General features: G+C 44.4%; 8 protein-coding genes and 1 long non-coding RNA gene across 19 annotated transcripts; 4 read left to right on the forward strand and 5 right to left on the reverse strand.

Annotated features, from left to right (window-relative positions):
* Nucleotides 1–11,970: 11,970 nt before the first annotated feature.
* WDR33 (WD repeat domain 33) lies at nt 11,971–103,004 on the reverse strand. 2 transcript variants are annotated; one of them, XM_083178239.1, is made up of 22 exons: nt 102,786–103,004; nt 83,929–84,160; nt 83,598–83,666; nt 83,304–83,408; nt 83,125–83,220; nt 81,616–81,767; nt 50,185–50,282; nt 40,397–40,523; nt 37,234–37,388; nt 37,030–37,108; nt 36,844–36,954; nt 36,658–36,752; nt 35,980–36,066; nt 35,342–35,481; nt 34,107–34,259; nt 29,428–31,617; nt 22,234–22,339; nt 20,358–20,751; nt 18,632–18,786; nt 18,356–18,436; nt 14,475–14,681; nt 11,971–12,463 (listed from the first exon to the last, which is right to left on the reverse strand). In XM_083178239.1, the coding sequence occupies exons 2-22, from the start codon at nt 84,130–84,132 to the stop codon at nt 12,261–12,263; spliced, it is 5,007 nt and encodes a 1,668-aa protein (XP_083034365.1). In that variant the 5' UTR covers nt 84,133–84,160; nt 102,786–103,004; the 3' UTR covers nt 11,971–12,260. The 2 variants fall into 2 exon arrangements, with proteins under 2 accessions (XP_083034365.1, XP_083034364.1); XM_083178238.1 differs by having other exon boundaries at nt 18,632–18,795.
* A 15,918-nt stretch (nt 103,005–118,922) lies between these two features.
* On the reverse strand, nt 118,923–152,235 carry SAG (S-antigen visual arrestin). Its single transcript, XM_083174774.1, has 15 exons — nt 152,154–152,235; nt 150,297–150,357; nt 143,633–143,677; nt 141,048–141,241; nt 140,254–140,313; nt 139,382–139,449; nt 138,888–139,023; nt 136,949–137,033; nt 135,104–135,176; nt 134,661–134,798; nt 132,898–132,975; nt 130,457–130,480; nt 128,327–128,373; nt 124,416–124,437; nt 118,923–119,427 (listed from the first exon to the last, which is right to left on the reverse strand). Exons 1-15 carry the CDS (start codon nt 152,208–152,210, stop codon nt 119,328–119,330), a joined length of 1,188 nt encoding a protein of 395 aa, XP_083030900.1. The 5' UTR covers nt 152,211–152,235; the 3' UTR covers nt 118,923–119,327.
* Nucleotides 152,236–172,668: 20,433 nt separating this feature from the next.
* FAM168B (family with sequence similarity 168 member B) lies at nt 172,669–276,862 on the forward strand. 10 transcript variants are annotated; one of them, XM_083178242.1, is made up of 9 exons: nt 172,669–172,688; nt 258,776–258,838; nt 260,556–260,635; nt 263,610–263,693; nt 265,070–265,162; nt 268,422–268,564; nt 271,457–271,649; nt 272,590–272,715; nt 273,963–276,862. In XM_083178242.1, the coding sequence occupies exons 3-8, from the start codon at nt 260,566–260,568 to the stop codon at nt 272,700–272,702; spliced, it is 696 nt and encodes a 231-aa protein (XP_083034368.1). In that variant the 5' UTR covers nt 172,669–172,688; nt 258,776–258,838; nt 260,556–260,565; the 3' UTR covers nt 272,703–272,715; nt 273,963–276,862. The 10 variants fall into 10 exon arrangements, with proteins under 10 accessions (XP_083034368.1, XP_083034367.1, XP_083034372.1 ...); XM_083178241.1 differs by lacking the exon at nt 172,669–172,688 and adding an exon at nt 251,864–252,021; XM_083178246.1 differs by lacking the exon at nt 172,669–172,688 and adding an exon at nt 251,864–252,021 and having other exon boundaries at nt 271,457–271,634.
* On the reverse strand, nt 186,191–222,970 carry PLEKHB2 (pleckstrin homology domain containing B2). The gene is made up of 8 exons (XM_083178240.1): nt 222,815–222,970; nt 205,050–205,097; nt 201,506–201,658; nt 197,174–197,276; nt 196,088–196,127; nt 194,752–194,826; nt 192,223–192,316; nt 186,191–187,153 (listed from the first exon to the last, which is right to left on the reverse strand). The coding sequence occupies exons 2-8, from the start codon at nt 205,084–205,086 to the stop codon at nt 187,026–187,028; spliced, it is 630 nt and encodes a 209-aa protein (XP_083034366.1). The 5' UTR covers nt 205,087–205,097; nt 222,815–222,970; the 3' UTR covers nt 186,191–187,025.
* A 10,772-nt stretch (nt 276,863–287,634) lies between the features above and the next one.
* On the reverse strand, nt 287,635–462,372 carry ARHGEF4 (Rho guanine nucleotide exchange factor 4). The gene is made up of 14 exons (XM_083178276.1): nt 462,149–462,372; nt 374,142–377,501; nt 370,292–370,597; nt 365,261–365,396; nt 332,696–332,826; nt 310,631–310,810; nt 303,310–303,498; nt 302,251–302,430; nt 298,587–298,819; nt 296,710–296,839; nt 293,772–293,903; nt 293,043–293,286; nt 291,933–292,010; nt 287,635–287,938 (listed from the first exon to the last, which is right to left on the reverse strand). Exons 1-14 carry the CDS (start codon nt 462,185–462,187, stop codon nt 287,781–287,783), a joined length of 5,496 nt encoding a protein of 1,831 aa, XP_083034402.1. The 5' UTR covers nt 462,188–462,372; the 3' UTR covers nt 287,635–287,780.
* LOC146064589 (uncharacterized) lies at nt 306,998–332,901 on the forward strand. The gene is made up of 2 exons (XR_014471829.1): nt 306,998–307,416; nt 332,711–332,901. It is a non-coding gene; the product is annotated as an uncharacterized LOC146064589 (long non-coding RNA).
* A 34,151-nt stretch (nt 462,373–496,523) lies between the features above and the next one.
* On the reverse strand, nt 496,524–497,612 carry LOC146063010 (putative G-protein coupled receptor 148). The gene has a single exon (XM_083175017.1). The coding sequence runs from the start codon at nt 497,610–497,612 to the stop codon at nt 496,557–496,559; it is 1,056 nt and encodes a 351-aa protein (XP_083031143.1). The 3' UTR covers nt 496,524–496,556.
* An 11,071-nt stretch (nt 497,613–508,683) lies between these two features.
* Nucleotides 508,684–518,678, forward strand: AMER3 (APC membrane recruitment protein 3). Its single transcript, XM_083178253.1, has 3 exons — nt 508,684–508,952; nt 512,184–514,733; nt 516,024–518,678. Exon 2 carries the CDS (start codon nt 512,199–512,201, stop codon nt 514,704–514,706), a length of 2,508 nt encoding a protein of 835 aa, XP_083034379.1. The 5' UTR covers nt 508,684–508,952; nt 512,184–512,198; the 3' UTR covers nt 514,707–514,733; nt 516,024–518,678.
* A 7,056-nt stretch (nt 518,679–525,734) lies between these two features.
* On the forward strand, nt 525,735–533,299 carry GPR148 (G protein-coupled receptor 148). The gene has a single exon (XM_083178254.1). It carries the CDS (start codon nt 529,492–529,494, stop codon nt 530,524–530,526), a length of 1,035 nt encoding a protein of 344 aa, XP_083034380.1. The 5' UTR covers nt 525,735–529,491; the 3' UTR covers nt 530,527–533,299.
* Nucleotides 533,300–560,774: the final 27,475 nt, after the last annotated feature.

Here is a 560,774-nt window from a genome sequence, read left to right on the forward strand (position 1 = left end):
TATAAGGTTACAGATTGCCTCCTGTCAATACAAAATATATTTAATTGCTAAAATATACACGGTTCTCCTAGCATTTGTGTTTATTGGTTTTAATCATCTCACATGTGAATCAGTGAATCAATTAGCAATGCAGGTATATATACCCAGGACAAACTGTCCTACAACCACACTTGCTCCTGAGGAAGCCTGAGGTTCCGGGGAAACGCGTTGAGCATTCCATCATTGCTGACTACATCCACTAAACAAAAGTGACCTGGTTCATCATCATCCCGAGACGTCCCCTTGAAAAATACTTGGTTATTCCACTTTTGGGTTACAACAACATCCCTAATTATCCAAGGAGAGGAGGACTGCCTATCAGGGACCCTTGAGCCTTTCAAATCATAAGGCAACTAGAACCACAATCCTCACAGCACTCCTGGCTACCAAACAACCAGAGCCATTGGATGGTAATATATTCGTCCGCTACAATTTATCATCCCAATTACGGGACTGTTGCTACATATACCTCAAAGCGAGAGATATAGCTATATTGATTCACAAAATACGAAATAAATATTTTATTATTTTTTATCTTTCATATATGTGTAATTGTATGTATTTTATATTATTTTTTTATTAAAAAATTAGTTTAGAGAACCGTTTAGTGAATTATTGAGACAGCAGGCGCTGGCACACATCCATTTTCTTTTTTGCTATTAATATTCTTGGGTTCTTGACAAAACCCGGTTCCAGCTGCCATTAATTGCGCAACACACACCATTTGCTCTTTATTCCAGGGAGGGGCTTGTTGGCATGAAGCCCCGCCCCCAGACCTGTAAATGCAGTGATTCACGGCTCTTCGGGGAGGGGATAGTACTAAATGATGCGATTGACATAATTTTAGCTCTTCCCTGTCCCGAAAGAGCTATTTTACCGGCAGAGGGGTCGATGCGGGGGGCTTGCCCACCCTTCCGGGGGACCCGATTTTCGGGATCTTCCTGGCCATTTTGGGAGGGTAGGTATGTTTTAATTTCAGTATGTATTTCTAAATTGTAATCTAGTCATTGCTCGTGGACTGATCACTATATCAAAAGTATGAACTCTATCAGCACGGGTGTCATGAGTCCCAGGGCATCCGAATAAATGCAGTAAAAGTGATAAAAGCACAGACAGTAAATATCAGCAGCAACAGCACCTAGATAATGAGTGCACACAACACCCTGCAGGTTACTATAGAACAATAGGCAGCAATGATATTGACTTCTAAATAACCCTTCAATTAGATGTGTGGTGACAGGTGGGTGTAGGGAAGGCTGAACTGCCATGTCGTGATGTCCGGCAGCAGCAGGAGACAATGTTCAGGTCTCTGGATGTTGCTGGGGATCCTCACCCGTTTGTTAGGCCTGGTACACACCAGAACGATCCTGATTGTTAGTAGATTGTTAGCAGATTGTGTGATGCTCGCACGATCTGTTGGGTGCACACAATCTGCTAACGATCTGCATCCAATCTGATCCCAATCCGATCTGAGTCTGTATCCAGTTGAATGGATCTTTTACAGATCCTCACTGCAGCAGGTAGGATCTGTAAAACGTCCAAACGACAGCGGGGACGCGCATCGGATTGGAATCGGATTGGAATTGGACCTAAACATGCCCAATCTACACACAATCTGCATCCAATCGGTCGGAATTGGATCCAGATTGATGGAATTGAGCCCTAATCGTTCTGGTGTGTACCCCCCCTTACACTGCAGACAAGACTTGGTGGGCATGTTTACTTTCTTGGCTCTGGCAGCAGCTAAACCAAGGGTGGACAAACCTGTCCTCAAGATCTACAAACAGTTCGTGTTTGTCAGCATTCCCCGTATTTACGCTACTGCAAGGACTCTCACCTTTCTTAGACCTCGCCTCATTTACATGATTTGATTCACCATGCTGTATTGGGCAGTACCTTAATAACACAGTTTGCATCATCGGTTACCACATATCAATGCATGAATGAATATTGTCCTCCTTCAGCAGAAAAAAATTCAGGAGTGTCCAAACCATTCCAGAATAGGTGTTTGCTACCAGGCTGTGCGCTAGCTCAGGATGGCCGCTGAATAATGCAGGTGTGGCCTCACTAAATCTGGAGGTGGTTTCTGTGGCCTGATTTTTGCTTTGGAGGTGCTCCTGGGTAGGTGTAGGATAGCAGGAACATATTGTGTATAGCATAAGGAACAGCTGTGCTGAGCTAGAGCGGAGACCACACAGCAAGGGAGGCTTCTGGGTAATGCATTGTCTGTGCGACTGCTCTCATTGTCCAGTAACAACAAATGTCAGTTCTTTGTCATCAACAGTAGCTGCATATATTTCAGCGGCCTATGCTACTCAATAAGGGATGTGGTTATACAAGCTGCTACAGTAGCTCAAATGACATTTGGGTCTATTGCTTGAGGACTATCAACAATGTACGAAAATAAAGGAGAGATAAATTAAATGGCTGTGTAGAGGTTAGATGCACACCTGGACTTGTATTCTTGTATGTATTGTTATATTTTCTGTTTCATTTGAATTTGTTTAATATTTAACTTTTAATCATTAAAAGTCCAGTATCATTAAAAGTTGAATATTAAACAAACTCAAATGAAACAGAAAATAGAACAATAAATACAAGAATACAAGTCCAAGTGCGCATCTAACCTCTACAGCCATTTCACTTCTCTCTCCTTTTTTTTCATGTAAAATTATGAATGGCTGTTTTGTTTAGCACCCACGCAAATTCAACTATATAATATTGCGGGTACTCAGCCTGGAATTAAGATTGCTAGTGTGCAGACCCCCTCCACCCCACCCCCCCCCCCCCCCTCCTCTTAGCTATCGACAATGTATAAAGCTAGCAAACAGCAAATAGATAGACACTAAAACCAAACATGCTGGACATCACTTCCCTAATGATCAGGTGGAGCAATATTGGATGTTGCTTCATACTTGCCTACCGTCCTGGAGGTTACAGGAGGCTCCCATTTTCAGGGTAATCTCCCAGACACCTGCAGGAGTAGATGGATATCCAAAAGAGAAATTCACATAATTAAGCCCCACCTCCTTTCTCACATGAACCCAGAAATTACAGCATTTTGTTATATAGAGGGAGCAACCTAATGCCCTGGAGAGCCCATTCCTATCCTAAATTTGTTAGATACACCTCCCCTCCAGGTCACTCCCAGAGAGGAGAACAATTCAGCAAGTATGTCCTGCTTACATATTGGCAAATATTTTGGCAGATATATTGACAAAGCCACTCCCATAGCCAAAGTTTGAGGATGTTAGACCCAAGGACTGGTTGCACAACCCGTGCGAGTTCTAGACATGCGTCATTTGGTTATAGTGGCTGATGTTCTCTGTGATAGAATCTTCTCCCCTTTTCTGAATACTGGGAGCAGCATGTGTTTGCTGCTTGTTGTTGTATAGAAATAAATAATACCTGTTTTATCATACTGCACTTCTTGCTCTTCCTACCCAGTGTATCTGCAAACAGGGATACTTTCGGTAATGTGGGCTGTGGCTCTGACACGGAGCACTGAATCCTGGATTGGCTGATAGGTGATTTCTAGCATGGACAAGCTTCAGATCAATTCCAGTGGTTACTATGTGCCACTCCCACATCACTCACCAATGGGGACTAGATTACCATGGTACAATGTTCCCTCCCACATCACTCACCAATGGAAACTGGATTGCCATTGTACAATGTACCCTCACCAATGGAAACTGGATGACCATGGTACTATATGCCACTCCTACATCACTCACCGATGGTATCAGTTAATATCCAAACTTCCCTCAATTGGTGGGATTGTTTTTCGACACTTGCTACTTTTAAGAAATTACCATACAGAGTTTTTCAAGACTCTTGCATGATTGAGGCCTAGTAATATGAGGTTACACAAACATAATTGAGGCCTAGTAATCTGAGTATACGCAAGCAGAGCTGGATTTGGATTAAGGCGATCCATGAAGCAACATACGGAGCCCATACATCCATACTCACCTATGTTGATAGAAGATCGGTCCCCTTCTCCAGTAGAATCCAAAGTGGGGAACCTGTGAAAGCAAAATATACTCACAACGCTGATCTTCGGGGCTTCTCCGGACCCTCCGCAATGCTCTCTGGTGTCTGGGGGCGGGTTTGTTTACATCCGGAGCTCCGCCCCCAGACCGGGACTTCAGGCTTTCCCCGGACCATGATTGGCTGGCGGGGCTAAGTCCCGGTCTGGAGGCGGAGCTCCGGATGTAAACAAACCCGCCCCCAGACACCGGAGAGCATTGCGTAGGGTCCGGAGAAGCCCCGAAGATCAGCGTTGTGAGTATATTTTGCTTTCACAGGTTCCCCACTTTGGATTCTACTGGAGAAGGGGACCGATCTTCTATCAACATACAGTAGGTGAGTATGGATGTATGGGCTCCGTATGTAATAAAGTTTTACTGTCAGTGTGTATGTGTTTTTATTTAACTATTTGTACTGCTGGGGCACTACTAGTCCCAGCGGGCCCTTTATTGCCCCGCATGCTGGGACTTGTGGTTCTCCAAGTCCCTGCAGATGGTGCAGGCTTGCTGGGACTCATAGTTCCACAGCAGTATACAATAGTTCGTCTTTCTTTTTACACCAATAATCAGCTCGATGCCCACCGCCCAGGGGCATCGAGGACAGCCCCGGGCTTCAGCATGGGCAGGTAAGTTCTGGAGGGGGGGACCCCTTCTTTGGGGAGGTCCCCACTTCCCCAGGACCCCTGCCCATGCTGACCGGTCAGGGGGACAATGCTTTGGCCGGGGGGACTTGTATAAAAAGTCTCCCCCCGGCTGTGGCATTACCCTGCTGGCTGGTTGGGCCCGGTGCTGGTTTTTGAAATACGGGGGGACCCCTAGTCAATTTGTCCCCTGTATTTTGGGAACCAGGACCGGCCCTTGAGCCTGGTGCTGGTTTGATAAAATCCAGGGAACCCCAACTTGTTTGTTCCTGTGATTTTATGAAACCAGGACCGGCGCTTTGAGCCCGGGGCTGGTTATGCTCAGGAGGGGGGACCCCTCGTGGTTTTTTTGTTTCACTTTTTTGTTGTAACTCTTTTTTTTTTACACCAGAAACATGCACAGATCTCAATGATCTGTGCATGTTTCTGACAAATTCGCCAGTCAGAACCTGGTCTACTTGTTTTGCGATTTTTAGTAACCTTTACTAAAAAATCGCATCCCATTAAATAGACGATATGTATACTTTTAATGGGAAAACATCTGGATGCGATTTTTAGTTTTACAAAAAATCGCACCTTGAAAATGTGCAAATTCGCGGCAAAAAAATGCGTTGTTTTTTTCTCGAAAATCGCACCCTATAAAATATGCGATTTTCGGAAAACGGACGTTTTTGCGGGAAAAAAAAAACGCACCCTATTAAATTTCGCCCATAGTGTACACTATTAATTGTCTGCCATATTTGTTTCACACGTGTCAGTAGAATATAAATGGACTATATTATATACTTTTAATAAATTGTATTAATCTTACACAATAATATTACTGTCTCTTTGGGACATCCAGAATTAATATTTTTATTACAGCACCTGGAGCTAGATGCACCAAGCTTCAAAAAGTGATAAAGTGGAGATTAATAAAGTACCAAGCAATTAGCTCCTAACTGCCATGTTACAGGCTGCGGTTGAAAAATTAGCATTAGGAGCTGATTGGTCTGTTATTTATCACTAATTTACATGCTTGGCATAATAATTCCAGGATGAAGTGAAACTATCCCCGCAGCGGGCCATTTCTTCCATATGTTCTTGGTGTGAAGTGTGATAATGTCACGGTAGATGAAACACGTATTTTATTGAAAGAAGCAACATCTGTGATCCCTATTCAGAATCATTAGAGGGCTGGGAATGCGTCAATTTCAAGTGGGAACTAAAAAAATTAATTATGAAAAGTTTAATGCGTACAGTATTCAATTTTAGTCATAAATGTTGTCATTTTTTTATGTTTACATCGATCAATACGAAAAAATGTGTAATTGCAGTAACAAGCTCACGTGTCCCTTGTAAATGATTTACTAAGGAGTATTAATTAGCCTACATTAAATGTATATAAAGTACACGCTCCCAGTTTTAGTTTAAGATTAGTTTTTAGGATCTTGCTAACAGGAGGCTCACAAAGGAGGTGCTTCCCACTGGTTAGGATATAGGCCCTTATTCTGGTTGGTGCGGTAATATCCGCGTGCGTTCGTGACGCCGATGTTTTGTGTCTGCGCATGTGCAGAGGCGTCTCTGCGCATGTGCGAATGGAACGCACATCCAAATTCCGCATGAAATGTGTACACTACGAACAGGGGGTGGAGAGGGGTGTGAAGGGCTGTTTAGGCTCATTACCATATGTTTACACCCCGCGTTTCATGGGCGTTCCCATGCAAACGCTAGGCATACGTATGGTAATGCGGCCGTGACGCACGTGTAGGGGGCGGACATATGACATTGCCGGATGTCAGCTGCCCGCCCAGATCCCTGCTTTTGCACGGAGAAATGCCCGTGTGGTCTGAGGTTGCGGGAGCTGGCGGACCACTCGGCCCTGCATTCGATGTTCTGCGACCATCGAATGATGGGGAGGTTCCCTGAGATGGAGGAGGTGTATTCATGAGAAATACACGTGCGGTCCGTTCGGACAGCTTCTTACCGCGTACGGACGGAGTTGGCGATCCGTATGGAAGGCGGGGTTTAGGACGCACGGTGCTGGCCGCATATTCTGATCCGGCCGCACCGATCAGAATAAGGGCCATAGTCATAGTATAAGTGTATTTTATATACAAATAAATGTAACATTTATTATTATCACTAGGGATGGACATTGCAATGTGATGGTATGTAACCATCGATGTTTCTAAAGTAATTTGAAAGACAGGGTAGGGATTGTCAGAGGTGTGGTGCACCAAAAGATAGAAAAAATAATTTTTACACATAAAAAATACCTTTTATTGGTTTCTTTTAAAACTGCGAAATATACAGACTAACATATAACATGAAACAGTGAATACAGTGATTTTAAAAACTGCACGTGCAGTGTCAACATGCAATGCCCTCTACTGTGAGGATACACTCTTTTATTATTATCGCTTTTTACACTGATGTCCCTTGCGGTATCTGGTGACTATTTTAGTCTAATTACAGATATCCACGGGCAGGTGTGTTTATATATAGAGAAATAGAGTGATCCGTATGTATGTCACTGGTGTCTCTTATTAAATGAATAAATATCCCTGAATCCGTAAATAGGTGCCGCTGGATTGAGCCAATCCCCAAATCTCTTGGTGTGTATGTTAGCCCCAATATGGGAGTGATTTATTGTGCACTCAAATTAACGATCTGGTGTCGGTTTTTAAGCAGGTATTATAGACCAATGTTATTAATGGGAAACAAGTCCCTGTTGAGTCACCTTTATTACCACAAATATGAACGTTTGTGCACTGTCTCAATCAGCCGATATTAGTGCTATAAACCATTCACGTGGATATTATATAATTAGGTATGGGTTTTGAGCCAGGACTCAAAATCTCCTGATGTGCACAATATTCCCAATTTTCGGTGTTCGGTGCATACTTAGATTGGGTGTCCAATATTACTCACTATTGGATACGGTGGATTAATTGATATAAGGGGGAGAAATGTCCCTATTGGGTCCCCTTTATCTTGTTACCACACTTCAAAAATTTAAAATTTAGATGTGCTCATACACAGATGGGGATTCTATGCATAAATTTAACGGATATAGTTTTAACAGGGAATATTATGTCTGCTGGTGACCTGATTAGATTAATCCCCTAATTATAGGTCTTGAGCTGTGTCAATTAGTTGGTGCTTTCTACGGGTTTTTACAACAAAGGTTAGGGACAATAACAGTGTTTAATCAGTAATTGATATTAGTCCTGTTGTATATAGCCCTCGTAGATAGCGTATAGTCATATGGGTCAAGGCAAAGTGTGAATGTCTCCTGCGGGGTTTGACAGCAGAAATAAGGACAGAGACACTGTGTGTCTTATAATGGTTAACTGTCCTGTTGTCAGTTACCCGTTTTGGAGACACTGCCTACGGTGATCACAGCATATAATATGAGCCGCTATAACAGATTGGATCACAGGTATGATCGTAGGATAAGTGATCTGTTATGTGAGCGGAAAGGCAGTCTGGTGGGAACGGAGCGGTCAGGTCTCCTAGGTACGGCTGGAGACCAGATCCTGTTACCCGCACGGGTGCTCAACGGAGTCCCAGACACTGCGAGGTACACCTAATGCAGACATATAGTAAATTATGACAGTTTAAACATTAGAGTCCTAAAAAGGACTAATATAAGAGACAAAGCGAAGGTATATCAATGGAAGTCCTTACAAGGACTATATCATGACACAGATAGAGGCATGTAAGTGAAGCGACCGCACGGCTAAGGTGGCCGGCGTACGCTTCGCAGATCTTCCTCAGGGCAACCTAAAGTGTTGGTAATGCCGCTATTAAATGGTAACATTCAGTCGTGTTCCAATGATTATTATTTTTACTGCCATGGTTAGTTACCAATGCATCAAATAAGCCAATGGCGGAAGTCCAGCCATTATTTGATGGTGGGCCATCCCTAATTAGCACCAGTGGCAGTGAAAAGGGTATTTTTGAACATGTTAACCCTTTGAGTGCCAAGTGAATTTGTCAAAATAGGTGTGAAAATTGACAAGTAAACCAATGAGTACCAACATCTGGGAGAAGCGCAAAAATATCTGCTAAAAATACCAGCGTTGCTCACATTTGCTATATAAATTCAAATAAAAAATGTGTAAAAAAAGATATTTCCCATATAAAAAGGTAACATTACAGGTCATTATGGTGAATACAAAAAAGTTTGCTTGGCAATTTTCACACCGATTTTGATAAATTCACTTGGCAACCAAAGGGTTAATGTTTCTGTGAGATCCTCAAAATATCTTTTAAAAATGCCAGCGTCGCTGGGTGCAATACTTAACTCCAATGAATTGACTTGGCTGTTTTTGTCACAGCAACGTGAAACTCACAGGGTTAATAGTGTTAACATTTCAATGTAAAACACTATTGTCCAATGGCCCGTACATGTAAACCGATGCATAGACACTGACTGCATGATCAGCACTACATGTAACACTTCTCAACTCCCTCAATGAGATAAACCTGCAATTTAGCAAAAAATAAGAGGTAACATCTGCCCCTAGACCAGTGATGGCTAACCTTGACACTCCAGCTGTCGTTGAACTACACATCCCAGAATGATCTGCTTCAGTCTTGCTATTTGGCCATGCTAAATCTGATGCAGAGCATGCTGGGATGTGTAGTTCAGCTGGAGTGTCATGGTTAGACATCAAGGCCATAGAATAAAGGGCAAATTTAACTAACGCTTCCAAAATATAAGATGTTGCAACCAATCAAATACAGTCTAAAAATGTCTAGGACGCAATAGAGCAATGGATAGATTGTGATTGGTTGCTATGGGAAACATCAGCTTTTCATTTTTAGGCGTTTTAGTAAATATATCCCTTAGAACACTACTTGTTGGTACTGATCCCTGGGTTTGAGGACCTTTAATATTGGTAAAACATTGTAGCTATTTGGACCAGATTTACATTGTATGTGTCACATGTTTATTGATCTCCTGGAAATGGTTACTAAGTGCAATATGGCAGTGTACCCATCTATCGTGGATATCCTAGTACCATGGCTGTCTGAAATGACAGATTATACAATAGAAAGAGTCGGAATAGCCTTATAATGCAAAAGAGACAAAGGGAAACAGAACAGGCACAAACATAAATGACAAAGTACAAGGGAGAAATGTTTTATGAAGTGAAAAGAGAATTAGACCAATAGGAACACAGGAGAAGTAATAACGTTAAAGCAGTGAAAGATCCCTCTAACGTTGGGAAGTCTAGTAGCTGGTCTTAGCAAAAGTTTGTCCCTGGTAATTTGTACAGTATGTAACTCATTGTCTACAATCAACTCTAAAAGAAAGGACATCAATGCTCTGTCCATGATAATTCCAGAGATGGGAAAAGGACAACGTATCCTGGCTTTCTTTAACCTAATAGGAAAAAAATGGAAAACCACAAATCCTACATGTATGATGCAGATATATATACCATATATAATAATAGATTTGCACCAAGAATATTGCATTATTGAAAACTGATTAGCAATTAGTTTAGAGCCTCCAAGAGAGACACACAGAGGCTATAACCGGATCACAAAATCAGACCATATTAAACAAAGCAGATTCAATTAGCCGTGAGGTGTTGGCTACTGTATGTGCAGCTGTTCATATTTCCAGGTATTGCAGTAGGTAAGATCTCACATATTTATTACTTACTCCATTATGGCTGTGAGACAAGAGATGCAAGGCTTCTAATCTATACCCTGATCTTGTGGCATTTCATAGGTGTAACCTGGTGGATAACTTTGCCCCATGCTACATAGATGGAAAGCCACCAAAAAAGACTGATTTTCAATAAGGTCAAGAAATAACCTATGTTCATTTGCAAATTTTTAAACTGTCACCTAATCAACTCATATATGGAACTCTGGTAAACAAGTCACCTATCAACTCATATATGGAGCTCTGGTAAACAAGTCACCTATCAACTCATATATGGAACTCTGGTAAACAAGTCACCTATCAACTCATATATGGAGCTCTGGTTAACAATTCACCTATAAAACTATACTGTATATGGAACTATGGTAAACAAGTTACCTATAAACTTCTATATGGAGCTCTGGTAAACAAGTCACCTATAAACTATACTGTATATGGAACTATGGTAAACAAGTCACCTATAAACTATACTGTATATGGAACTATGGTAAACAAGTCACCTATAAACTATACTGTATATGGAACTATGGTAAACAAGTTACCTATATACTCATATGGAGCTCTGGTAAACAAGTCACCTATAAACTCACATATGGAACTCTGGTAAACAAGTCACCTATAAACTCATACAGTATGGAACTATGGTAAACAAGTCACCTAAAAACTCATATATGGAGGAGTCTCACTCTGACTACAGGTGGGATAAGTAATTTACCTTAGGTCGTAATTAATCACCTGTTAAGTAAATAATTAAACTATAAAAACAGTTGTCAACACCAATGCTTAAGTGCTTCCATTATCATGCCTCACCCAACAGTGCATGTTTTCTGGATTTCCTCACATGATCACCATCTGTAAAACTTGTTTCCTCTAGCATCCCAGTTACAGAGCAGGGTTACACAGCGGATGGTAACAATTAGCTGGCAAATTTTCTAAGCAGCTCTATTCAAACCCACCTCATCTTTAGCAGTTTCAACCACTATGGTTTTAAAGAGGCATTCACATTAAATACAAAACACAGCGCCTTTGAACAGCGCTGTTTAGAACATGTCCCACAGGGCCTCTAAAACTGGTCAGAGCAACAATAAAGAGTCTGGTTGAAAATTAAACTGGTTGAAAAATAAACTCTAAAAGCCATTCAGCCCTCTAATAGACTAACATAATACAAGCTGCAGAAAAATAAATATAAAAGGTATCTAAGACCTTTATTACAATAATCAGCACTGGGGGGGGGGGGGGGGGGGGGGAGACATCTGCCAGCCAGAGACAAACCCCATGTCTTTGGCTAATGCTGGGGGACTAATCACTAATGTGAATATTCTCTTACACTGTATTAGTTCTGTTGTCACCAATCAATAGTCATTGGTATCAGGCAGCAGATTAGTTAATGAGTGTAACTGACTTACCAGACCTCATCCATACTCTAAGTACAATGATAATACTGTATATGAACACTTACATGCACAAACATCCCAGCTTTCATCCAAAGAATGTAAAATGTATTTGAACAGATTTTTTTTGTCCCTATTATTTGTGGAACATATTACATTCAGCATTTCCTACAAAAAATGCAACAACGCAATAACTGACAAACTGTACACAAACATTTGTTTATAACTGCCGCCTCCGGAGGGAAGGACGGGCAGTGATCGTTGCATGGACTTCAACACCAGTGAAAAAGAACTTAACAGAAAGAAAGGGAAAACAAATATGGTTGATTTGTTTGTCCTCGGAAGTAGTTACGGTTGATGCTTCCAGTGTCCCAGTTCTTAGAAAATGTTAAGAACCACAAAACAGGGCCCTCTTCAGTATTGATGCATCCACTAAAAGTTCCATTAGGTTTGGTCCAATATGGACTTGGAAAGATGTTTTCAGGTGATCTTATCGATTTCTTCCACCTCCACTGCTACTTCCACTACCCCGAGGACCCCCTCTCCACTGGTTAGAGTTCATATTGCTGTTTGTTCCGGATCCACCGCGGCCCCAGTTGCCTCGTGAACTCCTTGAGGGACCATCCTCCTGTTCTAAGGAGCTGGAACGGCTCAGTCTTTGTGACCTGGATGAAGGTGCTGAAATTTCACGCCCTGTATCATGGCGGAGAGGATAACAGAGGACTTATAACAGACGTAAAATACATTTACAATATACATACAATTGACACGCAAAGCTCCCACTTCAAAAATAATTAAAAAATTCATATAAATCTAAAACTGAAGTGTAGAGTTTGATACTTAGGGTCCAATTCTGGATCACTGGTAGTGATCCGAATTTGGACTCTTCCCCAAAGTTTGGATTTGTGCCTACGCATGGCTGCGGTGAGTTACTCACTCACCGGGCCGTTTGCGGCGGGAAGGGATGGGGGCGGAACTGGGCCATGGGAATGTCCAGTGTTTTATGGGCGTCCCCATGAAAACTCTGCGTGTTCCCATCCTGGTCACAAAGTAGTGTGTGTGTGTGATAGTGAGCGGTCAGAGTAGTGTGTGTGTGTGACAGTGAGTGGTTACAGAGTAGTGAGTGTGATAGTGAGTGGTTACAGAGTAGTGTGTGTGATAGTGAGTGGTCACAGAGTAGCATGTGTGTGTGACAGGTGAGTGGTCACAGAGTAGCATATGTGTGTGTTGTGTGTGTGTGTGTTGTGTGTTGTGTGTGTGTGTGTGTGTGTGTGTGTGTGTGTGTGCTAGGGAGTGGTCACAGTAGTGTGTGATAGTGGGACTACTACTAAGAATGCTTTCAAACATTAATCTCTGAAGATGCATACTAGATTATAACCTAGCTACACATTTTAATGATGACATCCTGGATAAAACTGGAGACCTAATTATTAATTTTCCTGTACATCTGTATGTGACAGGCTTGTACTGCAAAGATTTTAATGGCAGATATATGCTAAAAGGTGAATGCCACCAGCAATGTTAAAAATGGATGACGTATGGTAATAGTCAATCAATACATAATACAATAAAAATGTTCACAATTCCTCACCAACCTTTGATAAAGCTACCAAGTGTAGTGAAACGCGTAAGGAGGACCCTTTGCTACATCCTCCCAACCATTTGGTCCTGGAATACAAATCTGGAGATCTCCATTTGGACGCTCTACTTCAATTTTCCTATTCTGGATACAAATCCCTTTTCACTGCTGCACCAAGAGGTTGAGGACAACACCGCATCCCAACAAACGCTGTGGAAGGAGTTGGTTATTTGTGCCATCTTGGGCCACTTCTGCCCCACAGCGACACCACGGTGGTTCTCCCCCTGGACCAGAACCTGGGAAACAAGCTTTTCCCCTTGGACACATACATCCGGGACTGTCCATCACTTCAGAGCTTCCATGGTTGGTGAGGAATTGTGAACATTTTTATTGCATTATGTATTGACTATTACCATACATCATCCATTTTTAACATTGCTGGTGGCATTCACCTTTTAGCATATATCGGCCATTAAAATCTTTGTTATAGATTAACCAATTGCCCATTTTTATTACAGCGCTGCTCACTTGCTTTGTATTGTTCTTTTTGGTTTTACACGGACTGACTATCCTGTTTCAGAGCAGCAGCTTGGTAGGAACAACTCCTGTCAGGCGCCCCAGGCCCAATCTCACCACGTGAGTCTGGGCCAAACCCCTTCTTTTCCTGTTTGTACTGCAAAGAGTATACAGATGTGTCTAAAACTTGGCATAAAATCCATAGAAATACTGTACCAGGGTATAAATAAGAATTAACCAAAACTGACCTTTATGTGAATACTCAAATATAACTCTCCCAAACATTCCAAAATTACTTGTCATACCCAAAGTAGGTGAGGCAGCCCCAAATTTACTTATATCAAAGTACCAGAACAGTGAGCGGTTACGTCCCACTATATCAGTGCTTTAAAGTGGTGTTTTAGGGAAGATGTGCAACCCAGTGCTTCAAATGTGATGGACACATCCTAAACTCAATGGTATGCAAAAACATGACCACGCCCTTTAAAGCATGACCAAGCCCGTGGTAATGGCTATGCTATTACAAAACCCAAAATCTCAAAGTGGGAAAGGTATACTCCACCCAAGCTATTGTGAACACAGTTAAGAATAAGAACAATTTATTTTCACCTTTCCCAGGTTCATCAGGTGGGCCACTTGCTGGATCCATATCTCTGTGGTCAGGGGTTCCAGGCCCATCGTGCCAGGGTCTCTTGCGTGGTGGCAAAGAAGCCATGTCCATGCCTTGCAGAGAAGAGGATCGTTCTCTGCTGGCTGGTGAATGACTGTCTGGAGTTGGGATGTCCCTACCAGGGCTGCCTGGGAAGTGATCAGGACCTGATGCAATACAGCAAGGGATGGAAGAAGAACATATACTCAAAACTGATAATGAACAATGAGCACTGTTTTCATTAGGAAAAAAACATGGTGGCCCTGTTGAGATACAAGGTGTAGGGGAGAACACTGATCGGATGGTCTCACCAGGGCCGGCGCCACCACTAGGCAGTGTTAGGCATTTGCCTAGGGCGCTGGCCGCTGGGGGGCAGTAGTTGGGAGCAGGGCAGGAGGGAGGGCTGGAGGTCTGGATTAGCGGGCAGGAGGGAGGGCTCGCTGCGCTGTGTGCAGTTCAGTCCCGGTGCATGTTAACTGACATCTTCCTCCACCCGCACCATGTACAGCCGCTCAGCTGGGCAGCGTCTGAGGGTGAGCCAAGTGCTCAGCGCTGCCCGGCTGAGCGGCTGTAGACGGTGCGGGTGGAGGAAGATCTCAGTCACACTGCGCCGGGACTGAACTGCGAGGCCTCCCTCCTGCCCGCTAAGCCAAACCTCCAGCTCTCCCTCCTCCCGCCCGATGAGCTAGACCCGGGTGAGTAATTATATATGCACTGGAGTGAACAGCATGGTGGCCGTATCCCCCCCCCCCCCCAGATCAGTGCGCTGGCCGTATCCCCCCCCCCCCCGCGCCTGGGGCGCTCCGGCGCCTTGCACCGGGTCTCACTAGACATGAAATCCAGCCAGCCTGGATGATTAATGTCGAGAATGGAGGTGGATACATTTCCAACCAGGTTAGAAAGCCTACATGGAACAGCTTTATACATTCACTACAAATAGCAGATGCTCCAAAAACCACCAGCATACTTTAAATAAAAAAACTAGGTTTCAAAACATAAAAAAAAAGGTTTGTGTACGATCTCAGGTACTGAATTTGAAATCTAAGAAATCATTTTCTTGCACATATTTAGTGCCAGTTACATATCATGTCCCCAGTAATGCCAGTTACATATCATGCCCCAAGTAGTGCCAGTTACATAAAGAACGTACACACATGTTTACCTGAGTGGACATGTTTCTGTGACAAAACATTGCCCTTTTATCATTGAACAGTATTCTAACCGTGAAATTTTTTATTTTTTTGGTCAAAGAAAAAAAGTTAGGTCAAAAACAAAAATGCCTGGTATGGTTCCAGTTTATTCTTATGTTGAAACAAAAAGTCCTCTTAAAATAATAATTTTTATGCTTATTTATGTATATATTCATCAGGATACAAAATGTCCTCATTATTTATACCACAATTTAATTTACGTCTGAGTCTGCTTCATGTCGAGAAAGTCAACCTTATTCACAAACTAAAATTGATTAATTTTAACGTTTGGTGCGGAAGTCAGATACAAACTTTTAAGACACAGCATGCAGATGTACATACAGTCTTATACAGGGCTATTTTTCAGCAGGCTCCAGCAGGAACTGAGGCCCTTATTCTAGTTCACTCTTTCTGACAAAATATTTCTTAGATGGACAAAACCATGTGCACTGCAGGTGAGGCAGGTGTTACTTGTGCAGAGATAATTAGATTTGGGTGGGGTTTTACACCTGCCTCACCTGCAGTGCCCATGGTTTTGTCCATCTAAGAAATATTTTGTCAGAAAGAGTGAACTAGAATAAGGGCCTCAGTTCCTGCTGGAGCCTGCTGAAAAATAGCCCTGGTCTTATATTTACAAGCTGCACTGTGGCATATTTTGCATCCATAAGCTTTGGGCAGCGTTTCAAGGTGGTGTCTCACTTAGACTTTCTCTCAACGTTGCCCCATAGAGCCAGCACTTATCAATGCTCGAGCAACGGATGCTTTCAAATACTCAGGGCCTGATTTAGATATGTAAGAAATTGCCATACGAAAAAAATACAAATACAGCAGGCATCTGTATGAGATTGTTGCCTTCTGCAATCATTAACCATATTATGCCCTAAACTTTCCTTGGTACTCTTTACCTAGAACGGCGCCCGCGATCAGAATCGCGGGCGTCGGGGGTAAAAAATCGCGGTCATCGCGGGCACATCAAAATCGGGTACCCGCGATGACCGCGATTTTCCCATAGGGAACAATGTTAAAAAGCCTGATTGACCGCGATTTTACTTAAAAATGCCTCAATGCCCGCGATTTTACCATAGGAATCAATGTAAAATGGGCTACAGAGCCCAAATAGCCCCAATTAACCCTTAAATGTCCCCCCAATTTTTGTACGCCACCCCACGATCCACGCCAACCCGAAGCGTGGCGAGCGCAGCGAGCCCGCGAGGGGCGGCGGTACGCGTCCTCCGACCTTTTCATGCCCTACTATCCACGTCGGCGTGGAGTTGAGAATAGAATAGTGTGGCGAGCGCAGCGAGCCACCGAGCCCGAAGCGTGGCGAGCCCCGCGAGGGGACGCGGATACCTTCACAGGTAAACGCGTCCCTTCGCGGGCTTCACAGGTGTCCGCGTCGCCACGGACACCTGTGAAGTCCGCGAGGGGACGCGTATAACTGTGAAGGTATCCGCTGCGCTCGCCACGCTTCGGGCTCTATTCTCAACTCCACGCCGACGTGGATAGTAGGGCATGAAAAGGTCGGAGGACGCGTACCGCCGCCCCTCGCGGGCTCGCTGCGCTCGCCACGCTTCGGGTTGGCGTGGATCGTGGGGTGGCGTACAAAAATTGGGGGGACATTTAAGGGTTAATTGGGGCTATTTGGGCTCTGTAGCCCATTTAACATTGATTCCTATGGGAAAATCGCGGGCATTGAGGCATTGAATGCAAAATCGCGGTCAATTAGGCTTTTTAACATTGTTCCCTATGGGAAAATCGCGGTGATCGCGGGCATCGCGTCGCGGCCGTTTATGTGCTGCCCGCGATGTCGCGATCACCGCGATGGGCGCCGTTCTAGGTAAAGAGTACCCTTTCCTTTCCTTGAATTTATTTTTTTTGTGCCTTCTTTGCTATCTTTGGATAAAACATATTTTACTAAATTACATGAAATGCTCTGTGCTGGGGACATTTTTCTCAGTCATGTAATTTTGACCTTATTGTTTTTGTAGCAATCAAAACCTGACATTAGCTGATAAACACTGTAAGCTTGCGAGCAGGGCCCTCCTGTCTCCATTTCGGTTTGCATCTACCCAGTTAAATCAGTTGTTTCCAATTGTAAAGTGCAAAGGAATATGCTGCGCAATATGAGAAACTGTAAATAAATACTTCGAACTGCTGTCCACTCTAGTGGCCGCTATGCATCAAAGGTTAAGATCTAAAGTCACATATAAAAGTGTAGAGCTTTGAGTTATTATACTTAAAAGGAAACCAAAAGTACTTAAATCATCTCATATGCTGAGTCACCTCAGTCTGAATGCTGCTCCACCCCGCCCCCTGCTTTTGTCCACCCCAGTCCCACTATGGCCACTACTCTCCCACATCCCACTCTGAATATCTCTGCCACATATACCTCAGCTTTGCCAAGTTAGGCCTCCAGCCCTGCCCAACACAGCGTCCGCATACTTTCTCATTTCCGAGGGCGCATGTATGCAGGAGATATATATAGATATTCAAAAAAGGTTTGTTAGAGGGTATAAAAATAAAACCGGTTTACCAACCAAACAGTTAAAAGTAACAGACGTATTAATTAATTCAGGTTGAGCAAATATACGCTGCAAAAGTCTGAACACCCCACAATAATGAAATGGTCATGAGTAAAAACAAAAATGTACCTGGGTCCCGGGACTGGTGGTTAGGCCCGCGATCTGAACTAGAAAACTGGTCCGGAGTGGGAAGAAGTCCTTTCCTTGGTTCTGCAGGACAATTCACAATCAATAGCTGCCCTTACGGAATAACTAGTATCATGCTGCTTACAAAAATGATAGCTTATTTTTATCTGGTTTTAAAGGTAAGGTGCAAATACATCATAGCATGCGAAAGAGGAGACTGCAATTAAAGCGCAAATAATTGGGGTGGGTAACTTATTTATGCATTTTACTAGGTTTCACCTCTCTGGGGACCGCGGCCACGCCCCCGGCCAGCATCTCTCCCTCTTACGGATTCATCCTTCATTTCAAAGCTCTCATCAGAACCAAATTCATCTGAATTGGGGAATCCTTCCCTTCCTCGAAGGCCACGACCTTCGTGCCTTGGGGGACCAGTCCTACGGAAACTGAATTGAAGCATGAAAGCAAACAATGTAGCGACATAAAAAGATTAAAAAAAATATATATATATACATGTGACTAAAAATTGGGCTCTCAGGGCCCAATAAAACCAATAGGAAGGGGTATCTGTGGTGATATCAGCCAAATATATCCCTCATTCCTGGCTTCAAGATCCTGGGGAACATTCTTAAGTACTGGGTTGCCTGGCTAAGCTGCGGTTTGTGTGTGTGTAAAGAACAAAGTAATTCTGGTGCACAAGAAATAGGTGCTGCAACCAGTCAGCTCTTTAATTCTATAAACATTGCAGGAGGATTGGTATAGAGCAGTAGTTCCCAAATATGTTTGAATCATGGCACCCTAGAACATCAGAAATTTATTTACGGCACCCCTAGCCCAAAGGCTATTATTGAGAAGTTTAGAAAAAAATGCTAAATGAAGTAAAATGTGTTTATATGTCACCACTAGGCCCAGTTATGTGGTGAGGGACAGGATTCCCCTTGGTTTGTCCACAAGCACTATTTTTTCCTATTGCATTGACCATTAATACTTTAAATTGGTCCTGGACCGCCAACGCAGGGCAATTCTGCAAGTGTCCCAATGCACCCCACGGCGCACAGTTTGGGAACCACTGGTATAGTGACCACCACATTTTTCCTCCACAAATTTAAAAAAAGTGGTGAACTATAAACCTATAACATGATAAAGAGTTTTAACAAAAGTATACCAAGAATCCTTTATCCAATGCTGAAATATCCACAGTTATTGCCAGATCTACATCAAGTCACAGCTAGGTGTGAGAAGATCCTAAAAATAGGTCGAGTGATTCAGGAATCCAACCCGGTTAGCGGAGAGGGCTGGACACAGGAAGGACTCTGGGAATGAGGAAGTGTAAATGGGTAACCGAGATCACCCAATCAGAGTCCCATTTACTGCATAAAGATTTCAAAGAGCCAGCAGAACAGTTAGCACCCCATCTGTGTGTAATGTAAGCAGGTCGACCTAGGAATAACCCAGGTAACAGTCATTGGGCGCACAACGTCTGCCCCAGGTTGGAACCGTGTCTTGGATTTTGTTGTAAAAGGGGTGATTGGGTAACTAAAAATCTTCTCCTGTTTGTTCTCAGAAGTATTGCTGCTTCCAGCCACAAAAGGGTAAATATAATAAAAAGAACAGCGCAATCAGCTGTTAACTGAGTTTAGAAATATCTATAAATTAATTTATATACATATATAAAACATTTATTTTGTTAAATGTCCAGATGGCAGGATTTGCATTTAATAAAGTAATTAACTCCAGTATAACAAAAAAGATATATAAAAAGGGGTTTCAAATCAAAATAATCAAATATTGTTCATCTGGTTAATAATCAAAATGATGGCCAGCAAATCCTAAACCTTAATCCAGAATGTACAGAAGAGAATGGCGCAGGTATTCGTAGAGCGGCCTCTCTGGCGTTTGGTAAGCTGCGATCTCACGGTTGACCAAATTCATTAATTTTACCAGGCTTTTGCATGGTTTCCTTTCTTCTATTAAATAAATTTGCTGCTCACAAAATAATTCAACTTACTTTTCATCTCTCGGCCCCCGGAATCTCAGATCCTCAGGATCCCTGGCATACTGCTCATCAGAATGTCTCCTGCCTTCCCAGCGACCTGAATCTCTACCATCCCGATCAGGAAAATCTCTGTGATTTGGTGCAATCTGGGGGCCAGAACCACCACGCCTCCACTTGTCATCTTGTAATGCAGCACCTCCGCCTCTTCCATCAAACTCACGCCCTCGGGGTCCAAATCGATCGTCTGGAAGGTAATCTTCCGGGCGCTCATGTACCTCAGAGTGTGGGCCTCTTCTGTCAGATGGTCCTCTATTCTCTCTTGAGTCAATCCACTCCTGGCCACCTCGGAATGGACTTGGCTCACGTCTCCGCTCGGACTGATGGTTTGAAGGCCCACGGATGTCTCCTGCAATAAATCATGGAGCAAATTTACACGTGTCTCTGTGGCAAGATATATTACACACATTTTGCTGATGTGTATGCTGCACATAACAAAACTCCCATAACTCCCATAACAAAACAGCGCTGATTTTTTACATACTTATAATTCTGGCTTAATACAAAGTCATGTACAACATGCTATAGTCTGTTCCTATGTATGTACGTACAGACACAACACTTGTCTACGGTTATGGAATGTCCAGATCATTTTTTGGCAGCTTTCCCGGACTCATGGGAACTAGTGTTCCCCTCTAAGCTTGTTTTGCAGGGTGCCGCACCCTAACCGTTTTTTAAAACCTCAAAATGCACCTTGTCCTTTTTGTGTGTGGCAGTGTGCGCCCTTACACTGCCCCCCACCGCACTCACATGCCGCTGAGAACTTTCCGTATGTGCCATCATGTGTAATGGGTATTGCGGTGTATGCCATCATGTGTATTGGGCATTAGGGTGTGTGGTATAATGTATAAGAGGCATTACAGTGTGTGTAATGCCATGTTTAAGGGGCGTAATCCTAGTGCAGTGTGCAATTTTTATATATTTTTTGTGTTTCTAATGTAAATTTTTTATATAAAATGTGACCTCCCGATTGAAAAAAGTGCCCTCTCCGGTGGTCAGCACCCTGCCCTAATAAAATCCTACAGTGTACACTAGGAGCAGCCCTCCAGTGGTGCGAGTGGTCTGGGAGACTGATGCCGCAATTCACAGTGAATCATTGCACCGATCCTTGCTGGCCAATGGCATGATCACATGAATGAGCAACTTTGAAGATGCGTTTCACTGATGCTATCCGCACCTCTCATACAGACATTCAACCTCCTCTTATCTCCGTAACAAAAAATGTCAGTAGGGATGAAGTATTCATTGTGAAGTATAAAAGGATGGCAATACAGATGTACCTAATTTAGAACTGAGCAATACAATTGACATTATTGTGCCCACTCATGTTACCATGGCAGCCTGCAAAAGAGCGTTCTAAGCAGTCATTGCAGAGTGTGCGACCTAGGCAGTTACTGCACTATCATCTAGTTACATGTAGGTAATATAAAAATAGGAGCTGGACATTGCTGCACATGAGCCTGTTATTGGCAACCTATAGTAATGAGTAACAGTTTCCGGTCTTGAGAACACAAATTCAGTTAAAGCACAGTAGGCCGCAAAAAAAAAAAACTTTCCTTGGTCTCCATAGCCAACTGGTTTTATTTATGAGATTTCATGAACAGAAGTTTAATAATGCAGACCAGCTCTATCAGCAATACCAGTCTGGCCGGGAATATTTATAAGTATGGTCTGGCTCTTTAAACCTTAAATCATGTGGAGGCTACTTTCAAAATATGTCATTTGTATCCAAAACCCATTTACAGCAAACAATGCGCCACCTTTATTTTATTTTTTTATTTTTTTTTACAACGGATTGAAACTGCAGCAACTAAGAGAATATATACGATACCTTTGCTGGGACTGGGTCCCTGGCCCAGTGGTGGGGCACGCCCTGCCAAGCTCTGCGGTCCCCCTAGACCTGGTAATAGAGGAGGTGGGACCTGGCCTTTACCACCCTGAAGAATAAATGAAACAATTAAGAGCTTGCGAAGAAGACTTTTCTGACATTTGCCTAGGTTACGTATAAATAAGGGTTAAATGAGGGTAGGCATTAGAATTATTGACTTCCTCAAACAGATAAAGGGGGTATTCAATCTGTGCCAATATTTCCCGACAGGGGAAATATCGTCACTAGCCTATTCAATGCTGACGTTACCGACAGCATTAAAGGGTGTCAGATCCAACTTTTTTTAAATTGTATCTGTTTAGTCGGAGACGGCCATGGATTGTCTATTTCACTGCAGTTTTCCGACAAAGTCAGGACTTTCCGACCCTCGACTGTAGGTACATTGAATACCAACAATCAGATTAGTGTCGGAAGATGGAGAAGATGGCCTGGATTCTGACTATCTGGTCATTCCGACAGTCAGAATTGCGGATTGAATACCACCCCAAAGTGTGTAAGAATTAATTTTGGTATACAGCTGTAATGTGCAAACATGTTATATCACAATATATCAATTATAATCAACCATGATAAATTAGTGTTTGTCAAGAGGGCAAGTTTTTCTGATGTCGGCCATTGACACATTGATCTTTTGCTTGTGTCAATATTTTGCCTGTTGACCAATAGTGATCGAGCTATTGACTGTTGATCCGATACCTCCACTTCACACGGCCTCCTCTCATATTAGGGCTGTAGCAGAGTTTACTGCATGACAGTATAATCATACAGTAATCTATAGCCAGAAATTGTGAATATCAAAGTAAATGGTTACAGGCAAATGTAGTTGCCTCTGGTTCCCCAACAGGCCAGGTGCTACAAGGAACACTTAATGTATGTTAGGCGTTGCATTAATGCAATTTACTACAATTGAGATTAAGGACTTTTGGGTTATGCAGTAGAAGTAAAAGTCCCATTATGTCCTGCCAGGTTTGCTGTTGCAGCATAACCTTTTAGTAAATTATCGGGTTATGACAACCCTGGGATAATGTTCCTCTCCCTCGTATCAGTTTGTTTAGTTAAGTCCACATTTATAAAAAAAAAAAACAAACAACAACTCAGGAGGTGCTTTACGTTATTTGACAGAAATGTGATGCTCATGGAGGAGCATTTTTACCTCTACACGAGTATATGGTTCTTACACTTAAGCTGGGTATACACGGATAGATTTGAAGCCCGATGTGGGCGTTCCCGATCGATGGGAACGACCAATCGTTCAAATCGTTCCGTGCATCGTTAACGATGCGCGTACCCGTGAATCGTTAACGATGGTCTATGATCTTTCCTGCATGCAGGAAGATCATAGACAAATCTTTTGTCAAGTGTATCCAATCGTTCCGTGTGTAAGCACGATGAACGATTTGATACACTCGTTAACGATGTCGGAACGCTTCCGACATCGTTCCGTGTGTACCCACCTTTAGAGCTGGTATCTCAGAGTCTTAAATAGGTAACCGAAGCTTGCACGCATGCATTGCAAATGTACATAACCACTCAAACCTCTCAGTAGGTGCCTGATTCTGTGGCAGCATTGCATCTGCAACTTTTTTGCAAAATGCCGCTAGAAGCCATTGTCTGGATTACAAGCAGGTGGCTTTCTGTGTAAGGACTAAAATGCTCACATTAAAGGCCTGATTTGTGGTTCACTTGCAAAAGAAAATTCTCTCTAATGGACCAAACCATGTGCATTGCAGGTGCGGCAGACGTAACGTGTGGAGAGAGTTAGATGTGGGTGAGTTATATTGTTTTGGTGTAGAGTAAATAATGGCAGCTTTATTTTTAAACTGCAATACAGATATCTGTTTAAAGTACAAACTCCACCCAAACCTTAACTCTCTCTGCACATGTTACATCTGCCCCACCTACAGTGCACATGGTTTGGTCCATTAGAGAGTGAATTTGTCTTTGCGAGTAAACCAGAATAACCCCTAATATCTAAAAGCCAGAATCAGGCCCTAAGTGTTCACAACTACGTAAATACTGCTTGGTGCGTCTTTACACAAAACCATGATTCAACAACATCGAACCTTGTCTCAGCCCTGTCATTGGTGCAGACTGTCTGCCATTGTATGGCCTCTAATATGAGGGACTAAGCATCTGAGCTAGCAACCACTTTAGAGAGACACAGACTATCTGTGTATCTGTGTTCATCTGCTTAGCCACGTCCCTAACCTTCTAAGAAACGTTGAAGGCATTTCTGAGACCAAGCATCTCAACTGTGACTGAGAATGGATGCATAGGCAGTGTCTCTGAGGGTGGGTACACACCAGGACTAGAATTCCCTTCAACCCACACCATGCAGGATTGCCTGTACACAATGGATGACTGAATGAATACGGTTCCATTCTTCATTTATATGCACAGATTTGCATTCTATAAATTACAGTTGGCTGCCCAGCAGGGCTGACCAGAAGATGTCACATGTGACTCACGAGTCGCATGTGACACAATTGTAGGTATGTATTGTTTTTTTGTCAATTGTAGGTATACAGTGCACAATATAGAGGATGTACTGTGCCGATAAGGCAAATCATGCAGACATCGCGCTAGTGTGTACTCACCCTTAGATGCATTTGTAGTAGAAAAATTGTTAAACATTCGAACATGGAAATTATTTAAATAAATATATCACCACTGATTTTCTCATCTTGCTTTCAGAAGCCCTTTAAATGTCATTAAACTGAATATTTATGTGGGCATTGTTGATTTTGCAATACAATCTATTTTAGCAGCTTTTCAAGAACAAAGCTCTTCCATAAATGAAACTTTCAAACTGTTTTCTCTAATGGTATATTATCCAATATGTACATACAAGTTTATAAAAATGTGCCTGATAGATTACCAACAGAATCCCTGTCCAATCAGGGGGGCGTGGCCAAATAGTTCACTTCGGGCCAGATGTATCAAGCTTCAAAAAGTGATAAAGCGTAGAGTGAAAAAGAACTAGCTAATCAACTCCGAACTGTCATTTTTCAAAACCAGCCTGTAACATTGCACAGAGGAGCTGATAGGCTGGATGTTTATCACTCTCCATTGCATCACTTCTTGAAGCTTGATATTAATTTCACATGATTAGAACCTGTTATTGGGGACAGATAAGGACGAGCCGATAATGGTCACCCTCCAAAATGCCAAATACTGATTCAATCAATTTTGTGCACAGAGCACCAAGTTTATTTTGGCACAAAACCTATAGTGATATTCCAACAAATGCCTTAGATTTGTAGTCATCTACATACATTTTACATCAACACTTGTATGCTGAAGCACATGGGAAATGAGAGTTTAATCATGGCTAAATGTCTGCAAGCTACACAAACAGAAGGCAGGAGAGCCAGTGTGGAGACAGGGTGATACAAATAACAGATGAGGAGCCAGTTGCTAATATAAGATAAGCGTAAAGAAACTGACCGAAAATTTCCAAAAAATAATTTCCTGTGTATCATTTTAGGCCATTTACAATTCTGTTCCAAAGCAAACTGCGGGATGAGTTATAGTAAATAGCCTACCCTTCAACAGGTGGTGGGGGACGTTCTAAAGGCAGAACCAAATGTAGAATGTTGCCTCATTTTAATGGTGTCCAGTAATTTTCTGCTTAATGAAGCAACTAATTAGGTCTAATTAGGTGAGTTTTCCATAATTGTATATCGTATGTCTCCATGATACCTGAAAAATTTGTGTACTTAATATATTTGTATTATTTTATTCCTTTTATACAGAAAATGTTTAGGTTACGGGTGTTGTTTTTGGAACATATTTAGAATCGAAACCCCCAAATAATTAAATAATTATGAAACATGTCATCATAAAAACCTTATATGTAGGGTGGGTTTTAATAAGGTTGGGCCACAAAAGACTGGATCCAACCGTAACAGGAAATTTCTGCACAATGCTAGATCACCACCATTGTAAAATAGGTGGCTTGGATTTATATAACAATTTCGATGGTTATTGAAAGTTTTCAAACAAATCGGTAACATTAAACATTGTATGAACCATATTGATAACTATCTAAAAGGTGGCCCTACACTTGTACAATTTGGCACCTTTCTACACAATTTTGTGGCTGATAAATTGTGTGAAAAATGTCAAATAGTATGTAATTTACTTATGATTCCAAAACGCGGTCCCTTGCGCACCGGATCGGATCCAGTCACTGATGCAATAAGAATTTATTGGACACAGAGTCGCGACCGATATTGCAAGTAATACATCCTATGCAAAATGTATTGCTTGTGATACAGCCGCTGGGAAGCTGTTGGGTGAGTAATCACGATACCGGATATGCGATACCTTGCACTTATGTATGGGGGCCTTAACTCTTGACCAATGTAAGGCAAGGCTTTGTTTATAAATAGCAAACATTATGACCAATGGAGAAGGAGGTTTAGAAACCTCATATCTAGCAGTGACATACTGTAGATCTAAAATGCAACATGGAGATGGTGTGGATAGGACACTTCCTGACGCCTGGAGTAGAACGACTGTACTAACCATGTTCCACACACTGGATGCTGTTTGCAAAACACAGAAGCATCAGTGTGTTTATGTATTGTGAAAGGAAATCCCAGTGACGCCACTATCCCGTTTACTTCCTATAGTCTTACTAGGGCATTGTGTTTCATGCTGACATAATTCAATAGTAGTTTTATTGTAGTTACTAATACATGTATTTTGATCTGGGCCTATTCAGAAGAAAAGAAACAAGACAGACCTAGGAGGCTTTTGTAACTATGAAATCTGAAAGGGCTTACCGGGTTCAGCAACCTGGCATTATGAACCGGTAAAGAAGGGGTCTTACCGGTATGTTGACGGGTTTCTGTTAAATGTAAACGCGGTTAACTGGTTGAGAGACCTGGTTGCCCTTCACACTGATGAAGGATGCCGTGCTAGAAGCAGTGCCAGCTCCAAGCGCTCCTCCTCCCCTGCCCCCAATTATGTGCCACCACTCCGCCTCGCATGACGTCCGAGAAACGGCAATATTGCTTGGTCTCTGAAGGGGACAGAGTGAACAAAATGCAGGGGCGCACCGGGACTGAACCAAGTCCCAATGCGACCCAGCATTTTGCGATCTGAAAGCAGTATACAGTAAGTCCTCCGTAACCATGTTTCGGTCTCTGTTACTCCATAAAACAGGAGTTCCCAATGACTTGTATGTTTCAGGGTAATTATGACGGGTGAGGGACCGCTGCTTCGCGAGCGATGTAGAATAACCCACAGTATTTCTTGTTGAAGAATGGCGTATCTTCAATCCAACAGATGCCCTGACACTTGTGGAAGCTATAAGCTGCTCTAGTGTTTCTACACATCCTTAAATGCCAAATATTGGAGGAGCTCTACTCATGTGTATAGGGTTCCATGTGTAATAATAAGGTAGTAAACACATTTTCAGAGACACACTGGTAAGTTTTCTGGATCTCAGCTTAGCTCAACAAAAAAGAATGAGTTCTCAATACCCATCGCCACGTCATTTGGAGGATTTCTTTAATCATGCACAGGTGAGTTCCTGTATTTTGCTCAGTCAATTTCCCTCCTGTTTCCACAGACAAAAATCCACAAAACATAACCTATGATATCCCTTTTACACTGCCATAGACTGGATTACTAACCATGGTTTCAATCAGTCACAGTGGCTGGAAACCCCGCTTACACAGCAGACTGGACCCAGATAGATAATTGCCTGGGCTTCCTTCCGCTGGTCTTGGAAATTTACATCTCTAAGCTCCGGTGAGCTGGCTTGTACCGGTACCAAGCACACCCTTTTACACTGCCATTACCCAGGTCATGCTCGCTGCTCAAGTTGCATTCCCAGGTCACCCAGATTATTTTTTTTGAGGAACTTTTTACACTGAGCTTCAACTTCAGATCCCGCAGTAACCGGTGTTATTTTGGCGGTGTAAAAGGGATATCAGCTATAATTGTGGACAGCAGTTGAGAACCCCTACACCAAATAATTAGATCTATAAAAGAAGCTTATAGTACTAGCAGGGGGGTCCTTCTGACAATGCGTAAGAACTTTGCACTGCTAGCAGAAGTCTTTGGGACATCACTGGATTGCTTCTTAGGCAAGAGAAAAATCACAAAAGAGAGCCAGAGTGCTAGGTACTGAACATGAAGGACATTGATTTTCTGAACTGCCAGAGAATTGTGACTAGCAGATTAGTGTTCACGGAAAAGGCAAAATATGTGTTGTGTACTTGGCACACTGTTGAACACATCTATTATTATAATGGATTAATCTAGTGGCCACTTTACTATTTTACCAGATGCATTTTGTAGAAACCAGATTGGATTGGTACAATTGTACACCAATGAGTATACCATAAACACACTAATCATTGCTTGCTGTTTGTAGTAATTCTTCCCCATTCTTAAAGGCAAATGATAGTGGAAAGGCATTCAAAATAATACAGGGAGGTAATAGAAAATATTCTTCCCAACATTTGTTTAGGCTCTTATCGTATTACCAACCAGACCAATACGGAGATCAAGGTTTATACGCAGTAAAGTGACCTTAAATTTCACCTTAAATGAAAGTCTTTCTAGTTTCAATGATGCAAAAAATTAAAAATTTATTACCATTGAAAAATTGTCAAAATACTCAATATAAAAATATATCGTATAAATCTTTGACTCGACATTGACCATTTACATTGTGAGATTTGACACATTCTCTCCCGCCCCCCCCCCCTGGTAGAATTCATAGAATACAGCAATGGTTGAAAACAGTTTGAAGTTTCATCGAGAATTGTCTTCATATTTTTCTCACAGAATATAATACACTTATTATTTAATTAGCATATTGTTGCATTGCTCTTGAAAAGGAGACTCACATCACATTTATAAAGCTCTTAGGAAAATATTGTGCCATTTATACTACTCTTATGTTTCAGTCACAGATTACAGGGAGGTGCGCAAATACAAAAAGGGGTCACATAAAACCTTTAGACATTAGTCTAAACATAATTTAGTACTAAAGGGTCTTGTAGTGCAATATATCTGGCAATGGGAGGGATAAGATTTTCTTGGTAGCACTTCCCGATCAAACTAGAACTGGTGTCTCTTATTAAAGTATTTCCTGTCAGCATTAAAGGCAGTTACCTGGTTAAAAGGCCTAGGACCATCTCCCAGTAAAGGGGCTTTCTGTGGTGCCCTTGATGGATTCTGTTGACTGTGAGGGCCTTGCGAATTTCCTAGTGGCCCTTGGGCTACGGACTGTCCACGGGTATCTTGAGCAAGTCCCAAATTTGACCCTCTGCTTTGTGAACCCCTCATTTCATGAGGGCCACCCATATCCAGAGGTCCTCTAACATCCTGAGGACCCCTCATATCTTTTGGGCTTCGTAGATCTGGCATGTCAGATGGTCCTCTTGTGTCCGAATTACTCCTCGCATGCTGAGGGCCTCGTAAGTCATGTGTTCCTCTATCAGATCTTCTCATATCTTGTGGACCACGCATGTCGGGTGCCCCCCTCATATCATGTGGGCCACGCATGTCAGAACCACGTCTATCTTGACTACCCCTCATGTCCTGGGGGCCTCGCATATCTGAACCACCCCTCATGTCCTGTGGGCCTCGCATATCTGAACCGCCCCTCATGTCCTGTGGGCCTCGCATATCTGAACCGCCCCTCATGTCCTGTGGGCCTCGCATGTCTGGACCGCCCCTCATGTCCTGGGGGCCACGCATATCTGGACCGCCCCTCAGGTCCTGGGGGCCACGCATATCAGGACCGCCCCTCAGGTCCTGGGGGCCACGCATATCAGGACCGCCCCTCAGGTCCTGGGGGCCACGCATGTCTGGACCGCCCCTCAGGTCCTGGGGGCCACGCATGTCTGGACCGCCCCTCAGGTCCTGAGGGCCACGCATGTCTGGACCACCCCTCAGGTCCTGGGGGCCACGCATGTCTGGACCACCCCTCAGGTCCTGGGGGCCACGCATGTCTGGACCACCCCTCAGGTCCTGGGGGCCACGCATGTCTGGACCACCCCTCAGGTCCTGGGGGCCACGTGTATCTGATGGCCCTCGCATATCATGAGGCCCACGCATGTCAGAAGGACCCCGCATTTCAGGAAAGCCATGCATGTCAGGGGGAGCTCTCATATCTGGAGGGCCGCGCATGTCAGGGTGACCTCGTATATCAGGTGGGCCACGCATGTCAGGGGGACCCCGCATATCAGGAGGGCCACGCATGTCATGGGGGCCTCGCATGTCTGGAGGGCCGCGCATGTCATGGGGGCCACGCATGTCTGGGAGACCTCGCATATCTGGAGGGCCACGCATGTCTGGGGGACCTCGCATATCTGGAGGCCCACGCATGTCCGATGGACCCCTTATATCTGGAGGGCCACGCATGTCTGGGGGACCCCGCATGTCTATAGGGCCACGCATGTCTGGGGGACCCCGCATTTCCTGAGGATTATGAATGTCTGGGGGGCCTCGCATATCATGAGGACCACGCATATCAGAGGGGGCACGAACATCATGAGGCCCACGTAAATCAAGAGTTCCCCTCATGTCCTGAGCACCACGCATTTCTGGTGGAGCCCTGATATCTTGAGGGCCATGTAAGTCTGGAGGACCCCTCATGTCTGGGTGGCCTCTCATATCTTGAGGTCCATGAATTTCAGGATGTCCTCTCATATCCTGATGTCCATGCATATCTGACGGGACTCTCATTTCCACTTGTCCTCTTACATCAGACACATGTCCAAGCATTGCTTCTGAAGGGTCTCTTAATTCCTGTGCAGGATGCCCCATCATCATTCCTTGATTAGGTCCTGGATTATCCCTCAGTCCATGAGAAGTCTGGACACCTCTGGGAGTAACACCCATTAGTGGCCCCTGAGCACCAGGTGCTCCCTGCATGCTATGGTGAGGGGCTTGAATTCCTCTGGGACCTTGAGGCATTTGAGGGCCTAAGTGACCCTGCGGCCCTGGATTAGTTGGAGGGCCTTGTGGGCCCATTGGTCCATGTGGAACTGGAAGCCTAGGCATTCCTGGATGCATATCCTGAGGTCTTATACTCTGTGGACCTGGGCCCATGAAACCTTGAGGGCCTGTAGGTACTTGAGGCCCTTGTGGTCTAAATTGTCCTTGAGAGCCATGTGGCATGTTCATTGCCATCTGTTGCTGTTGAGGATGGGATTGCTGAAAGTTTAGAGGTGGCTGAGTTTGTGGTGGTGGAAAAGATGAAGGTACTTGTGGAGGTGCTCCCAAAGGTGAACCGAGGCCAGGGGATTGCCCTGGCCCCTCTGCTTGCTTCTGTGCAATTCGGTCAATCTTTAATTGCTACAGAACAAAGAGGAAACAAAAAGTGGTTTGAGAACATATTATTGCACATAGGTCATACATTAAAAGTAAAATCAGAAGGACAATCAATGTAGACACTGAGACAGTGGAAGACAAAAGCCAAAATTTGGATAGACAGGACAATATTTATGGAAAGAAAAAAGGTATGTGTGTACTAAGCGCTGGATAATTAATTGCAGCTGGTCTCTTGTAGTGGGTTTACGCCTAAAACCCAAATACAATGAACAAACAAGAAAAAGAGAACAAGTGACCAGCGCTATACAGATATTCAATGAAGTGTATCTTTCCTGGAGTGAATTTCTGTTTTCTGCAGAGATAAATCTTCCTGATGTCACTTGGAAATGAACTTACAATAGCGTTCAGCTCACGCGTGCCCGTAAAAGTTTCTTTGTAACACCTTCATACAAACAGGAAAGTCGACATGCACTGATAAAACGACATGGAGTTGACTTACATGAGGATTCAGTCTCGCGTACACCTCAAGGTATCTTTGCCTTAATTAGATCACCGCGGACACCCAGGAACAGGTAACAACGTAGGTTTATTCACAGATTCACAGGTTGAGGGATCCACAGCATACACAGACACAGAACAGAAAAAGAGATCCCAACGGAGGCGATACAGATGGATGGAACGTCGGCGGCGGCTTCCTCCGTGCAGTACGGTTAGCTGCAGACAAACCGGGTCGGAGGTCCAGAGGTAGTGGGTAACGCCGTGCTGATGAATTCCACTGTTGCTGCCGGATGGGATGAACGAAGTGGACGGCTTGATCAGAGATCCACTTCGTTCATCCCATCCGGCAGCAACAGTGGAATTCATCAGCACGGCGTTACCCACTACCTCTGGACCTCCGACCCGGTTTGTCTGCAGCTAACCGTACTGCACGGAGGAAGCCGCCGCCGACGTTCCATCCATCTGTATCGCCTCCGTTGGGATCTCTTTTTCTGTTCTGTGTCTGTGTATGCTGTGGATCCCTCAACCTGTGAATCTGTGAATAAACCTACGTTGTTACCTGTTCCTGGGTGTCCGCGGTGATCTAATTAAGGCAAAGATACCTTGAGGTGTACGCGAGACTGAATCCTCATGTAAGTCAACTCCATGTCGTTTTATCAGTGCATGTCGACTTTCCTGTTTGTATGAAGGTGTTACAAAGAAACTTTTACGGGCACGCGTGAGCTGAACGCTATTGTAAGTTCATTTCCAAGTGACATCAGGAAGATTTATCTCTGCAGAAAACAGAAATTCACTCCAGGAAAGATACACTTCATTGAATATCTGTATAGCGCTGGTCACTTGTTCTCTTTTTCTTGTTAGGACAATATTTATGAGTAGCTAAAAGTAGAAAGTAATGAATGAACTATGAAATATATTGAAAAGGATAAAATGTACAAAAATCATAAAATTTACAAAAACGTGTTGAACTAAACCATTTTCATGTCAATCTATTTAGAAGTCTGGTTTAGAGAGGCAGGAGTTGTGCGAGGACATATTATCTAATGGGGTAGGTGGCCCCCACATAAAAATAATCCCATCATCATGACAATATTATTACCAACATGTCAGCCATAAAACATTCATATTGTATAGGGCAGAGCTGGCCAACCTGTGGTTCTATGACTGCATACTGTCACAGTTTTGCATTCCTTAATAGCAAAACTGTGGCAGGGCATGTTGGGATATATAGTTTCACAACAGCCTTAAAGTCACAGGTTGGTCAGACCTGGCATAGAGGGTGTACATACACACACACACATAAATGCACACAAATGCATGGGCTACACCTCCTCCATTTCCCACAATAGGTCCTTGATCATTCTAATCCCCTAGGTCATGTTCTTAATCAAGTTCTGGATTTTTTTTTTTTTTTACAGAATTTCACAAGAAAATGCCCCATCACAAGCCAGGTAACTACATTTGGATCTGTTCACTCTTACTTATAGACATATGCACAGTTGCTTGAATAGGGGCTGTGGTTTCCAAAGTTTGTACTGGGCACCCAGTCATTCATAAAACATGTGTACAATCAGCGGCACAACTGTGCACCACCACATAAGGATGACAGGCAGGCCAAATTTACTTCATTTCAAACTTTTTTTTTTAAATTTCCAATAAAAATATTTTCTCCCAGGGGTGTCGTGAAAATAATGCGATTCTCTAGGGCGTCATGATTCAAGAAAGTTCGGGAATAAGAAATTAATAGGACAATATATTGTTCCAAAGTAGCTTGGAACAAATTGCTCAGTATGCACTCGTCATTGCACTTACCGGCAGGTCATTCCCTGAGCAGTCACATCAGGCGTGCGACATGCCCAGTTGGATGACCCAGGGAATCACGGCATGCATTTTGAATGCAGCATGCAACCAAACATAGCACTGTCGCTCACTGACCCGTGGAGTGTTTAGTATGTACCCATTATAACTCCTACTGCAAAGATCACATTGCAGTTATCCCTGAATTCAGCACACACCTCTAGCAGCTGAGGGTTAGTATACTGTAGAGCTGCCATTTCCTGCTCTATCTCCGCCTGGTTCTTCTTCTTTTCATCAGGTTTGACTTCTTCCTTTCGTTCAGGAACAGGCTCAGAAGGTGGCATAAGGGGAACTTTATTCTGCAGCCATGCCTGGAATTAGAACGATATATTGGTCACTGCAAGTTTTACGAATGTTCATCAAACATTTGTTCCCAATTGTAAAATTCCACAGAATATGCTGGCACTATATAAACGTTAGTAAAACTAATTTTTCAGGAAATAAACATTTTTTTACAGGTTAAAGTAAACAAGTATTTTTGCACAAAAGAACATTTGCTTCTTTAGAGAACAAAGACCAATGACAAAGGTATAATAAAATTAAAAAAAAACTAGAAGAAAAAACGAACACATTCTCATAGTCAGTAAACTTGGGTGCTGCAATCACACAAATCCAATATATAATGTATTTCCAACATCCAACATTAGACTGACAGAGACCAGCACACTCCCATGTCCATATAAGGTTCTTTATACCTCACATTTTAGCAGCAGGGCAGGAGGGTCTGTCGCTCCAGAACATGGCGTTTCTTGTGGAAATAAGTACCATGCTAATTCAGCTATACTATTTATTGTCAATCCTTAAAGGGGGATAATGTACCAACCAGCTCATGTCAGTTTTCATTCAAACACATGTAAAATGACAGAATCCAATTGGCTAATGTTTTCGCTCTACAAGGTTTGATCAATAGAAAAGTAGTAACTGAAACCTTAACCCTTTGAGTGACAAGTGAATTGATCAAAATAGGTGTGAAAATTGCCAAGCAAACCTTTTTAATCATAATGACCTGTAATGTTATATAGGAAATATATAATTTTTTTACACAAAATTTCTTATTTAAATTTATATAACAAATGTGAGAGATGCTGGCATTTTTAGCAGATATTTTGCTCATCTCTCACAGATGTGTTGGCACTGAAACGGGTTAAGCACTAGCGCAAGTTAAATCATGCAGGGAAAGACTCAGTTTTCCACTCTGCAAATACAGAACACTGGCTCATTACTAGAAAACAGCCACCGAAATCCATGTGCTGAATCTATAACTAAGTGCAACTGAAGTCATAATTCCATTTTTATAGTTGTTTTGATAGGAATACATTTTTCATGTGAATAAAACCCAAACTAGTAGCATTGGCTGAGGGTGGACTGTTAAAGTTTGAAATTTGTAACTAACTTGCTGAAATTGAGCTGGGATGGGTTTGGCATAGGGAACTTTCTTCTGAGGCACTTTTTTCTGGTCTTTCTGCATCACTTCATCCATCCCCCAGTCCAAACCAGGGATTGTCATCTCCACTGCACTTGCCTCTTCTTTACCTGAGATCACAAATAGGAAAGTACCAAACATTAGAAAAAAAAAAAAAATTACAGAACTTTTTTTCAGACTGCATCCAACTCTGCCCTCTCCCACAAAATAAATTCGTAATAGAATTCAAAAGTTCCATGAAAACTCACTTCTACAGACAAGCTTATCAAATTTCAGAACCAACCGCACAACATCCATAAGCTATGTTGTCCTCTTATACAGTCCACACTCAACCTGAACCCAGGCAAACATTGCTAGGAGACTGGATCATAAGCCTCACATAGAACAATCTGATAGGAGCAATTTGTAATATGTTTCACCGTATCAGTATCAAAATGCCAACTTGCCGCTAGATTGTAAACTTGTGATCAGCGCTCATGCCTTTTGGTCTGTTTTACCCCAGTCTGCTTTTATTCCTGCTGCGTTCCCAATTTTAAAGTGCAATAGAATATGATGGAGCTATGAGATAACATTTTAACAAATAATACCTAACCAAAACATTATCTTACCCATTTGTTCTTGTTCCATTGCCATTTTCAGTTGCTCTGGAATACCCATCCCAGGAATAATGGCTAGATTGTTTGGCTCAATATCATCTGAAGAGGAACAAGTTCAATATCATATTATACATAAGAGAACAAAACTGTAAAGAAAGTAATAATTTAAATTGGTCCCATACAACACTATAAATAACAACTGTAATACAAATAGTAATCTAACTCTAAGGGGTAAAATCAATGCCGATCAGGTGATCTATGACAGGGAGCAGTGCCTTTTGTTCGCTGTCATAGCCCACCCTCAGTATTCAACTGACCCCCTGCACTCGCCGTTTCCACCTCACCATGTGTAAAAAAGAAAGGCGAGTTCAGCCATCAAAACAGCGAGGCTATTGTCTATACTGTATGTAGCAGGCTCACTGCATTAGCTGCAAACCTCCCTTTTTGGGGGAATCCTGGCTGTCCTCACACTGTGAGAATTTCCCTGGAACACAGAATAGGGTGAATGGCCGGCGAGAGGGTTAAACGAACATAAAAAAAACCTTGCCGGGCCACATCGAATACACCCCTAAATATCACCTATAATTCTGTAATCTATGAGGTTACATCTTTAATCACATGTTACATTTTTTTTATATACAAGTACAGCTTTAAGAGACTGAACCACAATCTGTGCAGTAAAAGAGTTACCATATTCAACACCATCCTCTGACATTCCAGGAAGAAGGTTCAGGTTATAACGGTCTCGCATTTTGTCACCGGGACGGTTTCTGGTCCAGAATTTGCTGGATGGGAATTGCAAATGTTAAGATTAATATACAATTACCGAGAATTCTAGCGGTCATTGAAAAAAAAAAAATTCTCTATTTATAATACCTGGTGTGATCGTTGGATCCAGAGCACAGAATATGCCCAAGTGGGTGCCAGGCAAGACTCCAGATCATTCCTTCATGAGCTATGTCCATACCACCAACCTCCTTTTCCACCCTGGGGAAAACAGACATTCTAGTACTGCACATTGTGGAACTCTACTACTATAAAACATACAACATAAATACATACCCAACGTTCCAGAACAAGAGAGAGCCATCAGACCCTCCACTGGCAAAAAGGCCTTCATGAACTGGATGCCAACCAACAGCTGAAATAAGAGAGCAAAACTAAGGTGACCTTTCTACAAATATCCCGGAAAGAACATTAGTTTCTTAACCAAGACACATGTTCTGTCTCTCAGACACACACATTAAACAAAATCAATCTTCTGACCTGTGGCCTCTTTTTTGTGGCCTCTAAACACTTGCAACTCTTCTCGAAGGTTGCGGATGTCGAAAAGCTTGCAGAGATGATCACGGGAAGCAGTAAGTAGCCAGTTTCCATTTAAGTTCCACTTCACCTCCATCACAGTATTTTTATGAGCATGTCTAATTTGGGTATTAGGGGACAAAAAAAATTAAAAATAAACACACACATCCTCGCGTTTAATATATTAAAGAAAAAAAAAAAGGTTAATACGGGGTATATACTAATATTATATACTCAGGCGGTGGTTTATATAAATGGTGAATATCTTTTTGACAAGTAGTTGTATCAATCTGGGTACACAGACTATGTGTACCCAGTGGCATCTTGCCCAATGGAGGACACACTTGCCGCTGCTGGCTGCAATGAGCTGGGGAGAGGGGCATTAAACAGCATGGCCTAATGCTGGCCACACATCAGGCCAACTTTCCTCCAACCATCCAACTAGTTGGCTGGTTGGACTGAAGATCTGGTACTGTATGGGGGCAAATGCCAATAAGCAATTTGCTCACAAACTCAGGAGAATGGACAAAAACTTTCAGTGAAATGGTTTAAATAAAATAGGTCCAACTACAGGACATTGTCTGAGTGATAGTTGTTTTTCCATTTTCCTATTTGGGAAACAAATGACTTAATTACAAATTACATTTTCTCCCATCCAGTACCAGGTTTTTATTCCATCCAACCAACTAGTTGGATGGTTGGAAGAAAGTTGGTCTGATGTGTGGCCAGCATTAGTTAGCAACGTCCTGTGGAGTCCCGCATACAGGCCCGACAGAGGAGTGTTGTTGATGATGCGCGGGAGTGCACATAGTCAGTGACATCAAGTGTACACATTAGACACTAATCAGATTATGCTGTACCAGCATATCACAAATCTGCAAAATCCTTACGAATATCTGTGTACCCAGCGTAAGAGCAATACACAAGTCACTTTGCCATTAGCTGGTTGATGAAGCTTCTGTATATTTTGTATAAAACTTATTTTGGAAGAAAAGAGGACTCTTTGCTAGGGGCGCAGAATTATATTATACAGAATTATACAGAAGTATCAATTTATGGTAGAGATGAAAAAAAAACTTATTTTCTTACTATATTCTTTGGGAAATAAAAGGAGGGTGGGGGAGTAAGAAACAAGTTTATATTAAAAAGAAAAAAACTGTACTGGTCTATATCAGTTCCACTGTGCATTTAGCTTTTAACTGCATGTTGATCTGGACCATAATCATATACATCTGCTAGATTGGCTATTTACCGATCTTAATAGAGGCAAGCATACCATTCTATTTATTGTATGTGTGTGTTTTCTATTTGCAATGGTAAACTTTGGAATATACTGTAATAAGTTTTTTCCTAGGTTTTCACCCTAGGGGTAATTTAGGCCATTTGATCAGAGTTGCTATAGACCATTTTCCAAGTTGCTATACATACATAGGAGGTCCTATACACTTTCATATATAATTTTATAATACAATATAACAAGTCATTCTTAAATCTAGACAATTTTTTTTTTTTTTTAATTAGGATATTCAAATTTGACATATCTTCTTAACTCTTTAGAATAATTGTATACGGTACTTGTTTCCTAGCACGGCGCCGTCGATCGCATGCCAACCAAATCGCATGCGACGACACGATTTTTACATTGGAATCAATGTAAAATGTTCCCTGAGACCTGATTTTACATTGATTTCAATGTAAAAAGCCCCAAAACTCCCCCATTTTAGTAGCAACCCCCCCCCCCCCCCCCATTTGGGTGAAATGGCCCTCCATTGTTAACGCCACCCCACTATTGACGCCAACCCAAAGCGTGGCGAGCGTAGCGAGGGGTGGCGGTACGCGTCCTCTGTACTTTTCATACCCCCACTATCCACGTCGGCGTGGAGTTGATGTTATATAGTGTGGCGAGCGCAGCGAGCCACCGAGCCCGAAGCGTGGCGAGCGCAGCGAGCCCCATGAGGGGACGCCCATAACTTCACAGGTATACGCGTGCGCTCGCCACGCTTCGGGCTCGGTGGCGAGCTGCGCTCGCCACACTATATGAAGTCAACTCCACGCCGACGTGGATAGAGGGGATATGAAAAGGTCGGAGGAAGCGTACCGCCGCCCCGCTCGCCACACTTCGGGTTGGCGTCAAAAGTGGGGTGGCGTTAACAATGGGGGGGCATTAACCATACTTTATAACCATATACAATGAGAATTTGGCCATAAATGGCCCATTTCCCATTGTTCTCTGTGTAAAATCGGGTTGATCAACCCGATTATAACTTTAAGAATAATTTAACATTATTCTCTATGGGAAAATCGTGTTGATCGCGTTGAATGGGCCGTGATGGACCCGATCAATGCGATTTTGTCTTTCACTGGCAAATACACTGGTGATTGACATAAAATTGGGTCCATCCTTAAACTTAAGGCATGCGATCAACCAGACGGGCGCCGTGCTAGGAAACCAGTACCTTGTATACAATCAGGAGTAATTAAAAAGTTGGTTAATATACAAATTAATAGCTTATCCCTATAGTTGCAACAACCAACTATGGGTAAACTGGAGCCATAAGGTTGTATCTTGTGTAGAATCTGTCCCATTTCCTATTTTGGGGTATACCAATTACCACAGGTTATTGCCTCGCCAGGGGCTATACAATTAGCCCCAACAAGCTGGAGGGCTTACCTGGGATTTTGCTTATCCTACCTCAGGCAGGCGATACAAAATCCCTGAAAGTAGCCCCCTTGTTGTGGCAGCGAAACACACACAGGTTTCAGTTAACCTGCACGTTTTCGTAAGAAATTTTATTTTTGTTATGGGCGTTCTAGATAGCTTGAAAAGAAAAATAATCTGTACCATATCAAGAAAAATTGCAAAAAAGAAATGTTTTGCATCCAATGTGTTATCGTGCCAAATTGGATATCCCACTTTCTTTAATGTGTAACCATTTCCCTTGTGATTAACTGGACGTATAGGAGTCTTAAAAAAAAACATTATCAAATGGATTTACAAAGATTGCATTTATTTTAACCCGGATGGCAATTAGCAGTCTTTATTATAACTACAATTCATTTTAACTAGATGGATACAATATATTTAATGTAGATTTATTCACTGGCTCTGGGCATAATGTTGACTTACAGTGTTGCAAGACTCTGCCCATTCTTGGGATCCCAAAATTTGATTGGTTGTTGGCTGTCCTTACTTCCAGAGACTAGAAGGCCTTTGGTTGGATGCCAGTCAACACACTTCACATCAGCACCGTGTCCTGAAGGTGAAACAGTTTTTTATTGTAACAGCTGAATACTGACAAGTTTCCAGTAATTAAAGTAATACGGTGTGGTCAAGCTAAAATGATTAGTTCACCAAACACTGTAACAAATGACCATCATTTATTACAAAACAGATGGACTAGTCTCATACTGCAAAAATCACTGGGAAGAAGTCACACCATTGGTTGTATCTGATCAAATTCCACATTTTCCAAAAAAAATAATAAAATAAAATAAAAAGTAGTTGCTAAAAGGGTTTATTAGAGCAGAAGGTTTCAGATTTTTATCATGTTCAATAATAACACGTACAATCAATTTAGCATTTAGAACATTAATATTTGTGATGTAGCATTAATTCCATCTGGTTAGCACTCCAAGCACTTATCTGAAGACCGATTGTGGGGCAAAATGTATGAGCAGATGATGCCGGCAGAGTATCAATAAGTCCCAAGTCCCGCTTGTGCACTGCCAGCAGCTTCCTCATGCTCTCTGCTCGCGTCATCCGTTCATACATTTTGACCCACAATCGGATTCCAGATAAGTGCTTGGAGTGCTAACCCGCCGGGAGTCTTTCATACATGGAGGATCAAATTAAAATGGAAAGACGCACGGATACCCGAGAGACTTACAAATAACTCATTTTAATCTGTCAATACAGTGGATGGTAACTATAGGCCCCAATTCCGAGATATTAACAATACTAATCTACAAATAAATTGGAGACTGCTAATTTTGGCTATAATAGGATCCACTATTCATAATACCAACTGCATGCAATGGTTTCATACTAACAAATCGAATTAATTTATATATTTTTGTTACATGTATGAAGGTTTCTTTTTCTATGTAATCTATCACAATATTCATTTTAAATTTTATTAAAGTATTATTAATTTGAAATGTATTGAAAAATAAAGAGGTGGTATACAATTTATGCGCAGACTCTTGTTTAATGTTGTTCTTTATGCGGGCAGAGTATTCCCTCAATTGACTGCTGCTTGTTTTGTTAACCAGTAAATACTAAGGCTAAGAACGGTCTGTTATCTGAAGTGCACTACCATGTTTTCCTTTAAATCTTTTTTTTTTTTTTCTGTTTCCATGATGGGCACTGGAGACTGAATATAGTATATCTCACACAAGGAGCCTGTGCACGTTAATATACAACTCAATGCAGACTTCTCCCCTTCAATACATGGCTTTGCGTCACAGAAGGCAGTTTTTTCACTAAGAAAGCCCATAGGACGGATACAGAGGTAGGTGAAGGCAGAACCTACTCCACAACCAAAACAGTAGACCCTAACTAGAGAATGCTGCTATAATGGAGCATAAAAGATGGCGTATACAGTCATCCATGGAATTAGAGATAATGATTTATTGGTAAGTGAATAAATATGGTTTACTCTAATGGGGAAGATCGACACTAAGCCAGGCATGGCATGGCATGGCCCTCCAGCTGTTTTGAATTTACAAGTCCTGAATGCAGAGATGTTAACTGTGCATTATTGTCCTTGTGCTGAATCCACTCTGCATAATTTGTAATGTACAATATTCTTAATAAAAATATTCAGTTAAAAAAAATTAACTACAAGTCCCATCATGCCTTGCCACAATTTTGGGTACTTGTGTATTATCACGGCTCCCACGATTTCCATCTTATGGGATCTTATACAATTTAAAATTGTATACCATTATATATGGCATACAATGGCATACGATGAGATGAGATTTTAAATTGTATAAGCACACTAATGGGTGCTTTCAAGGTCAATTGGCCCCCCTATAAGATTTTTAATTGTTAAATGCACCCCCATGCCACCCCCACTATCAACGCCAACCCGAAGCGTGGCGAGCGGCGGCGGTACGCGTCCTCCGACCTTTTCATACCCCCACTATCCATGTCGGCGTGGAGTTGATTTTATATAGTGTGGCGAGCGCAGCGAGCCACCGAGTCCGAAGCGTGGCGAGCGCAGCGAGCCCCGTGAGGGGACGCGTAATACTTTACATGTATTACGCGTCCGCTCGCCACACTATATAAAATCAACTCCACGCCGACATGGATAGTGGGGGTATGAAAAGGTCGGAGGACGCGTACCGCTGCGCTCGCCACGCTTCGGGTTGGCGTTGATAGTGGGGGTGGCGTGGGGGAGCATTTAACATTGTAAGCACCCATTAGGGTGCTTATACAATTAAAAATCTTATAGGGGGGCCAATTGACCGTGAAAGCACCCATTAGTGTGCTTATACAATTTAAAATCTCATCTCATGTCATTGTATGCCATATACAATGGTATACAATTTTAAATTGTATAAGATCGGGTCCCATCGCAGCACATCTCATCTCATTGCATACCATCTTAAGCCTTATGGTATGCAATGAGATGGGATGAGATGGGAGCCGTGATAATACACAAGTACCCAATTTTGTTATTAGGGAATGCTAAAACTATGGCAAGGCCTGCTGGGATGTGTAGTTTCACAACAGCTGGGAGGGCCCCAGTTTGGCCATGCCTGCTCTAAACTGTTCTTAAGGGAGTGAACACTCCAGTGCCTGGTATAACATCCATCACTAAAAATTGCAATACCACTGCATGCAATGCTGTCAAACTGATAGAATTTGGCAGTAGTGTGCATTGAAGACCAAGCGGATCTGACCACATCTAAAGACTGTGGAGAGTCTTTCATCCAGGTGGACATTATGCAGCCAAGCTGGAACACCCATTTTCAACTTTGTATGTAAAAATGGAACTTTGAGGACAGTAATGTTGTGAGAAATAAGAAAGGAAAGCCTCAAGTAATAGCTCACAGCACAAACACGGGCTACAGATTCAGCAACTGCTAGAGTTGAAAGGAAAGGCAGATTGTGAAAGAATTAAGGATACATTTAAATCCCAAAAGCACCATTGTGTGATTGAAGGAAGGCTTTATTTGGCAGGCATCAGGCATGGCCAAACATGCCTTACATCAGGTGTGGCCAAACTATGGCCCTCCAGATGTTTTGAAACTACAAATCCCATCATGCCTTGCCACAGTTTGCTATTAGGGATGCTAAAATGATTGCAAGGCATGCTGGGATGTGTAGTTTCACAACAGCTGGAGGGCCGCAGTTTGGACATGCCTGCCTTACATGACTGTATGTATAGCCAGAGAGACTACCTGCTTTCTCTGGCAGGGGTGCTGGGGGGTGTACAACACAGAAGAACCTCAATCATGTTAATCAGGTCAGTAAACCAAGACCACAATGTTTAATTTGGTAGGACAAGAAAAGGTGGAATATCCTACTTTTTAAAATTCCTGGAAGCATGGCTATTTGTGTACAAACCAAAAAAGGTCTATGGGACTCTGATTCTGAGGTACTTCTCACCTTGTGTTTAAGCCTGTATGTATCCTGTCAATTATTAACAAGCCTCATCTACTCCTTTTCAAGACAGAGGAAATAGACTCCAGTTCAAGATAGGTCTCCATAGTGGTTCAAAGGGCTGTACAATGACAATAATTGTGGGAACTCTATTTTGAGTATACGTTTGCCTAAATAAGGAATTAACTCTAGTAGTTTGAAGGAAACACCCTTGATGTTATGGAGAGACCATTGAATAAAGTCTTGAGAATGGATAGCTAATCTAAGGGGTCTTTGGTGCCTCTCAGAATGAGCAGGTAGTGAAGTCCAGCATAATTCTTCCAGCTCCATAGTGTTCACAATTGACATCTGGAAGCTCTGTAGATGGGCATTGAGGGATTAGAGCAGAGGTTTCCAACTACAGTCCTCAAGTCACACTTGCAGTCCAGGATTTTAGGATAGCCATATTTAAGAAGAGACAGTCTAATGGTTTTGAATTAACTATTTTACTCAAGCACAAATACCACTTACAACTTGGACTGTAAGTATGACTTGAGGACAGGCTGCGGGACACAGGAAACTCTGGATTAAAGTTTGGGGATAGGGCAAAAGGACCCGCCCATTTTGGGTTATATTAGGTTTTTAGGCTTGACTAAAAACACAATCCTCTGCTCTAATGGGACAAAGAAAACCCCTTCAGAAAAGCAGAATCTGAATTCTGCAGGAAAATCTATGGTAAACAGATGCTCTGGAGGAGTGTCTTGAGAGTGGGTTGATAAGTTCACATGGAACGGTCAATTGCTTAGGACAGTGATGGCTAAGCTTGACACTCCAGCTGTTGTTGAACTACACATCCCAGCATGCACTGCTACAGTTTTACAAATTGGCCATGCTAACTGATGCTGGGCATGGTTGGATGTGTAGTTCGACAACAGCTGTAGTGTCAATGTTAGCCATCACTGGCTTAGGACCTTCATAACATCTTCCCTATTTCTGCATACGCAATGTGCTGATAAATGGTTATATGCGCTAGCATGATCATTTGGCTAGCCCAATGAATGAATGATGACAAAAGTTAGAAAATAACGTTTGGCTGCTGTTGCAATATCCTTTTGTAACTCTGGGCTAAACAGAACTTCCCCATCCAAAGTGTACCAAATCCTTTAAAGGATTCATCATCTGCTATGTGTCAATGGTTGCCTTTCCAAAATAAACAGCTGCTTCTCTAATGTGCTATACTGGGTAGAACAACTCAGTGTGGCTTACTAGATATGAGGTCCATGCTAATGATCCAACTATCCATCCACAGCTTTATTCATCCAGGCTGACATTAGAATAAGTTATAGTGAAGCTCTTGCTTCTGAGCGGTTTATTTTAGGTTTTCATTTGTCAAGAGCCTGAGGTTCAACACTACCTTAATTATTAAAACATAATTTAAATGACATAAATTAATGCTTCTGTGTCAATGGTATAAATAGGATCTTTGTCTCCCACGGAAGATGTCATGGCCAGCGATTGGTGTATTTCTGTATACAACTTTGTAGAAGACTTCAAATGCAGATCCTTAGTCTGTAAAGGCACTGAAAGTTGTGGCTTCAGTGTATGCACTATAAAAGGAGTACGACATCCACTGAAGACACTTTCAGCAGTCCCTGTGGGTATCCAGATTGAAGATAGACAATCCAGTCAATGGGTCAACACCAAATGATCGACAGACATGGTTTTCCTGATTCTTCAGGTTATATACTTAGACACTTGTGAGCATTAAGGTCCATACACACTGCGATAATGAATAAGGTGGAAAATCTCTGGGCTGAAAAATGCTCGGTGGATACACACTGAGCGTTTTTCACCCTTTCCTGTGATTTTCCCTGGGGTGGATGGCTTTTCCTAGCAGGATGCTATGGAAAGCCCTCCACTCCCTCACTCATCTTCTGGTGATACCAGCAGATGAGCGGTGGCCAGCAGCGATGATACAGGAGTGCGCAGCAGCGCTCACCGCTGCCCTGTACACACTAGGCGGCTCTCAAGTGGAAAGATGATCAGACAAGTAAACAGAGCAGCTTTCACCTGAAAATTGCCCAGTGTGTAAAGAGCTTTAGGCTGTCAGAAGGTGATGGTAGTGTTAGGCACTTAGTGGAGGCTTAGGATTCAGAAGGCGAAAGCTGTGGTTAGGCGCTTCCATACGTTTCCCCGGGTCCCCGCCGGCTTGCCGGCGGTAACCCGGGGTCCCCGCCGACTGCCCGCACCCCCCCTAACCCTGTCCGTCTCCCTGAGGCGGAGACGGACAGGGTTTCCGTCGCACTAGCGTTGGAGACTGAGACGCGCGTGCGCGTGAGACGCACGCGCGTCTCAGTCTCCTCGCTGGCGTGGCTGCTGGCGGGTCGCCAGCGCAGACGCCATGGCGACCCGCCAGCAAGGATGGGACAAGACCCATCTGTAGGTAGATCAATTGTATTAATCTATCTATTTTGACCTTTGTGCCAACCATTTACATGTTGACTTCCTGATCCTGTCGACCTCCTGGTATCAACCTATTGATAGATATGGTCAATGTTTTAATCCACACCTATCCATAAGTGAGACAACCCACAAATCCAGGGAGGCTCATCAGAAACTGGAAGTGGAGATCCTTACACCAGTAAAAAAGGGACTAGACCACAGTAAGTGGATGGTCACGCAGAAGGATGCGAGTCAGGTTTGGCTCTCTCCTTGCCGTTGACAAGACAGTTTAAACATAGCTTGGGTAAGGTGGATTTTTGTTTATTTTTATATGCCACAATAACGGGATGGGAGCACACCCAACAAAAGGAGAAGTGTTAATAGGGAAACAACTGAACAGGTCTAAGACAACCAAGGTATGCAGCCATCAATAATGTTTCCCCTATGGCTTAATAAGGGCTGCAAATATACGGATCGCTACACCTCACAAAACAGGGATTAGAAGGTTTTAGAAGTTAATGGGGTAAATGATTCAGATGAGATGTTGCTATGGGCAACCAATCAGAACAGACTTCTTATTTATTATTAAGCACCTTCTAAAAGATAATAGAATATGATTGATTGCCCATAGCAACATCCCATCTGAATTCCCATCTTAGTGAATTTTCCCCAATGTAACTTAGTTTTGTAGCTTCCTGACAAGAGGGGAACATCATATAGGACATCCACATGCTCTGGGTGCAAGTTTATCTTGCCTGATGGCCGAAGGAAACAAAACTAGAGCAGCATCAGAAGAACCACCCAGCTCCTATGGGAATAGAAAAAAGAAAAAACAGATAGCCAGTATATAGAGAGCTCAATCTCGCCATGAAACCTTGTATACCCAATATCCAGTGTACCCCAGAGGAAGAAATCTACAAAAGGTGTCCCGCAAAATCAGCAGATAATGGGTGATTAACATGCATAGCATCTACAGTATTTCACTAAAAATGTGTGTTTTACACAACTACAATCCCGACACCCGGGATTGAAAAAAATTCCACGGGATTGGCAACTCTAAAACACAAACAATCTACTTGGGGGGGGGGGGGGGGGTATGCAATCCAAGATCATGGCTGTCTATCCCCGCCGACAGCCGTGATCCTGGCCCATTTGCGGTCTGATCGACTACAGAGCGACGGGCTGGATTCAATGTCCCACCTGCCGTTTGGCGCAAAAGGTCTGTAGCCGTGAAAAAGGCTGTGGATTGGAGATCGGCGGCTGGGATCTCGGCCGATTTCGGCAGAACGGGCCCGTTCTGCCGTGATCCCGCTTCAATGCTGTCGCTAAAGATAGCATTGAATAGGGAGCTGCCCCTATTTCCCACGTTGGAAATAGCAGTGACAGATTGCATACCCCCCTTAATTACACTGATAATTTTTTATGTGTGTTCATACCTGATTGCTGCTGTGTGAATTTGCAAGCCTATTGATTATCTGATGTACGTGTCGTAGCACGCAGGAGGCCAAACAAAAACTTTAAAAAGTCTGCAACAAATCTATTCACAATACCCCTGCAGTTTGACTAATAGGAAGTCGATGTTTGGGGGTATTAACCGGCTGTCTTCTGGGAGTGCCAGTAAAAATGCAGGTGTGCCCAGGTGTTTCAGGGAGGGTGTGTGGCATCAATCAGCCTGTTTGTTGAAGAGTTGTGGAAGGGTGAGAGTGATGCACACTTGCATAGAATGAGAAAGTCATTTAGACTTGCATGGTTGGGAATTTACTCTGTCTGGGCGGCGGCTATCTGTTCACAGTCCTCTGCAAATTCACATAGCTGTTTTTCCACATTTCAGACTAATAATTTTAATATGGTTAAAGTTGCAAACCAGCATCTCCAGTACACTCAGTGGGGTATCACTGTCTCTGCCTTGCAAATGAGACCCAACATTTTAAGAAAAATGTAGTACATTAAACCTCCCGATGGGGCCTAGGTGGGCCGGTAGTCTCGGACCATATGGCATATAGACGCTGCTTGTATGAGGACTTATCTGTAAATCATAAATTATGTCTAAATGAAATATGTCTAAATAAAAAATATAGTAGATATTGGTTTACCCAATCACCTGGCATGATCGCTATGCATTATGTTACAAAAAATATATATTTTAATTCTCAAAGCACTATCTATGTACTATACATAATGGTATTTAAACAAGGTACAGGTGGGAGACATTCTTCACATGAAGAGGAGCAGCAGAACACGAGGACATGCACTGAAACTAGAGGGAGGTAGATTCAGGGGAAATTTGTGGAAGAATTACTTCACAGAAAGAGTAGTAGATAAGTGGAATAGCCTCCCATCAGAGGTGGTAGAGGCAAATACAGTAGAACAATTTAAACATGCTTGGGGATAGGCATATTGATATCCTTACAAAAAAATAAGGATCAAATATGGTTTGAGGTAACATGTTTAAAAAAGGGGCAGACTAGATGGGCCAAGTGGTTCTTATCTGCCGTCAAATTCTATGTTTAAATAGTACAGGAGGAAAAATAAGGGGAAGAGAATCTGCATGGACTGTTCACTTGTGTACAGCTGGACAAATGAAAGAAATTTCTTCTGTCGCCCAATAGTTTCTACCACTTTTCCGAACAAACCTTTAAATCTAGAATTGTTTAACAGAAATATAAAATTCAAGGAAAGAAGTAAAAATGTATTACTTTGAAACTTTATTTAAAAAAGGTAACAATAGTTCCACAGTGTGCAAAAAATGGATAAACATTTTAAAATCAGTCACATTTCCTTCAAAACAGATAAATTACAGTGAGTAACATTTTTGCCAATGCAGTCAAAATTTTATTTTTTTCATACCAAATAATTTGTTTTCCTTTGGAATGTTTTTTTTCAGGAAACAATTGTGTGTAGTAGATTGTAAACGGTGTTTTGGTAGCCATCCTGCCAAGATCAAAACTACATTCTTTATTTAGTGTTGTCTACTTATGTGCCACATGAAGGGATAAATATTTTTTAAACCCTACATTTATTTTTGCAATGTCTGTGTCCTACTCAACCATAGCGTGGTGGAGTTCTTGTTAGAGAAACACATATGCACCTACCTACACAATCAGTAGCCTAGCTCACAGCATGAAAAAAAAAATGGAGGTGACCCAGAACACACTAGGTGAGTCAGGGTTCAGGTGTGCCTAGCTCGGGTGGTTATTCCCCAGCTGCTGCTCAGTGACAGGATAGTTAGTCCTGTACTAGGTAAACAAGAAGAAAAAACAGGGGGTTTGAGCAGCGCTTGGAAAAAGATTGTAATATAATGGTTATGAATATTTCTATGTAAAAAAATAAATAAAGGATTGGTTGTTCTAGTACAAATGATTTATTATTCTAAAAAGGAATGCATATAGCCAGAATTCATAAATGCTTTTAAAAACAATTGTTAAAAAGTTCGTATCTCACCATACCAAACTGAGGGGTGTATAAGACCCGGAGAGTCCCATAGGTCCTGTGTGGAACAAACTGAGGGGTGTATAAGACCCGGAGAGTCCCATAGGTCCAACATTTGTGGAGCAATGTAAATTATAATAGATGCATGCTTTAAATGAGCAGAAGAGGAGGCCCAAGTATTATATATAATTAATATAATTAATATATTATTGGTCTTATTGGTCTTACAGCCCCACTTGATGTTAATACATCTCTGTTTAGCCAAGAAGCATTACTGTTACCGAATGGAATGTGTGACTCAGAAGGTAGGAGACGTCATGTTGTAAGTAGTTCTATTGAATTGCAAAAAAGTTTTTTTAAAGTAAAAAAATAAAAAAAGGTCCAAAGATTTTTTTTTTGTAGAGGTTATCTTTTAAAAATAATCCCTCCACTTATGTAAAATAGAATCATACCTCGTAGTATCCTCTCCTCATGGCAACGAAGGAAGTCCCATATTCTAACCGTTCCATCATCTGAACAGGTGGCAAATTTATTATCCGTAGGGGAGAAACTGTTACATGGAAACAAGCATCATGGGAAAAATGTCAGATATACAAACAGTATTCAATACTCTCTCCTAAAAAATATATATATATATATTATCACCACATTAAGATATCTTAATGGATTGTGGAAATCTGTATAATATTTCCTTAAGAGGCTAGCACCTTAAACCTGTGTTATATTTATAGCCCAATATGAAACTATCCATTTCCTGAGACTCTAGGTTTCCGTATTCAAAGCAGCATAGTGTTACTGAATTAATGTAGCCTGGCAAAAGTAGGTCCTGAGAGAACACTGTTCCTGGTGCATGGAATGGGTCTGAACTAGCTTTGCAGCTCCATATGAAAATGGAATTACGCCTACTACTTTATCAAATACACCCTTCATTCCATACCATTTCTGTTCTCTGCTACTACACTGCTCAGAGTAGTTTAATTGTTTTATTATTATTAATAGACCTACAAGTGACAATAGGACTCTTATTAAGAGTCATCAGTGTAGTCTATTACACTAGTTAAAAAAGGCAGATTGCCTATATCCAGTAAAGCCCTCATTATGTGCACGAGTAAGTGTGCAGTTTTCCCGGCTCGGCTCCTAAATATTTCTATCCATTTCAAGTGCCCCTCCATGCTGTGCAATAGAAGTGAAGACTAGGAAGTTTATGCCCCATCTATTATATTCTCCTGTGATACACTGTCCTGCCAGATGAATGCAGTTTAAAGTAGACCACTTTGTACAATAATTACTGTGCTTTGGTGCATGCTGGACGGATCCTTAAATGTAATTTATTCTACTTTTAGTACATCCAATATTTTGTGAAAATAAAATAATCAAATTATGATAAGTTTTCATTTAATCAAGTTTTATTGTAAGCAAGCATGTCAGGAAAGATGCTCACGTGATATGCAAGTAGTGGATCAGTAGCAATGGGATACCGGTCTGAAGCAATATTTAACCCCTTTAGTGGGGGGCTTTTCTGGGGCATGGCAAACTTCCCAGGGTGTTTGTTTGGCCCAGTAATACGCACTGCCCTGCTGTCTCCATCCCTGAGGGAAGGAGAGCGGAGATCACGCTTCTCCAGCCCCTCCCGACTCCGGCAGCCATTTCAAATATGGTGGCAGCTCGTGAGCCAATATGACTTTAGGGTGAGGGGAGATGCTGCTAAATGGTGCATGCACTGAAATCTTCCCAGGTGGCCAGTGTAGACAGGACAGTGCTGCTGGCCCCGGGAGACTTCCGGGCATAACACAAGTAAAAAAAAATTCTGAAAAAATTTCTACTACACGACGAATAGATGTAAGAAATCTCAAAAATAGACTCTCTTAAACAAAACAAAAAAAATCACATGTAGAGTTTTCACTAGGGGCCTTATTCAGATCTGAGCTCAGTACAAATTTGTTTGGAAAATGGGCAAAACCATGTGCACTGCAGGTGGGGCAGATAAGTGTTAGTCCGCCCCTACATTTCAGTACTCAATCCAACCCCAGTTACCTCAATATTGCCCAACTATAAAAAAAAAATGTAATTCTTGGAGTAAGTGTATTTAAAATAAAGAAATACTGGAAAATACTGCATTTTAGAAGTGATGCTTGTGAGGTCATTCATTTAATACAACACCATGCAAATAAAATACCTCAATTTTTATTGCACTTTTATAAATGATTTTTAAGGGGGTATTCAATGTTTAGGTCACCCTGTCCCGTTCTCGGTCAGTTCGACCGAGAACATGCATGCGGGATTCAATGTCCCACCTGCAGGGGAGCGAGAAGGGGGCGTGGCCATGAGTTGCGGCCGGGAAGAGGAGAGCTGCAGCCCGTCACTTCCCGGCCGTTCTCGGCAGAACGAGCCCGACAGCTAGTGAAGTCGGGCTCGTTCTGCCGAGAAACCCTGCTCAATGCTGTCGGGGAAGACAGCATTGAATAGGGCCCGGCGGCCATCTCCCCCGTGGGGAGATGGTTGCCGGCGATTGAATACCCCCCTAAAGCTGTATGAATCTGGTTCTCCAGGTCTTCAATGGTACACTGAGCCAAAAACTAGGTGATTTTACAACTTGAGCAAGGCTAACCAACGTGGTAAGACAATGACGTGTAAGTTGAGCTAATACTGCTTTTAAGGACTTTCCAACAGTCCATAAAACAAAAGCTATAAAAAAGGAAAAGTACACCAAATAGTGGTAAACCAAATGAAAAGCGCTAATATGGAAATAAACGAATAAAACTTTCTTTACTTTATGATCTTCATGCAGTGTTACAGCAGCCGCTACTAACAGCATGTCCCCTCTAGTGACGTGATCATTAGTACTTAGTGAATAAAGGTCAAACAACCTCACAAGCATTATTCTTAAAATTATTTATAGGACGCCACAAGAGGTCGACTGCACTGAACAAAAAGGCAAAACAATACTGTACAGGGTAAGACATTACAGTACAAAGAACAGTGGAATATAGTGGAAAAGAAACAAAACAGTACACAATATTTGACACAGCCACTGATGAAAGGGTTGCAATGGTAATATCCATAGTAATCTGAGACCTGTACATCAGGGGTGGCCAAACTTGTCTTCAAGATCTACCAATGGTCCACTTTTACCAAACTTCCAAGCTGGTACACAGCTGTAGTCATTACTGTCATATGTTCAAACCTGCTGTATTCATTCCTACTATAGATCCACAGGTTGCCTGAAAAACATGAACTGCTGGTAGATCTTGATGACAGGTTTGGCCACCCCTGCTGTACATGAACTGCTCTATAGTCAACTATTGGAACGTACACAATAAAACAATATCGGTCACCAGGTCCCGCTCAACATGCGGATCGTAGACAAAGCGACCTAGTGTTCTGCAGACATCAATCACTGGTAACAACACGCAGGAGTGCGGATTGTTTACGATATTGAGTGTACACAATATACTATATTGTGTTTAGGATACTTAGTGTACACACTAGACTATATTGTGAAAGATTTAGGACGCCCCTTTCAGAGTTATAGCACTGCTAAATCTAAAGGCCATTTCTCACTGCTTATTCTTCTAGATCTCTCAGCTGCGTTTGACACCGTCGACCACTCTCTTCTCATACAAACACTACAATCCCTAGGTCTTCAGAACACAGCCCTTTCTTGGTTCTCTTCCTACCTATCTAATTGCTCTTTCAGTGTTCGCTTCTCTGATTCTACCCCCTCCTTACTACCACAGTCTGTTGGAGTACCACAAGGCTCAGTCTTAGGTCCTCTTCTTTTCTCAATCTATACCTTCTCTCTTGGCAAACTCATCAGCTCTTTTGGATTCCAGTATCATCTGTAAACTGAGGATACTCACACTATCTATCCTCCCTGGAATTGTCACCTTCAGTATTGCTCCCTGTCTATGAATATCTTTCTGCCGTTTCATCTTGGATATCATCTCGCCACCTCAAACTCAACATTTCCAAAACAGAATTAAATATTTGTCCATACCTTACACAAGACACTGCAAAAACTTTAATCCATTCACTCAATATATCACGCATTGACTATTGCAATAGCCTCCTTACCGGTCTTCCTAAGAAAATAATCTCACAGCTACAATCCATTTTGATTGCAGCTGCGAGGCTGATCTTCCTGGCTAGACGTTCATTGTCTGCTGATCCGCTCTGTCGGTCCCTCTGTTGGTTGCCGCATTCAATATAAAATACTTCTACTTACATACAAAGCCATCACTGACTACACAGACTTGTAGCTCTTCACTTAGTGTTCACGCTAGGCTGTTTTAGCGGGACGCTGTGCCCTGCCCATTTTTAAAGGGCAATACGCGCCCTGCTAAAAGAATCTAGCCTGTCCCTGCTGCGGGCTTCTGCAAGCCCCACAGAGACTTTGGCGGGAAGGCCCGCCCACATTTGTGATGTTGCCGGGTGGGCTTACCCACATTTGTGCCATCGGCGGGCAGACATGCCCCCATTCGGGACGTCGTCGGGGCTGCTCCCCGCGTTCAAAGTGCACCTTTGCCTCCAGCACCCTGCCCTCCTGGGATGCTGGAGGGAACACTATCACTTATCTCAAAATATATCCCAACCCAACCTCTCCGCTCTGAGTCGCTCATCCACACTCTTCCCACATGCAGGATTTTTGTCGGGAAGTACCCACTTTATGGAATGCCCTTTCATGCACACTAAGGGGGAAATTTACTAAAGGAAATTTGTAAAAAATAGGTGTATTTGTATCCAGAAATACACTTATTTTTGACATTTACTATCCTGAAAATACGGGTATTCGTATTGATAGCACATCAATACGAATTGCCGTATTTTCGGGATAGTAAATGTCAAAAACAAGTATTTCTGGATACAAATACACCCATTTTTTTTTACAAATTTTCTTTAGTAAATTTCCCCCTAAGACTCTGCTCTAGCCTCCAAACGTTCCCTGAAAACTCACCTCTTCAGGCAAGCTTATATTCAGGACCCCCACACAACCTCCAGTAGCATTCTTATCTAATTGTATCCCATCAGGACTGTCTTGTAATCTGATGGGACTGCCATGCGATGGAATTCTATCCTTATGAATCCCTCCTATTATCCCTATAGATTGTAAGCTTGCGAGCAGGGCCCTCCTACCTCCATGTCTGTCTGTATCTACCCAGTTTGTTTAATCACTGTTTCCAATTGTAAAGCGCAACGTTATATGCTGCGCTATATAACAAACTGTAAATAAATAGTTTTCACAATATCTTCTGGTGCCTATGGTGCTTAAGGCTGGGTACAAACTACACATTACCTTACTACGGAGCTCCCAACTAACCAATGAGGAGAAAGGTAGGAGTCACTGGCAAACTGTAGAAGGCAGGAGGCAGTGTGTATGAAGGAGGTTGGAGATGCAGGAAGCAGTGGAATTGGAGCGGGCATTTTTAAGTTATAGTGAGGAGTTTGAAGAGGATTCAGAAGGGTAACGGGTGCAAATGAAATACTTATCAGGGGGGGGTGCAGATATGGAGTGGCATTAGAGAGGAAGTCCAGTCTAGCTGCAGCATTGGGTATAGATTGGAGAGGAGCAATTTGGAAAGGGGATTTTTGTGGAGAAGGTTGTAGAAGTCTATACAAGATCACAATGAGTGGACAATGGTTGTGGTAGTCATGAGAAAGGAAGAGTATGATGTGACAGATGTAGCTCAGCTGTAACAAACAGAATAGGGCAAGAGGCCAAATGTGGGGCAAAGGAAGGGGAAGATTTCAGAATAAATTCCAAAAAAGGGAGTTGTGGAATAGGGAAGATAGCAGTGTTGGATACCAAGCTAAAAAGGCAGAGAAGATATGAGACTCTAGATCATGGGTCCTCAAACTGCGGCCCTCCAGATGTGGTGAAACTACAAATCCCAGCATGCCTTGCCACAGTTTTCCTATAAGGGAGTGTTAAAACTGTGGCAAGGCATGCTGGGAATTGTAGTTTCACAACATCTGGAGGGCCGCAGTTTGAGGACCTATGCTCTAGATCAGGGATCCTCAAACTTGCTCTGGGACGCCATCAGACAATAAAAATAATGACAGGACCCCAGCAAGTTACTGCAGAAGGTCATCACATCACATGTGTAGTCAGCAGACAGCACAAACATGGCAGCATTGTGGAGCCACAAAATGATGTGAGGAGCCGAAAATAACAGACAATTCAGATTTTTCAAACTCCTTGAATCACTGAGATTAGAAAAGTCATCAGCCTGATGGTCATCAAAATGGAGCCGCAACCCCATACTGCATAGGGCAGGACCCACAGTTTGAGAACTGCGGCTCTAGATGGAGGGAGGGGGGGGGATTAGCTCAGTTTTGGCCATGTTGAGTTTAAAGAAAAGGGGATTTTTGTAAGAACTTACCGTTCAAACCCCTTTCTCTGAGTCCAGTCCGGTGACACAGCTAACCACCTTGGGATGTAGGAGGGTCCGCAGGATCCAAGGCACCTATAGCTGAAGCTTTTCCTATGGCTGCAGGCTCCTCCCCTTCTGCATCCCCAGCATGCTCCAGTTCAATCTTAAAAAGCACACTAGGATACACAACTCAGTACAATGCCCAACATCTTATATGCACAATCATCTTACCATAACATGACACACATGCACGGCATGACTTACAGAGCGTAGTGGAGGGATCGCTGTGTCACCGGACTGGACTCAAGAGAAAGGGGTTTGAACGGTAAGTTCTTACAAAAATCCCCTTTTCTCTTTCGTCCAGTCCGTTGACAAAGCTAACCTTTGGACGTTCACGAGCCGGAACGCTCAGACTGCCAGTTCTCATCACTGCCCGTCCAAATGAAGCATCCTCCGACGCGAACTCATGGAACCTGTAAAATTTGGTAAGAACAGAGGACCAAGTGGCAGCCCTGCACAACTGCTCCGCTGTAGCCCCATGACGCACAGCCCAAGAGGAAGCTACTGACCTGGTGGTATGTGCGTTAATCCGAGAAGGAACAGGTCTACCCACATTGGTATAAGCAAAGGCAATTACTGACCTAAGCCACCTGGCGATGGTCTGCTTAGACGCAGGCCAACCTCTCTTCTGCACATCATAAAGAACCAACAAAAGATCTGTTTTGTGGAACTCCTTTACCATGTCCATGTAAATTCGCAAGGTGCGAACTACGTCCAACTTTCTCAATTTTTCCCTATGTTTAGCCCCTTCCAGAGGGGAAAATAATAGGAGCACAATCTCCTGGTTCAAATGAAATGAGCAAACCACTTATGGTAAAAAAAAAAACTTAGGTACTGTTCGAAGCACAGCCCTATACTCATGAAAAACTAAATGTGGAGATTTACAGGACAACGCTCCTAACTCCGAAACACGCCTTGCCGAAGCAGTGGCTAACAACACCAATTTCCAAGACACATACTTAAGGTCGGCTGACCTTAAAGGTTCAAAAGGAGGACTCTGAAGTACAGACAGAACTAAAGATAAGTCCCATGGTGCCACCGGTTGTCTATACGGTGGTTTTAGCCTGGTAACACCCTGTAAAAAGGTTTGAACCTCAGGTAGAAAAGCTATCCTTTTCTGGAAAAAAATAGATAAGGCGGAAAGCTGTACTTTTAAAGACTGTAAAACTCAGTCCCGATGAAAAGCCATCCTGTAGGAACTCCAATAACCTGGATACCTTGAATCTGGAGGTGTGAACTTTCTGGCGCTCACACCACCTGATGTAAATCTTCCAAACTCAGTGATAATTAGCAGCTGAGACTGGCTTACGAGGCCACGGCAGTCTGAATCACTGCATCAGAGAGATTTTCTTTTTAATAAGGCAGTCTCAAAAGCCAAGCAGTCAAACTGAGCCGAGCAAGGTCCTGGTGAAGAAATGGTCCCTGTCTTAACAGGTCTTGATGAAGAGGCAGAGGCCAAGACTCCACTGAACCTCAGAATGCCCGAGAACCACGACCTCTTGGGCCAGTTCGGTGCTATCAGAATGGTTTGCACCTTCTGAGACCTCACGCGTTTCAACACCCTCAGTATCATTGGGAACGGAGGAAAGCTATATACCAGGTGAAAGTGCCACTGAACCGTCACGGCATCCACCACCCAGGCATTCGGATCCCTGGTCCTGGAACAGAACTTTGGAACCTGACAGTTGTTCCTGAACACCATTAGGTCCACCTCTGGGAGACCCTAAAGATTCACAAGTTCCTGGAATACCTCCGGATGCAAGGACGATTTCTCTTCCAGCAGATCCTCCCTGCTGAGGAAATCCGCCACTACATTCCGCGCTCCCGGAATAAAGACAGCAGACAGAACCAGAACGTTGTTTTCTGCCCAGGCAAGTATCCGTTAGACTTCCTGCATTGCCAACCTGCTGCGAGTCCCCCCCCTGATGATTCAGGTACAGCTGTGGCATTGTCCGACTGCACCCTGATAGGAAAGCCTTTCAAACTCTCCTCGGCCTGTTGAAGAGTCATCCAAACTGCACGAAGCTCCAAGATATTTATTGGAACCCTGGATTCCTGCTTGGACCAAAGACCCTGTAACCGATGGTGAAGGGCAACTGCCCCCCAACCCCTGAGACTGGCGTCTGTCGCTATCACCACCCAGTCCTAAGAGTGAAGGGACCACCACCCTAGCTCCAACGTCTGTATGTCCGTCCACCAATGTAAAGACTCCTTTGAGCAGCAAACTTTCCTGTTTCATGGTCTTTGCGTTTCCCGACCAGCAAGACAGAATGTTTCACTGCAAACTTCTGGAATGAAACCTGGCAAATTGGAGCCACCATCTTGCCCAGAAGCCTCACCCCTTGCCAAACTGTAGGTCTCTGAGCCTGCAGTAACAATAGGACTAGCTGACATGTCCTTTGCTTTGGATTCTGGAAGGAAAACCCTGAGTAAATGGGTGTCCAGTATCACCCCCAGAAAAAGTAATTTCTGAGATGGGATTAAATGGGATTTGGACATGTTCAAAATCCATCACATGTCCTGCAAAAACGGTGTTGCTATGGACAGGGTTTCCAACAACTTGGTCTCTGACTCTGCTTTAAATAGCAGGTCGTCTAAAGTAAGGGATGATCACTATCCCCCTGAGTCTCAGTGACGCAGCCGTAAATACCCTTGGCGCTGTGGCCAGACCAAAGGGTAGGGCCTGGAACTGCAAATGGGTCTCCCCTATTGCGAAGCGAAGAAGAGACTGGTGTTCCTTGCATATGTAGATATGCATCCTGGATGTCCACGGATGCTAAAAATTCCCCTGGCTGAGTTATTGACTGGGTATCGATCTTAGTCCCTTTTGGGGCAGTGCTTTTACTCAAAATCTGAATGGTAAAAAAAAAAAAAAAAATTACCCTGGCTCTATGCTGCCAGTGCCAGTGCTAAGCACTGAGCGGAGAGACTCCATACGGAAATGATCCACACATAGGTGTTGATTTAGTGACTTCAGATTTAAAATGGGTCTGACTGACCAGTCTGGTTTGGGTACCAAAAAGAGTATTGAATAAAAATCCTTCCTGTGTTCCTCCTGAGGGACGAGGCCGCTTCCAGCAGAATCGTGCGTGCCCTGGCCTCCCGAGGCAAAGGGGTTGGCAGAAACCTCTTCGGGGGATTTCCCCTGAAATTTATCCGATAACCTGTAGATACTATGGACAGAACCCACTGGTCGGTTGATGGAACGTTCCATTTGTCCCGATACTGCAGGAGGCGACCCCCACTCTGATCCCAGAACAGGGAGCCTGTACCCAGTCATGCGGAGGACTTATCCTCTCCTTTTAACACTTGCTTCTTACTGAAGGCCCCAAACCTGGATTTGGGAGGCTACCTCTACCAGCTGGGAATCTACCTCTTCCCACCTGTCCTCTACTGGAAGCTCTGCCACGAAAGGAAGAACGAAAAGTAGGTTTAAACGCCCCAAACTTAGAACCTGAGGCCTTAGTAGAGGTAGGCAAGAAGGTACTTTTACCCCCCGTGGCCTGTTTAAATAATGGCTTCCAATTCCGAGCTAAAAAGCAACTCCCCTTTAAACTCCAAAGTTTCCAGGAGGAAATTACTGGACTGGTAATGCTGTGGCCTTGGACAGTCTAGCAACCGGTGCATCCACCAACGGGACTTTCTCCCACAATTTAATATGTTCCTTGGGCATGGGATACATTCGCATACCTCTTGGACATGGAAACTTTCTTGTCAGGGACTTTCCAAGCCTCCCCTAACAATGAGACCATACCAGGGTCTGAAGGGAAAGTAACGGCTTCTCTGCGCATTCTTTTAAAAATGCATTGAGTCTGAATTTTGTCTTCCTCTGACAAATCCAAAGCCTGTCTAACAGCCAGGATAAGATCCTCAATACCCGGGATAGAAGCCTCAGCCTCTTCCCCAAGGTCACCAAACAAATCGTCTGCACATACACCATCAGAATCAACCAATGGTACAGGCGGTGTAACTGAAGGCTGTCTAGAGGATTTTGGACTATCAGGGTGCTTCATTTTAAGCACCCCTTGCACAGTGTCCTGCATGACCTGCAACAACATGGGGTCCCCTTACGCGGGAGCAATGGACCCTTGAGAGGAAAAACTGGGTCCAGGAGACCCGATTAGACTGTCCCTCTGTCTATTAAGTGCCTCAACCAGGGCATTCATAGACCTCCCCAAGGCTGCAGCCCACACCGGTTCTCTCTCAGCCCCTTAGGCCTGTGAGGTGCCTGGCACAGACTTACAAGCAGGGTAAGGTACCCCTTGGTCCATCTGTTCACATTGTAATTTCTACCCCGCAAAATCTGCAGTTGAAAACCATGTCCTGCGCCCCCCCACCCCACAGCCTCTCATCACCTGTGTCAGTCATGCTAAACCCACGGTGCAAAATGTCAGGCAATGTACAAAACAGTGTATGCTGTTGTACTTCGCTGTCTGTGCGGTCAGCGATTCTTCAGCGCTCAGTAGGGGGGGGGGGGTAGCGCTTCCAGGAGACTCCAACCTCGTGCGTAGCAACAGGATAAGCGAGCTTCAAATCACATTGCAGAGAGAGAAAATGGCGCCTGCACACAAGTGGGAAGGGACCAAGTCCCTGCTTCAGCGGGGTGGGAAGGCTGAATTGGCACCCAAACCCCCTTTAGCCGCTCCCACAATCGAGTCTCCTCACCTCCTAGTGCCTCCTCCTCTGCTGGGATCACTTGGAGTCGTCCGGCACCGCCGGACACCTGTGACAGCCTTCACTGACCCGGAGGGATTTCAGGCTGTAAGCCTTCCAAGATGGCGGCCGCCTGCGCAGGAGGTCCTTCCCCCATGATCCCCTTCCGCAAGGAGCCGGAGCGCTCCCAGGGCCCATGCAAACCCCAGCAATGCTGGGGTTAAGCGCTGTGCAGCCAGACACCCCTGAAAGGACGCGCTTCTGTCAGCCTCTGCTGCGCTCGGTGTGTTTTTTGCTTTTAATAGAAGCAACTGGTAAAAACACCTGCACTACACTAAAGTTAATAAAATCCTAACTAAAAAAAAAAGAATAAAAAAGCCGGCTGCAGCAGCAGCCCATCAGCCAAGCACCCACTCATGTGGGCACCTAAAACGAACTGGAGCATGCTGGGGATGCAGAAGGGGAGGAGTCTGCAGCCAGAGGAAAAGCTTCAGCTATAGGTGCCTTGGCTCCTGCGGACCCTCCTACATCCCAAGGTTAGCTGTGTCACCGGACTGGACGAAAGAGAAAGTGCTTTGAGAAGTAAACCCTAGGTTTTACAGAGAGAAGATGACTGATATAGACAGGGCACGTTCAATGGAGTGAAAGCCAGATTGGAGAGTTTGTTATTTTAGAATGAGGATGATGATGGGGAAGATGCCAATAAAAAGGAAGAGAATTTTTTTTTGGGGGGGGGGGGGGGGGGGATTAAGATGGCAAGTAGAGGGACAGGATAAAATAAGAATAATGACTGAATCATGTGTTAGGGCTAAAAACCAAACCACAAGAGTGTGTAGGGTGTTAAGGGCAGCAAAACAATGATGGAAGGAAAATTCAGGTTTGTCAGTGGCCATGAAGGAAGTCAAGATGGGAGGTGGTAAATGTGAAAGAAAAGAGGTGGCAAGGGCAAAGAAGAAAGACTTAAAAAAAATAAAAATCAAGAAGTGTATAGGATTTGGATGAAAGAGTTAATGTTAAAGGTTTTAAATAAATTTGTCTAATTAAAAATAAAGTGCATTATAAACGATTTGAGAGGTTCTGATCAAGCAAAAATAATTTGCTTGATCTTTTTACACTTCGAGAACTATATTGCCCACTTTCACACGCAAACATAAAATCAAATTTTTGCAGGTATACCACGCACATAAAAATAGTTCCAATACATTAGGGTAGCACATCCACAGAGATTACTTAGATAATAGAAATGGTGGTTGGCCCATTAGGCAATGTCAGACTGTTGAAATGGTTGAAGAGTGAAACCAAATCTGCAAAACATGGCAGTAGTACTGATGTACAGTCCTGGATCTGTCAAAGTATGAAGATTTTCTGGCCTCTGTGTACCAAATGCAGCAACTGGATTGTGTAACCCCCATGGGTTATGCAGCTGCGTAAGGGTCTCAAAGAAGATCTGATATTGTGCATTACGCAACTGTAGCCGCAATAGCAACTCCAAACACATCTGAAAGATGCCATTATCCAGTAACTTACAGTATGCTAATATATTTCTTGAAAGTTTTCCAGTAATGCCCTATGTAACTTTCCATGGTCCGCACAGTTGGAGAATGAAATAAGTTTACATAAAGCTAATTTAATTGGTTAATGTCCTTTTCAAAGTGGTTTCTTTTGCTTAGGCCAGTGGTTCCCAACCCTGGTCCTCAAGTACCCCCAAAAGTGCACGTTTTCCAGGTCTCCACACAGAATCACAAGTGACATAATTAGCTCCACCTGTGGATCTTTTAACATGTATCTGAATAATTAGTGCACCTGCTGGGTGACCTGGAAAATGTGCACTGTTGGGAGTACTTGAGGACCAGGGTTGGGAACCACTGGCTAAGGCTACGTCATGGGTTATGGCACAAAAAACATGGACATTTTCTTAATTTTGAAGAACAAATGTTTCTGTAAATTTTTAGTCTACATTACTCTCGATTCCATTATGTTAATCATGCCCCTTTCAGACCGCACTTTTAAAACGGTAAATTGCCGTTTTTTTACCGTTTTAAAACGGTAATGTGTGCGGTCTGAAAGGTCCAGTCCCACTTAACCGGTTAGAAAATGCCGTTTTTTCTAACCGGTTAAAATGCAGGGTCCTACCCGTTTCTGAACCGGTATTTTAGCGCAAAAATCGGCTCAGAAACGGTATTTAGGACCCAGCCAATGAGCTGGGTCCTTAATTCAGCACAGTGAATACTTAATGAGCGCTCATTAAGTATTCACAGCACTGGAGCCCCCCCCCGCGCGTGTCGACGCCCCCCCGCGCGTGTCGACGGCCCCCCCGCGTGTCGACCCCCCCGCGCGTGTCGGCGCCCCCCCCCGTGTCGACTTACCCCGTGCCGGTATCTCCGTTGTGGTTCCCGGCACTGCAGCTCAGTATGCTCGGAAAGCACTTATGAAAAAAGTGTCTTTCAGAAAATGGCTGCCCCCCATACGGAAGACAGTTTTTTTAAACAGGGTTTCCTATGGGGCAGCCATTTTCTGGAAGACACTTTTTTCATAAGTGCTTTCCGAGCATACTGAGCTGCAGTCCACAACGGAGGTACCGGCACGGGGTAAGTCGACAGGGGGGGGGCGCCGACACGCGGGGTGGGGTGGGGGGGGCGTCGACACGCGCGGGGGCGTCGACACGCGCGGGGGCGTCGACATGCGCGGGGGGCGTCGACATGCTCTCGGTCGACACGCAAGGGGGGGGGGGAGCTGCACGGAGGGGAGGGCTGAAGGCTGCACTGGCTTTGACCCTGTATTTGGAAAGTTTCCAAAAACGGGTCTGCCAGTGTCAAAAAATCGGCACTTAAACGGTAATATACCGTTTAAGTGCTGCGGTGTGAAAGGGGTTTTATCTGGCAGACCCGTTTTTGGAAACGTTTCCAAATACAGGGTCAAAGCCAGTTATGCGGTCTGAAAGCAGCATCAGTTTCTAGTGAACGTCAGCGAACAGGAATTTTTACCAACAATGACTATTTCTAGAAAGTCTGCAAACTTAAAGTGCCCATATACAGGTCCGATTTCAACCAATTGAAATCGGAGGTGTTTGAGAGGTGATCAGATCCTATGCACATCGGATCAGATCCTATTGCTTTTATGTGCAGCACATAAAATAAACTGGACCATTCGCAGCACATTGCTTTTTAGCAACTGCGGTGTATCGCATCAGATTTCCCTTGAACTCCCCAAACAGCTCCCTGGGAGTTCTTTTACATTTGATACATCGCATGTAAAAAAAAAAACAGCCCATCATGTGTCAAGTTGGAAGGAGCACTCCCAGCGAGCTGCCGTTAGCAAGCTTGATCTCTATGTTTTAAACTGCTTTGACTGAAACATTTCTATATCAATTTTTTTTTATTTATTTCAGTATCAAAAGGGTGACCAGTCTAATGTGAAGAAAAACGCAATTTTCGTTAAAATCAAAACCGCTCATTCTAAAAATATATAAACCTTTTTATCCCATTTTACTTGAGGGACAATTACTTTACATTAAATTAGTAATGTCAAAAGGAGTTCTTCACAACAATTAAAAAAATCACCAAATTAACTAAATACAACCTAACTGGGGTACAAAAAGTTACTTTGGAAAACTGGTAATTTTACTAAAACAAGAATAGAAACTAGAAAAACATCAATTACATTTTCCTTATTTGACAATGTTACGCGTGTGGAAATCAGTAGAAATGTAACTCCATAAATAAGGACCATCCTGTATTAAAGCATTACCTAAAACGACATTTTGCTGTTTTGAGTGGAATTTTTTCGGGTTTTGTTTTCTTTTTTTTTCTCAAATATAATCTTTAAGCCAACTCCTACAGGTATTTAGTGCTGGACCCGTGCTACGTATGAGCAGTAAATGATGGTCACTTTGAAAATACAGCTAACATCTGACCTCATTTGGTGTAGCATGGTCAAAAATGTAATAGGTGAAAGGAAAGAGATATAGATAGATATATATTAATTTAAAAAAAAAAAGTTTGGATATTAGCCCCATCAGTGGCAATCCCGAGAATTTTCCGGGCTGTGCCTCAGTGCCCAGTCTAGCAAGCTCAGAAAATTCTTGGGATTGCCACTGTTTAGAGCCGGTGCCTCCTCCCCCTCCGGATTTTGTATTGGCCTGTCCGGCACCGGCTTAGGACAAGCCGGTTGCTGGGAGCAGGGACGGGGCGGCGGGGTGCAGGGCCGGGCAGCAGATGATTCACAGTTCAGCGCTGCCCAGACCCAGGGAGAGTGTGGTGGAGTTTTTTTTTAGGGAGCGCTCCCTCCTAGTGGGGAGAGCTCCTTAAAAAATAAATAAAAAAAAACACCACTGAAGGGGTTAAGGATTTAAACATTTTAATATTTCACTAGTATCGCTACCCAAAAAAAAAAAAAAAAAGTGAAAAAGTGAATACCTATTGCTTCGTTTTCCAGATGAAGAAAGCCAATGTATTCTGCAATGTAATAGATCATGTAAAAAAAAAAAATAACCTATGCCAAGGGCACCCCCCTTTTTTTTAATACTTAAAAATGTAATCCTTTCAAAAGTTGCCATCAACATAATCATAAACAGGGTACAATATTCATGAATATTTTTACTATCATTAATTCTGGCCACTGTATTGCATTTTATCCATTTTACAATACTTGTAAAAGGTTTATAAAAATGAAAAACCTTTATTTTCAGCAGGTGTGGTATAGGGTTCCGACAGTCATTAGCCTGATGTCGGGAACCCGACTGGCCGGACCTTGTGGGCTTGCTGCACTCGCCATCTGTCAGTGTTTTAACAGTCGGGATCCCGACTTAGGGTAAATGACTGTCGGGACCCTGTCCGGCACCCATTTTCAGCAACCCCATACAAATCTTTCCTTTCCTGGACACATCTATATCTGCTGTACTAGGTTAGTATTAACTGTGTTGTGCGTGTAGTTTTACTGTTTTTTTTATGCAAAAAAGTCTAGTAACATGTCTTGTTCAAGCAGAACCTACAGAATACTGCATGCTTGCATTTATGGCAACACCCAGCCAAAAAATTAATTGGACTAGGAATATTTCCTCAGATTTAACGCAATTGTCTTCGAGTACTATGGAGTTTAGAATAACTCAAGTTAACCACTCACTGAGCATTATACGAGGAAGTGAATTACAGGGTATCTATGGTGTTTAAAATAAACTTTATCCAGAGTGCATTTTGGTGCCATTCTTTCTGAAGCAGTTTAACACGGAATATGTTAAATAATAGCATATACTATCTAAGGATCAGACTGATAGCATAAAGTAAAATCCTCCAAATAATGGACAACATTTTGATTCCACAAATTAAAAGTCCACTTTTAGAGTGCTGACTGGTATAGTTTTTAAATTCTAATGTCAAGGGAATACCAATTTGTTCTCATTGCAAAATAAATATTGAGAAAACATCTTCAGGTGTGTACACATGAAATGTAAAAAAATACAGTAATGTATACAACTCATGAAAAATACATTTAAATATTAGCACAACTAAAACGGTCCCAGTTTTTTTTCTTTAATGAATGGCAATATTGTAAATGTAACAGGATAAAACTAAATAAATCCTGATATTCATCCACTATCTTTCAGTACTTTACAATGGGTAGACAAACCTGTAAGACTGAACGGAGCATATGGAACTCTGTAGACCTTTGCACCCAAGTGTAGTCATATAGTTAGCTAGGAAGTAATGTGCTTGGTCTATAATGTCCAGGGTAAGTGGATAGGCTTTTACATAATGATTCCTGCAGCCTAATATTGCTTAAACCAAGAAAAGATAACCAACATTTATTTAAAAAAAAATTGACAATTTTGAAAAAAAAAATTATGTCTTGAAAAAAATATTAAAAAAGTCCAAAAAAAGAGGGGGGAAATTAAAGTAAAAAAAAAAATAATAATTGGAAATCTTAAGGAATGCAATTCAATTCCCTAGAGTTTGTGCAACACAGGAACATTTCCTAGAATATAAAGCAGATATTGAGGTAGATTAATTTTGGGAGGGGGGTATCCAATCCCGGCCGCTATTTCCACAGGCGGAGATAGAGGCTGTCGCCTATTCAATGCTGCCATTTCTCGACACCATTAAAAGCAGTTCCCAACAAAACCAACTTTAAAACAAGTCACATCTGTTTGGTCGGAAACGGCCGCGGATTGTTGAATTCACGACAGTTTTTGCCAATCCTCGGACTTTCAGACACTCCAGTCAGAACATTGAACCTCAGATTGTAGAGTTCCTGTCAAACTAAATGAAAAAAACTAAATTCCGAATCCCAAATTTAATACCCCCCCTCCCCCTTCCCAAGTGTGATAAATACAGACAAATAAGGGTGGGCAGATTCATACAGGAAGCACCATTTTAGGAGTTAGATGAAGAAGGCTGGCGAGATTCTTAGCAGCCTGAGCAAAATCAAACTGTAACCATTATAGAGAAATAGCCATTATCCAATAATAGCCAAATCAGGATGAATTATATTGGTGACAATCAATTAATGGCAGATCTATGCAGGAGAGGATCAGCACGAAGAATAATCTCTGTTGTGGCTTTGTGTGATAACAGTAGCAAGCTTTGCAGTTTAGATACTAAATTAATGTTCAGAACAAAAGTATATTAAAGAGCAGGGCCCTCCTACCTCCATGTCGGTTTGTATCTACCCAGTGTGTGTAATCACGGTTGTTTCCAATTGTAAAGCGCAATGGAATATGCTGTGCTATATAAGAAACTGTAAATAAATAAACTTCCTGCTGTTATGGAGAGGTCTGTCAAGTTTTATACTGTCCCACAAACCAGCAGCAATATCATATTATTAAAATTGAAAGGTCCCGACACAAGGTGGTTAAAGAGTCTCCTCTTTTAAATTGGTCACAGAGTGGTTAAAAATACAATATAAAAGGCAGAGTTTTTGAATGTTAACAGCTGATTATGTTTATATCCACCAGCTAAATCCAGAATGTCCATGACCGAATGTTTAATGTGGGAGGGGCTAGGCTAATATGCAGGCAATTTTGTATATCCTACAAATGGACAGCAGCAAACAGTGGAGGTAATGGTTAAGTAATGCTGGTGGCTGGAAGTGCTTGGCACCTATACCAAAAAGCTTCTAAAACAAATGTAAAAAAGTTAAATACTGTGCTGAAAATTGCAGTCATCCTGATCACATCCATCAGACATGATGAATTCCTGCTGAATAAAATACTAGTACACTTCAGAGTACACTTAATAGGACACACATTTGATAGAGCATAGTAAACTGACCAGGCATTAAAAGCTTAGCAAAAAGTCCCTTCACAGAAATAAAAGGAACTTTACAACCCCCAAAAAACATAATGGTCACTTTAAACTACAAAACACTCTAAATGCTTTGTTTACAAGTCCCATAATCATCTATCCAAAATATTTTATATAGTAAAACATCACATATTTATACACCACTTATACAGTAAATTTCATAGAAATAAAAAAAATGTTTTGGTTCCTTACTCGCTTTCTTAGCACTGTGCTAACCTACACAGTCCAGAGATAAAGGGGGTCTTTCAATCCTGGATTTGAACTTTTAACGTACTGTCGGAAAGCACTTGTTGGAAATAGCCGTGGAATGAATATGCGAGTGCCAATATTTCTAGTCGGGAAATAATCGGCGGGGGGGGGGGGGGGGGGGACCTGTGTATATACTCTATATTGTGTATATATAAAAATCACTATCAGATGTATCATTTTAGTAAAATTTGAAGGCAAATTACAGATAAAATATCTGGACAAAATCAGTGCAAGGATGCAAGTAATCCACGAAAAGGGGAAAAAAAAAAATTATATATTAGCGGTAAAGTACCAAAGTGTCGATTTCAGATATAAGTGGCGCTCCCAAAGTTCATAAGTTCAGTCATAGTGGGTACTCAATTAACGAACGTTACATTTTTTCAACTAGTTAAAAAATCTGGAATGGTCAAAAAGTGGATTGGTGAACTGCTCGCCAATCCACGTGTTATGGTCAATATTATGGCCTAATTTTTACTTTAGTCCTGATTTACCAATATAGTTTTGGCTTTGAAAAAAAAACAATAAAAAAAACCTGCAATTCGGCAAAGCATGACTAAAACCCGTCCGAAAGCTGCCACAATTAAATTGTACAATCCATTTAATCCGGTTAGTCCAAAAAAAACAAAATTACTTGATTGAATACCTTAATGGAATTTATCATCTCATTAGGCAGGCTCCAAGATCGAGGGCTTGAAATGCCACTTTAAAAAGATTGCCGAAGAGCAAGTAAAATCCGCAGTAATGCAAATCTAACCATAGCATAAGAACCATAATGTTTAACTGCTGGCATAATGGATTCTGGATACAAGTCATAACTTTTTTCCAGGGTCAGTGGTGGGGAAGGGAGGGTGGGTGTTTCAAGCAACTATCCCTGTAGGACAGCACTTTTCTCAAATGTAAGTAGACATCAGTTTTCGTTCTTTTTTACTTAACTGGAACCACCAGGTGTACTAGAAATTCTCTGCCTTAAATGTTGATTATTTACATAGGTCATTTGAACAGTAGGGGTCTGGGGTAGTATTATATATACATATATGCCCAAACTGAAATGTCAATCTGAATTGGAAACTACAACTAGAGAACACAACAGTTACTGATCCACTACATTTGCCATTTCTAGATCTGGAATGAATGGAGTATACATAGTAGCATAGTTATTAAGGTTGAAAGAAGTCCATAGAGTTCAACCTATTTGACTTTTAACTACTAACGATTTGACTTGTAACTACTGACTTAATTAAGTCATATCTATAGAATTCACATTGGGCCAAAAATGTATCCAGTTTTGATTTAAATTCATTAACAGTAGTTGATGTAACCCCCCCCCCCCCCCCCTACCGGCAATGGGTTTTTTTAATGGTCTAATGGTGAAGAATCCTCTTCTTAAAATCAGTACAGAATTTCTTTTCCTCGGGCCTTAGTACATACCCGCATGTCCTAGATCGGTTAGAGAACAAGTCATCTTCGTTCCTTATGATTCCCAATCCTGTATTTGAATATATTCATCATATCACCTCTCAACCTCAGTTTCTCCAGTAAAAACATATTCAGCCTGGTTAACCTATCTTTGGATTCTAGTAATTCGAGACCTTTTACTAGCTTAGTTGCCCTTCTCTGTATCTGTTCCAATTAATTTATGTCCTTATTAAGGTGAGGTGCCCTGCCGCTGCTGCACTTGAGCAGTGTGCACTATTACCCAATTTTTCATCTATGATGACCCCCCCAAGTCCTTCTCTACAGCAGAATTCCCTATAACTAGCTTGTTCATTTATGTTCCCATAAAGAATAACTTCACATTTATCAAGAATATGCAGAAAAATAGGATATATAACAAGTGCTATAGTTGTTAAATAGTTTTAAATTGTTAGTTCACATTTATCAAAGCTAAACTGCATTTTCCACCTTTCCGGTTTGTCACTTTGTATGTGACCACATTGTTTAAATAAAAATCAGATGCTCTGCACTCACGTTAAACCATGGCGATGTGGTTCCTCAACATTTAAGCTTGCAGCAAACCCTCAAAAACCCCATTTCTGTAAAAAGTCATACTCTATCACTTTATAATTATAACAATGGCAATTGCTATTAAATTTAACTTAAAACATGTTTACTGGGTTTTAAATAGTAGACAACAAACATATCTGCTGTAACAAATATGAAAGCATCAGACCCAAGTTTATTTACATGAACAAACAAATCATGTAACCAGAGAAGATGCAGGCAAGAAAAGACAGGACGAAATGGCTGCTATAAGCATTTTTTTGCAACAGCCAAATAAATGCCCTACATAAATTAGTCAAACAAAAAAAATCTAAATAATAAAATACCTCCCACATGCAAAACACACCTGCCCGGCATTAACCCATTTTCTTGCATTTTGTACATTTTCACCTTAAAAATTTCGTAATTATTGGTCAAATTTAAGATTCAAATTTCTAACTGGCTAATGAATAATTCGGGATGATGGTTGTGAATCAAAGACTTGATTTTATTTTTTTTAAAGAAGGTTCTCCCCAACTTTGTACCTGCTCCGGAGCTTGCAAAATTTTTTACACATTAAATCCTATGGAGAATTATCACCTGTTATCTTCCCCCACATTTGAATTGACTAAACAACTTGTAAACCAGAAAATGTTGCACCTAAGAAAAAAAGATCAGACATACTATACAACATTCTTTTGGGTATGCGGTCACTGGGTAGACCAGCATTTTTCAACCACTGTGCCATGGCACACTAGTGTTCCTTGAGCTAAAGATGTCCACATTAATTCACAGCCAGCTCCACCAGTTCAAACTGTTATTCACTGGTCTTTTTTTTCATGTGAGGGCAAATGTATTTTATTTTTGTTACCTGTGGGGACCAGTGTGATTGTTTTTTTCATATGGGGCCAATGGGTGTTTTTTTCCAGGGGGGGGGGGGTGTTTTTCCTTGTGTGGTTCTAGGTTAACACCTTAAAATGGTCATCATATCCAAGGTGGACATTGACAAAAGGTCAACACAAGCATGTGGTCAACAAATATGGTCGAACCGAGTTTCACAGGTTTTTTTTTATTTTAAAGGTGGTTTTTCATACTTTACTATATAAGTAAGCTAAGAGTTAAGGAATCCGATTCAAATAGAGATCATGCATTTTTCAGCTAGTTACAGCAAGCAGATTCTGCTTGCAACTCAATAGGCTGTGAACAGTATCAACTTTCTAAACACACAAAATGATGAAATTAGCAACTTTTGCAACTAATTAAATAATACGGCCTTAAAAGACTGTCCACTAATAGGTTTATTTGATCATGTTAGGTCTCATTAAGATCGAAGGCTGGCATGCACAACAAAATTAAAAAGGCATCAAAAGGATCTGCATCCCTGCAAATGTGATATGATGAGCAAGATTAAATTCTTCATATGTAGGGGGGGGGGGGGGGGGGGGGGGGGACTTGACGAAACAGATCATGAAAAACCCCACAAGTCATGATTTTTCACATTATTTACTTGTAAACAATTTGAAGACCAATGGATGCTTTGTTCATGTTTAGCAAGTGGGTGCCTCCAACACTGGCAACAAAGGCCTGTGGCTGTTATGAGTGATATATGTCTGCAGGAACAGCGAATACTGGCCTTCAAGTCGTCATATTACAGGAACTCCCAGAAGCACTTGCAAAATTTAAATGACTATAGTGGTCAGGTAGAAAGAAATGGAGTGTGTTCTAGTCATTTACCACATCAGAGAAATCATGTGATGTAAGCCATAGCTTGGTAAACATGTTAACCCAGTTATGAACATATGCGTTTACTTCCACCCATCCAAAAGGACCACATCTTTTGGGTGCAAACATTTTGTAGGATGCTCATAAACGGATCTGAATTTCTATTTTATTGGTGGTTTTTGTCCATGCTTTAAAATGAAAAAAAAAAAAGTAACTGATCTATAACCCTTTGAGTGCCAACAATGCTGACACACTAAAAATGCCAAAATCGGAGTTGAGGAATATTAATTAACTTTAGTTATTGCCGGCAAATGATCTTAAGGTCAATTTAAAAGTTTTCTTAAATATTGCACCAAAATAGAAGTCTCAGCGACGCTGGCATTTTTTAGCAGATTTTGCACATCTCTCGCAGCAACGTTGGCACTCAAAGTGTTAAAGCAGAACACAAATAAATTCCACTGGCGGTAGACTAATGTAATGCATTAGTCTACCTCCAGGCCATATATGTTGGTTCAATATTCATTTCCCTTTCAGGGAGTTATTATTCCAGAGTGGCCATTTTTTGTTTATAGGGATATACAATGGAGGTGGTTTCTGTCAAGCAAACATGATGCTAACATGTCAGGGTCCTAGGTAGTTGATTAGTTACAGCCTACTCAAAGCTCTCTAAGAAATTTGAATTCATGATCGCACAATGAAGATTGCAAAAAAGAAAGTAAGACCTAAATGGAGTTAACAGTTTAAAAGGAAAAAGGATGGCTACAAAAAGATCATACAGAATAAGAAGAGTGACTTTCTAGAATTTGTCAAGATATTACTTACGAATTTTCTATTTGAAAGCCTAGCAATGTAAAACATGTTAAAAGCAGAGTAATTAGTGGAAGTTGCCAAATTAAAGAGCACAGGGTTTGTGACAATAACCTTCATCTTACAAGGCTCTACCAGGAGTTTAGTTGCCGCAACAACTTTGCATGAAGTGAATCTTCTTTACTTGGTGTCAATTTACATACAGCAGCGGACATTAAATGAGGTCACAGACAAAATTGGTATAAATGTAATGTAGGTCTAACAATAGAATGCTTAGAGCAGTGTCTCTCAACACCAGTTCTTGAGTACCACCACTTGGTCATGTTTTGTGTATGATCGCACCTGCTTAAAAAAAACAAAAAAAAACCCCTCTAAAACATGACTTGTAGCGATAAAGGATGGTTGAGAGCACATATTTCTGGGGAAGGAATTGGGTTGGTGGTGTTATTGTATGGCTTCCTATAAACGTCAGCAAAACTGCCATACAACTTAAAAAGGAGGACTTTGGATAGACATTCTTGTAATAAAACAAAAAATAAAAAGGTACTTATGTAGTATCTGGGCTTCCGATTTAGAAATCGGATCGGATCGCATCGCATCGTATCGCATCGCATGCAACCAAATCGTATGCGATGCGATGGTCAAGATTTTTCCATAGGATTCAATGTTAAAATGGTCTGAGTCCATTTTAACATAGAATTCAATGGGAAAAAGGGGTCCTTTTCCTTTCCCCACTATCCAAGTGGGCATGGAGTTGGATATAAACCTGTGGCGAGCGTAGCGAGCCACCGAGCCCGAAGCGTGGCGAGCGTAGCGAGCCCCGCGAGGGGACACAGAATACTTTTTAAGAAATATGCGTCCCCTCGCGGGGCAGGCTTCACTCGCAACGCTTCGGGCTCGGTGGCTCGCTGCGCTCGCCACGCTATATAAAATCAACTCTATGCCCACTTGGATAGTGGGGAAATGAACAGGACCTTCTTAACATTGAATCCTATGCAAAATCGCATCGAATCGCATCGAATCGCATCGCATCTGATTGTATGCCTTAAGGTAAGGCATACAATCACAAAATCGGCAGCCCAGATACTACATAAGTACCAATAAAAAATATATGGGTGCATGGTTTTAGTCATACACGATCACACATGTTAACATAGAATTAAAGTATAACGTTAAGACATGATAAATCCTAGGATCAATTTAATGAGAGCATTACAGACAAGTTAACCCTTTGAGTGTCTACAAATGTGAACAACGCTGGTATTTTTTAGCAGATATTTTGAACACCTCTCAGATGTTGGAACTCAAAGGGTTAAAGTAATAAAGTTGTCAATTATCTACTATCATTCACCATGAGGCAAAGTAAGCCTGGATAGGAATTGTGTTGTGTGTCAGATGAGATAAATTGCTTGATCAGGGTGTCCCATACCCTGCTAACACAAATCCATGAACTTTAACGGATATTGGGGCAGATGTATTAAGCCTTAACAAGAGATAAATGCAAGGGTGATAGAGAGATAAACGTCCAGCCAATCAGCTCCTTACTGACTTTTTTCAAACACAGCCTGTAACATGGCAGCTAGGATGTGATTGGCTGGACGCTTATCTCTCTTTATCGCCCTTGCCTTTATCTCTTGTTAAGGCTTAATACATCTGCCGCTCTGAGTTAATGCCCATTAACAAGTGTCCCAGGTGAAAAATAATGGAATTAAATAGCCCTGATGAATGCTGCGTACACATGCTGCGTGTAGTCTATTTTTACTAGATCATAAGGAGGGCCATGCTGTTTAATGCCAGAAATTGATATCGGCGGCCACCAACCGGACCGTGTACACGCCTTTAAGTTGTGCATACGCGGTGCGATTTTGGCTATGGCAGATTTGGACTATGCAATTTCCCTTGAACTTCCCAGAACCATACAATCTTGACTTGCGATTTTGACTATGTGCTATATGGCCTATGGCCAAATACATTACAAACTACAGTCAAAATTGCCTCGCCTGCACAGTCTATTATCCATACAAGGGCCGCTCATCGGCATCGCACGCTTTGGATAACTTTCTGTACTATTTTGACTATATAGTCAAGATTGTAAACCAAAATCATACAGTGTGTTCACACCAACACCTGTGGTAATTTACAATAGGTAATGAAACCCCCCTTATGTAGTGTAAATATACATATACAAGCGCATGGGGATTGGTACAAAATCCCAGCGGCCGGAATCACGACAAAGGGGGGGGGGGGGGGGGTACGTGGATCGCCCTCCCTTCCGGGTTTGCTGTGCTCGACACTCAGTGGGCTCGGTGCCTCGCTACGCTCGGCACACTAATTTATTCTCCCTCTATGGGTGTCGTGGGCACCCATAGAGGGACAAAGTACTGGGATTTTGGCAGTCGGGCTTCCGGCCGCCGGGATTTCAACTGCATCCCAGCGCATGTTTATATATTCAACACTCTTAATTATCATGTTGTAATAGCCATGATTTTATTTCATTGACACTTCACTGTAAGCTCTAGATACAGATGGAGAGCGAGTCCCATCTTGCCATCCGCCACCTTGCACAAGGTTCGCAAATACGCGCTATTCTGTGTATCTTACCCGCAAATGCTGGCCAGGGACTCACTTTAAAAAAAAAAGGGTTCCCTGGGATGCGGTCTGCGCTGATTGGTCGGTGGACAGGTGTGAAGTGCAGCAGCGGTGGGGACAGACGGTCGGATGAGGGCGAGTACACAGCAGCTGAGGATGTACTGGGGTGGAGGAGGAGCTGCAGAGGATGGCAGCCCTGTCACATGGGTCCCCCGGAGGAGACTTCATCCCCAGCCGCAGGACCGCCGAGCTGGCCAGCGTTACTATAGAGATGGAAGCAGCTGCAGCAGAGGCAAATTTCCCTGCGGCAGAAGCAGCAGCTCAGCCCGAGGAGAAGCATCATGGGGCAGGGAGACAGCAGCAGTAATCCAGTAGCAGCAACAAATCACCAGATCTACCAGCGGTAAGGTGACTGTCACATATGGCCTCCATGTACCCTATTGCTGCCGTGAGGTGAAGGAGGGGTTTTCGCAGAGATATTTATTTATGTAGGCAGTGGTTGTATGTATGTAAAAGAGAAGTATGTATGTCAGGCAGTGCATGTATCAATAGGTGTGTGAAGGAGGAAGTGTGTGTATAAAAAATAATATAATTTCAGCTGTGGTGAAAGTATTCATGTTAGTGAGAGACTGTATGTATGCATGCGGCGGTGTATGCATTTATGATCATGGGTATGTATGTATGTATGTATGTATGTATGTATGTATGTATGTGAATCAAATAAAAAGGAGGAGATGTATGTGGCAGAAATAAAATGAGACCAAATAGGTGTAAAAGACAGCATGAGAGACAGAAATTGAGAGAGACGTGAAGGAATGAAAGGGAGACAGAATGTAGGAAACATACACACACACTTCCACATTTTAGGATGCAGGGTAATTAAAATATGCAAGAATATATAACAAGGATATTATCAATATTAGAATATACAAGTCCTTGCACTCCAAGGGGGTTGTTTTTTTAAGGTGCACATTACTTTTCTATTCAATGGTCGCACCCAAAAGCATCATGTTTACCTGCAGAGATTAGCTGGACATCTGGGAAGCTACTGACTGACTATGCTGCCCCGCCCCCCTGGCAAGTTTAGACAAACATTGCGGTGAGTTGCATAATATTTTACTGGCCAATATGGTATGTGGAATGTTGTGTAATGGTCATAATGCGTAATGGGTAAGTGTCCAAGTAGCTCCAGCTGGTGCAGTGTTTAGAAGTGGTACTAATGTGTGGTGTAATGTGAATTGGTATGAATATCTGTCCCTTCTCCACAAAGTTATGCCCTAAACTTTTGGTGCACACTAACTATCCCTGTTATACAGATTATGTATTTTCTGGTATATGTCTATCTTGCTTTATGTGAGAGGGGGGCCAATTGATTCCCCAAACCCACATTTAGGGGTGCCCAAATCTTAAAAAAAGAAAACAAAGATCAGGCCAGCCCTCGGCTCAGGGTATATGTCATGTGAGGGAGACGAGGAGGCTTCTGTATGTGCCATGCTAGCGAGGAAGCGAAGAGGAGGCTTTATTCTGTTGGGACACAGAAAAGGTCAGGTAGGACCCTGGATTTTTGTAAGTGATGGGTCCCAGGGACCCACTATTTTTTGGGGTTTTTGTGATTACTGCTTGCGCTATCCGCCAGAAAGGGGCACACACACGCCCCCATTCCGGTAATGGACACTCACGCATCCATGTCCTATCCCCATCTGCCAGAAACCCGTGGATGGCGGTCTGGCAGAAACAAGAGCGGCCCCATTTGTATATGAAAACACTACTGGTGCCTGCAGTTGCAGACACCAAGTTACAAACCCTCATGCACAGAAAACACTGGGAACAACTAGGATATGTCTAAAGCTGGTTGTACACAGCTATACAAACCATGTTCCGGTCACTCAATATCTATTGTATAGATTTGTATTCAGAACAGTTAGCCGTAAACTGCTTCACACACCCATGCAATGGCCAGAATTATTATTTATCTGACTGACTTCCCAATCCAATACAGACTGAGCTATGTCGAAGTACAGTGTTCACAGGCTTATCTGGGGCCATAGCTGGAGACAGTACTCCGCTGATTGGGAGCACTTACCTTTAACAGCTAAAGCCTGATATACACAGGGTAACTTAATCCCCGTGCTGAACAATCTAGTTTAGCACAGATCACTGTGGCACACATGCTATGCACCAGCGATGTGTGCTGACCATTGTTCTCACCACTACATCTTTTACATTTAGTCAAGATCTAGCCAGGTGATGCACGGTCTCTCAGGGGCATACACGGAGCGATCCATTCCTAATTTCTAAGCGATCTAGTAGCTTTAATATTGGCTACATGGAAATCAATTTCAGGTGTGTCAATTGATTTGATCAGCTAATGGCAATGCTAGAGAGGTCATACTGTACTTTTAGTATATTCTCAATTGCAGCATGTAATCTGAGGGGGATGGCTATGTATTTAACAGAACATCTCTATTGCACTAAACTGCAAATATTGCTCCACATGAATACTGTATGTATAATTACACTTTGACAATGTATATAGACACTGATACAGCTCCCACTTTGCTTGGATACACTTACAATATGGAAAAAAAAACCCTGTAGGGGGGTAAGTCCCCCCTAGGGGGACCCAAAAAGGGGTCCAGCCACTACACCTTAGTGCAGGGGTGGCCAAACCTGTCCTCAAGATCTACCAACGGTGCATGTTTTCCAGGCAACCTGTGGATCTATAGTAGGAATGAATGCAGCAGGTTTGAAAATGTGACCGTTAGTAATGACTACAGCTGTGCAGCAGCTAGGGGATCTGGAAAACGTGGACTGTTGGTAGATCTCGAGGACCGGTTTGGCCACCCCTGCCTTATGGGTCAGGGAATCAAGATATGGCAAAGTTGCTTAACAGAGGGGGTAGACGACATTGATTGGGCCCATATTAGGTTCGAGGGGGTAGAGGACCTTGATTGGGTCCATATTAGGTTCACAGCCACTAACGGCACACAATCCTGACACAGCCGGGTGAAATATATATATATTTCACCCAGCTGTGTCAGGATTGTGTGCCGTTAGTGGCTGTGAACCTAATATGGACCCAATCAATGTCCTCTACCCCCTCTGTTAAGCAACTTTCCCTTATCTTGATTCCCTGACCCACTAAGTGTAGTGGCTGGACCCCTTTTTGGGTGCCCCAAGGGGGTGCTAGGGGGGCTTACCCCCTACGCTAGTGGGGGGAAAAAGCGCAAAAACTCAGGATTAGACAGCACAAACCATTACAAAAACAAAAAATAAGTTGGTCCTTATCGTCTTAGGAGTCCAACTCTAATCACCCTTTTCAATCAGCATTTTGCCTAATAAAGTACTTTTCACACAGACCTCATCCAATATAATGACAGCTTTTACTCAGTCAATACCTCTTACGCTGGGTACACACTGGACAATACATTGTCCTTTCTACCGAACAGACGATATATCGTTTGCGGGCCGGTGGGTGTATACACGTCTGAATATCTGAATGCCATTTTTCACATACAAATACACCATCGGCCCTGCAGCAAAGTGGATGCCAGACAAATTGGTAGGTGTATTATAAACAGCATTGGCTGTTGGTCGGCAGATATCTGGAAAACATGGACCGGTTTGGCAACCCCTGATCTAACACTTCTAGAAAATACCTAGAATCTGATTTACAATGAGCCACATACCCAACATATCTAATAACCCACAAATATACCTTTGTGTCAGCTATTTTATGTACAACCTCTCTGTCATCTGCAGTGTGGCCTGTAACCCATTCACTCATACTGAAACATCCAATGATCAAACCGCTCATCCACCTACATGCAATGTCTCATACAGCTAAACTAAAATATATCTTTCACATACTGTACATCAATAACCATACTAACTTGGTGTAGACTGGTCTATTGTTTAGTGATATTATTGCAGGTTTTCTAGTTCTCTCAATACAAAGAGCACGCTGGGAGATTGACTCTAGTGTCTATGTGTTTCCATGTGGTAAGTAATATAGATTGTAAGCTGCACTGAGGTAGGGACTGATGTGAATGACTGTATAGTTTATGTAAAGCATTAAGTAATATGTTCCTGTTAATAAAGGGGGCAGAAAACTTAAAGTAGTGTACCCAGGTTCCACAAGCTGCTGTGATTCAGTGCAAAGTGGAGCAACGAAATGGGTGCTTCAGTTAGTAGTCTGATATATAGAAATCTGAAAGGAGTGGCTACACCTTAAAGCAGAAGAACTTTTTAGGTTATATATACACACACACACACACACACACACCTACACGTCAGCTACCCTAGTATTCATTTCACTGCTTGTTGATTTTCAGTGCATCTTCACACTGAGTTATCACAAGAACCCTAACAGATGTGTGGGGTAGATGTACTATAGTAACATGGATCGTAAAGAGGCGAAGCAGAAATCTCTAGGGCCAAGATGTATGAACTCTGTTGGAGCGGGGGAGAGCGATGCCTCTCCCTTCTGCCAGCTCACTGAGCATTCACAAGACCTTGCTACTATTGCAGCATCCCTCGTCATACCGGAGCTGGAAACCACTGCAGCCAGGGACAGAGCTGGTGGTGGGGCAGCAACTCCTGCAGCTGCCAAAATTGATCGTTACAGTAGTGCAACTGACTGGCCATACATTGGCACACTGTTAAAAAGGGTAGTGCCAATAATGACAGAAAGGCATATCACCCACTCATGTACCACACATCAATGCTTAAATACCTGTGAGAAATTACATCAGACTTGAAATATCTACCCCAGAAAATGAACACGTGGTTAATATAGTATCCAGAAGAACTACAGACTATATAAAATGTTCTATTTGAGCTAATCCACAAGAACAATTATGGAGGAACGGGATTGTTTAAAGCAGACCCCTCTCCTCCTTTAAGTGAATATAGAAGCTCACCCTACAGCCCCTTTAAACCAGGACACTAATGTGGCTGCTAGCTTCAATTCTGCATTTCATCTGGTTTTACGCAGCCATAGAACCTGTACAATTCAGTATTTTTAGGATATAAAAGAATGTTACACGATAATGCGTGTATGATCAGTGGTTACGATGAACCGGAATCACAGGAGCAATCTGTATCCTGGTGCTGTGCAGGTTCCATCAAAATGGATCTACACCTATGTTTAGCGTGGTTTCTTCCATCTTCAGAAGCTAAATAATGTCAATTATTTACATACACAATCATACCCAGCCACATGTGCGGCTTATTCTGTTACATACACATAATGTATTCAATTTTGCAATACGTGTCGGTGACAACTGTACCGCCTCTCATCTGTTGCCTTTATATAGCTATTCTGTATTTGTAATGTTGTATGCCTGGTGTTAGCACTCTGGCTGCTAGAAATTTCATATTTTACCATGTGTCGTTCTATCTCATTCACAAAAAGCATCTACATTTCCCACAGCAAGTATACATCTCTGTCTCTGCTACAAGGGCTGTCCCACACTAATTTCCACCAAAATCCACTCCCCGAAAAAGCAACCTCAGGCAAGGTAGGGGGAGAAAGAGACCCTGAACTATCATTACCCTTGTATTAGATATTACTTCCAGCTCACTGACAAGAATCGGACTGCAGAGGTCACCATACTTGGAGACACATGAGAGATTGAGATCGCTGGTTTAACGTGTGACAATGGTTTTTGTGGCAGTAATAACGCCTGTTCATCATTTTGCAAATTTCCATTAAACTATATCAATGATAAAAGTTACATAAGTTTTCATAATGACCTCTCGCATATGGATATCCCACACAAGCCTCCCCTGAAGTTTCCTATAGGATTTATCATGATGGGGGCCCGTTGTTTTATTTGATGTTGTTGTAAGTGTAATGGTCACTTTTATTATATCGATGTTTGCTTTATTCAGCATCTGTGAACTATTGAAAGCACAGAATTCTTTATTTTTAACGAAAGAGTACTGGCATACACAATTTGTGCGAAAAGCTTTACACAATGTTGTGGGGGAACAGAATAACAAACAAGAGTAGACGTGCAGAAGGTGCTGTTTAAACCTGGCTAAGCTTATCCCCCCAAAAAGCCCATGAAACCCGAAAGACTTCAAAGAAATACAACATGGAAGAAAGTTATTAACAACAACTATGGAAAATGGTAGAGTGGTTATAAACCTGGCCTCTCTAATCGCCTCCTTATGTGCCTGGAACATCTTGACGTTGTTCATGTTGGACTGCCAATACTTCACATATCCACTATGGTCAGCAGTCAGCATCCACATGTCATTGTGAGACCAGGTCATAGCGCGGACTGGGCTATCATGAGCCTAAAGCAAAAGGAATAATTCAAGACATTACTCACCCAAAACTACCTACAACGCAGAAGTAATTTTGCAACATCTCGTATTGCAGATCTACACCTATTGAAAATGTACAATTTTGTTTTTAACCATTTACTTGGCATGGTCGAACTAGAAGAACCACTGCCAGATGAGCTTTCACCTAGACCAGTGATGGTTAACCTTGACACTCCAGCTGTCTACACATCCCAGCATGCCCTGATACAGTTTTAATATTTGGCAATGCTAAAATGGATGCAGGGCATGCTGGGATGTGTCGTTTAACAGCTGGTGTGTCAAGGTTAGCCATTACCCCCCCCCCTCTCTCCTCCATCCCTGTCAATTTAAGTTAAGCACATGTTCAAAACGTATTTCCTGAAGCTGTACGACCCATAAGGCTTTGATGTCTGACATCACTGACAATCTTGCACCTATATATTTGCTTCAATAAAATATTCAAATAGCTTTTTAAAAAGATGTTCTTTTATAAATCAAAAAAGATATTCTTTTATAAATCAAAAAAACTTTATACAACCATAAAAAAAAAAAAAAACAGACAAGTATTTAAAGTGATATATATGTATATATTAAAATTTCCACTTCCCTTACATAAACAATGGGTGTATGTCAATGAATTACATAGCAAGTCCCAGTGCTGCATAACTCATGAATTCCACCATCCTTAGCTTGTCAATGTGACTACACTACAATGTATGCTGGATAACGGCTTAGCAGGCCTGACGCTATGCCACACTGTGGGCGAACTGCAATGCACTCCTTTCTGGATGCTGGATTGTTTTAATAAGCTACGTTCACCTTTAAGTAAAAGGTGTGGATCATAGGATAGACAGGAATTAGGCAAATAGGGTCTAGGTTGACCCCCCCAAAAAAAAAATCAAAATAGGGAAAGTTAGACATGAAAATGGTCAACCTAAAAAAGGACCCTAGATTAGTGTATTGCTAAGCTTGCCATGCTTCGGGGCCACGTAACCATTCCGAATCACAGTCCAAGTGAATGGTAAAGTAATAAAAAATATATATTTTTTTTTAACTAAACTCGTGTCAACCTTTACATTTATAAACCATTACCATGTTGACCTTTTTGCTTGTGTGAACCACATTCATGACCTATTGATTGCCAACCTAATGCATATTGACTGAAAGTCTGGGTCCCTTTAAGTATATTGAAAGGAGAAATACAATTCAGTAGTACTCTGGTTACAAGCTAAAGCAAACAATCTTTAAATGGACACTTATTTATCATTATTTATTTACAGTCTCTTATATAGGACACTTTATTCTACTTGAGTGGCGATCATAGGGAAAAAAAAAATAGAATACTGACCTGTAAAATAGTCTCAAAATTAAACGTAAGCCCATTCCATAATGTGAATTCTCCACTTGAAGCTCCAGTTACTAAGCGGCGTCCCTCAGGAGTCCACTGAAAATCAGAAGAGAACAACTTTAAAGCTGAAAATCCACATGTATGACACATGCGTGAGGCTTTCTAATGATTGTACTTACCCTAACTACAAACACAGGGCACTTTACTTTGTTCGTCGAGGTACGAACAAACTTAGTGGTCACAGCATTCAGAGGATTGTTAAGCATTCCGATAGGAGGAACCATCTAGAACAAACAAATCATTTCAGGTTTTTTTTTGTAAACACACACCTACTCAATTCTATTCCAAAGTATCAATGCTACCCTTGCAATAGGCATAAAAATGCATTCAAAAGATCTAGATGCATGAAATGAACTATTATATATTTCGTAATGGAGCAAGTGTGAGACACAGAACTAGTTTTGATCACTTACATCGTTATAGTAACCAGCATCCGGCTGAATGGCTCTCATGTCTCTCTGATCTCTCTGCCATACGCGATTCTGAGAAAAGAAAACAGCTTTATGTAGGGAGCTCCGAGGCCTAGATCTGGTTTATATTTCGAACACTAGCAAATAAAATTTAAGTTATACACAACAAATAAGCTTATATTAAGACACAAGGCTAGATAAGAGAAGACAATGCAAAAGTCACTTCTCAACGACAATTGAGAGAGAATCAAGGAGAACGGTCTTTGCCTGTCAATAGCTATGGCACTCCTTGATAACAAAGAACTGACTGATCCTTCAGAAAGATGGACCTTACCTCCAGGTACTTGATAACAGAAGGATTGTAGTCTATTGTCTTGCGATTCACAGCCTTCCGCATGCGTTTGCCATCGAAGGTCAGCTGTTGCATAGCTGCTTGTTGTGCATAATCTGGACGTTTGTAGAACAGCTGGCGGGGAGCTTGGTGCTGGAAGCGCGGCATGTGGAAGAAGCGGGGTGGGGAACCAATCTCGGTCGCCATTGTGATGTCCAGGGTGGGCAGGGAGAACCTTAAATCAAAAAGAAAAAAAAAATTCTAAATCAGATTTTTTTTTTTTTTATTCAAAACTCTAGGAACACATGATGCTGTAAAGAAAAGCTATTGCAATATTCATGTGTTAGAGGAAAGATTCCATGACGGTACACTATCATTGGGTAAGCAATTCCCATACTCATCAGGTTTGAAAGGAAAAGACAAAGCAAATTCTACTTATCGTTTAGCACCTTCTAAAACACAACAGCCAAAATCTCATTGGCTGCTACTGGCAACATACTTCTATAACCCTGCACTTCAGTAAATATACTTCTAAGAGTCATTAGTCTTCCTAATTTAAATAGGTGCCATCTTACAGAATTATTACATTTTTTATAAACCGCATATGACCTGGTTAATGCGTCAGTTTAAGACATTTTGAACTTTAGTGATTCGGTTCTTTTTGGGCACCTTTTAGCAATACTTGGCCGACAGAGCAAAATAATTGTAGCCCCAATCAGGTGACAGCGCTGCGGGTAACCGCAATTCTGTTTGTTGCCTCCTGAAGTGAGGAAACGAATAAGAAGTTTGAGTTCCCTAACCAGGACTTTAAACGCAAGTTGGGGCAAAGAGTTAACACCTACATATTAAACAAGCGAAACACAGAGAAACACCTCATGGTTTAATCTTTGTTTTCTTCATCTCAAAACCTTGTGACATCCAGTGATGATGCGTAACTCCCTTTTTTTTGTGTCTATAGAAAAGTTGGGAGAGAAGCTTGATTTCCCACCTCTTTTCTGATTCACCTCCCTATGCAATGTGCCACCGCTATTTCCGACATGGGAAATAGTGGCAACTCCCTATTCAATGCTGTCTTTAGCGACAGCACTGATGTGGGATCACGGCAAAATGGGCCAGACATTAGAAGGGCTCAGTTCTGCCAATAACGGCCGTGAATTGTCGATCAAACCGAAAACGGGCAGGGATCACGGCTGTCGGCGGGGATCGACAGCCGTGATCCCAGATTGCATAACCCCCTATATATTTGTTGTGTGTGAGATTTACTGCATTGGTTCAGCTTACTTAGTTGAAGACCACTAGCAAAAAGAATGTGATTCCCTGTGATACTTTTTTTTTTTTTTAAAGACAGACAGACAGGAGCAGTGGCACTCCTCTGTATCTATGTTGCTTCCGTGAGTGCAGCACCCGGGCAGTTGTGATAAGTTTCTTGGAGTGCCGGTATACGCTGTACTATACACATCAATACATACATAATTTGGATTAAACCAGCCAACTCTGTGGTTTAACAGCTATACATAACTAAGCCCAGTGCTTTTGGGGAAAACAATAAATGGGTGCCCAATAATTATCACTCATATGGCCATTGCACCATTTGATACTGAACAGTCTTTCCTGCATCAATCCGGTTACAAGCTGATTTTTCGGGCGTAACGAAAATGCTGTTCTCAAAGCCAACATGACACCATCAGCGCTGGAGGTAATGTAAACACATAAATAATGTAAGAATATTCTGAGGCTCACACATCTGGGCACTGCAATCATGTGTTTAACCAAAATGTTCTTAAAGCCTGCCACGGAAATGCTAGTGTTAATGGAGTAAGCAAATGCCTCTTACAAATTCACCATTTCATCTACATTCATTTCACTATTCAGCATGCTACATTATAGAGGATGAAGAACGAGGTTTTCCAATTGCTTTTTAAACACCCAAATCATAAAGAGCATTACAGTAGCCGTACATGGGAATTAAATACTGCAGCACCGATACAATGTGCTGTTCCAGAAAAGCACATAATGTAAGCCGGCGTACAATGTTCTCTCACACTCCACAAAAGTGCCAGAGAAAACTTGCAGAGTCATCACTAGCATAACACACAAATACACACGCTCAGGCAGGCATGACACAATGTAGTCCCCACAACAAAGAATAGTTTCCCACTACACCTGGATTCGTTTAGCTTTTTCAAATCAGACCAGTTGCACCTCGCCATGTAGTCGCCATTTGCTGACATTCGTGACACAAAATGGGGTGGTCTGAGGAGCTCAGTGACTTCACTGTAATAAGATGCCACCTTTGCAATAAGATGGTTTGTGAAGTTTCACCCTAGATATTAGTGATATTATTAGAAAGTGGAAGCATTTACAGGAGCAACTCAGCATAGAAGCGAAAAAAACCCACCTAAAATTAGACTTGAGTCAACGGAAAGTGCATGATGCGTAAGCCACCATCGATCTACTGATTCCATAGCTGAAGAGTTCAGAAATTACATTTGCACTAATGATGCTGGAGAAAACCGTGTGGTTGTGAGCTTAATGGAATGGGTATCCAAGGCTGAGCAGCTGCATTCAAGCCTCACGTCAGTCCAATGCCAAGCGTCGGATAAGGGGCCTACACATGGGAGATGTGCGAAGGTGGCTCAGCAAGATCGCTCTGCACACAGCGATATGTCAGCATTGCATGCCGAGCGATAAGTTAGGAGCTTTGCTCGCCACTGAGAACACTAGCCTTAGATCAATTAATATACAACATGCTGGATATTAACTGGGAACGTGCATCACTATTGATATGGCCCGTACACATCTAGTGAGATTGCTTAGAAAATGCCCCCATTACGGGTGTAGGCCCCATTAGAGTGGTGTGAAGCACATACACTAGACTGTGGAAACGTGTTCTATAGTGTTCATTCTAGCACCCACTATCTTTGAAAAACCATGCAGTTCCTCTTCCCTGCCTGGGGTGTCACTGTCTGCTGTAGTGCTTCTAGCACAGTTTGGTCTGTATATCAGCACTGATATGCAAACCAGACCTGTACTGGGAGAATGTTGTTTACCTAACTGCATTATGCCAACTGTGAAGTTTGGTGGAGGAGGGATAATGGTATGGGCTAGGCCCCTGATCACCAGTGAAAAGAAATGTTAATGCTTTGGCATGCAAAGACATTTTGAACACTGCTATGCTTTCAACGTTGTGGCAATAATTTGGGGAAAGGTACATTTCTATTCCAACATGACTGTGCCCCAGTGCTATGAAGACATTGTTTCAGGTGTTTAGTGTGGAACTTGACTGGCCCACAGAGTGCCCTGACCTCAACCCAATCAAGCTCCTTTGGGACAAACTGGAATGGAGATTGCAGGCCAGGCCTTCTTGTCCAACATCAGTACCGGACTGCATAAATCAGGGGTGGCCAACCGGTCAGAGGTGAAGAGCCGAAAAATATCTGTAGTCAAGCTAAAGAGCCAACAACATGCGGGCGCCGAAAAAAGGGGCCTGGTCTATTTGGACCCCTTGGGTAGTTAGGGTAGAGGAGGATAAAGGCAAGCAACAGTTGGTGTGTAGGCAGGGAGAAGTTTGTATAATTGAGGGTAAATATGAGTAAGGGCAGGGAGTGATGTGGGTAGGGAGGGGGGTGCTATTTTGCTTGGAGGTAGAGGTAGACACACTGGGGTAAAGGACAGAACAGGCCAGGCAGACAGGGTGAGCTGCACAAGGTTCAAGTGACAGCCAGTACATGAAGCAGTTACAGGTTTATGGCATCAAAAATCCCAGAATCATATGTAAAGAGTGGCAGTGCCACTGATGAGGCATCCCGTCACTCCCCTACCAGGGTCAGTTACTCTCAGTGCCGCAGGTCTCTTAGTGGGGCTTTCTGTATGTCGGAAGCAGCATGATGGACACAGCATGTGGCATACAGAAAGCAGCACCATATGATGCAATAGCAGAGCTGTGAGGGATAAGGGCGTGGAGGTTTCAATGTGCCTGTTCCACACCAGTGACACCCCTGTGCCTGGCGCCGTGGCTCCTCACTCGTGATGACATCACGTCCCCCTGCATCCGCGCACTGCATCCCTGGGGGCACTGAAGACTCAGAGGCTTCAGCAGCTATTTACATGGCACATTAGGACACTTGACCGTGATCTACCTGCCAGAGCAAGAGCCTCACTTTAACGGGGGAGAGCCGCATGCAGCTTGAGAGCCATGGGTTGGCCACCCCTGGCATAAATGATCTAGAAGAATTAATGAGAACAAATTCCCACAGAAACACTCCAACATCCTGTGGAAGGCCTAGGAAGGTCTCCGCACTTTTTCATGAGATTTTCCCAGTTTCTGCTTGAACAGAATTCACACGCAGACATGAAAGCAAACTGCAAATTTCTAGGCAAAAAGTTGAGTTTAATGCCTTTTGAACACCTACTTGAATTCCCCCTATAGGCTCCATGTAATAGTGCAGATTAATTGGAGGAGCTGGTACATAGAGGATACTATAAAAAAACATGTCGTAGATTAAGTGCAAAGTCCAGTGCAGGGCTGTCTTATATGGCAATTAAATCCCCATTGCTAAAGTGATCTCACTAGCGATTAAGCCTCCAACAGGCAAACCCCTGTGACCCCCTGCGTGTCGGCCGCTCCATGCTCCCCCTCCCCCCAGTGCCACAGGGATCCCACCATTCTGCTGTCCCCTCCACTGCCCACGCTGCACTAACACCCAACCGGGAGCTAATGCCCATCCTGCCACTTGCTGCATAACCAATCCACACTGCATCCCAAGGCACACCCCTGTTCTTAAAAAAAAAAAAAGGCCCTGGCCAGTATTTGCGGGTAAGATACATGCTATAGTGCGGATTTGTGAAACCTGAGTTTCAGGCTATCAAAGGCTAATAAGTTTGAGGGAGAGGGAATCTCCCACACTTTACTGACTTTCTGACGAAGATCACGTCCTCTTCTGTCCATGTAGCATCCCCGGGACTTGGCAAAATAACAAATCGGCTTAACGCGAAACCCACGGACTGTGAGCAGTAGCCACACGGTGTTTTTTTACATCGTGCGGCTCTGCCCCCGAATGCCGCTATTGGCCGCCTTGCGGCCTAGCGGCTCCTGATTGGCCGCAAGGCGGCCAATAGCGGCATTCGGGGGCAGAGCCGCACGATGTAAACAAACACCGTGCGGCTCCTGCTCACAGTCCGTGGGTTTCGCGTCAAGCCAGTTTGTTATTTTGCCAAGTCCCGGGGATGCTACATGGACAGAAGAGGACGTGATCTTCGCCGGAGGACACTTGTAAGTATAGTTTCCTTCCACAGCTGCACCTATGGATTGCGTCGGAACCGGACACCGACACCGGAGGAGGATGCCGACACCGACTGAAGGCTACCTAAGGGCTCAAGATAGGTAAGTATCAGTGTGTTTGTATGTATGTATTAAACTTTTATTTTTCACGTGTGTCAGTGTGTTTATTTAACTCTTTCTTTTACTGTGGAACTACAAGTGCCAGCGGGCCCTTTAATGCCCCGCAGGCTGGGACTTGTGGTTCTCCAAGTCCCAGCCTGCGGGGGAGGCTTGCTGGGACCCATAGTTCCACAGCAAAAGACAATAGTTTTTATTCTATTTTTTTACACCATTCCATCAGCCCGATGCCCACCGCCCAGGGGCATCGGGGACAGTACCAGGCTTCAGCCTGGTCAGGTAAGTCCTGGAGGGGGGGGACCCCTTCATTGGGGGGGTCCCCACTTCCCCAGGACCCCTGGCCAGGCTGACTGGTCGGTAGGGTTAATGCTTTGGCCGCAGGAACTTATATAATAAGTGTCCCCCGGCTGTGGCATTACCCTGCTGGCTGGTTGTGCCTGGGGCTGGTTCTTAAAATACGGGGGGCCCCTAGTCATTTTGTCCCCCGTATTTCGGGAACCAGCCCCGGACCTGGAGCTGGTTGTAAAAAAATCAGGGAACCCCTATTTGTCGGGTTTCCTGATTTTTTTAATACCAGCCCCGGCTCCTTCAGCCTGGTGCTGGTTACGGCAGTGGGGGGGGGGGACCCCATGCCGTTTTTTTTTTTTAACGGGTAAAGGGCTACCCCTTTCCCACTGCCGAAAAAACGGCTCTTACACGGTAAAAACACTGCTTTTTACCCGGTTAACAAATACCGGTATTTGTTACCTGTGTAAAGCAACCTGGAGCTTTCCCACTGCAGCTCTAGCCGTTTAAAAAGGCTAAAAAAAACGCATTTTACCGTGTAAAGCCTGCAGTGGGAAAGGGGCATTAGATAAAATCCGATTTGGGTTAGGGAGAGATTTTAGCTCAAAAGCTCCCAGATTATTTTGTATGTTTGATAAATGATACCATACCACTTTGTGTGTTAGTATGAGCATGTGGGGCCATAATGTGTTATATAACTTGTGGGCACGAACATGTGGCCAAGCATCAAGTGCTATGTGTAATGATCTAAATACATTTTCCTTAATTTTGGATGGGGACGACAGCTTGGCTCCTAGGGGTATATTTACTGAAGCGTAGGTTTATAGAATTAGAGACACTGGGGCAGATGTATTAAGCCTTAACAGGAGATAAATGCAAGGGTGATCAAGAGATAAATGTCCAGCCAATCAGCTCCTTACTGACTTTTTTCAAACACAGCCTGTAACATGGCAGTCAGGAGGTGATTGGCTGGACGTTTCTCTCTCTTGAGCAGTCTTGCATTTATATCTTGTTAAGGCTTAATACATATGCCCCTATATCTTCTATAAGGCGCTAGATAAATAAGTAAAAACTGATTGGTTGTTATGAGCTATAACTACACTTCCATAAACCTACACTTCAGTAAATTTTCCCCTGGAGTTTTAAAAATGGTTTAAAATCTCAGAATGAAGTTTTACAGTAATGTCACCAGTTTCCTTGTCAACCCAAAAGCACTTGCAATATAATTGAATTCAATAAAAGAAGCAGGGCCATTTTGCATAAAGACAGGGGAAATATTAAATAAAACGTATTCTAATTTATATTTGTGTTCCAATTTACAAAAGCTACTTATGCAGAAAGCCACGAGTGACAAGCAGCCAAACTTAATTTTTAGCATATATTTGCGTAAGAAACACTATTATTCTGACAAATTTAGGGGGAATTCAATTGCTTTGTCAGCCACCTGTGGATAACAGAGCAAGCACGCATACAGAAGGCGAGCAGAAATGTGCTTAATACTTTAGTTGAGTTTAGCCCCTTTGTACAGCTGAACTTTTGCGCTCCAGACACACACACACAACACAATAATTGCCCAACGATGGGACAAGCAACTGCATATCTCCTCATCCAAAGTGGCACTCAATGCAACTATGAGCTCTCCCAAAACAATTCAATCCACCCTTACGAATCACAAAGTCATTGGAATGGTAAAGCTTATCTTACAATGGTTAAAAGGTATATTTACCAATGCGCAAAAATAAATTCTGCTATTCACAAGGATACAAATTGCAATAGCCTGGGCATTAATAAACACTGCACTAGCCTACATCTCTGGCAACGCATTTTCCCATAACCAGCATTACAGTAAATAGCTCATGACATGTATCCTGTCTGGGTAGTATTGTAGACATATAAAGGTAATGAGGCCATGTGCCCAGCAAGAACAGTGTTATGCCTATTATTGCAGTTCTTTAATAAATAATAAGAGCAAGGAGAAAAGCCAATCAGCAGTTAAAGGTTTCTGAGGCTGCATACTGTATCTTCTATCAAACATTTCTCTAGAATGCAGTGTACTATACAGATATATACAGAGCAGATGATCGGCTTTGAATAGCGCTGTACTATGCAAAGCTGTCCTCCCCTCCGCTGACGGCACCGGGCATGGGGAATGTGTGTATTCACTGAGTGGCTTTCCCCCCAACATGGCATAATCGCCTAGTGTGTATGTACCTTTAGGCTTTTCCTTTGCACTAAGCTTATTTCAAAGACTGAGGGAATCAGGAGAGTGGATAAGGAATCCACACACAGTTATATTAGGGTCCCTCTTAATTCAGGGATTCTAAAGGTCCGCCTTTGTTGAAATTGATGTGGCGGGGGGTGCAATCAGTATACTATACTAACACTAAGCTTATTTACCTGCTTTGTGCGTTTTTTCATTTGTCTATTCAGGTGTAGGCGGAGTTTATGGTTAATGTTTAACTCGCGCACGTTCTTTCACAATTAATAAGGTGTTCAGTATCCATGGTTTGAGCTCCATGTTTAAATGGGCATGTCTGTCTGAGGGAATCATTTATTGCTGTGTTTATGTCGGGTGCCGGACGGGATCCCGACTGTTAAAACACCGACAGACGGGTTCCCGACGGCCACCGGCTAGTCTCCCTCATGGGGGTCCACGACCACCATAGAGGGAGAATAGAATAGGTGGTGAGCCACCGTGCTTGCAGCATGGCGAGCGCAGCGAACCCGCAAGGGGCTTTATTGCACTCCCCATGCTGTCTGAGTCCGGCCAGTCGGGATCCCGACGTCGGGCTAATGTCAGGATCCCGACTGTCTGAACCCTATACCACACCAATTTATGTCAGTCCAGCTGTGGCAATAGAGTTGTCAACCGGTTCTTGAGCAGGAATTGCGTTAAAGTCTAAAATTGGTGAGGGTTTCAAGGAGTTTGGGGCTTTTTAGGCCAGGTTGTGTATTCAGATAGACACAAACCATGGTTATCAACTTTCCATATTGGTATCAGTATAAAGCTCACTATAGCAAATATCGGTCAATGCTTTCCTCCGTAGGTGCATAGGATTCCAGTCAAGGTCATGGGCATGATTCCAGAGAGTTCTAGAATGCCAATACAGCCTGGAAACAGGCGACAAACTATTTTAGTTTGGAATGTAGCATGAAAGAATCACCTCTAGAAAAATGGTCTCCACCAAAATAATACATATTAAAGCTCGCTGTGCATTTGGAATGGAGAACCACTGTTTATACCTGACTAGGAATACTAGCTTCTGTTACTCTGGCCTCCTCTATGTTTTATTTCTTAGGTTATCATCTAGAACTAAAGTTTGTTTTGCAATGGACAGCTTTGAAACTGTTAATCCATTTTTAGTGTTCCTTCTAGAAATGTGGGCAGGCAGGGCGCCGCTGCAAGGTGGAAGCGCAAGGGGGGCGGACCGGGCCCGGCCGCCGCCATTATTATTATTATTAAAGGGGGTGGGCCCGGCCCCGCCGAAGTTGCAGTGCTGCCGGGGAAGCGCCGGGAATCGTTGTCTAAGGCGGCGCTGCGCTTCCCCATGCAAACTTTCGGGGCAGGCACCAGGCTGTTTTAGCAGGGCGATGCTAGCGGGAACATTACATTTTTATCAAGTGCCAAGCTGCCTCTGACATTTCTGCTGAAGCTTTTGAGAACTGTCCTGCCATTGGTTACATAGCTGGGAGTCTGTAATTATTTTGCCACAGGAACCATCCGTCCCCATTTATCTAGGATCGGATCCTGCCATAAACCAAAAATATACTGGTAGGATAATTGGCTACAAGCAAACTAACTCTAGCAAACAGATTAAGCTCCATTGTGGTAGGGACAGATTAAAAATGAGCAAATATTCTCTGTAAAAAGCATGGTGGAACATGTGAGCTATATAAATAACTTGTAATAAATGGATTTAGAAAACAATGTGCCCAATTTGGCTAAGGGCAATTTAACTGTAGTCCCTAGATTTGAAACAAACAGAGCTGTCACACAAACATTCATGAGTCTTGCAAAAGATAACATTGATACATTTTCTACAATAGTCTAGAATAGGGACACATCCATTCAAATGAAGCAGGGTTTTCATTAAATAAGGACAGAACGATTAGCAATAGTGCATGTGTGCCTGGAAGGGAATGGTAGGGTTTCCATGCATTTTTAAATGACTCAAAAAAAAAAAACTGCAAAACCTGGTGCTCACTTAGGGGTTTATTCTAGTTCACTCTTTCTGACAAAATCCTTCTTAGATGGACAAAACCATGGGGTTTATTCTAGTTCATTCTTTCTGACAAAATCCTTCCTAGATGGACAAAACCATGTGCACTGCAGGGGGGCAGATGTAACATGTGCAGAGAGAATTAGATTTGGGTGAGTTATTTTGTTTCTGTGCAGGGAAAATACTGACTGCATGATTTTACACTGCAATATAGATCTCACTTTGAAGAAAAACCCCACCCAAATCTAATTATCTCTGCACAAGTTACATCTGCCCCACCCGCAGTGCACATGGTTTTGTCCATCTAAGAAGGATTTTGTCAGAAAGAATGGACTAGAATAACCCCCCATGTGCACTGCAGGGGGCAGATGTAACTTGTGCAGAGAGAATTAGATTTGGGTGGGGTTTTAATTCAAAGTGAGATCTATATTGCAGTGTAAAAATAAAGCAGCCAGTATTTACCCTGCACAGAAACAAAATAATTCACCCAAATCTAATGCTGCTTTCCCACTGCAGACCAGTTTAAAGTACTGGTAATCTTAAATGGTATTTAAAATGGTATTAGCATTCCCACTGCAGCAGATTACCATTCAAGTACCATTCCCATTGCAGTGAACCGTGTAAAATGTAGAGTGCCTAACCCCGCCCCCCCCCAGTGTAAAGAGTGCCTAATCCCTCCCCACCCCAAGTGTAAAGAGTGCCTAACCCCCCGTACCTGCCCTGTGCCCCCACCTCCCCTCCCCTTGAACTTACCTGCACGGGGATGCAGGGCAGTGGGGAGGCAGCGGGGATCCATGTAGGGTCCATGCGGGGTACAGGCAGTCCCAGTGCCTGATGAGAACTAATAGTTCTCACTTTGCGCATATGTAATTAATGCACGTGCATACTAATGAGCCACTCATTACATATGTGCATATGTAATGAGCGTCTCTTTATTATGCATGCACTCATTAAACATGCACAAAGTGAGAACTACTATGTCTCATCAGGCACTGGGACTGCCTGGAGGCATTCCCACTGCCTCTTAAATGTTATTTTAACGTGTAGGACTCTGCTTTAAAAACGGGTTGAAATACCATTTAGCTTTAAATGGTATTTCAACTCTGGCACTTTCCCACTGCAGCCTTAAACGGTAAATTGCACTGAAAATCGGCAAATTACCGTTTTTTTAGCTGCAGTGGAAAAGGGGCATAATTCTCTCTGCACATGTTATATCTGCCCACCTGCAGTGCACATGGTTTTGTCCATCTAAGAAGGATTTTGTCAGAAAGAGTGAACTAGAATAAGGCCCTTAGCAACAGGCTTTCCTACTTAAAACATGATCAAAACTACCCTCTATCACACCCCACAAAATAATGTAACAATACACAATATTTTAAATGCAACATCTATTCATAGATATTTTGTTTAATGTATACAACTTTTGATTTTAGTTGTCAGAAAATGTATATAAATGGTTCCATGAGAAGCAGCAAATGTAACTGGATGAGATCTCCGTATGTATGTATGTATGTATGTATGTATGTATGTATGTATGTATGTATGTATGGTATGTATGTATGGTATGTAGCTACATCTAACTAACTACAAGGGGGGAGGGTGAACAGAAGAGATGAAGGGTGAGATTTAATAGGATCAGAGATTCAGAAAGTGAGAGATTTGGGAAGAAATCTCCAGGGTTTTTTAAAGCGGCAATCATTTACACGGCAAAAGCAGTTTGATTTTGCCGTGTAAATGATTGCCACTTTAAAAAAAAAAAACCTGGAGATTTCTTCCCAAATCTCTCACTTTCTGACTCTCATCCTATTAAATCTCACCCGAAATCTTTACTAAATAAATGATCGGTAGTATGGATTTTACTGGCTATATATTAGAATCAGGTGCAGGAAATAAAGGTTACATAGTATTGTTAGGAAACCAAAAAAAAGTATAGATAGAACAATAAATATATAGAGCAAATAATAAAAATAAAAAGTATGACATCACATCTAAAATTTTGCCCTAATTTGTCCTCACTGATCTCCACCTCACTTATGAACTACATCTCGGGGGGGGGTGAAAAAAAAATATAAAAAGGGGGCTATCTAGTGTCACATTCGTAACGCGTACGCCGTAGTTTCCACATATAACATATACATCACAGGGCTTGGTCATGCTCAGGATTTTGTACACTGGTCCAACCCAGGGGTGACCAATTTCAGAATGGCGATACAACTCTGCCTATTGCCGAATCAAAGTCACAGCAGACACATACCAAGCTCGGAGACTTCATAAGCTGCGGATAGGTTCCAGATCTGGAACCTGGATTACCTGTTCACACTGTACTTCGACTCACGTTAAACTCGTGTTCAAGTCTACTAGCTAAACTAGTGCAAGTGGATGCTTTCAGACTGCACAAAACGCTTGTCTCAAATGGCTTTAATCATTCTCTGTCCTATGGAAAGAGCTTCTGGGGAGCCACAAAATGACCCATTTAGGGCACTCTGCCTTCACTAGCTCAAGCAGTACACACATGATATAAAGGCAAATATACACAGTAACACTAATTTTGGTTATACCCTAGGACAGGCATGGCCAAACTATGGGCCTCCAGCTGTTGGGAAACTACAATTCCCATCATGCCTTGCCACAGTTTTGCTATTAGGGAATGCTAAAACTATGGCAAGGCATGCTGGGATGTGTAGCTTTCTAACAGCTGCAGGGCCATAGTTTGGCCATGCCTGCCCTATGAGATCCCAGAAAATGCTGATATTGTTCACTATATCGGAGGTGCCATGATATATTGCATACAAACGGACCGATCTAGTTCAGTAATGCCCTCTAACGAGACGGAAATACTCCATATCGGTAATTAATATATAATCGAGTGTGTACCCAGCATAAGACAGAAACCAGAAGTAACCTTTTACTGCTGCTATTAGCAGTGAAAGTAAAGCTTTAAGGGTGTGCCTAAGCACCATGGGGTTCCCGGAGTTGGTGGTCTAACTCCAAATTATTTATGGTTATATATGCAAAACCAGTGCTTGTGGCTTCCAATCATAATTTACGTGGACAAACAGAAGCAAATACTGTCCCTCACCACAAAATTTAACCTAAAAACCTAAAAAACACAAATTATTTCACACAATACACTTGCAAAATGGCAGGAATACTAGTGCTGGGAGTGTGTGCAGTACATGGTTAATACAGATACTTGCATCAGGGGACATGACACTGAAGCAATCAGGGTGGCAGAGGTTTATATATTCTAAGAAAGGCACACGAGGAGAGAGGGACCTGCTCGTGAGAGCTTACATTCTAAAAAGGAGAGGGTTATGGACAGCGATGATCGCTATCATCACTGGGGGGAAAGCCGCTCAGTGCACACACACTGAGCGGCTTTCCCCCTGCCTGGCGCCAACAGAGTGGGCGGAAGGCTTTGCATAGTACAGAGCTATGCAAAGCCGCTCATCTGCTGCATGTTTGTAATGTTAATTTACAGATGTAGTCTAAAAAGTACGTGCAGCACGAACTTTTTTAGACATACAATATCGGGCTCCCGGGAACGCGCATCGCATCGCACAAGCCCATAAACACCATCCAATAATTGTACATAAGATGCAATTTGTACTTAAAAAGTACAAAACGCATTTGATAATTGATGCGTCTGTGGGCACCTTAAGTCGAATAGCAAAGGAATCTCACCGGGGTGCTAGATGCGGTCCCGTCAGTCGGGATCCCGACAGTCAGAACACCAACAGACGGGTTCCCGACGGCCACTGGCTATTCTTCCTTGTGGGGGTCCACGACCCCCATAGAGGGAGAATAGAATATGTGGCGAGCGTAGCGCGCCACCGTGCCCACAAGGGGCTTTGTTGCGTTCGCCATGCTGTCTGAGTCCGGCCAGTCGGGATCCCGATGTCGGGCTGATGACTGTCAGGATCCCGACTGTCGGAGCCCTATACCACACCCTCTCACCATGTGTACACACAATAACATTATGGTGGAGGTTTTAACAAATTACAATTTTGGGCCTTTAGCACAGCATAGGACGAAATTTGACAGCAATTTTGGGAATTAAAAAAAACCCCAGGGTTTTCCCCGGCAACGCTTAGTCGGTCAACTAGTATAAAATATACAAAGCTCAGATTTCCTTCCGGCAGTCAAACAATTGTTTATAACCAAAAATTGTTTGCAATATTTCCAGGTCTGTGACTATGTAATCGAATAGCGTACATTTTTTAAACTACATAACTGTGTAAGATTTGGCACCTTTTCCTTGAGAGCTGTGGAAGATATTTACATACAACCATTCTTTTTTTCTAGATATAGATGATAGATAGATAGATGTGGTATCAGCAACACACCCCCCTCCCCTCCTAAACATGCTGGCCGATATGTTGTTAACGTTACAATGTTGTAACGAAATATAGTGTAAATAAAGCACTCAGTATGTATCCACTATAATTAACGATGCGCGCTCCTGCGAATAGCTAACAACCATCCCTGTCTATGCATGCAGCTCAATCTGAGACTGCGGGATAAATATAATAAGATGGGAGTCCTATTGAAGAGATGTTGTACATAGCAACCAATCAGATTCTACTTATTTAGCACATTCTAGGAAATAGAATTTGATTGGTTTCTATGGGCAACATCCCATCTTCAAATGAACGCCCATCTTAGTATATTTATCCCTGCACAGAGCGGGAAGGCAGGTGACATCACTGACTGATATCATGCATGACATTCAAGTCACTGTGTATGAACTAGATCATTCTCCCGATATAGTTAACAGTACCGGTGGAGCCGGGGATAGCCAAGTGTGTACCGAGCTTAACACCCTCCCGGCAGAATAACGAAGGCCTACAACTGTCCCACTTCCACCCTCAGCCATTGGTGGTGTATTCATGCATGCATGCATACACAGTGTGTACTGTCAGGCAATAGATGGTGCACGACAGAGCAATTTAAGTGTTTCCCTGTTGGGGCCCACTCAGCTGCTGGTGCTGACATTACTGGTATAATATGTAATTTTGATTTACTGGAAACTAGTTTTTTTTTTTTTTTTTACATGATGTCACACCCAGTCAGAATGCATTGTGACAGATCTAAATTGCTCCATCATGCGCAGAAGGGCCTTAATATCCCCCCACATAGGTGAGGAGCAGCATTACATAAAAGTCTAATGCCCACTGTGGCAAGCTTGAACAGAAATACACCTAAGAGGAGAATTAAAGCCTCCAAACATGAAACAGTGCAACTTACTAGCAATGTAAAAAAAAAAAAAAAAAAAAAAAAAAAAAACAGATCTTTATCTGAATCTTATACCCCTTTCACACAGAAAATGAAATACCCGGGTTAAGCAGTTCCACCCGGGAATTTCATTAAATACACTGGTCCTTTTTCTGTGTGAAAGGGCACACCCATGTTGGAAATCCCGTGTCTCCGACTCTGGAATTGACCATGGTCAAGGACACTGGATTTATGACCTGTGTTGACCCTTTCACAGAAGAAATACCCGTGGTATTCAGCAAATTACCGGGTAGAAATTTTCAACCCGTTAATTTGTTCTTCTGTGTGAAGGGGGGTCAGGCTGCACCCGGCAAAATGACACGGCATTTGAAATGCCGTGTATTTGCCAGGATTTTCAGACTTTTCTGTCTGAAGGGGGTATTAATAAAGTTTCCGATGTGTATTTCTTATTAAAAAGAAATATATATGAATAGCTTTCAGTGCCATAGTGTGTAAAAGGATTTAGCACACATAACATTCTATGCACAAACATTTGCTAGACATAATACAATAAAAAGAAACAGTAAGTCGCTCAGTTTATCAAACATTGGGGTCCATCCTATTACACCCAAAGGGCTGTGAGTTGTCGTTCAGGTGCCATTTTAAAATGGAAAACCTAACTTGCACCCTTTGCAGGGCCAAACTCATGAATCATCCGCACCCCTCAGGTGTAATAGGATCGACCCCCTCATCTGAAACGGGTGCCGGACAGGATCCCGACAGGCATTTACCCGACGTCGGGATCCCGACTGTCAAAACACCGTCTGCTATTTTCCCTCGTGGGGGTCCACGACCCCCATAGAGGGAGAATAGGTGGCTCGCGTAGCCGTCCTTTTTACATATGATGTATAATATGCGATGCCGGCCAGGCTTTCCCAATCCAACATATCTATAATGCGGCCCTCAGGCTCCAATCCGCACAGGACTATGCACCAGACGGCATATCAAAAACATGCGATTTTTGTTACTTTTTTAATCAGATTTCTCGGGTCGATCCGTTGGAATTGGATTTAAAGGGCCCAAAAAGCACTAGCGTTTAGTCACCTTTATACTTTGCTTCTTGCACCAGTGAGTTACCAGTTGCCTGAAATGAGCCCATGTATGATCATGCCTCTCACTCTCAGCTCTCCCATACTCACTCAGTGAACATCTTGCCCACATACTAATCTCCATCACTGGCCACAAGCCTCTAGTACAGGGATGTCCAAACTGTGGCCCTCCAGCTGTTGTGAAACTACACATTCCAGCATGCCTTGCCATAGTTTTAACATTCCCTAATCGCAAAACTGGCAAGGCATGCTGGGATGTGTAGTAGTTTCACAACAGCTGGAGGGCCACAGTTTGGACAGGCTTGCTCTAGTAGTACGTTGATTAAGTCCTCACTACTTATATTTAAGCTGTAATGTGGCGCTCTTTACCTGTACTCTATTTTTGCTATTTATTCAATGTAATGTTAAGTTTGGTCTCCCTGTACTCTTTTTTTGTATGGCACTGCAAAACACTTGTGGCGCCTTATAAATAAAATAATACCTATGTAGTATTTAACCCACAACCAAGCCCAACACTATATCAACTATTAGTATTTAAAAACAGAACAGCACAAAAAAATATTTAGCCAATTGGAATACACATGGGGTTTGTGAAAAGGGGTAAGAGGTGGAATTAAACAGACCAGTACTTATGCTGGGTACACACCAGGACGACATGGGTCCAATCCCATCAATCTAGATCCAATTCCAACCGATCCTTTTTCTGTCCTGGTGTGGACCGATTCCAATCCAATGCGCGGCCCCGCGGGTCGGTCGTTCTTCAGATCCAACCTGCTGCAGGTAGGATCTGAAGAACGACAATACTCCTGGGTGCGGGTCGCCATCGGATCAGACCCGCTCACGGTGCACATGATGTGCATCGTGAGCGGGTCGTCCTGGTGTGTACCCCACATTACACCTGCAGATGGAGAACCCTTATTAGAGAAGGTTTGTCACAATGAGCACATAGAGTTCGGAGTTATGTTTGCGCAACAGGTATTTTCAGCCAATTTGCATTTACTATAGATTATCCCTATAGATTGTCAAGGCCCCCATACATTATGCGATTTGGGCCCGATTTCACCCGATTCGGATGAATCGGGCTGTGAAATCGTCCCAAATCGCATGTTTTGACACCCTTTCCGACCCGATGCGCGGTCCCGTGCGCATCGGATCGGAGTTGGGCAGTCGCACCGGCTGCACATAAGATTTCCTAAATCTTATGTGCAGTCTCCGGGCAGGGTCAGCGGGCGGGGGACGCCGGGGAAGGTCAGCTGACAAATAGTCAGCAGGCGGGGGACGCCGGGCATGGGGAGAGGCTGGCAGGGGCAGCTGACACTATAGACAGCGGGCGGGGGGACGCCGGTGAACCGGCGAGGGGAACAGCTCACTGCTGGGCAGGAGGACCAGGCAGATGCAGCTTCAATACAAACGAATGGGGAGGCAGTGATTGGCTGAGAGAGCTCTCTCAGCCAATCAGCAATTGGCTGAGAGAGCTCTCTCAGCCAATCAGCAATTGGCTGAGAGAGCTCTCAGCCAATCAGCAATTGGCTGAGAGAGCTCTCAGCCAATCAGCAATTGGCTGAGAGAGCTCTCAGCCAATCAGCAATTGGCTGAGAGAGCTCTCAGCCAATCAGCAATTGGCTGAGAGAGCTCTCAGCCAATCACTGGCTCCCCATTCGTTTGTATTGGGTTTTTTCTTCCTTGAAGCTGCGTCTGCCTGGTCCTGCCCAGCACGTGAGCTGTTCCTCTCGCCGGTTCACCAGCGTCCCCCCACTGCCTATGTGTAAGCTGCCCCTGGCAGCCTCTCCCCATGCCTGGATCAACAGTGTCCCCGGCCAGCTGACTATTTGTCAGCTCACCCTGCCCAGCTGTTCCCTGCTGCTCCCCAGCGTCCCCCACCCGGCTCTCCCTCTGCAGCTCCCCGGGGACTGCATATGATAAATCCATGAGCTTTATCATATGCAAAATTTGGCACATCAAGTGCCTAATCGTGTGTCCCCCTCCCGGGGAGCTGCAGGGGAAATCAAGTCCGACTTGTCCCTAGGACAAGTCGGACTAATGTATGGGAGCCTTAAGATTGCAGCAGGGCCCTCCTACCTCCAAGTGTGTCTGTTTTTACCCAGTTTGTTTATCACTGTCTACTATTGAAAAGCGCAACGGAATCTGCTGCGCTGTATAAGAAACTGACAATAAATAAATACTAGGGAAACAGCAGATAAACCCTTCAATTACTATTTTCAGCAAATGTGCATTTGCTGAAGCAGGTGGAGAATATTGTGTATGCGCAAAATATTATTTTCAAGCCACTATTGCAGACTTGTATACCAGTTTACATGACTCCCAGCAATTACAGGATGAACAGTCCAAAAACCGGGGCAGTGATAATACGGTCTTGCGCCAGGCTGCTCCCGGTGATTATATTTAATGTGTCCTGAATTTACCCGCTTCCCCCTACATAGATGTCTATTGGGGCCCTGAAATATAGCCGCCATTGGGAAGCCTCTCCTCTCTTATACACATCCTGCTCAAACTCCGGTGTGTAAGGTAATGAGCCAGTGTAATCTAATCTACCGGCAGCACGGGGAGCTACTAAGCATGTAAACAGCAGAGCAGGGGGAAATGGGCCCGGTCATTCCTTGTGCACGTACGTACCCTATACATACAGCCCGCGGTCACCTCCTCAACCGAACACGCCCACTTCAGTTAACGATTCCGCTGACTACGGCGCTCTCCTATGCTATTTCCCCGCTTCCGGTTCCTGTCTCGGTCTTTCTCTCCTCTCAGCCGTGCTGAGCCGCGCTCCGCCATTAATCACGTGACACGTTGGAGCCCGCCCCTTCCCCCAGCCGCCGAGCTACAGCAGCATGGAGAGAGTGACGTCACCGTGCTCCTTTCTCCGCTAAACTTTATTAACAACAACCAAAAAAAACTACACACTACAGTCATAGTTGCCAAGTCAGCTTGAAACAAGCGGATTTGGGCTTGTTTTTTTCCTGAGTTGCTTATTTTTTTTTTGATGGTTGCTTGTTGCTTGTTTTTGGGCTTATAATATTTTTAGTAGCTTGTTTTGGGCTTGTTTTATTTTGGGCTTGGTGTTGTTTTTCTCTGTACTTCAGTTATTCAGCACATAGATAAGGGACAAACACAGGTGAGAACTAGGCTAATAGAAGTGGTAATTCCTCCCATTATCTATGTTGCTGCTTGTGTGGATGCAGTAGGGCTGATCTGATTTTAACAATGATGCTTGTAGTAAGATTGTTCTATCTTTTCTTAAGATGTCCACACATGGTACAATTTAACGGGTGCGATGTGCGCTCCCGCGCACATTGCACAGCACAAAAAAGTATGTGCTCACTAGATTGCATTGCATCTCATTGCATTGCATTCAAGACACATGTGATCTACTACAAAACGTATAGCGCCTGTCGCACCATGTATAGTAAATATTTCTCAGTGCGTACAAAGGACAATGTTTCTTTTGAGAAAAAAATAAAGTAAAATATTTCATATTGGGGCATACTTGCCGACGTCTTAGCTGGTCTTTGCGGGAGAGTGGGGGCGTGGGAGCACTCAATTGTAATTTGCATAGCTCCGCCCATGGCCCCACCCCATTTACGGCATGTAAATGGGGCGGGGCCATGGGCGGAGCTATCCAAAGTACATTTCAGATGGTACTTTAAAAAGTTAGCGCTATTTTTAACTTGGAATCCTTCGTTTCCTCCCTCCCTCCCTCCACGCTGCTGCTGCTGCTTTATAAAAATAATTGTTCCTCTCCTCCTGCACCCTCATTACTGCTTCATAAAAATGTTATAAGGCAGTGGGGAGGGGAACAATTTTTATGAAGAAGCGGCAGCGTTGGTGTCTGTATTGAGGGGGGCGGGGTTTGGGATACAGCCTAATTCTGTAAACAGCGCAGCGGGGAGCAGTGGGAGAGAAGCAGGAGGGAAGTGCCGAAGCAGCCAGCCGCTATCTTACTGTCATCTGCGGCGCTGCCGGCCTGCCCTCTGCTGCTCCTGAGTCCTGTAGCCTCCTCTCCTCTGCTGCTCGCTTGTGCGCAGGTGATGATCCCGCGGCTGCCCCATGCTGTGCTGCTGCTGCCGGCTTGCCGCTATAATGGTGACCACATCCGGCCCCCGGCTGTCATTTAATAGGACAGCCGCGGCGCACAGAGGTTACCGGCGGAGCTGCGCTTTGTGACTTGCGCATGGCAGTCACTGATTTTTTTGCCTAAAAACCGGGAGGATCCAGTAGATTCCCGGGAGACCGGGAGAAAGAATCAAAAAGCGGGATACTCCCGCGAAATGCGGGAGGGTCGGCAACTATGTATTGGGGCAGTTGTATGAAGGCACGCTATGGGGAAGAATGGGGTAATAGTGCAATGTGCACTGATACCGCTTCTCCCCATGTAAGAAGGAGCTGGTGTGCACAGGCCGATATGCAAGGTAAATGTATGAACGGTCCGCAGCGCTGACTGTTCCGCCCCCTGTTGCTATCCGCTTCAACAGCTGCAGGGTGACAAAGCCCTATACCCAAAACAGCGACATCACTGTCCCTGCTGCTGGCTTCGGGCTGCGCTGGGATCTCACGTGAGTAGCGAGATCTCGTGCATGCCCAGTACAGCCAGCCATGGGGAAGGAGTCAGCGCCAGGCAGACAAGATGTTAATACATCTTGTCGATGTCCCTTCCTGCTCCTCATCATTAATGAGGCCAAGCAGGAAGTGTTATAGTATTCTTTTAAAGCCAGTTTTGTGCTGATAAAATATCATTGTAAAGACATTACATGTAGATTGTATAACTAATACGTAAAATATCTATAATCAAATGTAAGTTGGGCTTGTTTTTGTGCTTTTTGGGATTAGGTTGGGCTTGTTTTTTGGTCAACAGTTGCTTGTTTTACGTTTCAGGGTTGGCAACACTGACTACAGTAGTACTACTCAAATCATAAACATACCTGCCAACATGACCCATGCCAGGAGGGACAAACGACTCTGCTGCTTGACTTTCCTCTTAATTTATGATTGCCATCACCTGTATTGAACAGGTTAACAAATAAGAAAGGTGATTCATTACAGGTGATTACAATCATAAATTAAGAGAGAAGTCCGGGAGCAGAGCAATGTGTCCCTCCTGGAGAGGGTCATGTTGGGAGGTATGCACAGAGCATATTTATAAATACAAACAATCTATAGACACACATAGTCTACATACACACATACAGAAAATACACCCACACTCTTACAAACACCAGCATTAAAGGAGCCCATACACGCTGCGATGCGGCGGCTCCGTTTTGTACTTTGAAATGCGCATCTCATCGTACAGTACAAAAAGTATGTGCTGCACATACTTTTTGTACTAGCTTTTCATTGCATCGCATGCACAAGGCATGCGATGCGATGTGTACTATTAAAACGTACACCCACAACGGAGCGTGTATGGGCATGGGCTCCTTGAGGCAAATAAGCCCCACAAGCAGACCCCCCCTCAGGTTAATTGAGAAGAAAGGTGTGTCAACAGAGGTGATGGTAATTATAAATTAAGAGCAAAGTCCAGAAACAGAGCATTGTGTCCCTCCTGGAGAGGGTCATGTTGGGAGGTATGTGTGTGTATGTTTGACTGTATGCTATTTGTGTGTATCCAAAAATATACTTGTAGGCTAATTGGCTCCCAAAAAAATTAACCCTAGCATGTCTGTGTGCGTGTACATGTGGTAGGGAATATAGATTGTAAGCTCCACTGGGGCAGGGACTGATGTGAGTGTTCAAATTATTCTCTGTAAAGCGCTGCGGAATATGTGTGCGCTATATAAGAAACTGTTAATAAATAAATAAATGTGTGCATGTATGCCCTGTGTCCATGTATGGTATGTGTATGCCATTTGTGTGTATATATGTGCGTGCGGGTATGCTCTTTGTGTATGTATGGTATGTGTGCTTGTTTGCCCTGGGTTTATGTATGGTATGCCTGTATGTATTCCCTGTGTGTATATATGGTATGCCTGTGTATATGCCCTGTGTAAGTATGGTATTCCTGTGTGTATGTATGTGTGTGCATGTATGCCCTGTGTTTATGTATGGTATGGCTGTATGTATGCCCTGTGTGTATATATGGTATGTATGGTGTGCCTGTGTGTATGCCCTGTGTGCATGTATGGTATGCCCTATGTGTATGTATGTGTAATACCCTGGTACTGCAAGAGTTAATACCATTTAGTTTTATCATGCATAGCTAGGGCTATTTCCTGTGCACTGATTGGGAGAAGTTTGGAGATCAGGCAGTGATCACATGCAAGCCTCCTGCAGAGGGGAAAGACAGGAAGTGTAAGTTAAGGTGCATACACACGGGGGCGATAGGGGCTGGAAATATGGTCGCTGGTGACCATATTGCCAGTGATTGGAGTGTGCCCCGGCGATAAATCACCGGGTGCGCGCTCCCGTTTTCAGCCCCATTCTAATCGCTCGTCGCAGGAGCTTGCTCCTGCGACCAGCTCATTACCTCTGCAGCTCCCCGGGCAGAGGTTCCTTTTCATCAGCGACCATCTCTGGTCGCTCGATGAAAAGGAGACACTGAGCAATATCTTGCTCAGCAATATATTGCTAGCCGTATATTGCTGAGCAATATATCTCCCCGTGTGTACGGGGCTTTAGAAGGGAGCAGATTCAGCACAAGTTTGGAGTGAACAGTGAAGGGGAGAAGGTGCATGGATGGTTGCTGGGGCCATGGAATGGCTAACTGTCATTTCCATGGTCCCCAGCTTTGGAAACAGCAGTCATGAGTTGCACCCCTTCTATGGAGAGAGCAGCAGCACCTGTGGGTGCTTTTCTGCAGAGTAACATGAGGAGAATGCAGCCCCATACCTCCCAACAGCCCCGATTTCAGCGGGACAGTCCCGATTATCAGGGCCTGTCCCGCTGTCCCTCCCGCGGCCGGCAGTGTCCCGCGGTGAGGGGGGGCTGTTGGGAGTCCCCCCTGTCGGCTGCTAAGCAGCGGGAATAAACGCTGTGCGCATGCACACAGCGTCTATTCCCACAGACAGGGGGCTGGGGGCATGGCTAGAGGCTCACAGAGCATCTGGGTCATGCCCAGTGTTCCCTCTAAGCTGTGCGCACGTGCGCGCGCACACACCTTGACGAGTGTGCGCACGCACACACCTTGACGAGCGTGCGCACAGACATTACAACTGAGCGCACAAAGCAGCAGTGGTCCCTTTTTGCAGTTGTGGACTCAATTAATGTGTGTTTCACCCATTAACTACATTATGTACTCTATTTTGAATGTTTAAATGTTTAATATAATTTTGAAGTAAAGTTAAAACAAATGCTGAACGTCATTTTCCAGTTATATATAAGTGATGCACAAAAATTTAAATTTCATTCCAAAGTTGCACAGCCAAAATCTTTAGCCGCACACAGCCTTCGTAAAATTAGAGGGAACATTGGTCCTGCCCCCATAGCGTCAAAATGGGGGCGTGGCCTCGTGGGAGAGCCGCGAGTATAGGCCACGCCCCGGAATTTTCAAAGCAGCATCGTCCCGCCTCCATCACTTCGAAAGTTGGGAGGTATGCAGCCCCTCACAGCACATTTGGGGAGTGCTGCCAGTCCCAGCAAGGCACCTAACAGAGAGAGAGAGAGAGATCGCAGTGTGAGAGCAGCAGCATTACACAGAGTCCAGTGAGAGGGTGATGCCCACCTGTAGAGGTGCCCTAGAAGAGTGCCAGGTGTGAGTCTCAGGAGAGGATGGATCTGGGTGAGTGGTCGAAGCCACGCGGTATGCTGAGTATGCTGAGTAGCCCCCCATTGACAAGAGTCCTTGTTACGTATGAGAGAGACAGTAACCTGTGATGTGTAGCACTACTGGTCCCAGGATGCCCTGGTATGAACTGCTGTTCGCCATATTTATGCCACTGCAATTAAGTGATGTGCTGGAGGAGGTGCCTTGATGTAACTGATGTAACCAATACGAATAATGTGCTGGAGGAGTTGGCGTGATAAGTGACCTGATGTAACCATTATGCTTTGTGCTGGAGGAGAGTGTTCAGAAGTTATCCACGCTATATCCCTGCTATATGTTCAATAAACTGTTTATGCTAATTTATGAGATGGCCTGGCGCCCAATTCTTTCTGCGCTGCACTGACACCTGTAGTCCACTCCCACAATGCAACCGTAATTAAACTCCTGATTATTCAGGGGACCCCCTGGTACCTGTGCCTTACCCATTAAGCTGGAGGAAAGTAAGTGTGATGCACTATATACAGTGACTGCAGGTATTCATACCTAGTGCAGGTGGGGTTTTACATATGGTATGCCCTGTGTATGTATGTATATGTGCGTGTGTGTGTGTACGTGCATATACACATATTTTATTAACATTAGATCCTGTTCAACTTAGAAATGTTGCTAATATGCTGTTTGATCAATTCAATTTAATATAATACTTTAATACTGCAGTGCTGTGCGTGGGCTGGATTCATTCTGGATCCTCAGCAGAGGGATGGATTGGGATGCCAGCAGTCAGAATACTGATGCAGTCATACAAATCATAAGTATCATACTCTCCAAGATCTGAAGGGCAGAAATCGGTACACATTCGGGAAGGGGGTGTGGCCATGGGTTAAGGTGGGTGTGTTTAAAAAGTGGGCGTGGTCATACCCCCTTTCCGAATGTGTACTGTGCCTTTTTTTAAGAGGACCCCCCACCCTGCAAAGAGCCCTTAGGCTCAGGAATGATATACATCCAATGTTGGCAGCTCTGCACATGTTGGGAGGGACAGGAGCTCTGACAGATTACACCGCCTCCCCATCTGCAGGCTCACACAGCTACCATACTACATGCGCAGATGTGTGCTTGCATGTATGTATGTGATCTGCCTTCCTGCAGGCAGCATGGATGCTGGTGGCTCCCAGGCGGCTGTCATATGCACCATTGCAGCAGCAGCAGCAGGCGTAGGTGTATGCAGGGAGGAGGATTCCGTTGTGGGGACACTCCTTGTGTGGCTGGGGACATGCACGATGGGCTGACATTGCCACTGATCAGGCAATGCGGGTACACCTGGGCTCAGCCTGTGGAAGCAATACTAGGACAGATCTGTGAACATTAGAATTAAGCAGGTCTCATACATCAGATACAGGGGAAGCCCACAATGATTGGCAGACACTATCCTGTTACCTAACAGCTGCTGCTCCATCCTGTGTGTGAGGCTGCGAGCAGACTGGGGAAGCTGTCAGTCCCTCCCCTGCTTCCTGACACTTATGGCAGCGGCCTCTACTTCAGCCTGGATGACTTGGCTAGGGCCTCCCTTCTGGTGTCCCTGCTATACGGCCAGCAGCAGCAAGCACGAAAAGATACGTGTGTGTGAGCAGGGGGAGGCAGGTCCACTGCGTCCCCGTGCAGGGCACCTTGGGAAATTCTCAGTGATCGCTGCACATGTACAGCATGAAAAGACATTGGGGCAGATGTATCATAGCAGCGCTTATCGCGCCGCTATGATACTTCCTACTTCGCCGCAATAGCGAGGCGAAGCAGGAAGGGACATCGACAAGATGTATTAACATCTTGTCTGCCGAAGCGGGGGAGCGTTAACTCCCCCCTTCGGCAATGTCCCTTTCTGAAGATAGCGCATCAGTTAATACTGATGCGCTATCTCCTGTCCCCCGGCCGGCAGCACTGGGCATGCGCGGGATCTCGCTGTTCACGCGAGATCCCCAGCGCAGCCCAGACCTAACAGCAGGGACAGCGCTGTCCCTGCTGTTTAGATAGGGCTTCGCCAGCCTGATGCTGGCGAAGCCAAACCCGGCTTCGTGCGGAACGGTCAGCGATGCTGACCGTTCATACATTCGGCCTGCTATCATTTTGATAGCAGCGCCGATATGGACAGGGGCGCATAGCGCCCCTGTCCATTACCGCATCCCGGCCGCTTCATACATGGGGGAGAAGCGGTATCAGTGCACATAACGTGCGCTAATACCCCTTCTCCCCCATAACGACCGTTCATACATCTGCCCCATTGGGCGAAGAGAGATTTAAGTCTGCACTCTAATGATATTTGACCTGTCAATATAGGTCTTGATCACCAATCTGTTTTTGGGTTGGTGGGGGTGCTGTCCTCACAACTGTATAAACTTGTAATAAAAAAGATACTCCAAAAAATATAAATTCTTATACAATAAGGTGTGCGTCCAAATACACAACCCTTTTTTCTTTCTCTTTGTCCATGAAAAGACATTGGGCAAGATGCAGCAAATAAAAAATGCATCCAAATCTCATAAAATGCAGTTTTCAGAGGTTTTGACGCATCCACCATATGCAGCAAGCCCGGAATGCAGTACCATTTAAAAATTTTAATTTTAAAATCAGTGTTGCCCATGAAAGCCTATGGGCTTCTTTCACACTTCCCCTGCTGTGAGGGATCCAATAGGATCCCTCCCAACATCCCAGGAGGTATGCGCATCACTTGCCAATATCTGGTTTGTACTAGGGACCTATAGATCTTCAGTCTAATAATTGTACAACTGAGCTATTTCAGCAAGCTCTGTAAATTGCATGGTGCTTTTTTGGAGGATCAGAAATGCATAAGACAATGGAAAGCAGACACCTCCATGCGCTAAGCCAGAAGAGGCAACCAGACTTCCACCATTGCTTGATGCCACCTAGACCCGTTATAAGCATGTGCCACAGTCCTCCCTCTTATGGGAACACCCTAACAAGCAAGAGGTTGTGATTATGGCCCTTATTCTGATCGGTGCGGCCGGATCCGATTAAGCGGCCAGGAACGTGCGTGCGAAACCCCGCCTTCCATACGGATCGCCAACTCCGTCCGTACGCGGTAAGAAGCTGGCCGAACGGACCGCACGTGTATTTTTCACGGAATACGCCTCCTCCATCTAAGGGAACCTCCCCCATCATTCGATGGTCGCAGACCATCGAATGCAGGACCGAGTGCTCCACCAGCTCCCGCAACCTCAGACCACACGGACATTTTTCCGAGGAAAAGCAGGGATCTGGGCGGGCAGCTGACATCCGGCGATGTCATATGTCCGCCCCCTACACGTGCGTCACGGCCGCATTACCATACGTACGCCCAGCGTTTTCATGGGAACGCCCATGAAACGCGGGGCATATGCATATGGTAATGAGCCCAAATAGCCCTTCACGCCCCTTTCCACCCCCTGTTCGGAGTGTTCACATATCATGCGGGATTTGGCCGTACGCCCCGCTCGCACATGCGCAGAGACGTCTCTGCACATTGTTACCATATAGGCAATATCTATGACAAGTACTCTGCATATTGTATTGTAAGGTCTATTAGAATATAATTGCAGATGTCAAATATATATGTTATTATATCAATCCAAGATATAATAAATATATTTTATATAATATTTCAATCTCAATAACCATTATTGGGATAAGAGAGATATATGACCCCTAAAATAAAACTCTACAATGGCGACCACGAAGGGACCTGTACATTTTGGTATCTGATTGTATAATTATAATATTTATAAGGAGTAGCAGATGCTTGAAGCTGGCTACCTAACCTACAGAATCACAGTGAGGATGTATCTAGGAAAACGTAATACTATTGTGTATTTTTATCTTGCATTGTTTGTAGACCTAGAATAACGTATTGGTGAAACAGAACTGATATTCCATTGTTACCGTTATCTGGGAGTGCACGCTTAGATATTGATAATATGGCATTATTCAGAAACATTTTTAACTAATACTACATTTACTAGGCTCAGCACAAGGGCTGGTTAGCCTGCTGACACATTGCAAGATCACAGTGGGGTATGTTACTAAATAGGCACATGATAATTGTAAGGCCTAGAATAAATAGAATGGAAATGAGCATTTCCAAATAAATGATAATTAGTACCAGATATTAGAGTTAACTTTGAGAATCCGGACACTCTCATTGGGAGGATATCTTGTGTACAAAATATAAATATAGCATTGCAAAACGTGTGCAATGCTGAATTTACATAAAGTTGTAGTGGCTTTCAGGAAAATGCCCAAAACTGTTACTTTAGGATCTAAAGAGAAATCAGGTACACGCCTTAAGAGCGCATGCCTGAAAATGAATGCAAAGGTGCATTCCTTCTTAAAATCCCTAAAGGTTAAGAAGTGTACTCAGAAGAATTCTGAGACAAAAGTAAATTTTCTGGCAGATTGTGAACAAACTGCCCAGATCTCTCATGAAGGGATCACAGAAGCACCCAGCATAAGTGTTAGGAGCAGGGATGAGACCACAGAGGGGCTCATTCACAAACAGACTACAAAGTCTGAAATGGTCACAGATGCTAATCAGGGCTCTGTAATAGAGAGAGAACGTAATACTGTGCACGATGTACCTATCATCAAAGCGCACATTACTGCAAATAAAGCAGGAGCAATGAAAGATATCCCCTGCACTGTTTTGATTAAGGGGGGAGATCAGTACATTGAGAAGGAGAGTGATTCTGCAGAATCCACTCTCACAGCCCCCATTGTGACAAAGAAACTTGTGTTGCCCTCATGGAAAGGGGAACAGACAATAACCTTGTATACACACACTCCAATTGTAGGTAAAGTTGTCACAGAATTAAATGAGCAAATGTATTCAGCCACAAATTTGTCTGAGCTGAGCAATGGCATGAATTTGAGCATGCATGATCACACAAAAGGTTCCACCATCTCCGTAACCCCCACACAGCAGTTAGAGACATATAGTGGTGGAGCAAATGTCCACAGTCTCTTAGAGAGACCACATGCAGAGTGTCAATCTGTGAACACCACACAGAAGTACAGGAATGCTAAAAAGCATCACCAGGATGAGAATGTTTATATGTCCTGGAGTCCTAACCATTTTATTTTAGGTTTGGTCAAACATGAAGACCCGAGTCATACCAAGCATATTTGGCACAGCCTAACGAGTTTTTCGCCCCACAAGTATATTTTTCAGAAGCTCCAAGTTTCCAGACTGAAGAAACTCGCAGGACCACCAAAAGCAAATTGAGAAAAGATGCATCCTGGCAATGACAACAGGGAGTATTGTTCATTTACTTTATAGATTAAATCTAGTTATTGGGTGGTGTAAGGAACTGCCACATGTTTAAATGGATACAAGATCCAGATTAAATGTAACCTGCATCATACCTGCGGCAAAGTTTATATTGTCAGTAACACCTCCTATTACATAGAGGAGAGAAATGGCACAGACCAGAAAACATGGCCAGCAATGTTGGACCAGTAGATAGCACAAAAGATATAGCAGCATTGTCACACCAGTTTGTAAATAGCAATAATAGTAATTGTATTTCTTTTTGTTTCAATTTTAGGTTACAAGTTCTACACAGCAGCTTCAATACTAATGGACACAAAGTTTTAAAGAAAGCCCCAAGTCGCAACAACAACCTCTACTAAACCTTTTATTGCTGCAATTATGCAAAGAGCCAGTACCTCGCACAGCTTGTGTTTGTCATCCAAGGAGAATCCACAGTAGCTCTAAAAAAACTGTCACATGGACAAAAATCAAAGGACTTGTTTTTATTAGTTTCTTTTTCGTTCTTCAGTCCTTCAGAGAAGGAAAAGGTTTAACTACAGCAATCATTGTTTGTTTGTTTGTCAGGACACTGTGACACATGGACATTCCATTTACAGTGTGCTTTATTCTAACCACCAAGCATGCAGAATACTTTTGTACATACATTTTTAATTGCCGATCAATTCACACATATGATCTTCATTCTTATGTAATTGTATATACCTTGTAAATATTTGTTTTCTTTTTCTTCTTATTTTTCTTATGAGTATATGCTGATTATATATATACGCTTCCTTCTTAAAAAGCTTCAAACTAATTTAAATATCAGACAAAGAATGGTATGCCTTACATCAAATTGTAAAAGAGAAACGTTTTGTTAGTTGTTGAGATGGACCAATCTCTTAATACAGACATAACCAAGTCTAAGAGAATGAATAATAGCATAGATGGGATATTGTAGTTATTTTATATGCACATGGCTGCATAGCACACACACTGGATGGAATCAGATATAGTCAAACCCATTCTTAACAGATATCTAATATTTGTTTGAAGCAAAATCATAGTCATTTGTTGTATTGATAGGATGTTGTCATAGATATGTCAAATCAAAATATGTATTGATAGGATGTTGTCATAGATATGTCAAATCAAAATATCATTGTTAGTTATAGGATTTAGCTGGTGTATGGTTATTTTAGTTTAAGATAACATAGCATATAGGAAGGTAGGTAAGAGATCAGAGACTGAATGGTAAATTGTTATTCAGTGAGGAAATTTAGTATAAACGGAGTGGATCCTTTAGAATCTACCCCAGACATTTACCTGCCAATGCCTGAAGACAAATGTTCTTATCAACAAGTAAAGCAAAAATACTTGGTTAAAGTTTCAACTGCTGTATTCAACATCACAAACTGTTTTGTTCAACACAACGAGGTTGGGGTTAAAGAGAGACATGGACACTTATCATGATTGCAGCGCGATAATCTTAAAGGACGCACAAGGACACTTGTCACGATCACAGCGATAATCGTAAAGGACATACAAGCAAACTCGCTAAGGACTGCATTAATGAGGCTTATCAAAGGCCCCGTCTTTTTGCAAAACTGTGGTGAAGAAATTTATCAAGACCACAGCACTCCAAGGGCCACACACATTCCCTCTATACATGTAAAGCAACATGTCAAGCAAGTCAACAGCCTCGAAGAAGAATTCTACTTCTACGTCCACCATACTGCAAATGTAAAGTGTCTCCAAGAACTGCAACCCACACAAGTGACAGCACTCAGCCAGGAAATCACTGTGAGCAACAGTACAAGGAAAGTGTCCTCACTCATCGACCAAACAACATCTACAAGGCAAGCCATGGCATGGCATATAACTGTCTGTAGCAATGAAAATATTTTCCTCATGAATACTGAATATAAAAACCTTCTGTCCTGGTCAAATTTAGTTATTATTGGGTAAATCAGGTTAATTAAATGAAGGATATTTCATACCAATGGTTAATTTATGTTTAGGATAGTTTGAAAAAGAAAGTTTGGAAATATATATGAAGCAAGTATGGTATTTTTCTGTGTGACCAATCAAAATAATTTCTCATGGTCACAAGCGGGGGACTGTTACCATATAGGCATATAGATATTGTTTTATACCATCATTAATGTAATGTGATTTTAACCATAGTATATATTATGTATGTGTATATAAAAATAGGAATAGCTTAATAATTAGGACATCAGAGTTTAATGTTTAGACATCGTAGTATAGCTTTTGGGTTTACTAAATAATATGAATGACCACTTTGTAACATATCAAATGCAACTGAATTCATTTAGGAGACAAAATGTCTAAGGCATACTATTAAGCAGACAGTAGAGTGTTGTTACCCTCCCCAGATATATCTATATTTATTAATTAAGCAATATTATATAGACACTATGGGCCAGACTCCAGCCATCTGGTTTACTTTCTGGACAATGTAGACTGCTAGTAGATCATCCAAGTTACATTGCAGGACAGACAGGACACTATTGTGTATTTTGACAACAGGAGTGTAAAATAGATTGATGCACAGGGAGAGACCAGAAACAGGAGATCTCGCAATGAAGATTACCACTAGCGTCCAGACAAGCAGGAGACCCTGTCACCATTAGCATCCATAAATTCAATAACGTCATGAGAACAGGGAACTTCAATTCATGTATTTGTGATATAAGGAGAGAGATAGAATAGACATTCACTCACAGACACACAGACACACACAGACACACGGACAGTCAGCAAGAAACCCATTCAGAGAGTCAGGAGGAGAGATGTGAGAGAGAAGCAAGAGAAAGAATGGAATAAATAAGCAATGGGCAGGAGGTGAGGTGAATCATAGGTAGCTATACCCATGTAACTTGTAAGTATGTCATTTTATGTTAGTTTTGTAGCAATCTAAGTTTGTCAATTGTTTAATGTAATAAGCAAGGAGGCGTATATATAAATATATATATATAATAGCATATACAACAATCACTGTGTTAATGTATTCTGTAATGGTTTGTTTTGCCTATAAATAAAATCCTCCAATTGGAGCTAAAATTACAAGTCTCGAACTCTCATATTTGGGGAATCAAATTATGACAAGTACTCTGCATATTGTATTGTAAGGTCTATTAGAATATAATTGCAGATGTCAAATATATATGTTATTATATCAATCCAAGATATAATAAATATATTTTATATAATATTTCAATCTCAATAACCATTATTGGGATAAGAGAGATATATGACCCCTAAAATAAAACTCTACAACATGCGCAGACACAAAACATCGGTGGGCCGAACGCACGCAGATATATCCGCACCGATCAGAATAAGGGCCTATGTGTCTGGTTGCTCTGGGGTTTTAGCACTGAATTTGAGTTGCATTTAAGAGTGCTGCTGGTATTTGGGTGTTGACAGTGATAGCAAACAGAGATGGGGCATCAACAATTTAATGAAATCTAAAGATATACATGTTCTTAAAATAAAAAATTGGCTCCTTTATTATTAAAATACTTTCAGTCTGAAATTTATGTTAATATATTTTTGGATGACTGGAATCTCCACTGATAAAATCAAGGGTGAACAAATACTTATCAATATTTCCTCCTTTATGATCATAGATGTTTCCCTGGTGAGAGTCTGATCTTTATACTCACATATCTTTATATTTATTGAGAAAAGATGGAAAAAGAGAAACACGTGGAGTTGGCTTTGTTAGCATTGCTTCCCAGAAGAAGATTTAGGGATACAATTTTTTTCCACACCCCAAAAACATACTGGTAGGTTAACTGCCTACTCTTGTTGATAGGTGGTCGGGATCAGTAGGTATCAGATGTTTTCTAGTTGGTGAGAAAGTGGTCCTTCCTATTTCTGGTTCTCCTTTAGTGTATGCCATCAATGATGTCCATCTTACCACCTCCGGTATAAAAAGTATTTGCCATGTCAGGTGTCATTCATACATCCACTGCTAGCCTGGGCACCTGATGAGGATTTGGACACCAATAAAGAACAGATTACATAGCTACGCCCAGACATTGGGGTAACCTACTATATTCAATTTGCACAATTATTTGATCACCACCTAATACAGCAAACATCTTTTATACCGGAGGTGGCAAAATGGACATCATTCATGGGATACCCTAAGGGAGAACCATATACAGATGCTCCATTGGGAGGATCACTTTATCACCACATAGAAAACAATTGATATCCACTGGTCCCGACCACCTATCAACAAGGCTAAAGGCATCACCTCGTTTTATTGAACAAGAGCACTCATCCAACAGACTCAGGGAACTGCATAGACATGACCACTATATCCCTACCCCCCAAGATGGCACCAATTTATAGGTGCTGCTAAGGGTAGTTTCCATCATCCAAGAGCGCTGTTAATTCTAATATCTGTTAACTGCCTACTCTGTGAAATAGAAACATTGTTAGATTGCAAGGTCAAATAGGCAGGGATGGGTGTGATTTGCATATACTGTCTATTGACCAAGGCATAATTTGTTGCATTATACAACTAGACAAGAACATCTAGAACATGAGGGTAAAGCACAGACCATCATTTTGTCAACATTGTGTGTCTTTATATTCATTTAATGCATTTAATATTTCTAAATGTTAAATAAATTATAGGCCTAATTCAGACCTGTTCATTAGGCTGCGTATACTTGCAGCCAGGGCAGCCGAGAGGAATGCCGGGCCCCGGCAAAATTTTGGGGGCGTGGCCTAAGTGTGTATTGTGGGAACCTCCCACACTTAGGTCACACCCCCAAAATGTTTAGAGGAGGGTGAAAGAAAACTCTAAAAACTGTAATCTCAGAAGCAGCACACAACTACAGCATGTGCTGTGCTGACTGTAGGCTCAGCATGACCTCTCACGCTGTCAGTGAGACACTCATGCTGAGCCTGCTGTCAGCACAGCACATGCTGTAGAAATGTGTGCTACTGTTGCTACCCGGGAGGGATGGAGGGGGAAGGGAGCGGTCAGACCAGGGCCCCTGCGGGGCCCCTTCAGCAAGTGTGGGCCCGGGTAATTAGTACCCGCTCCCCCCCTCTCTCGGCTCCCCTGCTTGCAGCCTAGCCCGCCGCCTTACCAAACTAGTATGCGAGGAGCGGGGGTCTACGGGGCAGCAGTGGGACCGCGGCAGTCTCGAAAAGAACAGGGTACAGGAGCGTCTCATGTGTGCGCCCCCTTCTGTCAGATGGCACACAGCGGCGATTGGGGATACTATCGCCAGAAGTAGCTGCATTGAGAGCTGCTCCATCTGTATTTCCACCGCTGATCACCGAATATGGGGCGGGCGCTGATGTCATGTGACAGGCAAAACCATGCCAGTGTTTTCATGGGGCGCCCATAAAACGCTTGCCTTTCCCTGATGCCACCCCCTGCCCGCATGAACACCTCGGCGAATGAGATACCACTGAAGGCGTTCGCACAGGGGGGCTGCATATGCGCATATATGCACATGCGCAGACCCTCCACCATCGAAAAAGGGGCCGAATTCGGGCCCATACGTTCAGTTCTGAATTGACCCCTACAGTATGTTCTGTCCACATTTTTAAATATCTTTTTTAAAGTTCCATTAAAGATTTGACACAAGAACCACACACAATCAGACCTGATAGTAGCTATTTATTGTTTTATTGCAATGTACAGTATCACACAGCTCTTCACATCCCATAAATTCTAGAATCAATATATCTATTTATATGCGGGTTTCATTCGTGTGTATATAAATTTAATAGAATTTAAGGGCAATATTGTGCTCCTCAGACTAATTCTGCCATTGCACCCTATAGAGGTCACCATATTATTTGGGTAAATAAAAACAGACATAGGACTCCATCCAATATTTAATGTTCAGGTTCCTCTCAGGCTATGGATCAGGAGTACTGCAATCAGTGTGGCAAACAGCAAAACGCTTTCGTTGTTACACTACCGATGAAATAACATGTGACAGTCGATAGCCAATAAGCTCTCATTTTGAGATCTGGGTAAATCTGTGTAAATCCGGACTTGCTCTAATTTAAGTGTATCTAGTTCAATTGGGGTTTCCATTAATATTATAACACTCAAAGCGGAGTTGCTATTTGCAAAGTGTTATCTCAGGACATGTTTTCTTATTTATTTCTCATCTTCTTCCTCTTCCTCCTTCTCTTCCTGTTGTAATTCATCCTTAAGTGGATCACGGGCAAATTCTTCAAACACCATATCTTCATCCTCACTGTGCAACAAAGAAGATAAGCAAAGATGCTATGTTATCAACTGCTTTATGAGCTATTTATATAACTACGCATCTTGGTACATATTTAATAAGTAAATACAGGTCGAGTATCCCGTATCCGAATATCCGTTATCCGAATTATTCCGAAATACGGACATTCCGGAAAGTGAAAAAAAATTTTTTTTTTGCTAAAAACTCACTGGGGACATTTGTAACAGCATCACTGGGGACATGATATGTAACTGGCACTATATATGTGCAAGACAATGATTGCTTGGCATTCAAATTCAATATCTGAGATAGTACACACATTTTGTTTCACGTTTTGAAACCTTGTTTTTTGAACAATTAAAATATATTTGTGTGTATTTTATGTGGTAATAAAATATATTTGTGTGTATATTATGTGTTTATACAGCATAAATGCAAGATACTTCAAAATACATCATTGAAATATTAAAATATTCCGAAATACGGAATAATCCGTTATCCAAAATTCTCCTGGTCCCGAGCATTTTGGATAAGGGATACTCAACCTGTAAATATAAAAGGTCACTATAATAAATATATTGACCTTCATTTTATAATCATGTCATCTGTAACATGGAATTTCTCTACATTCAATACAGTGTTTTAATATTTTTTTATTTATTGTAAAAATGAATGTACACGTGATTCAGGAAAAATGTAAATAAAAAAAGTTCCTCCCCAACCAAGTCATGCAAACAACAGCTATAAGTTGTGGAATTTCAGTCTCATACTCTTTGGCAGAGTGCACTTTGCCCAATCATAGAAATGAATACACTGTATATAAGAAACATGTCTAAGTCAAGGTAGGTGCAGGGGGTGCAGGTGCTATGGGGCCCAGAGCTGAAGAGGACCCATCTTTACTGTCTAAGTAATATGTTTTACATACATTTATCACCATCAGTTGCTAAATAGGGGGCCCTTACAAACTTTTGCTATGGGGCCTACTAATATCAAGTTACGCTAAGTCCTATGTGGCTAAAGTAGTCACAATTTATCACGAAATTACCAGGTCCAACAGTGCACTTTTTTATTCTCCCCATTCAATAGCTGTTATTTTTTTCTGTTATTGAGGAAGAGTTTACGCAACTGTCTCCTCTTTCTCCACAACCTATCTAGATAAACCCATTCCCCTCAAATCCTTTGTTCCCTTCCCATTACTTGCACAAAAAGAAATCACCTCCCGGCAAATTCCTTGATATCTTCAAAAACGTGTTTTACTTTATCCACAAGAGTAACTGTTTGACCATTATCTTATAAAATAATTACTGTCTTGTTTCTTTACTGTCATTCATTTGAAAACTACTTGAAAGGCTTCTTGACAAGGTAATACATACGAATGACATGCGGTGAGTATATCGATGCTTTTACCTTAATGCAGACAGAACTGACGAGGGTCTGGTAAGTATACTGTAATTACCTCTCACCTGCCCTCCCTTAACCCTCCCTACCCACTGACAAACCCTAACCCTCCACCCTAGCCTAACCCTAACCATCCTTGTAAGTTCCTAACCTTAACCCTCATACCCTGCTACCTAAACCTAATCCTCCTGCTCCGAAGCCTAAATCTGATCCCCCTTCTATGTGTCTAACCCCCTGTCACGGCAGCCTAACCTCCATCCTCCACCGCAGCCTAACCCTAAATCCCTCAATAGTGCTTAACCCCTTGAGCGGTATGACTGGAAATTTTCCGGGCTGTCCTGGAAAATTTCAATAAGAAACTTTTGGACAAGGGGTGCCTTGAAAAAAATCGGTACTTGTTTCCTAGCACGGCGCCTGTAGGGTTGATCGCATGCCTTAAGTTTAAGGTACTTAAGGCATGCGATCAACGCAATGGACCCGGTTTTCTGTCAATCACCAGTGTATTTGCCGGTAAAAGAGAAAATCGCGTTGATCGGGTCCATCGCAGCCCATTATAATGGCCCGCAATGCGACCGACGCGATCAACGCGATTTTCCCATAGAGAATAATGTTAAATGATTTTTAAAGTTTAAATCGCGATTATCGCGTCGCGATCAACGCAATTTTACATAGGGAACAATGGGAAATGGGCCAATATGGCCAATTTCTCATTGTATATGGTTATTGTTAACCCATTGTTAACGCCACCACACTATTGACGACAACCCGAAGCGTGACGAGCGCAGCGAGCCCGCGAGGGGCGGTGGTACGAGTCCTCCGACCTTTTCATACCCCCACTATCCACGTCGGCGCGGAGTTGATTTTATATAGTGTAGCGAGCCACCGAGCCCTAAGTGTGGCGAACGCAGCGAGCCCCGCGAGGGGAAGCGTATACCTGTGAAGTTATGCGCATCCGCTCGCCACGCTTCGGGCGCGGTGGCTCGCTGCGCTCGCCACCCTATATAAGATCAACTCCACGCCGACGTGGATAGTGGGGGTATGAAAAGGTCGGAGGACGCGTACCGCAGGCTCGCTGCGCTCGCCACGCTTCGGGTTGGCATCAATAGTGGGGTGGCGTTAACAATGGAGGGCCATTTCACCCATCGGGCGGGGGGGGGGGGGGTTGCTATTAAAATGCTATCATTTTGTTTTTTGTGTTCTGTAGTGCTTTCACTTGCTATTTCATTAACAATTAATTGTTGTTACCTTAACTATGTACCTGCCTTACTAGCTTTCGAAGCATTTGCTTCAAACAGGCTTACTAGTACAGTATAAGCATGTTTATAATATATCAGGGATGGGGAACCTGTGGCCCTCCAGGTGTTTTTAAACTACACAACTGCCCTGCTACATTTCTGCTATTTGGCTGCGGCTCTGAAACGGATAGGACTCTGCTTTTTAACCGTTTAACAAATACCGGTATTTGTTAAATGGTTAAAGCACCCCGGAGCTTTCACACTGCAGCTCTACATGTTTTAAGGCTAAAAAAATGGCAATTTACAGTTTAAGAGTTGCAGTGTGAAAGGGTTATAAGTTGCAGCCGGAATACTTAGTCACAAATGCGACGGTACTTGTTTCCTAGCACGGCCACAACGATCATAATCGCGGTCATCGGGGGTAAAATCGGGAAAATCGGGTGCGATGGGCCAGACGCGATGCCCGCGATTTCCCCATAGAGAACAATGTTAAATGCCTCAATTTACCCGCGATGACCACGATTTCCCATAGGAAACAATGTGAAATGGCTCAATTTACCCAAATTATCATAGGAACAATGGTAAATGGGCCAAAAACACCACTGAACATTGAAATGTCCCCCCAAAAGTAGTTTACGCCACCACGTGATCAACGTGAACCCGAAGCGTGGCGAGCGGCGGTACGCGTCCTCCGACCTTTTCATACCCCTACTATCCACTAGGGCGTGAAGTGAGAATAGAATAGTGTGGCGAGCGCAGCGAGCCACCGAGCCCGAGGCGTGGCGAGCGCAGCGGATACCTGTGAAGCCCGCGAAGGGACGCGTTTACCTGTGAAGGTATCCGCGTCCCCTCGCGGGGCTCGCTGCGCTCGCCACGCTTCGGGCCCGGTGGCTCGCTGCGCTCGCCACACTATTCTATTCTCACTCCACGCCCTAGTGGATAGTGGGGGTATGAAAAGGTCGGAGGACGCGTACCGCCGCCCCTCGCAGACTCGCTGCGCTCGCCACGCTTCGGGTTCACGTTCATCGCGGGGTGGCGTGAACTACTTTTGGGGGGACATTTCACTGGTCAGGGGGGTTTTTGGGGCTTTCTGGCCCATTTACCATTCTTCCCTATGATGATTTGGGTAAATTGACCCATTTAACATTGTTTCCTATGGGAAATCGGGGTCATCGCGGGTAAATTGAGGCATTTAACATTGTTCCCTATGGGGAAATCGCGGCCATCGCGGGTGGACCATTTAAGCATTTTTAGGCGCACACGACGCGACCGACCCGATTTTTCACTGTTTTCAATGGAAAAATCGGGGGCATCGCGTCGGTCGCGTCGCAGGCCACTAAAATTACCCCCGATGGCCAAGATTTGATGGCCGTGCTAGGAAACAAGTACCAATGCGACAAATCACACAGGGGTGTAACTCCCAGAGACAAATGGAGTCGCCTGTCTCTGGGCTCCAAGCCCTAAAGGGGCACCCATCCACCGTTGTAACACCTTTTTTTTTAAGAGGATAGGGGGCACTCAAATATTAACTTCTCTCCAGACGACTGGGATGAACATACGCCTGGAAGGCGTGGGCCTGCCACAAGTTGGATGTCGCTGCTACATCTGTTCATCAGTAATCATCATTTATTGTTTCACAGATTCTATGATTTTTTCCCCTTTTTTATTGTTTTCCTATTCCATCTAATTTTGCCCATAAATCACAAATTTCTATCAGTGATCTGCATATTTTTACTATCCAAAGTGTGTATCTGTACATCATAAAATCTCGACCAATAAAGGAGTCCCGGGGCTATCTCCGGCATCCCTGAGCGATTTGGCATCTTGTAAAAAAGTTATATTGCCCTTTCAGTGTGCTACAGATCCTGGCAAGTCTGCCTACATGCCACACAGAATTAGGAGCCCGCTGGTACCTACAGACCTTCTGTAAATTAAATAATAAAATAAAGCGATACCACCAAATGTATTTATATTATATATTACACTGCATCTTCACCTGGGCTCCACCCTTAGCTGCCTTTAAGCAGTTTTGTGTGGCTGCTGGACCCTTAAGACTTCCGGCATCTTTGTTTTTGTCTTTGATCTTCACCTAGGGGCTCAGTGGCCTTTAAGCTCTTTTTCATATCCACCACACAGACAGGTCTTGCACCATATTTTTCCTCTTCACCTGGGGACAGCAGCATTTAAGCTCTTTTGCAAGGCCTTCTCCCTGACTCACCAGGACTTCCATGGCATCTCCAGGAGCTTTTCTCACCAGGATCTATTCTTGCCGACTCTGCTTCTAAACTCTTATGTCAAACTTTGTTTTCTCCCTCCCCAATGGCAGACAGTGGTGGAATTCGGTCGTGCTGCCACAGGAGTCACTAAGTAGGCTCCCTAGCAGTCTCTCAGCAAAACATTAGCTGATCGGTACCATATACAACCAATATTCAGCACTGACTGGTCGCTAGGAAAAATGTGATTTAGCGATTGCGATCAATTTTGATCAAAAACGCTAATCAGGAGATTCCATACATTTTATTGGGACAATCATACGCAAAACTGAGAATTGTCCCAATACGATGCAGATGTATGAAGGCCTTAATTCATATATGCTCTAGAAGGCTATTCAATTGCTACAGTCGTGTTATAACTGTTTCACGATTTCTATAAGAGGGCGACCAAACCTACTACATGGGAGTTTTGTCACCTAGCCTACACAATTGTTATAGAGTGTTTGAAGACCTGTGGCCCCATCATTGGTGACAGTTAGATGAAAAGTGTGGGACCATCTAGGTATTCAAATTACTCTTACCATGGTCAGGGCGAAAGTTGTCAGGTAGCTGACAACTCTGGACAGTTTATGTCAGTAGATTAGCCTTACATGGCTATCCACTGCAATCCAGAACTGCTGCAGATCAATTATACAATTGAATTAGCCTTGCATCAGTAGTGCACTCATTCACATTGTTGCTCCAACCCTGCATCTACCGGTAGTAGTAATAATTCCATTTTCTCTGGGTATCTCATATATGCTTTCTCCCTTGTATAACTGATGTAAGAATTAATGAATCCAAATATTAAATTACAGTATCAGTATTTCTCTACTTAAGCTGCTCACAGGTAGTAAGGACATTTTAATTCACCATTGTAAAAACTGAAAATATTTCTACCTCTCCAACAATAGACTTGTCAAAATAATTTCTGTACTACGTTGTCTGCTTAAAGTGCAGTGAAATCTTACCTTTCTTTAGCTGCCATGACACGCAATAGAATAAGATGAAAAGAAAACAATTACATGCACGGAAGTCAGTGACTTAGCGGGGGAGATTTAATAGGATGAGAGATTCAGAAAGTGAGAGATTTGGTAAGAAATCTCCAGTTTATTTAAAGCGGCAATCATTTACACGGCAAAACCAATTGTAAAACTAGGTGTAAATGATTGCCGCTTTAAAAAAAACTGGAGATTTCTTACCAAATCTCTCACTTTCTGAATCTCTCATCCTATTATCTGCAAACGTGAGCGAACATCCTATATCTTCAGCATGACTAGTGTTTTCAGATGTTTTTCCCCAAAGGGCATATTTATCAAGCCCTGTTCATCAAATGGAAAGAACAGTTACTTTATTGCAGGGTTATAACTAAATGAAGTAAAAGTTCTATAATATTTGTAAAGCAGGAGATATCTCAGATAATATTGTTAGTCACGATTGGCTACTGAACAGCAGTACAATGAGGACTAATCCCCAAACATTGCTATCGCCTGATATAATCGTAATTCAACTTTTTTATATGCTCTGGGCACAAACTGAAAATAAATTTGGGGTGATATTCTATTTATTGGTGATATGGTATTTATTAGCAAGATTACCTAACTACAATAACATAAACTACTGTGCATTTGCCAGCATGGAGTGTGCGAGGGGCAACCAGAGCACTGAATGGACAATGCATCTACCGGCAACGACCGCAGTCTACTGCATGTATATCTAGCCGACAGTGTGCTGATATCCCCTCCACAGTATATACCATCTGCCACACCGTAATGGTTTATTGACTTAGACCTTACATGATGTTTTAAAAAAACGGACTTTAAGCATTGCTTATGATGGTGTACAAGACCCAACGAATACAGTATGTCTCTAGATAGAAGTCAGTTGTAGCCGAGAGTAATACTATTGAATTTTTTGGTATCAATAAAGCAAACTTGGAGCCAGGGAGCTGGTTGTCTTCTCAGATCATATATTCTTCAAGCCAAGTTTTAAAGTGTCTACTGACATATATAGGAAGACAATAAAAGAATATTTAAATATTCAATTATACTATCAGCCTTACTATGAATTTATCACCCCAATCCTGAGGAACGCATACATAGAAGTTGCATAGCTACAAAATGAAATCCTGACTGTCACTTCCACGTCTCTCCACTGTGCTGTCTGCTAATACAGATATTCTTTACATACTGTATGTTGCGAATTCGAAGAAGGTGAAGAGGAACCATGCTTGCACAGTTTCAATTTATTCAGAAAACATTGCATTTGGAAAGCCTATTTTTAGAACTTATATGTATTTTTTTTTACATATATTATGCACATTTTCTACCCAAAATCTCCTTATTAAGTTACAGCGCACTTCACAGATTCACCTTCCATATTATGTTTTACATATACCGGTTGCGACCCTTATGCTGGCCACACACCAGACCAACTGTTAGGTGCCCCCTGCGTCCACGGGCTCCGAGGGGCATTGTTGGAGCCGCAAGACGCGGTGGGCGGGGCCATGTTTCCCCGGCGGCTCAGGGCGGAAGCGTCGGGCGTTGCTAGGCAATGGCCCGAAACTTCCGCCCAAGCGTCCTGCGGCTGACGTAATCAGCCAGGGCGCGTTATTCAAATAAATAGCTATCTGCTGGGAACAGATGCCGGTTATAGCGTTCTTGGTGCCTTGGCATCCTGGTCCTTGCTGTGCCTACTCTCCAGCGTTTGTTCCTGAGTCCTGGATATTCTCCTGCTGGTGTCATCTATCAGTCCTGAATCTCCGGTGCTTTTGCAGTCCGCCCGCATCTGTGGTTTACCATCTATCCCAGAGAAGTCAGGGTTCTCCCTGCAATCTTGCTCCTTTTTCAGCATTGTCATATTATCTTTATTTGTGCTATTGAGCCTGCACTGCCTGGTGGTACTGCCCTGGTGGTAGTTCACCTCAGTGTAAGGTCATTAGGGGCTTATTGGTCTTTATTCCATCGCTGTGCATTGTTGCGCCCACACTGCGTGTAATCCCACCATTGTCACCGGTGTGTCCCATTCGTTAGTGTGACATCTCCTGAGTATTGTAACTCCCCTGGGCTTCTGGGATTTCCCCGTCCCTTGCGGGGCTTTTGTCAGCTTGTCCCCTTGCTATCTCCTGGCCTTGATGGGCGTGTCACACATAAGACCTGGTGGCATTGGGGTCAGAGCTGGATTAACCGGCTTTGCTATTATAGGTGAAACCTAGCTCTGCACATGTCTGTCAACCCCAGTCAGAGGCAACAGAGTTATGCTGGGTACACACCAGGACGACTAGGGCCCGATCCCCTCAATCTAGATCCAATTCCGACCAATTGGATGTAGATTGTGTGGTGATTGGGCCCTTTTCTGTCCTGGTGTGGACCGATACCGATCCGATACGCGGTCCCGCGGGTCGGTCGTTATTGAGATCCTACCTGCTGCAGGTAGAATCTCAATGACGACCATACAGCCGGGTGCGGGTCGCCATCGGATCGGTGCACATCGTGAGCGGGTCGTGTCCCCCCGCGTCACCGTGAGCGGGTCGGACGAGACACTGACGACCCGCTCACGATGTGCATCGTGAGCGGGTCGTCCTGGTGTGTACCCTACATTAGGGTGTGTCGGGGAAAATCTCAGAGCCCTAACACCAACTTTCCTCCAACCATCCAACTAGTTGGTTGGTTGGACTGAAAATCTGGTACTGTATGGGGGCAAATGCCAATAAGTAATTTGCTCACAAACTCAGGAGAAAGGCCAAAATCATTCAGTAAAATTGTTTAAATCAAATGGTTCCAACTACAGTACATTGTCTGATTTGGGAAATGATTTAATTACAAATTACATTTGCTCCTATCCAGTACCAGGTTTTTATTCCATACAACCAACTAGTTGGATGGTTGGAGGAAGGTTGGTCTGATGTGTGGCCAGCATTATACTCCATATATGGCATCCTACTAAAATGAACTTCAAGAAACTGTCAAGAAAAACAACAACACATGACTGTAATTAATTTACATTTTTGAAACATAAACTCACCTGGTTTAGGATGCATAAGGATGAATGGAAGCTCTGTGGAGACCTCGCTGTGTGAGAACAGATAGCACAGAATAGCATAGAATAAGAACCAATGGAAATATGGCATCACATCTAAACATTTTCTAAAATGACTAAATTAAAGTTTGAGACTTTGAAAGCTCTTCTCATGAAACTATTTCATCTATCAACCTGAGTTTTAAGCATTGCAAATAACAAGAAATAGCCATGCGTGGCTTGTCATCTCTCGTAAACCTTGGGCTTATTCTGATTGCATCATTCCCCCGCGTGTTTGCACGGGGGAGCGATGTTTAGCGTCTGCGCTGGGCGTTCCCATGTAAATGTGCCTGTGACACGAGTGTGGGGGGTGGGCAGTTGATGTCAGCAGATGTCAGCAGATGTCAGCTGCACGCCCACTTCCCATACAGGGAGCAGGCAAATGTAAGACACCGGAGAGGTGTGTGATCCACATGCAATGCTGCGAATTTCGCAGAGTTGCGTGTGGACCAGAATAAGGTCCCTTATCCCATCACATATTAAACGAGAAATCAGTTCTGCACATGTGCATCAGTTCCTGCAAATAGCATTCTGGAGCACATGTAAGTTCAGTTCAAAGACAAAGAACTTAACTAAGTTTACCACTATTTTCAAGGGTGTAACTACCATAGGTGCAAGGGGTGCAGCTGCTATGGTGCCCAGAGCTGAAGGGGGCCCATCTTTATTGTCTAAGTAATATGTTTTACATACATTTATCACCATCAGTTGCTAAATAGGGGGCCCATACAAACTTCTGCTATGGGGCCTACAAATATCTAGTTACGCCTCTGACTATTTTGATAATCTCTGTACTATAAGAGCAGACACTAGCCACGGCACTGAGACAACACTGAGATCCACTCTGCTGGATTCTACATGAGGATGTGTGGGGATGTTGTAAATGCCACAGGATGGGGGGATGGGTGGGGGGGGGGGTTGTGGTGCTATGTAACAATTATGGGGATCTGTTGCACTGGAGTTTTGGCAGTGGGGGAGGTGAGCTTTATGGCAAATAGGGAGCTACAACCACTAGAGAGGGATTCTACATGGGTAGTGGGGATATGTAATGGTGTGGGGGGGGGGGGTTCATAGTGCTGCACTGGAGGGAAGGAGGAGAATGCTGCCATGGTGTGCAGATTGCACTATGCTCAATCTGTCTTCATGGCATGGTTTCAAGGGGATACCGCAGCGGGGGGCAGCAATTCGGCAAGGCAAGCACTCTGGGACTGAGGGCGGTATTCAGTGAGGCTGATTCACCAGGTTTTGTGCTGTAAGGCGAATTTTTTACTAAAACGGTGAATCACCCTATTCAATGACCAGATGGCGAATACATTTCAAGGTTTTTTTTGCCATGATTTACCGAGTAGCAATCGCTATCTTTTTATGGTGAAGTGAAATGTGAACTTTAAAAATTTTTAAAAGTTGTGTTTTTTACATTTGGTGTAAAAAAATCAGGAATTTTATTCTGAGGAGGGGCATGCTATTTTTATTCATGTGCTGTAAGCACATGAATATATATTTAATAAAAAAAAAAATATATATATATATTTTTTTTTTTTTTACACAGACCAGCCAGCAGGGGGCCGGAGCCGAGCCGCTCATTAGATATTCATATATTCACTTCACCCGATCATTACATATGCATGATCGGGTGTAGTGAATATACCCGGTCCCCTGCTGGCACCCCCGGGGGGGGGGCAGCCTGTGCTGCCTGGCACACGGGGAGCCCACCTCCCCCCCACAAACATTCTGGGGCAGGCAGGGAGACTTCCATCTCCCTGCCTGCCGACGTCCTCGGGCTCGCCGCAGGAGTTAAAATTCGCCAGTCAGGGGCAGTGAGCCCCTGACTCGTTGAATACTGGAGCCGGCGAGGCTCCGGAACGCAGCGAGCAGTGGCGAATGTGCAGCGAATCCTAAACAGGATTCGCTGCACGTCGTCAGTATTCTCATTGAATACTGACCTGAGTCTACCAGAATCAGGGTCTACATGCAGAAACTAGCCATGTGTGGGAACCAGCCCCTATGTTTTAGTGTCTTGCTTCTCAATACACTACTTTGACTGTACATTGTGTAAATGATTACATATCTATGTTTTACCTAGAAGTCATGTCTCCCAACAAGCTGTAAAGAGAAGAAAATGAATGAATAGTATATGATAAATAACAACAAATAAGTGTCACTTATTGCCGGTACGTGAAAGTTATACCCATCCGTTAGGAAGTCTACTGCATACAGATAGGAAAACCTTCTCCCACAAGCACCCTGTTATAATGTCTCCTACGCATTGCTTTATAAGGCAACGTTTATTTTATTCCACTGCCAATGTCACATTAAAAAAAAAAAAACGGTATTGTACCTTGTTGAGTGGTTAACATTTTTTTTATAATTCAAAGAGTCTGGTTTAAATTAATTGTATTTTTTTTTTAAATAAAAAAAATGGTCTACATTTAATGTTAAACGAGGTTAATGTTCTTATTTTTAAAGTGTCTCACCATTGGATCTGCTACTAGCGCTAGGGCTGTTGAGGATACAATTTATTTGGACCTTGGAGCTTTATTGCGGGACACTCCCCAAACTACACCTTGCCTGATACCACTTTGACTGTGTTCTTACTTGCACCCCACAATTGGAAGGAAACTTTGGGACACCATCACCAGCCAAATACTTAGGAAGCCGATCATCAACCTGTGTATCTGTTAATCCATCGAACAGACAGCAAGTTCTGAGGCACAGCGGCAGAAATATCCCAGCATGGTATATGGACACCCGTACATCTTGATCTCCAACAATTAAAGGGGAACATATTGATCCGGACTATTGGCAAGCGGGAGAACGCTATAAGTATTGGTCCTATTTTTATTTCTTATCCCTTCTTTTATGGTTATGTATAACCACATGTTTTTAATCCATATTCATGAGCTCTATTAGATCAGTGCTATTTGTATATATGCATAATACATGTTTATAATTTGTGATACCCAATTGACCATATCTATTTTAATCTAATCAAAATATTTTTACCTAGCGCTCCACTTTTTTTCTCTTTTTTACCAGCTAGGGCTGTTGAGCCTGGCACTCCCTCCCGTCCTCTTCGCTCCATCGCTGACCGCCGACTGACCTCTCACCTAATCACCTCATCCCACTCCCGTGTCCAAGACTTCTCTCGCGCTGCCCCCCTGCACTGGAACAACCTCCCGCCACCCATCAGGCTTTCTGATTCCCTTACCTCCTTCAAGCGCTCCCTCAAAACCCACTTTTTTCGACTAGCCTATCCCTCCTCCTAACCTCTTTTGATCCTCCTATCCTGCCTCCGTTCCCCTCCGTTACTACTTATCCTATTGTATTTCATTCGTCCACCCACCTATTTTTAGTATGTTAACTCTTATGAGTAGGGCCCTCCTTCCTCATGTACTCACCCTACCTCTTTACCTCACCTGTGCTCCTGTCCTTTTCTTCCCTTCCTCTACTTCATCTTTAGTCTCCTCGACAATTTTGACACCTACTTCTGAACTGATGCTGATTTTAGTTCTACCAGCTATACCCCTATTCATACTGTATTTTTCAACACACCCTGTACGTTACCTTGTAATTTGTTTTTTGTTTGCTATGTACGGCGCTGCGGACACTTTGAGGCGCCTTATAAATAAACGTACTACTACTGACTAGACGATGGGCCTGAAAGGTTTAATGTTATTTCCTAATTCTAATAAATCAGACCAAGAGCAATTGCCAAATGCACACAAATCCTTCAATTTGGCTATGAAAATAGTACACTTAAGCCACTCCGTATAGCCAACAATAGTTGAGTAAGCCAATGCGATAATAGTCAACGATAGCCATTAAAGCGGTTCAATTATAAAGTAGTAACATTTATGGCACTTTTGTTTGCAGCATGTTAATTTGTTAAATCAGTTAATAATCTGTACTAAATCCATCACACAAAAGCAGCATCATTCTGAATTGATAACTCCTCTGCTAAACACATGTTTTGGTGTATTCCTCACATATTACACATCTTTACCTCCATATGGGAGCTCTATTTCGGTTTTCTCGCATAGTTTTTATATTAGCTTTAGATTAATGAAATAATGTAACTTGCAAAAAAAATATAACTTATGTGATTATGTAAAAGGTGCTACAATAACAAAATTGGGGGAAGAAACAGAACAGATATTTTTTGTTCTTGATCCATATATATTTAAATATATATATAAATATATCTTAATTGAAAAATTTAATTAGCAAATTCAATGGATCACGCTGGTCACAAGTTGCTGACATCAGACCATTTCCATGGCTACCAGCATTACAGATTGCCCATTGCAGTCTACAGAGGCTCGCAGGAAAACCTACAAATTTCTACTACTGTAATTCCATGGCAATATGAGCAATGGCACATTTTAACGAGAACTGAAGCAAAAATTTTTATATATATATATATATATATATATATATATATATATATATTTTGTTACTTCATTTACAGTATCTTTAGAAGTTATTTGATGGGGCATACAGATCCAACATCTATCATTTACCCAGAGACAGTGAGTTTCACTTTAATCTTGTAGTCGACCAGGATTCCCATGACAGTGCGGTCAATGCCTTCCTTCAGCCTGTAAAATAATTAATAATGATCATAATGCATACTACAAGTACTATATTTGCTAAATCAATGCAGTGAAGGCAACTGAATCAGGCAGCAGGTTTTGAGAGTAGCAAAATAGAGGAAAAAAATGCTGATTTTATTGTTGCAAAAGTCTAAATAAAGATAATAATTATTATGGTGGAAATATTTAAACTTGAAAATTGCAGCGACCATCTTCTAGCACATGGAACTACCCTTGTTACATGTGCTATCCTGTGTACTATTTGCAGCTCCTACCTACCTGGGTTAGGGGTGGCTACTGCTGCCTTTGAATGCCCAAAGAGCAGAGCCGAGTTCCGGTTAGCCGGGTCCAGGCATCAGCGCAATGGATCTGGCAGGTGCCTGAATGCGCAGAAGAGGCGGTCCAATGGTGAATGTCCAAAACCGTGGCTTCTATGCACTACATTGGCTGTAGCTCATAGAAGTTGTATTGGGTTACATAATAGGCAAGGAGTGGCTTTCCAGAGGAAGCCATCTCTCTACTAATTGCAACCCATAGTGACAGTCGCAGAGGGAGGAAAGGCATCCCAATTATTATGTCAGTGGTTAAAAGGTAGGACTTCCAATAGGCCTTCATCTGGCTCACTGACACTACTATATCCTTCTTGATGCAAATGCGGATGTTCTGTTGTTGGGGATGCAGAATATTTGATGGAGAGCAACATAGTATTATCCTACATTGTATTAATTTAAGGAAAAACAATGGAATATCTATCTCTTTAGTTATCTGATCACTAATATAAGATATTTAGCATTGGGTTGAGGTGCAATAGGTTATGCTAATAAGTTATTCTGCTGAGTTCCACCCATTTTATTGTGGTGCCCCACACCTTTTCCAGCACATATGGATCACTCTTGGCCACACCTTGTGTCATTGTGTCACAGGGGTACGTGACATCTCTGATCTGAGGCATCAGGTTCCCCCAAAGATTTCAGTATCAAAAAAACTTTTCTAAAACTGCTGGATTGTTTCCAAAATTGTTGTCAATTCCCCTCCTCATTGAATTCCACTCTCATGCCAAAGAAGGAGAGAGGAGTCTTAAATAAAAAAAATATTTGGTTTGGGGGTAGATGGCAGGAAGGAGTTTTGACCTAAAAAAAACTATAATTTATAATCATGATTACGGCAAAATGTGTACATTTGGTGGAATTATTATCATATCAATTTATTGATCGGGACACTTTATAGATAATAGTGTGACTACATAAGGTACATCTAGGCCTTGTGATCTTGCATGCACATCCCCTCTACCACAGTCTGATTGACAGGTAATGGGGCTGTCCATCTGAAAGGAACCGAAGGTGATGATTTTGGATCCCACCTTGCAACATGGACCGCAATTCTCTGAATCAGGCCCTATGAACGCTGTTCATGCTTGTTCTTTCTAAAACAAATAAGGAATGGAAGGAATTTCCATCTGAACTACTGCTGTAATCCTCCCTATTCCTTTACACTGTAAATAATCACAATAGGACTGATTTTCCGAGCACACTAAAAGGTTAAAGTGGTTCCAGAAAGGTTCCCCAACCTAATCATATTGGCAAACAACTGGAACTCTTAGCTCAATGTTAGGCGATGGTCGTAGCTCAACCTCCAATATGTTATTAACACAAAGAGGACAGAGACATGCTTTCCATGCAGTTCAGACTCACAGGGTGCTAGAAGCCAAATTGGTGTCCTCGTGCTTTAGTTTTCCATCTAGGGCAATTTCCCGTTTTTCTCTATTATATGCCAGGATAGGCAGCAGTGTGAAGGTGTGATTGTAAGTGCCCTTTGCTGGAACTTTATCCCTGTTAAAAGCAAGGTCATCACATTACTTTAAGGGCTATTACGTACAGTCATATTAAAGTGCACTGATTTCATCATACTTGTACTACAACCGTAACATCAGTATTGACAGTAGTTCTATCACTGGTCCATATGCAAGTGTAGATAGGAATTCTACAGACAAATCATTGTATTGATGAGGTGCACTGAAATTAGAGTAATTGAATGCTAAAGGGGTTATGGCTCATTGTTACATAAAGAGTTATTATGTAGGACTGATCATAGCCAGGATCTGGTCCAAGGATCCATAAGAGATGGTCACACTTACTGAGAATCATCCAGAGCCACCGTCTTGGTGTAATAATCACTGGAATACAGCACCACATTGGAAACTTGCTCCACTGTATGAAAACACAAACATAATAAATACTGATGATTACTGGGGATGCTCATAATTGCCAATCAAGATATCTCAAGCAGCAGGGATAAAAATACACGATGCTGATAATCTTATCTCTTATATATTTGGCTACATCTGTCATTCAATGTGTGAGTGTGTCTACAACGCTGGGTGGAGTCATAGGCTAATAGCCTATCAGAGCCTCTGACTCCGCCCACACACACTCACATAGTGACAGTGAACCAGCCCACTGTGCCAGACACCCTCTGCCTCCCCATGCTGCCAGGCAAAGACACTGCTGCCTCCACAGCATTGCTTACCCCTGGAGATAGATAGTGGCAGCTGGCGCCTGGCAACCTCACCTCTCCCCCTCCAGCGTATGTCTCTTCATGGAGCAGGTGAGCGGTAGCTCCTGCAACCTCCCCCCCAACTGCTTAGCAGCGGCTGCCGCCCCCACCTCTCCCCCCGGAGCAGAAGAGCAGAAGCCGGCGGCTGCTAAGCGCACCTCTCTCCCCCCAGTGGGTTAGTGGTGCCCGGCGCAAACACCTCCCCTCACGGCTCTGAGCTAGCCAAGCCCTTTTGTGTAACGCAAGAGTCCTACCCCCCCTCCTGCAATTCGCGCCCCCCTCCCGCGATTCATGGTGCCCCCGCACCTCCCCTCCCGCGATTCATGGCTCCCCCCTCCCGCGATTCATGGGGCCCCCGCGACCCCGCCTCCCACGATTCACGTCCCCCCCATTCACGGCACCCCCCACTCCCTCGATTTGCGGACCCCGTGACCCCCCCTCCCTCGATTCATGGACCCCCCACAACCCCCCCTCCCGCAATTTGCGGACCCCCGCGATCCCCCCCCCCCTCCAGCGATTCACGGACCCCCACAACCCCCCCTCCCGCAATTCGCAGACCCCCCCTTCCCACAATTTCTCACAGTACAAAAGTTCACAAATTAAGGGGGCGCAGCCCCTTACGCCAGTGTGAAGAGCGCCCGTAGGGCGCAATGAATCACCTAGTGTTACATATAAAATTCTTCCTAACTGTGCAAATTGGGAAAATGGTGTGGCAGCACACACATACAGGCACACACACACACGATGGTGCATGGTCATGCATGAATGTACAGTGGCCAGTCATCCCCTTAGGCGTACACAGTGCTTACAACAAACTAGATCTCATTTATTTTATCCCTTCAATAAATACGCCTCTCACGCATGCACCAGAGACAGGTGTATATATAACTGTACCAACCATCAACTTGCCCTATTTCCTTTCATGTTTTTGATCTGCACTTTTGATCAATTTTTGCCATCCAAAATTTAAAAAATGTCACCAAATATACCCAACCCCCCACTTTTACTTCTAACTAAACAAATCTAAGGTGGACCTATAAGTAAAGTCTGCATTGAATGTGGAATGAACTGCTGATAGGAGAACTGGACTTCTATTGGATAAAAGTCAAGCCAATAGAAAAGAAACCCTATTAAAATAAGTGTCTGCAGTGTTTCCTTTGACATTAACTTTTTTCAGTTTCTGAAAAAATGTCCCTTATCTTGAGTTTTCCAGGAAGTCAGGAAATACCCTTAATGTTGAACATATTGAGATCCTTCTCAGTCATTAAAAAATGTGGAAGAAGGCCAGTTTTATAGCTTCTCTAATGAGCAAACCTATTTTTAGCTGTGCTAACATAATTGCACAAGTGTTTTCGAGGGAAATTTCTAACTGACCCCAAACTATTGAATGGTAGTGTATATTATTATTATTTTTATTATGCCTTACCTGATGTAGATATTTTCTTTACTGTTTTATCTGAATTATTGGTCACACAAACAGCCACAGAAATTGGTTCTCCATGATAAAACACCTGTTAATGATTGTTCAGTGAATCATAATCATTCAGCATTTGCATATGTAAACTTAAACTACAGGTTACATTCGAATATGTGTATGTACATGATAAGGGGGTTTCTAACTATAATATCTAGAGTACTGCAATGCATTTAGTTTTATGTACAGTATTTGGGGGACATTTAATAAGATGGGAGTTCTAGTTCACATGGGATGTTGCTATGGGCAACCAATCAGATAAATAAAGATAATAGATAGTATCTGAATAGTTGCCCATAGCAACATCCCATCTGACATAGAACTCCCATCTTTGTAAATGTATCTCCTTGAGCTTTGAGCACACACTTAGGTGTATCTTCCTTTTGTAAGAAATGTTTACATGGAGGTGGAGGTCCGTTTACCGGTTGGCAGTCCCAGATGTTACTATCACAATTGTACATCTGCCCTAATTATAGGCTTTCCTTTTTCTATATTAGATATTGCTCACTCAAGCTTCATTTGTGTCTTCAATAAGTCTTGAGAATAGCAGACTATGATAATATCTTTATCGCCTTTTTAACACTGCTATTTAGTTGCTGTAAATGTTCTTTTCTATCTAGCGTGCATTTGAATGCATAGTTAAACTATAAATGAAGTAAACTTGGTTCTGGCTTAGGACACAGGGAGCACTGAGAGGTCCATATTGTGCTAACCAATTTTTCACTAAGAAGTGGGCAGGATGTGGGAGGGCCAGCCTATTCTACTGGGAGTCCATTCCTCCAAAATCCAGAAGTCCCTTATACCCCGTTTTCACTGCAGGAAATTCCCGGGTCTAGCATGTCGACCCGTTAATTTGCCTTTTAACACAGGGTTTTTTGCAGTGTGAACAGGTCGCATACCCGGATCTCATACACGAGTAAAACCCTTCTTTTTACCCATGTTTGAGATGCGGGTAGGCAGACGTGGGTTAACCCGTTCTCACTGCATAAATATCTGTGTTAAAATGCAAATTACCGGTTACAACTTCTTCACCCGGGAATTTGCCTAGCAGTGAAAACGGGGGTCCAGCGCTGCAGTCCCCGGCATTTTAATGCCGGGTAAAAGCCATGTAGTTCTCACTCGCAGTGAGAACACGGTATGAGATGTCTCAGGAAAGTAGGCAAGTTGGTTTGGATGGTAGAAAAAGTAACCCAGAAAAGGGTTGTGGGTTGTGGAACAGACCAGTTGACTGGTCTGTTATCTCCTGAAGATGGGGCTTTGTGTCTCGAAATGTTGAGGAAAATAAATGCGTTCTTAAAATCCTGCAGTGCCAATTTGTAACATGCACTACTTCAGTGGGGAACACTGCGCCTACACTCTGCTTATCATTAATAGGGCACAGAGGTACTTTTACCTTTTTCTATATTGAGGGCTGGTCTGTGGATTGTGTATATACATCATTGATTGAGATTATCATCGAAACCAATAAAAATACTTCTAAATCAACCTTTAGTAGATAAACCCCTATCACTCTCATATTTGTCTTATTTTACCCTTTAGACTAGTGTTTCCCAACTCCAGTCCTCCGGAAACCATAACATGTTTTACAGATCTCCTTAGTATCCCAACTGAAATATTTAGCACCACTTGTGGAACTATTAAAATCTGTCAGCCAGTAATGACTACAGCTGTGCACTAAACATACACTGTTAGGGGTCCTTGAGGACTGGGGTTATGAAATACTGCTTTAGAATATCCCCTTTTACTTTTTTTGTACTTTTTATATTGAAGTTGTGCTTTCATTGTAATTGCTTCTCTTTAGGACAATTCGGACTTGTTGACACCATATAAATAAGGCTTATTCTTGATATTAATCATTATAATATTAAATTATAGTAGTTTCTTATCTTACCTCCTTGGTCAAAGAAGCTGTCAGGTGCAGGGGTTTATCCGACATAAAGAACTGCCAAGAGGTCTCTGCTCTGGGCTTAGGTCCTGGCTGGTCAGGCGCATATTGGATTTTGCGGATCAACAGACGCACAGAGTTTCTGAAGACAACAAAGTGGGTTAATGGATTTGCATGAGCGATTTATTCGTTAAACAACCTCAATAGAATACATAACTGAAACATGTCCTGGTGTAGTCATGTGAAAGGAAAAGTTGAATGAGTTCTAGATTCTTTGATGAGTTACAGAACTTTATCATGTTTCATCATACTGTATTTCCATGCAACTAATATTTGTCCTTGGCTATATGTTTATGCATAAGGGAACAGTAAACTATTTACCACAATGGTAAAACTCTCCAAGAACAAAATTCACACAATTTAAAAGGAGACCAAAAAAAAAAAAAAAATCATAATCCATTGAGTTTCACATTTGTATACATGACATACAGTCAACTCACTTCTTGTGAATACTGTCATCTAGGTTGGTTGCAGAAAATGCTTTAATCTCAAAATCCACACCGCATGCCTTAAATAAAACGAACAAAATATAGTACAAAAATGTGTGTCAGCTCTCAAGTTGTTATTTCACAAATATGCATATAGGCCATAAACAGGAGTTACAAACATTTTACCATAATTTCCAGGAACATTTTGGTACTGAGGGATAGATGTGTGAAGCAGTGATAAGGGAGGAGAAGTCATAAAGGGCCTGGTACTCACCGGCCAATCAGTTGCTGACTGTTAAGTTACAGGCTGGGTTTAAAAAGGGACAGTTGAGAACTGATTGGCTGGTGATAAAGAACCAGGCTCTGTATCACTTCTCCTCCCTTATCACCACTTCATACATCTACCCCTATGTTACTGAAGGAAAACCACACTTGTCTACTTCTACAGTCTACTCTCCAGGAGAAGCCCAGAGAGGAAACACTACAAGACACTTCAATGGGCGGGCCATTAAGCCCTTCTTGGAGTGTCAAGGAAAATGCAGACGTACCCAAATGTTTGGAGGGAGGGTGTGTGACCTAATCTCTTGCCACGATCAGCCTGATTGTATCGCTACCACCGGGTAAATCCAGGGCTACGCACAGTCTGCACACATGGAAAAATCATTCAATGGTGATTGGCTTGCGAATGGATTTGCAGGCGAATCTCCGATCCAGCTACTTTTCGCCATTTGCAAGCTTGCAAAATTAGCAGCCCAGCGATCAGGTCTGAATTAGGCCCAATGTATGTGACTGTCTCTTGCCCTTTCACTGACTATTAGCTTTTCTCTTATTATTTTGCAAAGTCTGGTATTTTTTTCCTGATTCTCAAGCACTTATATTCTCACCTTCCCCACATCTGTTGGAGCTGGCTGAAGACACACTGAGCAGGGCAAGTAATCCGGGAACTGTAATAGAGGCAACAAAAGAGAAGACATGTTCTTGTGTATCCATCACCCATATGAAGCAATTTCCTGAGCTAAATTAATATTCTGACTATCTATTAACTTCCATTGACTTTACAGTGACATCAAAGAGCAAATGTGCCTCAGTGATGTAAGTGGATGATTCTAGTTAATGAAAACACAGTAAAAGTTCTTCTTCCTTTAGGTGCCCTTAAGGCGCCTCTCCACCAGAATACATTATTTACTCTTATGGTTTTGGTGGCCAGATGTGTGAGGCCTATGCTTGGCACTTACTATGGATGAAATCACCGCCAAAGTATGGAATATCCATTCTGTAGAATATATCACAAGCATATTAAATGGTTCTTCTAAAAACATTGTGAAGGTATAGGAACCTTCTATTTCTAGGCTCCCCTTGTATTGATTCCCATGCTTTACAGCCCAGCCACTTAATTCTGGACTTGACCAACCGAGTGGCCCGTCTACTACCTCTTACCCCTCTTTCTGATTTCTATTTTCTTGCTTCTTCTTTCCTTTCTTTTTCTTTTCTTTTTTTCTATGCCATATTTCTTGGGGTCAATCTATTGACTGTCTATCTAGACACTATCTATCTAATAATCCACACTCTGTGACCCTCATCTTACTAATAAAATAGATTTAAAACACAAACAAAACATAGTTGATGTTTGTGGTGGATTTTCTTTCTATAAAAAGTTAATTTGTAAATCTGGTATTACCGTCATCAAGAAAGGATATGCATTGTTCCCCAGCTTCTTCATCAGCCGCTCCTGGGTTTTGGTAAGGCTTTTCACATCTTCCACAGGAGGATAAACCTGAGTTCGTGAAAAATAGAGGTCCTTGCGAAAGGTCAGCCCAATTACATCAATATCATCATTACCATAGCGGAACGCACAGGTCAGAGTGACATACACTGCAAACAGCATAAGAAACAGACAGTGAAAAAAAGAGTAGAGATCAGATAGGATCTACAGGGGAAAAAAATATTCTGCAGTTTAAAGCATACCTCCCAACTGTCCCGATTATAGAGAGACAGTCCCAATTTTTGTAACTGTTCTGCCTATGACCACAGTGTCTCGCAGACGGAAAGGCAAGTTGAGCTATGATAACAGCTGATTACGGAATAGATGCTGTGAGCTAGGGGACCCCCCCAAAATGACAATAATGGGGGTTGTAACATGAGGCCCCACCCCTCTACTTAGGGTACTGCCCCCTTCACTAAAGGCCCCAACCCCTTTACAGCAACGGTCAAGCCTCCAGTGGGACTGGTCCTGGTTCATTGCCCATGAAAGTTGGGAGGTATGATAAAGTATCTGTATTTTACAAATTATTATTTTTATCCTTTTTATATGACGCTACAAGGGATCTGCAGCAATTACAGAGCACATAAACAAATAGGCAAAACAAGAACACAGTGAGTTAAGTTCAAGACAATATAGGACAAGTACAGGGTATATAAACCTAGCTACAGCCGCAAATGACCCTGAAATAAATATCAGGGTGGCAGAAAACCGAGGAATCGAGGGATTATATGCCATCAAATGGCATATAACATTTTGAGTGCCAACGTTGCTGTGAGAGATGTGCAAAGTATGCCGGGGCCATAGTTGAGGAATATGAAGCATTTTTGTTATTGCCGGCAAATGATCTGAAGTCAATTGAAGTGTAGTTAAATATTACGGGCAAACTGTTTAAGCACTCAAAGGGTTAAGAAAGAGTTGGAAAAGCACATAACGAAAGAGGGCCCTGCTCTTAAGAGCTTACATTCTAAATGGGGAATGGCAGAGTGACTGGAGTGACACAGATGGGCTAGACTTTATAAAATGCAAGTTAAAAGTCATATACATAGCATAGAAGATGTATATATACACAGGGCCATCTTAATGCATTAGTTTAATGCATGAGCATGCTAATTGGTGGATCACTGGAGCTATCCACCAATCAATATGCTGACAGCCATGCACTCTTTACTCTTTAACCCCTTCCCGACATTTGACGTATATATACGTCATAGCCGGGATGTACTTCCCGACACATGACGTATATATACGTCATGACTTTAAACGGTCACCGCGTCCAGAGACGCGGTGACAGAGGGATGATGTCTGCTGTCCCTGACAGCAGACATCCTCCCTCATTGCCCAGGGGGGGCAGCTATGCCCCCCGTTATGGGCGATCGCTGTAATTGGCTGTTCAAACATGAACAGCCAAAATCAGCGTTGAAATGTGCGATTGGTAAAAATTAGACGCTGCTGCCCCCTAGTGTCCAAAAAAAATAAATGAGGTTAAAATAATGATTTTTTAATAAAGTATAGATATGGTCTTTGTTAGTTATTAACTATTTTGAGTGGTATGATTATTTGTCTCACAAGCAGAAAATGTAACATTTTGCAAATAGCAAAATGTTCCATTTTTTTACGACATTTTGGTATTTTTCCCAAAAAAAAAAAAATTGTATCGACCCAAATTTACCACTAATTTAAAGTACAATGTGTCATGGGAAAACAATCTCAAAATCACTGGGATAAGTAAAAGCAAAAAAAAGTTATCCCCACTTAAGTGATACATGTCAGATTTGAAAAAAAGGCCTCTGTCAGGAAGGCAAAAACAGGCTGCGTCGGGAAGGGGTTAAGTATGTGGAGAGATGATGTAAGACCGTAGGAGGCATAACTTATGCATACCTCCCAACAGTCCCGATTACCGCGGTTTTCGTGGACATTCCTGCATCGGCAGTGTCCCGCGGCGAGGGGAGGCTGTTGGGAGACCCCCTGTCGGCTGCCGAGCAGCGGGGAATAAACGCTGTGTCTATTCCCGCAGCCAGGAGACTGGGGGCGTCAAAATGGGGATATAGGCCACGCCCCTTTAGTTAGGCCACGGCGCGCATCCATCTGTCCCTCCTCTGTCTCTTTGAAAGTTGGGAGGTATGCTTATGACCTTTTTTTAAAACCTTTGCCTGTTAATGGGCCTGTAGGGGCCCCAGTCCATTGCTGTGCCCGGGGCCTACAATGCTGTTAAGACAGCCCTGTATAAACAAGAAAATGAATTGCAACAAATAATGTAACCCATTACTGCAACATGAACATCCAAAAAGTGTAATAAACTGTGGGGAATCTGTTTTGCTTCTCTTTCTAATAATGGGAGATGGAATTGATTCTAAAAGTTAAATGAAAAAGATATGAGAGGCAGTAAAGAACAAGCAGCTCTGGAACAAAATGGTGCAGAATGTTAACATTTGAGTAATCTGATAGCCGGCCAATCATGTTGTTGGTTGATAGGTTTTCAATTTAATCCCGTGACTACTCACCTTTTTTTCCTTTAAGGAGATGAGGATCCACAAACACAACTCCATCTGAGTAAAAATAGTAATTAATGGTCCGATTAGCAAACATGCTATAAATACTAATAAACTGTATAAGTGAAATAATAGAGAGCACAATGTTTAAATACAGAACATAGTAAAATAAAAAATAAAATGGACTAATTTGCGTATTCGCTTCTTTGCTACAGTGATTTAAATGTGAGCAGCTTTATTTCAGTGTTGTTCAATGCTGTCTGTCTGGGTTTGTTACTTGATTGAAAAGAAAATATGGTGTAGCGTCGACACATGAAATAGATTGACATACCTAAGGTTGACAGGGGCAGAAGGTCTGCACAAGCATTGGGCCAACAATGGGAAGGTCCACAGTCAAAAGATCGACATGAGTTTTTCAATTTAAAAAACAAAAAAACAGGCGGTATTTCATACCCTACCATCCTTTAGGGCGTGGAGGGCAAATATAATAGTGTGCTGAGCGCAGCGAGCAATGCGAGGGGATGCGGGACACTGCTACAATGTCAATGACAACATAGGGGCAGATTTATTAAGCTTGGAGAAGAGATAAACTGGAGATAAAGCGGAGAAAAGGTAAAAGGAGATAAAGCACCAGCCAATCAGCTGTGTTTGAAAAAGACAGTTGGCAGCTGATTGGCTGGTGCTTTATCTCCTTTTACCTTTTCTCCGCTTTATCTCCAGTTTATCTCTTCTCCAAGCTTAATAAATATGCCCAATAGACATAAAAAAGTGAATAAATCACATTGACCTTCTGGCTGTCCACCTTTCTATTGCCGACCTAATGTTTATGTCGACCTTCCGACCCTGTCGACCTTATTTCATGTTTCGACCTAAGCCATGTCGACCTTTTTTTTTTTTAAATCATGTATTTTTATTAAATTTTTCAATGCACAATAATAAAAACATAACAAACCTAACATAATACAACAAAACAAAAAAGGAAAGTAAAACAAAAGAAAAGCAAAGCAAATCAATTTCAAGTGTGCGTTAGATCAGTTCAGTCATGTCAGTACATCATGCAATACAAAATGTTCAGTATTTGCGCTAACAAGCAAAAGTATTATGATCCGTGAGGCATTAGTACAACAGGTGTCAATAAAGCGACCGGTGACGTAGGTCCTTGTTGTGCTATGCAGGTCTAATTTAAAGATTATAGCGGGCTATGTATCAGAATCCTGGATATATAACGGTGAAGACGTCCAGGGGTGCCAGACCTTTTCGAATTTATCTGGGCATTTACGCTTATTATACATACATTTTTCATGCGAGATAGTAGTGTTAACAAGAGCTATCCACATATGAGTAGAGGGTGCGCTAGGGCTCATCCAGGCCCTCGCAATACACACCCGGGCAAGCATGAGGAGATTATTCAAATAAATCCTCTGAAATTTGGGGAAAGCCTCCTCCATTCCTAACTCAAAAATACACAAACGTGAATCAAGGGCAGGTACCTGCACTTCAGTACTTCTGATCTTATCAAGCACCTGTTCCCAGTAAGTTTGTAATTGTGGACAACTCCAAAGTAGGTGCCAGAAATTTGCCCCCTCCTCCCCGCATTTGGGACACCCACCACCCGTAGTACCCCCAATTTGCAACAGCCTATGTGGAGTCCAGTAGACCCGGTGCAGAATGTACAATTGGATCTGCTGGAATCTGGCATATGCCGTGGCTCGCTTAGGTGACCCACACATATGGGACCAGTCCTCATCATCTAAAGGTCCCAGGTCTGCCTCCCATCTGCCCCGCAGTGCATCTAGTCGACCGACCCCGGCAAAGGTGAGGAGAATGGAGTATAGAGCAGAGACCCTCCTCCGGTCAGGGAGTTCACGGACCATCGTGTGGACCGAGCTGTCCGCTAGCTCAGGGGTGACACCCCTCCACTGTGTATTCAGCGCATGCCTTAACTGGAGATATTTATAGAAAAAATGCCTCGGGATACCGTACGTATTTTGTAACTGATCAAAGGAATGTAGCACACCTTCCTGAAAGAGGTGACCAATCTCAGCGACCCCATAGGATACCCACTCCCTACCCGCCCCCAATTTACAGAGTTCAGGAAAATCCCTATTCCGCCAAATAGGCGATCTGGAGTCTATGACTCGGTCATCCCTCACCACCCTCGCCGCTAACCAGACTCTACGAGCCTGCTGCAGAAGAGGGGAGAGGGTCACCAGGGGTGCCTGGGCCAGTAAGAACTGCAAGGGTGTGAAAGCCAATCCCGCTTTAGCCAAGAGTGCACTAGGTAAATAGCCATAATCAACCGGCTCTATCCATTCTACCAGCTGGGCAAGTTGGGCGGCTAGATAGTATAGCCTCAGATCAGGGAGCGCCAACCCCCCATCCCACCGGGACCTGCATAAGGTTTTAGCTGCAATACGAGCGCGTTTCCCACCCCAAACGAAGGTGGTAATACAACGTGAGATGAGCTGGAATTTAGTGGCTGGGATATATACTGGGGAATTCTGCAGAATGTAAAGAAATTTGGGTTGAATTATCATTTTGATTAGATTCACCCTGCCAGTAACCGACAGGGGGAGCGACTGCCAGATCCGAGCTCTTTGTCTCAGTGCGTCTATTTGAGGTGTCAAGTTTAGGGTCATAAAATCTGTGGGAGAGTGGGAGATCTGTATGCCCAAATACTTAAATTGGGTGCACCAACGAAGCGGGTAGTTATATGAGGGGGGCTTTGAAACATTGGGAAGTAATGGGAACACCACCGATTTATCCCAGTTAATGCCCACCCCTGAAAAACGGGCGAATTCTGACATTAAAGTGAGAAGGAAGGGGAGTGAGGACGCCATATTGGAAAAGTAGAGTATCATGTCATCTGCATATAACCCAATTTTTTCCTCCCTGCCCTCAATTAGAAGGCCACCCACCCGAGGAGAAGATCTGATACAGCATGCCAATGGTTCCACAGCAAGGGCGAAAAGTAAGGGGGACAGGGGGCATCCCTGCCTAGTGCCCCTACCCAAGGCAAATGAGTCCGTAGTATAACCATTAACCCTAAGTCGGGCTGCCGGGCTGGAGTATAGCAACTTAACCCAGGCCAGAAAGTTTGGCCCTATCCCAAACTTTGTCAACACCGCCCATAAGTAACCCCATTCCACCGAGTCAAAGGCACGAGCTGCATCCAGAGAGACAATAACCGCATCTTCCAGTCCCCCACCGGCCCACTGTAAATAAGTAAACAAGCGGCGCAAATTAAGAGCTGTCGATCTTCCAGGCATAAAGCCGGTTTGATCAGCATGCACCAGCTCCAGCACAACCGCGTTTAGGCGTGTGGCTAGGAGCTTGGCCAGCACCTTGATATCCGTGGACAACAGAGAGATAGGCCGGTAGGAGTCTGGAGACAGCGGGTCCTTCCCAGGTTTAGGAATTAGAACTATCAGAGCCTCCGACATGGATGGTGGGAGAGAACCCTGTGCCAATAGATAATTGAAAAGTAGGAGTAGTTTCGGGGCGAAGTAATCTATATGGGTTTTATACAGCTCGATCGGGAGTCCATCTACCCCAGGGGCTTTGGAATTAGGGAATGATTTGATTGCTATCTCCACCTCCTCCAGGGAAATGGGGGCCTCCAATAAGTTCCTCGAGTCATCACCCAATCTAGGGACAGTTATCTGGTCAAGGTAGTCACCCAACTCCACCATCGTGTAGTCAGTTCTAGTCCGATATACGGAGCGATAATGGTCATGAAAGACCAAGGCAATTGGGAGAGTACCCTCACACAAAGTACCGTCACTCTGTTTTATACTATGTATAACAGTGGGGGGAAGGTCCTCTCTAGCTAAGTAAGCCAAAAATTTGCCCGTACGGTCCCCCTGGACATAGAAGTCATGCGAACGAAACAATAGCCGTCTCTTAGTTTTTTCAAGCAAGGTTTCATTCCATTTTTTGTGAACGATCTGCCACTCCACCCGGTCTGTCTCCCTTCCCGAGTTCAGGTATCTCTGCTCCATCTCAACACATCGCCTCTCGAGCTCTGTTTCTGTTTTGCGTGTAAAGATTTTTAACTGCGCCACTCGGGAGATCAAGGAGCCCCGTAACACTGCCTTGAACGCATCCCAGACAAGGGGGCTGTTATCCTCTATAGGATTATTTACAAAAAATTCCTCCCAGAGCGCTAACAGTTCGCAGGCGGCCCCCATCTGTGACAACCAAAATGGATTAAATCTCCAAAATCTAGCCCCTCGGGGGCAATCAAGCTCCACCTCCAAATACACCGGCGAGTGATCAGAGATCCCTCGCGGCAGGTAGTCAACAGCCGTCACAGATGGTATTAGACGCCTGGAAGTGAAAGCCATATCTATCCGTGAAAAGACTCCATAAGAGCCCGAAAAACAGGAAAAGGACTGAGCAGATGGAAATTTAAGCCTCCAAACATCCACCAGGCCTAGCTCGGACATCAAGCGGGCAAACGTAGTGGGTCCACTCCTCCTAACGTCCCCAGTCGGGCGCCATCTATCCAAGGACTCATCCATCACTGCATTGAAATCGCCCACACAAATGATTGGGGATAGGGGAAAATCCTGGACAAAAGTACAGGCCTTGTGTAATATAGAGGGCTGGTAAGGGGGGGGGGTATATAAATAGCCAGTAGAACGAAGGGTTGCTCGTGCAGGGTACCTGCCAAAAAAATATAACATCCCATTGGGTCTACCTGTACCTTTTGACATTTAAAGCCTGCGTTTTTATGAATAAGGACTGAAACCCCTCTAGAGTTCGGATGGAAACATGAGTGGAATACCCACCCCACCCAGGGTTTTTTAAGAGCAAGCACCCGGCTGCCAGTCAGATGGGTCTCAAACAAGCATGCAATACCTGGTGAATACGATTTAACCTGATTCAGCACCAATGTACGCTTTATCCTGTCATTGAGCCCTCTTACATTCCAACCTATAACCTTCACCATGTAACATTAGTAAGGACACTGACAGGGAATATTCTGGTCTCCACATTGGGCATCATATAACACCCGCCCCCATGCTGCCCCCGAATCAGGAATGTTAGCGATACACACACTTGAAAGACATTAAAATAAATGAAAACAATTAAGAGCACAAAACCATAAAGCAAATAAGAAAAATAACCCCCCCCCCACCCGGCATACCCACCCCAACATAGGTACACTTATACCCTAACCGTAAACCAACTATATCTCCTCTAAGGAGTCAATGCTCTGAACCTATATGCCCTTAAGGGGCAGCCCTTACTATGGCCTAAAGAGCATGTAGCTCCTAACCCCTACATTAATATCAGAGAGAGAGGTCAAAGATAAGTAACATGTTATGCTTAATTTCAATGCCACTTAAAACAAAATATCTCTAGCAACCTGCAAAAGAAAGGATTAGGTTATTAGTTTCCTGTGCAGCATCAGGGAGGAAGGTCTCTCGGAGCCGGCTGTAGATCCGCCCAAGTCGAGGCAGCTTGCAGAGTATCAAAGAAGTGGGTTCGGTTGCCATCAACCACTCGGAGCCGTGCCGGATACATCATGGAGTATTTTATCTGAAGAGATCTCAGCCGTTGCTTCACGCAAGCCATGTCGACCTTTAGTGGTTGGCCCAATGTATGTCTACCTTCATACTGTTGACCCTATGACCCATACCCGGTGTAGCATATGGGATTATATATTATATATTAATAAAAACATCCAGGGATACAAATAAGAATAACACTCCATATAGCAAGGGTTAAGCGATTAAACCAAGGTTGAACTCGATGGACGTAAGTCTTTCTTCAGCCTTAACTACTCTATATATATTGTGAGAACACAGAAAATGAGGGATGGAATGGCAGCCATTCTATTTTTCAATGCACATCACCTAGATAAAAAAACACGAGGATTTGTCATTTTATAGCAGTTGCTAAGACAAGTATTAATGGGGACAAGCTCTAGTGGAGTTCTGGTACAAATAGATTAATATGTGCCTATGGGTTTGGCATTGTCAATCTTGGGTTTGGCATTGTCACGGTTGGGTTTGTCATTGTCACGGTTGGGTTTGTCATTGTCACTGTTGGATTTGGCATTGTCACTCTTGGATTTGGCATTGAAACTATTGGGTTTGGCATTGTCACTGTTTTGTTTGGTATTGTCACTGTTGAGTTTGGTATTGTCATTCTTGGGTTTGGCATTGTCACTCTTGGGTTTGACATTGTCACTCTTGGGTTTGGTAATGTCCCTGTTGGGTTTGGCAATGTCCCTGTTGGGTTTGGCAATGTCCCTGTTGGGTTTGGCAATGTCCCTGTTGGGTTTGGCATTGTCACTGTTGGGTTTGGGATTGTCAATCTTGGGTTTGGCATTGTCGGTAGGTCAGTCTTTGTGTAAACTGTACAGGGCCTGCTAACGTATAAATGTATAGGAAATACACAGCTTTAGTATTACATTACACACCATATGCCTGCATATACATTGTGCATGATTTTGGGGTTGATGTATCAAGTAGTGAAAAGAGTAATGGGGACCAGTGAAGAGGTTTCCTATAGCAACCAATCAGCTTCAACCTATCTTTATTCATAATGTACATGATAATCTTGGGCAACTTCACCGGTTTACTTCTACACTCTTTTCACGGTTTGATACCTAAACTGACTTTCCCACATACCTAATGTTATTACAATGACTGAAAAAACTCACCTACTGGATCCACAGATTCCACATGATCAACATAATCTCTTTTTCCCAGATATACACTCACCTGTACATACAAAGATACCAAGGATTAATTCAGAAGGGACAAGAGAGGAACTATGTATAATTAGCATAGCAATGATACAAAATATTTGCCTTAAGCCCTGTCTTTCTATCTAAGCGATACACCGAAGCACGATCGCTCAACACACATCGCGGGAGTCCACGATGCAGCCGTGATGCTTTGTGCTCAGGGATCATGCTCAGCGGGGCTTTGCCTATTTTTAATAAGCAAAGCCCGGCGATCTAGGGAAAGCCATTGCAAGCACTGGCTTTCCCTGCTGGAGATAGCGACGCGCGCCATCCCTGCAGGGCATACACACAGAGCGATCCGTGTGTCTTTTCTGAGCAAACTAGTCAGATCACTTAGTAAAGGGTCTGAAATCGCCCCATGTGTATGCCCCTTTAAACACAAGACAATCTCAGTAGTTACAGATAGAGAATCCATCATTATTTTATAAAACAAATCTGGTTAACAATTTATAACACTGTACGTGACTCTTTGTGACTTTTACCAGATCAGCACAGATATATATATTGTTTGCTATCAATATTGTTTATAGTAATTACAGATGATATGTATGTATGTATGTATGTATGTATGTATGTATGTGATATACTTTATTATCTTAAGATTTACCATATTTAGAATTACCATATATAAAATATAAATTATGTTTAAAAATGTCAACAATATTCCTATTCTACATAACACGTTTACAGATATAAGGGGCCTAGTACCTATATCAGACCTGAACCAGAACAAATTTGTTTTTAAAATAAGCAAAACCATTTGCACTGCAGGTGGGGTAGATGTAACATGTGCAGACAGATTTAGATTTGGGAGTGTTATTTTGTTTCTACGCAGGATAAATACTGGCAGCTTTATTCGTACATTGGGATTTAGATTTCAGTTTGAACACACCCCACCCAAATCTAAATCTCTCTGCACATGTTACATCTGCCCCAACTGCATGGTTTTATCCATTTGAGAAAGACTTTACATTTGCGATCAACTCAAGGTCCCATACTTGTATATAGTGTATTAGTGTACCATGCCACTAGACATTTATGAAATTCCCTACCAAGCCCGATCCTTACTCCCAAAGCCTCTTTAGAACTGTATTGAAATCTGAAAACACAACTCTTTATTATTTAAGTGTTTTATATCGAAATGATAGAACAATGCACAGCCGACTGGATCAATACAGAGCCGGGCAGGCTTGGTTGGGATCACTTGCAAAAGGACCGCATGTGATATATCACATGTGTTCCTGCCACCCAGGATGGTCCCGGGTGGGTCAAGGGGTGATTGCCAGTGACTTTACCAAGGGTAAAAGTCACCGCAATGTATGGGCACCTTTAAGGACAGCTCAGAACCGTATATGTGTCATAAAGCTCCTCTCTCAGTGGTGTACAGTGGTGTACAGTGGGCTCAAGCTGAAAAGCTCCTTTACATGGGCTTCCATATACAGTATGTGCGATGCCACTTGCTGCAATGTCTCTCCTCATATAATTATCAGTTTTGGATGAATATCTTAGACAACATTTTACATGCACAACATTACATTGCCTAAACATGGTAAACTGGTCAAGATGGATGAATGTAATCGAGGTTAAAAGTAAGGTACATTTTACACTTATGTGCAGTTTATTTTATACCTTAATCTATTATTATTATTATTATTATTATTGTTATTAGTGTTGTTGTTTTGTTGTATACCAAATTAATCATAAGAAACCCCCATATAGGAATCCTGCATTAATTCTACACAAAACATTGCAGTTAAAACATTTGCTTACCGCCTTGTCACGGGAGGTTTTCTTGTAGATGACATGTCGAGATTTCTTGTCACTCATGACGCTGGTTGCCCGTTACAGAGACCTTGAGGGCGACAGATATATACAGGTATTTTTAAATGTCACATGAAACAATTCTTCGAAATTTACATATATTTTCCATTATATAAAAAACAAACCCTGGGCATATGGGGCCATATGCACTTAGCTTCAAAAAGTGATAAAATGGAGAGTGATAAACAGCCAGCCAATGAACTCCTACCTGCCATGTCAACAACTGTTTTTGAAAAATGTAAGGTAAGAGCTGATTGGTTGGTTGTTTATCACTCTTCACTTTATCACTATTGAAGCTTAGTGCATCTGGCCCATGGTGTTATGCTGAATGTACTGTATGAATAAAAAGGAAAACAATTTCTAACATATTATTAAGGGCATTAATAAATAATTTAACAGGACCAGAATAATCACTAGAAGAGATATAACCGTAGTAGTAACAGGGCTGAATGATATTGCAATATAATACTGTTCTATTACAATCTAAAAGCAAAAGCCAAATAAATGTAATTTCTATATGATTATATCCACTACTGTAAATGATAAGGATATTAAAAATCACAAAGATCATAGCTATGTTGAGACAACATCTTGGGACAAGCAATTATGACTTCCGATATACTCCAATGACTCCGCCGATGACGCCAAACAGAGATTACTGATTCTTTATAATGCACACAATGGATACTGAACTGATTACATCACTGCTCAGGGATACTTATATGACTTGTAAATTGTTTAGTCTACAGGTGGCACTCCTATTCTCTACCAAGTGGGCATGGAGTTGGATATAAACCTGTGGCGAGCGCAGCGAGCCACCGAGCCCGAAGCGTGGCGAGCGTAGCGAGCCCCGCGAGGGGACACAGAATACTTTTTTAAAAATCTGTGTCCCCTTGCGGGGCTCGCTTCGCTCGCCACGCTTCGGGCTCGGTGGCTCGCTACGCTCGCCACAGGTTTATATCCAACTCCATGCCAACTTGGATAGTGGGGCAAGGAACAGGACCCCTTTTTCCCATTGAATTCTATGTTAAAATGGACTCAGACCATTTTAATATTGAATCCTATGGAAAAATCGGGTCCATCGCATCGCATCGCATGGTCGCATGCGATGCGATGCAATGCGATTATCGCGTCGCATCGCGTTGATTGTATGCCTTAAGTTAAGGCATACAATCAAAAAATCGGGCGCCCAGATAGTACATAAGTACCAAAAAATCCTATCCAGGTTCTGAGATTCCTCCTTTAAGTCATTAGGAATTATCATTTAAGTTAGACCTATTGTTTAAAATATGAATAATAATTCTTCTACTTCCATTTCCATTTTTTTCTCTTCTCTGATGAAAGTTTATTAACTAAACTGAAATGTTCTACTTTAAGTAGAGTAATTATTTGCATGTAAGGCACTAAATTGAAAATTTTAATTGTACCCATAGGAAATGTAGACAATTATACCCACAATAAAAAAAATATTTTTCAATGCTTTAGCTCAGCAATTACATATATTCAAGTGAAAAAGGCATTTAACTTGAATACCTGACTATCATAAAAAAACTGAGCATTGTTTTATGTTGAGTGCTAAAAAACAATTGTCAATCGCAGGTTAATTTTCCACTTTAAAATGATAAAGTAGGTCATTTTGAGTTCATTGTTATTTAATTTAAGAAACATTGTTAGCACATATGCATGAATATTAGTCAAATGCACTGAATAAAGATAATCTTATTCATTTATAGAAAACATAGCCAGGAGAGTTGTGTTTCTAGCAGGCACTAAACAGATTAAAGATACAATGATTAAAGATTTAGATTGAACAACTGTGTCAACGGAGATACAGTAATGAAATAGAAAGAGGTTATACTCCTGGCAAACCTCGTATGTACTCTTTTGCCAATTGCCAATTTTTTTATAAAACTTTTAATAAATGCAGAATTTAAAATAATATTAAAACATTGATGTCATTAAACATTAACAAAGAAGTTATCAAGTAGTATTTCATATGACCTCTGAGAATATATACAGACATATTACCCAATGATCTAGAACACCAGCGCATATGTCCCAGCACATAAGACGATATTAACATCAGTACAAAGTACACATTCAATACAATAAGTAGTTAGGGGCTTACTAAATGTTATTTCAAAGTAATTAATATTGCAAAGTTGACATTTGACAATTACAAAAACAAATAAATAATACTATGTAAATATTATATATCATCTATATATATGTCTAGTGTCCGTGTGGCTCCAAAATACTGCCATCTGTTGGCAGCGAGTGAAACTACATCCTTATCACACATGCAAAAACACAGCATACTAGCTTTCAAAGCTTTTGCTTCGAGCGGGCTTACTAGTATATATATATATATATATATATATATATATATATATATATATATATATATATATATATATATATATACATAAAGAGTGAGGAGACAAAGCATGACTTAACATCCAAGCACATTTAAATCATTTTTATCATTTGAACAAATATTTTTGCCCAAAGCCAATTGGCTGGATTATGAAACATTTATGTAGAAACATTAATGTGTGGAATTCCATGTAAGAGATGTGCTCTACCCACCAACCTAAGCATTGAGCCCCTGGTCACCTATAGCTCCTCTGAAGATTGTTCTGGTAACCCCCCCTGTGCTGGAGTTTGCATTTGTCTTTAAATATGCATCCAGCCATATAAATATCTATTTATCCATCCATCCATATACTGTATATACACATCATGTTTTTAAAACTATTAAAAAACAAGTTTAAATAATAGTCAGTATAACAACAATACTAAGAAACTACTACTACTATTACAATGCTGCTGCTGCTACTACTGCTACTAATAATAATATTAGTAATAATAATAATAATAATAATAAAAATGTAAAGGCAATTATATTGTCTAGAAGAAACACACAAATCTATGAGACTGCAGAGATGCCCATTACTAGAATGTAAGTCAGGTACTGGTAGTCTCTTACTATGCAGACAGATGAGAAAGGTCCTGGCTCTCAGCAATAGCAAATATACACTCAGACTTACAAGTGTTTGCTGCACAATTTGTAGCATCAGCAGGACAGTAGGGAGGTGGAAACATCCCATTAAGCCTCCTATTGTAGGTGTGAAGGAAGCAGGATTAGGAGATGAGCCAGAAGTATCTGATTCAGCAGCAAGGAGCATTAACAAAAGGTTGTAGGACATATGAACAAGAGGGGAGACATACCCTGGAAATGACTGGCCATTAGATGTACTGTACCTGCCACATCTATAAAGGGGGAGCAAAGAGGTCAGGCTGAAAGCTTGATGTGGAAATGTCTAGCATGACTGACCTAATGAGAACACAGCACCAGCAACAAACAACAAAACACTAATACTCAGGTTATGTAGTAGTTGCTCTAGTAGTAATCCGCTGTTAAAAAACATATCATATCTCTCCCAAGAGAGAGAGAGTTATATTTGTACAAACAGGCAAATTTAAAATCAGTACTGACAATATACTTGATATAAAACTCTAACTAATGTCACACAGGTGATTGAAACACGTGATTTATTTCTGGTTTAGAATTTGAAAACTGCAAATACTTAAGGTGCCCATACAAGTTGCAATTATTGTATACAATATCACATCTCATCACATATCGGTTTTGTGATGAGATCAGATGAGATGAGATCTAGTACAAAAAGTATGTGCAGCACATACTTTTTGTACTAGATCTCATCTCATCTGATCTCATCGCAAAACCGATATGTGATGAGATGTGATATTGTATACAATATTGTATACAATAATTGTAACGTGTATGGGCATGTTAGATAGACGGCAGTGGGGCAGATGTATTAAGCCTGGTGAAGAGATAAAGCGGAAGGTGATAACGCACCAGTCAATCAACCCCCAACTGTCATTTTGCAAACATAATTATTGGCTGGTGTGTTATCACCTTCCACGTTATCTCCACCTTATTGCCACTTTATCTCTTCATCAGACTTAATACATCTGCCCCATTGATTGTAACCCATAGTAGATGTCTTGCTAAGGGGAAAAACATGGCATAAAGGACTCCAGGATCGCATGTGAGTTATCGCATGTAATAGGACTCCCAGGGAACTGCCGGGGAGTTCAAGGGAAGTCAGATGCGAAACATGGCTGCACATAAAATGTATCTCATGTGAAGCATGTCCAAACTCTGACTCCCACCTGATGCACAGGGGACTGTGCATCAGGTTGGAGCGAATGTCAAACACATGCGATTTGGTCTGAATTCTCGGGCAGATCCATTGAATTGGGTGAAATCGGGCCAAATCAAACTAGTGTATGGGGCCTTTAGATTCTCATTTAGGGTGCCATTACTAAGATGGGAGTTCTATTGAAGATGGGATATTGCAACTATAGGCTTGTGAAGAGATAAATTAAAGAGAGATAGAGTACAAACCAATAATAATGTACTAATGCTCCCCTTATGCAGAGATAATGTCGCTCCTGCTTCGCTCGCTACAGCTGCAGAAAAGAAGGCGGCTCCCACAGTTAATACTGAAAAAATATCCCTGCCAAGTTAGCACTCAGTTCCGTCCCTCCTTGTCAGACAGCAGAGCAGAGACTGCATAGATATCACCAGACTCTGGGTTTCATCCCTGGTGATGCTCTGCCAGGCCTCTACTGCAAATGTCTTCAGTTCCTGCTTGCTCTTATGGCATTCCCCTTCAGTTTTGTCTTCATCAAGTAAAATGCATGCTCAATGGGATTCAGATCAGGTGACTGACTTGGCCATTGTATAACATTCCACTTATTTGCCTTAAAAAACTCTTTGGTTGCTTTTGCGGTATGCTTCGTGCCATTGTCCATCTGCACTGTGAAGCGCCGTCCAATGAGTTCTGAAGCATTTGACTGAATATGAACAGATAATATTGCCCCGAAACACTTCAGAATTCATCCTGCTGCTTTTGTCAGCAGTCACCTTATCCATAAATACAAGGGAACCAGTTCCATTGGCAGCCATACATGCCCACGCCATGACACTACCACCACCATGCTTCACTGATGAGGTGGTATGTTTTGGATCATGAGCAGTTCCTTTCCTTCTCCATTCTCTTCTCTTCCCATCACTCTGGTACAAGTTGATCTTTGTCTTATCTGTCCATAGGATGTTGTTCCAGAACTGTAAAGGCTTTTTTAGATGTTGTTTGGCAAACTTTATTCTGCTCTTCCTGTTTTTGAGGCTCACCAATGGTGAACCCTCTATATTCACTCTTGTGAAGTCTTCTCTTGATTGTTGACTTTGACACATATACATCTACCTCCTGGAGAGTGTTCTTGATCTGGCCAACTGTTGTGAAGGGGTTTTTCTTCACCAGGGAAGTAATTCTTCTGTCATTGACCACAGTTGTTTTCCATGGTCTTCCGGGTGTTGCTGAACTCTCCGGTGCGTTCTTTCATTTTAAGAATGCAACAAACAGTTGATTTGGCCACACCTATGTTTTTGCTATCTCTCTGATGGGTTTGTTTTGATTTTTCAGCCTAATAATGGCTTGCATTACTGGATCTCCTATTGAGAGTCGACAGCAACAGATTCCCAAAGCAAATGTTACACCTAGAACCAACTACAGACATTTTACCTGCTTAATTGTTGATGATAGCCCACACCTATCCATGCCATAGCTTTTCAGTTGATTGTCCCATTACTTTTGGTCCCTTAAAAAGCCAGAGGCACATATAGAACCCGTTGTAATTCCTGCACCGTTCATCTGCTTTGGATTTATATACCCTCAATTGGTTCATTTCAAACTCATTGTCGTGGTGTATAGAGCTCAAAATATGAGAATAGTATCGATGTCCCAATATTTATGGACCTGACTGTATCTATCTATCTATTTATTATTATTTATTATTTATTTATTAACAGTTTCTTATATAGCGCATACATATTCCGCAGCGCTTTGCAGAGTATAGTTGCTCATTCACATCAGTCCCTGCCCCAGTGGAGCTTACAATCTATATTCCCTACCACATGTGTACACACACACACACACACACAGAGACATTCTAGGGTTAATTTTGTTGGAAGCCAATTGACCTACCAGTATATTGGATTGTGGGAGGAAACCGAAGTACCCGGAGTAAACCCATGCAAACACGGGGAGAATATACAAAAGTTAGAGCCATTGTGGGAATGAACCCATGACCTCAGCGCTGTGAGGCAGTAATGCTAACCATTACACCATCCGTGCTGCCCATTTCCAAAACTATCTGTTTCGCTTTAAGCTTTATCAACTTAAGAATGAGTTGTAAATCCTCTGTGTGCTCAGTATATCTGACCTCATTGCCAGCTTTACTGAGGCACCTGCTAATAATCTTACTATAATCCTTCTGATTAGGTAAGTAAGGATACAGTCACACATGTGAGCATTCGCTGAGGCCTTGTGTAACTTGCCAGCAGCAAGATCCTATAACAGCAGTTTAGCAGTTGATGTTTTACTTAAACAGTAATAATTATTTTGGTATTAAATACTGAATGGCAGTTAGCAATTCTGCATCAGAACAGAACAGTAACATATTGTTACTATCCCGGCACCATCTCCCCTGTGGAGCGATGCAGCGGCGGTCGCATCACACTCCCTCCCTGGTGGAGCGGGTGTGCGCCGGTCCACCTGGATGGCACCTCTTTTTTTTGCCATTTAACACTATTTAATGCCATTTAATAGGTGCACCTATTTAACATCCATGTTTGTTTCCTTTTGTTATCCTGATGACAATGGGCCTTATTTTGGTTCATTCTTTCTGACAAAATCCTTCTTAGATGGGCAAAACCATGTGCACTGCAGGTGGGGCAGATGTAACATGTGCAGAGAGAATTAGATTTGGGTGGGGTTTTACTTCAAAGTGAGATCTATATTGCAGTGTAAAAATAAAGCAGTCAGTATTTTCCCTGCACAGAAACAAAATTACTCACCCAAATCTAATTCTCTCTGCACATGTTACATCTGCCCCCCCCCTGCAGTGCACATGGTTTTGTCCATCTAAGAAGGATTTTGTCAGAAAGAATGAACCAAAATAAGGCCCAATGTTTTCATAAAAATTGAAACGTACTTTTGGCGTTTGAGAGTACATTATTGAGCCATGAGTGGCGCACCATTGCCACTTGGATATTTATGGAAAAATTTGTGAAGGCACCTGTCAAAGTTGCTACAGTAATTGGAAGTGCCTACCCTTGGGAACTATATATATATATATATATATATATATATATATATATATATATATATATATATATATATATATATATATATATATATATATATATATATATATATATATATATATGCTTGGAAAGAAATAACGGCACTCCAGGGAAGTTTTTTCAAAGCATATAATGAAGAAAAACCACACCAACGTTTCGGAGCTTGCAGCTCCTTTTTCACCTTGAAAAAGGAGCTGCAAGCTCCGAAACGTTGGTGTGGTTTTTCTTCATTATATGCTTTGAAAAAACTTCCCTGGAGTGGCGTGATTTCTTTCCAAGCCTACAAATTTGTTCTTCAAGGGCACCGGGGTACCAAGAATAAAAAACATTATTGGGAGAGTGCCAGGCCGCCATCCTCCATATATATATATATATATATATATATATATATATATATATATATATATATATATATATATATATATATACACACAGGGCTATTTTTCAGCAGGCTCCAGCAGCCAGTATTTACCCTGCACAGAAACAAAATTACTCACCCAAATCTGATTCTCTCTGCACATTTTAAATCTGCCCCCCCTGCAGTGCACATGATTTTGTCCATCTAAGAAAGATTTTGCAAAAATCGCACTTTTTGACGCGAATTCGCACATTCTGAAGTGGCGATTTCTCAATTCGCATCCAGATGTTTTCCCATTGAAAAACGTACAATTCGCAAATTTAATGGAGTGCGAATTTGGAAATCGCCCCAAAAAACCTGCAAAAAATCGGCAAAAAAATAGACCAGGTTCTGACTGGCAAATTTGTCAGAAACATGCACAGATCATTGCAATCTGTGCATGGTTCTGGTGTTAAAAAAAGAGCCGGGGCTGGTATTAAAAAATCAGGAAACCCGACAAATAGGGCTTCGCTGATTTTTTAAAACCAGCCCCAGGCTCCAGGTCCGGGGCTGGTTCCTAAAATAAGGGGGAACAAAATGACTAGGGGTCCTCCGTATTTTAAGAACCAGCCCCAGGCCAAACCAGCCAGCAGGGTAATGCCACAGCCGGGGGGAGACTTTTTATACAAGTCCCCCCGGCCAAAGCATTCAGCCCTCTGACCGGTCAGCCTGGCCAGGGGTCCTGGGGGAGTGGGGACCCCCCCAATAAAGGGCCCCCCCCCCCTCCAGGACATTCCTGACCAGGCTAAAGCCTGGTGCTGTCCCCGGTGACCCTGATGGGTAATGAGTATGTTAAATGCCCCCCCCCCCATTGTTAACGCCAGCCCGAAGCGTGACGAGCGCAGCGAGCCCACAAGGGGCGGTGGTACGCGTCCTCCGACTTTTTCATACCCCCACTATCCACGTGGGCGTGGAGTTGATTTTATATAGTGTGGCGAGCGGAATATATGTGGCGAGCGGAATATATGTGAAGTCATCCGCGTCCCCGCACGGGGCTCGCTGCGCTCGCCACGCTTCGGGCTCGGAGGCTCGCTGCGCTCGCCACACTATATTAGATCAACTCCACACCAACGTGGATAGTGGGGGTATGAAAAGGTCAGAGGACGCGTATCGCCGCCCCTCGCGGGCTCTCTGCGCTCGCCACGCTTCGCTCGCCACGCTTCGCTCGCCACGCTTCGGGTTGGCGTTGATAGTGGGGTGGTGTTAACAATGGGGGGGCATTTAACATAGTAATTACCCATCAGGGTGGGTGTACAATTAAAAATCGGGTCTGGGCGGGCATTTAACATAGGAATCAGGCATCTGGGTGCCTGTACAATTAAAAATTGGGTCCAATCGCATTGCATCGCATCGCATGCGATTCGACGCGATTGGACCCGATTTTTAATTGTACAGGCACCAAGATCAGGGTCACCGGGGACAGCACCAGGCTTTAGCCTGGTCAGGTAAGTCCTGATTTACGATTTTTGGTCGTACAATGCCCTACAATGGAAAACGTGGGCGCCGTGATAATACACAAGTACCCTATTTTTATTACTGTGGAACTACAAGTGCCAGCAGGCCCTTTAATGTCCCACATGCTGGGACTTGTGGTTCTCCAAGTCCCAGCATGCGGGGGAAGCTTGCTGGGACTCATAGTTCCACAGCAATACACAATAGTTTTTCTATTTTTTACACAAGTATCAGCTCGATGCCCACCGCCCAGGGGCATCGAGGAAAGCCCCAGGCTTCAGCATGGGCAGGTAAGGTCTGGAGGGGGGGACTTCACTTTTTTTTTTAACACCAAATCGCACAGTTCTGAAAATGTGCCGATTTTCATGACTGAAAATCACACATTTTCATGCCTAAAACTCGCACTATATCGCACTTTACCGCACTTTTTTGCCATAAATTTGCATCTCATTAAAAATGCGAATTCACAGCAAAAGTGCGATTTTTTAAAAGTGCGATATAGGGCAATTTATGACAAATTCGCACATGGCAAAAACAGTAAAATCACTAAATCTCGCCCGTTGTCTTCAATTTAATCTTCAATTCAGAAATTGTGAGTGAAAAAGCGTAGGTTTTAATATAAACATTTTAATAAGAAAAACAGATCTGTTATTAGCTCTGGGCAAAACTAATTGCAAAAGTATCATAAAACAGTATTCATTAATACAGTAATTCTATGGTAATGTGTCTCCAGGCTTCATTGCACACACTACTTTATATTGTGCCACCTTGTGGGAAGTTTTGATTGGTGCAAATAGTTTTATACTTTATTAGAAGATTTTTTACCAATGATTTCAGCACATTTTGCTAGAAGGTCTAATGACATTTTAACCTGATCACTGGGCTGCAAATGTTCTTAGCCCAGCGATCAGGTAGCCGCTTTCCCGCCTGAGTGAAATCCCACTGCAGTTCACAGCTTCAAATGCGATTAAATGAATCCCCCCCAGGGCCGGTTAAAGGAGAGGCAAAGGGGGTCAGTACCCCTGGCCCCCCTCTAGCTAAGGCCCCCCTGTGGTTGGTATGTATTTAAAAAAATAATATATATATATATATATATATATATATATATATTAGCTAAAGGTTTTGTGCATGGGAGTGGGGTAGTGCTGCAGCTTTACCTATAGTATCTGTAGTATCTGACAATCTGACAATGATTAATGGTGCTGAGCATCGGGTGCCAAGGCACACTGACAAGTGTGCAGTGCATTACTGGGAGTTGACTACGTCCCATGACACTTTGCACAAGAGGGCAGAGGCTGAGAGGTTTGTGCTGAGCTCTTATTGGTGGAGCTCATTACATTACATGCTTCTCAGGCCCATGGAGGACAGCAGCAGCAGCCTAGTCATGGGAGGGTTTTTAATCAGAGGCAGCACTGAGCCTGTGAGGTCTCCCACAGTCCTACAGAGTAAGGTGCAGAGGGACAAACATGGGCTTTTCATGTGGTATGTATGTATGTGTGTATATATATATATATATATATATATATATATCTCTATCCCTCCCTGCAGTTACCCATTGACCAAGTTTATACTGCATTTACTCTTGTGTTTTCACAGTGTAATATTCTCCCATGCAGTTTGCAACCAGTAATGACAAATGCAGGGGGCCCCCCTGTTTAAAGTGCGCTGGGCCCCCCAAAGGCTTAATCTGGCACTGATCCCCCCCATGCAGCAGACTCTGTGCTCGAGACTGCTGATGACATCAGCACCCCTACCTCCCAATGGCCCAGAGCTGCTGCGTTTTCTGGGGCATTGTCAGAAAACGCTGGTTTGCCTCCCACAAACAGGGCCCCCTGCTGTCAATCAGCCAGCGTATGGCCTGCAGGCTGCAAATTCGCAGCTCTGCGATTTAGTCTGAATCGGGGCAGCTCATTTGTCTTGTTTAATAGATGTTGTGAAAATAATAATATATATAATTGACATTTAATAATTCGGTAAAGAATATTTTGTTGATTAACACAGTGGTTCTTAACCTCGGTCCTCAGGGACCCCCAACGGTGCACGTTTCCCATGTCACCTCACAAATACACAGGTGCACTAATTACTCACTAGCACATTTTAAAAGATCACAGGTGGAGCTAATTATATCACCTTTGATTCTGTGAGGAGACCTGCAAAACATGCACTGTTGGGGGTCCCTGAGGACCGAGGTTGAGAACCACTGGATTAGCACATGCAACTTTAAACGTCACTGGTCATGCAATATGCAGATGGGCAGGAAATTTAGGGACAGATGTACTAAGCCTTGAAAAGTGGAGAGAGAGAAAAAGTACCAGCCAAGCAGTTTCTAACTGCCATGTTACAGGCTATGATTGCAAAATGACACTTAGGAGCTGATGTATAAAGTCATCAGGAATGATAGAATGCACCAGCCAATCAGCTCCTAACTGCTGTTTTGAAAAATGATTTAAAAACGTTTATTGCATAATATAAAATGTATAAACAGGGAAAATTGTGTATGTAACCCCTGGGAGTGCTGCAGTTGGACTTGAGCACCCAGAGGCTACTAATAACTTCTACACAAATAAGGAGAGAGATGGACAATGTCTTTTAACATTCCAGGAAGAGAAACTACACCTCCCAGGAGGCCACTGTAAAAAGGGGGAGGAGCTAAAAACGGATCTGTGTGTGGGAGGACTGGAATCCCCCAGTGCATGAGGGAGAGGAGATCAAGGAGTATCCAGAGAGAGAGACTGTGCTGTGTGAGAAGTCCAGGAGAGGGGACCCTGTACAAGAAGTCACAATATTCTTGATATAGACAGAACTCACAGTTTGAAGAAGGATTCCAGAGCCAGGGGGAGTGCTGTGAAGTGACAGTGAGGAGCACCAGGGAGAGGCTTGTGTAATCCCCTACTAAGTAGGAATTTCTTTTCCAATAGCCGTAGGTTGGACTTCTCACTAAGGTAAGTATTACTCTTCTCGTCTTCTCAGAAAAGCTCACGTAGAGAATTTTAAATGATTTATTTCATCCTAGTTCTGCATACAATATATATAAACAATATTTCAAAACAGTACATACACTGCAACTCTTGTCAATATGAACATCAGACAGTACACACTTTTTGATTTTATTATACTGGAGCATGCAATGTTTCACCTTGTGTCTCCTCTGGTCCAGACTGCCTCAGCTTGAAGAATATATTACCTCACCGTATACACTATCAACAAGGCCTTAAAGTATAACACTGTTAATGGTAACAAACACTTTTATACACAGTGAACCTCAGGATTTCTCTTCTATTCTACTTTTCAGTTATACTAAACTCATCTATGTTCTATGTGTTAATTAACACCTTATCATTGCGCAATAATAACATTAACTTATACTTTATCTATATTCTACACAGTAAGCGCTTTTTCTCCCCTTACAGAGCTCTACCTAGTGGCCACAGTCCAGGAAAAAGTTCAGTCTATAACACGGATCAACAGAACAGGAGAAGGTAGGTACAGTATGATTAATTTCCACAGACGTTGAAACAAAGTGATCACACAAATCAGTAGGCGTGGTGCATCCTGCTAGGCTGAAGCAACACTGTATCTTTGAAGGCCCTTTTCCATTACAATGAAGCTTGCTTGTTAGTGAGATGTATCCTTTCCTGTCACACTATCGCTGCTGCAGATTATTAAGTGACTTCCCTGGACTGACTGCCTGCTTTACAAGTCTCCCGGATGATGCTGGGTTCCTAGGCAACCAGGATTGCTACAGGATAACTAGAACACTTGATTGCAGTTAAGAAATATCTTTCCTCTGTTGGCCTTCCCCTGGCTCACAAAGCCGGGTTTCGCCTATTCCCTGCACTCTAGTGTAGATATGAGACTCAGTCTCTGGTTAAGATCTTTTCCTTTCCTGTAAGAATTACAAGCTGTAGGCTATCTGTTCAAAGTAGCAGGCTTATATGTCTTCCTGGAGTCTGTGCCGTGTTAATAATAGTTCAATTCAGCTATTCTGTCTACCTACAGTTAAGTGGAAGATACACTGCCTGTCAGTACGCTGCACTGTCCTGACTAGCAGCTGATTTCTGTCCCAATGTCCCAGCGGACTGAAGGAAAGTCAGGGTTACCACTGCTCTGAATAGTGTAGAATACTGCTGGACAGGATTTACTTTATTAAATACAGTGTTAGTCGCTGGTGATGACTGAAGACTGTATGTTGACCATAGACTGTATCCTTTTCAAAGGGATTAGCAACTATTCTTTGCTGGCTCAGCTCGGATATGTGGAGATCTGGCTGCCTATAGCTACACTTAGCCTTTCTTCCCGGCCAGATGTATCACAGTGGGGAGAACAGGCTGTCACTTCAATTAACTAGGATGCCGGTGAGCTGGTTATGAGTATGACTCCCACTTCCCTTGCAGTCTATCTATAACAGGGATTCGTGGTTAGTGTAGTGGGAGGGCTTGGGGCTATACTAGGCTGCCTAATGGGGCCGGCTCTGCACTCTCCGCCTCCCTCTGTTTGCTGCGCTTACCGATTATGTCCCCCTCAGCAGCCGCCTCTTCCAGCCTCCTCTCCGCCCAGCTCCGCCTCCGTCACTCTGATCCTGGAGGTGATGTGGCTCGCTCCGGCCCGCCCGTCAGCTTCAGCCGCCGCCCTCTCGATGACGCGGCCTCCTCCGGCTCTCAGTCACGTCTCAGAGGCCGCCCAGCGATGACGCGGCCTACACGGCACCTCCCGGGGGTCGCGTCTCGGATCTCCCTCGGCTCCCCGCTGTCACTCAGAGCCTGGCTTCGCCGGATTCCTCCTCCTCACCCGGTCAGTCTCCTTTATTTATCGCCAGCACCGCTGTCCACCTCCTATCCAGCTGCGCAGCTCTGCAGTCTTCACTCTTCTCCCCCTGAGGTAACTTTTCCCCCTTTTATCACCAACGTTTGAGCGGGCAGAAAACAGGGGCTCGCGCTGGTCGCGAGCTCCACAACTTTATTTATACATTTTTAATGTTCATAGGTTCTGGGACAGACTTCCCTTAATTTACATAGCATTGGTACAGTCCAGCTAGCTATAACACGGGCAGGCTGCCTGGGAGCCGTCCACTGTATTCGCTGAAGGGGTGTTCTGCATTGCTTCTTATGACAATGTCCATACACTTATAACTTTACATTAAAGTCTATGCTGCCCTCCATGAGGGTGTTTGTATGTCCACCTATTGATCAAAGGCTAGTTGCTTTCAATGGCAGTCTGTGTTGCCTTCTGTGAAGGCAGTCCTGTACATGCTAATATAACATTAAATGTCCCCTATGGAGGTGGTGTATATGTACACAGCAACTATCTTACAGTAACAGCTAGGGCATCGCAGGCCCTCAGTATGTAATTACTACACTAAACATAACATCATTTACATAGGATATTACATTCTTCCTGGCTGGAATATTGCATGTCCCCATGCAACAATTTGGGCTAACTATAACATCCGATGGACTTCAGGTGTAGTCTTTTCCATCTCTCAGTAGAGTGTCAGTATCCAAATGGAGTGTTCTCTATTTGTTTTCTCTTCAGGACCTCGACCGTTCCGGGACCACCCAGCCTCAGGGGGTCACACCTTTTGGTGGACCAGTGCAATGCCCCGCACCGGTCACCGGCTTTCCATGGGAAGTCCACTTATTTCTACGAAAAGTACATACTTGGGTCTATCTAAACGCGATAACGTAGGGGCAATACTCCTCGAGTGCTTCGTAGTGGTCTTTCCGTTGAACGGGTGGAAGTTTCGCTTTCGTCTCGTTCTAGTGGTGCTCCTTGATCCACTTCTGAACTCGGGGTAAGCTCTCGTCCTGACGAAGGGCGGCTCCTCTGTTTCTTTACTTTAATACTTGGACCACAGACAAGCATGAGGATCTCCATGGGGTCGGGCATGATGGCATTTGTAGGAGACTCGTCCCGTTCTGACTCGAGTACTTCTTCGGCTGACTCGGGCGTGGCTGTAGCTAAGCACGGTTTCAACTGTTCTCGGGCGACAGTGATGATGGGACCCGCGGGTCCTCTTTGAATTTGATAGCTGTAAAACTCGTCCGTCGGTACGCTGACAACCGTGTAAGGTTGAGTCTCCCATCGAAAGTCCAATTTGCTGGTCCTATGATTTTTTCTCCGCCACACTTGTTCTCCAATGTGTAGCGGGACCTCGCACCTCCCAGCGTCGTAGTTCCTTCTTTGTCGTTGTTGGGCGCTGTCCATCCGCTGTTTTACGACTCCTTCGACCGTTTCCATTTGACGCTGGTGTCGGCCGACCCAGTCACTGATGGGTCTTTCGGTCTCTATGAACTCCGGACATAGTTCTAAATCCTTTGGTAGTTGACCATGGCGGCCAAACATAAGGAAAAAGGGAGTGTATCCGGTGGAGCAATGGCTCGTGTTGTTATACATGTACGCAAGGTTGGACACTAGGCTTGGCCACCGGCTCCGTTGTTCCCTGGACAATGCTCGGAGCATCCCAATGATAGTCTGGTTGGCCCGTTCACATAAGCCATTCGACTGCGGATGGTAAGCGGTAGTGCGTATTTTCTTACAACCGTATAAAGTACACAAGTCGTGGAATAAAGCCGCTTCGAAGGCAGGCCCACGGTCAGTAAGGATCCGGTCTGGAGTTCCGTACGGTTGCAAGAAGTGTTTGAGGAACACTTGAGCTGTTGTTTTTGCCGTAGTGTCTCTAACTGGGACCACTACCAAGAATTTGGTAAAGTGATCTGTTATAGTCAACGCATACTCTACTCCGCTAGTGCTGGCTTCCAATTTAACGTGGTCCAGGGCCACCAATTCTAATGGCCGTCGTGTCTCAATTGGGCATAGCGGATCTCTTTGTCCTGGATCCGGGCGCCTTTTCAACGCACATGCTGTACAATCTTGGCACCATTTGTCAATGTCCTCCTTCATGCCAACCCAAAAGAACCGGCTTCGTAAAGTGGCCTCTGTTTTGTAGGTTCCGAAATGCCCCGATTGGTCGTGGTAGGCTTGCAAGATGGAGTCGCTCTGCTGTCGGGGTATCACAATTTGCGTGATCTTTTCATGCGTACCGGGGTCGCGTCGGACTCGGACTAGTAAATCTTTACTCAGCTGCAATCTATTTCGTTGCCGTAGGAGTCTGAGTAATTCAGGTGGCGATTGCGAACGTTGCTCTTTGGACAATCTTCGTCCCGCTTTAAGAATGTCGATCAATTCCTGTATGACTGGGTCTTCCTTTTGTACCTTCTGCCAATCGAAGACAGGGCCTGCTTCCACCATCTCTGTACCGGCTACTGTAACAGGATTGGAATGTCTCGCCTTCTTACGACTGGTCGACGGCACAGGGGCGAATGCTGGTATTTCAATTCGTTCTTCTTCGTCTTCAGCTTCCGGGATCGTCGCATTCGGCAAACGGGATAATGCATCCGCATTGGTGTTCAGTTTCCCGCTGCGATAGGTAATGGTGTACCTAAAGTTCGCCAACCGAGCCATCCAGCGCTGCTCCAAAGCCCCCAAGTGTGCGGTATCTAGATGGGCTAGTGGGTTGTTATCTGTCACGATGGTAAAGGAGGCGGCCGTCAAGTAGCTCCGGAATTTCTCGGTGACAGCCCATATTAACGCTAGCAGTTCAAGCTTGAAGGCGCTATAGTTTTCGGGATTCCTCTCAGTTTTTTTTAGGCCCCTGCTAGCGTAGGCTATCACTTTTTCCTGTCCATCCTGCACTTGTGCCAGCACAGCACCTAATCCGGCGTTGCTAGCATCTGTGTATACACGGAACGGCTGTTCATAGTCGGGATACGCCAGGAGAGGAGCACTAATCAGAGCGTTTTTTAATTCTTCAAAAGCCCGCTGGGGTGACTCGGACCACTCAACCGGCGCGTTCCCTCTTCTCTCTGATCCGGACCAGCCTCGGAGCAATACATGTAAGGGCGCGGCAATTTTGGCGAAGTGACGGATGAACCTTCGGTAGTAGCCTACAAAGCCTAGGAAGCTCCTGACGTCTCTCACGGTTTTTGGCGTGGGCCACTCTGTGACTGCTCTAATCTTTTCTGGGTCGGGGTAAACCCCTTTGGCGCTGACGATATGTCCTAAGTACTGCACTTCAGGTTTTAACAAGTGACATTTGGCGGGATTTAGTTTCAAGCCGCTCTTGATCAACTGTGCGAACACTTCCCCAAGATGTTCCAAATGCTTTTCATAGGTGCCAGAGAAGATGATTATATCATCTAAATACAGAAGGATCATCTCAAAGTTTCTGTGGCCCAAGCAGTGCTCCATCAGTCTCTGAAATGTCGCCGGGGCGTTACATAATCCGAAGGGCATCCGGGTAAATTCGAACAGTCCCATGGGCGTGGTGAATGCGGTCTTTTCTTGATGTTCTGGCGCGACCGGAATCTGCCAGTAACCGCTCGTCAGGTCTAATGTGGAAAAATATTGGGCGGTTTTAAGGGCGGTTAGCGATTCCTCAATCCTGGGTAATGGATACGCATCCTTGTGTGTTACATTATTTAACTTGCGATAATCCACACAGAACCGCAGACTCCCGTTCTTCTTCTTGACCAAGACAATGGGGGCTGCCCATGGACTATGACTTTCGGTGATCACTCCGGACTCCCTCATATCGGCCAGCATTTCCCGTACTGGTTGGTACAGCGCAGGGGCTAACGGACGATGTCTTTCTTTAATAGGTGGGTGGTCTCCTGTGGGTATTTAGTGAACCACATTTTTTGCTGTGCCGAAATCTGAGGGGTGCTGGCTAAAGGCTTGAGAGAATTCTTTCACCACCTGTATCACACCGTCTTTCTGTTCGGTTGAAGTACTCTGGTCCCCAATCTGAATGGGATCCCACCATCGTTTCTCTTCAACCCCTGTTGGCGGGGGTGGATCCGTTACTCGTTGTGTGGTAGAGAAGGCCTCCCCGTCAAAGACATCCTCGAAGTTGACTTCGGTCAATCTGGCGACCGGGCAATTTTTCTTCAATTTGATTGGGAAGCTATGCGGATTGAGTACTCGCACAAACACTTGACCCTGGTGGACTCTGGTGACGGCCCTCGCTACTGCGAATGGATATTGCCCACTCGGGTCGTGGGGTTCTACCATAGCATCATAGTCTGCTCCGCCTACTCCGAAGCGGGCCTTGCATTGTAGCATCACTTCTGAGTTCGGCTGGATGAGGAGGGCGGTCCGATCGCTAATTCGAGCTTTCCCAACTTCTCCACGGTCGTTAGCGAAGCTCCCCACTCCCTTTAACCATCTGACCGTCTGGAGCAGAGCCTTTCGTTCTTCTCTATCTGCCCGCCCTAGTTCCTGTTGTAAGGATTCTACAAGTTCTCCTGGGCAGTTTTTAAGCACGTTCATCCCTAATATCATGGGTGGGAGGTGTTCGTTATATTCCTTGGTGATCAGACACCCTTGACGGATCAGCCGTGCTTTCCCGATCGTCAGTTCGGCTTCCCAGTACCCGCAATATTCAATGGCTTGTCCGTTGCTGGCCAACAGTTGCAGCCAGTTGTTTGGTGGCGTCATAATTTCCTCCCTTGGCCAGTACTTGTCAAACTCGGTGAGACAGATGGTGGTGACCTGGGATCCCGTGTCCAATAGTGCCGAAATCTCCACACCATTGATAGTGATGGTTACGTGTGGGCAGGCTCCTACGTATCGGGAATGCCAGGTTGGCGGGGTCGGACCTACTGGGGGATATCCTCCCGAGGGTGGGTCCACGACCTCGGGGCGTCTCCATTTAAATCCTCTTCCCTGCAGAAGCGTTCGATGTGCCCACTCTTGTGGCATCGTCTGCAAATCGGGCTCCCTTGGGCATCGAAGCGGTCTGTGGCCCGTCTCCCTCTTCCGACCGGGGTCGTCCAGGGTGTTCGGCCTCGGCCCGAAGCTCCGGCGTTGTTTCCCTTATTTTTGAGCAGTAATTGCTCTTGTCGGAGGTCCTTCAATTCTTTTCCCATTTCTGCCAAGCTTTTGGTAATCATATCCAGCTTCTCTGCCAGAGGCCCGGACACCTCTCGTCCGGTCTGTACTTGCTGGGTGACAGCCCCTTTCCCTGCGCGGGTGGAAGTCTTAGGTGCCGGTTCTTCATCCACCTCATCCTCCTCATCTTCCGTATCTGTGGTCGCCGGGCTTTCCTCGTCGTCACACTGGTTCATCCCTAATATGTGGAAGATTGCCTCTTTAAATTTTGAAAAGGTGCCACCCGGGTTCTGTTTCCTCCACATTCTGAGTTGTGCTCGTATTGTTTTTTCCCGAGCTCCCTCCACGAAAAGGTTAATCAAAGTTTCGTTTTCTTGATCCTTGTCTCCTGGCTCGATCGCCTGAATAGCATGCGAGGCTTCTTGCAACGCCAGGGCAAAGTCTCTCAATGACTCTTGGGGTTTTTGTTTCCTTGCGTATAGATGTCCCTTTAAATCTGCAGGGGTGCGTGCGTTAAATACACTGGCCAATTTCTTGAAAATGTCTTGTACCGTGACTTTCCTGTCTCCCATCCATGCCTTCACCTCTCTCCTTGCCGGTCCTTTCAACTGTCCTAGCAGCATTTGTACTTGCTGTTCATCGCTTACATGACCCATATCAAACATGGACTTCATCCTGTCTTTGAAGTCTCGGAATGTTGTTGTCCCCGCCGTACGTTTATTTCCCGAATATACGGGCAACCATGGGGCCCCGAAGTAATAAGGCATGGTAATTGTCGAGTTCTCTGCCATTTCTCCTCTTCTTCTTATCCCAATGTCGTTCGGGGATGGGAGGACTCTTCTTTTTGCTGATTTGGGGGTTTGGGGTTCTGACTCCGCCATTTTTCTATCCTGTCCGTAGACGCCAATTGTAATCCCCTACTAAGTAGGAATTTCTTTTCCAATAGCCGTAGGTTGGACTTCTCACTAAGGTAAGTATTACTCTTCTCGTCTTCTCAGAAAAGCTCACGTAGAGAATTTTAAATGATTTATTTCATCCTAGTTCTGCATACAATATATATAAACAATATTTCAAAACAGTACATACACTGCAACTCTTGTCAATATGAACATCAGACAGTACACACTTTTTGATTTTATTATACTGGAGCATGCAATGTTTCACCTTGTGTCTCCTCTGGTCCAGACTGCCTCAGCTTGAAGAATATATTACCTCACCGTATACACTATCAACAAGGCCTTAAAGTATAACACTGTTAATGGTAACAAACACTTTTATACACAGTGAACCTCAGGATTTCTCTTCTATTCTACTTTTCAGTTATACTAAACTCATCTATGTTCTATGTGTTAATTAACACCTTATCATTGCGCAATAATAACATTAACTTATACTTTATCTATATTCTACACAGTAAGCGCTTTTTCTCCCCTTACAGAGCTCTACCTAGTGGCCACAGTCCAGGAAAAAGTTCAGTCTATAACACGGATCAACAGAACAGGAGAAGGTAGGTACAGTATGATTAATTTCCACAGACGTTGAAACAAAGTGATCACACAAATCAGTAGGCGTGGTGCATCCTGCTAGGCTGAAGCAACACTGTATCTTTGAAGGCCCTTTTCCATTACAATGAAGCTTGCTTGTTAGTGAGATGTATCCTTTCCTGTCACACTATCGCTGCTGCAGATTATTAAGTGACTTCCCTGGACTGACTGCCTGCTTTACAAGTCTCCCGGATGATGCTGGGTTCCTAGGCAACCAGGATTGCTACAGGATAACTAGAACACTTGATTGCAGTTAAGAAATATCTTTCCTCTGTTGGCCTTCCCCTGGCTCACAAAGCCGGGTTTCGCCTATTCCCTGCACTCTAGTGTAGATATGAGACTCAGTCTCTGGTTAAGATCTTTTCCTTTCCTGTAAGAATTACAAGCTGTAGGCTATCTGTTCAAAGTAGCAGGCTTATATGTCTTCCTGGAGTCTGTGCCGTGTTAATAATAGTTCAATTCAGCTATTCTGTCTACCTACAGTTAAGTGGAAGATACACTGCCTGTCAGTACGCTGCACTGTCCTGACTAGCAGCTGATTTCTGTCCCAATGTCCCAGCGGACTGAAGGAAAGTCAGGGTTACCACTGCTCTGAATAGTGTAGAATACTGCTGGACAGGATTTACTTTATTAAATACAGTGTTAGTCGCTGGTGATGACTGAAGACTGTATGTTGACCATAGACTGTATCCTTTTCAAAGGGATTAGCAACTATTCTTTGCTGGCTCAGCTCGGATATGTGGAGATCTGGCTGCCTATAGCTACACTTAGCCTTTCTTCCCGGCCAGATGTATCACAGTGGGGAGAACAGGCTGTCACTTCAATTAACTAGGATGCCGGTGAGCTGGTTATGAGTATGACTCCCACTTCCCTTGCAGTCTATCTATAACAGGGATTCGTGGTTAGTGTAGTGGGAGGGCTTGGGGCTATACTAGGCTGCCTAATGGGGCCGGCTCTGCACTCTCCGCCTCCCTCTGTTTGCTGCGCTTACCGATTATGTCCCCCTCAGCAGCCGCCTCTTCCAGCCTCCTCTCCGCCCAGCTCCGCCTCCGTCACTCTGATCCTGGAGGTGATGTGGCTCGCTCCGGCCCGCCCGTCAGCTTCAGCCGCCGCCCTCTCGATGACGCGGCCTCCTCCGGCTCTCAGTCACGTCTCAGAGGCCGCCCAGCGATGACGCGGCCTACACGGCACCTCCCGGGGGTCGCGTCTCGGATCTCCCTCGGCTCCCCGCTGTCACTCAGAGCCTGGCTTCGCCGGATTCCTCCTCCTCACCCGGTCAGTCTCCTTTATTTATCGCCAGCACCGCTGTCCACCTCCTATCCAGCTGCGCAGCTCTGCAGTCTTCACTCTTCTCCCCCTGAGGTAACTTTTCCCCCTTTTATCACCAACGTTTGAGCGGGCAGAAAACAGGGGCTCGCGCTGGTCGCGAGCTCCACAACTTTATTTATACATTTTTAATGTTCATAGGTTCTGGGACAGACTTCCCTTAATTTACATAGCATTGGTACAGTCCAGCTAGCTATAACACGGGCAGGCTGCCTGGGAGCCGTCCACTGTATTCGCTGAAGGGGTGTTCTGCATTGCTTCTTATGACAATGTCCATACACTTATAACTTTACATTAAAGTCTATGCTGCCCTCCATGAGGGTGTTTGTATGTCCACCTATTGATCAAAGGCTAGTTGCTTTCAATGGCAGTCTGTGTTGCCTTCTGTGAAGGCAGTCCTGTACATGCTAATATAACATTAAATGTCCCCTATGGAGGTGGTGTATATGTACACAGCAACTATCTTACAGTAACAGCTAGGGCATCGCAGGCCCTCAGTATGTAATTACTACACTAAACATAACATCATTTACATAGGATATTACATTTGCATGCACCTCTGAGGAAGGACACATTGCTAGTCAGCCATCTTGAGTGAGAATCAAGTTCAAGTCTTGTGATCCCCATGTGTGCAGATAAGTAACTGTTATTTAAGTGGGGTTTGGACTGTGTCTGGCCACAAGGGCTGAAGAGTTAGGGATAGATGGGAGGGCAGGTAAATATGCAGCAAGCATCATGCATTTGAACTTATACTCCATGGTATTCCCCTGATGATAGATAAAAGCTGTGGAACTACAAGTCTCAGGATACACCTAAGCAAGGATACATGCTGAGGAATTACTATTTGTTGCTGCATACAAGTGTACACACTGGGATTGTTCTACTTTACTGCAAAGGATTAACAACTCCTGCAAAGCTGTAAACTGGACAGAGAGTGTTTCCAAGCCATGCTTACATCAATATAGAAGGGCCCCAACTTGCAGTGCACTGCTCCATTTGTGTGGTTGTATGTGGTATCATTGTGCATGGAAGGTATTGTAGAGTTATAAGTAAATATGCTACATACAGCACATGTGGTTATTCCCATTAGCCAGCACCTGTAAGGTTAGTCTCTGAGATACTGAGTCAGTGTAAAAGTGTATGACAAGTGATGTTTATGTCAGAGACTGTTGGAGTCATTTAGAGTTATTGTGCTAAGCGATTGTTCACAGTATAAGCTAGGAGCTGGTGTTATGCTTTCATCCCCAATGTCCTATTATTGTATTGTTCCCGTCATTCTGTCATGTCATTCCAATGTATGATTTTCATATAAAATTATAAAAGCTGCATTTAGTTGCCCCAGTTAAATAAATGTGCCAAGTTGGCTTCTGCAGCACACAGTGTGTCACAGCGTATTAGTACTGGGCAGGGGGTTTCCCGAATCTCCCCCTGGTGTACTTCCAGAACACTCCCCAGAAGAGAAGCCGTGATTCGGGTGGAGGCACTGCCAATAAAGTTCAGAGGTGAGATACACCTACATCATCTGGTACATATATACCCTCACTTCGCATACTACAGAAGGGGGTGTTACAGTGGAGGCACATGCTGAGATTCTGAAGACACCCTCAGTGAACACCACTCAGCACAGACGCCATGGATAGTATAAGAGAGGAAATGTATTTGTGGTGTGAACAGCAGGCTGCAGACCCAACCCAATGTTTAGGGATCTATGGGGATTCTCAAGGTGTGACCGAGGAGGAAGTCATGCAGGTGCTTCACAGGGTTTATGGGATTGAACAGCCTAAAATACTTGGACAGAAACATAGAGATGCTGACAAGACCAGCCTGATATTATGTGAGACACAAGCAAAATTGGATAGAGATTTTCTTCCCTCCATCATAGTTGGGCCAAGTAAACAAAGATGGAACATTGTTATTCCTTTGAAGCCAACACCCCTAGCCACAACACCTCTTATTGCTGAAGTGTCTGATGGAAATATTAGCCAACAAGTATTCTCTGCCACCAGGGAAGAAAATCCTATGCCGTCCTCCTGTACTAGTGAAACTGACAAGGGTCAAAGTGAACTGTTCCTCACTGCAGTACAGCAATTGGTGGAACAGTTAGGAAAGTCACAGCATGATGGGAGCTACAGAAGGCTCAGAATCTTCTCAGGACTAACGCCAGTCCCTGCTGGGGAAGAAACTTATGAAGCTTGGAGGGAGATGGCCTCCCAATACCTGGCAGAATGGCATTGCTCAGAACCCTATAAGAGGCAACGGGTAGTGGAAAGCCTGAGAGGTCCAGCTGGAGAATTAATCCAAGCTGTAAGGAGAAGTAATTCCCAAGCCACTGCTCAAGAGTACTTAGCGTCTCTGGACCGGGAATATGGGATAGCAGGGGATGCCACTGATCTTCTATACCAGCTACGCCACACTTACCAGGAGTCCGGGGAGAAATTGTCCAGTTATATCTATCGGCTGGACAAGCTTATCCATTTTATCGTATCAAAGAAAGGGATATCCCTAGCAGAAGTGGACAACATGCGTATGCAACAGTTGTTAAGGGGAGCTTTATCCCTTGACCCAGTAGCAATGAAGATAAGAAATTCTCAACTTGGGAAAACATCACCTACCTTCCTTCAGCTAATAGAGGATGTTAAGCAAGAGGAATCTATAGTCGAGTCCAGAGAAAGGGTGACCAAGAAAGTCAAGGTTGTACAGCCAAAACCTGATGCTGCCCTTCCCGGCGCTGAGCTAATGAAGATTGTGGAGAAACAAGGGGAACAGATTGCCCAGCTGTTGGAGATGCAGAAACAGATCCAGTCCCAGATGCAGAAAGGCCACCTTGCAGAACGACTACCCATGTCAGAAGATATCTCCGATCGGAGGCAGGGAGAGTGTTTCAATTGTGGAGAAGTTGGGCACTTCGCTAGACAATGTTCACATAGGTGGAGAAAGAGGAGGTCTCCTTCACCATGCACAAGAAATGGGAAGCCGGCGGAAAACTGAGGGGGAGGACCAGGATACCCCACACTGGCCCTCTAAAGAAAGTGAACATTAACACTGTGGGGAACTCTAACCCAGGATGGAGCCATTTTCCTGAAGGATTGCTAGGCCCTACGCCTCATGTTCCTGCATCGTTGAATGGAAGATCATGTATAGCTTTGCTAGATAGTGGTTCTCAAGTGTCCATTGTGTTTGAGAACTGGTACCGAAAGAATCTGTCTGACTTCCCCATCAAGCCATTATGTGGACTGACTATCTGGGGCTTGAGTGACAAGAGTTATCCCTACCTCGGATACATCACTGTACCATTGAAGTTCCCAAAAGAAATAGCTGGTATAGAAGAGGAGGTAGAGGTGGTTGCACTTGTTTGCCCTAATAGTGAAGGAGAACCTCGAGATGTCCCAGTGATTATTGGAACAAACTCCCACTTGTTTGAGATACTGGCCAAATGGTGCAAAGAGGCAGGAGGGGCAAATTATGGTAAAACTCTTAAAATTCACCCTATGTGTTTGGATGCTTATAAGAAGAAGGAAGAGGGAAAGAGTTCTTCAAAAGATACCAAATTACACATGCAAAGTTTTGATCACTGCTTTGCTGGAAGTGATGCTGGTCAAGAAGACAAACAATGGCTTGTTGAGCAGATGCTGCAAAGAGAGGCTGCCTTCTCCTCAGGGGACTGGGATTTGGGCCAAGCCAAAGGGGTAGAACACCACATCAGGCTGACAGATGACAGGCCTTTCCGAGAACGGTCAAGACGCCTAGCACCTGCTGACTTGGATGATGTTCGAGAACATTTAAGAGAGATGCTCGAGAATGATGTAATTGAGAAATCAGAGAGCCCCTATGCATCCCCTATTGTAGTAGCTAGAAAGAAGAATGGGAAAATACGAATGTGCGTGGATTATCGGACTTTAAACAAGCGCACTATTCCGGACCAGTACACAGTCCCTAAGATAGATGAAGCCCTTGACTGTCTTCAGGGAAGCAAGTGGTTTTCTGTGCTGGACCTACGCAGTGGATACTATCAGATATTGATGAGTCGGAAGGATGCTGACAAAACCGCTTTCATCTGTCCAGTTGGATTCTTTCAGTTTAAAAGAATGCCACAAGGAATAAAAGGAGCCCCAGCCACTTTCCAAAGATACATGGATGAAGTTGTGGGTGACATGAACTTCAGAGAAGTGCTGGTCTACTTGGACGATTTGATAGTATTTGGCCGAACATTAGAAGAGCACAATGAAAGACTCCTCAAGGTGCTGGATCGCTTAATGAAGAAGGGGTTGAAGTTATCTCTTGACAAGTGTAGTTTCTGCCAAGCCAAAGTCAAGTATGTGGGACATATTGTGGACAGGAATGGAATTTCTACAGATCCGGCAAAGATAGAAGCAGTGATAGAGTGGCCTCGACCAACAAAACTGAAGGACTTAAGGTCATTCTTGGGGTTTGGTAACTTCTTCAAACGGTTTGTCCCCAACTACAGTAAACTTGTCAAACCTCTTACAGATCTAACTCGGGGTTACCCAGCTCCAAGAGGCTCTCACCAGAAAGAAAAACCATTGTTCCGGGTAAATGATACCTTTGGTGAAAGGTGGAATGAATCGTGTGAACAAGCATTTAAGGGTTTGAAAAACTGCCTGATTCAAGCACCCGTTCTGGCATATGCTGATCCAGAGTTGCCATATATTCTTCATGTAGATGCTTCCTTCGAGGGACTTGGAGGAGTGCTATACCAAGTGAAAGAAGGAAAGCTGAGACCAGTCTACTACATCAGTCGAGGCCTCTCACCCAGTGAACGAAACTACCCAGTGCACAAGTTGGAGTTCCTGGCCCTTAAGTGGGCAATTGTTGACAAACTTCATGACTATTTATATGGAGTACCATTTGAAGTGCACACAGACAACAATCCTCTTACCTATGTGCAAACCACAGCAAAGCTAGATGCAACGGGGCACAGATGGTTGGCGGCCCTGGCCCTTTACAATTTCACCATAAAGTACAGACCAGGAAAAAGCAATGTAGATGCAGATGCTTTGTCAAGATTACCGGGCAGGTTTGTGGAGTCTCAAGAAGATGAATGGATAGAGGTGCCTGCTCCAGATGTGAAGGGGATGTGCCACGAGGGGCGAGTTGTGGTGCCCCCAGTCAAAGAGTGCCTAACAGCCTTAGGTGCCACAATAGATGCACTACCAAGACAATATTGCTGGTTGAGTCAATTGGAGCTTAGTGATCTTCAAAAGCTGAGTCCATGCCAAGTCAGAGAAGATCAGCAGAATGACTCTTCTATAGCAGCAGTTAGGTGGTCTGTAAAACACAGACAAAGAATCCTCCAGGAGAGTTTAAAAACGGAGGAAGCTGTCTTGCTGAACCGACAGAGGGAGTCCTTGGTGGTAAAGCAGGGGATACTGTTTCGACAAACCAGTCACAAAGATGGGAGAGAGAGGAGCCAGCTTGTATTACCCGAGAAGCACCGTCCCATGGTCCTCCGTGCTTTGCATGATAACCACGGCCACCTGGGAATAGAGAAAACCATGACTTTAATTTCAGATAGATTTTATTGGCCGAAAATGGAGAAAGACATTGAAGCTTATTGTAAATCTTGTGGGAAATGCATACTCCGTAAAGCACTCCCAGAGAAGGCAGCACCGTTAAAGAACATCTCCAGCAATGGCCCCTTGGAGTTAGTCTGCATTGATTTTCTGTCAGTGGAACCAGATGAGAGCAACATTTGTAACATTCTTGTTGTGACAGACCATTACACTCGTTATGCTCAAGCCTACCCAACAAAAGACCAGAGGGCTGTGACGGTGGCCAAAATCCTATGGGAGAAGTTCTTTGTCCATTATGGATTGCCTGCCCGCATTCATTCAGATCAGGGTCGGGACTTTGAGAGCAAGCTCATAAAAGAACTGTGTATTGTGTGCGGGATAAAGAAATCAAGAACTACTCCTTTCCACCCTCAAGGAGATCCCCAGCCAGAAAGGTTCAATCGGACACTTTTGGGCATGATGGGCACTCTGGACACTAATAAAAAGGCACATTGGAGTAGGCACATCAGCCAGTTGGTGCATGCTTACAACTGTACGAAAAACGAGTCCACAGGATACTCACCATATCGCCTAATGTTCGGAAGAGAGGCTAGATTACCAATCGACATCTGTTTTGGAGTAGACACTGCTGACCCTAAAGAAAGGCCCCATTTAAAATATGTACAGCAGCTGAAACAGGAACTAAATGAGGCCTACAGAATAGCTGAAGCTGCTGCATCCAAAGCTGGACAACGAAACAAGCGTCGATTTGATTTACGGGTCAAGGAGCATGTTCTGGAGCCTGGTGATAGGGTTCTACTTCGACACTTGGGCATCCCAGGTAAACACAAGTTAGCCAATCGGTGGAGAAAGGATCCTCATGTTGTGATTGCAAAATTGCCAGACATCCCAGCCTACACGATAAAACCTGAAGGACAGACAGGCCCTATAAAGACCTACCACCGACAGCATTTGCTCCCCCTCAAAGCTGAAACCAGGTTCTGGGAAGAGCAAGAAAAAGATGTGCCTAAAGTGTCCACAAGCAGAAGATCAAAAAGATTCAGAGAGCCTCTCACAGAAGATAATGAGGAAGAAGATGATTGGGGTTATGATGCTCCAGGGCCATCAAGAGAAATTAATTGCATACAAGATATCCCAAGGTTCACTGGGTCTACCGAGGGGGCCCCTATGAGACATCCACAAGTAAAAGAAAGTATACCTATGGTTTCCATACCATATGAAATAGGCATCAACCCAAGGGTATCGGGAAGGTTAGATTCCCAGCATCCAGAGGAAGAAGGACTTGAACCAATCAATGACATTGATAGGGATGTGGTTGTTCCAGATGTGAAGAATACTGAATGCCCCAGAGGAGTGTCAGGGGGAGAGGAAGGGACCCCAGCAGTTCAAGGTCGGCCTAAAAGGACACCTAGAGCTCCAATGATGCTGACTTATGATAGTCCAGGTCAAATAAGTGAGGTTCCTAGGATGATTCATCCTTGCTGGGTCTACCAGTGGCCTTATGTAACTCCCATATCTATTACGACAGGGCTTGTTGAGTATGACTGTGAAAGTTTATTTAGACAGGATGTCTTAACCCCTATTAATTTTCAGGTTGTGGGACAAGCCGCATCATCTGTTCATTATGGACTTGCCCCACAGGGGGAGTGTGTAACCCCTGGGAGTGCTGCAGTTGGACTTGAGCACCCAGAGGCTACTAATAACTTCTACACAAATAAGGAGAGAGATGGACAATGTCTTTTAACATTCCAGGAAGAGAAACTACACCTCCCAGGAGGCCACTGTAAAAAGGGGGAGGAGCTAAAAACGGATCTGTGTGTGGGAGGACTGGAATCCCCCAGTGCATGAGGGAGAGGAGATCAAGGAGTATCCAGAGAGAGAGACTGTGCTGTGTGAGAAGTCCAGGAGAGGGGACCCTGTACAAGAAGTCACAATATTCTTGATATAGACAGAACTCACAGTTTGAAGAAGGATTCCAGAGCCAGGGGGAGTGCTGTGAAGTGACAGTGAGGAGCACCAGGGAGAGGCTTGCATGCACCTCTGAGGAAGGACACATTGCTAGTCAGCCATCTTGAGTGAGAATCAAGTTCAAGTCTTGTGATCCCCATGTGTGCAGATAAGTAACTGTTATTTAAGTGGGGTTTGGACTGTGTCTGGCCACAAGGGCTGAAGAGTTAGGGATAGATGGGAGGGCAGGTAAATATGCAGCAAGCATCATGCATTTGAACTTATACTCCATGGTATTCCCCTGATGATAGATAAAAGCTGTGGAACTACAAGTCTCAGGATACACCTAAGCAAGGATACATGCTGAGGAATTACTATTTGTTGCTGCATACAAGTGTACACACTGGGATTGTTCTACTTTACTGCAAAGGATTAACAACTCCTGCAAAGCTGTAAACTGGACAGAGAGTGTTTCCAAGCCATGCTTACATCAATATAGAAGGGCCCCAACTTGCAGTGCACTGCTCCATTTGTGTGGTTGTATGTGGTATCATTGTGCATGGAAGGTATTGTAGAGTTATAAGTAAATATGCTACATACAGCACATGTGGTTATTCCCATTAGCCAGCACCTGTAAGGTTAGTCTCTGAGATACTGAGTCAGTGTAAAAGTGTATGACAAGTGATGTTTATGTCAGAGACTGTTGGAGTCATTTAGAGTTATTGTGCTAAGCGATTGTTCACAGTATAAGCTAGGAGCTGGTGTTATGCTTTCATCCCCAATGTCCTATTATTGTATTGTTCCCGTCATTCTGTCATGTCATTCCAATGTATGATTTTCATATAAAATTATAAAAGCTGCATTTAGTTGCCCCAGTTAAATAAATGTGCCAAGTTGGCTTCTGCAGCACACAGTGTGTCACAGCGTATTAGTACTGGGCAGGGGGTTTCCCGAATCTCCCCCTGGTGTACTTCCAGAACACTCCCCAGAAGAGAAGCCGTGATTCGGGTGGAGGCACTGCCAATAAAGTTCAGAGGTGAGATACACCTACATCATCTGGTACATATATACCCTCACTTCGCATACTACAGAAGGGGGTGTTACATGTAAAAACAAACAAACATATGACAAAATGATGGCTACACCATGGTCCTGTAGTTTGACAACCTTGCACACTGTTCTGAGCCACAAAATATATATTGTATATCCAAATCATAATTTGCCATGTTTGCCTAGAAAAAAAAAAAGCAGCTATGAAGAAAAAATATTCACCTTTACCATCTGCACTAGAAGTACATTATAACAGTGAGAAGGGACCAAATCATGTATGATACTGTATGACATGACGTTCACATGTAATTCTCTGGTCCCAGCAGGATTTCAGCTATATATCCTTAAAAACAAGTGTTGCTTTATATTTGAATAGCATTGTCCCAGCAAACTGAGCTATGTAATGGCACAGATGGCTTAAGCTGGCCATACATTAGAACAATTTGAGGTACGAATACACAATTTTGATTGCTCTTGTGATGCATTGTCATTTTTTAGTGTACATTGTGAGGTGTTTTAGTATGATTGCGATCCATTGCGTGGTCCCGCGGGTCTTGAGATGGATCCTATGATCATAAGTGCTACACATATGATTTGTCAAGATCTGTTACATTGTAAGGACATCACCAGCACATCATTGTGTGTCAAAATGCACCAAGTCGTCAGTTTGGGAGCTGCCAGGGAGTTCAAGGCAAATCGTGAGAGGACACTGATCAGATGATGGTCGGTCTAATGTATGGCCATCTTAACAAGGATGATGGTCGTTCCAATGCATGGCCAGCTTAACAAGGACATTCCAGTCTTTGGTAAAATTGCTTAAAATTGACTATACAACATCAGAGGCATCCAATATGATCAATAACTAGTGAACAAACTAAGGGGTAAATTTACTAAGATGAGAGTTCTATCAGAGATGGGATGTTGCCCAGGGCAACCAATCAGATTATACCTGTCATTTATTTAACACCTTCTAGAAGATAATAGATAGAATCTGATTGGTTGCTATGGGCAACAGCCAATCATTAATAAAACCTCTGTCTTAGTAAATTTACTCCATAGTGTCACTAGTACCTACTACCTAGTTCAGAGTGTGTGCAGTGATGTAGTCATCAGATATGTGTTGATGTATATGCGCTCATAGGAACCTTAATTATAACCTTATTCATGAGTGGATTGCATCTATTGAACACATGTGTGTAACAAAAAACAGGGTTATTCCCAAATAAATGCACACCTGCTCTTTTTCTCTACTTGTGTAAGTGCATAATTAAATCATTGCAAGCCATAGAGCAATGCTTTAGCAAAGACTTGCCTCTACATTTGTAAGTTTGCATAAAATACCCATTAGGGTGAGTCAAAAAAATAAATTGTGGGACCACTAGAGAAGATGATTGCTGTTTTAGTTTTTCTTAAAACAGTTAACATCTTAATTGGCTAACCGTCATCTAAAGATTTTGTATTGATGCCCTATAGGCATGCCCCCAATATGCCACACAAAGTGCTCTGGCAGTGCTGATAGAGGGACTGTTTACTGTGTTGTTATCCAGCCTGTCAAAAGCAGCAGTCACTGAGTGGGACTGAAGTCTTGGCAATTGTGTGCTGCTTCCCTGCTCATCATGTTTTGGCTGTGCTAGTAGAGGATGCAGAGGAGAGGGACAAGCTGTGTTCTGATTGGTTAGCAATGTGTCTGGTTGCCTAGCAGCAGATGAAAGATGGAATGTATTACCAGGTTGATTACCAGGTTATGTGGTCATTAGGTCGACAGTGTCTAGGTAAACAGTTATTAGGTTGACCACTATTGGTCGACACATGAAAAAGGTTGACATGTATTAGGTCGACACACGTGAAATGTCGACATGAAAAAGGTCATCATGAGTTTTTCGTCACTTTATTTTTAAACCCAACATTACCAAAGGTGAAAGGCGTCAGGGGGAACTGAGCTTTTTTATCAGCTCAAAGGACACTAGAAGACCATGATTGACTTTCTGCATTGAACCAGCTCAAACCTTCATGTAATCTGGCTGTGAGCAAACTTTTCCGCCATTTTGCTTTGGGTACATCATCACCTGCTATTCTGTGGACCAACTCTTCCGCACCATCGCAAGGCCGTCTCCAGTTTCAGGAACATAACATCCTCCAGCGGAACTCCAAGCCAAGCCAGGTACATGGACCCCAACGATGTTTGATCTTATCTAAAGTGGACTCTATTGGAGACTTCACCACACTGAAGGACTGAGCAATATAAGAACAAGGGGGACTCATACTAAGTATATTGATATTTCTTCTATGTGTCCTTATACTCATTATTCACATTAGAAGTGTACGTGTCTTTTATTTGCTTAATTGCATTTTAATTCTATGAATAGTTGTTATATCCAATTGATCCAACTCATACTAATTTATCGCTCTTCTCCACCTCTTCTTTTATTTGGAAACGCAAATTAATAATATAATAGGAGTAATGATCTTTTATGTAGTTACACATTTTGGGCCTGATTCAGAGAGGTATGCTAACCCGATGGTTAACGCACAACTCTGATGGTGCGAGTACTGCGCATGCACAGGATGTGTCCTGCACATGTGGAGACTCCCCAATGGCGAGTCCGCTCTTAGTGTCTCCAAGCCACAGATTGACTGAGAAGCTCTGGCATTTGGGAGGGGGCGTTCCTGGCCAGTGTTCCCAGAAACAAGGGCGCATAGCCCCCGTTTTATGTGAGGGACGAGGCCAAGATCTGCATGGCTGCACGCAGATTTCCTGGCCTCACAAGCCAAGAACCAGCCAGGCTGAGAAACCCTCAGGTTTAGTCGCCTGGCCAAACCTGCAACTGATGGTGACGTTGGTGATCGGAGGCAGCGTCTTTGGATGCAATGCAAGAGGCATCTGTTTATTATGGACACCTCCTGCTGCCTTTGCATTTTGTTGGACAGAATTGCAAAGCCCCTTGTGTCCAGCTCTGCAATTCCCGCCATCTCTGAATCAGGCCCTTCTTCCATACAGTTGATATTAAAAAAAATTCTAGTCATTATGTTATAGATAACAATTATTGGTACTTATGTAGTATCTGGGCGTCCGATTTAGAAATCGGATCAGATCGCATCGCATCGCATGCGACCAAATCGTATGCGATGCGATGGTCAAGATTTTTCCATAGGATTCAATGTTAAAATGGTCTGAGTCCATTTTAACATAGAATTCAATGGGAAAAAGGGGTCCTTTTCCTTTCCCCACTATCCAAGTGGGCATGGAGTTGGATATAAACCTGTGGCGAGCGTAGCGAGCCACCGAGCCCGAAGCGTGGCGAGCGTAGCGAGCCCCGCGAGGGGACACAGAATACTTTGTAAGAAATATGCGTCCCCTCGCGGGGCTCGCTTCGCTCGCCACGCTTCGGACTATATATAATCAACTCTATGCCCACTTGGATAGTGGGGAAATGAACAGGACCTTCTTAACATTGAATCCTATGCAAAATCGCATCGAATCGCATCGCATCGCATCTGATTGTATGCCTTAAGGTAAGGCATACAATCACAAAATCGGCAGCCCAGATACTACATAAGTACCCAATTATTTTTCATAATGTTGTAAGGATAAACAATAAGAGAACATGCAATGATGTGATTACATTTTTATTAAAACATAGTTCTGCTAGTTTGCTTAAAATACCTTTTACCACATTCTGGGCCTAATTGTTTTTGTATAGAGACACAACCATCATCTTCCCAAAACTACTGCTTGCGTACAAAGACACACCATCGGATGCATATCGGTCCCACCATCGGGCCTCTCAGCAACCCCATGGTTAACCAGACTGTCCATCACCAGTAAAATGACTGGGCCATGACCACTTTGTAAGAAGATGCTCTGGTTGTGACAAGCCCCCAAATTAGTCTTGACAGGAGTATGTTCAAGTCGCCACACCCGTTACTTCCTACAGTCAATCACTATCTGTAAACTACTGCGTCCAACAAGCGCCGTTGTATGACCATCTCGCCACATGTGCAGTAGAAGTGACATCGGCCAGCTGTGCACACATTCACCATTGAATTGGGCCCTCTGTCCGAGAGTATCTATTCTCCTATTAATCTACATAAGGCAATTCAGCAATTTCTCCAGTCAACCAGTCTATTTGCAAGATGCTACAAAAAACGCAGTAATACCGTCATATATTTAAATAATCAGTTATAGAAAGCTGCATTAAAGAACCCTCTATACAAAAAGTCATTCCCCCTAACTTTCTCTTTTTCTATATAAATATAAGACCTCTTTTTTTATATATATATATATATATATATTAAAAAGCTGTAACCACTTACACTTAGCAATTATCTTCTCAGCCTTGTAAGTACGTTAGTCATTCTGTAGAAAAACAACTATATTTGCAAATAGTACACTTATTTACGTTAATAAATAAAAGCATTTGAGAGCATTTGAAATTCATATTGTATCTAAAATCCCCAGAAGAGAGAGCCGAGGGCCATCCCCGTAGCAGCACCTGCGAGCATTCCCATGGCCAGGTCCCCATTGTGGTCATAGTATCTCTCTCGGATGATAATGTGATTATTGCCGCCTGGGCCTGGATAGAAAGAATAACAAAGACGCAGTTACTAAAGGTCATAGGTTACAACAAGTCAGACAATCAGGGTTAAACAGTATACAGCATTTGCAAAAGACACAGGCGCTGAATCGTATTGACTTCCCTGCTCAACATTGTTTTATTTATTTTAATAAAAATGACAGACTATGCTCAGTAATTTAGTATGGAAACCTCTAGAGCAGGGCTGGGCAACACCGGCCCTCCAGACGTTGATGAACTACACATCCCAGGATGCTTTGCATTAGTTTTGATATGTGGCCATGCTGAAACTGATGCAAGGCATGCTGGGATGAGTAGTTCATTAACATCTGGAGGGCCGGTGTTGCCCAACCCTGCTCTAGAGGATACATTTTACGTAACGTGACTCACGAATCTCCTATGAATCTTTTGTAATTAAGCAGATATTCTCTTAAATTTTATGGAAGATAGTGTCTTATAAAAGATTATCCTTTAGAAGTATAGGTCTGGACTAACTCTGTATGCCAATTTTTTAATGGTCTCCTTTGCAAAACAAAATGCACTGAGGCATCAGAAGCAGTGGCGGCTTTACCTATGGGCTGCAAGGCTGTGCCCCCTCCCCGGTAAAATCCGCCACTGTGTGAAGCCGGAGGCAGTCCCATTGGGAGATGTTCCCTCCCTCCGGGATGCCTCTATGGGCTGCTGTGCGGCAGCTCATAAAGAAAAAAAAAACAGGTTCTGTTCAGGACGATACTGCACATGCACCTGACCCGGGATTATGCTTCTGTGGACTGCTGCCGAAGCAGCACATAGAGGCTGGGGGCCAGCACATGTGCAGTACCAAAGAAGCTACTGTGCATGTGCCGGTCCAGCGGGGACCAGCAGGCAGAGGCAGCGGGGACAGCGGGCGGCAGGGACCAGCGGGCGGCGGGGACCAGCAGCGGCGGCAGCGGAGAGAGACCCTCCTCCACAGAGGTAAGAGCCATCACTGATCATAAGGGTTCTATAGCAATGTTCACAGGTAAAAGATTTATAAATTAAGCCACCTCAAACCAAGAGCCTAATAATGGTTATGGTTTATGTGCATCTCTGAGGATTGTTGAATTGTGTGTGGGCAGGATGTGTTCTGCACATATACACACTGGGTCCTGCATCACCGTATGCAGTGCAGGTGCAGACATCAGGGGACTGACAATCTGCAGCTATTCAGGATGTGTCAGATCAAGGGCCTGTGTCTTATGATGCAGCTTTACTGGCCCTGGTAGTGTGGAAATGCCAGAAATCCTGAGTAGCCTGAGGATTAGTCAGATGGCCGATGTTCACATAGATATCCAATGATGAATCTTCTGGTGCAGCAGCAGATCATGAAAGCATGCAGTGGGCTTCTGTCTATTATAGATGCCTCCTTCTGCTTCTCACTTGCTCCTGAGGAAGCCGGCCACTGATACAGCCGGGGAAACGCGTTGAGCCTGTTATATTCCACCATTGGACCCTCCATCCATTTTATAAGTGACCAGTCCTACTCCCGACGACGACAAAGAGCCTCATTTTCAACTGGACTCTCATCTGGGTTATACGCCATATCCCTAATTCCAGCCCTAATAAGAGGACATCGCCAAATAGGGAGCCTTCCATCATCAAGGCAAGGACATTCTAGAGTCACTCTCCTTGGATCATTCCATATCCAGGCAAACATCAAAAAGGATGGTAACTTTATATTCCAATTTGGAGGCATAGACTTTTCATTGTATATACTGCTATACACCCCAAAACCCATAGCAGTGCTATTCCACAGCATCAAGCGATTCTCTTGATTTTATCCTTCCCCATTTTTTAGTGTTTGTGTATGCATACCCAATTGTGTGTTTTTTATATAATCAATATGTTTAGATTAATTGGTAAATAAATTTCTATCTTTTCAAAACCGTTGAGTATACTTTATTGAAGCAGACAGCGCCGGCACACTTTCCTTTTTCCTTCTGCTTCTGTACCTTAGTACAAAGATGCAGTGGCTGTGCAATACCACCCATCTCTGAATCACCCCCAAAATCATATCAATGGTGGGACAAAGCTATTCTATATGCCAGGGGTCTTCATTAAACTGTGCCTCACCAGCTATCTACAGGGCCATATTATTCAGGATGACGGGGCTGTAGCCTAGGGGCCATACAAGGACTAGGGGCATATCATTTTATTTTTGCTGCAGCACTGTCACCTGTGCCCTTGGGCTACAATGGCTAAAGGCACTTTGCACTCTGCACCTTAGCTATGTAGTCAGCTTGGGTTTGTTTTGAGACAATGGGAGGGAGGGGAGACAGCAGGCTAATAGTGCACAAGTGTCAGGGTTGTGAGATCATGCCACCTCTTCCTTATTATACCTCCATGACCAATACAATCTAGTGGTGACCTTGAGTGTGAGCTGGTTGGGACCAGCTAAAACAGTTATTATTTAAACATTTTGAAACAAAATGGCAGCCAACAAGATTTCAAAGGAGAACAGAGAGCCGGACTGCCGGAGGTCAGCAGACTTCTTTTCAACTGGGTATTGCTGTCTGTGTGTATACTTAAAGTGTAAATGCTGGCATAAGCTCTGCTTCCCAAATGTCAGCTGTAGTGGGTTGGATCATTGTAGTCCTGTAGGGGGCCTGAAATACCTGAAAGCCTAGAGGACCAGCCATGGATTAATACAGCCTTGGACATATGATTTTTTTACAGATCATCAAATTGTGATATAAAATCTTCCAATTTCTCTTATTTACTATCCTCAAAGCAAAAGTATGCATACAACTAAATTATATTGAAATTCTTTTTTCTTCCTCTTCATTAAAAAAACAACTTTACAATCCTGTGTGTTCCTGTTGCCAAAACTTGCTCCTCTCGCTTATCTCTAACCTTTGATTATCAAGGAGACACCAGTTCTATTTCTACCAACAATTTATTGAGTTGATGCTAAACTTCAATGTCCTCTCCAGAGCTCTCAATCCCATTGCAATGTATTACCATTAGCAGGACTTCCAATTGCCTCCAACTTCCCACTTCCCAAAATTGAGAACTATGTGATCTCACTATGGTTTTCCCTTCCCTAATACACTATTCTAACTTGGAGTGGCAGCTCTTTTTGAAAATATTCTAGAATTGTCATATCATTGCCAGCTTTATACCTGTACCATAGAGACTATCAAGCTTCCCTTCATGAGACAGAAGGCTCCCTACTGTCTGCACTACCCATTCTAATAAACACTGATGCATATCTAGCTAGCCCCCGCCCCCAGAACTCGTAGAACAGTGATTCGTTTATAAAACCAGGTGACTGAACGGTAGAATCTTTGCTCTACGCTTACTGCTCAGCATGTTTATAACTGCGTGTCAACGGTTCTCCTCCTTATATGTCCCATTCCCATGAAATCTAAAATTTACAGGGATGGTGCACATATACACGACTCAGAGGCAGAAATGTAAAAATAGATTGAAGAGTGGTGGGGTGCCGTTACAGCAATTGGGAACCCAGATATACTGTGTATATATATATATATATATATATATATATATATATATATATATATATATATATATATATAGCCACTCCAGATAGCGAGCACCAGCGGTCTTGATCACCAAGAACTTATCACAACCACGTTGGTTGTGATAAGTTCTTGGTGATCAAGACCGCTGGTGCTCGCTATCTGGAGTGGCTATATTTGTTTATTGGCTGAAGCACTGCGGCTGTTGCCCTGTTGGAAGGAGGGTGCTCGTCTGCTGGACTTGTATATATATATATATATATATATATATATATATATATATATATATATATATATATATATATATATATATATATATATATATATGGCAGGTAACAGCTGCAAAGTCCCTTTTTGTTTTAGCTTGACCATATCCATTGCTAAATCTTTTTTTAGTGGATTTTTTGGTACTTGTGAGTTATCCGGGCTCCCGATTTTTTGATTGTATGCCTTAAGTTAAGGCATACAATCCGATGCGATGCGATACGATATCGCATCGCATCGCATCGCATCGCATCCGACCATCGGATGCGATGACCCGATTTTTCCATAGGAATCAATGTTAAAATGATTCCTATGGAAAAAGGGGTCCTTTTCATACCCCTACTATCCAAGTGGGCATGGAGTTGGATATAAACCTGTGGCGAGCGTAGCGAGCCACCGAGCCCGAAGCGTGGCGAGCGAAGCGAGCCCCGCGAGGGGACGGTATTCCGTGTCCCCTCGCGGGGCTCGCTACGCTCGCCACGCTTCGGGCTCGGTGGCTCGCTACGCTCGCCACAGGTTTATATCCAACTCCATGCCCACTTGGATAGTAGGGGTATGAAAAGGACCCCTTTTTCCCATTGAATTCCATGTTAAAATGGACTCAGTCCATTTTAACATTGATTCCTATGGAAAAATCGGGTCATCGCATCGCATCGCATCGCATCCGATGGTCGCATGCGATGCGATGCGATGTCCCGATCCGACCCGATTTTAAAATCGGACGCCCGGATAACTCACAAGTACCGATTTTTTTATGGTTGAAACTTTAATACAAAAACATATAAGATGATCATTAGCTTAACTATGCTCCAACAAGCACGCATTTGGGGAGGAAGGGAGGCTGTTTTTTTTTTTTACCAAATTCTAGAATAATGAATTTAATCTGTGGTTGGGTTCAAATACAGAACATGGGACCCCTTGGGCTAGCATAACAGCTGCCACTGAACACTATCCTTATGGATGTCTGTTGGGAATGGTCAACAGTGGTGAGCAAAGCGTAGCGCGTCACCATACGTGACGAATAAAGCGAGCCCTTGGGAGTACCCATTTAATGTTCTGAACAAGTTTAATGATGTTGTGAAAAGGTTAGTCATACTATCCCAGGGTGTCCCATGTTCTGAACTGGAACCTGTGGTTGTTTGGGGTTTATAAAGGAATCACTGCTGGTTACAAATGGTAAACTGACATTATCTTACACCAAGTAAAAGTAGATAGACTTCTAAAGCACAGAGTCAGAAACTCAGAACATACATATCTGCTCATCTATATACAGTAATAAATATTATGATCTATTATTTCACTCACCTTGTTGTGCGTATGGGTAAGCGGCGTAAGTCTCTCCATCCCTAGTATAGATAACCTGTGATCCCTGAGCTGGATAATGATCATATCCGTAAGGCTGGTAATAATAGGGTTGTTAGAATCTTTGCGTATAAAATCACAATTGTTAAGTCAACAAATGGTAAACAGACTTAATTTGCGTAATGCAGTCAGAGGTGAATTTTGGGGTCAGGCTGCTTTTATGCACAACATAAATGGTCAAACCCCCCTCACCCCCATCATGTCACTGCCCCCTTTATGCTGGGAGCCTCAACCTCACTTTCCCTCCAGCACCACAATTTGCACTTTTGCCACCTGACCTGTTATAAAATAAATAAGTAATGCCAAAAACAAAAAAAAGAATCACCTGGTCTCATCTGGACATTGGCTTAGCAGGGCTCTCATGCAGGTGAGCATGTTGTACCGCCCCCTACAGTAAGTATTACTGGTCAGGTGGCTGAATCTATTGCATATTATACAATTTATTTTATTACTGTTTGTATTAACTGATTGCTTTCTGATACGTGTTAACTATCCTGGTCTTGACTTATTGTTAAACATAGGCAGGGCTATTTTTCAGCAGGCTCCAGCAGGAACTGAGGCCCTTATTCTAGTTCACTCTTTCTGACAAAATATTTCTTAGATGGACAAAACCATGTGCACTGCAGGTGAGGCAGGTGTTACTTGTGCAAAGATAATTAGATTTGGGTGGGGTTTTACACCTGCTTGGTATTGTCTACATCTGTCCAAATGCACCAGACTAAAGGTGCCCATACACGTTACAATTATTGTATACAATATTGTATACAATATCACATCTCATTGCATATCGGTTTTGCGATGAGATCAGATGAGATGAGATCTAGTACAAAAAGCATGTGCTGCACATCCTTTTTGTACTTGATCTCATCTCATCTCATCTTATCACAAAACCGAGATGCGATGAGATGCGATATTGTATACAATATTGTATACAATAATTGTAACGTGTATGGGCACCATATGGTGTGGTAGATGAGAATAATACCCCTTTCACACAGAAAATTAAATTGCCAGTTGAAGCAGTTCTTCCTGGTAATTTGCAGCTGAACACAGGTCCTTTTTCTGTGTGAAAGGGTCAACCCAGGTTATAAATACCAGGTCTCTAACCCTGGGATTTACCAGAGTCGAGGACCCGGGGTTTATAACCCAGGTTGACCCTTTCACACAGAAAAAAGACCTGTGTTGAATGGCAAACTACCTGGTTGAAATTTTTAACCCGTTAATTTGCTGTTCAGTGTGTAAGAGGGTCAGGCTGCTCCCGGCAAAATGACCCGGCACTCTAAATGCTGGGTAATTGCTGGGTCGTATTGTCTGAAAGAGGTATTTGGTGGATAAATACTAAGCCTTGGAGAGTGAAAACCTGGAGAGGGATAAAGTACCAGCCAATCATCTCCTAACTGCAGTGATGTGCAGTGAGGTCATTGCCTGGGGAGGCACTGACATCACCACCACCCCCCCCCCCCCCCCCCCGACATGGCAGTGCTACATATGCAGCGGCCGCCGGTAAATGCGCCTCTCGCGGTGAGACGGGTGAGTGACATTGGCTTTCTCCCAGCGGTGCCGAACTCCCCGCTGCCCGCGCTGCTGCATCCTCTCCAGGGCCCTGCATGTATGTGATTGGACAGTGGATCCAGCACTGGATCTGCTGGCCCAATCACATCTGGGGGTGTGCGTTTATACTGGTGCCCCTGTCATTGCGGCATCAGTATAAGTGCCGCTTCCCCATTCATTTTCAATGGGCTTTTACAGCCCATTGCTGCACCCTGCCCCCTGCCCACCCCTACCCGCCCCACGCTGCCCAGAGTTTTAATGTTAACAGCGGGAGGCACCTCTCCCGCTGCCTCCCACCCTCACATGCAGCAGTGTAAGAAGGTGGGAGGCAGCCGGAGAGGTAGAAATGATGAAAATAATAAAAGAAGATATATAAATATCTTCTTTTTATTATTTTCATCATTATGACAGGGGAGGCTCTGCCTCCCCTGCCTCCCCTGACTGCACGTCCCTGCCTAACTGTCATGTTACAGACTGATTCATTGGTACTTTATTTTTCTCCACTTTATCACTGTCCAAGGTTTAGTACCTCTGCCCCATAAGAAGAAGCTGCCCCATGTTGCAATGCAGGTGTGGCAAATGTAACATGTGCAGAGAGAGTTAGATTTGTGGGAGTTATTTTGTTTCTGTGCAGGGTAAATACTGGTTGCTTTAATCTTACACTGCAATTTAGATTTCAGTTTGAACCTCACCCACATCTAACACTATCTGCTGTCAAATTTGCCCCACCTGCAGTGCACATGGTTTTGTCCATTTAAAAAAAAAAAAAGCAACTTCGCGATCAGGTCTGAATAACCCCCCATAGTCGCCAAAACAGATTTAGTTTAACTTATTTCCAGTTTATTGTCACGCCCTTTGGTGAGGTACCCTGTGATATTAGAGATGACAGGGAATGTAAAATAAGAATCTTTGGTCACTTACAGGTGGCGCATCGTACGGTGCATAGGGAGGAGCGGGACCAAGTATGGCTTCATCGTACATTATTGCTGGAAGAATCTGATCAAATACAATAAAACATAATCATCATTACATGGATTGACTCGTTGAGTGCCAAGAGAATTTGTTAAAATAGGTGTAAAAAAAGCCAAGAAAACATTTTTATTCATCACAATGACCTGTAACATTTACAGGAAATATCATATTTTATTGCAAAACTTTTTTTATTTGAATTTATATAACAAATGTGAGGGACGCTGGCATTTTAGTGGATATTTAGCAAATCTCTCACAGAAATGTTACCACTCAAAGGGTTAAACATTGCTAAATTACTGTTAAATACTATAGGTCGTCGCCTTGGGGGGGGGGGGGGGGGTGTCAAGGGGGACAGCTGTCCTGGGTCCCACTGATCTGAAGGGCCCCAAAACAAGCCCCCATGAAACTTAGTCATCCTGTTGGCTGCCGCTCCCCCCCCTCAAATGGCGAGCTAACAGCTCAGCTATCCGGCACCCCCCGTTCAGCGAGTGGGCGGGGCTAAATGGAACCTAATGTGCCAGGGCAGAGCTATAGATGGCTGCTGCTGCTTCTGGCCTGCTGCATACCTCCCAACTTCCTGAAGTGTAGAATAGGGACACTCACGCGGCGACTGAAAAGGGGCGTGGTGTATGCAAATGAGGACGTGGCTTATGCAAATTAGGGCACGCCCTCGTTTCGCCCGCGAATAGACACTGTGCGCATGCGCACAGCGTCTATTCTGTGAGATTGGGAGGGACTCCCAACTGCCCCCCGCAGCGGGACACTGCAGGCCGCGGGAGGGATGCGGGAACATCCCCAAAAATCGGGACGTTCCCGCGTTTAGCGGGACAGTTGGGAGGTATGTTGCTGCATGACAAAGAAGGGAAGCTGCTGCAGTACCAGCCAGGCCCGTCCAGACAGCCTGCACTCTGTGAATGTTTGAAAGGTAAGGATGAGTGCTGTATGTGTGTATACATGTGGAGTGGGTTAGGCTGCTGTGGGGGTAAGGATTAGGCCGCAGGGTGCGAGGGTTAAGCACTACCGGGGAGGGTCAGAACTATCCTGCAAGGGGTTGGGACAGAGGGTTAGGAAGGGTGTCAGCATTATAGGGCACAGGCCGCAGAAAGTGCAAGCACTGTCTATCTCTGCGAGCCATACACGCTACTTTCCATGCTTTATTTCTAAGCGATCTAGTTAGATCGTTTAACAATGGGGTTAAAATCGCCCCTCGTGTATGCCCCTTAAAAAAGTTTGAAAGGCTCTACTTTGATAACTGAACATATATCAGTGTGTAAATAATACATACTGATTTAGTTGTGGCATCCTGAAGAGCTAGTTCCCAGGCTCTGTAAAATAAAGGTTATATTTTATTTAACAAGCAATTCAAGAATGCAAAAAATTGGGCTGATATCTAGTGGGAGCAGAGGGTATGCAGTCAGTGGATAGACAATGTCTAGGTTGTTTAGGTCGACCACTAATGGTCGACACCAAAAAAGGATTGACATACCTTTGGTCGACACTGCCAAAAGGTAGACACAAGCTTATGGTTGACATAGGCAATGTCTACAGTCAAAAGATCAACATGAGTTTTTCATGATTTTTTCCAACAAAAAAGGTGTTTTTTTCATACTTTTCTATCCAAGTGGACATAGAGTTCGAATATAATATTGGGCCGAGCACAGCGAGGTACCATACCCGAAGCATGCCGAGCGAAGAGAGTGAAGGAGAAGCAATACATATATACGATGTCCATATCAACGTAGGACACCGGAAAAAAAACCTCATGTTGACTGTTGACCATAAGCTTGTGTCGACCTTTGGCAGTGTGGACCTAAGGTATGTCGACCCTTTTTTTGGTGTCGACATACACATTTTCTATCATCTTTACTTTAACCAAGGCCAAGATGCAGATAATAATGTAAAGTCTTCCTATATATATATATCGTTTCCAGGGGCACAAGTTTGTCCCAGTTGCCCGGAGACAAGATAAATATTGGTGCCCCCCCCACATACACACACAACCTTATATATAGAGAGAGAGTGAGAAAGAACACATACAGTATATATTTCAGAAGCAACATCATTTTAACTGATTTAAACTTGCAGGTGAGGAGAGGTACCCCCTTGGGAGCAGGAGCCCGGTGGCAGGTGAATCCATTGCCTCCCAGAGTTCTGCCTCTGATCGTTTCACAACATACTATTTAAGCAAAAGTGATCTTTCCCATAATAATGCCACACTTAGAACACTTATTACTTTAATAGCATAATCATTGGCACAAATGATAAACTTTCTATACTTATTTTTGAACAATAATCTACCATATATATTGCTGTTGATCTCATATACTGTATTATAGGAGTTATTGTATCCTTGGAAGGAATGTATACATACAAACAGTCGTCCACACATTCTGCAATGAGGTTTATGACTTTTCCTTCATGGCAAATTATTTGCAGGCAGCATTCCTTTGCTTTTCCTTCTGGCAAATGTATATCTATATCACAAAATGAAAACAACAAAAAGTCAAACTTTAAAACTATTTATAAATGGCTAAGAAATACATGTATTTTCAGACACAGAGGGTGGGTACATTTTTACCCCTTTCACACCGCACTTGTTAAACGGTATATTGCCATTTTTTTCCCATTTCAAAACATTTAAGGTTGCAGTGGGAAAGCGCCGAGTTGATTTACCGGTTAAAGATCACCGGTATTTCAAAACGTTTAAAAAGCAGAGTCCTACACGTTTCAGAGCCGTTTTTTATGCAGCGAGAAAGGCTCTGATACAGTATTTAGTAAAAACAACAGATTACAGACCTGTGATTGGCTGCCCCCTGCATTCTGTCTTGAAACGTGTTCAGGGGATTAAACGGGTTGACTGATGTGAATGGTACTTAAACGGTATTTTAAACGGTAATCTACTGCAGTGTGAAGGCTCAGATCCGTTTTAAATACCGTTTAAAAATACCGGTTTTTGAAACGTTTTGGCAGTGTGAAAGCGGTATTACTAAAATGGGAGTTCTAGTGAAGATTTGTATGTTCCCCTTAGCATCCAATCAGATTCTACTTCTTATTTATTTATTTCTGGAAGAAGATAAATGGAATCTGATTGGTATTGGAAACAGTCCATCTTCAATAGAACTACCATCTTAGTAAATTTACCCCATAAATTGGAACTTGTAATATATTTTGATATATAGACATTGGTCAAATGTACAGTGTGTCATACCAACACTTCTCAACACTACTGTCACAAAACTTGCAAAAGTTGTAGTCGGAGTTGGCAGTGGCGTAACTATAGCTCCGCAGACCTCAGCGCTTGGATGCGCTCGGTAAGTTTGGGTGCCGCGGGGTCTGCGAACGCTATTGCTGGTAATGGGGCCGCTGCCGAGTCTGATTCCTGATTCCTGTCTGCAGTCCTGGTGCAAATACCCCGCACAAAAGGGCCACCCCCTCACAGCACACTGTTATTAAAGATGCTAGAGGAAGTGGCAGCCTCCTCTTGCATCCTAAATAACTGTCTGCTGCAAGGCGGCAGCCATTTTGCAAGTGATATTTGAAATGCAACAGGAGAGGAGAAGCACCGGGGAACGCAGACAGCGATGGCAGATCATCATGAGGTGAGGGGTTAAGAAGAGGAGGGGGGCGCACAAGTTTTAGTGGCAGGGGGGGGGGGGCGCAAAAATTTTAGTTAAGCCACTGAAAGTTGCTTTTGAATTTTCAAATTCTGCCGTCGCTGTCCGCAGTGTCTGCTCACTCAGTGCTTTCCAGTCACAGCGGACTGCCCACTCCGCTGCTGCACCGACAGCCCCCGGGCGCTTCACGCTGTCCAGGTACCACCTAGCCTCCCCCGTAATCGACCTCCAGCTCCCGCTGGTTACAGCGCCGGAACCCTGCGCCCCTATGGAGCCTGCTCCCCCCTGCCACCGCTTGGGTTGCGGAGCCTTGGTTAAGCCAGTGCCAAGAGGGCTTCCATACCCTTTGGCACATGATGTGCCATTTCTTACATTTCTATTCCATGTAAAAGGACTCCCGCGGATCTTCAAGGGAAACCGAATGCTAAAAAGCAGCCACGATGTGCCGCTGAAGGGTCCAGTTCCAATTTATCCTATATTCTGCAAATACGACCACCAACTTGATGGACATGGGAATGTGCATCAGATCCGATTAGATGTCAATCACCTGCGATTCGTCCACTTTCATTCAATTTCTTTAGTCAATGCGTCGGAATTGGATGAAAACAAATCGCACTAGTGTGTGGAGGCCTTAAGACTGGCTATACATGTGATTGGTAGATCACTGTATCTGACCTAACCTATCCATAATGGCCATATTTAATTGGTTGGCAGAAATAAAGGAGTTTCTTGCCATGAAATTACAACTAGCTGTTCAACTTGACTGCCAGTCCAACAGATATGTGGCTAGTCTGGCCCTGATGTTGTGTATCCAATACACCTTTCTCACTGCCCAACAAATTACCGGGTCAAGCATGTCGGCCCGGTAATTTGCCTGCTTGAACCAGTAATTTGCTGATCAGTGAGAATGGAGGGGGCACACTAGACCTGGCAAATGTATCCGCCATTTAAATGCTGGGTAAAAGCCATGTACATCTACATTCTATACACAGGGCCACCTGGCTCATTTGATGAGCAACAGGCTTAAGCAGGATCGCTCAGTAAACATTCCGGTACATCCACGATGTACCTGCGATGTATGCTGAGCGATCTGTGCAGAGCAGGGCTTTGCCTATTGTTCATAGGTCTAGCAGGAAAAACAGTACAAGCACTGGATTTCCCTGCGGGCGAGGGCGACACATGGGACCGTGCATAGCTGACGCCTGGTGCTAAACACACGGATCGATCAGTGCTCCATTTCTAAGCGATCTAGTCAGATAGCTTATAAATGAGGCTGAAACCACCCGACGTATGCACCCTTAAACATTTTATGACACCTCTCAGATGGAGCAGTCCATGTCCACGCTACTGCTGTAGGTGTCACCGTCACAATCTCCCTGACATATTTCTTCAAAAGAATGTAAGTATGATTTCAAATTGCTAAAAATGTGACAGCATGAAGGTGTGTAGTGTCTACCTTGTCATGCAACGGAAAGTAACGGTGCTCACACACGGCGAGATGTGTGCTAGGTGCGATTTGAGCTCTACAATGTGTGCTACGCTATTTGGTACATACATACTTTAGATTTGGACTAGACTACAATAAGGGCCTTATTCTGGTTGGAGCGGCCGGGCCGTACGCGTACGTCCCGGGGTTTTTCATGATCTGCGCATGCGTAAATTTGCTAATGCGCAGGCGCGACCACTCCACAACGCTTACGGATGGGTCTCTACGTGCGAAAAAACCTGTACGCGAGTGTACGGGCATTGGGGGCGGCATAGGGGCGTGATGAGGGGAGCGGCCGAAATAATGAGGGAAAATGGGCGTAAATATGGGCGTACACGGGGGTGTGCACCAAAAATGAGCGGTGCTACTACCGCACGATCGACTAAGGCACCGTTCATTTCGGACACAAAACAGGCGGCTGCCAACCGCCATCTCAAACCACCCCTACAGATACCGCATGCCAGCGTGCGCCTGAGTTTGCTAATTAACGCTGATTCCTACTCAAACACATACACCTGAATGTAATAAGCAATGCTGCAGTCTATTAAGTCCAAACCATTATTTCACTGCCTGCAAGCCACACACACAGCACGCAAACACATTGGAAGCTTATGTTTCTATACTTCTCCACATTTAAAGGTTTGTTTAATTTAAGGTAAGAATCTTTGTAAGACCTGCTTATATACGCTAAGGTAGGTATTTGCTAAACAGTTAGACACATTCACTACGTGCTTTCATAGACTTTACGCAGTAGCACACTCAATCTACACAAGTCGACATGTGTCAACGTGTTCACTCTAATACTAACATAGGTTTTGTATTTAGGATACAATAACATAAACCACATCTAACACCTACAAAGGATGTTTCAGCAATGTTTTAAGCCCATGACCACTATTTTGCACATTAATTAATTCAATCAATTAATTAATTTTCATAATTATAGTTGAAAGGCAAGATTTGCAGGTCCATATATATGAAGGGTATGTCAGCGTACACGGACGTACGCTCACTCTCACGAGCGGTGACAAGCTGTGTTTTCCATTGAAAACAATAGGGACCCGTCCGTGCAAGCTGGCGTACGCTCAGATCTACGCAAGAAGTCGGTGGGAAGACGGACGAAAGACGTCCGTAAACGGCGCCGTACGCTCAGTTGTACGCCTGTTGTCGGAGTGCAAGGCTGAGCCGTCCGCGTACGTTGCCGTACGCTCATTTGTACGCCACTCCCCTTCTGCGTTATTTCTGCCTGTACGTAAGCGGCTGATTTGTGGGTGGACTTAACCCCAACGGCCGCGTACGGCTAGCGTACGTTAATAGTGAACGTACGCACGTTTGCCCGCTCCGATCAGAATAAGGCCCTATGTTCTTTAAATATGTATAGTACATAGGGCATGCGATTCCCTATACAGGGTGCAATTTGAACTAGACACAATGCGATATAATACAGAAATGCCTGTATGCACATACTGTTTTGCCTTGCGATATGGACTACGCTGGAGCGCGGATCGCATCACAAGGCAAAATTAACACAGTGCAATGTGAACTAAAAGGTTCAAATCACATGTGAGGTTCGCACCGTGTGTGGCACCTTAACAATACATACCTTTGCAGTCACTGCCCACTCTCAAATTTATACACTCTGACGGCATGAAAATTTTGTCTTCCATGTCTTCTCTGTCCTGATCACTATAATATATCAAATATCCATTTGACCACAGATCAAACCAATTCTTCTTCCATCTTTTTAATATAGTGCCTGGGGAGAAAATCAACATGTAATAATAATAATAAAAATAATAATAATAATAATAATAATAATAATAATAATGTTATTTATATAGCACTTTTCTCCTAATAGGACTCAAAGTGCTTGCATTAGCCTTTTACAGCACAAAATACAAAACACACTTAACAACTTAAAAAGGGACATTAGTGAAATGCTTGGGTGAACAGGAAAGTCTTGAGTCTATTTTTGAACGTTTCCAGAGTGGAAGCTTCTCGAACTGTTATTATGTTATGTTAACAATTATAGGGAGTATTTCAGTATATGTATGTAGTATGTAATTATTGTATGTAGTATGCAATTATTAAACAAGATAGGCTAGGTTTGCTAAAGCTTCTAAAATGGACAATGTGTGGGTATTGCCTATTGCAGCCAGTGGGGTACATTTATACAATACCTACAGTGGCTGCTCCTACCTAATTATATTAAGGGGGCTGCCACTACATCCATGTCCGGAGTGGACCAATCTCAGATCCCTGCAAGTGCACAAAGGATGTGGCAGGCGCCAGGAGCAGAATATGCCCCCCAGCTGCAGCCCATAGAAGCCAGCTAGGACTGACATTCATGCAGGGGATGGCTTCCTACAGGAAGCCAGCTCTCTGCTAAACGCATCCCAGACTGACAGTCCCGGAGGGAGGGAACTGTGACTGATAGGTAGTATTTCCAATAGGAAGTCACTGCCAATCACAGTGAAGCTAGTGCGGTCATGGACAGTGGTGGATGCAGAGAATTACAGCTTGTGAGGTTTGATAGACACTGAGGGCACAGACGGTGTGGAGGAGTTGGCAGATACCCGAGGCAGAGCAGCGGAATCTATCCAACCGGCAGTCTTCACCAGGGAACCCACATAGAGGGGATATGGACTTCGCTGCTACGAGGGACAGGTCATGGCTCTCTGTCTGGGTCTAACCATACCTGTCTGCAGGAACTACCATTGGTGCAGTAGATGCAGTGCACTGGGGCCCCTAAGGACTAAGGGGCCCACTGCTGCCCATTTCAGCAGATGGTTTGCAGCACAGTTGCTTTGGAACCTGTGACACACAGCAGACTCAGCACAGAGAATTCGTACATTGCCGTGTTTGTGTCGGAGTGATATCCATTTATAATTCCGAGTGACATCCATTTCGAATGTGAAAATTGTAAATATCACTGTTTTTCTGTACACCTTGTGAACTTGGGGGTTACAAATATCCACCCCATTGCAGTATTTCACTGCCAATATTGAAGATTTGCTTTATAAAAAGTCCCCGGATTCATATTACCCCTGATGAAGTCCTAAAGGACGAAATGCGCAGGGCTACAGTGTTTTCTATATGTGGCACATCTCAAACTAAACAGTTGGATGTTGAAGTCAATAATGGAAATGAATATCTGAAGAACCCAATGCACTGTTTTTGGAATGTCCTTGAATGCATTTATTTGTTTTTATAATTGATTTTATTTTTAAATATACTTTATATTAAGGGCAGTATTCAATGAAAATCTTCTCCATGTGCAGCGAATGCTATTTAGGATTCGCTGCACATTCGCCGGCATTTGCCAGGCTGGAGCATTTGCCAGCCCTCATTCTCCCCCTATTCAACACGTTAGGGGCTTGCTGTCCCTGACAGCAAATTTGGACCCCCCCCCCCGGCGAATGCCGCAGGGAGCCGGGGGGACGGCGGAAGGCAGGGAGATGGAAGCCTCCCTGCCTGCGCCAGATGCCGTACACAGCAGCAGGGGGGAGTATGAGGGCTGGCGGGGACACAGGCATCACAGGGTCAGGTCGGGTAGCGCTGGCGGGCAGGGGGTCTCTATGGTGTATGTGAGATCAGCGGCGGGGTCCCTGCGGTGGATGGGAACTAGTAGTTCCCATCCGCCGCAGGGACCCCGCTACTGATCTCACATACACTGCAGGGACCCCCTGCCCGCTACCGCTACCTGACCTGACCCTGCGCTGCCAGATCCAGCTGCACGCCACCTACCAGCAGGTAGGGGATCCCTGCATTATCAGGGAGAAGGAGGACTGCGCTGGTCCCGCTCATGCATATATAATGAGCGGGACTAAGTGCAGTGAATATCTAATGAATGCCTGCGGTGAATCTCGGCGAAAATCAAGGTGAAAGCAGTTCTCCATTCTAGCATTGAATACACTCTCAGCGAATCAGAGTCAAAACCCTATTGAAATACACCAGCGAATTGCTTTCGGCGAACATTGAATAGGGTGAATCAGATTTTCAGTGAAAAAATTCACCGTAAAGAGTGAAAACAGCCCGATTTGGCAAAAAAAGCGGTGAATCCAGAGCATTGAATACTGCCCTAAGTCACTAAGAATTGGGTACTGGTGAATCAACCCACAGCGCACTTCTATTTCTTTACATATTCTGTCTTTCTTTTAACAGCGAGGTTCTATAGCAGGCTTTCCCAACCACGGTCCTCAAGGCACACCAACAGTGCAGGTTTTATGGTGTGTACACACGGTAGACATGCCGTCGCCCCCAACCCCCCTTCCCCCACATTGCATCCCCTCAGTAGTAGCCTAGGCTAACTTTTAGTTACAAAAGTCCTGGTCGGATGACGGAGCGGGCGCTGACGTCAGCCTCCCAGCCTAGCAGGGAAAGCCACGTCTGCGTTCCTAGAGTAACATCCAGCATTTTAACATGGACGCCCATAAACCACTGGGTGTTCCCTTGTTGCCGCCCCCTCCCTCCCCTAATCGTGCGATACTCACTGAAGGCGTTCAAACAGGGGTCTGCACATGTGCAAATATACGCATACCCCCCACCGGAGCCAAAATCGAAGCCTCTTCCGAATGAACATGAATCCGGCTCCATATACTGGCCCTTATTCTGGTTCACTCGCAAAGGCAAATTCCTTCTCAAATGGAGAAAACCATGTGCACTGCAGGGGGGCAGATGTAACATGTGCAGAGAGAGTTAGATTTGGGTGAGTTATTTTGTTTCTGTGCAGGGAAAATACTGACTGCTTTATTTATACACTGCAATATAGATCTCACTAAAGTATAACCCCACCCAAATCTAATTCTCTCTGCAAGGTACATTTTCCCCACCTGCAGTGCACATGGTTTTGACCATTTGAGAAGGAATTTGCCTTTGCGAGTGACCTAGAATAAGGGCCACTGTGGGGGGACGATAGGAACATTACAAATGGGCAGAAACACTAGAGCCCAATTGTACACTACCAGCTCCTCCTCTAAGGAAACACAAGCATACATATAATATTATTACACATCTAACTGAATCTCCAACACCCTCACACAAACCTAAACAATATTAAAATAACATTTCTATCATTATACAATTATATTGATGAGAAATGTTATGATAAAGTAGCTTTAATTAACCACAGATAAAATAATACTTACTTTGTCGAAGCAGCCAACCACTTTTTACATAAGCCATATTGTCAGCCTCTGGCAAAGAAAAGAAAATACAATCTGAGTCAGACAGGAAGTGTAATATTCATCTGTTGCTGTTATGCTGGGTACACACCAGAACAATTTGGCCTCAATCCCCCCCAATTTCAATACAATCTCGACCGATTGTATGTAAATTGGGCATGTTTTGGCATGTTTTAGATCCTATTTCGATCCGATGTGCGTCCCCGCTGGTCGTTTGGTCGTGTTGCGGATCCTATCTGCTGCAGTCAGGATTTGAAAACGATCCCTTCAACTGGATACAGATCATGATCTACTAGATTGTAAGCTCCTCCGAGCAGGGCCCTCTTCCCTCCTGTTGTCAAAGCCCTCTTCTCTTCACAATTCACTTACAGCTCTCCTATACTCAAACCATCTTCGTCCTCATGCTCCTCTCCATCATTGGCCACAAGCCTCTTATAGTATGTTGATTGAGTCCTCACTACTTATATTTAAGCTGTAATGTGTATTGAACTGTGGCGCTCTTTATTTGTACTCTATTTTTGTTATTTATTCAATGTTATGTATTGTTCCTTTGTACGGCGCTGCGAAACACTTGTGGCGCCTTATAAATAAAATTATAATAATAATAATTTACCACTGGCTATGGTGAGTGCCCTTCTCTTTGTGGACCCACTTCACTTGCATTTAGTGCACGTAGATGTCCCTCCTGTGGTCACAGCAATTTTGGAAGGTATGCCAAGTTTTGTCTTCCTGTACTGTTCCTTTGTACGGCGCTGCGAAACACTTGTAGCGCCTTATAAATAAAATAATAATAATAATAATGATCGGAACATATGCAGATCGTTCTGGTGTGTACCCAGTACAGGGAAAAAGTAATGGCATAGAAATAAATAATAGAAATAGATCATTAGGGTGAAGAATTGCAGATGTTGGAGAAAGGTTGCAACTATTGGGCATAAAACCAAACAGGCTATATATTGTATAGGCAATACTAAGAAATACTCTGATATTGTACCAAAACCACGAAATACATTTCTACTTGTTTTCTGGTTTGCAATAAAATTGCAGTTTTCTCCTTAATCTAGCTGGAGATGCCCAGGTACTGTTCCAATGTGAACCTACCCTATTGCACCATGCCCCTGGTGTTACTTCTTAAACCACAGACAGGCACATCACACCACATCCTCCAATGCAAATCACACCATGGCAGAAGCCTATTCTCGCTCCAGCATCTGCTGGTCTCCCTAGCTCCGGTTCCGTGAACTCACTGGACTCATCGCAGAGCTATTTTTCTGAGAATTTTTCATTTTCATTAGGCCTGTTGATACTTGGGATGTGACAGCTGAGCAGAGGAATGCTACGCTCAAAGGAAACATTAGACATTCATCTCCAATCGGAATCCAAGTGTTAAGAATCATTGAATTATGGGACATGACCACCACATATGGTAAAAAAAGCCTCCAACCTCTCTTCACTGTTTTCAATGTGCATCAGTAGTGAGGGGGGTATAGCATGCAACTGCTGAGAAACCAGGTACCATCAGGAATAAACAATCTCCTTGATTGTAACCTTGGCTATGCAAGATCTAATCACCTTCCACATTTTACTACCCAAAGGCACACCAAGGTCACTATCCCAGGTGTCTCATGAGGGTCATGAAAGTGGAGGTTTGGAGCCAAAATACAATGGTAGTGGTAGAAGATTGAAATGTTCCACTTATGGACTACAGAATAGATCAGAACTTTTCACAAATGGGTCGTTCTAGATCTTATGTGGGAACAGAGGAAGCTCAAAATTTGGTCATATTGGAATTAGTTTCAGGACACTTTCATTTATTAAAAAATTGCTGAAAGGATGTGGGGGTGCCAAGGCTAACTTACAAGTTCTCGGAAGCCAACAAATTTTGACAATCCATCCATTACCATGCAAAGAATCCTCAGCAGAGACCTACAAGTTAAAGATGGGTTTTATAGTGCTAAATAATGTTATTCAACTGATCAGCTTAGTAATCATTTAGTCAGGGCCGGCTCATCCACTGGGCAGCTTTAGGCAGCTGCCTAGGGCGCCAGGATCTAGGGGGCGCCACCAAGTCTGCTTATCAAAAAATCAAGGATGTCTGTGAGGATCCTTGTTGTACTTAATGATGTGGAACCTCTACAAACTCACCTCCATACTTTCTATTGAGGCATACTTCCCTTTTTTGCTGCCCTCTCTTCCTGTACTCTGTTGTGGGTGGCAAAAGGGAGGGTGCTGGGGGTTTCCAGAGAAACAGGGGTCTTGTCCACCTACCTGGGGAGCAGGGAGGACCACTCAATTTTTGGAGGCTCTCTGCCATTCCAGAATGTTAGGCAAGTATGCATTAAGGGGTTGGAAAATGGTTATTGGTGGTAGTATGGGGGGGGGGGGGGTGGATGTGATGGCGGCAGTAGGTTGAAGTTTTGCCTAGGGTGCTGAGAAGCCTTACACCGGCCATGAATTTAGTAAGATTGGCGGGCACAGGCCACTCTCTGTAATGGGCTTGGTTAATTGAGATCATGAGAGCCTGGATTTCTAGCCACTCCATATAATAACATTGAACTTTGAAGAAGTCAGCACTGAGGTACAAAAGAGGTACCTCATACAATATGTATTTGTCAAATATCAGGATACTATGGAGAAACGGCTAAGTCCATGTTTCTAATAAATATAACCCAGAGTGTAGAGAAGGCCCTGTTTATAACAGCTTACGGGTAAATTTACTAAGAACGGAGTTTTATTGAAAAAGGGATATTGCCCATGGCAACCAATCAGATTCTATCTATTATCTTGTAGAAGGTGCTAAATAAATAAGAAATAGAATCTGATTAGTTGCTATCGGCAACATCCCATCTTCAATAGAACTCCTATTTTAGTAAATGTACCCATATAATCTAGGGCAGACATGTCCAAACTATGGCCCTTATTCTGGTTGACTCACTTGTGCGCTATTTTGGACCCTTGCGAGCCATCCAGCACCCGCCCTGCAAATGGTGGTATGCCCACCCCATTTTGCACGCCGGGTTCGTTCACCTGGCATGCGAATGGATGTTTTACATAAACATCCATTCGCATGCCAGTGGGAACCTCCCCCATCTTTCTATGGTCGCCGACCATGGAATGACATTGAAGGCGCACGCATATGTAAGGGTGGTCCAGACCACTTATACATATGCATGTTAAAATCCAGGGAATTGGGCGAGGAGCTGGCATCCGGTTATGTCAGCTGTCCACCCCCCGCACGTGCCTCACAAATGCATTAGCATGTGTACGCCCATGAAACACTGGGCGTTCACATAGGCTAATGGACCTGGCCGGCACCCCACGCCCCTCTCCACCCCCCCTCTCGCAAGGCTGGGTGCATGCACTTGGCAAACAGATTTAGCGCCGAGTTTGCCCGCTCCTAGCGTATGCACATGCCCAGAAATGCTGCTGCAAATTCGCGCAAGAGCAAGTCAACCAGAATAAGGACCAATGGCCCTCCAGCTGTTGTGAAACTACAAGTCCCATCATGCTTTGCCCTAGTTTTAGCATTCCCTAATAGCAAAACTGTGGCAAGGTATGATGGGACTTTTAGATTCACAACAGCTGGAGGGCCATAGTTTGGACATGCCTGATCTAGGGGATCATTTACTTCCGTCCCTATACCACTACTTTTTGGTAAGCCCATAGTCTGCATTCTTCCAGCTGCAGGCAAAGATATGCTTTAATACTGTATCCTCATTATTATAACAGCTTTGGAAAACAAAGCTGTACTTGGGGAGTAGATGTGCCTCCTGGGGCAGCTGCAGTTTGTTGCTATGTATGTTTTTGTGCACAACTCTGACTACAGAAACCCAACATACATAGGAGTATGTACATCTGTTTTGCACATAAAATAAGTTAGTTACCCCAGGGTAACCGCTTATCTGGAAAACTATTTGAGTCAACTCCAATGCACTCTGTGAAACCATGCTTGCTTACTCTTCAATGATATCATTGTACCTTCATGCTTTCCACACTGACTACTAACCTGTGACATGCCCCCCTGACTTGGATGTCCCCTTCCAAAATTGGTTTTGCACCTGTGCTGCTCTGTGCACATCATGGCATACGCCTACTTCTATTTTTGAAAGATATTTGAAGTCTGGGCCACATTTTCATTATAGCAATGGGGGAGAGTAGAATATCTTTTTAGTGGAACAAAGCCCAGGTTATCTAGTACTAGGGATGGCCATCGATTTTCACAAAACATCGATGGTCGGGACCTAGTGCTCGATGTTTTGGGCATCGATAGGCGAGGGTTGAATAGTTTTATGCCATCGATGGACGGCAACCGATGGTGATTATTTTTATTTTTTTTCTGCCACTGTCTGCTGCTGCCCTACTACCACTTGTCACCTCACTCTCTGTCACTGCAGTTTGCGCCGTGGCGTCTTGACTTCTATTGCCAGGGCCAGCGATGATCGGCACTCACAGGGTGGTCTTGGTCGCCTCAGTAGCAACGCATTTCGATTGGCTGCCCGGCCGGGTGTGCATATGACGTGCCTGCTGTGCTTCGGCTGAGCTGTGTGGACATGTGCGCGTTCGCGCACTGCAGCCGAGCAGGTCACGGCGTGCAGTGGAGTGAACTGCAGTGGTCTGGAGTCACGCTGCTGCTGGCTGCCGCTAGGTAATGAGTCTGTCACTCATGATTCCCCCGGCGGTGGTGTTGGCGGCACCTCGCTAGAGGTGCGCATGCGCAGAAGAAAACTACAGAGTGACAGCCAAGTAAAGTCGGTCTCTACTGCGCATGTGCGCACCTTCTGGCAGTGCGACCCGTCCCATTCTTCTGCGCATGCGAGGATAAACACTGGCGTGACTGGGTTTTTTTTCACTTTGAGCTGTGGCAGTTTTTAACCCACAAACTCACCACCCCACCTTCAGTACCTAGCTGTTCCTACATCCAGTCTCTGTCTTCACAGCTCCCTCTTGGCTATTTAACATGCTCCGGCTCCTGCTGGGCGGTGAAACCCCTCACGGGCAAGTAGCCGTGCCGCACTCAGAAGTTTTCAATGGTGGGGATGGCCACAGCCCAGCAGCCGTCCCTTCCAGTGGTGGGATCTGGCTGCAACCGGGCGGCTGGGCCGTGGCAGTCCCGTGTGAATGGACACAATCGTGCCCATTATTAACTACTGTGTGCGTCGCTGCTTTTGGCCATGCAGGGTTTCGCCGCCCGGTAGGAGCCGGAGTGTGGGAAATAGCCCTCTCTCCACATCCAGCAAGTTTGAAGCAGATCAGTGTCCCTGCAAAAATTGCTTTCACTTTCTGTTATGACATCTTTTTAGCACACAAAGGAGTCATTTAGTCCATCAAGTGGCCTCTAGTGGTCATTGGCGGTTCCACCTCATAGTGGTGTGGAGAGGTTTGTCTTATATATATATAGACTTTGAGAGAACAGAACAAGTCACCCACGATCTAGCAGAGATAGAGTCATAGGATCTGAAAAAGTCGCCCTGCGCACACCCTTTGTGCTGCCTCGGTCCTTCTTGATGTTTCCCAAACATCTATTGATAATCTTGTTTGTGGGTAAGGAAGGCCCTGGGCGCTCTGGGTGGACTAACAGCAAATTTATTTCTTAAAACAAAATGTGGAACAATAGCAGGTATAAAATTGGACATCACATGAACAATGATAAAACCCCCCTTACCCAGTGGTGGAAATGGAACCGAGGATGGTAGAAGCAGAGCGTTCCCAAAGAAGACACACCCGGCAGGCTCCAGAGGTGTACATTGTGGGCTAGGTCCTGGTGTAAAAGCAATCCTTGTCCAACACGTTTCGAGTCCTTGGACTCTTTTTCAAGGATACTGATTGCTTCAAAGATCTCCATATTTATGGCGAAAAAGGTGGGGAATAAGGCGGGAATTGCGGGACCTCCGGAAAGGGAAGTAGCGCCACGTCCGCCGGGACCTGAAGCACCGCACGCGGCGCTTTCTACACAATTGGGGAAAGAGTTTCCATGCACACCAGGAAGTGTGCACACTATGGATTTCAAGGGAGGTCCCGCAATTCCCACCTTTTTTCCCGCCTTTTTCACCATAAATATGTAGATCTTTGAAGCAATCAGTAGCCTTAAAAAAGAGTCCAAGGACTCGAAACGCGTTGGTCAAGGATTTATTTTACACCAGGACCCAGCCCAGTGTACACCTGTGGAGCCTGCAGGGTGTGTCTTCTTTGGGAACACTCTGCTTCTACATCCTCAGCTCCATTTACACCACTGGGTAAGGGGGGTTTTATCATTGTTCATGTGATGTCCATTTATATGCCTGCTATTGTTCCACTTGTTTTTTTTTTTTTTTTTTAAGATTTTTATTGACAGATAACAGTACATCGATACACATTCCAGACACAAAGCCTGCTTAAACAACCTACAGAGTGTGTACAAATAAACATGTAGAGTTATCTCCATTCAGTCTGTCAGGTAACAAAAGTTTACACAATATGCAAAAATATAACATAATTCTATTTTTGTCTAATATTCGGGTTGATCAAGGGTAAACATAAACTTGATACCATGCGTATAAATATAGAAAGTGATCGGCCCACTAATCTAAAAAGGGCTGCCCGGGGCTAGAATTTCCATGTTGTACCATGTAGTGAATTGAAAACATTTACGGAGTGCTTCCTTAATTGACTCAGATAAGGTACGAATGTATGGAAGCCATGATTCAAAAAAACGTTCAGTTAGTTTGTCTTTCTGGAGTGTGGTGTTAGTCCAGTCCATGGAAAATAGATACACTATTCTAGGGTGTAATGAAACTATCGGGATGGGGTCAGGAGTTATCCACTGGGACAGAATGTTTTTTTTTGGTGGCCGCAGCTAGCTTGTTGAGTAAAAGACGGGCACCTTTGGGTAAATTAGGTGAAAGATTTGTAGGGTATATATCCCAAAAGGCTCCACATTTTGTTTTAAAGAAATACATTTGCTGTTAGTCCACCCAGTACATCTCTTTCTCGCTCACACATGCACAAACACAGAGGCAATCACAAGGTAGCAGACTAGCTTTCGAAGCATTACACTAGAGTCCTGTAGCCCAGAATTCCAGAAATAGGTTACCATAGCCATCAGCAGCAATACACTGGGCTACAGATGGGAAGTTTATAGGCCATTATGGTATGGAATCTCACTGGTTTATGGAGTTAAGGTACAAGCTAAAACAAGTGCGATTTCCCTTGCCATTGGTTTCATGATGCATTAGCACACAAACGCTACCAATTTAACACTAGTGTTGGTCAATTCATCACTATACAACTACATTACTATTGTAAAGCGCAACGGAATCTGCTGCGCTATATAAGAAACTGTAAATAAATAATAAATGTACAATCTCTGCATTCCTTGTTTAATCAAAGCATGACTGTGGATAACTACGTAAGTCAGGGTGGCCTACCCTCCTGGAATTGTCGGGAGAGTCCCGGAAATCAATGGCGCGATATGCATCATTTGGTCCCCCGCCGACTGGGTCGGTAGCGGGGGACCAAATGATGCATATCGCGTTATTGTATCCTGAAATATCAGCATTGCACGGCAGGGGGGGGGGGGGGGGGGTAGCCCGGGTAGGGGTGTGTGTGACAACAGCCCATAACGTAGGCAACCCTGACGTAGATACACTTGCCCAGGTCATAGTGAAGACCACATACCCTTCTTTTGCTTCTGGCTCAGGGCAAGATCAAGGTCCTCTGGTGCTTGCTTGCTGTCCATATTGAAAGTATTCTCCTATAGCGATGTATTGGAGCAAACCGAAGAAATGTGGCAGGTGAACCAAACTGCTTGAAAATAAACTGATGCTATAAAAGAACAAGCTGGGACTCTGGGAGATATTTCTGTCATGAGCCAATCTTGGTTGTTGGGTTAGGTGTTTACATAACATTGTTGTCACCCATGAGGGCATAATGGATCATTAGTTGCCACTGCATAGTTTATATACTGCAATAAACAATAATAAAGTACAGCTCTTATAATACAGGTGTAATGGTGCCCATAGACGGTCCGTTCCCGGATCGTCCGTTCTGTACTATGAGATGCGCGCTCCCGCGCATCACATAGTACGGTACAAAAAGTATGTGCTGCACATACTTTTTGTACTAGGTACACATCGCATGCACAAGGCATGCACTAGGGATGCGATCCGATGCGATGCGTGCTAATTAAGTGCCGAACGGATCTGTTAAACGGACCGTGCATGGGCACCTTAAGAACTCCTTTCTGGCATCTTTATGTTTAAGATGAGAATCCATTATTGAATCCGCAGGATAGTTGTTAAATGTGATTCCTGACCAGCCCCTGTCTAGTAGCAGCCTGTGGGAGGATTTTTGGATTGCTACATTAGATTACATTAAATGGTCTATTTATGAAGTCATGAAAAGCTGTGTCCCTGTTACACATGATAGGACTTTTTGATAGTTATGTAAAGCCAAGTTTTGCCATCTCCAGCAATAGCTTCTAGTACAAGATATTGCCGCTATGTACAAAGGAGAGCATCACCAGTAATACCGCTTTTACACCAGAACTGCGGGTCGCACCCGGGTTATTGGATTCGGCTCCAACCCGGATGCGACCCAGCAGTTGTTCCCTTTTACACCAGCATCCCCTGTCATTATGGCGGGCGACACCGGCAACGGCGGGCCCCGAGCGGGCACTTGGAGATGACATCATCTCCAAGCCCAGCAACCGGGAAAGCTGCTGGGCTGCCCCCAGCCTCTCTGCGCCCCCAGCTTCGTTCTGTGAGGTGAATGGATGCCGCACACAGGCATCCATTCACCTCCTCCCAGCCTCCACTGCTGTCTGTGTAGTACCCAGGTGGACCCAGGTTACCCATTTACACAGCCCCTGACTCCGGGGATGCCCCGTATCTGACCCTGAGCATTTGCCGGGTCGGACACCTGGGGAACAGGACCCGGGTTGTTGTTTTTTTGCCTCATTTAAACCAAGCCTCGGTCCGGAGTGAAGCGGCAATAACCCGGGTCGAGGCTCTGGTATAAACATGGTATAAAAGTGTACACCAGCAGTGGCTTGGAGGCGCTAGGGAAGTTTGGGTGTCGCCGGTCTGCGGCAGCTATTGCCGCCACTGAATCTCTGATGCCTGCAGTGCCTGTCTGCACTGAGTCCCGGCGATTCTCCTCCTCCTGTCATTTGTAAAATGGCCGCCCCCTTCACAGCAGACAGTTATTAAGGATGCAAGAGGAGGCAGCGACCTCCTCTTGCATCCTAAATAAAGGTCTGCTGTAAGGCGGTGGCCATTTTGGATGTGACATTCAGAGAAAGGAGCAGGAGCGCCGGGACTGAAGATAGCAGCAGGTCCAGGAAGCCGGCCAGGGACCGCAATGGATCATCACGGCAGAAGATGCAACAGTTAGGGGGTAAGTGCGGGTGAGTGGGGGGAGGGGGAGTGGGAGGGGGGGTGCACACATTTCAGTGGCGGGGGGCTCCCTAATTGTAGTTAAGCCACTGTACACCAGTACCAATAAGTGCTGGCTATAGGGGCTACAGCCTCCGGAGAATCCTTTATCCACAGTAATTAACTCCAGAAAATTGTCATCCCCTCCAAAATATTCTTATGGGGCCAACACACGTAGCGACACTGCTGAGCGTTCTGAGCAATGCTAGATCACTCAGAACACTTAGCAAGATCGCTCAGCACCAGTGGCGTAACTAGGCATAGGCAGCCCCAGCGGTCGCGGGGGGGGGGGAGCCGGCGCCACTGGGGCGCAGGAGGGTCACGGCTCTCTCGGAGCCGAAGGCTGTCCTGTGCAAGCTGCTGGGAGAAAGCTAAGGATGTACTGCTGAGCTGCCTGTAGGTGGCGCTGCAGCGCAAAGATCCTCGGCACTCAGGAAGCTCTTCTCTATGTGTCTACAACGCATGGGGCTGCCTGAGACACGAAGATTAACCTGCCTGGACTGGACAACTGACAGGTCTGTGGGGTGAATTTATGAAGCTTGGAGAAGTGTTATCTATCCCCATAAAGAACGTTATGAGCAAGGTGATAATGGTTCAGCCAATCAGCTACAATATGTAAATTGACAGGTAAGAGCTGATTGGCTGAACCATTATCACCTTGCTCATAATGTTCTTTATGGGGATAGATAACACTTCTCCAAGCTTCATAAATTCACCCCTGTGTCCCTTGTTGTGGGTGCCAGCTGGAGGGGCATGGGCAGTGGGTGAAGAATGTGGGCACCATTAATGTATGCTGGTGGCCCAGTGAGCACTATGTTGTACTGGTAGCTGCAGTGGGAAGGGGGAGGGCTGGGTATGTGGAAACTGGGTGCCCTCCATTGCTTGTGGGGGTTATTTGTTTTAGTATTGGTGTTTGTAAGTATGCTGTTTGTATGTATAATGTATGTATACTTTGTTTAAATGCTATGTGTGAGTGTGTGTGTGTTTTTGTCCTTTGTGTATACTATGTGTGTCTATAGCTTGTGTATATTTATAAATATGCTTTGTGTGTGTGTGTATGTATGGTATCTGTGCCTGTATGCCATGTGTGTATATGTCCTTTGTGTCTATGGTACTGTATGTGTGCATGTATGTCGTGTGTGTGTGTGTGTGTTTATGTGTATGGTATGTGCGCGTGTATGTCTTGTGTGTCTGTATGGTATGTGTGCTTGTATGTCTTGTGTGTGTGTATATGGTATGTGTGCGTGTATATCCTGTGTGTCTGCATGGTATGTGTGCGTGTATGTCCTGTGTGTCTGTATGGTATGTGTGCGTGTATGTCCTGTGTGTGTATATGGTATGTGTGCGTGTATATCCTGTGTGTCTGTATGGTATGTGTGCGTGTATGTCCTGTGTGTCTGTATGGTATGTGTGCTTGAATGTCCTGTGTGTGTCTATGGTATGTGTGCGTGTATGTCCTGTGTGTCTGTATGGTATGTGTGCTTGTATGTCTGGTATGTGTGCGTGTATATCCTGTGTGTCTGCATGGTATGTGTGCGTGTATGTCCTGTGTGTCTGTATGGTATGTGTGCGTGTATGTCCTGTGTGTGTATATGGTATGTGTGCGTGTATATCCTGTGTGTCTGTATGGTATGTGTGCGTGTATGTCCTGTGTGTCTGTATGGTATGTGTGCTTGAATGTCCTGTGTGTGTCTATGGTATGTGTGCGTGTATGTCCTGTGTGTCTGTACGGTATGTGTGCGATTACTGTATGTGTGCATGCATGTCCTGTGTGTATGTATGTATGTATGTATGTATGTGCGTGTATGTCAGGGCTGGGCAATTGCGGCCCTCCAGATGTTGATGAACTACACATCCCAGCATGCCTTGCATCAGTTTCAGCATGACCACATAGCAAAACTAATGTAAAGCATCATGGGATGTGTAGTTCATCAACATCTGGAGGGCCGCAATTGCCCAGCCCTGGTGTATGTGATGCATGTCTGTATGGTATATGTGCATGTAAGTCCTGTGTGTCTGTATAGTATGTGTGCGTGTATATCCTGTATGTATTAGAAACATTTCTGGGTAACGCAGGATCTCTCGACAATAAAATATGTGTATACACACACACACACACACACACACACATATATATACCTCAAGGCCCCCCTGTCAGCTCTGAAGGGGGTATCTTATTTGTGGATTGGCACTCACCCTAAAGGTCCATACACACTAGGCATTTTTGCCCAGTGTGTATGGATAGCGATGTGTTAAGGTGTCCATACACTGTCTGCAATGTCTCGCAGCAGTGTACGGACACCCGATAGCCTGCGAGGACCTTCCCGGCGGCAGGGACGCATGCGATTCGTTGTGATGGATTGCATGCGTCCCTGTTTCCCACCCGCCTCACCACCAGGAGAAACGGGTGGTCAGACCGCCTACCGGTCCGACCACCTGGTCGGGTCAGTTGCGCATGGGAGCGCGCATCGGACCCGACGGCATGTCAGGGAGGGACGACTTGGGCCGATTGGTCGCAATCGCCTTAAGGGTCATTATGGTGTGTGGTATAATATGTAATAGACATTACAGTGTTTTGCATATTGTCTAATAAGCATTGCCACACACCTTTTTGGAATGGGCACACTATAGGTTCTTCATAAATTCTTTGTGTTTTTCTGTAATTTGGGGGGGGTGTTTTTATTGAGAGCCGAATTGCTGAGAAACTGTCCTGTTTCTTTTACCAAAAAATGGAAGGAAGGAGGGGGGGGGCGCCAGAATTTTTTTGGCAGGGGGGAGCAAAATTTCTAGTTACGCCACTGCTCAGCACAAAGTGATGTGCCAGTGCTGTGTGCTGAGCAATCTAGCAGGGCCAGTGTTCTCAGTTCTCCATTGAGAACACTGGCCCTGACCCCGGTGACCAATTATGCTCCAACAAACGGAGCGATGTAGGAGCATTTTCTAAGCGATCTAGTGAGATGGCTTAGAAAATGCCTGTAAATCGCTACATGTGCCTTTTGTTAGGTCTGAAAATATTTTTCCAGGATCAAACACATAAATTAGTTCATAAGACAGCTGCAAAAGAAAAAAAACGTTCATTGTAAATGATGCAATAACTCAAGAAAGCCACTAGGGGGCAAACAAGCTTAAGCATTGCTCACAGTTTGTATATTCTGTATAGTCAGTCACAGTCTGTATAGTCAGCCAAGATCTGTTTTGTCTCTGAGCCAGATTGAATTTCATAGCAGTAATACTAATGCTGTCACTGATTTTTGAAAATATGTCAATGTAACAGCTGCTGGGATTTGCATCAAGACACACACACATCAGAACCTTCACAGCTACTCACAACTGTGTACACATTTGTAGCAGCATCACAGATCTTGAAAACTTAAAACTTCATCCTCCTTAATTCCTGGCATCACCTGGCTAACTCCATCTTCCCTTCACCTCTGTAAGCACCTTCAGTTACAAACTCCTTTATTTAAAGCACACATTTCAAAATACCCTAATGCTTCTCATACAGGAGCTAATAGCTCCATTAGTAATGTGTCTGACTGCAAAGTGAAAGTTCATGGGTTTGAAACCTGCAGAGAACAGTATTTTGACGGAAGGGCCTGGACAGTGTTGCAAGTAAGGGGGTACGGCGTGGTACGGAGTACCTGTAAGAAATATGTTGCAGGTACGCAGTACCACTTACCCCTGATCCACTGTCATTTCTATTTTTATTTTAAGTCTAAATATAATGCACCCGCGGCCCGCCCACCCAGCGTTATGATTGGTGCTGTATGCAGCTACCGGCTACTGGTGATTTAGCCTGTCACACTGACAAGCATCAGCAGCGCCGACAGCATGAAGAGCAGGCTCCACAATTGTAAGCACAAGCTGCCCGGCTCTCCCCCAACCAAGAGCCAACCCACCCCCAGTCATTCCCTGTTTCTGATTCCCTGTCTCCTGTGTCCACGCCTCTGATGTCATTTAGTCACCCCTCTAGCTTTTTGTGACCACGCCCCCTCAGACACATGGCCACGCCCATTTTTGGTGGAGGCTATTAGTACCACCAAGAATTTTTTTTTACTTGCACCACTGGGCCTGGATAGGATTGCTTAGATGTGTGTTATTAAAATGAAGGATAATATAACTATATGACAGAGTGTTCTAAAAGTGTGTGTGTGTGTGTGTAATCGTGCTGGAAGGGGCATCACGGTACTTGTGTAATATCTGGGCGCCCGATTTTTTCATTGCATCGCATGCAATATAGTGGCATACAATTCATGCGATGCGATTTTTCATTGTAAAGACCAGATTTTTAATTGTATAGTCACCCATGGGTGATTTCATACCCCCCACTATCCAACTACGCATGGAGTTGATTTTATATAGTGCGGCGAGCGCAGCAAACCACTGAGCCCAAAGCGTGGCGAGCCCCACGAGGGGACGCAGAATACATGTAAAGTAATCCGCGGCCGCTCGCCACGCTTCGGGCTCGGTGGCTCGCTGCGCTCGCCACACTATATAAAATCAACTCCATGCGTAGTTGGGTATGAAATCACCCATGGGTGACTATACAATTAAAAATCTGGTCTTTACAATGAAAAATCGCATCGCATCGCATGCCTCAAGTATGGCATGCAATGAAAAAATCGGGCGCCCAGATAATACACAAGTACCGGCATCACTGCTATCACTGAGCGCCAGTTGTCTAATATCACTTAAAGTGTCTCAAAAATGGGAGAAAAAACTCACCTGGAGATAAATAAAGATATGCGGCAGGGTATAATACAGTCAAAGTTCGCTGGATGCTGGCCAAACTCAAATGTGTTTTTTTTTTTTTAAGCGGTTATCATTTCTAAGTTAAGCACCTCTGGTGGACACAGTCTGTATTACATCCTGCCAATGTGGCCTGACTCAGGGTTGTACGCTAATGCAATTGCAGCTGCAATCACATATGCAGATACTGGGGGTTATTCAGACCTGATCTCTGTTGTGCAAATTTACCATCCAAAAGCGGCGCACATTATCCCCTCTGACCTAAGGCTGACAGGTACCCCTCAGCAGCCGCAGGGACCCCCCTACTCCAGCAGCAGCTGGGCACAGCTTCCCCAGCGCTGCATGCTGTGGACCCGCTGCGGGTGCCTGGACCAGCAGCGGGACCATTTACATCGCCATTTACACGGGTCCTACCCGTGTAAATGGACACGGATATACCTCATTTACACCGCCGATGATCAGGGTCTGACCCGCCGCTGACCTGGATTTTTAAGCGGTGTAAAAGGGGTATTACATTATATGGTCAGGTGAAATCAGGGAAATTGCTAGACTCCTCAGGGAGACAGGGAGATTGTTGGTATCTCAGGGAGTCTCCTGCAGAACACAGAAGGGTAGACCACTATGTATCTAGATATCTCTGGTCATTTACTTAGTGGACACTTTTCATTATTTTTGCAGGGCCGGATTTGTGCCTAGGCCCGTGAGGCACCGGCCTCAGGGCGGCACCAATTAAGGGCGGCAGGCAGGCTGACATTCTGTTAAATAGCAGCATGGCAAAGCGGGTGGGCAGCGGTGAGTGACGAGCGCCGCCGCAGACATGAATTATCATATGTCGGCGGCAGCGCCGCTCGTCACCCACCACTGCCCACCCACACTGCCATGCACATTACATCACCACTTAGTGGCTGGGTCCGATGGTCCCCCTGCGCGTCCGGAAATGGCTCAGGCTCACTGCTGCCGGCTTCCGCTCATTGGCTACTCTACACACACAGTCTATTGGCTGCTGTGTATCCAGCAGCTGAACTGAGCGGTGCGCAGATCCTCCCTGCGCTCAGTCAGTCACAGTGTGTGAGCCGGAGAGAGACTGACGGAGACACTGCTAATCACTGTACTAATAAGTGCCTCCCTCCCTCCAGGTCCTCCGTACAGTGAGCAGTCCAGAATGCTTAAAAAAATATTAAGGTGGGCTACAGTTAAATTTTAATGAAATATATAAATAACAATGTATATACATATATGATTACATTAAAATAGGGGGGGGGGGGGCACAAAAATGTTGTGCCTAGGGGCGGCCTGACCCCTAAATTCGCCCCTGTATTTTTGGTGTTCATGTCATGTTGATGCTGATGTTGTATGTTGTCTACCATGTTCTTGCTTCTCAGAAATATACTGTTCTCTCTACAAACACAATGATATGACTATTCCAAGTTTGTATCTCGAGTAACAAACTGACAAATATCACATGATTCTTCCAGAGAGTTCCTGAGACTGGAGAAAACACATTTGTGTAATTACACAATACACCACATGTGTAAGGTGACTACAGATTACATGTTACATTAAACCGACAATACCTTTAATCCATGTAAAAGTAACAAAAGCGACTAACCACCAAACAATTAAAAGATGCCTTGCCCGCAGATTCTGGCATTGAAACAACGTAGTTATTTTTTCCTAACAAGAACAGCTCAGTTGTTTGTTACGACTTCCCTGTACAGTACAAGCTCTCCTCTGTTCTGGAACTGTACTTCTAACATACACTAATCATTTGTTACTGGACAAATACAGAAATACCAGCTCCACTGTATGTTACCGTGTGCAATCTTTCACTGTAAGAGTGAAAAAAAAAATGTTATAGCAATACCAATCCCACACATTTGGTAAAAGATGTAACACATACTTGCCTACTTTTATTTTCACCTGTATGGGAGAAGCACCGAAGAGGCAACACATCGGGAGGGGGGGGGGGGGGGGGGGCTTTGATTTGCGGCATTTGCATGAGGTAAATGGCTCAAGAGAACCTGGCAAGTACCAGAGCCAGATATACACAAAATATATGGGGTACATACCAGCAGTGTGTACTGCTGAAGAATCACTGAGTTTTGATAAGAGATGTGCAGAAAAGGTAGCCAGGTGAGGCACTGCCTCACCTGCCATAGACTTTTTACTCCAGCGTTTTGACTATAAAAATGATTAGAATAATAAAAATAAGAATTTTTGGCACTTGTTTCCAAGCACGGCGCCCATCGCATACCATAAGGCATACGATGGTATGCGATGCGATGTTAGCCGATGTTATACAATTTTTAATTGTATACCATTGAATTGTATGCCATTGTATGGCATATACAATGGTATACGACTTGAAATTGTATAAGCACCCTAATAGGTGGTTTCAATATTAAATGTGCCCCCTATAAGATAAGTAATTGTATAAGCACCGTAATAGGTGCTTACAATGTTAAATGCACACCCACGCCACCCATACTATCAACGCCAACCCGAAGCGTGGCGAGCGCAGCGAGCCCGCAAGGGGCGGCGGTACGCGTCCTCTGACCTTTTCATACCTCCACTATCCATGTCGGCGTGGAGTTGATTTTATATAGTGTGGCGAGCGCAGCGAGCCACCGCACCCGAAGCGTGGTGAGCGCAGCGAGCCCTGCGAGGGGACACGGAATAGAATGTGAAGTAATACGCATCCGCTCGCCACGCTTCGGACTCGGTGGCTCGCTGTGCTCGCCACACTATGTAGAATCGACTCCACGCGGCCGTGGATAGTGGGGGTATGAAAAGGTCGGAGGACACGTACCGCCGCCCATCGTGGGCACGCTGCGCTCGCCACACTTCGGGTTGGCGTTGATAGTGGCGGTGACGTGGGGGTGCATTTAACATTGTAAGCACCTATTAAGGTGCTTATACAATTAAAAATCGTATAGGGGGACCATTTAACATTGAAAAAACCCATTAGGGTGCTTATACAATTTAAAATCGCATCACATTGGTTTGTATGCCATTGTATGCCATATACAAAGGTATACAATTTTACATTTAATACAGTGCCATATGACTGAATATCTTGGGCGCCGTGCTAGGACACAAGTACCGAATTTTTTTATAAATTATTTGTATTTTTGACATACTTTATCAATTCAAAACGCCGGCATATGCGCTAGTATGACAGGAAAGGCTGTGCCTCCCCTACCTCACCCCACTGGGCATTTGAATCAGCGGGGAAGGGGGTGCGGGGGCTCTGGCCAGCAAGCGGGAGACTTGTCTAAAAGCGGGACAGTTGGGAGGTATGCCTGCTACTGCTGAGAAGTGTTCTATAGACATAGTACAGATACAATGTGCAGATGTTAGTTACTGTGAATACCAACGTACAAAAACTATTCAAGCTGTGGGAATACAAACCTGCTAACATCAGTCCGATGCTGCTCTGGTAAGGGCAACGTGGGAACAATGATGGGCAACTTGTATTGTACTGTAAATGCAACCTATGTATTTATTGCACTGCCTGCATGTCACTTATTATCACACATGAAAATAGCAGCCTGCTAGAGAATCACTTACCTCTTAGCTGTCCTACTTTGTGCAGATAGCAGTTACTGTACAATAGCACAGCTCTCTCTCTCTCTCTCTCTCTCTCTCTCTTCCTCTCTCGGATCTCTGTAGTTGGCAAGTGTCAGAGCAAGTCCGGCACCACCTTCAGTGACTTCACAGCAGTCTTATGACTGCTGACTGTTTACATGCAGCTGTTCTCACATTAGCCTGCTTTTCAGGGCTGCTGGGATTTGTAGTTTCCCAGATCTTGCTCTAATTAAGGGGTACATTTATCATGTAATATTTGCAGCTCTTTCTGCACATATTACATCTGCCCATACTTGCCTACTTCTGTAAAGTAATTTCAGGAAGATTATAGATCGCACTGTAAGGCATTGCGCGGAGCACAGTTGAGGGGGCATATCACATTCTACCCAAGGACGTGTTTATCACCACCCATGGGCATGTCTACTGCATACTTGCCTACTTTTGAAAACTAGTTTCAGGGAGATTATAGTCGGTAGTTGAATTTTTCACAGCGCCCCATTGAGGGGGTGTGTCATACTCCACCCAAAGGCCGTGTTTATGTCCATATATGGAGAGACTGTGAAAAGAAATAGTCAACATGGCACCTAGAAGCGTGGGTGTGTACATGTGAGAGAATTACATCTGAGTACATACGTGGTACGTGGGTGTGTACTGCTACATCTGAGAGAATTCTTTAAAAATGACTTATATCCAAATATAGATGAGCCCCAAAGCAGTTAGTAAGAGATAATGTACTTGCTAAAGTGCTGGGAAATGGTGCTGATGATTCAATGTAAATGTATCTATCTCTCATGCCTTTTTTCCCCCCAAAAATGTAACAGTGTAATGTGAGCTAGGTGAAATGAGGGAGATTGCTAGACTAATGAGGGAGAGAGGGAGATTGCTGCTATTTCAGGGAGTCTCCTGCAGAATGCAGGAGGGTAGGCAACCATGGTCTACTGTCACAGGGGTGTATCCCATACTTATCGACTTTCTGGTTGCCCTTTCCGGGAGAGGGCAGCCAGCTCAGGGAAGGGGGGGCGTAAGAGAAAAGGGGTGGGGAGGGGGTGGAGCCACATGGACGGCTACTTTTTGGGGACGTGGCCAGAGCGATAGCACCATTTTAACCACGCTCCTGAAGTGCAATGCCATTGCACTGCGGTGGGTGGGGCTAAAACTGCACTATTCACGTCATTTGACCCGCGGACCCCCCGCCGAGGGGGGGTCACGGGTTCCCATAGGGGGGGGGGGTCGCAAGAGCCAGGCGGCTTTGGGGGAGGGTTGCCCCTCTTTCCGGGGGGCCGGGAGGGGAACCCGATTTCCGTGAGCCTCCCGGCCATTCCGGGAGGGTAGGCAACCCTGGTGTATCCTGCAGTGGCAGGTAAAAAAAGGGCCCTTGATAGATTGCCGTTTGTGGCACCTGCCGAACATGGATTACATGTCTGTCTTGTTAGGGTATTAGATAATGAATGAAACACATAGTTTGATATATGATATGTATACTTGTCAGAAATAGCTAGCCTACAGTATGTACAACTGGCCAGTGATAAGTAAAGTAGGATACATATTGATGAGCTTGTATATCCAAATTGCGCATAAATGTGAGATAGATCGAGGTATTGTCGAGTGTACTGGGCATTTTGGGAGGGCAAAGCGAAAGCCCATATTTGCATAAATGGAAGACGCTGACAAATGAGATGTTCTTCCATAAAACCCATTAAAAAGGCTGATGCAAGTGTGGTTTAAACAAATGAAACAAATATGTGGGCTGTGAGAATGTATAGCTTTAAGATGTTTTGCACAATGATTGTTAGTAGTCATGTTTCCAAATGCAGACAGCAACAGTTTGTAAAGCGAAAGAAACACAGAAGGCTGATTAAGCCTGAGGTGACATAAACCTCTAAGGGTTCTCACAGGGTACACTCTGCTGTTGGTCACATGTGTTAATGGCGATTAAATATGACCAAAGAAACAATAAGTGAAAAGCGCAGGCTACGTATTATGTCCGTAACCAGCGTACCCTTTATACCTAGCTACGTGCGAACAAAGCGTAGCGCAGCGTAGCTTACCTTTATAGTGTATTTTACACCAAAGAACCAATACCTTAATAAGAGATCCTTTCGCAGTACTCTGACTCTAATCTGCGAATATACCTCTAAGGACAGTGTCCGTAATATACCTTTATCGCTAAATGCGAATAACAGACACAACCACAGTATAGTAGTAAGGAGATGAGAACTCCGTAAAAAGTTGTATTTAAGTCCCTAATGGACAAAAGGGGGTTACAGGAATAGAAAATACAGGTATAACAGGTAATGCAATAGACTAACAATGAATACAATATTCAGGCTCTACTAGGGGAAGAAAACAGATACAGGATACAATCAGCCAACAATAATAAGAATAAATACCGTGAATGCAACCGTTACCGTCTCCTCATCAAATATGCGCAGCGCAGTCCGGTCAGAGCTCGCTATCGTTCAGGGTTGAACTATAGCCCGGTCGAAGGTCAGGGAAAGGAAGATGTGCCGAAGTGACCAAGGCCGCCCTGGGTCACCTATCTTATAGGGTCAGAAGGGGGAGGTCAAAGTCCATTCCTATTGGTCAGAGATCGTATGTCAGGTCCACTGTGATTGGGGGGTAAGATGATACACCTGGTTTGAATAGGTGCAGGGGAGTGAACTTTAGGAGTCCTTTGTTTGTCGGTATCGTCGTCAAGAGTTGTAAATAGCTGTAGAAACCGGTTACATCTAGATTCCTTTGTTATATACTTTCAACCGAAACTGTCTTGGGAATATGGAATATGTCCATAACTATCGGGCCGTGTCTATTGCGAAATATTCGCAATGACCGGAATACTGCGCATAAGAAACGGAGCGGAACGGTACTAAACACTATACAGACAGATGTATGCAATGCTAACTAAGCTATGTGTGGCGTTCTAAACCTTTAACTATATTTTATTTAGTGTCAGTATGTTCTTATGAATTTATGTGTAATAGTATGGCTACGCTTCTGGTCCACTTTGTCACACAGACTCGGGTATGGAAACTTTATTAGCGCAACTCTGCGAACCAAAATGGCGGCCATACTATCCTAAAATGGCGTGTATGCAACTCGACTTTCACAGTCCACCCTTTAACAGTAAATATAAAACTGTTACAATACAAAACATTTTAAACAACAATACAGAAATTCATAATCCTAACAGAGAAATTGGGATCCGTGAATTAAACATATAAGGGGAGTAAACCATCTGCTCTTGGCCGATCCGGGATCATGGATAAACGATGGGCCGCATTTATCGAACAATCTACTCAGGGTCACGAAGGATAATATACAATTTTTGGGATAAAAATAAAAACAGGGGTGGTTACAACATATACACGTTCACAAATATGGTTTCTTTAAAGGGAGGTGGTTTCAATTCTAGGGTCATATACCAAACCCTGGTCTTCCTCTGCATCTCTCGTTCTTACACTCATAATTTCAGTCCGTTTTGTCTTTCCCCGGGTCACCACCTTTAAACATTTGAACAATAGCACAAAGACTATGATGGCGCCACCGATACAGAGAAGGAGCTTTCCTATGCTAGCTATGATCCCTTGCGCCCATTCTCCTAAACCAGAGAACCAGTGCATTGGATTCAACCAGGAGGTCCATTCGCTAACTTTGTTACCTATTTCTGCCAGGCTGATATTGTGTTCCCTTCTAAATTCCCATTTAAGCTGAAGGATCTCATCCATCCGATGATCGATGATTTCTTCTGGGTCTTCAGTATTGTTGGTCATATATGTACAACATTTCACCCCAAACTGTGTAGAGAGGGTGACACAATATCCTCCTGTCATAGCTGTCAGATAGTTCAACACCATCCGATGTTGGACTAGCTCTCTTTTATACGCTTGCAACTCCTTCCCAGTGTATCTAAAAGTGTCATCATAAATCTCAGTGATGTTATCTACCAAGCTGGCTAATGCTTGTATATACTTAAAATTTATGACTCCTCTGGCGGTATGGGTGATATCTAATGCAATGAGGAGTTGGATACCGAACGACTCGTGTATCATTTCAGAAGCTAGGGGTTCTTTCTTGATTGTTAAATCTCTTTTGTGGATTTGATCATAATGGGTATGAGTGTAAGGAGGAGGTATACCTCTGTGTATGCTCACCATCTCATCATGTGTGAGGGTCATCACTTCAGGTAACACTCTACCTAGGTAACAAATTCCAACGTAGTTCATGGAGAGCCATTTGTACGCCCTTCTACCACAAATATAATAAACGTCGTCAGGGAGGAAATAAGGGACAGAGTATTTCATAATTTTATCACACATTATCCATAAGAACATTCCTGTCCCCTGCTCCCTGACTTGTTCCTCACAGGTTTCCGGCTGTAGGGTCACATTACTGATACTCTGCCGGCCATCATTTTACTTTTCTTCACCGTGTAGACATATTTATAATGTCTCCCACTGGTGCGGATCTTTAACAGTAATTCTATATCAACAGGCTCTCCATCTGGACGCTGGGAGTAAGTTATTGTCTGGTTGTGCCATGTCACTTCCCAAGTACCAATCGTTCTGGAACTCGAGAAGTTCATACATACCAGGGACTTATCCACTTGATATGGGTGTAATCTAAGACTAGGGGACCTGGTATACAGGTATCTCTTATCCAGTGGCCTCCCTTTATTTAATACGCTTATCTCTGAAATATTAAGCGGGTATGGGACTAGGCCTACACTACTCCTTTTATGCAGCACTTGTGAACACACCCAGCATTCTGTTTGGTTTAAGACCTTACCCACTAGTGAGTGGTAATCACTCAAAGGATGTCGGCCTGTAGTTGTCTTACTTGTCGACTGACATCGCTGGATGCATTCTTCTTCCATTTTCGGTTGACAATATCTACAGACACAGTACTCACCAGACAATAACCCATCACATAGCCCTTGAACTACGTTTTCCTCATACCTTTTACCTTCTCCTGTTATGGGCAAAGCATCAAGCTGGTTTAGGGATTCTACCTCACCCATATCTGGGTCCATTATTACACTGTCAGGACTCCGCTCCGATCGCTCTAGAATGTGGCAGCCACCGAGTATCTTTGGATGAAGAAAAGGACACAGAAAGAAAACAAAGAAATATATGCATAACTGTGAACCTGTTGCTTGGAGTCCTTCCATCATCTCTACCAGGGGACTTTTATTTGCTCTGCTCTTGGATCTTTGTTCGCTCAGGTTGCTCGACCTTTGCTGCCTTTCAGTCTTCCCGGAACAATGCTTCTAGCGACACTTCTTCTCTTTCGCTCTCTGCACTCGGGAACTCTGGGTTACTGGCTTTCTTGCAGTGGGACGAATGTATCCAAGTCTCTCTCTCTGCGACTTTAATTGATGTAGTGCTGGTCAACAAAACTTGGTACGGTCCTTCCCAACGGTCTATCAAACAACCTGAGCGTAAAAAATTTCGGATCATAACAAAGTCTCCTGGTTTAAGATTATGACAATTCTCGATAGGCATATCAGGGTTCAGTACATTCAGCTCCTTTTGTTGTTTCCTTAGCTGTTTGTTTAACTTTAGGATATACTGTACAGTTAGCTCATTGTTACATTTGAGATCATCCTGTGGGTCTATCATGACGTGTGGCTGCCGACCAAACAATATCTCGAAGGGGGACAAGTTGAGCGGAGTCCTGGGAGTGGTCCTAATGCTATACAGCACAATAGGCAGTGCCTCTGGCCATAACAACCCTGTTTCAGCCACAACTTTACCCAATTTGTTCTTAATAGTACCATTCATTCTCTCAACTTTAGCGCTCGCCTGGGGACGATATGGAGAATGAAGTTTACTATTAATCCCCAGGAGTTTACACATGATTTGGAAGACCTCTCCTGTGAAATGAGTGCCTCTGTCACTCTCAATGACCTTTGGGATACCATATCTACAGACAAACTCCTGACATATTTTCTTTGCTGTAAAGGTAGCAGTGTTGGAGGCAGCGGGGAAAGCCTCCACCCAGCTGGAAAACATGTCAACACACACTAATACATATTTCAAGTTTCTACAGGGTGGTAACTGTATGAAGTCGATTTGTATTACCTGGAAAGGGCCTTCTGTAGGAGGGATGTGGGATGGCTCTGTTGGGATGGCTTTTCCAACGTTCTTCCTCAAACAGGTGAGGCATGACATTGCCACTCTACCTGCTTGAGAAGCGAACCCTGGTGCACACCAGTAGGCCTTTACCAGCTTGCACATACCTTCCTTCCCAAGATGTGTCAGCCCATGGGCCGCCTCGGCTAGACTAGGAAGGTATGCCCTGGGGGCCACTGGTTTCCCGTGTCCATCTCTCCAAAGTCCGGTGGACTCTTGGCCACATCCCTTCGACTTCCATACTGCTCTTTCCTGTGGGGAACACAAATTCTGCATGTCTATCAGTTTGGATGTGGATACCATGTTCAGTGTACAAAGGTTTGTGGGATGGGTGAAAATATTTACAGGGCATGCGGCCCTTTTCGCTGCCTCATCAGCGCGGCTGTTACCAAGTGACACCGGGTCCTTCTCTGATGTGTGAGCTTTGCACTTGATAACAGCCACTCTGTCTGGAAGCTGGATAGCTCCCAGAAGTCTCCTAATGTATGTCGCATGCGCCACTGGTGTGCCAGCCGCCGTCATGAAATTTCGGAGGCGCCATAGGGCTCCAAAATCATGTACTACTCCGAAAGCATATCTGGAGTCGGTATATATGTTAACTGATTTTCCCTTGGCCAGTTCACATGCTCTGGTCAGTGCCACCAGTTCCGCTACTTGTGCTGAGTGAGGTGGTCCCAAGGGTTCAGCTTCCACAATACCTTCTCCATCTACTACCGCGTAGCCTGTGCACAGCTCTCCCGTCTCCGTTTGTCTATGACAGCTACCATCAGTGAATAAGGTTATGTCTACCTCACTTAATGGGCTGTCGCTTATGTCAGGACGTGCTGTAAAGGTCTGATTCAGGTAGGTCATGCAATCATGCTTGTCCTCACCCTCACTAAACTCTGCTTTACCATTTTCAGCAACATTCCCATCACCCTTCACCCTTTGTGCCTTGGAGGGCACATGAGGAAGGAATGTGGCTGGGTTTAGTGTGTTGCATCTTTTGATGGTAATATTTACTGGGGCCATCAGCGCCAGTTCCCACTTGGTGAACCGTGCTGAGGACACATGACGTGTTTGGGCAGAATTTAGGAGGGCAGAGACAGCATGGGGAGCATGAACAGTTAAAACGTGTCCCAACACCACGTCCCCACTCTTGCTTACTAGTTGTGCTATTGCGGCCACACTTCGTAAGCAAGTTGGGAGTGAGCGTGCTACTGTGTCCAGCTGGCCACTGTAGTACGCTACTGGTCAGTTGGCATCACCATGTTTTTGTACAAGTACTCCTGCCGCACACCCAGCTGATTCAGTTCCGTACAGTTCAAAGGGTTTCCCATAATCTGGCATTCCCAGTGCTGGGGCCTTTGTTAGGCTCACCTTTAGTTCCTCGAAAGCCAGCTCAGATTCCTCAGTATGAGAGACCCGGTCTGGCTTAGTTGAGGAAACCATCTCTTGTAGTGGTAATGCCAGAATAGAGAATCCTGGGATCCAATTGCGACAGTATCCACACATGCCTAGGAACGTACGGATCTGGTGCTGGGTCTGTGGCAGTACCATGTTCTGAATCGCTTGGATTCTGTCGTCGGTAAGTGTTATGGTCCGGGGACTCTCTTTCCACCCCTACCTCCGTTGCCTCAAACCGGAATTGGCGGACGTGTGCAGAGGGCTAGGCTTCACCAATAATAGCCGCGTTCGTGAGAGCCCGTTAGTCAGGCTCCCACCTCGATGCCACCTGGTCTTACGTAGGGACAACACGACCGCCAAGGCTAGTGGAGTGCAAGGGTAAAACTATCTAAACCCACAGAAGGCAAGGAGGCCCCGGATACCCACGGGGTAGCCACGCAAGGAACAAGGCAGATCCAAGGGGTATATCAGACGTAACAATACGAAAAGGTGGAATAACTGTATAACAGTGGTACTAAGGGCAACAATGCCCAGAGGGTGGAATAGAACAATATAAGGTACTAGCAACAATGCTGACAAGATGGAATATAATAATATGAGATACAAGCAACAATGCTGACAAGATGGAATATAATAATATGAGATACAAGCAACAATGCTGACAAGATGGTATATAATAATATGAGATACAAGCAACAATGCTGACAGGATGGAATATAATCAAGGAACAAAAGGTAAGGACTTATCCAAATCACAGCAAGGATCACGGCACGGGGTACTGTAACGGAGCTGCTGGAACCAGGAACACAAAGGCTGCAGGGCACACCAAAGCTATAACCGGCGTCTGTTCCCAGCAGACGCCGGCTATTTATCTGAATTTGCCGCCTGTGACTGTGCGGACGTCAGCTGCGCTGACGCCGCACGCTGTCTGGAGACTCGGGGACGTTGCCTAGCAACGCCCCGATGCCTGGCAGCCGGAGCAACAGAGCCGGAAGCTCGGGGCGCTGCTAGGCAACGCCCCCGACGCTCCCCCGGCGCTCCATCTCCGCCGCCCGTCCCGGACGTGACAGAACGCAGTGACGCTCTGGGACGGTGACGGCTGACAGTACCCCCCCCCTTGAGGAGAGGTCAACCGACCTCCAAATCCTGGCTTCAACGGATTTTGCCTATGAAATAACTCTTTTAAGGATGGGGCATGAAGGTCCAGAACCCAGGACCTTTCCTCAGGTCCATAGCCCTTCCAATGGACAAGAAAAAATAAACGACCGCGGGTGATTTTCGAATCAAGGATACTATCAATCACAAACTCCTTGATGCCTTGCCGAATGACCGGTGCTGGCCTGTAAGCACAAGGCCGATGGGCAGGTTTAAGTAAAGAGGCATGGAACGTGGGATTGACCTTCAGAGAGCGTGGAATCTGGAGTCGGAAGGCCACAGGATTGATTCTCCTAACGATTTTGTAGGGACCAATAAAGCGAGGACCCAACTTCTTGGATGCCTGATGGATATTGATATTTCTGGTGGATAACCACACCCAATCTCCGACTTTAAACGAACAAGGTCTCCTGTGACGGTCGGAAAAGCGCCTTGCGGCCGTGGTCGCAGAGAGGAGAGCCCTACGGACATAGCCCAGGTGCCCCTCCTACTGGTCACCCACCTGGGATTACCTGTTCTGGCGGGAACAGGATCAAAAGAATTAGCCCGAGGGTGGAAACCATAGTTACAGAAAAAAGGAGACATCTTGGTGGCAGAATGCCAGCCGTTGTTATAGGCGAATTCTGCAAATGGTAGGTTCTCCACCCAATCCTGTTGGGACTTAGATACGTAACATCGCAGGAACTGCTCGAGTGTCTGGTTCACACGTTCCGTCTGCCCATTGGATTGTGGGTGATAGGCCGAAGATGGACTGAGCTTAATCTGTAACGCAGAGCAAACAGACCTCCAAAACTTGGCCACAAATTGAACGCCCCTATCTGACACAATATCTGTAGGAAGGCCATGCAATCGAAAAATGTGGCATACAAACAAGGAGGCCAACCTTTCCGCGGAAGGTAAACCGGTCAAGGGGACAAAATGTGCCATTTTACTAAACCGGTCTACCACCACCCAGATAGAGTCACAACCCCGAGATAGTGGTAGATCGGTTATAAAATCCATGGAGATATGTGACCATGGCCTCCTGGATATCGACAAGGGAACCAACTGACCAATCGGAGAACAACGGGGAGTTTTATTTCTGGCACAGACGTCGCAGGCAGACACCCATTCCTTGACATCTCTCCTCATGGTGGACCACCAGACAGCTTTTGATAACAAGGATAACGTTTTATCAATGCCTGGATGTCCCGCTGATCTACATTGATGAAACTCAAAAAAAAATTTTTTGCGGAGCTCTAAAGGCACAAAAAGTCTACCCTCTGGAATGGCCTTAGGAGCCGAGGCTTGTGCCAAAATGACTTGGTCCAGAAGGCTATGAGTAAACCCGGCAATAATACAAGAGGCAGGAATAATAGGCTCCAGCTGTAAATGGGGGTCTTGGACAGCAGAAAAACTTCTCGAAAGAGCATCGGCAACGACATTCTTTGACCCTGGCCTGTAAGTGATAATAAAATTAAATCGGGCAAAGAATAAAGTCCACCTCGCCTGCCTGGCATTGACTCTTTTGGCTGATTGGAGGTATGCCAGATTTTTATGATCTGTTATGATGGTAACCTGGAACCTAGCCCCCTCCAGCCAATGTCACCATTCCTCTAAGGCTGCTTTAATGGCGAGGAGTTCCCGATTGCCGACGTCATAATTACATTCCGCTGAGGAAAACTTCCGAGAAAAAAAAGCACATGGATGTAAGAAACCGTCCTGCCCATCCACCTGTGAAAGGACTGCCCCAATCCCTACCTCTGAGGCATCCACCTCAACAACAAAGGGCAATTCAGGATTGGGATGCCGCAAAACCCCGGCGGAGAGAAAGGCTGCCTTCAACTTAGTAAAGGCTTTGACAGCGGCGTCGGACCAGACCGAAGGATTGGCGCCCTTCTTGGTTAATGCAACTATGGGGGCTACAATATCGGAGAAGAATGGAATGAATCTCCTATAATAGTTGGCAAACCCCAAGAACCTCTGGGTGGACTTGAGGTTTGATGGTTGTACCCAATCCTTAATGGCCTGAAGCTTTCCTGGGTCCATTTGAAAACCCCGAGGGGAAATAATGTATCCCAGAAAAGAAATGCTCTCCACCTCAAACTCGCATTTTTCCAACTTAGCATATAAATTGTTCTCTCTCAATTTTTTGAGAACTGCGCATACATGCAAGCGGTGTTGCTCCAGTGATGGGGAGAAGATCAAGATATCATCCAGATACACTACGACAAAAACTCCCAAAAACTCTCTTAAGACGTCATTAATAAAATCCTGGAACACAGCAGGTGCATTAGCGAGACCAAACGGCATTACCAGATACTCATAGTGTCCAGAATGCGTATTGAACGCCGTTTTCCACTCATCACCTGCTTTGATGCGAATTAAATTGTACGCCCCCCTCAAATCAATTTTAGAAAAAATGGATGCCTTACGTAGTTGATCGAAGAGGACAGATATGAGTGGAAGAGGATACGAATTTTTTACTGTAATAGCATTAAGCTGTCTAAAATCAATACACGGGCGTAAGGAGCCGTATTTTTTCCCCACGAAAAAGAAGCCGGCTCCGACGGGTGACTTTGAGGGCCTAATGAACCCTTTTTTGAGGTTTTCCTCAATATACTCCTCCATCGCCTTCTCCTCAGGGAGAGACAAGGAGTATAGTCGCCCCTTGGGAAGTTTGGCCTCAGGAACGAGATTAATGGCGCAATCATAAGGTCTATGAGGAGGTAAGACGTCTGCTTCCTTTTTGGAAAACACATCAGAGAATGACCAATAAGGTTCAGGTACCTCAGAAACTGAGGGAGTCACCATGCGGACTGGAAGAGCCAGACAATTATGAGGACATTGTTCACCCCAACTTACAAGTTCCCCTGATTGCCAATCAAAACGTGGGTTGTGTAATTTGAGCCATGGCAATCCCAGTACTACGGGTGTAACAGGGCTACGAAAAATAAAAAAAGATAAGAGCTCAGAATGGGTGACCCCAACCTGGACCAGTAGGGGGACGGTACGCTGTGTAATAACCCCACTGGGCAAGCGATTGCCATCTAAGCCATAGACCGAAATCTCTGGAGATACTGGTATGAGAGCAATCCCCTGTTCCAGAGCTAACTGTGAGTCCAGAAAATTACCTGCAGCCCCACTATCAATAAATGCCTGGCCATCCCACCTATGAATTTCAGAAAAAATACATATGGGAATTAATAAAGAATTACTGGGAGATATAAGAGATAGGCCTGACAGGATGTCTCCCTGCATCCTCAGGCCTTGGCATTTCCCGGACGCTCAGGACAGGAATTCACCAAGTGTCCCCGGACCCCGCAGTAGAGACAGAGGCCCTGGGAACGCCGTCTCGCCTTCTCCTGTGGAGATAAGCGAGCTGCGCCCAGCTGCATGGGTTCCCCGAGGTCGACGGTGGAGTCCTCGGAGACACTGGGCAATGGCGCCAAACCTGCCCCCCGTTCTGAACGTCTCTCACGGAGCCGGCGATCCACCCTGATAACCAGCTGCATCAGATCGTCCAGTGACGTAGGTGTGGGATACTGAACCAGAGAATCCTTTATGTGGTCAGACAGCCCTACCCTAAATTGGGAGCGTAAAGCTGGATCATTCCACCCTGAATCAATGGCGTATCGCCGGAATTCAGAGCAATAAGCTTCTGCCACCTGGCGACCCTGTTTAAGAGATCTAAGATGAGCCTCTGCTGCGGCTGCCTTATCTGGGTCATCATATAAAATCCCCATTGCCTGGAAAAAGGACTCCACAGACCGAAGAGCCGGACTGTCTGCCTTCAGCCCAAAAGCCCATGTCTGTGGATCCCCCTGGAGCAGGGAAATCACCACCCCCACTCTCTGTAGTTCAGACCCGGAGGAAAGGGGCCGTAACCGGAAATATAATTTGCAGCTCTCTCTGAAATTAAAGAACTGATTTCGGTTCCCAGAGAACCGATCGGGAAGACTCATCTTGGTTTCCTTAACCGACACAGCCATTGGAGGAGCTGCTCTGCGAACTTCTTCCTGAGACTCTACCCTGAGAGTAAGATCCTGCAACTGCTGAGTGAGGAGGTGTAACTGATCAGCAAAAACCTGGGCCGGAACCCCCGCATTGGGATCCATGCTAAACCAAGAAACACACAACCACTGTAGAGGGAATATGGTTGTGTTACTATTATTTTGTGGCCGGTTATAATGTTATGGTCCGGGGACTCTCTTGCCACCCCTACCTCCGTTGCCTCAAACCGGAATTGGCGGACGTGTGCAGAGGGCTAGGCTTCACCAATAATAGCCGCGTTCGTGAGAGCCCGTTAGTCAGGCTCCCACCTCGATGCCACCTGGTCTTACGTAGGGACAACACGACCGCCAAGGCTAGTGGAGTGCAAGGGTAAAACTATCTAAACCCACAGAAGGCAAGGAGGCCCCGGATACCCACGGGGTAGCCACGCAAGGAACAAGGCAGATCCAAGGGGTATATCAGACGTAACAATACGAAAAGGTGGAATAACTGTATAACAGTGGTACTAAGGGCAACAATGCCCAGAGGGTAGAATAGAACAATATAAGGTACTAGCAACAATGCTGACAAGATGGAATATAATAATATGAGATACAAGCAACAATGCTGACAAGATGGAATATAATAATATGAGATACAAGCAACAATGCTGACAAGATGGTATATAATAATATGAGATACAAGCAACAATGCTGACAGGATGGAATATAATCAAGGAACAAAAGGTAAGGACTTATCCGAATCACAGCAAGGATCACGGCACGGGGTACTGTAACGGAGCTGCTGGAACCAGGAACACAAAGGCTGCAGGGCACACCAAAGCTATAACCGGCGTCTGTTCCCAGCAGACGCCGGCTATTTATCTGAATTTGCCGTCTGTGACTGTGCGGACGTCAGCTGCGCTGACGCCGCACGCTGTCTGGAGACTCGGGGACGTTGCCTAGCAACGCCCCGATGCCTGGCAGCCGGAGCAACAGAGCCGGAAGCTCGGGGCCCTGCTAGGCAACGCCCCCGACACTCCCCCGGCGCTCCATCTCCGCCGCCCGTCCCGGACGTGACAGAACGCAGTGACGCTCTGGGACGGCGACGGCTGACAGTAAGGTGTCTCAGCCCTTGGGTAAGGCAGTGGCCCAGATACTTAACCCTGGTCTGGCATAATTGTAGCTTATCCTTTGATACTTGGGCCCTTATTCAGATCGGTGCGGATATTCCCGCATTCTTACGGAGCGGTCCGCACGCCACGGTGTTTTGCCGCATGCGGCCATCGTCCGTAGAAACGCCCACGTGTCCTCTGCATTCGGACGGACTCACTCTTTAAGAACAGGGCGTGTTTACGGACGACATACAAACCATGCGTGTGCGGGAGAAACACTCCGATTCTGCACGGTATTACAGAGTATTACAGAGTATGCTCGGAAATACCGCATCCGACCGGGAGCCAAGCGGTGCTACCGCCCGTAAGCGGAGTATTTACGCCAAACAACCCACTATGAAGTATCTTCTGCAATACATCACATGACCCACTTATTCAATTACCTATCCTCATAAAAAACAGCTTATTTGGAATTGGAATCAATTAGATGCCAATATATCCTTACAAGCATGCCTAACACATGCATTGCACACATTAACCCTTACAGCAATGTAAGTGCAATGGTTTGTATTACACCCTGTGTAAAAGATTATAAACAATCTACACATATACTGTTTCAAGTGCAAATAAAACCAACAACTGTGAACTTGCATAAAGAATTTATTTAAAAACAGCATTAACATAGAAAAAAAAAATTATAAAATAATAAATTAAAGCAGCAGATCGCGGATGTCCTGCAGGTCTGCTAGAAGGAGCCTCAAGTGGTGCTCCGCTCGCAGGACGGCCCCACGCACCCCCTCATCTGCTGGTGTGGTGTCATCTGTGGGCATGTCAAAGGGGCAAAAATTAGTCATGTTATTCATGCATACATTTCACATACTGCGACATAAATGGCACAAATGCTAGGTGACATGTGTGTATATATATATATATATATATATCTATCTATGTAGAGAGATAGAGACACACATAGATAAATAGATATGACACATACATATATACATACATGCAAACTTATTTACTACATACTGTCTTTTTTGGCCTCTACCCTTTACTCTGCAGAAGACATAACAGTCATAGTGTTTCTTCTCAGTCACAACCCACCCATGACTAACCAATGACAAGCATGTCATGGCCTCCGTCAATAAGAACTTGTCACAATCTGCTCAGTCTAAGTTCAGTGATGGTTCGTGGCATGGGAGTTATGCAAATGTCAGGAATGCACAGTACACATCCTCAAAATCTTAATTCTGTCTAAACCAACCTACAATTCTGTGAGGTCAAAAAAACAATCTGAACTACAGGGAGTGTTTAGGTAGAGGAGGCTCCTGGGACACTGGCAACTTGTGACTCCATTCCAAGGTAGGCCGGCCCCTACTCCATTTATAGCATACATCCTAGAGTTTATAAATAACATTCAGCAACCATATAGATTCCACTATTTGATGGGTCATAATCTACGCTTGCAGCAGGTGATTTTAATCCACAAATGATCCACTCATCCCTTTACTCCTGGATCCTGTTTAACTACAACGGTTATGTGGCAGTCAAAATGGACCTCCAACCCATCCCACAAACCTGTGTAATTGAGAGGTGTCCTGGATGAAAGGGATGCCTTGGACACCCCATCTAACCCGTACCTGTATCTGTAGCTACCCACTTTGGGGTCTATATGAATAGGATGGGCCCAAAATTTATTATCACCAGTGCTACATAAGAAATACCAGTACAACTACTTCATGAATGATGCATTATGTTAACATACCGATCTGCTGGTACTCCGGGGTCTGGCACGCCTCCTCCCCCTCGTCATCCGAATTCTCCGGGGCAACCGTGGCCTCCTCAGCCCCCTCCTCCGCCAGCTCCTCTGCCACAAGAACCTCCTCCTCCACCTCCTCCTCCACCTCCTCCTCCACCTCCTCCTCCACCTCCTCCTCCTCCTCCTCCACCACCACCACCACCTCCTCCTCCACCTCCTCCTCCGCCACCAACACCTCCTCCTCCGCCACCAACTCCGCTTCCACATCCTCCTCCACCACCTCCTCACGCACCTCCTCCTCCTCCTCCACCACCTCCTCCACCATCTCCTCCAACATTTGCTCCTCCTCCACTTCCTCCTCCTCCACCCTTGCCGCCACCTCCTCCTCCGGGTCTTGGGCCTCCTCCTGGCCCAGGGCTGCCTCCGCCTCTTCACGGGCCTGTCGGGCTCGGGCTCGTGCTGTGTGGTAGAAAAAAACATCATGGTCAATGTCGGGTCATTGGGGCACATGTATTAATCCATAACAAGACATACATGGAAGGGTGATAATGATGGCAAACGATGCAGGAAAGTAGCTCCTTACTGTTAATGGATTCCAAATTGTGACATTTAAATTATTATGTGATTGTTAGTAATTTGTTCACACATTACAACCCAGGCATTTATCAATGTGTAACACATATTAGATCTGGCACATTGTATGCATCAGAATCCTCAATGCTATGGCATTACATATAAAAGCCACATGACTGCATGTTAACCAGGAAGAAGCACACATAACAGTCTATGGACTTTTAAACCCATGGACACCCACTTATCATGAGACACATTTTATTGTTTCTAGATGCTATGTTGTAAGTGCGAAATTTCATAGCTAAAATACTCACACTCAGCAATTTCGCCCCTGATTTGCTGGAGCAGCTGGGGCTGGCGCCTGCGGAGGTCCGACCACCGCCTCTCCAGCTGCCCGAGGGACCTCCGCACCCGAGTGCGGGCGTAAATACGGCGCCCTGCCGCAGCATACGCCCTCCGCTTATGGCGGTTTGTGATGAAGGGCCCCGCACGGCCCAGCCTTGTCTCCATGACGGAGACAAGAACCCTCAGCTCCGCATGTGTGAAGGGTTCTGCCCTTCGTGTCTCCGCCATGTTGACAATGGCATCTATCAACCAATCAGGTGGTGGCATTGGTTGATCACAGTTATTTGTGTTAATAACTTTATTGTTCATCTTTACATGAACAGCGTCTCTGCGCCAACACAAATGGTGACAAATTCGCATGCCTTCAAAACAGTAGTGTTGATGTATGGCAATGAACAAATCTGATATATATAAAACACATTGTGTATGCACTTAGCAAATCCAATGACGCCTCGCTCCGCCAAGCAACGCGTGCTATAGCTTAGCAACGCATAGCTGTAGTTAGCATTACTTACTCTATGCATCTATGTGTATGCGTACATTTATGTGTAAAAGACACATACACACACTTGCAGGTATCCTGAGACCAGCATTATACACCAGCCCTGCCTGCCTGCCTGCCTGGCTGCCTGCTCCTTGAAATGTTGAAACATGTGAATAAATTCAAATATCATATATATAGATATATATATATATATATATATATATATATCTGCAAACAAATCAGACATCAACACATGAAAAAATCCCCAACACATTACAGAATAAATCAATGTACTCACCAGTCATCAGGGATAGTATCAACTACAATAATGAAGATATAACAAACACATAAGATCCCTTGAACAAGGTATAATAATTAGCACCTATATTTAACTTCCCCCAAAACTAAGCACATATGATAAATATCTACTATTTCTTTGCCATTAGGAGGGCAGGCTGGCTAATTTTCGTGTTGTAACACTGACAACTAACACACTGTACTTATTTGAAGGGGTGATTTTTACAATAATTGGTGTGTTCTGTCAACTCGATAACATGTACCTGAAGTATCTTTGCGCCACAGAGTCCCGCAGCTGGTATCCCCTCCGGCATTCAGGGGCGCGGGATGGGCGCATGGGCGGATCTTGCGGCTCAGATGGTACCTCCCACTCATCAAAGGGTATCTCACGCCGCACAGCAATGTTGTGGAAAAATATACACAGGCCCACGATCCTCGACACCATTTCAGGCGCATATTGTAAGTCACCACCAGTGCGGTGGAGCACTCTAAATCGACCTTTTAAAAGGCCAATTGAGCGCTCCACCACTTGCCTGGTGGCAACATGCGCCCGATTGAATGCCTCCTGTGGGCCCGGTGCTGGGTAGCTGTACGGCGTAAGTAGCCAGGGCGTACTGGCCTTCCAGCTCTTGTAGTCTTTGCCATATCCCGGTTTGTCGGATGACATGAGAGTCATGGGCACTTCCGGGAAACTTCGAGTTGAAGGCGAGAATCTCCATGGATGGGCCACATACCACCATCACGTTCAGTGAGTGGAACAATTTGCGGTTCCTATATATCTTCTCACTTCGAGATGGAGGCACAAATGGTACATGGGTGCCATCCACAGCCCCTATCACATTAGGGAAGCCAGCAATTTGATGGAAGGCCTGCTGGCTTCTGCGCAGGGTCTCGGTGGCAAATGTCATGGCCATGAAGTGCCCCTTGCGCCTGAACATGGCCGACGTCACACGCCTCAGGATTCGGCAGAAGGCCGGCTGAGATATTCCAGCAAGTACTGCCACTACTTGTTGGAATGATCCTGAGGCGCAGAAATGCAACACCGCCAGCAGCTGTGTGTGAGGCGGAATTGCTGTCGTGATCCCGTGTAGAGGTTCCAGATCGCTCTGAATTAAGGTGAGCAGATCCAGAATTACATGTGGCGGTAACCGGTACCTAGTAAGTACCTCATCATCGGGCATAGCAAACAGAGTCACCCGTGTGCGATAGATTCTAGCACGTCCTGGCCTCCTTGGGCGACGAGTGGGGAGAGCCGCAAGTGCCCTTAGCCTCCTCTCCATGTAGCGCATCATTGCTTCAGCAACCTATAAAGAAATGAACATAAATACGGATGCACCTATGCACATAATGGCCATATCCCACTACAAATAGATTTGTAGCCTTCAATACGTACAATAGATGGCCGCCCCGTGAAATCCCGCAGATCCATTTGACTCTCTAATGATGACACAATAATATGAACTCAATACACACCGTCCAAAACACACAGATAAAGGTGTCAGCATTTTTTGCCGACATCATGTACTATGAGACATTTCATCTATTGCTGGGACATGTTGTCCTGCAATAGATGAACCCACACAGGTTTAAGACCTGTGAGTGAAATAGTGAACATGTGACATGTTGCAATAATGATACACGCACTTTGCTGGCCCAACAATCTGTAGTCAGTGAGGCAATGGTGCATACATTCATACACTTACATTGTTAATGGATATCATATCTACAAGGAGCATGGAAGAGCTTACCTTAGACCCTGACAAGTCCAGATCTGGAGACAAATGATTCTAGCAGCAAGTCACTATTTATAGGGCTCTCACATGTGTGGTCTATAACAGTAGAGATGAGTATTGCATGACTTGTGGCCTGGATTATCTAAGGGATTGGGCTACTTTTAGCTTGCAATTAAACGCCACAATACCACAGTAGTCATGAATCAAATGTCATGTCATGCTAGAAAATAGCATGTGTATTGTGCAATAGTCACAGGTGTATCAGAAGATTCTATGCAATGTTAGCATTGGTGACCAGTATTTCATGTCGAACTTTCGCCAGGTTTTACACAATGGAATTTCAGCCACCGTATGCGGCGCGAAAAAACAGCGACGTACGCTCACGCACGGAACGCAGCTGCCGCTGATGTCCGCCAAACAGGATACACAAACAGTATATAAAGGTGTATTAGAAGGTGACAATGTTGTTGCAAACATGTCTGGATCCCAACCAGAGCTGGACCCAGAGCTGCAGCAACTTTTTCACCAGCTGGACTCCAGCACCACCTATGTGCCACTGCACATGCAGGCAGTGGGTAATGAGGAGGCTGCTGGCCCTTCTACAGCAGGGCAAGCTGCACCTGACCATTCTACAGCAGGGCAACCTACACCTGGCCCTTCTGCAGCAGGCCAACCTGCAGCTGGCTCATATGCACCATCAGCAGAATTGGTTGGAACACAACAGGGGACTTCACAAGGTAGTACCATGGCCAGCACTTCAAGTGCAGCGACTGGTGCCAGGGGGCGTGGCCAGGGACGTGGCAAGGGGCGAGCCAGTGCAACAGCGGAACCACCCAAAAAAAATAAGGCATATGAAGCACAGGAGCTGGCCATCCTGGTTCCCCGAGCACGTGATTGGATAGAGTGTCCATCCGAGAAGCTGACACACACACGCAGATGGAAGATTTGGGAACAGATAACGGCAGAGATTAATGAAGTAGCGCCACAAGTTCGTGAGACGGACCATGTGAAGAAGAGGCAAGTTGTTTTGTGATACATGTGGCCAGTAATAGCCAAGTAATGATTGAATTGATGCTTAGATGCATTTTGCAAATGGCCCGTGAGGTTGTTACGATACACATACATTATTGCCATGTTATTTCGTTGAGAGTTAGAGTAGGGTGATTGTGAATGTGTATTGTAACGGTTGATATCATAGTTGCATGTAATATTATATATGGGACATTAATCACATGTTGTAATATGTAGCACAGAGCAATGGCTGCAACAGCTAACATTGGGAGTGACATGTATTAATATGTCAACTTACATTGCAGGTGGCAGGACTTCAAAACCAACCTGAAGAGGAAGATGACCAAGCGGTGGGAACACAGCCAGACATCTGGGGCCGGGCCCATGCCATCAGGGCTAGAGCTCACCCCCCTGGAGGTGATGGCCGAGAGCTGTATATCAGTTGAGGAGATCAGGGGGGTGAGCACGATGGATAGCGAGGCCCCAGCTGAAGTGTTTGCGTCTTTTCTGGAAGGTAAATATTGGTCATGCCATAAACTTGTGCAAGTAATTATCGTAGAATGTCTCCTAATTGTGTATATCTTTGCCCACAGACACCCCACCGCTTGGTGACGACTCTGCTCAGGAGGTGGAGGAGTCCGTGCCACCTGGCCCCAGAGGTAGGCCTGTGCAGCAGCAGGCATCGGCCCAAGCCGATTTGGCCGCCTTGGCCCAGATGCTTGGGGACATCAACCAGCAGGGAGACTTGGCATCAGAACGGGTGCGTAGGACCGAGGAGATCCTGGCGAGCTTGGTCAGCACCCAGCAGTCCATGGCTGCGAGCATGCAGGCCATGGCTGAGTCACATCAGGCCATGGCTGCAAGTGCTCAGGTGCTGGCCGAGCAAGCCACCCGCCAAAATGATCTCCTCCTCCACCATAATGAGCTTATGGTGGAGCTGGTTACCAGCAACAGGGTCCTAATGTCATCCGTTTCTGGTGCATTACCACCCGCAACACTCCCTGCTGGCAGGAGGGGTAGACCAGCCAACCCCTTCACATCATCTGCTCCACCTGCCCCAGCATCTGGCCGTCCCCGAAGAGCTGCTGCACAGGCCAAGGAGCCTACCAAGGCCAAACGTGGTCGGAAATGAACTTGTGGCTGCATTAATCTCCACCGTTATGTGTTCCCAAATCTTCCATTGTGCTGTGTGTGTCAGCTTCTTGTGTCCAATCACGTGCTGAGGGTAACCAGATGAGCCCTTGCTTCATATGTCCTTTGTGGTTCCCCTGTTGCCCTCTTTTGCCTGCCATTACTGTCAGCTGTACTTGAAGTGATGGCCATGGTACTATCTTGTGAAGTCCCCGGTTGTGTTCCAAATGATTCTGCTGATGGTGCATATGAGCCAGCTGCAGGTTGGCCTGCTGCAGAAGGGCCAGGTGTAGGGTGCCCTGCTGTTGAATGGTCAGGTGCAGCTTGCCCTGCTGTAGAAGGGCCAGCAGCCTCCTCATTTCCCACTGGCTGCATGTGCAGTGGCACATAGGAGGTGCTGGAGTCCATCTGTGTGCAATTATATTTGTTTGGTATTCTTATTTATTTTGCTGCATTCCTGCCATGTTGTTTATTGTTTGGATGTATTATTTTATGGTCATTGCATCACAGTGGCATTGACTGTGACATGAATATAAATAAATGTGTTTACTTTACCCAAAATGTGTGGTTTCATGAGTACATGTCGAATACACATGTGTATTGATAGTATTAAGATTCAGTCATGTCCATTGTTAGCAGTTTTTAAGTGTGGGACAAGTACAGCATATGTGGGGGATTACTAAGGTTTCCTTGAAGCAGCAATGGTTTCAATTAAAGCACTGACAAGCGGCCTATTAGTGAGTAATGAGTAAAGGAGTAGATTCTATTGGGTTCAGGTGTTAATGGTTGTAGTCATTAGGCGTACGTTCGCCTACCGCATGAACAAGTGGTGTCCGCAAAGCAATAGTACACTTGTGGACACCGCACATTTCTGCCCTTTTTGATCGCGTGCATTCGGAGTGGTTTCCGAATGTACGCCCCCCAACATAAGTGTACTCCCCCGTGTCCGCCCATGTTTCCGCCCCGTTTTGCCCACTTTGAAACTACGCCCATGTGTCATTCCGCATGACGCCCATAATACGCCCCTATTTCCCGACTGATAGCGGTGAACAGTTTTGGACGGGATTTGGCCGAACTGGTACCGAGTCAAGGCGTGGCACATGCGCGTAGCGTTCTCCACGCATGCGCAGACGCCGTAAAGACGCGATCCGAAAGTACGCGGTAAAGTCCGCGTCAATCAGAATAAGGGCCTTTATGTCCTGTCCCTGAGAGATGCATCAGCAGCTGTCTAGTGTCATCCACTGATGACTCCAGTGACTCAGAACACAACAATAAGTCATCGACATATTGTATCAGTATCGAACCACTCATGGGTTGAAAGGATTGCAAACAATCATGTAAGGCCTGGGAGAAGATGCTGGGGCTGTCTATGAATCCCTGGGGGAGTCGTGTCCAGGTATACTGTACTCCTCTGTAGGTAAAGGCGAACAGATACTGGCTGTCAGGGTGCAAAGGGACAGAGAAAAACGCAGAACACAAGTCAATGACTGTGAAATGAGTACAGTGAGGTGGGATTTGCATTAGGATGACAGCTGGGTTTGGCACTACGGGGAATTGGCTCTCAACTACTTTGTTTACCCCTCTTAAATCCTGCACTAGTCTGTAGCCCCTCCCCTGCTCTTTTTCACAGGAAAGATGGGACTATTGGCCGTACTGGAAGTTCTAACTAGGATTTCCTGTTGGAGCAATCTTTGGATCACTGGGTATACTCCTAGCTCAACTTCAGGTTTTAAAGGGTATTGCGGTATTTTTGGGGCTATCCTGCCTTCTTTTAAGCGGATCTCTACTGGAGCTACATTTGCCATCAGCCCAGAATCCTGTCCATCTTTAGTCCAAAGGGAACTCGGTATTTGTGCTGTAATTTCAGCTACCCTAGATGGATTTGATTCTACAACAGTGGAATACAACATTAGCCTCTGAGGACTGTCCAGCATATCTTGCACTTCTTGTGTAAGATTTCTAGGAGTGTCCAGGAATACCCCATCGGGGGTGCAGTAGATGACACATCCCATTTTACATAGTAAATCTTTACCCAGGAGGTTAGTCGGGGCCGCTGCAGCCAACAGAAAAGAGTGTTTGGTATGCAGAGGCCCGATTGTAACCTCTGCTGGTTTCGTCAGTGGGTAATGTTGTATTTTTCCTGTTACCCCAATTGCCGCTACTGATTGGTCAGTGAAACCCAAGTGAAGAGGAGTGTTGAGAACAGATCTGGCCGCCCCTGTATCAACCAAAAAGGTTTGCCTTACTCCAGCTATATCAACCTTCACCTGAGGTTCCTCTCTAAGGTGTTGTGTTAGTCTAACTGGCTGTAGGATACAGGTATGACCTGTTTCCTATTGTTTTACCTGGGTTGCCCTTAGTACAGTGTCAGCCATCAAATGGGGAGGAGGCATGTTGCGTGACCTGTCTGTCTCCTCCCATTGTCTAGGGGTTGGGTATCTCCGTGTCTCACCCTGGTGAGGCTCCCAGTCTCGCCTATGTGTTTTGTAACTCCTGGGGTTTCCTGACTTACATTGTGCTGAGTAGTGTCCTTCCTTATTGCAGTTGTAACAGATAATCTGCTTTCTACCTGTGTCCCTGGTGTTTCGTTGGTATGCAGCTTTATTTGGGGCATTTGTAAGAGCTTGGATGCTAACCATCATCAGTTTATCAGTTTGCAGTTCCCTGTGCTTCTTAATGTTACGGTCGTGGTCCACAGCAGATTCCCGTAGGGCATCCACTGTCATTCCACGCCAATTTGGGAACGAGGTTTGGACTCTGGCTCTCAGATTATCTTTAAGCCCTTCCACCAGCACAGAGACAATCATCTCCCTCAGGTGAGGGTTGTCCTTAGGCTCGGAGACACCAGTGTATTTTGATACCGTTTTCAAGGCCCTGGTGAAATAATCACCAGCGGTTTCACCATCCTTTTGCTTGATGGTGAAAATCTTGCTATATTCCACTGCCGCAGGAAAATATACTCCCAATTGTAAGTTGATTAGGCGTATATTTTCCAGGTTGATCTCATCATTTATCTCCCTATCCACTTTCAATCCACTGTCCTAAATGAATTTCGGGATGTCTATGTGGGTAGGGAGACAGGCCCTCAACATGATTCTCCAATCCTTGTTGGTGGGTTCATCAGAGTTTCCCAGATCCCTTACAAATTTCTGGCTTAGGGCCAGATCTTTCCTAGGATCAGGGAAATCTGTAATGATGGATCGCAGCTCTAACCGTGTCCATGGGTTTAGCATGGTCATCTTTCTGGTAGGTATCACACCCTCTCTGTCTGCCTTACCATAGGGAACCTCCAGTGTGCGTACAGGGTATGTTTGTACCACTTCCGCATTACTGGGACCTGGTTGGGAGTCGTCTGTGTCTGTGCTGTGTGGTGCTATCTTACCTGAGTCCATGACTATGCTGTTGGCATCAGCCGTCTCCTCTCCCTGTGCAGGGGCCCCAGCAGCAGGTTTTGCTGGTTCAGCCTTTCCTTCAATCATGTTAATTGCATGGGAGACGGCCAGTGCCAACAGCTGCTCGTTTTCCTCTCGGGTTTCCTTATAAGGGGATAAAACAGGGTACAAGTTAGCAACTGGTAAATTTCTGCTCATGTCACGCTTATTAGTCATTAACCCCTTCGGCACATATGGGGGTGGGGGAGCTGTTGCGGCTACGGTTGCATTTTTATTGTGGCTGATTGTATCTGGCACTGCCAGACACCTGATTCCCCATTGTTCCTGTCCTTCCTTCTGCCACAATTTAAGAATTTCTATGTGCTTCACTCTCTTCGTACGACTGGAGAGTAGACATATTTCATCTTTTACTGCTGATAAGATTTCTGGATCAAAGCTACCAACACTGGGAAATTCTAACTTGCTGCCTTGTGTCATCTTTTTCCATTTCTTTTGGTAAACAACTGCTCGTTCACCGTGCTTACAGCACATAATAAAAGCCGCCGATCCTTTGTCTCCACGTGTGCGAACTTTATCGCACGTGGCACATATACTGTAATAAACAAGCAACTCAAGACACTATACCCCGTTAAACTACTTGTGGCAGGCAGAAGTACAGTTTACTAAACACTTAGATATGCTTTTAAAAAAAAACACGTGGCTTTCACTTATTGTACTTCGGGTTCAACGCTAGCACTTCTTGAGCCCCGCACCGCCGCGGACCTGGCCTATCCAGCAATGGATACTAAATACTTCCACCCTTTTGCCGGTATAGGTCAGGCCGCGCGCCTGGTACTGAGCTCCAGAATGTGTAACGGACGGACGATGCCCCCAATTGTTAATGGCGATTAAATATGACCAAAGAAACAATAAGTGAAAAGCGCAGGCTACGTATTATGTCCGTAACCAGCGTACCCTTTATACCTAGCTACGTGCGAACAAAGCGTAGCGCAGCGTAGCTTACCTTTATAGTGTATAGTGTATTTTACACCAAAGAACCAATACCTTAATAAGAGATCCTTTCGCAGTACTCTGACTCTAATCTGCGAATATACCTCTAAGGACAGTGTCCGTAATATACCTTTATCGCTAAATGCGAATAACAGACACAACCACAGTATAGTAGTAAGGAGATGAGAACTCCGTAAAAAGTTGTATTTAAGTCCCTAATGGACAAAAGGGGGTTACAGGAATAGAAAATACAGGTATAACAGGTAATGCAATAGACTAACAATGAATACAATATTCAGGCTCTACTAGGGTAAGAAAACAGATACAGGATACAATCAGCCAACAATAATAAGAATAAATACCGTGAATGCAACCGTTACCGTCTCCTCATCAAATATGCGCAGCGCAGTCCGGTCAGAGCTCGCTATCGTTCAGGGTTGAACTATAGCCCGGTCGAAGGTCAGGGAAAGGAAGATGTGCCGAAGTGACCAAGGCCGCCCTGGGTCACCTATCTTATAGGGTCAGAAGGGGGAGGTCAAAGTCCATTCCTATTGGTCAGAGATCGTATGTCAGGTCCACTGTGATTGGGGGGTAAGATGATACACCTGGTTTGAATAGGTGCAGGGGAGTAAACTTTAGGAGTCCTTTGTTTGTCGGTATCGTCGTCAAGAGTTGTAAATAGCTGTAGAAACCGGTTACATCTAGATTCCTTTGTTATATACTTTCAACCGAAACTGTCTTGGGAATATGGAATATGTCCATAACTATCGGGCCGTGTCTATTGCGAAATATTCGCAATGACCGGAATACTGCGCATAAGAAACGGAGCGGAACGGTACTAAACACTATACAGACAGATGTATGCAATGCTAACTAAGCTATGTGTGGCATTCTAAACCTTTAACTATATTTTATTTAGTGTTAGTATGTTCTTATGAATTTATGTGTAATAGTATGGCTACGCTTCTGGTCCACTTTGTCACACAGACTTGGGTATGGAAACTTTATTAGCGCAACTCTGCGAACCAAAATGGCGGCCATACTATCCTAAAATGGCGTGTATGCAACTCGACTTTCACACATGTTATTGTAATGAGGATGGGCACAAGGCCTATCAGAGCAGGGGGAGGGTTTAGACAGGGTAGGAATGATCACGAGTTAGAGTGATCACCTTCTGTCCAAGAAGCCCCACCCACCCATTTCTCTTCCTCTTCGGCGGCGGTAAAGAACGGTCATTCTTTAAGAACTCTGTGTGTGTGTAGGTAGTGGGGTGCACTCTCCCTCGACATCGATTGTCATGGGCCATGCTTCTGTCCGGGGATGGCCGTCACCACCAGGCCTGGTGGCTGACCAGGGAGAGTGGTCACCCAGCGTTGTATGTATGCTTAGTGATCTTTAACCCCACCTTTCCTATAGTGACCGTTCTTTAGTGCCGCCACCATTCATAGTCTTAGTTAATTGTCAAAATAAATTTGACATTCTTTTTGAAACACCAGCACTTTGTGTCGTGTCTTTATTTTAAGTTAAGTTATATAAGGTTTAAAGTTAAGTTTGTATTTAAGTGTATCAACCGTCGGGGTGGACCAGGGGGATACCCGATGGTGAGTTTATGCTATTAAGGTGTTATATATACACACACACATACATATTAGCACATTGAGAAGATCTGGTTAGTTAATTGTTTAAAGAGGAAAACTTGTATGGTGCATGGGTGAGTATTGTGTGCAGCTGCACGTCTTTTAGCTATTGTGTGTGCTGATTGGTGTTGCGAACATTGGTCCGCTAAGCTGCCGCCCTGCGAGACCTGAGAGTCGCTTTTTTTCTTGCGAATATATTTCATTCCGAGCACTGCAAGTGTACATGCAAGGTTGCGAAGCCACCACCAAGCACTTGTGGTCAACTCCCCTTGTATACGCCCAGGTTTCCTCCCAGTTGTGCCCTTTTGCAAAGCTGCGCCCAGAGAAACACCCACATCACACCTTCATTTTAGGACTTGTTCGCAAAGCGTATTTCTGTGCACAAGGGTGCGAGCATGCACGGACTATGAAACATGCACATGCGCGCTGCGGCAGTTGCCCATGCATAATGAGCTAAATCCCCCCCCCCCACACACACACACACAAACACATAGGGGGTTATTCTGGTTGATTCCACCAAACCCCACCTTGCAAATGGTTGGCTGCCGCCAGCCTCGCTCGCAGGGGCTTGCGAATGGATGTTACACAGTAACCTTAAGCTGAGTGTTTTATTCGTAAGAATTTTTCCTACGAATGGGTGGCGGCCAGCCACCATTCGCAAGGCGGTGTTTGGAAGACTCTGGTGGAATCAACCAGAATAATCCCCTGGGTGAACACACCTTAAGCTGAGTGTTTATGTTTACCAAGCTGTACAGAACAATGATGTCCCCTTCCCCAGGGGGGCCCAGGTCATGAGTCCACACCCCACCCTTTTTCCCCACCGCTGATTGGTTGCTATGGGCAACTTCTCCACCTATTCTCTTTAGAAAGTACTGTATGATACATGCCTGTTGGTTCTCCCCTTGAGCACTAATACAAACTTTACTAGGTCATACCTCCCAACTTGTAGGCTTTAAGGTGGCGTGCACCGATATAGGGGTCGAGGCTTGCCTCGGAGGGGTCGTGGCCTATAATTGTGCCATCCCATGAGGCCACGCCCCTGTTTTGCCACTGTGGGGGCATGGCCCAGAGGCTCTGTGAGCCTCTAGCCATGCTCCCATCCCCTCTGGATGAGGGAATAAATGCTGTGCGCATGCTCAAAGCCTCTATTACTGCTGGGCAGCAACTGACAGGGGGGACTCCCAACTCCCCCCCCCCCCCTGTCGCGGGGGACTGCCGGCCGTGGGAGGGATGTAGGAACCGAGACGTTCCCGTGGTAATCGGGACGGTTGGGAGGTATGCTATGTTCATTATCTCAACGTGGTAATACACTCTACCAGTGCATCATAACAGGTTTGAGTTCCCCTTCTAAGGGGTCAATCCTATTATCGTAGAAGGGTGCGAGTTGCTGTTCAGGTGCCGTTTAATGCTGAAAACGGCACCCGAATTACCTAACTCCCACACTTTGCAGGGGCGAATTCGCTTTATGGAGGTGCGAGCACTTTTAAGCGAATTCATCCCGCCATAAAATGCACCCTGTGCCGTGGCGAATCATCCACAAGAAATAGGATTGACCCCTATGTGTCTAAGCGCCATACTAGCCACTAGGCCTTACAGAAATATATAGTGCCAAGTCTGCCCATCAGTCACAAACAGTGGTGACACTGCTTTAATGAAGAGGCGGTAGATTCACTCAAATTTCAGAAGTGTTGGCCATAGCAACCAATATCACGCAATGTTCTATATTAAAGCGCAGTAGATACAGGACAATGTTTTGCATCACCGCACAGTACATCAGCAAAAAGGTTTCAGTGAGCAACGAGTATAACTATATTAGCAATTAGCATTAGTGACTGTTTATGTTTACACAAAAGAACCGCGGGTATAGAGAGATATATAATACATATTGGACTGATTGGTCGCTCAGCGTCACATGACCACTTTCGCCATTAGCCACGCCCCTTCTAACCGGAAGTGACGACAAGGCCCCGCTGGCTGTTGCTGCGCAGTATCTGGAAGAAAGGAGAATCCCGACACGTCTGCCTGTACCCGCTGTACGTCCTACACCCGCACCGACCGCCTGCCCATCGCTGCTGAAAGGTGACCAGGCAGCGGAGGCCGTGCTGTGCAATGCAGGGGGAGGGGGTTAGCTGCTATCTGTACGGGCATCTCATTCACTGGTGTCTCCGGGTAAGGCCTAGCCGTCCACACCGATGTGTCCTGTCCGCCTGCTGCCCTGACCCTCTGCTCGCCACTATCCAACATAGCTAATGCCCTCCGCACGGGGAGCAGCCTGCTGCTGTGCAATAGACCGGCAGCTGGTTTCATCGTGCCCCCATCTGTCTTCACCTCTGCAGCTCTCTCACATCTGGAACCAGCGACTTACCTGTCCGTGAGCCATCCGTGTGTCCTTCGTGTGCTCTGCAGGCGCTGCCAGTGCTTTATATACCCACTGTAGACATATATGCGCTGCAGGTGCTGACAGGCTTTATATACCCACTGTAGACATATATGCGCTGCAGGTGCTGACAGGCTTTATATACCCACTGTAGACATTTATGCGCTGCAGGTGCTGACAAAGGCTTTATATGCATACTGTACACCTATATGCTCTGCAGGTGCTGACAAAGGCTTTATATGCATACTGTACATCTATATGCTCTGCACGTGCTGACAGGCTTTATATGCATACTGTACACATATGCTCTGCAGGTGCTGCGAGGGTTTAATATACCCACTGTAGCTATCTATGCACTGCAGGTGCTGACAAAGGCTTTATATACATACTGTACACCTATATGCTCTGCAGGTGCTGACAAAGGCTTTATATGCATACTGTACACCTATATGCTCTGCAGGTGCTGACAGGCTTTATATGCATACTGTACACATATGCTCTGCAGGTGCTGCGAGGGTTTAATATACCCACTGTAGCTATCTATGCACTGCAGGTGCTGACAAAGGCTTTATATACATACTGTACACCTATATGCTCTGCAGGCGCTGCGAGGGTTTAATATACCCACTGTAGACATATATGCACTGCAGGTGCTGACAAAGGCTTTATATACATACTGTACACCTATATGCTCTGCAGGTGCTGCGAGGGTTTACTATACCCACTCTACACCTACTGTATATGCTCTGCATGTGCTTCCAGTGCTTTATATACGCACTGTAGACATATATGCACTGCAGGTGCTGACAAAGGCTTTATATGCATACTGTACACATATATGCTCTGCAGGCGCTGCAAGGGTTTAATATACTAACTGTACACATATATGCTCTGCAGGTGCTGCGAGGGCTTAATATACTCACTCTACACCTATATGCTCTGCAGGTGCTGCCAAGGCTTTATATACCCACTGTAGACATATATGCACTGCTGGTGCTAACAAAGGCTTTATATACATACTGTACACCAATATGCTCTGCAGGTGCTGCCAAGGCTTTATATACCTGCTGTAGACATATATGTGCTGCCAGTGTTTTATATATCCACTCTACACCTTTATGCTCTGCATACTGTACACTGATATGCTCTGCAGGTGCTGCCAAGGCTTTGTATACATACTGTACATGTAAATGCTCTGCAGTTGCTGCTAAGGTGTTATATACCCTGCAATATATTAAGGCTTTATATACCCAGACATAAATTCACTGCAGATGCTGCTAAGGCTTTATATACGTACTGTACACCTATATGCTCTGCAGGTGCTTCCAAGGCTTTGTGTAAGTTCTGTACATCTCAATCAGGAGTTGGCAATAACCTGTCCTCCAGCTGTTGATGAACTACACATCCCAGTATGCATTGCCTTAAGGTGCATACACACTGGGGCTTTTATAGCAAATATCGCTGGAAATTTGGTCACTGAGCGACCATATTGCCGGTGATTGGAGTGTGCACCAGCGATAAATCGCTGTGTGCGCGCTCCTGTTTTCAGCCCCTGAATGGTCGCTTCCACTGCCTCTTCTCCCGGCAGTGTGATTTTCATCTGCGACCATCTCTGGTCGCAGATGAAAACGGGACACTGAGCAATATTGCTGAGCAATATATTACTAGCGATCATATTGCCCTGTGTGTACGCACCATTAGTTTTGCTATTTGGCCATGCTGATGCAAGGCATGGTGAGATGTGTAGTTCATCAACAGCCGGAGGGCCACTTATTGCCCACCCCTGATCTAAATGCTTTGCATGTACTACCAAGGCTTTCTATAACAACTGTACACCTGTTTCCTCTGCAGGCGCTGCCAATACTTTCTATAACCATACTTCACTTCTATACTCTGCAGGTGCTGCCAAGGCCTTATTTACCCAATGTACACTTACATGCTCTGCAGGACCTACCAGGACTGTGTATACCTGCCTTCACTGAAGGTCCCGTCAGGGCGGTGTTTATATAACTGTGTGCTCTACCAGGGCTGTATATACTCGCCTGTACTGCAAACTCTGTCAGGGCTGTGTATACCAACCTATATTGCTTTGTCTGCCCACTAGGACTGTGCACCTTACCAAGGATGTATATATACCCATAAGTAATGTGCTGTACACTTATATGCTCTGCAGGTGCTGCTAGTGCGGTGTACAATCACTGGCACTGTGCTGTACACTTGGTAGCTCTGTAGATTCTGCTAGGCTTGTGTATGCTAGTTTTCATTCTACAGTGTAATACATTAAATTGCAGTTGCTGTGCATTGTGTTTACTCCTTTTAACTGCAGCTTCTGCGTTATTTTCAGTATCTCTTACCAACAGCCTAATGCAAGCGTGGTCACCGGAATCTCCAGCGAAGCTAAATTGCACTTCAGCCAATAGACCCCATTATTCTCAATGACGTCTGTATTGCTGCCGCTATGTACCACGCTAGAAACGGCTAGTCACACTGCTGCCCTGTGGGGTAATGCCATCTTCAGATGACGCCATTCCCTTATCTATTTATTTTGTTTCAGAATAACAAAGCTTCCATACACTGTGTCCCAAAGGGCATGGAAGGCATAGTGACATCTATTATTTCACTGTCACAGGGACAGTATATTCACATAATAGCTGTCCCTAAAATATCTGTTTACTGCATGCAGATTCTGCTAAGGGCATCTTTTGTGAAAAGGCGGCCACTAATTGCTTTTGTGGCCTGCTGTCTGCTTCCCAAAGATGCCACACAGTGACCAACATTATCTGACCAATTGAAACTGAGAAACGCTAAAGTGGATTCAATATGGGATTCTGACTGTTGTACTATCGGGCCGTTTTTGTCGGATCCGACAATAGCTCGACAGTCTGAATTTAATATTCCGAGTGTCGGAAAGTCTGTGTATCGCCGAAAACAGACGCGGATTGACGAAAAAGGGTCATAAATTTGTCTTTCCACGGCCGTTTCCAACAAAACTGGTCCGACTTTAAAAATAGTCGTCTCTGACACAAGGATTATGCCCATTAAACATCGTCATACTCTGCTATGCCCATTACATATTCTGTCATAATGACAATTGCACATTATGGCACACACTGTATTGCCCCTTACACATTATACCACACACCATCATTCCCATTAAATATGATGGCATACACAGTAATAACCATTACACATGATGACACACACCGAAAAGTTCTCAGTGGCATATCAGCGCAAAGGTAGCAGCATAAGGGTGCACAGTGCCGCACACAAAAAGGCAGGGTGCATTTTGAGGTTTTAAAAACAGGCAAGGTGCGGCACCCTGCAATAGAAGCTTAGAGGGAACACTATTTATTGCTACAAATGAATAGCGGTGACGGTTGTTTCAGTTTTGACTGAGCTTTTCCTCCTCCATTTATTTTTCCCTGCTACATTTGTGTTGGTGATGTAGCATGAGCTACCTCATATTCTTCAAGGTCATGCTATGCGGCACGGTACCTTACAAAAGTGTCACACATTACCCATAATCTTAGTGCAACGTTACAATAATTAATCACCAAAATACATCCTATCTGAAATAACATCAGAAGACAATTAGGGCCATATTCAATTGTTTAATAATGCCCGATCGCCCTTCTAAAGTGAGTTCCGTCGGAGACCATATTTACCACCAGTGTTTGGAAGTTAGGTGTAAGGCTGGAATGGCTACAGAACAGTTCAGCAGAGGTTTCCATGCATTACCCGTTTTTTTTTCTTTTTTCCCCTATGGTGATGGCCTGTTCACATGTGTAAGTGCAAACATAAATATACAGGAACTTTGCAGTATACGGGTGCATGGCAGGCCCTGCTCAAACATTATTTTATTGATATAAGCAGTAGTCTTAGTTCTTTCCCATCGCAAAGCAAACTGTGTGACGCTGACCTGATCTGAGATGTGATTCTTGCGCTGTATGTCCTCGGTGTGGCGTTCACATCATGCAGACGTTTGTTCACACAACTATAATATTAGGATCAATTAGCGCATCAGCACTAGGCTCTGGGTTTGGCAGTGATCTGTAGAAGGAGTTTTCAATCCTCCACTCTGGCAGATGAGGTGTTAGTACATTTCGTTGCTTCGGCATCCTGCTCCACCTCGGCAAAGCAAAAAGAGCTATAGCGGCATGATCAGACCACTATAATACATCTCTTATGTGTACACGGTTCCAGAGCATGGGAAGTGTGGAAACGCTTAAGCGGCAAGGTGGAGGCGGGGGATGGTCGCATGCATGTTGAGCTCCGTTCTCCCATCCACGGAGCTCCACCACCCCTGGCCTCCGGAGCAGCGTGGCTGCGGCAGGGTAGGAGAGGGATAAAGCAGAGGAGTCAGGCGGAGGAAGGAGGCAGGTGAAGAGAGCGGAAAGGAAAGGAGACGGCTAAGAGGAGTGCAGGACGCAGCAGCACCCGGCCAGAGGCGGGCAGTGCCGCAGCACCATCCGAAACCCCGACACCACTATCGATCACCGCAGCACCCCCAGCACAGGTCAGGTCAGGACGCAGTGAGAGGACCAGCTCACTCGGTGACCCCGTCCTCCCAGCCGGGACAGTAGGCATATTGGCCATGGGGCCTGGGCATGACACCCAGAAGCCGGAAGAATCACCCCCCCCCCCCCCCCCCCCCCCCCAGCCGTGCACTGGATTTCCGACCTGCAGGCCCCCAAGCAGGACGCACCAGCTCCGGGTGAGCTCAGCTGTGGCGGCACCCACCCACGCTGGCTCTCCCTTCTGGTAGATGGCCTGTTGAGCCCCTCAAGATGGCGCCGCAAATGGCTGCCTAGGAACTGTGCACTCATATGTAACCCCACATCTCCTGTGTGGTAACTGTACTGTGTCTGCTTAAAGTGCAAATATATGTTCCCTGTCTGATAACTGTCCTGTCCCTGCATATGTTGTTACCTACCCGGCTGCTGCAACGACCAGTGGCGCCACTGATGGCTGCCTAGGCGCTGTCCAGCTTGGCAGGTATGTGTTCCTTGCGTCTATATCCCCAGGGTACATCTAGCGTATATCTGTCACGGTTTAACTGTACCTAACTGGCTGTTGCACAGCAATCCAAATCAAATTCCTAGTATACGCAAGTATACATGGCTAATAAAGCTGATTCTGATTCAATCTCATTCTGTACCATTATCTACAAAGCTGCAACAGCTGTGGACATACAGTAGATGGGGATGCAGTTTGAATCCCGACAGTTTCTCCCTCCAGGGGTGTCCACGACACCCCTGGAGGGAGAATAAATTAGTGTGCCGAGCATAGCGAGGCACCGGGCACGCTGCGTGGCGAGCGCAGCGAGCCCGCAAGGGGGGGGGGGCGAACCACGTCCCCCCCCCCCCCCCTTGTCGGGATTTCGGCGGTCGGGATTCCGGCGCCGGGATTTTGAACGCCGGGATTTCATACTGAATCCAGTAGATGAACTGGTAACAGGCCTGCAAGTGGAATCTGTCTACTGCCTATTGCCCATCATTTGGATACGTAATTGGAGACTGGCTCTAGTAAAGGACTATTGAACTTTGAACCAAAAGGATGATCAGATATGACCCAAGAAAGGCTAAATACTTGCCACAACCCAGGATTGCCCTGCAGCTCTATTTAATTTAGTATTAAGTTATACTTTACAGCTAAGGGCAGTATTCAATGAGGCTGATTCGCCATGTTTTATGGCGATTTTGTGCTATTTTCATGCTGTACGGCTATTTTATTTTTTTATTTTTTTATTTTTACTAAAACGGTGAATCACCCTATTCAATGACCAGATGGCGAATACATTTCGAGGTTTTTATCGCCATGATTCACTGAGTAGCAATAGCTATCTTTTTATGGTGAAGTGGAATGTGAACTTTTAAAATAAAGTGTTTTGTTTTTTACATTTGGTGTCAAAAAATCAGGAATTTTATTCTGAGGGGCATGCTATTTTTATTCATGTGTTTTTTTGTTTTTTTTTATACAGCAGCCAGCAGGGGCCGGGAGCCGAGCCGCTCATTAGATATTCATATATTCACTGCACCTGATCATTACATATGCACGATCGGGTGTAGTGAATACCTGGTGCCCTGTTGGCTATCCCGGGGGGCAGCCTGGCTCCCGGGGAGCCCACCTCCCCCTCACAAACGTTCTGGGGCAGGCAGGGAGACTTCCATCTCCCTGCCTGCCACCGTCCTCAGGCTCCCTGCGGCGTCAGCCGCAGGAACTCAAATTCGCCGGTCAGGGGCAGCGAGCCCCTGACTCGTTGAATACTGGAGCCAGCGAGGCGGCGGGCAGTGGCGAATGTGCAGCGAATCCTAAACAGGATTCGCTGCACGTCGTAAAAATTTTCATTGAATACTGCCCTAAGAGTGTTAAGCCCATCCCATGTTGTTAATGTTGCTAGCACTGTAATTTGACATCCACTGAGATTATTATTATTTTTTTTTTTTTCTATTCTAGTGTTTTTCTTGAAGTTACTTGACAGGACCATATCAAGGGATTCATCTGCCATTGACAACTTTTGTAAGTGTAGTATGGTTTTTGTGTGTTTTTTTTTTTTTTGGTTACTTTATCGTTACAGCATAAATATGCATTTAACAGACTTCTCAGCACCAAAACACTAATCCTTGGCACACTATAAGCAAACCGGGGTGGGGTTAGCAGCAGTAATTTAGGGCCTTATTAAGAATTCAGGCCGTCCCCGTGTCCTCATAGATGCAAATTTAGAAAAAAATTTGCAGAAAAGAGATTTGTAAAAATAAAAACAACCTTATGAGTACACTATATGTGTACTAAGATGTAAAATGTAGGGAAAAGCGCGTAGCATTGGATTTAAACCAGTTGTTTAGTAATAGCCCTCCATCGGCAGGGCCTGCTGGGATTTGTAGTTCCAAAACAGCTGGAATGCCACAGGTTTTCTAATCTTAGGTAAATACAGGTTGAGTATCCCTTATCCAAATTATTCCGAAAACCATAAATTCTCTTGGTTGACGCAACGACCTTTCGACGTGTCAATATTTGTTTCATATTTTGGTGGTCCTCCAGCCGTGTTCATCCACATTTATGTACTTGCCTACTTAGCAACGATAGTTAACATTTTTTACAATCGAATCTAATGCAATCTGAATCCATTGTATTTCATTGTTGTAAAAGACACAATTGTTGACTAATATTATAATGCTCAATCCTTAATTAAAAAAAAAAACAAAAAACACACTACTGGGGACCTCTGTAACTGGCACTACTTACTGAGGGCATGACATGTAACTGGCACTAAATATGTGCAAGAAAATGATTGCTTGGCATTCAAAGTCAGTGCCTAAGGTAGTACACAAACTATGTTTGATTTCCCACCTCGGAAATAGCGGCGGCACATTGCATACCCCCTTTGAGTGCCAAGTCAGTTTGTCAAAATTGGTGTGAAAATTGCCAAGCGTACACTTTTTGTGCATCTCACAGATGTTGGCACTCAGAGGGTTAATAGCTTATTTTTGTTTTCAGGTTAGTACTGACAGCAATTGTTCGGGATATTGCGCCTTTGTTTATAAGTTTATTCTGTCCTTTCATTAGTCGTGCTCTTCTCTTAAAAAAATAAAATAAAATGATGAATCGCTTTAATGGCTTTGTTTGCCATACGTAGAAGAACATGTCTGATGCATGGCTCTGTAATGATGAAGCCATGGTGAGATATAGCAGCCTAACAAAGCTGATCCCCCATTGGCATGTGCATGTTGTATGTTTGCTGCAAAGCCAAACATACTGTATGTGGTATGCTATATTGGACATATTCTGTTTTAATGCAGTAGTCAGAAGTAAAAACTGGACTGTAACTTTACCCCAAACCAGATGTTAATAAAAGGCATGGCTCAGTGCCTTTGTAGTTTATAAGTATAGTGTTATTGCTTGCTATCATCATCATCATCATCATCATTCTTCATTACATCATGGTAATCTCTCACTACCTGCCAGGATCTCTTTTTGCATTCTGATGTTTTGGATGACTTGTGTTTCTGTGATCTCTAATGTACGTTATTTTCTACTTGTGTTTGTACTAAGTGTTTGTAATTGCATTACATTCATTGCTGGATGACTTGGCAGTTTGAATAGCTTTATTTAATCCAATTTACTCATATTCGTGTCTTCTGGGTACTTTTAAATGACAGATGTTCTGTTCTGGTTCTCTTGCGCCAAATAAGGCCTTATTCAGAGGGAGTGATTTATTATTTTTCTTTCCTCTTAGATCTGAAGTTATGAATCCAGTCTATAGCCCAGGTTCCTCTGGGGTTCCATATGCAAATGCCAAAGGTATCGGGTACCCCGGTAAGCGTGATCTATATATTTTTTGTTTGCCTTAAGCATTTCACTTGCTATATCATAGTTATATGAAAGAATGTAAACTCTTATGAACAGGAACCTCTTCCCTCCCTTTTTTCCCTTTTAGAATATTGTATAGTATTGATTTTACTCCTTTTCAACGGCACCTAACCCTAGGTCTCTGCTACTCTAAAAGTTGTTTCCATGTTCTGTCCCCTGATGCAATGATCTTTCATTACCATGTACACGTTTACTAAATTACCCTGTACTGTACAGGCACCTATACACTATGCCCAGGTATCACATGTAGCCTCACATGCGATACCTCGAGTGAGCGGGGTTGCGACACACTGCACAGAGCCGGGGACGGGAGAAGCCGGGCAGCGTCTGAGGGGGTGCTCAGACTCTGACTGGCATTAGCATGCGCAGTCTAATTTTGGGGCCAAATTGCGGTGTTTGGGATTGGCCGTCCTAGTCCTATTCTGTTGCCGTAGGTCTTCCCTCATCTTTGTTTAAAATAGTTGTCTACGAACATCATATTTAAAGTTCTCCCTCTGATAAACTAATGTCTACGTGTTTGATGTGGCCATCTGTTGTACGTTAACCCTGACTTTAGTCTTTGTCTCTGCAAAATGATTTGGCTTTATGGGGCCTATTTAGCAATTTGCTGTGTTTTCACATTGTGTAACAGCCTAATGCAGGAGTCTTCCCAGGAAAAGGCTAATTAGCACTGCAGGCCGCTATTCCTATTACTCCTATCAATGGGGACTACAGTCAGGCCCCTTCAAAGATGGCATGTAGGCAAGTGTAAGGGTTCTTACAGTTCTTTTACAGATGAGCATACGCCAGGGATGGGATTTGCTGGGACAGCAGTAACTGCTATCCCTCTTAGTTACAGTTAGTACATAGTCTTGATATATGTTAAAAATGAAGTCCATCGTGTGATAGAATGTTAATAATCATTACTAGAATGTTAATAATCATTACTCTGCTTTGATTATTAATACATAAGCACCTATATCACAACTAATAATAGCATTGTAGTATTAGTGTATTTTATATGCTCCCAAAAGTCTCAATGAAAAATAGATCTGTCACAGTTTGTGACATATTTGCAAGTGGGAGTGTCATGGGCACATCCATTGCTAAACCTCGTAGTTGGGTAGAGAATGTTCTGTCAAATTAGAAATTGTTTTAGGTAATGACAAATTCCATCATATTAATTGTAAATGAAGTACAATTCCCATTCAACACCTTCCAAAGAAGTTATTCTATACCTGGCCTTGTGAAAGCACATGGAAAGATTCGGGAGCCAGATGAAGACACTAGGAGAGGGGATAAAGACGTTAATTATCCTGAGAGAATGCATCCATAGGATCAATGTCGTTTACATCTTCCTCAGACTGGCAGAATTGTACAGGGGCCAAATTGCGAAATCCTTTTCATAATTTAGTACATATGGAACAAATGGTAGTTAATAACCGCTCTAATTTTTTTCTGTTTGAGCTTTGTGTGAAATCTCCTGCATTAAACTGTTAGCTCTAGGGATACCAATCCAGCTGTTTTATTTTTATTTTTTTCTTTCGCTGCAGCAATGCACCTCTTAGGCGCGAGGGTGCTCAGCGTGACCTGACATATATTTAGTGTTACAGTTGCAGTTGGTCTCTGTACTTTAGACGGAATCCTATCGCCTGCTATTCAAACTAATGTACAATTAGCCATGAAGGGTGTAATTACTGCACATGGTGGACTTACAAAGTACTGCAGGGTTGTTAAAAACAAACTTTTTTTTTTTTTTTTTTTTTTTGCATTAAGGTTTTAATGGAAAAAAAAATTGTAATCCTGTTTGTAATACTGTGAAACATTACTATGTAATAGAAAACTTTTCAGAGAAACACACAAAAAAGGAGTTAAGCATTAGCACTGCATATGTCACTGGCATAAAACATTTTGCATAAAAACACTAGATTAGATGCATTTTCAGTTCCCAGTCTTTCAAAGCTTAGAATGAACTAAACCAAAAGAGAAAATTCTTTCTATACTATCTGAAGATGATTGAGCAGTCATATGTTGTTCAATAATGGGAAATACATTAGGATTAACAAATGTTGGGGCAGAAGCTTGATGCAAGGCAGACTTAGCACCTCTTACCTGATTCACCCCTCTACATGTTTAATGTGTTTATAATTAACTGAATTGATTTGAGCTTACTTGTGTTAAGGCAGCACGTAACAAGAATGTAAAATATTTTGTAAAATTCTCTGTACATGCTGCACTTTGTGTAATGCATCTCCCAGTAGATACATTTGGCCCATTTCCCGGCTGTATCAAGTACAGCCATGGCCCAAAGTTTTGAGAATGACTGAAGTGTTGGCTATCACAGTTTGCTGCATCAGTGCTTTTAGACCTTTTTTTGTCAGATGTGACTATCGTATGCTGAAATAAAATGACGCATTTTATGTATCAATGGTTTTTATTGACTTTTACATTAAGTTTATGCAGAGTCAATATTTGCAATGATGACCCTTCTATGGACTGATGTACACTTGATGAGAGGGTAGCAACCCACTGACTATTGTGGTGCCTCCTACTCGATGCTGTCAGAATATACCATGGGAATAACTTTCCCAAATTACAGGCTGAACAGAGTCCACAACCCCCTCCTGCTAATAGGACACCTCTCCTGACCACCTCCAATACCTGAACTATAGGCAGACTCAGAGCCCAGATTACAATTTCTACACAAACCAAGCTTATCACCGTTCACCATGTTTTTGGAATACAAAGGTTTTTTTTTTGCCTATTAGTTGATATAAGTATGAATGATACGCCATAGCTCACTTCCTCATAGCACAGCAAGTAACAGTATATTTAGAGGGGCACACTTGCTGTAGAAGGCTTTGCAGGGCCGCCTCCTTTATTCCCATGTTCAAAGCAATATGTTTATTTGTTTTGTACCAATTTTCTTCTTCTGTTTCAGCAGGTTTCCCAATGGGATATGCTACCGCTGCTCCTACCTACTCCCCCAACATGTATGCTAGTGCAAATCCTGCCTTCCCTTCAGGTAAACTAGTCTCCACTGTTTTACTACACAATTGGGTTTTGTAAAGTTTGCAAGTTGAACTATAAGGATTGACGTGCACCAGCTGCTTCCATGGTGACTAAATTCTAGTCACCCATCAGGTCATTGTGGAGGATTCAACATAGGTAAAATGTCACCGTGCTTTCCAGACACCGGAATCCTTTGCTGGAACTATGAACGTGACCTAATCGAGACTAGTACTGTATGTGTTCCATATCATACACTGTAAACCGTCCAACCACTAGTTAAGTCTATTTCTTTTTCCCCCACGGTATAAAATTACTACTCTAAATTTTCTTTGGGGTGTGTCTGTCCATATCTGATGTCATTATATTGGTAAGTCAAAGGATAAACTGGCTCATGATCAAAATGTAACCTACAGTAGGTCGTGCTAACCAGTCCATCCTTTCTGAACTTACAAAAAGGGATCAGGGTCCAGTGTGTAAATGCTTTGCACTTGGTTCGCCATTATAATTATGATCTGCAATCAGTGGGTCCAACATTTTGACAAGATGGGAGGGTGGCAGTTTGAGCAGGTTGGTGCACTGGTGGGGTCATTAGACAGATACACCTATACTATAACAAGACTCTTGAGGCCAGATGGCTGATATTCAGTGAGTGTTAGGCTCCTAATAGGGGGCTTGGCAGCCCTCTGTGTAGCTTTTGCGTCTTAAGAACACATGCTAAAATGAATTGCTGATGTCGGGTTAATGTTTATTGAATAATGTTGATTCAGCGGATTATGATATAATGCTCGTGATGTTTCACGTATATATTTTTTAAAGGCTAGCCAGTTATTGTCTCATGTTTAAAATCAAATAAAAAGTGCTTTTTGCCGGCCAGCACTGCTTTCAGGGATTTGGGGCAGGCGAAACAAAATCCCTGATAAACCAAGTCACTGGCTTATACCTGGTTGGCAATGACACCACACACAGGTGCAGCGCTTTACAATGACCGTATCTCTAAGCATTGGCTCTTCCTATGCTGTAAACGGGTCCTGGGCAAAAATCAGCCTTTTGACCTCTGTCTCCGGTCCTATGCGCACGTCGGGGTTAGCCCAAATCGGAGTAGTCTATAGTAGTTTACAGAACAGCCACTAATCACCCCCCCCCCCCCCATCTATTCAGGTTTACTGAGAAGTGAGCCGACGACTGCTGTTTATATAGAAATAATAACCTTAAAACTGTAAAAGATAATGTAGTTGTTTTTTTTTTAAACACTTTGAATCCGGTTTGCATGTTTTCTTCCTGTTTTTTTGCAATCCTTGTGCTGAAGTGATCCAGCGATGTAACAAAAATTAGTGGTGGGCGGGGCTAAAATAGTGCTCTACTGCTTTTTAATTCAACTTTTATTTTCAGAAGTAGAACATCCGCAATATGTGACTTCGGGTGTGCAAATGTTCATGTTCGGGCACGCGTTCTCAGCTGCGAGAAACGCTGCAATTAATTCAGGTACCTGTTTTGCTTTTTTCTTTAACTCTAGTTATTTTATTTGTGCTCTTCCTTTTAAATACCATCTTTTTAAAAAGCAAAATAAGTACCTGATAACTCCCAGTTTTTTTTAAGCTTTGTTGAGACCTCTCCACTTAGCAATGTACAGCAAGGATGGGCAGACTTCTGCCATCCCCTGCAATAGTTCTGTTTGTAATCTTTGCTTGGGGTGAAGGTTCTTCAGTACAGATTATGGATGAGTTAAGCAGCATGGCCCGCATTCTGAGATGGTAGAAAGAGACTGTGCTGCGATTTGCACCATGTGCTATGGGATTTTGACTATAAAGTTAAAATCCATAGCGCAAATTGCAGTGTACACAGCAACACTGTAAAAATGTTTATTTTTTTTTGGCATATTTAATTATCTGCTGAAGAAATATGAACAGCATTTAAACGCTGGCTGAAACAGAGCCCCATTGTCTGCCTTTGATCCTGTTATGGGACAAGCTTACTGTGCAGCTGTGAGAGGAGAGTGACTTTAGAGTAGTGTTTCTCAACCTTGGTCCTCAGGACCCCCCAACAGTGCACGTTTTCCAGGCACAGGTGCACTCAATATTCACTGACACGTTTTAAAAGATCCCAGGTGAGTCTGTGAGGAGACCTGGAAAACGCGCACTGTTGGACCGAGGTTGAGAACCACTGCTCTAGAGAGACCCTTTCTTGTTGGTGTTGGCACATGCCCTTTCGTGCGCTCCATGACACGAAGTTAGATATTTTGTGTACAATCTATGGTAGGGAATGCAATCCAGGATCATGGCTGTCGATCCATCCCGACAGCTGTGATCCTGGCCAGTTTGCAGTCCAATCGACAGCAGACCGGCAGGCGGCATTCAATGTCCCGCCTGTCGATCAGCGCAAAGGGGGCATGGCTGTGAAAATTGCCGTGTATTGTCAATTTGTGGCCGGGATCGCGACAATCCACTGCCGTTATCGGCAGGACGGGCCAGTGAGCTTCTAAAATCTGGCTCGTTCTGCCGTGATCCCGCTTCAATGCTGTCGCTAAAGACAGCATTGAACAGGGCCCCGCTGCTATTTCCTCTGTCGGAAATAGCGGCAGGACTTTGCATACCCCCCTATGCAGGGAGTAGGAGTGTGTGCAGAATATTCGCTTAGATCTGTTTTCATGAACCCATATTATTCTGTGGTGATGTGAATGAATGCACAGTATTGATCATTGGGTTGCAGTTTTTATTGTAAGATTATACCCCTTTCACATCGCCGACACGTTTTATAAAACGGTATTTTAAAACGGTAATTAAAACGGGTCAGAGCCTTAACATTGCCGCAGATTACCATTTTAAATACCGGTTAAGTCTCATTCAACATAGCAGTCAAACCGTTTCAAGCCAGAGTGTCAACATTGCTTGTCATTTTAAAGGGGACAGCCTATCACTGCTCTGTAGCTTGTGTTGTTTGCCTGAAATACCGTTTCAGACACATTGTACACATTCACATTGCTCAAAAAACGGCAAGGAACCGTGTAGGACTCTGCTTTTTACACGGTTCGAAATACCAGTTAACTTTAAACGGTAAATTGGCTCTGGTGCATTCACAGTGCAGGCTTAAACGTTTTAAAATGAAAAAAAAAATCGGCAATTTACCGTTTTAAAAGTGCGATGTGAAAGGGGTATTAGTTTCCTCTTTTGTTGAACGTTTACAGAATGTGTGATTCCTTTGTTCTCTGTCGCTGTGCTCGTCCCAGGATGTATAGGTTTAGCTGTGGGAATATATTATACCTGGTAACCCTGCACCAGAGATGTTATATCAGGCCTGCTGGGTCCTGATTCAGACCTGCTTGCTAGGCTGCTTATATATACTTCCTAGCGTCCCCGCCAAATGCACGCCCTACCCCCTCTGCCCGGATCCCGATGATGTGAGCTGATGTGTACACTTACACATCCGCTCGCATGCGTCCATACGGAGGAGAAATCATCTGATGGTTATTTACCATAGAATGAGTTCTCCTCTTTTCGCAGATGAAGGTAAGCCTGGACTTTGACCTAGCCCGTTCTTGTGCAAATTCGGTTACTGGCGCTGCCTTCAGATGACACCGTCCGCCCATCGTTTCCATGGCAGCACCCACAGGTTTTGTGGACATGCCCATGAAACGCTGGGCGGACCACAAACCCATGCCCATGTGATTCCATCTGTGCAGTGTAGTATTTATAACAGAGAAGCCTCACCCTCTTTAGATGCCAACTGGTGGTTAGAGAGAAGCAGGATGAGGACATGTTCCCACCATGTAGCGTGGAGGGAAGACCTACTGTTGGATGATTCTTTCCAATCCTAATCACTTCAGATACATCTGTTGAAGTCATCATACACAGGATTTGATCAATGAAGCCGTTATTAGATTAGAAATCTGTTTTTTAAAGAACTTTTTTTATAAAGCGCTATAATGGTGCTGTAGCACCGTACAAGGTGATAAAGCTAACAAGAAACCGAAGTAGACTACTGCAGTCAGTATATGATGTCACATAAGCTGTGTACACACGGAGTAATATGATCACTGGCAATATATTGCTCAGTGTTTTCCGTTTTCATCAGTGACCAGAGATGGTCGCTGATGAAAATGTCACACTGCTGGGAGAGGCAGGGGAAGTCGCTGGTCGGAGGAGCATGCTCCTCCAACCAGCGACCATTAGGGGCTGAAAACGGGAGCAAGCACCTGGTGCACACTACAATCACTGGCAATATGGTCGCTCAGCGACCATATTGCCAGCGATTATTTGCTGAAATCGCCCCCGTGTGTACACAGCTTTAGAGGGGTGAGGGCCATGCTCATATGAGTTGCGCTACGAGATCAATTCTTTGGAAATGTCATGTAGTCAACAAAGTGTAAGCAGCAGCTCACCATATGTACTGACACTGCATATTTATTTAAATGATCTTAAAATAAAAATGTAAGAAACCTGAAATACATGTTGCTTTTCATAAGAGAGCTACTAGTAGCATTCACAAGTCTCTGTAATGAGCTTTGAAACGCAGATGTACACTATACACGGCTGTGTAGTCCGAATGGGAATCATGTTGCCAATCTGCAAGTTATAATCTCTCCTTTCAGGTCAATCTGTCTCTGACAATATTTTATTCTTGTTTTTTTTTATTTATTTTACATTTAGATGCTTTGTACAAGGTTTGAGACCTAATTTCTGCAACTGTTTAGTAGTAAAAAGCGAAGTATTTTATGGTATGAAATGTTCTATCCTGTCTCCCACAGGGTATGCACAAGGTACACCATACAAAGTTTCATGTTCCCCAACCAGTGGGACGGTGCCACCTTACTCCTCTTCCCCAAATCCTTACCAGACTGCAGTATATCCAGTAAGAAGTGCCTACCCACAGCAGAATCCCTATGCACAGGTACAGTGGGGCTTGTCCATTGCTGCAAGTTTTTTTTTTCTTTTTTTTATGTGCAGATTAAATGTAATTGCATGGTTTTTATTTTAGCTTCACCATTTGTTTTGTGCTGTTATAGTCTGAAGCTGTCAAACTGATTTTATGTTATTTATCTCATTTTAATAATGTGGAAGATATTCGGGCTCTATATTTGGGAAGCAGTGACAGGACTCGCTGGCCATAAATCAGGACGACTTGCATACAACCTGATCATATGCAGGTTGTGGAGGGGTTGAACAAGCGCTTACAACCGCAATGAGAGCCAACAGATCAGACCTCTCTATCTGCGCATCATAACGATATTACACACAATGTGCACATGATCCATTGCATGACGCGTCTAGATTGTGCGTTCAGGTCCAATGTTCTGGAGTATGTGGGCCTCGAGTACATCTAGGTGGTAGTACATTGCATTGAAGTTAGTGTACACTTTAGGAAGTGCCCCCAGCTTCTATTTACGTGCCCATAGACCACACCCCCTCCCATCCCGCAGTCACACACACACAGCTGGAAGAGCTTTCACACTGCAGTGGGCTTGAGTGGCGTGTCAGCGCAGCAGTGGCAGCTGGAAGAGCAGACATTGACTGGCACAGATAGTCCTCAGTGGCATGTCAGTGCAACGGAAGCACACACTGACCAAACGGGCAGGGCTTGGCCGCCTGCAAATAGGCCTAGACGGAACACTAGAAGTACAAGGCAAAATTACCCGGTAGCGTACATTTATACTGTACAGAGAGCCACAGGCGGGTGAACGAGAGTCAAGTTTGTCCATACACTTGTCTGATTTAATCTGATTTCGATGCATCAGGCCGATAAAGTGGTTGAAACTGGAAAATCGGATCAGTGGTTTAAGATCTGATGCACGGTCTCATGCACATCAGATTGGAGCCCATAGATTGCTAGTGCTGCACTAAGGATCTATCACATGCATTCCTGCTCCCGATAAACTGCTGGGCGTTTCAAGTGGGTGAGCCGAAACTTCTCCCCTCGGAAAGTAGCAGTAGTGTATGTGGGCCTTTCAGATTTGTTCTACAGTGTAATGCAGTGAGCTGTAAATCACTGAACTTTGTTTGCCACGGGTGCTGGACGGGATCCCGACAGTCGTTTGCCCGACTTTGGGATCCCGACTGTCAAAAGGACGACAGCCGGGTGCTCGACGGCCACCCGCTATTTTCCCTCGTGGGGGTCCACAACCCCCATAGAGGGAGAATAGAGTAGGTGGCTCGCGTAGCGAGCCTCCGTGCCCGCATCGTGGCGAGCCCGCAAGGGGCATTTTTGCGCTCGCCACGCTGTCTGACTCCGGGTAGTCGGGATAATGACTGTCGGGATCCCGACTGTCGGAGCCCCGTACCACACCCGTTTGCCACAGTGGAGGGTGCTGGTTGATCTTCAGTGTTTAGGGAATGTTTTTCTGAAATGGTTTAGATGCAAGTTAAATAGTAATTTTGATTTCCCGCTCTTTAGAATTTTTTTACTGAGGGAATGGGGGTATGTACTGTGGGCTTCTCACTGACATGATCTAAACCCAAATGAGTATGTACAGACTATTCTCAAATGCCTGAGACAGCGTGTTCCAGCCATAACCATTAACCGGATTGTAGTTTACTGACTGATTAGAATTTGCCATTTTTTACCCAAGTGTGTCCATGTTAATTCAGCTGTTGGAACGTTGGCAACTTGAAAATCACATTTTCCTCTTGCAGCCCATACATCTGGACAGGAAAATGTGATTTGGCTGCTGCTGATTACCCCATATTCTGCATGCCATTGTACAGTGTAGGTGTAGTGCCTCTTTAAGTGACTTTGCATTGACCGGTGTATGAATATTGTTGTGATGTGGTGAAAGTAGCTCAATAGAGGGATGTATAGGAGCTTATATCAGATTCCAAACAGCTTTTACATTGAATAATTGAAATGATTCACTGGCAGCATACAACATAAATGAACAGAAAAATAAGTCTAGCCCCATTCCAGGGCGCTATCCCAATGTTTGTCTCCTCACTTTATTTGCAGACTAGCTGCCGAAATATAGAATCTCAAAGTGTTGCAGGTAAATTGCAGGCTCCAGCCTGACATCTGTCTGCCACAGCTTCACACAGCTTGGTGGTAGTTCTCTGCACATGATGCAGGTCTGGGCCAATCGCCTCCAAGCAAACTGATCTGACTACAACACCTAGATTCTCTTGTGGCAGCCACGATGTGTGTTTAAAGACTTCTGTGTGGATACATTCCTCCAGCCACACACATCACCTGCTCACTAATGCAACCTTTACTGATTCTTATCTATCGATATGTATTTAGTACATTTATACCTGCAGACTATAGGTGTGTGACACACTGGCACACACCCAGTTATGGTCCTGATCAGATGTAATACCGCGGGTACTAAAGAGCACCTGTAATATACTGCTGATGCTCCGATCACTGTTTTATTTTATGTGCTGCATATAAGATATCCAGGATCCGATCTGTTGGCCCGATCCATCTGAATCGGATGAAAACCGTCCAAATCGGAGAAGTGTTCCAAATATAGCACTTCAAATATAGCAATTAATGAGTATTTCACCATTTTATGGGGATTTATGATTGTATTAAGTCATTAACAAAAAATGTGTTCTATTTTAACTTGACCGGTGCACCTTGTAGTTACCCTTTCTGTTCTATGGGTTATATACACTGTGGTAGTAGGTAGCACCTCCCCTTTTTATTTTATTTTTATTTTTTTAATCAGATTGAATAAAATAACACTGAAGACAGAGACAAGATAGCACAGGCAGTTTTTCTTTCTATAGTACATATTAAGTTAACTTAATCTATATAGCTTCTACTATTTAATAAAGTGTATATCTTTTACAGCAAGGAGCGTACTATACACAGCCCCTGTATGCAGCCCCTCCACACGTAATTCATCACACTACAGTTGTGCAACCCAACGGAATGCCAGCAACTATGTATCCAGCACCAATTGCTTCCCCAAGAGGTAATGGTATGGCTATGGGAATGGTAGCTGGGACCACAATGGCGATGTCGGCAGGTAATCTGTCTCCAGGTATTAAAACGTGTATTTTATAATGACAATATTCAATTGTTTTGCCAAGTGCTGCTTACTTACCGTGCATGTTATGCACAGATGAATCCGCTTTGTATTCTGCAGTTTAGTCATTTTAAAAGCCTCACTGAGTGTATGTCGGCTAGTCACCTCAGGAGGGGGCAAACAGTAATAATAGGCACCATGGCACTTGCTCCAATGGCAAAACAAATAACTATCGGCGTGCACCAAAACCATTGATTTTGTCACCTGAAATGACCTTGTAGGTCATTTTAAGACCCCCCCCTTATAAAGGTGTTCATGTTAATTTGCACAATGTTGCATGGTGGGACACTTGAGGCTCAATCTTATTAGGCCCTGTCTCTTTCCTTGTGTGTGCAACAAAGATGCTAATTAGAGAGTATGAACTTTTTATGTTTAGGCTACATGAACTTTGTTTTGTCACATGAAATAATCAAATTTGCTAAAAGATAGTATGTATGTATGTATATGTGTGTGTGTGTATATATATATATATATATATATATATATATATATATATATATATATATATATATATATATATATATATATATATATATATATATATATATATATATATATATATAATGTCACTCACCAGTCTTGTAGCATAAACAAGTGATTTTTAATCAGGCAGCATGGCGACCTTTTCCTTTGTCCTAGAGGTGGACCGAAACGTCGACCAACCAACTGTTTGCCATGCTGCCTGATTAAAAATCACTTTTTTTTGCTACATCACTGGTGAGTGACTCCTGCTTTGCTTGTATACTTACATTGGACCGTCCTTTGGCCCTCTATGGAGTGTCACCCCGGCTTTTTTTTATTATTATTATTTATTTGGTGCCATTTGAGGATGCTTTCTATGTACAGTGTAATATTTATCCTGTTCAGTATGAAAAAAGAATCTTGTTTTTTGTAGGTACGTTGTTGACCACCCATTCACCAACTCAAGTAGCTCCTCATCAAGTCACGATGCCTGCATATCGGCCTCCAGGGACACCAACTTATAGTTATGTCCCCCCACAGTGGTGACTTGCCTACCAGTGTAAGCACATTTCCTAGCATCTCTTGCACTGTGCAGCGATATACCAACCATTTATTACAGGCCTCCTGCATGCAATGGTTAGCAGTTGACTTTGTTTCTTCTAAGGTCAGGTTTCTTATTGCAGACATGGTAAGAAAAAACAAAAACCCTTAAATATATATTTTATTTTTTAATATGACATTGGTAAGCTGGCCCAGTGTGTGGCACAAAAATATGATGCCAAATTCAAGTGGATATATTGGGCATGCTTGCCAAAACTCCCCCAAAAATGACCATGGCAAAAAAAAGGCCTGGCCTTGTATTGGAGGCCTTTTAATGCCGATGTTAATTCACAGCCTTTAAAATTCCATAGAGGTTTAATAGGACCACTAAACCCTATAACACATGTTTGCTGAAGCATTCCTTATAACATTCACAATTACCTGGTTTTACACACACCCCTACCTACCTCAGGGCTCGACAAATCCCGGGGCGCATTGTGACCAAATTTGCATGGTGCACCCTGCCGCCCAGCATTCCCCTTGCCGGGTAGAGTGGTGTGCTTGCAATAATGTAAACAGCCAGGAAGAGCTTCGACAATCCATCTGGCTGTACCACAGCTATTGGAAAATTCGAGCTGGGTCACAAGCCAATTGGAGCTCATGGTTTGGTAGCCAGTCAGGAGCGGCAATGGTAGCTGATTGGCTCGCAAGTTGCCTCGAGTTTTGCTATAGCTGTGGACCAGTTCTGATACAGCCGGGTGGGTTGTCCACTGCTCTGCCTGGCTGTTGCCGCTACCGCGTATGGTAACGGTGGGGAGGAGGGGTGAAGAGCAGGGGTAATCAACCGTGGCAACGAGCACTTTCATCCTTGTTCCTAGATTTTAAAAATAAATTGGCAAACCCTGACCAACCTAATCAGTGATCCCTTTGGTTCTGTCTCTAGAGGTCTCTTCCAATAAAAGCTCCTAATAGAATCCATATCTGTATCGGCCTTTATGTTCTAGAGTTTGACCTTAACAAGCAGTGGTCCTCAAGGCACACCAACAGTCCAGGTATTATGGCTTATTCACAGTTGGTATAATGAAGCGGACTAACTTACCCACTGGTGACTTTATTTGTAAGCCTGAATAGCATTAAAACCTGGACTGTTGGTGTCCCTTGAGGAAAGCTGTTGAGGACACTGATATCAAGGACAATCGTGCTATGAATCCTTGCTGACCTGTATTTCTGGAACCGTTTGAAATTTTATTTTTTATTTTTTTGCAGGTTGATAGATGGAAGATATGCAAGTAAGAAGCTTATTAGATGGTGCTGAAGTCTTTATGCCTCCAGCGAGAAGTTTCTTCCTTCTGAATTCTCTCAACACTTAGCCTAACACTAATTCAGGATCTGAAGATTTCCATTATTGCATATTTTAACAACTTTGGACTCTAGTGGTTGTCTTAACATGAAAATCCTGTTTTGTGGACAGTCTTGCAGTTTTTTTTAGCTAATTCTAATGACAAAAAGGGAGTATAAAGTTTTGATCCATATCTAGTTGAATGCATGTTTAAACACAATTAAGCTTGCTCATTTTATTGCAGTGACATATGCAAAACAAAAAAAAAATCATATGCAAACTCAAAAGGAATAGGAAGAGATGGTCGGGCCTTTATCCAATCCTTAGGTCTGACGAGCTTGAGGCAAGACTAATAACCACAGTGTGTACTGAGTGTTGTTCTACCATTCTTTGAAGATTGTTGCTAGTTCAATGGTGCCATGTTAAAATAGCAAAGTTATTTACCACACCCTAAACAAATAGCGCAATTCAGTATATACCCAACTTCTCACTAGGAATGTGTATTTTTTTATGTTTATCGTTTTCTGTTTTTTTTTTTATTTTTTACATTGTATTAAAAAGGAATAGCTGATTTCAAGTGATGTGACCAGCTGTGTGAGCGAGTAAGATTTCTTAGTGTGTAGGCACAGTGTGTGACACTAATTGTATCTCATTCCTTGGGGCAGCCACTGCCATGCATGAAGTGGCTGCTCATGTGTAGTAGTAGTATTGGCTCAGCACTACCTGCAGGTTAGGCGCAATGACACATTCCACAGACATGGAAATGACCTGCTCCTGTTGTGTGACATTGGAGAAAGTTCTACGCATCACAGAATGTGAATGGGAAATAAGATTAGTTCTCCTCCTAGTCGGTTCATACTGTACAGTGACTGCAAGTCATTATATTATTTTATTTTATTTTTGTATTTTTTTTTTAATATCTAACTTTTTGATCACTTTGTGCTGAAGTTTGTGTTTTGGCATTCCACATAAATAAACAAATATGATGAACATTCCCAATTCCAATGTGATTTTTGATTTCATTTACTTTTTTTTTTTTTTTTTTTTTTTTTTTTAAATACCTCTAGTAACACTTCCAGTTACACATTACTGGAACCTAAACCTGCAATAAATAAGTGATTTTTATTTGAAGACCGGTTTAATGTAACATTCTGGGTGAGCATTTTTCCCACCCACCCCTTCCAGATTTTTCATCAGTTCTTTGGAGTTTTTTTTTTTGTGTGATACTATTACCTTCATGGCCCCCTAAAGTGATTGGTCTCATGGTTTATTTCTGTATAGAAGATACAGAATTATATGCATTCAGCATTTGTTTCATTTAAAAGAATGTCACCTATACAATTGGACCTTTAAACGTTCTTATTCCGTGAGTATTGGGTATATTCTAGTACTAGAGTGTTTTTTAGTCTTCAGTTTTTTTTTTCTTTAATGTGGTGATTCTGTTTCAATGATCTTTTATAGGAGTGGCCATCTCCTGACATGCAGTGTTTGGTACATATTTAGCTATACTCTATAAAGGAGTCTTCATTTCAGTGTTAGCTTCATTAGAACTGCCAAAACTCGGCAGCATTGTGAACGGGTGTCTGTAAAAGAGACTGTCAGTAAGTGGAGTGATAATATAAATGCAACAACCTGTGCCTAGCGGTTACATAACTATTATTCAGCCCAGGTAGTTGACCAGAGCAGAAGGAATTTAATACCGTGTTGCAGAGCAATGCATAGTGGGAATACTAGCTAGAGTATCGAAGTGTATTTACACTCGCTCAAATGATCTATTACATTTCTTTGACTTGTGTGGTGCCCCCTTTATAAAGTCACTTGTTTCAGCATCATTCAGGAGTATTTACATGGAACACAGCTGCTAGATAGAGGCACACTTTTACTGCGTGCCCCCTGTTATCTTACTCACTCAACTTCAGTATGGTCCTTTGATAAGTAAGTATTGCTAACAAATCTGTTTCACTTGCGGGAGGTCCCAATACTTTTGTGACCCTTTTTCTGATTGGAAACACTAACATAAACATTTTATTTACAAATATTAAAAATCTTTCTGCCACTTATATAATTCATTGTCAAATACCGTATTGCACTGTTTATCGTTTTTATTTTCTCTGTAAACTAGAATATTGTAGGACGGTCTAAAAAGGTGAGCAATATGGTTATGATGGCTACATTAAAAAGTAATTCCCCAGGTGAAAGTAAAACAGATCTAAAGAGCCCTAACTCACTTAATTTTTATTTAATTTCTTTCGGTATTTTGCCGAAACGGAATTGAGTAAAAAAATAAATCCATCCAACCTGTTTGGAAACCTGTTTTGGAAAGTAACCCAAATACACAAATTCTAAATAAATATTTAAGACGGCATTTCAGATTCTAAGATTCTTGATTGGAAAAAGTACTTATCTAAATATACATTAAAAAAAATAGTCATCACCCGTCACATGCTATATATTATGTAAATGTAAACAAGCTAGCCACCTTGTCTCAAAGGGTTTGGATATGAAATATATAATACATGGGATTTATTTTTTATTTCTTTTATTTGTTTTTCTTTTGTTCGTTTTTTTTATGTGCAGCTTTCATACTTTTATATGTAGATTTAAATGTTGTCTTCCAAAAAGAAAGCAAAATACCATTCTTCAATTCAACAATGTCTCCGATTGTGGATGGATGGCAAATACATTCTGAGCCAGTTCCATTATGTATACTTTTTTGTATAATGTGATTAGGCCAGCTCAGATTTCACTTATTTAAAAGCACGTTTATTGTAACAAGAATTGTTATGTATTAAAACTGTTTTCAATAAAGATTGACTTGTGTTGCTTACTTGAGATTACTTTGTTTCTTCATCCCTTGATATAAGGGAAATTGCTGTCCTTTTAACATCAATTACCAATATTGGTCTCTTCCCCCTGTTGTCACTGACCATAGAATAAGTTGCACTCTATCCTCTCCAAATGTCCTGGAAGTGCAGTCAAGCATACTGTATGAAAGCATCATTTCAATGGATGTTTGTTTACCTAAATATACACTGATCATCCATAACATGAAAAGTACCTGCCAAATATTGTGTATGTCTCCCTTGTGCTCCAAAAGAGCTCTGACCTGCTGAGGCATTGGGTCCACAAAACCTCTGAAACCTGTCCTGTGGTATCTGGCAGCAACAGATAATTTTTAAATACTGCGTTTTTCTATACAAAAATAAGTTGGCGCCATAGATAACCTAAAAATGCCGCAGATGTTTGATCAGTTGGAGATCTGGGAGGTTTGGAGGCAAATTTTAAACCTTCAACGCTCCATGTCCTGTTCCTCAAGCCACTGATCAATTCTGCAGTGTGGTAGTGCGCATTATCCTGCTGAAAGCGGCCACGGCCATCAGGGAATACCGCTTACATTAAGGGGTGTACTTGGCCTGCAACAGTGTTTAGGTCTATGGTATGTGTCAATAGAACAGCCACATGAATGGCAGAACCCAAAGGTTTCCAGCATCACAATGCCAGCTTGCCTTCTTGCAACAACAGCTCACTAACTTCTACATTTACCCCACAGCTGTTTTCCACCTGTACCAGACTCTTGAAAAAGCCCTTGATGAAGTTGCTCCTGTTTCCCATTACACACCACGCAGGCTTAGGTGCAAGCCGTGGCACTCCGAAATATCAAGACTACTACAAAATCAGCCAAGTAAAGTAGAACACCAACGGTGTAAATTTTGTAATCTGAATGATTTGCTCGCATATAAGACTATCTACCACTCCTACTGTAATGCTTTGGACACTGCCAAACAAACATACTTCCAATCTCTCATCACTTCTCATGCCACCAACCATAAGTGACTTTTTAACACATTAAGTCTCTTCTGTAGTCTCCCGCACCGGCTATCATCAGTGCACAAGACCTTGCCTCCTACTTAAAGGACAAGATTGATAACATCCGAGATGAAATGGTATGCTCTTCCACGACCTCTAACCCACTTTCTTCCCCACCTGAACTCTGGCATTTTCTTTTCATATTTGAGCCCACAAATGAAAAGGAAGTATCCACACTCTTTTTATCTTCCTACTCCACTAACTCTCCCCTTGATCCTATACCTGCACAAGTCAATAAAACTGTCTCCTGTGCTTATCCCAACCTTAACTAAAGTCTGCAATCTCTCTCTTGCTACTAGTCCTTTTCCTTCTCTGTTCAAACGTAGTGATTACTCCCATTCTGAAAAAACACAATTCTAAAGCCCTGTACACACAGGGGAGATATATTGCTAGCAATATATGGCTGAGCAATATATTGCTCAGTTTCTCCTTTTCATCAGCGACCAGAGATGGTCGCTGATGAAAGGGAACCTCTGCCGGCAGTGCCGCAGAGGTAATCAGCTGGTCGCAGGAGCAAGCGATTTATCACCGGGGCACGCTCCCATCACTGGCAATATGGTTGCCTGCGACCATATTTCCAGCGATTTCAGCCCCTGTGTGTACACAGCTATACCCTAACTCTTTCTAACTACCGTCCTATCTCTCAACTCCCATGCCTCTCCAAGCTACTTGAGAGACTTCTCTACTCTCACGTCACACACATTCTTAATTCTCACACCCTATTAGACCCACTTCAGTCAGGCTGTCGTTCCCAACACTCCACTGAGACAGCACTGACTAAAGTGGTGAATGATCTGCTAACTGCTAAGTCTAAATGCCATTACTCACTACTTATTCTTCTAGATCTTTCTGCTGCGTTTGACACTATTGATCACACTCTTCTCATACAAACACTGCACTCCCTAGGTCTTAATGATACAGCCCTTTCCTGGTTCTCATCTTACCTATCTGATCGCTCTTTCTGTGATCGCTTCTCTGATTCTACCTCCTCTTCGCTACCACTGTCATTTAGAGTACTGCAAGGCTCAGTCTTATGTCCTCTGTTTTTCTCAATATATACCTTGGCAAACTAATTGGCTCTTTTGGATTTCAGTATCACTTGTATGCAGACGAACCTCAAAACTATCAACCCCAGTGTTGTCACCACTGATCTTGGGCTGAGTTTCTGAATGCCTCCCTGCCATCTCATCCTAGATGTCTTCTCGCCACCTCAAACTCAATATTTCAAAAACGGAATTACTTCTATTCCCACCAGCCAAGAACAGTTACTTCCTGATCTCTCCATAACTGTTGACAACTCGACAATCTACCCTACCCCACAAGCTTGTTGCCTAGGGGTCATCCTCGACTCTGAACTGTCCTTTGTTCCCCACATCAATCTGTCGGCAAATCATGTTACATGCATCTAAAAAACATCCAACATATGACCGTATCTCACACAACACTAAATCTCTTATCCATGCACTCATTATATCCCGCATTGATTATTGCAATAGTCTCTCAACTGGTCTTCCCAAGAACAGCCTCTTGCCAATGAAATCCATTTTAAAAGCCCCGCAAGGGGATGCATATCCGCGTCCACTCGCGGGGCACGCTGAGCTCGCCACGCTTCGGGCTCGGTGGCTCGCAACACTTTATAAAATTACTCCACGTCCACGTGGATAGTGGGGATATGATCCATTATGTATTAGCTCAGCTCCAGTTACGTAAATTACGTCGTTTACGTAGCCAGCATAGTGGTGTATTGGTTTTCTCAATACACGGTCAGAAAGGGAAAGGGTTTTTGGGGGTGATCGCACAAGACTCGGGTATGGAGAGGACCCCTGTGTAGCAATTAATGGGTACGTATTGTAGGGGTGTGCTACCTCAGGACAAGATTTATGGACATGTAAGGAAAGAGAAGAATGTCCTTTTGTTAGGTGCACCTCATAGAACAAGATTATAAAATATAACTTTTAATTAATCATTTATAAAAGGCTGCAAAAATTTAAAACCATATAACAGACAAGGGTAGGTACACACACACATATAAAATGGGGTGGCAGGCAGGTGTTTGCTGACAATAGTCTTTATTAATATTGTAAGGGTAGCAGTGTGCAGGGCTAACACGATGACTTCACCAGATCGCTGTTTGATGCAGAAGCAAGTATCACTCCGCTAATAGAGTCTAGATCAGTGGTCGCCAACCCGTCGCTCGCGAGCTACCGGTAGCTCGCCTGAGCGAAACGGGTGGCTCGACCACTGCTGTCTGCACTGCCCGGTCCGCCCGCCCGCCCGATGTGTCCGCTGGCTTGCGGCGCTATAGCCGCCGCTATAGCCATCGCCTTGCCCGGCTTTAGTCAGCGGGGACCAGTGGAGACAGCACACAGGCGCTAGAAGTCATATTTGACCTCTAGCGTCTGACAGGGAGCACCGCGCTAAGCGCTCCCGGCACTTCCGGGTAACGCTGCAGCAGCGCAGCTCTGTGTTGTTCCCAGTCATAGGCTAGAAGTCAAATATGACTTCTAGCATGGTGTGGGGTTGTGGGGGGGAAGAACGGCAATTGCCAGCAGGGTGATCATGGAGCTGAGCTCCGAACGCACCAGCAGCAGCAGCAATGATTAATTTATTATGCCCATGTGAAGACGGGCATAGTGGAGGGGGCAATCAGTGACCCCCTTGTCAATGAGCATTAACCCCTGGCAACAAAAATGAACCCCTGACAGCAAGCAGGTAATTTACATTTTTTTATTAGAAGCCTTACTGTGGGACATTGTGTGCAATATGTGTAATGGGCATCATTTGTGTGGCACATGTTTAATGAACATCAAGGTGTGGGGCATATGTATAAAGGAGCTTCACGTTGTGGGTCATAGGCATAATGGTGCATCACGGTGTGTGGCATATGTATAATGGTGCATCACGGTGTGTGGCATATGTATAATGGTGCATCACGGTGTGTGGCATATGTATAATGGTGCATCACGGTGTGCGGCATATGTATAATGGACATCACGGTGTGCGGCATATGTATAATGGAGTATCACGGTGTGTGGCATATGTATAATGGTGCATCACGGTGTGGCATATGTATAATGGTGCATCACGGTGTGGCATATGTATAATGGAGCATCACGGTGTGGGGCATATGTATAATGGAGCATCACGGTGTGGGGCATATGTATAATGGAGCATCACGGTGTGGCATATGTAAAATGGGCATCATGGTGTGTGGCATATGTATAATGGAGTATCACGGTGTGGCATATGTATAATGGAGTATCACGGTGTGTGGCATATGTATAATGGAGCATCACGGTGTGGGACATATGTATAATGGAGCATCACGATGTGTGGCATATGTATAATGGAGTATCACTGTGGGATATGTATAATGGTGCATCACGGTGTGGGGCATTTGTATAACGGAGTATCACGTTGTTGGGCATATGTATAATGGGCATCGTGTGTGTGTGTGTGGAAAAAATGGGGGATGTAGCCTCGCAGGAGTTCCACGGTAGTAGCTGAACCTTCTAATTTTTGACGCGTGCCTTCGGCACGCGCAGATGACTCTTCTCCTCTGCCTCCAGTGTTGGGAGGTATGTTTTGGGGCATTGCAGTGTGTGGCATAATGTGTCAGGGGCATTACAGTTTGTGGCATTATGTGTAAAGGGCATTTTTTGGGATATTATGCAGATTTTTAATTTTTTTTTACTTTAGTAGCTCTTCGGGTGGTTTATTTTGTCGCGAGTAGCTCCCGACCCAAAAAAGGTTGGAGACCACTGGTCTAGATGAATGCCCTTTTTGTAAGTAACTCATTTTACCTTGTGTATAACACGATATGCTTATACGGTGTAAACCTGCTGCAAATGCTGTGTTTATGCTGATCACAGGCAATGCTGCAGCTATGACATAACTGTCTCATATGGTGTATCTTCTCCGTATCAATATCAGAGAGATCTCGACACCGGTGAGTCAGTGTAAGGTCAGCAGGTAATACAGATGGAGGTATCTCTGGGGTTAATTATTCGCCCAATATATGCTGTAGCGGCATATAAACCTCCAGGAGATTTCCTCACTTTATAGAATAATGGAGACCCAGTGTAGGGTGTCTCTACTATAAGCACATCAGTGGGTAGTAGCCCTGATAAGGGCTATAGAGTCCACACACTGCTAAACATCAATCAAAATGCATTGTATGAAAAAATATAAAGTAATGGGCGCCCTGCTAATACATAAGTACCAATACTTCTTCTCGCATATAAAGCTATTAACCATGCTACACCAGCATATATCTCTTTACTTATCACAAAATCTCCCATCCCGACCACTCCGCTCTGCGGAAGATCTGTCTTCTGCACGGATTACTATCTCCCAATCACTATTATAGGACTTGCATCGGGCTGCTCCCATCCTATGGAATGCCCAGAGATGGTCGCAGATGAAAATGTCACACTGCCGGGAGAAGAGGCAGTAGAAGTTGCTGGTCGGAGGAGCATGCTCCTCCGACCAGCGACCATTCTGGGGCAGAAAACGGGAGCGCACCCGGTGATTTATCGCTGGTGCACACTCCAATCAGTGGCAGTATGGTCGCTCAGCGACCATATTTCCAGCGATATTTGCTATAATCGCCCCCGTGTGTACACAGCCTTATATCATTTTTAGTAGTTACTAACCACAACAATCTTCATTTGTTGGGCACCCCCAGCAGCTCTCTCTGTACTTGGGAGGCAGGAGCTCAATCCATCATAACCTCATTCCCACAGTGCTGAGAGTGAGGAGTTCTGCAGGACTGTTTCTGACTTCAGTAAAGTCCATAGGAAGTTCAGGTGACTTTGTAATATCCATTAAACGTAGAGGCTGAGCCTATTGGGTGCAAAGTATTCGCAGGTGTGGATCATCGCCTCAGCGGCCGCAGTCTTCGGTGGCTGGAATTTGCACAAGGGGTAGCAAGCAATTTTGTACAAAATCGGGTGTTGGCGTTTAAAGGTAATGTTAATGGCAACTCACCTTTCAAATATAATAGGATCGACCACATGGTCTTATAGAGGGCTGCATATACAGTTTGCCATTGGGCTCTCCTAGATAACCAATAGGGGTTAGTTTCTTCCTTTGTGTCCACGTAAATAATTGTATTCACAGCCTTCCATTACTGTACCACATATTGTGTATAACGCTAAAGGTACAATTATTGTATACAATTTGGACTAGATCGCATCTCATCGCACCCAGCAATTGTACCGTGTATGGGCACCTTTAGCCTTTATTATTATCCTTTATTTATATGGCGCCACAAGGGTTCCGCAGTGCCCTATTACAGAGTACACATAATCAAAAGAGGAAAACAGTGACTTACAGTTGAAGACCATACAGGACAAGTACAGGGTAAATGATTATAGGAACATCAGCTGATCTACTATCCAGGTGGCAGCAAACAGCATGCTTTGGTGTAGTCTAAGACTGCTGGCCACACATCAGACCAACTTTCCTCCAACCATCCAACTAGTTGCTTGGATGGAATACAAATATGGTACTGGATGGGAGCAAAGGACAATCAGAAATGTGCTCACAAACCCAGGAAAATGGACAAAAACATTCAGTAAAATTGTTTAAATCAAAGAGGTTCAACTACAGTACTGTGTCTGAGCGACAGAGTTTGTCCTTTTCCAGATTTTGGGAGCAAAATTCTGAAGTAAATATTACATTACATTTTCTCCCATCTAGTGCCATATTTATTCTATCCAAGCAACTCGTTGGATAGTCGGAGGAAAGTTGGTGTGATGTGTGGCCAGCATAAGAAAGGATAAGCACATGAGGTAGGAGGTCCCTGCTCATGAGAGCTTACATTCTAAATTATCACCACATGCTATCAATGTGACCTTTGCTTTTACTATGCATCTTATGTCTCCATCAATTTAGCTGTGACACAATTGATACAGTATTAACCTGGGTGAAGGGGAATGGGACAAAATACTTGGGCGCCCGTACCAACCTAATACAGGTTGAGTATCCCTTATCCAAAATGCTCGGGACCAGGAGAATTTTGGATAACGGATTATTCCGTATTTCGGAATATTTTTATATTTCAATGATGTATTTTGAAGTATCTTGCATTTATGCTGTATAAACACATAATATACACGCAAATATATTTTATTAACACATAAAATACACACAAATATATTTTATTTGTTCAAAAAACAAGGTTTCAAAACGTGAAACAAAATGTGTGTACTATCTCAGCACTGAATTTGAATGCCAAGCAATCATTGTCTTGCACATATATAGTGCCAGTTACATATCATGTCCCCAGTGATGCTGTTACAAATGTCCCCAGTGAGTTTTTAGCAAAAAAAAAAAAAATTTCACTTTCTGGAATGTCTGGTTTTCGGGAATAATTCGGATAACGGATATTCGGATACGGGATACTCGACCTGTAGTAATTATCAACTGTCAAAAGTGATTATAATGAATCCACAGTATTGGCATATTAGTGCTTGGGCACTGATTAGTAATGTGGAGGTTCTCCCCTGAGAGTAATTGTAGGTAAAGCGGAAAAAAGAAAAAAACACTCTTTGTTTGGGGGCACATTTATTTAAAACTTAACGTTTAATTGTAAATATTAAAAGCTTATTCTAGCAAATTAGTCATAACAAAACACATACATGACACACAGAACATCTACACACCATAAAATATATGCGGTGAGATTTAATAGGATGAGAGATTCAGAAAGTGAGAGATTTGGTAAGAAAAAGTTTTCTTAAAGCGGGAATCGTTTACACTGCAAAACCAGTTAAATTTTGCAGTGTAAATAATTGCCGCATAAAGAAAACAACTAATCTCACCAAATCTCTCATTTTCTGAATCTCTCATCCTATTAAATCTCACTCATGAACTCTGTTTATAAATTACAGATTGGTCTGGTTAATCATGTTAGACACCTCAATGTAGACCGCGAATATTTAAGTGATATAGGGTAAATTCCTTAGTACAAACAATTTTTATTCTTGTGAATATTTATGTGAAAAAGGGCCCGCAATATCTGAGGGGATTTTGGGGATTTTATAGGGATAATGACAATTATTGTCTAATACAGGTGATACAGTAAATGCAGGTGTGGTATAGGGTTCTGACAGTCATTATCCCGACATCGGAATCCCGACTGGCTGGACCCAGACAGCATGGTGAACGCAACGAAGCCTCTTGCGGGCTCGCTGTTCTATTCTCCCTCTATGAGGGTCGTGGACCCCCACGAGGGAGAATAGCCGGTGTCCGTCAGGCCCCTGTGTGTCGGGGTTTTTTGACTGTCGGGATCCCAACTGTCAGGACTCCATCCGGCACCCAGTAAATGCTGCCACCCTCCCCCAATGTCACTTTGCTCTATATCACAGAATGACGCCTCTGATTTTTTTTAGATTTAACTTGTAGATATTCAGTCTATCTACAAATACATCAAGTTACAATACAGTGAACTGCAAGGTGCTCTGTTTACCAAGAGGTCTATGCACAAGACATGCAAGCATCCCCAGGCAACCTGGGGTACACTGTAGACCAGTTGGGGCTACTTGAAATTGATATTGGAAGAAGAGGAAGTAGTTTCCCATTGCTGTAGAGAATCACGTCATGTCACTTCCAGTACGTCTGCCGCATCATCTGCAACTCTTTGTGCGTTTGCCTGACCAGCAATCTTCTGGAAGCTACCTGTGCTTCCCTCAAACATCAGCGATCATCTGCCCCATGCTAATATGGGTGGAGGAAGCAGAGGCCTTAGCGGGAAACCCCGGAGGCCATACAGAGCAAGCGGACAGACATTGAGGGAACCGATTCCTGACTGCACACTACTCCTCCGCTACTCCTTAATATAAAGACACGCATACCGCTCACTTCCACTCCACTCATAAGTACTGTGGATATAAAAAATTGAGAGTAGGGGGTACTCCTAAATCAAAAACCTAATCAAGGGGGTACTGGAGAGAAAAAAAGGTTGGGAACCGCTGGCTTAAGGTTAGAGAAATAAGGATTCTGTACTCAACGCAGGAAACTATTTTTTAGTCGGAGCACTTCTCTGCCAGAAAAGGTTGTGAAGGCCGATTCAATTAATATATTTAAGAAAGGGTTAGATGCATTTTTAGAGGGAAAAGAAAAGGGTAACACCCAATAATTATGTCCTGAAAGACAAATCGCAAACGTAGACTACATACAGTAGATTGTGGCCAGAAAATTGTCATGGCCAAAAATGGTCTTAGAATATAGATCTTCATAGATAGGGATACATTTAGCATACATTTAAAAAATAGGTTGAACTTTTCAACGTCACAAACTATGTCATAATGAGTAAAGCAGAAGAGCATTTTTGTTCATTGATTGGAAGCATTGTACTATGTAAGGCAATTTTATTTCATATCTGTATAGAACAAACAGATTCAAAAACAGGCATGAGATTAATAACACACACAAGGCGTAATTACACAAAGGGTTAAAAGTACATCATAAATGTTATTTCTCATAAATAAAGTATATGTTAATAAGTACAAAAAATATAAGAAAACAGAATTTGCTTGGGGAACATGAGTACCCCTACTGCAGGGACAGAGGTATTCCGGAGTATGCACTTGGGCGCGGCGTGCCGCTGGCGCTGCAGTTTTAGTTTAGGCACAGTGTTTATATTTCTTCTAACTTGTGCATATATATATATATATACACATATATATATATATATATATATAGCGGTGCAGGAGGTTAGCACTCCAGTGAGCCCAAATCAGATGTACAGATTTGTAGGAGAACTGCATAAAAATCCGGTGCCTTCCAAATGGGGAGCAGAGTCCTTGGTATATAATCCATGCGAGGGGGGCGGCGGCACTCAGAAAATGAGGAGACGAACAACGGGGTTTGATACCAACGTTTCAAAACCGTAAAGGTTTTTTTATCAAGGTGCAGTGAGAAAAAAACCTTTACGGTTTTGAAACATTGGTATCAAACCCCGTTGTTCGTCTCCTCATTTTCTGAGTGCCGCCGCCCCCCTCGCATGGATTATATATATATATATATATATATATATATACAGCAGTTTGGGAGCAGTAGATTGTGCGCTTTTGATTGGCAACACTTAACCATGAAAGCTCTTGCAAAAATGTACATGAGCAAAGGATTCCCCATGCAACAAATGGTGGGAACAGTACCTTTAACTGCTTAATGTAAACAATTTATGGATCAGCATCACGTCTGCAAAGACCTATCATTTCCAGATAGCAATAAATATGGCGGCTATCTCATATCTAGGTAGAAGGACAAAAGACACTTTGGATATCAGTGAGCAACTCGCGCAATTTGCAGGTGGGAAGAGCCTAGAGTAGGGAATCTAAGCTATTCTTTAACGCGCTCATAGAAAGCCACATCGGCATTTGTGGTTATGATCAGATCTGTTCTAGACAAAGGCAACCTGCTCACTTTCAATGTATAGTGAGAATCACAGGATTCCTAGGCCTGGCCTAGATATAGTTCTGATCTGCACAGCACTGTCATCACCTTAATTAAGGGCATGAATATCTTGTTACCACTCAGCTTTGAGTGTAGTTTCAATGATAGTTCATCCGGTAAACATTGCCGAAACAATAGTACAGTACATTACGGAACAAAAAACAAAACAATAAAATCCAGAGTAAAACTACAACACTTCCCGGATGGGTCGCTTCACCTGGGCAGAGGCAGCAACAATAAACATGTAAAATATGTCCAATTCTTTCTACAAAATAAATATAGAATAATGTACCAGCCAGCGCCATGTCCTGTAACGGGGGGGGAAAGTAGGAGTCCCAGGCACAGGCACTTTGTCAACTGTTGGTAAAGTGCTTTCTTTGTACAGGATGCAAGAGCGGAACACACACAGTGATCCTTTATTTTCGGAAAGGAGTCAGCCTGCTGATGTTCTGCCAGAAATTGGAGGGTTTGCGCTTGGGCTCAGCGAGCATGAATACTTGTTGCTGCGGGAGGTTGGCAGGCAACGTGGGGTGCTTCTGCCTCATCCAGAAATCATAGTATGTCCTGTTCATGGCTGGGAAATAAAAATAAGCGAGTTTATATGACAGTTATCTCGCTGCTTTGTTATAAGAACAAAATTATCAACAGATGGATAAAAAAAGCTCCTTATTGCATATTCATCAGCTGTACCACTGTGAGGCTGGTTATTGTGCAGAGAGCCTGGTTATTGTGAGGCGGGTTATTGTGCAGAGAGGCTGGTTATTGTGAGGCGGGTTATTGTGCAGAGAGGCTGGCTATTGTGAAGAGAGTCTGGCTATTGTGAAGAGAGTCTGGCTATTGTGAGGCTGGCTATTGTGAGGCTGGCTATTGTGAAGAGAGTCTGGCTATTGTGAGGCTGGTTATTGTGCAGAGAGGCTGGCTATTGTGAGGCTGGTTATTGTGCAGAGAGGCTGGCTATTGTGCAGAGAGGCTGGCTATTGTGAGGCTGGCTATTGTGAGGCGGGTTATTGTGCAGAGAGGCTGGCTATTGTGAGGCTGGTTATTGTGCAGAGAGGCTGGCTATTGTGCAGAGAGGCTGGCTATTGTGAGGCGGGTTATTGTGCAGAGAGGCTGGCTATTGTGAGGCTGGCTATTGTGAGGCGGGTTATTGTGCAGAGAGGCTGGCTATTGTGAGGCTGGTTATTGTGCAGAGAGGCTGGCTATTGTGCAGAGAGGCTGGCTATTGTGCAGAGAGGCTGGCTATTGTGAGGCGGGTTATTGTGCAGAGAGGCTGGCTATTGTGAGGCTGGCTATTGTGCAGAGAGGCTGGCTATTGTGAGGCTGGCTATTGTGAGGCTGGCTATTGTGCAGAGAGGCTGCTATTGTGAGGCGGGTTATTGTGCAGAGAGGCTGGCTATTGTGAGGCTGGCTATTGTGAGGCGGGTTATTGTGCAGAGAGGCTGGCTATTGTGAGGCTGGTTATTGTGCAGAGAGGCTGGCTATTGTGCAGAGAGGCTGGCTATTGTGAGGCGGGTTATTGTGCAGAGAGGCTGGCTATTGTGAGGCTGGCTATTGTGCAGAGAGGCTGGCTATTGTGAGGCTGGCTATTGTGCAGAGAGGCTGGCTATTGTGAGGCTGGCTATTGTGCAGAGAGGCTGGCTATTGTGAGGCTGGCTATTGTGCAGAGAGGCTGCTATTGTGAGGCTGGTTATTGTGCAGAGAGGCTGGCTATTGTGAGGCTGGTTATTGTGCATAGAGGCTGGCTATTGTGAGGCTGGCTATTGTGAGGCTGGTTATTGTGCAGAGAGGCTGGCTATTGTGAGGCTGGCTATTGTGCAGAGAGGCTGGCTATTGTGAGGCTGGCTATTGTGCAGAGAGGCTGGCTATTGTGAGGCTGGCTATTGTGCAGAGAGGCTGCTATTGTGAGGCTGGTTATTGTGCAGAGAGGCTGGCTATTGTGAGGCTGGTTATTGTGCATAGAGGCTGGCTATTGTGAGGCTGGCTATTGTGAGGCTGGTTATTGTGCAGAGAGGCTGGCTATTGTGAGGCTGGTTATTGTGCAGAGAGGCTGGCTATTGTGCAGAGAGGCTGGCTATTGTGAGGCGGGTTATTGTGCAGAGAGGCTGGCTATTGTGAGGCTGGCTATTGTGCAGAGAGGCTGGCTATTGTGAGGCTGGCTATTGTGAGGCTGGCTATTGTGCAGAGAGGCTGCTATTGTGAGGCGGGTTATTGTGCAGAGAGGCTGGCTATTGTGAGGCTGGCTATTGTGAGGCGGGTTATTGTGCAGAGAGGCTGGCTATTGTGAGGCTGGTTATTGTGCAGAGAGGCTGGCTATTGTGCAGAGAGGCTGGCTATTGTGAGGCGGGTTATTGTGCAGAGAGGCTGGCTATTGTGAGGCTGGCTATTGTGAGGCGGGTTATTGTGCAGAGAGGCTGGCTATTGTGAGGCTGGTTATTGTGCAGAGAGGCTGGCTATTGTGCAGAGAGGCTGGCTATTGTGAGGCGGGTTATTGTGCAGAGAGGCTGGCTATTGTGAGGCTGGCTATTGTGCAGAGAGGCTGGCTATTGTGAGGCTGGCTATTGTGCAGAGAGGCTGGCTATTGTGAGGCTGGCTATTGTGCAGAGAGGCTGGCTATTGTGAGGCTGGCTATTGTGCAGAGAGGCTGCTATTGTTAGGCTGGTTATTGTGCAGAGAGGCTGGCTATTGTGAGGCTGGTTATTGTGCATAGAGGCTGGCTATTGTGAGGCTGGCTATTGTGAGGCTGGTTATTGTGCAGAGAGGCTGGCTATTGTGAGGCTGGCTATTGTGCAGAGAGGCTGGCTATTGTGAGGCTGGCTATTGTGCAGAGAGGCTGGCTATTGTGAGGCTGGCTATTGTGCAGAGAGGCTGCTATTGTGAGGCTGGTTATTGTGCAGAGGGGCTGGCTATTGTGAGGCTGGTTATTGTGCATAGAGGCTGGCTATTGTGAGGCTGGCTATTGTGAGGCTGGTTATTGTGCAGAGAGGCTGGCTATTGTGAGGCTGGTTATTGTGCAGAGAGGCTGGCTATTGTGCAGAGAGGCTGGTTATTGTGAGGCTGGCTATTGTGCAGAGAGGCTGGCTATTGTGAGGCTGGTTATTGTGCAGAGAGGCTGGAGGAATGTGTGAGGGAGGAGAATGTCTCTGCTCAGTGAGATGAAGGCAGGAACAGGTTATGTCAGTGGTTCCCAAACTGTGTTCCTAGGCTACCTGGGGTGCCTCAGGACACTTGCAGGGGTGCCTTGGGTTGGTGGACCAGGATCAATTAATATTATTAATCGTCAATGTAACAGGCAAAACTAGTGCCGGTGGCTGCCAATCATAATATATGTGGACAAACAGAAGCAAATCCTGTCCCTCACCAGATAACTGTGACATAAACACAATGCACTTCATTTAATATATTTTTTTTCTAAATTTCTCAATAAGAAGCATTTGGCCTAGGGGTGCCTGGAAAACATTTTGATGCTCTAGGGCTCCATGATTCAAAAAAGTTTGGGAACCACTGGGTTATGTACTTAAAGGACAACACATCCTAAAATATATGTGGTCTTAGATAAAAGGGCTCCTAATATCATCTATGAATATGGATGTAAAAGTGTCAAGAGATCATCAGAATTGAAGATATTTTAATTTTATGTATATCTTACATGTTTTTACATTAATAGTAATTAATTATTTCATATCAAGACACTCTTGCTATGGCAGGGTTGCCGACCCTCCCGAAATTTCCGGGAGTCTCCCGAAAATTGGGGCTCCTTCCCGGCCCCCCGGAAGGGTGGGCAACCCTCCCGGAATCAGGGGGGACACCCGCTGTCCCCCGGATCGCGGCATTAAAATGCCGCAATCCTCGGGTCTCAGAGGAGGGGGCGGAGCTAAAAGGACACAATCGCGTCATTTTAGCCCCGCCCCCTCCACGGAGATCACTGAATTCGCTGGTTTAACAGCATGGGGGCGGGGCTTAGTGATGTCACGCTAAAGCCCCGCCCCCTGAGCGGCTACTGAATCTCTCCTCTCCGGGCTTCTCCTGGAGAGGAGAATAAGAAAGCCGGCAACCCTGTGCTATGGTGTATGTCTTAATCAGCTCTGGATTTCCCCTATCTGTAGCTAAAAGAACAGTTTCCGACAGCACACTTGCATTCCGTCTTGAAGCTCCAACAGAAATCCACAAGGGAATTCAACTGAGCGCAAGGGTTAGCGAAGTAAAAACAACCTTGCGTACCTCGCACCCAATTTTGGATTACTGGGAGCACACGTACAATGTATCCAATTTTTATTTTTTTCAAATGTTGGCACTGAAAACCCCACAGCACAAGTAAAACAATAATCATACTCACCTGTCCGGTGGTCTGAGAGTACACCTATAAGCCTATCGGACCCTGCCCCTACAAGCCTGCAAAGCTATGTACACAAAAAATCTATATTGTTCTTATATATGATGCAGCACATCCCGGACATGTACGATTCAGTTACAGGTGAAGCCTACTCCGAGGATAAAATACAGGGCAATGGTTCTTGCCTCAGTGGAACACACTGGGTTGGAGGAAATCACTAGTCAGTTATGACACTCACCTTTTGGTTTAACCATAGAACGTGGCTTGTTGGCATTACTCATCGCCTGCTTCCGTTGTGCCTCACTAATGCTAAACCCTGCAATGACAGAGAAGAGTGGTATCTCTGGTAATATTATACATCAATGTGCCATGTAGAGAGTCATGCATAAAATGGGAATTTTGTTTTACATTAACTGTATATAAAGATAAATTGGGCAAGATATGGGAAAAAATGTGAGAATCAGAAAGTGATAGATTGTCGATTTAAGAAAATGGGACGACTCTCCCAAAATCTCTCTCGTTCTGATTCCCACACCCTGTTACATTTGGCCCATAGTTTCCATCCCAAGCTTTATAGAGAAAAAATGGGTACAGATGTGTCTTCATACAGATGTAGACGGCCTCAATCCTCCCGTGATGCAGCTGCGCGTGTGACCACATCGCAGTTGCGATTTACCAGGGTGCGCCTGTTTGCACCCAGTGCCTAGCTAATGTCATTCCCATGGTGTGTGCGTGCATACACCTGGTGTGATTGAGGATCAAGACTGACTACATCTGTGCATCTAGCCTCTATACGTCATGCAATGCCTGGCGCAGCCAGGTACTGTGCAGCTCCGCTAACATCGGACACCTTTTTATCCCGAAAATGCATCTTAATCACAACACAACGCAATTAGTACCCATATGGAGACTGTGCTGATTCATTTTATGTGTGGCTTGAATATAGTGTGTAACTAAGGTGTATTATTGTCAATAAAAGAAGCAAGAAAGATACCCGATGCCAGAAGAGTCTCACTCAACATGCCAAGAGGGTCTGTTTTGTGTGACTGCAACAAAGTGTGAGGACACTGCAATATAAGGTATATAATGTATCTACAAAGCTAAAATAAATGCAATTTAAGATTATTATACATTTGTAGTTCCGGTCTGAGGTAACAGGAAAACCTCCATTGATTTAGGAAATGGTACATATACTCTGTGCGGCTGAGTGCAGTGCTACATATACTCTGTGCAGCTGAGTGCAGTGCTACATATACTCTGTGCGGCTGAGTGCAGTGCTACATATACTCTGTGCGGCTGAGTGCAGTGCTACATATACTCTGTGCGGCTGAGTGCAGTGCTACACTACCTGTTTGCTCATCCTGAAGGACTTGCTTCCTTTCTTCGTCGAATGCCTGTAACCAGCGCTGCTTCTGCTCCGGTTTTTTGGCAAGGAACAGGTGAAACTCCTCAGAGACTTTGCTCTGCAGCTTGAACGCATTCTTCATAGTAACATTAAAGTCTTTGTCTTTACCGTCCTCTACATTAATGACTTCCATTTCATCCGTGTTGATCTTGCCCTTGTAATATAAAATGTCACGCCTCAGGATATCCTAAGAGTTTCAAAGAAAGAGATAAGCAGTGTTACAGGATTTGCAAAGGTGTAAAGGTCCATACACACTGGGCGACTATGCCCAGCATGTATGGACAGCAATGATCGCTATCATCGCTGGGGGGAAAGCCGCTCAGTGCATACACACTGAGCAGGTTTCCCTCTGCCCGGTGCTGTCAGAGGGGGGAGGACGGCTTTGTATAGCGCAGTGCTATGCAAAGCCATCCTCAGCGTTCACCGCTCATTGCCGGGGCATACACACTGGGCGGCTTTGACCTGAAAGCCGCTCAAACATGCTGTTTTGAGCGGCTTTCAGCTCAATGTCGCCCAGTGTGTATGGGCCTTAAGATGTCACCATGCTTCTATTATGGTATATCTACCTGCAGACCTTTCATCTCTTAATAATAATCTAATACATAGAACATTCATACAATCCGCTCGGATAAATGCATATTGACGTATAAATAACAGTGCAGAATAACATACCTTCTTACAATATACAATTTGGTGATCAAAGAGAAAAAATATCCGTTGCTGACCCTTTGATTGCAGCTGTGAGAACTTGGTTAATTCACCAGAATGGATGAGTTCTGAGCTTCTTGTGAGTATATCTTCCCCCTGATAATAAATATACGGGAGATAAGATTAATATAAAAGAAGTCTTTGTAACGGTGATACTGTTCTCTAGCATTTTACATTTGAGAGGGAGAAATCAGTACATATCTGTAGATTATATGGTATCGGTTGATTGGCTCGAGGATTGTATAGACGTATATGGAACCCCAATTTACAAGCATTAAGCGATAAACAGATTGCAACACTCATGCAACAGTCAGGAGCCATAGATCGCACACGTACATAAACATACGCACACACACACATACATCAAATCTCCTCAAGAAGAGGGCAGCAGCTCCTTGTTCTAGTCTGGAGGGGCGGAGCTTCCATGTGATTGATAGAAAGGGCCTCCATGGGTAGTAGGAAAGAACGAGAAGGGGTGGCCAGCACACTGCCTGCTTGTTCCATATTGCTAAATGCAGATACCTGACAGCAAGGAAGGTTCTTCTTACAAACCTCCCCTGCACTGGACTTTCATGGAACATGCAGGCAGTGTGGTGGACACTCCTTCCCTCTCTTCAAGTCCTCTCCTACTGCCTTAAATCATGTCTCCCAGCCAGTTACAGAGAGAGACGGTGCCTTCTGTCTCCGCCGGTAGAGAAGTAAATGTTTTTACTTAGAACAGATACAAATATTTCTGCTTTGCCTTAGAATTTCTATCTGTGAATATTTACTAACACTATTAGCTAAACAAGGATGTAACACTGAGCATATGTCACAGCTGGAGGCCTATAAACCCTTTAGTATATCCCTTAATGGCTTCAATCAGTTTACAAGAAACCCTTAACTGGCAAGCTCTGTCTTTAACCCCATACTGTCTGTATGTGTTGTGTTGGTTACTAACTGCTAACGCCAGAGACCGTGAACACTGATATATCCAGGGATGGAAGATGTGATGTCAGTGACATGATGGACTAGTCATGGGTCCTCAAACTGCGGCCCTCCAGATGTTGTGAAACTACAAATCCCAGCATGCCTTGCCACAGTTTTGCTATAAGGGAGTGTTAAAACTGTGGTAAGGCATGCTGGGATTTGTAGTTTCACAACATCTGGAGGGCCGCAGTTTGAGGACCCATGGACTAGGTAAAAACCGGACTGGACAATCTTCATTCATCAAAACTGCATTCCGGAGTCTGGGGGGGGCGTGCAGGTGTCCCATCCGTGAGGTGCCTGTCACCAGTTACTTGGGGAAGGAGAGTTTAAAGCCTTCCCGTATGGTCCAGACTGTTTCAGTTTTTACTACATACCCGGACCATGTAGGGAGGCTTTAATTTTTCCCTCCTCATCTCCAAGGTGACAGGTGTTAAAGGTACCTCCACCAGACTTGGAAGAGTTTCATAAACGGAGGATGTCCGGTCTGGCGTTTTCCGGTGTCTGTTTTTAACCATTCCTGTCATATGCTGCATGCACTCATTTACCTCCTGTCCTTATATAGATTTATATTTTCCTGACCACTGGAGTTCCACTGGAGTTTTCCAAGTGCAAGATTTTGAGTCTTTCATCCTCAGTAAGCAGCAGAGATGGCCAGGCATACGGCGGAAATTGGGCTCAATGAAAAAGTAGCGTTTTTATGTCCATTAAACTAGAAAATCAGGCTTAGATTCACAAAGATAGGAGGAAAGTGACCCATTATTCATAACAGGCAAATATCTGCTTGCCATAATAGCATTAAACAGACCATGATGTACTGCACAGTACAAATGTCACAGTCGCCAAAGATGTAGCGGGATTGGTACTAAATCCCGGCGGTCGGAATCCCGGCATTCAAAATCCCGACGCCGGAATCCTGACCACCAAAATCCTGCCCGCCGGAATCCTGACAAGGGAGGATGTGGATCGCCCCTCCTTGCACGCTCACCACGCAGCGGGCCCAGTGCCTTGCTACGCTTGGCACATTCATTTATTCTCCCTCTATGGGTGTCGTGGACACCCATAGAGGGAGAAAGTGTTGGGATTTCGGCGGTCGGGATTACAGTGTCGGGATTTTGAACGCTGGGATTCCGGCGTCGGGATTCTAACTGCATCACGATGTAGTTGGTCTTTAGTAACCTTTAATTACATAACTGAGATGTATATATATATATATATATATATATATATATATATATATCAGGCGTGTGCTGGCACTCCAGACTCCAAAGACATTGGGGAAAAGTGGCTCTAAATTGCACACCCTCAGTAATGAAAGGTGCCATCTGCTGAGAATAAAATGGTTTACACAGAGAGAGAGGGTGCAAATGCACTATGCAATCATTACATTACAATATATAATAAGAGGTTGTTGGTATATCATTGGCCAGTGATATTGGCCTGCCCACCAATCGTCCAGGTCACCTCTTGACCCCCGAAGTGGTCATCAGCAGTCCCCGGTTGGAGGAAGATGCAGCACGGCGGGTCCTACGTTTGTAAGTCACTATATATTTCACTTATTGTTGTATTATCATTGTTGTGTTGGTCCTGACGAAGGGAGTAATCCCGAAACGGCGTAGACCGTTAACACAAGTAAAGTTCAAATTTGTTTACAAAAGACCCAAAGTGACGCCTGTTTGTTTCTGCGCTATATCGGTGGTTCCCCCACCTAGGAAGGCACCCTGGTAATTTACCAGTGGAGAGCGGGGAGTGCCGGACTTACTTTGGATATATATATATATATATATATATAGTAAAAAGGTTGCAGTCAAGACAGAACATGGCAGGCAGTTTTCAGTGTTTGTGCAAGTAGTCAATGTCCTACGCAACAAACCAACTTTACAGAAAAAATAAAAATAAAAACTCCTGCGAGTGTGTAGTCAGGAATACTGCCTACCTCCCAGCCGTCTATGGAGCTCTGCCACTGGGCTATTTTGTCAATGTTTTCCAGTCTTCTCTTCCGCTCATTAATGAGTTTGGCCACATTTTTCATTGCACTCAATGCTGCTTCAACATCGGCAAAATCCCTGTTCAGAGAAAATCATGAATACAATGTACAGAACAGCGCTGAATGTACAACTGCTGTGCTAGCCAATACCTTAATACAATACAGAAACCAGAAAGAACGAGAAGCACTCTGCAGGAACTAGTGGTTAAGGTCTACGTTCCTGAGAGATGTACACAATCATGGACCTTGGTTCTATCATATAAAATGCATGTATTTACCTGGTCTTAGCGATGTATGGGACTAGAATTATTTGTTTCTGGATTGTGGTTAGGCTGAAGAAAAACAGCAGAAATAGAGTTTTCTTATTGTGTTTTATGCTGCAACGGTATAATGCAGTGAGGCTATGGTCAGAGGGAGCATAACATTGCTTCATGGGAAATTAATGTCCACTTAATTAGGACACTGCTTAACTTTACCAGAATCTTACAGTTTATTCTGACAAGTCTCATGTGAGATTTAGTGGCATTTACCGATAGGGGGTTGAGCTTAATGGGGCAGGGTTTAATGATGGCAAGCCCAGCCCCTGGAAAAAGCTGTACAGAGTCTCCTCTCCAGGCTTCTCCTGGAGAGGAGACAATGAAAGTAGGCAAGTATGCGAGTGAGTCTCAGCTTACAAGGCACAACCTTAATAAATTTCCCCCTCTTCGCACGGCTGCGAGCGCATTCACCACCGTGCACAGGGAGGCTACTACCTGAACGATGGGCTCCAAAGATTCACAGCCCAGCAATCAGGTCTGAATTAGGCCCACTGTATGGCCTCCTTTGAACAAATATAACTAACACAGGGTTGCCTACCCTCCAAGACTGGCCGGGAGGGTCCCGGAAATCGGGTCCCCTTCCAGGCCTCCCAGAAAGGGTGGCAATCATCCTGCATATCACCCATCTCCCGCGATCTGTCCCTCGGCGCGGTGGGGGCGTAAAATGCAGCGATCGCAGCATTTTAGCCGCGCAGTGCAATGCCCGAAATACCGGCATTGCGCGGCGGGGCTAAAATGATGCGACGCTGTACGCACGCCCCCTAACAGGACAGCATGTGTGGCCCCCGCCCCCAAACCGCCTCTTTTTCACTCCCAGAGATGGCCCGCCCCCCTGCCTAACAGAGATGGCTGAAAAGTCGGTAAGTATGAACTAACAGGGCCGAGTAAGGGTTATTCTAAGGTGCATTCGACCTTTATCTTTGTTTAGGTACACAGACCTTGTGGCTCCATCAATGAGACAAATATATTACATTTACAATACCCCAGCTCTCCCCGAACTGGCCCTGGCATTCCTCTCCTTAATGAAATGTATAACAGTGCAGTACAGTGACAGTAAAAGGCAGCTCTCTGTACTCATGTATGGAAATTCAATATCAGTACCATAAAGTAGCCATTATGTAACTTTTACTTATTTCTGGCATTCACAATTTCCCAGATAACACATTTCTGGGTAACAGACCACGTGTCTGCAAATATATCTGCAACAACACAGACAATGACCTTGACGTTAAGTGAATTCTCTGTTAAGTCTCGGTCGCAGACTTATGTTTGGAACCATGGACCTGATTCAGTATGAATCGCTATTTACAGAATTCGCAATCCATTTGATTATCAAAAGACTGTGAGTGCGCAAGGTTTGCATTACGCATGTGTGCCGGCAATTAGCATATAAATATAGATGCACATAGCAATCTCATGCAAGAAAGTAACTACAAGCACATTTTTGGCATAACTGGTATTTATTCTTCACGCGCTCACTCGAGCTATTTTCTGCCTCTCTGATCCTACCTGTGCTGGGGATTGGTGTATTTCAAAAGCTCAGCTAGTTGTAGAGGGTATTTGCAGATTTTCTGCACTGGTGTCAGTAGGAAACCATCCAGGGAGATGTCAATCATCTTCTGCACCAGACGGCAGGTCTCAAAGAAGTAGCCATACTTTTTCACCTTGCCGAGTTTAGAAAGTTCCATGCAGGCGTTCGGATGATTGTTGCAGTACTCTGAGTAGATCTGGAAGTCTTTTTGCTACAGAAGAGGCAAGAAAACTTGGAAATGAGTCAAACACAAGAAAATAACAGATATACATTATATACAGTATGTGGCAGTCCTCAGCCTGTACTCACAATATAGTGATGTTATTAGTGAATGATGGCATTATATATTAGTATTTATTATATACAATGGGTACATTCATGTAAACTGGTGGAGAAAATAATAGGGATTCGGCATGAAAAGCCGGCGGTCGGGATCCCGGCGTTCAAAATCCCGAACGCCGAAATCCCGACAAGAGGGGGACGTGGATCGCCCCCCCCTTGTGGGCTCGCTGCGCTCGCCACGCAGCGGGCCCGGTGCCTCGCTACGCACGGCACACTCATTTATTCTCCCTCCGAGGGTGTCGTGGACACCCACGGGGGGAGAAAGTGTCGGGATTTTGGCGTTCGGGATTCCGGCGTCGGGATTTTGAACGCTGGGATCCCGACTGGCGGGATTTAAACTGCATCCCAATAATAGTATGGTTTCTGCCTGGAATTTATATGTTTTCCCCAGGTACCACGGATTCCCCCCAGGACCCTAAAATGTGTAAGGTAGGTGAATCTCATATGGGGATTATTTATTTAGGAGCAATGCCACCGGAAGTTGCACTTGAGGTAGCTCTTAAATTGTGTATTTTAATATTCACTCCTATGGGGCTGTAAACCATAATGTGCAATTTAGGGGAGGAGTCAGTGCAAAATCATTGTTATTTAGGATGTCACTGCCAACATCCCAACTGTTGCCATGGTACCTCCCCAGCAGCGCAGTTCGCCCCTAATTGAGAGGTCATGTTTTTAGTTTCAAAGAAACAGCGCTGGTGTTACAATGAACAGATTGACCAATTTTAAGGTGGAAAAAACAGTTTATATTACAGATTGAATAAAAACATTACATACATTTACACATAACAATATCACACAATAAAAATAAGTTAAAAAGAAGATCTCACTCTTTGATTGGATGTAGATCTGTGAGGGCCACTGCCCTATTGAGTATCAGTCCAATTGGAAAGTGCACTTAACCAATGGTATATCTGCCGATTAAGAAGATGAATGGGGGGAAGATTATGGGGAACAATTCACCGGTCATCTCTATATTCACGGATAGATGTTAGTTGCCGCTGGAGGAATCAATGGAGAAATGTCCGTATTATATCCCTCAAAGTACCTCTGGTGGTTTTTTAGGGAAATTGGTATTCAATACCCAATTCGGGCACCTCCCATATGTGGAAAAGGTCGCAGTGGATGCTGTAAACACTGGAGGAGGGTGGGCAGGAGTTCTCCAACCTGGACTTGGTTTGGTAGGGGGGGGGAGGCAGGAACCTCTAACAGGTGGCTATGATGGTATTTGCTCACCTGGAGGTAAAAACTGCTGGTTACCCCAGGTCACTATTTTGGTGGAGATTGCCAGTCCCACTTGAGGTATTTTGGTGGAGGAACACTGTCTCACACAGGTGGCTATGGATGGCGGGGCTCACCTGGAGTTCAGTGTCCTGTAGAGGTCTTGGAGGGAGAATCAGGGTGGAAATTCCCAAAGGTAGGCAGAGGATGGACAGGATGATGTTATAGGTCCAATCTGTCAAGAGTGAGAGGCTGCACCTGACGCGTTTCGCCACTATCTTGTGGCTTTTTAAAAAGCCAGTGTTCCTCCACCAAAATACCTCAAGTGGGACTGGCAATCTCCACCAAAATAGTGACCAGGGGTAACCAGCAGTTTTTACCTCCAGGTGAGCAAATGCCATCATAGCCACCTGTTAGAGGTTCCTGCCTCCCCCCCTACCAAACCAAGTCCAGGTTGGAGAACTCCTGCCCACCCTCCTCCAGTGTTTACAACATCCACTGCAACCTTTTCCACATATGGGAGGTGCCCGAATTGGGTATTGAATACCAATTTCCCTAAAAAACCACCAGAGGTACTTTGAGGGATATAATAAGGACATTTCTCCATTGATTCCTCCAGCGGCAACTAACATCTATCCGTAAATATAGAGAGGACCGGTGAATTTTTTCCCATAATCTTCCCCCCATTCATCTTCCCAATCGGCAGATATACCATTGGTTAAGTGCACTTTCCAATTGGACTGATACTCAATAGGGCAGTGGCCCTCACGGATCTACATCCAATCAAAGAGTGAGACCTTATTTTTAACTTATTTTTATTGTGTGATATTGTTATGTGTAAATGTATGTCATGTTTTTATTCAATCTGTAATATAAACTGTTTTTTCCCCCGCCACCGCAGGGGGGCGCTGTGCATGTGGGGGCGCCGGGGGCTGCAGTGCTATAGTTACCCCCCCCCCCCCCAATCCCCCGCAGACTTACGTATCTTGCTGGTCCCGGCGGCTCCGTTCTTCTGATGAGGACCACAACAAAATGGCCGCCCCCATATAGCAAACAGTTCTCTGAAACTGTCTGCTGTACGGGGGCGGCCATTTTGTGGTGGTCCTCAGCAGATGAACGGACGGAGCCGCCGGGACCAGCGTGATAGGTAAGACTGCGGGGGAGGGGGAGGGAGTTAGCATAGGCGGCGGGGCGACGGGGCGGCCGGGGGGGGGGGTGCTCGACGGGGCGGCGGCGGGGGGTGGGTATGGGCGCCCCCCCCTAACGGCGGGGGGGGCGCCCAAAACGTAGCTACGCCACTGGAGACACCTCATACAACAGCTCTCTAGTAAAGCATACTGCTCTCTAGTAAAGCAGTTTCTTTTTCTTCGTCATGTTTTTAGTGCTGGAATTAAACTACAACATAGCATCTGATTGGCTGCATTGGGTACCTCCGTTTCCCTCCCCTCTATAGCGCATTACATAATGGTCTACATTTCATTTTAGATTTTCATGCAAATAGCACAATTCAAGTGAACCTGTGGAAACCTTCATAACTTAACTTTAATGAACAAGCATATGTTTTTCTCAAGGCATTTACTCGCAGTTTTGTAATGAATTAAATAAAGCTACTATACCACAAATACTTCATTTTCATTTTGTTTTTGTATTAAAACATTAATCCGCATTAGATCATGCCAGGTTAACATTACTTATGCAAATAATAGCTTCAGAGAAAAAAATGTACTTTCATACCTGATTCAAAAATCACAATATATGTAGAATAAAGTTGCAGTCTACAAAACACCTCACACAAAGCAATGTCTATGATATAGTCCTTAATGGCTGTCCTGTACCCATAATGCACAGTGGGAGCGGTAAGATAATGTCTCCCGCTGCAGGGAATGGCGTAATGGAGGAGATGTGGCAAGGCCGGGACACGGGGATTGGCCAAATGATGGCACAGCAGTGGTAGGTGATACGGCAAAAATGAGACATGAACAATGCTCATATAGTATAGATGTGCTTGCGGTGGGACATGACATACACCATAGCGTGAGCTGTGAGAACCGGTGACAGATACAAGTTAGCAATACAACTCACATATTGCAGAAAGCAGGAACCGATCTCACTCAGGTGAGGCATGTCTTTGTGGATTCTCTTTTCGAGGGTTTTCAAGAATTTCTTCTGAAATTTGTAGATGTCCTCAATGTTCCCAAAAATCGTCCACAGCTGGTCCTCGGTGAACATGTCCGCTCGCTTACGGCACTGCTTGATGTAGCCCTTTGTGTGAGATCAGACAATTGCAATTACAATAAATGAAAATATATGTGTATAATCGCATATGTTTGCCATTGTGTCTTAAGGTTGCAATCACACTATACGATATATTGTAAACAATATGTATGATAACGATATTAATAATGCTGTATCGAGCATATTGTCTAGTGTGTATGCACTGTATTGTTAACGAGTAGTTAACGTTAATAATGTCCTCCTTTGTCTGAACAGGCTAATATTGACCATATCGTCAACAACTGTAAGCTCTGGGGGCCAGGTGACCTTACTGAACGATACAGTTACTGATATAATTTAGTGTGTATGCAGTAGAACGTTTGCCTGGGCATTCAAAGTACATCGCTACCGATATCGCTCAAGAAGCATATCGTATAGTGTACACCCAACTTTATTTTGTCAGTTCGTCCAGTAGTAATATAGGGTATATGTTTATAATTGCATATGCTTACCATTGTGTCTTACTACATCAGTTAGTCCAGTATAGGGTGGCCAATCCCGGGATCAGGATCGGCGCAATCCCGGGTTTTTCGGTATTAGAATTTGCATGCGCAGCATAATGCCAGGCAGCATCTGAACACCTACTCAGATGCTGCCTGGCTTCTCCCGTCACACTGTGCAGCCGAAAAGCTGCACCACCGTTCCCGGACCCATGATTCACGGCCGTACCGACTTCCGGCCGCACCGCTCCATCCCCACTGCTCACCACCTCCTGGCCACACAGCCCGTCTCGCTCCCGCACACCACCTGCCCGTATCACTCCTACGCTCCACCTGCCCGCCTTTGCAGAACCACCCGGTTCTTGGATCCTGGCCACACCCACCCAGGCTATTGTGTCTCACTGAGAAAAAAAACAGCTGCATATACCTCACATATATCCTTCAAGTGCTTGATGTAATCCTTTTCTGTGTTCAAGATTTCATTGATCACATTGGTCCTCATTTGGTCCTTGTTGTTTTGAAAGCCGTGGCACCTAAACAATTTCCTGGGATCCCGGTCTCTGTCGCAAGGTCTACAGCTGTATTCTTCCATTGGTTCATCCTGGTTCACACGAAGCTGTGGCAATACAAGATATTGATGATATAAGGGCCCTTTTACCATTGAATGTTTGCTGCTAATTCCCCGAAAAGATTAGCTGCAAATATTAAGTACCTCCGGAATGTATGATGCATGCCCGCAGCCGCATCGCCGGGTGCAGCATAGACAGTGTACGGTTAGCATTACTGCCTCACAGCACTGAGGTCATGGGATCAATCCCCACCATGACCCTAACTGTGCAGAGTTTGTATATTCTATACGTGCTTATATGGGTTTCCTCGGGGTACTCCAGTTTCCTCCCACAATCCAAACATACTGGTAGGTTAATTGGCTTCCAACAAAATTAACCCTAGAATGTCTGTGTGCGCGTGTACATGTGGTAGGGAATATAGATCATGGGTCTTCAAACTGCGGCCCTCCAGATGTTGTGAAACTACAAATCCCAGCATGCCTTGCCACAGTTTTGCTATAAGGGAGTGTTAAAACTGTGGCAAGGCATGCTGGGATTTGTAGTTTCACAACATCTGGAGGGCCACAGTTTGAAGACCCTAGATATAGATTGTAAGCTCCACTGGGGCAGGGACTGATGTGAATGTTCAAATGTTCGCTGTAATATGCGGAATATATATGCGCTATATAAGAAACTGTAAATAAATAAAAATAAATAAATCCCTGACAGGTTTCTAAGGGGGATGCGATACTGCCTGTTCCACCAATATACAAAATACTAAGGATTCCGGATATTGGGTTCCGGAGTTATTACCATTCTGAGATGTTGGTAGACTATTAAAGCCTATGGGCTAATTACCGCAGCTTTGGCCATGTCGCGCTGATCACACATACACAGACGCCCTGGCAGAGGGCATTGCAGGGACGGGCTTCTTTCGGATCCCCTTTCCTTGCCTGTGCCCATTGATGTATCCCGCCATTAGGATCGCATATTGCGATCCTGGGTGGTAAGATCCCGATTGTATAAGTGATCCTTACTAAATGGACCCCTTTTATCTCCTTTACATTGCTGCTTTTCAGTACTATATTACTGATAATTACAGTTACACCAAACAAATATTATTAGTACTCAGTCTTTACAATAGTATTTATTGACTATCAATGTATACAACCCATAAAGTCAAAGACGGAACCGGTCACTAGATGGTGCTATGCATCAGTTTTTTTTTCCATTGCTAAAACCCTGGACATGCCTTTATGCAGAGATTATATACACACTGGCTCTTATCTGGCTGTTTAAACATAACTACAAATACAGCACAGAAATATGCTGCAAGTGAAATAATCCATGGCTAATACTAATGGTGACCTTAGAAGCACATTCCAGAGATTATACATAACGCATGTTTATAAGCCTGTAGGAGCATATATAACATTCTTGCTTGAATACAGATATGGCATTCACAGTCTCTAATTCTCCTATTTATTCATCACCTCTTCGTGTGGAAGTTACCTCAGCATGACGTGTGCAGAAGTGTGCAGAAGCCAGCACACGCTACCCTTAGCAGATCAGTGTGGACCTGACTTTTATTATCTTTCACTTAATTTACCTGAATCAGAGATAGAGGCTGCTGCGTCATATTTACATCTGTTGGTAGAGTTGTGACTGTGATAATATACAAATGCTAGTATAAGCCCTTCCCCTGGTAACCTGTGTCTGACCTTAATAGGATCGAGACATCCACTTGCTGCAGCTGCACCTCTGCATGCAGTACTACCAGAGGCAAAACTCTGGGAGGCAATGGAGTCATCTGCTGCTGGGCTCCTGCTCCCAAGGGGACACCTCTCCTCCCTTGCTAGTTAAAATCAGTTAATTGAGACCCATTGTGACATCACAAGAGACCCATTGTGACATCACAAGAGACCCATTGTGACATCACAAGAGACAAATTGTGACATCACAAGCATCCCATTGCGACATCACAAGCGACCCATTGCGATATCACCAGAGACCCATTGTGACATCACAAGAGACCCATCGTGACTTCACAAGAGACCCATCGTGACTTCACAAGAGGCCCATTGTGACATCACAAGCGACCCATTGTGACATCACAAGCGACCCATTGTGACATCACAAGCGACCCATTGTGACATCACAAGAGAAACATTGTGACATCACAAGAGACAACATTGTGACATCACAAGAGACAACATTGTGAGATCACAAGCGGCCCATTGTGACATCACAAGAGGCCCATTGTGACATCACAAGAGGCCCATTGTGACATCACAAGCGGCCCATCGTGACATCAGAAGAGACCCATCGTGACATCAAAAGCGACCCATCGTGACATCACAAGAGACCCATCGTGACATCACAAAAGACCCATTGTGACATCACTAGAGACCCATTGTAACATCGCTAGAGACCCATTGTGACATCCCAAGCGACCCATTGTGAAATCACAAGAGACAACATTGTGACATCACAAGCGACCCATTGTGACATCACAAGAGGCCCATTGTGACATCACAAGCGACCCATTGTGACATCTCAAGCGACCCATTGTGACATCTCAAGCGACCCATTGTGACATCACAAGCGGCCCATTGTGACATCACAAGAGACCCATTGTGACATCACAAGAGACCCATTGTGACATCACAAAACAGTGTGTCCAGCGGTGATTAAACGTCTTTATCGTATTAGTAAATAATATTTGGCTGAAAGGAATTTGGGGAAATTTTAAATAAGATAAAATTAAAACTAATACATAAAAAATATATATAATTAAACGTAAAAATATTAAACGTAAAAATACTGATATCTATGCAATGCAACAGAAACTAATATTATGTAGTATGCATAAATATATTAGTCTACATATTCTGATTTTATTATTAATACATACAATAAGGAAGAAAACATGAAAATGGTGCTATTAAGGTGCTGATAATTAACACCCATTATAATGATTATAAAGTTCAGTGTCCTCATGGATATCTAGATATATTTCATGGAATGGTACTTATATTCTAAAGTATTGAACTTTAATACTGTTATTTTAAGATGCTATACTTGGTGAAACTGTACCAGATAAAGGGCTAAAGCAAGTGCCAATGGTGCTAGCCGTGGTGTGCCAATAGTGGCAAATAAAGAATTACTAGGGTAGTACTCAGTGGCGTAAAGTCATTCCAATTGCCCGGAGTTAAGATAAATATTGGTGCCCCCCCTTCCCCACAAACACACACACACACACACACACACACACACACACACACACACACACACACACACACACACACACACACACACACACACACACACACACACACACACACACACACACACACACACACACACACACACACCACCTTATATAAATATACTTTTGCTTGTGTGTATGTATGCATGTTATGTGTAATATGTTTAAAATAAAGAGTGTGTGACCTCTATGGTCCTGCTAGGAGGGGGAATCAGCCATAGAAGCAATATCAATGGATTTCAATTAACTGAAATTACAAAGTTTCCGGTTGTCACGGAAACGAAACGCGTTGACGTACCTCTGCTGCACGCTACTACTTCTGTTTGAATCCCAACAGCTAATTCACCGATGCACCGTTGCACCTCACTCCACGTGCAGACGCTCAGCCGCCAAGCCGCTGTGTCCACCCGCCAGCTATTCATCCTCCGGCTACAGCCGCTAACAGCACCCGCCTGCCACTCTAAGCCGCTGTGTCTCCCTGCCGGCTATCCACCCTCCAGCTACAGCCACTAACAGCACCGGCCTGCCGCTCCAAGCTGCTGTGTCTCCCTGTCGGCTATTCATCCTCCGGCTACAGCCGCTAACAGCATCCTATAGCCGCTCCAACGCCGCCTCACCACCTTGGGCGCAAGGAATCCAGCATTGCTTATTGGACGGGGTTGAGCACCCTACACATCTGGCTCCCCTGCAAACCAGGACTTTGAAAACAACCAAAAGGGTGAGATATTACTAAAACATCTTTAAATACGCTGTACCTATTTGACTGCATACATGCTAATGGACTGCATACATGCTAATTTGGGCCAGGTGTAACAGCACCCCATATTTGAATCTTATCACCCTAAGACATTCTGAGAACTATTGCACATTGGTGCTTTAAATTAGCTTGGCAAATGAACAAACATCTATGTCCAACAGTGCAGCTGCACAGGATACATATAAATTCACGGAGTAGTATATAAACGTGCATATTTTAATTATCATTGTTTTGCTACTAGTGCAATATATGTATTTTTGTTTTGTTTTTATGTTTTTTCATTAAATTGTATATTTGCATGTTGCTTTTTATAAATGTATAATTATACAGTGTGTCCAGTCTACATTTTTATTCAGCAAGGCAATCATCTATATCCATTAGCAGCTCATGGTGTCTATCCCCCCCCCCCCCCCCCCCCCTCCATTTGCTGTAATTTTTGTGTGGGTACCAGCAAGACCCACCAGAACACCTGCAGCAGCAGTGGGGAAACATTGTTAACCACTTGAGTCTAAATTTAAACCCACCACAACATTTGAGCGCCGGTTTTTGCAGTCTTGATAGGTGGCTCTCCTAGGCACCATCATTCTGCAAACCCCTGCTTACAGTTTCACCGCCTGACTATGACCCAGAAGTCCTACTGCGCAGGTGTGGTGGTTGGCCTACACATGTGCAAGCTGCAGAAGGATCCCTTTCAGGGGAATTCCACAGAATGAAACCCATAGACTTCTGTAGGCAATGCCATCTATGAATGGAATTGCCTATCTGGTACTACTGTAGCTCTGGGAAGTTTCACGTTCCAACACTTGATACGGTCGTTTTATCGAATGACATTAGGTCGAATGTCATTTGGTCGACCCCACTAGGTCGAATGTGTAAAAAGGTCGACATGGGTTTATGTCGAACTTCCGACTATGTCGACTGCCATTAGGTCGACTGGGGTTAGGTCGAATTGCTCTTTTTGGGTTTTTTTTGGTGCCGACATGTGCCGACAGGCGGTGGTTCATGCCCTACCATCCACTAGGGCGTGGAGGAGGTTATTAAAGCTGTGGCGAGCGAAGCGAGCCACCGTGCCCGAAGCATTGCGAGCGAAGCGAGCAATGCGAGGGTCCGATTCACTATGTCAACAGTGTCCATGTCGACACTGTTGACATTTCGGCCAAAAAAACCCCAAAAAGAGCAATTCGACCTAACCCCAGTCGACCTAATGGCAGTCGACATAGTCGGAAGTTCGACATAAACCCATGTCGACCTTTTTACACATTCGACCTAGTGGGGTCGACCAAATGACATTCGACCTAATGTCATTCGATAAAACGAACCGTATCCCTTGATACATACAAGGAATGCGGAAAACCTCAGAAATAATTCTGACATAAACTCTCTCTTAGATCACCAATCCCACTGCTTAATATGGATCCGCACCTCCATCCTCTGGTAAGAACTGCCTACACTTCCCTCCTACATTGCTTTTCCCACACATCCTAGCGGGAGCTCTGTAGTCCTAATGCAGCATCTCAGTTTCCCACAGACTGAGGGCGGGATGTACTAAGAGGAAAATGCAGTAAACCCCCGTTCCAAATGTACTAATATCCGGCCGCCGCGTCATTGCACCTTTGGGCGGCACACCACATCACAAGTATTGCGGGTGCCTCCGTCACCGCACTGCGATTCTAGCCGCATATGTTAATACATATGTGGTAGCATCGCTGCGGCCGGGTGGCGATGTATTTTAATACATCCCGCCCTGACTCTTTTGACATTTTTGTCAATTTGTTCTTCCATGATCAAATACTATCTAGACCTAGGCCTTGCCCTAAATTTCATTTATTTCTCTTCTCTTAGTATATTCACTGGATTTCCAGATCACATGACATCCAAATGTATTTATGTTCTCAGGATGTCCCACCAAATGTTGCTGACCGGCATTATCATAAGTCTTTCCTTTGTTTCTATGGGCCAGATGTACTAAACTTGAAAAGTGATAGACCACCAGCCAATCAGCTCCTACCTGCCATGTCACAGGCAGGGTTTGAAAAATTACAGGTAGCAGCTGATTGGTTGGTGGTTTATCACTCTCCATTTTATCACTTTTCAAGGCTTAGTACATCTCACCCTATATCCAAAATGTTTCCATATCTACTACTTACATATAAAGCTGTCCATACACTTTTTATTTTGCCTGATTTCACCAGGTTCCAATGCATTTGGACAAGAAATCAGGTGAAATCTAGCAAATCGCACGTGTTTTAGATCTGATGCGTGGTCCCATGTGCATCGTATGGAAGGCACTCCGTTGCAAGGTGCTGCATGTAGGATCTGTTGGATCAGACAGCCTCTGCTAGCACTTGCTGGGATCGCATGCGATACTGCAGCCTGTGAAGCTGGCGCACGGTTCACTGGAAATCCTATGCGACTTCTCCCTTCCTCTAACACAGGATCACTGAATCAACTGCAATCCGAGCTCTCATTGTCCCCTGCACTGACTGCTATCACTTCCCTACTGCTGGTCTTTCAATAAACAGAATCCCACCCCCTAGATTCTTTTATAGTGGCACTGACTAATTTTACGTACAAAAAATTAAAAAGTTGCCAACTCCACCACCCTCACTCTGCCCAAAATCTGCTCCTATCACCCACCAGTGGCGTTACCAGATCCCAATTCCAATCATAGGACTGTATACACCCAGTCTGTGTAGCTACCACTGAGCAGTTCTTATTATTGCAATCTGGCTGGACATAGGCTCTTATTCAGATCTGATCGCATTACAAACTTGTTCTCAAAATGGGAAAAACCATGTGCACTGCAGGTGGGGCAGATGTAACATGTGCAGAGAGAGTTAGGTTTGGGTGAGTTATTTTGTTTCTGTGCAGGGTAAATACTAACTGCTTTATTTTTACAACGCAATTTAGATTTCAGTTTCAACACACCCCACCTAAATCTAACTCCCTGCACATGTTACATCTGCCCCACCTGCAGTGCACATGGTATTGCCATACTGTATTTGTAGTATGGGGCATCTATTATGTCCTATAGCTTGTATGCTTGTGAGTAGAGTCCTCTTACAGCTTTGTCTTTTTGTCTTGCCCGGTTACTGTGTTTTCCCCAATGACGTAGCGCTGCAGATTACGCAGGCGCGGCATAAATGTTAAACAAATAAATAAATGTGATACTTACTCGTACAAAACTTGCAGGGAACCACCCTTCATTGTCCACGATCCTCCCCCACCACCATTCCTTATTGGTGGCATCCATTACTTCAATAACACTGCCGACCTTGAAGCCCAATTCCTGGTCATCCATGGTGACATGGTCCCACAGAGCTTCTGCAAACACCACGCTTCCATCACTTATCAGCTGTGGGGAGAACACAAAGGATTTCACTGATTTATGATCCACAGTAACAACAAGAAGTATTGTATATAGTATATTGGAGCGTTAGGAATATTGGTGTAACTCTTTCTCTAGACGTTTACAGGATAACTATCCCATATATGAAATGCTTGGAACCAGAAGTATTTGGGATTTCCGATTTTTTTTGGAATATTTGCATCCCATAATGAGATACCTTGGAGATGGGGCCCATGTATAAACACGAAGTGCATTATATGAGTCATATACACCTTATACACATAAGGGCCATTTCGGACCCGAACTCGTAGCAGACCAAATTTGGCCTCTTCCACGATGTTTGGGGTTTGCCGTGCGCATGTGCAAACCCCAGGAGTGAACGGCTATGGTGAGTTTCACACTCACAGGGCTGTTTGCCCCATAGGGGGTGGTGGCCGACAAAGGGCTGGAGCAGGGGAACACCCCATAAAAACGCTGTCCGTTCCACTGAGAACACAGGCGTGGCATTGCCTGCTCAGGGCAGGCAGCTGACGTCACATGATGTCTGGTTACCACCCCCAAAAGCCGGCTTTGTGTCAATCACCTTGCGTGGGGCCAGCAATGAAAAAGGTATCAGGAATTTATTGCAGGATGGCCTTGCACATGCGTACTATGGGTCTGCGAAGTCTATCGATAACCATCCGGCCTGTGGATTTGCAGCCGTGTGATCGGGTGTGAATTATACCACACATGGACCATTATAGCACACAGTAATAAGTCGCTGAATGATTTATTAGCTGCACATCATCATCATCATCATCATCAGGGTCAGATGAAGTTCTGTGTGGGCCCCAGAGAAAGTTATACAGCACTTTTAGCTTCATGCAGATCATGGTCGCCAGGGCAAAGGCGGATTTAGAATTTATGGGGCCCTAGGCAAGATAAGGTTTTGGGGCCCTCCTATCTTAAATAATCCACAACACTATATATTTGCTGCTGATTGCAGCCGGTATTGATAGATTGCCTTGGCGCGTACAGTTTACCTATAAATGCTCAACTGCGTACACATCTCAATCAGGCTCTAGGTCTTTTCCAAGTCGGCTTAATACCTATTTCACATTCAAAGTAAACTGACTGCCCGCCAGGGCCGGTGTAAGGTTTCTTGGCACCCTAGGCAAAACTTCAGTCTACTGCCCCCCCCCCCCCCCCCCCCAGGCAACCCCACACTGCCACCAATACCCACTTTCCAGCCCCTTAAGTGAAGGTGTTGAGGTGGCACCTTAGACATTCCTCAGTCACCACCTGCAGTAAGTACAACAAAGATGTCTTCCTCGTAGACATCTGTACTTTTGTGATAGGCAGACTCTGTGGCGCCCCCCCCCCCCCCCCCCCCCCCCAAGATCCCGGCGCCCTGGGCAGCTACCTAAAGCTGCCTAATGGTAGAGCCGGCCCTGCTGCCCACATACAGTGGATGATGCCATGAGTTAGTTGCGCAATATTTTTATGGGTCCCCTTGGTATATCTTTATGGGGAACCTTGGCTGAGCCCTAGGCGGGTGCCTAGTTTGCCTTTTTGGAAAATCTGCCTTTGCACCTGTAATCAGGAGTGGAACTACTACAGTAGCAGATGCACAGAGCCCAAAAAACGTCACTGCAGACTCTAGAACCTTGCACATTTAAATACAAAAAATCCTATACATAAAATTATGAAGAATACCAAACTAGAACTACTGCTCAAGAATAATTCTGGCAACTAATTTACTCTGGTGACTTAAGACGTGTACACACGTGCGATTCATCTAAGCAATTTTGTCTAAATCGCTTAGAATGTATCCATAAATCGCCCCGTGTGTACAGAGTGGCCGGTAGCGATGTGCGGACCCACGGCGATGCTATTGCCCAGCCAAATAGATGCTGCAGGCAAAAATATTCTTGCTAGATGCTGCAGTGTCTGCTAGTCTGTACACATGGACTGTTGCTGGGGATAGCCGTCAGCTTATCTCTGGCAGCGACAGGGAGATTTTGGCAAAATCTCCCTGCTATAGCCTGTGTGTACACCCCTTTAGAGAATCTATGTACTAAGCCTTGAGGGGAGATAAAAGGGACCGATAAAGTACCAGCCAATCAGCTCCTAACTGCCATATACAGGCTGTGTTTGAAAATTACAGTAGCTGGTTGGATGGTAATGAGAGTAATGAGAGGACAGCTTGGACCCCTTTAAATGGCGAGTCCGCTGCATTTTGTGGTGAGCCCCGCCGTTTTAATGGCCACACTAGCCGGAGGAAACCAGCGAGGTGGAAACGGCGAGTGAAGGGGAGGGAGTTGAATACTCTGATGGTGAGCTATCGGCACTGCTCGCTGTCATAGCTCGCCATCAGGGAATTGACTACCCCTTGAAGGGTATCTATCATTGTAGTCACAAAGTTAAATAAATGGACTAGTACTAATTAAGTCATCTGTGCTCAAGCATGGCTTTTCTTAAAACTTAGACTTTTTAGGATTGTCAGCCTTATGCATTCACCCACTACTTACAGCTGTTACACTTGGTGAAAATGCTGCTGTACTTCCTATGATGGGGAATGGATGAAATAGATAACAACACCAGTGCTGTGTCAGCGATGGACTGGTCAACAATGCACCAGAATCTGAAGGCAATACAAGCATCAGTGGCATTTGCAGCCCCTTGACTTCAGCTCACATCATACATGCAGAGTTGTATGTAATATATGTGCTGGGTGCGATGTGTCTATAACAGACGCCAATACACCTAGGATGCAGCATTCACTGTCCTTCAAAGCCTGCCCCCAGGCTACTGTCAAACCTAGCCAATAGGTGTCTGGAGCAGGCTAAGGAAGACAATGATGTTGAAATGAGGGGGCAAATATAGAGGCCCAACAGTGGCAGATTATAAACTGGGCAAGATATTTGCTTGGCTAACTTGTTTTTTTTTTTATCTCACGTTGAACTAATACTTTCCAAGTGGCAAGTTTGCACGTGAACCACCACTCCCAGCAGAAATACTGATACCTATAAAACAAGTCAGATGAAATGTTGAAAATGGAGTCTCAAATAATAAGCAAATGTATTAAAATAATGGGTAAAAAGAGGCAAATTGCCATCCTGCACTGGGCCGGGGCATATGTGGCGCTTCAGAAAATCTGGGCCTTTGTGCAGACATTGGGGGTTATTCTAGTTCACTCTTTCTGACAAATTCCTTCTAAGATGGACAAAACCATGTGCACTGCAGGTGGGGCAGATGTAACTTGTGCAGAGAGAATAAGATTTGGGTGGGGTTTTACTTCAAAGTGAGAGCTATATTGCAGTGTAAAAATAAAGCAGCCAGTATTTTCCCTGCACAGAAACAAAATAACTCACCCATATCTAATTATCTCTGCACAAGTTACATCTGCCCCCCTGCAGTGCACATGGTTTTGGCCATCTAAGAAGGAATCTGTCAGAAAGAGTGAACTAGAATAACCCCCATTGTGTACACATTTAGGAGGCAAGTCTATTCTGTATATTACACCCACTATGCTGGCACTTCCCAACCAATAAGATTGGAGATTTTTAATTATTTGTCCCCAAAAAATGTTAAGAAATACTGGGTTACCATAATCCTTAATGATGTCCGTATCTGTACAAAAAGATGGCACATCACTTGGAATTGAATTATCCCCTTTACAAATTATAGTCCCCACATTTCAACTTTGCAAGAAAATTAGCAGCTTGCATGAAAGCATCTTACGTATGACGCAGCTGCTGTCAGCATGGGCCAACATTTCCCACAAATAAAATGACCAACTACCATAGTTACCCACATTTATAAATATTGTTCAAGAAACTTAAAGTCTTGATGTGCCTTGGAAATGGACAAGTCCTCTCTTGTCATCATTATCAAATCATACTACCTCCGGTGGGGCTGGGGATGGTCGCATGGACGTGGAGCTCCGGTCCCCCATCCATGGAGCTCCACCATCCCCGGCCTCCGGAGCAGCGGGTGGCATGCAGTGGGGCAGCGGCGGTGAGGAGAGGGAAGGCAGTGCTGCTCACCCCCGGCAGCGAGCAGTGGCGAGCGTCGCAAATCACTGGAGCAGAAGTGGGACGGTCAGGACCATCGGCCTGTGGAGAGGAAACCACACTGGGAGCTCCAGCTCCATCCATGGAGCTCCCGGCCCCCCAACCCCACTGCGGGATCGCGAGCTGAGACTGCCACCGGGAGTGAAGAGGAGAGAGGGCTGGGATCCCCCCAGGCAGCGGCGGTCCAGCCTAGTGGAGGCCCCACACAAAGGTCTGCAGGCGTCTATCCCGCGACCCCGGCATCCAGGCTCCCTGCGACCATCGGTGGTAGAGGTGAGGGGAAGCTACGGGAGGGCCCCAGGAGACATTGTGAAAGGTGCCCACCTTCCCTGTCAAAGCAATATGTGCGATAATATATTTTCATGGGGTCCTTACAAATTTTTGCTATGGGGCCTATAAATACAGTATCTAGTCAAGCCACTGCATTGTAACATATAACAATGGGCAGCACGGACAGTATGATGGTTAGCATTACTGCCTCACAGCACTGAGGTCATGGGCTTTGATTCATACCATGGTCCTAACTGCAGAATTTGTATATTCTTCCTGTGCTTTTGTGGGTTTCCTCTGGGTTCTCTGGTATCCTCCCAAGATCCAAAAATATACTGGTAGGTTAATTGTCTTCCATCAAAATTACCCCTAGAATGATTGTGTGTGTGTACATGTGGTAGGTAATATAGAGTGTAAGCTCCACTGGGGCACGGACTGATGTGAATGTTCAACTATTCTCTGTAAAGCGTTGCAGAATATGTGTGCGCTATATTAAAAACTGTTAATAATAGTAACATTGACAATCCCAAAGACCCCCTTACTTTTAATCCACACACTATAAGGTTATATCCGCAAGCTCTCCTGTCATAAAAAAAATAAAGAAAAAGAGGCAGAAACTGGGCACACTGCAGGCCTCATAAATTCTATGGGTACATTGTGATCATGCAATATGTGGCTACTTCTCAAGGTCCTGCCCTGCCAATTAAAATATGGCTACTCAGGTTAACCTACACAGTATTTAAGAAAATTTTTAAATATTTATTAAAAAGAGTACTAAAATGGTAGGAAGATGGACCTTGATATGACACATAATATGTGGCAGCATCTCCTGAGTTAGATATCCACCTTGAGGCAATTGGGGTGGAGCATCCAGGCGAACCAAGACAAATGGGTACATGTGATAATCAGTGATTAAGGGTTAATCATTTAATTAAGACAGATAGAGCCATCCTCATCTAGCCCTTTAATAGGATTAAGCGAGCCAGAGCTGTTGGACTTAATCCCCTGCTAATCCCCTAATGCTGGGGTTGCCAACCCTAGTCCTCGAGAGCTACCAACAGTGCATGTTTTGCAGGTCTCCTCACAGAATCACAAGTGAGCTAATTAGCTCCATCTGTGTATCTTTTAAAATGTGTCAGTGATTAATGAGTGCAGCTGTGCAGCAGCTAGGTTGTCTGGAAAATGTGAACTGTTGGTAGCTCTCGAGGGCTAGGGTTGGCTACCACTGCCCTAATGTATTGTTCTATGTATTGTATTGAAGCTGAGATTTATAGATGATAATAAACCTTGGTGAGCCATGGCTCACCATGGCACTCCAGAGAAGGCTAGTTGAAGAAGGATCCATCTGTAATTACTACTTGTGATAAATGCTAGTTTGATTTTTTCTCCACGAGCCCTATTATTGTCTTCAGACATAGCATGGGACTTATTAGGAGGAAAAAAAAATCTACAGACAGCATGGAGATACAAAGGAAAGAAGATACAGAAAATAAGGAAACAGCAGGAAAAGAAAGCAGGCAGCAAGAGAGGTGATAACAAATGCATTTGTTGCAGGTATACAGAAAAGCTGGTACAGATTTACAGGCTTTATCAAAAAGAAGACAGATGACTTCCTAAAATCATTTAGCAGATATTTAAGATTTTGGCAAGTGAGACACAGGACAAACATGGTCATTGCGGAGATCCAGGAGAAAGATGCAGCCATTGGGGAGGCCGGACAAACCTAATGAATAGTACAGTGCAGAGCCGCAGATGGATATGTGAAGCACCATCGCAATTCACTGATCGCCTTTGCTTCTACTTTACCTGTGTACAGCATGCAGTGCTTACTGTACAGTAGCTCCATAGGGGTGTGCTCCCTCGTGGCCGATAGTCTCGGCCTGCCATCATATTGTACAGTAATTATGCTACGTAGACCCCTGGACTTGGTGGGGAAATGTGTGCTTAGCAGTGTAAGGGCGGGCTAAGCTTGCCCAAACATTTCCCCACCCTCAGGCTGAAATAGCATCTATGTAGAATAAAAAAAATGGTGGCGGGTGAGACTATGAGACTTACTCGAACACCATTTACATTGAATACAGTTTTGAATACAAGAATATTGCTTGCATTGTGACAAACCCAGAGTGTAACCCCGAGTGCCATTGGCAGTTGTACTGGGCAGATAATTATATAAGGCTTCCTGGTGTCTGCATCACAGTGTGCTTTTAGCTGTGCCTAGTGTTCGGATCCTGCATGAGCAATACATTTGGAGGGGGGGGGGGATTTCATTAAAGTATGCTTACAGTATTTGTATTTATAGTCACTCTTTACTTTTGCACATACTGGACCTTATTCTGGTCTGTCCGCACGGGAACCAATGTTTTTTGTATTGCGCATGTGCATTTCTGTGCATGTGCATACACAGGGTGCATGAACCCATGGCAAACAGATTGTGCACGCACCCAGGACAGCGGGCAGGCGACGGAGAGGGGCGTGGGGCGGTGTGCGGGACCATTAGCATATGGGAATGCCCAGCGTTTCATGGGCTCTTCACTGCCCAGCTGCTTCACTGACGCAGGCTAGGGACATTGTTGTTGCGATCGCCCCCTAGGCCAGTGGTGTCACTAGGGGGGACTCCCACCTGAAGCCCCAGTGCTGGGATGCGGTGCAGGTAGCGGCTGTGCTGTCTTCGGTGTCCTGAATCCTGCGCCGCCCGGAATGGTACACCCACCACCCATTGCACCGATACTAATTGCAAATGTACTAACATATGCAATTAGTAATGCAAAGGGCAGAATGATTCATCACTACACCAGGTAACACCAACCCTAGTGATGCCTCTACTCCATGCTTTGCCACTCTCAGCCCTCATGGATGCTGCACTGCTAGTTGAGCTCGTAGTGTGCCGCAATGTACTATACCATAGCAAGATGCAGGCGGGCAGATCGGAAGGTGCAGCTCAGCATACTGTGTATACAAAATAGTGCTTTGTCTACACCAAGGGTGGGGAACCTTTTTTGTGTCAAGGGCCATTTGTATAGGGAAAAAATCCTTTGGGGGCCATATGTAAAAATGTCTCTTACAAATTGTCCTGCTGCAGCCGTCCCACGCTCCGGCGGCTGCCGCTGAATAGGACTGACAGTCTCCGGCTGCTGTTGATTAAGAGGAATCTTGCGAGGACTACCGAGCTCAAGCGAGAATTCCCCTGTACTTGACTCCCGGCAAAGCCTCCGGGCAGGTGGGAGGGCCACTCAGACCGGCTATGGGGGCCGCATACGGTTTCCCACCCATGGTCTTCACAGTGGCTCATCTGCATCAGGTGTCAATGAGATGACAGGTTTGCAGTACAGTAGACCTAATGGCTGAGCGGTTAAGTGCACAGTGTGCCATGCGTAGAGACTACAGTTTTTTTTTTTTTTTTATTCCCCTGTTTTATATTTGTACATCACAATGTGTCTGGTAGTTCTGTTGTTCCTTCACCATTTAAAAAAAAAAATCTGCTACGTAATGGCACATTGAGCTCACGGGACACTGAGAGGAAATGTAGGCCAAGATCAGCTCCGTAAGGATGGGCTTCTTCATCGCAGATAGTCTCTGCCAACCGCAATTGTGTCGTCGATCTAGGGAATACATTATGGAGATATAATGTAAGCCGAGCTTAGCTCGCCATTGCAGAGCTAAGCCCGGCACACTGTACATGATCTGTATTCAGCGATACTGTAGTGCTCATCTGTGAAGCCACTGAACATTACTGCATTTAACATTCAGTAAAGTAGTACTTGCACTATATTACTATACTGTATTTCATTGGAGACCTCCAGCATGCGTAATGATGATTTTTAAAAGCGACATCTGGTGGATGAACATATGCATTACACTCATCAGCAACACCAAACGCCACACTAGCCGCGTTGTGCAGCACTTCGCCACGCTACAGTGCGGATCGAATTGCAATCAGACCGCCATAGGAAGGCTAGATGAGCGTGCCTATATCTGTACACCCTTTTGCAAAAAATATTATTTTAGAAATGTACTCCTAACTCCGCATTACCCTCAATTGTTCACCCCTGTCTTTAGATTGTAAGCTCACTTGGTTAGCGCCATCTTTTTATTTTGTTTAATGTTTCATGTCATAGTATGTAACTTACTAGTATTACAATCAGGGACCCAGAGAGGAGGAGAGTGAGTCTAAATTACCCAAGCCCTGGTATCTGTAGAGGCCCATCACTGCAGGGAGGCGTGGCCACATCATTGCTGAGCTATTGCCACGCCCCCATTATGCTGTGGTTAGGAACCTCATATACAATAAAGACATGTGACCAAGGGTGGTAGCCGCACCCATTCATGTGACCACACACCCTAAGGTACCTGGGCCCGCGAGGAGACTCAGCAGCCCTGATTATCGTCCTCTTAATGTTCAGGCCTGTCATTGTGTAATATGTTGGTGCTTTATTTATAACAATAGTGATATGACAACAATTACCAAGAAAAAAAAAAAAAACAATTAAACCTTACACTTAAGTAAAATAAAAGCAACAATGACTTAGAGCAGGGGTAGCCAACTCCAGTCCTCAAGAGCTACCAACAGTTAATGTTTTCCAGATCTCCTCACAGAATCAAAAGTGAAGTATTTAGCTCCACCTGTGGATCTTTTAAAACGTGTTAGTCAGTAATGAGTGCACCTGTGTACCTGCGAGGTGAGCTGGAAAACGTGACCTGTTGGTAGCTCTCGAGGACTGGAGTTGGCTACCCCCGGCTTAGAGGTATGCAGCAGTCTTGTTAAGACCTCAGAATTAGTCTGAATTAGGCCTCCTAATAAGGAACGTTTGATCTGCATTCTTACTAGTGCATTTAATAGTGTTTTAGAGACGGCTGTAGGATTTCACTCCTGTTTACATTTGATAAGCACAAAGAATGTGTACGTTTGGCATGTTAAAAATCCTGTGTAAAATTAATTTAAAACACACGAAACGCCAGTAGATATAAGCCTTCAATCCCCCTCAATAGCAGCACTGATAGGCATAGTATTATGTCGCAGGAATGAGCAGCTTAATTGACAATGGAACCACACTGCTTCATGAAAAGTATTAATTTGATATACAACACTTGTATGTTTGCGTGTGACTGGCCCTGAGTCTCTGTATGACATGCAGCAGAAGTTGGCATGAAAAAAGCTGCATGGTAGCACAGGGGGGTATTCAATTTAGTGCTGTTTTTTTAGGCTACTTGCCTTCAAAGTATTCAATTGCGGGCGTTTTTGGTAATTTTTTTTTTTTACTTTTTCAACCATGTGTTTTCATTTTTTGGGGGAGCGAATCGGCATGGGCGAACACGGACCCAAAATCGGTGGGAAATGCCCACAAATTTGATCAAAAGTGGGTGAAATTCCCCTATTCACATGGTTTTTGCCCATGCCAGGTTTTTGAAGGGACATTGAAAAACAGACAAAAATAGCTGATTGTTCGCTTGACGAAAAATCTGTCCGTAATTGAATACCCCCTCAGACTCACGCAGATATACAAGTGTTACCGGATGGAGACGGAATCCCGGCAGTCGAAATACCAACGCCGGAATCCCGACCACCTCAATGCCGGCAATTTCTCTCTCTATGGGTGTCCACGACACCCATAGAGGGAGAATAAAATAGTGTGCCGAGTGAAGCGAGCCCGCAAGGGGGGGGGGGGTGATCCACGGCCCCCTTGTCGGTATTTCGGCGGTCGGGATTCCGGCGTCGGTATTTCGACCGCCGGGATTTCGTACTGAATCCAGTGTTACATATCAAATAAATCAGTTCAGTCTTGTGAAGCCAAGTCACTGGTACAAGAAGGGATGTTTGGTGCGAGTACAGGAATAGACACCAGCTTTTATTCTCTTTCAAAATGTTCTGACATGAAACCTAAGTACTGTGACATTTTGAAAAAAAAAAAATCAACCTTTATTTGTGTCTAGAAAAGAGATTTATTTTTTGAAAGTGCATACTCTGATTGTAGCCATCTATTTTAGGTAACACAAAGAAAGGATGAAAAGCAACACAAAACACACAATTTGGCACCAGAAAACAAAAGTACTAGGTACTAGGCAAAACATTTGGCTTCCACATTGTCTACATACAGTATTTGTAACACATCAGAAAACGATATCAAGTTATAGTGCTCACTGGGGACTCTGTGTGATACACACAGCCCCAATTTTGAAGGCAATTTTGGCATTAAAATGATGCTAGAAGACGCATTTTCTTAGTAGTGGACACAGAATACTAGAGGCAAAACTGTTAGTGAGAAACATGACTTCATTTCTGTTTACCTCATAAAATGAAGGGGGTAGTGCGCGGGAAGTCATACTGACGTTTCTAAAACCAAATTGCTAAAAAAAACACCAAAACAAAATGGGAGCCAGGCATCCCCATACACGTGCAAGACAGATATAATGTGGTAAAAATGCCTCCTCTAGCACCAATCTAAGAACAAATCTACTGGTATGTGCCTTGCTACAAAGAGCAACAAAATGCTTGGTTTATTTCCTCTGAGACCCGGATCATCACAGCTATGTAATTAACACTACAAACACATTTTAGTCAGTAACAGGAAAAGCGGACATAAGGCTTTTTGGCTGTAATCCAACGCTAGATTTCTTGTATTCACACAATATTCTCCTGACTGTATCCTTCTCATATGGTGAGTGTGTGTGTGTGTGTGTGTGTGTGTGTGTAAACATGGATGTGTGCAGTGCCTAGTACATTATAGGATAAATAAAAATAATATGCAGGTATTTCTCATAAATGGCAGCCAAGGGGCACTGCGTGGAACCTAGAGATGCTGCTTACAGGAGAAGGAATGGATGATGTGTTGGTTTCTCGGAGGCAAGTGTCACCATGCATTACACAGAGAAAAACAGAATTTCACAGTTAGAATGCAAGAACGGATAGAGGATGGGTGATCATCACAGCTCTCCTTAAGCAGACGCTCCTGTTCTTCCCACACATGTAATACCTGAAGAAAATCTATGGCTGACCCTCTGGAACACATCAGCACAATGTCCACAATAGCATATTTGAATCCAAGGCAAACATCTGTGGAATATTGGTTGCATGTTGCTGTTTTTTTTCCAAACACCCCCCTCCCTTTTCAAATAAATATGTACCAGCATGTCAATTGAAAAAAAAAAAAAATAAGGTAGGGGGTGGGGGGCAGACAGCCCCAGCAGTTATGTGATGAAGTCCCTCCGTCCTGTGAACCGTAAGTCTTCAAGGCACAAGTGTTGGCTGCAATTATTTGGGACCAGACGCATCATCGAGATGACCAGGAGAGGATACCTGGGGCCAGACAATGGCAAGCTGTCCTGCTGAGATGGAGCCGAGTCACCGTCTCAGGAAAACGCCAGCAGAAACATGAGCACAACGTTAATAAAGATGAGGAAGAGCAAAATCACAAAGACTACGACGCGCTGGGTTTCTGGGTTCATGTTACAGCGAAGGATGGTGTGCAGTGTGTTCCATTTTTGCCTGGCTCGATCCGAACCTCTTGCCATATCTTGGTGTGTGCTGAGAAAGCAGAGCAGTTCCCAATGGCTCCTGGCCACAAACAATAGGACTGTACTGCAGCTGTCAGAAGCAGGATCTATCTGCGGTGCATAGTGTTCAGAGAGGCACCGTGCATGCAGCACAATGATTACCTTCCTGCAGGATTCAGGAAATAATCCCGGGACTTGCCATCCTCCTCCTCTCTATGGAGAGAGGTATATGAAATCCGGATTGATGGATACAGCATAGATGTATTCCAGTCTTAGCAGGCTGATGGAGGTATTTAATTCCCTGTACCAGAAAATCCTTGCATTCTGTAGCAGCAGTTGTTGGTGAGTTATTGGCTTTCTCCCTAGCCAATCCGCTCTTTGCAGACTATGGTATCTAGGAAACACGCAGTCTTAAAAGGGGAAAAGGAAGAAAGGTGGACACTGACATATTTAAAGAGCCTCAGAAATGGCTCTGACACATGTCTGCTGCGATGAAAGCTACAGGATTTCTGAATAAAGTTAGCATGAATGGGGTACACCAGGATCAGCAGGCAGGCTTCACGGGGCTTTGCAAAGATTCACAAAGAGAAAGGGATTAATGTGTGTGTCTCTCAGGAAGAATGTGCTCTACATTGAAGTCAATGGGCTTCTGCAAAGCAGCTGAATTAATGTAACTGTGGCTGTAAACTGGAAGATACAGATTTGTGAGGTGTTTCCAGGCAAAGGTCCACAAGGCATTTTATCAAATACAATTAATGTGGGCAGAATAAATGTGGGGGCCATTCAGACCCGCTCGGTGTAGGCCGAATTCGCTACCCTGGCTGATGTTTGGGGTTTGCGCAAGCAGGAATCTGCACATGTGCAAACCCCCAGAGTGAACAATTTTGGCCATTTTACGCATTTATCTGCTCGCTACAGAGCAAATATATGCAGCCTAGCAAGCAAGTCTGAATGACCCCCTTGAGCTTTAAAACTCGCCATACACTTATGCGATTTGGGCCCATTTCACCGGATTCCGATGGAATGGGCCAAAAATTGGGTGAAAAGTGCCAAAATCATATGGCACAGTCCTGTGTGCATCGGATCCGGAGATCGCAAGTGCAGCAGTTCGCATACGATACATCGCATGGTAAAGGCCCATATAAGATGTATCCAGTGGCTCCTGGAAGCGGGTAGGCAATAGGTTATAGTAGTAGTAGTAGATGATTATTGTTACTAGTTTAAAATGAAAAAAAAGGAAAACCTGTTAGAAAAAAGCTCTAATTTTGTTGCATTTTGACACACGTTTATTCTGAATGTAGCTAAAAGACAATGTATGCCACCTTGCACACATCCGGCCGACAAGCCAACCGCTGGATGGAAACAGACATGTGGCATATGCTGACTGTCCCTCCCTCCTCGTTTAAGCTTCCAATTTCTTTCTATTTTTGGCTACGTAACATTTTAAGGTTACTGATATCATTGGATATATTGTATTTATATGGCTATAGTTTTAGTCGAAACTTTCACACCAATGATTTGTACAACCGAACTACTACAATCCTTACTGTGATGCCTGAAAATGTTTCAGTTTGTATTGAACGTATTGTGTTTAATGTGCAAAGTTTTTAATAAAACACATATTGGAAAAAAAAGATGTATCCAGTGGCGGCTCCTACCTTGGCGGAGAAGAGGCTGCCACAATGCCGCCCCCCCCTCCGGTGCCACCATTGCCAGTCCCCGCAGGTAGTCACCGTTTGTGCTGAATCTTGATCACTGTTGCAGGACCAGCGCATGCGCAGTAGCCACTTCAGTACTGCACTTGTGCTGACCCCAGCCTCTATTCGGCTGCTTCGGGAGCAGACCCGTAGCAGGGTATACGGACCGGGTCAGGCGCATGGACAGTATTGTCAGTGGTACTGCTCGTGTGCAGAACCCACTTTTTAGGGGCTGTCCTGCAGTTGTGCATTAAGAGTCATCCCGGAGGGAGGGAACACCTCCCAATGGGACTACCTTGGTGACTGGCAGGTCGGACTTCCAATAGGAAGTCACTGCCAGTCACAGACTGCATCTGGCTTTACACAGTGGCGGATTTTACCTGGGGGGGGGGCTGCAGCCCATATGTAAAAACTGCCACTGGATGTATCGTATGTGGTCCAGCCACCAGAGAGCTCAGCAGCTCCCCGGCAGGCAGTTGCCGAGATATCGCATGCGAGGCCTCGGATTAGTGTATGGAGGCCTTTACTCACTGGGTTCTTGTTTTGCCTGTTTTTTTTTCATTCTGCAATAGGGCCCTGCAGATTCCTTGTGGTGCTATATCAATAAAATAATAATTACAGTGTTCGCTGAGGCCTGTGCTTTTCAGTTGAGGACTCACAAAATATTGAAGCCCCTTCACACCTGTCAGATGGGATTAACCAGTTGCCAGTTTTATCATCTATTACAGAAAAAAATCCTTTATTTTGCAGATCACTTGTTACATTCCAGTTTAACATGGGAATTGTATATATGTGAGTAGATTAAGTATTGTTTAAGTAGTGCAGCTATGTGTCAATTTGTGTCATAAAAATAAAGGGTAGGGAAGGCATAGGAACCGCATAGGAACTGTGTAGGAACCGATTAGGAATGCTCCTAACAGACATGATACGGCGAGCAGATGGCTCATTTTACCTAACAGCTACATGTCATTAAAGTGACATTGGAATTATTTGGGGGGTCAAACAGGGAGGATTCAGTATCTCAGACTAAGAGCATCTGATCTCTGACGATTTTCATGCATAACAGTCTGAAAAAGGAAAGGCCTGCAAAACGAAATTTCTAACTGGCGGTTCTGTGGAAGAAATCAACTTGTTAACAAAAGAGGTCAGAGGCTCAACTGGTTCATGCTAAAAGGACTGAGGCATTGTCCCTCTCAGAAACTGACCAGGAAGGGCCACTTTAACAAGCCAGGGCCCGGGTAGTTAGTTGCCACCCCTCTTGGCGCAGGTGTTACAATATCTCTAAATGCATGGCATTTTGAATCTTGGAGAGGAAGGGCAGCAGAAGACCCCAAAGCGATTCAGTCTTGTCACTTAAGAACAGGACACTAAAGCCCCATACACACTAGATATCGATAGAAGAGCCATTCTGAACGATATCTTCTACTTTCTCCTCTAGAGCCAGATGTATCAAGCTTCACAAAGTGATAAAATGGAATGATAAAAAGCCAACAAATCAGCTCCTACCTGTCATTTTTCAAACCCAGCCAGTAACATGTCAGTTAGCTGATTGGCTGGTTGTTTATCACTCTCCATTTTATCACTTTTTTCAATTTCATGCCACAAATAATTCAGGCTATACTGGGAGTAAAAGGCAGGATTGTACCCAGTACTAAATAAGGGTGATCTGTGAGTGTACAATCGATCCATTTGTCCTAAAGCACAATGCTGTAAACCAGAAAATCAGAATACTCAGATAATCAGAGTCCCCCATTGGTTGCCTGTATATTACGGCATTCAATATAAAATACTTCTGCTTACATACAGAGCCATCACTCTGACTGCACCGACTTATATCTATTTGCTTACCTCAAAATATATCCCCACCCGACCTCTCCGCTCTGCACAGGATCTGCGTCTCTCATCCACACTCATTATTCGCTCCCACTTACACTTGCAGGATTTTTGTTGGGCAGCACCCACCTTATGGAATGCCCTTCCACATACACTAAGACTCTCCTCTAGCCTCCAAACTTTCAAGCGTTCCCTGAAAGCTCACCTCTTCAGGCAGCTTATCATATTCAGGAACCCCCACACAACCTCCAGTAGCATTTATATCTAAGTGCACCCCACCAGTGCCGTCTAGTAATCTGATGGGCCTGCCATGCCATGGAATTCTATCCTTATGTATCCCTCCTATTATCCCTATAGAGTGTAAGCTTGTGAGCAGGGCCCTCCTTCCTCCATGTCGGTTTGTATCTACCCAGTTTGTTGAATCACTGTTTGAAAAGCGCAACAGAATATGCTGCACTATAGAAACTGTAAATAAATAAATAATAAATAATACTGACCTTTTATGGTTTACAGCAGTGTGTCAGAGGAATTTGAGTTTTTCTTGTCTAGATAACTGCTTCAGCCTATAAACTGGTCTGAGCAACTTACATTCTCTGTATCTTTGTCTAAGAGACAAATATACAGAAGAGTCCTCATCCACCTTGCCTCAATACACCACGTGGTGTGAGACATGGTGAGGGGTGTGTAAGTGGCGCTACTACTGTGGGCATTATGTGTCTAAGCGTTGCTTCTACTATGGGTATTATATGTGTAAGCAGTGCTATTACTGTGGGCATTATTTGTGTAATCAATGCTACCAAGGGTTAATGTGGGGTGGAGCTGAATTCCACCACCTGTATTGATTGCAATGCTTTGCACAGAAAGTCCTGGCAGGGGAAATTAGTTCCACCACCTCTCCAGGACCGCTTTAAGGCCTGAAATCTATTATTGTGGGCATTATGTGAATAAGTGGCGCTACTACTGTGGCCATGATGTGTAAGCAGCATTACCACTTTGGGCATTATGTACCGTATACCGTCATACCTAATCCTATTTACAATAATACTTCACCCTAATCCCTAATACTAGCCCTAATACCCTAACAAAACCATCAATCTTAATCCCACTCTAACCCTAATAACCTAGCACTAAAACAGATAGACTTTTTCTATCTTTCTATGTTGGAAACAACTCTAGTCTGTGTACAAATTGAAAATAACTACATAGCCTTAACCAGTGGAGTAAGTTCGCCCCAGTTGCCCGGAGGCAAGATAAATATTGGTGCCCCCAAATAGCTCAATCAGTAAGGTGTCTGTCTCCAGTAAGATAGGTCATGGGTTCCAATACAGGGTGTGACACTTGCAAAAATGATGTTATGAGGAGGAGTCAGCCACAGAAACGATATTGACATCTTTCAATTAACTGATTCAAACTTGCAGAGGAGGAGAGGTGCCCCCTTGGGAGCAAAAACCCGGCGGCAGATGACTCCCAGAGTTAAGCCTCTGGCCTTAACCTCTGTCAATGGCTGTGTGTGTGGTCTCTTGTTTTCCATACAACTCTAGGGGACACTGTAAAAAAAAAATAATGGCAACCCACTCCCTACAGTAGAAGCACAAATATAAAGCAAGTAAAATAAAAGCACATTTCTCCTGGCTGACCATTATGCTGGGTCTTAACAAATCCAATGAATAGACAGAGAGCTACAGCATTATTAGTTAAAAGCGCTGGAGTTAAAGCAAACTTGCTGATGGAAGCCTGGGACTTCAGCGCCTTTCTTTCAGATTTCTTCAATAGGAACAATATATTAATAGAACACTACAGGTAAATTTCATTAAGCACTTTGTCAATGTGCCCGTAGCCCATAGCGTCCCCATTTCCTCTCTGGAGAGACAAAGTCTATTCACTGAATAAATGACCCCAGGGGCCTCTAAACACACCATTAGACTCATGGAAGTCCAAAGACACTAAAAACAGATAAAATAAGATGCATATGATGCGACTTATGTATCTTCGTGTTATATGTATTCAGACATTTGCCTGCTTAAATCAAATCAACCTTTCTCCTCACCCCGTAGCTTTGTGGCTGCAGCGGGAATGGAAACATAAATATTTCTGGCAGCGTTCTTCAGCTATAACAGGAAAATATGCATATTGGGGGTTGAAAACGGCCTGATAATGGAGATGAGCAGATGGCCCGAATCAAAGGTGAATGTAAAAGGCACAGAAACTGTTGTGTCATATCCTGTGGCATTGGATATAATACATTGCATGCAAAACGAGCGCATGCAGGGGGTTATTTTGGGTGATTCACAAGGCTGCAGATTCGCAGCCTTGCGAGTCCACCAAACCCCGCCTTGCGAATGGTTGGCTGGCCCCACCCAATCGCAAGCGCAATTCACATGCAGGGCATGCAAATGGATATTACACAGTAACATCTATTCGCAGGCCAGTGGGGAACGCCCACATCTTTAGATGGTCGTCGACCATCAAAACTTGTGGTGCGTGCACGAATATAAAAGTGACTTTCAAGTCACTTACATATGAGTGTACACTGGGAAGGAAATGGGCGGGCCGCTGACATCTGTTGATGCATGCCATACCTAGTAGTTACTCAGCATGGCCACCGCATCTCCTCAGTCGGGGCCAGTTAATCTGCAGAAGAAGCAGTAACTGGCCTCGGCACTCTTACAAAATGACGGCAACAAACGGACCCCATTTCCTCCTCCAAACAGCAGCAGTCTGATTCATCCAGGGCAGTGGTTCCCAAACTGTGTGCCTAGGCTCCCTGGGGTGCCTCTGGACACTTGTAGGGGTGCCTCGGGTTGGTCGTCCAGGACCAATTCAATTTATTTATGATCAATTATTTCTGGACAAAACCAGTGCTGGTGGCTGCCAATCATAAAATGTGTACAATCAGAACCAAATCCTGCCCTTTACCACATACAGTAACTGACCTAATAAGCACATAAAAACACAATCTACTTCATTTGATATATATTTTTTGGGGCCTAGGGGTGCCGTGGAAAAATTCTGATACTCTAGGGTGCCGTGATTAGAATAAGATTGGGAACCCCTGATCCAGGTATGACAGCACATGTGCACTGTCCCCGAACCATCCAATTCTAAATCAACTTTGCTTCATTCTACTAAACTATTCAGTTGCCCAGCTAAATGCTGTCAAATCTGTTTTGCTTAATTGTGCTTATTACAGTGGAAGACATGTTACAGTATTTTGTACTATATCTATGGATGTTACATCTTAGGGTATATAGCTGCTAAATGCTATATTTACTATGGATGCAGGAGCACATTTTGGGGGAGTAACAGTTTCAGGGACAACCCCCCAACCAGGCTGTGGGGCCCCGATCAGGGTATGCCTTCTGGTGACTGGCCATACCCCCAGCACCAACCTCCTCACATCCTGTGGCTAGGCATTGTGTGCCCACCTGCACCCCCAGTCCACAATGACAGCATGTCACATGTGCAGCATGTATTATCTGACATGCAAGTGCTGCATAATGTTAGCTGATATCATCCAAAGTATTCAATAAGCCGCATACAGAATGAACCTGGCAGCTGTGCTCATAAAAACCCTCATATTTGGGTCATGCTCTGGAAAAAATGGATTGAATACACAGTTTACCCAGAATCAATTGGTTCAATTGGTTCCCAATTTTTGGGCGCAGGAATAATTTTTTTTTACTGCAAAGCCCTGCCCCGTGCCACAGGGATGTTTGCTGTGAATTATTCATAAGAGTCACCTTTGGTCAGCCAAAAGGTCATCCCTATATGTGGCAGCAGTGGCCGAAGTTGCTGTGACAATAGAACTCCTCCCCCAGCAGATAATATAGCCAATATTTGATATTTTTTCTGTCATATTATCATATGCTTTTACTTTTGCCTGTACTTTAATAATCCCAGGGCAAGATGTACAGTACTGAAAGTAAAATCACGGTTAAACTCAGTTTTCAGAGATTTGCTCTCTTTGCCCAATAGGATCCATCCCAGTGTCCCCTATGGCTTGTGCATGTTCTGGCCAATGGCGACACCAGAGTCATAAAACCAGAAAGTTCTATAATCGCAAAGAACAGATCTTTTAGTAAGGGCTGTCTGTTATCAGTCGCAGGATAAGATCATCATGGTTGCGGGTCCCGATTATTGGACTGCAGGAGGCCACGGCAGTTCCTGGTTCCAGCTGTTGCCTAGCACCCGGGAAGCTTCTTGTGTACTTGTAGCTGAAGGTGCCCATACACGGTACAATTATTGTATACAATTTGGACTAGATCGCATCGCATAGGTTTTGCAATGCAATGAGATGAGATCTAGTACAAATAGTATGTGCAGCACATACTTTTTGAGCTGTGCGATGAGATGTGTGATGGGAGCGCGCATCTTATCGCACCCAGCAATTGTACCGTGTATGGGCACCTTTACAGCTGCAATCTATGTTGTGATCACAGGAACTGATCTGCCTGGCTCATTGTGATTGGTCAGTGCTCCTGGTAAAAGGCAGCAAGTCCTGCTCAGCCCTGTTGGTGATATTCCTGTGGTTCCCGACTCTAGCGAGCTTGTCATGCGGTCACAGCACCTTGTACAGTGACCAGTCTCTCTGTCTGTTCCCCTGTCCTGGTCTCCTGCCATTGTGTTCCTGCATCCTTGAACCCTGCATAACTCCTTGTTCCTAAACCTGTGCCCTGTAGGATTCCACCCCCCGAAACCTACTATTATGTGTCTGGTCCTGAACCATGTCCAGTTCTCCATGATTATTCTCTTCCAGTTCCTTGGTCGCCTAGTGCAGCAAAGTACCTTGTCTTCAGGCATGTTTGTAGTCTGCGCCTATTTCCAATATACCTGAACCACTACCTAGCTGCATCACCTGTCCTGTCTGCCATAGCAGACTGTGGCCTGGCCACATAGTGCATCCAGCAGTCTGTCTGTATTCTGCGTCAGATCCCAGTACATACCCTGCTTCTCATTGTTTCCAGCAGTTAATCATCATCTGGCCATGTTCCATCAGCCACCATCACCTTATTTCTACAGTTCAGCATTAATCCAGTCTGGCAGTCTTCACTCATACCTTGCCAGGTCTGTCTCTAAGTACCAATGCCATGTGGCATCTCAAGTACCAGTGAGTGCCTATAGCTCTGTGGGAACGTCTGTCACTGGCATGAAGACTTCGCCAGTGCGGTTCTAAGGGCCAGATGTATCAAGCTTCAAAAAGTGATGAAATGGAGAGTGATAAACACCCATCCAATCCAGAGATAAAGTACCAGTCAGCTCCTAACTGTCACATTGCAGGGTGTGGGCAGATGTATTAAGCCTGGTGAAGTGATTAAGTGGTGATAAAGTGGAAGGTGATAACGCACCACACAACTGTCAATTTACTGACTAGATTTGAAAGAAATGACAGTTAGGGTCTGATTGGCTGGTGCATTATTACCTTCCACTTTATCAATTCACCAGGCTTAATACATCTGCCCGTTTATTTGAGAAATGACAGGAGCTGATTAGCTGGTACTTCGTTCACTTTAGATCTCTTCATGTCTTAGTACATAGACCCCTTAGCTTGCAAGTGTTTGAATTTGCAGAGTAATCAGAATTGTACTTTGTTTCGCTTAAGCGATAGCTGTTAAACATTGTTACTCTTGGACTAAATAATGACCTACTGTAATCCCTGTATTAGGATTTAATGGGATTTGCAAAAGTACCTAATGTGTTAGCATAATAACTTGTCTCAGTGCAAAGTTCAGTAAAGGCAATCATTTTGTAGAGTGAACTAATAACCTAGGCCCTTATTCTGGTTGGTGCGGTAATGTCCGCGTGCGTTTGTGCCGCCGATGTTTTGTGTCTGCGCATGTGCAGAGGCGTCTAAATGCACGTCCAAATTCCGCATGAAATGTGTACACTACGAACAGGGGGTGGAGAGGGGCGCGTGAAGGGCTGTTTGGGCTCATTACCATATGTTTACACCCCGCGTTTCATGGGCGTTCCCATGAAAACGATGGGCGTACGTATGGTAATGCGGCCGTGACGCACGTGTAGGGGGCGGACATATGACATTGCCAGATGTCAGCTGCCCGCCCAAATCCCTGCTTTTGCACGGAGAAATGCCCGTGTGGTCTGAGGTTGCGGGAGCTGGTGGACCACTCGGTCCTGCATTCGATGGTCTGCGACCATCGAATGATGGGGGAGGTTCCAAGAGATGGAGGAGGTGTATCCGTGAGAAATCCACTCGTGCTCCGTGCGGTCAGCGGCTTACCGCATTCGGACGGAGTGAGCGATCCGTACGAAAGGCTGGGTCCTGCCCGCATATTCGGCTCCGTCCGCACGACCAGAATAAGGCCCCTAGTGAACCTAGTAGCCGTAGGTGTTTCTGATTGTACTTCAAATTTACATTAGTACTGAATCTAATCAGCTTATTTAGGGGTGTACATTGGTTTCTTCGAAATGAAAAAATAAAGCGCAGTTAAAAAAACAGAAAAAGAAAAAAGTAAAATAAATTGGAAAAACAACAATAAAAAAAAAACACCTAATTCTGTGTTATGAAACGATGCCTGTAACATGATTACCTCATTTATTGCCAGCTGCTCTCCTCCTCCACCATAACGGTGACTGGAAATATGCAGGTCATCATACAAGTCTTCATCGCTCCCCATGTCATCGGTGAGAGACGGTCGGTCAAGTGAGCCATCTGTAATTACTGCAAGGATGAAAGTGATTCTACAGTTAAAGAAAGCAGGGAAAATAACAAATAATAAAAGTTTATATATACATATGCAAATGGCTATGATAAGTGAGACCATTCTGATATAACAATTGTTATTGGTTGCCGACAGGACTGCAATACGTCTGCATACAACTACGATGGCTGAATTGAATGGCAGACACGCAGTGCATACTAAAATCATAGTAAAAAAAAATTGATATCCGGTTAATAGGTCTACAGTCAGGGCTATTTTTCAGTAGGCTCCAGCAGGAACTGAGGCCCTTATTCTAGTTCACTCTTTCAGACAAAATATTTCTTAGATGGACAAAACCATGTGCACTGCAGGTGAGGCAGGTGTTACTTGTGCAGAGATAATTAGATTTGGGTGGGGTTTTACACCTGTCTCACCTGCAGTGCACATGGTTTTGTCCATCTAAGAAATATTTTGTCAGAAAGCGTGAACTAGAATAAGGGCCTCAGTTCCTGCTGGAGCCTGGCCAAAAATAGCCCTGTCTACAGTATATAGGTAGACAGTAAATAGGTCATCACCAAAAGGTCGACATGCAAAAGTTCAACATTGACGAAAGGTTGCCATAAGCAAAACATTGTCATAAAAAGGTTGATGCATGAAATGGTCGTTTCATGAGTTTTTCCAAGGGTTTTAAAAAAAATTTTTTGGGACTACATCATACTTTAACATTCACGCAGATTTAGGGATGGCCATCGTTGCCTTTGCCATAGATGGTTGCCATCGATGGCAAAAGTGCAACTGGCCATCGATAGTGTAGTACTATTCAATGGATGACATCAATGTTTTTATATATGGATGGTCACCCATTTTCTTTAATTGATTGGTTTGTTGGTTAATCAAAATATGAGGGCAGGGCTTCACGGGTGTCAGGGGCACAGCTATGCTCAGTGTCCTGGCACCTTGGGGAACAAGCAAAAATTAAACTATTCGTTTAAGCTTGACATCAATGGTGGGAAACCATCTGGTTCTCACCCATCGATGGCAAAACTATTCGACCATAAACCATTGATGATTTATAATCGTCAATGGCCATCCCTACGCGGACTTTGATACGGAATGGTAAATACTCCAAAGCTACACTAATTGGGGGTCCATATTGACAGGAGTCGTCATTGATACAAAAACTTATAAAAAAAACATCACAAATCCTAGAAGCTGGGTACAAAGATGAAGCGTCACTCGCAGATGCTCTCCATAATCGACCATCTGAGTAAACCTATGTTTGTGCAGAATGGCCACATTTACCGAGGCGCCGGCACCGTATTTTCTGTTTACAGGATTATAGCCACAGCCTAAAATACTCTGCAAAAATGGTCGCAACACGCCTGCTTTTTGCCACCACTCGCCGTTACCTCTCTCAAATAGTCCCTGACTGTCAATCACGTTTCAAATACATTCTCACTGTAAGCAACATCGCTGCAGCACCTTGGCCGCTGTAATACAGGCTCACTTTACTAATCACTCAACTCTGTAAATACCGCCATTGTGTACATCTTTGAATCCGGCTCACTATTCATTATGGTTTCATTCCAACATGCACATACCCTCCAACATCTGAAGTGCAAAAACCGGTACAAATTCAGAAAGGGGGCTTGGCCACGCCCCCTTTGTTATATTTACAATGGACAGTTGGAGACCCCAAAAAATGGTACTGTGGAGGGTATGCATACAGTGCGGCAACAAAAGCCATGTTAACTCTTGGCCAAATAGTTACATATTGTAGCAATCTAACTAGAAAAGCATTCTTCTTAAAAATGTATTCTAAAGTGTACAATAATCTGGTTAGTAGTAACAGCATTATTTTGGAGACTGCAGAACACTCTTCGTAAGACAAGCAAACAATATTTATAAAAATGTGATCTTATATTATCAGAGCATCCAAAGAGTACAATAATTATGTACTGGGGCAGACCATATAAAGACTATTTATAAAATCTGACAGACCAGGCTCAACCTAGTGCACTACAACAGATTATACTCGATTGTCTTAACAGAGATGTATCTTGGGAGACCGTAACCATGGCAACTGTCAATGGGTTTAATCCTCCAGCGTTGTATGTGTAAAGCAAATGAACATTGTAGTTATAAGATGCCTGATACATGTACATGTGGATTTAAAGCAGCAGAACACCATTGTTTTATTTTCTTCGGATATCCATCTATTAGCCATGTTCTTGCCTATCCTCCTACTTACCATAATCTCCTTTTCAAATATGTCTACCACAGAGTAAAAGCACTCAGCATACTGTACCATGTTGAAGTGTGTGTGGAGGGAGTGAGGGGGGGGGGGGATATCACATTGAAAATAGAGCTATTAGAGTTCTGAAGACTCTGTGCTCATCCCATCATGTGTCATGTGACTGTGGTTGCCATGGTAGTTACATATTGCTGTGATTTATGAATAATTAATAGAACTCTGAAGAAATAAACTATGAAGATTCTTCTATTAGGATACTTCCCAACATTTTGCTGTGTATATTTAGAACCCTGAACACTGAAGGAGCACGTGGCTGAAAAGGGAATGTGACTTTGTGGAAAGTGGAAGTGGCCTGACAACACTGCCCTGTTTTCATAACCTTGGGGGTTGCTCAGCACTTACAGATATGCTGGTCTGCCCTCAGACCTCCCCCCCCCAATAGTGCCTCCCCCAACTTTGCAGAGCAACTGTGAGATTGCTCCTCCAACTTTGCAGAAGAGCAGTGACAGAGCTAGAAAACCCACCGCTACTGTCCCCGGCCAACCGGAGGGACAACGAGACAGTCTCAAAAAAGTCGGACTGCCCCTCCAAAAGTGAAGTGAAAGTCCTGACAGTTGGGAGGTACGCTTGATTCAAATTATTTTAACATGGGACTGCTGATTTGATGCCATGTCACACATTAAGGTCATTCTATGTTGCTATCTCAGTTCTAGCCCAAACAAAACTAGAGGATTGAAGCAATTTGTGTACTAGCAGTATATACAGATGTAGCCGGGCTAATCGTAGCCAGATCGCCATGGCTGACTCCCATTTGTCACTGGCAAATTTGCACCCGCAGCATGGAATCGCCACACTGAAATATCCCTGCTCAATGCATTTCTATGAGCCGCGAGCGACATGATCGTGCCAATCATCACGGGAGTCGCACTTGGCACAGCAACAGTGAGCTTGGCTACATTTGTATATTTATACATTTGTATATTGAATATGCAATTGGTTGGCAGATCTGTAATACACAGATTGTCCTGAAGTCAAGGTTGCTTAAATCATCACACTTATTTATTTATTACCAGCTTCTTATATAGCGCACACATATTCCGGAGCGCTTTACAGAGAATATTAGAACATTCACATTAGTCCCTGCCCCAGTGGAGTTTACAATCTATATTCCCTACCACTTGTACACGCACACACAGACATTCTAGGGTTTATTTTGTTGGGAGCCAACCTCACTGTATAATTTTGGATTGTGGGAGGAAACCCACGCAAGCACAGGGAGGAATATACAAACGCCACACAGTTAGAGCCATGGTGGGGATCGAACCCATGACCTCATTTCTGTGAGGCGGTAATGCTAACCATTACACCGGCTGTACTGCCCCAAATATGGTTATCAAAGCACATGAACAAACACAGCTAGGCTAAGAGTCCATTAAGGAGAACTGATTCTGTGTGTGTTCAATTTGATATAAATAAAGACCTTCCCTGGAGTCAGATATCCTATTCTCTGCTATAGCCAATTTCCGAAGCTGTAGGTAGCACACAGTACAATGTGATTACTGACTACTGCAGCCCACGCTCTTGTTAAAAATAAAAAAACACCCTGCAAGCATATGAAATGTAAGGTTCATATAGGCTGCTTCTCAGCTATTCAACATAATGTGACATGTACATGTTCCCCTGATCTAGTGCTATTGCTAGTGCAAAAATAACCCAAATCCTGATAGATGACAGTTCAAAATTGGTTTTGGATTATTTTTGTTGCCTTTACCCCAGTGATGGTTAACCCTTACCACTACCTATTAGGGACACTAATGCACATATGTTGTCCTTTCGGGATGTGACTGCAGTTTGAGCGTCGTGCACGCACGCAGGGATTTTCACTCTTCTTCGATTCATAATGAATGAGGCCCATTGACTTTTATGTAGTTTTCTTTCTATGCTTTTATTTCTGATTGATTTTATCCCAATTGTGATTTATTATTTATTATGCAAATTAAATAATAGAGAAACTGGCCAATTATCTATTCACAATTCTTTCTTATGTGATTCGAGACAATAGAGTATTTTCTACAAAACATATGCATATATTCTGATTATGGAGATTCACTGCAATAAAATAGCCTTCTCTGGCAATCACGGTAAGAGCATTTCCACCCTACTGAAGCTGCACATTTAGGGGGAAATTTACTAAGATGGGAGTTCTATTTCATATGGATGTTGCCAGTGGCGTAGCCCCCATCGCCGCCCCGCCAAGCACCCCTACCCCGCGGCTCCGTTCTTCTGCTGAGGACCACCAGAAAATGGCCGCCCCCATACAGCAGACAGTTTCAGAGAACTGTGTGCTATATGGGGGCGGCCATTTTGTGGTGGTCCTCAGCAGAAGAACGGAGCCGCCGGGACCAGCGCGATAGGTAAGGCTGCGGGGGATTGAGGGGGGGTTTAACTATAGCAAAGCAGCCCCCGGCGCCCCCACATGCACAGCGCCCCCCCCGCGTTGGCGGGGGCTGCGGTGCTATAGTTACGCCGCTGGATGTTGCTATGGGCAACCAATCAGGTTCTATCTATTATCTTCTAGAAGGTGCTAAAAAAGAAGTAGATTCTACTTGGTTGCCCATAGCAACATCCCATGTGAAATATAACTCCCACCTTAGTAAATTTACCCTTTAGGGGGGTATTCAATCCCCCACCACTATTTCCGACGGGGAAATAATGGCGGGTGTCTCTTCAATACTGTATTTCCCGACAGCATTGAAGAGACATCTAGGCAGAATGGACCTGACTTTAACAGTACAACGGGCCGAGAACCGGCCAGGGTCATCATTGTCAGGACGTCCCAACAGTGGTGTCCCGGGATTAAATCCCTCCCTTAATCTTATAATACCACCTCATCTAAATGAAGGAACAAGACAACAGTAATGCCATCACCAGCACTGTGTGCGCCCCAACGGAGAGACGCTTTAATTTGCTCTACTGGGCACCCTCTAGTGGCTGCTGGAGAGCACAGCACTTGAATTCCCCTCAGAGAGGTGAGGAGGAGCATTAGCTTTTTATTATATAGGATGGCAGAAACCCCCAATTGGCTAGTATCTATCTTATAGATGTACAAGTGTAGCCTTCAGCCTTTTCATTCTGGTAAAAAAGGAAAATTCAAGGCAAATTCTTCCTTTATAGCAGATATTTTAACAAGCTGCCAATGACCCTCCTTGCTTTCCATCCCCTGAGTTATTGGAGCGCCTTCTTCTGCTCTGGCGGATGCCGTATTCCTATACAGCCCCCACAATGACGGTCCAAATGCTGGACCCTCTAGAAGCTTTGTCTCATGATCTTGTTGTTGCATCCCTGATGTCCTTGAGCGATTGTGGTGACTGAGTAGTACTCTTGGTGCCAAAATGAATAGTAGGGCTCATCTGGGATGGGAAACCCGTCATTGAGCTTAAGGGGTTTATTGGGAAGAAGTATGGTACGGTATGGGGTAGATTCTTTTAAACAAAACCTTTCTACACACTTCTCAGAATAATTTCCAAGTACTCTGATGAATTCACTTTGTCATCTTAATTCACTCCAAAGAGGAGAGTTATCAAATATTGGTGAGAAATAAGGGGAAAAGTTACCACTAGCAACCAGGCTGTACTAGAAAAAGGACAAGTGCTGATTGGTTGCTATGAGCAACTGCTCCACTTTATCTTGCTCCAAGAATAATAATAAATATAATACATTTCCCCTTTCCTTAATTGGGTTTCATGATTTAATAAAAACACAAACTTGAAGAATGGCTACAGAAACAAGTTAACAGGTAGGAACAAGTGGACAAAACCATGTGCACTGCAGGGGGCAGATGTAACATGTGCAGAGAGAATTAGATTTGGGTAAGTAATTTTGTTTCTGTGCAGAGTAAATACTGGCTGCATTATTTTTACACTGCAATATAGATCTCACTTTGAAGTAAAACCCCACCCAAATCTAATTCTCTCTGCACATGTTACATCTGCCCCCCCCTGCAGTGCACATGGTTTTGCCCATCTAAGAAGGATTTTGTCAGAAAGAATGAACCAAAATAAGGCCCTAGGAGAGAGACATGTCATTCTTACTAGGTCTAAGGGGTGAAATATATATAAAACTAGTCTTAAGGCCCATCCGACGGACGGGCTAAAGTTTATGCTTAAAAGGAGCGAACGGCGAATAGCCAGGAGAGACCATAAACTATTAAGTCTGGGCTACCAAAGGCCATGATGTGCTCCCATTGTCTAGCTGTTATCAGGATGGGGGCAGGGAGGTAGCAGGAACTGAATAGGGGGAAGGAAAGAGAGAAGCAGGTAATAGGCGCCTCCCCATGGGAGTAGACCCATACTTAAGGACAGGACAGGTATGGGGGAGGATCAGAGAGAGCAAGAGGGCATGCAGTAAGGATGTTCTTTATCCAGCAAGAGGGCATGCAGTAAGGATTGTCTTTATCCAGCAAGAGGGCATGCAGTAAGGATTGATCAGAGAGAGCAAGAGGGCACGCAGTAAGGATTGTCTTTATCCAGCAAGAACATCCAGAATCCCAAATAGTGAACCAGAAATATTAGGATAAGTATCTGGGGTTAGTTATTTGGGGTATATCTGGGGATATTTATTTGCAATTGTATTCCTTCTTATTCTTTTACTTAATTCCATATTAGGCACCCTGCTACCCTGCTACAAACTCCCAATGTCTCTGTAATTTTATGAATTCAATCTTTAATGCAGCAAGAATTTTATCACATGTTTATATATTATGCCGGGTAACTTTCCCCTAAGGAATAAACGCACCTAAATCAATGCACAGTAGTTTAAGGCCAAACAATAATGGATTTATTATTATTATACTTGCTGCAGCCTTTAGAAAAACAGCAAAGAATTAGGCCCAAAGAATTCAGGCAAGTTGCAAACAATGTCCCCTTTCCCCCCTCCCCCTAATTAAATTACTGAGGGCTTATTTACATAGCATAGCATGCAGATATCATGACAATACCTTCACCTACCCCGCCCACCAGGCAGAGCAAACATTGGCTGCCCAGCAATGTAAACCATATTATTATCATAGTATTATTTATAAGGCGCCACAAGTGTTTTGCAGCGCCGTACAAACATGAAATGTATGATTACAGAGCTGAGTTATTTCAGATCACATGTATAGGGGAATTACATAGTTTTAAGTAACATAATATAATATTGTGCAGCACTGTTATTAGGATATGGCAAAGCATAAGTTTAGATAGGCAGAATGCAAATATGGGAACACATGGTTTTGTTTTTGAAGTTAATATAATGCAATATAAGGCAAGAAAATTCATTATGTGGTGCAATTTTCAGCGTGCAAGGCATCATAGGGGTATAATAGACAGTATTACAAAGATGTTGATGATTGGGGGAATGATAAATGGTAACAGGTTGCATTAAGCTGCAGTCAGTAATATAATATGGTGTCACATACAAATTAGTAAATTCATTGTTACATGCGTGTATGTACAATAAGAATAGTAGTACAGGAGATTAATAAGTGAATTCATTACGGTTGTGCATAAGCATTTTACTTCATATTAGACTTTTATATCTTTGGCAGATCCAAACTTACTGTTATTTCATGAAAAGCGCTGGGTTAATCTGCTGCTGTATACAAAATCTGTTGCTGTTTAGAATTTTGTTAAGTCAATTAATGTATAAGAAGTAATGAATATAATTAGGGCACAGGGGTGGAACCATAGTTCTCACAGCAACTAAGTTTATAAGTTAAGTTTTTAAGGGGTACATGCTTGGCCTTAGCAGGGAAGTAATACTGCTGACGCTGGGTGCAAAGTAGATGGGCCCTTTTAACAGATTATACATTAAAAAATAAATAAATAAATGGGTGCACACATAACTGCACAGTACAGGTAACCAACCGCTCAGTGCACGTTAGCTTGCCAATTAGGCGGAATGTGATGGAAATTCGGAAAAGGAATAAGCAAAGCAGAATAATCACAGTAAAATGAAAGTCATTTTGTGTGACTTGGGTGGTAAACAGCTTAGTGAAATGTCCAATGCCAACGGGGCTTCATGGGATGTTACAAATTTCCATGGGGGTAGCTATACAGTCACTTGTATATGGATAGAGGCAGGGTAGGAAAGGGAAAAAGGAGAATGCATGGAGGTGGCATTATAGGATTATTGCTCAGGTTTGGGAGGCGGCATGCTGCAACGTATTTACACACAGAACAAACTAACATGCTTTATGTCACCTCGCAGTGCAACCCTTCCTCTTCCACATGCAGATGTCTAATGATCGGAGGAGGTGGGCAGGCTGATGACCCTGACGGACGCTGAGCTATGGCAATGCCGAAAGCGTAGTATGCAAACGGACTCTTTCTTGACAGGAATGAGTTCTAGTGTGGTGGCAAAATGATGGTATAACCAGGTTCCAATGGCCCATACATTGTATGTGCATAAAGTATTGTATTGCCATAGCGAAGAAAGCATTAGTGACAGCGCCACGGAGCAGCTGCCGGTCAGTCGGAGACGTGTTAGCGCAGGGAGTCCAAAGCGCATGCCGAAAGGCCAGGTCATGGGAAATTCAGGCTCATCCAACACCTGTCATTCCCAGCAGAAAAATCAGTGAACGACGCCTTGGAAAAGCAACAGTGCAGCGTCGCTTACCAGTCTTTTCAAGAGGCGCTCAGAATAGTGCGCAGCTGCGGGGTACGGGCCCAATTGGGGAAGATATCGAATCAGCATTTAGGCTCCTCCCCCTTCACCCATATAGTCACGGATTCATGGGACTAAAGTTCAAGGGCAGTTATTATGTGGATCTATGCTTACCCATGGATGGCGCCAATTTTGAAAAATTCAGCACGTTCCTGCACTGGTGCGTTGAGGTGGGGACAGGCTGCAGGACATTTGCGCACCATCTGGAGGACTTTCTAAGGGTCAGCCAGGCGAACACTGACACATGCGAGCGTTTGTTAAAATCCATGTAGGCGCTGTTCCACACTTTTGGGGTTCCCATAGCAACGGAGAAAACAGAGGGGCCTATGAACAAACTGCCGTATCTGGGAATAGAAATAGATACCACCGACAGGCTGTGTAGGTTACCAGAGGACAAGGTTGCTGGCATTATGAGGCAGACTGGGGAGCATGCCAGAGCAGACAAGATTACACTGAAACATCTCCAATCATTGCTGGGGTCACTGAATTTCACAAGCAGGGTTATCCCAATGAGCAGAATCTTCTGCCGACCAGGGCTGGCAACAGAAATCTTGGGGCCTGGTACACTGATATATCTAGGGGGCCCAATACCCCGCCCCCTTGAGCAGAACATTGTTAGTATTATGCATATTAAACATGTTTTTTATTGTTACAAAGGAAATAGAATTAATATTCACTAATATCGGAGTGAGGTTCCAGTCAAGTACCCAGGAATCCAGGCAGGTGCCTTTTAAACCATTGTTAGGCACTGCACTGACACAGCCATGCTTATAGCCCCCGAGTCCCTCAGAACCTTGGGGTCCCTCACAAGCTTGAGACCCGGTACAAGTGACCCCCCCCCCTGTCGCCTGCCCTGCTGCCGACAACTGGAAAGGGCCACAGCAGGGGTAAGAAAGCCGCATCATCCGATTAAGCTGACAACAGAAATCAGAGAAGGCATGTTGATGTGGGAAACATTTCTAAGGGAATTTAATGGTATTCGCATCTCTCCGGCACCGCCTGAGGCTGCAGCTGTACACCGATGCAGCAGGGTCTTGTGGTTTTGGGGCATATCTCGTGGGAGAATGGTGCGCATCCCAGTGGCCGCAGAGCTAGGTCGGAGCAGGGCTGACAAGGAACATGCTGCCGCTAGAGCTATTCCCGATCATAGTAGTGTTGGAGTTGTGGGGTAACAGGTTAGCCAACAAGGAAATAACCTTCTGGTGTGACAACATGGGGGTGGTTCAAGCAGTCAACAGGCAGAGTGCCTTCTCCCCACTAGCGATCAACCTGATAAGGCATTTGGTATTGGTTTTCCTGCGGCACAACATTAACTTTCGCGCCAAGCACGTCCCAGGGGTAGATAACATCAGAGCGGATGCCTACTCAAGGGGAAAGTTGGAAGCCTTTAGGGAAGCGGCATCACATGCGCAGCCGCAAGGTTTAACATGTCCACCGCATTTATGGAAGGTTGTCAAGATGGCATGAACAAGCTGGTGAAAGACTCGTTAGCGCCTGTGTCAGGGAGAAGCTGCAGCTCATGGCGGCAGTAAAGGGCGCATGCAAAGAGCTTGTTAAGGCAGTGATGCTCAGAGAGGCATTCGCAACACCCTTCAGGAACAGGGGTCTCCAGCGGTCTGTTTTCTTTACAGGAGGAAAATGGGGACTCCCAGAACAGGGTCCAAGGGTGAGATACGGTGGGGAAGCAGTTCAGTTCAGGAGCAGAGACGAGCGTGCAGATGGTTACATGTAGGTTCTAGATTAATAGGGCGAGGGAAGGTCACGGTGAGGTGGCGGGCTATGGTTCTAGGAACCTAGCGTTGGCGGAAGTACTGCGGGCCAGCCAAAGTTTGGCGCCAGGAAACGGAGGCACCCCAGAAGAGGGGGTGCAAGATCCAAGGCCTGGCGTCGAGGGGGGCAATTGGGGGGCCCCGGGCGGGTACAGGTTTCAGTTGCGAGAAGGGGCCCCCCTCCCCGGGCGGCTTGATTCAGTTACGTTGGAGGGCTGGTGGACCGCAGTGCTATCTTTGCCACCTAAGCGAGTAAGATTATATTTGTAATCTGATTAATAAATGTGACCTTTAATTCGCCAAAATAAATGACTCAGTTTGATTATTCCAGGTGAAGGGAAAAGGGAGGGGCGGTTTCAATGGTGGGTTTCTTAGTCTGTTAGGGTTAAAAGAATAGCGGGAGCATCAGACGCTCAGAGGTTTAAAAGGAGCGAACGGCGAATAGCCAGGAGAGACCATAAACTATTAAGTCTGGGCTACCAAAGGCCATGATGTGCTCCCATTGTCTAGCTGTTATCAGGATGGGGGCAGGGAGGTAGCAGGAACTGAATAGGGGGAAGGAAAGAGAGAAGCAGGTAATAGGCGCCTCCCCATGGGAGTAGACCCATACTTAAGGACAGGACAGGTATGGGGGAGGATCAGAGAGAGCAAGAGGGCACGCAGGAAGGATTGTCCCACCCACCCACCCTTGGACGAAGAAGGAGCAACATCCAAACAGCATCTAGTTACAGCAGAGATAGTCTTAACAGAAACAGAAGTACTGCGGGCCAGCCAATGTTTGGCGCCAGGAAACGGAGGCACCCCAGAAGAGGGGGTGCAAGATCCAAGGCCTGGCATCGGAGGGGGCAATTGGGGGACCCTGGGCGGTGCTAGATACAGCAGAGATTGTCTTAACAGAGGCGGAAGTACTGCGGGCCAGCCAAAGTTTGGCGCCAGGAAACGGAGGCACCCCAGAAGAGGGGGTGCAAGATCCAAGGCCTGGCGTCGAGGGGGGCAATTGGGGGGCCCCGGGCGGGTACAGGTTTCAGTTGCGAGAAGGGGCCCCCCTCCCCGGGCGGCTTGATTCAGTTACGTTGGAGGGCTGGTGGACCGCAGTGCTATCTTTGCCACCTAAGCGAGTAAGATTATATTTGTAATCTGATTAATAAATGTGACCTTTAATTCGCCAAAATAAATGACTCAGTTTGATTATTCCAGGTGAAGGGAAAAGGGAGGGGCGGTTTCAATGGTGGGTTTCTTAGTCTGTTAGGGTTAAAAGAATGGCGGGAGCATCAGACGCTCAGAGGTTTATGCAATTCTTGTTCCACCTACCCTTCCCAACCACAGCAGGGCAGAAGCTGCTGCAGCAGCCAGACCAAGTCTCCAACTATCCACCTACCCTTCCCATCCACAGCAGGGCGGAAGCTGCTGCAGCAGGCACAGCAAGTCTCCAACTATCCACCTACCCTATACTTTTCCCTGTGTGTTTTTATTTAAACATTCTTTTTACAGGTGAACTACAAGTCCAAAGGGGCCCATTAATGCCCTGCATGCTGGGATTTGAGGTTTGCCAAGTGTAGGGGTCTTCCATATTTCTGAAACCAGCCCCAGACTCTTGTACCGGTCCTGGTTCCAAAAATATGGGGGACAAAAAAACTGGGGGTCCCCTGTATTTTGGAATCTGCATCGGGCTCCAACAGCCTGTGGTGTCATACCACATCCGAGAGACACTTTATATGTAAGGTCCCCCGGCCGTACCATGCTCACTGTGGCTGTTCAGCCCTGGACAAAGTACCTAGGGGAGTGCCCCCCCCCCCATGCCTCCCCCCGCATGCTGGGACTTGCAGTTCACCTGTAAAAAGCAATGGTTTGTTTTTATGTGTATCAGCCTGGCGTCCACCCCCCAGGGATGCCGGGGACAGCCCTGGGCTTCAGCTCTGGACGGGTGAAGCCTGATGGGGGACTCCTTCATGGGGGGGGGGGGGGGGCACTCCCCTAGGTACTTTGTCCAGGGCTGAACAGCCACAGTGAGCATGGTACGGCCGGGGGACCTTACGTATAAAGTGTCTCCCAGCTGTGGTATGACACCACAGGCTGTTGGAGCCCAATGCAGATTCCAAAATACAGGGGACCTCCAGTTTTTTTGTCCCCCATATTTTTGGAACCAGGACCGGTCCAAGAGTCTGGGGCTGGTTTCAGAAATATGGGAGACCCCTACGCTTTTTGTCCCCCGTATTTTTGGAACCAGGTCTGGCTCAATGAGCCCAGGGATGGTTGTTATGCTCAGGAGTGGGGACCCCACGCCATTTTTTTTTGATAATTTTAACTTTTACACTTTATTTTTTAAGACAGAACCATGCACAGATCTAAATGATCACTTTTTGAAGCATAATACATCTGGCCCTAAAGCCTATACATTTTCCCCCATGTTACCTGTGCACCATAAAGATTTTATGAAAACATGACCTGTTGTGGGTCGTGAGAACCAGACTTTTTAAAACACTCCTTTAAATTGACAGGTCAGTGGCTACAAATAAAGACAAATCATACTGTACATCACAGCTTCCAGCTGTACTTAATACCCCTCATTGCGTTAATGGTGTGAGAATTTCGTAAAGTGTAAATGAAAATATACTTCAATAAATAGATCATACAAGGTTCACAGAATGAAACATATGGTATTTAACAATAATAGAACCACTATGCGCTTTGTTACACTTGTGACTGAGTTCACAGTGTCAAAGGAACAATGCACTGGGATGCATACTATTCCAGGAATCTGGTAAACATCCATTAGCATGTCATTATATAGACACTGCGCACTGTGTACTGTATATCAGGAGGCTGGCACTGCAGCTTTTTAGCAGATTTCACAATAATATACATTAGATGTTACAATCTGAATACGTATGTCTACATGTTCTATCAGTTCATAAAACCAGCCCCCATGCAGACGCCCGAGTGTTAGAGCCCTCATTAGGTGCATTTAATCCTCACTGACATCTTCTGACGTTGACCCAATAATGTCAAAAAATGACATGTTACAAGATTAATACCTGGCAGACACGGGCATCACGAATAATATTACCAGGCGAGACTATTCCTGATATCCTGATGAAAATATACAGAAAAATACTTCTCTTTTAATGTGTACACTTGAGATACTTTTTAAAGCAAACGGAAATTCTTGAACTGTGATTAGTATACTCTGTACGAATCTGAGTGTGATTAAACACAAAGCCACAATCGATCTGTCATAACAGAACCAAAAAGTAGGACAATAAACAGCCGAGGCGCTGGATGCTGCCAAAAGTCGGACATATTTTTTAAAGCGCCAGTCATTTACAAGACATAGTCTTTCCTTGTAAATGATTGCGGCTTCAAAAAATGTCCATGTACAACCGTGTTTGAAAAATGATAGTTATGAACTCATTGATTATCACTGTCCATTTTTCACTTTTTAAGGCTTAGTACATCTCTCCCAAGGAGAGAGCAGACTGAAAAGGATGGTAGACTGCGCTCATTGATGACAGAGTGAGGAATTAAAAATAGTATTTTAATTATACAAATAGCATGCTATAATAAACATATAAAATGCAAGGTACACAATATAAGGTACACAATATAAAAGAGGGAAAAGGGGGAGGGCAAGGATGTTTTAAAATAGCTGCGTCCACTGTTAGAGTGATATCACCTTACTTTGAGTCCACAGTCCAATGGATAACCGTTGAAATGAGGAGCAGATGGATGTATCCAAACCTAACCGCGGCGGTACTCAAATGTGGTTTTCTTCCAATTGCAGTAGGGGGTAGCGATCCTCCCAACTTGGATTAGAAATTATGGTTTAGTATCCGCTGTAGGACCCTGGGTGGGTATTAGATAGGCGGCTTGCCTTCAAGAGGTGAGTGCCTCACTCCAGGTCAGTAGGGCCGGTGGTGGTAAGCAAGTGGAAATCTCCAAACGGTTCTCAGTGGAAATAGGTGGCAGTGGAGGGCAGCGTTTTGTGGTGGGCAGTTAGGAGCCTGGGCCAAGGCTCCTAACTGCCCACCACAAAACGCTGCCCTCCACCCAGGGTCCTACAGCGGATACTCAACCATCATGCTATTTGTATAATTAAAATACTATTTTTAATTCCTCACTCTGTCATCAATGAGCGCAGTCTACCATCCTTTTCTTGCATATTTTCTATAGGGATTGACACCCCCTTTTTATTGACAGCCGCTAGCGGAAGCCACTCATACAGGCACCCCTACAGTTACCTCGGTAACTGACCCCCAATTTTTCTCTAGAGAGCAGACTGAAGCTGTTGACCAGCATTTTTAAATGCACTTAAAACGCCACTTAACTGCAGGGTTGCCTAACTGACCCTCTCCATGAGGGAGATAATGCCCAGTTCCTGGACTTCCCTGGTAATGTATGATTGCCATCACCTGTGGGGAGCTAGGTAATTGAGAAGAAATGTGTTACACCACAGGTGATGGTAATCATACATTGCCAGGGAAGTCCAGGAACTGGGCATTTTCTCCCTCGTTGGGAGGGTCAGGTAGGCAACCCCCAACCCTGCTTTACTGCAATGCCAGTTATTATCAAACTCCCAGATACCTTGAAAACGACACATGCCTTGGTCTGTCGGACAGTGGAACAACCCCTTAATCTGAACATTTGGGTAGTAAATCCAAATTGAAAACAATTTTACATGATATCATTGCCTTGCACCTCTGCACCCACCATCTTGAACTTGAACTTCCACCCCTGACTCACCTTTATAAAACGTGAGTGAGTGAAAGTATAAGAATACAATAATTGTACCATGTATGGGCACCTTAAGTTTTACATGATGCAATGGTCTTACATCCCGTTCCAAACCAGCACTAAAGCTGGGGAGGTTTCTCTACTTGTTTCTGAATGCCTGGAACACCACAAGCAAAAATACTAGCGGCTCTGCTCACTTGCTGGATAAGAGGTGGGAGGTCTGTGCAGGTAGATCCATTGATAGTAGGTTTGGCATAAGAATACTATTTTCACCACCACAGCCACCATATGGTCCCAAGTATAAAATCTCCAGAGCCTCCAAACCAGGGATAGCTTGGTACAGGGATTTCTGTCTGCCTGATCTAGATTCCCAGACACAGTTTATCCATTCACCTTCTAGTTTAGGACGATGCAGGCAGTTGATTGCATTTAAGCTTTTAAAAATTCCTTCAGGTTCCTGAGAGATGATATCCCAGCCGTGTGTATGCAATCCAAATGGCAGCAGCCTGGGATCCCCAATGATCCATTACTTAGGGGATGTTCCTGTGTGACGCCGCATGTGACACTGCAGACACTTTTAAATGATTTTCTGTTGTGGTTAAATGTTAATATTCCGTATTTAAAAATAGAATGTATCGGATTTGCGGTAAAATGGTTCATAATCTTGTCATTTCATTTATCCTGGTACATGTAATCCATTGGTTGTGCTGTGTTTAGATATTTACGCTAAATATTATACAGCTCTGATGATTTAATGTGCACTTGTAAAACAAAATCCTTTCATTCCGCACAGCAGCCAAGAATCCAGAACACCACAACACAGGACAATGCTGTGACACTGATTCCCAGGCCTGTGATCTGGTTATGTAATGGCGTGCACTTCCCTAACAGTAGCAGCATTATGAAGCGTTGTGTAAAGCAGCTTGGGTACACACTGTAAGATGTGTTCTGTAACTCCGGCATCACTTCATTAGCACTATAATGAGCATATAGATTTTTGAATACACTTTTCTCACGCTGCGCATTTGGCGACTGGTACCTGGTTGGTCAGAATATGTAGAGTTCTAATTTGTTTTCTCCCTCGCGTATGCGCACGGGAGAGCGATGTGTGCCTAATGCGCATGTGCATTTCTACGCATGTGCATGCGCTGGGTGTGAACTACAAGTTTGCCATCTCATTCACACCCACCAGTGCGGGCGGGGCGGCGGATGGACACGCCCATGGGAATGCCCAGTGTTTCATGGGTCCCTTGTTATTGAGGCAGTGACGTGGCTGCCGGGGGCGGCAGTTAATATCTCCCGATATACTGCCCATCCTGTCCACGTATAGGGCGCATGCAAACCTAAGGCACCTGAGAGTGCCTTAGTTTTGTGTGTACGCTCCACATCATTCGATGGTCAGCAACCATCAAATGATGTGGTCCTCGCCCTCTAAGCTGCAAGCAGAGGTTTAAGCAAAACATCCAGTGACAGCTGTGTGCTTGAATTCAGCGAGGGGAGGGGGTGGACATCAATGAGAGCTTCGCAGCGTTGCCAGTGAAATAGTATAACCTCCAGAATTCCTCACATTACTAAAGATATTAACATTTCAGGAGGCCTTTGGGGAAAGTGAATAATATTATTAAAGAGTTCTATAGACTCAAGTCAGAAGGGAGGGAGAGAAGAAGACTTGTTTATATCCTCTATATAGGCCTACAATAGAAGAACTGTCAGTGCAGGGTCAGAGGGACATCATTCTGGGGAATGTATGGGATTGGTACTAAATCCCAGCGGTCGGAATCCCGGCGTTCAAAATCCTGACGCCGGAATCCCGACCGCAGAAATCCAGACAAGGGGGGGACATGAATCACCACGCAGCGGGCCCGGTGCCTCGCTATGCTCGGCACACAAGAGGGAGAAAGTGTCGGGATTTTGGTGGTCGGGATTCCGGCATCAGGATATTGAATGCCGGGATTCCGACCGCCGGGATTGTAACTGCATCCCGAATGTATAATGTGGGTAGTTAGCAAGGGAATATCACAATTATTGGGCGTATTCCATCCGGGATTCTGACTGTCAGAAAGTCCTGACAGTCAGAATCCCAGGTCGTTTTGTTTCATCCACCGGTAACTCGACAGCCTGAATTCAATGTTCCGGCTGTCGGGTGTTGGAAAGTCCTGAAATCAGCAAAAACCGCCACAAATTGTAGAAAAATGTCCGTGAATTTGAAATTCCAAGGCCGTTTCTGACTAATCAGATCCATCTTTTCAAAAAGTAGGTTCTGGCCCCCTTCAATGCTGTCGTTAACAGCTGCATTGAATAGGTGAGTGCCCATATTTCCCCTGTCGGGAAATATCCCCACAGATTGAATACCACCCTATTCTGTGGAACCAGTTTCCCATCGTAGGCACTATTGTGAATTATTATTGACAGTCAGTAGGTCAACAGTCGACTACTATTGGTCAACAGTGAAAAGGTCGACTCAAAAGCTGACATGCACAGTGTCGACGGGAAAAAAGATCGACACACATAAAGACAAAGAAATGGTTGACATTTTCATGTGCCAACTACTGCCATGTCGGCCGATTGCTCATATGTCGGCCGATGGCAATATCGACCTAATGCATGTTGACATTTTAGCCTTAACAACTTTTTGCAAGTCGACCCATATTGACTGCCGACCTAATTACCAACTGAAACCAATTGACACAGATTTAGAAATCAATCCTTGAGGATTACTTTAAATTCCCTTTCTGTAGAAATCTGAGACGTCAAAGCTACATGGTAACATAAAGGTCATTATTTATCCTTTGTCCTGTTTTACCAGTGAGCTCAGCCAAATCATTGTGTGCAAAGAGCTGAATTTACAGAGCAGACCTTTCTGCTGACACACTGCAAATAGCCTTTACTCAATCAGCGAGATTTCATGTCTTAAGGGCCAAACTTGTGATATATGTTTACTGGTACTAGATCAAGAAACATTGCTGGAACAATCCACTCTACTACTGTATGTGCCAGGAAACACACAAAAGCGGCCTCTGTCTTCTGTTTACTCACACGTTCGTCTACAATACATGTGTGCCAAAATTGGTTGTTGTGTTGTACAGCATGGGCTTTGTGAAAACATTGAACCGATTGAGAAAAGTTGTGGGAGTGAGGCTTATGTGCGTACATCATTATAATGCTCGGTACTTGTTTCCTAGCACGGCGCCTGCGATTTTCATTGTATCCATCGGGTCCAAAAAAATTGCGTCAATCAAATTGCATGCGATGCGATCGACGCGATTGATGCAATTTTTACATCGGAACCAATGTAAAATGGTCCCTGAGACCTGATTTTACATTGGGCCCAATGTAAAATGCCCCCCAGACCCCAATTTCATTGTATACCCACCCTGATGGGTGAAATACCCCCCATTGTTAACGCCACACCACGATGAATGCCAACCCGAAGCGTGGCGAGCGCAGCGAGCCCGCGAGGGGCGGCGGTACGCATCCTCGGACCTTTTCATACCCCCACTATCCACGTTGGCACGGAGTTGATTCTATATAGAGTGGCGGGCGCAGCGAGCCACCGAGCCTGAATCGTGGCGAGGGGACTCGTATTACTTCACAGGTATTATGCGTCCGCTCGCCATGCTTCGGGCTCGGTGGCTCGCTGCGCTCACCACACTATATAAAATCAACTCCACGCCGACGTGGATAGTGGGGGTATGAAAAGGTCGGAGGACGCGTACCGCCGCCCCTCGCGGGCTCGCTGCGCTCGCCACGCTTCGGGTTGGCGTTCATCTTGGGGTGGCGTTAACAATGGGGGGGGGGGGGGCATTTCACATGTAAAATACCCATAAGGGTGGGTATACAATGAAAAATCGGGTCCATTGGGCCATTTAACATTTTTTCCTATGTAAAATCGCATCCATCGCATCGGTCGCATCGCATGCCTTAACTTAAGGCATGCGATGGACGAAATTTTTTAATTGTCGGGGAAAAGGCTAAAAATAGCCCTGAAATCACGTTGGTCGCGTCCATCGCATACCTTAAGTTAAGGTATGCAATCACCTGCGACGGGCGCCGTGCTAGGAAACAATTCCCTTATGCTCTACAAATCCTGCAGCGTTATTACTAGTGTGAACCTACAGTCACCAAAGTGCTGAAGTCATGAAAGAAGGCTATATATATATATATATATATATATATATATATATATATATTCACTTAACCTTTCTTTGCTTTTAATGTTATAGATGATCAATGTATATATATATATATATATGTGTTTATATCATGCTTGCCTATCCTCCCAGAATGACCGGGAGGCTTCCGAAAATTGGGTCCCCCTCCCGGCCCCCCTGGGAAGGGGGGCAAGTCTCCTGCATGCCCCCCAGGAGCCGTTGGAAAGAAATGCTAAAATGTGCGGGTCCGTGGGAGGGGGCGGGACTAAAATTATGCAAATTGCTTCATTTCGCTGCATTTTAGCCCCGCCCCATACTTGCGGACCCACAAATTGAGGTGAACAGTTTTTTGGGGGGATTCTATACAATAGGGCGCTTAGGTGGAGAGAACAATTAGTTTTTACCCTTTTCTTGGTAGAAAAACAAATTGAGGTGTTTGCATGGATCGGGGATGGGGCTTTTTAGTCATCAGCCTTATCGCCGACCCCCTGACCAGGAGATCCGGCTGTCCTCTCCGGGCTTCTCCGGAGAGGCTATTTTAAAAGTCGGCTAGCACTCACCATCATAAACTAACTCACCATAATAAACTAACTCACCTTAACATACAAATAATCAATAAAATAAATAATGGGGTTTTAGTTCATGAATTGATCAATGCATTTAAGCTTGCAGCCCATCGCCAAGGGACCCCATTTTACTGCAAGTCCTACACTAACAACTGGTCTCTCAAGAACCTGGCAACTACAGACACATCATAGCTAAAATGAATGAACATGTGTTTTTTCTTGGTTCTTGAGAGACCAGTTGTTAATGTAGGACCATTATTTATTTGATCATTTGTATGTTAAGGTGAGTTAGTTTATTATGGTGAGTATTTGTATTTACTGGAGTGTGTGGTCACATTCCACTGCATCCCAACCTGGGAAGTGTGGGTGCTGTTTGCACCCCATTCTTAGGAATGGCGAGTGTGGTGGTACATCTGTATCTCTATATGTGTGGGTTCATTTTTAATTAACCTCTGTTACTGTGATCATATCTTTCTCATGCACCCTAGATAAGCTTATTCATCTGAAACCTGTGACAGCTGCCCCTTTAATACTAATCAGGTGTTGTGTTAGGTGACTGCCTCATCTTTAAAAGCCATAAGGTAGTTGGCAGGTGAGCTTTAAACCAAGAAAAAACACATGTTCATTCATTTTAGCTATGATGTGTCAGTAGTTGCCAGGTTTTTGAGAGACCAGTTGTTAGTGTAGGACTTGCAGTGAAATGGGGTCCCTTGGCGATGGGCTGCCAGCTTAAATGCATTGATCAATTTATGAACTAGAACCCCATTATTTATTTAATTGATTATTTGTATGTTAAGGTGAGTTTGTTTATTAAGGTGAGTTTGTTTATTATGGTGAGTGCTGGGCCCCCTGTGTTTATACAGCCAGCATCTCCTGGCACCCAAAGTTACAGAAAGGGGAGGTCAGTACACTTAGCCATGCCCTCCCCTGTAGCCACACCCTGTTCCATGAAGCCACAATACATTTTAGTGTCCGTCACACCAGGAGTGGAAGGGGTAAGTGACGCAACTGCACTGTAATAAAGGCACAATGTTTCAAACATAATGATGTTGCATGGTTGTGTTGTATTTTCATACAATATATACATTTCTAAACTGAAATTTTTAAAACCTATAAAATCCTAAAACATTGATTGAAAAAAAATAAAAATTTGTTTTTTTTTTTAGATTGTAAAAGTCCAGGACTTAGTTATGAGACATTAATGCTAACCACCTCGCCTGCCTGTTATGTATATTAACCAGAGCCGGCCCTAGCCTAAATGACGCCCTAGGCAAGATTTTGGCTGGTGCCCCCTAGCACCGGCACTAGTTCCGCCTCTGACCCTGCTCCCCTTTCCTAGCACCATCAACCCTCATCATAGCAGTCATCATTTTGGTGCTCCTACCCTCAATATTTTAAATAGAAACAGTGCACACATTCGGTGCGCAGCCCAAACAGGGGTGTGTTCTTGCTGGGAAGGGGCATGGCCACACAATAGTACCCCCAATTCAAATTATGCCACACAGTAGTGCAACTTTATTAACATTATATCATGTGATGGTGTCCCTTATTCACGTTACATCACAAAGTAGTACCACATTACCTTATATACATTACTCCACACATTATTCACATTATACCCTTAGAAAAAAATCCTGAGAAATTATTGTATTTGAAGCACCCTCCATGGCCACACTGCAACCCAGCACAAAGCAGTGTGTGCTGGGCAGAGGAGAAGAGCTACAGCTGCTGCTGTCACTTAAGGGGAGATGGCCTGGGGCCCCCACTGTGCCCTTCCATCAGACTTTGGACTGGGTAATTTGTACCCCCTACCCCTTTCTCTCTGCACCCCTGATAATACCACACAGTAATGCCCCTTACACATGACACACATTATTAATGTCCTTATAACCATAATGCCCCTTACACATTATGCCAACCTTTATTAATGCCCTTCATACACATAATGACACCCATAATGCCCCTTACACATATGTTGCACATTATTAATGATCTTAAACACATGACACACATAATGCCCCTTACACATATGCCGAACTTTATTGCACAACCAACCCTCAGCACTCGCACAGCCGCTAACACTATGACATCTGCTTGGATACAGATGTTTCCTCATACATCTTGCCTCATTAGGCCATGCAGCTCCTGGCCAGTTCTGCTAACGTTGGGTGCCTTTTTTGCTGAAAAGTTGTCAACCAACCAGACAGCACTCGCACAGCCGCTAACACTATGACCTCTGCATCTGCTTGGATACAGATGTTTCCTCATACATCTTGCCTCATTAGGCCATGCAGCTCCTGGCCAGTTCTGCTAACGTTGGGTGCCTTTTTTGCTGAAAAGTTGTCTTATTTGCATTGTTATGTGACCAGAACACACAAGGAGCTTCTGATGATTAAAATGATATGCAGCATGCCTATATTCTGTGTGCGACTGTGGCTGTACCTGCATATGGAATGCTATGTTACAATGATTTCCATGAATACACTATTTCATATGCAGATACAGCCTCACTCACACACAGAATATAGGCATGCTGCATATCATTTTAATCAGCAGAAGCTGCCGGTGCCCCTATGCATTCCAAATGCCCTAGGCAATTGCCTAGTTTGCCTATGCCTAAGGCCAGCTCTGATATTAACTCCTTAATGTTCTACAGAATATAGATCTTTAAAGCTCTGTTTATATGTGTAAGTATATAGTATCAGTGTTGTGGTGTCCACTTGTTGTATAAAGATGTGGTCAATGATCCTGATATCAGCATCCAGCATGTCAAGACCAGAATGCTGACATGCTCTGTGGCATGTGGTATAGGTAAATGAATGTTGTCAGACTTTATTAAACCATGGTAAAAGCTAAGAACAAACCATGCTGTCTAGGATGCAAAATATACTCCTCCTTTTGGACTTTGGACACACATATGTCTGAGAACAATGAGCCTGATCAAAGATTGGATTAAAGCCCCTTTGTGCCTCTACCTGCATAAAACAGGTATACTGTGATGTACTGTGCGTTCTACATGTGTTCCATCAGCCCAGCCACTTAGTAAACCCAATGTTCCCAAATGACTGCGGCTTTGTTTCTTAATTAACTCTCACATTGGGATCAAACAACTCAGGGGAATGAGCAGACAAAGAAAGGGAGTGTGAGTCATCCTTGTGTCATCTAATGTATGTCAGCGCCTGTACTGTATGTGAGCTAGTGTTAGTGTACTGTATGTCAGCGCCTGTACTGTATGTGAGCTAGTGTACTGTATGTCAGCACTGCTCTACTAATTATGTTTCTCATCTGCACACCAAGCACTTTGTTTGTGCCTCAAGCCTCATGGCACTGTGCAGCCCATAACACAGCCAGCAGTCCCAAAAATCCAGCCAGCACTCTGTAATTCATACAACCTATATTAAATAAATGTCTCTATGTCCTCTCCATTACTACAGATAACACATTTGCCTTCATGTATTTTTGCCCTGATCTAGCTTCCTACCTACAGTAATAAAACCTGCAACCCTACCTGATAAAGTCACCTTCCGTCCCAGGCGGCCCCGTCTGTAATATAAGTTAATGCAAAACTAGGTGCAACAGCATCTCACAAGTACAGTAGTCACAAAGGGCCTTATGCACTAAATATACTGACTCAATATTATCTGTTGTTTGTGAAAACTATTTTCATAGACTGTTTTGCTCTCATACATAGAGGGGATGCACTAACATCTGCCTCCCCACATCGCAGCTTGCTGCATTGTTAATAATGGCATATGCGATTAGTAACGCAAAGGACAGTTCTTACATTCTGTCCATTGTGAAGCGGCTCCGTCCCTCTACGCAAAGTGCCGGCACTGGCCGCTGGGCATGCTGGGAGGGATCAGTGATGGATCCCTCACACAGCACTATGGACAGAAGCCAATAGGCTTCTATTGGGTATCACCAGGTTTTGCTGGTGATTCCCTCTGCAGCGATACCCCGGTTGAGGGGCTTTAGTGGATTTCACTATAGTGCATCTCGCACATAACCAACTATTAGCATCCCATGACAATATATATATATATATATATATATATATATATATATATATATATATATATATATATATATATATATATATATATATATATATATATATATATATATATATCAGAAGCAATAAGTAGGCGTCACTCCGGGTCTTGGATACAACAAAAAACTTTACTGTAGTGCAGCGGCCAACGCCGTTTCGGAATCAATCCGTCATCAGGGCCCTGATGACGGATTGATTCCGAAACGGCGTTGGCCGCTGCACTACAGTAAAGTTTTTTGTTGTATCCAAGACCCGGAGTGACGCCTACTTATTGCTTCTGATTTATGTACATTGGCGTGATCCAATCGAGGAGGGCACCCGGGCATTCATCATCTGCACATTGGGAGTGCCGGACCCACACAGAATATTTATATATATATATATATATATATATACACACACCGGAGACTACATTGGCTCCACACCATATGAAGGTCATTGGAGCATCTGTCTCAGATGCTTGGTACTTCCTCATCTTTGCGGCCAACGCTACGCCAGCTACGTTAGCCACTACTTAACCGCTACGTAAGAATTTCTGGCAAGAAAGTACCCCGCTCTCCTGTGTCCACTCCACTCTCCTGTGTCCACTCCACTCTCCTGTGTCCACTCCACTCTCCTGTGGCATGCAAAGCGAGCCACCGGGCCCAAAGCCCAAAGCGTGGCAAGCGAACAATGGTGCTATGTAAGCGGTGGCCACACAGATGAGAAAGTACTAAACCTACATACAGTATATTGGTTTAGATTTAAGAGCTGCATAAATGATAAAGTTACACTGAAGTTTGCATTTCTTTGGAGCATTGACATGCAGGGCAATGCACACGATTATTCGGAGTCCCACACCAGCCCACTGTGGCTGCAACCTGTTACTTTGTTGTAAATCAAATACATGCCCCATAGAGCAGCTGAGAATAACTCTGAGTCATACACAGCTTAAGTCACTTCTCACTGGTGGCAATGGGGTGTTCACACATAAGAGAAGCGCCCTATGGGCGTGTCATAGGTATACAGTATGGGGTAGGTGTAAGTGCCATTTATTAGTGGTGCCAGCTGGTGGCGCTGCAATCAGCATACAGCACATAGGTCCATAGGTCTCATGATCACTGGAGGCATTATGTCTCAGAAAAGGAAAAGCCTCAGCATATAGTAATAATAATGGACATAACACTGAATTTTGGGGGGTTCAATATTTGCTGAAACATTCACAAATATGCAACAGATCATACCACACCCATCAGCGTCAGCCCCGCTAGTGTTACCCTCTTCATATTCTCTTAGGGAGAAACCAAGTAACTTCATCATCAAATATTTTGGTAAAGTTCTACCCCATCTACATGGCTGCCCAGGAGCCTCTTTGCCTGCGACAGCATTTAAATTGAATTGTGGGAATAAAACTCTTTCACTTAGATAGTTTTGCCTCCTCCCTATCTTAGGAATTTTAATTCTGACACATTACCATGTCTTTATATATATGTGTATATATATATATATATATATATATATATATATATATATATATATATATATATATATATATATATATATATATATATCCATCCATCCTGTAAACATCCAAGTGACCCTGTCCGGCTTGATGACAATGAGCTCACTACTCTATCTGTACCTTAGGCAATGTCTGACCATAGTCTCAGTGACCGGCTGCAGTTCATCCCCATCAATAGCAGTGTATGAAATGACACAACTGGAAGGAATAGATAGAAAAGCTTTTTCCCTTACCAGAAGCAGACTGCAGGCTTTCCAGACTCCAGTATCTAGACAGCAGCCCTCTCATTCCAGCTCCACCACCCCAACCAATGCAGCTACTGCTGTCAGAATCGGAGCCAGAGGAAAGCCCAGAGCTCCCACCACTCATGTGGGGGTTCATTGAATCACTTGGACATTGCTGGTGCTGAGTCCTCATCCGGACACACAGGCAGGCAGGCAGGCAGGCTGTGCTGCTAATCAGGAGCCTCTTGTTGCTTCTCCTCCCAGCACAGCTGTACCTGGCACTGCTGGCTGGATTCTGGCTGAGAAGAGCCTGGCGTTCCTTGTAGAATGCAACCTGACATCATAGGGGGCCCTCTAGGGGGGATCCAGTCATCATCAGATAACTCACTTGTTCTACATGGCCAAGTGCCACCGCTGTATCCTAGCAACGACTACTCATGCACTTAGTGCTGGGAGGCTGGAACTTTAGTAATACATAGGAAGAAGAAGCATTGTCATTGTATTGTATGTAAGGGAATCCTCCCTGAGAAACCCTGCAGCAGAGCCCAGTGCTGCGTCACATGGATGTAACCACTAGGACAGCAGAGGATTATTTTGCCTATGATTCATTTTTGGATTATCATTTTTATTTTAAACTCGGGAGATTTAGGGACGTATTTATTATTGGGCCTTAAACCCAATCATACTAATTTCTCTATGGTGCTTATTGTGTCTATAATATTAAGTATTGACCAAATATATTAATAAACACATCCAGGATAGGAGGCCACCCTACAATGTGTTCGCTAAATGGCTTTATAAGGGGTATATATTTCTGTGTCACCGAAACACTGGCATCTGTTGGCAGCGAGTAAAACTACATCTAGTTTTCGAAGCATTAGCTTCAAGCGAGTGTACTAGTGTCTATCTATCTATCTATCTATCTATCTACACACACACACACAGTGCAATATATCAATATATCACATGGTGGTAGCACCCATTATGGCTATGGCAGGCTTGCCTACCCTCCCAGAATGGCCGGGAGCTAGGGTGACCAACTCATCCCTTTAATCTGGGACACATATTAATTACACAGGTTCTGTGGCTGGCTTTCACCTGGTTTTAAACTGCCAAAGAACCTGTGTAATTAATATGTGTCCCGGATTAAAGGGATGAGTTGGTCACCCTACCGGGAGCCTCTCAGAAATCGGGTTCTTCTGGCCCCCCCGGGAAGGTGGGCAAGTCTCCCGCATTCTGCTAATTGCCCCCGCTCCCCCATTGCCCGCTGGTGTAATTCACTGAATTTGCGGGTCCGAGGAGAGGGGGCGTGGCTAAAATGACGCGATCAAGGCATTTTGCGTCATTTAAGCCCCGCCCCCTCTCTGCGGCCCGCGAATCACAGAGTTTTTCCGGCATTGGGGGGCAGGGCCAAGTGATGTCAGACTTGCTCCCGCCCCCCTGACGTGTTGCCTCTCTGGGCTTCTCCTGGAGATGTGAAATTAAAAGTAGGCAAGTATGGGCTATGGTATAAAGGGTTGACAGGGTCTCGGTCCACAGTGTTGCCACACCGTCCAACTTTACTGGCCTTTTGACCTGAGCGGGACATGCTGCCCCAGTGATGTGGCCCAGGAGGTGTGGCCAGCTGAACGTCATGAACGCCATCTAGTCTGCCTCATTTCGGGGGCGTGCTCAACGCTCCCCCAGCCCGCTCCCCACACTGAATAGATGCCGCGCACATGTGCACAGCTTTTGTCTATGCCGACCACATGGTGTCAACCTATCGGCTGCCTTCCTAGACACTTTCAGAGTAGACCCCTAGATACAGCCCTGTTCTCTTTTTCCCAAATGTAAAGCACAATGTAATATGCTGGCACTGTATAAGTAAATGTTATTAGAATAATAAATATGAGTTTTTTTTTTTGAGTTGACATGAATGAGAATGGCATGTGTGAGACTGTGTGTGTCCTTGATGTGTGCTTTCCTCCTACAGGAACTTATCTTCTAGATGCCACAAGGCTGGGACTGAGATGAATGTCAGCAATGCTGAATGTAAAGTACTTTTTGCTTCAAACAGCATTCTGTTCTTCCTAGCGGGCAGTGTGCAAAGCAAGGCTGCAACCTCCTACACAGAAACATGCTGAACTCTATCAGTCATGCTGTAGGGCACGCAAAGGCAAGGGAGCGCTATACATGTACTCTATCTATCTACATATACAGTATGTTACTATTAACATCCTTGCTGGCGGGTCGCCAGAACGTATGCGCTGGCGACCCGCCAGCAGCTTTGCCAGCGAGGAGACTGAGACGCACGTGCGTCTCACGCGCACGCGCGTCTCAGTCTCCGTCGCTGGCGCGACGGAAAACCCTGTCCGTCTCCGCCTCAGGGAGACGGACAGGGTTAGGGGGGGTGCGGGCAGGCGGCGGGGACCCCGGGTTACCGCCGGCAAGCCGGCGGGGACCCGGGGGAACGGATCGTAGCGCCGTCGGAAGGGGACGCGCGCGCCTCTCGTGCGCGCGCGTCCCCTTCTCACCATCGCCATGGCGCTGGCGGGGGATGGCGGCTGGCGATGCCAGCGCCATCCCCTGCAAAGATGGACCCTGACCCATCTGTAGATATATATATATATATATATATATACAGTGGTCGAAGTGGAAATTTTGAAGTGGGGGTATGGAAAAGTAAAGAGTGAATATAGTGCGCACCTTCGGACACCCCCCTGTCCATCAACGTCCCCTGCCAGACTGCCCTGTTGTACAGGGGTATTACAAAAGCGCAATATGCGCTGCTGAGTGATCAGATTAAAGTGGCGGTATGGCATACCCCCGTATACCGCCCCACTTCGACCACTGTATATATATATATATATATATAGTACATGCTATGTACAGGTATATATACATATATCTTACACAAGACAAAGCACTATTTTACTAACGTTTCTAAAAATGAAAAATGGTGATGTTGCCCATGGCAACCAATCGATTCCGTCGATCATTTTCTAGGATGCAATAGAGAAATTATAGACAGAATCTGATTGGTTACTATGGGCATTGTAATTTAACGAAGATTCAGTGTGGTCGTATTCCAATTATGTGGGTGATTCAGGTTGGTTTGCAAAAGCAAAGTCTTTCTTTAATGGACACAACCATGCTGCACTGCAGGTGGGGAAGATGTAACATGTGCAGAGAGAGAGAGTTACATTTGGGTGAGTTATTTTATTTCTGTGCAGGGTAAATACTGGCTGCTTTATTTTTACACTGCAATTTAGATTTACGTTTGAACACACCCCACCCAAATCTAACTTTCTGCACATGTTACATCTGCCCCACTTGCAGTGCAGCATGTTTTCTTTCCCATTAAATAAGGACTTTGCTTTTGCAAACCAACCTGAATCACCCCCTATATCCACGAATGAGGTCATGGGCCCTTATTCAGATCGCTTTGCACGGATGCGTATTCGGGCAGCGGCCCGATGTTTTGCGTATACAAGGCTGGGACAAGGCTGACATCACTAGGTCCCACACCACAAAAACGACGTGATTACGGTAATTGTATCAGAGGGAAGGGGGGTGCAGGGGTTCTGGACAGCAAACGGGAGACTTGCCTACCTTCCCAGGGGGCCATTCCGGGAGGGTAGGCAAGCCTGCTTCAGTCCACCAAGTAGTTGAAGCTGAATGTATCCCTCTGCTACCACACTACTGTCTGGCAGCAAAACAGTAAACCCCCCAATGTGTTCATAATTAATGTGTCCCTAATCAGAGCTGTCTGTAGCTGTAACGTAGGCGGAATTCCACCACATTAATAAGTATATTGTTCAAGGCATGGGGAGGAGGGTTCCGTGGAAACAAAATTAGTTCCAACATCTAATGCTACTGTAAGGGAAAATATGGCATCATATGACACTGAGGAACTGCTCTTACAGAGCTCACTCACAGGGCCACATGCAATGCCACCCTAGTTCGGCGGCCGTGAAGGATGCCAGCCAAACTCTGACTTTTTTTTACAAGGGGGAGTCATATACAAGGCAAAACCATACCCTGTAAATGCATATTTAAAAAAGCATCCACATTCGGCCAACATCCAGCACAGCCGCCGAACTCAGCGTGCATTACATCATGCCTTGTAAATTATAGCCCCTTTAAAAAAAAGGCTGCATCCAGCCGGCATCCTGCGTGGTCGCCAAACTTGGCAGGCATTAAGAGCATTCGCATACCTTCCAACTTTCAGGTGGAGGATTAGCGAGAGCATGGCCCCCACTAATACTGAAAAGCCAGGTTGATTGGGCAGTGTAAATGATTGCCGCTTTAACAAAATGGGAAAACTCTCCCAAAATCTCTTACTTCCTGATTCTCACAATCAGGGGGTGGGGGGTGGAGGGGGGGGGCAATTGGGAGTCCCCCCCGTCGTCCGTGAATACACAGAGCTGCTGGCCATGCCCCCACCGCGGCGAAAAACAGGGACGTGGTCTTGCGGCAGTGCCGCAAGTATAGACCCCTCCCGATAGGCCACGCCCCCAAAAATATGCTGGCGCGCACCTCGTCCCGGCCCAGTGACTACACATGTTGGGAGGTATATAACAGTTCAACAGTGACAGTACAGATATACATACACACATACAGGTATACACTAGATCAGGGGTTCTCAAACTCGGTCCTCAGGACCCCTCACAGTTCACGTTTTCCAGGTCACCGGACAGGTGCACAGTGTGTATTCATTACTCACTGATGCATTTTAAGTTCCACAGCTGGAGCTAATTATTTCACTTGTGATTCTGTGAGGAGACCTGAGAAACATGCACTGTGTGGGGTCCTGAGGACCGAGTTTGAGAACCTGTGTGCTAGATGTACCCTTATATATAGACATAGATGTGACTTATAGACACAGGGAACATATAAGGGGTGAGCTGCACAGCGCCTAGGCAGCCATCAGCGGCACCTTGCAATAGCCTGGTATTAAACAGTATAAGCAGAGACAGTACAGCGCAGGGAATATATGTGCGTGTATTATATAAATAATACATGTAAATATTTGAATATAGGGCTTAATTCAGACCCATTTGCAAATCTCTAAAAAATTGCCTTGCAATCAAAGTTGAAGTTCCGAAGGGGGTGGTGGCGATGTGACGGGGGTGGTGATGGGCCGTTAGGGAGAGGCCTGAGTGTTTTCTGGGAGCGACCGGGAAACTGTACGCATGTCCGTGCTGCACCAGGGGAGTCATCAGTTAGAATATAAGAAAGGTTTTCCCTCAATTGCATTGAAACAGCCTGTTGCTAAGCGATTTCCTTTATTCAGTTCCATTCTCATCTCAGACATTTATACTTTTGATATTTTTTGTATTTGGCTTTGGTGAACTTTACAGTGGCACAAAGAGTAAAATGATCTACTTATAGGTGAATCATTTAGTTACCATAACAAGATTAGTATGGGACCATGTACTGTATATAACACATACACAAACTACTATAACACATACTACTATCTCCACTCCTAAGGTGCCCGATACCCTGCCAGCAACCGGGACCTTCCTGGCGGCAGGGACGCATGCGATCCGTTGTGATGGACCGCATGCGTTCCTGCTTACCGCCCGCCTCGCCGCCTGGAGGAACGGGTGGTCGGACGGCCTGCCGGTCTGACCGCCTGGTCGGGTCCGATGTGCACGGGACCGTGCATCGGACCCGATGGCATGTCAGGGAGAGGCGATTTGGTCCGATTTAACCTTTAGGGTTACATTTACTAAGATGGGAGTTCTATTGAAGATGGGATGTTGCCCATAACAACTCTCCCAAAATCTCTCACTTTCTGATCCTCACACCCTGTTACATTTGGCAGGCTTTTCTGGGTTATTTAGATAGCCTTGAGCAAGCCTATTACCCATCAATAGCTATCGTGGGTATTAGGATATCCCTGTATGTGGGAAAATCCATAGCGGGCGTCGCCTATTCAATGCTGCCGTTCCTGACAGCATTGAAGGCAGATTACGACAAAACAGAAATGACTAAGTTTTTGATGTTTTCACATACACTTACCGACACTCGACAGATGGAACATTAAATTACAGCTGTTGAGTTACAGTCGAGCTGAGCAAAAACGGAATGGGATTCCGACTGTCGTGACATTCAAACAGCAGGAATCCCGGATTAAATACCTCCCTAAATCATCCCCCTGAGCTATTCAATTAGCCCTGACGACAGTACTTAATAGGAATGTTTTAGGCATCTGTACAGGTGCCGTGACCCTGATAACACAAGTCTGTGAAGTTTTCACAGATTCTGTGTGTTAACCCCCCACTAATATCTGATTACGTCAATCAACATGTTACGTTAACTAGTGTTAAAAATGGTTTGGATGAAGAAGGTTTGGGTGGCATTACCTTAATGGGGCTAACTTATTTCAGCCCTAATTAATCATACTTCCTGTTGCTGATAATCAAGGTATCATATCCATCATAATCAATTCATTTCTTCAACAAAATAAGATTCTTAATTAACCTCATTTGTTTTTAACAAAAAGTGTACATACCTGGGAATGTAAGGCGTCTTACACAGCCCACAAGATCTAGTCTAGATGGGGTGCTCTGGGAAAATGAGTGGATCTTCAATGGGAGGATGCGAAATATTTCATAGGGTGTAGCAGACCTTCTCCCAGTCATCCTTACCTAAGGAAGAGGAGATGTGTGAGCAGTTGTTCTCAGTATAGGCAATGTGGACCACTCCGTTTGTTCTTGTCCAAGTAAATCAGTGCCAATGCTGATATAAAAATAGACTTTACATTGGTGGATTAGTTGTTAGTTCATTAGACGATCCTTATGGTAGATAATCAGGGACATGCACATTCATATAGAGTCAATACAGATTTATTAGTATTTTGTATTCTGTAGGTTATTTTTACCAGGTTAATACAATGAGCAGAAGGAGGTCAATATTATAATATATCATGGAATGCAAACATCTTGTCATAGAGGTAACTGGTGGATAAAATTGTAAATTAGTGTTGAGCTCTCATTGAGACTCCTGGAGATTAACAGCTGAGCCGAACAATCTGATAATAGTCTTCTGGAGATTGTCACTTTGACTGATCTCATCATAGGTGGTCTTCTGGAGATTGTCACTATGACTGATCTCATCATAGGTGGTCTTCTGGAGATTGTCACTATGACTGATCTCATCATAGGTGGTCTTTTGGAGATTGTCATAATGACTGATCTCATCATACTCTAGGCGGTCTTCTGGAGATTGTCACTATGACTGATATCATCATAGGTGGTCTTCTAGAGATTGTGACTATGACTGATCTCATCATAGGTGGTCTTCTGGAGATCGTCACTACGACTGATATCATCATAGGTGGTCTTCTGGAGATTGTCACTATGACTGATATCATCATAGGTGGTCTTCTGGAGATTGTGACTATGACTGATATCATCATAGTGGTCTTCTGGAGATTGCCACTATGACTGATCTCATCATAGATGGTTTTCTGGAGACTGTCACTATGACTGATCTCATCATAGGTGGTCTTCTAGAGATTGTGACTATGACTGATCTCATCATAGGTGGTCTTCTGGAGATCGTAACTACGACTGATATCATCATAGGTGGTCTTCTGGAGATTGTCACTATGACTGATATCATCATAGGTGGTCTTCTGGAGATTGCCACTATGACTGATGTCATCATAGGTGGTTTTCTGGAGACTGTCACTATGACTGATCTCATCATAGGTGGTCTTCTGTAGATTGTCTGGGATGGTATATGGAGGTGGTCTGATGGTATGAGATGGCATGTGTGAGGGGTAGGACTAATGTTACTGTATGTGTGGGGTCTGATTGCATGTATTTTGTGATCTGATGGAACATGTAGGGGATCTGATATCATGTGTGGTGTGTTCTGATGGAATGTGTGATATTCTGATGAGATGTGGTCTTATAGTATGTGGATGAGTTAGATGGCTTTTTTGGGGAGTGTTCGGATTTCATGTGCATGGGGAGGGGGTCTGATGGTATGTGGCGGGGGTTTGATGGCACATGGGTATGTCTGATTGCATGTAAAAAGGGGTCTAATGGGATGTGTGGGGAATTTTAATGAATATATAGTATATACCCACAAACCTTTGGTGGGTGCAATAGTAAACAGTGACCACAGATCTATGGGCCAAAATCAGCAGGAAACGCATATGCAACCCCATAGTAGTTTCCTGATCAGGGCTGGCTCTGCCATTAGGCAGCTGCCAAGGGTGACAGGATCTGAGAGGGTGGGGTGCTGCTCGGTGCTACCAATTCTGAGTATCATGAAATTAAGTATGTCTACGAGGAAGACATTGCTTCTGTACCTAATCCAGGTGTCAGCTGTGGAACTAATATTCCACCTCAACACTTTCACTCGAGGGTCTAAAAATGTGGGGATTGGTGGAAGTGTGGGGTTGGGGGAGGGGGGGGAGAGGTTGGAGTTTTGCTAGGATGCTGAGAAGACTTACACCGGCCCTGTTCCTGATGTTCAGCACATTGCCCACGCATAGAACACATTCTGCTCATGTGAAGGACAGGTCCTACTCTGGCATTACTACGATGCAAACACCTCAGCATTTGCGGGTAGGGGCGGGGGGCGGCCAGTGTTTGGGAAAACAGAGGTGTGTTGCCCACCTTCTGGGGGTGGCCATGCCAAAGACAGCGTCGCAAATACAGTTTCCTTGACCTTGCAAGCCACTCTACAACTGCAAGTCACATGGAATGAGGTGAGCAGTCTAAACATTTGCAAATGCAGGCAGGAGGTGGTATACAGGCAAATGGTGGTATGTTCCTCCTCCTGCATTTGCATTGCTATTTATAACATATACTAAGCTGCTGTGAGCAGCGTACAATATGCGATCCGTTCTGAATCAGGCTCTAAGTTTGTTGTAATAGTAGTATGCATCCATACATCTATGATGAATGTAGGTGTGTCCAAGCAGCTATAGGGATAGTAAACAGCAGATTACATCTTTGCTGAATGTAATAAGCTTGTGAAAGTCGGAATATTATAGTCAATAGCAGCAAATTACTGCTCCTTGATAAGCAATAATACACATGGATCTTGCTATATGAGTCTAAGGCAATGGATTAATACTGCATACAACTCTGAGCCCTCTCTTTGCAAATTCTCAACTAAATATTGGACAACACATTCTATTTTAATTCTCCTAAGCCTAGAATCCATCCTTGAGTTGGAGAAAGATGCAGATAAGTAGTAGACAAAAATGACCATTAACGCCATCTTTCCATTAGAACCGCTTGCTGCATCTTGTTTGAGGAGCAGAGAGCTGTGTTCCGTCACCACCGCATGAGAAGATTGGCTGCATAGTTCATCTCTATAACAAGATGTAACTTGGGGAACAATTGAGATATGTAAAGCGCTTATCTCAGTCGCCCAGAAAGAAGGAAAGAAGCAATGGAATATCCTATGCTGGTACAGCAATAAATACACTTATGAATAGGTTTAGTTTCTAACTAAAATATGTGCCATACTCCAGTGTGGAAAATAATATATATTTTTCATGCAAACGAGTCAAATACATGAAAAATATACATGGATACCTAGATCATCTTTTAATATGCACAGTTTATTTTATAGATATTAGGAAATACTGTCATTATGCCAAAAATGTTAATGTCGCCATGTTAGCCACATGCCTGACTTACATGTATTATCACATCTTTATGTAAAGAATTTTGTCACATGATTTATGGGTGCGAAATCAGGTTTTATGGGCTCATCAAAAATTGAATGAGTGACTGTGCCAATGTGGGCACACAGGCTGGCTTCACATGGAGCAGTTGTATTAGGCATAGCTGCTGCTTCCTTGGAATGCTTACATACGGTAATGCAGCAGAAAGGTCTCTGGTATACATGTGTGATCCAGTGCAACATTGGCTGAGTATCTGAGATGTTAAGCAGACAGCTCTGTCACTGAGGCTTGGTAATCTGTCAGAAGATGGACACCCTGGACTCAGGACCGGATTAAGGGGGGGCACAGGGGGTCAGTACCCCTGAGTCCTTTCCTATATCTAGGGACCCCTTGTGGTCAGCATGTAATTTTTTTAGCTAAAGGTTTTGTGCATGGGAGTGGGGTAGTGCTGCAGATTCACCTATCTGCCAATGTGACAATGATTAATGGTGCTGAGCATCGGGAGCTAAGGCACACTGACTGCACAAGTGTGCAGTGCATTACTGGGAGTTGACTAAGTCCCATGAGACTTTGCACCAGAGGTCAGAGACTGAGAGGTTTGTGCTGAGCTCTGCTTCTAAGGCCCATGGAGGACAGCAGCAGCAGCGGCCTCGTCATGGGAGGGTTTTAATTAGAGGCAGCGCTGAGCCTGTCAGGGCTCCTACAGAGTAAGGTACAGAGGGACAAACACAGCCTTTTCATGTGGTATTTCATATATATATTTATGTTTATATCAATCTCTCCCCCTGCAGTTACCCATTGACCAAGTTTATACTGCCTTTACTCTGTGTTTTTACAGTTTAATATTCTCCCGTGCAGTTTGTGGCCAGTAATGACAAGTGGGAGGGGTTCCCCTGTCTAAAATTACACCGGGCCCCCCGAAGGCTTAATCCGGCCCTGCCTGTACTTGGCACTAGCACAAAAACGAGGTGTCATGCTAGTCTGTGAATAATACTGCCTTAAACATCTTTTGAATGCGCATGTGTATGAGGAGCATGCAGGGGAATGTGATAATAAAGGAACTGGGGAGGAATATTGCCTGCCTTAGGCCTTATTATGTACTCCCCCCTCCCCCTTGAAAGTCCCTTCTGTCCCTTCACACAGTGTCATATTATGTTGAGTGGTAAATATGATGCTGAATGGAATAATTATAATATAACATTATTTTTTGAGATAGCATTTGTTGTTTGTTAATTGGATTCTGGATAACTTTTATTCTTTTGGTTACCACTGTGCATATTAAAAATGTTTATTTTAATGTTTTGTCTGTTGTAACATTTTTAAAAGGTTGAACTTGATGGATGTAAGTCTTTTTTCATACTAAAGTACTATGTAATTATGTACAGCTTTATAACATGCAAATAGGGAATCATTTTAAACCAGCAATCCCATTAAAAAAAAGCATATGTGTGTTGTTGTCGTTTTTTAACCTTTATCACTGTTGCAGTCTATAAGAAGAATGTTGATATTTACCATTTTGCTTGTCCATAACAACTTATAAGATTGCAGATATCATTTATCTAGTACTTTCTAGAAAATGCTACCTAGAATCTTATTGGTTGCTATTGGCAATGGCAACAGCTCAACTTGTTCTCTTTAGAAGGCTGGATAAACGGTCTGTCTGGCAGCCATATTTGTTTGTCCTCCAGGGAGATTTTAGAAGTGATAAAATAATTTATAGGGAAATAGCTTAAGTCTATTAAACATATTTAAATTAAAAACTCTTTTATGTGGGATTGCAGCTTTAAAGACAATTAAGTGAAAGATTTGCATGGTTTGCATGCAAGAGAAAAGTGCACAAAAGAAAGCAATATAAAGAGGACAGAGAAGGAGAACGGATGCCATTCTTACTTGACACTGGTTCTTCATGAATCTTTCTGCTTGGATAGTGCTGTCTGACTTGTCTACTTTCATGTCCTGCTTTCTCTGATTTACCCATAGGTCATCACAGCTGACGCTCCTGAACAGCGATTTAGTATTTCTTTTCTCTGAACCTTTTACGTGTCCCATTGAAGTCACCAGGGGCAATGTGGAGGGTTTACTCGCTGTCTCCGTGTTTGGGAATGTGAAAAGCAACAACTCAGGGGTCTTCCTCTTCTGAAGGAGTTTCTCCTTCTGTATCTTTATAGCTGTTGTTTGATTTTGTTGTCTATTATCCTGTTTTTATTAGTATTAAGTGAAAAGTATGTAAGACCAGGTAGACCTCACCCATATTGCTGAGTAGCATACGCATAACATACTTTATGGTTCCATGAGACCTTGAGGCATACATTTACTTTTATATGAAACAAATGGATTATTTTTCATGACTGCAGCTTTTGATTCACTATTTGCATACGCAGAATCTGGGTATGAGATCTTTGATCTGTAATGTTCGGACTTCATAAAGTTTTTGTCTCAATTTGGAGAGCTAGAGAGGGTTGTGACACTATGAGGCATTAGATGATTTGGGTTTGTTGAACTTTTTGGGTACCATGAAGACACACCAATGCTAGGGCGAGTGTAGGGAAAGATGAATCAGACATGGAGACAATGAGGGAGCATTTAGAAAAGGTAAGAGGTGAAGAGTACAGAGATGCAAAGGCCAAGGGAGTGAATGGTGTCAGTTAGAACAATGTGATCAACTGTATCATTGGTCATGTGATACCTGGGGGGAAATTTAATAGGATGAGAGATTCAGAAAGTGAGAGATTTGCCAAGAAATCTCTAGTTTTTTTAAAGCGGCAATCATTTACACAACAAAACCAGTTTGATTTTGAAGTGTAAATGATTGCCGATTTTAAAAAATCATGGAGATTTCTTACCAAATCTCTCACTTTCTGAATCTCTCATCCACTTAAATTTCACCCCTGATTTGTAGTGGAGAAAGCCACTACTGGAACTAGACTTTCTCCACTGGCACACAATAGTACAGAAGCCATTTTGCAGTTGGTGAGTCTGAAGTCCCAAAATTGGGACTTGGATCTCTAGCAACAAATCAGCATCAAACTGTTCTATAGAAAGTGCTGGATGTTAGAAGCTGATTGTTTGCTTTAGACAATTTCACCACTCTATTTCTCCTGAAGGTTTGATACATGACACGTATTATGTAGCATTGTAAAGACAGACTTGAGCATTGGAAGAACAGGGTTGAAAAATAGATTGAAATAGGTGAAAGGAGTAGGTCAATTGAGGCTGAAATGAGGATTGACAGTCATTATGCGGATCTCTATTGCTTATTTAATCTGTGGCGATGTACACTGTACTGACACCACTGAGAGACACCACCGCCACCAGTGTCGTAGAGCAGCACTGGAATGTTGAGCAACGGTTGAACTGTTCAATTGTATTTGACTGACTGGTGTGCAGCCTGCAGGTAAGAATTATGGTCCCGTGCTCTAACACAGGACACAAAAAAGGGTGCTGGCGCTATAGGACTGTAAATAAAGCGGTACTGAAACCAACATTTTGGTTCTTGGTTTTATTTTATTGTATTGTATTGTAAAACCAAAATTCTTTCTTTGGTGTAAAAGGGTCAACACAGGTCTTAAATCCCAGCACTCCTACCCTGCTCTTGACTAGGGTCACACCACAATAAAACCTGGGTATTTCAGAAAACGTATGTGTTGAAAAGCTTTATCCCGGTAATTTTCTGAGTGGTGTGAATTGGGGTCAGGCTGCATCTGGCAAAATGACCCGGCACTCAAAAATGCCGGTTAATTGCCGGGTGGCCGGTGTGAAAGGGGCATTTGTAAATTCCCCCCAGTATCTAATTGGTTGCCCATAGCAATTTCCCATGTGAAATAAAAGTCCCATCTTAGTCAATTTCCCCCTAAGCCTCTAGAAGACCAAAATAACATGGGGCAGCTATGGGCTCTACAGATATAGTAGAAATCTGGGTTTTCATTTGATATTAAATACTGTGCTGTTTATGGATTTTTGAGTTAGTGCCACGATCACAGCAGAAGCAGAGCAATCACCTAGCTATGGCTCCTACAAGCCTTACAGAGTTTTAGATACAGGACATATTGTGAAAAAAAACGAAAAGTCCATCACCTGACATATATTTGAAAGGAATATTTAGCTGTAGTAATAATAGTTACAGGTATTCTTCTTTGAAAACTGACTATCAAGAAAATATTAATTATCTAGAAAAGATTTTAGACATGACCATTTTGTTTATTTTGTTTTTAAAGAAAACATTGCTTTTTTTATGTTACACTTTAATATAATTAAAGTAACTATTTAGGTGTTCACATACAAGTACTGTACATGGATTTGTTCAAATTTTTTTATCACAAACTTACTTGTCCATTCAGACAATATGGGTCAAATGTAATAGAGGGTTCCCATTTTTTAAAGCGGAAATCATTTACACTGCAAAACCAGGTTGATTGTGCCATGTAATGGATTGCTGCTTTTAAAAATAATAATAATAATAATAATAAGAATAATAATGAGAAACCTCTCCCAAAATCTCTCAATTTCTGATTCTCAAGTCCAATCGCATTTGGCCCCTTATATCAATGAGATTATCCCGAAAAGAAGGACAATGAGGAAATGTTGGACCGTTAATGTTTTCAGGGCCATATGAAAAATAACTGATAAATGGAACCTCTGATAGAAGTTTGATAGATCATAATATCTCTTCTAAAGGTTTCTAACTTGAAAGGATTGGCTCCTACAGCCATCTGCTGGTCATATGTTGGCAGTGCTATAAAATAGACCTACAGTACTGTACATTTTAATAGTCATACTGTAATTTACAAGGCATGTGGTGTTTTCAAGGGGAATTTTTTAACAACCCCACACTACTGTACATTAAAACATACAAAAGAAGGCATTTAAAATATGAATCTAAATTGAATTTAATGTAATTCTTTACTATGTGACCAAATACTCCTATTAGAAATAACCATTGAGGATTCTCCTTAAAGTTGTAACAAAATTGCCCATTGTAATGTGTTTGCCAAATTAGCCTTTCACAATCAGCTATAATTGATACATGCAGCATGTCTCCATTGCAGCTACTTGTGATGCCTACTTCTGGAATTCAGCATCTAGGTGGATTGTAATGCAACTGATACTGCACAAATACTGCACAAATAACCCAGTTCTGACCCGGGTTTAACCTGTGTCGGCCTGGGTCTCTGCGGTGTGAAAACGCCAAAAAGGAAAACCTGGGTCCAGCAACCCGGCATTCCAACCCATGTTAAAAGAAGGGTTTTACCCAGGTCAAACCCGGGTTGCTGGGTAGTGTAAAAGGGTAACCCGGCTCGAGTGACCCAGGTCCCGTTTACACTATAGGGAGGAGGCAGCATCAGCTCCAATCGCTGCCTCCTCTCCCCACCTACTGATGACGTGTAGCCGCTACCCCACACGTCCGTGTGATGTCAGTGACCCAGCTTATTGCCAGGTAGATGAGTGGAGATTCACCTTGCAAATGCCGGGTACGACCCAGCATTTGTGATGTGAAATGGGTATAATATAGGCAGCACCATTCATACAGTATGTGTCTGATTAGGCTGATGTTGTTTCCTAGTTGTAAATAAAGTTAAATATATTTTTTTCCCTGCGTCAGAAGTTTGAACTCCATTAATTCCTTGATGTGGAATAACCGGGTGGGTAGTGACCTTGATAAAGGTCATTATCACCCGCTAACATATTCCATATGGTACAGTATGAGAATTATTTGTAAGAATATCATATGTACAGCACTCACCTCCTCTCGTAGTATATCGTTAGTGGAAGAAGCAGTATATAAGCTGGCTTGGGATTGGCTGCTGATGCCACTGTCCTCCTTCAGACAATCATTATCTGAAGAATTAATCATCCATGGTTTAAACATCATTCCTGTATCAGTCGAGTCCGAATAACCCTCTAGTGGAGAACCTAGGGAGCTCATGGAGGTGGCACTGACATTGCAATTACGTAAACTTTTCCTTGGATAGATGGGCCACTGACTCTGAGGTTTTGGGCTCATGGGCCGACAAGGCATGAAATTCATATCAGAAACTGACACTATGTTTTTATAAGATGTGGTAGATGATTGTTTAACCACTAAAGGCTGGTCATTTTGATCAAATGTTGAACAGTTAACAGGCTGCTCAGCTAAAGTCATTTCATTTGCACCACACGTAAGGGAGTTCTTTATATCAACATCATCATTTGCAGTCTTTGGAGAACTTGCCGTCCTATCGTTGTCCTGATTCGGTTCTGAGCAGTCTTCATCTTCTGCTTCTGCTTTTGAACCGCTAAGCAAGTCTGGAACCACTGATGAATTTTCATTAGATAATTTCCTTGGCTTGTTTGGGCTTATAACATGTGTCGATAAACTTAGCACGCTAAGCCGCTTGAGTGAGTCTCTTTCTTTGCTTTTTCGCAACGCTTTCCAAGACATTTGATGAGATCTGATCTTTTTCTTATCGTCCTTGGCAGCAATTTCGGCCTGTTGAGCTGCATTATCTTTCTCTATAGCTTTAAAATCAAAAAGACTTGAGAACGACTTATGCGCCCAGGATAACCTCTCTTTCAGCCGCTTGCTTTCTGCACTTTTATTGCCTTTTATATCGTTACTTTCGGATTGGGACTTGGGCAGATCTGAGTTGTGTGGTGCCTTGATTGGCTCAGGCATATTTACATTTGACACACTGCATCTAAGTCTGGTGAAATTGTCCAGGTCAATTCTCCCTGGTCCTGAAGCCTTTCTCATACTTCTGTTGTATAGGAAACCATTTTCGTATAGTTCATCATCTGAGAAATCTGAAGACTGTTCGTCTTTGCATAAACTTGCTATCTGCCTACTACTTATGGCTGGGGGTTTAAGGGAATTTGAGGATTTACTTTCTGGGTTGTTTTTTATTGCTGAACACTCAATATTATCATCTACATCTGAGTTACTTCCATTATTACCAGGGTTGTTGCTCTTTGTTGTGATCTCAGAAACAGGAGACAATGCTGAAGATTCGCCACTATCATTTCTATTTGTGTCTTCTTCTGACATTTTATTACTATTACTTGCTTTGCATTGGTCAACGTTACCTTCACTTTCAAAGCTATTAATGCTGCTACAAGTGCTTTTGTCATCCTGTTCCACCACACAATTGTCCATGCTGTTGGTTGTTCCTTCAGGAACATATTTTTCTATATTCCCCAAGGCGTCTTTATCTTCTTCAAGGGCTAAGTCTTCACAGTCCTTATCAAAATCATCATCTGAAAAACTAAATTTTTCATCCCCTGAGCTATCTGTACTTTCTTCACTTTCTAAGTCATCCAAATGCGGAACAGAATTTGGCAAAACCATAATATTTACAATGGAGTTTTCATCTAAATCTCTTTTCATAGGTGACTCTTTTGTCTCAGAAAATGAACTATTGTTTACTTCAATAATATTGTTTTGCATATACTCTCCATCTAACACCTGATCCCGCAGATGAGGACCTTGTTCATCTTGGTTCCTTTCCATGTGCCCCTTATCCACATCCGTTTCGAGTGAGACTTTCATATTTGTGTTTGTTTCAGTGGAGCTCTTCTCCGCCGTATTGTTATTTGTGTTGGCTACATACTTAGCTTTCAGTGTATTTTTATCTGTGTCACCACTGGGAATTGTAGTGGGTGGTTCCTGAGTGTTTCTTCTACTATCTTCAGGTGAATTGTTTGTTTGAGGAGAACAAGTCTCCCTACATGGATCTTCTATAAGATGAACATCATCAGGCTTGTTCCGTGTTTCCTGAGCTCCTGTTCTCTCAATAGATATTATAATAAGAGGTTTGCTAGGGGGAGGATCGTCTACTGTAGCATGAATTCTTGACTCTTGAGGTAATGTGTTAGACGCATTGATATTTGCAAGCCTCACTGTGATATCACTGTTAATAGATGTACACTTTTGTACTTCTTGTGTGCTTTGTTCAGATACAGTTGGTTTTGGGCATGTCTCTGAATTATTACGTTTGTACCCTGATACTGATTTAGCTACAACTACACATATTTTTTCTCTGTCTTCATATGCGTCCAGTCCTGATGTCCCACAGACTACTTTTGTTGCATCATCAGTCAGTGACGGGCAGTGGTGATCCTGGACATATTTATCACTATGAAATGGTGCATTGTGTTCCCAATATTGCTGTGAGTTGGGGTCGCAGTCTTCAGAGGAATGACAATCTTGCTGATCAATGTTATCCTCATGCACTTGATTTTCTATGACTAATGATGTCCTTATTAATGTTCCATTACGCTGCTCTGCACAGGTCAAGTTAAGACCTTCTTTACGGAGAGGTTGTGTAAACGTATTTCTATGCCCTATACTTGCGTTATTGCCATGTGCTACTGAACTTCCTCCTTTGTAAGTAGGGATTTTTAAATGAATATTAGGCAGACTTTGGTGATAATTACTTATACCGACAAGAGTAGAAGTATCTGATCTTGCACAAGACAGACAGCCCTCTGACTGGGAGATGACACTGGCCGCTTTTTGTGTATCTGTCCTTACTTCTGTGGAGCTCTCCAAAATTTTATACTCTGCTTTTCCAATTGTTATTTCATCTTGCCGTCCATGGATGGTTATATTATTGTTCTCTTTATCGTCACTTGATTTTATTAGATTTGAAGCAAATAATTGTTTTCTTACAACTGGCTCCTTGTCATTATTATCAGTATCCAGTTTGTTCGAATCTGATGTAAGATTCTTTTGAGATGAAAAGAGTTTTGCTGGTGAACAGGTGGAAGACTCTGTCTGATCTTGGCCGCATAGAGTTTCTTTTGATAAATAAGTATTGCTTAAATTAATGCTGTCCTGGAACTTAGGTAACTGTGGACACACAGGGTCCTCCTTTTCCAGGATACTACAGTCTGACCTCCGGGTCAGTTCATCTGCAGTGTCGCTGGAAACTGATTCAACGTCCGAGATGCTCTCAAACGCATCACTTTTTAGTTCAGAGGGACTTTCACTGAAGTACGATCTGGTTTCAAAGTAATCTTCATCTTGATCCTGACTGAAAGACCCAAATTCAAGTGAGTACTGTCCAGCACTGAGATCCTCATTAGATTCCACTTTATTGTCAGAGTCTTCACTTAGTTCAGGGGCCTGTAATGACAAAAAATATACATTTTTTAACAGAAGCAAAAGTAAAAAAAGAAAAAAAATGCTTAATATAAGAATTATATCTCTCTCTCTCTCTCTCTCTCTCTCTCTCTCTCTCTCTCTCTTTCTCTCTCTCTCGATCGAAATGGAAGCAAGCTGCACAAAACATACACATTCCTGTTAGTATTGCTATTTAACAGTGATGCTGATGACTTTAGAGTCCAAGTTATCTCTGGGCCTAGTTCTGGTATGTACAGTGCCTTGCAAAAGTATTCACCCCCCATGGCTTTTTACCTATTTTGCTACATTACAACCTCTAATTTACATGTTTGTTTTTTTTGTTTTTGTTTTTAAATATGAATTGTATGTGATGGATCTGCACAAAATAGTCTAATGTGGTGAAGTGAAATGAGGAAAAAAAATCAAAAAATTGTCACGTGCATATATATTCACCACCTTTGCTATAAAGCCCCTCAAGTTATGATGCAACCAATTACCCATCAGAAGTCACATAATTAGTTAAATGAAGTCCACCTGTGTGCAATCAAAGTGTCACATGATCTGTCAGTATAAACACACCTTTTCTGAAAGGTCCCAGAGGCTGCAGCACCACTAAGCAAGAGGCATTGCACCATGAAGACCAAGGAGCTCTCAAACAAGTTAGGGACAAAGTTGTTGAGAAGTACAAGTCAGGGTTGTAAAGGGAAAGGGTCCACCAAAGTTGGCTCCTCAGAATTTTTTTTTTTGCTAATTGAAAAGTAGCTCAGTGACTGGATTCAATATCAGCCACCCAAATAGTGGCTATGTGGGAAGTATGTGCACTGCTGGGGTCCAAAAGCGGGAATTTTGAACATTGTGGACCCTTTTCTATTATCTTGGATGTATCTACATTGGATCGATTCTTAATAGCGTAAAACATTCAACTGAATTGCTGATCTTCTGCCCCTGATGAAGTCATTGAAATGACGAAATGCGTTGGGCCCTGTACACTCATTCGGTGACTGTAACTGTCAATGCTGTAATAACCCTGTACAGGCAATGTTGGTCAAATGTTGGATCAAGTACTGAAATCCTATGTGAAACCACCTATTGGAAGAAACTTTTTATACTGCTGGTCAGAATAAACATATCTTATTTTTTACCATTGTGTACTTTCTCTGGTGAAACCCTTACAAGTGCACCTCTATACCCTTCTTCTCCTCATTTCTATTCTCCGTGCCTCTTTTAACAGCAAGGCTCTATAGAAGTGCAGCTTTCTAAACAGCGCAGGAAAAGGTCAAACCCCCCCATTTTTGTGATAGACATATATAGATATACTAGGTGATTCATCGCGCCCTACGGGCGCTCTTCACACCGTCGTAAGGGGCTGCGCCCTCTTAATTTGTGAACATTTGTATATGAGAAAGATGGTTAGAATTGTATGAAAGATGGCCTGTATTGCAACTTGAGTTATAGGTGAAATGTGTTAAATAGAGAGCATATGATGTGGAAGGGGGTGTGTATTGTTTTGTTTAATTAAAAAGCGGTTACAGAGTAAGATGTACATTGATAGTGTGGATGGTACAGTGACATTTGTGGGGGGGGGGGCTGTGTGTGCATGTTGTTTAGGTGTGTGTGTGTGTGTGCAATAGTATAGTAGGGTGTTTTTGAGTCAGCGGCTCCCCACTGGCGGAGGTCACGACACAGGAAAACAGGAGGCTGGGTAGTGATAGGGGTAAGTGGACATAAGGGGGACTAAAGAGGAGGGTGGGAGATACTGTGCAGCTTCTGCCAGTGGGTGAGGGTCCAGTGTGGCAGTACAGGAGTACAGGATGGTGGCCCTGGGTCAGTGTCTCCTCCTACTGGGTGGGAGTTAGGGTACATGAGAGCAGGAGGCTGGGCTATGAGGCATGATAGGGGCATGTGGGCAACACAGCGTCAGCGACTCCCCAGTGGTGGAAGTTATGGTTCAGGAGAGCAAGAAGCTGGGTAGTGATAGGGGTGTGTGAGTATACGGGGGACTAAAGAGGGGCTTAGGGGTGCCGTGAATTGTGGGAGGGGCGTGGGGGGTGCCGTGAATGAAGGGAGGGAGGGGGCGCAGGTGTCCGCGAATCGCGGGAGAGGGCGGGGGTCCGCAAAGCGTGGGAGGGGGCGTGAATTGCGGGAGGGGGGGTTGCGAATTGCGGGAGGGGGGGGTGTGCGGGGGGGTGACGTGAATCGTGGGGGGGGGGTGCGCGGGGGGTCCGTGAATTGCGGGAGGGGGGGGCACGGGGCGCGATAAATCACCTAGTTGGTTATATATTCTTGTAGAAGGATGGTAGGATGTTGCTGTCATTCAGAATGCATTTACATAAACAGTAAAAAAAGCAGTAAAAGATCTGACTTAAAACACCTACAGTAAAACAGAACAGGTGTTATATATTATACAAAGAATTGGTTGATGATGTGTAGGTTGATTTGCACATAGTTGTCACTGTAAAAAAATTGCTACAAAAAAAATCAACACAGAAAGGTCAACACATGTAAATGTTGACATAAGTGTGGCACTTCATTGGTGTCCATGTCGACACATGAGAATGAATATGAAAACATTCAAAAAAGAAAAATAAATCTTCAAAAACTCATGTCAACCTTTTTCATTGTCGACCATAGCCGTGTCAGTGTTTTGCATGTGCCATTTAATCCTGGGGTTGCCGTGAATCGCGAGCGGGGGTGGGGGGGGGGGAGGTGAGGTGTGTCCGCGAATCACGGGAGGAGGGGTCGTGGGTGGATGCCGTGAATTGCGGGGGGGTCGCGGGGGGGGGGGTGTGAGTGCCGCGAATCGTGGGAGGGGGGACGCGGGGGGTTGCAGTGAATCGTGGGAGGGTGGGTCGCAGGGGCGGGGGGTTGCCGCAATGACAGGGGGGGGAATCGCGGTAGGGGGGGTCGCGGGGGGTGGGGGGTACCGCGAGGAAGGGGGGCCTGGGGGGTTGGCACAAATCGCAGGAGGGGGTGTGTCACGGGGTGGGGCTGCAAATCACGGGAGTCGCCACGAATTGGGGGGGTGTGCTGTAAATCGCGGGAGGGGGGTCGCCGGGGGGTGCCGCGAATCGCCACAAGAAAAAAACAACACAGAAAGGTCAACACATGTAAATGTTGACATAAGTGTGGCATTTCATTGGTGTCCATGTCGACACATGAGAATGAATATGAAAACATTGAAAAAGTGAAAAATAAATCTTCAAAAACTCATGTCAACCTTTTTCATTGTCGACCATAGCCATGTCAGTGTTTTACATGTGCCATTTAATCGCGGGGTTGCCGTGAATGGGGGGGGGGGGGGGGGCGGGGGGGGGGGGGGGACGGACACATTGCTCTGTTTCTGGACTTTCTTCTTAATTTATGGATTACCATCACCTGTGCTTATCAATTACCCTGTTTAAAACAGGTGATGACAATCATAAATTAAGATGGAAGTCCACAAACAGAGCATTCTGTCCCTCCTGGAGAGGGTCATGTTGGGAGGTATGGAGGTGTGGGGCGCTCACCTGGTGTGTCTGGTGAGTAGCTGTGTCTTTGCTGTGTAACATGGAGAGTCAGAGGGTGTCTTGCACTGTCTGTGGGCTCACTGGGCTGGTTCTCTGTCGTGTGAGTCAGTCATGTGAGTCAGAGGCTCCACCCAACGTTACAGCTTCAGACACACTTTGAGTGACAGATGTAGCCAAATATATAAGAGATCTATATATCTTTATATATTTAATTCTTCTATAAAATAATTATTTACCAGTTAAACAAATGATAGAGGCTGCTTTACAAGTTTGCCCTACATCACTACTTTATAATTAAAGAACACACTGTACTGATACATAGTATTTTGCATATATTATCCCTATGCAGTCCTCTTTGCTAATGTTGTTGATGGCCACACATTTACTAATCAGTGAATAATCCCCTTTTCAGACATGCAACCCGGAAATTACTCTGCATTTTTATTTCAAGGCAGGGCTTAAAGTGGTCATGCAGAGGTAGGGGAACTCATTTCTCTATGCCATGTAATAACCCCCCTCCTTTCCCCCCATTAGGCAGAGACAGGGCCAGTGGTAGGGTTTTTGGCATCCCCCTGCAAACTACTTTTCTGTGAGAATTACTGTGCAGGGCAAATGTGCAGGTTAAAATATTCCACTTCACCATTAGACATTGTGGAACTCAAGTTCCCCCCCACCCAGTTCCCCCTCACTTTAACCCTGTTCCCGAGTCATTTTGCCGGGTGCAGTCTGACCCCTTTTCACACATAGCAGCAAATTACCGGGTTAAAAACTGTCGACCTGGTAATTTGTTGAAAACATGGGTTATTTGTGTAGTGCAAAAGAGTCTACTCGAGTCACAAATCCTGGGTCGACGACCCTCGTAAAAAGCAGGGTCAATGACCCAGGATTTGAGACCACGTAGATCCTGTCACACCACACAAATTACTGGGTGGAACTGCTTCTCCTGGTAATTAGTTGTTATGTCTGAAAGGGGTATAAACTGACTTAATTTTGCACCATTATGCCGAAAAATAACTGGAATTACCCCATAATATTATTGGTATAAAAATCTGGTTGAACAATGTGTGGGGAAATCAACTGTTGACTGACTATTAATCAATTGTACTAATATGTGTCACATTTAGCCATAGAACAATTCAGTGACTGATCTAAACTAATGCATTGGACAGTATAAAGTCATTTTCATTTCATTATTTGTGTAATCATTATCAGAAATATTGGTAAATAACGATATGTACTATCAAACTATGTATACTGTATAGTGTCCTTCAGACCATGCTATCAAACCCTCGGTTATGGTTGGCGTGATCGGTCAGTTCTAACAATTACAGTGGCAGTGACTTTGCTTGACTAGTCTTATGCGGCCAAACAAAAAGCCAACCCTATAGCTGGGCCCAGATGCCAAGTGTCAGAATCAATGCACACTTTGGTCACACACTCAGTTGGCATTATGGTGTAAGACCTGTCTGATTATTCCTAGCATAACTAAGACCTGTCAGTATGGGTACAATATGCTCATACTTTATAGTTCAATCATGGTCACTTTCAAACCAGAATTAACATTATGTCCAAATAACAGCATTATTGATATGGAATATTATTTGCAAAGGAATTTGCCTTTGCGAGTGAACCAGAATAAGGGCCCATGTATCCGCACAAAGAAGATGGTGTCTGGCGGAAGGAGCCAAACAGGGACAGGGGGATCTGATCGGATAAGCTCTAATAAGCCATCACTCTCCTGCTACTAATTGTGAGATCAATGGCAGACAATGGCAGAGCTCTTGATTCTTTTGTCCCTGTGACATATCCTTGGTATAAGTGGATAAAAGGGCCAGGGACTGAGAGGACTTCTTAGTGAGACGCAGCTTATCTCAATGAATCTGTAACTGTAACTATGACTACTAAACCGAGCGTGAGTCTAAGTCCTTGTGTTATTTCAATGTTGTCACACAGGAGATTCCTCCAGTAAGGAATCCCAGGTGTCTCTGCCTGAACATGTACCAGCAACCTGCCAGCCCACATCCACAGACAGTCGCGTCTTGTTCTGTGATGTGCTCTTTCCTCCCTTTATATACTGTACTGTGCGCACTGGGATAAATCCACATAGAGTTCATTTGTTGCCCTATTGTAGCAGAATTATACGTTCTGACTGCTGTAATGAAAATATTTTATTCTTAATTCTTACACATGTCCGATTTCATGGGATCGGGCTGAAAAAAACTGCCAATTGGTAGGTGATTCATGTCCCTTCTGCGGCACATCGTAGGTGCTTTTTAGCACCCACAATGTATTGCATCCTATGCGGGTGGGATTCCGAGAGCCGGGAGGGGGAGCCAGGAGGCGGGCAAATTTTATAAAAACTATACAAATGAATAGGCAGCTCATAAAGGAGGCCGTTGATTGGCCAAGAGAGCTCTCTCAGCCAATCAGTGGCTGGCCATTCATTTGTGTTGGTTTTTTTATTCTCCTGCAGCACGGCTCCTGGATCCCTCCACCTGCAGCTCCCTGGGAGTATTGCATGTAATTTATCGCATGTAAAAAATGGCTGCCTAACCGTAGGTGATTCCTCCCGGGAGCTGCTAGGGAAATCAGGTCCAACTCACTACACTCAGCACACTAGTATAATCTAACTCTAGGTCCACTTGGATGGTATAAAAGTATGAATAAATACATTCTGGTGAAAAAAACGTGAAACATGTACATCAAACTCTTTCATGTCGACCCATTGCTTGTGTTGACCTTTTGACCATGTAGACATATTTCATGTGTTGACCTATGGCCTGTCAACCAATATTGGACCTATTGACTCTTGACCTTACTACTGTTGACATCCCGTGAATCGGCATAGACAGCCTGTGCTTGTACAGTGGCTGCAGACTTCCCACTGACAACTGGCTCTACAAACATCTATATATACAGTATGTATATATATATATATATATATATATATATATATATACTGTATTGACGCGGTGTTTCATTCTGTGCAGTTATCTTGCTTGAATAGAAAAAACATTCCTGCCAATAATATCGGTTCCTAACTGAAACCTAAAACGTGATAGATAACGACCTATTGGCACAGGTGCACCAGCCTGCTGGACTTATACCAAGAATGTTTCAGCCTCTTCATTGCTAACAGAATCTGACAGTATCTGCTACAGTACCACTTAGTAATATGAGATATCCTCACAATGTTCCTGGGACACCAGTCTGTGACAATGTTCCTTTGTTCTAGAAACCAAATATTCCAAAATACTGCCAATGATGTTGATAATATTCTTCTACAACACCATAAATCAATACCCTTTGTGGCACTATGAGAAAACCTTTGTATGGTACTAGATTTCTTCAGTACCACCAGCTGAACACAGGCTTGTAGGGAAACGGATTCAAACATTGATCCTTATGCTATATCACATTATTATTAATTCATTATTATTATTATCATCATCATCAACAGATAATTGAGGCACAGAATTACACAGTACAGTCCTCTATCAAGTGCAAAATGTACACGTCCCAACCCCATGTATTAACAAAGATTAAGGGACCTGTCAAATACGTTTATTACACCTGAGATCATACTTGATTTATGTATCACTGCTAATGAATTAGTAATGCAGGACGCTGCTGTTTTCATTTTATTTCATGGGCTCCTTCTATTTATCAAGTTCCTAAAATCACGTTTTTCACAGCTTGAATGGCCGATAGCTAACGGTGGCGGTGGGGTAAATGTATGTAGCAGTGATAAGCATGGAGAAGTGTGCCAGAGAAGTTACATTCAGGTGATACTTAAGATTTGCGGCTAAACCCCGAATATTTAGGCGCAATTATTGAATGATAGATGAAGCCCTAAGTCTTTGCTGGGGCGAGCTATTGTTGGAGCCACTGTCCTGGCAAAAGCAATAATGCTGTACCTTATGGACCCCACACACTGCTAGCAATGATAAAGGGTATGGGTCATAGGGTCGACTCAGTGAAGGACGACATACATTGTGTCGACCACTGAAGGTCGACAGTGCGCTTAGGTCAACTCCTGAAATAGGTCAACAGGGTCGGAAGGTCAACAAAAGCATTAGGTCAACAATGGGAAGGTCAACATAAGTTTTTTTTACATTTTTTTGTCACGAATGTTGACATAGTCGATATGAACCCCGTCTAAATGTGCCGCGTCCCCTTGCATGGCTCACTAAGCTCGCCATACAATGGGCACACTATTATATTCTCCCACCACGCCGTCATGGTGGGGCATGAAATACCGCCTGTTGGCAAAAGTTGACTCAAAAAAATGTGAAAAAACTCACGGAGATCTATTGACTGTCAACCTGCCCATTGTGGACCTAATGCCATGTGTCAACCTTCTGACCTTATCGACCTTAGCCATGTCAACCTATTTCAAGTGTCGATCTAAGCCCTGTCGACCTTAAGTGCTGACATTCATAGGGTCTACCTAATGACCATATCCCATAATGAACCGTACAATTCTCCATCCAGAGCCATGGGAGTAATGCTGCTCAGCCTATGAAGCCATTTAAACTCAAGGATGACATTTATTGAATTTGAAATAGCAGAAACAATAGTTGTAGTTAGTCGTCATCCTATATATGGAGGTCACATAGCACTGGAGCTACCAAATTGTTTCCTATATACCTATGTGCGTGGATCATTCCAGATGCAACACAATCACCAGCTCATCATGAATCACAAGAGCACTAATCGTATTTGCTCTGTGTCACCAAAACATATAGTATAATAAATGACACAATTGAGCTTGAAAGTGGGTAATTTGCCTAAACAAGAACCAATCACATTAATCCTCAATTCATTTCCATGTTCATAAAGTGTCCTTTATAAAAAATTTCACAAGACGTCAGTATTTCTGGGGCTACAAACATTTGTACCAGCAATTGGGGGAGTTGGATGGTTTGGTCAGTACGGGTTAAGCACGTGCATGTTAAGTAAAGTACAGAGGTACGGGTCTCAGCCTGTGGCATGTCTGCTGGACGTTGTACATTTAAAGCCCCATATACTACTGTGACTTCCCCCCTCACAGCCAATAACCCTTTAGCTGCTTGATAGCATGCAGTCTTTTTGTAAGTACGTTTTATATATATATAGCACACTTTCCCCAACAGGACTTAAGGTGCTTTACAGACATCAATCGCATGCCATCCCGTTCCCCACCGCCGAGAGGCCGTTCGAGTCGGAGGTCAAACCTGCAACCAGGTCCAATCTCTGACTTCAATCCGATGCGCACGGGACTGTGCGTTGGATTGGATCAGAATCAAACACCTGCGATTTAGCCACTTTTCACTCAATTAATCGGTCTGATCAATCGACATAGAGTGAAAAGTGGCCTAACTGGACAAGTGTATGGCCAGCTTAAGCGCATGTTGGACAGTGTAATAAAAAATAAATAAAAAAAGCTTTAGATACATAAGAGGGATGCATGATGAAATAAAAAGACCACCATACTCATGGTAATTGAAGACATAAATGAAGGTAAACAACACAGTATATTTAATGGTCCTACAGTGGTAGCAGGTTGGACTTTAATGTGATCTTTTGTACTGATGTGACATTCCTCATTGCCAATTATTTGGCACAGATTGTATAGGGTGTTTCCAATATCTTTGAAGTAAGCAGGGACGCCAAAATGAGGTTCCTATGTGACATTACTTCCACATTTTCAAAGTATTAGGGACATATTACCTGTGGGTTCATTTTATTGATTTTTATCAATTACAAATTGGTGAAAAACTATGTTAAATTGGTTTCTGGGGTTAAACACATTCTAACAGACCTTTTTTTTTTAAATTACAATTATATTACATTTCATTTTAGATGTTAGTAAATATCTGTTTTATGCCCTGGAAACCCAACATTAATATTGATCAGTTTCCATTGATTTGAAATTGACAAAAACAATGAAAAATCAACCATTAGTCAATTTACCCCTCTGGTAAATGACTTTAATACACTACATAGCACAGAATAGTACAAATCTAGAACCGTATACTAATCTCTACCACCGATCACTCATTAATGTGCCATTGTTAGATCCCTGTACAAATATAAGCGTTCTGGCATATAGCATAATCGCATCACAAATACAATCACACATCTAATGACACACAACAGAGTAGACAATAGGTGTGCAGTAGTGTTACAGTCTTTGTGGTCTGGACATTTTCCAGATCATATACAAATTAAGTGAAGACTTGAGAAATAATATTAGTCTAAAATTTTCGCAGAAGACAAAGTGAATGTTTTACCTTAAGGTTCTGTGTTCCTTGTTGCCGCCAGTACGGGTGCAGCTAAGACTGTTCTACTCTCTAATGTATGGGAAACACGAGACTGCTATTGTGCGTAGTGTTATACTCTGTCATTACGGAGACATGTACAGTACCGGTTTGACAAGTTTTAGGCAAAGTTATAACTGGCTGTTTAAATATTACTAAAAACAAAGTGCTTGGATTGCATGACACCCACATATTGTATATATACATTGTAGCTTGTTATAAATAGTAAAAGCACATTGTTGTGTCTCTAAATTGAGATTCATATACAAACAGTCCGCAGTGATCAACAATTTTCCGTTGCAGAAAATACAAACAACCCCAATCCTCGCACAGGTTCACGCTTATTTGCAGTATGTTGTTCATTATTTATTTACCCGTATAAACAAACACAATCATTTGTGATGTATGGAATGGGAGTGTAATCATGCAGTGGGTAAATGAACACACATTCTGACAATGCATTGTAGTGGTAGGCATTATTGAACATTTTGGTAATGACTCACTGAGACTTCCATACATACATGGTTGGACTGGTCTATAGGGTTACTGGGGAAACCCCAGGACAACCCCCTCTGCCTGAAGACCGCCCCCTCTCAGATTTGAGATGGCTCTGGAATTATACATTATTCATATGTTACATCATACTGAACAGGGCTATGGTGTATTCACAACAGACATTGCTCTTATTAATCTGCTACATTATCATAATGCTCTGGAAGTATTTACTATATATATTTGTGATTTAGGTTTGTTCGAAACGGGGCGAATTCTGTCTGGGAAAATCAGATACCTAGGACTAGGAGCCCAGCAAACAGACAGGAGCATGGTGCAGAACAGTGTAAACAGAGGCATGGTGGGGAAGTGGGGGCAATTTCTTGGAACCGGGCTGTTTGAAGGGTCCTGGTAAGGGCCAGGGTCAGTTGCCTAGTGGGGCATATCCTCCTGTTAAGCTGCTAAAGCCCACATGTAGACTCTTTGCGCTTCCTTTTCTGTTTTCTTTTTATGGAAGGAAACTGCCATGCCTCCACAATTTGGCCACACAACCCAGTACCCAGACCCGCGGCTGCTCTTGGAAGCTCTGAGTACCAGTGGCGTAACTATAGCACCGCAGCCACCGCGGGTGGCGCTGTGCATATGGGGGCGCCGGGGGCTGCGGTGCTATAGTTACAACTCCCCCCAATCCCCCGCAGGCTTACCTATTTCGCTGGTCCCGGCGGCTCCGTTCTTCTGCTGAGGACCACCACAAAATGGCCGCTCCCATACAGCAGACAGAAACTGTCTGCTGTATGGGGGCGGCCATTTTGTGGTGGTCCTCAGCAGAAGAATGGAGCCGCCGGGACCAGCGCGAAAGGTAAGGCTACGGGGGATTGGGGGCGTTTGCATGGGCGGCGGGGGGCGCCCCCCCCTAACGGCGGGGGGGGGGGGGCGCCCAAAAAGTAGCTACGCCGCTGCTGAGTACTATATATAGTATAGCAAAGAACAGTAGAATATAATATAGAACAGTACTGTATGTTATAGCGCTAGTAACAAGGCTTTGGAAACACATGGCCTGTGAGCAGGTGGATTCACTTTTACAATTTTAAAACCAAACTGTCAAATATTGACTCCATAAACAAATATCTGGAATAGTTTTCTCCAGGCTAAATAGTTAGAATAATCTTTATTATTATTTAAGGTTGAAGTGTCTTTACTTGTGAATAAACAGTAAAGCATTTCTTAACCCTTTTAGTGCCAAAGTTGCTGTGAAAGATCCTCAAAATATCTGCTAAAAATGCCAGTGCCGCTGGCAGGAATGTCCATAGTTCTCAGTGACAGGATAAAATAAAACGAAAGTACTGTATGCTCTACTTGGACCATCAGACTTCTAAGGATGACAGCTTTTTGTAACAGCTTTGGAACACTTGTCACTAGTCGACTTTGGATTAATACACTTGAAATGTAACAATATCGGATCTCTGAGGTCACAAATATTAGGGATGTGACTCATGAATAATATCAATGAGATTGTATTCTACTACATAGCTGACCCATTAGTAAGCATTAAATATGGCAAACTAAGGCCCTTATTCTGATCGGTGCGGATTTTTCCGCATGCGGTCGTACCGCCGATGGTTAGCGACTGCGCATGTGCAGAGGTCACTCTGCGCATGTGCAAGCGGTTTCGCCGCACGTATTCTTTAAACGCCGCACAGGGGGCGGAGAGGGGCGTGAAGGGCTACTTAGCCTCATTACCCTATGCATACGCCCCGCGTTTCATGGGCGTTCCCATGCAAACGCAGGGCGTATGCATGGTAATGAAGCCGTGACGCATGTGTAGGGGGCGGGCATCTGACATCGCCGGATGTCAGCTGCCCGCCCCCATACATGATTTCATACGGACAAGTGTCCGTGTGGTCTAGGGTGGCGGGCGCTGGTGGAGCGTGCGGCCCTGCATTCGATGTTCGGCGACCATCGAATGCAGGGGCTGCTCCCAAGATGGAGGAGGCGTATCCCCGTCCACTTTCATGCGGACCGCCACATATCCGCGTACGGACGGAGGTGGCGATCCGTATGGAAGGCGGGGATTCGTCTGCACGGTCCTGGCCGCATATTCTGATCGGGCCGCACCGATCAGAATAAGGGCCTAAATGTTTTTTTATATTTTATTATTGCTACAATATTGTCCTGATTTAGATGTGGTTGGATGTAGTATCGTTGCTGATTACTTTATAGTAAGAGCAGACTCCCTGCCATCCAGGATATTTATCACCAGTGGTGACTGCAGCTTTGGATCATCTGCCTCAGCTTCTTCCAAGAGGCCTGGAAATCTATTTCAGAAGACATGGGGCACGAAATAAAAAAATGTGGCCAAACCTTAGAAAATGCAATTTTTGGAGCTTTGTCTGCAGTCCCATATGCGCCAAGCCCGGAATGCGGTACATTCCAGGACATGGATGTGGTGTGCAACGCGATTTTAAAACCAGCGTTGCCCATAGAAGCCTTTGTGCTTCTTTCGCACTTCCCCTGGGAATATCCAGTCACTCGAAAGCTAACCTACTACCTTGGGCGGTTAATGGCCTTCTGCCCTATAGGATTCAGTTGTATTGCCAAAGCACCAGTTTGGATGTTTGAATATATTTAAGGAGTTAAAGTCAATAAGTAGATAGATGCTATCTGCCATACCTAACCGAGCGAGACAATGCAATCATCCATGTACTATGTCCACCAGCTATATCGCCATGACCCCATGTGACCAGAGGACAGGCCTTGATTAGACGATGAACTGCAGGATCTCCACACTAATCTACAGCTTCATTCTAAAGGACCATTTTAGTATTACTTTTATTGTAATCTCAAAGTTCAATCATTTTAATTCATTAACTAAGGTACTGTAACTACAAAGAAATGCAGTATATTAGTTGTGTGATGAAGTAGTCAAAATATCTAACATGGCTACGTTCTATACTATTTACAAATTATTGCATTTTAGACACAAACTAAAAACGTATTTATTTTTCGTGGCCTAAAAATACCCCATGTAGCGACTGTCATTATTATGATAATATGTATATAAACACAAAATGGCAAAAATCATCATGAGAAAATTGTGAAATTAAAAATGTTAATTTTCAAGTCTAATTCTTCTTCAGTTACTTATATGTTAGCCGGCCGCCCGGCTACGCTACGCTGACAACGTAGCCATTTCCGAACGCCCGGCTAATAGGTGCGGGGGCAGGCGGAGGGTAGGTGCTGCAGGCGTGCGGAGGGTAGGTGTGGCCGGGCAGAGGGGGGAGATGGCGGCCCCCTGCTGTTACTTATGGGCAGGGCGGCCGCCCACGGCGGTGTTGGCTGAAGGGCTGCACAGCGGTGGCTGCTTAATGGCGGCGGAGGAGGGAGATCCCGGCAGCCGCTGGGGGAGCATCACATGGTTTCCCTGCTCCCCCAGCGGCACTACGCTAATAGCGTAGTAAGCTGCAACTGTCATGGCATCCGCGATGCGGGGATCCGAGTCCCCGAGGCAGCGGGGACAGCTGGATGGTAAATATAATCACACACACAACACACACATAAAACCTACTATGGCCACTATCCAGGTCCTAACCCCAGTGTCCACGTGGGCGTGGAGTTAATATTAGAGCATGTGGCGAGCGCATCGAGCCACCGAGCCCGAAGCGTAGCAAGCCCAGCGAGGGGACGCGTATCTGCGTCCCCTCATGGGGCTCGCTGCACTCGCCAAGCGTTATAAAGTTAACTCGAAGCCCACGTGGACTTTGGGGTTAGGACGTGGATAGTGGCCATATGATCCTTTATGTGTTAGCAGGGCTCTAGTTACGTAATTTGCGCAATTTATGTCATTTGCGTAAATTAAGTAGTTTACGTAGCCAGCATAGTGGTTTATTGGTATTCTCAATACACTACTACGCAAACTACGTAACGGGCGCCCAACTAACATATAAGTACCCTTCTCCAATTATTTGGAAATTCATCCTGCCTCCTTCATAAAATGATCACTTGCGAAAAGCTGCTTTTTTTGCGTAGAAAGCTTTTCGGAAAAGTGATACTTTTCCCCATAATCTGACCCCCGTATTGTCTGCTCTCCTTTTTTTGCCTCATCCACCACTTTTAAGATCCCTATGCTGTATCGGGTAACTGAACGCCATCTCAGAATGTTTTTTTAGTAGTTTGATGAATTTCCAATTTCTACATTGCCCATGTATAGGGAGTGTGGAAATTATCGTACCAGGCTGTAACAAGGAGATATGTGCCTGATATATTAAATGAAGCTACAACTAAAAAATTCGAAAAAGGGGTAATATGTATAAGTCATAATATTGACATTCATTGAAAGGAAACTTCACCTACCTGTGGTAAAATATAGGCCTGTCTGTATTTTAACTGTCAACATAAGACCATGACGAGCAGGATAGGGAGATCATGCTATTATAGGCCCGCTCCTTCCTCGATGACCCACAATTTGCGGCATTTATTGGGGTGGGGCCTAATGACATGGAAGCCCGGTTCCTCCGCCTAAACTGTCTTGCTACATTCTCCTCTCCTAGCATCTCCTAGTGAGGACTATTTGAAAGTAGGCAAATATGATCTTCATATTCACTGTCTACATTATGTGCATGTCTACATTACTTGCCTCATTCTGGTTGACTCGCTCTTGCGCGAATGTGGACCAATGTTTTGCATATGTGCATGTGCAACAGCATTTCGGCGCATGTGCATACGCTGGGAGCGTGTGAACTCGGCGCTAAATCTGTTCGCTGAGTGCACGCTCCCTGCCTTTCCAGTGGGGGGGGTGTAAAGGAGTGTGGGGTGCCGGGCTGGGCCATTAGCATACATGAATGCCCTGCATTTCATGGGCGTTCCCATGAAAACACTGGGCGTACACATACTAATGCGTTTGTGACGCACATGCGGGGGGTGGACTGCTGACATAACTGGATGTCAGTTGCCTGCCCAATTCCCTGGAAATCTACATACATATGTACGAGTGGTCTGGACCACACTTACATATCCGTGCGCTTTCAGCGTCATTTGATTCGTTGGCGACCATCAAAAGATGGGGGAGGTTCCCACTGGCATGTGAACAAATGTTTATATAAAAGATCCATTCATGAGGATGGGCATACCACCATTCGCAGGAAGGGTTCTAATGACTCACAAGTGTGCAAATTTGCACCTGGGCGAGTCAACCAGAATAAGGCCCTTTGTCCATGCTGGCATTTTAAATGTCTACATATTGATTGTCAATATGTATAGCCCATGTTGGCATTTTGTTTGTCTACATAATGTTTATGTTGACATTACAATGTTTATACTATGACTTTCTCAATTTTGAATGTCATAATATACCACTCATCTCATCTTATCACCATGCGATGTGACTAGATCGCACCAAGGACTGTGATGATTAATTTTATATAATTAAACAGTATATCAGTGTGCGACTGAGTCTGTGCACAAAGCACAAAGGAACTTGATCGTAGTGCTTCATATACAGATGGAGAGTCTCAGGCACACACAGATTTACAAGTGTGGCCTATCAGCACAATCTCCTGCTGCGTCCTCGGTGGACCGCATCGTGACAATCATCACTTCTTGCAAAAAAAGACGCCCGAATCGCCCTCTAGCAGAGTGTCGCGGGATATGGTGCTCCGAGAGGGCTGTTTGGCGGAACTGCAGCAAATATGAATGGGAAAGAATACATCTGTACATAAGCAATTTCTACTGTCTGAAACAGAGCAGACTGAGATTACTGTGAGGTCTGTTATAGTCATAGCTAAAAGATTTGTTCTTGTACTTTGCATTTCTAATTGTTAAAAGAGGAAGCAGCAGTGGCGTAAACATGTAATCGGAGAAGCGGAATGCTGGACACGGGAGGCAGAGAACACGCCTCTGAGATAAGCATCATCCTGAACATGCAGCTGGAGCACAGACGATTCAGTGCTTTTATGTGGCTGGTGGCTACATGGTCTCGCACTGTATTGTATGTGACAGTGGTGCTGACAGGTGGTGTCAGAGCAGCCTCACCTGCTGCCGGCTGTATACACATCACACAAGCTGAGAGAACATCAGATTGGCACTGACCATAGTGCTGATAGCTGCAGATTTGTATCTGAAGCCTCATGGTAGATCATGTCAGAGCACACAGAGGACACCCAGTAAAAGCTGTGAAAGGCCACCATTTTCCTTGAAACATAAATGTAGACAACAGGCAGAGATGAATACATACCTCCCAACATGACCCATTCCAGGAGGGACAAAATGCTCTGCTCCTGGACTTCTTTGCCAGTGGCAAATTCAAATAGGGGAGCCACACCTGCCAGTGATTCCCTGACTGTGGAGTTTTGGGTGGCAGTTGGTGGGGCTCCCCTATCTGAATTTTGGACTGTGCTACAGCCCTGCAACTGCCACAGGCATGGATGTCCAGGAACAGAGCATCTTGTCCCTCCTGGAATGGGAAATGTTGGGAGGTATGCTACTAGGCCTCCAAAATCCTGCTGTAGTTTTCTCAGACACATCAACCTGACTCATTTAATCTCTCAGGGATGTTTGGCTGCTCCTAAAGGTAGCACTGACTATCTGTCTGGATTAACCTGATATACTTGACTAATGTATTCTGTCCAGTGCATGTCATTCAGAGAGATATTTCTACAGAATAATATCTCCCAGGTCTATGCTTTATGCTCAACCATAAATCTGATGAGAAATATTGTGGGAGGGGAGGGAGGAGGGAGGGTGGGGGCGTATATTTTAGGAAAGTTTGCATTTAAACCAAGTTAATAAACATCTGTTAACACCACTATTTCAGCAATAACAAATTCATCAATGTAGAAAGTTATGATTTAAGTCATGTGGGATCAGCACTTTGGATAGGTGGCTGTCCCAGCAATTATACCATATATCAGGGGTGGCCAAACTTGTCCTTAAGATCTACCAACAGTTCATGGTTTGTCAGGCATCTGGCATGTGGATCTATAGTAGGAATGAATGCAGCAAGTTTGAAAATGTCACAGTTAGGTTTGGCCATCCCTCCTATTAGAGCTGCTACTAGCATACCTCCCAACTGTCACGATTTTAGAGGGACAGTCCCGATTTTCGGGTCCTGTCCCGCTGTCCCACCCGCGGCAGGCATTGTCCCGCTGCGGGGGGGTGGCAGTTGGGAGACCCCCAATCTAGTAGAATAGACGCTGTATGCCCCCACAGTTCCACAAATATATGCCCCCACAGTGCCACAAATATATGCCCCCACAGTGCCACAAATATATGCCCCCACAGTGCCAAACTCACTTTGTCTCCGCTGCTTCCGAGGGGAGGGGAGCGCATCGTGCCTCTCTCCTTCCCCTTCAGTGTGTGTACCTGAGCTGAGCCGTCAGCCATTCATATCTCGCGCCCGAGCTCTGATTGGCTGACAGCGGCAGCCCAGTGACGTGAGCGAGGGGACGGAGAGACGCACGATGCGTTCCCCTCCCCTCTCCAGCATGGAGTCGGGCCGGCCGGGGAGACAGCGGCGGCTACGGGGTGTTGGGGGGGAGACTGCCGGGCGCCCTGGCTGTTTCAGAGGCGGACAAGCCGTGCGGCGCCCCGGGCTGCTGCACGGCTTGTCCGCCTCTAGAAACGGCCCTGAGGGGCAGTGTCCAGTGTACAGGGGCTGTGTACAGGGGTTGTGTCCAGTGTGACAGGGCCTGTGTCCAGCGTGACAGGGGCTGTGTCCAGTGTACAGGGGCTGTGTCCAGTGTACAGGATCTGTGTACAGGGGTTGTGTCCAGTGTACAGGAGCTGTGTCCAGAGTCTGTGTCCATTGTCCAGGGGCTGTGTCCAGTGTCCAGGGGCAGTGTCCAGTGGCAAACGCAGGATTTTCAGAAGGGGGTTTCCAGAGGGGCGGAGCAAAGCACGGAGATGGACACTTAGGTGACCCAGTATATGCCGGGTCAGTTAAAGTATTATAGATAGACCAAATGTATATTAATAATAATAATAATAATAATAATAATAATAATAATAATATGCACACACATATATATATATATATCTATACATACATAAATACATACATAACAGCAGTGTAGACCCCTGGGCATAGCAATGTATTGGGGCCCCAATCGATCCTCCAGCGGTAGGGGTGGGGGAAGCTTTGATGTCCCCCGGGTGGTAGGGGGTAGTATATCAACCGCTCAGCATGTAGGGCCTGGATCAGTAATTTCCACTAATTATCCCTTTACTGCACAGATGGTGGGAGATGAGGTGGAAGAAGTGGGCATTGGGCTGAATGAAGGGGCCCTGATACATAACTTCCAGGGTGGTAGAGGATGTTTAATATACAGAGGAGGGGTGTATAGTGGAGTGGGCTTATTATTCATAATTTTCTGGTGGGAGGACAGCTTGCTTGACTGCAGATATCTCCAGTTCCCAGAAAAAGATTTCTTAGATTTTAATGGAATTTAAATCTAGAGAATCCCACCTACCAAATGGTATTGGGGACTAGGGGATCAGAGTTCAGGAGGCAGAGCAATCCACCAACGAGTATATAAAACTACATACTAGTTGTGTGGAGCTGGAGCAGTAACCAGCTGCTGGAAGGCTGATATCTCTGGTTCTGGGAAAAGTAGAGACAAGCTTCTAGTGTCCATCAAAGGGGGAGAGTCCCAGCTTTTGCAAAATACCCTCATAAAAACTCTAAGTCAGACAGAACCTGAAATATCTGACTGGGAAGAGCAATTAACAGGCTTGGATGGGGGTCACTGTTTTGAAGTCAGATATCTTCGGTTCCCAAGGGCCGATTTTTAAAATTCTTGTACCCATGAAAAGAGGGGACCCTCAGCTTTTAGCCTAGGGCCCTTAGACTCCTAGGGGGGTTTCTGGGTACTCAGAAACCCCCCCTGCGTGTGCTACTGGTGTCCAGTGTGACGGCTGTGTCCAGTGTACAGGAGCTGTGTCCAGGGGCGGTGTCCAGAGGCTGTGTCCAGTGTGATGGCTGTGTCCAGAGGCTGTGTCCATTGTCCAGGGGCTGTGTCCAGTGTGACGGCTGTGTCCAGTGTCCAGGGGCTGTGTCGAGGGGCAGTGTCCAGTGTCCAAGGGGCTGTGTCCAGTGTAAAGTAAGAAAAATAAATAAAAGTAATAAATAAAATAAAAACACATTTTTGGAGGATGATGGAGGAGGAAATAGTGGGAGATCAGCAACCTGATAGAAGTGCTGAAGCTGCTACCACCAGTCATGACAAGGCCGATACCTCTTTGTATTTTTTGCTCTTTGGAGCATTTCTCTTTTTTTGGGATAGTTTATTAAACTGCCACCCTGTCTGCCCCTGCAGTGCCGCTCTGCTTCCAAGATGTGCCAGGTTGGAAGTGTAAGGTCCACATGTATGTGATGCCCACTGCTGTCGCTTAGCTTAGTCATCCAGCTACCTCGGTATACCCTTTTGGCCCAACTACAGTAAATGAAAACAATTGTGTAAGCTGTGAAGTGATCAAAATTGACTAGAAATGAGTGGAAACTAATGTTATTGAGGTCAATAATACTTTAGGGGCAAAAACAGGCCCTAATTCTGTTATTTTAGCCATTTTTAGCATTTTTTCATAAAAATCCAGATCCAAAACCAAAACCCACAAGGGTGGTTTTGCCAAAACCAATCCAGATCCAAAACACGAAGGGAGATCCAGATCCAAAACCAAAACCCGAAAAAGTGGCCGCCGCACATCTCTAGTTAAGGTGTGTTTAGACTTAGGCTGTGGTTAGGGTTTGAATTTATGGTTAGGTTGTGTTTAGGGCTAGGGTTTGGTCTTTAACAGAAGAAAAATATTTTGCTGACATGTTGACTGTGATTATGCACAATGTCAACATTATAGACCATGCCAACATTCTGGAGTCAACATTCTGAACGTTAACATAATATGCCGCAAACAAATTTAAAAATGCACCATCATGGTGTAAGTGAGTATGCAGCCATTGGAAAGAGTAGGTTTGTTCCAATTAGCCGGCTGAATTCTGGAACTAGCGTTACAACTTCTACGTTGAAGCGTAGCGCATTGGTTCCAAAGCTATAATTGAATCACTGCACCCTAGCGTATAAGCATTTTTTTCTTGGAACCCCTAGGATAAAAGTTCTGGTACTTATGTAGTATCTGGGCTGCCGATTTTTTGATTGTATGCCTTAAGTTAAGGCATACAATCAGATGCGATGCGATGCGATATCGCATCGCATCGCATCCGATATCGGATGCGATATCGGATGCGATGACCCGATTTTTCCATAGGAATCAATGTTAAAATGATTCCTATGGAAAAATGGGTCCTTTTCATACCCCTACTATCCAAGTGGGCATGGAGTTGGATATAAACCTGTGGCGAGCGTAGCGAGCCACCGAGCCCGAAGCGTGGCGAGCGAAGCGAGCCCCGCGAGGGGACGGTATTCGTCCCCTCGCGGGGCTCGCTTCGCTCGCCACGCTTCGGGCTCGGTGGCTCGCTACGCTCGCCACAGGTTTATATCCAACTCCATGCCCACTTGGATAGTAGGGGTATGAAAAGGACCCATTTTTCCCATTGAATTCCATGTTAAAATGGACTCAGTCCATTTTAACATTGATTCCTATGGAAAAATCGGGTCATCGCATCGCATCGCATCGAATCGCATGGTCGCATGCGATGCGATGCGATCTCCCGATCCGACCCGATTTAGAAATCGGCAGCCCAGATACTACATAAGTACCAAAGTTCTTTATTGGTAAATTTTGAAAAAAATTAATAAATTAACTAAATTGTGCCTTCCTGTCATCCTTAGGTCAGTTATGTGGTGGTGTAGGGGGTATGGGTCATTAGGTTGACCCATATTAAGTCAACATTAAGTCAACATGCATTGTGTCGACCACTGAAGGTCAACATGGCTTAAGTTGACACATGAAATAGGTTGACATGGCTATGGTCGACAGGATTGGAAGGGCGACACAACCATTAGGTCGACAATAGGAAAGTCGACAGTCTAAAAGGTCGACGTCCAATTTTTACTTTTTTTTTGTCCTGAATGTTGACATGGACACCAACTCCCTATCATAGTTGATGGTAGGGCATGAAATACCGCCTGTCGGCACATGTCGGCTTTAAGAAACCTAACATGGGTCTACCTAATGACCGTAACCCCCACTAGGTCACTTTGACAGTAAATAATTGGATTTGGTCACCAAGCCAGGGCATCCCTGCAGGAGCATTGCAGAACCCCAGGGTGCCTAGGCACACAGCTTGGGAACCACTGTCCTCCTAGTGGGTGCAAATGGTGACATACAGTAAGTGAGAGCATTGGCCATAATTCTGCTTAGTGTGCACATTACAATGTGTCTGGTACAGCCTGGAACTGGTTCAGAGGGAGGAATGAGAAACACCCTTAGTGAATAAGTGGGAAGGAGTCTGAGGAACTTGTGATTAGAATAGCTGCACTGGGAAGCACGGCAGCTGCATAATCAGCAAAAAGCATCGGGGACATGAATATAGTATGCACATTATATAGAGACATTGTATGGACGTTCTAAAGGTGCCCATACACGTACCAATTACCCAGTACTTTTTGTGCTAAAATAGCATCGTTGTGCATGTGTTGTGCATGGGATGCGATGCTATTTTAGCACAAAAAGTACCGGGTAATTGGTACGTGTATGGGCACCTTAAGAACAAGAATACAATTCAGAGAAGAAAAACGACAGATTTGGTGCTAATTAGGACTGCCAAATTGTGGATGGGACTCTTATAGGATAATTTTAGATTATAACTGTATTTGATTCCCTTACACAGCAAGAACTAGTATACTGTTAAGGCTTTGAGGCTAATCTTCCTCACCAGACGTTCTTTCTTTCAGCTGCACACACTCTGTGAAATGCCTTTTCATGCTCAATAAGACTCTCCTCCAGTCTCCAAACCTACAAGCGTTCCCTGAAAACTCACCTCTTCAGGCAAGCTTATCACATTCCAGAACCAGCCACACAACCTTCATATACCTCTACTATCCAATCACATTCCCACTGTACAGTTCACACATATCCTCTCTTACTTTCTTTTTCACACGTTTCATCCTCCTGGCCCCTGGCAAACTTTGCTGGGTTACTGCATCATACAGCCCTCCAAGAACCTTTGCATTCTGGTGGTCTTTATGCAATAAAGAACACCTATCCTTGTGTATCAATGCTCATTTCCCCATAGATTGGAAGTTTACTAGCAGGACCCTCCTACCTTTTTAACTATCTGTAAATGCCCTGTTTGTTGTATCACTGTCTCCAATTGTAAAGTGTAACAGAATTTGCTGCGCTTTATAAGAAACTGTTAATAACCATCCAGGAACGTCCAATACATTTTAAAGACATTTCTAAGACCATGCATCTCAATTGTAAGTGAGACTCTGTGTGTATGGACTCTGGATGCACGTGCAGTGCCACTGCGTGTGGCAACAATATCGGGACCAACTCAATCATGCCCAACTACAGGATTAGAATTTTTTTTTTCCTGCCACCTTTATGGGTGAGATAACTATCAACCATGATTCCCTTCTTAGAATAACCATTGCCATGATATAGTATAGGCACACTGAGCAGCTGCCTAGGGCGTCACAATTCCAGGGGTCTTTGAGCAGGGGGGAGTGGTGGGCACACAATTAGAGCAGCCAGGAACTATTCTCTGCTTCCCAGCATGATGATTGGTGGAAGGCTGGAGATATCCACCAATAAAAATTCAGCATTCACTGCCTCCCAGCCAGCAGCCAGACAGTGAATGGATTTCAGCATTCTGATTGGTGGATGTCTGGTGCTATACCACAGTGAAGGGGCCCATTTATCACCATCCACATCTGAGGATGCAGATGTGCAGTGATAACATCGGCCCAACTTGCAGTGCTTAATTGACTACATCACAGACATTTGCACAATCTAGTCCAGTATATATAACCTACTTGACCAGCATTCATACACAACAAGACCTTCTGCCTGGCGACAAACACAAGTAAGTGGCCCAGACTCTTCTACAATCAGTATTCAATGAAAATATCGACATGACAAAACTTTTGGACTTACCCCAAAGTGCCTATTGTTTTATACAGCCAATGGAAATGAATTGTTATACATCAACATGTGATCTGCTAATCTCAAACTCCTCTCCCCCCCGACACTGTGGCCCACAAATGGAGAGCAAACAAGTTACCTCTATACAAAACAATATACAACAGTGTGAACAAACAGCACAAATAGAATATTACTGATCAAAATACATTGATATCTTTCTCAATAAATAATATACATACTGAGAACATTTTAGTAATCTCTATACAATAGAGATACTGGGGTGTATTCATTGCTGGGGGCGAGCTGTGACAGCGAGCAGTGCTGCCTGCTCACTGTCACAGCTTGCCCTGTCAGTATTCACCTGACCCCCTGCATACGCCGATTCCCCCATTTTTGGAGCGAGAGGGAATCGGCGTATGCAGCCCCTGAAACAGTGAGACTAACGGCTAAATGCAGCGGGCTCTTTGCATTAGCCACGAGCCTCGCTGTTTGGGGGAATCCTCGCTGTCCAGTGACAGCGAGGATTCCCCCGGAATGTTGAACATAGAGAGCGGCCGGCATGGAAGTTAAACAGCGAGGATCGCTTGTTTTCTGCGATCCCCGCCGTTTAACCCCCTCGGCGGCCGCGATGAATATGGGCCACTGTTTTCATTACCTTCATTACCACTAGTTAAAACATACCATTGCTTGTTGCTACTATTCTATGCTAATGCAGGGCCGAAACTAGAGTTTCCGGTGCCCGGGGCAAGACTGTCTGAATTCAGCCAATCAGCGTCCGGCAAGTCTTTTCAAAGTCATCAGCGCTTCCCGCCGCCAGGCAAATAGCGCTAGTAGGAGATGGACGGAGTGAATGCTGCCGCTACAGTGGCTACACCAGCTACACCAGACCTCCGCTGGCCGCACAGCGCCCCCCTCCCTCCTCCATCGCCCCCCCCGCCCCCAGCCCCCCCCCCCCCTAGTTACGGCCCTGGCTAATGCACCCAATCACTTAGATCTCTAATGGCTTTACTAGAGCAACTGAGAGATCAGACTTCCCCGACACTGGGGTACTGTACATACCCAAGCAGCGGATCAGTTGTGTTTAAAAGGGTGCATCATAATAGAGATGTGGTTAACAGACACAGGCTGCGGTTCTGCAACATACCCTGAAGATAGCTTTCAGCACTCTGATTGGTGGACAGGTCATGCCATTCACCTATCCGTGGGTTGGTAACTCCCATCTCTATCTATACGGTATCAAAGCATCATTTGTATTTGTATGGCCACAACATTCATGACTGTTTACCCACAAGATCATTTCCATTATACAATATCCTTCACATTTGAAGCCCTCCATCCAAAATCCTGCCTTTTACTCTGCTTACATCTATTTAAATGATCTTATATGTTACTTGGGAATATTTTCCTTAGCTATTTATTTACATTCTGTACATTCTAAATATGAGCATTATCAGGTTCTATGACAAAGAACCTTGTGTACAGTACATTATATATATATTGTAAACGTCCTGAATCCTCGCTGTACCATAAACATGATTCAGCAGGCAGAATGATTTTGCTTTTCGTGTGTAAAAAACAAATATATAAAATAACCAGACTATTGGAAATGTATAAAAATATGCAAACAATTTGCCTTGCATTTAGAGCTGAATAAACAGATCTTTAAAATAAAGAGTGGGGGGTTTAGAGAATTCAGCTTCACAAAGTCTAGGTATGCGACTTTAATCCTTCGTTTATACCTACAACTAAAAGCAATTCTTCAGCAAACAGATTATGCGAAGCAAAAAATAAGTAGGAGGAAATAGAATGTAATGTGATCACTTTAGACTTGACAGAGTTAGTGTGTAAGGCAGTAGGAGGCAATGTTCTACTAGAAATGTATTACCTATTGACTTGACATGATATCTGTTGAAACATAATATACAGTTATTGCAGCATTTCTAAAAAACGCGTGTTGCAGTGCCCATACACTTATGCGATAATATGCAATGGCACATTGGGTGCAGGAAGAGGACAGGCAGGGGGCAGCAAAGTATAGTGTAGTGCTAGCATAATGCTAGCTGGTGGCGGGGGTCAGCGGTGGCAGGAGAATTGTTTAAACCACTGAGCTGCCCTCTGGCTGGCTGAGAGAGCTCAGCCAATCAAAGGGAAGCCCAGTGTTTTAAACAATTCTGCAGCCATAGTAGCGCTAGCGGGTAGTGGAAGAATTGTTTAAAACACTGGGCTGCCCTCTGATTGGCTGAGTCACTATTTTCCTTTTTCACAAGTCTTCATTATCAACTTGTGCCAGATTGATGGATACTAAAAAGCTTGAACAGCCATCATGACCGGATCCAAAGAGAGGCAAAAAGAGGTGGTTGTCCCGGGGCCCCCATACATTAGGGGCCCTGGCACTCTCCCCTTGGTACTGAAATTGGAGCACAGCATCATTCGCAGTTACCTCTGCGGTCACTGGTATTCAATATAGCCGGGCATCACCACAATGACAGCTCAAATGAGCATATCATATTCAAAGAAATTCCACTCAACACCAGTTCAGCACCGTGATGTCGGGCTGTGTGCATATTGATCATTTACAGATACAACTCCATTAGGGAATTCATCTGCCAACATTGACACAAAGGAGGAAACTTACAAAGATGTGTATTCTACTTCACATGTGATGTTGCTATGGGCAACCAATCAGAATCTACTTCTTATTTATTTAGCACCCGGGTCTAGAAGATAGTAAACAAGATCTGATTGGTTGCCCATAGCAACATCACATGTTAAGTAGAATTCACAACTTAGTAAATTTCCCCCAATGTGCTTTTACGGAAAGTCTTGCCAACAATGCAGAGAGGTGAGACAGAAAACCTGTTATTTCAGCACTATCCTAAATGGCCAGTATCCAAGCAGCCTTGCCCAGTGGCACATAATGCTGGAGTGAAATCCTACCATTGGATGCAACAGAAAGCTTTTGATGTCCACATGATGTGATGTCATTGATGTCAGCAATTGCATTTCCCCTAGATACAGTGCATGTGAAGTATAGAAGAATGGATTTTTATTTTTAGCAAATGGGCTTACATCCATACTACACATAGCTGACTACCATCCTGCATTCTGCAGGAGACTCCCTGAAATAGCAGCAATCTCCCTCTCTCCCTGATTAGCCTAACAATCTCCCTCATTTTACCTAGCCCACATTACACTGTTACATTTCTGGGGAAGAAAGAATGAGAGATAGATACATTTACATTGAATCATCAGCGCCATTTCCCAGCACTTTACCAAGTATAGTATCTCTTACTAACTGCTTTGGGGCTCATCTACATTTAGATATAAGTAATTTTACAAGATTCCTCTCAGATGTAGCAGTACACACCCAAGATTCTAGGTGCCACGTTCACAATCTCTTTTCACATTGTCCCCCTATATGGAACTAGACACGCCCTTTGGGAGGAGCATGACAGGCCCCCTCAATGGGGCGCTGTGCAAAATTCTACCACCAACTATAATCTCCCTGAAACTAGTTTTCAAAATTAGGCAAGTATGATACTACATTATATATATATTTTGGGCACATAGCAATGGCCAGGCCCAGAAACAGGGCAGAGATAGTCCCTGATATGGCTTTATGAATCTCTGCGATTCATGGCTCATGTGACAGCTAATTGTCTCTAACATCACATTACAATGCTGTTTTTAGCATGTGTCATTTTACGTGTTTACCATTGTCTGTGATTTCTCTTTTGTGGTATAACAATAACACAAAAATGAGAAAAACAGGTCATACCAGTCATTTACTAAAGTATCCAGTCACCTTCACTGTTATAAGCAGATTTTCTCATAGAATGTGTGTCATCCTGAAATAAGGCAGAGGGGTTCTTATACTCTGTGTCACATCTGTATGCCACATGCCGTTTTGGGAAACAAATGAAGCAGCAGGACAGACTCACTTTATTTTCAGTATACAAAAAATTAAGACTGAATGAAAACTTAGGTACTTGTGAGTTATCCGGGCGTCCGATTTTTAAATCGGGTCGGATCGGGACATCGCATCGCATCGCATGCGACCATCGGATGCGATGCGATGCGATGACCCGATTTTTCCATAGGAATCAATGTTAAAATGGACTGAGTCCATTTTAACATGGAATTCAATGGGAAAAAGGGTCCTTTTCATACCCCTACTATCCAAGTGGGCATGGAGTTGGATATAAACCTGTGGCGAGCGTAGCGAGCCACCGAGCCCGAAGCGTGGCGAGCGTAGCGAGCCCCGCGAGGGGACACGGAATACCGTCCCCTCGCGGGGCTCGCTTCGCTCGCCACGCTTCGGGCGCGGTGGCTCGCTACGCTCGCCACAGGTTTATATCCAACTCCATGCCCACTTGGATAGTAGGGGTATGAAAAGGACCCCTTTTTCCATAGGAATCATTTTAACATTGATTCCTATGGAAAAATCGGGTCATCGCATCCGATGGTCGCATGCGATGCGATGCGATGCGATATCGCATCGCATCGCATCTGATTGTATGCCTTAACTTAAGGCATACAATCAAAAAATCGGACGCCCGGATAACTCACAAGTACCAAAACTTAACATTTTATAAATGTATCCAAAATGATTCATTATTATTCATCAATTATATAGATAGCTGTAAAAAAAAAGACTGTATGTGCATTGTACAGTGTGATGGTGCCTCTTAACAGTTAAATATGTGCAGAATTTTCCTTTTGTTATATGTTTTTTTAATAACTTGTCTCCTCCTGGGCGTATCAAAAAAATCAGGGGGGGGGGGGGGGGGCTAGCATGGTTCTGGTATATCAAATTGACAATGTTTAGGTTCACCTAAACTTGGTCGAGTGTGTGTAGTTAGACATTGATGGGAGATCGATGCCGGTCAATGGTCGACAGAAATGTGTTAGACAGTAGCACGGTTTAAACAAGGTTTTCATTTTTTTTTATGCTGAATGTCATAGAGGTTCCCGTAGACACTGTTTATGTGCACAGTGTCCCCTCGCATTGCTCTTTGTGCTCGCCAGGCTTTGGGCACATTGCCTCGCTACACTGCGCACTCTATTGTGATCTAACTCTATTTCCACTTGGATAGTAAAGAATGAACCAAGTTGCACCAAAAAAAAAAAAAAACAACTAGTGTGAACCTTGCTACTGTCCAACACGTTTCTGTCGACCATTTACCGGCATCAATCTCCCGTCACTGTCTAGATGCGGTCAACCAAGTTTAGGCATCTAAGAAGATGCCTTTGACCACTAGTGGTTGACCAAGATATTGTTGACCTGGACATTATCGATCCTCAGTCCGGATACCCCTAGTACAGTTTAAGGTCCTTGTCCCATCCCGCAATGCGATTGGAAAATTTTGCGATCACATTGGTTTCTTGCGAGCGTTTTGATATATAGCGAAATGCTTGCATGCAAAGGGTAGCAAATCCAGATGCAGAGCTGCCATATTTTGGGTCACAGCAGCTGCGTGTGACATCATGCAGCCACATTGACTTGCCGCACAAACAGCCCGGACACGCCTGCATTGGGGAACTACTATCTTATATGAAACTAATAATTGAAACAATTTTTTGGGGGCTTTTTTTGGTTTGCATGTTCTGTCTATGACTCTGTCCATGATGAATGAAGTGCACATGTTAAGTATGACTACGTGGAAATGTAGTGGGAGTATTAGACATGGAGAGAACTCTTTGGATCTTTGAGTAGAATCACAAATGAAATGGGGATTAGCTCAGGGGTCATTGCTTTTCACTATGTGCCTATTAACTAATGAAATGCAAATGACAAGTGATGTCATGGTGCTGATTAACCTGATGAAGCCACGGTTCACAATGTAGAAAGTTTCTTTGACCAATTCATGGCCATTAAGTTTTAGGTTTCCATGGTGATCTGCCCAAGTAATCAGAGCGATGTTACGCTGGTGTTATCGTGTGCCAAAATGTATCTGATGATTTTATTTATTATCTTAAAGGCTTAGAAGTGACAGACATAGTGCAGCCAGAGAAATTGTTTACAGCGTCTCAATGACTGGTTGGTTTTGTGTCATCTCCCACAAACAGGGAATAATAGTTTACGGAAAAAAAAGGTTTTCTTCCTTTCAGAAGATTTGGATTGCAGTCAAAAACTTGTTTCCATGCCTACAATAATACGTATAAAAGAGAAAGAAGATAAAAAGGAGACTATACAACAAGCTTAGCTACGGTATACAATATAAAACAAGTCACATGTACACATGATGAGCTAAGAATGATATTAAAGCATAAAGTAAGACCCATAGGGTAGGGATTCAATTCACTCTCAGCTGTAATAAGAAGAAAGAGTTCTAGTTTGACCTCGTACCCCATAGAGGTGTGACCAAAATAAGTATCACAATACAAAGAAGTGCTACAATCCACCAGCTACACCTGGCTCCAGCAGAACCATGTGCTGAATTAAGTCTTGGAAAGTTAATTATCTGTAATATGCAGTATGTCAACTAAACAGTATGTAAATGAGTACACACTTGCTGCACCAAATCACAAATAGACAGGGGGGACATGTGCCTTGGTGCCCCCCACTTCTGTCCCCTCTCCCCATCTAAATCCACATATGCATACCCTCCAACATTTGAAGAGAAGAAATCGCTACACATTCAGGAAGGGTGTGTGGCCATGAAGGAAGGGGGTGTAACCAGGTCCCCTTTCCGAATGTGTACTGTGCACTGTACCAACTACCACACCGCCCATGGCTATGTTTTCCCCCGGTTACTTATGCTGATGGTCAGGTGCCCCCGGTCCCGTTGCCTGTACAGCCGTTCGCACACTTGTTGGCGGTACTTTTAAACTATAATATTACTATACATGAGACACTCTTACCACTATTACATCTATGCTTGCTGATTGGTGGTAGCAAGCTCAGCCAGCACACAGCAGCTCTTATGGCAGCGAGGGGACGGTGTGGCTACAGTGACAGGGGTGTGGTTTGGCTGCGCTGCTATGTACTAATGAGAGATGTAGCTGGAGCCCGGACACCCTTAGAGACGCCGATGGTCCCATGGGCAGAGGAGCCGAGAGCCAGTCTGAGTGAGTACCGGGATGCTGCACTGTGCTGACTGCTGTCTCTGCACAGTGACACTCTGTCTAGTTGGCGTCTGACCCTTCCTGCAGCATAGACTTGCAAATGGGACAATAGGGACATGTGCGCCCTCATACTGGACTTCTATACAGGAACATCACGGGCACGCTTCAAATTCCTTTCTGAACCCTGTTTTTTGATTGCCCGCAGTGCCTGCACTGTGATTGGCCATGGTACGCTGAGGCGGAAACCATTGGCTGCAGTGCTGTCAGTTTACAAGCCTAGCTCTGCACTGCAGCCAGCCCCTGTAATGGACATTGCAATGTGTGACAGTGTGTAATGGGCATTATGGTTTGTGTAATCCTGGTGCAGTGTTGCTATGGGGCTCTACCTCATTTGGGGTTTTGGTACTCTTTACCTAGCAGGGCGCCCGCGATTTTGATCATGGGCATCGCAGGTAAAAAAATCGCGTTGATCGCATTGCATGCGGGCAAAAAATCGCATGCGATGCGATCGACGCGATTAACTAGATTTTCCATAGGGAACAATGTTAAATGGCCCACAGACCCCAAATAGCCACCCTGGGCCCCCCAATTGTTAACGCCACCCCACGATCAACGTGAACCCGAAGCGTGGCGAGCGGCGGCGGTACGCGTCGTCCGACCTTTTCATACCCCCACTATCCATGTCGGCGTGGAGTTGAGAATAGATAGTGTGGCGAGCGCAGCGAGCCACCGAGCCCGAAGTGTGGCGAGCGCACGCGGATACCTTCACAGGTAAACGCGTCCCTTCGCGGGCTTCACAGGTATCCGCGTCCCCTCGCGGGGCTCGCTGCACTAACCACGCTTCGGGCTCGGTGGCTCGCTGCGCTCGCCACACTATATATTCTCAACTCCACGCCGACGTGGATAGTGGGGGTATGAAAAGGTCGGAGGACGTGGGGTGGCGTTAACAATTGGGGGGCCCAGGGTGGCTATTTGGGGTCTGTGGGCCATTTAACATTGTTCCCAATGTTAAATCGGGTCAATTGACCCATTTAACATTGTTCCCTATGGAAAATCGCGGTAATCGCGTCAGTCGCATCGCATGCGTTTTTTGGCCGCATGCGATGCGACCGACGCGATTTACATTTTTAACATGGAGTTCAATGGAAAATCGCGGGCATCACGTCGGTCGAATCGCAAATGGCATGTGATGTGCATGCGATGCCCGCGATGGGCGCCCTGCTAAGTAAAGACTAGAGGGGTGTGGCTAAAATATCTGACTAAAATATTTTAGGTGGTGGTGGGGGCCCATCCTATTTTGTTAGTCCCGGGCCCCACAATTTCTGATGGTAGTCCTGGTGACACTACTATGGGTATTATGAGCAAAGGTTACTTCTGTGGGCATTTTTTGTAAGGGGCACTACTCTGGGCGTTATGCATAAGTGGAACTATTCTGGACATTGAGCATAAGTGGTGATACTGTGGGCATTATGTATATGAAGTGCATTAATTCTGTAGACAGTATGTGTACAGGGTACTACTACTGTGAGCATTATGTGTATAAGGGGCACTACTGCTGTGAGCATTATGTGTATGGAGCATTATGTGTATAAGGGGCACTACTGCTGCGAGCATTATGTGTATGGAGCATTATGTGTATAAGGGGCACTACTACTGTGAGCATTATGTGTATGGAGCATTATGTGTATAGGGGGCATTACTACTGTGAGCATTATGTGTATGGAGCATTATGTGTATAAGGGGCACTACTACTGTGAGCATTATGTGTATGGAGCATTATATGTATAAGGGGCACTACTACTGTGAGCATTATGTGTATGGAGCATTATGTGTATAGGGGGCACTACTACTGTGAGCATTATGTGTATGGAGCATTATGTGTATAAGGGGCACTACTACTGTGAGCATTATGGGCCTTATTCTGGTAAATTCGCTCAGACCCCTTCGTTCGCAAGGGGTCCGATGTCCAGCATATGCGCATGTGCAGCAACGTTTCTGCGCATGTGTATATGCTGGGTGCATGCGAACTCAGCGAGAAGACTCGGCGAGTGCACGCTCCCAGCCTTTCGAGTGTGTGTGGAGGGGGGGGGGGTGTGGTGGAGAGGGGTGTGATGTGCTGAGCTAGGGCATTAACATATGTGTATTCATGGCGTTCCCATTAAAACACTGGGCGTAGGTATGCTAGTGCAGGCGTGATGCACGTGCAGGGGGTGGACAGATGGCATAGCCCGATGTCAGCTGCCGCCCAGTTCCCTGCATTTCTTCACTCATATGTACGAGTGGTCTGTGCCACCCTTACATATTTGTGCGCCTTCGCCATCATTTGATGGTCGGCTACCATTGAAAGATGGTTGAAATATGGGGGAGATTCCCACTGGCATGCGAATGTAAAACAAGCCTGGCGAACGAATTTGGAGTGCGAATGGGTGGTGCGGGCTAACCATTCGCAAGGTGGGGTGTGGGTCATTTGCAAGGGTGCGTGCACACTTCCGAGCAAATGAACCAGAATAAGGCCCAATGTGTATACTACTAAGGGGGGACTATTGTGTGGGCATGCCCCTTCCTTGTGAGAACACACCTTTTTTTGCTGTATGCGCCTTTGGTGTCTCTTTCTAAGAAGAGAAAGAAGAGATTTGTCTTGGTGTGGTGCACCAGTAGAAGAAATGAGTCCTAAAATCTAACTTTAAATGTTTTAATAGTAAAACAAGCGAAATATAAAAAAACACATATAAAACATACAGATGAGGGAGGTATTTATAAAAAAAGCAAAGTTTGCCCTGAAGAAGCGGATAAGCGAAAACGCGCGATCGGCACTCTAGCCGTGCGAGCGTTTGCTTACCGCGTGCTGCCGCATATGTTATGTGATAATGGCCCTTATTCTGATCGATGCGGATATTCCCGCTTGCGTACGGGCCGCCGATGTTTATCTACTGCGCATGTGCAGAGGTCACTCTGCGCATGTGCAGGCGAATTCGCCGCAAGGATTCTCTATACGCCGCACAGGGGGCGTAGAGGGGCGTGAGGGGCTACTTATCCTCATTACCCTATGCATACGCCCCGCGTTTCATGGGCGTTCCCATGCAAACGCGGGGCGTATGCATGGTAATGAGGCAGTGACGCGTGGGTACGGGGCGGGCATCTGACATCGCCGGATGTCAGCTGCCCGCCCCCATACAAGATTTCACACGGACAAGTGTCCGTGTGGTCTTGTGTTGCGGGACCTGGTGGAGCGTGCGGCCCTGCATTCGATGTTCGGCGACCATCGAATGCAGGGGCTGCTCCCACCATGGAGGAGGCGTATCCCCGTCCAATTTCATGCGGATCGCCACATATCCGCGTACGGACGGCAGGTGGCGATCCGTATGGAAGGCGGGGATTCGCCTGCACGGTTGCGGCCGCATATTCTGATCGGGCCGCACCGATCAGAATAAGGGCCATTGTTATATGTTTGACAACCCAGCCAGATTCAGCCCTTTTCAGGGCTAAACATTTGTACTTTATTTAGCTACAGCAAAGCATGTCAGTTTGCCGTATGAACAGTCCATTCGGGTAACCCTTTGCCTGCTGTTCACTGAATGTATGTGCTACAACAGAGGCGCGAGTGTTAAATAGCATCCTATCTCTGGGCTTCAGATATAGTAATCAGGGACACTGACCAGAAGATTTATCTGCTCATATGTGTTAAGACAATTTGTCAGCTATTTATTAATTATAAATCAGCGCTCCCTGTTGCTTCCTGAGCTCAGCCCTAACCGCAGGAAAAATATATATATTAACACCCTGAGAAATATATCTATAGTGCATTTAACCATCGTTACCACTGATATATGTGTATCATACACCCACTTGCTGCGGGATACCATTAGCTCATGCAGCAAGTATAACCAGCATTGAACTTTGACTTATGTATGAAAAAAGAGGGATCACCGAGATAAAGTTGAGCCTATGTGCCGACTGTGTGTTGACAGAATACTGTGATTGACAGAATACGCAACAAAGTCTCAGTTCCCTCTTATGCAAAATCAGCTAAGAGGTGTATAAGGATTGAAGATTCTCAGAGGTGTTTTGCAAAACATGCACTTTCATTCTCTCTGAAAGATACAAAGTAACATATATACCAACGACAACACTTTTCCTTCCTGTTACAAATTGATACAAATACCTAGCAGTGAAACTGCAGGAATTAAGCTATACCTTGACTGGCAATTACCTTTTGCATATAGGAGGCTGGCTCCACAATTGTCAAACAACACAATTAAAATTTATTTCAGCACACGCGGCACACTCGCACGTGCTTTTTTGTAAATACCTCCCCCATCTGTATGTTTTATATGTGTTTTTTTTATATTTCGCTTGTTTTACTATTAAAACATTAAAAGTTAGATTTTAGGACTCATTTCTTCTACTGGTGCACCACACCAAGACAAATCTCTTCTTTCTCTTCTTTTTGTGAATTATTCTATTTGTCAGTGGTAGCACACCCCTGAGTCATACAAGGCTGTTATAACTACGGACAGGGGGCCTCGTTTGTATCTACCTAACACAATTGTAGGATACACGGTCTTGTGCGATTGTACCCAAACCCCCCTTTGTCTCTTTCTAAGGTATGAGAGGGAAGGCGCAAATGTTCAGTTTGCTGGGAGGAGGGGGTGACAAACACCCTAGTACCGCCCCTTTTTTATACAGGATCAAGTGATTTATAATCGTTAATAATTACCGTGAATTTACATATCTTAATGTCAATGAATATATCTCAAAAGGACAATTAGAATTATGAATGCCATTTACTTCAGTGAATTGTAAAAGCAATATAATTCATCATGGTATTTAGGAAGGTAGCACACTCACAATTTCTTATCTCATAAGCCAACCTACAGTATGATTCACAAATCACATGCATGAGACATACCCAGTTTGAAAAACAATTCTCAGCTCCACAATTAGTTTGATTTATATCTTTAAGCCCTTTTGGGCTGGGTCTCTGATATCACCATACAGAAAGGGAGGTACCTTACGTAGACTATAAATATGTATAATAGCACTGCATGAGAGAAGACTCAGACTAATTTCTCTTTCTACTCTTTCTCACTCAGAATTAAAATTGATATGAGAAATTGCTGGAGAGCTGTCTTAAGGGAGAGAAATCTAAACATTTCCTTTTAAGAAGGCGATGGTTTAACCCTTTGAGTGCCAAGTGAATATGTCAAAATAAGTGTGAAAATTGGCAAGCAAAGATTTTTATTCATCATAATGACCTGTAAGGTTTACCTTCTATATGAAATATAATCTTTATTTACACAACAATTTTTATTTGTATTTATATAATAAATGTAAGCGACGCTGGCATTTTTAGCGGATATTTTAAACATCTCTCAGAGAGTTAAGGGTTCAGTAATAATAGATAGATGGATGGGGCTCATCCTGTCCTCTCTGTGCACCCATCCAAACCTGTGCTCCAGGAAAGGTGGTGGAACTCTTTTTTCTCTTGCCACCGACAACCCCTCCCCATTAAGTGGAGTCTGAGCCAGTGCCCGGGTTTTCTGCACCCCCTGCAAATTATACATTTATACCCTACCTCCCATACTTTATAAAGGGATAGTGGTCTCACAAGAAAGGGGTCTGATCACACAATAGTACCCCCCAACTCAAATTAAGCAACAGAGTAGCACAATCAGATTCATATTACACCACATAGTATTGCCCATTATTCACATTACATCCCTCAGTAGTGCCCCTTACTCATGTTATGCTACTCAGTAGTACTAATACACAATGCCCACAGTAGTTGTGCCCCTTATACATAATGCCCAAAGTAATAGTGTCACCTATGAACATAATGCCCACTGTAATAGTGCCCCTTATACATACAGAGGCAGAACTCTGGGAGGCAATGGAGTCATCTGCCGCCGGGCTCCTGCTTCCAAGGGGGCACCTATCCTTCCCTTTAAGTTTGAATCAGTTAATTGAAAGCAGATGATATTGCTAATGTGGCTGACTCCCCTTTCTAACATCATGTTTGCAAGTGTCACACCCTGTTTTAGACCCATGACCTTACTGGAGACAGACACCTTACTGAATGAGCTATTTGGGGGGGCACCAATACTTACCTTGCCTCCGGGCAACTGGGATGAACTTACGCTACTGTAAACATACAATGCCTACAGAGATGCCCCTTATACACATCTGCCTCTGCCCCTTCAGCAGCTATCTGCCCTTGCTCCATGCTGTGTGTCCAGCAGCTTTCCCACCTCTCTGTGTCCTGTCAGACATATTGTCTTCTGCATGCACAGAGCCTGCTACTCGTAGCTCTTCTTCACATATTATCACATATGCCGTGCCAAAAAAGGAGCCACTGGGATAGTTTTTTTGTTGGAATGACTGTGCAAGGCTGTGCACGGGTGCCAATAGGTTGGCCCGGTCCCGGTAAAATGGAGGGGGCGTGGCCACCAGACTGGGGAGTGGCTTCTGGGAGAAGGTGCCATGTACTGTGGGGAAAAAAGAACACGTAATTTGTGCGGGGTGCAGAATCCTCATTGCACACACAGAGGGAGAGAGATGACAGGCTGCAGCTGTATCTCTCCTCAGCTCAGCACACGGCACTGAGAAGCATATGCAGAGCTGGGGACAGAGGCTGTGCTATGGCAGAAGCCTGTCATCTGTCTCCCAACTGCTTGGCTTCCCCATATGATGTTGGGTGTCCCCATGCAAACTGAGGCAGCTAATGGCCTTCCATGGGCTAGCAGCTGAAATAACCAGATGTCAGCTGCCCGCCCTGTTCACAGAACAGGATGCCGCTAATCTAAGGCATCACTGCAACCTGACATTATATCATCTCTATTCCCCATATCATGTCATTACTATTCCTCATATTGGACCTTATTCTGGTTGGATCGGGCGGATGCGTGTGCGGACGTGTCGGTACATATGGATCGCTCACTCTTTCGGTGAGCGTGAGTCCGCCCACAGAATATCCGCACACGGTCGGTGGGACAAGCCATCAAAGGGGAGTGGCGTGCATATGAGCGTACGCTACCGTGCTCGGACGGATCTCATCCTTTTCGGTCGGAGACTAAGCGTGTTTCTCCGATCATAAGAGGAAGCGTACGTCCGAGCATGCAGCCTATGCTTCACATATGTGGTTCAGCAATTATTCGCTTTGAAGTTACTTCTAACAATTACCCAATTATCCTGTGTTTGATTTTTTGATTGGTTTATATGACCTCATTTGTCTCCCTTAATTAAACTACAATTGTACCCTCATGACATGTATATTTCTTGTGCTCTAATGTGGCACTTTCCTCACAATCTATGTCGACCCCAATGTTTTTATTTTGGTGTTTGTGTGCATGCTGTAAATAATGTTAATAATTATTATGTTCCTATTTATTTGCATGCCTCGCTACCCTAATGATATGTGTGATGTTTAACTCCACCAACAACTAACATTCATGCATTTACATATAACCCACACATGCACACAACATTCATCCCTTACCCTTGACTTTAAATAACATATATAAGTTACATTACACATGTGTACATGTACCTATGTCCAGCTGCCCTTAGAAAGACTCTAACATATTTGTATAAAAACCACAGACAACTTGTAACTATTCAGAAACTTTTATTTTAAATAATGAAAAATATATATTTTTAAAAAATTTAAATAAGGGACTGCAGGAGTCCCAGCAGAGTGGCAGCTTGATTATCAGTGTCCCAGTTAACAATTTGTAAGCTTGGTACTTGTGTCCCATAATCTGTGCATGAGCAGGAATGAGTAAAGGCAGCTATTTCCAAACACATCAGTGGTGTTGTTAGACCTGATAGAGGTGTGTAATTTAATGACGTGAAGTGTATGTTTTGGTGCAAGTGGGAGTGTTGACACATGTCGACTCCTGTGAATTGTGTGTCCTGTTGTCCTAACATGACAGGCACACTTGCATTAAGGGTGTAGATGTTTAGAAGAGACCTAATTCCACATTTTCCAGCATGTGTATTTGGGCTCCCAAACAATGCAAACAATCCGACCTTGGAACGGTGGCAAGTGTAGAAAGTGAACCTTCCAATGTGTATCTGGCGTGTGTATGGCTTGCAGTTACTAAATTGGGTAATTATAGTACATTGCCTGCAGCATTGCTTAATATTGCGTTCAGGTGTCAGTATTTTAGGTGTGATGCGTGTTAATTAGCCGACAGATTGCGGACCTACTCAGCCGGAAGGTCTAAGGGCCTTATTTTGGTTCATTCTTAGAGGCAAAATCCTTCTTAGATGGGTAAAACCATGTGCACTGCAGGTGGGGCAGATGTAACATGTGCAGAGAGAATTAGATTTGGGTGGGGTTTTTCTTCAAAGTGAGATATATATTGCAGTGTAGAAATAAAGCAGCCAGTATTTTCCCTGCACAGAAACAAAATACTCACCCAAATCTAATTCTCTCTGCACATGTTACATTTGCCCCCCTGTAGCGCACATGGTTTTACCCATCTAAGAAGGATTTTGCCTCTAAGAGTGAACCAAAATAAGGCCCTAAGAGTGCTATGGAGCAGTTTTTGGCGGACCAATGGTTTTGGGTCAAAAGTGTCCCGATCGCTTGCCGAGCCAAGCGAATGCACCTCCATGCAGTTTCAGTACACACACCCATATACGCCCAGGGATACGCCCAGTTCTGCCCTGCTTTCTAGCCTCTCCCATAGAAACACCTACATTATGCCCACTTTGTCCGTCTGTGAACGGACTCGTTGTGCTGTCGTCGCACATGCGCATTGCACTCATGTGCAGTTGCATATAATTGCGCAACTACGCGAGCATTGTTGTATGCGGATTGTGTGTGACTCTGAATCAGGCCCTAGGTTATCACTGTAATACCACACCATGTAATCACCATAGGCGAATCTAGAATTATGGTAATGGGTGGTCCTAGATCTAGACATAACAGTAGGGGACCTTTGCGCGGCGCAGCAAACAGGGGGCATGGCCTCATGGGAAGGAAGCGTGTCATCACAAAAAAGAGGTGTGGTATTACACTTTAGACCATGGGTCTTCAACCTATGGCCCCCCAGATGTTGTGAAACTACATGTTCCAACATGCATTGCCACATTTTTTCCTATATAAGAGCTTGCCAAAACTGTCAGGGCATGCTGGGACATGTAGTTCCACAACATCTGGAGGGCCACAGGTTGAAGACCTGTGCTTTAGACCATACACAGTAATGCCCATTACACATTTTAGCAAACTCCGTAATACCCATTACACATAAAGACACACGCCGTAATGCCAATTAAACATAAGGCCACACACCATAATGCCCATTACACATTGTGCCACACATCAAGATGCCCATTACATACTATATAATAAACCGTAATGCCCATTACATATTTGCCACATAAGTGCGGCTTACCTACGTGCTCATTGCTAGGGGGTTCCTGCTTGATGGCACCATAGTACCCATTACACATGATGCCGCACACCATAGTACCCATTACACATGATGCCGCACACAATAGTACCCATTACACATGATGCCGCACACCATAGTACCCATTACACAAGATGCAACACACCATAGTACCCATTACACATGATGCTACACACATAATGCCGCTTACACATGATGCTGCACACCTTAATGCCCCTTACACATTAAGCCACACATTATGCGTAATGCCCCCACATACCGCCACTTGTAGCGTCCCTTAAGCAATGTCCCCAAAAGTGCCACTTACTGTAATTTTTTATATGAGCCTTCGCTGCTGCTGCAGGGAGAGATGGAGAGCGGTGAAGCTGGTTCTATGGGGAGAGGAGCAGAGCGCAGCGCAGAGCACGCTCCCACTCCCCTCCTGGTGTCCCCTTTAGCCGAGTGGACATTTGAAATATTGTGCGTGCTGTTGTTGTGCGTGAAGTTGGGGCAGCATGTTGTGCGCCGGCACCACATGATTAAAGGGGGGGCGGGCTGAGGTGAAAGTGGGGAGAAGAATTGGAGTGGAAGCTGCAGGGGTGATAGTCATTGACAGCTGGGCAGAGAGCAGGGGGCTGCCCGGCTGTATTCAGAGCACTGCAGGTCACGGCTGTTTGAAATAATACCCCATCACAATAGAAAATGCAGGTATTTACCCGGGAATATGGTCCCAGGATCATGCAGGGACATTCCCAGGCTGACCCCTTATACACCAGCCTAGTCCCTGCATTTTCTGGTGTGAGGGGGAGAGACAACCACTTCCTTCTTCCTACCCCCCTTTAACCAACCAGCTATATCTTCGGAACCAACTGACCCATTTACATGAGACGCAGGGGCAAACGCAGGATTTTCAGAAGGGGGTTTCCAGAGAGGGGCGGAGCAAAGCACGGAGATGGACACTTAGGTGCCCCAGTATATGCCGGGTCAGTTAAAGTATTATAGATAGACCAAATGTATATTAATAATAATAATGATATATATATATATATATATATATATATATATATATATATATATATATATATATATACATATACATAACAGCAGTGTAGACCCCTGGGCATAGCAATGTATTGGGGCCCCTACCTATCCTCCAGTGGTAGGGGTGAGCGGTGCTATGAGTGGAAGCTTTGATGTCCCGCGGGTGGTAGGGGGAATTATATCAACCGCTCAGCATGTAGGGCCTGGATCAGTAATTTCCACTAATTACCCCTTTACTGCACAGATGGTGGGAGAAGGGGGCATTGGGCTGAATGAAGGGGCCCTGATACATAACTTCCAGGGTGGTAGAGGGTGTTTAATATGCAGAGGAGGGGTGTATAGTGGAGTGGGCTAATTATTCATAATTTTCTGGTGGGAGGACAGCTTGCTTGACTGCAGATATCTCCAGTTCCCAGAAATAGATTTTTTAGCTTTTAATGGATTTAAAAACTAGAGAATCCCACCTACCAAATGGTATTGGGGATCACAGTTCAGGAGCAATCTGCCAACGAGTATATAAAACTACATACCAGGCATGTGGAGCTGGAGCAGTAACCAGCTGCTAGAAGGCTGATATCTCTGGTTCTGGGCATAGTAGAGACAAGCTACTAGTGTCCATCAAAGGGGAAGAGTCCCAGCTTTTGGAATATAGAAAGTCAGAGAGAAACTGAAATATCTGACTGGGAAGAGCAATTAACTGGCTTGGATGGGGACCACTGCTTTGAAGTCAGATATCTCCGGTTTCCCATGGCCGATTTTTACAATTCTTATACCCATGGAAAGAGGGGACCCTCAGCTTTCAGACTAGGGTCTTTAGACTCCTAGGGGGGTTTATGGGTACTCAGAAACCCCCCTGCGTGCGCTACGGAGACCAGTATCATATTAAAGAACTTTTGAGTTGGCTTCAAATGATTTTGGTCCCGTGAAACTGGGCTGTTTGGTTGCAGAGAAATCTGCCCTCAAAGAACATAAACAGTCATGGATCCAGCATGGTATCAGATTGAAGGCCCAGCGATTTGGGTTTGACTGAGATCAACCTCGAGCTTCAGTGATGCCGAAGGGGGAACTGGCAGCCGTTGAACTGGGTGGGGGTCGGAATTAGTGGGTCCCCTGTTATCCTATAGGGAAAATGTTCCAGCTTTGCCTGGCAGTATCTTCGGTTCCCAGGGGGCTAGAGACACGGGGCTGGTCTCGTTGGAAAGCCCCATCCCTCAGCTACAAAATGGGCTAGTGGGTGGTCCTGTGCACCCCCGGACCACCCCCTAGATTCGCCTATGGTAATCACTATAAACTTACATTATATCTATACTGTGCTCATCACTGTTATGGTGCCCATATTATAAGGTGATATTGCATGTAATCCTTTGATTTCGACCGCATCTGTGCGATAAATCGAAGGATTGTATGCAGATCGAATGGGTCAGATGCGTGTGCCGCTGGTCAAATGTCGCATCGATAGATTTTATGTGCTGCACATAATATTTATTGATTTGCATAAATGATCGCATGGGGTTTTTAACCACATGCAATCAATCGCAATGCAAACGGTGGGCAGAAGGAACGCTGGGCGATGGGTTCATGAAGCAGGCAGGAGTGCTGGCGGTGGACTGCAGTGTAGACAGGGCTATTTTTCAGCAGGCTACAGCAGGAACTGTGGCCCTTATTCTAGTTCACTCTTTTTGACAAAATATTTCTTAGATGGACAAAACCATGTGCACTGCAGGTGAGGCAGGTGTAAAACCCCACCCAAATCTAATTATCTCTGCACAAGTAACACCTGCCTCACCTGCAGTGCACATGGTTTTGTCCATCTAAAGCAGCCCATATACGCTGCGATGCGGGCTGTCCCGATGTGTGCTTTGAGGTGCGCGCTCCCGCGGCACCTCATCACACAGTAAAAAAAGTATGTGCTTGCACATACTTTTTGTACTTAGTTTTCATCACATTGCATTGCATTGCATGCACAATGTGTGCACAGGCAATGCAATGCGATGTGATCCGTGCTAATTAAGTATCGAAAGCATGCCCGTATCGGGGCGTGTATGGGCAGCATTAGAAGGATTTTGTCAGAAAGAGTGAACTAGAATAAGGGCCTCAGTTCCTGCTGGAGCCTGCTGAAAAATAGCCCTGAGTGTAGCTTAGGGCTGTGCAGGAGGGCCAGCGGGCAGTGGGGGTCAGCGGCGGCAGCAAAATTTGAAAAACAATTTAAAACACTGGGCAGCCAATCAGAGGGGCGCCCAGTGTTTTAATTTGTTTTTTCAAATTCTGTCACCACCGCTGGCGCATCCGATCCCATATGTGTATGGGCACCATAATGTCCTAATATCCTTCCACTCAGGGGGAAAGGGGTAGAAAGATACAGAACTAATATCATACCTCCCAACATGGAGGGACACATTGTTCTCTTTCTGGACTTCCCTCTGAATGAAAAACTGCCATCATCTGTGTTAAAAAACACCTTTCTTATCAATTACCCTGTTCAGCACAGGTTATAGCAATCATGCATTAAGAGGGAAGTCCAGAAACAGAGCAATGAGTCCCTCCTGGAGGGGGTCATGTTGGGAGGTATGTAATATGGGAGTTCTATTGAAGATAGGGTTTTGGCCACAGCAACCAATCAGATTCTGGGGGAAATTTAATAAGATGGGAGGTGTATTTCACATGGGATTTTTGCTTTGGGCAACCAATCAGATTCTATCTTCTAGAAGGCGCTAAATAAATAAGAAGTAGATTCTGAGAGGTTGCCCATAGCAACATCCCATGTAAAATACAACTCCGATCTTAGTAAATTTCCCCCTCAGAGTCTTATCTACCCTCTTAGGCCTTAAAACTGATCTGTACATGGAAGCCAACCTCTCCCCGCACCCAGCTCTCCAGTGTCTGTACTTTAATGCTCTTTTATGCCAATTCAGCTCTATATTTACTGAACGGGTCTACAAAGTACAACATAAACTAGTGATGCTCTCAGGTACAGTTTCAACAGGGGATAGGTACAGGTACAACAGGTGCTGCTCTCAGGTACAGGTACAACAGGTGATGCTCTCAGGTACAGGTACAACAGGTGATGCTCTCAGGTACAGGTACAACAGGTGATGCTCTCAGGTACAGGTACAACAGGTGATGCTCTCAGGTACAGGTACAACAGGTGATGCTCTCAGGTACAGGTACAACAGGTGATGCTCTCAGGTACAGGTACAACAGGTGATGCTCTTAGGTACAACAGGTGATGCTCTCATGTACAACAGGTGCTTCTCTCAGGTACAACAAGTGATGCTCTCAGGTACAACAGGGATGCTATCAGGTACAGGTACAACAGGTGCTGCTCTCAGGTGCAACAGGTGATGCTCTCAGGTACAGGTACAACAGGTGATGCTATTAGGTACAACAGGTGCTGCTCTCAGGTACAACAGGTGATGCTCTCAGGCACAACAGGTGATGCTCTCAGGTACAGTTACAACAGGTGATACTCTAAGGTACAGTTACAACATGTGGTGCTCTCAGGTACACTTACAACAGGTGATGCTCTCAGTCACAACAGGTGATGCTCTCAAGTACAACAAATTATGCTCTCAGTTACAACCGGTGATGCTCTCCGGTAGAGGCACAACAGTTGATGTTCTTAGGTACAACAGGTGATGCTCTCAGGTACAACTGGTGATGCACTCAGGTTAGGTAGAACAGGTGATGTTCTCAGGTACAGGTACAATAGATGATGCTTACAGGTACAACAGGTGATGCTCTCAGGAATAGGTACAACAGGTGATGCTCTCAGGTACATCAGGTGATGCTCTCAGGTACATCAGGTGATGCTCTCAGGTACAACTGGTGATGCACTCAGGTTAGGTAGAACAGGTGATGTTCTCAGGTACAATAGATGATGCTCTCCGGTACAGGTACAACAGGTGATGCTCTCAGGCACAACAGACGATGCTCTCAGGTACAAGTGATGCTCTCAGGCACAATAGGTGATGCTCTCAGGTACAACAGGTGATGCTCACAGGTACAAGAGGTGACGCTCTCAGACACAACAGGTGATGCTCTCATGCACAAAATGTGATGCTCTCAGGTACAACAGGGGATGCTCTCAGGTACAGGCACAACAGGGAATGCTCTCAGGTACAAAAGGTGATGCTCTCAGGTACAGAAACAACAGATGATGCTCTCAGGTACAACCGGTGATGCAATTAGGTACAGGTACAACAGGTGATGCTCAAAGGTTCAGGTACAACAGATGATGCTCTCAGGTACAGGAACAATAGTTGATGCTCTCAGGTACAACTGGTGATGCACTCAGGTACAGGTACAACAAGTGATGCTCTCAGGTACAACTGGTGATGCACTCAGGTACAGGTACAACAAATGATGCTCTCAGGTACAACTGGTGATGCACTCAGGTACAGGTACAACAAGTGATGCTCTCAGGTACAACTGGTGATGCTCTCAGGTACAGGTACAACAAGTGATGCTCTCAGGTACAACTGGTGATGCACTCAGGTACAGGTACAGCAAGTGATGCTCTCAGGTACAACTGGTGATGCTCTCAGGTACAGGTACAACAGATGATGCTCTTAGATACAACAGGTGATGCTCTCAGGTACCTTAGGTGATGCTCAAAGGTACAGGTACAACAGATTATACTCTCAGGTACAACCGGTGATTCTCTTAGGCACAACAGGTGATGCTCTCAGGTACAGGTACAACAAGAGATGCTCCTTTACGGCCCATCCCATCCCTCCACATCACCATTTTTCCCTCACACTGCATAGGGGTGCACAAGAAAATGTGCGATGATGGAAGTATTGCAACAGGCTGATGTGGGCAATGCTCAACGGTACATGGCCTATTATTGAATTTCCCTGTATGATTGATTAGGTGCATAGATTAGCAGCATTCTTTGTTATTAAGATAATGAGAAAATCTGTATTCTACAAATAGGGCTTAGTTTATGGATAAACACTTGTGCTATATAGCTTATTGACTCATGTCTCTATATTATTAGTTATTATTTCCTTCACACACTTCAAAGTAATGTCTGCTAAATCCCTATAAATAAAGATTATGTTGTCTTCCATAGTAAGAGCTGTAAAACCCTTTAATTAAACTCATCAGTTCCTTTTCCACTAAGTAGCTTTCTCTGTGGCCGTAAACCCTTATTGGCTGGTTCCGTTGTAGAGTGAGGCGCATCTGTCTGTTTCCCACCTGTTAACTCTCATTCATGTCAATAGGACTTATCACCAACAGGCAAGAGCTGCTTATCTCCGCTCCTACAGCAGGGCTCTCCTTACCTTCATTAACTCCTTACGCTTTGGTTTGTTGAGCTTTTTAAACCCATTGGCAAAAAACAGCGACCTTTATAGAGATTTCCCACTTAAACGTGGACCTCAAGCCTGGTGAACTATATCACACAGTGCCATACATTCTGCATGTACTACACAAACGTTTTTCTTTTCGGTCCATGGTGGAAGAGGGGAATTGTGCTGCGGAGGGTAAGACGTTTCCGCAGTGAACAATGGGAGTATAGAAACACAGCACAGCTACCCCGGTGAGAGGGGATTTAGAGGGAAAGGATCAGCCTTCATGTAGTGCTTTGTGATTAGCCAACAAAGCTGCTCATTGAAAATGAAATGCACACATAAACAAAATAAGAGCCTGAAGAAATTCGGCAGTTTATATTTGGTTCTATTCTCTAGTTTCACAAATATGAAATAAATTCAATTTATCACTTCGGGGACAGTGAATACAAGTTTTACTGATGCTTATTATGGTGATAGAATTGCATTTGTTATTGCTATGGTAGCTGATACGCTGTTATTTTCCTTGTCCCATTCAGAAAATAAATACTAGGCCCAATTAGGGTGGCCATTTTTTTCAGTTCTGGGATTGAAAAAACTGTAAATCACTGTTTCCGTGATTGGCCTCCTGACAGCAGAACAAGTGGGAGGCGGCGGAGAGGGTGGGAAGACGCGGGGAGACATGCGCCAGAGAAGATGGGCAGGGGCTGGCAGACATGGCACAGAGGGAGAGAGGTGCCAGAGAGGGCGGACTGAAGGGGGGGGGGGCGGGGCAAGCAATGGAGAGGAAGTGTGGGGACCAGCGAACAAGGCAAGTGGGGATGGGCAGGTGTGTGGCACGCCCTTACATTCTATTAACACTTTTCCTTCACTATCACTATCTCTCATTTTAATTACATTTAATTTTTTACTTTATCTCTCTCTCTATATATATATATAGCTTCGGCTTCCTATGACTAATTTATATTAACACTATAGTATATCACTGGCGTGCCGCACTGGGCTCCCTAGCTTATGATAGTTTTTGGGGTGCCGCACCCTGCACCTAGATATAGCGCTAGGGACCCTCAATATAGAGAGAAGCCTTGACGTGTCTTTGGGGCATATCATACACCTGCGCAGGTATATGTAACCAATATCTCTGAATTCTATTATCATGTAGTGTTCAAGATTGGTTACTAATACCATTCAGTGTGCTGGGGGAACCAATGTCTTGCAGAACAGTGTGACCTCTAACATCACGCTGCACAGCTGCACCGCGTGTTTTCTGGGAACCGCATGAACCAAGCATTGCTAAGGCTCAGCACTGACTGGCAGTACAGGATGAAATGCTGAAATCTTCAAAAAAGAAACAGTATTTTTGTCAATAGTACATTTTTCAATGTATTTAATCACGTACAGTAATAAATATTGTGGTATTTATTTGTGAAGTCATGATTGTCCTATTCTGTTGCTTTTTTATCTAGAGAAAGGGTTGATCACGACTACATTGATAAGGCAGATTTAGATCCCTATTTTTTGCAGACCCACCACAACCCTATAAGTTATTATGGTACTTTCCAATCTGGGAGATGTTTAGATATGGAGTGCGCTTCCGCGCAGTCTCCATGTTGCTCTGTGTTGGAGGCATCACATCCGTTACCAGGTGGCTGCCATTTGGTCTTCTGAACATGTCAAGTTGTCAATGTGCTAGAGCGTCAGGATGGGGCAAAGACCTGTTCAGCTCCCAGAGACCCTGCAACATCCTGAGATACTGGTTACTGCTGCATAACACTACTACTTGCATATGTACCACTACCCCCCATACATCACCGGCTGGTGGCCTGTACTGTATGTACCGCTCTGTAATCCAGATACTGGGAGTATGTAACTTTGAGTATCGCCCAACTTGTGGGCCTAGGGAGGTGGGACATTTTCACACCACTTGGGCCTGAAAATAGGCGGCATGGCCTTGCTGTCAGTGGGCATGACCTACGACTTCAGCACTCCCTGTTTCTGTTGTTGTGGGCGCATGGTCAGCACTCTGTGAGCTGCTAGCCATGCACCCAGACCCTCTGTCTCAGTGAAAAGATGCTATTACCCGCTTCTCTGCAGAGCAGTGGGGACTCATAACCCCCCCCCCCCCCCACGGGATACTGACAGACCTGGGTAGGATGTCAAACCATCCAAAAAAACTGGACTGTCCCCTGGTCCGACCCCCCTTCCCTCCGGGCAGCGGCACACACCTACAGCATGGTGCTGTGCTGACAGCAGGCTCAGCATGAGCGTCTCACTGACAGCGTGAGAGTTCATGCTGAGCCTGCTGTCAGTGCAGAACATGCTGTAGATGTGCTGCTGCTGCTGCTGCTGCTGAAGGGGGGTAGAAAATAACACTTTCCCCCTTGACTTTAGAGTGTTTTTTCGCCACCCAAAACATCTTGGAGGTGTGGCCTAATCGCGGGAGGTGTCCACGCCTCCTGCGATTAGGCCACGCCCCAAATTTTTTACCGGTGCCCGGTATACCTCTCGGCTGCCCCGTAAAGGGATAGTATTAAAGTACACAAAATAGGGTAAGGCTGGAGAAATGAGAGAGATAGCCCTGTGTTAGACATGGAGGAGCAGTGTCAGAGCATTCTGACTGCATTTACAATGTCAAAAATAGGGTTTTTTCAGCTTCACGAAAATACCACTTAGTTTTGTCCATCACTGACATCCTACAGAGCCTGCATTTATTTCGCTGGTCAGCTTCTATGATAATCTCCATTAAACACCTTTTTCACATGCGAATAATGTTGTTCTATTTTTGTTGTGTTTATTTGTAGAAGTAACTTACAAGAAGATACTTGCAAAGTTGCCACATCCTCTGCATTACACCAACGTGGGCTGCGGAAATGCTTGCTGGCAAGAGTTCAAGTTCTCCTATTAAATTATATACTGTGAATGGAAATTATCTTACAGCGCCCAGTGGGTGCCGGCTGATAAATGATAGGCTTCTACACATTACAGGGCTATTCTTCTCAGAGTCACATGGGTGTGTGTTCTGTTCATGTGTGAACTCTTCCCTGATTTGTTGCAGTACCCAAACCAGGGAACATTTTTGTTCCAGTAAGCAGACACTTGTGGGGGATGAACTGGTGAACTGAAGCCTGCGCTTCTTTCTCATGTCTGACAATAGGGAAAACACTCTGTATGGAATAGATACATAGGCCCAGATTTGTGGACTGGCCACACAGACACAGGGCTGTGTCAGCAGTGAAGCAATCTGTTCACTATCAGCATAAAATGTACATTTTAAGGAGAACATACACTGCACGATTTGTCCCTTCTCCACACGATTTTGACGCACTGGGCCATTGAGTCGTGTGAAAAGTGTCAAATCATATGTCATCTACAGACGGAGCCTCGTCTATCAGGGGTCTGGCGGCCGCCGGAAGGGGATGCGCGTGTGCGAGGCGCTCACATGTCCCCTCCCTGTCGGGCCCCGTTGGTCCCCGTCGGTCCCGCCGCCTTCCCCGCAACCCCCCCTGAAGCGGAGACGGGAAGGGTTTCTGTCCCCCGCCAGTAAAAAAACTGGGACGCGTGTGCGCATCCCAGTCAGATGGAGCACCTCTCCACGGCGATCACCAGCTGGGACATTCTGGAAATCCCCGGCACTGAACTAGAGGCGCTCCTGTATGTACGATTTTGATCTGCCGGGTAATTTCTAGAGGTATCACATGCAAGGCTCAACCTCGCTGTAGTACACGGGGCCTTAACTTTGTCTCGCTCCACATATGGGTGTGTCTATGCTTAAATGCTCTTTTGTGCAAGATATTTCTATATAACGTCAGTAATAATATATTTTGGGAAGTGTTGCAAGTATTGATACTACCAGTGCTTTCTGTCATATGGGGTTTCTTGTTTGCAACTATATATGTGCTGTGATATTTATTTTCTTCTCACTCTGCACAATATACATGATTAATGTGATACCTATGCAATAAATTACAAATGCAATTTGACCTCGTGGGAATTCCTCCCTAATCAAATTAGTATGTGATCAGCATATTAACTGTTATTTTATTGTGAACACTGGACTGTCTGCAAATTAAATATTTATAATTAAATATTTATTGGATGTGCAGGTTCCATACCATTATATCTTTAGAAACATCATTAAAGACACCAGATACTATAATGAAACAAATGTGGTTAACTGAGGAAAGATTACTAGCAAAAATTCAGTCACAAGCAGCAGCAGCATGCTATAAAGTGCACACCAGCACAGATAAGAAGACCTTGAGTGATTATGTGCTTCTGTCTCTCTCTCACTCTGTCTCTCTCTCTCTCTCTCTCTCTCTAGAAAGGTGATTTCCAGAGATCCCATAACCCTTTGAGTGTCAAAATAGGTGTGAAAGTTGCCAAGCAAACATTTTTAATCATCATAATAACCTGTAATGTAATGTAATGTTATAGGAAATATAATCTTTTTTTATACAATTTTTTTTATTTTAATTTATATAACAAATGTGAGTGCATAATTTTGGAGTACTGTTAAAAAATATGTTGAAATTGTCAGAGAGAGGGAAAAAGAAGCTTCCCCCTGGCATCACAGGCCCGATCACTTCATCATAAGACGTAGCTTCAGATGATCTGGTGGTCAATAAGCTACCCTACTAACCCTCTGTTTCCAAGGCCAGGAACCACTGGGTTTGCATGCATCTCTTGATTAGGCCCTATGCTTGGGAGACACATCTGCTATTGATATTTATTATCCATATATAATTAGGCTCAATCTCCGTCTGCACAATATAATCTGTGGAGGCCAGGGGACCACTGTGTGGACCTTCTCACGGAAGAGCACTTAGCGGATCATAAACCACTATTCAGTATGGAAAATAAGAAAAAAGTCCCAAGGTGCAATAAGCCCCTGCAGCCTCACCACAAAGCGAGGACCCCCAAAAAGTCCTCACAGAAGATCGCCAAAATAGTCAGAAGGTGATTGACGCTGGGCTTAGTTTTTCAGGTGTTACTTTTGGCAAATTCAGAGATTTGGGCAAAGGGCCACCTCGGCGAACGCCCGCTGCCCCGGGCAAGAACACATCCCTTCCCATGCAGCCCAAAGGAGACAGAAATTATTTGATGGTCACGACCATCGAATAATTTCTCTCTCCCCATCGGAAATAAAAGTCAGTGAGATTGTCATGTGTATTGACCCACCTGCGTTCCCAGGGGAACGCATAGAGTTTTCATGGGGATGCCCAAAAATGCTGGGTGTTCCCCTGCTCTGGCCTGGGTTCCGTCTGCCATCTTTGGAGTGAACGGCCGGCGAGTGTGAAACTCGCCAAAGCCATTCCCTCCTGTGGTCTGCACAGCGTAGATCCCCCGCCATCTGAACAGGGCCGAAGTCGACCCTTTCTGATCAAACTTGAATTAGGCCCAAAGTGTTAGTTCTCCTCCCAGATAGTGTGAGATCCGCTACGTGGGAGCTGATGGAAACCATTATGCAAATCTCTGCGCTCACCAAAAGTAACATCTGAAAAACTGAGCCGAGGACCAAATCACCACCTACTGACTATTTTTTCCTAATGCACTATTGCATAATAATTTGTTTCAGGATACAGGGGGTAGTCAATCCCTGCCGCAATTTCCGACAGGGGAAATAGCGGCGGGCGCCTATTCAATGGTGTCTTTCCCGACAGCATTGAAGAGGCAGATCGACAGAACTGACCCGACTTTAAAAGCTGTTGGGCCCCTTTTTACCTAGAACAGCCATGAATTGTCACGATCCTGGCCGGATCTCGACTTTCCATGGCCGTTTACACAGACACGCCCCCTTTTTCGCCAATCGGCAGATGAGACATTGAATCCCGCCTGGCGATTTGCGGTCTAGCAAAACGAAAAGGGTCCAGGGTCTAGGCTGTCGGGACTTATTAACAGTCGTGACCTGGAATTGAATACCCCCCTAAATCAGTGAGATTCCTGGGGAGGAACTGGCTGGTATCACAATCAGATTTACACACATACAGTAAAATGATTACAATATTACAACTATGGCTACAAAAATAATGTAAAGATGGTTGGTATTATATAGAATAATACAAAGATGATATTATATAAGTTGTAAATATTTTCTTTGTATTATTCTAATCATGTTTCTAATGAAAACTGTGAGTATATTGGCGTATGACAGATGAGGCTCTGGCTCCCCTACCTTCCCTGATTGCACGTCACTGGTTAAAAAATGCAATCACTGTTTTCTCTGTGGCACATATAAAATACCACAGTCTACATAATGATACTTGAAAACAAAAATAGTCAATAACATAAATAAATAGCAGCATTGCAGTATATAGTCTTTAATAACCACAACTGTAAAGCTTGTCTGTGTGAGTCGCTTAGAACTATCACTTCGTTTCTGAGATCTACGGTATCTGATTTATTAAAGTCTTAACTACTGTCCTCTGTTGTCAACCAGGTAGCTCAGATTCATATGAGAATTCCATGATGCAAATTCTGTGGAATCATTTTGCTTTCTGTCTGACTACAAGGCTACAGACAGATGTAGATAAGCTTTATCAAGAAACATTCCATCCTGTATACACAATGCAGAGATTTTACAAGAAACATGCACACACTTGGATCTATGTTGGAAGCAGTAAATGTGACATTACCATGTTCTGGTCGGGAAAGGAAGGATGGTCCCAATAAATTTCACCTTAATTGAGAGATTAAATCAGGTTGTTGTGTCCTATGCTGTGTGCGGCATTTCTTATGACTAAACCAAAAACTAATGGCTTGTTAAAAGACTTATTTCTGTACACTTACTAGCTTCTCTCCACCCCTTGAGTGAGGGAGTGACTGAAACCTGACAGGGTGGATGATGATTTTGGGAGACACCTCGGCACGTTGTGAAAGCAAGTTTTCCATGTCTTAACAAATTCTGAATTATGGTTTACTAATAAGGAAAGGTGCATATGAAATGAATGGAACATACAGTATGAGAGACTGGTAAAGGTGAGGAGGATGGGAAGTGACTAGGAATATAAGGTACAATAACAAGTGTGAGTGACATAATACTAAGTATTCTATAATACATAAATAATACAGAAAAAATGGAAAGTGTTGCTGCAGACAGGCCCAGCAACAGGGGGGTCAACGGGGACAGCTGATCCAGGCCCTTACAATCAGAGGGGCCGAAAAATTCAGCCCCGCTTAGCCGCCAACTCACTCATCCCTGCACTCAACCACCCAGCAATCGATTGCTGTGGGTGGCTGGCACTTAATCCCCCCTGGGACTCAGGAGAGGAGGGGATGCCTCTGACTGCAGTGGTGGGAGCTGCCTGGGGATGGACGGTCGGAAAATGCAGCTTCCGCCGCTTACACACACTACATGAGCCGGTGCTGTTGCGTAAGGCTCCCGGCCGCCACTTACACACACTGAAATGAGCCAGTGCTGCTGTGGAAGACTGGTGGAGGCTTCCCACAGCAGTACTGGCTCATGTCAGTGTATGTAAATGGCGGGAGCTGCGTGTCCCGACAGGCTGTCCCCAGGCAGATCCCACCACTGCAGTCGGGGACCAGGCATGTAAATTCCTGCTGGCAACAAGCATTTAACCCCCCTAGGCAACAAGCCTTTAAAACCCCATGGCAACTAGAATGTTATTCCCTGGGAACAAGCATTTAACCACCCTGGCAACAAGCATGTTATCCACCTGGGCAACAAGCATGTTATCCCCCTGGGCAACAAGCATTTAACTCCCTTGGCAATGAGCATGTAATCCATCCGGGCATTGAGCAGGTAATCCCCATTGGACAGTGAACATGTACTTCCCCATGGCAACAAGTATGTACTCCCCCATGGCAAGGAGCATAAAACTCAGGCAAGGAGCATGTAACCCCCTGGCAAGGAGCATATAATCCCCTGGCACTGAGCATGTAACCCCCTGGCACCGAGCAACAAACCTCTGGCAATGACCATGTAATCCCTGGCAATGAGCATGAAACCTCTGGCAAAGAGCATGTAGGTAAGTGGCACTTATGTGGCATAATGTGTAATGGGCATTATGGTGTGTGGCATAATATGTCATGGGCATTATGGTGTGTGGCATAATATGTCATGGGCATTATGGTGTGTGGCATAATGTTTAATGGGCATTACGGTGTGTAGTATAATGTCTAATGGGCATTACGGCGTGTAGTATAATGCGTAGTAGCTACCAGTTCAGAAGTGAGACTGTCTGCACTGCAGGCAGCCATTATATGGGACTTCTTGCCACCAATACGCCCACCATCCATCCCAGCTCCACACAACAACTAGTGCTTGAGTGGTGGGGGCCCCCCAGAAATATTAGTCTATGGGGCCCCAAGATTTTTGTTGCTGAGCCTGTCCGATGAAACATTTATAAGTATATTTTTGTACCAATGAAACCTACCATATGTATGACTGAATTCTACCATATTCAATATAAAATGCTTTTACTCACTAATGCCCCTTTCAGACCGCACTAAAAAAACGGTATTTTGCCGATTTTTAACCATTTTGAAACAGTAATGTGTGCGGTCTGAAAGGTGCAAAGTGATTTTACCGTTTCCAAAAAAAACGGTTTTTGGAAACGGTAAAAAAGCAGGGTCCTACCCGTTTCAGACCCGTGTTTTTTGGTGTCAAAACGGATCTGAAACGGGATCCCCCCCCCAGGGCAGCGCAGGGAGGGGAATAATCGCGCTGGGGGCAGGGGGTCCCTACAGTGTATGTTATATCAGTGGCGGGGTCCCTGCAGCTACTAGTTCCTATACGCTGCAGGAACCCCGCCACTGATATAACATACACTGTAGGGACCCCCTGCGCTGTGCTGCCGAGGTAGGACCCCCCCCCCTGTCCATACCTCCAGCGTCTGGCTGTATCACCGGACAGAGACGCTGCCTGTCCCACGATGAGTGTTGCTGCTCCAGTCCTGCGGCTCCTGTCCTGCTCCCACTGTGGCACTGTGGCTGTTCCAGGCTGGGGGGGGGCGAGACGCTGCCCGCAAAACTGATTAATTTATTGGGGGGGGGGGGGCGCGAGACGCTGTCCGCAAAACTGATTAATTTATTAGGGGGGACGCGCGCGCGTGCGTGAGGCTGCCCAGCATTGTAGATGGTTGCCATGACGGGCTGGGTAGTGGCGTGGTCAGGGTGTCGGGACCGGAGTCCCGCTGTCACTTCTGCCGCTGCGCACTTCTCCCTCTATAGTGCACTCCTCTCCTCGGTTGGCCAGTGCAGGACGGCGCACGAGTCCTTTCCCCCTGCCCCCCCCCCCCCCCATAAATTAATAAGCATTGCGGGAGGTCCCCCCTGGAGCCTGGACCGGAAACAATGCACAGGTGAGCAGGAGCCGTTTTCACGATCGCTTTCACACCGCAAACCTGCTTTAGACCAGGTATTTAGATGCGGTGTGAAGGGGGTAAACTTCCTCGGACCCGTTTTAAAAAAACGTTTTAAATACCTGGTCTAAAGCAGGTTTTGCGGTCTGAAAGTAGCATAACAAAGCCATAAATCAAACTACATCAACGTATATCGCTTCACTTATCTCTGAATCACTGGTGTATCTATAATGAGTGCAAGTCATTTAATTAGACTCCCCTCTTCGATGGTCCAGTGACTGGCAGCGCAGTATCAAAAATACTGGCAAAATTGGCTGCCACGGCCATTTGCAGTGATTCAGGCATGCGCAATAGAGGTTTCCTCTGGAGTGGGTGCCATGTTTTCGGAGACCTGTACATTCGCAGTAGACCCGTTGTAGAGGAGGGGACCCAATCTGAGCCTGCACATGGGCCCTCTCCTCTCTTAAATCATCTCTGCTCTAAATATCTCCCAACCCGACCTCTTCGCTCTTCAGATCAACGTTTCTCATCCACACTTATTTTATGCTCCCATTCATGATTGCATGACCTTCTTCGGGCTGTAGCATGCCCTCCCATGCACAATAAGACTCTCCTCTAGTCTGCAAACCTTCAAGCGTTCCCTGAAAACTCACCTCTTCCAGGAAAGAACTGGAACCGTCCACATAACATTCATAAATCTTTACTATCCAATGACATCCCCACTGAACAGGATACTTATGTACTCACTTATTTTCTCTTGCTACACTTGCTCATCCTCCTGACCCCAGGCCAACATTTCTGAGTAACCACATCATACAGCCCTCTGAGAACCTTTGGAAGTTGGTGGACCATTATGTAATAGTCAGATAACACCTATCCTTGTGTATCAAAGCCTATTTCCCTATAGATGTAAGCTTGCGAGCATTGGCTTTCTACCTCTATGACTGTAACTACCCAGTTATATTTACCAGTTGTAAAATGCAACACTGCGCTATATAACAGACTGATAATAAATACATAGTACTTTATTAATGATTAACTGGGTTTGAATGGGAACGGTCACTGGAGGTAAAGTAGCATGATGGTGGATTAGGAGGCCTGTTCATCCACTGAATTCGGTCCTTAACCTTTAGTGATAGAATTAAGTATCCCTATTAACAAAGATGGAAAGCAGGAACTATGTGAAATATCACTTGCAATCCAATTACCAACGCTCATAGCAGCCAACTCCGTGGTTTTATATGGGAACAGCATTACTGTGGTTATATCACAAGCTTTGACAAGATTAGCTTTTTGGAGCGTGTCCCAGTTGTCTAATGCGATCTGACCAGTGGTGCATCTATAATGGGTAAACCATACACCTGTTTCTACAATAATTACCGTGGTCCCAATTCGGCAGCTGTAGAAAAATTGCAAGGAAAATATCCAATGCGCCATTTCCTCTAAGACCTATACATGCACAAAAAGATTCTACCACAGCTCCAGAGTCTACTGACCAATACGGTGACTGATGCCGGCCAGAGAGGAGGAGGAGGTCTGAATGGAGATTGCACCTGGAATACCCTCCTCTTTAAATATGCCCTTGCCTCTAATGATGGAGTTAGCCTGCTTATCTCATCGAAGCAACCCCCCCCCGCCTAATAGGCTGGAGCCGATCGTGAAGCCCATTGCAACGTTGCTGCTGCCCCCATGTATGGTCCCATGAAAGTTCCCATAAGAGCATGGGATAAGCTTGGGACCCGTGTATGGTAATGGTCGTCAGCCTCTACATTAATAACATTTAAAATCTGCAATAATGAATGTCGATTTTCAATGTTACAGTGAGTTTCATAATAAATGGTGGGATACGAGAGTGCATTAGGAAGGGTTGCCATGTATTTTCTAGTGGTGCATAAGTAATAATTGCAGGAGAGAAATTGTACATCGGTGCTTGGCTGTATTAATAGGGTGTTAAACTTATGCTGCTTTCCCACTGCCTACCCGGGTAAAGACCCGTTTTTTTTAAACGGGTCTTTACCCAGGTAATAGCCACAAAGACCCTTTCCCACTGCAGCTTTTAAACGTTAAAATAACGTTTAAAAGCAGTTTTTGTCCTATTCACACTTACCCATGTAAACCACAAAGCAACACGTTTAAACTCTCTAGTAAACCTTGCCTGTCATTAAAAACATCACATGCACCAATCATGTTCTTAACCTTTATTATTATTTCTAAATACCGTTTAAAACCCTTTCCCATTGCCAAAAAAACGGCTCTTACACGGTAAAAACACTGCTTTTTACCCGGTTAACAAATACCGGTATTTGTTACCCGTGTAAAGCAACCTGGAGCTTTCCCACTGCAGCTCTAGCCGTTTAAAAAGGCTAAAAAAAACGCATTTTACCGTGTATAGCCTGCAGTGGGAAAGGGGCATTAGTTATAAAACTAGCCAATGATATGATAGTGTGTGATGCCTTATGCTGATTCCCGGGCACTGCATGGCGCTCAATGCTTACAGCGATACTGAGCCACGGGGGGATCCATTGAGCACATATATTACACACATGATAACATGTATGTTTATATGTGCTTAGCGATCCCCCCTCCCCTCTGTAATGCATGGTGAGTGCTGCAGCCTCCAATGGATGTAACTACAGATGGTCCAGCATGGCTCCATATTGGCTTGTTGTCTGCTGATGTCAAAGCAAGATTCTCACTCCATATAACCAGCTTGTTGCAGGAATAAATAGTATAAGTACTGTATACCTTTTGAGAAGAAAGTCCATCTATGCAAGAAAGTTAGGACAAAGACAGCGACATAATCAGGATAGGGGGCTACTGATAGTGGCTGCATATGCTCTATAGCACGATTCGACCAGACTGAGAAGAACCAGATTTCCATGATGTATGTATAAATATACACAAAGATTCTGTTTCCTTTTGGTCCATAGACAAATGTTTGGAACATTCTGATTGCTGTATTTATTACTTTTAAAACAGAATGCACAAAATATAGTACAGTATGTAGAAGTTTTTCAGTATATGATAAAACATACACACACTCCCAAGCATATTTACCTACCCTCCCGGAAAGGCCAGGAGGCTCCTGAACATTTTGTGTCCCTCCCAGTCCATTGGAGAGGGTAGTAAGATCCCCTTATCCTCCCTGGGTGTGGTATGACTGCCCGACAATCAGGATCCTGACAGTTAGTATACCGACATCGGAATCCTAACTGTCGGTGCATCAACAGGGGGGGCGAGCGCAAAGAAACCCCTTGCGGGCTTGTTGCGCTCACCACGCTGCGGGCTCGGTAGCTCACTTCAGGTTCTATTCTCTCTCTATGGGGGTCATGCACCTGTCAGTCTGGATCCCCCCTGTCGGGGGAACCAGCAGTTGGGATTCCGATGTTGGTATACTGACTGACCATCCAGCACTCATCCTCCCTGACCCTCACACACTCTCCCATGGTCGCACACTTAAAGAAGACAAGTGTGAAGGACTGAGGGGGACCCGATGACGCTATTTGCACTGAATTGTGTCATTGTAGCCCCACCCCCTGCTATACAGTGTCTGTTTTTGCAGTGGTATATAGCAGGGGTGGAGCCAAGATAATGTAATCATGTGGCCACACCCCAATCTGCCTTCCTTCCCTATGGTCACACCCTCAACACACCAGCCAGGCTTCCTCTTCTTGCAGGGAGTGCAGAGTACAGGAGGGGGAGCAAAGTCTGTATGCATGTCCCAAAGTCCTCTTTGTGTGTTCAGACCAATCCTTATTTCTTCCAGAAAAACTAGTCATACAGTAGCTAATTGAATTTGGTAGATTATAATACAGACCCGGGCATACTGTATATGGGTGGTGGTGTTTTTTATTCATGAAAATATAAAAATATAAATATATATATATATATAAATATTCATGCTGTAAACTTTGGCCGTCTTGCATAGGTGTAGACTTAACCTGTATGCATTGTTAAGAAAATGCATCACTAAGGTGGGTGCTTAACTTGTGTCTGTATACTACAGCTATATTGTATTTGTGTGGGAATTTCACTGATCCACCTCACAAAGGGAAAGAATTCAAGTGCAATATTCAATCATTACTAATTAAAATTAATTTAGCAATAAATGTTGCCATTAAAATAGAGATTGTTTTTGCATAATCCTGGCCAATATCACAGGCTTACCCATTAATTCATATAGGGCAAGTCCCTAACTCTGGCACATTCTAGGGTTTGAATTGTCTAAGGAGTAGGGCCCCACCAACCAGCATAAACAGACAACAGAGCACCGAACTAGCAAAGTATAGAAAGTGAAGGGTTAAGGAGTGTTAGGTAAAGTAGCACAGCTGATTTCTAATTGTCTCTTGATTATTTACTTATCACAATATATCTCCCATTTCGACCACTCCGCTCTGCGTCTCTCTTCTGCACGGATCACTAGCTCCTATTCACTATTACAGGACTTTCATCATGCTGCTCCCACCCCATGGAATGCTCTTCCATGTACAGTAAGACTCTCAAATAGCCTCCAAACTTTCAAGCGTACCCTGAAAACTCACCTCTTCAGGCAAGCCTATCATATTTAAGTTCCACGCATAACCCTCTGAGGCACTTATGTATTATATAGCTTCCCTTCTGGACTTGCCACTTGGTGGGACTGCTATGCTATTACTGGTGCCTGTCCTTGTGTTTCCCTCCTATAGATTGTAAGCTTGCAGCAGGACCCTCTAACCTCCACGTCTGTCTGTTGTTATTCAGTTTGTTTTATCACTGTCTACAATTGTAAAGCGCAACAGAATCTGCTGCGCTTTATAAGAAACTGTAAATAAATAAATTATTCCCTTCTCATACAAACACTACAATGCCTAGGTCTTCAGGACACTGTTCTTTCTTGGTTCTCATCCTACTTTCTCTGATTTCGCCTCCTCTTCTCTATCTCTATCAGTTGGAATACTGCAAGGCTCTGTCTTAGGTCCTCCGCTTTTCTCAATCTATACCACATCTTTTGGCAAACCAATCAGCTCTTTTAGATTTCAGTATCATCTGTAGCAGGCGATACTCAAATATACCTATCCTCCCCACACCTACCACCATCTGTACTGGAACCAATTATATACTCTGTAAGGAGTATATATAAGGGCGCCTATTATATGAGTGGTTTCTCAAAGCTGCTGCTTGGTAACAGGGGTAGTCAGTCCCTGTTGGGGCTGTCGCTAGGACAGATGATGTAAAAAGAAAAAAGTGGAAAGCAGCGCTGGTACTACAATGAAGAAATACACAATTGAATGAGTTAAATTAAGAAGTTTATATAAATAAAGGTTTAAAACATTAGCATATATAAATGCAATTGATTACAATAAGGCAATGAAATACAATATATATATAAAAAAAGGGGGGAATAAGCAAGAGGGGTATCTCACTCTCAGGATGGATGCTGAAGTTTGGTTCAATGATGGGTAAGTGCACTTTGCCCAATGGTTGGTATCTGAGAAAGAGCCACAGTCAGTGGCGAAACGCGTCAGGTGTGACCTCCAGGATAGGACTGCCAGCCACTTTCACTCGCTGATCTCCACCATCCCTGCATCCCATTGGGGAATCGATCTCTGCTCTCCTACATCTAAGAGATCTGGACATTCCACAGGAGTCCTCCAGGTGAGCCTCTGCAATTAGCCACCTGACTTAGAGGATCCATTGCCACCAATAGCGGCACACGGACATCGTTATCCCCTCCACCCGCAAAGGACAGCATCCAGTAACCAGATCCATTGTGTTCAGTTGCCAAGTGGGTCACTCCAGGTGCACTTGTACACCATCACCTGCACCGGTACCCCAACACCATCGGTGGACATTCATTGGAGCACCCACTGAGGCTCTACCCACCTACCCATTCCCCTAATGAAAGTGGATTGATCTCCATATACCATCTAAGGATTGTCCACACGGGACTTTTTGTTGCCCACTCTACCCTCCAGCGGTTTGTGGTGGCCCCGCTTCAAGTAGAGAGGACCATTGGGCACGAAAGAAAAATCTCCACAGAACCCTCCAGCGGCAAAAAAGATACAAGCTTCCGCATGTATAGTGAGGACCTGTAACCCCCTTCCCCATTCCATCTTGGAGCAGTGATTTCTTGGATACCAACCATTGGGCAAAGTGCACTTACCCATCATTGAACCAAACTTCAGCATCCATCCTGAGAGTGAGATACCCCTCTTGCTTATTCCCCCCTTTTTTTATATATATATTGTATTTCATTGCCTTATTGTAATCAATTGCACTTATATATGCTAATGTTTTAAACCTTTATTTATATAAACTTCTTAATTTAACTCATTCAATTGTGTATTTCTTCATTGTAGTACCAGCGCTGCTTTCCACTTTTTTCTTTTTACACCATCTGTACTGGGCTGTGTCACTGAATCCCTTTCTGCCATGTCATCATGGATGTCATCTCGCCAACTCAAACTGAATATTTTAAAAAACGAATATTATATTTCCACCAACCAATAGTATTTACCACTGCAAATCAAACTTTCTTATTTTGCATATATCATCAACTTAAACTGTCAAAGAAGCATATTCCCTTCAAGAGAGAAATGAAAAAAAGATCAACTTGGATGTATGGAAGACCGTTGAAATGTAAGACTTTGTGAGTGCTTATTCCACCTTGTTATCTTTGTTTCAATAGTAGTTATCAACCTGATATGTCTATCACTGTTGAGAATATGACTATCAATCTTACCCCACAAGCTCGCTGCCTAGGTGTCATCCTTAACTCTGAACTGTCCTTTGTTCCCCACATTCAATGTGTCTCGAAATCATGCTACATGCATCTAAAAAACATAATCAAAATATGCCCTTACCTTACACAAAACATTGCTGAAACTCTAATCCATGCTCTCATCATCTTCCGCATTTATAATTGCAATAGTTTCCTTACTGGCCTTCCCCAATACAGACTCTCACCACTACAATGGATGAATCATGAATGCAGCTGCAAGGCTAATCATCCTCGCCAGACATTCATCGTCTGCAAAGCTACTCTGTCAGTCCCTCCATTGGCTACATATATTCTATCGTACTCAATACAAAATACTCAGTGGCGTAACTATCACCCCGCAGCCCCCACGGTGGCGGGGAGGCGCTTGGAAGGTGAGGGCACCGTGGGCTGCGGTGCTATTGTTACCCGTCCCGCTGCGTCTGCCACGGGACCTTTTGCCAGCTCTCCGTCTTCCTGCTCTCCCGGCTCCGTCTGCAATAAAAAATGTGAAAGACAGAAAATGGCTGCCCCCTTAATGCAGACCGTTTTTGAGGATGCTAGAGGAGGCAGAGGCCTCCTCTAGCATCCTTAAAAATGGTCTGCTGTATGGGGGCAGCCATTTTCTGAGTGACATGTTTTTTATGACAGCAGGAGCCGGGAGAGCAGGGAGACGGAGAGCCGCAGCGCAGACTGATTCGCTGGCGGAAGGTCCCGGGGCAGACGCAGCAGCACTACGTGGAGGGGTAAGGGGATTGGGGGGGGGGGGTCGAGCTGGGGGGGGAGGGGGGTGTGCAAAAGAGTTGTGGCAGGGGGGAGATTTTTTCATAGTTACACCACTGAAAATACTTTTACTTACCCACAAGCCCTAAACCAAACTACACCAATGTACATCTCTTCGCTTATCTCAATAACTCTCCCAACTCAACCTCTTCGTTCTTCAAAAGATCTATGTTTATCATCCACACGCATTACTAGCCCCCATTCATGATTGCAGGACTTTCTTTGGGCTACACCCACTCTCCCATGCACAGTAAGACTCTCCTCAAGTCTCCAATCCTATAAGTATTCATTGAAAACTCACCCCATCAGACAAGCTCAAATACCAGAATCAGCCACATAACTTTCATAAACCTCTCCAATCCAATCACATCCCTACTGTACAGGCCATTCATATCAGCTTTCATTCTTTTTCACACTTTTCATCCTCCCGACCAAACTGATGGGTCACTGTATTATTCAGCCCACCAAGAACCTTTGCATTCTAGTGGATTTTATGCAATATAGAACACCTTTCCTGGTGTACCTATTCATTTGAAGCCTTACTGTGGGACACAGTGCGCAGCATTTTGAGTCAGGGGCACTGCAGTGTGCGGCATAATGTGTCAGGGGCATTTGGCTAGTAGCAGATTAAGTAGCTCTTTAGGGGGGTTATTTTGACTCAAGTAGTTCACTTCCAATGAAAGTTGTAGACCACTGGCCTAGCCAGGTCAGGTATGGTGCAGGGGCAGCTTTGTTTTTACCCACTCAAATAAGAAGATAGATACTGTACATCTACTACAGGATTGTGCCAACTGTAGGGGGACATAGGGTTGATATAATGTAAGGGGACATAGGGCTGATATGATGTAGGGGGATATTGTGTGGCTGTTAGGGCTTCTAGCCGCTGCTGCCATTGTTTACCTGTGTTCCTGAGCACTGCACCAAGTGGTCCCATGGCAGGCTCAGGGGCTGGCGGCGGCCATCTTCTTCTAGCCATCTGGCTGGGAAGCATTGGGGATGTTGCTAGACAACGCCCCCAAACTTCCACCCAGCAGGGCAGGGAAGCGTCGGGGATGTTGCTAGGCAACGCCCCGATCTTCCATCTAGGACTCCCAGTGGGTGCAGTAGCAGGCGTCTGACGTCACCCACACCTGTAGGTGGTTTGACTTAAATAAAAGGCACTTTCTCCCTCACAATGGCGATGGTTATAGCATCCTGGGTGCCTGCTTTAGTAGTGCCTCAGTCAAACATGTTTTTGGTTCCTGTTCCTATTCCCAGCCTGCCTGCCAGTCTGCCGCATATCTCCTGTGCTGGTCTATTGGTTATCATCTCAGATAAGTCAGGGGATACCTGCTTTTGTCTTTATTATTCTTTCCGGTGTCATCTTCTTGCATTGTTGCGTTTATTACTGTTTATTAATGTTACCATCTTGTTTATTGTTACATATATTAGTATTTACTGATATCATCTTCTAGCATTGTTGCTTTCCCGGGAGTCCTGTGGAGGTTTGCTCCCAGATTCCTCCCGGAAGCCTGTTGACTCTTAGGGTATTCCACTATTTTTGTCAGCCAAAGTCAGTTTACCCTCTTGTCATCTCTCCGTCTCAGCTGACGCTTGTCTCACGTAAGACCTGGGGGGCATCCGGGTTGGATCAGGCCTAACCAGCTTCTTCGAATGCAGCTGTTAAAGGTGAAGCCTAGCACTGCACTCGTTTGCCGACCACGGGGAGAGACAACAGAGCTTAGGGTTCTGGTTAAGGTGGGTACCTCCGAGAGTCCTAACAGTGGCACTGGGCTGGTGTAATGTGTGCAAAGGGTTGATTTAAAATATGGGAGCACAGTGCTGCAATAGTTTGTGGGGCACTGTGGTGGGTTGAGGGGGCCCTGCCTGTTCCGGCAGCCATGGTCCCCACAATTTCTGATGGCAGTCATGGCTAGGTGTCTGTCATTTCCAGGAACCAATGTTATTTGTGGTAACTTAACAGTTTGTAGCTGCCCTGAAAACAGAGTATCTTTTGAGTAACCAGAGGATTGTCATAATATATCTTGGTTTTCGGCATTTATGCTTGTTTGTGTTATTATTTTGGTCATTATTAATGATAGTAGTAGAAAAAGTATTGTAAAATATATCCTCATCACGTGGAGATAAGCATTTCATAAATTTTTTGTAATTCATTAATAAATACGTTTCTACTTAAGTATCTGTCTGAAACGGCAAATGAGCAGTGAAAGCCTGTCAGGGATGAGCGATGCCATTATGCATTCTTCCATTTATATATATATATATATATATATATATATACACACACACAGATCAGAGATCTCTTGAGCTGGAGAGATGCCTACAGTCTCATCTGTGGTTTGTCTGCAACTGTCGTGACAACATGCAATTTGTTGTATGCAATCTGTCTGTTTTTCCAGTGTTGTATGTGATGTGCTACAAATTATCGCAGTTGGTTGCAGGTTTGTGATGGACAGAAATGCAGCAAAATGGGACATCCTCGAACAGTGTGAAATGAAAGCTACACTTACTCATTAAACATCCTAGCATCTGATGTGTGTGACCTCTAGCATGTATATACATCACATTTCAAAACTTACAAACTAAACCTGAAATAAAGACTCGGAGACTTAGGTTTGGCAGAATTTGTTAGCTGATTTATTTTAGCACTTTTAAGCTAGATTAATTTATTAATAATTAATTAATTAATGGTGGCCCAGAAAGAACGGCTAATTAACTAAGCTCCACCCACACAATCTGCATACGTAATCAAGCCTACCCTAACAAGCGGTATCCGCTCGACCTACTGCATTGACTACCCACCCATCTGATGGGTTCGCTGCCCCCCGAGCGGGAGATCGAGCGAAGGCCTAAGCCAATGAGAGGCGAGCGCACCGAAAAGCAAACATATACGTAGCATCATCATTTGAATAAGAACTAATTCTATTCACCTGCCGTTCTTTCCCGCCTATCAGCCAACGCGATTAACACCCACCCAACCATAATAACACAAGGGAGGGAGGGCGGGAAAACTTTCAGGAAAGAGAGAAATACTCCTCCCTTTCCTGCCCTGATATCCCAGCTAACACTGCTCTTCCCTAAGTCCTTATTGGACCACCGAGTCACATGCTTCCCTAGGTCACACAACAGTCTTGGATGTTTAACCCACTCCATGCCTATTGCAGACATTACGTTATTCTAAACATCCTAGCATCTGATGTGTGTGACCTCTAGCATGTATATACATCACATTTCAAAACTTACAAACTAAACCTGAAATAAAGACTCGGAGACTTAGGTTTGGCAGAATTTGTTAGCTGATTTATTTTAGCACTTTTAAGCTAGATTAATTTATTAATAATTAATTAATTAATGGTGGCCCAGAAAGAACGGCTAATTAACTAAGCTCCACCCACACAATCTGCATACGTAATCAAGCCTACCCTAACAAGCGGTATCCGCTCGACCTACTGCATTGACTACCCACCCATCTGATGGGTTCGCTGCCCCCCGAGCGGGAGATCGAGCGAAGGCCTAAGCCAATGAGAGGCGAGCGCACCGAAAAGCAAACATATACGTAGCATCATCATTTGAATAAGAACTAATTCTATTCACCTGCCGTTCTTTCCCGCCAAAGCGGGGACTCTGAGCCCAGAATCCCCGCCCGGCCACCAACCTAACGCACTGAGCTACAACCACAGATAGATCCTCCAAAATTAATGAACCATCCCTAACCAAATGCACCCCGTTAGGCAGGAAGACCTGATGGCACCAAAACCTAATCCTCTCCTGTGGGTCAACAGCACCTCTGGCAGCTAGAACCCACTGTGCCACCGCCGATATAGCTGCTTCCGAGCCTCATTTGAAGCCTTACCATTTCTAACATCTCTCAAAACGGAGTCGGGGAAACAATTGGAGACCAACCAAGGTGCAGAAAAACCAAGCTGTATTAATGGCTGCAAGATCACTCAAGATCAAGGCCGACAGCTTCAATCGGGACATTTTCCCAAATTGTTGCCTCCAGCTGAAGTACCAAAGACCTCAGACACTGGCGGACGTTCACCTCAAGGAACGCTTCTAAACTCAAGCCAGTACGGCCCTCGAACTCCAAGCCACCAGACTAACAGAGAATTCGCAACCGGCCTACCCCCAGATGAGGCCCAGCCGGCTGCCCAATACACAATCGAATGTTCAACTATGCACACTCTGAGCCTATCCTTCATACCTCTAAAGGAGAAGCTATAAGAGGAGACTAGTAGTATTTATATTAAAGGGTTGACCTAAGTATAATAGGAGGATCTGTCAAAAAGAAAATAAATTTGTTCTGTTGAAGCACAATTTTAGGTGCTTAAGACATGCTCCAATACCAATTGAAGCCATACCAGGAAACAAAGATGGAAAGAGACAAACAGGGGGAGGGCAAGGTAATGGAAGGGTATAAGGAAAAAACGGGTGTACTCGGCCGGAGAAAAAACGACTGGACCTGCTGAGGGACTCTTAATTGAGACTATAGCCGAATCAGAGTGATCAAATTCAGTCCGTCAGTTCAGGCAAAAAGCGAGAAAACTCCAGGCGCTGGCCCAACAGCAGAGCGTAGCTAATCCCCGAGTAGGATGGACAAGGATGGGGGAATAAACAAATGACCTCAATCAAACACATACATACAAAGCGCAAGGACCTACAGCGCAGTAGGTGAGGCCTAATGTACTATTTAAATTGCGGAGCGCCATCTTCCTAGCGATTTAAAGCTCGACAAGGCCAATTGAGCGGCTATAGCCGATGTGGCAGCCCCAAGGCAGTGGGAATGGATTCCAAATTCCCAATGGAAACTCGCTGGACAACGCCACCTCGACCCAGCAAACTGACATCAGGTCATCAGAGAGCCACCAAACTGCAGGAGCCAGAGCCTGCAAAGGAAAGCCTGACCAGTGTATAAATGTTTGCCAAGGCCACTGGGAGGATGACCTAGGGCACCACAGGAACCAAGGACACACTTCCGCCCCCAGCCGTCAGATCCATCTCGGCCGCCTAATCTTAAACCCCCGAACCCCGGGGACTAGTCGGATATCTTATGCCAGCAAAAAACGCAGCGCGGGTCCTAGAAAGCACTACCAGATAAGGCACCCGAGGGGCACCATGCAGCTGTAGCAAAACAGCAAGGATAGACTCCTCCCGGACAATAGCGTATCGTAAGCAGTGTCTGCGCAACCCTAAACCAGCAGCAAGCAAAAGGTGATGGGGTGGTGGGGAGGGGAGGGCATTTTTTGGAAAAATCAAAAGAAAAAAGAAAATACCCATTAGGTAATGCGCCAGTACCACCCTGAAGTTCCCGGCACTAAACATCTCCTAGAATAGACAACATTAACCCCAACCCCCGCCAACCTGACTGCGCAGATCAGCCAACCCAACGCCCGGAACATACGTTCCCTAAATAGAATTGGAAAGTGAAAACATTGCAGGGCGAGCTGCCCCTAGCCCACGCAACCAAGAAGACCCGGCCTACTGGGTAGATGGCTGCAGCCCTGCATTGACAACTACTAGAGCCAGCTGGATACCATCCTGCCCAATTATGGTAGACAAGCGAACCAGATGATGGGATCTGGCCACGCCCGCAGCGGCCCTTATTAGTGAGTGGCAGACAAGTGACCCATGGGTACAAATGACTTCAGGTAACAGAGGTCATACACAGCGGCAATCTGGATTCCCAGAAAGGACAGGTAAGTAACCGCTCCTCCATTCCAACCTCAGCGATTAGCACACCAAAATGTCCGAATAGCGAACGGAAACCACCCAGGAGCCTAGCGCAGCGTTCAGAATAAGCAGGGCCAACAAAAAGCAATTCCTAAAGGTAGTGAGAGATACAGCCCTGACACGGGGACACTTCAACGCCCCAGTGTAAAGGTGTGTAACCCCTTAAATTATGCATGAGAAATGGAACACCCCATCGGCAACACTTGACGATAAAGTATTCCTCGCCTCTACACAGCAGATCCGTTCGCTAAGGCTAGTGAATAACAGGCTAAAGGTGTTATAATCCTGATTTATTTATTCATGGCATTGCTGCTATTTAATTGGTAGTGGTGATGTACATTGTTCCCATACTACGTAGTGTGTTACAGGGGATCTATGCACCCATAGATTGCTGCCTTGAACTTAAAGTCTATATTTTAATTCACCTGGACACGTATGCCCACCAAAACTCATTTCGTTCTTGGCATCCAATACATTTTAGAAGTATTATTGTGGAATATTATTATCGAAAATAATGATTATTACTGCAATGCTAGAGATTTTGCCTTTTTTTTTTTTTTTTGCTGCTCGTCACACATTCGAGAAGCAAATATTTTGATTTGAACGACCCCTAATCCAGATATGCGTCCGTAGCATAGCCTGGAGCGCTGGAAATTTTTAGAAGGGAATATTACTGTGCGAGAACACAGCGTTGCCCATGCGCTTACCTGATGTGTTCTACCGCCAATCATGTCACCTTTCCCTCACTCATCGTAATTTTAACATTGCAAAGCAAATGACAGGTCTTGTACCTTAGAATACAGCTAATCCAAGCTTTAGAGGCTGATGCTCCTAAATAACTCATTCGCTGGTACTGCGTTTCAACCGCCATATTATGTAATCTATTTATTCTGCAGTAATAATCACACCCTTCTGGAGAAATGCCCTGGAGAAGGATGGTCTCTGAGCTGAACTACTTTATTAGGAACGCTGTATCTGGGGCAGGGGTTCCCAATCTTTTTCTAATTGCGACACCCTAGAGTATCAGAATTTTTCCAAGGCACCCCCAGGCCCCAAAAATATATCAAATCAAGTAGATTCTGTTGATATATTTCTCTTAGGGTCAGTTATGTGGTAAAGGGCAGGATTTGCTTCCGATTGTACACATTTTATGATTGGCAGCCACCAGCACTGGTTTTGTCCAGAAATAATTGAACGTAAATAGTTTGAATTGGTCCCGGACCACCAACCCGAGGCACCCCTGCCAGTATCCTGAGGCACCCCAGGGAGCCTAGGCCCATAGTTTGGGAACCACTGATCTAGGGGTTGAGGCTGATCTAATTGAGACATAGGAACACCGAGCCTGGGAGGCTTACTTGGACTCGTCGGTTAGGCTGAACAAGTACATAAAGTCATCCTTCTAAATTTACCCCCTACGGCTCTCACTTAATGCCTCGATACCTGAAGGACTGCTGTGCATTCGCAGCGCCCAACCAATGTCAACCCCATGGGGGGGGGAGGGACGAGTGAGAAATGCCAGATAAGCCGCCCGACACAGGCTCAGCCCCCTCACCTGAAAATCCAGGCCGCGCCGTACATGTACCAACATCAGCATCACTATCCATGCCCGCTTCCATAGCCGACTCCACTGCCCGAAAATCCGTGGGGACTTGACGTCTGAAGATTCAGGCTGAGCAGCCCATGTGTTATCATCTGCATCGTCCTCCCCGACTTCGCCAGCAGTGAACGAATCCTCTTCGCTGTAGTCCAGCTGTGCCTCAACATCTGTGGGAACATGCAAAAAGGAGGAGGGGGACCCCGAGGACTGTAGGCCTCGGTCACGCATGCGGCTCTGTGCAGAACCATCACCTCAGAGTGTCTCCCTCTCCATCATGGCAACAGCTGACCCCATATCCCTGAAAGCCTGCAAGAATTCTGAGCACCCTGGAATGGGCCTCCTTTGTGCCCCCTGAGACCAATCCTCTAACTGTCTGGGACCCCACCGTCTCCCGGGGCAGAGTATTAACAATGGGCACCAGAGCCCCAGCAATGGAGGACACTGCTGCGGACAGCAGAGAGGGGTCAAAGGAGGTAGTGGAGACTCTAGCCGTGGTTGCACCCCCAGACCCTGCCTTGGATCCAGAGCACCCCACCGGTGGAAGCCTGCCAATTCCCCTGACTCCACCCCCCAGAAGCCCGTGCAGTAGTATGTCCCCTAGGTGGCAGCTCCTCACAGCGGGCCGATGAGGGCATGTAAATGCTGCCCGCACTAACCTGGCCCACGCTGCCCGACCCCTAATGTTCACAGCTACTGTAGCGCTCACCTACAACACCGGGCCTTGCTGCCCCACGGTGTCCCACCCCTTGGCTCTAGCCGCCCCGGGGCCGGAAGCAGGCCGCAGCGCAGGAGCCTCCAAGGCTTCACCTGCAGCCGGGCGTCTACCACAAGCCCATCCGTGAACGGGGACCAGAGACAGGGATGATGCCACAGCGTCTGTTCAGGCCTCCTTGACTTCGCACAGCATCTACTCAGCATTGCAGAGGGGTGGGGGGGGGCCTAATCGCGGCTAATTAGCATATACCGCGACCTAATTAGCATATACCGCGACCTAATTAGCATATACCGCGGCCTAATTAGCATACGCCGCGACCTAATTAGCATACATTGCGACCTAATTAGCATAGGCCATGCCCCTTGCGGGCGCTGTGAGAGTCCCTATTAGCAATCTTCAGAAATTGAGAGGCATGCATGGCATGGTAATAGTCAGGGAAAGCACTACTGAGACAGCAAAGCAATGTATCAGCACTCAACTGAATACAGTTATACACTAACTGGGGAGCTCAGGGGCACAGATCCACTCACCAGAAAACTTTCAGGAAAGAGAGAAATACTCCTCCCTTTCCTGCCCTGATATCCCAGCTAACACTGCTCTTCCCTAAGTCCTTATTGGACCACCGAGTCACATGCTTCCCTAGGTCACACAACAGTCTTGGATGTTTAACCCACTCCATGCCTATTGCAGACATTACGTTATTCTATTGTCAGCAATTAGCGCCATATAATGACACTCGTTACATTTGCAGCTTACAGATTGTTAGTTTAATAGCTCCGAGGAACAGAAGAGAGCTACTCTCTCCCTGGTGGAAATCTTCCTTGGAAGATCAGACGATTTATAAAAGTATACACCTTAGATTAGTAGATAAATAAAATTAGGGAAATGATATTAGCAAAACTAGACCTCTAGTTACTGTGGTCTGGTGTTGAACCCAATGTGCTGTATAGGGTGGGATGTAATGAGGTAAGGGGTTGCCCCTGTCTGGGTTCAGACGGCAAACTAGGACTTCACTACATCCTGGCATAAGTGTTATCCACACTGAGAAAATTATGGGGACTGGAAGTAGAACTAAAATGCATTTATTGGTCCTTACTAGACCAAAAGGCAAATACAGTAGCAAATACAGCCAATCAGACAGCCGCGAACACTGAAACAGGTTAGGATTCCTGCTAAACAGATCTGGACTCACTGGTAGGAGGATACTGTAGTGCTATCTACTGGCGGAACCTGTACTGCTGATTGGTGTCTGCAGTGTGTTGGATGTCAGTCCACAAGGTAGATAGATTAATTAGACTCGTAGGTTTATTTACTCATACCTTCCAACTGTCCTGATTTTCGTGGTACAGTCCACAGAAAAAAATGTGGTTGGGACTGTCCTATATCTCAGCCAGGGGCAGGCAGTGTCCCAGTGTGTGTCTGTGTGTTGGGGGGCAGCTGGGAGTACCCCCTGCCCGCCGCTCCTCTGAGCAGAGCAGCAGTGTATAGACAGAGGGTCTGGGGGCATGGCTAGCAGCTCTCAGAGGGCTGGCCATGCCCCCACATCTGTGAAAATGGTTGGGTTGCCCCAACATTTTGGATGCACATTGAAGGCGCGTACAAGAGAGTTAGGAGGGTCACTGCAGGAAGGCAAAACTTCAGCTCCCCCCCTCCCCCCCGTCCCCCACACACACACACGCACACCAATACCAACTTTCCAGAACCTCAGACGAAAGTGTGGAGGTGGCATCTTAGAGGATGCCTCTCTGAGGGGTTTATTCTAGTTCATTCTTTCTGACAAAATCCTTCTTAGATGGACAAAACCATGTGCACTGCAGGGGGGCAGATGTAACATGTGCAGAGAGAATTAGATTTGATTTGTGAGTTTTTTTTGTTTCTGTGCAGGGAAAATAATGACTGCATGATTTTACACTGCAATATAGATCTCACTTTGAAGAAAAACCCCACCCAAATCTAATTCTCTCTGCACAAGTTACATCTGCCCCACAGTGCACATGGTTTTGTCCATCTAAGAAGGATTTTGTCAGAAAGAATGAACTAGAATAACCCCCTCAGAGTCACAAAAGGTTTGCAGAGACATTATGCAGCAAGTACACAGGAATATAACAGGTACAACAGACCCAGTCAGGACCATATGGTATTAATGCAGGTGGTGTGCAACTTGATGACAATGTAAATTGTAGTTTAAATCCTGTTGGGCTGATAATTACTGGTTGCAAGTAGGAAGTTATTGCAATTTACAGTTTGTATATGTGTCCAGGTCAGTAATGTGCTAAAGTATTTACAATAAAAACTATAAGCTTTCCCAAACCAAATGTTCTTTCTTAATCTTTGAGATAAAGTTGAAGGTTTTGCAAATGTTCTGTTTAATCTTAGACTTATTATGGATCCATTTGCCATTCTATGCATAAACTTTCCTAATTGGGACTTAAGCCCTGGTAGGCGGGCAATTATCCTATTGTTGACCATTATTATAACTACAGCCATGAAAATTATTTGGCGTCAATGGACATTAGTCATAGTTCTCCCTCTTTTTGGGAGAGCTTAAGGCCTTATTGCAGTTATTCTATTCTGACAGACATGTCAAATCTATCTATCTATCATGCAGTGCACATGAGGCCTTATTCTAGTTCACTCTTTCTGACAAAATCCTTCTTAGATGGACAAAACAATGTGCACTGCAGGGGGGCAGCTGTAACTTGAGTAGAGAGAATTAGATTTGGGTGGGGTTTTACTTCAAAGTGAGATCTATATTGCAGTGTAAAAATAAAGCAGCTATTATTTACCCTGTACAGAAACAAAATAACTCACCCAAATCTAATTCTCTCTGCACATTTTACATCTGCCACCCTGCAGTGCACATGGTTTTTTCCATCTAAGAAGGATTTTGTCAGAAAGAGTGAACTAGAATAAGGCCCATGGTTTTGTCCATTTGAGAAGGAATTTGCCAGAAGGATTGAACCAAAATAACCCCCAGAGATTGGAGGTAGGAGCAGATAGGGATTATCGATGGTTTGGAGAGTTTGTGGGCTAAAAACTGTCACAGCTCAAAGTGAAAGTAGAAACTGTCACAGCTCGAAGGGAAAGTACATTGCAGAATCTATAATTTTGAGTGACTTTTAATTAGTTATATAGTATTTGCCTATTATATAGTATTTGCCTATGTCTGAACGGTCTGAAGAACAGGTTCTCAAAATCGGTCCTTAGGTCTCCTCACAGAATCAAGTGAACTATATAGCTCCACCTGTGGATCTTTTAAAATGTGTCAGTCAGTAATGAGTGTACCTGTCGGGTGACCTGGAAACCGTGAACTGTGTGGGGTCCCAAGGACCAAGTTTGAGAACCACTGGTCTAAAGTTTAAAAAATATTTCAATCTACCTAGCTGGCACTTCTATCAGCAGTTGTTAGGCTGTCCTCTTTGTTCACAATCATGTTAATGTCGGCAGGAGGAGATTAGGCAAATGCTTTTACCTGATTGCAGTGAACTTTGGCTTGATTCCTTCTCTTTTCTACATAAATGACTTTTATGTTATATATTTCTCTTTTCTGTTTCTCTTTTATTTTATTTTGTTCTCATTTGTTTCCTTCATGTATTCTACTATTAAGGTTCTGTATGTCCTGCTATTGTTACATAATAACTTTTGAAACATTTGTCCAAGTGGTTAATTCGTTTTCTGTAGGTTCTTAGAGTATTATTAGAACTTTGTCAGTTTTATTCTGGAACATATTTGATGTCATAATGAAATGTACTTATGTTGCAAATGTAGGGCATCAACAGTGGCGTAACATTAGCTCCGCAGACCCCACGGACGCGCTAGGTAAGTTTGGGCACTGCGGGGTCTGCGGAAGCTATTGTTAATGGGGCCGTCACCACCGAATCTCTGCTGTCCGGATGTTCCTGCACCTCCTGTTAGAATGTCACTTGTAAAATGGCCGCCCCCTTCACAGCAGACAGTTATTAAGGATGCTAGAAGGGGCAGCGACCTCCTCTCCCATCATAAAAAATGGTCTGCTGTATGGTGGTGGCCATTTTGTATGTGAAATTCTAACAAGAGGAGCAGGAGCACCGGGACTGCAGACAGCAGGTCCAGGAAGCCAGGACCACAACGGATCATCAGGGCGGCGGAAGATGCAGTGGTGAGGGGGTGAGTGGGGGGGGGGAGGTGCCGGACAGTTTCCCGAAAGTCCCGACAGGCAAAACCCAGACACTTGGGGTCCCGACGGCCACCGGTTATTCTCCCTCATGAGCAGTACCAGGTAGGAGCCAACCTTTCCCTTATTGCAGGGGTTGGCAGGGCTCCAGGACATTACCTCTACAGCAGCAGCAGGGAGCCCAAGGCAGAGTTCCAATGGAAGAACAGTGGTCACACTTGGATCACACAAGAAACAAACAAATCATACTGTATATGCAGGTTCCCGATCAGGGCTTGCAGTCTGGAGGCAGGCACCTCTATTGCCTCTGGGAGTATACACTTGGTTGCCAACCTGACCCTCTCCTTGAGGGAGAAAATGCTCTGTTCCTGGACTTCCCTGGTAATGTAGGATTGCCAGCACCTGTGGTGAAACACCTTTCTTATCAATTACCTAGCTCACCACAGGTGATGGCAATCCTACATTACCTGGAAAGTGCAGGAACAGAGCATTTTCTCACTGATGGAGAGGGTCAGGTAGGCAGCCATGTAGTTATGCATACCTCAAAACATGACCGACTCCAGGAGGGACACATTGCTCTGTTTCTGGACTTCCCTCTTAATGTATGATTACCATCACCTGTTTTGAACAGGTTAAGTAATAATAATGGTGTCTGAATGGGAGGTACAGATGTATCGGGCCTCATTGGACCTCGTGCGCGCGCGTCCCCTTCCGGCATACAGATGGCGGTGGGGCAGGGGATGGCGATGGCAACGCCATCCCCTGCAAAGATGAATCCCGCTACATCTGTATGGTTATGCTCCTGGATCAAATGACAATATACTTTTGCCCAATGCTTTACATCCAATAACCATATTGCCCCGTCAATTCATACTCATGTCATTATTACGTTTTTTCCTGTGTTCCTTTCTTACTATAATATTGTGAGAGTAGGGGTCAGAGGTAAGCAGAGAACCATTTGATTGTCGCCAACCACCAAATGATTTCTACAGCACTTGCAGATATCTCTCTGGTGTCTCTGCGAGCGCCCTGTGCGGGAAGCGGGTGGGCAACTGACATCCGCTGACATCAGCTGTCCGCTCCCCGCACCCGCGTCACGGGGCGCATTTACATGGGAATGCCCAGTGTTTTCATGGGAACAGCCATGAAATGCTGGGTGTTCCCATGTGTGCGGCCCTTCGCCGCTGCCCCCACTGCTAGGTGCAAATGGGACGTGGAACTGCTAGTTCTCTGTGCCCGCTTGCACCCAGGATCTGCACATGTGCATAAATGTGCATGCGCAGATGCTCAACATTGCTCCCCTGCGCGTACACGCAAGGGAGCATGTAAAATAGAATAACCCCCCCCCCCCCCCCCCCCCCAGGTGTAGTGTCCTCTCCACTCTATTCTTCTACACTACCATCATCCAACCCTTATGTTGTTTGTCCTAGCGCTGGGCTAGGTGAGGTGCGCTGCCCTGGCAGGACTGCAACTAAACACAAACATTACCCAATACGACTGAAATACAATACACCAGACAACATGGGAAACAACACACAATGCCAGCACAAAGCACAGACACAATACGTACAGTACAGAATACAATACCATTTAGAATTTAGAAACAGCGGAATATAATACGTCTGATACTGTTTCACTGCCTCTGCCCAGATACACAGTCTGGTTTCTGATGCCTTTTGCTTTTCTGGAGCTTGGTGTATATGCATAAGGGGAATGCAGTCAAACCTCTAAGAGCTGCGTTTTCAGAGGATTGACCACATTTTTTGAGGATAGTTTTTAGTATGAAATGTAATACTGTATGTCACCAATTTATTTCATCTTGGATCATGTCCTGTTACCACCTCAATGTTTCAAAAACAAATGTAATAATAATACTATTAGTCAACAGAATCTACAGTGCTCGCCTTCTCTATGTCTACGGACAACACAAAAATAAATGCTAATATCCGAGCTTGCTAGATGCCTGGATCTTGATTCTCCACATTCAGGTGCTATAAAAATATGCATATACAGTATATACATCCCTTGTCTGAAAATCTGCCCCAACTTGAGCCCTCAGCCCAAGATTTGTGCCTCTCGTTCTCCTTATCCCATTGCCGATTACAGCTCACCAACTATGTAGAATGCCCTCCCTTGTTCAAGGCTATCTCCAGCCTCCAAATATTGCAGATCACTGTGGAAACTCATCTTTAGGTAAGGTTACCAAATGATCTTCTTAACCTCCATTGTCTCTTCTTACCGGTTATCCTCCCTCTACACAGTTCTATTAACCCTTTGAGGGCCAACATCTCGTGTCAGCGTCGCTCACATTTGTTATGTAAACTCAAATAAAAAATGTTGTGTAAAAAAGATTATATTTCCTATATAAGGTCAATATTACAGGTCATTATGATGAATAAAAATGGGTACTTATGTAGTATCTGGGCTGCCGATTTCTAAATCGGGTCGGATCGGGAGATCGCATCGCATCGCATGCGACCATGCGATTCGATGCGATGCGATGCGATGCGATGACCCGATTTTTCCATAGGAATCAATGTTAAAATGGACCATTTTAACATGGAATTCAATGGGAAAAATGGGTCCTTTTCATACCCCTACTATCCAAGTGGGCATGGAGTTGGATATAAACCTGTGGCGAGCGTAGCGAGCCACCGAGCCCGAAGCGTGGCGAGCGAAGCGAGCCCCGCGAGGGGACGAATACCGTCCCCTCGCGGGGCTCGCTTCGCTCGCCACGCTTCGGGCTCGGTGGCTCGCTACGCTCGCCACAGGTTTATATCCAACTCCATGCCCACTTGGATAGTAGGGGTATGAAAAGGACCCATTTTTCCATAGGAATCATTTTAACATTGATTCCTATGGAAAAATCGGGTCATCGCATCCGATATCGGATGCGATGCGATGCGATGCGATATCGCATCGCATCGCATCTGATTGTATGCCTTAACTTAAGGCATACAATCAAAAAATCGGCAGCCCAGATACTACATAAGTACCCAATAATGTTCGCTTAGCAATTTTCACACCAATTTTGACAAATTTACTTAGTACTCAAAGGGTTAAACTTGCAATTATTCATCTTCAATATTATACAACCCCATAGAAAACATAACCCTTTAAAAATAATGTTCCTATGCTGCACCAATATGCAATACATAGCAATTAGGGGTTAATTAATTAATTTGGCATGACATCGGGGGGTATTCAATCCCTGACGCTATTTATAACGGGCACACTGCGTCGGGAACCTATTCCATGCTGTCTCTCCCCACAGCATTGAAGAGGCAGATCGACAGTATGAGCCCGACCTTAAAAGCTGTCGGGCTCGTTTTGCCGATCACGGACGAATCTCGACAATCCACAGCCGTTTACCAGGACACGCCCCCTTTTCGCAAACCGACAGGTGGGACATTGAATGGGGACACCTAATGCAGGTGTCCCCTTTGCCCCTCCCCCTTTTCTCCAGGCCAGTCACCCAATCATACTGTACAACTGGACAAGTCACTAACTACTACAGTCTAGCACAGTGGTTCCCTACGTTTTTTGAATCACGGATTAATTAAATTATCTGGTGAGGGACAGGATTTGCTTCTGTTTGTCCACATATATTATGATTGGCAGCCACAAGCACTGGTTTTGCCTGGTACATTGACCATAAATAATATGAATTGATCTTGGTCCACCAACCCAAGGCTCCCCTGCACACAGTTTGGGAACCACTGGTCTAGCACAATGTATGCTAAAAGGCTTTGTGCTGCTGTGAGCAGAATTTCACTAGCTGTTATTCTGTCTCTTAAGGACACAGGGACATGCAAGTGATGGGGACCTGCAAGTGATGAAGACATGCATGTGCAGGGGCGTAACTATAGCACCGCGGGGGGGCGCTGTGCATGTGGGGGCGCCGGGGGCTGCGGTGCTATAGTTACCCTCCCCAATCCCCCGCAGACTTACGTATCTAGCTGGTCCCGGCGGCTCCGTTCTTCTGATGAGGACCACCCCACAAAATGGCCGCCCCATATAGCACACTGTTCTCTGAAACTGTCTGCTGTATGGGGGCGGCCATTTTGTGGTGGTCCTCAGCAGAAGAACGGAGCCGCCGGGACCAGCGCAGCGCGATAGGTAAGACTGCGGGGGAGGGGGTTAGCATAGGCGACGGGGCGGCCGGGGGGGGTGCTTGACGGGGCGGCGGCGGCGGGGGGTGGGTCCTAACGGCGGGGGGGCACCCAAAACGTAGCTACGCCACTGTGCATGTGATGGGGACATGCATGTGATGGGGACATGCAGGTGATGATGAATTGTAGAAAAAAGTTAAATATCTTTAGAAAATGCACCTTAAATAAATTTGGCACAATAAATATGTGGCATCCCAGACTCTACTGACCTGCAGGGGATAACAAAATCACCTCTGTGACATCATCAGCCCTTGCATGCCCTGCAATTGGATGACCCTTGAACCTGGGGGCAGGGTCTGAGAGGACAGAGAAACAGCATGGGAGGGAGAGTCAGCCAGCATGGAGAAGAGATGCTTTCTGGAGTGAGACACAGCCTGAACCAGAATCAGGGAGAAGGTACAGTATGCAGCAGCATTTGCAGACAAAAGACAGGGAGAGAGCCTGTTGCAGCCATGAAGATATACAGCCTGTCTCATCTACAGACACAGCCAGCTATCAGACAGTGGTGAGATTTGCACTGCCCACACTACACAGGCACACAGGGAGCCATTGTTAACCTTTGGGGAAACTGCTAAATGCAGAGCTAAGTAATCTGCTTATTTGAAAACATACTTTGTAAGTTCAAGTAATTCAACTTCTGACCACTTGTGTGACATTGGGACATTAAATCCAAGTATTGTACTCGGGAGGAGTCTGTTGATTCTAAAGCTGCCCATACACGGTCCGTTTAACGGATCCGTTCGGGACTTATATAGTACACATCGCATTGCATTGCATGCCTTATGCATGCAGTGTGCATGCGATGCGATGTGATAACCAGCTAGTACAAACAATATGTGCAGCACATACTTTTTGTACCGTACGATGAGATGCGCGGGAGCGCGCATCTCATAGTACAGAACGGACGATCCGGGAACGGACCGTCTATGGGCAACTTTATGCTGAAAACCCTGTTCCACCTAGCAGAAAAGTAGGGACCTGGGGCCTTATTCTGGTTCACTTTTTCTGACAAAATCCTTCTTAGATGGACAAAACTATGTGCACTGCAGGTGGGGCAGATGTAACGTGCAGAGAGAGTTAGATTTGGGTGGGGTTTTACTTCAAAGTGAGATCTATATTGCAGTGTAAAAATAAAGCAGCCAGTATTTACCCTGCACTGAAACAAAATAACTCACCCAAATCTAATTGTCTCTGCACATTTTACATCTGCCCCCCTGCAGTGCACATGGTTTTGTCCATCTAAGAAGGATTTTGTCAGAAAGAGTGAACTAGAATAAGGCCCCTGGACTCAGACTAACGTGTAGTAACTGTATTGGGGTTCTGGGAGGGGGTCCCCTGTCCCTTTGCCATGGTACAAGCAGCCTAAAAGAGGAGTGGCCAAAATCCAGTACACACAGCCTCAAGCAGATTCCAGAGCTAAAGCAGGTACAATCAATTCACTGACACCACAATTAGGGTGTTACAAATAGTCTTAAAATGAAAGATTAGTATGGAAATATCAGAAGAGCCCAGGGACAATGCAGACCTCCCAACTTTACTGGTGGAAGAATCGGGTCGCCAGTGCCTGGCATCATGATCAGGGCCAGGGGAATGACCTATGATTGCTGGACTCCCACAAGGCCACACCCTTGTTTTCGCTGCTATGGGGGCATGGCCAGAGTTGTGTGAGATGCTGGCCATGCCCCCAGCCCCTCTGCCTGCTGAATATTCCCCATTGCTCTGCTCAGGGGGACTCCCAACTGCTCCCCACCACCACAGGACACTGCCGGCCCCAGGCGGGACACAGGACCGTTCCCAAAAAACGGGACGAGCCAGTGAAAATTGGGACAATTGGGAGGTATGAAAAACTCATGTAAACCTATTGACTGTCGACTTTGCCATTGTCTTCCTAATGCTTGTGTTGACCTTCCGACCCTTGACCCAATGCATGTCAACCTAAACTGGGTGGACTCAATGACCATACCCTGCAATGGAACCATTTGGGGCATAACTAGCAGGTTACTGGTGCGGTTATGTGTACAGATGCAGCCTGTGCTGTCATGGCAACCACTAGCTGCAGGTGTATGAGGAAACAAACAGGGCCAGGAACATCATGTGGTGTGGAGCATGCTGGGAACTGTTGCTGTAGCTAGAAGATTACAAGTAACTTTTACACTCTTGCTACAGCCCGAAACAACCCTATTATTAGAGCTACTCTATTCTCAGAGGCCTGACAATATGATGGTGCTATGTTCTGTCCCTGGATGCTGCTCATAAATGAAGTTAAATACATATACATTATATTTTAATAGTGATGATCAGCAGTGGTTTACAATGTCCAGTCCAGTAACACTGACAATGCTTTATGAATCACATTGCGTTTACTGTTCATTACTCAGTTAATTACAAGTGCACACAAGTTACATCAGGACCTTAGCATTAAATGAATGATTGTATACAGTATCGCCATGACTCTTCAGTCATTGCTTTTATTACACCCATTGAGATACAAACCTTTTTCAGAGGTTGTATAATTGTGGTGCCCCCTAACCTGACTTTTGAGTCCAGTTAGCCAGCACAGTAACCTGCAGGGGTGTGTTGGCCAGTAGTGACAATAATGAGTTTATTTATTAAATTGAAATCAGTCAGAACAGAAGAGAGCAGCAGTTTTCTCTTTAGGGGCGGGATGCACTAAACGAAAAATGCGGTAACCTTGTTCTCGGATTTTTACTGCATTTTGATATGCAGGAAAACCCACATGCCGGGTTTTTCCTGCGGGTGGTATCGCCAGCAAAAGCTGTTGATACCACATAGAAGCCTATGGGCGTGACCCATGCCCCCTCACACTGACCCCTGCCTCCCCCCTCATCACTGCTGTGCTGCCCGAACCAGTGACCTCCTCTTCCCTAGCCCCTACATCCTCTTATGCGTGCAGGGAGGAGGAGCTGGAGCCTGCCCTGCAGCAGGGGGGATAGGATTAGGTGGGTTGTGGGGGGTTTGGCACTAGCCGGGAGGGTTTAGGTCAGTGCTGTGGCGTAGAGCGTTAGGTTTAGGTGGTGGGGTTAGACCAGTGGTTCCCAAACTGTGTGCCGTGGCTCCCTGGGGTGCCTCGGAGTACTTGCAGGGGTGACCTGGGTTGATGATCCAGAAGCAATTCAAATTGTTTGTGGTCCATGTAATAGGCAAAAACAGTGCTTGTGGCTTACAATTAGAAAATATGTGGATAAGCAGAAGTTAATAATTTGTCTCACCACATAACTGGACCAAAGGATGACATATAAGCACAATATATTTAATTTAATATTGTTTTTTCTGAAATTCTTGGTAACAAACTTTGCACCTAGGGGTGCCGTGAAAAATATTCTGATACTCTTCTAGGGTGCCGTGATATAAAAAAAAGTTTGGGAACCACTGGGTTAGGCACTAGCCGGGAGGGTTTGGGTCAATGCTGTGGGGCAGGGGGGTTAGGTTTAGGTGGTGGAGTTCGTTAGGCATTAGCCGGGAGGATTTGGGTCAGTGCTGTGGGGCAGGGGGTTAGGTTTATGCAGTTGGGTGCGGGGATTAGGCAATAGAGGGGAGGGGTAGGGTCAGTGCAGCGGGAAGGGGGTTATATTTTGGCAGTGGGGTGCAGTGGTTAGGCAATAGCGGAAAATGTTAGGGTCAGTGCTGCAGGCAGGATGATATCTCTTAAGTGGTGGGATGCAGGGGTTAGGGTCAGTGCTGCGGACGGGTTAATGGGGAAGGGGGAGGGTAAGTATACTTACCTGACTCAGGATCCCCTCCTTCGGGATGCCAGAGGTCAGTGTTTTAACCGCTGGTCATGTGTATGTATCCCCACCTCAGTATGGACTGCCTTACCTTACATTGGCTGTATGCATATGTTAAGGTGTGTACACACGGAAGATATGCCGTGAGATGCGAGTCCCGATGCAATCAGATCGTATTGGGACTCGCATAGTACGGCATGCTGCAGAGGCACAATTTTGACTATATAGTGCAGATCTTGCCTGCCCTCTCTATTTGGCTGCTGATTTGCGCTCACACGGGAGCAAGCCCTTAAAAAGCACACAATCTGCATGCGATATGGCTTCCGATGTTCACTATATCGGCAACATCAGAAGCCATATCGCACCTTGTGTACACACTACTAGGCTCATTTGTGCATAATGTAAACAAGGAAGTGAAGAATTAGTAATTACTAGTAGTAATCAGTGGCAGCTCCTACCATATTGTAGGCAACTGGGCGCGATGCTGCCCAATCACCCCCCACCCAGGTGCCACCGCTGTCGGTTCCCGCCACCTCCTGTCCCCGTCACCGCCAGTCCCTTCTGTCTCACAGACCGCATCTGGCTTCACTTTATTAAGCACAGTGGTGGATTTTACCCTGGGGGGCTGCAGCCCATAGGTAAAAACCGCCACTGGTAGTAAAACATATAAGTATTTTTGCAATACACAACAATCCACAATCATAGTCCACTAGCCGCCAATGTTAAATAAACAAAGTTACTTAGTCATGAAGAACTGGTGAAAAAATGAATATTATTCCCATTAGTACAGTATGTGCCCTAGGAAACAAATTCAGACACCTCAGGTAGGAACCTTTGTCAGCTGGAAATGACAGCGACATAAACGTTTGATGACAGATGTGTAGATGACGAGCGACGGATAATGTGTATATATGCCATGTTGATGAACAGTGATGACATATGTCCAAATCCTTTGCCGTCCCTGCAGAATCACATGTCACTGCACCATCTCAGTTCTCCCAGTGTGATCCTATAATACCACACTATAATATTACACTTGTAAACTCTCCCTCATCCCACACCTGCACAGGGAATCTATCCCATGTACCAACCTCCCTTTCTGTAATACCGCCTAGAATAACATATCAAACTATTTTTGGATCACAGCTTAAATTATTCCTACAAATTGTTGCCCTTCCACCCCTCCCTTAAAACACATAATTGAATTTGAATGCGCACATGTTCTATGCACTGTACACAAACGCAGGCATTCCCAATGTCAACGAGATTTCTTTTAGAACTCAGTTACACCGTGTGGGGGTAAAATCTCATTCAGCAAATGTAACCTCGATAGCCATGTTTACCTGCATCTTAAACACAACGTAGGCAGGTAACAAAGTTTTCTTTTAATAAGACAATACACATGAATGCCTATACCTAGAATAATCCGCTAGTAAAAACAGTCTCCAATTATTAAGCATTAATCCCAGGAAAAGGTTTTTCTGCATTCCATCATACAGCCTTGACGTTCATTTGTGAGAGATACATTCTTTACATACTATAGCTAGGAGAACTGAATTATAGCTTACCTTGAAGAAGCTCCGAAGAAAGTACATAACGCTGAACATTTCTGAAACTTATAAAATTGTCCCAGACTCCGAACCCAGATTAAAGGACACAATTATTGTTCTCTTCCCCCTGCTGGGTCTTAGGTTGCATGCATTCTTGTTGCTATTTTAGACAGTCTTAGCACCAGCGAAAACTGTTGAGCTATGCCAGAAGCTTATGCTAAGGAGCTGAATAACAATTAGGGTTTATCTGTGCAGTGCTGGACTGTATGACAGTACAAACAGGTTTGTTCACAGTTTACAGGCTGGGGTAGTGTCTACTGGGCATGCTCGGGATGTGCCATTGTGTGCACTGAATAATGTGAGAGTGCCTGGCTAGTTCATTGGCAACTATTGAGGCTAGACTGAAATTTACATCTTCTTTTTCACTTGCATCTTTGATTGTGCTACTTGGAGACAAAAACTAGGGGAAGATTACATCATTTTTATACTGAATGAGAACCCCCCCCCACCCATGCTCAGTTCATTAGCAAGTATAACGATCAAATTTGTAATGGAATTAATGCTTTGATTCATAATGCAAAGAGGCAACGAATTGGTCGCCGATAGCAAAAAATGTATAGAATAAAAATATGCCGAAACTGCAGTTTCTTATTCATTTTATATATCCCATCGTAGCAAAGCCTAACACAGTGCAGATGGTATAATGGTTAGCATTACTGCCTCACAGCACTGAGGTCATGGGTTCGATTCCCACCATGGCCCTAACTGTGCGGAGCTTGTATATTCTCCCCGTGCTTGCGTGGGTTTCCTCCGAGTACTCCGGTTTCCTCCCACAATCCATAAATATACTGGTAGGTTAATTGGCTCCCAACAAAATTAACCCTAAAATGTCTGTGTGTGCGTGTGTATACATGTGGTAGGGAATATAGATTGTAAACTCCAGTGGGGCAGGGACTGATGTGAATGTTCAATTATACTCTGTAAAGCGCTGCGGAATATGTGTGCACTATATAAGAAGCTGTTATTAAATAAACACAGGAGACTTCACAGTGGAATGCAGTTTGGTACATAGGGGTCAGATTGCAGTAAGTGCATTTATGGGGGAGTCCTGTGTGAAGTCTCCTGTGGGATATATAAAATGAAATAAGAAACTGCCGTTTCGGCATATTTTTATTCTATTAATTTTTTTGCCATTGGCAGTAGTTACCCTGTATTTAAAGCCCCATAAACACTACACAATGGGGGCTGAGGCCGATATAGTGATTATTGGCTATCAGTATCAATCAGTGACTTCGCCGGGGCCTGCTAAACATGCAGGTAGCTTGGTTATAATGCCAAATTGACCTGCATGTTTGGAAAACATCAGTCATCGTTAACGATGCGCAGGAGCGCGGGGCGTTAACGATATTGAGTGTACACACTAGACAATATTATGAACAATGTCGCTATATTTTTTACAATATTGCATAGTGCAGGGGTGGGCAATTATTTCAGATGGGGGGCCACTTAATACTTACAGCAGATATTCGAGGGCCACACTCCAGAAATAGGGGGTGTGGTCACCCCAAAGGGGGTGTGTCTTTGAATGTATTGCAGCACAGTATATACCCATTTTACACATTATGCAACACAACAGTCGGCCCCTTATACTTGCCCCTTACATTAGTAATTCCACACACCAGCTCCCCCTTAGTAATTCCACACACCTGCCCCCATAAGTAATGCCACACACCTGCCCCATAAGTAATACCACACACCTGCCCCCATTAGTAATGCCACACACCTGCCCCCATTAGTAATGCCACACACCTGCCCCATAAGTAATGCCACACACCTGCCCCCATTAGTAATGCCACACACCTGCCTCCATTAGTAATGCCACACACCTGCCCCCATTAGTAATGCCACACACCTGCCCCCATTAGTAATGCCACACACCTGCCTCAATGCCACACACCTGCCCCCATTAGTAATACCACACACCTGCCCCCATTAGTAATGCCACACACCTGCCCCCATTAGTAATGCCACACACCTGCCCCCATTAGTAATGCCACACACCTGCCTCCATTAGTAATGCCACACACCTGCCTCCATTAGTAATGCCACACACCTGCCCCCATTAGTAATACCACACACCTGCCCCCATTAGTAATGCCACACACCTGCCCCATTAGTAATGCCACACACCTGCCCCCATTAGTAATGCCACACACCTGCCCCCATTAGTAATGCCACACACCTGCCCCCATTAGTAATGCCACACACCTGCCCCCATTAGTAATGCCACACACCTGCCCCCATTAGTAATGCCACACACCTGCCCCCATTAGTAATGCCACACACCTGCCCCCATTAGTAATGCCACACACCTGCCTCCATTAGTAATGCCACACACCTGCCCCCATTAGTAATGCCACACACCTGCCCCCATTAGTAATGCCACACACCTGCCCCCATTAGTAATGCCACACACCTGCCCCCATTAGTAATGCCACACACCTGCCCCCATTAGTAATGCCACACACCTGCCCCCATTAGTAATGCCACACACCTGCCTCCATTAGTAATGCCACACACCTGCCTCCATTAGTAATGCCACACACCTGCCCCCATTAGTAATGCCACACACCTGCCTCCATTAGTAATGCCACACACCTGCCTCCATTAGTAATGCCACACACCTGCCTCCATTAGTAATGCCACACACCTGCCCCCATTAGTAATGCCACACACCTGCCCCCATTAGTAATGCCACACTCCTGCCCCCATTAGTAATGCCACACAAATGCCCCCATTAGTAATGCCACACTCCTGCCCCCATTAGTAATGCCACACAAATGCCCCCATTAGTAATGCCACCCACCTGCCCCCATTAGTAATGCCACACACCTGCCCCCATTAGTAATGCCACACACCTGCCCCCATTAGTAATGCCACACACCTGCCCCATTAGTAACGCCACACACCTGCCTCCATTAGTAATGCCACACACCTGCCCCCATTAGTAATGCCACACACCTGCCCCCATTAGTAATGCCACACACCTGCCCCCATTAGTAATGCCACACACCTGCCTCCATTAGTAATGCCACACACCTGCCCCCATTAGTAATGCCACACACCTGCCCCCATTAGTAATGCCACACACCTGCCCCCATTAGTAATGCCACACACCTGCCCCCATTAGTAATGCCACACACCTGCCCCCATTAGTAATGCCACACACCTGCCCCCATTAATAATGCCACACACCTGCCCCCATTAATAATGCCACACACCTGCCTCCATTAGTAATGCCACACACCTGCCCCCATTAGTAATGCCACACACCTGCCCCCATTAGTAATGCCACAAACCTGCCCCCATTAGTAATGCCACACACCTGCCCCCATTAGTAATGCCACACACCTGCCCCCATTAGTAATGCCACGCACCTGCCTCCATTAGTAATGCCACGCACCTGCCCCCATTAGTAATGCCACGCACCTGCCCCCATAAGTAATGCCACACACCTGCCCCCATTAGTAATGCCACACACCTGCCCCCATTAGTAATGCCACACACCTGCCTCCATTAGTAATGCCACACACCTGGCCCCATTAGTAATTCCACACAAATGCCCCCATTAGTAATGCCACACACCTGCCCCTCTTTAGATATTCCAAACAACTGTGTTCCAGCCTTGAAAAATGGTGCAGATTCAGGCTCCATGCAGTCACGGCGACTCACCCATCCTCAGCGGCGGCACTGTGGCTGTAGTGACATGCAGGGGGTGGACGGCTTGACACTGCTGTATGTGTGTCCAATGGCAGCTATGTGTGCAAGCGGCAAAGTCCTGCGGCCTTTTGTGTATGCGCCGGGCAGCGCCTGGCTATGCACGGGCTACACAGGACTACGCTGCACACGCACACAGCCGCCAGCGGCCCCCATAGAGCAGCGCCAAGGGCGGGCCAGTCAGGAGCTGTTTGTGGGCCGCATGTGGCCCACGGGCTACCTGTTGCCCACCCCTGGCCTAGTGTGTATGGGGCTTAAGACATCCTATGGTGCCGTAAATTGCTTTTGTGGAGAAATCACCAGAGAGTGATGTATTTACTGCTCTGTAAAGGGTTAAGGGGAGCCGTCCAGCCTTACGGTGCCCATACACGGTGCGATATTCAGGTGCGATGCAGTGCTTACTACTGCGCATATCACATCGCACAGCACAGAAAGTCTGTGCAGCCGTACTTTCTGTACTAGATCGCATCATATCTAGTACAAAATGCATGCTACTGTAGCACGTTGTATGCTTTTTGGGTACTTGTTTCCTAGCACGGCGCCCATCGCATCGCATACCATAAGGCATACAACGGTATGCGATGCGATGTTAGCCGATGTTATACAATTTTAAATTGTATACCATCGAATTGTATAAGCACCCTAATGGGTGTTTTCAATGTTAAATGTGCCCCCTATAAGATAATTAATTGTATAAGCACCGTAATAGGTACTTACAATGTTAAAAGCACCCCCACGCCACCCGTACTATCAACGCCAACCCGAAGCGTGGTGAGCGCAGCGAGCCCGCGTGGGGCTGCGCTCGCCATGCTTCGGGCTCAGTGGCTCGCTGCGCTCGCCACACTATATAAAATCAACTCCACGCCGACGTGGAAGGTGGGGGTATGAAAAGGTCGGAGGACGCGTACTGCCGCCCATAGGTGCGGATTTATGTTTTTGCTGGTGGGTGCTCAAGCCAAAAATATAGAGGAGTGGCTTCATGGGGAAGGGGTGTGGCCACAAAATAATACCAATTTATATTACAGAGCACAGTTGTCTCCAATATTCAAATTACGGCAACAGAGTTCCACATCCATAAATGCCCCCACAGTGCAGGTACAGAAATGCCCCCACAGTGCAGGTACTCTGCGGACAGAATACACACTTCCCGGCATACTGTTTCCCAGGTGGCGGGTCCGGCGATGTGGGTGCTGCAGCTGCAAATTAGCAAGTTAATATGGCGTCCCAGCAGCGGGACTCAGGCCTGTGGGTGCTCAACAATTTCCTGTGGGTGCTCGGGCCCTTGAGCACCCACAGAATCGGCACCTATGCCGCCGCCCCTCGCGGGCTCGCTGCACTCGCCACGCTTCGGGTTGGCGTTGATAGTGGCAGTGGCGTGGGGGTGCATTTAACATTGTAAGCACCCATTACGGTGCTTATACAATTAAAAATCTTATAGGGGGACCATTTAACATTGAAAAAACCCATTAGGGTGCTTATACAATTTAAAATCGCATCGCATTGCATTGTATGCCATATACTGTACAATGGTATACAATTTTAAATTGAATACAATGCCATATGACTGAATATCGTGGGTGCCGTGCTAGGAAACAAGTACCGCTTTTTGTACTAGATACAATGCAATCTAGGGTACTTGTGTATTACTACTCCATTTGCGTAGAGGGCTATTCAGAGTAGTGAAATCGCATCGCATTGCATGCCATATTGTATGGCATGCGATGCGATGCAATTTTCCTATCTAATGTATTCACTGCTCTGTGTCAGTGAATCCATTAAAAAAGATAGGATGCGATAAAAAATCGCATGCCATTATTGTATGGCATGCGATGCGATGAGATATCGGTTATCTCATCGCATCGCATGCCATACACACATCCCCCCCCCCCCACTATCCCCGCGAGCCCCGCAAGGGGCGCCATCACGCGTCCGACTGACCTTTTCATACCCCCACTATCCACGTCGGCGTGGAGTTGGTTTTATATAGCGTGGTGAGCACAGCGAGCCCCGCGAGGGGACGCGTAATACATGTAACATAATACACGTCCCCTCGCCACGCTTTGGGCTCGGTGGCTCGCTGCACTCGCCACACTATATAAATTCAACTCCACGCCGACGTGGATAGTGGGGGTATGAAAAAGTCGGTCGGGGGGCTCTCTGCGCTCACCACGCTTCGGGATCACGTCGATACTGGGGGGGGGCCTTAATAAATGACATTATATGTAATTTAATGCTATAGTACATTAAATGCCATTATATGCGTTAAAATCGCATGTGATTTCACTACGTTTGCGTACGTAGTAAAATTGGGCGCCGTGCTAATACACAAGTATCCAATCTAGTACTAAAAGCACAGAGTTTATCGCTATGGTATGGGCACCTAGAGAGAGTGCTTTGCAGCCAGGTAACAGAACCTGGTTCAATGTAAAGCCAGGAATGGGTCTCTGAGGTGTGTTTGGGGAAGAGACAGGTGGGCTCCCAAGCACACAGCTCCAGTCCAGGTTTTCAGACCTGCACAGCAACAGATGGGAAGTGGGCTGATTGCAGTAGCAGAGATTTCAATCTTGTTCAGTTTGTTGCTCATGGCGCTGATGCCTAGTAGGGGCCAGTTTGTAGGCCTAAGTACTGGGACCTGGACTGCCAGTGTTACATATAAGGTGACATGGTGTGGATGTTACATACTGTATAAGGTGACATGGGTTAGAGGATACGATATATAAAGTAGTATGATGAGTATGATAAATGTGTGTCTGTTTAGAAGACCGATATTGCAAATAATGTCACAGACACGCACATGCAGAAGCAAACATGAGCAAATAAAGATAGTATAAGAGGTAGGACACCATACAAAAAACTTGGCATTGAGGCACACACAACTCTTATTCCACCCTTGGGGCTGCTGCAAGTTGCAAACACTCCAGAGTTGCGCAAATTATAGGAGAATAAATTACTATGTTCATATTTCCATATATTCAACTTTTCTGGATGAAGACACAGTCACACCCTCTTTCCCTACTTGGATGCATCATGACATGCGTGAGGGTAAAAAAAAGAGATACTGTAAATTATCTACAGGGGTCCCAAAGAAAGGTGGGACTTGATCTTGTGATAATTTAATGCACTTGCCTTTTATAAGAATGCTTTTTTCTTATAATAGAAGAGATATAAAAAAATATATTTTTGCATAGGGTCAAACTGAACAGATGCTCAGAAGACACGAGAAAAAGAAACAGCATTATTTTAGAGGAAGAATTAATAAATAAACACATTCAGACACTGGGTATCATACTATTGGGGCCATATGTAGCATATGGGGGTCGTATGTGGTATATGGGGTCTAGTTTGTGGCATACTGTAATTTTGCTTGGTAGGGGCCCCACTATTGAGTTGCCTTTGGCCCACACAATCCTTGATCTGCTCCTGCACTGTAGGCCAGACTGGCCATCTGACACTTCAAGTTTTGGCAACACCAGTCAATTCTCCCCGCTTTCATTTACCAGCTTGTGTCATTGAGAACTGTGAATCATACAGAATCCTCCTGGTTGTGTGTAGATGATGCTGCTCTACTGATATTTACAGTATATTTATATCCCAGCACTGCAAGTGAGGGACACACAACTTTTCCCTATATTCTTATACATATACTGAATTGAATTTCTACTCTGCCTAGATAGATAGGCGCGATCCTCTTGCCATGCATCTAATTTGCACCCTCGCTCATAGTAACACATTGAGCGGTGATATGGCAGTGTGGTAAATATGTGCCACTGGTGTGAATTTGCCAAACAAGCACAAGCAGCCTGATCGCTGCAATGATAATCTCGGTTACAGCTGTATGTGACATATATAAACAGTAATGAGACCTATTTTTTTCTGACGCGACTGTACATTGCAGCACGCATGCTCCAGGTGGATTCAATGGAGGAGGAAATCAGCTTCAACATGCACCGAGCATCAGTCTCCTAAGAGCTTCCGTGCAGTTCGTATTGTGGTTTTAGTGGACCCCTGTCTCTAGTTTTGGTTGAAGCTTAAAAATGCAATGTTCTATCGAACAGCACTACGCCATTAAATTCTGTGTGGGACTCGGAAAAAAATCGGCTATGGAGACGTTAGCCATGATCCAGAAGGTGTTCGGGAGTGAAAGCCTATCAATAGCTTCTGTTTTGAGATGGCACAAGTGCTTCAAAGATGGTCGATAGAGTGTGGAAGATGAACCCCACGCAGGACGCCCGTCCAGTGGTGTAACTATAATTCCGCAGCCGCCACGGTGGCGGGGATGCGCAGAGAAAGCGTGGGAGCTGGGGGGTCTGCGGGGCTTTAGTTACCCGTTGCTGTCTGCCAGTGCCTGGCCTGCCTTCACGGTCCATCTCTCCCGGCGCCGGCTTCGGAGACGGGACCGTGACCGCAGATGCGGCAGGCCAGGTACGGGGCAGGCATAATGCGTGGGGGGGCGTCGAAAAATTTGCGGCGTGGGGGGGGCGCACATTAGGTAGTTACGCCACTGCGCCCATCCACGTGCAGAAACGAGGACAACGCGCAACATGTGCATGATGTGGTGATCTCAGGCCGGCGGTTAAGTGTTCGAATGATCGCAGACCATGTGCATGAAATAACTGTGCACACCATCGTTACCAAGGATTTGCAGATGAGAAAAATATGGGCCAAGTCCGTCCCCAAAGTTTTGACAGACGTTCAAAGGCAAAACCCTGTGCTTATTTGCGAAAATCTTTTGCAGAGCGTTCAAACAGACCCTGAGTTTTTAGACAATGTAATAACCAGCGATGAAACAGGGGTTTCTGAATACTACCCCGAGACAAAACGCCAAAGTTTAGAATGGCACACACCATCATCCCCTCACCAAAAAAAGGCTTGAATGAGCAGGTCGAAGGCCAAAGCCACATCCATTGTGCTCATTGAAAATAAGGCTGCTAATTAGTGTAAAACGGCCGCGAATTTCTGGCCAAATACGCCAGGAAAATACACTTTATTTTCCTGTCGTATTTGGCAGAAGCCTGTGGAACTATGAGTCCCAGCAAGCCTCCCCTGCATGCTTGGACTTGGAAAACCACAAGTCCCAACATGTGGGGCATTAAAGGGCCCGCTGGCACTTGTAGTTCCACAGTATTAATAATAGTCAAATAAACACACTGACACACATTATAAATAAAACTTTATTTCATCCAAAGCCCACACATACTGGTACTTACCTATCTTGACCGTAGGTAGGTGTCCGGTGTCCAGGGGGTCCGGTGTCCTGGTCCGGGGGTCCGGTGTCGGGTATCCGACAAAATCCATAGGGGACCTGTGGAAGGAAATTATACTTACAAGTGTTCTATGGCGAAGATGCTGAGGTACCGCATCATAGACCATGTCCCCCCCCCCCCCCTTAAACGGGGAGGAGACAGGTCTTTGCAGTTGCTTCAGTTGGAGAGCCGTTGGATTTTATTCAAGGGATTGAACGAAAACCTGGGGTTGTCGTGCTTCCCATGAGTTTCTCGGACGGAGTTCCCCATTGGTGACTCGCCTTAACCTCATAGGAGCATACTGAGCTGAGGTTCCATCAGTTGGCCAGGTTAATGTTATTCTGTCTTGTCCTTTACATCACCTTTTGGAACCGATATAGATCTGACAATCTAAAAAAAAAAAAAGAGCTTACCCTGGTCTCTCTAAATGCTCTTTTTACAGTTTGATTGATATACACATCTGTATTTCATCGTTGGTAACCAGTGTAGCGGTGGAGCATTTAATAATCTAAGACGACAGACGTTCAGGTTACTATGTCTGTTTCTGGTTTAGCCAATTCATCGTACAACATTGTGGGTACACTAGATTTAGACTAAAAATATTCTTGTCTTTACCTGTACAGGTGTTATAATAGACTGTATCCAGTTATTTCAACGGACATGCCATTTATAGTTTTACTAATCTTTGACGTCATGCATAGATATCGTAACGGGCTTGCACGGATTACGGTGCAAAATTAGCAGCCATTGTTAGACGTAGTTTTTTACTGTTCATCTTTTATTCATTTTTATGTGTATGACTGTTCACATTTATTTTGTACACCATGTATATATTATCCTTAGTGGATATCTTAACACTCCGTTCATGTTTTGGACGTTTTAGGATGTCATTCATTTGTATTGCACATGTATTTGTTTATATCACGTGATGTGCACTCCCTCCGTTCACCCGCAGCGCCTCCCCCGATGACGTCAGTAGCAGGTGCCTCGGTACACACACGGGAAGGGGAACAAACGGAGCTCACTCAGGTATTTAAAGCACTGTTATATTGTATTTGTTTGATATTCACCTTGATAAAGGGGCCTCTAGGCCTTGAAACGTTGGCTCACCATACAAGCCTGGTATATCTTTTTTCCGAGTGCCGCCGTCCCCAGACCAGCATACATTCTCGGCATCCCCGACTCCCGGAGGGCACCGGCTTACATTTGTCATCCTGCTTGTTTCATCCTGTTGGAGTGCCGCCCCCATAGATATATATATATATATATATATATATATATATATATATATATATATATATATATATATATATATATATAATCACAGTGTAACCGCACTCTTGGTAAAAGGGGGTGCTCCTTTATGGTAGCAACATGTGCTCCTTTAATATAGCATATGACGGGCCCCTCAGGGTCCAATCAGGGCACTCACCAGACAATGGAATAGTGAAAAATTGTTATTTAATACATCACCACATCATGTGTAGGACCGCAGTCCCAGTCGACGTTTCGGCCGTGACCCGGCCTTTGTCAAGACAACAGCAGTGTTGCAGAGTAACAGCAAGACAAGGAAGCAACCAAACAAGCCTTAAGGGTCCCCTTAAATAGCGATGTAAATACCCCAAATGTAATATCGGTGTACGGGTACTCCCCTCCGTACCGGGCATCATTTGCACATGTTGCAGTGACACTTCCGTGTCAGAGCGCCAGATCCAGCATGTCTGTGCGTTTCAAACACCGGATGTGATGCGCAAATGCGTTTCACATACCGGATATATGCATCACTAACTCACGCTCCGGGATGTCTTGTGTACATATCCCCATAGCAACATCATCGGGACATTATTCCCTCAAAGTGCTAAATGCATATCTAATATAGCATGCGCTATATACCTAGGCTCAATATATCAAAGTGCAATGTGCATACTGTTGATAATAGCCTTCACAAAAGCGGACATTGACCTATTTTCGCCTATTACTGGGGATCTTATTCGCTACCTAAAAGAGCACAGGCTGGGTCGGTGATCAAAGGCAACATCAGTACATAGGTTGCTGTAATAATGTCACAGCACCTTAGTGTATACCAAAATAAGACAAAACAGACCATACCACATAAAATACATATATAACAATTAGACTAACAAAAATGATTCTAGGTATTATTTAAGATATTATTTATAATGAACAAGAGATGTAGGACAGGAACCTACGGATACTATTTTCCATAGACCAGCAGAAGGTGATTAGTATTACAGGAAGCACGAGAGTGAGTTATTTTCATTTAATCCACGTGGAGCAATAGTGTCTAGTTTGTAGATCCATCTTGCTTCACATCTCTTTAGGGCCAAAACACGATCACCTCCACGTATGGGTTTCATTATATGGTCCACCAATATACTTCTTATCGACGCAACTTGATGTCCAGATTGGATGCAGTGTCGAGCAACCGGATTATCCGTCACTCCCGATGTGATGGCTTGTCTGATATTGGTCCTGTGGTTCGCCATTCGTTCCCGAAATGGTCTCGATGTAAGACCAACATAATATTTCCCACAGGGATAGATTAGGACATAAATTGAAAACGCACTTGTACATGTTAGTCTGTGGCGGATCTGAATCCGTTGTCCATTGTGCGGATGTGCAATTGAATTGCCAATCACCATTGGAATTGCATGTCGTACACCCTTTCGGGCATTTATAGCAGCCCATCTTATTGGATCTTAGCCACTGGGTGCCCTTTACAGACGGTTGCAATGTAGGTCTCATTAAAAGCTGGCGAAAATTAGGGCAACGGCGGTATGCATTTATCGGTGCGGAATATTTAGATAGCTGTGATGTATTATCGCTACCAATAATAGGCCAGTATCATTTGTGTAGGGTTTGGGTCACATTGAATAGATTATCAAAAGTCCCTACATGTACAATCCTAGGTTTCTCAGTCTTTCTAGGATCGTCTTTGAGTGGCTCATGATGTTTAGATCTTGCTTTCCACAGACATCTTGAAGTCATCTCAAGTCATCCCTACACAAACGATACTGGCCTATGAACCGATGAATGCATACCGCCGTTGCCCTAATTTTCGCCAGCTTTTGATAAGACCTACATTGCAACCGTCTGTAAAGGGCACCCAGTGGCTAAGATCATATAAGATGGGCTGCTATAAATGCCCGAAAGGGTGTACGACATGCAATTCCATGATGATTGGCAATTCAATTGCACATCCGCACAATGGACAACGGATTCAGATCCGCCACAGACTAACATGTACAAGTGCGTTTGTAATTTATGTCCTAATCTGTCCCTGTGGGAAATATTATGTTGGTCTTACATCGAGACCATTTCGGGAACGAATGGCGAACCACAGGACCGATATCAGACAAGCCATCACATCGGGAGTGACGGATAAACCGGTTGCTCGACACTGCATCCAATCTGGACATCAAGTTGCGTCGATAAGAAGTATATTGGTGGACCATATAATGAAACCCATACGTGGAGGTGATTGTGTTTTGGCCCTAAAGAGATGTGAAGCAAGATGGATCTACAAACTAGACACTATTGCTCCACGTGGATTAAATGAAAATAACTCACTCTCATGCTTCCTGTAATACTAATCACCATCTGCTGGTCTATGGAAAATAGTATCTGTAGGTTCCTGTCCTACATCTCTTGTTCATTATAAATAATATCTTAAATAATACCTAGAATCATTTTTGTTAGTCTAATTGTTATATATGTATTTTATGTGGTATGGTCTGTTTTGTCTTATTTTGGTATACACTAAGGTGCTGTGACATTATTACAGCAACCTATGTACTGATGTTGCCTTTGATCACCGACCCAGCCTGTGCTCTTTTAGGTAGCGAATAAGATCCCCAGTAATAGGCGAAAATAGTTCAATGTCCGCTTTTGTGAAGGCTATTATCAACAGTATGCACATTGCGCTTTGATATATTGAGCCTAGGTTTATAGCGCATGCTATATTAGATATGCATTTAGCACTTTGATTGAGGGAATAATGTCCCGATGATGTTGCTATGGGGATATGTACACAACACATCCCGGAGCGTGAGTTAGTGATGCATATATCCGGTATGTGAAACGCATTTGCGCATCACATCCGGTGTTTGAAACGCACGGACATGCTGGATCTGGCGCTCTGACACGGAAGTGTCACTGCAACATGTGCAAATGATGCCCGGTACGGAGGTGAGTACCCGTACACCGGTATTACATTTGGGGTATTTTCATCGCTATTTAAGGGGGCGCTTAAGGCTTGTTTGGTTGCTTCCTTGTCTTGCTCTTACTCTGCAACACTGCTGTTGTCTTGACAAAGGCCGGGTCACGGCCGAAACGTCGACTGGGACTGCGGTCCTACACATGATGTGGTGATGTATTAAATAACAATTTTTCACTATTCCATTGTCTGGTGAGTGCCCTGATTGAACCCTGAGGGGCCCGTCATATTATATATATATATATATATATATATATATATATATATATATATATATATATATATATATATATATATATATATACATATACATACATAACAAAGTTGTAAACACTACAATATATAAAGGTAGCTTTGTGCAAATACAGTTTTAATTATTGTCATTTTTTTTCTAAGGCGCCACAAGTGTTTCGCAGCGCCGTACAAAGGAACAGTACAGGGAGACAAAACTTGGCATTACATTGAATAAACAACAAAAATAGAGTACAAGTAAAAGAGCGCCACAGTTCAATACACATTACAGCTTAAAGATAGGTAGTGAGGACTCAATTAATATGCAACTAGAGGCTTGTGGCCAATGATGGAGATGAGTATGCAGACGAAGATGGTCACTGAGTGTTTGAGTATGGGAGAGCTGTGAGTGAAACGATAAGAACATCAAATACATTATTTCCTGGCACAGATATATAGCCAATTTGTTTTTTTTATTTGGAATGGAACACCAGAAGAACTAATAGACTTCCTCCTTCATATGACTAACAGTGCCTTCAATTTGAGAATTCACCACTACATACATTACAACTTACAAGCATCGATGTCTTTCTGGAATGGAATTATACAGTACATAAAACAACCAAGATCCACTCAAGAAAACATATAAGAGAAGTTTATAGAAATTGCATGTTGGCATACTACATTATTGCTTTCTTCCAGAGTTTAAAGCTGTTTTTGCATGATTTTGAACCCTCTCCAAGCTGATGACATAAATATTGCTGTTCACATTTCTAGTACATAAAGGTGGCTATTTATCTACTCTGGTTATAATTAGGATATTTTCTTGATGACTATTGCAGCGATAAAATATCCCTTATTGCAATGTACCCCAAATTATTGGTCAGGCAGCTGAGTGATACCAAAGTACTACACACACACACTGAGATACAGGTTGGGAAATGTAAGGGTTAGTACAGATTTGAGTTTAGACCTGCTTACGTTTAATGTGTGCCGTGCGTGTGTGTGTGGGTGTGTGTGCGTGTGTGTGTGTGAGTCATAGAACCTTAAGTAAACATATTGTACATAAAATAATGACACAGAGACAGAAAATGACATTAAAAAGGTAATTAAATTAATTCATTGATAGATCTTCATGTTAATGACTGTATTGGTAACAAGAAGGGACAGCCAATAACAGCGCATGTGAGCAATTCAGCAACACAACGGGCCTGATTCAGGATAGCTCACTAGGCAGCGTACATGAGCCCATAAACGCCGTCCCGGTCAATAACCAGCAAAAGCCCTCCCGGGCCGAAACCCCTCGGTACCATGCAGCCGAAGCGGAGAGAAATCATTTGAATTTTATTACTGTCCACCGCAGCCATTCGCTGCCAGGGTTTGCACAAGCGCAAACCATCTGGGCTGGGGCCAAATTCATATCACAACTAGTGATCCCGAATCAGCCCCAACATGAATTGCAGGCGGATTGCACTCTATGTGCTAAGAACATAAAACCAAAAGGGCACCCAACTCAACCTTGCAACGTAACAAGTCACTGAGTAAGGTGGTATGGTGTAGTGCTGCCCCCGTTTGAGTGATTTTGATAAGAAGGGTGCACTAAAATAACAACAACAAAAAACCAACAGATCTTCAGAACCCGAGCAGACTAAACAGCCATTGTGTATTGCAACCAGAAAATAGCCAACAAGGGGGATTTTTGTTCATGCACTGTGAGAGCATTTATGTATTTTGCACTGTTGCCATAATTTGAATATTGGAGACAACTGTGCTGCGTAATATAAATAAATATTATCTTGTGGCCACGCCCCTTTCCCATGAAGCCACTCCCCTATATTTTTGGCTTGAGCACCCACCAGCAAAAACATAAATCGGCACCTATGAGTTGTAGGACCAGGCCCGGGCCCCCTTCTCTGTGAGGGCCCGGGACTCCAGACCCCCCCTGTCGGCGGGCCTGGTGTATTATCACGGCGCCCATTACGTAGTTTACGTAGTGGAGTATTGAGAAAACCAATACACCACTATGCTGGCTACGTAACTTACGTAACTTGTTCAGGAGCTGTGCTATGTAAACTACGTAACTTGTACAGGAGCTGTGATAATACATAATGGTTCATATCCCCACTATCCACGTCATACCCCCAGTGTCCACGTGGGCGTGGAGTTAACTTTATAAAGTGTGGCGAGTGCAGCGAGCCACCGAGCCCGAAGTGTGGCAAGCGCACGCGTATCCGTATCCTCCATCACAGTCCCTGGCGGCAGCAATGTACGCAATTAGCGTAGTGCAGCTGGGGGAGCAGGGAAACCATGTGATGCTCCCCCAGCGGCAGTACGCTGAATTACATACATTGCTGCCGCCCCAGGACGCGTCTCGGGTGCTGCCGGTATCTTTCCCTCCACCCGCCCGACGCTCAAGCCCTGCCGCCCGCCCCTTCAGCCCGCCGCCCAAGCCCCGCCGCACAGTAAGTTTAACAATTTAAAACAATTTAGCCTAAGGTACGTTGTTAGTGTACTGCGTAGCCGGACTCCCTGCATATACAAGTACCAAAATAAAGTACAGGTAAAGCGCACCACAGTTCAATACACATTACAGCTTAAATATAAAGTTGTGAGGACTCAATCAACATACTATAAGAGGCTTGTGACCAATGATGGAGATGAGTATGCAGATAAAGATGGTCACTGAGTGTTGGTATTAGTGTGTGAGTGGTGGATGGAGCTGTAAGTTGAACTTTGGCCTAGGGTGCCCCACCCACACAAATGCTGACTATCCAGAACCTCAGGTGAACAAAAGTTGGTTCCATCTTAGAAGTTCCACATATGCTTCTTGCATTAAGTTCAACAATGATGCCTCTCTCTGAGCCATCCTTCATTTTGTGATAGTAACACTCAGGGGTGCACCCAAGATTCTGGAGCCTCTAGGCTGCTGCCTAATGGTAGAGCCAGCCCTGGGCTTCAGTTCTCTTTGGGAAATACTTGTATTGCTTACATATGTGTGTCAATCCTACAAACAATAGGCACCTTTGTGCAATATGTAACAAGACATACAGATAATTGCCGGTGCAGATAATTTGAGCAGTAGCCAGTCAGGAGTAAGCTGAGGCAGGGAATGATAACGTCCAGCACAGGGAACAACTTGGCTACAGCAGCTGGAATAGAACACTGCAACACATGGTACAGCAAGCAAGTAACAATTCTGATATGATGGGTGAGATTTAATAGGATGAGAGATTCAGAAATTGAGAGATTTGGTGAGAAATCTCCATTTTTTTTAAATAGTGGCAATCATTTACACTTCAAAAACAAACTGGTTTTGCAGTATAAATGATTGCCGCTTTAAAAAAACTGGAGATTTCTCACCAAATCTCTCACTTTCTGAATCTCTCATCCTATTAAATCTCACCCGATGCATCTTGAACTAAAAGGTTCAAAATGCATGCAATCATCACGCCGGGTATTGGCACCTTGAGAATAAGTAATACGTAAGCTTAATGTTCAAATATTCTATATACAGCGCTGTGTGCGCTATATAAGAAACTTTTAATAAATAAATAATAGGCACAGCCCCAGTAGGGGTTCCAGAAGCCGTTAGCTCAGAAGGGGTCTCGTGTGTCATAGCCCCAAAAGGGGTCCCAGAAGCCATTACGGTACTTGTGTACTTTCACGGCTCCCATCGCATGCCAAATGTAGTGGCATGCGATGGGATGCGATTTTTGCAGTTTTTATGCATTTTTTTTAAAAATCGCATGCGATCGCATCGCATGCAATCGCATCGCATGCAATCGCATCGCATGCGATTTTTAACAGAAATGCATCCAAATGCATTGAAATTAGTATCAAACATGTTCAATGGCCCCCAAATGTCATTTTTGAGGCTGTACCACCGCCACTATCAACGCGAACCCAAAGCGTGGCGAGCGCAGCGAGCCCGCGAGGGGCAGCGGTACGCGTCCTATGACCTTTTCATACCCCCACTATCCACATCGGCGTGGAGTTGAGAATATAAAGTGTGGCGAGGGGACGCGGACACCTGTGAAGCCCGCGAGGGTACGCGTATACCTGTGAAGGTATCCGTGTCCCCACGCGGGGCTCGCTGCGCTCGCCACGCTTTGAGCTCGGTGGCTCGCTGTGCTCGCCACACTTTCTATTCTCAACTCCACGCCGACGTGGATAGTGGGGGTATGAAAAGGTCGTAGGACGCGTACCGCCGCCCCTCGCGGGCTCGCTGAGCTCGCCACGCTTCGGGTTCGCGTTGATAGTGGGGGTGGTACAGACTCAAAAATGACATTTGGGGGCCATTGAGCATGTTTGATACTAATTTCAATGCATTTGGATGCATTTCTGTTAAAAATCGCATGCGATGCGATGCAATTTTTTACTATACGATAGACTTCGTGGGAGCCATTACAATAGGAGGAGGAGAGGTGCCCCCTTGGGAACTCTAAGATTAGGACTAAAAAGCACAAAACTATCAGGTAAAATAAAAAGCTTAAATGTGAACATAATAAAAGTTCCTCTAATTTAGAGTCTCTCGTTAATGAAGCCAAATACTGGAATGCAGGTACAGTAATTAGTCACTGAGGCATACTACTGTTTAGCATAGTGCATTAAACATTGTATATTTTCTAACTCTTCAATAGGATAAGATTATTGTACTCACCAGATACGCTGCTATAAGGAGTATACAGATACCTTTGCTGCCACCTTGCGGAAGATAGTAGGAAAGAAAAAACAGATACTGCCAGCCTCATTTAAGAAGTACAAAACACACACAAGAGGGGAAAGGTTTACACAGCAAGATGTAGGAGTTGAATTGAGCGTGGGTGTACCTATAAAAGTGTTATATAGGGGCAATAATGCATCTAGCTTTTTAGGGAAGTTTGTGCAGCAAATCTATTTGTTCGTCGGGAGGCTTGCCACCTAGCAACAGCTGGTGGGTTGTAGTGCAAGCCTCCCGACGATCGCTGGAGAAGGAGAAGTGAAAAGAAATTTCACTCACCTTCTCCACAGCCGGGGGAGCGGGCTGATGCCGCCGGAGCCTGTAGGCGCGCATGACGCGCGCGCGCGCGTGCACGTAGTAAACGGCTCTGGGGCTACTGCGCATGCGCGCATATCAATAAGGCGCATGCAAATGAGCTCTGTGACGCGCTCACGCTGGCCACGTGAGCGCACAGAGTCTAGCAGCTACCAGCCCGCCCCCTGCTCAGATTTTACCTCAGCGCTGAAGATGGAGGACACTGTGTCTGTCTCTGCTACAGACACTCTCCCTGTGTCCCCTTCAGCCAGCGCTAGGAGCCTCAAACACAGAAAGAGGCTGCCTAGTGACACTTCCTCATCTGAGGACATTATTTTCAAGAGAAGAAAGCTGTTTAACCCTGTCAGGTCTGCAGACACCAGGGACAGCTCTGAGGCAGACAGTACACCTCAGGATAGCGATTCCCCCTCCAGCTCAGCATCGCTACAGGGGAGGAAAAGCACAAGTAAGAGGAGACATGTGAGCAAAAGCTCCAAGAGAGACGCCTGTTCAGGACTAATCGTCTCATTCCCAGGTATTGCCCGAAGTAGGAATACCTCAGCGGTACGCAATAAACCGCAGTCTCCTGCCCACGGGCATACTCCCCGAGCCTCAGAAAAGTATAAGAGGTCTCAGGGCTTACGTAAGGGGGCAAGTAAGCATCGCCCCTTAAGTCCAACTGACTTACAAGATGTACGCAGCCAGGCCTCAGTAGACTGGGAGTCTGAGGAGGTGACTAGAACCTCTGCGTCCTCTAAGAGAGGCGAATATAGTGACCTGCAGATGGCCAGGGTGGCACTAGCAGGAGTCTCACCCCCAAACAAAATGTATTCCTCCCACTGGGCCTTACAGGAAAAGTCCGAAGTCCATAACTTTGCACAGTTAGCCTTCAGGACATCCCTCGTTAAAGAGGATGAGATGGTTCTGCGTAACCATACAGGGATCCCAGATATCCCCGCCCTGTTCGCCCCTGATATTGACCCAGCACTGTCTTCGCTTATTGGTGATAAGACCCAGAGCGACTCAATTGATAAGCTGCTCAGGAAAATCCAATTAAAGGTTTCCGACGCTGCAGGCCCCCTGCTGTTCGTACTGAACAAGGCGGAGAAAGAGGGCACCGCGAGCAGCTCCTTAGATTCCCTAGTGGCATCAAAGGCAGCACTCCTTAAGGCAATAAGCAGAGCCACCCTTATGGTTGGGCAGACCTTTGAGTTCATATCCAACACCCGCAGGTCCCGTTGGCTGTCCAGAGCAGGGCTAGCCGACTTAGCGCCCAAACCAGCGGAGGTCCCTAACCTTACTGACTCCGATTTATTCGGCCCTGACTTCATAGATGAAGTCAAGATCCGGTATAAGGCGCGCAAGTCGTTTGCGGATCTAAAAAGCCACCAGTCTTCCAAACGGCCCTTTCGTCAGGAGGGTCGTTCTGCCACGGCCAGCAGTGCGACCCGTGACTACCGAGACTATAGAGGCTCCACCCGAGGCCACAGAGGAGGCTACTCCAGGTCCCGGAATTCCAGAAGTGCGGCTTCTTCAACCTCCTTCCCCAGGAGAGACAGAGGGAACGGTGAGTGTACCAGAACCACAGCCGCACCTTGGCCTCTCACAGGCCATACACCAGTGGAGAGAAATTACAACAGACAAGTGGTTGTTAAAAATTATAAAACAAGGTTTATCCCTTCCGCTGCTGAGATTTCCTCGCCAGAGAATCCCATGCACAGCAAACGCCAGTCCTCTCTTAGACAAGGTTTTAGTCACAGCCTTGTCTCAGGGAAGGATAGAATTGGCGGACACGTCCAAAACAGGTTGGACAAGTCACCTTTTTCCCGTAAGGAAACAGGACGGCTCCTACAGACCGGTTCTGAACGTCAAATCTCTGAACCAGTACATAAGACATCGTACGTTCAGAATGGAGGGTCTAACAGAGGTACCCTTCATTTTGACACAGAACGACTATTGCATAAAAATAGACCTCAAGGAGGCCTTTCACACTGTACACGTACATCCCAATCACAGAAGGTTCCTGAGGTTCCTCTGGAACGGCTCCCTTTACCAATGGACCGTCATGGTTTTTGGTTTGTCCAATGCCCCTTACACTTTCACACGACTTATGAAGGCGGTGATAACACACCTTCGCCAGAAACAAGTCCGATGCATAATTTATTTGGACGACCTCCTAGTCGTACATTCAGAGCAGGAGACACTACTCTCCCAGAGAGACACAATAATATCACTCCTGCTCGGCCTAGGCTTCTCAATAAATTATCCCAAGTCAGTTTTAACACCTTGCCAATCAATCACATTCCTGGGATTCGTAATAGATTCCCGTTCTTTCTCTATCGCAGTACCGGCAGAGAAATGGACAGACATCCAAGCCTTTGTCTCCCACATTATAAAACGTCAGCTCAGCCTGAGAGACCTAGCAAAGATCATAGGCAAAATGAGAGCTCTAGACCCCGGGTTCCTTCATGCACCCCTTATTTGCAGACACGCTCAGAACCGTCTAGGATTCCTTATCAGGATAGGCCTCACCTGGTCACACAGGATCAGGCTCACACCGGTAGTTCGCGAAGAGATACAGAGGTGGACAGTGCTACCCATTCCTCCCCCCAGACCCCTGCAGGATCCTACACCGGTTATCATCATAACCTCAGACGCGTCACTCACGGGGTGGGGAGCCTTTACTCGCGACAAGGCCGTGAGGGGCAGGTGGTCCAGGCAGGACTCACAGGCCCATATCAACCTCCTGGAACTAAGAGCAGCCAGACTAGCCTTAGCGGCCCTAGTTCCCCCGCATGCTCATCATATTCCCATTCAAGTCCGTCTGGACAACAAGACCGCAGTATCTTATATAAACAAGATGGGCGGCACAAGGTCCCTGCCTCTCTGCCAGGAGGCAATAGACATCTGGGAGTGGGCGGTTCAGAGATCCATCCAGTTATCCGCAATATATGTTCCCGGAGAGCTAAACGAGTTGGCAGACTCTCTCTCCAGAACCCGTCTCACACTAGACAGAGCAACTCTAAGGCCAGAGATCTTTCGCAAGATCGTGACAGCCTTTGGGCAGCCAGGAATAGACCTCTTTGCGACACCATACAACAATCAGGTTCCGACTTTTGTGTCCAGGATATGGTCCCAGGCGGCATTCCAGACAGATGCCATGTCATTCCCCTGGACGGACCTAGTCCTCCCATATGCCTTCCCTCCGCCAGCCTTGCTGTTGAGGGTACTACACAAGATCAAGTCGGACAGGGTACCCCAGATTATACTGGTATACCCGATTTGGCCATCCAGAATTTGGTTCCCCCTAATCAGCCAACTACGGAAGGGCCCCAAGATCCCCTTAGAGATCTCGGGAGAATGTTTTCAGGGTACCCAGGACTTACTACAGAAACTGCCACAATGCATGTGGATGGCGACATTGCTAGGTTGTTAGCACACTCAGATCTCTCAGCATCATCAACCGCGCTAATCAATGCTTCACTGAGACCCAGAACCAAAGCTAGATATAGCGCCATAATAAAAGAGTTTATTTCCTGGCAAAACACCAGACCCAATGCTCGTCCCTCAGCACCAGTGAATTCAGCAATTGATTTCCTATCCCATAAATATGATACAGGCTCAGCCTCAGCCACCATACGTTCGTATGGTTCCGCGCTCACCCTTCTAATCCCAGGGTTTTCAGAGAATAGGTTATACTTACGCTTACTCAAAGGTATCTTCCTATCTAGACCATCACGACCACGTTACTCAACCACCTGGGACATTGAACCCTTTCTCAATCACTTGGCCACTATCCCTTCTACATCCGAAGCCCTTAGCCTATCGAGGAAACTGGCTTCCCTGATGGCTTTAGCTTTCGCGGCAAGAGGTGCCGAATTGTCGTTAATAGACATTTCCGACCCATGGATGACCGCAACCCCAGCGGGTTTCCACATTATACTCAAAGGGCACACAAAGACAAGCTCTATCCTCAGGCCCTTAGTAGAGTTCGACCTAGTTAGAGATCAGTCTGACCCCGCCCTATGCCTGGTAGATTGTTTGTCGGCATATTTAGCCCTGACAGCACCGATAAGAGGTGAACTTTCCCAACTGTTCATTACGTGTCGTAAACCCTTTCGCCCAGCCAGACCGGGAACAATCCGGGGTTGGATTGTGTCGGTCATGCGGGACGCGGGTATAGACACTTCACAATTCAAAGGGCACTCCCTCCGCGGAGCAGCAGTTACCTCTGCGGCAGCCAAGGGTTTGCCATTACAGTGTATTATGCAGGCGGCTAGATGGTCCTCCACGCGTACCTTTGTAAGGCACTATTGGAGACCATCTGATCACCAAAAGGTGGAGTTCCTTAGAGCAACCACCAGGTATGTGGTAGTCTACCCACTAGCTGTTGCTAGGTGGCAAGCCTCCCGACGAACAAACAGTAGTTTGCAGGAATCTATGACCTGCAAACTTTCTTTGTTCTAGGGAATAGGATTGCCACCTAGCAACAGCGACCCACCCTACCCGCCCGATGCCTTGCTAGGTCTGGTGGTTTCTCCTGCTGCAATGCTAACTGTTTCCTTTCTCCTTTGGTTACAGGCGCTCCAAAGAATCAGAGCAAACAGCAGGCGCAGCCAGCTAAGCAACAGAAATGATCCCAAGAAATCCGTTTTGCTTCATCGAAGCACCGCTTGAAGTTTCCATTACTGACCGTCGTACCTTATAGTATTCCCGTTGGTTGTCCAGTTGCCCTATGGGCTAGATAATTCATCGCGCTCTTGTTGTCGAGCAGCAGTTATTAAACACGTTTATTCAGCATCATTCAGTCTCTTGTCTCTGATTGGGTACAAGTACTAGGTGGTGTTATATTCTATTTCATGTTCTAAGGATTGCCATCCGTAAGCTTCTGTAAAATCTGAGCAGGGGGCGGGCTGGTAGCTGCTAGACTCTGTGCGCTCACGTGGCCAGCGTGAGCGTGTCACAGAGCTCATTTGCATGCGCCTTATTGATATGCGCGCATGCGCAGTAGCCCCAGAGCCGTTTACTACATGCACGCGCGCGCGCGCGCGTCATGCGCGCGCGCGTGCCTACAGGCTCCGGCGGCATCAGCCCGCTCCCCCGGCTGTGGAGAAGGTGAGTGAAATTTCTTTTCACTTCTCCTTCTTCAGCGATCGTCGGGAGGCTTGCACTACAACCCACCAGCTGTTGCTAGGTGGCAATCCTATTCCCTAGAACAAAGAAAGTTTGCAGGTCATAGATTCCTGCAAACTACTGTTTCAGGGTTGCCGACTTATAAATGCTCCTCTCCGGGAGAAGCCCGGAGAGGAGACTTTCCTTACCCGACCGGGGGGCGGGGCTTGACTGTGACGTCATTAAGCCCCGCCCCCATTACGGGAAACAGGAAAAATGACTGATCTCTATGGAGGGGGCGGGGCTAAAATGACGCGATTGTGCCATTTTAGCCCCGCCCCCTCCTCTGAGACCCGCGGATTGCGGCATTTAAATGCCGCGATTCGGGGGGCTCAGGGGGGTCCCCCAGATTCCGGGAGGATTGCCCACCCTTCCGAGGGGCCGGGAGGAGGACCCGATTTTCGGGAGACTCCCGGGAATTTCGGGAGGGTCGGCAACCCTGATCTATTTATCAAAATAAAGGGGTAGAGAGGGCAAATTTTTTACAAAAATTGGTTTATACAAATGACCCGGCGCTGATTATATTTTAATTAAATAAAATCTGCTGGTCTTTTCCAGGAGACCAGCAATCTCCAAGGGTTAACAATATGACATTAAAGAGATTTTGAGAATAAACCAGCGCTGCAGAATGTTCACACGTAGGGTGTTATCAGGAGGTATCCCTGTATTTATGTATTTATTTATTTACAGTTTCTTATATAGCAGATTCCATTACAATAGTAGACAGTGATAGAACAAACTGGGTTACAACAGACAGACATGGAGGTAGGAGAGCCCTGCTGCAAGTTTACAATCTATAGGGATATAGGGAGGAAACACAAGGACAGGCACCAGTCATAGCATAGCAGTCCCACCAAGTTACAAGTCCAGAAGGGAAGCTATATAATACATAAGTGCCTCAGAGGGTTTTGCATATGGAACTTAAATATGATAGGCTTGCCTGAAGAGGTGAGTTTTCAGGGAACACTTGAAAGTTTGGAGGCTAGCGGAGAGTCTAATTGTGCGTGGAAGGGCATTCCATAGGATGGGAGCAGCCCGATGAAAGTCCTGTAATAGTGAATGGGAGCTAGTGATCCGTGCAGAAGAGAGACACAGATCTTGTGCAGAGCGCAGTGGTCGAGATGGGAGATACTTTGTGATAAGTGCAGAGATATAAGCTGGTGCAGTATGGTTAATAGCTTTATATGCGAGTAGAAGTGTATCCTTTGGTACCTCACTTACTTAGGATTTTCATAAACCGATAAGAGTCACTAGTCTTGCACTCTCTCAAAGGCAGACACTTGAAATTTCTGCCCCGCGTGCACATAGCAGTTTCTTTGACAAGTAGCGGATTTCATTCACACAGAACACCAAAAGGGATATATGACTTACTTAATATTTCACTCTCGCGTTCCCGTAATGGTATCTTTAAAACACTCGGCTCCAGATATATACAGAATAAAAGTTTTTAATACACATGATAAAATACACCAACAACAGCATGGAAGAGGCGGAAGGGGTTCAGGTGCAGGCTAATGATAATCCGGCTGATAGACGCTGCAGACGCCCGAAAGCAAAGACTACTGCTCACCGATTCCAAAGTTCTCCGTCCTCTTAGCTTTACTTCACTCGGGTGGTCAGTGAAGTACGTCATCAATGCGGCTCTCACGTCAACGTGTTTCGGAAGTATGTTTCCTTTTTCAAGACGTACTGCCGCTTTGTCCTGAATCTATTTTGTAGCTGGTTTATTGGTCACATGATCTTTGGTGTCCAATCCGTGAACCTAAAACCCGGCTCTCCTTCATTGTCTATATTGTCTATGTCTAATAGCAATAAAGTGGCGGTTTTAGGCTCTCAATAGCAGCTCCAAATATTTTACAACATAACTTTATAAAACCAATGCATGACACACCGGAGTTTGTGCATTGTCCACATCGATAAAACCCCTTGGATGTTATCCTCGAAGGTCTTTTATCCAGTGGAATAGCACTCTTCACCAGAAAGCTTTTCAGGTTTTCTGCCTTTTTATACACAAAGTTGGGTTTCACTCCCAGATATTTTTTTAAAGTCGGGTCTTTCACCGACACACCCCAGTGTCTTTTTACAATTTTCTCTACTGTTCGATGTTGTGATGAGAACTTTGTGATAAATCTTATTTCTTCATCACTATTTTTATCTTTAATTATGGTTTTACTTAGTAAATTGCTGTCCTATCCAAATTAGTGCACCTATTTATTGAGCCTCATTATTTCGCTCAGATCTTATCCTTTCTCTTTAAAACCAATCTCCATATTGTGCGCATTTTTAGTTTAACTTCGGGCCCCCATACACTATTAGGGCCACCAAGAAGGGGGGGGAAGCGGGTACTAATTACGCGGGTCGGGCTTGCTGGAGGGGCCCTGGACCGACAACCCCCCACCCCTTCCCCCTCCGTCCCACCCGGGCAGCACACACCTCTACAGCATGTGCTGTGCTGACAGCAGGCTCAGCATGAGGATCTCACTGACAGCGTGAGAGCTCATTCTGAGTCTGCTGTAGGTATGCATACCTCCCAACATTCTAAGCTTGTGAGCCAAATTTTTTGAGGGTGTGGCACAGATGGAAGGGGGCAGGGCCTACCTGGAAAGGGCGTGGACTGTTCCAGCAGTGCTGCCGCAAGGCCGCACCCCATCTTCACCACTGTGAGAGCATGCTATGCCACCAGTCAACTCCAGGTACAGGAATAGACGCTGTGCGCATGCGCACAGCATCTATTCATCTATGACAGGGGGCCAGGGACATTGGGAGTGACATGGGAATGTCCCAAAGCACCGGAACGTTCCCGCGATAGCAGGACAGTTGGGAGGTATGGGTATGCAGGGCCGCTGCCAGGAATTTTGGGGCCCGGGACTGATTTTCAGAGAACAACAGTATGGTCAGACCAAGCAATAGATAAAGAAATCAGGCATACTCTTGCCGGGTGGATTACACAACAGGGAAATAACACTTCCTAGCATTAAACCTTTAGTCACATGTATCCAAGTAACAGTGTGAAGCTAAGCTGATGCATGAATCATCAATGTACTTTTATGCTAAAGTGCTTCAGCTACCAGTAACCACCCACCTACCACGTCATAGCATTTTATATTGCGGCAATAAGGGATTATTTTAGTGCTTGTCCTGGTGCCTGTTTTGGTACTGTGCATAAGTATCTCTTTTATGGGCCCATCTATTATATAATATTTGCAGCGAAATCCCTGAAAACACCACTTTTTGGGAGTTAGACGCAAATATTAAGTATCCCCTGTGCCTGCTAGCCGCATCCCCCAGGGTTACTAAGGGGGATGTGAAGCTGCCCGATTTATCAACATCAGGCAGCATCACTTTGGGTCCCTGGGCTACCACTATTCTGAGATGGCGGTAGCCCATTGTAGCCGTGTGACACTTGCAAAAATGATGTTAGGAGGGGGAGTCAGCCACAGAAGTGATATCAAAAGCTTTCAAATAACGGATTCAAACTTGCAGGGGAGAAGAGGTGCCCCCTTGGGAGCAGGAGCCCGGCGGCAGATGACTCCATTGCCTCCCAGAGTTACGCCTCTGGCTACACACCACACTGCCACCCAGATCGCATTGTAAATGTGATCCTTAATAAATGGGTCTATTAATAGGGTTCTGATAGGCTAGCTCATATGAAGATTTAGAGATGGGTAAATTACTCAGAGAATAATCTGGCGTGCTGCATAATTATGCCTAACATAGACGATATCCCTGATATCTCCATTGTTAAGCATTTCTAAAGTCGGGGATGATTAAACATTACCTTTCATATATATTATATTTAAATCATACTTACCGACTTGTCTTCCCGACCAGGGTGTTAGGGGCAGGTGAGCTGTTCAGGGAGAATGGTGGTGCGATCGCGTCATTGTGGCTCCTCCCCCTGCTCTACTACAGTGCAGAGAACATGGGCACTGTATAGCGGGGGCCGGGCTGCTATGATGAGCTTGAACGCAGATTGTGTCATCGTGCTCCCGCTTATAATAGCAACAACATTTTTGCTATATTGTGATTGGCCGAGGAAGGGGAGGGGGGGGTGGGAGAGGAAGCTAGACGGGGATGCGGAAGACTTGCCCTCCCTTCCGGGGGGGGGGGGGGGGGGCAGGAACGGCACATGATATTCGGGAGCCTCCCAGCTGTTCCAGGAGGGTAGGCAAGTATAATATCAATTTTTAACTGTTAGAATTATGATGTGACTTTATGTTTGTACCTACTGAAAACAAAGTATTACAATAATAAACACGCTGGCTCACTTATTGTCATTTGTCTCTGTTTTGTAGTGTAAATGAAATGTGTGATGTACATGTTTTACTTCAATACAATAGTCCTGCCTTTGTGTTGCCAAGTCTTCCAGAATTTAATTAGCAACTAATTTGCAGAATATGAGCAGGCCAAGTAGAATTTACTAATTGATTAGAGATTTACCAGGCAACACAGCATCTTCTGTCGTTCGTTCGTGTCTGCTCAGCTACATTTAGCCACCCTCATTGCCACCCCCCCCCCCCCCCTCTCTCTCTCTCTCTCTCTCTCTCTCTCATCGGGCTAAGGGAAATGCAAGCTAGTGATAATGTTTACAAATCGTGTTTATTAGTTTATTAAGTTTGCACTTATTTTGATTTTATGCTTCATAAATAATTTTTATAATTTAATTTACATTTACTAAATGTATAGTTTTTTTGTTTGGGGGGGGGGTGTCGGTACTCTTTACCTAGAACGGCGACCATCGTATGCACTAAAAAACGGGTGCGATGCGATGCCCGCGATGGCCGCGATTTCCCATAGGGATCAATGTTAAATGGGCCACAGAGCCCAAATAGTCACCCTAAAGTCTGAAATGGCCCCCACAATTGTTAACGCCACCCCACGATCAACGTCAACCCGAAGCGTGGCGAGCGCAGCGAGCCCGCGAGGGGCGGCGGTACGCGTCCTCCGACCTTTTCATACCCCCACTATCCACGTCGGCGTGGAGTCGAGAATAGAATAGTGTGGCGAGCGCAGCGAGCCACCGAGCCCGAAGCGCGGCGAGCGCAGCGAGCCCCGCGAGGGGACGCGGATACCTTCACAGGTAAACGCGTCCCTTCGCGGGCTTCACAGGTATCCGCGTCCCCTCGCGGGGCTCGCTGCGCTCGCCACGCTTCGGGCTCGGTGGCTCGCTGCGCTCGCCACACTATTCTATTCTCAACTCCACGCCGACGTGGATAGTGAGGGTATGAAAAGGTCGGAGGACGCGTACCGCCGCCCCTCGCGGGCTCGCTGCGCTCGCCACGCTTCGGGTTCACGTTGATCGTGGGATGGCGTTAAAAATTGTGGGGGCCATTTAAGACTTCAGGGGGACTATTAGGGCTCTGTGGCCCATTTAACATTGTTTCCTATGTAAAAATCGCGGGCATTGAGGCATTTAACACTAAAATCGCGTCCAATCTGACTTTTAACATTGATCCCTATGGGAAAATCGCGGGCATCGCGTCGCACCCGTTTTTTTATGTGCATACGATGACCGCGATGCCCGTGATTTTTTACCCCCGACGCCCGCGATGCTAATCGCGGGCGCCGTTCTAGGTAAAGAGTACCGGGGTGTCTTATTTTTCTTTTTCTAACTAGTTCCAGAAGGGTATGGGTCATTGGGTCGACATGCATTAGGTTGACCACTGAAGGTCGACAGGGCTTAGGTTGACAATGGAAATTGGTCGACGTGGCTAAGGTTGACAGAATCGGAAGGTCAACAAAAGCATTAGGTCAACAATGGGAAGGTCAACAGTCAAAAGGTTGACATGAGTTTTTCATGTTTTTTAACTTGAATGTCGACATAGTTGACATGTAGTGGTGGCTCTTACCATTATGGAGAGGGGGGGCTGCCGTCCCTGGTCACTGCCGCCATCCCCGGATGCCGCACGCACCCATGTTCCCTGCACGGGACCAGCGCATGCACAGTAACGTCATACATACTGCGCATGCGCTGGCCCAAACCTCCGTGGGCTGCCTTTGCAGCAGCCCCTGGAGGCTTGATCAGGTTCCCGGGCTCCGGCGCATGCACAGAATCCGTTTTGGGGGCTGCCGCGCATTTGCCCAGAGAGAGGCATCCCGTGGGAGGGAACACCTCCCGATGGGATGCCTTGAGTGACTGGCAGGTCAGACTTCCAATAGGAAGTCACTGCCAGTCACCGTGAAGCCAGTGCAGTCTCACAGACTGCATCTGGCTTCACTTTAGGCAGAGACAGTGGTGGATATTACCTGGGGGGCAGGGGCGGAACTACTGGCGGTGCAGACGGTGCAGTGCACCGGGACCCATGCCAGTTCATGGGGCCCGCTGCCGTCTGCACAGCATGCCGCCGTTCCCTTCATTTATTCCCCTCTAACTTAAAGTCCGGCATTGCAGGGAAACACCGCTGATGGTATGTTGTGTGCTGAGGGAGGGGGAGGGGGGGGGTCTGACGGATCGGATCTCTGTTGTGGATCCGCGCCCCCTAGTGACAGCTGCTGCCTGCGCCTGTCTGTCACACAGGCCCCTGGCAGTATGTTCTCTGTGTTACGGCCCTGCCGCTCTTCCCCACTTCCCACCGCGACTGTAGGGGAAGACATAGCAGCAGCCTGCAGCGCCGCCCACCCTTCTCTCTTCTCTGCTATGCTCCCTCCCTCATAGCAGCAACAGCAGCCCGGCTGGAGGAGCTCTACAGGTAGACAGCACACTGTAAGGTAACGGTTGTGATGTGTGGGGGGTTGTGACATCTAAATGTGTGCTGGGGAAGGGGGTTGTCATATAAATGTTCACTGGGGAAGGGGGGGTGTCATGTAAATGTGTGCTGATGGTGAGGGACATGTTAAATGTGTCCTGGGGGGTGAAGATGATGTGTTTATGTGTGCTGGGATGGGTTTGGTTAGTATCATATTAGAAATATTGTTCACATTGGGCTGTTTTGGAACAGTTTTTATAGTGCAAAATGCGCCTTGCCCCTTTAGCAGCGCCCTGCTAGAGCAGCCTGTCTGTCCATCCCTGCTCCCTGTGGGGGAAGACCTGCATCCCCATAGGTGCCCAGAGATGATGTCGGTGGGCACTGCCTGCCTCCAACAGTGAAGTCACTGGGTCTGCCCTGCCCCCTCATGCTGCCCAATGTACCTCAGCACCCTGCCCTGATCCTAGAATGATCACTAAAAAAAAGGGGGGGGGGGGGGGCCTGAAGCATATTTTTGCACCTAGGCCCACAACTCACTAGTTCCGCCTCTACTGGGGGGGCTGCAGCCCTGCAGCCCATAGGTAAAAACCGCCACTGTTGACATGTACACTGTATAAGTGTACTGCGTCCCCTCTCATGGCTCACTGCACTCGCCATGCTTCGTGCACGGTGCCTCGCTGCGCTTGGCACACTATTATATTCTCCCTCCATGCCCTAGCGGATGGTAGAGTATGAAATATCACCTGTCGGCACATTTCGGCTGAAAATCTCATGTCGACCTTTTTGACTGTTGACCTTTACATTGTCGACCTAATGCTTGTGTTGACCGTTCAACCATGTTGACCTTAGACACGAAGACCTATTTCAGCTGTCGACCTAAATAGGGTTAACCTAGTCACCGTATCCCTTCTAGAAAGAAGAAGAAATGAGTTACATGATTACACTTATCCAGAGTGTGTAAGCTATTATTAATCTTTTTCTCTGATTTCCTTGAATCTTTTTTTTTACAATGATTAATAGTTAAAATGACCGACAGGAATATATCACACTATATGTAAAAGTGCCTCTGATTTTATTATTTTCTAAAAACATTTCAAGCTAAGAAAGAGAGAAATACATTGTAAAACATTTCTCGCATTAGCAGTTCACATTGTGAAATACAATATATACATACATGCGCTTTATGACCAAATACATACAGATAACTATACAGGTAACATCACAGTAGATTTGTAGGTGTATAATGAATGTAGTGATATGATACAATATAGTGCCCAAGTAACACAGCTCAGCAAGACCCTCTATGTAGTTCCAGTCCAGCTGACTGGGAAACACAAATCTGAATGACTTTGTTCAGGACATATTTATCCTCAAAGTAAAGCCCTGTACACATGCCGTCGCCCGGGGCCATACACACGGAGCGGTTCGTGCTTCATTTCTTATCACCCCATGTAGTAGCAAAAGCAGAATTTTTAGAGAGGGGTTTCCAGACCTAATCCAAAATCTTCCACTCTGCAGCGCATTGGAGTAAGTGCGGGAGTCTGGGGGAGTGATAACAGCCCCAAAAATGTGTCTTTTTATACACTGGATACTGAATGGAATACAATATTAAAATGTAAAAGTGCAGATAATTTATAGTATAGACTGTTTCAAACATTTAAATAAGATAAGTGGTATGGAAAAGGTTAAACATATCATACTAAATAAATATACATAAACATAACAACCAGTGCATTTTCTAAGCTCACAATCTCCCACTTCATGGTAAGGCTCCTGTCTCTTCCTCCTGGCAGCTACTCTCTTGCACTGTTTGAGAGTTCAGATCCACACATACAGTAACTGTGGTATAAGAAGCTGGTACACTGGGCATGTGCAGCAGCTCTGCTCTGTCCCTTACACTGCATGGTGTCCCGGCAGCTCTAACGATCATAGTATATACCAGTGCTATTGTTGTCTTAATTTAAAGCACTTGCCAAGAGGAAGGGGGTTTACGGACAACCAGAAACAACCCCCCCCCCCCCTGCGTTTGCCTTTGCCATGTGTATGCCCCTTTAGAGTTGAGATTTAGGGGCCAATTCAGACCCATTCATTCGTGTCCAAATTCGGCCCCTTCCCCGATGTTTGGGGTCTGCACATGCTTTATTAGGCCAAGCCCTTTTGCTCCGGACAGGGAGGTCCGGGGCAGCCAGGGGGCGGCAGTAGGAGAACACCCAGCATACTGGGCGCTCCCCTGAGAACCCAGGCGTTTTGATGCGTGCGTGGGGTGGGTGGCTGAGATCACATGATGTCAGCTCCCGCCACCTTTTCAGCCATCTCCATCCAGTATAAAAGTATCGACTTACTTTTATCCACGATAAAATCATTTGATGTCAGCAACCATCAAATGGTTTTTCATCCGGGCGGCAGCATGCAAAGTGATGTGTTCTCGTGGCGGCGGGAAGGAGGACTTTTTCAAGGAGTTTATGGACTTTGCATTACAGCTCTATTGGGTATATTTTATTTGTTTTTGTCTCAATTAGGTTACTTACAGGTTTATCATTGTGCTCAGAAAAAAGACATAGAAAATCCAAGAACTTTAGTATTAACTTTCATCCATTTCTCGAAAATAATGATTAATGCTCATACTATTTTTTTAATTAATTCATTTTTATCATGTTTAACACTCCAAATATTTTTATATGAATGTGGGTGATTTCTGTTGAAAAATTCTGGTATACATTAACAATGATAAATCTTCCATGTGGGCCACATGCTATTCCATTTCAGACACATACTATCACATCTTGGCTACATGCTAATCCATCCTGGCCACATGCTAATCCATCCTGGCCACATGCTAATCCATCCTGGCCACATGCTAATCCATCCTGGCCACATGCTAATCCATCTTGGCCACATGCTATTCCATCCTGGCCACATATTAATACATTTTGGCCACATAAAGTACTGTCCCATCTTGGTCATATACTTTCCCATATTGGCCACATACTGTACTATTGCCACATGGTTTTACCATGCCTTCAATTTATGGGGCCTACATACAGGACAATGGGAGCTTTGTACTGAGCATTCTAGCATCTCTCAGATCACTCAGCACACAGTGCTGCACCAGTGCTGTGTGCTGAGGCATCTATCACTACCTGTGTTCTCAATAGAGAGAACACGGCCAATTACTAGATTTATACTGCATGCATTATAAATCTAGTCAGGCGATAGCAATGCGCGGGACCGTGCAATGCCATCGCCGAGGGCTGTACGCACACTGTGATTTGTGCTTAATTTCTATGCGATCTAGTCAAATCTAGTCAGATCGCTTAGAAAGTAGGTAAAAATCTCTACGTGTGTAGACCCCATTAATGTGGCGACTAAATATAGCATATATAACATTGATTACTATCTTATCATAGTTATATTTAAAAAATGTCAAAGCATACAGATAAAAGATGACTCAGTACTAATAATATTTCACCTGGTCTCATGTACAGCTGATTTAAGAGCAAGGCAGTAAAGGCAATTTCCATTAAACTCCAGCACCCATAACTGTGCCTTACTTCATATTGTTGTCACTATCCTTATTACCCAATGATTGTTTTTTTTCACCTATTTTAACTAAACAGACTGTTAAGACTTTATCCTTCACTGCCCTGACACTTCCATATGCAAAATCGTATTCTTTTTTTTTGTATATTCCTGGAAAATGAAGTATTAGATCATTTGATTAATAAGACAAGCACAAAGATGGGTTCCATAGCTTTTTAAACTTCTGCATCTTTGTTTATTTAATATCATTCAGTTTAAATATTCTTGAAGCAATGGCAATCAAAAGAACCAGAGGTGGAAGTAACATCGGTGCAGCAGTCTGCCTCTGCCTCCCCCTGCCTCTTCCTGTCACCTTCTGCCTCTCCCTGTCACCCACTCCTGTGTTGCATATTGTGAACTTTGGAAGAGGGGGCCCCAAATTATATTTTTGCACCCGTGAGCACCACCCACAAGTTCCACCACTGAGAAGAACTTATGTTAAGCTTATCCCACCAGCAGAGACCCTGCCACTGAGCGATGCTTGGAATTAAATATCTGATATAACGGGAGCAACCAACCTATGTTTTCTTAATCTAAGAAATAACTTGAGGGATTTATATATTTCTCTGTACCGAAGCCCATACAAACAAGGGGATGCAGCCTTTGAAAAGACCACTAACACATTACAAATTGTCAGCGTAACCCACAATCCTGTCCTTAATCCAATCACTTTTCCCATATACAGCAAGGACTCGGTTAACAAAAGCAGAAGAGGACTCAAATAGAAGAACAATATGGTGTGATGCATTAGGAAGGTGATATGGGCTCTGGAAGTCACGCTTTTCCAGATTCCCGTGTCTCTGGTTTTATAGCACAGAACTATATAAGAGCAGAAGATTAAGGAGAAACACACCAGAAAAATAATAACAAAAAGGATATAGCACAATCTCAGAGCATCGTCTCCGTGTAAAGTCGTGAGTAAGATCATAGGTAAGGAACATAGTTCAAGAGGACATGGCGATGGCTCTTGTGTAAAGTACAAGGCCAGAAAGACAAGTGCTGGGAAAAAGAAGGAGGAAAACCAGAGCAATAGTAGCAATTTCTTCGTTCTTTGGGCAGGCAGCAATGACATATAGTGCAGCGGCCACAAGACTGCCAAATAAATGTCCACCACCATTGAGGCTGTGGTGAGGACTCCCCCCCAGTACATGACAGCCAACAGGAATAGAAACAACACACATATATGTTTGGGGATCTTCAGGTTCATCACGTTGCATATGGCAGCCACAGCGTAGAACATAAGGTATACCAAGTCGCACAGCACTGTATTTCCCAGGAGCAAGAACCTCATTTCCTGGCGCATGCTGATGTTGGAGTAAATGGCGAATAATATCAAAGGAGTAAAAAGTAGTGCCGTCGCACAGCAGAAGATTGTAGGTATAAGAAACATGTGCATGTCTGAGTACGACGTATAAATAATCCACTCCTGTATCATGTAGTGCGTCTGCGGACTGACTTCCTGAGAGATGTTGGGATCCACTTCTGTCAGCAACATGATTGAAGCGTTCATTATGGTTACCAGGCTGCATTCTGAAGAGTTCATGTTTTATAATCCTCAAACTCGGAAGACCTGTCCTATTCCAGGCTAGAATCTACACCGAAACATCATCTCAGTGTTTCTCTTGTTTTCCATCAGAAGTGCTGGATTTGAACCTCATTTTCTGAAGCAATTTCAAGATCCGATCGAAGAATCTAGTTTTCATAGAACAGATGTCCCGATGGAGCACCGTGCCTTCCACGGTCAAAACAGTTCTGATTATTGTATCATCTGGGAATTACTTGGTTGCCTATGATCATAATGCTTAGTCTATACCCTCACCATTACCATAACAAGGAAACAGATGGGATAACTTCCTGATTACACAGATATGTCAGATAAAGTAGGGCATTCCATGCGCGTTAAGCAGCTGTACCTATAATATCACACCTCTTAATGGTGACCTAGAGCAAAGTGTATTGATTTTATTCAATATAATCAATATCACATTTAGCTTTCCTTTTAGGCAAGACAGATCTAAAGCTGTATAATAGATTTTCACAAGCAGTACGAGGTAGATCATATTTTTCCTTAAGCCTGACATCATGGCGCCACTGAATGAACACTCAAGCGTTTTCTGTATACTCATGTGAGCAAAGAAATAGTAAAGGAACAGATTTAATTTCTAGGGCATACATACGCACAGCTCCACTCTTCCGTATACAAGAGCAATCATCATCATTATCATTGGTTCTAACTCTTGCTACATTCCCACAATGCACCAATAAAATGACTCTATTGTATGTGTTTGCATTGTTACCTACCAATTGCCACACAGAAATGCCCATTTAATGGTCACAGAAAAATGGTAGAGGTACTGTATGTACGACTATGAAACTTTAATGTCTGAAGACCTCTCCATGCCCTTTAACAAACTGTGTAGCCTTTGCCCGCAATAAGAACTAGCCCTCCCACCATTCCTGTGTCCTGTAAATGTTGGAAACGTGTGTGCAGGCTTAATGATGTAGCAGTACACACAGGTGGATGCCCTGAGACAACTAACAGCCCAGTGGCTTAAACATTGGAGTGGTACATTAAAGTATCAATGGCTTGTTCTGGGCCAGAAAAGTACTTTCCATAAGATAAGTTTTCTTTTATTCACCTGTGAGTGCCTCTGTTTCTAAATACAATATATACATCTCTCTCTTTCTCTCTCTCTTTATATACATCTCTCTCTCTCTCTCTTTTTTATTTAATCAATCCACTCCCTCACCTGGAGTTCCTGGACCTATTTTTCCAGAAAAATAGTAGCTGGTGTAACGATTAACAGTATTAATTCAACAAAACAAACTGCACTCTGTCCCTGATATCTCGTGCAGAGTTGTGATTCCGACCAGGGCATAAAGTGGTCATGCAGAGGTGGGGGAACTCATTTCTCTATGCCACCTAATTACACCCCCTCCCCCCATTAGGCAAAGGCAGGGACAGTGGTATGGTTTTTGGCATCCCCCTGCAAACTAGAATGCTTTTCTGTGCAGGGCCAAAGTGGAGTTTAAAATGTTCCACCTTACCATTAGAGGTGGTGAAACTCCGTTCCACCCCGTTCCCCCTCACTTAAACCTCTGATTGTGACACTGATCTTATCCCAATTAGAGACTGTGGGTTTGATCAATTAGTGTTACTTTTTTTTTTTTTTTTATATGTTTATTGGTTTTTATGAATATAAAATGCCAACTCCATCTGAGACACATAAATGCTGTGGTAACATGCCCAAATAAGTGCTAATCATACACCATCAATAGTTATCAGGATTTCAGTGTTATCATTGCTGTGAATAGTTCCAAACGTTAAGGGTCCGGGGTGGAGTGATCATGTCTGAAGAATTTCCACCTCATATATTTTGCTTAAGCATTAAGTCCACTCTTGGGCCCGGATAAGAAAACGTCAATAATTCCAGAATATCTAATATCTTAACGATGCTGGGTGTCTTTAACAACAGCATATATTGTATCCTTATCTCAAACTGAATCATAATTGGCGAAAGATGAGCTCGAATCTGGGGGTAAAGGGAATGTGAGAAGAGGGGGAGAAGGAGAAAAAAAGGGGGAGGGGGAGGGTAATTAGTAAACGGGAGTCAGACAACACAAGAGTAAATGGAGCAAAAGGTACAATTTGTTGGCATTAAATAGTATTACTGGCACATTATACTGCTTATCCTTATCAATCTCATTACTGGCCATTTAGCGAAGTCAAAGGTTCAGACAAAGGTAAATGAAGCATGTACATCATAAATTAGATCTTAAACTATAAGAGTAGCATCAGCATTGAAATATAATCAAACAATGGAAAACGACTACATAAAGTATCAGGTAGCAAAGGATTGTAAGTCTAATTTTTCTAGGATTTGTTTCTGAATATCTATAGGATTCATACAAATAAAAGGTTCCCATTTTTTTTAGAAAACCCTGAGATATTGAGTGGGTGGAATATATTGTATTGTATCTATCATAAGAAACGTAGTTACAAAATAATCCCTCTAATTCTGTCGTATTGGGAATATGTTTAGTAATCCACGCATTCAATATAACTGAGGTAAGTAGAATTGTCAGGAATGGTATCAAATATCTCTGGCTAACTTCTAATTCCCAAACATCAAAATTAAGAAAGATAATTGGAATTGGGTGCAATGTTATGCTGGGTACACACCAGGCCGATCCTGCTCATGAACGGGTCGTCACAGGAACATACGACCTGCTCACGAGCTGATGGAGCCGCCGACCACTACAGAAAAAGCCCCTGATGTGATCGCGATCTGATCGCGACCCGCACCCACCACAATGGTCGTTTCTGAGATCCTACCTGCACCATGTCTAAAGCCTTCTCCACATCCAGGGATAGAATCACCCTCGGGCTGTCCGACATGGCGCCCTGGGATACATTCAGTGCCGACAGTACTCTTCTAATATTTTTAACAGAATAACAACCCATCATAAAGCCAATCTGGTCCTTATGTATTAATGTGGGATGAATCAATTTAACCCTTTGCGCCATAATTTTAGTCAAAAGTTTGTAGTCAATATTCAATAATGAAATTCGTCTATAGGATCTGGGGAGAGATAAATCTCAGCCTGGTTTCAGTAAAACTCTGAGGGTGGCTGAGTTAAAGTAGGTGGATATTGTGTTTTTGGACACGATTGTGTTAAATACCTTAGTAAGGGTTGGGATGAGTTTTGGGGCCAGTAGTCTGGTGTGAGCCCATCTGGGCCAGGTGCCTTGCCAGATTTAATATTAGAAATAGCCTTTGAAACCTCCTGATACGTTATTTCTTGGACTAAAAGTGTGGAATTTTAGATTTATTTAGATTTTCCCAGAATTTTGTTGAGTTAGTTTGATCTGAGGTAGTTTGGGCAGTTTGGTAATTAGAGGATGTGATAGTGCCATCAGGTCGGCGCAGGGGGTGAATAGTAGCTGGGGACCTCTGGCCTTGGAGAAGAGAAGATAATAGTTTGCTAGATTTGTTTCCAAATTTATGGAAGGGGGAACATTTAGTGAAGAAATATAGTGATTCTGATTTTTCTATTGCGCTTTCATAAGATGTCTTTGCAGTCCAATATCAAGATTTGGTAATGGGGGAAGGAGAGCATTTGAAGTCCTGGAAGCCAGTTGTAAGGGACAATTGAGCCTGTAGCTGCTCTTGTCTCACCCTTTTTTTTTTTTTGAGAAAAGCCATGTAGGAGATCAGTTCTCCTCTCATTGTGGCCTTTGATGCCTCCCTCACCTCTGATTCTGAGTTTTCTCTAGCGCAAGTATCCCAAGTTGTGACATCTAGATTCCTAAGATGTTTAGAATGTGCTAAAGTGGATGGGCACCTCGAAGGCATGGTAGATGATTGTCTTTTAGTAAAGTCAAGTGTGATATGAACTACCGCGTGATCTGACAGCACTATTGGGGCTATTTCTGCATATTCAACCTTTGGAAGTAAAAAATGCGATAACAGGATATAATCTATGCGGGATATTTTACTCGTGGATGCAGAAAGGCAAGTAAAATCACGATCAATTGGATGGAGAACTCTCCAAGCATCTGAAAGATGTAATTGTTTACAAAGTTCAGGAATTCCAAACTTTGGTAATTTACGTGGGTTGGGTGGGCATATTTGCCTGTCCATACTGGGAGAAAAAATTAGATTTAAGCCCCCACATAAAACAATGGGTAAGTGGACAAAGGGAGACAGTAATGCGATAAGCTTCCTAAAAAAGGAGACAGAATATTGATTGGGGGTGTAGACATTTAGACAGACAATATCTTGTTGTTCATATCGCATTTGGCATAACACATATCTACCCTTCGTGTTCGATGTTACCTTTGTTATTTCTATGTCTAGGTGATTTTTAGGTAAAAGGAGAACTCCTCTGGATTTAGGTGTATGGGATGCTGAAGCCACCAACCTCCACCCTAACATATGTAATTTGACCGCTTCCTGTGGAAGTTGGTGTGTTTCTTGGATAAACACTAAATCTAGTTTTAATTTGTTCAGGTATACCAGTATTATTTTTCTCTTCACTGGAGAATTAATTCCTCCAACATTCCAGCTACCTATTTTCAACACCATGTCAAATGTCTAGAGGCGAAATCACTACTCGGAAAGCAATACATATTTGTGAACCTGACTATATACTCTTTCCTCAAATGTACCATTAACTGATGGTTATCTGAGGTATGGGGGAGACAAACAAAGGGGATAAAATAAAACAATCAAAGTAACAACATAACTAAAAAGCCGTTGTGGCGCACTTCCAAATACTGGTGAGTGAATCACAGAGGATTCACTTATGTCTAGCACATGTGGTCTCCTAGGCCCACCGGCTCATTTTTGCTAACACACAAACTATAATCAGCGACATTCAAAATATTAACTAACAATAAAACAGTATATACTGTAGCACCGGAAAATTCCCAGTGAACCTGTGTGGGGGACATACTTGAATTCCTTATAAATTTTTTCGGTCCAGTAGCAGAGTTCATGGTCGGCTTAAGGGAACTCCTCCAGCCGCGCAGAACATTAAAGAAGAAAAAGGCAAACAACAGCAGAATTTTCATAGAACAACTGGAGCCAAGTCCGCATAAGTAGGAACATTTTTAAGCCCATTATGGTTTGGGGGTCACTCACAGTCAGACATTTGACTCTGCATCTGGCGATTGCTGTGTTCTTCCTAAAGGAAACATTCAGCATCGCGTGCTGAAGTGAAATCTTTATAAATTAATCCATCATAAATTCTCAACTTCGCCGGGTAAAGCAATGCAAATTTCACTTTAACTTTATAAGCCGGGAGCATATCGGTGAGACTTCTTTTCTTTGTATGGTTAACTCGGCAGTGTAATCCTGAAAGATGAGGATAGAATTCCCCTCCCAGGATAAATTTCTATGCCTGCGGGATGCTCCCCAAAAAAGTTCTTTGGGAAGATAGCTGAGAGTTTTGAAAATAACTGTTCTGGGTTCTAGCTCCATCTTGTGGACGTTGAGGGCCCAGTCTATGCGCACGTTCTATGACCAGGTCAGAACAGCGGTTCTGTATGTCTAAAAGTTCTGGAAGCTGGTTCTTTATAAAATTTAACAAGTCTGGACCTTTCACTGACTCCAGTAACCCCACTATTCGCAGGTTATTGCGCCTTGATCTGTTCTCCAGATCTTGCACTTTATTATCTAGGAAAAGCAGATCTTTTGTTTGTTGTGTAACAACTGGCTTTAATTCTGCCAAATCCTGAAAGCATTCCCCCACCCTGCATTCAGCATCCCAAACTCTCGTTTGTAGCTGTGCAATTTTTTTATTTATATTATCTGTCTGCTCCTGCAGTAATGAGGCCATGGCTGCTTTTATGGCGCCTACCATATCCCCATAAGTAACAGGGGTGTCCAAGAGAGGGATTACCTTGTCTTGCGGCATGGGGGAGGCAGGCTGTAATCCTCCTCAGAGGTGTCCGGTGCTACACTCAGGATGTTTCTTGTGCGCTGCGGCAGTGGCGTCTTCTCCTGTCCCGCCAGCCGCGAGTGTTCGGCGAACTGTGCCATCTTGGGTGTGGAAGTGCCTGGGAGCTTGGCCTTTTTTGAGCAGGATCTGGAGCCGTGCATTACTGCCAGGTATTTTTCCATACCTCCCGGCTCGTCACTGGGTGCTGAGGAGCATGTGACGCTGTGATTGGAGGCTGGAGCAACCGTGGGGCAGGTAAATGAGCCGGTCTGGCAGCGGAGCTCCGTCGCAGGCAGCCTCACATCCCCTTGCCGGAACCGGAAGTCAGTGTTACTTTTACTACAAATTAGCAACATGTAATTACAAGAAAAAAAACAATTGAATGCGGTTATAAACCATCAGTAATAAACAATGATTAATCACATATAAAAGAAGAGAAAAGAAAAAATATATATATCAAATTACAAATGTCCAAGAAAAAATGTAAAAATAGAAAAAAAAAATCATGGTTTTGATGAATGAAAAATGGAGCTCATAATTACCCAAATTTGTCCAAACTTAGGATACTTTTTGAATAGTCAGACTGAGTGCAGTGACCCGCTCCTCAGTTTAAATACAGTCTATATACAGTTGGCCAAAACTCATTGGGGCATGGGGTTTTCGGTGGAGGGGACCGTGGTGGGTCAGTGGGGACCTGTGCTCCGTGACTAGTTGGCGGTAATCGGGCGCATCTGGGGACATACTCCACTGCTTAATCAAACCAACAGTCTCCTATTGAAATGAGATCACAACTCACCCTGCACGAGACATCTGGGACAGAGTGCAGTTTATATTGTTGAATTAATACTGTTAATACTGTAAATACTGTTATTAGTTACACCATCCTTTGACTTAGAAAATAATGTATAGAAATATATTATGTATATCTAAGTTAACTTTACGGAACTGGTCAGCCGGTTTAGTGCAGCAGCTAACCCTGACCAAATACTCAGTGCCCAGGTACACCATCCCTCATATTTATACTAAGATAATAGTTAGCACAGTCCCAAACAATACACACTCATATTGCTCTGCTACTATAAATACAATTCAAGCAGTACAAAGTACATAATGTTTGTCCTTAAGCCAGATATCATGGCGCCTCCAAAAGAACACTCAATCGTTTTATGTGTACTTGGGTAAACAAAGCAGTAATAAATGAACAGACATGATTTCATAGAAATAAACATGTGTGCAGCTGAAATGTTCTAGAACAACAACAATGGGTATGGCATTAGAAAACAAATTGTCCACTTTCTATTATTATACAATGACCCTTATTCTGGTTCACTCGCAAAGGCAATTTCCTTCGCAAATTGACAAAACCATGTGCACTGCGGGGGGGGGGGGGGGGGGTGCAGGGAAAATACTGACTGCTTTATTTTACACTGCAATATAGATCTTACTTTGAAGTAAAACCCCATCCAAATCCAATTATCTCTGCACATGTTACATCCCCCCCCGCAGTGCACATGGTTTTGTCCATTTGAGAAGGCATTTGCCAGAAGGAGTGAACCAGAATAAAGGCCCGTATGTAATGTTCCCTCCCCATCATAGAAGCTAGCATCTGCTGTAGGAAATAGTATCAGCAAGACCTATATATCTTCCCTGATAATACATTATCGGCAAGTTAATAACCAAACAAAATATAAATAATAATAATAATAATAATTTGGGCTGTAATTTTTTTGTCATATTAGATGAATGAATTAGGGGCCTGATTCTAGTCGCTCCGGTCCCTGGCATGTTTGGGGGGACCTATGATGAAGCACTGTGCATATTCGCTTATACGCATGTGCAGGGCTTCTGTGCAGGCGCCTTCGGAGACTTGCATAGTGGTGCTCGCATGGGAGGGGCGGGATGGAGGCGGGCAGGTGGCATGCAAATGCCCTGCGTTTCCTGGGCCTACCCACCAAAACTCTGGTTGCGCCCGGAAATCGCTGGGCATTCCCATGCTAACGCAGGTGGGCACCTACCTTCCGGGGACGGCCTGACTGACTTTTTAAGCATTGTAGAAACCATTCAGTGGCCGGTGAATGATCTCACGCCCTCACGCTACCCTGCGAATGAATGTTTGCAAAGTGGCAGGGGGCAGGCATCGTACGCCTGGTTGGCTGTGTTAGAAGGATTGTTACGCAGGGAAATACAGCTGCTTAGCGAGCCAACCAGAATGACCCCCTATATGTATCCTCTATAGTCCCATGTCTATGGGTCCAGTTTAATATCAGTACAATACCAGCCTTCTATTGTATTGTCTGAGCTTTTCTCATTTATTTAATCAAACAATGATTTAACTGTATTGGGGACCTGACCATAATAGTTCACAGAACCATACAACACTGCAGTACAGTATTTGATACTAATACAGCTATACAGTATTAAAGTACCTGAACAAGCTATTATGATATTGTGATATTGCACAAGGGTGGATTGGCCACAGTGCTTACAGGGGAGATTCCTGGTGACCCCACCCAGAGGCGGAACTACCATTGGTGCAACAGCTGCAGTGCACCGGAGGCCCACTGCTGCCCCTGTCACACCCTATCTGCAGTGTACCCCCAGGGGTACATGTATCCCAAGTTAGGAACCACTGCAATAGACATTTGTCTATATCCTCAATGTCCATCTGTGATGGAAAAGAATAATTAAAATCCCACGTTTTAGAGCACACGCAGACAAAACTAGAGCTGTTTATTTTGTGGGTGAGTTTGTATTTGGTACTTGGTGAGTTTGTAAATGGTACTTGTGTAGTTTCACGGCGCCAGCCTGGTGTACGCTCGCCACGAAATATGTCCAAAAAAGTAACTTAACTCCATGCCAACATGGATAGTTCATACCTCCACTATCCATGTTGGCATGGAGTTGATTTCAAATAGCGTGGCGAGCGTAGCGAGCCACCGAGCCCGCAGCGTGGGCAAGCGAAGCGAGCCCCGCAAGGGGACTCAGACGCACGGCGCCATGCTGGCGCCGTGAAACTACACAAGTACCGTTTAAATTCACTTGGAAGCACAAAATGAGTGCACATTTGTAACAAACATTTGAAAAATGATTTCTAACCTTAACATTTTTAAATATACCATACCTTCCAAGTGTACCGATTCTGCCGGTACAGTACCGCTTTTTAACGGTCTGTACCAGCAAAAAGCAAAGTGTACCGATGTACCGAATTTTCATGCGCTGTTGAAAATACAACCTAAAAGTGTTGAAACGTGTTGGAGGAGCACAGCAAGCCAATTCTCCTCGGGCATCCGAATTGAGTGCACGGAGCTCCGGGGGCAGGACGTCGCCGGGTGACGTCATCGGTAAGCTGCGTCCCACCCGGAAGCCGCCTCTGCTGCTGAGAGCTCTGTGGGGATAGACGCTGCCTGCCTGCAGTGAGTGCACGCAGGAGGCAGACGCAGGGGGACGGGGGGACGGAAGTATCTGCGGGGGACCTGTGGACAATTATACCTTAAGGCAGTGGTTCCCAAACTGTGTGCCGTGGCTCCCTGGGGTGCCGCGGAGCACTTGCAGGGGTGCCGTGTGTTGTGGTCCAGGACCATTTCAAATTATTTATGGTCAATGTAATAAGGAAAATTAGTGCTTGTGGCTTCCAATTATATAATATGTGAATAAACAGAATTGAATCATGTTCCTCATCACATACCTGGATATAAGGATGACATGTAAGCGCAGCTTATTTCATTCAATTTTTTTTTTACCTGAAATTATTGGTAACAAATGTTTGGCCTGGGGGAGCCGTGAAAACAATTCGGATACTCTGGAGTGCTTTGAATCAAAAAGGTTTGGGAACCACTGCCTTAAGGTATCACTTTGGAGCTTGAGCATAAGGGACTGGGATGCCATTGTACCCTTAAACAGCTCCAAGAGACTGAGACTTTATCTGCCGCACCATCCCCATACTTATCCCATATACCAGGGCTGGGCAACACCGGCCCTCCAGATGTTAATGAACTACACATCCCAGCATGCCTTGCATCAGTTTCAGCATGACCACATAGCAAAACTAATGCAAAGCATCCTGGGATGTGTAGTTCATTAACATCTGGAGGGCCGGTGTTGCCCAGCCCTGCCATATACTGTACCTTCCCACTCACTGCCCATTTTTATTTTATTTTTACTCCACCACTCTGCACTAGTTGTGTTAAATAAATTACAATAAACCTGCACATATTTTTCTTGTCATCCATATAGCAATACAGGTATATAATATTTATATGAATGAAATTTGACATTATTCAATAAAAAAATGCCCAGTACAAATTCGGAAGTGTACCGATTTCTGCCCTTCAGATGTTGGAGGGTAAGATATACTGATTTGTCAAAATAGCTCATGTACTGTATATGTAATTTTTCCCATTGTAAATGCAACATTATTTGGTATGGAGACGGGGCCTGATTAACCAATAGGCTGATTAGGCAGCAGCCTAGCGCACCAGGGCTGGGGGTGGCGCCTTGCAGGTGATAGCTAGGGAATAAAATTAAGGCTTAATTTATTCCATGCTTGTTAGCTATCACCTGTCCCAATGTACTGTGGGGGGTAAAATACTTAGGGTGACTGCCAGATGGTGCCAATGTAACTTACTGATGTAGCACAATGTTCACAAAGTAATGGTTCCAACGCCAGCTGGGCAGCCTAACATTCGGGTAAAAAAACAGTAAAAAAAACCATGTCGACATTTTGACTGTCGACCTTGCCCATGTCGACCTAATGCTTGTCTCAACCTAATGTCCTGCCGACCTAGACCCATGTCGACCTAGACCCATGTCGACCTTGCTGCCTGTCGACCTAGTGGTGTCGACCTAGTTGTTGTAGACAAAATGATCCACACCCATATATCCTGCCCCCTCATGTAACAATATAATCAATGTTATTCCCATTACCTGAGGGTGATTTTTATATTATGGCTGCATGGTGAAAAAACTATGTACATATCATTAGCTGAAGCAATAACGTCTCAGTACATTATGTTGTTCCTTATTTACTCAGATGTAATGTGTAACTGCATCTGCTCATTTTTCACTTATTAATGCTTACTTCATCAACTCATTTATACAAGTAGAATTAGCCATTGTGTTAGGCCGTGGTTGGAGAATAGAGCAGTGGTTGGCAGGCAAAAAGACTATTGGCGCAGACTGTTGTGCATCTATCACTTGCAGCACATAGAACGCTGCAGAGCCTGTACTGTAATAGCAGCAGTGCTGGATATGAATGTGTAGGAGATTGTATCAGATGCGAGTGGGGTGGGGGGGAACCAGAGCTCTCTCAGGGGAAGCAGCCTTCACATCTAAAGCACTGTTCTCTGCATCATCATCATCACCTCTTGGGGGAAATCACTATAAACCACAAAACAGGAATGTATTAAAGCGGAAGGATCAGCCACACTGACATATATGGGTGAGTACCGGACCTCTCTTTTCAAATTATAATGCATGTCCGTTTGTTGGGTAATAATGAGAGATTTCTGCATCGGTCCTGAACCGTATTGTGTTCTACAGTAGAACTGTTATAAATGTATCTATGTATAATAATGTTTCTATGCACGATCACTGATGTATATCTATATATAATATATATATATATATATATATATGCATTATATTTAATGGATGTGTTACCCATTTTCCCTCAATGTGTTTTATTCTTCATCATCTGTATTGATGTTTTGCAATGATGCTTTAGCATGATGATACAAATGTAGAATCTGTCATAGGGATTAGTAACATGCGTAGAACACATATACTGCTCACATTCCAGGATGCAGCATCTCTCTTCTTCGTTGCCACCTAGCAGCAGGAACCTATAATTATCCCTACATGAGTAACCATGCACAGATGACAGCGGCTGAGGGACGGCTTTCCCTGCTCCATGTACTGGGTGTTTTCACTAGCTACACTGTGCTCCTGATGGACGGGTTATCATTTCGGGGAAGAGATGAGCTGCAGTGTCAGATACAGTATTATGCTGGTCCCAATAATGATCTCTCTCCTGAACAGTCCTTGGTTTTACCGATGAGCTGCAATTTACACGTCTTCTACTGATATATTGTGTATGTAGCCTTAATAGTATGCAGTATATCATATTCTGGTGTCTTAAATAAAACCAGGCGCAATACAAGTGTGTCGCTGGGATGGGTAATGATGATAACATTGATTATCAATGAGCAGAGGTGTCACCGTTAGTTATTAGCAATGTCTGAATGCTGCCATGATGAGGCTACAGTGTATAATACAATGATATGTAGTGAGGGTGGTCTGGATATTGCACACAACCACCCAGTCTGCTGCCTGATGTTTAAAGCGTTAGGTTTATAAATCTTTTTTCTTGCCATGAAAAGTGATTATCACATTATTTAGGTATAATTTAACATCTTTTTTTCTTTACAATAATAGAATTACAAGATTATGCGACCTAGAAACTATAAATTGGATGCTAAACTAAGATTAATGCTTTCTGGCATTCCCTTAATCCCCCCTGACCCCCCTTGCTCTGGTAAGACTCGCCACTTACAGGGTAGCAGTTGTGCTGCCTGTGTCCCTTTGGCAGGAAAGGAATTTGACATTGGACATTGAAATATCACAAGATAGTAGTCTAGTTGGGGGGGTTCCAAGTGGGTTCACTCATTCTATGTGACCCTGATACAATTTGAAAGCATGTGCTACTGCATATATGTGGTCCCAAAACCGCTAAAAATACCATCACACCAGCGCCTACTACTGGACCTCTAAGCAGTAATCGTCACCCTTGAATGCACTGATACTTATCTTCGGCGGACAGTTGCAATATAACTTCAAGATAATATTTCGATATAACTTGAAGATAATTTACTTGCAATATAACTTAAAAATGAAAATATAAAAAATGACGTATTGGCACCGCAAGGGTGCAGCCACTATGGTGCTAGAGGTAAGGGGTACCCGGCCAATCTGATCCACTGTCAGGAAACCTCCTCTACGCTCTTTGGAACTCCTGAGGAGGCAGCAGATACACATTTAACAAGGGAGTCCCCAGGGTAAAGAGAGCAGAGCTTTAGGTGGGTCGTTGTCACTGGGCTTGTCCACCATTTTGTAATGAAATTGGTGATGCCATAATCTGCCCCAGCTGTATGCAGTATATTTGTCTCTGGGCTCTCCTGTGTCTGATCTAATTGAAAGTAACCTATATTTTGCTACACCAGCTAATTGCAAAAATGTAGCTTTAGAAAGTGATGGAAAACGGGCCGCCTCCATCCTGTATGACCCCCCCCCCCCCCCGTGTGAGTGCCACACCGACTATGCAAGTCGTTAAGGCGCCCGCACAGAAGCCATGCACACGCACATTTGAGAATATGCACGTGCGCAGAACACGCGGGGGACCATGGCGACCAGAACTCAGGGCCGTTATTCCTACTGTATATAGGAACTTGTGATCATAAATAATAATAAATCATATGAGGCATTTTCTATGTTCAAACCAGTGCCTGCTGCAACACATTACACTCAGAATGCCACTTATCTGCCTGTCTTTGATTATTGCCAGTAGTTTGTTATTAACATGCAATAAAACCAAGTGTCCTTGTACTGTATTAAATGTTATTTGCAAGTTAGAGGATGAGTAGAGGCTTGGGGGGGACATGTATAATGAGCAAGTATATTAGAGAGCTATATCTTATTGTTGGGGGCCTGCTGTCCGAGTACCAATGCAACTGGTCTTTGGAAACCAAATGAAAAATATTGGACAGTCTGTTAGCAAATATTTTGTTATCTGAGCTGTGTAGGCTTTTGGATGGTATTTTTGACAGACTGAGTTGTCCTTTTGGAATAGTTATCGTTTGGACCTCCAACATTTCTTTGGAAACAGTATCCAGGGTGTATAGATTGGTTGAAGGCCAACTTTTAAAGGCTCACTCCAACGATCTATATTGTGTGTGCTGTATTACAGCTTTCATAACTTATATCTCAGCATGAAAAAAACACCCAATCGGTCTTCAACATAAAACTAAAGGTGCGCATAAACGTATACGATTTGGGCAGGTTTCGCCCAATCCCGATGGATCAGGCCCTCTTCCCACCTGTTCTCACAGCCCTCTTCTTGCATTTCAATTATAGTTCTTACTTACTTACCATCTATACCCGCATCTGTTCTCACTTGTGTTCATTCATCTCTGCCAATGACTACGTATCCCTGGTACCATACAGACTACTCCTCTGCTTTCCTATATCTCAGCTGTGTTGTGCACTAGAATTGTGCTGCTAATTGTTACCTGTGCTCTGTTTTAGTTTTTCAGTTACTATTATGTTTAGTTCTGTGTCCCCTGTATTGTACTAATGTGTGCCTTATGTACGGAACTGTGGCGCCATATAAATAAAATGTAGTAATAGTAATAATATTAATAATCGCTAAGTCTAGAGGGAAATTACTACTATTTAAATCATATTGTAAGATCCCTCTTATGAGTCACATATATTTGTTTGGCTGTCCAGTGTACAAATTCAGAAGTGCATTGCATGGCATTAGCAGGGGTAATGAAATACTGTATAATTCTAGATTATGCATATACATTACACCTGTATTGATGGTCTATATTGTAAGGATTGATCTAATTGTTTTTAAACATTACGTAAATACTTTTGCCTTATATATTTACAGAAATACATTTTCAAAATGGAACTGATCCGTGGCAAAACCTTTATAAAAAGTTATGCACAAAATGCGCCAAAAAAGGCGACACCAACTGGAGGCAAAGACAAAAAGAATGCGGAATGGCATAAGAATGTTAATGAATGTCATATAAAAAAGAATGCTACACAAACACAAAGAATGTCTAGAAATATTTGCACAAAAGAGGCAGATGCTAAGATCCACTGCCCAAAACTCACTAGAAGTAGAAGTAGACCACTCGACTGTACCCTAAGAGAAAACAAGCCCGAGAAAAGTCGTGGCCAAAGTACACAGGGCAGGCTATCCAGCAGTGTCAGTTCCCCAGGCCTCGTTGAAGATCCTGTCGGCAAAAGGAATAACGTACCCACCACAGGGCAGGCAACATGCAAGCAATCTATGATAGACTACAGAAACTTTGTGCCTCAGATGCCTTTTGTACCATCAGTTGCAAAATCACTGCCAAGAAAAAGAATTTCGCTAAGAAGATCCAAAAAGAGCTTAAAGAATATATTTAATTTAAAGAAAAATAAGCAACAGGATGCTATAGCGGAAGGTGAGATGCTCCAGCCAATGACTGGGAGAACAGTCGATGAAGGGCATCAACTTCATATTGCTGAGATGTCTTCTGATGATTTCCTAGTTCCTGAGTTCCCTGACCGAGAAATGTACATTGAGACCGTAGATCCTTTTAAAGCATTGTGCGAGGATGTTGCTTCTCTCAAAAGTTTTGACTCCCTCACTGGGTGTGGGGAAATATTTGCCGATGAATGTTCCTCTTTTATTGACATTGAAAACAGCAGAGTGACCTTCATTTCTAAACCAAGTTCATTAGCTGCTAGTTTCCAGGGAGGAGTAGAGCGACTTGCATCCCCCGCCAAGTCTGAGTCAGTAGACGTTTCTAGATTGCGTGGGCACATCCACTCATCTGCTATGAAATTATGCCCAAATGTACATTTTGAAACCAATTTCTTGCCAGACTCAAATGTTTTAATTAAAGAGAAACCTGATGACAACATGTCAAGAGACCAAGTTTCCAACTCCTCCTTCAATGATCTGATGTCTTCTAGCGAGAATAATAATGACCTGGAGTCCCCATTGTCCACAAGTGATGAAGGATATTATGATTCATATTCTCCAGGATTGGAAGAAGACAGAAAAGAGGAAGGTGTTCCTAGGCCATTGCCAAGAGATAGTTACAGTGGCGATGCTCTCTACGAGTTATTTTGGGACTCATGCAAAACAAAGCCCTGGTCTGCTCAGGATTGTGACTTGTCTGTTTCCGGTCACAATACTAATAATTCTAAATCAATCAATAGTTTTTGTTTGGGAGCTGAAGAAAACCAAGTTCCTCATTCTGCTAAGGACCTCAATGAAAATAGTGCTCTTCAAAGTACATGGAAAGGGAGCGAATGTTTGTTAAAATTATGTGACACAGAGCTGTCCTTAACCATAGGGATGGTAAACTGGTTAAAAAAGAATGGAACATCTGAAACCAATGACCTTACAGATAACTCAAAGGAACCAGTAGAATTCAACAATGACAACACAGATATAGAAACGACAACAAAGATCAGAGACAACAAAGAGCAAAACACATCACAATGGGAATGTGGCCAAAAGGAGTCTGGTTCTACAAAAAATCATACCGCAGAATTTATAAATACAGAAACAACCGCAATAAACTCCAAACACTGCATACCGGAAAATTGCACACTTGGATCACACATGGATCATTCAGAGAAACCACCAGTCCTTAAGAGTTTGACCAGCATTAGTAAATACAAACCTGATTTAGACTTCAGACCACACAGTAACATTATAGTTCCTAGAGCTTTATCACATAAGCTGAATGGAACAGATGTTCTTCAGTCCTATACCCATGTTAACGCCTTGCAGCCAATGGGCCTACAATATTTCACACGGACCACATCTGAGAATGACAAACGTCTAGTTCAGATTCTGGAGAAGTGTGCTGCTCAAATCTCATCACTGCATATAACGTTCGGCAACCAGAGTACACTGTATAACCCGGGTAAAATAATGCGACCTTATGAAATTACTCAAAATATCAAGAATTCGGTTGATCAACATAAAAAGGGGACTCCGGACGTGCCTCTTCAGAAAGCCTTGTTACCTGATGTAAACATGAACAAGCTTAAATCTGATACTGATTACGAGCAACCTCTGCAAAACAAGATGTGTGGGAAAATGTCAAAGTATGAATATATTAGTAACCTTCAATGTATACTTAAAAACTTTAAGGAAACACAAACGTGTAAGGCTGTCAGTAGGCCAAACTTCCAGGCGCTTTTTAAATCTCCGTGTTCATCTGTGATCTCTCGCTGCTCTTCGGTTTTGTACAGAGTTCAAAACTTGGAAGATAAAATAATATTTTTTAATGCAAGAAAGTACAACAACCAGTCACCTAATAGTAACGATGACTTTACACCAGATTCAGATGCTTCATCCATAGACATCTATAATACAGACATGATGGCTTACAGCCCATAAACCCTACGGCTTGCATTGGAGAAGGCAGTAAGTACCATTAGTCATGTTTTTAAGCATAGTAATTTTTATATAAAACATGGAGAGATGGCTGTACAAGGGGTGTGGTCATGGCCTTTGGCATACCCCCATGTATCTGTATGTCAGGTGGTCAAGCAGAGTGCCGGGAGGCAGAGCTGCATAGCCAGCCAGTCCATCTCTCTGTGTGGCTGGATCGGCACATCAGAACATCAGCTTTTTTGGCATTTGCCACAGTGACAGATGAGCAAGGACATCTTTATGGGTGAGTGGCCCCCTAACATGTGCCGCCCCTAGGTACGTGACTCACATGCCTAATGGGAAATTCACCCCAGATGGGTAGTCCGGTTCTGACATAAAATACAGTATTTTATTAAGATTACAGTGTTCAGTTTAATAATTGTGCTATATATCTATAGTACACTTGTATTGGACAATATTATACTGACATTTATAGACTTTTACATATCCCACCACATATATAGCATTTTTGGATTTAAGGTCCATACACACTGGGAGACTATGCCCAGTGTGTATGGACAGCGATGATGTCAATCATCGCTGCGGGGGAAAGACGCTCAGTACATACACAGTGAGCGGCTTTCCCCCTGCCCGGCGCCGGAGGGGGGAGGACGGCGTTGCATAGCGCAGAGCTATGCAAAGCCGTCCTGAAAGCCGCTCATCTGCTGGTTATCCCAGCGATGATGTGGGAGCGCGCGGGAGCGCGCTGGGGCATACACACTGGGCGGCTTTGAGCTGAAAGCCGCTCAAACCTGCTGTTTGAGCGGCTTTCAGTTCAAAGTGGCCCAGTGTGTATGGGCCTTTAGTGCTATCAATAGTCAACAAAAAAATATGTAACATTTTTATTCTGGCATATTGAAGAGAAACAATGTTATCCACAATTTGGGTTACAAATTAAGTAAAAATAACAGTTAAATTATCTCAAACTAATCTAGTGCTCGGTAGACTGGATTATTTGAAACATTTCTTTGATTGTAACACATCTATGAAAGTCTATGATAGTGTCAGTATACTATAGCCGGAAAGCAGGGGCGTAACTAGTTATTCGTAGGCCCCATAGCAAAAGTTTGTAAGGGCGCCTATATACCAAAAAATGGTGATAAATGTACAGTATCTAGCAAATATAACTTATACAGTAAAGATGGGCCCCCTTCAGCTCTCAGCCCCATAGCAGCCGCACCCCTTGCACCTATGGTAGTTAAGCCCTTGCCGGAAAGCCTGAATTAAGTGTAAGTTAGACTTATTAGCCAGTGAGCTATTTCTGTCTGTTTTCTTTTACAGGTTTGTTAACAGCAAAAAACAAGGAGCGACTTTGCAGGATAAGAAAACTTTATAAATGAAGACCATCAGAATTTTGTGACATAAATATGGACACAATACAGCCGTGTTACAAGGAGGGAAAATCTCCTCTCCCCCTACATACAGAGCAGCATTTATGTTTTTACTACCACCGAAGCACAAGAGTGCGGAGTAACAGTCAAGTTAACTCACAAAATGACATCACATCTATAAGGGAAGAGGCCAATTATCCGGTGCCCCTCATTTCACCTTTCTCTATCCAACACGTGTGTTGGGCAAAATTAGCACAGCCTCATTTCTACACAACACCAATATGAAACACCAGAGGTCACAGAACAAGGAAATAACTGGTAGCAAGGCTCTTAAAATACAGTTTTGTATGTATGTATGTATGTATGTTTGTATGTATATATAAGTGCTAACCGCCCCTCCCTGAATGGGCACAGAATACATCGCCCGTTCCTTACATTCTCGCCAGCGCATACACGGCGCAAGCTTTAGTGAGAGTGGAACAATCTGGAGAATGCACATGGTCTCTGTCCTCTCAACTCGCTACTACCTCCCAGAAATCCCCCGTTATTGTTGATCAACCACATTATCAGCTGACACTGCCATCTGTATTTATACAAGTGACAGGAACGTAAGAATTTACATGTACAGTGCTGAATATGCCCTGGTTTTTTTTCATATGTAAGATTGTGGATATACTGTACATATACTGGATATACACATATAGCTATCCTACCCTTTGTTATTTTAGATATTGCAAAGTTACAATGAAAAGTTTACATATTTCCTACATTTACAGTATTGTACTATTTGTGTTAGCGTATTTTTAATATTAGATTTGTCTATAGCCTGAAAAAGACTATTCTGGCAACAGTAAGGGCAGTTAGTCATTTGCAAAGATGGTTGGCAGACAGTGGCGGCTCTAATGGTGGGGCTGCAGTGCAGTTACAAATTCAAATAGGGGAGGCAGAGCAACTGCCACTCCAAACTGACTCTCTGGCAGTAGTTGTGCTACTACTATTTCAATTTTGAACTATACTGCAGCCCCTTCTTCTGGAGTCTCCAATGGTGACAAAGTGTTAGACTCGGACATGCAGTGGCATCACAAGTGGGGTGTAGGCTGCACAGGGTGTCACCCCCCAAAGGATAACACCAAAATGCTCAGTTACAGGAGCCGGTTGCTGCACTGTAATAGTGCATACAGCACCCAGCTCCTGTCACATTGTAGGAGCCAGCACTGCATCTACAGCAGTCACCGGGGCAGACTGCATCTTCCAGAACCTCCAAGCCGCGCCTCCTTTTCAAGCTGCTCACCTACGGTGCGAAGCTGGACCCAGAGGGACTGTACCATGAGCCTTATTCAGATCTGAGCTCAGTATAAATTTGTTTGGAAAATGGGCAAAACCATGTGCATTGCAGGTGGGGCAGATGTAACATGTATAGAGAGAGTTAGATTTGTGTGAGTCATTTTGTTTCTGTGCAGGGTAAATACTGGCTGCATTATTTTTACACTGCAATTTAGAATTCAGTTACAGCACACCCCACCCAAATGTAACTCTCTCTATACATGTTACATCTGCCCCACCTGCAGTGCACATGGTTTTGTCCATTTTAGAAATTTGTACTGAGCTCACATCTGAATAAGGCCCCATGTGTGAGTTTGGTAAGTTGCTGCTGACATGTGTATGTTGTTTTGTAGGGAGCTTGGAATCTGTGCACATAAAATATACAATGGGGCTCATTTAGGGCAGTATTCAATGTGAGAGGGTTAAACGGCGGGGATTGCCGAAACCAAGCGACCCTCGCCGTTTAACCCCCATGCCAGCCGCTCACCCGGGGGAACCCTCACTGTCAGATGACAGTGAGGATTCCCTCAAACAGCGAGGCTCGCGGCTAATGCAGGAAGCCTGTGCATTTAGCCTTGAGCCTCGCTGTTTTGGCGGCAGCACACACCATTTCCACATCGCTGTAACAACCCAGCGATGTGGAAACAGCATGTGCAGGGGGGTCAGTTGAATACTGACCATGCGAGCTGTGACAGCGAGCAGTCAGCACTGCTCGCTGTCACAGCTTGCAAAAAAGCAATGAATATACCCCTTACAGTTGGACATAAATCACTTTTCGTTTCTCGCTGTGTTTGCACACCAAAAATGCCTTCGTTCATATATAAATGCTAGCATTGTGTTGACTTCCATTGCCGTTTGCCTACAGTCTCCACCGTAATCATCTAGCTAAACTAAAGATTTGCCTATTGACAATAAATACGCAGATGTTAGCGCTTATTGCTGTATGATACATTTGCTCCTAAGCTTCTATCAGGAGACAGCACATGTTGTAGCAGAATTACATGGTATTTATGTGTTACTGCAGTCAATGGCCAAATGAATGCTCAGTTCAGTGAATGTACCCTTGAATGGAATGTACTATAAGTCTTTAATGTTCTAGACAATTTGATGTTTTATCAACTTCTTAGACAATAATTTTAGTCTATAACTGAATGTTTTTAAAATGAATGAAAATGTTTAATCTTTGTACATGGATACATGGATTGTTATTGGTAAATACATTAAGCAATAACTGCTCATTGCATGTTATATAATAAACGCCAATAAAACCTTTTTCAAAATATGATGATTAAATAGCATTTGAGATGTTAGATTGTGTACAGCGCTATGAAAGTAAGAAAATAAATGCCTGCAAATGAGGGGTAAATTTACTAAGATGGTCACTTTATTGAATATGGGATCTTGCCCATAGCAACCAATCAGAATCTATCTATTATTTCTACAAGGTGATAAATACGTAAGAAGTAGAATCTGATTGGTTGCAACATCCCATCTTCAATAGAACTCCCATCTTCATACGTTTACCCCTGAATGCTAGAAACACATATGTATGTACAGGTTTGGATCAATAATTTAAGTTAATGATCTTTCTGTTAGCATAAACAAGGCATTGCTTTTTAAATATAAATAAAATAAATATAAATAAAAGTGTCCGGAATTTACCAGATCTTAAAATATTTGAGATGAAACTGTGCTTATGGGGGAAATAATTTTTTTGCAACACAGCAGACTTCCTGTGCCTTGCCTATACTCCCATATTTACCGAAAATCGGGTGCCGTCCTGGCCCCCAGTGGGGTAGTCAATTCTCCCGGAATGGGCTCAGCATCCTGTTCCCTCCCGCAGCCAGCCCTAAAACCGATTGGTCTGATGAGGCCCCGCCCCTGCTTTATAATGCCATTAATCTACTACCCACCCGTTGTGAGGCCAGACTCCCCACTGTGACACAAACATATGCCCCCTGCACCGCATACCCTCCTTTGTCACCAACTCAGGTGCCCCCTCCTACAGGGGGGAACCAGAAAGCATGCCTCCTGTTCCCATACCTCCCCGATTACAGTGGGACAGTCCCGCTAATTGGAGACTGTCCCACTGTCCCTCCTGCAGGTGGCAGTGTCCCACAAGCGAGGGGGGGCACAGCATCTCTTCAGTGCAGGGAGGGAGCCGGGGGGCTTCCAAGCTGCTGGGAATGCCCCCAAAGTGCTGAAAACGGTGGTCACCACACAGGCCCCCCTGCAGGAAATTTCGGCAGTGCCACCCCCAGTAAAATTAAGGCCCCCCCCCCCCACTGGTAAGATAAAGCCCACCCTTCCCCAACCCTTACTCCCCTGGCACTGCTTGCACCAGGTGTGTGGCCAGGACCTGCAGATCTACTTGTGTGCAGTCCCGGCTCTCCTCCTAGCTGGCTCCTGCTAATGAAAAAAATAGCTCACACAAAATGCCCACCACCTTACAGCAGACACTTTTGAGAATGCTAGAGGAGGCTCAAGTAGATCTGTGGGTCCCAACCAGGGGCGGAGATATCGTGAGGCAGCCCCCGCTGCTGCTTGGGGGAGCGGGGGCTGCGTGGGCGCTGTGTGCTGGTCCTGGACGGAGTCTGGACAGAGTCCAGAATACTTATGGGGCAGCGCAGGCAGCGGTAGCAAAGTGGGGGCGCCGCCGCCGGACAAGTCAGTGTCCGGCTGCGGCACACTGACCACAGTTTACCGGCTTCTGTGTGCTGACTTGTGCCACCTGCCCGGCCCCAGGCCGCCTGCCACTGCCCGCCGCTGCCCGTGCGCTCGCTCAGTCGGCACGGGCGCGGCCATGATGGTGAATCCGGATGTCATTTAAAAAAAAAAAATGACTGTGGGCAAGAGAGCCAATGGGAGGGGGGTGGGCGGCAGGGGGCGTGGCCTAGTCGTGTCAGACTGAGGCAGGGGAAGCAGCAGTGTCTGCTGGTCCCTGCCTCAGCTTCAATTGCTCCTATGCGTGTGACGTCATCACGTCACATGCTGGAGCCTGGAGAGCCAGAGGAGCCGGGAAAACAGCAGAGGGAAGAACAGGGGAACAAGTCGCCCGTCCCACCCAGTCAGTGACAAACTTCTGAATAAAAGAGGTTTTTTTTTTTAAACCAGTGCTATTAAAAAAAAAGTATTTTTTTCCATGTGTTTGCCTTACTGAAATGCCATGGGGGAAGGGGGGGGGGGGGGGGCGCAGTAAAATTTTTGGCAGGGGGGAGCTAAATTTATAGTTACGACTCTGGTCCCAGCCACACACCCGGCGGCAGTGGCGGCAATGGCAAGCAGCGGGGCAAGGCAGGGCAGCGCATTGATAGCCCCACAGACCCCAGGTGCCCACACTTACTCAGCGCCAGGGGCTGGCTGGCAACTTTTAGCCTAGGGGGCAAGTCCAGAGCACTGGCCCATACCCCCCATCTTTCTGGAAGGCTGAATGCTTGTGCGCTGAAAAATTAGGCGTGTGGCCTATCATAAGGGGGCGTGGCCTGTACCTTGATTGTATTGTGTACCTGCAGATTGCACATTGTAATGCTAATTACACATTATGCCGCACACCTTGATGCCCATTACACCCCATACTGTGATGGCAATTACCCAATGCTCCCCACACCGTAATGCCCATTACACCCCATACCATGATGCCCATTACACCGCACAATGTGATGTCCACAATGCCAGATTTCCCCCCACAGTGCCAGATATTCCGCCACAGTGCCAAATACACATATGCCCCCACAGTGCCAGATATGCCCCCACAGTGCCAGAGACACATAAGCCCCCACAGTGCCAGAGACACATATGCCCCCACAGTGCCAGATATGCCCCCACAGTGCCAGAGACACATATGCCCCACAGTGCCAGATATGCCCCCACAGTGACAGATACACATATGCCCCCACAGTGCCAGATATTCCCCCACAGTGACAGATACACATATGCCCCCACAGTGCCAGATATTCCCCCACAGTGCCAGATACACATATGCCCCCACAGTGCCAGATATGCCCCCAGTGCCAGAGACGCATATGCCCCCACAGTGCCAGAGACACATATGCCCCCACAGTGCCAGATACACATATGCCCCCACAGTGCCAGAGACACATATGCCCCACAGTGCCAGATATGCCCCCACAGTGACAGATACACATATGCCCCCACAGTGCCAGATATTCCCCCACAGTGCCAGATACACATATGCCCCCACAGTGCCAGATATGCCCCCACAGTGCCAGAGACACATATGCCCCCACAGTGCCAGAGACACATATGCCCCCACAGTGCCAGGTACACATATCCCCCCACAGTGCCAGATATGCCCCCACAGTGCCAGAGACACATATGCCCCACAGTGCCAGATATGCCCCCACAGTGACAGATACACATATGCCGCCACAGTGCCAGATATTCCCCCACAGTGCCAAATACACATATGCCCCCACAGTGCCAGATATGCTCCCACAGTGCCAGAGACACATATGCCCCCACAGTGCCAGATATTCCCCCACAGTGCCAAATACACATATGCCCCCACAGTGCCAGAAATGCCCCCCACAGTGCCAGAAAAACATATGCCCCACAGTGCCAGATATTCCCCCACAGTGCCAGAGTTTCCCACCAGCAAATCACCATTGTTGCTGTCTCTCCATCTGCTGCTGCTGGGCGGGGGGGGGGGTGTCCGGTGGGGTCCGACAGCCCTTCTGCTCCCCCGGGCCGCTTAGCCAGTCACTGGCTGCGGGCCACGCTGGTCACCATCCACCTCCTCCAGGCTGCCCTCCTACGCTGGCCGCGGCTTCCAGAACATGGCCGCGGCTACAGGAAGATGGCCGCCGGCCTCCTGCACTGAGGACATGTGTCCTCAGTGCAGGGGGCCGGCGGCCATTTTCCTGTAGTCGCGGCCATGTTCTGGAAGCCGCGGCCAGCGCAGGAGGGCTGCCTGGAGCAGCGCGGCCCGCAGCGATTGACTGGCTAAGCGGCCCGGGGGGCACATGGCACCCTGCCCCCCGGCCCAGCCCGCCCCTGCTCAGCGCCTCCCACGGGGTCTGCGGGGCTATTGTTACACCAATGGATATGCCACTGCTATCTGGGATTATGCCCACCTCATAGCCCCGCCCTCTTTTCGGTCCAGACACTCCTTTGGTAAGGCAGGTCCCTATTTTACCTACCCAAATTTGGGAGGTATGTGTTCTATTGAAGAAAACTGCAACCAGTTATTTGGATGAATATGCAGCTACACAACAAATGATAATATAAATTACACATTATTATTATTATTTATTACCAGTTTCTTATATAGCGCATACATATTCCGCAGCGCTGTACAGAGAATATTTGTATATTCACATCAGTCCCTGCCAGTGGCGCTTACACTCTATATTCCCTACCACATGTACACGCACACATATATTACATGTGAATAGGTAATGGATTTATTGACACCAAATTTTAGTTTATTTAAATAAATGGTTAAAAAACCTAGGGGGTTATTCAGGCCTGGCTAATTTGTAGAGCCCTCAGATCGGATATCTGCCGCCCCACCAGAGTGAAATCCCGCCCTGTGCAAGGCTGCAAATGGCTTGCAAAAATATTGCAGGACAGGGATTAGCAGCAAATCCATTTGCATCTCACTCACCATTAAATGATTTCTACAGTGTTTGCCGTAACCCAGGACCTACTCGTATGGTGCGATGGAAACAGTCTGATCAGGGCCAAAGCTGACGTCACACTTCCATGAAAACGCCTGTGAATGCCTGGATTTTTCTATACACTCTCAGCAATTGTCCCGGTGACACCCAAACATGCCAGCTTCCTTTCAATCAACGTTCATATGGGCAGCAATGAAAAAAGACACTGGATTTTATTGCTGGATGGCCTTGTGCCACCACTAGGCAGGTTTAGGCATTTGCCTAGGGCACCGGCCACTGGAGGGCGGTAGTGAGCTGCAGGCCAGCCGCAGCAGAGGAGCAGGAGAGCCGGAGGAAGGAACTCACAGGTGTTCGGTGAGTGATCCGGCAGCATCGCACTGCCCCCCCCCTGCAGCATGGCGGCCACATCGCGGGACCCCCCCCCCCCAGCGCCGGGCAGTGCGTCAGCAGCATCGTATAACCCCCCACACTTGGCACCCCCCAGCGTGGCGGCCATGTCGCGGGACCTCCCCCCCTGGAGTGCGCCGGCAGCATCGCACACCCACCCGGCGGCACGGCGGCCACATTGCGGACCACCCCCCCACCAGCCGGGCGGATAAAGGGATAAAGATACCTTTATATACAAGGTTCCACTGGATACAGTGTGATTTGGGGTATGATTTCTGCCGTAAAGTTAAAGATACCTTGATGTGCTTACAAACATCTATACACCAGTGAGTTGGGATACGTGCTATTCTCTACTTAAGGGATAAAGATACCTTTATATACAAGGTTCCACTGGATACAGTGTGATTTGGGGTATGATTTCTGCCCTAAAGTTAAAGATACCTTGATGTGCTTACAAACATCTATACACCAGTGAGTTGGGATACGTGCTATTCTCTACTTAAGGGATAAAGATACCTTTATATACAAGGTTCCACTGGATACAGTGTGATTTGGGACATGATTTCTGCCCTAAAGTTAAAGATACCTTGATGTGTTTCCCTTTATCTTGCTTCATGTGAGTTTTGGTATGAAATCTATCTAAACATATAAAGGTGGAGGAAATCTATTCGAACAGCCTTATGAAGGATTTCTCACCTCGTGGACTTTGTGTTACTCCAATATATGATTTAATACCATTTTGACTGAATATACTACCATATACTGCTATCCATGTTTTTTATGTTTCCCCATGACATCATGATAACATCCATGATCTGACATCGAGTCTCTTCAGGATTACCAAACCCGCCATTGAAGGGAAGTCATTTTCCTTGTGTTATATATCTTTTACTAGTGCCTATCACTTTTTCCACCTAAAAATATTTCCCACCAACTTCCCAAGTGGCCTTGTGCCTCAGGGTGCACCATACCCTAACTCAAAGGGTACCTCCCCTGCCCAGGATTGGCTAGCCCCACTGACAGACAGCACCACCTAACCAGTTCTGTCCCAGTGACAAGCTTGTCACCTTAACTTATAGAAAAAAACCTGGGATTCTTAACTCTTCTCATTCTGATTTGGCCCTCATTTGTTCTTCTTACTGGTCTACAGGGCGGACTGCATCTCTGAGACCACGGTGTGACAAATCAGTGGTTCTAGCTGCTAGGCCACACCCTTATAAGCAAAGCCACAGCCTTTTTTACCTGTAAGCACTGTCAAGCACTGATATTAAGGGGTGATTCAGATTGGTTAACAAAAGCAAACTCCTTCTTTAATGGACAAAACCATGTGCACTGCAGCAGGTGGAGCAGATAACGTGCAGAGAGAGTTACATTTGGGTGAGAAATGTCGTTTATGTGCAGGGTAAATACTGGCTGCTTTATTTGAACATGTTACATCTGCCCCACCTGCAGTGCACATGGTGTTGTCCATTAAAGAAGGAGTTTGCTTTGGCAAACCAACCTGAATCACCCCCTAAACAGTTTGCTTCTTGTCCAGGTTGATCAGAGCTCTTTATATTTATGGTAGGATCACTGGTGAGCCACTATGATCAGCAGCACTACAGTTTTTTGCCATTGCCCTTTGCATATTTGTGTTATTCACCTAAACTGAGCTTACCTTAGATGGTCTGGTGACTTTCCTGTACTCCGATATACTGTACTGCCAATCTCTCCCAGTTCAGTGTTTATTCATCTGATAGACAATGTGCTGCTAACGAATTGCATGTATTATGTTTTATTTAAATTAGTTTTATTAAAATGTAATAATCCATTTATTTAGTTGACTACTGCCATATTATGCAACTGATAAGGTTAATTGTTTTTCTTTAAATCTTCATAATTTTTTTGAATTCGTTTGTATATTTTAATCATTTGGCTTCTTATGGAGTCACATTCGGAGCTCTTATTTTTATGTTTTGTGATTTTAAGTTTTGCTCATGTGATACTTAAGTACATACTTGCCTACCCTCCCGGAATGGCCGGGAGGCTCCCAAAAATTGGGTCCCCCTCCAAGCCAATAATTTCATTTTGCATCATTTTAGCCCCTCCCCCAATCTGCAGACCCGAAAATGGCCGCATTTGTATGTTATAGGGGGCGGGGCTTGATGAGGTCAGCAATTATGCTTAAGGATTAATTAAGAGAAAAGTAAGGGTATTTAAAGAGAGCATAGTCGCATTCTTAAGGCCAACACACACTGGGGCAGATGTATTAAGCTTTAACAAGAGATAAGTCCAAGGGTGATAAGGAGAGATAAACATCCAGCCAATCACCTGCTAACTGCTATGTTACAGGCTGTGTTTGAAAAAAAGTCAGTTAGGATGTGATTGGCTGGACGTTTATCTCTCCTTATCACCCTTGCATTTATCTCTTGTTAAGGCTTAATTCATCTGCCCCACTTTGAGATGTGTGATTACTGATCTGTGTTAAGCGATATAGACTAGGGGATTTCTCTTGATCTTCCTGGTGTCTAGATTGCCCATACACACATGTGGGTCGGCGCATTATTATTATTATTATAATTTTATTTATAAGGCGCCACAAGTGTTTCGCAGCGCCGTACAAAGGAACAATACAGGGAGACAAAACTTGGCATAACATTGAATAAATAACAAAAATACAGTACAAATAAAGAGCACCACAGTTCAATACACATTACAGCTTAAATGTAAGTAGTGAGGACCCAATCAACATACAACTAGAGGCTTGAGGCCAATGATGGAGATGAGTATGAAGATGGTCACTGAGTGTTGGGTAAAGGAGAGCTGTGAGTGAAATGTGAAGAGAAGTGGGCTTTGACAACAGGAGGGAAGAGGGCCCTACTCGGAGGAGCTTACAATCTAGTAGGAAGGGGAGACAGACAGATTACAAGAGGTGCAAGCGAGGGGGTGGTGGTTAGATAGCAGGATGTAAACAGGCAAGGGGTCGGAGAACCAGCTGGTTTATGCAGTGGAAGGGTACGCTTTGATGAATAGGTGAGTTTTCATCCCATAGCATCACCATCGCTATGGGATGTACACACGCAGCAATGTGTGCTTAATTTCTAAGCGATCTAGACAGATCACTTAGAAAATAGGCATAAATATCTCCATGTATAATGTGCCCCTAAAATTTAGGGCCTAAATGCTAGCAGAGCATCTAGGCTGAAGCATGAGGTCATTGAGAATGAAAAGGTTAACATTATCCATAGGAACAGGAGGACTGGTGACATGAATGATCCCCAGTGAACAGAGAGCATTCATGCTCATACATATTAGCCCAGGTGGTCAAATGCCTTCATCCCTATTATGCAAGTGCTGCATAAAAGACATGTGTTATGTTATTAGAGTGATGAATGTCCTACTTGGTGTGGAGATAAACAGCAATAGAATTTACAGACAGTTCCCTACATATGCTTTGTTGAAGATGTTCTACAGGCCAAGAAAACAAAAACACAAGCCAGAAAAAGGCCAGAATTATTTTTGAGTAAATATCTGTGGATTTTTGCATTTTTCAGAACTGACACTAGGGGTGACATTCTATGGGTTGAGATAATTAGACTTTTGCAATTTTTTTCGCAAAAACGGCCGAAATCGCATTTTTTTCCATTTTCGCATATTTAATGAGCTGCGAAAATGTGAAAAAAGTGCGATTTTGGCCAACAAGTTGGACACACTGGAAATGCGATGGCTGCTTTTCGCAGCACATCGCATCCAGATGTTTTCACATGAAAAAGTATACAAATCGCATATTTAATGGTATGCGATTTGTATAAAGTGTTTCTATAATTCGCCCAAAAATCAGACCAGGTTCTGATGGGCGAATTAGCCAGAACCCTGCACAGATCGCAATGATCTGTGCAGGGTTCTGGTGTAAAAAAAAGTAGGGGTCCCCTTGATTTAATGAAACCAGCACCAGGCTCAAGGTCCGGCGCTGGTTCCCAGAATACGGGGGACAAAATGACTAGGGGTCCCCCGTATTTTAAGAACCAGCACCAGACCCAACCAGCCAGCAGGGTAATGCCACAGCCGGGGGACACTTATTATATAAGGTCCCGCGGCCAAAGCATTATCCCCCTGGCTGGTCAGCATGGGCAGGGGTCCTGGGGAAGTGGGGACCCCCCCAATGAAGGGGTCCCCCCCCTCCAGGTCTTACCAGCCCATGCTGAAAGTCCGGGGCTCCCCCCGATGCCCCTGGGCGGTGGGCATCGGGCTGATGGAAAGTGTAAAAAATTGAAGAAAAACTATTGTTTTCTACTGTAGAACTATGAGTCCCAGCAAGCCTACCCCGCATGCTGGGACTTGGAGAACCACAAGTCCCAGCATGCGGGGCATTAAAGGGCCCGCTGGCACTTGTAGTTCTACAGTACAAAAAATAGTTAAATAAAACACACTGACACCCTGAAAAATAAAAGTTTAATACACACATAACACACACACTGATACTTACCTACCTTGAGCCCGTAGGTCGGTCCCTGGATCCTGGGTCCAGGGTCCGGGGCTCCAGGGCTGAAGAGCCCGGTTACGGGGTCTTGGTCCTAGTTCCGGGGCTGGTCCGGGGTCCTGGGCTCCAGGGTTGATGTCTCCGGGGTCCAGGATCCGAAGTAGTCCAAAAGGGGTCCCTAAGGAAGGAAATCCTACTCACCTGGTCCCCGGCGACGACCTCGGCATCCTCGCCGGCAGACGCGCTGCTCCCGGCTGGTACCCGCTCTCGGACTGGAGAGGCGCAGAGATATTTATCTTCCGCGCCTTTCCTCCGAATGATTCTATTGGCCGCCTAGCGGCCAATCAGGAGCCGACTTTCTCGTGTGCATCCATTGCAACGGTGCATGGTCTGTGACCAAAAAAACCTCTCATCCCAACAAATATTATTGCAAGGACTCCTTCATGCCCACTTAATTGCCAATCACTCCTGCTCTACAGCTGAATACTTGCGCTCTCTGGGCAGTCATTTCTGGCTATGGTAGAGGATTGGCTTCTCCTCTCCCTCTACCTCCTGTCCCAGAGGCATCCGTATGCAGGACAGTCCCCTAAATTAATGTCCCCAATGCAGGACAGTTGAAAAGTATGCTCTAACAGTTAAATATCTCAGTCATTATATTCTTCCTCTCTTTAACCTATACTGTCACGACTCAGTTTCTCCCTCAATGCTTCACACACAGCAGTACTTTCTGGCCCTTTCCTCCAGCACCACTTCAGTGACATCACTTGCTTGAGTCTTTCAGCCAGACCTGCACCATTCGTCCCTGCTCTCCATTTGTACTTCTCTTGTCCTCCACAGCACCACCAAGTGCAACCCTCCAGTATTACAAGGACCATAGACTTGAAGCCTTACTCAGGGGTATCACCCATTAATGACATAAAACATAGGCCATTAATTATTAAACCTCTTTAGGTATGAGCCAACACTTTCTGTCACCACTTTCTGAAATATAAATGACAAGTTCCTGATGTACTTAATATATTTAATCATTAAACATCATGTAATCATCAGTCATTTCAAATTGATGGATCCAGGAAGAGCTAAAATACAGTCTAGGCAGACATGCTATAAAACCTGCGTCATAAAGTCATGTATCAGCTTATCAGCATCTAAAGATGTTTATGTAGGTACACGACAGAGGTATCACAGCTCGGACCAATCAGCTCCTGGTCTGTTCTATATGTTTTCTTCTTATCTTCAGAAATTATTGTGGTGACAGCTGCAGTAGATTAATCAATACTTCATGACCAGAAACAGCAGAAACTTTCAATATCACCAGGCTTATAGCTAAGCATAAATATCTTGTTCTATATACAGTACACTAAGTGATGTGCTCAGTCAAGCAGACACCGCATCTGTTGCTTTACTGTGTCAGCGGAATGAAGCTGTCAGACATCTACAGCGGCAACAAGCACAGACATACACCGTTGTGTGGAGCTGTATACAAAAATTACACATGTTTTGTGGTCAGGATCTAAGTGCCAAGAACCTGGATCTTTGGACATGAGGTTGATTTACATTGTAGGGTAAACATTCGCCACCGGACAGACATCTGGATTTACAAACTTGAAATGAACTCTTCGGACTGTACTGTGTCACTCCTGTCACTAAGAGGTGTGGACAATTTCTCTCAAAACATAGCAAGCCTTGCCCACAACTTGCACCCCGAGTGGATACTGTACCCCTATCACCTGGAAATGAGGATGTTCATGGTTCCTACCATGGTCTGTTTTGTTGCCGCCATTTTAGTGACTCCACCAATCTTGTTCTCCATCTTTTCCAACTTCAGCATGCGCAAGGAGACTCGGTTCCTGCTCCTAGGGAATGCTTTGATTTCCGATTTGATCTACCTGTTCTTATACACCGCAGCTTGCGTCTGTAACATGACAGACATGCAGATCCCAAAACACGTGTGCACGCTGCTTCTCTTCTTCCTGGCTGCAACCTACGGTGGTGGAGTCCTTACCGCAGCTGGAATGGTGGTGGACACCTACTTGGCGATTTTGTGGCCTCTGCACTACTTGCTGATTTTACCTCTATCAAGAGCTAAGAGGCTGATTGTCTTGCTTTGGTTCTCATCTTTCTCCTTCTCAGGGGTTTTGTTTTTGGTCTTGTACTTTACTCAGGAGCCTGTTCCATGCCAACCTAACTTGTGTTCTCTGCCTGTCATTCTTGTAATGACGCTACACGGAGACCATGCAATACGCCTTTTTCACATACTTTTTATTACTGGGTTCCTGCTGTGCTTTTCAATGATATTGTGTTGCTACTTATTCCTGTGTTACAAAACAAGAGAACATGGCTTATGGAAAGGTGCCTCTTCCAGGGCAAACATCACGTTCCTGATGCATCACTTCATATTGGTCTTCCACTTCTGTCCGGTCCTTCTTCTTCTGGCAGACTCTTTATTGTATATTAATAATGTTATAGATCTCCAGACAGGGTTGATGATTACCGTCACCATCTGTAATATACTTATTGTCTTGCCAAAAGGTGTCTCCCCATACCTATATGGATTTAGGTATAGAGCGATATATAAGTCTCTCAGGTTGTTCTGCAAATTCAAACGTCACAGTCGTGTTGCCATGGATCACAGGTTTATTTAGGAGATATTATGGGATGGCTGAATGCTACTGCTTAATACCTACAATGTAGAAAACTGTTGCAAATATCAGTCAATGAATTAAGAAGGTGGTAGGTGAAGTTAGATCATGAGATGCACCTACAGATTTCAACGTGTAAATATTTAGTGTTTAGTAAATGGCATAGGGTCCTATATACTTAGGGGTGTATATAATGCATGTATATTTTTATGGCAGAAATATGCAGACATCAAAGGATATTTTAATAGTTTTATTGATCCACAAACTTTTTCAAAGCGAGGTGTTTACATTATTATCGCTAATGTATAGCAACACACAGAATCAACAGAACACAAAGGAGAACCTTTGAGGCTCATCTTAACAATTCTGTGTACAGATATATAATTGCTCTCATTAGTGCAGGATAGGGATCATGGGCTATGGTGTGTATGGAGAGTACCCAAAGAGAACTAAACAGTGCAGATAGGGGGGAGATGTACGAGGCTTGGATAGAGGTAAAGTGGGGAAGTTGAAGAACTTTGACTGGCAGTGACTTCCTCTTTGAAGTCCTACTTGCCAGTCACTTGGGCCCTTATTCTGATCGGTGCGGATATTCCCGCATTCTTACGGAGCGGTCCGTACGCCACGGTGTTTTGCCGCGTGCGGCCATCGTCCGTAGAAACGCCCACGTGTCCTCCGCATTCGGACGGACTCACTCTTTAAGAACAGGGCGTGTTTACGGACGACATACAAACCATGCGTGTGCGGGAGAAACACTCCGATTCTGCACGGTATTACAGAGTATTACAGAGTATGCTCGGGAATACCGCATCCGAACGGGAGCCAAGCGGTGCTACCGCACGTAAGCGGAGTATTTACGCCAAACAACCCACTATTATGTATCTTCTGCAATACATCACTTGACCCACTTATTCAATTACCTATCCTCATAAAAAACTTCTTATTTGGAATTGGAATCAATTAGATGCCAATATATCCTTACAAGCATGCCTAACACATGCATTGCACACATTAACCCTTACAGCAATTGAAGCAGCAATGGTTTCAATTAAAGCACTGACAAGCGTCCTATTAGTGAGTAATGAGTAAAGGAGTCGATTCTATTGGGTTCAGGTGTTAATGCTTGTAGTCATTAGGCGGTACGTTCGCCTACCGCATGAACGAGTGGTGTCCGCAAAGCAATAGTACACTTGTGGACACCGCACATTTCTGCCCTTTTTGGTCGCGTGCATTCGGAGTGCTATCCGAATGTACGCCCCCCAACATAAGTGTACTCCCCCGTGTCCGCCCATGTTTCCGCCCCGTTTTGCCCACTTTGAAACTACGCCCATGTGTCATTCCGCATGACGCCCATAATACGCCCATATTTCCCGACTGATTGCGGTGCACAGTTTTGTACGGGATTTGCCCGAACAGGTACGGAGTCAATGCGTGGCACATGCGCGTTGCGTTCTCCACGCATGCGCAGACGCCGTAAAGACGCGATCCGAAAGTATGCGGTAAAGTACGCGTCAATCAGAATAAGGGCCAGGATGCCTGTCACCTCCATTAGGAGATGTTCCCTCCCTCTGGGACTGCCAGTTAGAGCTGCGATAAGCTGGGTTCCTGGCTCCCTGCCTTATCATCAGCCTATTGTATATTGCAAGCCCATGTGCATCAACTGTGAAAAACTATGCTGCCTTGACACTATTATGACACCAACCAGCTGCTTGACTGATTGGTGTCGTAATACACAGCTATGGCTTAGCAACATGGTCCCAGGAAGCAAAATGCCCAAGGCATTAAAGCTGCATATGGGATAGAAGTTGCAGGCCAACTGCGCCTCAGAAATGGTGGCAATACTCCTCTGTTTTTGCCACTACTCCACTGTCACTGTACCTACCCAAAATGCCCCCTGACTGTCATTCACTTTATAAAAAAAATCTGCGTGTGACGTCTACCACAAGCCCATTGCGGAACATGCGCAGTGCCACATAGACAAATGCACAGACTGCTAATAATCAACTGCATAAATATTGGGTTTGTGTCCATCTATGAATGAGAACATACATTTTCTATTGCAGCAAATTTCAAGTGGCAAGTTTTTCAGACTGCTTAGCTTGTTGTGAGAATATATTACTGTTGTTTCCTGTATAAAGTAATCAGTTTAGCAAGAATACAATGTATTTCAGTTTGTGATATTGATGAAACGTACCATTTCTCCATCATGTATATTTAATGAAAATAGCATAAATAATTTTGTTGCTATTTACTAACAAATAATGTTTTTACAGCTGTGTGAAATAAAGTGTTGCATAATATGTACAATATTTAGAATATGGTTTTTAATTCAGTTGCTATGTACAGTAAACATTTAAATTGTTTGGTGACTACTGTATATTGCAGATGTATCATTTACATATCGAATTGTATCTGGTTCATTGACAAGTTCTTCAGCCAGCAACCCCAGCACAACCTTAGGCGTTGTAAAAGGGGGAGTGGGTGCTTCCTCTGCTCAAGTTGTAAAGTAGGAGGCGGCCACTGCCATAGCTAATAGAAACAGCCCCCTTGGTGACTACACAGACACATCCCGCCTCTGCACTGTGTGTACTTACCTCTCTCCTATGCCCCACCCAAAACAAACTTTATTGACATCAGGCCAAAGTGACAGAGCTCACTTCCTGCTTCTCCAGCTTCTCCACATTTGTAGACTGTTAGCTGAAGGCAGAGTAAACCCTTTAGAACATATCCAAAAGCCATATACAGGGATTTTCTCTGCCTTTTTTGTTCTCCTGTTAGTAAGTGGACCCCTGGTTGGCAAATCAGCTAGTAATTATTATTTGTATGAGATAATTATTATATTATACAGATGGAGCCGGCTCTATCCTTGCAGGGGATGGCGATTCTATCGCCATCCCCTGCCAGCGGCCGGCTACCGCCAGGGACGCACATGCACAAGATGCTCGCACGCCCTGTGGCAACGGAACTTGGCGGGGTCCCCGCTGCCTCCCCCACCAGTCCCCCTTGCCGCTGACACCCCCCCCCCCCCGAACTGGCCAGCATCACCCTGAAGCGTGGGGCGGGCAGGGAGACGCTGCCCAGCCGCCATGATACTGGGACGTGCGTGCGCCTGAGATGCACGCGCATCCCAGTGTCTATCGCCAGCGCACACCAGAGAGGAGTCTCTGCCGAGCGCCGGGCAAAGATAAAGCCGGCTCCATCTGCACATCTTATTTTCAGTGCCTACAGCCAACCTGTTGCTGAAAGTCTGTGGCATTTGACATGAAAACTCGGATACTGTTTAACATTAATCCTTTAATATTAACAGAGACAGAACCAAATAAGCTTTTGATTTGTTTTTTATTGTATTTTTCAACATAGATACAAATAAATGACAGTGCAAATAAGGCATTGAGTGAGTGCGATTGGGCGTGTTCATCATCTACGAATATCTGTGCCCGCACAGCTGACTTTATTACGAGATAACCAGTGTCTCAGTGTGTCTGATATCTCTCGATACCTAAGTCCGTACAGGAATGGCGTCAGCGCTCTTGGCATCATCATTATGACTCCGCTGTTAGTAGCGGAAATCCACATTCTTGCATCAATAGTAATGACACTGTATTTAAACATGATGATTTCAGTTGTCAGAATAAAAGCGGGGACAATATAAAGGCACAACAGTACCGAGTGTGTGACTAGAGTAATCCGAGCTCTAGAGAAGCGGTGGACCCAAATTCCCGACTGCCTTGTCATCCTATATAGCTTTATGTAAAAATATGTCATCATGACAGAGCATAGCACCAAGAAAAATATTGCCAAAGAGCAAACGGCAGTGACTAAGTTATTTTTCTTCTCGTCCTGGCCATAGTATAACAATAGGCAGACATTTTGTTTTTCAAGTGGGTCTTCATCAAACGACTCAGACAGTAAAAATACTAACAGAGGAAAAAGCGAGGAAAAAAGCCAAATACCCAGTAATATTATTTTTGTCCTCTGCATTGAGAGGAGAGAATAGTAATGAAGAGGGAAACAGACAGCGATATAGGTGTCAACCACCATGACTGTAAAAGTCAAAACGCAGCTGGAGTATGACGAAAATGTGAAGAGGATCATTATGAAGCACAGAATCCTGCGGACATACCAGCGGATGACATTACATGTGGAGATGATTGTATTAAACAATAGAAATATAAGGTCTGAGATCATCACATTGACCAGTAGAATGTACCTTGTCTCTTTCCGTAGTTTGTCCTTCATTAGGATGGTAGTGAGGATCAGTGGGTTAACTAATAAGGTGACAATACTACAAATGGCCGCGGGAATTAAAAACAACCACAGTGCAGAAGTAGATTGGGAAAGGCATGGTGTCTCTCCGCTAGTGTTGCTTCTGGGGGTTTCATTTGATGTGATGGACGATGGTGGAAAAGGGTAGTACAGAGTACAATTCATGAAATCTACAATCATCTTTATCTGATTCCCAACCAAAGCTCATTACAGTATGGCGTTAGGCACTTCATTCGATGTCCACTACAGCCATCAGCATTTAATAAATCCTGTAACATAAAAAATAAAAATGAGATAGATAACTACAATAATCTGATAAGAAATGTACACAGTCTATACATAACTTGGCTTAAATTTGAGTGGCACTGTAATAGAGCTACTGAAATTGACAATTAAATCACAATCACCTGCAATTGCATTGTTATGCTAATATCATTCAAAAGTCCTTCCTTGTGGAGATGCGTGCGTCTGTGCAAAGCCTGAGATGCCCACTGTCAGCATCTGTAGACGCTCCACTGCATCCAATATTTCTGCTTGGTTGAACTGAGCATAAACCCCAAACAGAGATACTCCTTGGCAGTGCCAGCTCCTACCTCAGCGCAGGAGGGGGGCTGCCACTGTCCACGATGCCACCCCCTTCTCCTCTGCCTCCGCTGCTATTCCCCGCCACCGCCGGTCCCCGCTGTCACTGCTGTTGTCCCCGATGATCCCCGCCATGGTCGTGTGCCCGGCTAAATCATGGCCCATAGAATCTAAATCACATTTTTAGCATCCTTAAAAATGGTCTGCTGTAAGGGGGTGGCCATTTTGTGAGGGACATTTTTTCATAACAAGGCAGGAGGAGCACCGAGACGCAGACATTGATCTGTGGGTCCCGGCCACAGATGCGAAAGGGGGTAAGGGGGGAGGGTGGGGCACCAAAATTTGTCATTACGCCACTGAAATAGAAATTACTATAATAATTATCCTGCGTCGTATACAGCCATCAAGACTTTGGGGGTTATTCTAGTCCATTCTTTCTGACAAAATCCTTCTTAGATGGACAAAACCATGTGCACTGCGGGTGGGGCAGATGTAACTTGTGCAGAGAGAATTACATTTGGGTGGGGTTTTTCTTCAAAGTGAGATCTATATTGCAGTGTAAAATAAAGCAGTCAGTATTTTCCCTGCACAGAAACAAAATAACTCACCCAAATCTAATTTTATCTGCACATGTTACATCTGCCCCCCTGCAGTGCACATGGTTTTGTCCATCTAAGAAGGATTTTGTCAGAAAGAATGAACTAGAATAAACCCCTAAGTGGGCTATTCAATAGATGGTGAAGGGTGCGAATTGCCGTTGCCACAGTGTTTAACTTCCTCAAGGATTTTTGCAGATACATGTATGTTTACTTTGATTTACAAATGAGGGTTATTTTTAATTGCAAAGCTTTCTGAAGTATGAATATATATTTAGAACTAATTTGGTCAATATAATCAATACTTAAAATCTGTTTACAACACATTTATCATTTCTGTACATTTGACTGGGGCACATCGCAAATATTCAACAACAAAAAATTGTAACAGTAAAGTGTTTTATTTTTTCAACAAAAAATACTTTTTGAGCAACAAATTTTGAGCAATAAAAACAGGTACATACACTAGATATGCTTAGGAATTGTAATTATATTCATGTAACAGGTTTTTAGTATTGTGTCTATTTACAGTAATTCACCGTAAATAGTAAATGTCCACATGTAGATATTTATCGCTCGTCGGTTGTTTTGTGCCACCGACACCGTATATTCCATATGTATTTTTTTGTGCCAGTGCTCATGCAGTCAGCTGATTGAGTGAAGGACTGTAACAGGTCTGTGTGCGATTCCATAGCTACTGTAACTGATTCTGCATGGGTAATGGTTTTACTCTGATTGGCTCTATGAGAAAGCGACAACTCCATTTAAAGCTAGCAATGTACTCTTTGCCTAGCAGCAGCCTAGAGAGGGGTGGATCGTTCCAAATTTTCAGCAGACAAATCAACAGCCAATGTGATAATTCTACAGTGGGTAGATATTTATATTCTTCATACAGATGTGTCCACTTTCATTGTTTCTGGCAGCACCACACAGCATGCAAACATCGCACCCATACATCGCACCCATACATCGCACCCATACCTGCCTACTTTTTTCACTCCTCTGTGGGAAAAGCCTGGAGAGGAGTGAAAGGGGGTGGGACAGGGCTAACGCCACAAGCCCCGCCCCCATGTCACTCAACTGCAGCAATTGGCGGGTCCGTGGATTGGAGGAGGGGCTAAAATTATGCAATATGATGCCAGTCACGTAATTTTAGCCCCGCACCCTCCGGCTGGCCCCATAAATTTCAAAATTTGATGTTGCAGGGAAGGGGGTGCGGGCAGTGGCGTAACTATAGCTCCGCAGCCCCCGCGGTGGCGGGGGGGGGGCGCAGAGAAATTGGGGGCGCCGCCGGGGGGCTGCGGGGCTATAGTTACCCGCGGTCTGCGTCTCGCCCGGCTCTCTGTCGGGACCTTCCTGACGTCATGGTCCCGGCCGGCTCCTGCTGCAATGAAAACTGACAATTAGAAAATGGCTGCCCCCATACTGCAGACAGTTTTCTGTCTGCAGTATGGGGGCAGCCATTTTCTAAGAGTCCGTTTTCATTGTAGCAGCAGGAGCCGGCCGGGACCGTGACGTCAGGAAGGTCTCGACAGAGAGCCGGGCGAGACGACGCAGACCGCGGGTAAGAAGGGGGGGCAGGTTAGGTGGGTTGTGGGGGGCGCCGAATAAACGTGCGGCGGGGGGGCGCTGAATAGTTAGTTACGCCCCTGGGTGTGGGGGTGATGCGGGAGACTTTCCCACCTTCCCGGTGGTAGGCAAAATTTGCGGGAGCCTCCCGGCCATTCCTGGAGGGTAGGCAAGTACTGTATGATACTCACTGGTGAGCCTCTTTATCACGGCACACATGCTGCAGCATACCACAGCACAAGCAAATGCAAGATGTCATCTCCAGATGGGACAGAAAAGTAGGGCTGACCATCGATGATTTAAAATCATCAATGGTTTGTGGCCGATGTCGAATACTTTTGCCATCAATGTGGGAGTACCAGATAGTTTCCCTACATCGATGGTAAAGGATAAACAATGTTTCCTTTTTATTTTTTTTTCTCAAGGTGCCTGGATCACGGAGCATAGCTCCGCCCCTGACACCCGGAAGTCCCGCCCATGAGTTCTGATTGGCCCACGGGCCATTCAGTCACATATAATGGATGACCATCAATAGCTAAAACTATCAATGGTTATCCATCAAATAGTTTTGATGGCGTCTGCACCGATGGCCATCCCTATAGAAAAGGAGAGTGCATGGTGCGAAAGGTGCCGCAGCTTGGCGTACTGTGTTAGGCACATGCATTTGTATTGTGTGCTTCACTGCAAGCCAATTTATAAAAGGACACATCTGTATACCCAAGTAACATGGCCAATACAAGTTTATGGGGTGATTAGATATATGCCATAGGATTGCATAGTATTAGTTATGAGTCCATAGTAAACCTATGGAACCTTTTCAACTATGGTGAGAAAAAAAAAACATGAGTTTACTGGGATTCAAAGCGGAAATTGCAGCAACATTCATCCAAATGGGCGAAAAGACCAAATAAAAAACTATAATACGGAAACATCACCAGAGAAAGCAAAACGTTGGCGGAATGTTGTGCCGAAAATAGGATTGGATGGAGTTGGACATTATTCAGATTCAGACAAGATTCATAGGGAAAAAAGTACTTAGATGGGAGTTCTATTGAAGATGGGATGTTGCCCAATCAGATTGTATCTATTATCTTTTAGCTGCTAAATAAATAAACAGTAGAATCTGATAGGTTGCTATTGGCAACATGCCCTCTTTAACCCCTTCCCGACACATGACGTATATATACGTCATGAGTCGGTTGCGGGGGAATCAAGCCAGCTCACGGAGTGAGCTGGCTTGAAAGAGAGCAGGTAATGGCTGTATATTACAGCCAGGTACCTGCTCTCACGGCCACGAGCGGCGAGTTCGCCGATCGTGGCCGTTTAACCCTTTAAGCACCGCGGGCAAAGCGCCCGCAGTGCTTAAATAGCTGATCGGAGGGGGGGCGCCCCCCTCCGGCGCCGATCGGGGCCCCCCGCGGCGAGATCGGAGGGTGCCGATCGGTTGCCATGGCAGCCAGGGGTCTAATGTAGACCCCTGTGCTGGCCATGTCAGCATACCTATTACATCCTGCCTGAGGCAGGATGTAATAGGAAGTGCTGAAAATCACTATGTTCAGCCATAGAGCTCTATGGCTGAACCTAGTACAGGCGATCGCGCCCCCTAGTGGTCAAGTACACTAGGGGGCCTTGTAGTAAAAGTAAAAAAATAAAAAATAAATAAGTTTAAAAATAAAAAAAAAATAAAAAAATATTAAAAGTTCAAATCACCCCCCTTTCCCCATTTCACAAATAAAAATAAATAAAAAATAAAAAAATTAAACATATTTGGTATCGCCGCGTTCCTAAAAGTCCGATCTATTAAAATATAACATTAGTTATCCCACACGGTTAAAGGCGTAAACGGAAAAACATTCCCAACGCCAAAACTACGTTTTTTGGTCGCATCGCCTACCCAAAAAAATGTAACTAAAAGAGATCAGAAAGTCGCACATATCCCATAATGGTATTAATTAAAAAGTACACTTCAGCCCGCAAAAAATGAGCCCTCACCCAGGTCCGTAGGTGGAAAAATAAAAAAGATATAAGCCGCAGAACATGGCGACGCGACGCAAAGTAGAAAAAACGTAAAATTTTCTATTTTTTTTTTAGTGGTAAAACGTAACGAAAACTATATAAGTTTGGTATCACCGGAATCGTAACGACCCATAGAATAAAGATAACCCATCATTTTAAACGAACTATGAACTCCAAAAAAACCGTAACCAGCGCAAAATTGTGGAATTGCGTTTTTTTTCCTTTTTACCCCACATTGAATTATTTCCTGATTCCCCAGAATATTATACGGTATAGTAAATGGTACCATTAAAAAGTACAACTTGTCCCGCAAAAAAAAAGCCCTCATGTGTCTATATAGCCGGAAAATTAAAAAAGTTACGCTTATTTGAACGCGAGGAAAAAAAAATTAACAATAAACGCCCGGTCGGGAAAGGGTTAATAGAACTCCCATCTTCGGAAATTTACCCCAGTGTGTCTATAATGTATGGCATCAGTCTATACTTAACAACCACCAAAGGCCAACATACACATGGGTATGGGTCATAGGTTCGGCAAGAGGAAGGTCTACATGCATTAGGTCAACCACTGAAGGTTGACATGCATCAAGGTTGAAATGTCTGAAGGTCGACACGAGGTTAGATTGACAGGGTCATTATGTCGACACAAACATTAGGTCGACATGGGGTTTTTCACTTTTCTATCCCAAATGTTGACACAATCAACATGGACAATAAATAAAGCTGTGCTCGCCATGCTTCGGGCTCGGTGCCTCCCTAAGCTCGGCACTAGTGGATGGTAGGGCATAAAATACCGCCTGTCGGTACATGTCGGCTAAAAAAAGTGAAAAACCCCATGTCGACCTTTTGACTGTCGATCTAATGCATGTGTCGACCTAATGATCCTGTCGATCTAACCCCATGTTGACTTTCAAACATGTCGACCTTCATGCATTTCGACTTTCAGTGGTTGACCCAATGCATGTCGAAGCGTATGTGGCCTGTGCAGTTTGCTGGTTTTCGATGCATTTATATTTAAAAAGAAAAAAAAATCAACTTGTTCTTTACTTTCTATTCAATAAATATATATTTTTAACTGATTATTCGTATATATCACTAAAATTAAAAATTTGTCCCTGAAGAGGCAAACACCAGCAATAGCACCCTGTCTCACCCCTTCACCCAGCTGATTTACACCCCATTTTGCACAAAAATAGTCGCTACCCTTTGAGTAGTTAGCACTTGCTGCCTTAAAGTTTGGAGGGTGTCGCTGTAAACAGTAAATCATACAGCACACATATAGAGGGCTTCATAGCAATTACACCATCTCACACTATAAATAAGGTACAATTTACCCGTATAAGTAGCGGTGGTTGCACCATTGGGGTTGCAGTGCCTGCCAAATCTACCAAAAGAGATCCTGATAACAGAAAAACATGAACTGTACCTGCAAACGTCTGCCGGGATTATATAAGCTTACCGGGCATCAGCTGTGTGTATGCCAGCTGCAGCTGCTGGGATAGGGCATTAGCTGCCTCTGTGGTGCATCTGCCCACCCCCAGACTTTTATTGGCTAGTTCACAACAAACATGACAGGGAAATGACTTGCATAGGGGTTATGGCTGTGGTTGGCAAACTCGGTCCTCAATGACCCCTGATAGAGTTCACGTTTTCCAATTCCCCTGGTAGTTGCCCTGTGTATCACCAATTGCCCCATTTTAAAAATCCACAGGTGGCCTTAAAAACATGAACTGTTAGTGCTCCTTGAGGACTAAAGGGTCTGTGTATTATCTAATCAGCTTTTATAATTTTTCAAACATTTGTAACATTGCCTGTAACATTGAAGTTAGAAGCTGATTGTCTGATACTTCTCCAATGCTTAATACATAGACCCCTGACTTTGGGGAACCACTGGTTTAAAGTACAGGTTTAGGGCAGGCATGTCCAAACTGTGGCCCTCCAGCTGTTGTAAAACTACACATCCCAGCATGTATTGCCATAGTTTCAGCATTCCCTAATAGCAAAACTGTGACAAGGCATGCTGGGACTTGTAACATAGTAACATAGTAATTAAGGCTGAAAAAAGACGTTAGTCCATCGAGTTCAACCTATCTAACTTGTAACTACTGACTTGAGTATGTCATAGCTATAGGATTCCCTTAGTGGCCAAAAATGTATCCAGTTTTGATTTAAATTCAATTAACATTAGTCGCTATAACCCTGAACCCTCTTGGAGAGCGGGCAGCAGTGGGCGGGGCAGGCATGATGTTGCATAAGGGCAGGGGAGTGACTCTGGATAGGAGGTGGTACAAGGGGTGTGACCATGCCCCCACCGCACAATACTGATATTATAGGAATAGTACAGTGGAGCTGCAATGATATAATACAGCACAAATCACCCACAGCTGGAGGGCCATAGTTTAAACATGCCTGGTTTAGGGTTTACAGCAGGCATTCCCAACCACGGTCCTCAAGGCACACCAACAGTGCAGGTTTTAGTGATATCCAGGCTTCAGCACAGATGGTTTTATCAGAATCACTCAGGTACTAATTAAGTCACCTGTGCTCAAGCCTGGATATCACTAAAACCTGCACTGTTGGCAGGGCCGGTGCAAGGCACCGGAGCGCCCCAGGCGAGTCGTGGTGGGGGCGCCCCTGGTGCCGGGGGAGGGGGGGTGGGGTACCTGTCCTGCGGCGCTGTGTATTAAAAGCTGGCGGCAGTGGCAGAGAGGGGTCCCTGCAGTCAACGAGCGCTATCCGCCGGGCTATGCGGAAGCGCTTCTGTTGTGAAAACACTGGCCGCACGGCGCACGCTGATTGGCTGAATCTCTGCCAATCAGCAGGACAGTGTTTTCACAACAGAAGCGCTTCCGCATAGCCCAGCGGATATCGCTCGTTATTTCTTATTGACTGCAGGGACCCCTCGCTGCCTCCGCCGCCAGCTTTAAATACACAGCGCCGCAGGACAGGTACCCCCACGGCACGGGGGGCAAAATGCCGCCCTCCAGTGGCCGGCGCCCTAGGCAAATGCCTAGATTTGCCTAGTGGTGGCGCCGGCCCTGACTGTTGGTGTGTCTTGAGGGCCGTGGATGGGAATGCCTGGTTTAGAGGGTATCATTAGGGTTAGGGCTAAGGTTATAATATAAATACATTGTTGACATTATTACCATGTCGACATGTCATCAATGTTAATGTGCTGAATGTTGACATGGTTATTGTAGACATGATGAATGTGCAGTCATGTTGTCTGTCAGCATTACCATCATTGACAGTGGTTGCTATGGGCAACATCCCATCTTCAATAGAACTCCCATCTTAGTAAATTTACCCCATGATATTATTTGCTTAAAATCATTCCTAATTTTTTCTAACCTGGCGTATACATCTTGGTGAGCTATAACATCAGGGCACTTGTGCAGTTTCACGGCGCCAGCATGGCGCCGTGCTACTTCCGGTTTGTACGCTCAGCAAACTATCTAAAATAAACTAACTTAACTCCATGCCAACATGGATAGTTCATACCCCCACTATCCATGTTGGCATGGAGTTGATTTTAGATAGCGTGGCGAGCGTAGCGAGCCACCGAGCCCACAGCGTGGGCGAGCGAAGCGAGCCCCGCAAGGGGACACAAGTACCAACATCAGCATTGCTCTTTGTAATGTTATCCCAAAAAATATCCAAACCCGGTGCAGGTATATGCAGAACCCATGTATTGCTGTTATGGTAAAACACTGGTGAGCACAGCAGACGTTGTTCAGAGGCATGCCACCGAGCATATCATGCTTTTAACAGTTCAAAACTGGGTCCATGTTGACACCTCCTACAAATAAATTCTACCAAGAGCTCAAATTACCAGTTACTTTACTGATTATAGTACAGCACTGGCTGACAATGATAATGGATATTACTATCCACAAGTACTATCTCTGGGAGAGCGGGAAGCAGGGGGCGGGGCAGGCGTGATGCGGCATAAGGGCAGGGGAGTGACTCAGTATAGGAGGCGGTACAGGGGGTGTGACCATGCTCCCACTGCACAATGCAGATATTATAGGAATTGTACAGTAAGGCCACGATGATGTAATACAGCTCAAATCACATGATCGCATCCCCAGGGACTGTCCACTTGTACTCGAAGTGGGCGACTGACGGGGGCTGCAGGAGACTTTCCCACCTTTCCAGGGGGCTGGAAGTGGAATCCAATTTTCAGGCTGATTCAGGAGGGTAGGCAGGTATGATTATATATATATATATATATATATATATATATATATATATATATATATATATATATATATAATATAATATATGTGTGTCCAGTGTCCATGCGGCACCGAAACACTGCCATCTGTTGGCAGTGAGGGAAACTACATTGACTAGCTATCAAAGCTTTTGCTTCAGGGACGTGTGGTGAGGTAAAAGGCTGAGGAGTCTCTGGCAAGTACCAGAGCCAGATATGCACACAATATATGAGCCATAGGGTACATGTCGGCATTATACACATGTGCAGCACTATAGACTGCTGGAGATTCACTGAGTTTTGATAAGAGATGTGCAGAAAAGGTAGCCAGGTGAGGCACTGCCTCGCCTGCCATGGACTTTTTATACCAAAGTTTTGACTATAAAAATTATTTGGATAATAAAAATTTTTTTTATATATATTGTTTGTATTTTTTACATACTTTATAAATTCAAAACTCTGGTATATACGTTAGTATTACAGGAAAGGCTGTGCCTCACCTGCCTCACCCCACCGCAGCCACTGAATATATATATATATATTATCTTTGGATAAGAGGCGCCACTTGTGCTGAATTGATATTTAACAATAATATTCCTTCAGTTGTAAAGGTGTCAGCCTGTCTCTTAGTATAGGTAGTGGTACGTTACTATAAGTTTATGGATAGCGAGGTTAAAAGACTACGGCGACTAATTATTGTAGATAGAATAAGTTAGGTTTAAAAGATTATATAAAAAATTTAATAGGATGACAATACATACAGAAAATACAGATGTATACAAATGGACATATAGTATAAGATAAGAGAATTGTATATAAAATAAATAAAGGGGGATATTAATGTATATATATAAAAAAGACTATATATATATATATATATATATATATAAAAACGAAGTAGTTAATAAAAGATATATGCTTAGCTTAAAAGGTGGCAGGAGATAGGTAGACCAACGCGTTTCGTCGATGTGACATCGACGAAATGCGTTGGGCTACCTATCTCCTGCCACCTTTTAAGCTAAGCATATATCTTTTATTAACTACTTTGTTTTTATATATATATATATAGTCTTTTTTATATATATACATTAATATCCCCCTTTTTTATATACAATTCTCTTATCTTATACTATATGTCCATTTGTATACATCTGTATTTTTTTTACCAATGTCATATTTGTATTGTCATCCTATTCAATTTTTTATATAATCTTTTAAACCTAACTTATTCTATCTACAATAATTAGTCGCTGTAGTCTTTTAACCTCGCTATCCATATATATATATATATATATATATATATATATATATATATATGTCCGCAGAGGCATACTCCTCCTGCTTTAGTCCTGCTCTATGCCTTCTGCCATATCCTATGCTGTATAATACATTACAGTAGGAGGATATTTACTTAAAAGAAAATGCACAGCTGCAGGTGCTTATTTTTCTAGTTCCTTTAATAACCAACGAAGCTTTGCAACTGCACCATAGAGATTGCCACCAAACACCATATTATCCCAGGAAACATCCAGCTGGACTGGAGATATAGATTTGCCCCATACAGTATGTGCTGCCCTGTAATAGATGTAAATACACCGTACAGTAGGTTTCTATGACACCAAGTCCAAAGAGCATCTCTGCTCGCCCAAGTATTCCCAATACAGAGTACATTAAGTTCAGATAAGATAAATGCTATAGAAGATATAGGAATAAATCATTCTTCTTGGCTAAAATAAAAACTGATTCCGGACTCTACTTCCTGGCATCGAGTGGAACAGCACAAGCCGGTTTCCCAGCTATAACTATATAGTAGTAACAACCTAACGTACTACACACTGGTTATACAGGCATTCGGAAACGATATAACTACATCTGGCGATGAACTGGAACAAAACCTCCAAATGACTCAATATGCTTATAAATATTCATCTTTATATCAGAATTAGGCAACATACTGTACACAGTATAAACGCACAGCTGAAATCAAATGTATCTACAATCACACATCAATACACTTACCCAGTTTTTATTGTGTTGTGTATCCTTATGAAATGTAAAACAAAAGTGCACAGCTCTCCCAGAAGCCCTTATTACAGCATTCTTCCTTAGGAGTATTGCATTCATCTGCAGCCCTATGTGGGAAATCATTTTCCTGCTGCATTTCACTATGTACCGAATTGGTTATCAGCAGATAACGTATTGTTGACTCATTTAGCTGACTAATATAGTTATAGCTGGGATCCATGTAGCACCAATGGGACATTGTCCCTGGTTACTGGTTATCATTCATTAAGTCTTCTGTATGGAAGTGGTCTCGGCATACAAACATGCACAGAGTCATTGATTTTTACTTTAATGATGTAAAGTGGCAATGTACTGTAGAAATGAAAATGACATGCTCGATGCAACTTGACTTGTGATGCTTTCCTAAAGCAGTCAGTCAAGGGTTCTGTTTCCATATGGAGACTGAGCAAAGAGGCCACTTAACATAAGTGAAGATATAGAATTGGTTCATTCTCAGTCTCCCATAATTTACCTGTTATTCCTTCTTGTCATTGGAAAAAGCTCATTGTTAGTACAATATTACTCACTCTTGTGAAATTGACATACATTTGTAAAAGAAAAAATAAATCAATGGTCTCTTCCTAACTGAGTATCCTACTGACATACAACAAAGAGGGCATCCTAGTGACCAATATACAATACAGGGAGCATCCTAGTATAAAATACAAAATGCATAATTGTGACAACCATTTAATACATAGAACAGCCCAGTTACTGCCTCATTATATAGAAGTTCCCCTTGTGACCACCATATTATACAGGGAAAATCCCAGTAACCATTGTATTCAATACCTAGAACACCCCAGTGACTGAGAATATTTAAACAGCTTTGCATTGGGCACATACAGAGAGCATGTCAATGAACAATATACAACACAGAGAGAATCATAGTGGCCATCATAAAATACAGAGAGCATCCCAGTGATTCCCATAGGATATAGCATCATTGAGACAGGCATACAATACAGTGATCATCCCAGTAACTGTCACACTATACAGAGAACCTCACAGTGATCGCTTTACAATATGCAGTCACCCTATCCTCTACATTAATTAACCTTTTTTTTTTTTTTATAACTTTTTTATTGAGACATTCTGTGCACTTTACATAACATATGCGATGTATTAGTTGTCACATTCTTAACAATCAAAAAATAAGAATAAAGAAGAAGTGTAATCAATAATGGCGTTTGTTTGTGTACATTCATTTGGGTCTTGTTACAGTCTTCGATGCATCAATTAAAACATTGTTTCACATTGCAAGTAATCATTGAGTAAGGACTGGTGGGTCCTGTGCAGCCATTCGGCTGAGGTACCACGTTGTAGAGTGTAGGCTATTATGTAACATCTTTCTGGTGTTCAGTGGGAGAGTTGTTATATAAGAGTCCCACAACATGAAGAATTTGCCCACTTTTTTTTTTTTATGCAATCAATTTTTATTAAGATAGATCACAGTACATCTCCAATATAAAACAATGTAATGCACTTTCAACAAAAGCAGGAGTGCAATAAAGACATTTATGCCCACTTTTTTATCTCTGTCTACCATAGCCTCCACCCAATCCATCCTGAACAGGAAATGTAGCTTAGACCGAAATAGGGGGAATTGTGGAGGTGTGGGGTCAATCCAACCCTGGAGAATAGTCTTCCTACCCGCTGCACTCAAAGCCAACAGCAGTTTTTTGCATTCTTTTGTCATATGGGTGTTTGGGTCGAATATACCCAGTATCGCCCATTCTGGAATAAAGGGGACATGAGTAACGAGATTTGCTTCTGCGTATCGTTTTATTAGCAGCCAGAAGTAACGAATAATGGGGCATGCCCACAGACAATGGTATGTATCCGCATTGTCAGAGCGGCATTTTGGACATGTATGGGTGTCTGATGTTCCCATGTGGAAGCGTCTTACAGGGGATAGGTAAGAGTTATGATAAATGTTTATGAATAGCTCAATGTACATGTTGGCTTTGAGGGTTTGTTGGGAATATAGAAGGCCCCTCTGCAGTTGTGGAATCGAGAGTGTAGGGAAGTGGTCAAGCCATGTGGCCATGCCACTCTTGATCTTGGAGTAGTCCAAGATCTGTCTCAGAAAGGTATAGTGGATAGAAATAGCTTTTGAGGTCGGAACCTGATAAGTTAGCATGGTATCCAGGGTGTTATTCCAGTCCTTATCAGAGAAATGCCCTATCACATGCTTCACATAAAAATTGGTTTGCATAAAGGCTAAGGGGTATGGGCTAACCATGGGATATTTAGCTGTCAGTTCTGAGAAACGTAGCACTCGTTTTTCCTCCTTTACTACCAGGGAGTCAACCGATTTTATCCCCAGTGTTGCCCATGCGGTGTGTGGATGAGCAGCCATGCCGTCCAGGAATGCTGGGTTTTTGAGTAGGGGCAGGAATAGTGAGTGGTGTTGATTGAGGCCTGTTTTGTGTCTTAATATGTGCCATATTTTTTTAGTTGACCACAGCAGGGGGTTGGTTTTTATTTGGTCAGTCAGTTCTTGGTCATGTTGGTGTAGGAAACCTACAAGATCTGTATCACCCAAGAATCCCTGCTCCAGGGGGGTGTTAGTATACACAGAACTAGAGTGTAGCCAGTCCCGCAGGTGCCGAAATAAAGCTGCGTGATTATAGGTAACTATGTCTGGAAAGTTAACCCCTCCATTAAATACTGGTTGTGTGAGTTTTTTCATCGCGATGCGTGGACGACCTCCTGCCCATATAAATTTGCGGGCAATACAGGTGATCTGTTGCGCATCTTTTTGAGTTAGTAGGACTGGGAGCATTTGTAATGGGTAGAGCAGTTTCGGGATCACTACCATCTTTAGCAAGTTAGCACGTCCCTGGTAAGATAAAGGGAGACGTTCCCATTTGGCCACTTCGTTAGATAGGGTGGTGATAGCATTGGTTACGTTTAGGCTGTATAAGGTGTTTGGGTTTCGGGGTATTAGGATGCCTAGGTACGGGATGCATGTGGTTTGCCATTTTAATTTGTATTGTGAAGCCCATGGGGGGAGGAGCCTTTGGACCATAAAGTAAAAGGGCAGATGATTTGTCCATATTAATGCTGAAGCCAGTTATGGATTCAAAGGAAGATAACTTGTTTAAAAGTAAAGGTAGAGTGTGTTCTGGGTTGGCGATATAAAGTAGTATATCATCAGCGAAGGCTGATAGTTTTAGTTCCTGGGTGCCTATTTTTATTCCTTTAAATTCTGGCCATGACTGTAATGTCCGTAGGATGGGATCTAATGCTATGTTGAATAAGAGCGGTGATAGGGGGCACCCTTGTCTGGTTCCCTTTTCTAAGCAGAAGCGTGGACCCTTGGATCCATTTATCAGTAATGAGGCTGAGGGGTTACGGTATATTGTTCGTATGAATTGGAGAAAGTCCGAATCAAATGCCCTACTCTCCAGAACGTGAAACAGATGAGGCCATAAAATCATGTCGAATGCCTTATTAGCATCTAAACTTAGGAGCATGTTGCGGGAGAATTAACCTTTTTTTTAATCATTAACTCAGTCAGCCTTACCACAACCTTTTCATAATCAAATTTTGTACTATGACTAGCCTGGCAATAGTAATAATGGTTGCTACTTTTTGGTCTGAGGTCCAGATTAGCCACCATAGTCTCTTTACATGTTTCTGTGTAGCTGCTCTTTACGGCTCTACGCTAATTCACTCTCGCATTCCATGACCAGTGCTCTTAAACACTTCTTAAACCTCTAAGTGGTTTCAAAGGTATTGCCCCCCCTGGTTGTCCTTCCTCAATGCTAGTTTATTTATTTATTAACCGCTTCTTATATAGCGCATACATATTACGCAGCGCTTTACAGAGAATAGTTGAACATTCACATCAGTCGCTGCCCCAGTGGAGCTTACAGACTATATTCCCTACCACATGTACACACAAAGACATTCTAGGGTTAATTTGTTGCGAGCCAATTAACCTTCCAGTATATTTTTGGATTGTTGGAGGAAACCGAAATACTCAGAGGAAACCCACGCAAGTACGGGGAGAATATACAAACGCACAGTTAGGGCTATGGTGGGTATCGAACCCATGACCTCAGCGCTGTGAGGCAGTAATGCTAACCATTATACTGTCTTTGCAGCGTTTCCCTTAAGCCTCTTCTCTTTTGTAAACTCTTTATCTTCTAGCCCCCCCCCCCCCACCCCCCATCCTTTTTGTACAACAATTTCTAGACACAACGTCTCCCTTTCCTCCTCCACTCTCTCTGATTTTCTACAGAGTTAGATTATAATAGGGTTCTCGAGTGCATTTTTACTTTTACATGGTTTCCTTGCCAATCTATGTAGACATAGACTCTCCCCCCCAAAAAATGAAAAACTCATGTTGACAATTGTTGCCCCCCCCAAAAAATGAAAACGCATGTCGACCTTTTGACCATGTCATCTTTTTCAACCCTGTTGACCTTTAGAATGTCAACCTTTTAACCATTGACCTTTTGACCCTGTCAACCTTTTGACTGTCGACCTTTTAGCCCTGTTGACCATCAGTTGTCAACCTTTCGATTGTAGACCTAGACAGATTTAGTAAGAAATCTTTTTTTTTTTTTTTTTAAAGCGGCAATCATTTACACGGCAAAAGCAAACTGGTTTTGCCGTGTAAATGATTGCCGCTTTAAAAAAAACTGAAGCTTTTTTTACCAAATCTCTCACTTTCTGATTCTCTCACCCGATTACATTTCCCCCTGAAGATCTAAAACTAACCCATGTTGATGCTGGAACCACTATCAGTAGGTGTCTTATACTGTTGTCTTGATGAACATAAAACTCAAATATCTTTTTTTTTTCTTTTCCCCTCAGACCTGATGTAATATTACTTAGATATAGATAGCAGTCGTGGCAGAGATTGTGTAACATGTCACCCTGGGGTCTGAGTTTCCTAGAAAGAGATTTTCTTATCCGGTAGTTAGGCTTGCTCAGCACAGAATGTTGCATTTCTGTCATCTCACAATAGTTATGTCTGCACCCTCACCAAGCAGATATAAACCCCAGAGGAATGTAAGTCTTGCGCTGGGACCAATTACTATTTCCTGCATTACGCTTTATCTGTGCAGCACAGCAGGAAACATGTGTCACTGTCATCAGACCGCCACTGGGTCAGCCTGTGCAGGTTGCTGTCCACATTCTTTAGCTGGAATGTGGCTGCCTCTATAGTTAGCTGTCTGTGCCATCATCACCCTACCAAAATCATAACCCTGTTCTTCAAGGACTTCTAACCAAGACAATAACAAAGGCTGCTGTAACCAATTTCCTTTTGTTAATAGAAAGAACAAAAGGGGTCAGTTTAATTATAGGCAATGTAAGATAGATGTTCCGGCATGAGGTATGGACGCAGTGTGCACAGTAAAATATTTTGAAAAAACCATTGTGTCTCGCACCTCCCGACTGGTCCCCTTTTTTGGGGACTGTCACATTGTCCAATACACAGGCAGCAGTGTCCTGGGGTGTGTGGGAGGACAGGTGGGAGCCCTTATCTGACTTGCTGCTCTGCTTAGTAGAGTAGTGGTGGTGTATAAATGCTATGTGCTGGGAGAGAGAGAGAGAGAGAGAGAGAGAGAGAGAGACAGGGGCTATGCCAGCAGCTCATAGAGCACTGGGCATGGCCCCTCAGTGGTGATAATGGGGTGTGGCCTCATAAGAAGTGCTGTGATCATGACCACGCCCCCTATAAGCAAGGCTGTCCCTCCTTACTTCTGGCAGAAGGAATGGCATCCAAATGTGCAAGGTCTGAAATGTCCACTTTCAATGTCCGTATATGCTGAAATATGGTTGGTAGACTTTAGACGTACCACCTGTCACACCATCAAAAGCTGTAGCCGACCTATGGCAGGTGTAGTTTATAAGTCTGAATATGGCCTCCTATGTGAATGATTCTGCCTCTCTGTATGCAACCACTATCACCCCACCCAAGACATTCCCATAAGGACATAGCAGTGTGTCTGGTTGCCCACCCCTCTATTACATAGTTACATAGTAGTTAAGGCTGAATAAAGACTTGTGTCCATCGAGTTCAACCTTGGTTTTAGTGAGTATGGTCTATTATCTTATCCCTTAGTTATACGTAGTGTTTTCTGATGTCTTTAAAGACACACTATGATTATTGTTTGTACCCCTGGATGTTTTTAACCAATAGATGTTTGTCCAATCTTATTTTAAATGCATTTATTGTGTCTGCCGACACCACCTCACCCGGGAGAGAGTTCCACAGTTTTGCTGCCCTGACTGTAAAAAAAATGTTTCCTTCTAAGGGTATGAAATCTTCTTTCCTCCAATCTAAACTCATGCCCACGTATCCTGGAGTCCTTCCTTACAGTAAAAAGGGCGCCTGACAGTTCCTTATATTGGCCCCTGATATATTTGTACATGGTAAGCATGTCTCCCCTTAAGCGTCTCTTCTCCAGTGTAAACAATCCCAATTTGTTCAACCTGTCCTCATAGCTTAAATTCTCCAACCCTTGTATTAGCTTTGTTGTGCTTCTTTGGATTTTTTCCAGGTCTATGATGTCCTTTTTATAGTGCGGGGCCCAGAATTGTGCTCCACATTCCAGTTGTGGTCTAACCAATGCTTTGTACAGTGACATAATTACTTTCGAGTCCCTGGTTTCCATACCACTTCTTATACAGGCCAGTATCCTGGTGGCCTTAATAGTTGATATGTGACATTGAGCACTGCACCCCAATTTGGTATCAATTATGACTCCTAGGTCTTTACCCAATTCCTGCCCGCTTAGGTTATAACTAGCACATTGGTTATGTCTCCCAAGATGCATAACCTTGCATTTATCCAAATTGAACCTCATTTTCCACTTTTTTGCCCACTTATCTAATTTATTGAGATCGCTTTGAAGTGTGGAGATATCTTCGGTTGATTTAATTACTCTGCTCAGTTTTGTGTCATCAGCAAAGATGGAAACATTGCTGAGTATTCCCACTCCAATATTGTTAATAAATATGTTAGTACCGACCCCTGTGGCACTCCACTTAGTACTGGTATCATATTTGATACTGCGCCATTCACAACCACTCTCTGTTCTATTACCTTCCAGGAATGCAGACATTTCCAATACACTTCTGCTACCATGTATCCAAAACTGTTCTGTGACTCTGTATGTGCAATCTTGGGACACTTTCGCAATTCAATTCCACTCTGAACACCGGGGACCTGACTGCACACTAGCCATGGCTCAGGTGTTTCCACCAGGCCCAGATGAGATGTGAAGGTCAAACATCATCCACCTGCCATTGGATTATTGCAGGACATGGAGTCTATATTAGAGACCGCTGCTGGGTCTTGGTGCCACTTCACTGTAACGTGCCCTGCAGAGCACTATGCTGTACTCTGTTCTATTGACTTTGCTGATACAAAGGACTCACAAGTAGCTGTGTTCACTTTGTGCCACTGCTCTGTTGCTTAGTAACCAGCCAGCTCGCTGCATTCCTTGTCCAATATTTGTGAAAACAATATTGTGAGCTGTGTGGTCGTCAAAATTGATTGGAAACGACTGGAATATGATGTTATTGAGGTCAATAATACTCTAGTTCAGGCATGTCCAATCTATTGCCCTCCAGCTGTTGTGAAACTACAAGTCCCATCACAACAGCTGGAGGGCCACAGTTTGGCCATGCCTGCTCTAGGTACCAAAAGGGTACAAATTACCTTATTTTAGCTTTTTTTCTTTTTTCAATTTGCAAATCAAAAACCAAAACCAGATGATGGCTCAGAGCCAAATCCAGCACAAATGGTTTAGCACATATCTGTATCTGTACGATTTTATAATGAGCACCCCTTTCATATTGATATTCTTTGTAGGGAGAGTAAACATTTACCCCCTATCTCCCACTGCTGAGATCAGACATTGTACATGCATGAGAGGAATCATTGTTTAAACAATGTTGCTAGGCAACATGGGATGATAATACTGAGATATGAGCTATATGATGCAGGAAAGGAGGTATGACTGTCAGATAACAAGACAACTCATTAAAACCTATATTTACTAACTAGATATACCTTGTCACATTCAGGTTAATGTACTAAAGATTGCCAAACACTTACTGTATATGACATTTCATGAAAGTACTATTTTGCATACTGTAACATTATCATTTACTGCTAATGCTGCTTTATCAATATGTCAAACTGGTACATTGTGACATAAACATGTAATATGTTAAGTATTGTATACTACTGTATTCTCATGACATAAACCTGGTACATACTGTACAGTATATTACTGTATTCTCCTGAAATAAACATAGTACATATGCTACTGTATTGCCCTGACATGACATAAACATGGGCTACTGTATTCATCTAACATAAACCTGGTACATACTGTATATTATTGTATTGTCCTGGCATAAACCTGGTACATATGCTAATGTACTGTACTGACAGAAACCTGGTAAACACGTTACTGTATTCTCCTGGCATAAACCTGGTACATCATATACTATTGTATTGTCCTCGCATAAACCTGGTACATATATTACTGCATTGTCCTGGTGAAAACCTGGTACACATGTTACTGTATTGTACTGACACAAACCTGGTACCCATGTTAATGTAGTCTCCTGATATAAAACTGGTACACGTGTTAAGTTATTCTCCTGACATTAAAATGGTCCACATGTTAATGCATTGTCCTGACATAAACCTGCTACAGATGCTACTGTATTGTATGGACATAAACCTGCTACAGATGCTACTGTATTCTCCAGACATCAGCTAAGAAAAGTATAAAGTTGGACCAGGAGCGGCTAGTGTAAGGGGTGTGGCCTTATCATGGAGATGTGGTCAAACCACCAGCAAATAAAAACTATGAACTAAAGAGTATGTGAGGCACCGCAAAGCACAGGACAGCGCTGTACATCCCTCAGCCAGGGGCAAATGCAGGCAGAGAAAACTGTTGTTGCTCTGCGACAGAATCGTCCCAAGTCCCACTGCAAGAAAGGGGGAGGTAGACACGGACCACTAAAACAAATTAGGGCACAAATAATAAGTACCCCGTCCCAACTTTAGGCTACCCTTGAATATGCTATTGTATTCTCCTGACATTAAACTGACACAGTTCATGTAAAATACATTGGCCCTTTGCATGGAAAGAAGAGACCAGTAAATAACAGTTAAACTGTTGGTGGCTGTATACTGGTTTGGGCATCTCTAGATCTGGGGGCACACTTGAGAACAGCTCAAGGCACACTAGTGTGCCATGGCACAGTGGTTGAAAAACACTGATCTAGATTATAGTTAGATTATAATGACAATAAACTGAGACATTTATTGTGTTACAACAGTATGGACCTGTTATGTTATCCCATGGTGGTTACACATCAGATGACATGCCGACCGATCGAACAGATCAGAGCGATAGATCATACAAATCGTCTGATGTACACCAGTGATTGTGCCCGCCTGCCTGCTGAATGATGTGCTGTCATGGCAGTCGCCGGCGGCATGAGGCTAAATGTGGCTAATGAACTATATACCATGCGGGTACAAGATATATCATTCAGTGTATAGGTGACCGATGTACGCAGCCTAAAAGATTCTGTCTAGCAAGGAACACTTCCCAATCTCAGATAGAGTTGTTGCAGGCAGCACAGAGTTGTTGCAGGCAGCACAGAGTTGTTGCAGGCAGCACAGAATTGTTGCAGGCAGCACAGAGTTGTTGCCGGCAGCACAGAGTTGTTGCAGGCAGCACAGAGTTGTTGCAGGCAGCACAGAGTTGTTGCAGGCAGCACAGTTCCATCTGCAGTTTTAGAAGAACACACACCTCTTCTAACTAATCATTGCTAGAAGGACAAATAAACTTATTCGTGGGGGCCTATTCGATTTTTGGGGCCTGTTGGCCCATTATAATTAAATAACAAACTCTCTGTGAGTTGTGGTGGTGAATACATAACCATTGAAGCTATTGAGATTAATTCTGCATTTGACTGTAAGTGGTAGTTTCCCCAACACTCCAATATGTTAATGTAGGTAATTGCGGTTGTAAATTTAATGTAAAAAAACTGTGAAGATTGATTGGTTACCCATATATCCGAATATTTAAATGCATCGACCCAGCGAAGTGGCAGAGTTCCAACTGGACCAGCAGGACAGGAACCTCAGGAAGGAAGGATACAAGTCTTATCCCAGTTAAAGGATAATAACCCCCAAAAGTTTAATTATATCCAGAACATGATTCATAGCGTTCGAATAATCAGAGATTAATAATGAATTTGACATATCCTTCTGCCCAGCCGGAACCCCGCCACTCGTAAAGAAGAATGAATAATACAAGCCAGAGGCTTTATCACAATGGCAAAGAGGATTGGAGACAGAGGACATCCTTGCATCATACCTCTTTGTAAAGAAAAAGGGGAAGACACATGGCCATTCACAGAGACACAACGCTGAGTAAAGTAATTTGACCCATTTTATGAATTTAGGTCCAACACTAAATCTCTCCAGTGCCCCCCACAAGAACCCTCACTCCACCAAATCGAATGCTTTAGCAGCATCCAAGGAAACAATCACTGAGGAGCAGGAGCTCTCGCCAGGAGACTGCAAGTGGGTATAGAGACATCTCACATTACCCAATGCGTACCTACCTTCTGGTCTTCATGAATGATTTGTGAGCTTAGTCTGGTTGACAATATTTTAGCCAAGATCTCGATGCCTGTAGCTAGTAGAGAAATTGGACTATAGGATTATACCTGTTCTGGGTCCTTGTCTGGTTTTAAAAGAAATAATAATTAGGGCCTCTGTCATGAAATTGGACAAGGTTCCTGTTCCTAAAAAGTCATTAAAAAGTTTCAGAGGTTTGGGACCATAAAAACTAAAATGTTTTTCGTAAAGTTCTAAAGGGACCCCATCTAACCCAGGTGTCATCCATCCGGGGAATGATCCAATCGCAGATTCCAATTCAGAAATTGTTAGAGACTCTAAAAAGGCAACTGCCTCAACAGCTAGTATAGGCACAGAGAGTTCAAGCATCTGAATGGCCACAGGACACACAGTGTGGAGGTGGCTGGGGATCCGATGGAATCCCTCTTTGCGACCTGGCCTTCCTTCCAATAGAAAGTTGACATAGGTTCCTGCAAGTGACAACTTTCCAATTTAAGAGTTTGCTGAATCTTAGTCAACCGCATCGGTGCACTAATAATTATATATTTTTGGGATTTATACTGTATAACAAATGTGAGTGATGCTGGCATTTTTAGCGAATATTTTGCTCATCTCTCACAGAGAGGTTGGCACTCAAAGGGTTAATGAGCCTGTTACTAAATACATGTAATGGACCCTTTAGTGATATTTAATAAGCACCTTTATTTCTGTTGATATCACATCCTGTTTGTGAGGTATAATCAAATTAATATGTTTTCAGCAGCAAGAGCTGCAATAAACGTACCCAGTGCAGCCCCCCCCCCCCTCCTCCTCAAACCATAGCCACAATTCCCAAAGTTTACTTCCACATCTTGCCCCGCTTCACTAAAGCGATAGTGCTGGAAATCCTGCCCCTACTGGAGATGCTGGGGAATGCCTGAAAACACAGTGTCTCCTGCAGTTTTCTGGAGAGTAGGTAAATACAGTATGCTGTGTTCATGATCATGTGAGAAATATTACAGCTTTTGGTACTTGTGCACGGCGCCCGTTATGTAGTTAGCGTAGCGTCCCTGTCAGAATCAGCGTACTGTTCGCGTGGCCTGCGCAGTTAGAGAAGTCAGTCAGAAGTAGCGTAGTGCTCCCACGGCCGCTTAGCGTCCCTGTCAGAAGTAGCGTAGTGTTCCCGCGGCCAGCATAGTCAGCATCCCTGTCAGATTAGCATAGTGTTCCCATGGCCAGCGTAGTGAGTCAGCGTCAGTCAGAGGTGAAGGTGAAGTGACTGTGGCTGTATTATTTCTGACGCTCGTATAAGCTCCTTGCTAATTAGGAATGGCTGCAGAACCTCTCACAATGTTTAACCTGCCGCAGACAGAGGAAGAGTCGGTGGCATTTTTTCAATAGCACCATTTGCCAGTATGTAACATGGAGCACTGGCAAATGCCTCCTTTATTGTGTATAAGACACACTTGCACCCGCATACCCCCTTTGTGCACGAGACGCACGTGCTACTGAACCCCCAACCCCGTCTCCCTGAAGAGGACACGGGCAGGTTTGCCGTACCCTGCCGCAATCATTACTGAGATGCAGGAGTGTCTGAGACACACATGCATCTCAGACAGATGGAGCGCCTCTCCACCGGCGCCCGCATGATCCCCTCTCAGCCGGTGTCCGCCAGCACAGGGGATCTGGCGGTTACCGGAGCTGTGTGAGAGGCGCACACTAGGCTTGCCAAGGATGCCAGGGACAGAGCCGGGCTGCCGCAGAGTCACTAAGCTAACTACGCTAGGCAGCCGTTGGGCTACGCTGACAGAGTAGCTTAGCCTACGCTGAAAACATAGCGTAGCCTGGCGCCGTGCTATTACACAAGTACCCAGCTTTTTATTTCTACAGTTCATATGCTCAAGTCATTGCAAAGAAGGGTGCTGGTAAAATTAAAAGGGTTTTAGAAAAAAATGATCTTATGATGAAGGCCCTTGGGGAGAGATGTTGTAATACATGCAAACCTTTATTTCAGGGTGGCATTGTTTATTAGGAATATATTGAAACTCTCTACATAATGAAAAAATTGGGTACACTTGGCTTACAAGAGCTGAGAAATCAGACAGAAATGTAAAGAACACAACAGAATAAATATATAAATTGACTTTATATTCACAAACAGAACGTCCAGTTATTTTATAAGATTTTGTAAAAAAAAGCATCCCGTTACATTTTCCATCTTAAGAATAGCTGTTGCCAGTTGTGCCAAGAAACATGCCCTCGCTGTAAACGATATAACTATAAAAAGATCTGGTGTAGTTGTTACCATATTGAGTAAGTGGGATATTTTGGGTTGTACTTTCTGTTCTGATTTCTAATCAACAAATCACTTAATCTTTCTCAGGATTAAACTAATGTGCATATAAAATACATTGTTTGATCTGCTTTCTCTGTAAAGACCTCTGTGAGGCCTCTCGCAACTATTTCCTACAGTATGCCGAAAGCGTTTTACACGTTTACCAATCTTTCATGTACCTCAGTGGGGTTGTCCTTCTATTGAGAAGAGATATTTAGAGGAAGAAAGATAGAGATGGGATAAGAAAGAGATATTCATGGTGAAGAGGGGGAGAAAGATGGAAGGACGGTGAAAAATAAAGCCCCAAAAACACTGACCTACAGCTGCCCATGCAGATCCCAGTAAATAATGGCTTCAGAAACTTGGAGGCCTGTGGCAAATGCTCATAATGGGCCTCTGATTAGATTTATATTCACTCTTATGTCTACATGTGTAGCTGCAGTAGGTACCAACAGGGAACTGGCAGAGGAGGAGGGGGTTTACAGTATCCCCCAATAGACCAAAAAAAAATAATCTAAATTGTGAGTTTGAAATTCCAACAATGTGAAAATGCTGTGGGTCCAAAACAGAAACTCATCTGCAAAATTTCAGCTTGGTTGAATAATTTTTACTATCCCCAGTGGGTGCTTGAAGTTTTCAAAATTTGGTGCCAATTAAGATATTTTGTAATCAGATGAAGGCACAGTAGTGGGGCACGTATGATGGCAATGAAGTTGCTTTTAGGCCAAAATGCTACAGTTGGAAGCAGTTAGATACAAACCTATGGTAGACATTCAAGAGAGGAACCGCCCCCGCATGATTTGAACACTTCAGTGGAATATCTGATTGGTGCATTTTAACAAATTGCTGTTACGGCATCTTGTGATATGCATAAATGGTCCAACCAGTGGTCCTGCATCACATTCAGGTCCTTTAGGAGGACAGTTATCTCACTCTGAAAGCATACAATCAAAAAATGTAATCAAGTAGACATTGTCTTAGCCCTACAATCAGATAGCACCGCCAGAGTGAAATCCCATCCTGTGCAAGGCTGCGAATGCCAATCATGCCGATCGGTGTTTACCTGCAAATCCATTCATAAATCCATTCACCTTTGAATGATTTTTCCAGTGTGTGCGGTCTTTGCGTAACCCAGAACCTACTCAAGGCGTGACCTGAGGTCACACACCCTTCATAATAATGCTTGGGCACACCTGCATTTTAACTGACACTCCCAGAAAACAGTAGAAAAAAGAGGGTTTGAGCAGCGCTGGGTTTCACTGAAAGAACCACTGGTATCCAAATAAAATGAACCAATACAGCACACTGCTCCTGAGGAAGGTGCCATTTGGGCACCGAAACGCATTGAGACACCTGTTCCGGACCAGCATCCCAAAAGACAGTAAAGGACCCTGCCGTCTCCACCTTTGCCAGTGAAGTGCTACTTGCCCATTGTGGATCATTCAAGACGGACTGCTCATCTGCCTACAAGGGTAACCAATATTCTCAGCTGGGTATTATTCCGGAACTATACTCATTTAAAGGCTAAACACCTAAGTAGCCGAATCTATACCAAAAGGGATTGGGGAATCCACAGGGCTATTTTTGTGCAGGCTCCAGCAGGAACTGTGGCCCTTATTCTAGTTCACTCTTTCTGACAAAATATTCCTCAGATGGACAAAACCATGTGCACTGCAGGTGAGGCAGGTGTTACTTGTGCAGAGATAATTAGATTAGGGTGGGGTTTTACACCTGCCACACCTGCAGTGCACATGGTTTTGTCCATCTAAGAAATATTTTGTCAGAAAGAGTGAACTAGAATAAGGGCCACAGTTCCTGCTGGAGCCTGCACAAAAATAGCCCTGGGAATCCAGAGGCTTCAATAGAGACCAGATCTTTAGTGGAGAAGTTCGCCTCCTCCTCGCAAAATATGCAAGACTGATTCTTTTCAGCATTGATCATTGCTTTTATTATTTTATTTTTAATATCACAATATTAATTATTGTAC

The sequence above is a fragment of the Crinia signifera genome, chromosome 3 (assembly GCF_055691185.1).
Source record: "Crinia signifera chromosome 3, ASM5569118v1, whole genome shotgun sequence".
NCBI lineage: Eukaryota > Metazoa > Chordata > Amphibia > Anura > Myobatrachidae > Crinia > Crinia signifera.

What these genes read in the sequence shown, in the direction of transcription:
- WDR33 (XM_083178238.1), bottom strand. Translation starts at nt 84,132, where the DNA reads ATGGCGACCGAGATTGGTTCCCCACCCCGCTTCTTCCACATGCCGCGC. An exon ending in CTGTTATCAAGTACCTGGAG is followed by an intron (nt 83,667 to 83,928) that starts GTAAGGTCCATC and finishes TTCTTTTCTCAG; the next exon opens with AATCGCGTATGGCAGAGAGA. An exon ending in GGGCAGAGTCTTGCAACACT is followed by an intron (nt 37,389 to 40,396) that starts GTAAGTCAACAT and finishes TACCCAAATTAG; the next exon opens with ACATGCTCATAAAAATACTG.
- SAG (XM_083174774.1), bottom strand. Translation starts at nt 152,210, where the DNA reads ATGAGTGACAAGAAATCTCGACATGTCATCTACAAGAAAACCTCCCGT. An exon ending in GATGACAGTATTCACAAGAA is followed by an intron (nt 139,024 to 139,381) that starts GTGAGTTGACTG and finishes TGTTGTCTTCAG; the next exon opens with AAACTCTGTGCGTCTGTTGA. An exon ending in ACTGCTAGGGAGCCTACTTA is followed by an intron (nt 119,428 to 124,415) that starts GTGACTCCTGTG and finishes TTTGTTGCACAG; the next exon opens with TGAGGATGAAGATATGGTGT.
- LOC146063010 (XM_083175017.1), bottom strand. Translation starts at nt 497,612, where the DNA reads ATGAACTCTTCAGAATGCAGCCTGGTAACCATAATGAACGCTTCAATC.
- PLEKHB2 (XM_083178240.1), bottom strand. Translation starts at nt 205,086, where the DNA reads ATGGCTTATGTAAAAAGTGGTTGGCTGCTTCGACAAA. An exon ending in AGTGGGCAGTGACTGCAAAG is followed by an intron (nt 197,277 to 201,505) that starts GTATGTATTGTT and finishes TTTGTGATATAG; the next exon opens with ATATACATTTGCCAGAAGGA. An exon ending in TTACCCATACGCACAACAAG is followed by an intron (nt 187,154 to 192,222) that starts GTGAGTGAAATA and finishes CTTTCTATCCAG; the next exon opens with GCCCAGGCGGCAATAATCAC.
- FAM168B (XM_083178242.1), top strand. Translation starts at nt 260,566, where the DNA reads ATGAATCCAGTCTATAGCCCAGGTTCCTCTGGGGTTCCATATGCAAAT. An exon ending in AAACGCTGCAATTAATTCAG is followed by an intron (nt 265,163 to 268,421) that starts GTACCTGTTTTG and finishes TGTCTCCCACAG; the next exon opens with GGTATGCACAAGGTACACCA. An exon ending in AGCAGAATCCCTATGCACAG is followed by an intron (nt 268,565 to 271,456) that starts GTACAGTGGGGC and finishes TATCTTTTACAG; the next exon opens with CAAGGAGCGTACTATACACA.
- GPR148 (XM_083178254.1), top strand. Translation starts at nt 529,492, where the DNA reads ATGAACTCTTCGGACTGTACTGTGTCACTCCTGTCACTAAGAGGTGTG.
- AMER3 (XM_083178253.1), top strand. Translation starts at nt 512,199, where the DNA reads ATGGAACTGATCCGTGGCAAAACCTTTATAAAAAGTTATGCACAAAAT.
- ARHGEF4 (XM_083178276.1), bottom strand. Translation starts at nt 462,187, where the DNA reads ATGTTCAGCGTTATGTACTTTCTTCGGAGCTTCTTCAAG. An exon ending in ACGATATACTACGAGAGGAG is followed by an intron (nt 370,598 to 374,141) that starts GTGAGTGCTGTA and finishes TAATAAAAACAG; the next exon opens with GATAATAGACAACAAAATCA. An exon ending in TCCCTGCAAGTTTTGTACGA is followed by an intron (nt 303,499 to 310,630) that starts GTAAGTATCACA and finishes GTATTGCCACAG; the next exon opens with CTTCGTGTGAACCAGGATGA.